At 45.0% G+C, this 576716-nt stretch overlaps 6 protein-coding genes and 3 long non-coding RNA genes across 24 annotated transcripts; 6 read left to right on the forward strand and 3 right to left on the reverse strand.

Moving 5' to 3' along the window:
• Positions 1–48275: 48275 nt before the first annotated feature.
• Positions 48276–145494, reverse strand: RALGPS2 (Ral GEF with PH domain and SH3 binding motif 2). Of its 2 annotated transcripts, XM_081194420.1 has the most exons (20): positions 145332–145494; positions 123796–123927; positions 123302–123409; positions 119924–119974; positions 115107–115190; positions 106914–107003; positions 106219–106311; positions 103494–103620; positions 79988–80125; positions 78924–79014; positions 78294–78361; positions 76011–76146; positions 74562–74713; positions 69450–69504; positions 63585–63662; positions 62119–62224; positions 60412–60504; positions 59045–59150; positions 57411–57502; positions 48276–54557 (listed from the first exon to the last, which is right to left on the reverse strand). In XM_081194420.1, exons 2-20 carry the CDS (start codon positions 123850–123852, stop codon positions 54528–54530), a joined length of 1755 nt encoding a protein of 584 aa, XP_081050546.1. In that variant the 5' UTR covers positions 123853–123927; positions 145332–145494; the 3' UTR covers positions 48276–54527. The 2 variants fall into 2 exon arrangements, with proteins under 2 accessions (XP_081050546.1, XP_081050547.1); XM_081194421.1 differs by lacking the exon at positions 63585–63662 and having other exon boundaries at positions 145332–145492.
• On the forward strand, positions 83257–100184 carry ANGPTL1 (angiopoietin like 1). The gene is made up of 5 exons (XM_081194461.1): positions 83257–83611; positions 89140–89970; positions 94162–94355; positions 96517–96787; positions 99366–100184. The coding sequence occupies exons 1-5, from the start codon at positions 83581–83583 to the stop codon at positions 99551–99553; spliced, it is 1515 nt and encodes a 504-aa protein (XP_081050587.1). The 5' UTR covers positions 83257–83580; the 3' UTR covers positions 99554–100184.
• Positions 145495–145672: 178 nt separating the features above from the next.
• LOC308587117 (uncharacterized protein) lies at positions 145673–177735 on the forward strand. 2 transcript variants are annotated; one of them, XM_081194550.1, is made up of 6 exons: positions 145673–145939; positions 153894–154090; positions 168551–168679; positions 173182–173367; positions 174812–174897; positions 177458–177735. In XM_081194550.1, the coding sequence occupies exons 3-6, from the start codon at positions 168601–168603 to the stop codon at positions 177527–177529; spliced, it is 423 nt and encodes a 140-aa protein (XP_081050676.1). In that variant the 5' UTR covers positions 145673–145939; positions 153894–154090; positions 168551–168600; the 3' UTR covers positions 177530–177735. The 2 variants fall into 2 exon arrangements, with proteins under 2 accessions (XP_081050676.1, XP_081050677.1); XM_081194551.1 differs by lacking the exon at positions 153894–154090.
• Positions 177736–180349: 2614 nt separating this feature from the next.
• Positions 180350–437152, reverse strand: RASAL2 (RAS protein activator like 2). Of its 14 annotated transcripts, none has more exons than XM_081194283.1 (19): positions 436975–437152; positions 332461–332588; positions 318070–318196; positions 268122–268228; positions 255301–255410; positions 222705–222858; positions 216151–216249; positions 214616–215167; positions 212012–212156; positions 206711–206855; positions 204126–204362; positions 198356–198557; positions 195275–195468; positions 192707–193544; positions 188692–188826; positions 187306–187508; positions 186656–186743; positions 184274–184304; positions 180350–181843 (listed from the first exon to the last, which is right to left on the reverse strand). In XM_081194283.1, the coding sequence occupies exons 1-19, from the start codon at positions 437132–437134 to the stop codon at positions 181701–181703; spliced, it is 3798 nt and encodes a 1265-aa protein (XP_081050409.1). In that variant the 5' UTR covers positions 437135–437152; the 3' UTR covers positions 180350–181700. The 14 variants fall into 14 exon arrangements, with proteins under 14 accessions (XP_081050409.1, XP_081050399.1, XP_081050406.1 ...); XM_081194273.1 differs by lacking the exon at positions 436975–437152 and adding an exon at positions 357181–358098; XM_081194280.1 differs by lacking the exon at positions 436975–437152 and adding an exon at positions 357181–358096 and having other exon boundaries at positions 195275–195447.
• LOC308587157 lies at positions 277010–279441 on the forward strand. Its single transcript, XR_014008242.1, has 2 exons — positions 277010–278974; positions 279167–279441. It is a non-coding gene; the product is annotated as an uncharacterized lncRNA (long non-coding RNA).
• LOC308587182 lies at positions 352044–354651 on the reverse strand. Its single transcript, XR_014008273.1, has 2 exons — positions 354608–354651; positions 352044–352796 (listed from the first exon to the last, which is right to left on the reverse strand). It is a non-coding gene; the product is annotated as an uncharacterized lncRNA (long non-coding RNA).
• On the forward strand, positions 357454–367982 carry LOC308587176. Its single transcript, XR_014008264.1, has 2 exons — positions 357454–357562; positions 366272–367982. It is a non-coding gene; the product is annotated as an uncharacterized lncRNA (long non-coding RNA).
• Positions 437153–452331: 15179 nt separating the features above from the next.
• On the forward strand, positions 452332–480475 carry LOC308587770 (quinone oxidoreductase-like protein 2; the record flags this gene model as incomplete). Its single annotated transcript, XM_081195533.1, is given in 12 exon segments — positions 452332–452400; positions 456683–456829; positions 464170–464256; positions 464259–464268; positions 466210–466268; positions 467272–467323; positions 476324–476388; positions 477084–477193; positions 478294–478375; positions 479184–479312; positions 479314–479366; positions 480244–480475. Coding segments are annotated over 12 exon segments (993 nt in total). The 3' UTR covers positions 480374–480475.
• Positions 480476–485978: 5503 nt separating this feature from the next.
• SEC16B (SEC16 homolog B, endoplasmic reticulum export factor) lies at positions 485979–551594 on the forward strand. Its single transcript, XM_081194564.1, has 26 exons — positions 485979–486236; positions 487136–487492; positions 489868–489959; positions 492224–492344; positions 493147–493297; positions 493504–493651; positions 495367–495524; positions 497647–497708; positions 498678–498813; positions 499814–500044; positions 501487–501584; positions 501966–502047; positions 504726–504843; positions 506210–506321; positions 519821–519926; positions 522899–523039; positions 525810–525923; positions 527409–527478; positions 530471–530713; positions 532129–532196; positions 533862–534008; positions 537257–537325; positions 547206–547326; positions 547531–547595; positions 548205–548279; positions 549837–551594. The coding sequence occupies exons 2-26, from the start codon at positions 487197–487199 to the stop codon at positions 549906–549908; spliced, it is 3096 nt and encodes a 1031-aa protein (XP_081050690.1). The 5' UTR covers positions 485979–486236; positions 487136–487196; the 3' UTR covers positions 549909–551594.
• Positions 551595–576716: the final 25122 nt, after the last annotated feature.

Below are 576716 nucleotides of genomic sequence, written 5' to 3' on the forward strand. Positions count from 1 at the left end.
GAGGAAGAATCCCAGGACAGTGAGGAAGAGGATGACAATGACTTGAGATCTTCCATGAGTCTCTCAAGTGAATCGGAGGATTCTCAGGAGGGGGCGCCCCTAGTCAGGACAAGGGGGGTCACAGGGGGGACCTGCCAGGAGCAGGGAAGCAGCAGGGAAACCCCGAGCGGGAGTGGGAGATCGGGGCCGGCTTCCCAGCAGGAACGAAGGGAAGAGAGTGGGGTTCCCAGTGTTACACACGGAGCGGAGCAGGAAAGAGACAGGGGAAGGAGATCTGGGGAGAACGTCCTGCCGGAAGAGGGGGAGAGTAGTACAGGGAGTAGTGTCAGTGTCAAAAGGAAGGTCAGAGGTAGCGAGCGCGCGCCAAGTTCAAATGTGGAGGCGCGCGGAAATGGAGAAAGCCCGGAGGAGGAGCCCAGCCCCAAAGCACGAAGGAGGGGGGAACAGGCATCTCAGGAATCCGCTTCGGGAGAGAGCAGGAGGGAAGGAACCCAGGGGGGCAGAAAGACCCTGCGGAAAAGGAAAGACAGGAAGCGGTGGTCTAGCACAAGCCTCATAAGTTGGTGCAGGGGCGGGACCGAGTCAGAGGGGACTTCAAATGTCTGACGTTAGACACTCGGGGCTGCACGCCTCGGTTGTGGAACCAATAATGAACTGCAATAAACATCCTTGTATATAAGAAGAGCTTGGCGTTGGTCTTTTGTGAGCTGAGACCAGAGGCAGCCCGTGACAGTAAGTCCCCTCCAAAACTACGCAAAATTTATTTTTTTGCAAAGCTCACGAAGTTTGGCAGCCATGAGTATGGACCAGCAGATAGCTGAGCTACGCGACACAGTCTCCCAGCTTACCACTGCGGTAACTGTGGGAAAATGATTGCTTGTACATGAGAGCATGAGCAAAGTTCTTATTGTTGCAGGGTGATTTCATAGCTAGAAGCATCCTTGGAGCATGAACAGCGCGTGAACAGCTCGTGCTGTCCTATATGATTGGCTAACGTAGCATGGCCTGATGCTCGCATAGTCTAGTGCGAATGTCCTTATCTGCTGGCTAGAACAAATTGCTTGGCTTGTATTTTGTATCTTTCGGATTTCACACAATAAAAGCAGCCATATTAGCCCTAGGAGCAGCCATATTTCGGAACCTATCATGGTGTGAGACTGATTTTTCTTTGGATGCCGAGCTGCAACTCGACAGTTGGTGCCGTGTGACTGCTTTCGGATTTCACGTTGTTTTTCATTATTCAGCACTCACCAACACGTCGTTCATCCACGTAGTGGATCCCTGGTGAGTGCTCCCGTGTGATTTCTTTCGGACTTCATGCTATTTTACAACGTTCAGCCTCACCTCGCCCGGCAGGGCTGCAGACGCGTCGTTCATCCACGTAGTGGATCCCTGGTGAGAGCTCCCGTGTGAATGTGATTCTGGACTACGTTACGGACTTATCAGCACTTATCTCCGCCCGGACAGGGCAAAAGGCGCCTCCCTCATCCTCCTAAGGATCCCTCCGGTAAGTGCTCCCTGCTCTTTTTGCAACTCTTGCAATCATGGGAAAGTCTCTCTCTGCACCACAGAAAATTTTTTTTAAAGACCTTAAATTCCTTTTGGCCAGTAACAACCTTGCTGTTCGGAAAGCTGACCTTAAGTCCCTTATAAAAGCCCTGGACACTCACTGTCCCTGGTTCCCCCAGGACGGAAATTGGGGGTTAGACGATTGGAAAAAAATTGGACACTTCTTTCAAAATCATCCACAGATTGATGTCAAAGTTTTGCATGCCTGGTGTAACGTCTACAAAGCTATGTCGTGTTTAACTCCTTCAAACATTCTTCTGGCTGCTGCAACAGCTTCTTCGCCCGCCCTCCCGGTACCTGCTTTGCCTGCCTCAAACCTACCTCCTAAACCGCCGGACATTTTCCCTTCGGCTCCTCCTGTCACTCCCCTGCATTCTTCGCATTCAGCACCCCCCGCTCTTCCACCTCCTCCACCCAAGGCATCTGGCACCGATCCTACCATTCCTCTTCAAAGATCTCTCAGTGCTGCCGCTCCGTTGCTGCCTTTTGACTCTGATACTCCAAATTTCTTTCCTGTGATTGCTCCTGCACCCCCAGCCCCCATCATGCTGACCCAAACCGATGTTCTCGATGGGCTGACGGGAGGAGGCAATTTTCTTACTGCTGCCCAACAGCTAACTCTTGATCCTCAGTATTGGGAGGCCACTACAACTGCTGCCCAAGAGGCTCTGGCCTCTGTCCCTGATGACAGGAATGAGCGCAATGGCCGATGGGGGAGCATCAGACAGTACCCTGCAAAGCCCTATGGACAATTTGTTGATCGCTTGTATAATACCTTCAAGCGGCAAGTTCAGGACCTGGCAGCACAAGACCTGACTGTACGCCAGCTTGCGTTCACTAATGTAAATGAGAACCATAAGCAAGCACTGTGCCCTTTGATGACAACATCAAATATAGCCATTGCTGATATCCTTACAGCCTGCCAGTCAGTGGGCACTGAGATGCACAAAGCTCATCTTTTAGCCACGGCCTGGTCCTCCGCCGTGTCCCAAAATCCTGCAAAGGATAAAACCTGTTGGATTGACAGTGGCTAAGAAAAAAATCCAGCGGACTTTACCCATTACGTACCTGGGACACAAGCTGACAGCATCTGCAGCCATTCCAGTTACGCCTCAACTACAGTTTCCTGGTTATCTTAGATTGGTGGATTTACAACAAATTCTTGGACAGCTGAATTGGATAAAGAGTTATTTGGACCTGCCCACCTCCACTTTGTCTCCACTATTTTCTGCCCTTAAAGGACATAAGGATCCAGCAGACAAGATCACAGTCACCTCTGCAATGGAAGAGGCTCTTCCACAGCTGTTCCAGTGTTTCCTGGCACGCTGAAAGGCCATCTTCATCACTACTGCATTGGCCCCCCTTTTCCCTGGGAAGCCACTTCAACCACCAAACATCATTACAGTTTTGCTGCCTCTTGTTTGGGAAGTGAGCCTGGCTTTGAAGGATGCCCTCGCTGGACTGGCATCGCTTGGGTTTTGCCCCCCAATAGCGACCATCCCATCTGTGTCACCACGTTTCATTGGGCTTGGATTTTTGACTCAGCAGTACAAGGAGCAATACATCAGACTTATTTACAGCAAATGGGCTCCTGTATCTGCAGAAATGGTTGTGTGACTTCTTCTGGATTGTGGTTTTTACATGCCAATAATCGAGCCACGAAATATCACACAGTTTGCTCGGAAGTGGCCATTGGAATAATTTACCATTCTCATCCTTATTGGCATCACTTGGATTTTACCCCCCAGATTTTTTTTTTCCTCCTCCCTCAGGAGTCCTGCCTTATGATGTGTTCCCCTGAGCATGTACAGAGGGCTGTCTTGGAACTATTGTGGACTCTTGGCAAGGGAGGGGTGAGGGAATTTTAGTGTGTTCCAGTTGTTTCATTTTTGTGCTTTGGCATGGTTCCCGGACAGAAAGCAAGTTGCAATATGGTTCTTTAACATGGCCTGCGAATACAATGGGCTCTGTTCTCGACCTTGTTGCAATCTTTTTAGTTACAGCAAGTGGAATATGCTTCGCTAGTGCCTTTTAGCTGCTGAGAAAAATGATTTTAAAAAGCTTCTCAAAGCTTTGAACCTTTCTTTTTTGGTGATGGTATTCTAGCATTCCAGTAAATACTTCATTTAAGATTAGCAATAATATGAAGGACAATCGTATAAGTTTATCACCTGTGTTTTGTTGCTTGCAGAAATAGTGTCTTATTGTTTTCGTTTTAATCATAATAGCAAAAAAATTTTAGGTCATTATCCATATTGTAATTGGACATATGAGTACATTAATGGATCTTCTTGTTTTCTTAATGTTACAACCATGAGTGGTAGGCCAAAGGTCTTAATTAATAATGTCACAACCTACATGACCTATGAACAACAAGCTGCGTGTAGAGACTTTTATGTTTGGTTCGACTGGATGAGAAAGAGCAGCAGAACTACATGTTTGCTTCAATCTGATTTATGGTTATTTTGTGGCACACGTGCCTACAAAGAAATCCCCTCTGCCTTTTCTGGTACCTGCACGTTAGGTATAGTAGTACCCTTGGTGTATAAAATAGATAAGCTCCCAGCGGTCCGTTTGCGTAACAGAAGGGAAGTACAATCACCTATTTCTCAATATACAGGGACAACCATCTCTAGGTCTCTTCTGCCTTCTTTAGGTGCAGCCATGAATTACCGTGATTTGCATAAATTGGCAAACTGGACAGAAAATTTGTTCAATTCCACCATTTTGGCTTTAAAAATGATTAACAAAGAAATGTCAGAAATAAGAAATGTAGTTCTTCAACATCGTTATGCTTTAGATGTGATCCTTGCTTCTAAAGGTGGAATTTGTGCCTTAATTCATTCTCATTGCTGTATGTATATAACCGATCAATCGACCAATATCTCTGCTACTATTGATCATATGGAACAAATGATAGCTCATAATCCTTTGAATCCACCTGAAGGTTTTGATCCATGGGAGTGGTTGTCTTCTTGGTTGCCTAATGGATTATGGTTAAGAAAAATATTATTGATTGTAATTGCATGTATTGTTGGCTTCATTATGGTGTGTTGTTGCATTCAATGCATACCCTCTTTGATTTCCCAATGCACTGCATGGTGGTACCGACCACGGCCCACCACAGGGGTTACAAGAGGAATTTATGTTGCAAAGTGTAGACACTTAGGCAATGAAGTGTATGATTTGGACTAATGGTCCCTCTTTTCCTCTAATAATATAAACAAGAAAAGGGGACATGTGGGAAAATGATTGCTTGTACATGAGAGCATGAGCAAAGTTCTTATTGTTGCAGGGTGATTTCATAGCTAGAAGCATCCTTGGAGCATGAACAGCGCGTGAACAGCTCGTGCTGTCCTATATGATTGGCTAACGTAGCATGGCCTGATGCTCGCATAGTCTAGTGCGAATGTCCTTATCTGCTGGCTAGAACAAATTGCTTGGCTTGTATTTTGTATCTTTCGGATTTCACACAATAAAAGCAGCCATATTAGCCCTAGGAGCAGCCATATTTCGGAACCTATCATGGTGTGAGACTGATTTTTCTTTGGATGCCGAGCTGCAACTCGACAGGTAACGATCTCCCAGAAGAGGGGGGAAGAGGCGGAAAAGCGGTGCCAAGATCTGCAAGCCAGGTGGGATCATGCATGCCAAGTGGGGTTCCCGGGGACCAAAGCTGCTGGAGTAGCACTGGGCAGAAGAGGGGGCAACTTAGTAGCCCACTTCGATGGGAACCTGCAGCAATACCCCAGTTTTAAGGCAGTCGTAGAATATGCGTTGCATTTGCTTCGCGACGACTTTAAAGATGAAGAGGAAAAAGTGGGTTTCATTGTGTCCCACTTGCATGGGGAAGCGAGGGCTTGGCTGCACAATCTGTGGCGCGAGGATTGCCCTGCTCGAAGGGACTCTGATGAATTTATCAAATGCATGGACGCTTGTTTCCAGTCTAGTGTGGATGTGGATGTGGCACGCCAGCAGCTCCATGGTTTAAGGCAAGGCAAGGCTTCCGTGCGTCAGTACCATGCTCGCTTTTTCGCCTTGCTGAATGTGCTGCGATGGGAGAAAGATTCTCTGGCTGTCAGAGACTTATTTTGGGAGGGGCTCTCTGGCCCGGTGAAGGACGAATTGGCTAGGGGGGACAGACCTAAAACCCTGGCAGACGTGGTGCAGCGTGCGCTTGCCATTGGAGTGCGCCAGGAAGAACGCCCTTGGCGCAATGAGGGGGGTAGCCAGCTTCACGCACCGTCTAGAGTGCCTCCTTTGTTTCCCAGAGATCCAGGACGTCCGCGTCTCTCCCCTCAGCTGCAGCCAGGGGAGGAGCCTATGGAACTGGGGAGTGCAAAGGCTCAGTCAGTGGCCGGAGCCCCAGCGTCCGGAACAGTCAAGAAGAAGCCTCCTAGAGGGAACAGGAAGTGTTACGTCTGTGACAGTGCAACGCACATGGCCAAAGAGTGTCCCCAGAGGCTCCGGCAGCACACTGCAGCCTTGGCGACAGTAAATGCAGCAGCACAACATGAAGAGCTGTATCAGGGAAACGACAATGCCTGGCTGGAATCAGCAATGTTGGGGCACAGCCAGGCAAGTCAATAGAGCAGTCCCCAGCGCCTTTGCAGCCTACAGACCCCCTGCCACCCAAACCTGTAGTGCAGCTCACTGCAACCCTCCAGCTACCTAATGGACGCACCCTGGAGGTCCCCATCACAATTGACAGTGGGAGCAACGCAGACTTCGTGGGGGTGCAGTTCGTCAAGCAGCATCGCATAGAGCTCCTACCAGCCACGCTGCCATTGAACGTCGTCACGGTGGATGGCAGGAAGCTGCTGGGGGGGCAAGTGGTACAACAGACGCCGCCCATGGTGATGCAGATTGGCAATCACCGAGAAGTCATCAGTTTCAACGTCACCCGCCTTTCAGACACGCCTATAGTGTTAGGCATGAGTTGGCTGGATAGGCACAGCCCGACCATGGCGTGGTACCAGCGACAGCTCACCTTCGGCTCGTCCTATTGCGCGCAGCATTGCATCCAGACCGGTCAGGAGGAGGAGGGCCAAGAGGAGGGGCAGCAGCTACGTCTCAGCATGGCGCAAGCAGTACCCCTCAAGTACAAGGGGTTTTTGGAGGTTTTCTGCGAGAAGGAGGCTGACCAGTTGCCACCTCACCGGCCCTACGATTGCGCTATTGACCTCTTGCCAGGGACAACGCTGCCGCCTGTGAGGCTGTATTCCATGTCCGAGGAGGAGCTGCAGGAGCTCCGGGAATTCATAGATCACAATCTACAGCGGGGATTCATCCGAGAATCGAAGGCTGTAGGGGGCAGTCCTGTGTTTTTTGTGAAGAAGAAAAACACGCCCCAAAAGAGACTGATCGTAGACTTCAGATTCATAAACTCAAAGACAAAGCCCGCGGCCTTTCCCATGCCCAAGATCGACGACCTGCTCGCGACGGTGCGGAAAGGGAAGATCTTCACCAAGTTGGATCTCCGCGGAGCTTACAATCTCATACGCGTGCGAGAGGGTGATGAGTGGAAGACGGCCATGTTCACGCCGTTGGGCACCTACGGATACAGAGTTATGCCGTTTGGTCTCCAAAATGGCTCCCACTTTTTCCAAGCTTTTATGCATCATGTGCTAGCGGGACTCCTCTACAAGAAGTGCGTATGTTTCCTCGACGACATTCTGATCTTCTCAGAATCGCCGGAGGCTCACGAGAGCGACGTGAAGGAGGTCCTGCAGAGGCTACGGGAGCACAGGCTCTACGCCAAGTTGGAGAAGTGCCAATTCGACGTGACGGAGGTGGATTTTCTGGGCTATAGGCTGTCCGACAGGGGACTAGCCATGGACAGTGCCAAGGTCCGCGCGGTGTTGGACTGGAAGAGCCCGCGAAATCGGAAAGAGGTCCAGAGGTTCGTCGGCTTCGCCAACTTTTACCGCAAGTTCATCAGGGGTTTCGCCAAGGAGACGGCAGCTATCACGGACACTCTCAGCTCCAAGAAGAAGAAGTTCACCTGGACGGACCAAGTGGAGCAGTCCTTCAGGAGACTTAAGAGTCTCTTCGCGTCCGAAGAACAGCTGCTACACGTGAATCCTGGCAGGCCCATGAGGGTGGAGACTGACGCATCTGACAGAGCGGTGGGGGCCGTCCTCTTACAGGAAGACCCGCAGGGAAACTGGAGGCCCTGTGCTTTCTACTCCAGAAAGCTCAGCAAGTCGGAGCAGAACTACACCATTTGGGACAGGGAGTTGCTGGCCATACACGCAGCTTTCAAGGCGTGGAGGCACTTTCTCATCGGAGCCAAGCACACCGTGCAGGTCCGCACGGACCACAAGAACCTAGAGTACTGGCGCACGGCGAAGCTACAGAGCCAGAGGCACATACGCTGGGCGGAGTTCTTTGCGGATTTCGATTTCAGGATAGAGTACATCCCAGGCGACAACAATGTCATAGCAGATGCGCTCTCCAGGAAACCGCAGTATCTCGAGGCAGCGGCACCGGTGGCAGCCAAGCACATTTTTGCACCGCAGGCGTGGGCGTGCGCTTCAGCCGCCGTGGACCTGGAGGCGGTGCGTCACGCGTTGCAGGCGGATCCGTTCGCACAGTCCAAGATGGAAGAGGTGCGGAGGGGCACAGCGAAGGACGACGAGTTCCAGATACGCGACGGCCTGCTGACCCGTAAAGGTGCTCTCTACATTCCGGGAGACGATCTCCGCGCGAAAGTTCTGCAGCAGTTGCACGACGCACCCAGCGCTGGCCACTTCGGCAAGGAAAAGACGACAGAATTAGTGGCCAGAGACTTTTGGTGGCCCCAGATGCGAGGGGAGGTCGCGGAGTACGTCGCCAGGTGTGACACGTGCCAAAGGTCCAAGCCAGTGCACCAGAAGCCAGCGGGACTGCTGGAACCGCTGGAAACGCCACTGCAACCGTGGGAGAGGGTGGCGCTGGACTTTGTCACTGATCTGCCCAGTTCGCGAGGCAAGACGGCGGTGCTTGTGGTTGTAGACCTGTTCACCAAGATGGCGCATTTCATTCCTTGCGCGAAGGTGGCGACAGCGGAGCAGACAGCCAAACTGTTCATCGACCACGTGTTCAAGGTGCATGGGTTGCCACGGTCCATTCTGTCCGACAGGGGGCGCCAGTTTGTGTCCAGTTTCTGGCGGAAGCTCCTAGGGATCCTGCACGTCAAAATCAACCTGTCGTCGGCGAGACATCCGCAGACCAACGGCCAAGCAGAGAGGGTCAACGCGATCATGCAGCAGTACCTGAGATGTTACGCCAATCAGTGACCCGCGGCTTGGGTGGATTACCTGCCGATGGCTGAGTTTGCCTACAACAACACGAAGCACGCGTCTACGGGGGTGACGCCGTTCTTCGCTAACAATGGAAGGCATCCCAGAACCTTCCCGGGGCTCGTAACGACGGGGGAGGGGGAGACACAGGAAGCCGACCATTTCGCAGCAGAATTGCAAGAGGTGCACGACGAGCTACGGAGACATTTAGAGCTAGCTAAACAAGCCTATAAGGTGCAGGCGGACAAACACAGGAGGGAGGGGGAAGACATCCAGGTGGGAGACTGGGTATGGTTAGCGGCCCAAGCGGTGCCGGCCAAGTCGTTAGCTAAAAAGAAGCTAGGACACAGGCAACTAGGGCCGTACCAAGTTGAGGCCAGGATCAATCCCGTAGCGTTTCGATTGGCCCTCCCCGAGGGTTCCAGAATGCACCCGGTCTTTCATAGGTCGATGCTCACCCCCTACAAGGCCCCACACAGATTTCAGGAGTCAGGGACGGCACCAGAACCAAGCAGGGAGTCGCCCAACAGGGGGAGGTCACCTAAGGACAAACCAGTCAACGAGGTCACAGAGATTCTGGACTCAAGATGGGGGGAAGAGGGAGTAGAATATTTTCTCGCCAGGGAGGGCGCCCCGGCCAGCACCAACAGTTGGGTGCCAGACTACGCTTTGGACGAACCCCTCCTCAAGGACGAGTTCCATGCCCTTTTCCCACACAGGCCCATGCCAGCACAGTTTTTCGACGATTGGCTTTTTACGCCCACACTTTCCGCCAGCACCTTCCGAGGGTTCTCCTCCGCAGAGGAGACGACGCCAGAGTCGAGCCCTCCAAGGGGATCGTGTTCGGGGGTGGACACCGACCCTTCTTACTGGTGGGATGACCAACCAGAAGAGGACTGGCGCATGAGGTGGCGGGTGGGTCCTTGGCAAGCAGACCCCACCCAGGCAACAGGGGGAGGGGAGGACGTGAACATGTTGGGAGAGGACAATGGGTTCGAGTACACAAACAATGAACTGGAAGCAGAGGAGATCGACGTCGACGACCTGTGTCCGGCAGCGACCTCCGCAACGACGGAGCCCCCGGAACCTGCGCCCGAGCAGCGGGAGGGGGGAAGGGGGGGCTTCGAGGGGGGGATGGATGTCAGGGGTTCAGAGACAGAGGCACAGGTGAGGGAGGAGACGGAGAGCGACGAGGAAGAATCCCAGGACAGTGAGGAAGAGGATGACAATGACTTGAGATCTTCCATGAGTCTCTCAAGTGAATCGGAGGATTCTCAGGAGGGGGCGCCCCTAGTCAGGACAAGGGGGGTCACAGGGGGGACCTGCCAGGAGCAGGGAAGCAGCAGGGAAACCCCGAGCGGGAGTGGGAGATCGGGGCCGGCTTCCCAGCAGGAACGAAGGGAAGAGAGTGGGGTTCCCAGTGTTACACACGGAGCGGAGCAGGAAAGAGACAGGGGAAGGAGATCTGGGGAGAACGTCCTGCCGGAAGAGGGGGAGAGTAGTACAGGGAGTAGTGTCAGTGTCAAAAGGAAGGTCAGAGGTAGCGAGCGCGCGCCAAGTTCAAATGTGGAGGCGCGCGGAAATGGAGAAAGCCCGGAGGAGGAGCCCAGCCCCAAAGCACGAAGGAGGGGGGAACAGGCATCTCAGGAATCCGCTTCGGGAGAGAGCAGGAGGGAAGGAACCCAGGGGGGCAGAAAGACCCTGCGGAAAAGGAAAGACAGGAAGCGGTGGTCTAGCACAAGCCTCATAAGTTGGTGCAGGGGCGGGACCGAGTCAGAGGGGACTTCAAATGTCTGACGTTAGACACTCGGGGCTGCACGCCTCGGTTGTGGAACCAATAATGAACTGCAATAAACATCCTTGTATATAAGAAGAGCTTGGCGTTGGTCTTTTGTGAGCTGAGACCAGAGGCAGCCCGTGACACTTAGTTTTAGGGTTTTATGTTTCATCAAGTCTGATTGCTCTTTGCTTATAACTTTCCCCCTCATATTTACCTGTAAATGACTGTTGATAGTTGCCTCCTTTTATTTTATCTCCCATTCATTTTCCGTTTCAAATTTGTCTTCACTGATGTCACACCGATCACTTCTTTTGTGCTTTAACTCTGATGTTTTAGTATATATGGGTTGCTTGGGGTGTGCAGTCCATGGAATTTGGGATATTGCTTTTCAGTTGAAAGACTTACCTGTTCGCTTGGTATTATTTCTGTAATTTTTTCTCTCCCTATATCTGCTGTTTTTAAAATTAATAATTAAAAACACAAATAATATATTTAATTTTATTCAATACAGTATAAAATATGTTGACTTCCATTCAATGTACAGCGTCTGTATGGAGTTCTTTGACATTCTCAAAAATACTGCAATTTCATTAACTTCAATCCATTTGTCAGGCTTTAAAAGTAAGAAACGGAACCCTGGGTAAGTGAACCTCCCCTGAAAAAATTCTGCAAGACTTCTCTGCAATGGGCGTTGATGGAAGAAAAGGATAACATATGTAGAAACACTTTCCATGTTTGATTTGCCCTCTGCTTAGCTGGTTGTGCCAGCTTTTCAGCTAAAGCCACTGGCCATATCTGATCCTATCATGCCACCTTTTTATAGAAAAGTATTACCAGGAACTGTGTACAAGCCTGGGCTGTAAAAGTGATACAAAACATAATAAATACTCAAATACCGCAATCAGCAAGGGAGCAACTTATTCTCCCAGTAGCAGCGATTGCAGAAGCTGTGAAAGTTTAATCTTCCTGGAAAACATAATTTGACACATTTAATTATTCAAGCACCTTCTGCTTAGGGATGAGATAATCTGTCAATTCCGGTTTCTCTCATTTCCTCCAACTCCCAGTCTTAATCTTCATGATTTCTCCAACCGTGCACATGCCTGTGTACATGTTGCCTAATAAACACATTTCTGCAATGCAATTCCCCCTACCAGAGGGCATTTTTGTGTGCTATATTCACAAATATACAGTGGTACCTCAGGTTAAGTACTTAATTCGTTCCAGAGGTCCGTTCTTAACCTGAAACTGTTCTTAACCTGAAGCACCACTTTAGCTAATGGGGCCTCCTGCTGCCGCCGCGCCGCCGCTGCAAGATTTCTGTTCTCATCCTGAAGCAAAGTTCTTAACCTGAAGCATTATTTATGGGTTAGCAGAGTGTGTAACCTGAAGCATATGAAAAGCGTATGCATTTCAGTGGGTTGGACTAGATGATCCTTGAGGTCCCTTACAGCTCTACAGTTCTATGATTCTATATCAGTTATCAGATATTCCAGCTGATCATTCAGATGGGGAAACAGCCAAGTGGTCAAAGAATTGGATAGCTCAAACTTTTTTGGAGAGAGAGAGAGAGAGAATGAGTTCTTTTCTCCTTGTTAGAAGGGGTTAAAAAAAATATCCGCAGAAACTCCTTCCAGACCTAACAAGGGGATTCAGTAATTACATGCAGGGAAACTGGTGATGGTTTTCATGAAACCCAGATGTGCGTAAGGTTCAGGTTGATTTCCCATGGATGGAACATCCACCAGTTCTGGAATCTGTCAGTACCTCCAAGTGGAGGCCGGCTAAGTCAGTTTTGAAAAGAAAAAGAAGGGAAGGAAAGAGACCGAGAGACTGAAAGACAGAAAAAGGGAATCATTAAAAATAGCATCATACTCCAAGGCTGAAATCAGGGAGAACGCAACTCCAGCTGGCAAGTTTAGCTGGAACAATAAATAAATAAATTCATGTGAATGTTATAAACGTTTTTAAAATGTGTCCCCCCCCAACTCTCTCAACCTGGCTTTCTCTTCCAACCCTCACCCAACCCGCTATTCAGAGATGGGTTCATACTCCCATCGGTTTTATCCCTTCTCAACAACAACCGGAATAAAAAATCATTGAATTTGGCTAGCCTATACTTTGAAAAAAGATGTGAGGGTAATGGGAACAAGGCCAACATTTTATCCCTCTCCCTCAAAATTAACAGAATACCCAGAATTATCCTGTCCCACCTGGAAGCCCATTTAAAAAGCTGAAGTCTTGCCAATCAGCTGTTCACCGGGGGGGGGGGTGGATTCAGTCTGTCCTACTGTCCCTTCCCTCTCAGGCAGCTGATAGGTGCAATTTTTGTGTTTTTCTTTTTAGATGGACTGGCTGCTGCGCGTGGACACACAAACTGGTTAACCCAAATCTTCCTTTCTTCTGTTTTACACAAAAGCCAGGGTGGCCCATAGATAGCAAGTTTCTCCTCCGAAACTAACAAAAAACTTTAAACTCGCAATGACATTGTGAGGATAAAATCAAAATGCAGAAGCAATAATTTTGAAATGCCACATATGTGGTTATTTGCAATACAGTGGTACCTCAGGTTAAGTACTTAATTCGTTACGGAGGTCCATTCTTAACCTGAAACTGTTCTTAACCTGAAGCACCACTTTAGCCTATGTGGTCTCCTGCTGCTGCCGCGCCGCCGGAGCACAATTTCTGTTCTCATCCTGAAGCAAAGTTCTTAACCTGAAGCACTATTTCTGGGTTAGTGGAGTGTGTAACCTGAAGCGTATGTAACCTGAAACGTGTGTAACCCGAGGTACCACTGTATAAATATTATTTAATTTATCAATTGCTTCCCATAAAACACCCTGAAGCTTTTTGTCAATAGAACATATCCATACACAATTTTTTCATGGGCTAGGATAAATAATCTCCACCTAAAGGGCTTAAAAGTCTTCAGTAAGCACCAGAAAGGCAGGAAATATATTGCCTGCCTCATATATAAGGGAGGGAGTGCCAAAATACACAGTGCTACTACAGTTTTCAAACAAAAACAAACACCCTAATTATTATATCTTACAGATGATGACCTCCGCTTTAGAAGACCTCCTCTGGCAGACCTCACTAATTGATTCATTAATATCCACCTGCACTGTCTGTGTACAGTGGTGCCTCGCAAGACGAAAAAAATCCGTTCCGCGAGTCTCTTTGTCTAGCGGTTTTTGCGTCTTGCGAAGCAACCCTATTTGCAGATTAGCGCTATTAGCGGTTTAGCGGATTAGCGGCTATTAAAGGCTTAGCGGCTTAGCAGCTAAAAAGCTATTGGCGGCTTAGCGGCTTAGAAAAAGGGGGGGAAGCGGAAAAAAATCGGAACACTCGCAAGACATTTTCGTCTTGCAAAGCAAGCCCATAGGGAAAATAGTCTTGCGAAGCAGCTCAAAAACTGAAAACCCTTTCGTCTAGCGGGTTTTCCGTCTTGCGAGGCATTCGTCTTGCGGGGCACCACTGTATTAGTATTTCCAGTAAATAACTTCTAGGAAGTGAGAGAATTAAGATGAACCGGCCCCAGGAAAGAGGCATCCTGATTGCTGAGCAAAAAGGAAGGGCACGCTGACTTCACCCACTGTAAAAACAAACAAACACTGAAACGTTTGACTCATCTCACAGAAATCCCTTAGAAGGGTACCTGCACATTTTGCTTCTTAGCTCGCTTTCAAGGAGAGCTGGAGAATTACTCTGAAAAATAAAAATGAAAGCTCGGTATCTGTGGCCCTGGCTGGTTGAAGGCCCACTGTCTGTCTGTCTGTCTGTCTGTCTGTCTGTCTGTCTGTCTCTTACATATACTGATTACTTGCTGACTTGGGAAGCTTAGGCAAACAGATCAGATATGCATGCCAGTGTGCTTTTGACTGGGGTGAAAATTCAGCCTTTCCGCTTGGAAGTGCTTTGAAAGGGATGCAAAACCTGCCGTGCGCTTCCATTCACGCTTTCTCACCACTAGAGCTAGATTGGGAGGTACATAAATGTGCGAGAGATGCATAAAACGAGGTGTGTGGGGAGGAGAGATGAGGGAAACAGGCCCTGGAAGTTTTACATATAGAAAATAAAAAGTGAATTTTCCTGCATCTGTCTAACACACATCCTAATGAAAAAATGCAGTAGATCGAAAAGCTCTGTTGCTACTCCTTCCACCAGGTGGCGCCATCCTTTAAGGAGGGACGGTGATGTGAAAGGCAAGACAAGTTTGGTTGGATCCCTTAGAATCCACTGTGGGAAAGATACTCATTCAGAGGTCACTTTCCTGTGTCTTTCTGTGCATGCAGTCACTCCAAAAGCATTCAAGTGGACAGAAGGTGTTAAATGAAAACCTGCTGTTCCTTGTTGCTGAAGAAATATTTATGCAAACTTTTTTTTTATCTTTTACATTAAAAAAAAGGTAAAGGACCTCTGACAGTTAAGTCCAGTCGCAGACGACTCTGGGGTTGCGGTGCTCTTCTCACTTTACAGGCCAAGGGAGCCGGTGTTTGTCCGCAGACAGTTTTTCCGGGTCATGTGGCCAGCATGACTAAGCCGCTTCTGGCGAACCAGAGCAGCGCAATGGAAATGCTGTTTACCTTCCTGCCGGAGCGGTACCTATTTATCTACTTGCACTTTGATGTGCTTTTGAACTGCTAGGCTGACAGCAGCAGGGACCGAGCAATGGGAGCTCACCCCGTCATGGGGATTTGAACCGCTGACCTTTTGATCGGCAAGCCCTAGGCTCTGTGGTTTAGACCATAGCACCACCCACACCCCTATTTGCATTAACTTGCTTAAATGGCATGCTTCACCCACCCTGCCAGCTTGCACTGTGGATTTACAACACTCCTTAGACCCAGGGCACCAGACTGGCAAAGGCTGTGTCAGTAAATCAGGAATAATGTGGCAAAAGGAGCACCCGTAACATGAGGGTTAGCAGGAAGGTGTACATACTATACAGAGATCGGTTTGGAGAGCGTAGAGTGATCTCCTTGAAGAATAGACTCCCTCCCTGCTGCAAAACGTTGCCTACAGTTTTCCCAACTGTTAGGAGGGACTCTGCATATGTGCTCTCTCTGCCCCCCACCTCTCAAGCCAAAGTTTTCAGAAGCCCAAATTCCACAGGGTAACAGACCAGCAGGAAAAGGGGGCGAGGAAGGAACAATTTCAAAACATACCAGGGGGGAGATGTTTTCTCCAAGCCCGTCAGTTGCTGAAGCTGACTGACTGATGGAGAGGGTGACAGACAAAAGGTTTCTGTGGGACAAGCTGCTGGGTCTCCCTCCATGCGAGAAAGGTTTCCCCAACCTGTCCCCCCCCCCCAATGTTTTGGACTACAACTCTGGTCGGCCCTGGCCAGCAGCCGTCAGGGATGATGGGAGATGTCACTGGAAAAGGCTCTTTCAAAAGGAGAGCGCAATCTCCAGGCCACCCCTGGCATCTCTACTCCTGCAGGGGCATATTAATAATCTTATTATGTTAAGGAATGTACTGGCTGCACCTTCTCCCCAAGGACATGGTTTTGCACTGTTGCAATTGCTCTGTAAACGATGGCCCACGACATCCGTGATGGACAAGGTCTACGTGGATCCACAGCATTCCTACGGCCCTTGGAAAAGCAGCCACTTGCCAAAATAATTTTTACGAGTGGTTAAGAACAGTATCACCCACAACTACACAGACAGGCACCTTCTGTTACTCCAAACGTGAACACAACTCTATTCAGCAAGTTGCAGCAATATTCTCACTTAGAATCATAGAATTGTAAGGTTGGGAATGCGAGTGTCATCTAATCAACCCTCAGCTATTAATTTGCAGCTGGAAGGTAGTAGGCACACCTTCTAAGGTATCTAGGCTATAATAATCCATATAAAAAAGTGGAGCAACCTTCCATTTTGCCCAGTTAGTGGGATGAACAAGAATAATGGGCAGGTACAGAATGTTTTGGGACGCGGGTGGCGCTGTGGGTTAAACCACAGAGCCTAGGACTTGCTAATCAGAAGGTCAGCGGTTCGAATCCCCATGACGGAGTGAGCTCCCGTTCCTCAGTCCTTGCTCCTGCCAACCTAGCAGTTCGAAAGCACGTCAAAGTGCAAGTAGATAAATAGGTACCGCTCCAGCGGGAACGTAAACAGCGTTTCCATGCGCTGCTCTGGTTCGCCAGAAGCGGCTTAGTCATGCTGGCCACATGACCCGGAAGCTGTACACCTGCTCCCTCGGCCAATAAAGCGAGATGAGCGCCACAACCCCAGAGTTGGTCACGACTGGACCTAATGGTCAGAGGTCCCTTTACCTTTTTACAGAATGTTTTAGAAAAACACGATGAGACTTCTGGACCCCCCCCCCATGTAAACTCCATTGCTCGTCTGGCATCTAAGTTGTGGTTCAAGGTGAAGGCCTTTTTTGCTCCCCCAGGCTTTCCACTCTTAGTTAAAACAACAACTTTTGGTGCTTTTTAGATTTTTCTGCACTGTTCCTCAGATGGCAGTTTTGCTCTGCATCCTGCTGTGGGTTTTATTTTGTTTTATATTCCAAGTATTATGTCCTGCTTTTTTATTTTACGGTTTAAGTTTTACTTAGCTATGCAAAGAACCTCTCTTATTTGGGGGAATGGGTGGTAGGGGGTATATAAATATTGTAAGTTAGGAAATTCTGTGTAAGCCCCATTGAAATGAATGGAGGGTAGTGCTTTTGCACAACTCTCCTCACTTGCAGTGGATTGTTTGCAGCCAAAATGTCCCCAGTCTGGATACAGCAGTCGCGTGTCGAGGTCCCCAGGTCCACGCCAATAACTCACACATCACACAGAAGTTTTTGTTTAAGATTTTTGGCATAATTTTGGCCACAACTTTATTAAAATACAAATTTGTGAGTGGTTACGTAGGCATTGGTTGCGACTATCTGCCCCCACCATGGGGGACAGACTGACATTCCGCACGATGCGAAAGTCAGAATGGGGGAATACACTTGGGGGTTACGCGGAGCAGGGAACCTGCCCTCACCCCAAATGCAACCAGGAGCTCATTGCTATGGCCCGAGCCCCCTTGACAGAGTGGACAAGCAATAGTTAGCTCCCAATTCCTTTAACGGAATCCCTTGCAGCAGCAGCATTAGAGGGCCGGGCACAGCCAATCCATGCCCCTCAACCAACCAAACCATAAACCAATGCCTAACCGCGAACCTTACAAGTTGTGACGATTTGCTACGCAGTAGGCAAAAACCAAATGGCCCCAGCCAATCAGCCAGATGGACAAAATTCCTACCAGGCCCCCGCTCCAAAGCAGACGACCCCATGACAGGCATAGCAAGGTCAAAGCGAACAACCCTATTCTAGGGAGGGAGGGAGGGACGGGCAATCCGATGCACGGGCGAAAAGAGGAAGCCCTAGCCTCGTGCAAGGAGTTTTAGCATTTCTGGCTGTCAATCAATAAATGGCAACATTAACTTCTTCCCAACAACAAGGGAAGCCCCAATCGCATCAGTGGCCAACGATCAATTAGCCCGCCCCCCAACTTTGGAGTGTCCTGGCGGCCCCCACCGCAACACGTGCTCTCCATGAAGGAGAACACGCTATGCCAGAAATATGGTGGAAGTCAACTTTAGAGTGCGACTGATGAGTGCTGCTTTCCTTAACATCCAAAAAAGCAAGAAATGCAATAACTTAAACAAGATAGCCAGTTCAAAGCACTTCACAAATGGTACTGTATCATTAAAACATCTCTATAAGGTGGTTCAATATTACTATCCCTCATAGTCCATCTTCCGAGATGCCTAAGGCCAGATGGTGAGTTAATAACAGAGGTGAGATTTGAATATCCTGCTTTGTTGCTCCCTGTGTGATGCTCTGTGCTACATCTGTATGTCTGGCAACTGGGGACATCCATCACGGAATGATGGTGTTCACAGAATTCATCTGAGATTGTTAATGATACTCGGAGTCCTGTAGTGATTTCATGCTCTTTATTGCAGCTTGTAAAACAGTGATTGAATTGCCCCCCAAACCTCAGTCTTTTATATACATTATTTACACAATGAGTTCCGTCTGATTGGCTGATTCTGCTTCCCTCCTGGAGCCTGATTGGTCTTTTCCTGCAAGCAAGTCAGTTGTTGCATTCTAGGATCCTACTTGCCTATTGTTCTAGGATGCAAGCTTAGTACATAACAGTTGTTGTTGTTTAGCCGTTTAGTCGTGTCCGACTCTTCGTGACCCCATGGACCAGAGCACGCCAGGCACTCCTGTCTTCCACTGCCTCCCCCAGTTTGGTCAAACTCATGCTGGTAGCTTCGAGAACACTGTCCAACCACCTCGTCCTCTGTCGTCCCCTTCTCCTTGTGTCCTCAATCTTTCCCAACATCAGGGTCTTTTCCAGGGAGTCTTCTCTTCTCATGGGGTGGCCAAAGTATTGGAGCCTCAGCTTCACGATCTGTCCTTCCAGTGAGCATTCAGGGCTGATTTCCTTAAGAATGGAGAGGTTTGATCTTCTTGCAGTCCATGGGACTCTCAAGAGTCTCCTCCAGCACCATAATTCAAAAGCATCAATTCTTCGGCGATCAGCCTTCTTTATGGTCCAGCTCTCACTTCCATACATCACTACTGGGAAAACCATAGCTTTAACTATACGGACCTTTGTTGGAAAGGTGATGTCTCTGCTTTTTAGGATGCTGTCTAGGATCCTACTTGCCTATGGTTCTATGATCCAAGTTTAGTACATAACATTTAGTAAATATTAGACACTTGGTGTCAGAAACTCAAGACAACGTACTAAGAGACATCACAGAAGGATGTTCCAGGTGCATTGTTGGGGTGGTCCAAGGTCTTCTGTGCCAGGCCCAGATCTCTAGCCTCCCCCCTTTAAAAAACTTTATTTACAGGGCACCGCCCAATTGGACTCAGCTACCTACCATCTTTGTTTGCCCAGAGGCAGCCTATGCGCTGATGCAAATTTATGTCATCCGCAAGCCTGTGCTCTGGGTCCTTTATGTACCCAACAGCGCCCATGGGGCTTGCCTCCCCAGAGAGGCCTTGCTCTCCCCACCCCCAAGTTAAGAAAGCCTTACATTACAGCAGCTCTGGGGCTTCGTGTTTATATGGCCGGAGGGATGGCTGCACACATTTGAAGCACATGACTTGTCCCAAAGAATCCTGGGAACTTAAAGGTGCTGGGAATTGCCGCTCCAGTTCTGAGGGTTCTTTGGGGGGAGCCATGTGCTTTCAATGTTGGGATTGTGCCCAGCCTCGCAGGCCCTGCAACAGTTATTTGCTTCCCACCTGTACTTCCCCCTCCCTTCCCCCCCCACTCTATTTACTGGGCGGTGGGAGAGCGAGAAGGGTGACTTCATTTTAACCACCACCACCCTTTCCCTAACAAACAGATGTGGCTTTGAGAGAGAATGAATTACAGATGGAAAGTGGTCGTGGTTGGGGGGGGAGGAGGAGTTGGGGGAGAAGGAAAGCAAAAAGAACCGTGCAAACCGCAAAAGTTCTCAGGTTGCTTTTCCTTTTGCAAAGCTGAGGATGGATGGAGCGACCTGGGAATCCTGGCAGATCAAAAACCCGTTACAGATGTGAGGCTGGAAGGAAAAGAGCAGAAGGGATCGTTCAAACGCTGTAAATTTAATGTGTGGTGGTGGGGGGATTGAACGTGCTGCCTAGCAACAAAAATCTAAACAGGAAATAAGCCGCCCCTCAAGGGAGATGCTTCGGAATTGCTAGTCAGGACAGGAGGAGAGCAGTCAGTGGAATGCTGAATCAGGGCCAGTTTGTAGGCTTAGCTCGGTTAAGTGGGAAAGCTTTTCCTGGCCTGCAGCGCATCGGGCTTCACAAAGAGTAGGGCTGGGTGGGTTGCAAGTTTTAAATGCTCTCCTAAGGGAAAAACAAAACCAAAACTCCCTGGGCTTAAAAAAGCAACATGTCCAGGAGGAGTCCCATCTTCATTGTTTACTAGGCCTCTCCAAGAGGTTTGTTTCCCCATATGGGGGAGCATTCAGACACGCCAAATGCCCCAGCCGGAGCTTCCTTTGAAGTTTTATTTGCTTGGAGCAGCTCTGACAGCCAGACACAAGCTGCTGCTGCTCCTTCTCTCCCTCCTTCCCTCCTTCCCTCTCTGCTGCTGCCGCCGTGGAAACTTCAAAGACTCCAGATGTGTCTACAGTTCACCCACACAACTGTCGCATGTGTGCGCACTGAGCTTCTTGGCTTCGTCACGGTCACCATCTCTGCAGTGTTGGTTCTAACATGTCTGCGCTCTAACAGCAGCTGCGAAATCTGCCCAAGAGCTAGACCATCAGGAGATCTCGGTTTGGGGGCCAAACCGAGTTTGGTGTCTGATCAGGTTTTTCTGTCCGTACTGAATTCACGAAGGGTTCTGCCATAAACTGCTGTATGGATGAGCCAGAAAAAGCCGCCAAGCCTCCCCTTGCTTCTGTTCTTAATTAAAGCGATGTTATCACATAGGTTTCTCTCCCAGTTGTGGGAGTTCCAATGTACAGAAAACATTTCCCCTCAGGTTAAAAGGATGGAAACCCATCCATTGCCCAGGAAATGTTTATACTCAGTTCAAGAGCCACAAATGGAATAGGATCAACTTTCCTGCCTGTTGCACAGTGGAATCTGCCTGGGACTTGGAGCCAAATTCTTAGTAATTGACTCAATGACTTCTTAGAGGAAAAAAGCATTTGTGGGAGCCTGAATCAGAGGTTGGAGGCAGTGGCCTTTAACCCTTGACTTCCTGTTGCAGCCCTACGTGGTGCTCCTCTGCAGCCACCATTTGCATGAAAAGAAACAGTTTTACTTTTAAAAGTTATGCACACAGTTGCTAACCGTATGAATGATGTCTTCTTAAGCTTTGCTGTATGTTGTCTTAAGGGCAGGCGGAAGTAGACTACAGCCCATCACTGAGAAGACGGCTGGCTCAGGTTCCGACTGACAGCTTAATCCTTGCTGCAATTCTTCAGAAGATGCTAGGTTGGGTAGTCCATTATATAATCCCAGAAAGACTCTTCCTGAGAACAAGCAGCAATGTACCTTAAGTAGAAATTTAATTTAAAATGCTGCAGTGTCTGCCCTTAAATCTTGCAGGTGCCACATTCATTAATTACCTGTAATGATAAGGTCCCCTGGCCAGAATCCTTCTGACATGATTCTTGTTATGTACAGAAGTTCTCACCCTGGGCCAGCAGGGGGATACTGTAGATAGTTTTCACGCAGGTCTGCATATGCAAATAAGGAATTGAAAGTGACGTTCAGTGATTGGATAGTTACAGAAAGTTGTTACTGTTGCTTTGTAGTTGAGCTCTATATAAGCAGGCTGGCTGAACCCTTCAGTTCAGTTCTGTTCTGGCCTGTGAATAAACAAGAGCTGTCTGAAGAATTGCTGTGTCGTCTGATATGTTCACCCACAACTTAACAATTCTATATTTTCTTGCAGACATTGGTAAGTATGTGACCTGGCGTGTAGCACTTTTTGCAACTGCCGCCAGGAAAATTAGAAAAAATTGTATAGCCGAGATAGCTATCAACTGTAAAGGAGATAAATTTATTTGACCCCATCTACACCAAGCATCTTTCTCACTTAACTTTGTACATAATTGTCTATTGTATTATTTAATATTACTTTTAATATATTAGTGGCCCCGCGGTGATTTTAGCGTATAAATTTTATTGTTTAATGTTTCAATTTGTATATTAAGGAGTTTCTATAGTTTTGTGCAGATTAGGTCATGTTTTGACAATGTAAATGTTTTAAGTTTTTGTATCAAACTAGTATATATTTTATTGAATGGCATTGTATACATTGCAGCAGCCTTTGGCTATAAGCAATAAACTTAACTCACTGACATTCATTAATTACTTTTCTTTCTTTCTTTTTTAAGTCTTGTTGTTTGGCAAAGGCAAAAATGGAGGTCATGTTGTGAGCCGCCCTGAGACCTCCGAGTATAGGGCCATGTATAAGTTGAATTAATAATAATAATAATAATGCTATAAATTTCAGGCAGGTCCAGTGCTCAGTTCCTCCCACTTGAGGGCTGCTAGCCAAATGCACGAAGCAACTTGACTGGAAAAGCGTTGGGCTTTGAGGTGACAGGAGAAGATAAGGAAGTTCTGTCTGGATGACCCTCCACATTGCATGGAGAGGTCATTGCAAGAGGAAGAAGAAGAGGAGTGTGGATTTGATATCCCGCTTTATCACTACCCTAAGGAGTCTCAAAGCAGCTAACAATCTCCTTTCCCTTTGTTCCCCACAACAAACACTCTGTGAGGTGAGTGGGGCTGAGAAACTTCAGAGAAGCGTGACTAGCTCAAGGTCACCCAGCAGCTGCATGTGGAGGAGCGGGGAAGCGAACCCATTTCACCAGATTACGAGTCCACCACTCTTCACCACTACACCACACTGACAGGAGCCAGGAGGAGCTGGCACTTTCTGCTCTTTCTTCAGTTCTCTCCCTGTGGCTTCAGCATTGGCATGGTCTCCAACATTCCTCAGATGAAAATAGGGACGCTAGCCAGCCTGGGCTTTGAATTGCAGCTTCTTCTTCTACTCCAGAAGGCTCTGGAAGGTGCCCAGCCCTGTCGCCAGCACAGCCACTTTCTCCCACAGGGTCACCCCAGCATCCGTAGGTCCCGGGTCTGTGGCCATCCTTCAGTTTCCTCCTCCTCAGAGGCCAGGGCGGGGATGCAGCCGCAGCACCTGACCGACTGAGGAACAGGGAAAAGGTGAAATACTTTATTAGGGGTATTCAAATGACCCAGATCTTGTTTTCATAAAAACAGGAAGTGGCGGCATATTGGGTGGGAGCCGGGAGGCATAGATCTGAGAAACATGTTGGAAGGATGCACGTATCTGAACTTCCAGTAACACGTTGAAGGAACTGTACTGGAGGAAAGGCCCCTTGGGAATTTGGGTCTCTGTGTGACAAAGTGAGAAGCTGTGATGGCTTAAGAGTTTTCGTGAGCATTTCTGGGGCAGTTGGAGACTATGCATTGGCTCCTGTTATGTACTGAGTTGAATAGGATCCAAAAGGCAGCAGTCTGATTGGTCCTAGAACAATAGGATTCAGAATGCAGCAGTCTGATTGGTCCACAGGAGCCACCCAATCCAGCTCCAGGTGGAAGTGAATCCGCAACCTGATTGGCCTACAGGTGAATCCCGGAATTAGCCAATTACATGGGGCCCATTGTGTAAATAATGTATATAAAGCAGACATTCTGTGGGAACTTCCATTCCTCCTCACCACTATGAGATGAATAAAGAGCATGAAATCCACTCTCGACCCCAAGTATATTTCAGCTCCCCAGCATCTTTAATCAGCCCCGCTTCCTGTTTCCCTTTTTCTTGCTCATGATGAGTAGCTGTAACATCTTTGGAAAGCATCCAGGCATCCCAGGGTGACCTCTGCAACAAGGCTGACTCCTGCCATTGCAGCCTCTTTGCAAGCATCTATAGCACACGCAAGCCCTGTTTTCTTTCACCTCCTTTGCATAAGGCGGGATCAGCTTGCCACGCACTTTGCCAGCAAGGAACACAATTGTGTGAATTAGCCCCCGAGAAATGTTCCATGACTGGGGGTGGTGTGTGGGGGGGGGTCTGAATACTGCAACTGAACATGTGCTCAGAAGGAAATTAAGGACAGGCCTTGAGAGAGGTTCTAAACTCTTTTGCAAGCAAATTGTTAAATCTGAAAAACCTAGAAGGGACAACCTCTCCCTGTTACGCTTTCTGTAATTCTTTGGTATAGAAATCCAGAGACTGCCAGGAAAAATGGGCTGTTAAATGCGCATGCACACACACACACACACTTTCTAATGTAAAAAACAAGTATTCCCATTTCCCCTTTCATTGCATAAGCAAAGGAAGGCGGAGAAGACAAAAAATTCAGGTCTTCATTAGAGATCAGAGAGAAACTTAAATCATTTTTTTAAAAAAATGAAACAGAAACAGAAAGCAAGGCATGTTTCTTGTCTCTGCCAGCAGCTTTTAATTACCAAAAAGGCCTGTGAATCTGGTCATTGAAGTAAAGTTCTGAGGGTTTTGTCTTTGATGGGATGGCAAAAAAATCCAGCTCACCAGAAAACAGGAGGAAGACTTTCCTTCTATGAGGTGCGTCCATGTGATAAGGCAGAGAGCTCTGGACAAGCCTACCAACTGCAGAGACTGGGCTTCAGTCCACGATAGTCAGGGCCTTTGCGAAATAGTTTCCATGCACCTTTGCTGCGGCATAGATGAGAGTGAAGCTGGTTCCCAGATGCCTGAAATGGACTTAGATCAATGGCTCCTGGGGATCACTTCTGAGGGATTTCCCCCAGCCCTGCTGACCCATGACCCTTTCAGTGGTAATGGTCAAGCCCATGACCTGGGCCCTTGGGCATGCAAAGCCTTCTAACATTAGCTGTGTGTTATGTACTGAAGTTCTCACCCTGGGCCAGCAGGGGAATACTGTAGATAGTTATGCAAATAAGGGATCGAAAGTGACGTTCAGTGATTGGATAGTTTTAGAAAATTGTTACAGTTACATTGTACTGGAGCTCTATATAAGGAGGCTGACTGAACCCTTCAGTTCAGTTCTGTTCTGGCCTGTGAATAAACAAGAGCTGTTTGAAGAATCGCTGTGTCGTCTGATATGTTCACCCACAACTTAACACTGTGGCTTCTGCTTACTGGCCCTGGCACCCCGAGAAAAGGCGAGGTGCATAGCAGCTACTAGAGCAAGCGCCCAGTGCCCAAACCAAGGGTGTTTAGCCAGGAATTTTGCTAGGGGCAAAGCCTCCAGAGAGCGCCATTGACGCTCCCAGCCTGCCAGCCAATCCACAATGAGCCCGGGCTGCCCAGCCACTCCCATAGGTCCAAAGAGTTTTTGCTTTCGCCTTTGTCACCTGATCCCATCCTGCCTGCTGAGACAGACGCCCCTTCTTTTTCTGCCCCAACACTTCCTCCATGCCTGGGGGGAGGGGCCAAGATAGTTGTCGTCTCACATTGAATATAACTGATCTGTAGAAAGGACTTTTATGATCTGAAAATGGAGACAATGTATGTACCATATTTTTTGCTCTATAAGACTCACTTTCCCCCTCCTTAGAAGTAAGGGGAAATGTGTGTGCGTCTTATGGAGCGAATGCAGGCTGCGCAGCTATCCCAGAAGCCAGAACAGCAAGAGGGATTGCTGCTTTCACTGCGCAGCGATCCCTCTTGCTGTTCTGGCTTCTGAGATTCAGAATTATTTTTTTCTTGTTTTCCTCCTCCAAAAACTAGGTGCGTCTTGTGGTCTGGTGCATCTTATAGAGCGAAAAGTACGGTACTTTTGTAACCCGAGAAAATCTTCAATAGGAACATTTTCTTTTTTTTAAACGGTGAGCCCAGCAATTCCTGTGTCTCAGCAAGAATCAGTGGACCAAGTTCTCCAAACATTATAGCAGTGACTGCGCTGTGGAAACAGACATCTCATTAGATGTTCCATTGGCAAAACAGAAGTAGCGGCAGCTTCTCCAAGACGGAATAAGTATCCACAGGAAATGCGTTGGCTTGTAAAGTCAGCTTGAAAGCCCCCCCTTTTTTTGGCAGTGCTTTGAATGAAATCCCCTGCTGGAAAGGGAAACTGGGTCTCTTCCAGGGTCAAAGATGGACTTGAGCAGAGGCGTAACACCTTGGGGAGAGAGGAAGGACACAGACGCCAGCTTCTTTAAATATCATTGTTGTTCCAGTTTCTAAAGAAAGGGGTGACAAATCACTTCAAAGCAATGCGCAGGGGTGGTTCTATTACGGAATTAATGGAGCTTCAGATTCTGGACCGCTAATGCCAGAGGGACCGCAGAAGTGACCGGTCCATATTGCTTAAATGACTCAAATGGTTAATTTTGTGTGTGTGTATATTTCAGCAATCCCAAAGTTGAAGAGTTAGTAGCACAGATGTTGCAAAAGTGGAGCGTTGTGGTAAATCGGCTGTTCTGTTGAAGAGTGTTTAAAATCTTTATGCATGTTGTCTCTAGAAAAATGGCACATCAAGGAAGCTCTCGTATGATGCAACCGCACATGAATATGCTGCTAGAAAAACCAGAAAACGAGTATTTTGTAAAATGTGCTTCATGCAATATTATATAATCCAATCAAAATTAGAGGTGTGGTAGTTAATTTTTTAAAAGTGATCTGTTGTGGAGCAACCTCATTGTTGTAACCCAGACCTCGTTGCTGGTTGTGAAGGCCCCTCCCCCACAGCAGTTCAAGCTTCAGGGCTTCCAAAATGTAGGTCCACCACTGACAATGAGATATCTTTTCCCCTTTCCCTTCCCCCACCCTTTTCATTTAGTGATTTATTTAAGTGAAAACAACAGGACATTCCTGCAAATGTTAAAGACAACCTTTGAGCACATGAAAACCTCCATCCCTTATTGAGAATGTGAACACAATAAAGGCAGCAATGGTAATGAACACCCATGGATCACTGACACAACCCCCCAGCCCAGCTGCTGCCCTGAACCGTCATAACATGGCTTAGACTTCAGTGATTCTCAAACTTGGGTCTCCAGCTGTTGTTGAACGACAACACCCATCATCCCTGACCGCTGGTCCTCCTAGGAAGTTGGTAACGCAACAACAAAGTTTGAGAAACACTGGCTTAGAGTGACCCATAACTGAATGGCTCCCCAACTAAAGATGGAGAAGGAGAAATCAAACACACTTGCAATTTTAAATGTATTTAATGCAATTTCACTCTCAGACTGTGGTGCTCTTTCTTATGAATGAGAGAGTGAGATTGCGTAGTGGAAAATTATTCTCTCTCCCATATACTGGCGGTCACTCTGTTAAGTTAACTAGCAGTGGCAAGCAAAAGGGAGGAAGTTGCATAATTAACTTATGAAATTTATTACCACCATAGGGCTAGAGCAAACGAATGCAAAATAGTTTGATCAACAACTGCCATCCGTTGGGTGGTATTCAACTCAGTTTTGCTTGGAGCAGATCCACTGAAATGAATGGACCCAACTCAGCCATGCTCATTCATTTCAATGGGTCTACTCTGAGTAAGACGTAGCCGAATACCATCCATTATAACAGAACCTTTGTGTATGGAAACAGTATACCTGTGAACGCGCCAGAAGCAGAGCATGACTTATCACCATTTTCTTTTTCAAACAAAGAATATGCAACCCTGGCTTTAATGCCAGAAAAAGCCACCTCTTCACTCAGTGAAGAATCAGAGCTGAAATTTCAGTCTCAGAAGCGTCTGTAGGAAAAAATGTACAGGGCAGTCAGATTGAGGAGATAGCCTAGTTGCTCTCAAGGGTAGCAGCAGCAGCAGCAGCCGCAGCAGCAGTGGACCACTGGGAGTCCAAGCACGCCGTGGTATAAATTTAAAACAATTAGAAAGAAGAGACACAAGAAGTGTTCACTGCCGGAGACAAGTGACCTAGAATCCACACGAAGCTATACCGCAGCCTTCTGCTATAACTCACAGCAGAACGTGACTAGATTCAAAGGCTGCCTTTTCCTCAACTGAAGCCACTCAATTTTAAGTACAATTCACAATATACTTAGAAATCAGTTATGAAATACCATTTCTCACTTTTGAGCTGGAGTCAAATCGCTTCCAGACAACCGATTTAGTGAGCGTTCACGAGAATGTTTGCACAGACATTGCAGGAGAGTTAGAAGTCATCAACTGTTCACCGAACATTCATTCTGTTCTGTTTGTGGGGAGGTTATACAACGTTGTGTCATGCAATTGTTCTTTCACAATTTCCAGCGCATTTTCCTGCCACCTTCCTTATCACAAAAATTATTAGAAAGAAACCCCCACAAAAGCACTGAAGCCACTTAAATTACACAACCCATGCTTGTCGTATTGTGAGCGAATCCCATCCACAAAATAGTGACATAGTTCTATGTGAGTTGAAAGTGGGTAATAAAACAGGGGTCAGAAAAGTTATTCAGCAGGGGGCCGGTCCACTGTCCCTCAGACCTTGTGGGGGGCTGGACTATAATTTTTTTTTGGGGGGGGAATGAACAATTTTCACCTGCTCGCAAAGAGGCCTGAAGATGCTTCACTTTACCTGTCCCAGTTGTTGTCCCAATAGCTGGGCTTTTCCAGTCAGCCAGGCGCCGTGGAGGGGTAGGAGGCTGTGTCGGCCGGCAAAGACAGAAGCAGCAGCCCCAGCGGAGGAGCCGTGGACGGAGATAGGGGAACTGGGGTGTCGCTGGAGCTTTTACGCACCACCTGCTGCTGCTGCTGCTGCTGCTTCCTGAGAGGCACTGCAGAGAAGAAGACAGAGCTGCCCGCCAACACGCAAGTGGAAGCTTCAGCCACCTCAACAACCTACCTGAACGTCATGGGAGGAATGAAGGAGGCAGGCAGGCAGGCGGTGGCGAAGAAAGCGCATGTGCTGGTCCCGGGAGGGAGTTACCGTGCGGTGTGGTCTGAGTCCGGTCCTAGGTTGAGGCTATGGAGGCTGTCCATCAAGGGCGAAGCGGGGTCCAAGGCAAGGAGCCAGGCGTGGTCAGGAACTCTGGAAGAGCAGGACAGGGTGCTGGCAGGAACAGGTTACCAACGACGTTGCTCCCGCAACCTGGGATTGGGCGGGCTGACCTTTATCTCCTCTGAGGCATAGGGCGGCCCTGGTCCACAGGTGACTCCCCTCTCCTGGCCTGGAGGCGAGCTCTCCTCCTGCGGGAACTTAGTTCCCTCCGCCTCTCTGCCCTGAGCCTCTGCAGCTCCGGAGAGGCTGGAGGGTTACTGGACCCAGAGGCAACCTCACCTTCCCCTGACAGGGCTGGGAGAGGAGCACCTGCAGGCAATGGGTCCTCCATCACCTCCGGAGCCAGAGCGGATCCAGCTGGTGTCTGCTCCTGAGGATCCGGCACAGGTGAGGGCCCTTCAGGTTCAAGCCCCTGTCCCGGCTCAGCCGGCCCTGGAGGCAGGGACTCCTGTGCAGGCTGGGATTGCTCAAGTTCAGCCTCTGAATCAGATTCCCAGGCCATCACAGGTCATGAGGAAGCGGCACGGAAAAGGGGTGCAGAGAAGGAAGGAAGGGCGGAATGAGGAGGAGCAGGAGGGAAACGTCACACGCACCCTTCACAGCACTGCCCTGCTGAGGCGGGCAGGCGGGTGAGCCGATTCCCACTGTCGATGGCCCCTGGCATGGGACAAGATTGCTCTGTCCCTGAGGAGAAAAGCGCTGCCGTGTGAGGGAGAGGGAGGCAGAGGGAAAGAACGCGCAGAGATTCCCGGACTGTCCGTGGGCTGGATGTAGAAGGCAATTGGGCCTGACCTGGCCCACGGACCTTAGTTTGCCGACCCAAGTAACAGAATATAGTCATTCCTGGTTTAGATATTAATTTGCCCCTTGAGATGTATGTACAAGCCTAGAAAAATGAGTCTTGGTGACAAGTCTCAAGAGCCCTTTAATGCTTGTTTTGGAAGATTAAGGTCGGAGTTTGGAGTCACCCATCACGTGGACCAAGATATCACTTAGCTATACACTTAGGGTTACATTCCTGAAAAGACTCTGGGCTTCAGTTACTCAGAAAAATTGGCTGCTAAACAAAGACACGTTCAAGCACTTTTTAGAGATGAACTTTTTCAGTTAAGACCGAGTCGTGCCATAAGAGCAAGTTAATTATGAGATGCACAAATGATTCCAAGTTATATGGCCCTCTTAAGAAGGAAGGGGCTTGTTTGTTTGTTTGTTTGTAAACAACCCACCATTTGAAAATGTTGTGGCAGTGTACAATAAACAAATCAACATGAAATATAAAACACAAAGCTAGAATAGGGAAAAGACATCAAATCTATTCGTAAAACCAACGGGAACAATATCCAACAATGAGACCCTGAAAAGGACTTCATGAATAAGAAAAAGCCCTTAAGAAGGTGCCTAAATGAACCATGCTAACTGGCAACACCCAAATTGCCTAGAGTACAATATGGCTTGCATGCAATACCAGGCCAGAACATGGTTTAGAGAGGAGATGGCCGACACTTTTGTTTCTCTTCTGTTTCCTGCTGCTGCTTGCTAAATCATGGTGTGACTCAAGGACTCATCTGAACCTGGGTTCATGGTTTGTCTCACTCTGGAAATACCACAAGCATAAGCAAGGCCTGTTCTATGGCTTACTTGTGGTTTGTCTGGAGGATGTTCGGATGACATGGAGAGCCAAACCATAGCCTAATTCACAGCAGCAGGATTAGAGAAGAGCAAAGCGGCCACGATCCCGTCTCCAGGAGCCTGCACATTTATGCTAACCCGTAGTTTGGCTTAGTGTTGCATGCAAACCAGGGCATTGAATGAATCATGAGTTATATTTTTTTAAAAAAATAATGGTTTTATATGCTAGCTATATAAAATCTCAGCTAATTTTTCTAAGTGGTCTTAGGCAAGCCATTGCTCAGTCAACCTTAGCCTCTCGCCTCAGCGCCCTTACTGCAATTTGGAGCTGATAATACTGACCTACATTTATTGGGAGAAGTTAGGATTAGTAAGATAATGTTTGGGAAGTGCTCTGAACACACTCAGTCACCAAATAGATGCTAAGAGTTATCAATATTTCTACCTTCATTGATTGTAAAACAGGAGCAAACATTAACCTAGGTTGTGTGGGGAAAGGACAAGGAAATATTACCTGCCAGAGATTTTGAAGGGTTAAGTGCCACTATAGACAAAAGCAAAATATATGAAAGTTCCAGGACAGTATTTGTTTAAACCCACCACCCTCCCTTGGAATCATTTTGGCTAACAATCAATAATTCACGGTATCAAGTCACCCTCTTTTACTCTTAAACAATCTGAAATTGCACAATTAAGAAAAAAACCCTCATCTGCCAACTCTAGTGATCTTGCAGGAGATGGTGAATATGATCTCCCTCTTTGGCAATCACTCGTAGCCAAGTAAGATTGTCTTCCATGAATACGGTCTTAACAGTTAGTCTGTAAGTGACTGTGGAGGCCAATTCTGGATCCACACGTCCTTCCACAGTGGGGACATTGGTTTCCAGGCAGGAGTTGATCACGGTGAGGGTTTGCCAAATGTGCCTTCTTCTTAGCACGTTTCTGCACTCACAGAGCTCAGGTGATGCTAGATTTCAGCATCAATGTCTGCCCTTGTGGAAAGGAGGTAGGAGAAGTGATTGACATTTTCCAGTGTTACACCATTGAGTTGGATTTATGGTGCTTCAGGGGGCTTGTTTTGTGCTTGTTGTTGCAGTACTGAGGCATCAGGCATAAGCCTGCATTTTATTAATGTTTGATCAGGACTTGTATATTAAAGAGGGCTTAGATTTTCAAAAGTAGATTTTCAAATGTTTCATGCCAGGCAAGAAGGCTAGCTGCTTAAGAAAACACTGGTAATGTTTTCCTAGACAAAGGGGCCCCTTTTGATTGATAGCAGAAAGCAATTCTCAAAGTCGTAAAAGCTGAAATTACAGACTGAGTAAGAACACTGACCCTACATGTTATAGAAGATAAAAAAGGCAGAGATAAACATGATTAGGAATGAGTAAATAGTAAAATGATACCATGGGCCTCTCTTAAACCTTGAGCTGTATTTTCTAAGGCCAGAGGCAAATGGGGAGAAGCATCTAGCTGACAGAGAAAGAGAGGATTTTTTGGGAAGTCTTTTTAAAGCTGTATCTTTCTTAAACTGAGAGAGTTTGAGGAAGAGCTAATGGGAAAAGCAGCTGGCTGGAGAAGGGGGGGATGTAAACTGAAGAGGTTTCTTCTGAAACTGTTTTAAACTGAGTTCTTTAAACTGAGTTCTTTTTTTTCTTTCTCTCTCTACTTTAAAAAGGCCTTATTCTTTTAAAAGGTTACCTATGATAATGTATGAAATATATTAGCTTAAATATATTGGCTTAAATGTAATTATGCAAAGGATTTAACAAATGCTAGAAGAGTTGTATTTATCCTGGAATTAAGTCAGCCAGCAGTTTAGCCCCCCTGCCAGACAGGAAGACGCCATCAAATGCTGTCCGGATATATTAGCTGTCAGACATTTGTTTAGAAACCTTCAAATGAAGGATATCTTTCAATGTTGATGTGAAACTCAAGATCCTTGACATATGTTTAAGATAAAAATTTAAGATTAACCATTTGTTTTAGAAGGCAATAGGGCAGGGAGGGCAAGAGGTGAGCTGGTAATTAAGATTCCTTGTTGAGACACATGTAAGATATATTACTACTTATTTGTCATTTATAGATGTAACAATATATAGCTCTTTGTCCTCCATATAAGGACAGGAGGATGTGGGTGTATCTTTTAGGATTGGTTCTAGCAATCAGCCAATAGGAAATCCAACTAGGCTGATTGGACAGAGGCAGCCACAGGAGGAGCAAAGGGGGCTGGATTAAGGGAATATAAGGGCTGGCCATAATGGCAGGAGCCAGGCCAGAGCTTGGTAGCTATATACCACTGTGCCTCTCATTTATTTGTCTGACAAATAAATTATTATTTTAATTTCTCTGTTGCTGCGTTGAATATTTCATTCCAGCTAAGCGTTAACCACAAGCAGGGTGCTACAGTACTTTGGTATTTTGGATGTTGAGTGATAGGCCAAGCTTTTCAAAAGCTTCTGTGAAACTATTTAGGATGGTTTGGAGGTCATCCTGTGAGTGGGCACACACAACATGGTCATCAGTATATTGAAGCTCTGTAACAGAAGTTATGGTAACCTTACTTTTTGCTTTCAGCCTACTCAAGTTAAAGACCTTTCCATCTGTTTGATATATGATTTCTACCCCGGTGGGGAGTTTCCCTTCAACAATGTGTAGGATCATGGCAATGAAAATAATAAATGGGGTTGGGGTGATAACACATCCCTGTTTAACACCTGATCCCACTGTGAATGGTTCACTTTCAGAGCCATTGTTATCTGCAATTGTTGCTGTCATGTTAACATGGAGGAGCCAAAGGATGTTCACAAATTTATCTGGACAGCTGATTTTCGGAGGGACTGCCCACAGAGCATTACGATTTACAATGTTGTAGGCCTTAGTCAGGTCAATAAATGCCATATACAGGGGCTGGGCTTGCTTTCTGCTTTTTTCTTGAAGCTGTCGAGCAGTGAAAGTCATGTCCCCCTAGAAGGTCAAAAACCATTTTGGGATTCAGGAAGGCCTTTAACACACTATAAGGAAAAGGACTGAGCCACAGGTTTCCCCATCCCTGGGCTAAGAAAAGCTACAAATTGGGAATTATCTGAAACAAATAGCTCTTGATCTGTGATATGGGGATGATAATAGTAAAGGCTACCTTTACAGGACTGATGTAAGAATTCCAATAAGATAACGTATTTGAAATATTGAACACTCTACAGCACTCTAATATGCATGCTATTATTTTTCCTTATTTCAGTAACAGACTAGAACTAAAATAGAATGAAAAAACATGCAATATGCCTCTTGTATATCAATCAACTGAATCTTTAGCTGATTCACCGATTACCGTTTGCAGGCCTCATTACACAATGTTGTTTTTCGATTAATATTTTGTGCTGGAGGAATAGGTTTATGACACAGCCCCTGAACTTAGAGCGGTTAAGTGCCAATCTGGAGGGGGAACATCAGCATTTGGTAGTAACAAAAATATTTCAGCTGAGATCACACACTCTCAGTAACAAAACGGAGCCAGCTTTGGCCTGTTCCTAATTTCCTTTTCGGTTACTTACATAAGTCATTGCTGGAATAAAAGGGGAAAGTAGCCCTCAGGGAGCAAAGATGAAAAGTAAGAGAGGAGGCAAAGGGAAGAGCCAGCAAATGGTTTTTGAACATGTGATGTTTGAGCATAATGTGATCTGAGCTACTAAGAATTCTGCCCATGATTTTTGAACATGGTGGTACGTGGCAATGCTTATTTGTAAGACGGCGTTTTCCATTAGTGACAAATGCTGACGCTAACCCTCAAGAATCAATGAAAGCAGTGAACAACCAAATTGCCATTCTGTCTCCAAGCAGTGAGGAAGATACAGAATGGGTCGAGGAAGAATACACGAAAACTCTGCTGGACCTGCCCAAAGGCCCACATCCTGTTCTCACAGTGGCCAAGCTGATACCTGCGAGAAGCCCACAAGCCTCTGCACTCTCCCCGCTTGTGATCCCCAGGAACCAACACCGTTGGCTTTATCCTCCATGAATTTGTCTAACCCTCTTTTGTGGGAGCAAATGCCAGAGTTTATGTAATGTGCAAAGTTCTTCTTTCATGGAATGGCCCTGGATTCTCCTATTATGAGGCAGAAAAACCTCTGCCTACCCACATTTTCTACGGCATGAATCATTTCATCCATCTCTTGTCATGCCATTGCTTACTCATCTTTCCTCCTACGGAGTGGCTCCATCCCCTTGGTCATTTCAATTGCCGTTTTCGGAAACTTCCCCAGCAAAAATATATCCTTTTTGAGGTGTAGCAACTGGAATTGTTCATAGTACTCCAAGCGCAGTTGTGCTATAGAAGGCATTGTGACAGAAGTAGTTTTGTTATCCATCCACAACGCGGAATTAGCAGTTTTCACAACTGCCACATAACTGGGTCAACATTTTCAAGCTGTTCACCGCAACGCCCAAATCACAGTCCTGGTTAGTCACTGCTAAGTCACGTTGAGGCTGTATAAACATTACCATTGACTCCACAAACATTGCTCCAGTGAGCTCCCAATCACACAACGTTAGCCACAAACCATCTGCATGCTGTAGCTTCTTGGGGAAAACAGTCCGGTTGGATGTGGTTTCCCACAAACCAGCTCCAATCCAATTTGAAAATGGAAGCCACATTCACTTTGCTCTTAAGTGGAGGTGTGTACATTTTGGACATCCATTGCACATGCGCAGCTAGTGGCTTCATTTAACAGGAGTTTGGGGGGTTGCAGGCAGAGGGAAACAAACCAGGTAATCAGACAATGGTGTACACAGCAAGTAAAAAATGTGTCTTGCAACGCAGTGTGTGTGTGTGTGTGTGTGTGTGTGTGTGTGTGTGTGTGAATTACCTCCCCGTGTTTTAAGCAGTTAATGTGTACGTAGCCTGTACCGGGAATCTGTGTTCATGCTGCAGTTGGAAATCTGATTCATACAACTTCTTATTTTTTACATTATCCAGTGGGAAGGATACACAATGGTATTACTTTTTATCTGTTTCTTTATACAAGAAGAAAACAGAAAAAAAGAATTAAAAACAAAATCATGTCGCATGAGTCAGAAAAGAAATATTCTAACCCATGAGTAGGCAAACGAAGGCCCGGGGGCCAGATGCAGCCCAATCGCCTTCTCAATCCAGCCCGTGGACTGTCCGGGAATCAGTGTGTTTTTACATGAGTAGAATGTGTCCTTTTATTTAAAATGCATCTCTGGGTTATTTGTGGGGCATAGGAATTCATTCATTTTCTCTCTCCAAAATATAGCCTTAGTTTGCCTACCCATGCTTTAAGCACTGTGATCTGTGTACAAGGACAGATAAAAATACAAGAGCTGCTGTATCTTTCTTTTTTTTTTTTAAATGCATTATATGAAACTGAGAAAATCAGGACATGAAAACATGTCTTTCTGCAGGGGACAGAAGAAGATATACAGTGGTACCTCGGGTTACATACGCGTCAGGTTACAGACTCCTCTAACCCAGAAATAGTGCTTCAGGTTAAGAACTTTGCTTCAGGATGAGAACAGAAATCGCACGGTGGCAGCACAGCGGCAGCAGGAGGTCCCATTAGCTAAAGTGGTGCTTCAGGTTAAGAACAGTTTCAGGTTAAGTACGGATCTCTGGAACGAATTAAGTACTTAACCCGAGGTACCACTATAAAGGCAAAACTTCTAGTCTTCCTTCACACTTACTCCTGCTCAGTTCTGCTTCAAAGTAGGGAGCTTTCTACACCCAAGGCCTGCCCCCCCATCCATTCATCAGAAAAAGAATGATCAAGTTTCACAAAGCATTTTAATCTTACATTTTCTTACTCAGGGCCGGGGTGGGGTGGTTCTCTCTAATACAATGATGAGAAAGCAAAGCGAAGGAAGATGCATCAACAAGCCAGTTTCTACATAAAGACATGGTATGTTTCTCTTCCAAAGGAAGCCAAACCTAAGAAGCAATGCCTTAAAACATCTTACTGCTTGGGGAAGTGAGGAGCCCTGTCAAAAGAAGTAACTTGGTGCCTAGTGCAGAGTCCAACATGCTGAGGACCTCGGGTTTTCTTGTTTTCTGCTCCACAAGCACGAAATCGTGACACATCCATTCTAACCGAGAGCATTCGGCCGAGAGTCCAGCATGGATGCCTGGACTTGGGCAGAACTGGCCACGGCACACCAGCAGACCTGGCTGGCTGCACATCTGCAGGTAAGTTCGTTCACACTCAGCACATGGCTCTGGAATCTTTCCCTCAGCCCTCTCAGTATATAAATCAAGCAGCAGGGAAGTTTGGAAACATGACGAATATTTTGGCTGGAGTGCCTCCTGCTTTAAAGACCCGGAGAAGAAAAAGGAGGGTGGAGGACGGGGGCCCGATACAAAGCTAACCAAGCTCCGAGTGGAAAAGGCGGCTGAAATTTAATGTTCTTGGAAGCTGGCCCTGGGCTGTTCAGACAGGGGAAGGCTAGGGACTCCCCAGTGGGGGCATTGCTCCCTCTCTCTGAAATAGAAAAAGAGAGAAGCTTTGGAATCAGTTGACCGCATTGTCCAACCATTTTGTGGAGGATTCCAAGTAGGAATGAAAGCCACAAAACAAAACAAATCATAGTTGTGTGCTTGGAAAAGAAGGCGACAGAGTGGTGATTTCATGCTGGATTGCAGCCCTGAATGGAATACCATGCTGGGCCAAGCAAGGGGAGCAAGCTGGCTGTAGCTTCTTTGGAGATCTTATTGCCAAAAGCAGCAGAAGCCAGCTTGGTGTCCTATACATGTTGTTGAACTACGGCTTATATAACCTCTCAGCATCTGCTATGCTGGCTGGAGCAAGACACAGTCCAACAGCATCCAGAGGGCAACCTCTACCGCTTGCCTAACACAACCTTCTTTTTGAGAGAGAAAGATAAGAAGAAAGAGCGTGGATGGGGCCGAGAAGAGAGCGAGAGAGACAGAAAACCCATGCTATTGTCGCAGGTACTCCTGTCGTTGAGCAGCAAGAAACTCCAGGGTTCATAGCTTTGGATTTGGCACAGAGACCAAGTCAAGCCCCTGTATCTCTTTCCAGCTTCCAGATCCACACCAGACTAAAAAAAACCCTAGGTCCCTGGTCTATTGTTTCCCCACCCCTTGGAAGATGTGGTGTAGCATCTAGCCAGGCGAGCAGAGAGGAGGCTTATCCCCTCCTGAAAGTGCACCACCTGCCAGCTGTTTCCATAGTGACATGCTGAACCCTTTACAAAAGTAAAAAAAAAGGTACTTGCAGGTCCAGCTAGGGCCATTGACTTAACAAAGAACCTGGTTTGAGAAGTTCAGCAGTTCCTTCTACTGCAGACTACAGTCTTTCAGATCCTAAAGCACAGAGTTTGGTTGAGACCCACATGCACCCCCCCCAAAAGAAAATCCTATAGCACAATAAATTGCACTATACATTCAACCCACCCCCACCCACCCCACAATACAAGTTGGCTTCCAGTTGCAGGTTGGAGTTGACAAATAGAGGGGAGGCTTTCGTTGCAATTTCTCACACTAATGGCCATGAGGTAACACGAATCCCCTTTAGTACTACTATGTTTTGTACTGTGTGGAAATTGCAAGCTGGACAGGCTGCAATGATTTCAGTGCAGCAGTGGTCGGCGCGATGCTATAGAGAGGCATGGAAATGATTTGTCCTTTCTGCTATGCAGTAGCAGCTCACTCTCAGACTGTGCCAACATCATTTTTATTTTAATATTGTGTAATCGTCCTTCTTGCCAGAGAGGTACCTATTTATCTACTTGTACTTTGATGTGCTTTTGAACTGCTAGGTCCCTGCTCCTGCCAATCTAGCAGTTCGAAAGTATGTCAAAGTGCAAGTAGATAAATAGGTATCGCTCCAGCGGGAAGGTAAATGGCGTTTCTATGCGCTGCTCTGGTTCACCAGAAGCAGCTAAGTCATGCTGGCCACATGACCCGGAAGCTGTATGCCAGCTCCCTCGGCCAGTAAAGCGAGATGAGCGCTGCAACCCCAGAGTTGTCCACAACTGGACCTAACGGTCAGGGGTCCCTTTACTATTTACTAATTGTTTGTTTGTGTGTGTGTGTGTGTGTGTGTGTGTGTGTGTGTGTGTGTGTGTGTGTCTTTGGTCAAAAAGCAGTATTAAAAATAAATGTCAACCTAACCATGTTACTAAACTGCCTTTAGAGATGGACGGATTGCTTTGAAAGTGTTTTCACGGGGCTCTCTTGCCATGAAGCCTTCCTAACACCACCTTTTCCCTATTAGGGCTGAGGACTGAGGGATTAAAATTCACAAGCAACACCAGCATTTTATTCAAAACAAAGTTATTTCCATCTAAAAAGGAGCGACAGCTGAAGAGTTGTAGATGTAAAAGAAGAATCAGCTGGCAGTGCTGAATCCCTGCTAAGCCAGAGGAGAATTGGGAGGTGGGTGGTTTGCCCCCACTCCCAAGATATTCATACTTTTTAAAATAGACACACACTAAATTCAAGGCAAGACATTTCAGGATTTGGTTCCAGACGCCATGTGCGTGCAGTTAATTGAAACCAGTAGGGTCCAGAACTGAAATGACTAAGGCTGGAGACAGTCTATAATAGATTTGGTTGATGTTGGTATTGCAGAGCCATTGTTACCTGTGATAGAGGCACACATTTCTTTTGTCCTGCAATAATCCCCTGGTCAAAAGGCAAAAAAGGGAACCACTAGCAGCAGGCTTGCACACCTTGTGGTGACTCAGGAAGGTCCTCTCAGGACTCTCATATGTCTACGGCCTTCGTGGTTTTCCTGCCACTCTTCATCTCCTTTTGAACTAAAGCATGTTATGAACCCTGGAGACATCAACAAGATGACTTGAGAGCCAGTGTGGTGTAGTGGTTAAGAGCGGTGGACTCGTAATCTGGTGAACCACGTTCGCTTCCCTGCTCCTCCACCTTCAGCTGCTGGGTGACCTTGGGCCAGTCACACTTCTCTGAAGTCTCTCAGCCCCACTCACCTCACAGAGTGTTTGTTGTGGGGAAGGGAAAGGAGAATGTTAGCCGCTTTGAGACTCCTTAAAGGGAGTGAAAGGCGGGATATCAAATCCAAACTCTTCTTCTTCACTATGATATCAAAAAATTAGATGTGGGTGCCTTAGGATGATTGAGAGAAGAGGAAAACTGTGTTTTATGATATCTCAACTTCAACTGCAAAGGCGCATTTTGTAGTTTGTTTTTGAAAGCTGGTGAATACGAATAGGGGGCATTTTCTAAACTATTTGAGATGAAACATGGATTTGGTTCCGAATGCACACTTTGCAGGGAGCTGCAGCCAATCTCCACTCTCTGATGGGTGTATTTGTACAGTAAGCACATTCCCAAACAGATGCTCAACTTTACGTTTTCCAGTTGTACACTGTAAAAAAAGTCATGTATGAACAGTGGCGTAGCATGGGTTGTCAGCACCCGGGGCAAGGCAAGTAATTTGTGCCCCCTAACCCGTGGATTTTAGTAGGGGCAGAGAGCAGCGAGTGCGAGCACCCCCCCCAGATGTTGCGCCCGGTGCGGCCGGCCCCCCCTGCACCCCCCACGCTACGCCACAGTGTATGAAAAAGCTTATCTCACACAATTAAGCCTGCTTACAGATCGTTCAGGGTCTTGCATTGCTTCAAAAACCTGGTTGGCGGAAGGGGACAAAGAAATGTGCATATACATGAAGGGAAGCTAAGCCTCTCTCAAACCATCTACTCTCTTCAAAACTATTGTCTGTTTCCACTCCAGCAAGCTGACGGGAATCTACTGGCATGCAGGGATGTAAGGAGTGGCTTCTCCAGGTTCTGAATTAGTAGCCAGCAAACTATTTTATTGTGACTGTTCTTGTACACTTCAGGGTAGATGGACAAAGAACAGCACAAGAACTTGATTTAAGTACGGCATTGTTTAGGAAATGTTTACTGGATACCATAGTCGCAAGCTTGTTTTGTTCCCATGTAATGGGTACCAGACATCCATAACTAACCCAGTAATGACTATATTTATTCACAAATAGTGTTGTTGATCCCCCAACCCGAGGCGTAAAGCTTCAGCTATAAACATTAATCTCTCCTATTGTGCAGAGAGCTTTGAGCTGGCATCAAAAAAGGTACATCAACATGACTTAATTCATCAATTGGCCAACAGCTTAGCGTTCATTTAGGGCTCAACTGCTATGTTATTGCATTATTAGCCTGTGGTGTACAGAATGCCTGCTTCAAACATTTGCTATTCATTAATCTAACCAGGCACCCCCTTCTGGTGTTATGCAATGGGTGAAGAAACAGCACCCACCCAGCTCTTTTCCTACCCAAGAGCTGAAATATCTGGTTATGTTATGTAACCGTCTACATTATTTCCTCCTGTGCTCCAACATGCAAGATTTTCCTCTTATTCATTTGACAGACCTCATGGTTCCTTCCCCTCAAAGCTGACTGACTTTGTATGAATTCTTCCAAACAGCAAGGAGTGGGTAGGAAAACAAAACAAAACAAAAATATTTAACAGCGATAGGGAAAAAAGCATTAAAACTCCAGATGTTTTCCGTAGGAATCAGTGTAGTAATGAAACTGGAAGCTATTTGACTTATGGAGGACTATTGAAGAATTCACAAATGTATGCTCTCCTTCCTCAGCACCTACATCCAAGCTTTGTTTTGCTGGGGCCCACAGCAGAGAAACCTCTTTGAGCTTTCCCATGTGCCCCTTCTTCCAATGCCTATTGTTGCATAGTACAGAGAGAAAAAAGAATTTAAAAGGACACGTTTCTGCAAAGAACTGCAGTATTGACACAGCGTGAGGGGGGGGGATGAGTAAGTGGCAAAGGGAGATTAGAATGTGCATATATAATTATATTCCTGAAGTTCAGAGTGGATTCTTACATAACCAAAAATGGCACCAACAGCATCCTAAAAAGCAGACATCACCTTGCCAACAAAGGTCCATATAGTTAAAGCTATGGTTTTCCCAGTGGTGATGTATGGAAGTGAGAGCTGGACCATAAAGAAGGCTGATCGCCGAAGAACTGATGCTTTTGAATTATGGTGCTGGAGGAGACTCTTGAGAGTCCCATGGACTGCAAGAAGATCAAACCTCTCCATTCTTACGGAAATCAGCCCTGAGTGCTCACTGGAAGGACAGATCCTGAAGCTGAGACTCCAATAATTTGGCCACCTCATGAGAAGAGAAGACTCCCTGGAAAAGATCCTGATGTTGGGAAAGATGGAGGGCACAAGGAGAAGGGGACGACAGAGGATGAGATGGTTGGACAGTGTTCTCAAAGCTACAAACATGAGTCTGACCAAACTGCGGGAGAAAGTAGAAGACAGGAGTGCCTGGCGTTGCTCTGGTCCAGGGGGTCACGAAGAGTCGGACACGACTAAACGACTAAACAACAAAAGCACACAAGGTATCAGTAGGAGTGGCGGTGGCACTGGGGAAATACAAAAATATTTAGGGAAAACCTTGAAAGGGAGAAGGAACCTGCCAAAGCAGCTCTTTGAGGACTGATAATGTTCCATGGCAATGTGATGCAGGCTGGCTGTTGGCGGGAGACGGGATTGAAAACCAGGTGAGAGGTGGTGGGATGGAGCGGCATATCAAAAGAAGGCTGACTGTAACACCAAACAGGAGTATTCCATACCACAACATTTTGCTGCAGGTTCCAGGCAGGCAACTCACCCTGCAGTCCATAGGCCAACCACACACCAATTTTCTATGTTCCTAATGATTGAATCAGCCACCACCAGGATCCCTCTTCCTTCCAGCCTTCCAGAGAAGCACCATTGGCATGAAGATCATTAAGCAAACAGTCTGTGAGCACCTAGAAAGGAATGCTGTGATCACCAATAGTCAGCATGGATTTCTGAAAAATAAGTCATGTCAGACTAACCTGATCTCGTTTTTTGACAGAATTACAAGCCTGGTAGATGAAGGGAACGCAGTGGATGTAGCCTACCTTGATTTCAGCAAGGCATTTGACAAGGTGCCCCATGATATTCTTGTAAAGAAGCTGGTAAAATGCGGTCTTGACTATGCTACCACTCAGTGGATTTGTAACTGGCTGACTGACCGAACCCAAAGGGTGCTCATCAATGGTTCCTCTTCATCCTGGAGAAGAGTGACTAGTGGGGTGCCACAGGGTTCTGTCTTGGGCCCGGTCTTATTCAACATCTTTATCAACGACTTGGATGATGGACTCAAGGGCATCCTGATCAAATTTGCAGATGACACCAAACTGGGAGGGGTGGCTAACACCCCAGAGGACAGGATCACACTTCAAAACGACCTTGACAGATTAGAGAACTGGGCAAAAACAAACAAGATGAATTTTAACAGGGAGAAATGTAAAGTATTGCACTTGGGCAAAAAAAATGAGAGGCACAAATACAAGATGGGGGACACCTGGCTTGAGAGCAGTACATGTGAAAAGGATCTAGGAGTCTTGGTTGACCACAAACTTGACATGAGCCAACAGTGTGACGCGGCAGCTAAAAAAGCCAATGCAATTCTGGGCTGCATCAATAGGAGTATAGCATCTAGATCAAGGGACGTAATAGTGCCACTGTATTCTGCTCTGGTCAGACCTCACCTGGAGTACTGTGTCCAGTTCTGGGCACCACAATTCAAGAAGGACACTGACAAACTGGAACGTGTCCAGAGGAGGGCAACCAAAATGGTCAAAGGTCTGGAAACGATGCCTTATGAGGAACGGCTAAGGGAGCTGGGCATGTTTAGCCTGGAGAAGAGGAGGTTAAGGGGTGATATGATAGCCATGTTCAACTATATAAAAGGATGTCACATAGAGGAGGGAGAAAGGTTGTTTTCTGCTGCTCCAGAGAAGCGGACACGGAGCAATGGATCCAAACTACAAGAAAGAAGATTCCACCTAAACATTAGGAAGAACTTCCTGACAGTAAGAGCTGTTTGACAGTGGAATTTGCTGCCAAGGAGTGTGGTGGAGTCTCCTACTTTGGAGGTCTTTAAGCAGAGGCTTGACAACCATATGTCAGGAGTGCTCTGATGGTGTTTCCTGCTTGGCAGGGGGTTGGACTCGATGGCCCTTGTGGTCTCTTCCAACTCTATGATTCTAGGATTCTATGAAAGGACAGCTGCCCATGCTCCAAGAAGGGGTCCCTTCTAAGGGATTGTTTCTCTCTTCCTCAGAGTGAAACCTTCCTTCCTTGAGATCCTTTCTAGGCCAGCCATTGTGGCCTCAAGGGAACAAACTTGTTTCCAGAGAGCAAGGAGTTCGGCGCACCGAGGGCACCCTCACAGCTTTTGTCCAACAGGCAGGCCGTTGTTCATATGGCAGACAGTGCAAAACACTGGGGAAACCATATACGCCTTGTTGGCTTTCCAAGTGCATAAGTTATTAGAAGCTGAGGTTTTATTTAGATCAAGGAGAGGAGGGGCAGAGTAGCGCGCCCTGGCCTCACCCTGCTGTCAAATTCACTCCACGGTTTAACTCGCCTTGATGGTTTGTCGGCTGGGGTTCACTTCAGTTCGTGGACTCCCATCGCTCTGCTATTCTAAATTTATTATGCCTGGCTAGTTCCCCCTGGCTACTATTGCAGTCAACGAAGTCAGTGTAGTATAGTACAATAATGGTTGGACTTGGGTGTGGGAAACCTGGGCTCAAATCTCCACATCATAGAATGGTTTTGACAAAGTCATTTTAACTAAACATGAAATGTCCTCACAAGATTATTAGGAGAATAATCACCTACCTTCAAATACAGTGCCCTGAGCTCCTTTAGCAGAAGGCTGGGATAACCAAGCGATAAATCTATCTATTGCACAAAGGAGAACAGCATGCCAAATTTAAATAACCAAGGCTGTTATGTGCAGAGAAGTTAAGACAGGTGAAAAAGACCTCCCCTGAGATTCTCGAAAAACACACGTTTCAGGAAAGAGTTACAGTCTCCCATGGCAACACCATCTGAACTGCGGTGACCCAGGTGTGCCCCAGACACTGTCTGCAAGCACAGAAGCCGAGTATATGCTTTGGAAGCAGGTCTTGTCAGAAAACCCGACAACCAACTTCTGCTGCAGTGAACTGAACTGAATGGTTTTATGAGGGAAAGAAATCCCTGGAAAAAATGGACAGAACCCCCCAGACAAATTAATTCCACATTACTGTTTAGCAGTATTAAATACTTTACAGGATTGTAAAAAGTTCCATAATTTGGAAATAATGAAAACTCTGCTCTGTCTCATTGAAAGAACACCCAAAACTCAAGAAAAACCAACAGTGAGTCTAGAGGTATATGGTACTATCAGGGAAATAAGGTAGAAAGGAGGTTTAGACCCACCGCGCCAGACGTTAATGCACCTAATTTCTTAACAAGAGCTAAATGAATGTACGTACTCTAAAATGGTGTAATGCAGAGAAACAGCACAGAAGGATTGACATGGAGTATCATGTGACTCCATGTTCTCAAGAATATGTTCATCTTACCTTAAATGCTGCTTCTCCTTGAATAAATAGCAAAATATCATTTTTAAAAAAAGTTTCAACCTTTTTGCCTTCAGTAGGTTCATATGATTGTATATTTATTGGTGAAGATAAACAGTATAAAAATGGTTTGTTTTTCAATAAGAAGGGGCAAAGACTGAGGATGACTTTTTATGTCACATACAGTGGTACCTCGGGTTACATATGCTTCAGGTTACAGACTCTGCTAACCCAGAAATAGTGCTTCAGGTTAAGAACTTTACTTCAGGATGAGAACAGAAATCGTGCTCTAGTGGTGCTTCAGGTTAAGAACAGTTTCAGGTTAAGTACGGACCTCCGGAACGAATTAAGTACTTAACCCGAGGTACCACTGTATATATCTATTTTCAGTTTAATCCTATGTGTGTGTCCATGTATTCAAATAAATAAATCCCATACCACGTATGGGAATGGAAACCCCAATCACATCTGGCAGACGTGAACTAGATTAATAGCACAATATATTAGTTATTTAGCTACATTCTCATCAGCTGCCGAGTGGAGGGTTCAGTCCTGCTGGGGAAGCAGACCAGCCAGGAGGACTGAACCTTTCATTCAGCAGCTGGTGAGAGGAAGGTTTAATACTGCTGGTGCTACTTTTGCCAGCACATCCCTATGGGAAACATGCTGCCAAAGCAAACCTAAACCTGTGGATCAGCTTTGACAGGTGGATGAGATCACAAACCTATCAATAACTGGACATGATGTCAGGGACTGACTGGATAAGGAAGAGTGGCAAGCGCTGTCTACCCTACAGCCCCCCAGGAATGACACCGAAGACGACTTAGAAGAAGGAGTTTGGATTTGATGTCCCGCTTTATCACTGAGTCTCAAAGCGGCTAACAATCTCCTTTCCCTTCCTCCCCCACAAGAAACACACTGTGAGGTGAGTGGGGCTGAGAGACTTCAGAGAAGTGTGACTAGCCCAAGGTCACCCAGCAGCTGCAGGTGGAGGGGCAGGGAATCGAACCCGGTTCACCAGATTACAAGTCCACCGCTCTTAACCACTACACCACACTGGCTCTCAGATCATGGTGACCTCAGATCATGGTGGTGGGAGCAGTCTGGGAGATGGAATAAGCTGGGAGGTGCTGGAATCAGGGTTTGAGTGATCAAGTGGGGGTCAGAAGGAGGCCTTTCCAGGACAGGGCTAGAGGCTGAGAGTTGCAGTGTGAGCACAGACTCAGAGAGGAGCCAGAGATTGCCATTGCTACCCAGCAACACGACAGTCTCAGACCTGCTGACTCTCCTCCCTCTCTGACACCCCCCACTCTAGGAGAGTCCTGCAAATTGCTGAGCAACAGGCCAGACAAGCCCAGAGGAGGAGCCCTCCTGATTGACACAGCCTTTGTCTGATTGGGAGAGATCCAGAGTGAGAGGCTAGAGGCGAAGGGCAGGGCCAGTGGTCAGTTTCAGCACCATCTCGAGCTGAACAAGCTAATTGCATTTTGTGCCCCACATTGTTCCTGCTCTGTGGATGACCCACGTGCCTGATGGCTCCTTGACACATGACGTCAGATGACCGACAGGTGAGTGGGCCTGCCCAAGTCTCCAAAGTTTGCCCATGGGTGTGGTGGGGAGATAAAGACCTCACCCACAGGGCCAAAAAGATTATCCACTCCTTTTCTTAGCTAAAATCATCAGCAGGAGTCCTCCAAAGCAGCTTCACTGGCAAATTGCACCCTGTTGCTAATAGTAGAACTTCCTGAAACTTGTTATCATCATTATTGCTGTCATTAAGATAAGTTCTGAGTCAAAATGGTCCGTGTTTTATGCTCATTTTAAAAGGTTCAATTTGTGTGCATGTGTATGATGTATATATAATTTTCTTGCTGTGTTTGTCTTGGTAACACTGCCTGTATTTGATCGTTTATTGTCAGCAGACCAAATAAACTGAACAACATGACCAAGAGGTGTTGATGAGGCAGCTGTGGGATCTCAAAAACATTCCCAGGACTGCTTTGCAGTGATTTTCCTTGTTTTTAACAGGGAAGCCACAAATGTGATCAACGTCTTTATCTTCTGGAAATCATACAATTGATTCCAATGTCCTTAACACGCTTAACTGGCTATGGGTTTTTGTGCCATCAGTAAGATGATGGGCCCAGAGATTTTTCCTTGTCATATATCTCAGGTATATGACTTGAGAGATTAAAATGCCAGTCGCTGCTTATAGTCAATCACAGCAATATCTCCAAGAGCTCATTTCAACAAATTCACATTGTGAAAAAATAAAAAAATTCCTTCCAGTAGCACCTTAAAGACCAACTAAGTTAGTTCTTGGTATGAGCTTTCGTGTGCATGCACACTTCTTCAGATACACAGAAGTGTATCTGAAGAGGCAATCTGAAGAAGTGTGCATGCACATGAAAGCTCATACCAAGAACTAACTTAGTTGGTCTTTAAGGTGCTACTGGAAGGAATTTTTTTATTTTGACTATGGCAGACCAACACGGCTACCTATCTGTAACATTGTGAAAAGTTTGTGACAAGTCTGCTGAATTGTCACTTAGAACCCAGCATTCACATTTTCAGTGATTTGACTCACTGACCATATTACAAGCAGGGTACAATATTCTGGTGCCGTTTGGGAACAATTCAGAGGGTGGACTTTGATGGATGAAAGCCCAGCATTGCTTGGGGAGGAAATACCTTCTCATAGGGAAGAGGATCACCCTGTGGAAAAGTCCTCTTAGCTGCTCCCAACTTTGTTGCCCTGGAAACTCAAAACACTTGGGGTATCTTGCATAAGTGCTCCAAGATAATGCTTTTTAAAGTTTGCTTCAAGATTATGAAGGAAGCTAGAAGAGACTTGAGAGTTTAGTACTTGTAATATTTTAGAAAATTAATTAGATGCTTCATGCTTTTCTGCTATGCTGCTTAACACCCCAACCAATTTGCTCATTTTAGTTATTGGCAATAGTATATTCCCATTTTGCCTCTTCTGAAAGCCAGCTTGTTACTGCCAAATTTCAGTTGATCCAAGGTGTCACTACATTTAGAGAAAGCTGGCTCCACACTCAAGACTTGCTGCAATAGAAATGTGAGTATGTAAAACGACAATGCACGCGGTTGAAATTTTAAGTTATTTATTTCAGTAGGAAAATTCTATTTTTAAGTCCATACTTGTAGCCATGTTGAAATAGCTAATGCAAACACGCAGTTCAAAATGCACGCACACACACACGCACGCACACACACACGTATTAAAAATCGGGAGGAAAAAGGACAAGGAACAGCGAAACTGCACATCACTCATTGAGATCATAGTGCATTCAACCTCAATCAAAATGGTGCTTCAGGTCAACAGGGAAGAACCTTCATTAAAAATGGCTTGTGTTTTGCATAATGTGGACTGTGCATCTCTTTCTTTCTCCCCCTCCCATAAATTAACTTGTAGTAGGTTATGAATAGCATAAGCGATAAATTAATTTGTAATTCAGCATTCCAGGAATAGTAGTAGTTATTGAATTTGGACATTGCTGAACAATCCAGAAGGAAAGCATCTTTCTCCTTATTTCTCCATTGCACAAAAGAAATATTTTTGGCTTCTTGGTTGTTCAACAAGGCCAAGATTCAAGAACTATCCCAATATGGACAGCAGCTTCCTTCATCTATACACAACCTTTCACAATGAGTCTCTTATGATATTGCAATATCCATTTCTAGATGTGAACATTTACTTTTCACAACCTGTAGCTGTCAACCGCTTGAACTATCATATCTGAGGTTTAGACTTAAAAATATATTCGGTTATGATTCACATGGGTGTGGGGCTGTGGGGGGAATATAACAGTTTCCTCAATATCTGAAGAAATAGCAATTGTTTCATGAACATAGCCTTCAGTTTTATTTATTGAGTTAGTTTTACTCAAGTTTAATTTTGTTTCTCAAAATCCCAGTACATCAAAGCTTAAAGACAAATGTGTTACGTTACTTACCAAGTTTTGCATAGGATTTTTTCCCGATGACTTCCATACATTGATAGACTTTTTAAAAAGGGAACATGCTTTCTCTACGAATGAGTTCAAATAACACAATAAACCAAAAAGGGGGGGGGTGTTCCAATTTCTTTATGAGTGCCAATAGGTGACTGAAAAAACCCAATGAAAATATTGAAATGCTTTAGAGATTATTAATATTTAGGTAACGGGAGTTCAGATGTGACCTGGTCTACCTTAAAACCTTAGGTTGCTAGTATGACAGAGACATTTCAAACACACAGCGTCATGGAGTGCTCAGTTTGTAATTAGGTTGAACTAGCTTAAAAGCCCATATTGTGTGATATCCAGAGCTGCTCTTTTAAATGACTCAAGGGCTCACTCACTCCCATGGTGCCGATGAGAGTTGGGCTTGGGTTCCCTGAAGTGCCCAGCTTACCATAGGACCTTACCACCTAGCAAAGGTCTGAATTGTCATCCAAATCAGCTCTATGCTATTGTTCAAAAAACTTGAGAATGGAATGAATCAAAACCACCGGGTCCACTATATTACTAATACTGAACTTCAAAGCAAAAGGAAGGCAAGAACAACTGAGTTATTATACTGACTATTCAAGCTTCAAGGCGGCTTCCATGGGGCTTCTTCAAAAAACAAAACAAAACACAATTTGCATGAATGGGGTAATGCATGGGAATAGTGATGGTTGGCTAGCCCAGTTGGTCTTCAAACAGGTAATTAAGGCACTGGCAAACATCTTATGCAGATATGTTGTGCCCAATGATGGGCAGGGAATGGCATTCTGCTTTGAAGGGACATTTTGTATCTGCTTCTCATTTATTAATTGCAGCTTTTAACCTTAGACACAAGCCATTTTTAATGGAAGGAAGGGAGCAACTTGCAAACAGCAAACTATTAAAAAGGGTATTTTTTTCAGGGAAATGAAAACTGGCTATTTCGTACCAGTTTTAGTGTTTTTCATAGCGGCCAGCATACCAAGTGAGAAAAGTAGATCAGGACTAATAACACTTAGGAATGAAAGAGAAATATGTACAAAACATTGAGGAAAAAAGATGCAACTGGAAAGATCACCTCATGACTGAGCTTCATTTGAAACAGATTTGTGTGTCCCCGGCTAATACACAGGGTTATAGGAATGTGTTTCAAAATTAGCAAGTAAACTATGAGTTTTGCTTCACAATATTCTTTACACCAGTCTTTATAACTGGTGGTGGTGTGTCTCTAATAGCAACATTTGCAAACAGGCATTTACAGTTCAGGTGTAACCCGCAAACTATTTATGCAAGCAATTTCAGGGTCATTTTTCTTACAATCTCCATGTAGGGAAAAAATGTGCGAATCAAGATACAGGTACAGCGCTTGCATCAATTTCCCCTGAATCCACACATTTTCCCATGTACATTGACGTAATTTCCATGAAGGAAAAAGTCACGTGTGAAGTTGTCCTCACCTGTGGTTTCATTACAAAGATATATTTTTTTTCTGAAATATGCCAGGAAAGGAGTCTGATGACATTAAACAACTTACACACCGCTGACCAATTGCAAATGAACAGGAAAAGAACAAAATTATCTGGGATGGTAGAATGAGTGAAAAACTAAGTGAAACACCATGTGGAACAACTGATCCCTAAAGTTTATTGCATGGAAAGTGAAGAAATCTGATATATTTGAACTTAAGCTTGATAAATTTGGTTAAGGAGTGCTATAGAGATTCTCTAATCAAGGTGCTGATAACAGCACTGTGAAAAACAGGCACAGTAGGAGGAAGGTATTCCGTATTTGTTGTATGATTTTCAACCTTAATAAGGATGGGTTTTTTAGATTTTAACAGGAGAATTTTACTCTTTTGAATTAAACATTCCTTGTAGGAAACTTCAAAATATCTTATTAAACATCTTACCAAATTGTAAACTAAATTACTGTAGCACAATCCATTTCCTTTTTACAAAGTGCTCACAGAAATCGGCACATAACTCAGAGAGTGTGAACTATTGTGTGAATCGCTTTGTTAAAATCAAAACATCACTTATTCAGGATACTAAGACTACTTGACTGGTTTTAGGTGGAATAATAAAAACATAGAAAAATATATATATATTTAGCAACCAGTATCTGAGGTCATAGGAAAAACCTGAAGTGTTTTCAATTTATCACTGTCAAATAAATTTGACAAAGAATTCCTGCTACTGTTAAAATTCACACAGATAGATTAACATTTTTAAAAGTTACTTGTGATAACAAGCAATTAAAATGCCTCATTCAGACACAGATTGGTTTAATATTTTTTGGACGGGAGCCTTGTTTTAAAAGCCATTTGTTTCAAAGTAAATAAATTTAATGGAATTCATAGCACTGTGGTGTGAAATTTTACATCACAGGATTTAACACAATGCCTTTTGAATCATACTGTAGTAATTAATTAGTTCTTTCTACTGATAGTATATTTAAAAGACTATTCATTTACAAAAGAAACTATAAAAGAAATATTCTAAATCAAGCCTTTTTTTACCTCAAATTTTTGGTAAACGGGGGGAGGGGTGTAGTAACATGTGGCTATATGTAAAAAGATGTAAAAAGCTTATTTTTGACAATTTGACCACCTCATAAAACTGGAATGGCTCAGTAGTTGTGCGTAATATTAAGACAATCTAAGTTCATGTAATGTATCAATCATGTTAGTTGAAACCTATGAAATTGTCACAACTCTCTCTGCTAATTCTCATAAACCAGAGAAAGCAGTTTCATTTTCAATCAAAGCTTTCTGATAAATATATTATATTTGAAGCTGGATAAAAGCATTGGCAGCTTTGCCAGCTTTTAATACTGTCTTTCCTATCTTTTGAAACTTGCTGTATGGATATAAGAAAAGGCTGTCAACCCGGTTTAGTTTTGAGTCAATCTGTGGGATCATTGTGTGTGCGCTGCAGTCACAAAAACAATAAATATCCATTTAACGTAGATTTTGATGTGATGAACTGGTCTCATGAACACTACAAAAGGTTTTCTAGATTGTAGCTAACCATATCCTTAAAAGACTTCAAAACTTATTCAAAACTAATGTACTGTGCTATAATTTGGACAGAATCTTGAAAAATCTCACAAAGACCCATTTAGTGTGCCACAAACCTAATGAAGTACCACGGGGGGGAAATGTAATGTGAATTGGCCCTCTGTCTTTTGCAAACCTGCTTCATATAAAGGGGTTCCCAGTTGCATCTCTCTACTCATAAAAACATGAAGAACAAATATGGTTAGCCTGCAATGTATCTACACAATTGTTTTCTCTCTTTCTCTTAAAAAAATAAAAATTCCACAGGATTACCTTCCATAATACTAAGTACATACATTTATAGTGTTGTGTTGAAGTTGTTTTTCATTTCTTTTTTTTTATAAAAAAAAGCTTATTCTGAAAAGAAACATGTAGTAATTTTAAAAAGGAAAGTTGTGCAAATTCTGTACAGTAATACTGCTGGCTATGAAGATGTCTCTCTCTCTCTTTTTAACGAAACACCCAACATGGGTTATTGTGGGAGACATGTAAACTAAGTGACACAGAACAAGCAAGTGACATAACACCACTTCAAGGTCAGAACTGAGCATTCATTCCTCATGGGGCAAATATTCAAAACCTGTTAATGTTATTATGGGAAGAAAAAAGGAGCAGATTCAAATGTCAATCACTTAGAAAGATGAACTTATATTTGCAGCTTCAGAGCAACTTTAATGTCGTTATTATTCTTTTCCTTTGAAGACGGCTGCCAGTCTCTGCCCTATTCTAACTAATTAGGAGGAAGCTCTTTGGAAAATTTGGGCTCTGGAAGTATGAGCCAGCAAAATTCTACTCTGAAGCAGATAAAAATAAAAAGATTGTTACTCATCTGTGAATAAACTTAAGCATAGAGCTAACGCATGATAATCTGCAGAATGAATACAATCTTTTCTCTTATTAACTAGACTGCAGTGTTGTGGTATATTCCTACTTGCCCTGTTTTCATTTGATTACCATCATCGGAAGGTTCTGAAGAAGCCTCAAAGCATTTCAGAAAAGAACCACATGCAAAAAAGAAGAGAAAAGAGAGAGACGCATCTTTGAAATGCAATAATTTTCCACAAATGTGGTCAAAAAGTGTAGTTGCACATTTAATTTTCATGTAGGAAATAATCCACTCTTTAAATTTTTATTCTATCAATGCTTTCTCTCATGTCAAGTTCTTACTTGTCTTGGTTATGCTGAGAGTTGCATTTTGTGAGCTTTTGCTACGGAGATCTGATTTCTATATCTGATAGAGAAGAGTTCAGTGTAACTCAGAATTCCAAACTACAAATACAGGCATTGTGCGTCTCAATCTGCAAGAAGAGATGTGAAGTAAGACTGTCACTTGTAAAATGTTATCAATGCAACAAAAGATGGGGCTTTAAACGGTAAACAGGCCTGTTGAAAAGCTTTACAATGCATTGTTGGGGAAATAAAAGAGTGTCACCCCTTTGAAAATACACTGAGGAATAAAGGCTCAGTTCTGACCTGATGATATTTCCCAGAGCTTGCTTTACCAAATCCTGCAGACTATTTCTATCAGGAAATTTACAACCAAGAACTCTGAAAAAGGAGGGTGTGGTGTTTTAATGTTCAGCTGTTGTGCCACTTGTCGGAAAGAAAATCCCCATATACAGTACTAGGTTCCACAAAGACAGTGCTTTGAGAAAAGAGAATAAACTTGCATATATTACATTTATCGCATTCTAAGCATAAACAAATAAAACAGTGATGCCAATTATCTGAGCCTCCAAAGAACTGATATGGAGGGATACAAGTATAGTAACTGCACATTCTTCAAGAACACACAAGCTATGTCCTTGCAAACCTGCCCATTAACACAACCCTTAAGCAGTACGAGGTTTCCTTTTACAAAGAAACAAAGGTGGACTTTTAAATTCAAAGCTAACAAAGTTAACACAAATGCGAATGAGCTACATCTGATTTAACCTAAGCACGGCACCGGCAGAGGTTTCTTTCTTACACACACACACACACACACACACACACACACACACACACACACAGTATTTGGTGTTTCATGTTGGGTTTCCTGTCATTCTTTAAGGCAGTGGTTTCCACAGGTCGATTCAGAAAATATTAAGCAGCAACATGGTCCATGGCAGTTCCTCTCGCACTTCCATCCCCTGAATTCTTAGTATTTTTTTTTGTTCAGTACTTCAGAGATTTGAAACTCTGTTTACCATCTTTGTTCTGGCACAGAAGTATAACTGGGGCATGTTTCCGCCAGAACCTCCATCCTCAAACTAGGAGATAGGCAGACAGCATTCAAAAGTGTCATCTTCGTTCATGTTTTGAAGAAGTTTGTCACTCAAAAGTCATCAAGTTGGCAGGAACCTAAAAACATATGCAATGTTTTTGTAAGGAAAATTAAGATTTCTAGGTTATAGCTCAGCTCTGGTGCAAAAAGCAAACAATGGCTTTCTGTGAGGAACGGTGAAATCTGTCAATCTTGGTTTTGCTCAGTTTCTCATCTTTTAAAATCTTAATTCAGTTTGTCACATTTTCACATCAGTTTGTGGTGTTTAGTTTTAAAAGCTCTCATGAAAATTCACCAGCATTTTTAGTGTGCATTTCTCCTATTTTTTGCTAATATAATTTTGGTAAATTATTTTCACTAATAGATGCCTTTCAATCTATATTTTCCCCAATATATATATTTTAAAACACCTTTCTGTTAGATAACTGCAACACAAAATTCAGAGAAGTACAAATTTCAAATTCCATGTATTGTTTTGGGGAAAGCAAATTAGGTAGGTTTGCATTAAAATGTGAATCAGTCTCGCCTCCATGCCTGCTTCCTGGTGTAAAAAATAAACCTTAAAGTATCTTATATTTTGGGTATCATCTCCAAAGGCCTGTGAGCTGGAGACTGCCCACTACTGTACAAGTTGGCTTGCATGTGAGGAAAGATATAAACAAATGTCTATTTTGTTTTCTTGCTTGCTAGTAGAATTTGTGGCCTGAATTAGGCAGAATATAAGGGGGTAGTCTCTTCCCCTTGCTCAGGCTGGAGTTGGAGTCAATCCATGACTATTCCTGAAGAGCACCTGTGTCTCTTGATAGGATAGCAACAATAAATGTTATTCGACTGGGTGTTGTTGTTTTGCAGTTAAACAGTGATCTTATTCAGAAGCCAATTTATTAGCCTTGCTGAGACTATCACTCAGTCATTCACCGCACCATGAAAAATCAAAGGATGCTCCTCTTCATATTCCGAACTATAATTTACTATGAGAGCATAAATTCAATGATAGACAGTCCTGGACAAAGGAAGGAATAACAGATGTTCTCTGGGCAATCAAAAAGTTATTTTCTTTACCACTGGAGAGCTACACATTTCCATAAGGTCAAAACAGAAGTGACTGTAGGAATCCATTATTAGATTGCTCTTCCTAGTGAGATCCAAAGTTGAGGCACAACCAGTTGCAACCTTCCTAATTTCTTTGAATTCGAATAATTTTTCCCTCTGCAGAGAGTCTCTGAAGGCTGGTCAGAAGTCATAACAAGCCTCTGGCGCACCCAGAGCCAATCAGCTGACTGGTACTGAATGCATGGCTTCAAGGAGATTGCAGTAAATCAGTTGATGGGCAGTTATAGCAACCTCCTTTAAACTTTGACAGATGCCAATCGTTTAGCATCACTATGATAGCAGATGATTCATGTGGGTGGCCCCACCTACCAGTCAAAGCTGGCCTGAGGGGGATGGGGGTTTAGGAATCTGACTGGATCTAGTTCCCCACTCACAATGTAATCTAATGCCTAAAATTTGTGTAGGTCTGTTTATTTTTTGAAAGTCTGTTTCTAAATTCAGCAGAGCCACTTCTTAGGTATTTTATACAGACACTGGGAAAAGATATCTGAAGAAGTGTGTGCATGCACACAAAAGCTCATACCAAGAACTAACTTAGTTGGTCTTTAAGGTGCTACTGGAAGGAATTTTTTTTATTTTGGGAAAAGATATGCATTTAACATGGCATAGTAACTTTCAAATTTCACAAAAGGGGCAGAAGGGTAAAGGTTATCCACTCTGGAAGTCTTGGCCTTGGTTTACATCTCATTCCTTTGAGTGCTGGATATGTATGTAGTAAGGAGTGATGTCTGCTAGCAAAAAATATTGATATTGTGCTCATGGAAAATAACTATACTACTACACTTTTCAGCTGTACTAAGTCTATGTTTGTGTGCAAGTGGAATAGACTTGTGCAAATGCAATGGGACCGCTTCCTCATTTCCTCCTCCCTGCAGCCTCAAAATCTGAAACAAGTGGGTTGGGGGTCCCAGGGTATAGTATGAAAGCACACGAGGCCAGTACCTTGCTGAAACTGAACAGGTCTGGGAATGGTTAGGGCTTGGATGGGGGACTGCCCTGGAGTCAAAAGTTTGCTGCTTTGGTTACATGGTGGCAGAAAAGCACAATATAAATGTAAGAAAACTAAAATTAAATAACCATGTAAGTGGAGCACATTTTGAGGGAATAAAAGCAACATAAACATATATAAAGCAAAGCATGATTTCTAGAATTGTAAGCTACAGAACGGAATCAGGATTCAAAGGCACAATAGTTATACAATGGTGAGCTTTTAAAGATAAATTGTGGAGGGCATTAAGAGTGGGTAGGAAGGGAGAGTTTCACATGGCATAAAATCTGAAAAAAGTTGAATATAGTAATCTGACAATTATGAAAGATATATATTTATATACCTATCCATTCCTATGAATTACTTCTTAATTTTCCTTGGAAAATGGTGATTCATGTAAATCTTTAACTTTGTTTTCATAATCTTGCTCAAGGCCCTCAAAGCAGACTTTATCTTTTATTTTATTTTTAAAAAACCTCTAATGCAATCAATGGGAGCCATTTATTTCTTGGACTGTATGAGGAAATGTGACACATTGCCCTAATGCTGCATTTTTGATTGCTTGTGTATTTAAATGTGTCCCAGGGGAAATAAATGCAGACCAGGAACTCATTTTTACATGCACTTAACATGCACTCATTGTTTTAAGCTGCTAATTAGAGATATATGAAGCTAGCTATCTTCAGTAACGCCAGGAGCTATTAGAAGAGACCTTTATGAGAACTGAACAATGGTTATTCAGAGCAAGACTGAAGACTGACTTTTGTACAGAATTGTTTAATATTTAGCACTCATTGCTAGTTGCCAAAGCAGGCCATAGTTCCCTCACCTGTTGTCTGTTGCTTTGGCAGGCGGCACTCAGATGTTTAAACCACAGCATTGCATTCATTCTGTTACCCGCTTGAAACTTGTATGAGTTCCCTAAATTACAAAAAGAGGGAGAGCTTTCTATCACGAATGACAGACTTCAAGTTAAGCTCTTAAAAATGAATAAAAGAATGCAAGAAATGGGAAATAGAAAAATGCATATTAATGTATAGTCGTAATATGAAAGATACCACATATTTAAACAGAATCCCACCAAACATGGCCCTGAGTGGTGTATGGTACTTGAAAGGCCGGACAGACATTTTTATTTAAATTGATATGAACACAAAAATGAAAATATCTACCTGCCAAGTAAGGGGTGCTGTAATCACATGTCTAATATTTCACTCAATGCAATAGAACCCTTTAAAATGTGAGATCTCTACTCAAAAGAGGAGGGAGAAGCTATCCACTGAGCAGTCAAGACCCTCCTGAGGTTCAAATTCCTGGCATACAAATCAGGAGCTCTTGAGCTGATTAGGTGCCGTATTTTTCGCCCTATAGGACACACTTTTCCCCCTCCAAAAATGAAGGGGAAATGTGTGTGCGTCCTATGGGGTGAATGCAGGCTTTCGCTGAAGCCTGGAGAGCGAGGGGGGTCAGTGCGCACCGACCCCTCTCGCTCTCCAGGCTTCAGGAAGCTCTGCGCAACCCTCAGGAGACCGGCTCTGAGGGTTGCGCAGAGCTGCCTGCAGTCCCCGGCTCAGCGCAGCTCTGCGCGGCCACCGGGAGCCGGGCGCGAAGTCCCGCCCCCCTCCTGATGGCCACACAGAGCTCCCTGCAGTCCCAGGATCAGCGCAGCTCTGCGCGGCCACCGGGAGCGGGGCGCGAAGTCCCGCCCCCCTCCCGATGGCCGCGCAGAGCTCCCTGCAGTCCCGGGATCAGCGCAGCTGATCACAATGCGTAAATCACATTGGTATATAAGGCAAGTTAAAGGTTGCAGGATTCAGCATTGAAACTACTAGTATGGAAGGCTCAAGAACTCTAGCTTTCAGATCACTTGCAGTCAGAATTTCTCCTGCTGCTTCTCAAAAGCAAGGGGAACAGATTTTTTTTTATTAAAAAAAGGTAATTCCTTGAGACATTCCTTGAGATAAAAGGGCCATGAATCGTTTTAGTAATTAGAATTTAAATTCTTTTCAGCTACAATGCTACCCTGAAGAAGTACTTCATATAAAGTTTAACTTTAAAAATAGCAATGCCCTGGAAAGCAGACTGGAAAAGTCACACAAATATTTGGGAACAGTTCTGAGCTAATTTATTTAATGTGGTTGTTTCTGCTTCTATAGTATTTTTCCTGAATGGTTTAACTATCTGCAAGCCACCCTAAAATCCAATCTTGGACTGTAACGCTAGATATTACATTTTAAAATATGAAAAAAATTCCCTCAAAACATTTCAAAGTGTCCAAAAAGACAATAAAATATTTCTATAGTACACATTTTCTTTTGCTGTCCAGTGTTTGTATGCATTTTATTCTCCTGAGGTTCATTTGCTTCCATAATTAGTGGCAAAAAGGCAAATAATCCCATTGTCCCAAGATCACCCAGTGTCCACAATCATATGGGAATCTACCAAGGATATTCAGTCACTGACCTTTCTCAGAATCTGTGAGCAGGAAGAGATCTGGATGTTCTGGGTCATCAGCCATCATGACCATCCATCCTACGACAGATACAGTCTTACTTGGGGTAGATTTGAACTGGAGGAAAGCAGGAAGCAACGAACAAAACCACGTTAATGGAAAGAGGAAAAAACAAACAAACCACAAGATATGCATTAAATGCTGCAACACAGAACAAACAGCACTGGCTTTTTACATCATTAATGCAAAATAGATCTTAAAAGCTGAACAGAGATGTTACATGTTACATTTTAAAAGTCTGCCTCTCCAATCCAAACATAATGTAGAATTCTGATTTTGCATGAGTGAAAAACAGATGACAGAAAGGATGTATACAGCTACTACCAGAACTGGCAATAGGAATTGGCTTTTCAATTTGTCTGAAATCAATTGAAGACTTCTTTCTTACAATGCTCTGCTTCAAATAAAAGTTATTGGCCATTTGAAATCAGAGACGAACAGGACTCAATTTGAGGAAATCAGTTTGTGTACACATTTTGGGATGAGTGTGACTTTAGTACCCATGCTTTAGGGACCTGAAGAATTTAAATACCAAGGAAATGTCCCACTGCAGATTCATCAGACTGGAGATTATCACAATGGCTGCTTTACATTGTTTAGTAGCTACAGTATACATTGTGCATGGTATGCAAGCTTTGTATACTAAGACAGATCCAAATAAAAAAATTCCTTCCTGTAGCACCTTAAAGACCAACTAAGTTAGTTCTTGGTATAAGCTTTCGTGTGCATGCACACTTCTTCAGATACAGAAGAAGTGTGCATGCACACGAAAGCTTATACCAAGAACTAACTTAGTTGGTCTTTAAGGTGCTACAGGAAGGAATTTTTTTATTTTGACTATGGCAGACCAACACGGCTACCCATCTGTAACTAAGACAGATCCAGCTGAACTCAGAAGGCTGCTTCCAGAGCATTTCAAGTAGGAAGATTTACAGAGTTTGGAATTATTTTCCAAGACTGCTGTTCAGCTGAGTTGGCAGCAGAAAATCAAGATGGAGAGGCTAAGAGAGGGAACTAAGGGAGAAAAGTAGGCAGAGCTGCAAGTATCCAGACAGCAGCAATGGTTAACCAGAAAGCAGCAGTGAAAACGTTTGTAGCTGCAGTGTTCCCAATGAAAGGAGAGAAGAAAAAATTTTAATCCTGGAAAAAGCAAGGTAGCTAAACTATCATCTCTAGCGGTGAATAAAGAGCATGAAAAGGTAATTGAGAGAATGCATGTTGCATATTAAAATATCTATAATATCTGTTTGATTCTATCTATCCCTCTGGATGAAGATCATAAATATCACTGGGAGATGTAGTACAATGCATTGCATACATGTTTTCTTTCTGTCGCCTTCAAGGACTTTGCGGCATAGTAGAAAAGCTGAGTTCCAGACAGTGCTGCCCAGTATTTTGTCCAAGATGCTACCTGCAAAAGCAAAGAGTCATCAGATTAATACCTTTAAGAGACTAAGGCAGTTTCATTTTCATTTTATCTCTTCAGATTTTTTCACTCCAGCCCATTTCAAAGGGGTCTTGAGCAGGGCAATACTTTCAAAACAAAGACATTCCAAGAAATAAAACAAAATTCAACAATATCTTATAGATTGAAATGATGTTCTACTTTTCAGCCTAGATCACTAAAGAAATGGGTCCGGCAACTGTTTCAAAAACAAATGCTTCGTATAAATCAATCACTTCCGAACTTTGCTGCAGTGAGCCTCCTCAAAGGCAAATCAGCATAGCAAGACAGACCCCTTGGTAAGTAATCCACATTTTGTGGTAATCCACATTTCTTCTCAGTCTAGGAACGAGAAAACTATGAGAAAATAGGGAGAGCAATGTGATGTGGGGCAAACACACAAAGAAGAGAACTTCCTTTCTAAAAGCTGGGTTTCCACACTAATGCCCGGCAGAAGCACCACGATTTATGGAGGGAAACACAAGCCACCATGCTCTTTTTCAGCAAGTCCCCTCATGCTTCCTTTTTGTCCTTACTGTCTCGTTACAATCCATACAATGTTCTAATCAAGGAAAACTGGCCTGGAGGCAAAATGTACTTATGCATTTCCTAAAAAAAATGTTACTTAATTTGAGAAGCACAGATGCAACCAAATACTGACTGCCCAAATTAAGCAAGCTAGCACCACCATGTTAGTAAAAAAAGGAAGGGGGGGGGAAAGGTAAAGGTATGCAAGAATCATTAAGCAAAAAAGAAACCTATTCATTATCTAAATTTAGAGCAAGTATAAATATAAATGTTTTGGTGATTTCAAAGGTTGTCACAGTAGCCTCCATGGTAACATGTTTGAAATTCTAAGAATTTTGCCTTTGCATCCCTATTTAAAATGACTAAAACAACTATATGTATTATAGCCAGCTTTGGTTTTCAGTAATGAGAGCTGATTCAATAAATGTGGAGATGTTTTTCTCAATAGTAGCGGCTTCTCCTAAGACCTGCAACAACCGGACCTGATGGAATGGGGGGTCCCTAGGATGGTGGTAACTACTACTACAACAGGGGTGGGCATCCCTCAGCCTAATATCAAAAGCTCTCCCCTCTGCAAGTGAACAGCTCAGGAGTCTTGCAGGAGGGATCCTCCCTGTTAAGGCAGGGAGAAAGAGCAAGAGAATAAGAGAGGAAGAAAGAAAGAAGAGATAACATAACCTCACCCAGTTTTGACTTTGGCCATGTCTACATGTGACCCCTGACAGATTACCTCTAAATGAATGCAGCCCAAAGCAAGAAAATGGGATAAAGAAAGAGACCATGTTCTGTGCTCAGTAACTCCTTGCCTAGACAAAGGATGTGTGCAAATGCGTTCATAACTGCTCATTATGGGTTGTCTACCCCTGCGCTACTTCAAGAATGCAGCAGTGGCAAGGGCAAGGCAGCATCTACAGGAGGGCTCCAGGAATCATTTGACTTGTCTGTGAGTTGCGATGCCACAATTTTATTTGATTTATTTCTATCCTGTCTTTCAACCAACTGACTGCTAAAAGGACCTGAGAAACATTTTAAACAATTCATTCAATGTCTTACTGTCGGTTTTTTGCCTTCTTTCAATACAGTCTTCCTTCTGAGAACGCCTTGAATAGTAACAGCTCCTGGATACAAATGAACAGCTAAATCCTCAGACTCTGCAGAACTATAAAGAAGAATGAGTAAAAGACGGGAATACACAAAATATCCCAATAGCAGTTCTCCAAGCATGATTTAACTTGCAATTAACATCTGTGTTAATGTTGCCATGTCATTTATTGGATTTCACTGTGGAAAAAGTCATTGGCTATGACTTTTGGCTGCTTCAATGGATGTTTCTCCCAGAAGCACAAGTAACATGCCCTCCAGTTCAGCAAATTAATCTTAAATAAAAATAACTTACAACATTACGGATAGACATAATACAACTACAATAAATCCTAAACAGCAAAATGTTCAGATTCAATTTCATTTAAAAAAAAACCAAACAGCACTCATCTCAAACGTGTGATTTTTTAATTATTCAGACCTGGTAGAAAGACGATTTGTTAAGATTCCGAGTTGCAGAAACTGAAAAAAGCAAGAGCTAGATACATGCACAATACCACATCAATTTGTTTGAAAACAGTGACAGAAGAAGCATGGGAGCAGAAAGCTTGACCCAGAGCAGTTAATTTAATCTGTTTCTACATGGCTTGTAGTGAACAGCTGACCAGCCTTCAAGAGGACAAATGTGACTGATGCAACTGTGTGTGTCTCAGTGCATGCCAAGCAGCTTATGTGGGCACAGCCTTCAGCTCTCTAGAGACAGTCTGAGAATTTCTGAAGCATCTTGGAAAAATTCTTCCATTCACTCTTCATCTGTTTGTCAAGTGTAAACTTGACAGATCTAACAACCTGAACCTGTCAAGAGTCCACCAGTTTTGGCAAGGCATCCAATGCGTATCTTAACTCCAGACGATGCTCGATTGTTATGGTTGTTTGAGCTAGGTTTCTTGGATGGCCACAGCATTATAGAGAATGAAGTTTAATTAGGAATGTAAAACAGCTGGACGTGTATGGAAGCTTCCAAGCAGTTTTGCATAAAATGCCATTCAGAATGGGTTAAAGCCAATAACTGATGTTCATGCAATTTATTAAAATATATGACCCAGACGGGGGAGGGCACCAATGCAAAAATTTTAAGAAAGTATTTTGAATATTAAGGCACTCAGGTACCAACATCATTCTTGCCACCCCAATTAATTTCAACATAATACTTTAAAAACACATCAAGGCTTTTCCAGGTAATAGTGCAATACTTTAAGAAATGAAATTTGCAGATCAGAACAAGCCAGCCACATTCTATAAAGATATGATTAAGACACAAAAGAGGGAAGACCTATTTTTAAAGGGAAAGTTCATTGACATGATTTGCCCAAGGAAGCCAGAAAGATCAGGAGTGTCAGAATGCACCCACTTCAATATCAACCAAGTCACCAACACCAGAGGAAAAAGTCTGACCCCTGAACACAAGGGGCTGGTACCTGCTGCCCTTCATGTGGCCTCGATAGCCATTTCGTGCCATTCTTGTCACCGGACCAAGAGAATGGTATAATCTGTTCCTGTTGAATTCCATTATAAATTGTATGTATTACACATTTTTAAATTCACAGTCATTATCATTTGTCAGAACACTGCAAACAGGCTTCCTTTCTGCCACATTGCTACTACATCTCACTCTGTGACCAACAGCATACTTCATTGAGAAAAAATAACTTTCTTATTTCGACATGTGTTCTTAATATGAGCACCCACTGTATTTTGGCATTTTTCCTGGCATCCCCATGAACAGTTTGAGAATCAGAAAAGCTGCTTTAAAACTTATCTTTTTAAAAAGGCAGAACAGAACTCTACATTGCTAAACACTTAAAACATATTATGAGAAGCCATTACGACAATTTTGCAGAAAAATAACAGGAGAATAATATCTCAAGTTTTGCCTAGTTCTTGCAAGGAAAGTATGTGCTAACTGAGGGTTTTTGCGGGGAAACCTTGGGGGCAAACACACACACACTCAGACACAGAGCTTTTAAGCATGGACTTGTGCCTGGAAGGAGCAGGCAAAAGGAAAGTGTGGATAAGCCCTCCAGATAAATTAGCGTTATTTTTATGTGTAATTATTAGTTTATTTCCTAAATGTTTATACTTATTTACATAATTGCTTGTATCACAAGATGCAGTATTTTCAATGAATATCAAAGGCAAGGCTGCGCTTACATCGTTTCAAGTAACGAAACAACTTTTACTTTTAAACAACTTCAGAGCTTAAAAGAAAAGCACAATTCCCAAGAGCAATACAGCTGATTAAAATGGTAAAATACAAACAGATCCATAAATTTCATTTGGATACAACTTCAATACTTACTATCTTAAATATTCACTAATTATTTTACAACCTTTGGTTAAGAAACAGTATTTATCAACAACTGAAATTGTTGACCATTTAACACCAGCCAAGAGGGGCAGGTTTAACCACATCCATTTCTGTAATGTATAAATGGCTTAATATCCAAGTTTCCAAGTGGTGTACAATTGGGATACGGCATAAAATCATTTAAAAATCAGAAAAACTCACTTGAAATGCCTGCTTAAATGAATGAATAAAAAGTCTTCACGAAGTGTGAAGAGTTCAATAGGGAGGGGGCCTGAGTAATGTGAGTGGGAGAGAGTTCCACAGAATTGGACCGACAATTCTGAATGCCTGGTTCCTGATTGATATGAGCTATGCATCTATCTCAGCCATTGGGGAACTACTAATAGGGACTCCCCCAAATACTTCAATGTCTGGACAGGTGTATTAACAGTCAAGTGGTCCTTACAAGTATCCTGGACTCAAGTTGCTAAGGGTCTCGTAAATTAATACAAGAGTCTAGAGATGGTAGCATAAAGCAGCATATTTTATTAATAATATGTATATATCACTAGATCATAAAAACATCAAAGCAGTTTGCAATAAAAACTATGTATAATAAAAACACATAAAAATAAAATAAAATAAAATTGGAGACCATCTACTAACAATTATGGAAAGATGTATTCTTAATTGCCTATGTAAGGATGCTAGAATAGAAAGGTTTTCAGCAGTTATTTAAAGGTTGAAACAGAAGGCACCTGCTCAATCTCTACCAGTGGAGTATTCCACAGGACTGGGCCGATGACACTGAAAGCTCTATTTTTGTAAACCGCTTTGAGGTTTGTTTTTTTACAATCAAGTGGTGTATACATTTTATGAAATAAAAAAAAAAATATTCTAAATTACACCAGCAGTTTTTGTAATAGCACTTTGCCAAGAAATATGAGCAGAATTGAATATACAAATTAGGGAGAAATTTTATCTAATAAGAAGAGATGAGAGTATTCTGAGAGAAATTTTGTAACCCACAGAGAGGCTGCAGAGAGGATGCTAAATCCTCAGAAGTTAAAATGAAGTGATTACAGTTGGAAAACTGGTGAGTAAAGTTCCTAACACTGAAACAATTTATTTACTGTTTTGGCTATATATATATATATATATATATATATATATATATATATATATATATATATATATATATACACACTGTTTCACACATTTCAGAAGCCAGAGTGAATTGTTTACCCCCCTGACAAAAATAAATCTACCTTCAATGACTCTTCCAATCTTGGAACACTGAAAATAAATGGGTCTATTCTGAGTAATATTTAATACCTTAGCTAGCACAACTGCAACACCTCTTCATTTAGACATTCCCACAGCAGCATAATATGATCCAAATATGCAGCAAGCATATTCAAAAGGACACGCTTTTAACTCAGAATGATGGTCTGATCTACTTTGCTTATACTGGGATTTTTCTGGAATAGTTTCTTTATCAAAACATCTGGGTTATTTGTCCCAGATGTCCATTGTAGTGGAAAAGGAAGAAACATAAAAATTACTAATTAGCAAAATAAAATTTAGTAAAATTAAATAAAAATGCACATATGCTTTCACAACCACACCATGATATGGCCTGCCTGTTGGTTACTCTCAAAGCATTCAAAAATTTATTTATTTATTTTAATTAAATCTGGGGGGATGGGGATGGGGGGGGGGGACGACGACAATAATAGTTTTGACACAGATACACTGTACTTCCAATGTCCTCCACAAAGCAAAGAACCACACATAGTCTCACTCTTTAAGCAAAGAGCTACTATTGTGTGGTTATTTAGTTCTTGCTAGATCTGTATACCAATACCAATACTCCAAGACTTTGGCCACCTCATGAGAAGAGAAGACTCCCTGGAAAAGACCCTGAGGTTGGGAAAGATGGAGGGCACAAGGAGAAGGGGACGACAGAGGACGAGATGGTGGGACAGTGTTCTTGAAGCTACCAGCATGAGTTTGATCAAATTGCGAGAGGTAGTGGAAGACAGGAGGGCCTGGCGTGCTCTGGTCCATGGGGTCACGAAGAGTCGGACACGACTAAACAACAAAGATCTGTAGTATTTTACAGGCTCTGCCCTTGGGCTTGTGCCTCTGGCAAGGTACCTGATTTATATATACCTGGGTGTGGCGGAGTACAAGGCAAACTTCACACTTTTGCACATTTTAAAATATATGTTGAGTGCAAGGGAATGTCACTAAAATAAAGCAATGTGCCTTAGTCACACTGCAATTTCACAAATAATAACTGTTATGTGCTGTGTTTCAAATATTTTTAATTATTCAATTCTAAATATTTTTTAAATATTTCAAATATTTTGTACTGCTTTTCAACAAAAATTTTTTCCAAGTGTTTCATGTGTTTCACTAGTTTCATGTGCACTTTCCCATGGGTCTCATAGGTCTCATAAAGCAGATGTTATCAATGGCTCCTAGCTCTCAGATGTTGATAACCAATGATATAAGAAGTCCATTCCTCAAACCTCTTTTTCTTTTGCCAGGCTCTTAGTGGCTTCAGGGGAAAAGCCATCCTGGCCTAAGTGTGTTGCACTAAGCATCAATCACAGGTTAGTGTCAAAAAAGAGGAAATGACCTCTTTTCACCTTGGTAAAGGTAAAGGGACCCCTGACCGTTAGGTCCAGTCGCGGACAACTCCGGTGTTGCGGCGCTCATCTCGCTTTACTAGCCGAGGGAACCGGCGTTTGTCCGCAAACAGCTTCCAGGTCATGTGGCCAGCATGACTAAGCCGCTTATGGCAAAACCAGAGCAGCACACAGAAACGCTGTTTACCTTCGCGCCGGAGTGATACCTATTTCTCTACTTGCACTTTGACACGCTTTCGAACTGCTAGGTTGGCAGGAGCTGGGACCAAACAACGGGAGCTCACCCCATCGCAGGGATTCGAACTGCCAACAGCAAGCCCTAGGCTCTGTGGTTTAGACCACAGCGCCACCCGTGACAGGGTGAGCTATCAATTGCTCCTGTCTAAGATGTGTCACTTGGTGGGACTGCAACACCATGATATACTTATAAATACTGTATCATTTTTATAGGCAAGGTAGAATTGTGCAAATAGAACATAACATTTTGGATAAATCACATTGACAAGACTTGCAGATATCTTTGAAGCACTTCCAACTTGGAAACTGCTTTTGATAATAAAGGACTTAATACAGGCCAATTCTTCAGTGCAACTTTCAGAACTGGTCAGAAAGTCCCTTAGCTGCAAGAATGGCCAGGCAACAGATAGATACATAGGGTATTACTTGGGCAAAAATGTTTCTCATGCAATAGGGAGTTTATTCCAATATGAGAAATGTGAAGGGCACAAAGCATCGTGATCTTATAGGATCATAGAACTGGGTCATCTAGTCCAAATCTCAACTAGACCATACATAACAGATGGTCATCCAACCTCTGCTTAAAAACCTCCAAGGAAGGAGACATCACCACCTCTTGTGGGAGTCTGCTCCACTGTCAAATAGCTCTTACTGACAGAATGTTCTTCCTGATATTTAGCTGGGATCTCATAAATCAACTGTTGCCTGTAAGTCACCATGCAGAAATATTAACTATCAAGGTTGGTGGCCTGAATGCAGTCATGTGGTTCAGAGGAGAAAAGCAGTCTATGAACAGCTCAGTCTGCCCCTAAGCAACAAACTGCACAGGCCACAGTTTTTTGGGGCCAGAAGTTATTGACTGGCTCCTTGTGAATAGCACTACCACCTTCCGGACATCCACAATAGCAGTACCGCAGTACCGCTAAGACTAGTAAGAGCAGTTCCCTTAGGAGCTGTCACAGTGGCACATAGAATGAAAGCCTCCAGTTCAACCTTGTTGGACCTTGTATTTTCCAGCTTACTAGCTTCCTGACCATGCTTGCATCACCCTCTCTGAACTCCCAAGTCTGAGCCAAGTTGAAGCTATGCAATAAAATGTGAAGTTATAGAAGGTTCTTGTAGAAGAGGACAATGTACATCCAAGGGGCAGACAACACTCAACATGTGATATTGGGCTTGAAGGCCCATTTGCCATTCCAGGAAGCACTGCAGGGCTGCTAGCGCTCTAGGGGACGACTCTAGGCTTCAGGCTATGAAGGAATTGGGAGCTGTCTCTCCTCAGTTCTGGATGTTGCTTTTGGCATGATTCAGCAATGATCTAGACACAGAAGTGGAGGCTGAGGGCAGCAGATGGGGAGCTGGGTCTGGGTGAGTGTTTAGAGCTGACTGCAGAAGTTAGGAAGAGCACTGCATCTGAGGTATTGGCCAAGAACTCATAGAGGAACCTCTCAGACTACCAGAGCCATTAGGACCGGAGTCAAGATCTCTACTGACACCCTTCCCTGAGCCAGAAGAACCAGATACCTGGCAGCATAAAAAGAAGGCTATGGAACAAAGGAGGAATGCCCACTTTCATGCCAGAGGGCTGGCCTTTTAAGGTTTTCTCAAAGGGGAGGGACCTGGAGGTGGCAGTCTGTAGATAGAGACATAAAAGGTCTTGGATAGGTTGCTCACTTGGAGCTGTCTGTGGTCTAGTAGCCTTCAACTAGCTTGCCTTGCCTCCAGCCTTGCTGTTTTACCCATGGGTTCCATCACTGAACCATAACACAATCGATGTTAACAGTTTTCCAACTGGGAGTGGCAGCTAGTCTGACCAGGCACAGATGTTAGACAGAATTCTCTTGAAGCAAAAGTCCAGTGACACCATACCACTGAAATATATTGTCGTGTGATATAGTTAGGATTGCTTCACATGCTATTCTGTTCTATTTCACGTAGGAAAAGCATGGAACCTCAAAAGAGCTCCCTGACTAAAAAACAACTACATAGGGATGAGCACACATTCCATGCATATTTTGCACATATTCTTCTACATGGAAACGCAGAAGAACTGTGATCTGTGAAGCATTTGAACAAAACAGAGATATAGTGGCTTCTCTTACCTTTCAAATGCTGGCCATGAAGTCTCTTCACTCAGCTCAGAACCATCACTGCTACCTAAAATCAGAATAACAGTTTAAACTAAATAATCCTCTCATTCTATGATTTATTTGCCAATCATAACAGAATCGTCCATAATAAAGTGCTATTAAAAATATTATTATTTGAGCCAATCTGTGTGTTAGAAGATAAAGATAAATAGTATAAAGCAGCTTTTATAAGAGGAAATGGAAGATGCAGGTTCATAACACTTGGGAAAAGAAGTACAGTTGTGTATTCTTGCTGCTGCTCTTCTAATATAGTTCATTTTTACAAAATGCTGTTGTCAATCTTGTTAGAAATTGAAGCACTAAAGGCAAAATAAAGTGAGTGTCCCTTGCTGGATTAATTCTGATTATGCTTTATTAAAATAAAACCTACCCAGTATTTTATTTGAAAATCAGCAATGGGGGTGGGGGGGGCAAACATCACATAGGGCTAAAGCTTCTTGCCCTTTCCCAGGGGAAAAAATTGGATGCTCGGCAGAGCAAATGATATAATGGTTGTTATGTTATTGTATTATACAATTGTTAAAATTTGAAAATCAATAAAATTATATTTGAAAAAAAGAGGGAAAATTTGGATTCTTTTAATTCTTGTACAAAGGGGGGAGGAGATAGTAGTAAAAAGAATTAAATGGCTTACTTTCAGGTACATGCATGTTGAAAATACAAACTTTTGAACCACAAAAGTTCAATTACAGAATTTTAATATGATATTTAAACCAAGCCAAATTTCTATTGCACAGAAAGGAAAACATGTGTGTGTGTTTAATAAATGTGTATCTTGCACTTTCGCCACTCAGAACCCCACTAAGGGCTTTGAAGTCTTTTTGGATCCCAGTGAATTATGGCACATAAACTACTCCAAAAATGTATGCAACAACTCATGTTTGTCCTGCACAGTGGCAAAAAAACCCCAAAAACAGATAGCAAAGCAACATTACTATGTGACCATCAAAGCCATAGAGATATAGGTTCTTCTTTTCAAACAAAAGGCCACAATTCTAAACACACTCACTGAAGAGACAGGTGTCTCTGAATTCAGAGGGAGGTAAATTTTATTCTGAAGCTGTGTATGCCCACCCAAGAAAAAGATATATTTTAAGGGTAGAAAATAAACGTATGAACATGTAACTGAAGACCAAAACAGAAATGCACTCTATTATTAGTGTGCATTGAACTTCATGGAGTAACGAAAGGGTAAGTCCCTATGCTGAGATGTGGCTGACGCATTTGCAATCTTGTCGTTAAATGAACGGGTGAGACAACACAAGAAAACAGTATGAAGTGGCGGCAAGAGTGCTAAAAGCTAAGTTTAATGGGTAGGGTTGAGGGGTTAAGGCTTTCCTAAAAAGATGGTATTGGTAAGCTTGGAGGAATTTGAAGGAAAAGGTGAAGGAAAGATAGATTCAACCAGTGAGTTGAATCTAGCCCTGGAAAGATACACACAGGGCTAGATTCAACTCACTGGTTGCACTAGTGGAAGTCCATGCAAAAGGGCTTCCCTCTCCCCTCCTCCTTCCAAATTGGCTTTGGGGGGGGTTGGGTGGACCCCAAGAACAGTGCACGGAGAAAGGAAAAGGAAGATTGTTCCATTGGGACAAGCAGATAAGCTTGCACTGATGGAATGTTTGCAACCACACAAAGTTGAATTGCTCCCATAAACCCTAGACTTAAAAGCAGGAAGGGAGGAAGTATGGACATTGAAAAGAGCAGGAGGCCCCTGGAGGAGTGAAGCTCATTGGCATATGGGGATACGAAGGCAGAGAAACAAATGGTCACAAAAGGCTTTAAAGATTAAGACAATGGAGCCATGATGAATATGGGAATGGAAATGAAGCCAGTTTAGGAACTGAATATAATTCTGAGCAATGAGAGAGGCAAATCATTATAGCACTACAATTGTGGATTGGTTTCCCCTAAATCTGTCTGAATTCAGCTTGCACTGAAAACAAGTCGTAAGTATCTTCCAGCCCAGACAGAACCTGCATTTTTCATGCAATTTCTAATACATCTCGGGGATTTGTGCATTCCAAAACTATAAATGAAGTCTTTGTTACAAAGGGGTAAAAATGGTGATACATGCAGATTCTTACTCATGACGCTTCTAAAATCTTCAAGTTAGAGAAAACAAAAAAATCAGATTATTTTTCTAAAAACATTGTGACCAGTAGAGTACATATGAGCGCAGATTGTGGTTTGGCCGTCAATTGGTCTGGGCAAGGTTACAACAGAAATAGAAATGCGATGCGATGACAGGCAGGATGTGAACAAAGGGTGAAATGGTTATGATAAATGATAAACCCCCAATTAATTTAAGGCAACATACATATTGTTTATGAATGTTTACAAGTACCACATTTATTTAGTGCCAAACAACGTATGATTTCTGATAATAGAAAAAATGATGAAATAATTATATCCAAAGCAATTAAACATAACATATTTCTGTGATATGTTCATGACGCCAAAATGAGCTACACTGTAGTGGAGCCTGAATTGCAAAGTTAAAATAAAAAGAAGGCCTACTTAGGTTACAACTGTGCTTTCCTCAAAGAGATATTACACAGAGGACTTCTTCTGAAACAGATAAGCAAGGGCTTGCCCACACTACTGTGGTCTTCTGCTTGACCTGCGTTTTCTAGGCACAGTTCCAAGTGGTTTTACCCTTGCCCTGCTCCTTTCTCAGGGAAAACCCAAATTACCATTTGCTCCAATTGAGCGCTAAAGAGCAGCTTTTCCTGGGGGGAAGCAGCAGGATGAGAGGACGTATGAATAAGCCCCCAGTTGTATTTTCCTTTGGAAACATAAAAAATAGTAACTAGCAGAGTGTCATTAGCAACCTGGAGCAGAATTCTGAAACAGCTGCCACATATTCTCTAAAACCAGAAGAGGGAAGGTCCTTGGCAGAATAGCAGTTACTGGCTGGGTAGGGAGGCATTCAGGAGACGAGAAAGTTTTAAGTCTCTTATTCTATACTCTTCTTCAGTTCAGCAAGGAAGGATGAAGGCAACCGTTTAGATCTTATTCTCTTTGCTTGGTGCCTCACGTCCAGGGTCTTTCCTGATACTAATGGAACCCTGAGAACAGCATGGAACACCACAGACACTGCCAAACTTATCAGTACAGAGGCAGCAGTAAAGGTAAAGGGGCAAGGGACCCCTGGACAGTTAAGTCCAGTCAAAAGTGACAATGGGTTCATCTTGCTTTCAGGCCGAGGGAGCCGCCGTTTGTACGGTGTTTTCCGGGTCATGTGGCCAACATGACTAAACCGCTACTGGTGCACGAAGGACCGCGACGAGTGCCAGAGCGCACGGAAACGCTGTTTACCTTCCCACTGCAGCGGTACCTATTTATCTGCTTGCACTGGCATGCTTTCGAATTGCTAGGTTGGCAGGAGCTGGGACAGAGCAATGGGAGCTCACCCCATCACGGGGATTCGAACCGCCAGCCTTCTGATCGGCAAGCCCTTGGCTCTGTGGTTTAGACCACAGCGCCAGCAGCAGTATCAATGCTTGGTACTGGATTTGGCGCTGAGGATAGATCAACTGACACACACAGCAATGTTATGACTATTATAGAGCCAGCTGTTATTAATTACATTGACAGAACTGAAGAGACGCAAATTTGCAAAGCCTGTGACAGCAAGCATGGGGACCTCTGACTCATATGCAAGATCAAGCCCAACAGGGATGTGAATTGGACCCACAATGCAGTTTTTCCCAAACCATGACCATTGGCTCCACAACTGACATCATATGTAACATCACATATGGGACAGGTAACAATTGGCTGCAAAGTAAAATTGGGGGTGCACTCATCAAGGGTCATCAAGCATGCCATCCACCCATAAGAGGGGCAATCCAGAGAAGACCAAGACCAAACAGGATGCATGCATGGCCAGAGCTGCTGCCTTGTGAGCAAAGCAAAATTCAGAAATCTCTCAGAAGCACTTTCACTTGGGTATTTCCATCTTTGGGCAGGAGGGAGTTGGTCACTGGACCAGATACTGGCGAGCCAGTTGATGGGGGTTTGAGGAGAGCCATGAACTCAGGCTCCAAATTATAAAATTTATTAGTAAGAAACACATTATTTCTATGGAGTCGCAGATTACAGCTATAACAAAGGCGGCATTTTTTCATCTCCGCCAAGCTAAGCAGTTGGCCCCTTATCTCTCTCGTCCTGACCTAGCCACGGTGATCCATGCGACGGTCACCTCCAGACTGGATTATTGTAACTCGCTCTACGTGGGGCTGCCCTTGAGACTGACCCAGAAACTCCAGCGGGTGCAGAATGCCGCGGCGAGACTCCTTATGGGGTCTTCGCTGCGAGACCACATTCATCCGGTATTATACCAGCTGCACTGGCTCCCGGTGGAGTACAGGATCAGGTTTAAGGTGCTGGTTTTAACCTTTAAAGCCCTATACGGCCTAGGACCCTCGTACCTACGGGACCGCCTCTCCTGGTATGCCCCACAGAGAAACCTACGGTCTGCAAATAATAACATCCTCAAGGTCCCAGGCCTCAGAGAGGTTAGGCTGGCCTCAACTAGAGCCAGGGCCTTCTCGGCTGCAGCTCCAACCTGGTGGAATGCTCTGTCAAAAGAGACTAGGGCCCTGCGGGACCTGACATCTTTCCGCAGGGCCTGCAAGACAGAGTTGTTCCGCCAGGCCTTTGGTCAGGGCGCAGCCTGACTCCCTCCTCTGGCAACCTGCACATAATTCTGCTTAATTGGTTGCCATCAATTTGATTTAATTAATTTTTATAATGAAATATTTTTAGATTGTGTGATTATTATTTGATTGTTGTTAGCCGCCCTGAGCCCGGCTGTGGCTGGGGAGGGCGGGATATAAATAAAATTTATTATTATTATTATTATTATTATTATTATTATTATTATTATTATTATTATTATTAACATTTTATATTGAAGTTTTTTCAGAGTTTATCCTTTTCTTAGGGTAAAAAAGCCTTATGTGGAACTGTTCCAGTACCATAAAAAATGATCCCTCTAATACTTTTGGATACAAGCCTAGAAATACCTTTCACTGCTCAGAAGGCTTAACATCTTACCTATTGAAATTCCACTAGAAAGAGTGGAGCTCTCTGCCTGTCCCCTGGATGGGGCATGTGGTTCCATGACACTGTCATCTAACAGATGCCTTGGTCCTGCATTGGGGAATGTTGCGCTTTTGAACTCTGCTGTGTTTGTTTTATGAATAAAACTACAAAAAGAACAAAGGAGATAAAAACAAAATGCACAACTACTTTAGAACATAACACATTTTACGTATCAAGGTAATACATTTTCTAGTACAGTGGTGCCCCGCAAGACGAATGCCTCGCAAGACGGAAAACTCGCTAGACGAAGGAGTTTTCCGTTTTGGAGGTGCTTCGCAAAACGAATTTCCTATGGGCTTGCTTCGCAAGACGACAATGTCTTGCGAGTTCCTGCTGGTTTCTTTTCCTTCCGCCCCCCTTTTCTAAGCCGCTAAGCCGCTTATCAGCTGATCCGATCAGCATCCGTCAATGGGCTTGCTTCGCAAGACGAAAAAACCGCTAGACGAAGAGAATCACAGAACGGATTCTTTTCGTCTTGCGAGGCACCACTGTACTCATGTTCTAGTTCTCCACGATAACAATCCAACACAGCATGGCAAGTATATAAACAAAAGAGTACACCAAGTGTGTACGACAGGGATCTATTGCAGAGGGGATTCACGCATTTTGAACATGGGCACAAAAAGTATGAATGTTTAAGTGGCAAAATAACCACAGAGTGATTTACCACACCTTCTTTTTAAAATGACTGCCTTTTCCCTGCAACAACACTAGCAATAAAGGATTGGCTCCCTAGTACATGCACCATTCACAATTCATGGTGCTATGTGTAGATTTTGCCATTCACACTAGAAAATTTGGGAGCAGTTTCAAAAGTAAATGTAAAGCAACCCTCCCTGTGTTTTGAACTTTCTAATGGTGTCTTCTTGAGTTTTTGAGGTGATGAATAAATAAGTGCTAATTTGCGTTAGATCAGCTCAGGAGGCACAAAGGGATATTTCAAATGGCAGCAGGATTCCTACAGAGAAGACTGCACAAACTGTGGTCCAACTAGCCAAGGACAGCCACCAGTTATGTACTGTGGCTGCCAAGAATCGGATAGGACACCAGGCTTCTGCAGGCCCACACGGATTGCAATAGCGGGAGACTTTATAAATCCCTGGTAGCCTTCCATATGTGGCTGGTGGCGAGCTCACTCCACCTTAATGAACCTAAAACAGGCCTGTGAAAAAAATTCAACTGCAAACTGCTCATTCATGGTGTCCTGGCTTATTTTACACCATGGCTTTAATGATACATGCAAAGCAGGCCGCTAGATGCTAAAACAAAACGACAAAAAGGTACCAAGACAAATTATTCTTTAAGTAATAAGATTGGGGATCATGGGATAAAAGGGCTAACATATGGGGATTATGTCCACAACACACAGCATCTAAGCTGAATATCAAATCAAATGCTAACTTGTATCCTAAACTGTGACATTTTCTATGCCCGTGTGGCATCAGATTCTTTGGGGATGGAGGAGTCGGTGGTAGTAGTGCTCCTTCAGCTGTAGTATTTTTTCGAACACTTTGTGGAGAAACTCCCACTTCAGGACCTGGAAAAAAGAGAGAGAGCAAATTTTAGGTGAACACGACAAATACTTATCATACTCATGACTCCCCAATTTCTATGCCCAAAGTAAAGTTGATAATTTAAAAAATACATGAATGGATTCTTATATAACAAGTATTTATTTAAATATATTCAAAAAATGTCCAGTAGCACCTTAGAGACCAACTAAGTTTGTTCTTGGTATAAGCTTTCGTGCGCATGCACACTTCTTCAGATACACTGAAATAGAAGTCACCAGACCCTTATATACAGTGGGAGGGTGGGGTGGGGTTTTTCTCAGGAGGGTAAGAGGAGATGGGTGATTGATTTAATGGGTATAGTAAACCTGTGGGCGACTGTTAACGACTGCAATTAGTCCTACAGGAAACTACAGTCCTACAGATGACCAAAAATAGCTTTAGCATATGAAATGAGACAAGAATCCAATATCTCTATTAAGATCAGGTCTCTCCATGGTTTTCAGTTTAGTGATAAGTTGTAATTGAGCCACTTCTCTTTCAAGTCGGTTTCTGAGATTCTTTTGTAATAAGACAGCTGCTTTGAGATCCTGTACTCAATGTCCTGGGAGACTGAAGTGTTCTCCTACTGGCTCCTACTGGTATTCATTTATTTATTTTAAAAACACAGTAAATCTTGTTGAAATATCAAAACAGACTTTTGGCCCTGGCATGAACATAGTAAGCCTTTGGTAACTAGTATCCTCAAACTGAAGTCAGACAAGGAAATAGGTTTGTGAAAACTAGAGAACTAACGCATGTGAAAATTGGCATGCTTAACACATTCTTTCAGCTGATGCAAGTATGTCATGCTATACTATGGAGATGTAAGAGATATTTCAGTAATTGGCCAATGTTATTTGTCTGTATGGTATGTGGACATCCTTAATAGTAATATTGGGAGATATTCCTGCAATCTGAAGATTCTCCAAATATGAAAAATGTCTCCTGAAATGTACTAAATCCCTTATTCTCCAGACACAGAAAATGCACACACTATTAGGTATGGATATTTTATGTTATTACTGACTCGCTTCTTGAGAAAGAATATTCAGATGGAGGGATTTGTAAAAAGTTGGAAATGAATTCCTAGAAAAATTCTCTCCTAAGCTCTAGACACAGCAGCTCTCTATCCCTAAATCTGTCTCCTGACTACCTCAACTCCATTTTTTAAAAAGAACACAGAAAGAGCTCCTTCGAATGCTCATTGCTTTTTACCAAATAATGGAAGTCCACAAGAACATCCTTCTCAAAATACACACAAATGTAAAGCAGCCACTGATGTCACCTTTAATATAGCAGCGTTCAAGTAATTTGTTGGCATTTGTTAAATGTTGAAAACATGTTTTTAGTGTTTGGTTAGTATGTAGTTTTTAATCACAGTTCATCATATACGCGGGTGGCGCTGTGGTCTAAACCACAGAGCCTTGGGCTTGCTGATCGGAAGGTCGGCGGTTCAAATCCCTGTGACGAGGTGAGCTCGTTGTTGCTCGGTTTCAGCTCCTGCCAACCTAGCAGTTCGAAAGCACGTCAAGTGCAAGTAGATAAATAGGTACCACTCTGGCAGGAAGATAAACAGCATTTCTGTGTGCTGCTCTGGTTCGCCAGAAGCAGCTTAGTCATGCTGGCCACATAACCCGGAAGCTGTACGCCAGCTCTCTTGGCCAGTAAAGCGAGATGAGCGCCGCAACCCCAGAGTCGTCCGCGACTGGACCTAACGGTCAGGGGTCCCTTTTCCTTTTACCATAGTATTATAGAGCTGGAAGGGACCACGATGGTCATCTAGTCCAACTCCCTGCAATGTAGGAATGTTTTACCCAACATGGGGCTCAAACCCACAACCTTGAGATTAAGAGTCTCATGCTCTACCAACTGAGCTATCCCAGGTAAGTTTCAATTTTAAGTTTTATTCTTATTAAGAAACAAGAAGTACCTCCAGTGTTTAAGTTATCACTGAACAGCTGAAACCAGCTACCACTGCATAATAGTTGCAAGACTTAAAAAGCACTGGGCCAGTGTATATTCTTCAGGACACATTTGATACTGACTGTTTTTACACCTTTAACAGACAAGTTTAGAAACAAAGAAATGTTAAAAAATATTTAAACTTTATTGTTGTCCGGTAAACATTTACCTACTAAATCTTCACGAGATGCAGCAGAACGTGGGGTACTTGTTCCGGGTTCTATCTTTAATGAAAGCCTGTATTTAGAAACAACCACAAAAAGGTTTGCTTATAACGCAATATAGGTGGGAACCGCTAGACAATGCTTTTTCATGTATTCATATACTATTCACCACCCTGGGGTGTATTTAGAGGGAAAATGGGTTAGAAATACTTTTATTAAACAAATGAAACATGTAAATTAGTCAGGACTAACAAGTCATTTTCCCATGGATTATTTGAAGACTTTGGTTGCTACCTATGGCTTATCTTTAAATTACAATCAAGGGAGATGCAAGGCAGACTACAATTCAAGGAGCTCCCAAAAATTCCATGAAACTAAGGGATTGCTCTTGCCTTCATTTCTTGTTCTTTATGAAATACCAAAAGCGGCTTGGTCATGCTGGCCACATGACCCAGAAAAACTATCTGTGGACAAACGCCAGCTCCCTTGGCCTGTAAAGCGAGATGAGCGCCGCAACCCCAGAGTCGTCTGCGACTGGACTTAACTGTCAGGGGTCCTTTACGTTTATGAAATATTACTTAGCTTTGAAAGCAAAAACAATTGTTATATTCTAATTTACTCGATTTTATACTTACTTATAATTGTCATCTTCCACAAATTTCTGAAGTTCTTCTATATACTGAACAGAATTCAAGTATTTTTGGACATGAGGCAACACAGGAATATCTAGACAGCAAGCAAACTGTAATCAGCATTTTGGCATCCTTTATCAAGAGCTGACTTTTGCACATGTATTTTTTTAAAATTGCTTATCCAATCCCATAGATTCACTACATTTTATTAATTCCTTAAAATACGCACTTAACACCTCATGCTTCTCACACCCCATTAATTTCTGGGCAACAAAATACGCTATGCCATCCTTCAAAAAGATAAAACAAATGCAACTGTAGATTAACCGCACAAATGTATGGAAGAACACACTATAATGGACAATGGATGTTATTCTGTTGTGGTACTAACTCCTAGAGGGGTAGCTAGATTAGTCTACTGCAGCAAAACAAAGGGTGGAATTCAAACATTCTGTCCCAAAGGTCTGCATAAACAAACAGATTTTCAAACATCACTTAAGTATATAATAATATACTTGATAAACTACTATTACTAAGGAAGCATGCCTAACACCTGATCTGTGCTCTAGGTGTCCTTTCACCTGCCTCTACTTTCCTCCACTACCATGGAAGCCCCTGCTCCACCCACAGAAGGCTCAGGTTATTTTGGAGGTACTGTGCCACCAGCAGTAAACAAGTGCAAGGCTTTGAAATGGGACATTGTGAGGGCGAGGTGGAGCGAGGTCAGTCAAGGATCCATTGGACAGGTGAGGGTCGTGATCTGGGTCCTTCTCTTGCACCACGCTAGAACTGCCACGGGAAAGGGTAAAAAAGACTATTCCTCTCTCTGCTGTAATTAACCAGAGCCAGTAGGGCTTTGGAAGAGGTGTTTGCGCTGCCACTCCACATGTCCCCAGAGTTGGGTAAAACTTGCCTTATGAGTGTTATGCTCCGTTAGGAGGGAACTCTTGCATTTGATGGGTAGCTGACCCCAGAACATAGGTGATTAGAATTAATGGATTTTATATTCAGAGAACCTTATTCAATGATTAATTACAATGCTGCAGTATGAATGCATAGCAACTTACCATATTCACATGACTGCTGTAAGTCTGAAATTATTCTGAGTATGTTATTCATTAAGTTTGATCTCTGCTCATTTTCCAAAATACTCCCTGTCGATGGGTATGCCGAGTCAATGTATGTCAAATCTGAGAGATAAATACCTGGACAACATAAGATCACAAAGAAAAAAAGATTTTTTTGTCTTGGTCAACAAAATACAAAATGTTTAGCATTGTATCCAATGCTGCTGTTTCAGAGGCACAGCCGATTTTCCATTGCACAACGGAACATTCCTCTTCTCCACCGCTTGTGCTGGAGGACCGTCCAGAGCAGATTTTAAGGGTGTGCAAGGAAAAGAGAGGGAAAGTCCATTGTGTAAACACAACTCTGTGTGTCCAGTGTTGGACAGAATCCATAATCAGAACCATATCCTTTCCGTTGTGCTTTTAAGCTGGAGAACAAGTGACAAGGCACTGAAGATATGAGGAAGATGTAGCTTTGCCATATCTGAAAACTGAATGCTGTTACTAGGCTATAAGGTTTCACATATTTAAAAGCATGTTTACAAATCAACAGGTTAAAAATATTTGGTTAATGGGCATTTCTTTTCCCTTCAACCTTATTTTTAAATCAATAGTATTTGCTACATCCAGGTGTTTTTTTTATAACTTTCTAGATAAACCACATTTACATTTTTAGGTCTTGTTATGGTGTAAAAATTAAAGTTGTCATATTTAGAGGAAGCTGAGTTCTTACAAATAATAGCACATGGTCAAGAAGTCACAGAACTGAGTAAAATACTTTATATCAGTCTAAAATAACATGCTGAAATATTTTATAATATTCTGAAATTGCCATAAGCAATTGTACACAGACTTTAAAAATCCTGTTTAAGACGTTTTTGAAGGACAATTTGGCAAAAACATCCCTACTGTAGCACAGAGTTAATTCAATGAATTAGATAATGTTATTAAGTTTGTCTCAGCAAAAAAAGTGATGCCAGAGAGGGAGGAAAGAATGTCACATACTTAACCCCAACCTACAAGGGATGTCAGTAATATTCTGAATTTCAGAGAATGAGCTGATTATCAAGTAGCAAAACTCCTTCCCTGATTATCAAGTAGCAAAACTCCTTCCCTGATTATCAAGTAGCAAAGAATTGGGTTTGATGGTTGATCATGTGGTTTGGTTTGCATTTTAAAGCAAAGCTACCTAATTTGCACTTGAATTTGAATTTTACAATGAAGTTCTCAAACAAACAAAAATGTGATGTGTATATTAAAGGTAAAGGGGACCCCTGACCATTAGGTCCAATTGTGACCGACTCTGGGGTTGCGGCGCTCATCTCGCTTTACAGGCTGAGGGAGCTGGTGTTTGTCTGCAGACAGTTTTTCCGGGTCATGTGGCCAGCATGACTAAGCCGCTTCTGGCAAACCAAAGCAGCGCACGGAAACGCCGTTTACCTTCCCACCGGAGCGGTACCTATTTATCTACTTGCACTTTGACGTGCTTTCGAACTGCTAGGTTGGCAGGAGCAGAGACCGAGCAACAGCAGCTCACCCCGTCACGGGGATTCGAACCTCTGACTTTCTGATCAGCAAATCCTAGGCTCTGTGGTTTAACCCACAGCGCCACCCGCGTCCCTTGATGTGTATATTAGGGGAATGTAAATAAAATGCAAATTTTAGTGAAAATAACAAAAAAATGCATGTTAGAAAAAATGTCTATAAAACTATGTATATTAGGCAAAACTGCAAACAAAAATGTGCATATTAGGATAACTGTGCACTATATGCTTGAGAAGTTTTGTGAATACTTTAAAAAAATCACAAAGTGATGCAGAAATCTAATGAGCTGATTGAAAAAATGAGAAAGGGAAAGAACCAAAACTGACAGATTTGAACGCCACTTGATCTTGCCAGAAGTGATCTTTTTGAATTGACCCTTTGCCCTAAAATATTCTTCCAAGGCTTCAATGTTACAATAAGGTTCTTCCAAAGTGCTAACCTTATATCAAAAGGTCTCCTAGGAAAATTTCGAACTAGATTGGTTGGATAAACAAAGCGTCACCAGTCCTCACTGCCTGACCGACTACAATGCTGCAATTGTATACTGCCAGTCCAACATGAAGTCAGGCTTTAGTTTTACTCTCTGAATTAAAGTAATTATTCTTAGAAATGCATCTATGGTGATTTGGCGAGTTTGCTTACATCTAAGTTAACTTGGGGAACTAAAGGACTTAAAAATAAGGTTTGCTCTGCTCTTCTACATTCTGAGAGTTATTATATGCCATACTGTAAAAATAAATGCTTGCTACAGATAATTAAAAACTGCTCTGATTTGCACTGATTCTAAATAAACATGATCTTCATAAATTGTACTGGCAGAACTTTAAGCTTTTGAAGTATTCAAGTACTGTAGTTAAATAGAAAATGATGCAGAAGGGGGCACCTTTGAGACATGGTGGGGTGCCTTGAAGTTGTTCATTATCTCTGTCTGGTTGTTGAGTTTAAAGATTTGGCAGAATGATGGCAGCCAATGTAGGATAGTTCAATGGTAAAATTAATTTAAATTACATGTAAGTTTTGCAGGTTTCTAGCATGAAGTTCATGCAATTGTTTACCTTGCCTACATAGATATTTAGAATAAAACATTAAGATAATTGCTATTAATCAAAATTAAGTGTTTTATTTTCCTCTCAAAATACTGTAAAACTGTTAACTGGCATGCGACTCTTTCTTATAGTACTAAAGAAAAGTCCAGCTCTCTCCATTCCAACATATTTCTCCATGTATGCAACGTTCACAAAAAGAATTAACATTATCTTCTATTTTATTGATTACCACTGCAATTTAATAAGAACTGTTTCTTATTAAATAAACTTAAAGAATTGAAGGTGACATTCTGGTCTGCATTCTTCGGGACTGTAACTGCTTCATTTTACTGTTAAATTCACTCAGCCTGTTTCTTCCATTTCTGGGAACACAAAAGTGAGTTTACTAGCCTGACAATCTCCAGTCGTAACTAAGCTTACTACTGCAACAACTCGACAGGGATCTTTAGGCTGCACAGCGAAATATTTTGCAATTGCCTAAATTTTTCTTATTGTTTCTCCATCTGCTGCCCTCCCTTAAACCAGCAGACAATCTCTCCTTGTTCATACTGTGTTCTCCCCCTCCCTCTCCCCCTCCTTCCCCCCTGCCAGTTTTCTCCTTTTTCCAAAGGTTGTGGGTAGGAAATCCTTCGGAGTCTTCCCCCGCCTCCTGTTCTCCAGTGACATCATATATGGGCTGATTGCTTAAAGTCTAGGCATGCGTTTGTTTAAGAAACACACCCAAGTGTGCAGTATATGGAAGCAAGGTCTACTGTTGCTGGCTAGGGCATTTCAGCATGCAAAGGCAAGGCAAAGCAGCTTCAAAATATCTCCATCTTTCCTGGAGCAGAAGAAAATGATTTTGATATGTGGTTCTCTTATTAAACCAAATGGGGTGATACGTACTCGGATGTAATATATGGCAAGAGAAAGCAGCCGTTCTCCCTAGAACGTCGCAGATTGCCAGACAATTGTTCTGGCACCAGGAGGAGAATCTACACAAAAAGGGGTCTGTGGATTTTCATGCTACTTCAGAAGAAAAAGCCATTACAAGGTTGGTGTCTATACATTTTCTTTGTTGTCAATTGGCACACAACTTTTCTGTAGTTATTTCAGATTGTAGATTACATTTGGATGAGTCTGCTGCTACATTTTATGTGCCGCCAAAATTCACACATACTAATGCACACAGTTTAGTTTTTTCTTTTATTGAATCCAATAAATTTTGAGAGTGCTCCATTACAAGTATAAGGTTTAATGTTCTTGACTGCATTGTTTCATGTTTATACAAGAGGGAAGGAAATCCCCCACTCACCAACATTCAGAAAAGCTGGCTGATGGTGATCATGAAAAAACCAATTGTACCGCTTGATCTGCACAACAAAAAGGATTTTCTTAGGATTCCTTACTAAAACATTGACAGTCCTACTAAAAGAAAATGAAACTAATCAAGAAGTACCCCTGAAATGGTGTCACAGGCTTCTCCCCAAATATATTACTAGGAGAATCTACAATTAAAGTCTTAACTTGCACTTTTCCTATTGATAAATCACTATTCCTGCTGTACACCCAAATGGACATTTTGATCAGGGGCTCTCATTAAAACTTGGATTTTCCATTGCCATTTAACACTTTCTTATTCATGGAATAGCTTTTACTGTCTAATGACAGTGTTAACCTGAAGGCTTGAAAAACTAAAAAATTGCATGACCAGTCCTGAATGGGAAAAAGGAAACCCAGCGTAAGTTGTTAGTGATCCAGCTACAAGTATTAATTTTGAAAGCGTATAGCTGAAGATTACCCAAAAACTGTAATCTACACTGAACATCACAAAGAGCAACAGCTGACTATGAACCCTGGATTCACAGTAAAAGTGATGTTCCATGTTACAGTGGAGTAGATTAATAACACGATTTGCAGATGAAAGTAACAGCCTGGCTTCAATAACTAGCTCTTAAAATGATTGCATTTTAGAATCTATCATAGTACATAAAACTAATACATGTAGTAGACAGTAGCTCAAATTATTATCAAATGTTTATTCAGACAAAAGCAGCATAGTTCCTAAATTCATTAGGACATCTAGCTGGGGAACAAGGTTGTCTCTGGGTCTAGGGTCACCAATATTCACACAGTCAGCACTGATGGTAATAAATGGACAACAGTTTATTTCCACATTTCGTGTATGAAAAGCAATTTCGGAGCCTTAAGCAACTACTAATGACTCCAAGAATTACTATGAAGTCATTTCAGGAGTTTTTTATTAGCCGTACTTTAAAATGTGGGTTCCTGTGTTATTTAAACTCCATAACATTTAAGTACTTTAATAGTGGTTTTAAAGGTGATTTAAAAGAATATATTCTTTAAAATATGCCGATTAAGTCTGGAATATGCTAATACAAGAGCACACATTTTTGCTGTTAGTAAAAATGAGCTTTCAACATTAGTTTCCTTGAAGCTACTGCTATTTAGTTGCAGTAGATGCTCATTTCAACTGGCTGTGATTCAGGGACTTTCCTCGCTGTAATCTTTGAAAGATAAAGAAATCCAAGTTTCATAGCTGACAATGGGAAACCTATGTTTGTACTTGCGGTAACTCATTTGTTGGATAGCTGCCATCATGTGGAAAGAAGCCCAGTTCATTTCAGCAGAATGTACTTTCGAATAACCAACACAAAACAACAAAACAAATAATCAATGTAGGACATAGACTGGGTCTTCCCAAACATTTCCTCTTGAACATGAAACTGCACCTAGCTATGAACAGCTTTCCTAAACTCCACCTGATAGTGTAGGATTAAGAACAGCAGTTGCTGGAAAAGGAATGCAAGAACAAAATGCATGTGTCCATGGATTGCAGCCTATGAATTTTAGGACCAATTTAGTTCCAGTACTCTGAAAGTGGGATGAACCATTTCTCCCCAAGAAGACTTAAAAATCAACACTCTTAACCAAACTTTGATGTCAACACACATGTGATTAACACAATTTAACATGGCACTACTGAGATTAGGATTCTGTACTTAAATGTCTGCAATTGACAGTTTATTTTGGACTACAATATTCTGGCAAGGATTGGGATGTTCAACATATTCAAAATGTTTGCCAGATTCAGTGGTGCACAAAGATATGAGAAATTGAAATGGTTCTGTGTATAGCAGACTGAATAAGAAACATACATTGCAACTTAGGGTCCACACCTAAGATTTTTGTATGTTAATATGAAAACCACCATTCAAGTAACAAATGACCTTTTTGTACACATGTCAAAATATGCTAAAATAACATTCCCTTGCAACCCATTTATGAAAGGTACAGTTTCAACAATACAGTACTGTGAAAATTAATCAATCTTGAGCAGATGCCTTTGTTCCATTATGTCAATTCAGCTAGGCTGGCTTTGCTTTAAAAACAAAATTTTACTTGTTACTAATTAATGTACAGAAAGTTCAGTGAGAAAAAGCAAGTTTCCTCAATTGCCTTTAAAGAAGTAGTTATGTTGCTTTATATTTAGTTATGTTGTATTTATATTTATTACTTTCTCAATTTTCTAGATGAGTTCAGATGGGTATTGTGAGCAACACTTTACTTAGTGTTGCTCACAATACCCATCTGAACTCATCTAGAAAATTGAGAAAGTAATAAATATAAATACACTGGCTTGCTTTGTTTCCATAATAATACAATGTGTTATTGAACAATTCACATTCGGTAGGTTAACTTCAGGACATAAAGGCTCAGTTGCCTTGGTAGGTGCTGGAGGTTTGTAAGCAGAGGCTGGGTGATGCAGCAGAGGTTTTTTCTATATTGGAGCAGAGAACCTTTGGAGGACACACAATGATAACATACATTATACACTAATAAATTAAGCACACGGTAGAAAACAGGGTTACAGAATGGATTTCCTCACACTGACAAGGCACTTGCGGAAGGAAGCCACACAGCAGCGCTGTGTCCATTATATAAGCACTAAGAGCAATCTTAATTCTTTGAGTGCTAGTTGAACCAAAATGGTGCCAGTCATACATATGGAGGTATGGGGGAACTCCCGAGGTTTATAAAAGAATAAAAATATTGAGGGGGAAATCCCACAGGACTCCCCCCTCCAACCAACTTTCCAATGAGGACTGATCATCTTTTATTGGCCACAAAGTACTGATTGACTGTTGGAAGGGAGACAAAAAAATCTGTCAGGAGGGGAAATGGAACTGAGCATTCTGAACAGGAGCACTTCAACATTTTGCTGCAGGTTCCACTTATCTGAGAACAGAGAAGGGAAATAAGGAAAATTTTCCTTATTTCAGAGATTTTATGTGGGGAAAATGAGGGAGTTCTCTTACGATGGAATGTTTAGGGGTTCATAAGCAATAGCTTCCTTGAAGTCACCAATGCCTAAAGCTATGAAAAACATTAAGCACTGTCCCCATGGGTTCTTATTTGATGCATACATCAAAGTACTTTCATGTCAGAATATTCAATGTATAATGTACACCCATGGGCAAATGGATCTGTCCAATAGCTGCTACTGTAAGTGATAGGTTGTAGTCAAAACTGGTTTTTGCTTGACCCAGACCCTTAAGTCTTCGAAGAGTCTAGAAATTATCTTCCAAGTACCCAGAAGGGAACATCTTAACAAATACCTATGGTAGTAGTATCTCATAAACCCATTAAGTATTGAAGACAGCCTCAGCTGGGAGCAAACTAGATATGCTTGTTGAAACACTCAAAGAACTCTAAGAATGCTTGTAGAAGCTATGCTGGTTCTGCTTTAGCAAGACTTCTTATTCTATTATATGCTTGGTCATTCTATCTTTAACAGTACTTTCCATTTTTCCCAGAATAGATGTTAAGTTAACCAGCCTGTAATTACCAGGAAACTCCATGGATCCCTTTTTAAAAACTGGTGTTACATTGGCCACTTTGCAAACCTCAGCTATGGAGGCTGGTCTGAGGTACTATTTATATATTTTTACTGGAAGACCAGCAATTCTACATTTCAGTTGTTTAAGGACTCTTAGGTGGATGTCATCTGGACCCAGTGAATTTGTCATTTTTAAAAGGTGTAATAAGGCCTAGAACTTTGTCTCTTGTCAGCACTATCTGTCTCAGTTCCTCAGGCTCTCTTCCTGTGATAATTAGTTCCAGCACAGGGATCTGTTGTTAGCAATGTGCTCCTCAAATTCATTTTTTAGCATCCGCCTATATTTATTTGCCTATATAGGTCCGCCTATATTTATTTGCCAAAGTTTGTGTTCATTTTTGTTCTTCTCATTTCGATAAGACTTTCATTTTTAAAGGAAACTGGTCTTTAATAGCTTCTTTTGACTCTGCTTGTTAATCATGCAATCATCCTCTTGGCAAGGTGGTACATTCTTGATCCATGGTATACATTCTTGCTGAGCTACTATTGTGGCTCTAAATAACTCCCAGTTATTCTATATTTTGATCCTCTTGCCTTTGCCTTTCCCCTTTCCCCTTTCCAATCTCACCATTTGGGAGAAGACTGTGAAAATTGAATTTGATAGCATTATAGCTATGGTTCCATGGCCAACTGTTCTTTTACACACACACACACACACACACACACACACACACACTTCTGCCATTACAATAAAAAACCTAATCTAAACAAGAAGTAGTAGAAGAAGAGAAAAAGAGCTATCAGAATACAGAGTCTTCTCTCACAGATATATCCTAACTTTTATCCCATACAGAGAAGGCTGAACCCTCCCATCTCTCACCTGGCAGCATTTGCCTCTTCCTCCAAGCCTCCAATCCTGGGAGATCTCTGCTTCCCCGCTTGGAAGTGGCTAGTCATGCTGGGCTTGCAAACAGGTCCCCCAAAGAGATTACCCCACAAACAATTTATTATACTTTCCTGCCCATCTACACATACCTATGTTAGCCAGAACTACTTCAGTGCATTGACATCACATGCTGCAAATATGAAGCAAAATGGTTGGAGGCAATTGCCTTCGTCTATCCCACAGAAGTGCCTCAAGATCATGCTACTTGCCTGTTTGGCCCTGAAGTACTAGATTATCTGATGCTGAAGCAACTCCAATGCAACACTGCCAAATAGTGATGCAAATGGTCTTAGTGCTTTGAATAATGGGGGAAATCTACAGAACCACCATATAGCAACCATTAGACTGAAGGAGAGGCTGCTGAATCCAGGAAGGAATTATTGCAAGGTTGCCTTTAGATTCACCTTCATAGAATCCTAGAAGCCTATTACTAGTATTATCTCTAAGTAGTTGTCAATCTATTAAAATTCTCCTGCATTTTAAAGCCATCCCAAGTCACGTTTTATAGCATTACTACTGCCCAATAGCTCATATTTTAGTTGACTGATCTATTTGTGGTGCAAATATATAACATGATTTCCTTCCCCCCTTATTTTTTTTTACTGGGAATACAGTATGACTACCGTAAGTTTGGAGGGGATAGCACTCTACAGAAATCTTAGTAAATATCCTACAGAAATCTTAGTTCTCTATCCTTGGTGACCGATGGATTTCATAGTATTTTTAATAAAAGGACCTTAACAATATTTTTTTAATTTTGTTTTTTTCCATTTAGCTTACTTGAAAATGAAGGCATTCTCATGGACTTTGAGTTTGCTGTTACTTCTGTTACTACCAAATGGACACTGCACAAAACAGCTGAAACTCAAAAACACTCTCAGACGAAACCCACGTTCTACAGAAGGAGAGGAAGGGAAAAAGTGTGGCTATACATTTATTGTCCCTGAACAAAAAATAACCGGACCAATTTGTGTCAACACCAAAGGGCCAGGGCCAGAGAACAAAAAAGATGAAATTACTAGAATGGACATTGAGAATCTGAAGGATGTATTATCCAAACAAAAGAGAGAGATTGATCTCTTGCAGTTAGTAGTGGATGTGGATGGGAATATAGTAAATGAAGTAAAACTGTTGAGAAAAGAGAGCCGCAACATGAATTCCAGGGTTACTCAGCTGTACATGCAACTTCTGCACGAGATAATCCGCAAACGGGACAATTCACTTGAGCTTTCCCAGCTGGAAAACAAAATCCTCAATGTCACAACTGAAATGCTGAAAATGACTACAAGGTACAGAGAACTGGAAGTTAAATATGCAACACTAACTGATCTTGTAAATAATCAGTCAGTCGTCATCTCACTGTTGGAAGAGCAATGTCTGCGGATATTCACTCGCCAGGACACACATGGCTCTCCTCCTTTAGTTCAAGTGGTGCCTCACCACATTCCTAACAGTCAACAATACACTCCTGGGCTCCTGGGAAGTAATGAAATTCAAAGAGACACAGGCTACCCTAGAGACAGAGATGTAAGGCCACCCCCCGATCCTGCTACTTCTCCTACAAAAAGCCCTTTCAGGATCCCACCGTTAACTTTAATCAATGAAGGTAAGACATTTACTGCTATTTCTAGAACTATTATCTATGAACCTTTGGGGTGGGGGCTTCTCAGACAATCTGAAGACTTCTGGTTGGTGACTGGGAAGAAAACACAAACCAAAGCCAAAAATCACTGCAGAATGCTCTTACACTCAGATGGCCAGTTTTCACCTGAAAGCCTTTGTCCCACAAACCTGCTTCTTTCAGCTAGGAATGACCAAATGAAACCTTTTCAAAAGGGTGCTGACCAACTTATGGAACTGTATGAAGAGTGTTCTGACCTAAGAGACTGTAGTTTTGTCAAGCTCTTTGTTAAAGAAAGTAGCATGGGCCATTTTCTTGCACCTTTTACCTTCTTCACATCTTCTAGCAGCTTTAAGCAGTTACATTCCAGCAGCACACTGTAGGCAATGTAGGTCTCAGTCCAGTGTCTGAGACCATTTACTCACAGCAAAAGGTTTGTTTGTATAACATGTTTATGTATACAGGCAATGCCTCCAATGGCTGCAAGTTTCTACCCTGGTAAAATCTACAAAATATTGTTGAGGGTGTGCTATGTATTCAAGCTTTCAAGTTATTTTTTTTCTAAAAACAAAAGGCTAAATTTATTTCAATGGTGACAAATTATTCAGACAATTGTAAGCTACAGGACTAAAACGATCATCCATTTGAAGAGGCCTGACATTTCTGCAACTGATATAGATTATATGGACAAGAAAGTTAAGAGAGAATTTGAAACAGAGATCAATATTACTGTCCTCTAAAGGTAACTATCTAGTTGCTATAATGTTTTAAGGGGTAATGGAAGATTATGGTTCAATTTTTTATTTTTTTATTATGACACCTGTTGATACTGATATATATATATATATATATATAAACTATTTATTTCTGGAAAGGGTAGAAGAAGAGAATATTGTAGCTAACAATCTGCTTCATTCAGCACATTCTTGATGATAATTTACTAGCAAACTGTGAAAAATAACCTGGGGATTACAAGAGCTGTAGAAAGTATCCATGAATGATACGATTTATGATACATCTGGAAGAAATTTCACTTCTGCAACAGCCAGGGTTCAAAACTCTACATTTTAAAATCTCCCATTCTTCTATCTGTGAAATCATTCCTTCTTGCATATTATATTCTTCCACAGAGAAATGCCTAGCTTTTTCTTCTGTCACAGCTGGCCATTTTGACCAGCATTCAAAGAAAAACCACATACTGAATGAAATATTGAATGAACAGCTGCTGATACAAAGAGGGATACAGTGCAAATGAAATACTAGATGTAAATAGTACTTAATTATTTGCATAATATGTAACACATTGTGAACAGAGCTAATTATTAATCAAGGTATAAGGCTGCCCAATCATACAGCAACAAACCAACACTTTTGCCATGGTGTTGGAGGCCACTTGCCCTTTCACATTTTAACATAGCAAACATCTTAGAATCTGACTGCTGCGTAAGTGTGAATATATGAAATTGGGTACAAAAAGGCAGATCTCAAAAACGAATCTGTGCACAGTGTCTTGTAAACAAGGCCCACTAAATTCTACATCGCTTACTTGCACCTTGGTGTGGGCAGAACTGTAACCAAAGTAACACAACTACCTATTTCTCTAGCATTGTTGGGAAAGGAAATCTAATAAACAATACCATTTTAGGTCCCCTAAAATGAAAAGAGAGGGTAGAAATGGGACTCAGTGCAGGAATACCAAACATTTACTATATATACTTCAGTTAATAAAAAATATTGTTAGAAAAGTGTGCCAGTGGTGCATGTGTATATCCATTTGCCCATTAGCAAAACTTGTTAGCACTCAGTATTTCCCTCAGAAAGGCAACCTTTGAGGTCTAAGCTGGCAAGAAGAGCCTATTTCAGCTGACATACAGCACTGCTGGTGGGGTTCAGCATTAGGGCTAATTTAGGGTCCAAAACTACGCCTGGAACCTCACCATCCTGAGACAAAATTCCTTAAAAGCTTAAGATAGATATTTACTTCTATCTGGAAACAGAAAAATGGAACGAGACCAGTGTGGCCACCGTAAATGATATATGTCACAATGAATTTTGCAAAGGCATTTATTTAAGGCTAGAAGGATATCTTTACAAGTTATGAATAGCTTTTGCAAAACTATTTATAACTTACTTCTCCATAAATTGATCAATAAAAAAAATCCTTCAACAAGAGATGAATTTCCATACCCTCAGAGTTTTACCCACATGGAAAATTTACAATGAGGTGGAAGACATTTGTGCAGAGCTGTTCACCCCAATGTTTTATGAAGTTCCTCTTCTGAAACACGAAAAACTGGCTACAAAATAATCTGACATGGGCTAATAAGTCCTAAGAATTGAAAAGAAGTTAAGTCTCACTTCCTTGTTTCTTTGTTTTCATTGCTTGAATCTGTTAATATTCTACATAATTGAAATATATATAATTGAAATATAAATGTCTATAATTGAAATAATATATAGAATTATATTCATAAGATCTGGAAACTTCCTTCAAATGAATTGAGAGCTTAACAGGCAGGAGGCAACACGAAAGTATTTTAGACGTTGCTTAGCTTTCCCCCCTCTCATATTTCCCAGTGGAAAGGCATGTGTAGCAGGAGAGGGGAAATTTGAGGCTTGAAACCACTAGTGAAACAATCTTCTTGTGCATTCGTTTGAGACATTCTCTTCCCTGGACTTTGAAAGATGGAAAATGTTCTACCTAAGCTGGGAAACATTGGGGAATGGGGCAGGGAAGCTTGTCTATAGCTCAGTGGCAGGAGCACATACTTTACTTTTCTTTACTAACTCCCAGGGTGGTTTCCAATAAAATTATAAAACTATAATAGAACATATCAAAATACACATAGGATAAAATCCAATGTAAAATTATTACAAATGAAGAGCAGTAAATCTGGTGATTTACTGATTTCATCAGAGTGAAATCAAACAACTCAAATCACTCATAGGCCTAAAAGAAGAGGTATGCGTCCATCAAACATCAGAAGCTCATTAATGTTGTTGCAGCACGATAGAGAAGGTCGTGCCCCATGTCATTGCATAGTGAGCCTTGTTCAACAGTGGGACATTAAATAGACTTTCCTTCTCAACACAGGCCCAGGCCACTCAGTAAAGGGAAAGGAAGAATAGGAGGTACCTTGGTTGTGGGTCATTCCGACTTTACAAATCAAACCATACTTTGGGCCTAGTAATATATAGGTAGCCAATGAAGATCCTTGGATCATCCAGTCCAGTACAACAGCATCTGACATATATAGCATGTAGAGACAGAGATGGGTGTCATTTGTATATTGGTGACACCAAGCCCCACCGCAATGAGCACCTCCAACGGCTTCATAATTATCATAGGGGGCAGAACAATCTTGCGGAATCCCACAGCACAACTGGCAAGGGATTAAGCAGGAGCTTCTCAATATCATTCTCTGCAGCTTGTCCGGCAGGAAGCAGCAGAATCATTGCACCACTGTGCCTCCAACTCCCAACCCACTTCAGCAGTACGCCACGGGCAATGGTATCAAAAGCCACAATGAAATCTAAGAAACTCAATAGGGTTGCACTCCCCCTGTCTCCCTCCAATTAAAGGTCATCAACCAAAGTGATCACCTCTGGGCCTGAAGCCAGACTGAAATAGTTCAAGAATTTGCATGCAGAAATTGAAGGTTCAACACCTGGCAACACAAGCTGAAAAAGGAATCAAGTGCCAGGACTGAGAAAGACCGCTATTCTAGAACATGGAAACAATTACTGGTCAAAGTAGACACCACTGAACTTGATGGACTAATGTGACTTATCTCAGTACAAGTTAGCTTCCATGTGTTTAAACAATGATTTTCCACACCTGCAAGCCACTATGCTACAGCAACTTTTAGTATGCACTTCTCTACCTCTCTACCCTAGGCATGTGAAATAAATGATACCTTCTGATTAGGAAAATCTGTAATGATTTAGAACAGTTTGCAAGTTTGGTCCTGCAACTGTTAGTTTTAGGCAAATGAGCATTAAGAAAAACAAGCCGTAGTTACTGTTGTCAAAGTGAAAGCATAACAATATCTTATGCTGGATCATTTTTATGCATGTCAGCTTAATAGCTTTTTACAAAATATTTTACTATTAATGTAAGTAAGCACCATTACAGAACTCTGACGTATTTTTAAACTCTCAAATTGTTTTCAAAAGGTCCATTCAAAGATTGTCAAGAAGCAAAACAAGCTGGCTACTCCAGCAGCGGTATTTATATGATCAAGCCTGAAAACAGCCATGGACCTGTGCAATTATGGTGTGAGAACAGCCTTGATCCCGGGGGCTGGACGGTTATACAAAAAAGAACAGATGGTTCTGTGAACTTCTTCACAAACTGGGACAATTACAAGGTAATCTTTTTTAAAAAAGACTCAGGCAGCCAACAAGTTATGGTGCACTATAAAACAGAAATTATATGTTCCTTCCTCAGAATTATTTAAAGCATGTGTGCATTGGAGGCATCTCTGTACCTGCTTCAGAATTCTTATGTCAAAGCTGTTCACAATGGCCCCCTCTACGTGCAATGTTAAGCCACACCATGGCTTAGTGCAAATGAACAAGCATTTCGGCTCCCACTTTGCTCTGCCTTGGTAGTTTTGCTGTTGCGCTGAGAAAAGTCTTGGTTTAGCTTAGCATGTCATTGAAACCCAGGGAGCCTTGTGGCTGAGCTCTCTCCAGACAAACTACAAGCTTTAACTAAGCTTTGTCCTATGATTTACAGCCCAGGAGAGCTGAACTACAGGTTTGGACACCAGGCTAAGCCAAACCATGGTGCAATGGTTCCTAAGGGGTTGCTCGTGCGCAAGCAGGCAACCATCTCCCTGGCTGGGTGCAAACACCTGGCTGGGCTGCCAAAGTAAACCTTATCTGTCCGGACCGCCACTCACCCGTGGCTGACTCAGTCGCTGGCAGAATCCGTGAGTGGGCGTTTCTTAAACTTCTTCCAGCAAAGAAGCTCTTTGACGCCTAGTCTCCGCCTACCCTCTCTGCGCGAAAGCCTTCTGCGCAGGGAGGGCGTGGGCAACGGAGGACCCCTACTCTCCCCGCTGGTCCCAGGCAAGGAGTCATGGGACCGCCTCGCCACTTCCCCCACCTGCCCCCCTTCTCCACTGGTGCTACGCTGATTCTCTTCCCCAGAAGATGGGCTGCTTCTCCCAATCCCTGGACGCTCTCTGGAATCCCTATGGCTTTTGCTCTCTCCCTCCGGCACTGATGGCAGTTCCCTGACACATGGCTTAGCACAGTGCAATAGAAAAGTGACCAGGAAGGAGCAAAGAGTCTGCCTTTAGTGCAATCCTCTACATGTGTACTCATAATTAAGCCTCACTGAGTTCAGAGGGACGTACTCTGAGATAACCATGTATAGGTTTGCAGCCATAATCTCACTTTATGTTCATCCCTTTCCTTTCCATTTTGTCCTGTCAATATTTAAGATTATGATATTTTAATTCCTTATTAAGCATTTTAATGTTATACAAATAGGATAGTCATCCAATTAAAAAACTCTTAGTCTGCAATCCTAGACATACTAAGAAGTTCCACTGAACAAACTTATTTCTAAATAAGTATGCATAGAATTGTGCTGTTAGTTAGCTGCTAGTCTTAGTTCATTAAAAAATTAAATCTGTATTAGCAAAAAGCAGAAATACTGAATCAAAACATGTATTTTTAAACGATAAAGGAGGTATTTCACCTCTTAGTCTCTAAAAAAGTAAGAAATGACTCTTCTAAGATGGAATTTGCCATCTGCAGTTTTAAAAAATGCATGGATTCAAATAAATTCTTTAAAAGCTGCTTCCTGATTAAATGGAGTACCATTTAAGTTGATTAATAATAATGTATTAACCAAACTGCAGCCATAAATATTGCAGCCATATGAATAAGTAACCATCTTTACCATCACAAAAAAAAATAACTGAAAGCAGGTAAGCAGTCTGAGAAGGAAGATGCAGTGGGGCAATCCTGTACCCACAGGACACCCTGGCTGGTTCAGAAGGAGTATCTTATATGGGTTCTGTTTTCATCCCTGCATAGAGAAGGAACCATTATGAACTCAGCCTAGAATCATGTGTAGTGTTCAGGAATTGGATGTACAGAATAAGCATAGCCAAAATCTATGGAGGTGGGTAGAATTCTGTGGCAGGTCTGCTCTAGTGGCAGAACAAAGACCACCCTCTTCTGAAAATGGCAGTCCATGTTGAGCCACCTCTCCCCATAGTATTTGGTACAACATAATGTATGTTGTGAGCATCTTACCAGCCAAAGATGCGGGAGGTGGTACAAGGAAACATACAGCAGGACATGAGGTGAATTGTGCTAGATACTACAAAGGAAAAGGGAAGAAGATGAACAATACACATCTTTCTTTGAACTCTCCCATCAATTAGGGTTCAGTATTGATTGGAAATTTATCCCAGTGTTTATTATAGTTATGTGATATATTAACAGTAAATAAATAACTTTCTAATTGAACTACAAGGCAATCTAATCAGAATTGTTTTGTTTTAACAGAAAGGATTTGGAAATGTTGCTGGAGAATACTGGCTGGGACTGGAAAATATTTACTTACTTTCCAATCAGGACAATTACAGACTTCTGATTGAGTTAGAAGACTGGAGTAATAAGAAAGTCTATGCAGAATACAGCAGTTTCCGACTGGAACCAGAAAACGAATTCTATCGATTGCGTCTAGGCACTTATCAAGGGAATGCTGGTGACTCCATGATATGGCACAATGGGAAACAATTTACAACACTGGACCGAGACAGAGATATGTACACAGGTAGGAAATACAACAGTATATAAATCTACTGTTTCTTATTACAAGAAAGAATTGAGGAAATAATTCTGATCAAGTGAAGCAAAATTTAGAAAACAAACAAACCAATCCTCTAATGTTCAAGCTCATACACAAAGCATCTTCATGTACGATGACTCAAACATGCACAACTGGCACGTTACTTTTGGCAATGGTAAAACCACGTTAATTTCACACAGCAAATGTTCAAACACACCTTCATATCCTGAGAACTACTATTTACCATGCCAGAATAAATATGGGGCCAGCAAGCCTTGCTCTGCCATCAGAAATTGCCCATTCACACTATGTAAGGGCACATTCAAATCTAGAAATAGGGGACTTGCCTTTATCCAAATCTAGTGAAAGATTTGGGGCTTAAAGAAGACTGCAAAGTACAGGTTCATAGTAACTTCTGAAGAATATAAGACACAGAATATAAGGAAGGTACTGTATTATACTCAATGTATCCAAAACAAATTACACCAATAAATATGCAATGAAACCAAACAAAACACTGTAAATCAGAAAAAAACAAATCAGACACTGGGTTTCGACAGCTTATTCTTTCTCAGTTCAGTCAATTTTTCAACTGTCCTTGGAAGGAGTGGTAACAGCCAAGCTCCATCCTTTCGTTAGTCACAAAAGCATAAGAAGAACTAAGGTAGCAAAAAACAGAGGATAAAATAAAGATAGGAAGAAGGACTTCCCCAAGACTCAAACTAAAAAAAAAAGAGAAAAAAAGGTAAAGGATCCCTGACAGTTAAGTCCAGTCACAGGCGACTCTGGGGTTGCGGCGCTCATCTCGCTTTACAGGCCGAGGGAGCCGGCGTTTGTCCGCAGACAGTTTTTCCTGGTCATGTGGCCAGTATATGACTAAGCTGCTTCTGGCGCAATGGAACACTGAAACCAGAGCAGTGCATGGAAATGCTGAGCAACGGGAGCTTACCCTGTCGCAGGGATTTGAACTGCCGACCTTCTGATCGGCAAGCCCAAGTGGCTCAGTGGTTTAGACCACATTGCCACCTGCGTCCCTTAAGACTCAAACTAGAGCTAAAATCCAGAGGGACAAAATGGGTGAATGAAACCTAACCATCCCCCCCGTATCTTATCCTTTGAGGAGGAAAGAATGGCAATGGTTAAGGCAGGATTCTATCCTCCTTACTGCTGCCCACCTAGCAGTTTGAAAGCACGTCAAAGTGCAAGTAAATAAATAGGTACCGCTCCGGTGGGAAGTAAATGGCATTTCCGTGTACTGCTCTGGTTCGCCAGAAGCGGCGAAGTCATGCTGGCCACATGACCCGGAAGCTGTCTGGGGACAAACGCTGGCTCCCTCGGCCAGTAAAGCGAGATGAGCACCACAACCCCAGAGTCGTCTGCGACTGGACCTAACAGTCAGGGGTCCCTTTACCTTTACAGGATCAAAGAAACCTGTTGCAAGTAACTTTGTGAAATTTCCACTGAAGCAAAGGGGATAAAGGTAGAAAGGTATTCTCAAGACAAGAGTGGACCCTGTTTCAGAGTGAGATATAATTCCTTCTAGAGTAAGGAGCAATAGGCAAGTACAACACATCCCCATACTCAAGATGCTTTTGGGCAAAAGCACAAATATTGTGACAGGGTTCTCAGTTCTGAAACACTCATAAATAATTGTAAGTAGGAAAAGCTCTATGAACACTAGACATATTAGCAAGTACATACAGATCCTCACTTACTCCCCACAAAGAAGGAGCACACACACATCATGGAGCTCTATTAGGGAAGCTTATACACAGCAGTACTATTCTCTTAGAAACTGAAGTGAGAATACTGAGGTAGGAACACGTCTCCTAGGTCTTGAGAATGACTGCCAGAACAGTCAATTGTCTCTTGAACAAAGACAATGACCTTGTTCTAGAAGATCAACATGCAAAAGGCACAATTTCCTTAACAGAGACCTTTACATTCCTTAGCAAGACCCTTACATTTTATTTGCATGGTGAAGGACTTTTCAAGCAACATAGGCCTGATTTGGGACACCTAGAAGTCTACCACTTCTTCAGAATGCCAAGACCTTAGGAAGGAGCACCACTCAACCACTATGTGGGCACAAAGAACCATTGTAGGTTTGGCTAACACAGGACCCTATATCAGCAAGTCCTGTTCTGCTGTAAGTTGCAAAGTGGGAGCTATGGGCAGTGCCACCAGATCCATAGACTTTGCAGCTAAGGAAACCACACAAAATATCTCCACTTTATCTTATCTTACTTTAGAGACTGAGAGGAGTGGGAGGTAAAGCGCAAAGTTGACCAATGAAGACAGAACCATTTCTTCACCAAAAGACATGGGACCATTTTTAAAATTAGTCCTGATTCTGATTTCCAATGGGAGAAGAAGCTACTTGCTCAGCGATGCGATGCCACACTACTAAATTCGGGTTGAGGTCAGGGGAATGTTGCAAGATCACAGCTAGGAGAGAAATGTGCTTGCAAGCTTAAGCTTCCTATTGGCTCAAAATACAAAGACTATTAAAGTAAGTTATTTCTGCTGTGAAATTTCACTTAACGTTTCATTCTTCATACAGGAAACTGTGCCCATTTTCACAAAGGAGGTTGGTGGTACAATGCCTGTGCTCATTCTAACCTCAATGGAGTTTGGTACAGAGGAGGACATTACAGAAGCAAGCACCAGGATGGGATTTTTTGGGCTGAGTACAGAGGCGGATCATACTCGCTAAAAGCCGTTCAGATGATGATCAGACCCATTGATTGAGATGCTCAAAAACATTTCCAAAATATTCTCTTGAACTTCAAACTGATGTTACATTTTGAGTTGTTTGCAAGCCCTACAAAGTATTATTTTAAACATTTCTTACTGTGATATTGTATATGATAATTATGCAAGTTCTAATTGCTCACAAAGGAAGCAGGATTCTGCACTTAAAATAAATTTATGTTAATACAAGGTGTATGGGATTTAGTGGCAGTAATTAAACCTAACAATTTTGCAGGCTACAAGAAAACATCACAGATGCAGAATAGTTGAACTTTGGAACTGAAGTACAAGATGCTGCTGCTGTGTGAAGCATGCAACTCAATTCATTTTCATAGATTTAAATCTATTTAAGTTTTATTTCAAGGATTACTTCCAGTGGAAATCTAATTTTGAGATGTGGGCACACAAGCCACAAAACAGACAATGAACTAGAGAGCAACTCTGGTTTTGCAGGTGCGTTTTGCATCAATAAAAGTATTCTTATTTTAAAACAGTAATGGTAACTATCATTAAGTATAGCTTTTACAGGACATGTGAACTTTGCTGCCCTTTGGATAGGAGGGCATCATGCCTAAACCTTAATCCTAAATATGAATAAAATAATAATAAAACAAGTATTTATATAGCATTTCCCCTAAGTGTTCAATATCCTTCACGTAGGTTCTGAGTAACCCATTCATGATACTGTGAGGCAGGCTAATATTATTATTAGGCCTGTGTTGCAGATTGGGATTCAGTCCGAAAGATAAGCCATGCAGTGAGTTTAAGGCTAGACTGACTGAGGGACTTTCCAACTATGGGTAATTTGTTCATGTGATTAACTCTATAGAGGGTACCAAACATGTTACTTGGAAATAACATGGTGGTCCACCAGTACTTCTAACTAAGTAATGCATTCAGCACAGAGGTCATCAAACTAAGGCCCGCGGGCCGGATATGGCCCACCAGGCTCGTTAATCTGGCCCGCAACCTTGCAGACCCTTCCGCCCACTCAGTCAGTCCCCACGCTAAACAGGCGCAGTGCAGAGGCCTCGCCGCACGGAGACTGACTTCCATGACATGGCACGGCTTCTGATTGGCTGCAGGAAGCTCCTGCAGCCAATCAGAAGCCACGGACGCTTCTGGGCGCTGCCCCTCCCTTCCCGCTGAGGTGGCAGAACAGGAGGAAGCGGCAGTGGCGCGGAGGCTGCCGACGACGAGGCAGCATCGGTGGCTGCGGTGCCTTTTGGGAGGGGGGTGCTTTCGGGACCCCCTTTTGCTGACCCCTGATTTAGCATCTTGGCATAACCTCTGGAGCTGACTGGGAAGTGTGAGGGAGGAGGGGGAAGGGGAAGCTATTGTGCGTTTCTTGGTGTAACACTGGATTTCACCCAGTGAAATTCATGGAGTAGCAACTGTTTTATTTGTCAGGTTTCTTAAAATTCTGACATTTACCCAATTTAAACATTCTACTCTGTTTAAGCTATAACTGGTAACTGGACAGGCTACAGTGGGGACCTTCCTTCCTATAATCTCTTAATAAATGCTCTGTCTGCCATAAAATAATTAGATAGTACTGGATTTGGTACTTTAGGGTTGCCAAAATGACCGGGAACTGGTTCTTATTCATTTAATTCCTTCGTGTTAGGGAAACACTTGCAACAGCTGCTTTTTCCCTCCACAACAGAGAGTAGACAAGAAGGCGCTGGACTGGAGAGAGGTCTGGAGATCACAGCCTATTAATCTGAATTTTTGAAGCTTGAACAGTTACAGGTTACTGAAAAGGCCAAAATGTATCTGAACTACATTTTTAAAACTTGGGTGTTCTCCCCTCATTAAACCTTACTTCCAGCAATCAGGAGCAGCAGCAAAGTATTTCAAGCAGCCAGATGAATGTGGATTTTGTTTTTGCATTATTTTGACAGTGCCACATACCATTCTGAGTTTTTAGAAGCTAGTTTTAAAAACAGCAGCTGGGTTGTCAAGAGCACAGTGTGAAATACCCTCAGTAATTTCCGCTTCGTTCAACTTGTCTGCTCACCAGAAATAAGAACCCCTGCCCTTCTGATATGACCAGCACAAAAAGTTCAGCACTACAAAGAGAAATATACTTCTCCACGGATAATTTGGGGGGAGGCAAAAAGGGGTGGTTTTTCTGTTTGTGCAAGGACATGAGCAAAAGAAACCCATCCAAGGAAGGGTCAGTGCTTATCAAAGACCTTGACACCCTAACAAGTGAAACCAATATTGGTGGGCCAAGACCCCAGTAGCATCTCAAGTGGCATTCCATAAAGTATAATGGGCTGCCCCCAGAAGGAGAAAGCCAGCATGGAAACATGCACGCTGCATGCACAGAGTAACTGTCCACATGCACATGGTCCCCCTCTTTAGATACTGACCAATGCAAGAAATATGAAAGTTGCCAGATTACTACAAAATTAACATTCAGTGGGCGACTACACAGCAAGAAGATGTAAAAGTATGTAGGACTTTCATAAAAAAATATTACTTGCCCCAGGAAAAAACATGCACATTAAGCACTAAATAAAAATGCAGCATTTTAGAAGTGAAATTATTTTTCTTCATTATAACAGCGTCTTGATTTTCAGCTGTGCTGCCTTATGGTTTATGAGCAAAACAGGATGAGAAAGCAATACATGGAGTGATTTTTGTTGGGTTCTAAATCAATGTTGTATTTTTCTCTGTTCTAAAGGATATGCATATGGAACAAAGCATATGGTGATTAAAAAATGGGTGCAATCCAATAATGACGACCTGTTCATGCATTTGAGTTCTCTTCCCTTTCCTCCCCTGCAGTTACTTAAGCCCCGCCACAATCTGGGGCTTGGGGACCTTCTCTGCGCACAAAGCTGCAGGGAAGGGAAGGAAACAAATCTTGTCCAATTGTGTGACACTGAATCATACGCAGTATCAGTAAGACTGGACAAACTTCCTGTATGCCGGAGCTTTGTAAGAGCATCTCATGCCACACTGAGGTGACTGTCAATGAATTTAAACATTAAAAAACCTCCCCTCCTGCTCTGTTCTATGCTCTTAACAAACAGGAAGCCACAAATGTGGCTGCCAAGGTAAACTGGATGCAATTCCAACAAAATGAGGCACAGCCCCCAATCCAAAGAAATAATTGTATTCTGCATGGTTGTTTTTTTTAAAAAGAAGGAATAGCCAGCATTTCCCCTATTCAGTAACATAGCAATGTGGACAGACAAGCCTCTGCTAGATCAATAATGCTGCCACAACCAGAAATCTTTAAGATGAGAAGAGACTTTAAAATCCCTTGGTCATATTCACATCCCTCTCACATCTGTATATGCCTTCCTTGACAGCTGCATTTAGCCCCTCCACTGTGACCTCAGGAGGGTTCCTCTCTCTTCTCCTGGCTGTGCTCTTTGAAACAGAGTATACTTGAAAAGCCATTAAAAATGCTGCCCCCATCATTTCCCCCCACCCCTTTCCCTATGGTTAGACGAAGGAAGGAAGGAAGGAAGGAAGGAAGGAAGGAAGGAAGGAAGGAGTTGCCCCATTGTAGGGTCCATACAAGCAGGGGTGTATGAAGTGGGAGGCAGAGGGGGCGGGCCACCCCGGGTGCCACTCGGGGGGTGACAAGATGGCCCCTGCTTCCCTCCAGCTGTAGAGCAGCCGAGGGCATGCACACTCCATACGGGATGCCGCACATGCGCACTACATACAGGATGCCGTTCACGCAGCAGGCCGTATGGACACCGTGCAAGTGGCAGCCCAAGCAGCGGCCTGAGCGGCATCCCGTACGGACTGTGCACGCGCGGCAGCCCATACAGATGCAGCGTGTGCGTCACTGGGGGGTTCGCCTCGCCCCTCGGCATCCCACCTCGGGTGCTGGAGAGGGTTCCTCCGCCACTGCATACAGGTACTAATATTTTTATGATATAAGTAAACAAAGTTAAAACGTTCATCTTACCTAAATAAGGAATGCAAGGAGTCATCTTCAAGCTGTTTATATAGTTTCTAAGTCTCTTATAATTTTCTTCTTTACTCATTACATATTCCAGCTTCTCAAAAGTAGTTTTGTCCTTTCGGCTCAGTAGCTTTAAGGAGAGGGGAAGAACCAAAATATAGTTATTAGGAAACCAGTGGCTTCCCCCCCCCCCCCCCGCTTTGAGACTCCTGAAGGGGAGTGAAAGGTGGGATATCAAATCCAAACTCTTCAAACAAGTTAACAATTATTTTGTACTATGCATACGGAAATACTGTACTGAAAAGTTACAACTGTTTTATCATATACAATTTGAAAGCATTTTAATTGTGAAAAGTTCTGAGCCGTGCTATATTGTATATTACTATAGTAGTTTTATGACGCAGGATTAGTACTTTGACAATACAGGGTTTCTTTTAAGTCTAAATAGTAGCCAGAGGTGGGGGAAAGAATGTTTTGTGCATTCAGCTAATTGAATTAATTAAAGGATTAATTATCAAGCCTCAATATGAATTGCTCTAAGCAGCTAACAATAAAGTCAAAGCAGTGTGAGTTATAAAAACAAAAATCATCAGAAAATAGATGCATTGGTAAATTGATATATTGTTGAGCTATCATAGTGGAACTTCACAGATGGCTAGTAAAAGCTAACACCACCAAGTCCAGTCACAATTTGTGGGCCTATGGTACAAAAATAATTTTTGGAACAACTATGCGGTTCAATTTACAGAGTGGTATTAATGTCTGAGATTAGAAGGGAAACTGTCAGCAGGACAAGGAAGAAAAAAGTATTTGACAACCCCCCCCTCCCTCTGACAGCACTCATTCTCCAGAGGCTTGGGGGAACCCACCAGAGCAGATTTAGGAAGACATGGACCATGGGTGGGCAAACTAAGGCCCGGGGGCCGGATCTGGCCCAATCACCTTCTAAATCTGGCCCACAGATGGTCCGGGAATCAGCATGCTTTTACATGAGTAGAATGTGTGCTTTTATTTAAAATGCATCTCTGGGTTATTTTTGGGGCATAGGAATTCATTCATCCCCCCCAAAAAATATAGTCTGGCCCCCCCACAAAGTCTGAGGGACAGTGGACCGGCCCCTTGCTGAAAAAGTTTGCTGACCCTTGACATGGACGATGCTGAAAAGTGGAGATGGAAGATTGTCAGAAATGCTTTCCCTCTCCTGTCAGTAGGCAGTACCACTGGGCGTCACCCAATAATATTACCGTTTCAAACCATCCTGAAAGCACAAACTGCTGTAGCAAGGGGTAGACTCCATGAGAGTGAAAGAGTAACACCCCCCCCCAAAAAAAAGAATTCTTATGTTGTACACACAGCCACTGAGTCAGTTATAGTTCTCACCTGGGATGATAAATGAATGTTTACAGAAGGATGCCAAATTACAGAACGGTTGAATGAATATTAACAGAAGGGGCACTGAATCACTCGCTAGGAGTCTATTTAACAGAGAACCAAAACAGACAAACACGAAGGAAGGGCGTTGATAATATAAGCTTTCTGAGAGAGCAGAACATCTGTGCTTTCAGATCAGACCGTCAGGAATAAGTGAAGATGAACGGTCACTCATAAGGATAGACTTCAAAGGGAACTGAAGGGATTTAGGTAAGTTTATATTATGTGCAACACCAGGGCGCCAACTTGAATAAAATATTGTGGGGGCCCAGGTAAGCCTCACCCCACATAATCAACCATATGATGCCACACACAGCATTTGAATGGGAATGCCCATCAACTTTGTGGAGGCCCAGCCCCCTCAAATATTTTATTGTGGGGGAGGCCGAAGTCTCAACAGCCCCTAGGAGTTGGCTCCTATGGTGCAACAAATACCCTATGTGAAATCAACTACAGGCAGGACCCATTTATGCGGGGGTTACATTCCAAGGCCCCACACACGTGTCTGTATAATTGAAACCCCCTTAAAAAGCCTACAGACACCCTGTTCCGCCCCGCCCCCATCATGCTCTTTTAGTGACATTTCAGTGACGTCTTTATGACATTTCCAGGTCCCTTCCAGATTTGGTATGATGCCCGTATACACAGTTGCACACATACTGGACACCTGTAAACGGGGAGCTGCCTGTAAACCACCTCTCTTGGTATGCCCCATGGAGGACCTTACCGTCTGCAAATAACGATATCCTAAAGATTCCGGGCCCCAGAGAGATCAGACTGGCCTCGACCAGAGCCAGGGCCTTTTTGGCCGTGGCCCCGGCCTGGTAGAATGCTCTCTCACAAGGGACTAGGGCCCTGCAGGATTTGACATCTTTCTGCAGGGCCTGCAAGACGGAGCTGTTCCTCCAGGGCTTTGGTCTGGGTTCAGTCCGACTCATTTTCTCCTTGTATAACAACAAGCACAAAGGAGGTTCCCAGCCCGCTCACAGGTGCTTATACTATCAGTGGAAACAGTTGGTAACTGCCTTCAATTTTAACCTGAAAATTGCCACTTGTCCAGTTTTAATTTTAATTTGTTTGAATTAATTTTGGGATGTATCTTAATTTATTGATCGCTTGTTTTTATGCATTGTCTTACTTGTATGATGTTTGCCGCTCTGAGACCGGCTTTGGTCGAGAAGGGTGGGATATATATAACATTATTATTATTATTATTATTATTATTATTATTATTATTAATCATTCCGCTTCCACTGCACAAATCCCTAACTCAGTGTCAACACCCGAGTTCACTCACCGCCCATGTTTTGGTCAACCTGAAGATGGGGGCACTTTGTAATCCAGACACCACAGCCATAAGAGCATGTAGATTATTCAACTCATAGAGTTTCTGAGAACAGAACAAAACAGAAGTTTAATGTCTAGTACTTTAATGTATTGAGTTTGCCACAACTTAAATTATCAGCCTATTTTACAAAATAGCATCATGAACAAAAAACTGAAAAATGGAGGAAAATTATACCTCTCCAAATAATTATGATAAAGGTGTAATTGAAAAGCATACCTTCATGACTACGACCTAATAGATAAGCTTTGTGTGTGACCCTGGTCTGAAATAGACTAAACACTGGCCAATAAACCATAGTTAAGTCACCAATCCAAACACCCATGGGCAGTGATGTAGCATTCCTGAGTTAGTCATATACTAGCCACTGGATGGAAAATAATTATTTATCTGCATCATGTCCCAGAAAGTATTCATGCCACACCATACCCCAAACAAATGAACTAGCAATATTGCACTTAACACCTTTTGATTGCTCTTCAAAGTATAATCAGGAATCATCATCATTGAATATTGTTTGAATATTCCAGGTTAGAGTTCATATAACTAACAAGGCCACACATTTCCTCTAGTCATATGTTAATAGAGCCAAGCGTACCTAGGTCTCTATCAACCCTGATAAAGGCTCCAGAACAAAAGTTTCTTACCTTAGCTGTTTTAATATAGTGGCTCAGAACTTCAGCTCGTATTTTTAATGTCTGTGCATGAAGAATCTCTCTAACTACCCAAAAACTTACCTAAAAAAAAAGAAAGTGGTAATAATGCATATAAAACAGAAAATAAAAAGTGATATTGTTAGACTGGGGATTTTGGCATTCTCATGTGTTTTCACATTATGAAAATTAATTTTCATTAGCAGCCTAATTAGTTACCAGAAACATGCAAATTCATTCACTACTATGAGCATTTCTAAAGTTTTTCTGTTTAATCTAATTATATTAACAGGCTATATTTAACAAGAATTGCATAGTGAACCTACTAAGAAGATAAAATGTGTAACATGTATACATAGTACCAATACTCAAAAATATTAAATGCTATAACTAATTCAAACTTACTACTACCATACCATGAAATTGATATTATATCAATTTCAACCCCTATACAAATTTCAGTTTCAGTAAATACCTCCCCAAATGCCTGTCATCAACAATGGGAGGAAAGCTGCTCTTTGCATTCTGAAATAGCAGCTGTGTTAGGTGTGACCGATTCTGCTCAGGACTGAGGCAGGAGCAAAGGGCTATCCCCACTCTGCTGTGCTGCCTACAACGAACAGATGGCCTATCCTTATTCACCATACATAACCTAGCTACATATACAGTGGTACCTCGCAAGACGAATGCCTCGCAAGACGAAAAACGCAGAAGACGAAAGAGTTTTCCGTTTTTTGAGTCGTTCCGCAAGACGAATTTCCCTATGGGCTTGCTTCGCAAGATGAAACATCTTGCGAGTTCTTGCGAGTTTGCTTCCTTTTTCTTAAAGCCGCTAAGCCGTTAATAGCCGTTAATAGCCGCTAAGCTGCTAATAGCCGTGCTTCGCAAGACGAAAAAACCGCAAGACGAAGAGACTCGCGGAATGGATTAATTTCGTCTTGCGAGGCACCACTGTAATAGATTAAATAAAGTAGTAAGTATTATTAATCAGTAGGCTATATTATATAAATCAGTAGGCTGACAAGGCTACACTGAATGTACAGGTAATATACCTCTGTAAACTGAAAATGATCCCAAGCTGTGAATACTGATCCATTCCTCCCCCCTTTCCCTTGTTTTGTTTTACTTTGCTTTTTATTGTTAGTTATATAAACACAACACCCCCAATTCAATAAAGCAGTGCTTTTCTGGGGGGCAGGGGTACGCATACCCCTAAACATTTTGTGAATCTGTTTGGTCTCATTGAGGGGCAGTATTTCAATATGAGTACCCCTACACATTTTTTTTTTTTAGAAAAAAGCACTGCAATAAAGTATTGCTATTAATAATAAAAATGGCACAAAGGCAAACTATATGGTGAGCATCACATCTAATTTGGCATTGACTTTTAGCCTTTACTGCAGGCACTGTGATCACTGCACATGGTGACAGCAGTCACAAAATTACAAGATGCCTGCTTCTTGGGAGAAAAGCAATGACAAACCTAGACAGCATCTTAAAAAAGCAGAGACACCACCTTGCCAACAAAGGTCCGTATAGTTAAAGCTATGGTTTTCCCAGTAGTGATGTATGGAAGTGAGAGCTGGACCGTAAAGAAGGCTGATCGCCGAAGAATTGATGCTTTTGAATTATGGTGCTGGAGGAGACTCTTGAGAGTCACACGGCCTGCAAGAAGATCAAACCAACCATGCTGAAGGAAATCAGACCTGAGTGCTCACTGGAAGGACAGATCCTGAAGCTGAGGCTCCAATACTTTGGCCACCTCATGAGAATAGAACACTCCCTGGAAAAGACCCTGATGTTGGGAAAGATGGAGGGCACAAGGAGAAGGGGACGACAGAGGGCGAGATGGTTGGACAGTGTTCCAAACTGCGGAAGGCAGTGGAAGACAGGAGTGCCTGGTATGCTCTGGTCCATGGGGTCACAAAGAGTCGTACACGACTAAACGACAACAACAAAGCAGGCACTGTGAATTTAAGGGAGAAAGGGAAATCAAGAACCTAGGAGGTACTAAAACTTACATGCTGATTTGAGCAACAGGGAATTATTTGAACACATATTTCAGGTACAGTGGACGCTCGGGTTGCAAATGTGATCAATGAGGGATGCACTTTTGCAACCCTTAGCAGTGCATCTGCGTACGCACGGGTTGCGATTTGGCACTTCTGTGCATGCGTGACCACCAAAACCCAGATGTAACCCATTCCGGTACTTCCGGGTTTCGGTGGTCTATAACTCAAAAAAACGCAACCTGAAGCGTCTGTAGCCCGAGGTATGACTGTACACAGCATGTGGTGAGAAACAGTCTCGACATTGAAGTCTGTATCTTTTAGAGAATTGTAAAGTTTAGTTTCCAATAAAAGTAGGAATGTGTTTCTTGAGAAATTTAGCTGGATTTGTCACTCCAATCAAGTGTTTACCTAGTTTATCTCATAATGAAGTTGTAGAGCCTCACATTTGTTTATATATAATACAGCCATGGAATTCACCTCTCTTTAGTTCTGCATTGCTGTTGATGCCACAGAGACTCTGGAATTCCAAACCAAAACCCAAAGTTTACCACTAGAATAATTTAAAGTTGGAAAGCTTTTCCAAAGCGTAAAAATTTATATAAGGGAGGCGTTTGGGCTTTAATGTACTGTTGAAAAGGAAAAAATGACAAGAGAGAAATATGTCTCTTATGGCTTTGGAACAGAGGCTAGACTCGTGACTAATGACATGCACACATGCACAATGGGACTCTGAACTTGCAATCATGCAATAACTGCTGCCTTATTGCACACCTGTCACCTCACGTGATTTGAAGGGCCTTTCTGAATAAATTGGTGATGTGTCATTGTTCTGGGTGGCTGGGAGTCATCCTGGGTGTGCACAGGCTCTTGAGAATGCCTAGAGGAAATCTCAATGTCCAGGCCAATACAGTGGCAGTACTAAGCAGGGCTGATATTTACGCTATATGAAGAAGTCCTTTGGAGCACTGGAATCCCTGAACAAATAAGACACACCTGCTTACACATATTTTCTCAGCAGATATGTTCTATGTATTCTACAATTTTGGTTTTGGATTTAATATAGAGAGTCAAGAATTTCAGAATTCTGCATTAATTCCTGAAAAAAATGAGATTCAGGGTGTTGTGAGAAGTCAGGCAATGGTACTTACATACGGAGCGACCCTGCTCAATTTCTGGCAGCAGAATCATAGGGGGCAACGCAGCCCACCCTAAACAGTCCACACTTATCTAATTAGTAAAAGAATTGCATCTCCCTGCTACTCAAGCAGAAATATGGTCTGCACTTGGGACACTGCCCTGATTAGGTGTTGACCGTCACCTTTCCCCCCTAGGACTGTCCAATCAGTCTGTGACAGGAAACCTGTATTTTTTTTATGTGCAGTGACAACCACACATAAAACTATTATTTTGGAGTACAGTGATACCTCGGGTTAAGAACTTAATTCATTCTGGAGGTCCGTTCTTAACCTGAAACTGTTCTTGACCTGAAGCACCACTTTAGCTAATGGGGCCTCCTGCTGATGCCACGCCACCAGAGCACAATTTCTGTTCTCATCCTGAAGCAAAGTTCTTAACCTGAGGTACTATTTCTGGGTTAGCAGAGTCTGTAACCTGAAGTGTATGTAACCTGAAGCGTATGTAACCCGAGGTACCACTGTACTCCTTCCATCCAGCCTAATCCTCAGTCCAATCACCTTTCATCTCGGGTATCCCCTACCCTGGAAACCAAATATTTAATTATCTTCCACCATCAAACAACACTGTTCTGTCTTCCTCAATCCAGCTGTTCTATGGTTCCGTCTGTTCCACCCAGCCAGCCAATAGTTCAGCCTGCTGCTAGACCTCCATGGGATACTTCAAGACAGGCTGCCCCACCTTTAAATAGCCTGTTTCCATGCTTTCTCCCCATTGTGTAATTATGTCTTTCTTGTGTTTGTTATTTTCCACAGCTGGAATTAGGAATCTTGAGGGAATACGATCCCTTAAGAAAAATTCTCTATTCCAGCAACATATGAGATGAGTTCTATGGAACCCAGGTTACTTGTTTGGGAACCACAAAGCATTGACCTAAATTGTGACAAATGAAGCTTGGTGGACCTTTGGGGCTCCCACTACATTGCTGGGCTATCTATGAATATCCTGGAAAATATTTTGTTATCTAGAACACCAGATCCCCCTGGAACCGCCCCTTAACTCTGCTGATTCCAGATTCCTAATATCACTCCCCTGGAATAGCATCCTCCAGCCCTGTAATGCTCCGACTCATTATGTATAAGCAAACAAGTTAAGTATATGCCATTGGTCCAGGAAACATATGTAGCCTGTACAAATGAGCTAACTCACTGCATTGGGCAATTTTACGCTGCAAAGCCATTTTACTTTCTGACTGCCATTTTGACTTTGTACCTAAATGGACCATTTTTATTGACACCAAAATTGGGATTTGGTAGCTCTTGCTATTCACCTTGTTAGTTAAGTACAGTGCAATATCCTCCATAGCATGCTATCACCCTAGAGCAAAGATTTTTTTAAAAAAAATATCATGCCCCTGTATGTTATATGCATCCTACATTTATTTGAAAACTGTGCAATATGGCATGAAAACTGAGAGGAACCAAATAAATGCTGCTGCCCATAATGCCGAATAGTAGTTATACAACAGAATTCAAATTGTATACAAAAATCAAACGGCACCTAGCACAGCTGCTATAAGCAAGACCTGCTGCCTCCCTCCCTTGGAAACGACTTGCTTGCCCTGTTATATGTTAGTCCCCACTAATATGTATTACTTATTATCATTATCATTTATTAAATTTGTATACCACCCTTCATCCACAGATCTCAATTCGCAACATAAAAATTCAAGATAAAAAACACAAAATACAGAATAATAACAAGAACGAAAGCAAACCAATTACTCCCACCCCCCGTCAAAACTTCCTCTGTGTGCACCTGATTTTCAGAGGTAAGGAATACTCTGCTTCAGTGCCTGTACATCATGAAAACATTCTGTAATAAAAAGTTTAATCTGTTCGTCTCTGAAACTTCCTCATATAGTCACTGCATGCAGCCCCTCAGGAGCCATCCAGGAAGGCAGGAGCCCCCTCTTGAGGGTCCAGGTGGACAGATCTCCAGAACACTAGTCCATCTCTCCAAAGTTTTAAAACGATGTCTATGCGGCCACAGAATCCAACCATAGCTGTTAAGTAAGAAACCTGTTCTTTCTGTAAAAAGGTGTGAATTCCACTTGAATATACAGCAATTGCTAATGCGTACAATCATTTATTTTCTACTTTTTGTTCACTTTTTTCTACTGGAATCACTCTCCTTCAAGACTATTTCTGAATATAAACAGTACAATGAATACCATCTTCCAATTTTCTTCCACTCTTCCGAAAAGTGTAACAGTATTCACATTTGGCAAGGATGGTAGTAGTAAATGGCTTACAGATGGCTTTTAGTAAGAGCATTCTGAATTTTAAAACTAGCAGGGGTATTGTGCAGTAGACTGTAGTATGTCAAGAGGGTTCTAGTATTTCCATGGCTAATTAGTTAACTACTTTCACATCTGTAGAAGCTGTGCTAAAGTGCATGAGTAACCTCTAAACTCAGATTTTGAAGTAGGGGAAGTAGGTGATGCAAATTGCAGTTTCTACATATATTGTACCTTTCACCTCCAGTTTGTGAAGAAAAGCCCCATTGTCTGGAATTAACTATGTTGTGTGAGAACTGCTGCTACACTGGTGTCAATTATTTGTCTGAAAATCTATGTCTCATGGAATGTGCATCTTCCAATACCTGACCTTGACTGTCTTTGCAGTGAGATGTAGCTATGAGAAGCTGTTCATACCATTTTATTTTTAATAGATATTAAAAATAGAATGCATTTAGAATGAAGACACTAATTCATCAGCTCTAATAGACATAAAAAGTCAGACCACTCTTGCAATAGATATGTTAACAATGAGCAACACATAATATGTCTGAATGGCTTTAATTAATGAATACACACACACACACACAGCTTCTGCGGCAGATATTTTTCTAATTTGGTATTGTCTGCTAAAGTCAGCATCTTAATTGTAGTATTTTATTGTAAATCAGTAAAATTAGGAGCACTTCTGGCTCCTAATCCTCTCTCCACCTCTTTCATGTTGCTTCCTCCTGTCACTTCCATCCCAGAACAGTCACTTCTGCCATTGTTCTCAACCCCTGCTTCTGTTCTTAAAAGACAAACCACCTGAAATAAGGTTGCAGGCCACTATTAGGGAACCCTTATTAAGTAGTGGCCCTCTGAGCCCTCCATGCAAAGAGGAGAATGCAGTTCCTTATGGGACTGGCTACAGAGGGATACAGTCCTTGCTTCTCTGGCTATACCTTGTGAAGAGGCCCTGTCCACAAGGCCCCCTTTGATGTATTCGTCATAGTATATGCTGCCAATAGCTCGTTGACTGGGTTTGAAACCACAGCAATTTTAGCAAAGATCCTGGCCCTGCCTCGAGCTGTAGAGGGAAACTTTGTATGAAGTTCCATATATTCTCTGCAAAATGTCTTGTGTTTGTAGTCAACATGGTACATCTTGGTGAGTCCAGCATCACTAGCATGACGTCCATAGCATACACTAGTATGAAGGTGTGGCTGTGTGCAGCACAAACATGTGCCATGCAAACTGTCACTGAAGATGTAGTTAGCACATGGAGCGTTTATATTCTAGATAGTGTTGTGCTGTAATTGGATGCTGAGACTTGCTATATCCCAGAGACTCATGTGCCACCAAAGCATGGCCAGTGAAGCACGGGATAAACGAAACTGTGGATGAGGCCTTTGTTAGTTAATTAAAACATCAGCCTAGAGTAATAAAGGCACCGTGTGCTAGTAGCTAAATCCTGTAATGACTTATAGATCAGGTGCTAAAACCTAGGGGTGGTAAACTTGTAGAACTTTGTTCTCAGCTCTACCTAATAGGGAAAGCTTGAGAGGCCATGGTAAATGAAAAAACTACACTAAACCCCAACTTTGGGAAAGTGTTAAAAAGAAAAGCCCACTCATCTACCCCAGGAAGGTAAACCCCAATTAACTCACCATCCTTTGCCCACTTCCCATTTAATCAACACCCTGGGTGTATAACGGGCATGCAGACCAAATGGTGAATTGCTTGCCTGGTGCAAAGGTTGCAGGTGTCACCTGTCATCTAGATAGCCTAGCAGAAGGGTCAGTGGTCATGATGCACGTTGACATGAATGACATGGGGAAATGTAGGTCTTGGAAAGGAAACTTAGGTTGCTAGGTAGGATGTTGAAAGCAAAGACCTTCAATGCAGCTTTCTCCAAAATGCTACCAATTCCATGCACAAGGTCAGCTTGACAGGCAAAGCTGTGTAGTCTCAATGCATGGATGAGACAGCGGAGCAGGGAGGAGGGGCTTGGCACTGCAGAACATTTTGGAACAACCTGGGCTTATAGAAAAGGGACGGAACCAGACTGTTGGCACTTAAAATTAAAAAAGGTAGCAGAGCAGCTTCTAAACTAATTTTAAGGGTAGGGACACAGGAGCTGAAGAGGGTCTGTTTTGGAACAAACCTACCACTGGAGATGAAGATGAACAATAATAATAATGATAATTTAAATGGGTGGGGGAAAGAACCTCGCAATGGAAGTGCCGGGATATAGGACAGTATTTTGGAGAGCTCAAAACTTAGTAGGTTGAAAAGCTATGGCGCTCCATGAACCATACAGTATGGTGACCTGCATGTACAAGTCCACACCTACACCTTAGACTACTGTTCAGGAATCCTAACAGTCTAGTTTAGAGAAAAGAAGTGAAAAGGCCTTCATGTTTCTGATACTGTCAAACAGTTAGGAGTCAGAAATTCTTGCTGATCTAATATCAGATGCTAGATCCCAGTGCATCTTCTGCCCATTCCTTCAGCACACTCTCCAAACACGGTCAATTCAGGGATGTAAACAACAAGCTAGCTTAGTAAGAATAAAGTTTCAAAACAGTTTTAAAACAGCTAATTATCATACATGCAGCCAGAGAGGAAATCCAAAACACTATGCAGTCAAATACACAGCAACATTTAACAAAAGAAATAAGTTGCGTCTTTTAAAGCTTCATGTAAATGAAATGATTTGATGTACACAGCAAAGGTGCCACATGTAAACTGAAAACTTACATGGTTGAATCTTCTTGTAAAGGCAACTGCATTTGGTGCAGAACTGTATTTTTCTTTTTTATTCCAACCGCAGCTTGACAGTTCCTGGATTAACAGTGAGAAATAGTTTAAGGCTGATGTAACTGTTTACCCACATTTTGAAACAAGGTAGGAATTTCTTATTTTATCATCAGTGCAGTTAACACAGTGCATCAAATAAAACACAAAATAACACTCTTCCTAATGGTTGCCAATAAGACTGCAATTCTGATATATAAATGTGAGTTCTTTCCTTTTAATAAGTTACAACGGCATAAGACCCTTCAAGCTTGCAAGGTAAAATAACATGGAGCAAGATTTGGCTTGACACTTTCTCCTACAATTTTTTAATAGACTATTTAATGGGGAAATGCACCATTAAGTACAGAACTGACCACCTGGGACAGGAATAGCTACTGAGCGGTCACCTGGTCATGAATAATACTTAAATTTGTCCAACTGTGTCCGTCAGCACTGCCCACTGATTTTTCCAGCTGTGAAATGCCAGAATTGATAACTGCATCTATTATGTCCAGTTGATGCAAAACAGGAAAACAGTATTGTCAACAGCCTGATTCATACAAAACGGCGAAGTTTTGTTTGTGCTGAAACCTCAGAATCACACACCCCTCCCTCACTTCCTGATTTGCTCAAACAATACTTTTCAGTTGCATCTAAATTGTGCCAACTATGGTCTTTGCAAGCTGTCTACAGACCATAACTAGAAACCCACTTCAAACAAGTAAATGAAGGAGAGGATCCAAGAATGCAAAAGTGGGAGGGGGAGGTATACAAGCCCAAAGCTTTGGTAGAAGTGGCCAAAGTATGGGGAGCTGTTATATGTGAATTGAGCCACTGAGCTACAACCTATGGACTACCAAAAAATTCTCCTCAGGACACTTGGCATCATCTCATCACAATGGCATCATTTACACTTCCTTGCTATCTATCCCCCCGAAGAGATATGTGCTTCCAAAAAAAGGGGGGATGGAGAAAAATTTTTCTATAATGCAAAGTGTGTCTAAAACACGCTACAAGAAAAGCCAAGAAAACTGATCACAGTATCTCTACATCTCTGCCTTCCAGGCTGTGAAATGATCTAAAGAACACTGTGAAGATGGATCTAGCACACAACAAGACTTAGTAGCCAGTACTGTGAATAATCACGCCCACTCCTACTCTCAACTGCATATTCCATATTTGTTATCCACAGCAGGGTATCAAACCAGTCAAACTGACTGGTCAAATATTGTTAAATAATTAAGCATTTCAATAATTAAAATAGGAAAAAAGGCTAATGCTAATCACCGAAATGTTTATTATGAAACAAGACATTTAAATTACAAATAGGGTTTTTCTTTTAGTTTTTCACAGGGATGGTCAACTTGCTGCATTATTGCCACTGGGAATTGTGGAAGTCCTGGACAGTTGTAGGAGAGCTTGTCGTCCTTGCTTTGGCATTAAATCAAGCCTGTTTTTCTGTTTCCCTCCAGCACCGTAAAGGTAAAGGGACCCCTGACCATTAGGTCCAGTCGTGGCCGACTCTGGGGTTGCGGCGCTCATCTTGCTTTATTGGCCGAGGGAGCCGGCATACAGCTTCCAGGTCATGTGGCCAGCATGACTAAGCTGCTTCTGGCGAACCAGAGCAGTGCACAGAAACACTGTTTACCTTCCCGCCGGGGCAGTACCTATTTATCTACTTGCACTTTGACGTGCTTTCGAACTGCTAGGTTGGCAGGAGCAGGGACCGAGCAATGGGAGCTCACTCCGTTGCGGGGATTCAAACTGCCGACCTTCTGATCGGCAAGTCCTAGGCTCTCCACAGCGCCACCCACATCCCTCCAGCACCATACTCAGTTTTAAAAACCATCAAGAAGTTAATTGCAAATTACTTTAGAACAACACCCAGACATTGCTTTTTCAGCAGTGAACATAAGATAACTGAAGTCCCTTCAGTCAAAAGATCCAATCAATTTAATAAAGGATGCCCCATGAATTTAGGAATGCTTAGAATGGTTGGGAATGAATGCTACATTAACAGAAGCTGAAATATGGCTGCTGATTCTTGGTATTTGTTGGTGCTTGACAATATTTTCTTAACGTGTCAGATTTTCAACAAATGGGCAGCTAACCCAAAACACAAAAAGTGCTTATTCGTATGTGCTTAAAAGAAAATAGTCATATGGGCCATGTTTTCAATCACAATTAAAATAAAACTTGCCTAGACCCACCCAATTCACTGATGTTGTAAACCCAAAGCTACCTATTAGACTGGATATTGGCATGCACCAGACTAATTATTACTGTGAAGCTGATTGAATTATATTCCATCCCAAGATATTAATGGGGACATGAAGTGCTTGCACATTAAGTTAATAATCTCTTTCATATCTTACACTTCTAACATTTATTTTTAAAAATCCTTCTAAGCTTTGAACGTGATTCAAAATCAGCATCAAGTTGATAATTTTCAACATGCTAGCTATAGCAGACTTAAATTGTTTCAACACCTTATGGCTTACAAGTCAAAGATGCAACATGTCCCCACAGAATAGAGGGTGTGGACTTCACCTGTAAAGACATCTCAGAGTATAGGCTTGGTCTGACTCAGGAGCTTCTAAACATCAAAAAAATACTTGCTAGGGAAGCAAAGCACTCTCTTTACCACTGGTCTAGCCCAGGCATAGGCAACCTTTGGCCCTCCAGATGTTTTGGACTACAATTCCCGTCATCCCTGACCACTGGTCCTGTTAGCTAGGGATCATGGGAGTTGTAGGCCAAAACATCTGGAGGGCCAAAGGCTGTCTATGCCTGGTCTAGTCACTGCAAGTTCTGCACCAGGATCTAATTGCTGGCACTACCTGCAAGGAAGCTACCAGCTTGGGGAGTGGAGGCTTCTATGTGGAAGCTCCTTTGGGACAGCAGCCAAGATGTTCAGACAAGATAAAAGCAGTCACTCACACTCTTTTTCTGGTTACTGCAAGTGCATCCTGCTTCCCTCCAGGTCCTACCTGCTGCTCTACCTTTCCTGCTCTATATCCCTACAACTGCTTTTTAACACCTTCCATTCTCTGATCATTTTTTGTGTTTACTAGGATGCCAGACTGAACACAGGATTGCAGCACCTCACAGATTGTTCAGTGCTAACTGTAAGATAACGTTAATGCATATGTATTTCAAGTTTATTTCTCAAAAGCAGATTTTATTAGTAAAAATGCTTTGGATGCCAAATTCTGCTGATTTGATAGGTATGTTCTAAAATTAGGAAGTGATTAAGTATTTAGACAGTGCAACAATAATTCCAAGATAAACAATTTTGCTCAGGACTAATTTTGTTAAAGGAGCAGTGTTCATTAATTTCAATGATAAAACATTAACAATTATTTTAAACCACCTCTATGATGTATTTTATATCTGCCAGGCTGTGACAGTAACACTTCTGTAATCTAGTGTGAAAGCAGTATTTACCAAACTGAGGTACAGTGTTAGTTCCTATAAGAAACTCTTTTTGGAAGATGTTAATTTGATTTGGAGTGTGCTTAAAAAGGTACACAGAATTAAGTATACCACAAATATTGCAAATCCTTAAAGTAGGGCAAGTTAAGGACATATTCAGAGAAAACAAAACAGCCTAGGCTGGATTTGTTATGTTAAGCAACTGCTCATTTCACAGCAGCTTGAAGGCCATCATTAAAGGATGCTTACGAAAGAACTGCATTTTCCCCTTTAAACAGAATAGTTATTCATGCAGGAATAGCTTTATCAAACTGGACACCCCAAAACAAAACACATTTATTTAACCCACTTGTGCATGATTTCATTTGAGAAACAGAGAAGTCATTTTAAAATAAAACATGCATGCTAGTGAATGCAGTTTTTTAAAAAAATTAGTTTATAATTTCAGGAAATGCAACAAAATGGTTTAGAAATTCTTGCAAGAAGACTGTACTTTGCTCTGATCCACAATTATTTCTCATTTAGAAACAACTACCTTCATGTCAGCGCTACTTTGCACAGTCAGGACAGAAAATGTGCCTGTAAAAACAGCCCACAGAAAATGGACTGTTTTGAGTGGAGTTCCACAAAGTGAATATATGCCTTTCTTCTCAATGAAAATGTGTGATTGTGGGTCTGACCATACCTACATTTGTTTGAGCACCACCTGCTAATGGAGTGTGGCCGCTGAGAAGTTTTCCACCAGGATAATGCAGCCATCAGCCCAAAAAATCTCCCCACCCCATCATAATCAAAGGTTCGGCCAAATATCCAACACTTTCCTACCCTGCTCCAAGCTTTCTTGCAAGCAGAGATGACTTGGAGGAGAATAATACTGTAATTAGTGGTCACCAGAAATTATGGCTGGCTAATAACTTCAGTGTCCTTGTATCTGTAATCTTCCACTTTGTTATCATGGAATGTTTGGAACATGAATTAAATATTTTCTCAACATTCAAACTCACTCAGGAAAACTACAAAAACTAAAAAAAATTCTACCTGTCTCCCTAGAGGTTCAAATCCATACGATCTATAAGACGAATAACTGAATAGCAAAAGTATACTTCATTGTACCGTTTTCTTCCTTTGCCTACCAATTTACAGTTCACTCGTCAACCAAATTACTCCAGATGACACCACTAGGTACCATTTAAAAATTATGTAACATGAAACATAAATTATTTGTACATGCATACACACACTGGCACACATATTTAGTTCCAGAATACATGCATGGGTTGACATTATAAGGAAATCTGGCTTGGATTTATTTAAAATCAAAAGGTTGTATAAGAAAAACTTACCTCGGGCTGAATAGCTTTAAATACAGGAATATCCATTAGTGTTATCTGGCCCTTTGAAAAAAAGTGATAAGGAAAGTAAGAGTTGTGTCCTTTTGAAATGAATGTTTCAAGATTGGGCCAGCTTTTTATTATTAAATACCAGAGAAATTGCCATTATAAAATGGTGTGCCCTCCCATTGTTCCTTGACCCTACAAAGAGCCATCTCTGCTTCCTGTAAAAGAGAAAATCTACAGTGGCAGAGGCTTAGATCATGGGTAGGCAAACTAAGGCCCTGGAGCTGGATCAGACCCAATCGCCTTCTAAATCTGGCCCACGGACAGTCCGGGAATCAGTGTGTTTTTACATGAGTAGAATGCATCCTTTTATTTAAAATGCATCTCTGGGTTATTTGTGGGGCATAGGAATTCATTCATTCCCCCCCCAAAAAAAAATATAGTCCAGCCCCCCACAAGGTCTGAGGGATAGTGGACCGGCCCCCTGCTAAAACAGTTTGCTGACTCCTGGCTTAGATGCTAGGAATCCAGAAAAGGAGTGTAAACTGATCTAGCCTTTTCAAAGACAGATCTGGATCATGTAAATGTTGGAAGCAGTGACTAAATACAACTATCCTGTTCAACACATGGTAGAAAACTGGCTAGATAATCACATTTAATTTCAAAACAAATAATACCTAAAATGTTAAGGAATTAGCAAGAGGTCTTAATTACAAATACCAAATTCCATCAGAAAGCTTAGCAATTATGTTAAACTATGATAGGGGCTCTCTCTCTATATATATATATGTTATTGATCAGAAAAAGTCTTAAGTCTAAAAGTTTTCCAGCACTGTTAAAGTATCAAAACAAATCAAATCTCTTTATTGGCATCACAGTATAAAAAATTTCAAGTTTTTAAAGGACAAGGGTGAAGCTGTCGAGGGTCATAAGGTCACACTTGTGATCGTGTGCACTTAGATATTCTGCTTTGTCCTGTCTGTTCGCCGAAAGGATGAATCATTAGGAAACCTTTCAGGTAAGATTGTGGCTAAAAAGGAGGCTACTAAAGCAGTGATATCTTTGTCCCGATCTGCCAGGAGAAACTTCATTTGACTTCTTCTTGTAGTTATAGGCCAGAAGTCCAACACTTTGCTCAGCATCAGTTGGCGAGGTCTGCTGTGTAAACAGCAATCTATCATCATCAACGAGGCTACAGAAGGCATTTATTTCCTTTAAGAAGTGGAAGCCTTGTCCAAAGGAAGAAAACCAGCATAAATTCTGGTAAACCAATACAACAGCAGCTGAAATTAATGATTGCTATTCTAAGATTTCCCCCCATTGAACAATCTCAGCATGTACTGGATCCTTTCCATTAAGAATGCCCATAGCACCTCATAATAAAACTCACAATACAAATAACCAAATCACATTACATGATACACATTACCACCAATAAAACAGATAAGCAGATACAAAGTGAAAAACAATTAATTAAAATACAGATCATTATTTATTTCTATGAGGGGAAGAAAGACCAGCTCACTAATACTTATTTAAATAAAATTATTTTTCCTGCCTACAGGAAAAAGCTCCCTCAATAGGGAGTTCAAAAAAGTCTTTCTTGAATTCCTGCCAGATACACATCAAATGTTTACAAGATCAAAAGAAGGGGCTTCTCAGAGGATTTAAACACTCAGGAAAGCCTTGTACTGAAAAAGGTTGTTATACAGATAGTCTGGTCCCAGGCAGATTATAGTTTTAGAGATAACAACCAGCATTTTCAATACATAAGCCATTTGAATGAAGTGTGCAAATCAGGGTAGAAATATAATGGATATAAAAAATGACACCTGCCTAATCCTGGGATACTTAAGTAAATGTTATTAAAGAGTAAAGATGCCTCAATGACATAAGGAAAATGTATATTTAATATTCAGGTTGCATTATATAAGCAACCCGTTCGACTTCTGAAACATTCGAAAACTAAGGCGCGGCTTCTGATTGGCTGCAGCAGCTTCCTGCACTCAAGCGGGAAGCCGTGTCAGACGTTCAGCTTCCGAAAAACGTTTGAAAATCGGAACACTTACTTCCGGGTTTTCAGCATTTGGGAGCCGATTTGTTCGTCAACTAAGCCGTTCAAGAACCAAGGTTCCACTGTACACAATATTCCCCCCCCCCCAGGATATAGCCATTAAAAACTTTAATATAAACGTTAATTCAACCCAATCAGTGTCTTCTGCAGCATTTCACACACATGCAACTGAAAGTAAGTACACCATGGTAATGGGTACAACACAAGTCAATACAAAACAAACAAACTCAAATGACATTTCACAGTAGAGACCTTTGGGTATCGTTTTCACTTAGATAAGCTCAATAATGTAAATTATATTTTCCCTAGTAGCTTTTAGTTTAAGTTTACTGTAAGTAAAGTATTTTAAACTTACCTTGCAGTCTCTTTTCTGTTTTACTGAAAAAGGGGGAAAGGAAGCTAGCTGCCTTAAGGAGCTAGAACATATTAAAAAGAAGGTTTAAAAACCTATTCCTATGCTTCATTAAATCTGCCTAATAAACTCTGCTACTGGAGTTCTTTATGTGTAAGCCCTGGGTTTTAAAAAATAGGCACAAGCCATTTTTCTTTTGTGTTAACCCCCCCATGCATCTATAGAGAGTCAATTATAATTAATATATCCTTTTACTAATACCCATCCTAAACTAAACTTTAGCACTACTTGCAAACCAGGTCATTATCTGCCCTCCTCACATACTTATAGCAAATAATCCTAACAAACTAGAAAACCTATAGATTAGAAACTTCCTCAGACAAAAAAGACCCAACCATCACAAACCACAGGCACGGTTGGTCTGAAGAGAAGGCTGGTTCCTACCCCTGGAGAGGAAGTAAAAGGCTTCAGAAAGTCCTGTCTGATTCATCTAGGACAGGCATAGGCAAACTCGGCCCTCCAGATGTTTTGGGACTACAACTCCCATCATCCCTAGCTAACAGGACCAGTGGTCAGGGATGGTGGGAATTGTAGTCCCAAAACATCTGGAGGGCTGAGTTTGCCTATGCCTGATCTAGGAGGAAGCATCATCCCTATCAGGAACGTCTTCTAGCAGGATCTTGCAAATAATGTTATCATGCTATTAATCGAGAAAAGAGGTGCCGGAACTGAGTTCAGGTAAGTTCCAGCTTAAAAAAAACAAACCTGAATGTAATAAACATTAGGAGAGGAGATGGTAGGTGTAGACAGGCTGAGAGAAAATTGAATAAGCCTGGACTCTTATACAGTTACCTGGGAGTGACTCCTACTAAGCTTAATGGGGCTTCTGTGGAAACATTTAAAGGATTGGACTGTAAGACTATTAAATTAGCAAAATATTTACTTATTAATTACTTACCGCATATTCCTCAGGTGTAACCTTCAGAACATCAAACACCACTGCATCAAAACTTTTCTTCAGTTCAGCAGAACCTTTGTCACTTAATGACTCCGAGCTGCTACTCTTCTAAGAAAACAAAAATACAAAATTGAAAATGTGAATGTATACCTGCTCAAAAGCCGAAAGAGAGGCCTTGGTAAATAAAAACATCTCAGCCTGGCGACTAAAGACTATCAGTGATGGCGCCAGGCATTTTTTCCTGGGGAGAGCATTCCACAAAGGGGGAGGACCACTAAAACATCCCATTTACCTAGACTGTACCAAATTTCAGAGGCACCCTTCCCAAGTTTTAAAAAAACAGTTTTAAAAGTTTCAAGATCCCTGCTTAAAATACTCCAGCAAAGAACAGGAACTGATTGCGTACCAAAATACATTCTTCTTTCAAGCTGCACTGTTGTATACATGTACTATGCTCCTGCATTTTTTAAAGCTGACTATTGCTGACTCCTTACCTCTGAAGCAGTAGCTGCAATATTAACATTGCTGGGCTGCCCATTCATTAGGTCCATACTGTCCACACCATTGATTTACTGCCCTACATTTGCAGCGATGGCTTTAATGATTCATCTTCAGAGTCATCACTCCTAAAAGAAAATTTAAAAAGCAGCTTATGGTTCCATAAATCAAGAAAGTCAAACAGATCGTCCAAAGTGTAACATGGGACAGGAATGTTTGTCCAACTATGGGATTACAGAAGACTTCAAGTCCAACTATGGGATTACAGAAGACTCCCTTTCCATGGAGGCGCAAGTTACAGCAACAGCCAAGGCGACATTTTTCCACCTTCGCCGCATCAAGCAGTTGGTCCCTTACCTTTCCCGCCCCGACCTGGCCACAGTGATCCATGCGATGGTCATCTCCAGGCTTGACTACTGTAATTCGCTCTACGCGGGGCTGCCCTTGAAGCTGTCCCAGAAACTCCAGCGGGTACAGAATGCTGCAGCGAGGCTCCTCACGGGGTCTCTGCCATGGGAGCATATTCACCCAGTGCTTTTCCAGCTGCACTGGCTCCCGGTGGAGTACAGGGTCAGATTTAAGGTGCTGCTTTTGACCTTTAAAGCCCTTCACGGCCTAGGACCCTCGTACCTACGAGACCGCCTCTCCCGGTATGCCCCACGGAGAGCCTCAAGGTGCATAAATAGCAACACCCTAGTGGTCCCGGGCCCTAAGGAAGTTAGATTGGCTTCAACCAGAGCCAGGGCCTTTTCAACTCTGGCTCCGGCCTGGTGGAACTCTCTGCCTCATGAGACCAGGGCCCTGCAGGATCTGATTTCTTTCCGCAGGGCCCGTAAAACGGAGTTGTTCCGCCTGGCCTTTGGCTTGGAGCCAATTTGATTCCCTCCCTCTCTTTCTTTTTTCCTTTTCTTCTCCTCCTACGATGAGGCTATATTTTAATATTTAAATATTTTAATGTTGTATTTTAATTTTGTTTTTAAGTTGTAATCATTCAACTTGTTTTTATTATTGCTTGTAAGCCGCTCTGAGCCCGGCCTTGGCTGGGGAGGGCGGGGCATAAATAAAAATTATTATTATTATTATTATTATTATTATTATTATTATTATTATTATTATTAAATATACCATATTATGCAACTGATATTGTGATTCCCTTGCAATCCAGTTGACCCTTCAGTAGACTGTGGCAAGATATATACATGATACACAACAGCAAATTAGAACTAATTGGTTATTTCATGAGACAAATTTCACTTTTGAGTGCACTATCAAATAGTGAAGTATTTGTGCCAAAATAGTAGAGGACCTGAATTCCATCTGTATAAATACTACATGTGCTTTTAATTTAAGACAGAAAATCTTAAAAGTCTCTGATGGTTCAGAAGAATTGCTACAGAGAAAGGGATAAGGGGGTGAGATCTTGTTCCGGCTTCTTGGTCTTTCTGCTCCCATTCCTACCTCATCCATGGAAAAGAGAGATTCTCTGCCCTATGATAGCATGTAGCTGCCAGAGGGTTGGCCAAGAGGGAATGCAGCCTTTAGGCGTAAAAAAGGTTCCTCACCCCTGAATTAAACAAAACCTGAAGGTTCAATAACATATATATGCTTATAAAATTGGTTTGATAAAAGTTGTTATTCTTAAATTGCTTTGGGATGTTTTATGGAAAAAGATTCAAAAATAATTATTGCAACTCTATAATCAAAATAAAAAAATTCCTTCCAGTAGCACCTGGAAGTAGGTGCTACTGGAAGGAATTTTTTTATTTTGACTATGGCAGACCAACACGGCTACCTATCTGTAAGTGCAACTCTATAATGTCATTCCAACTGTGAATGAATGGTTAACCCGTGGACTGGTTGGCTTTTGTCTTATTTTTCCAGTTTTATATTAAATGCACATAGTCTCCAGTTTATATTCTGAAAAATAGGGGTTTGTGAACCAGTGGAGATGGCCAATCTTTGGTGGATCACTTTGATAGGTGGACAGAGCCAGCCACCTAACAGTCTTGATACCGGGTGACTGCAATTTCAAAGGAAAAAAATCAGGAGCCAGCTGCACTCCTGATTCTTCCTTTGACATTTTTGTTGCTGCTTGAAACAGTGTATCTTAGGCTGCAATGCTACAATTATGGCATGGCCCTTCCCAAAAAATGGCTGCCAAACTTCTTCTGTTCTCAAATGGGGAAATTAGTAAAATAAATAAACAAATCATATATTCCGACAGAAATTTGGCAGCTGCTGACTCTCATTTTATGTGCACAATTATTCTGTATTTAAGCACATGTATGATATATTATGTTGTAGTCTCATTACAATGCCGGTTGCTGCTTTGAATAGGATTTTCTTTGGCAGGAAAGCAGTTTGTGATGTAAATAAATAGCTTTAAAGAGATCGAAATAAAGGAATACATTAGCTTGATTATCACCAATTGCTTAGCTAATCGGAGACTATTAATGCATTAAGCTGTTTATTTTAAGAATGCTGCTTGTTTTCATCAGTTTACAGAGTGCATATTCATGCTGCTGTTTAGCCAACAACATTTTAAAATGAGAATGTAAACCTTTGAGAACTGTAGATTTACAAAAATATTTGGTCTGCCTTCTACTTGATGCACTGCTGCCACCTTGTGCTGAGAACAAATCCCAACACACTTTTATTGGTCCTATTTCATAGTGATTTCCAGTGTAATTATTTTTAATCAGATATTGGTCACATTCATATTATTAAATTTGATCTTATTAAGCTGAGATTTGTATGCAGCCCTTTGTTTCTTCCTTCATGGAATGAAGCAATCAAAGCAAGTAATCTCTAATTAAACAGCTTCCCATTTCATTCAAACTAGGAAACTATGGCTGCCACATTCAGAACAAGCTAGGATATTTAACTACCTTCAGACTCTATGGTTTAATATACTGACTTGTTCCAAAACCAATAAGTAAAGTTTCCTTGTTTAGAGGAAATTGGGGGGGGGGTGCCTCAATCTAAGCATGTTTAAAGAGATTCACATTAGGGCGAACAAAACAAAACTCACTTCACTTATATTGGTGGGGTCTGAACTGGCAATGGCAGTGACAGACCAAGAAGGACATCCTGTGGACATTGTTCTTCAGATCCTCTGGAGCAGGGTGGAAAGTTACGCTGTGCAAGGGCAAGACTCTTGGGCACACAGAACAGCAGCATTCTGGGCCAGAGGAGCTAGGACAGCAGTTGGCAACCTCAGAAGACACCAAGGTGGCTGTGAAAGGTACAGTGCACAGAATGATTCCTGCCACTCCCCAGAGGAGAAAGAGACAGGAGGAGATGGACTTGGAGGAGTCTTTTCCCATTCTTGACCTCACCCCTTCAGATCCAAGGCTACTGACCCTGGATAAGTATGCTGATAACCCACTTGCTACCTTCCATGGAGATGATATCAGAGAAAGGGAATGCACTCTGGGGAAGACAAGCTGAAAGGAAGGAGTAGGAAGTATTCAAGCCATAAGTTTCCTGCCTTTGTAACCTATCCCAACAATATCCAGATAGGCTCCAATACGCAAGGGGGAGATTCCAAGAGGCTTTGGAAGGAACAGCGGATAGAAAGATTCCTGCCACGTCCCAGAGGAAGAGGCATGTGGTGGTAGTAGGTGACTCTCTGCTGAATGGGACAGAGGCAGTAGTGTGCAGAGGAAACAGAATGTCCCGGGTGCTGTACTGTCTTTTCCTATATTATATTATACTATATTACGCTACACAGAAATGTTTAAATGTTTCTTTGATTGTCCTTGAATCTTCCTACCACACTTGCTATCCTCTCCTGTCACATCAATGTGGTGTGCCATGCCCTTTGAGAACCTCTTATCTAGAGTGGGGTGTCTTACTTTCACAACTTCCTGAAAGTAGGCTATTCAACACACATGAGCCCAGTGGTGATATTCCTTCCTGAATGCCTCATTTGTGATGTGCTTTAATAAAAACAAAAAACAAGATTTCCCTCTTAGGGTGGATCTACGCACAGGAAAACCCCCGCTATAAATAAGTCAGAAATTAAATTGCTGTAACAAAAGAAAGATTGCTTTGCTAGGATAATGACAACTCCTCCTGATTCATCAATGTACCATTTGCTGTATAGTGCTTCCTGTATTGGGGATGTTTAACTACCTTTCATCATCTTCTTTTTTACAACATGCCAACTGCAAAATAATTAAAAAATAGTCTTACTTGATTTAATTCTCTGAAACCCTACACAACTAGACTTCAAAAACCCTCAACATTTGCAAAGATGAGAACTCTGTGACCCTCCAGGTGCTGTTGGATGCCAACTCCTGTGAGCCCTAGCCAGTATGGCCAATAGTGAGGGATAATCTCAATAAACTAGGACTAGTTAATACAATAACTAAAAGGGTTTAAATGAACCAAGGATCATGCAACCATCCAAACTAACTAACTATAATTAAGGACAATACCATATATTACATTTTAGCCCACAATGTTTCCAGCCTAAAAGTTTGCTTTGCACTTTCAATCATAGTACTTCTCAAACTTAAAATTTATAAACACTGTACTCACAAAGCCTTTCAAATTATACATATAGATTCACTTTACCCCATCTCATATTGCTCTTTCAGTCACACTTTAATCTGGGGGAAGGTAGTTGCACAAGTATTTTCCCCAAGGGCTCTCATATCATTTAAACCAGGTACAGGTGGAAGTTTAACCCTTCTGCTCTTAATTACTGGCTCCATCTAAATCTAAATCCTCCTGGTCTACTACCCTTAGTGACACAAGACCCACATAAAAGTGTGTGGTCCAAAATTGTGCACCAAAAATTTCTCTCCTGCGGACCCCACCCACATCAGCTTCTCACGATGGGCTTTATTAAAGCAAAAAGGCTAATTGGACAGCGTCTGAAGGACTTAGAGCAACAGAACAATCTGGCCATTATAAAGAAACTCTGTCCTTGGTATGCCTTTTTTTCCTCCTCTCAAGTTTGATTCCCTGGCACCATATTTGTATAAATTAACTATCCCAAAATACAGATGTGCCTTCACACTGGCCAGATTGGATGTAATGCCCTCTGCCGTACTTGAGGGCAGATACCAAAAGATTCCAGCTGAGAAACGACTCTGTCCCTGTGGAGATGGCAATCTGGAAACAGTGGCTCATGTTCTCCTGTCCTGTCCCCTTAATAAAGACCTGAGGAATGAGATCATCACCCCACTCCTGCTCACCATCCCAGGCCGCCCATCTGCGGCCACATTCTTCTTTCTGTTAACAGATCAAAATGATCAGACAACAGCAAAGGTTGCTAGGCTTATCGAGGGTGCAATGAGATTAAGGGCCACTATCTGAATGATAAACTTGATCATTTGTTTGTCCTTTTTACCCACTGTTGTCTTTTTAATTGTATATATTGCTTCTTTTATGTTGCTATGGCCATTGGCTAATGCAAATAAAGTTTATCTACCTATCTTCTGCTCTGAGCTCAATAAAAAAAAAAGCTGTCAGCACCTTCTCTCAAATGCATTTTTGTTTACCTAAAATTCAGTATTTTGTCACTTAACTCCCTTTCCTTCCACTTTGATGACCACAGGTCAATGATCAGCAAGACATGACATCAGTCACTGCAAGATCTTAAAATGGAGGGGAACCACAAATCTCCCTTCAGAACAAAAGAAGCAATAGGACAGCTCATGTTGTTGTTAGCAGCTAAGCTTAAATACCTGCACCAGAAACCAGATTTTCACATCAGCCTCCAAACATGTTTAAACAGCACCAAACCTAAGTTAGTATTTTCAAAAACATTCTGCAGGGTCAGTCATTCTTCAGAGATTACATGATTCAGAAACTCCGTAGCAGGGCAGTTTACAATAAGTAACTCAAAACCTCAGGTGGGCATTTTTCAACACCAATGATAACTCTGGAACCCTTCACAATACTAATCACCATTTGCTTACTCTATAAATACATGCACCAGACTTGCACAGTTTGAATTGTTCAACATGACTGTTTTTGTGTTCAGCAGCCAAAAGTTCTCTAACATTTAAATAATGCAAGCACAGTATCAACTGGCCAGTGATGCTCAGCACTACGTACACAAATGTGGCTATATACTGGACAATGAACAATCTACACATCCAAAATTTATGCCTAAATAAACTGTGGCACTTCAAGTACAAACACTTGCACCATCCCTTAATGTGTAGGTGGGTTTTGTCTACAAGTCTCTTGGATTTGATCATCAAAAATGTGAGGCTTTTTCACAAAACGACACACCTGATATTTTTCAAGTACAGCTGGCAGTGAAAAAGTCTGTCATCTAACACAGGAACAAAAAAACCCTATGATAATTCATATAGAATGCCAATGGTTGCCAACTAAATCATGAACATGTCTCGCAGAAAGAGGGGTCAGAGTGGTGAACTCATAAGTTCATCGGCACTCTCTATAGAAAAACGTCTGGTTTCTTACTCCCAGATCCTATATTCCCATCATCAAATTGTACAACATAAATAAAGTAAGCAAATTTACACCATGGGTAAAAAGTTAAACAGCATGCCTAGAAAATATCTGAAATTTTTAAATGCCCAAGCACATGTTAAGTTGGTGACTTTACAGGGCTTGACGGTAATATTCTGCAGGTGAAGAAATGTACATTTCATTAGCTGCGGGTCCCACTGAGTCACCTCAAATTCATCTATCGAGTAGCGGCCCCAAAAGAGTCTTTCTTCCAGAGCCACAGCAGATGCCTCATCCCTACACTACCAGCAGGATTTGAGGGTATGACTTACCTTCCTACCTACATTATAGTACCATTATCAGCCTGCATCCATCACACATCCTCATTGTCTGCAGGGACCCCCAGGACAGCCCAAACAAAGGTGGCCAGGCTGCATAGTGGGCACCCAGAACACAGGCTGACCAAAATCTGTAGGCTCCCCTATGCCATGCCAAACCTTGGGATAGCTGCATCCAATAAAGTTAGCACCATTTCCAAGACAGACCTGGACTGTTTCATTTCAAGGGGGGCTCCTGAAGAGCATGCCAGGAGGCAAGTGGGCAACATACCCATTCTCTTCAGTCCTTTGAGACTGGGAGAGAACATAAGAGAATGTTAACTGGGCTGTCACACCCTTAATATGACCAGCTTCTCCATTATTTCTAGAAGGAAAAGTAATTAAATATCTCATTTCACACAGAAACTCATGCTTCCAAAATAGCCAAATTAAGCTGTGCTGTAACTTATTTCCAAGACAAACTGAACACTTTGTTTCAGAGGTGCATGTATTTCTAGATTTCTCCTACGTTAGAAAAAAAGTTGTTATAAATTACACTTTCAAAAATAGCAAAGAACCTGTGATTAAGCTATTTTGAGTGGGGGCGGCTCCAATGGGTGTCAAGAATCAGAAATGGAGTAATACCGCTAAGAAAGCATAAAGCAGTTTACGGCGTGAGAAATGAGACTGACTTAATCCTGGATGTAAAATAGCCAGTACTTTATGTTTATATACTGTATAAACATAAAATTATGTTAGTGTTTCAAAAGAAAAGTCACATTATGCTTGAGTAACAAAACACCTAGTAAAATAAATAAAACCACAAAGGGAGAGAAATTTATGTGTATGTACTTTACATTTAATCCCTTCATAATTGGAAACATGGAAACACAAGCTGTTCTGTGCCACAAAGTGATGGTCTAGCAGAGAAGCTTTCACAGTTCTGAAATAGAGACAGCAATCCATCAAGGAAGCATAAGTAGTGCAAAAGCCAATAGGGTGGATCCAATCTATTTCCTAATGTGAGTGGTTCAATTTAATATCCACATCCCAGTTTGGCAGAGAAACCTCAGTTCTGGAAGATAAAAACCACATACAATTGTTATCTTTAGCAAAGATAACAAATACCAACTCATAAATAACAAATCCAAAACAGAAATGTGAAATCAAAATGCATGTTTGCACAATGTTGCACAAAAACGTTTTACATTTAAAAACACAATACAAAGAGATTTCTCAAGTTCAATGAATATATTTTCTGGTTAAAATCCAGAAAAGCCGATGAGTGTACACACTGAGGTGTATTCATAAAATGCTGTTCCAGAAGACATTTGTGGGGCAGTAGCCAGAAGAGGAAACCGTGAAGTGTCCCAATACGCATGCAGAACATCATGCATAGCACCGTTGAGACTTTCCTCAGACCACATCCTTCATCAGCCTTACATCACATTTTTCTTTGGGGGGGGGTGAAGGGAATTCTGATAAGGACTCTAGTTGGCGTCGATGGGGGTGAAAGAGGAGTGCAATTGGGGGTAGAAGTCAAGCCTGCTATACAAAAGTAAAATTTGCATTGACTACGCCTACCGCTTTGACTCTGGCCCTGCCCACCACTGGCGTGCGGCCCCTGGAAGGTTGCCCATGTGACCATGAGGCTGGAAAAGGTTCTTGACCTTTTTACAACCAAAGCCTGAACCAGACACAACAAAATTTAACATAGTCTCAACCCTGCACAGCAGAAGCTGAACAAACTGAAAATCTGGTATACTGTATATTTAAATGCAAGAGGAAGGCTATGAAAATATTTTATGCCAAGGCCATGTTAAATAATTTGTTTGCTAACAGCAGCCTAAAATCAGCCAAAATTCATTACAATTGGTGAATTTAATGCTTCTTGCAAGAGACTTTAGGTGTATTTCTTTGATAAGGCAGAGAACAGGCAGGAACTGTTCCAGCTTAGAGAATAAAAGATGAATTTTACAGTCAAGAGTGTTTAAAAACAAAAGGAAATAACACTACCTCAACATACAATTTTATACTCATTTTTTTCTTTTTAGCAGTTGATTGAGCCCCAACGGTATTGAGATTTCATAATTTCATGCACAGTACTTAAAACTTTTATTTGAGTAATACCACATATGATTGAGCATCCTTTATAAAATGACTTGTTGATTTTTACTACTGTCACTTTCTTTCATCTGGATAGTGGAAATGCTAGGATAGCGAAGAAGCAAACTTTGTCAAAGATATAGGGTTGAATCCAAGTAAGTCAATGCACGAATGGAATGTGCTCCTCGTTCCTGAGTTTCCCGTTCCTGCCCCTGCAATTTGTTCGGGGCAGGTGTTTTTTTTTGGGGGGGGGAGTAGTACAGAGGGGGGTGGAATTTCTGTTGCACAAGTGGAGCTTGTTTTGCCTGTGTAATGTCTTCATTGAATACAACCCACCGAATTATATTTTATATTATCTTGATCAAATTAATACGGCTACTCATATATTGTAGGCTAAGAGATATGCCACTGGGACTTTATTACTAAACACATGCATCTGGGAGTAGGCATGTCTAGTACTACTACACTGTTAGGCAGCAATCCAATACTTAATTATCTGGGAGCAAGTCCCACTCAATGAGACATATAAAGTAGACATGCAAAGGACTGCAGTGAATTACCGTATTTTTTGCACCATAACACTCACTTTTTTCCTCCTGAAAAGTAAGGGGAAATGTCTGTGCGTGTTATGGAGGGAATGCCTACGGGTGGCATGCCTACGGATTTTCCTCCTATAAAAACTATGTGCGTGTTATGGTCGGGTGCGTGTTATAGAGCGAAAAATACGGTATGTATTTTCTTAACTCATTCTACCTTACCAGACAGACGTACAAGGATATCACTTCCTGATAATTGACAATCTACCTCAAGTATGAAACTTTTGTTGTTGTTCAGAAATGTAGCCAGATGTTTTGATTGGGCTTTTAAGTTCTTATATAAAAAGCAGGACGGTAAGGTCATTGAGGCTGCAATTCCAACACTACTTACTTGCGAGTAAGCCCCACTGAATTCAATAGGACTTACTTCTGGTTCTGCTGTATGATGCCTGACAGTAGATTTTCCTGCATTAACAGTTTTTAGGCAAACCATGGTTTGCATTTGTTCTCCCAACCAAAATTGAAAACCCTAGTTTGAACAGGGTTTAAATTGAGCCAGAAAAACACTACCATAAACAAATGCTGTCAGCTCTTTTTCTTACTGATGTCTTTTTATCTGTATGTTTGAGAAGTTGAATAGTTCGTAAATATGCCTAAAGAAACAGGCCTACCGTCTCCAAATAAAGCATAGGTCCAACATAATAAAAATGTAAAGACAAGGGAAAGCTGGCAGTAAAAACATTTTAAACCTACCCTTCATCAACGAAAAATCCCAGGTTGGGGTACAGTAAAACCCATAAAAACACATCATAGTTTCATCAAGACCAAATTCACAGGGCAAGCACAGACAAACCACCCTGAACAGTTAAAACAGTAATTAAAACAGAATCAAACAATAGCAACCTAATTGACAAATGCCTGAGCAAACAAATATATTTTGAGCTGGCAATGAAAACTCAGAGGGAAGGGAATTCTACAACCAGGGCACCAACCGAGAGAAAACCCTTTCCCTAGAGGCTATGTAGCAGATCTCATTCAACTGCAGTTGGCTCAACAGGTCTTCCCTCTAAGTTCTTAACTCAAGGGCAGGATGATAGTTTTAAAGTAACTGATATTCAACAGAGAGGTTCAGTCATCTATGTTTATCCATCTCCTATAGTGCACACTAGTTGCACTAGCAACTGCAAAAAAGATTGTTCCTCCTTCTGATCAACTTAAGGTTTTATAGTAAATTTCTGCTTTTTAATTAGCACAGCTCCCAGTGTTGATGAAACTCCTTCTCATACGTACATGACACAAAACATGGATGTGTATACACGCAGGTCCTGCTTACAATTGTCAGGTGAGTGCTTGCATAACGAGTCCACAATTTCCACTGTTTCCTATGGAAATATTTCTCTCGATGTTTTCTTCCTGAAATTGTTGCAGCCAATCAGCAAAACAGAGGCAAAGGGCGGTGGGGGATGAAAAGCTAAAGTTTCTGTCTGCAAGACTGGGGCCTCTAAATGCTTGTTCTGACATTACATTTAAGGAGGGAAAGAAGTGAAAGGAATTTGCAACTCCTTTTTCCATCTCAGAGGTCACCATAAGAAAAACCCAAGAGGCCCCTTTTCACAAGGATTCTCATACTTTTGCTTTCCCCAGTTCTGTGTAAGTATCAGTTGGCCCTTTGAACTTAATAACTTGAATACCAAAGAAATACGACTTCCTAATGCCAGCATCTGATGTTGTTGAAAGAGATCTTTTCACTGAACTTTTAAAGCATATGAATTGCTACTGGGGAAGTTAGAGAATTTGATTCACTGGAGTTTTTATCCTGCGCTATGCTGTTATGTTATTGCTTTATTATACGATTTTTTATTTTTTTCTCTTTCATAAACAATTCTCGGAATGCCGAAGACAAATATGAACTACCCCATCCCCAAAGGTTACTGTTATTAAATGAACCCAGAAACATTTTACCTGAAACTTTATAGTAATACAAATTCAGAAATACTTCAGGATACAAGGTAAACCTTTAAAAATCGCAATGAGAGGGGGGGGGGGTTACCTACAAAAAGCTAAGATATGATTTCACACAATATCTAATTCTCCAAAGATCTGTCATATTTAGGAATTAGGATATATTATAATGTAAACTATATGGTCAAAATTAACCACAACAGTTTATATGAAAAGACAAAGAGATTGATGGATGACTACCAGTTTTACAGCTGAATGTTCTTCCAAAAGTTTTGTTTGTACTCATTCCACTGCTGATATCTTTCCAAATTTGTAACAACTGGCAAAACTTACTTAATTTCTTTTGGTCTGGGAAAAGACCAAGGATTGCACCAAAAACACTTTACAAACCAAAAAGAGCAGAAGGCTTAGGATTTCAAAACCATAAATGCAATTATCTAGCTGCAAAGCTAAATCATATGACAACCTGGTTTATGCATAATGAAGCTTCAAGTAATGAAACAAGGAATAATCAGCACATTTAAAATGCTGTGTGATTCTGTACAAAAAGAGACAGTGACATTTAAAAAAAACAACAATGCAACAGAAAATCAATCTAAAACAAGTATAGGGTTGAGAAACCTCAGCAAAACTATCCTAGAGTGTTTTTGCCTTGCTGGAATGTGTCCTTGAACTTTGATAATGCATTTTGCTTGCCTGGATGGAGGACAGATAGTGAGTGTGTGAGTCTGTGCAGAAACTAGCTTACTGTGCAAAGAAAAATGTACATTCATAATAACAATAATATTTTATTATTTATACCACGCCCATCTGTCTGGTTTCCCCCAGCCACTCTGGGCAGCTTACAAGATATCTAAAAACATAATAAAAACATCAAGCCTTAGAAACCTCCTGATACTCTGTCCTCTTTTGTCTCCAACCCCTTCCACCACTGACATGCGGCCCTCAAAGGCTGAAAAGGGTTCTCCATCCCTGGCCTAGTATAAAGAAAACCTAGCTCTGGACTATTTCCTAACTCAGAGTCGTAACTAAATATGGAGTAGTACAGTGGACGCTCGGGTTGCAAACGTGATCTGCGCGGGAGGCACGTTCGCAACCCGCAGTGCCGTGTCTGCGCGGGTCGCAATTCAGCACTTCTGCACATGCGCGAGCACCAAAACCCGGAAGTAACCCGTTCCGGTACTTCCGGGTTCGGCGCAGTGCACAACCCGAAAACAAGCAGCCTGAAGCATCTGTAACCTGAGGTATGTCTGTATTAATATGAAGCAGAGAAGCAAAATGCCTCCCAAAGAAAATGTTCAAAATAATAATAAAATTAAAGTAACTAGATAGTTGGTAAAGTTCTTACCAAGGCGAATGAAAATAGAATTTTGCAACATCAGGCTAAAGCAATCACTCCGCTGGGCGAGCTGAAATGCTTGTGGATGCCTGTGTCTTCCCCACTCATGCTACTCTTGAGTTCTCCACCCCAAGCCAATTTAATGGGGTGTTGTGGCTGTGGGGAGGAAAAAGCCCTGTTGCGTAAGCAGAAGTCCTTCTGCACAGCAGATGGGTCGCTTTAGGCCAGAGGTGTCCAAACTTTTTTCAAAGGGGGCCAGATTCGATGAAGTGAAGGGCCAAATTACCCTGGGAAATAAACTGCCACAGGGGCCAGATTCAACAGACCAGCAGGCCGGATTAGGCCCCCAAAACGGACTTTGGACATGGCTGCTTTAGGTGAATTCTGCTCTGGTTGAACTTAGACCAATCATCTTTTAGCCTAACCTACTTCACAAAGTTGTTTATGAGGATAAAATGGGTAGGGACCATCTTCAGCTTCTTGGAGGAAATGCTGGATATAAATGTAATAATAAAGATGGAAATAGACGTGGGCTATAGCTCCAATGGGACGCAGGTGGCACTGTGGTCTAAACCAGAGCCTTGGGCTTGCCGATCGGAAGGTCGGTGCTTCGAATCCCAGTGACGGGGTGAGCTCCCGTTGCTCAGTCCCTGCTCCTGCCAATCTAGCAGTTTGAAAGCATGTCAAGTGCAAGTAGATAAATAGGTACCGCTCCAGCAGGAAGGTAAACGGCATTTTCGTGCGCTGCTCTGGTTTTGCCAGAAGCAGCTTAGTCATGCTGGCCACATGACCCGGAAAAACTGTCTGCAGAAAAACGGCTCCCTCGGCCTGTAAAGCGAGATGAGCGCCGCAACCCCAGTCGTTCGCGACTGGACTTAACTGTCAGGGATCCTTTACCTTTACCTTTTATAGCTCCAAAAGAAACCATGGGCAATAACCAATATCATGTGAATGGACCTCTACTCTCAAGATGAGACTTCCCCTTCCTGTTCTCTTTCTCCTTGCTGTACCCACTCCCAATCTGATCCAGAGAGTCCCCGGACCTAAGGTGTTATTTAACACCCAGATAAATCCAAATATACCCAGGTGATGGTGTAGGAGGGGCATAAACACAAGAGGAGATATTGCACATATTCTGGGGGCTGTGTGAAAAATCAAAGAGGTACTGGGAAGTAATTTTAGAGTATTAGAGAAATGACAGGATACAGTGGCATCTGGAACAATAGTTGTGTGATTTGGCAATATATGAGATGCTGAAGGATGATTATCTATCTATAAGCAACAGCTAAAATGCCAATTAGCTACTAAACAGAGACGAAACTCTGTCTCTGTTTAGGGTGTGGGACTAGTACTGTACCTGGGAGACCAGAGTTTGAATCCACACACAGCAAGGAAGCTCACTGGGTCACTTGATCCAGTCACTGCCTCACAGCCTAACCTTGTGGCGATTAAATGAAGAGGGAGATAACTGTATGACACCATGAGTTCCTTGGAGAAAAGTTAGGATATAAATGCAATAAATAAATAATCTGCAATGAGATGCATATACTTAAGCTTATTATTAAGAAAAGAGAGAGCAGATGGAGTAATAAAAGCTTTATTGCATAATAGTATATGTTCATTATATACTGGAATGATAAAGAACAGAATCATGCTCAGTCCTACAGTTTATTAGTTTTGTAAAATTAAGAACATTGCCTATATTCTTATTTTTCTCAAGCAATGTACTATATCAGATGATATTTATTGTTTTATTTGCTTAATGGATTATTTGTGGATCATTTTTCTGTGGATCAATTCATCCTTTTCCATAACAATAAAAAAATTCTGAGAAATGAACTAATCCACAACATCTTTGGAGATCCACCTCACTTTTGTTTTTCTGTCTAGAACTGTCACTGCACCCTGGTGAGTCAAAGAAAAAGACATGTTGACAGATCAGGTGGAGCAAAATACTTCTTACAGAGCCAATAATCCATTCCAACTTGAATCAAGATGTATATACAAAGCAAACACTAACTCCCACCTGGATACAAGCTAATGGTGAATTTGCACATGCACTTGGACTGCCTCAACTGCGTTTGTTCTCTACTCTGAAGAGAAGTGCATAAACACACACATCAACATACATTGCTCGATAAAAATAGCAAGACACCAGAACACAGGGTGATTTCTGATGCCATGTTGTCACGCAACAATATGCAGTTATGTTGGGACAGCATTCTTGGACTCCATCTCCATTTTCTCTTTAAACATTTCCCATTTAGACCAGTAATTTACTTCTCAATTAGAAGTAAATTACTGGTCTAAATCTTTGCTTTAGGGGTATACCAGGGTATTGGGACAGCTTCAGATCCAAGCTGCTTCCAAGTTATCCCCAGGATGCTCTTTTCGGCTCGTGCTGTCAGAGCTCAGGTGTCAGGTCAGGTCTTCAGGTGTTTCTGTGACAATGGAGGGCAGGGGAGAGTGCAATGTCAGAGAAGTATATCTAATCTATTTTATGCTCCTAGGATCCCTTAGGCATTCCATATATATATATATCCTTTTTTTTGTTTTTTTGTTTTTGTTTGTTTGAAGAGCTGGTTCAGGATATTTAAAGCTAGACCTAGATACTGGCTACTTGATTCAGGGCAAAAATAGGACAGTTCCCCCTTTAGGTCAGCAAGGCTAGAATCTTAGATCTAATGAGTACTTCTATAATCTCTCGATTCTTATGAGGCACTGGCAAATTCTAATTAATTTCCTGCACAATCATGATATAGAAGTCCTTACTTTCATAAAGTCTGTGGAAAAACAATGCTTGCCAATGAGGTGAAGAACTAAGAAAACAAATACTCCAAAAGAATAAAGATTATAGAAACCACACTGGACAAGACAGAAGAGGAAAAGATGTGGCCGTTCAAACACATATTGCCTTTTCTATGTCAGGAAATGCATTGTGGTAGCAAAGACTAGGTTGCAAAGGGGACCTACTACATTCGTCTTACAACCAGCAAGAAATTAAAAGGTTAATGAGGAAGAAAAAAATCTTCCCTCTGCCTCTGAAAACTATAGAGGCAGTTGAAATCTTATAGTCTACACTGGTATCCATGAAAACAAAGATTAGCTTATGGACTATCTCCATCTTTCATAATTATACCTTTGGCATCACAGAAATGTCTCCTTCCAAAAAGTACACATACACAAATACTCATCTCCTCAGATTCTCTCCAATTTTTTTCTGGATTTGTTGTTTTGGAAGTGAAACAATAAAAAGCAGTCAATGACATTATAGGAAGTTATTAATTTCAATTACTGTATCATAGCTCAGTGAGCACTCGAGGCTTGACATACTTTCCCTTAGAAAATCAACTTACTCTCTCAGACCAATAAGAAGTGTTTAGAAAGTGAAAGTACACGTTACAAAAGGCTCCTCCATGGAAACATTGCCCTACAGCAACTTATCAGCTATTAAATTAACACAACATTTATTTCTTATGGTCTGGATATTTGTTAACCCTGACTTTGTACTTTCACTTTAAGTGGAAATTAAATCCCCTGATACTCAGATTAGGATGGGCTAAATCAAGGACATTGTCTGTTCAAATGTACCTCCTATCTCCCAAAAGCAAACCTTATTTACATGTAGAATGGCAATTTTAAACATTAAAGAGCAAAGGTTGTATCCAAGTGTCAATCACCACTTTGTCCTAGAAAAGCAGTGCCCCCCAGAGGTAAATGTTTATCATCATTTAGCCCTATTAGGTTTCTACAGATTGTAAACCTCTTAGCTTCCTGTCCAATTCAATGTGGTGTGTGCTGGCTGGAGCTTATGGAAGTTCTAGTCCAAAACATCTGAGTGGCACCAAGTTGACTTATGCCATAAAACATTGTTTAAATTGGGGGGTATAAATAACATTTTTCCCAACAATGCTAACACCTTAAATTGTCAGGCTAGCTTACACTGACAATTTATATTTGATGGAGTAACCATACAAACCAATTACCGTATTTTTTGCTCTATAAGACTCACTTTTTCCCTCCTAAAAAGTAAGGGGAAATGTGTGTGCGTCTTATGGAGCGAATGCAGGCTGCGCAGCTATCCCAGAAGCCAGAACAGCAAGAGGGATCGCTGCTTTCACTGCGTAGCGATCCCTCTTGCTGTTCTGGCTTCTGAGATTCAGAATATTTTTTTTCTTGTTTTCCTCCCCAAAAAACTAGGCGCATCTTGTGGTCTGGTGTGTCTTATAGAGCGAAAAATACGGTATATATTTTGAACCATAATCTTACTTTAGGGCAGGAGTGGGAAACCTGTGGCTCTCAAGATGTTGCGGGTCTCCCAACTCCCATCATCCCTGACCACTGGTTTGGGATGATGGGAGTCCGGTGCCTTAGGAGGCCAGGCCTCTTGATAACCCATTCTTGTGTTGACACAACTTTATACAATCACATACACACATACTCACAGAGCTCATCCCTTCCGTACAAACTTTTCAGAGCTACGTTAAGAACAATGTAAATCCTATAGATCCCTTTCCAACGGTGGTTGGTTATTGCAACCAAACTAGAATACTCTACTATTATGGTGTAGCATCAATCAGTTGCATACTGTACAGTCCTCTTTCAACACCATATTCTCCAAATAGTCACATCTTATTTATACCTCCTAATTTGAACCATGAAACCCCCTTCAGAATCAAGGGTGAAGTTCTGTGAACTGGTTTTTTTAAAGCTGCTAACATGAGAATGGGGAGAAACTCATTTCTGTATTTATTATATTAGAACTGGAACTGCAAATTTAGTACCAAATTGTTAAGAATTCGAATACCCCAGTTCAGCTCAATATTTACACACACTCCACCACCCTGCTAGTTCTTAAAATGCACCATTCTCAGCCCCCTGTGATCTGTGGGGTTTGCAAGACTGGCTGGTTGTGCTGGTGTAGACAGACTAAGAGTTAGGAGACAACAGGAGGACTGAACCAAAACAAGAGGCCATGGAAGACAGCATGGGAGGAGAGTTTTGAAGCAGTAGTGATCATGGGAAGCACTGGTTCAATGATGCTATTACGCAGCATTGTCAGTGAAGACAAGCCAACATGAGCAGCAGCACTCCTGCCATGGTGGTCACTTTCTGTGGAAACTGATGCCCTTTGCAGAAGAATGCCTTTCCTGAGGCAGCAGCAATGAATGGCAGATTTGGGGGTCACGCCCAAAGGCACTACTCCAATGAATGTTTCTTTGCCCACTATGCAAGCTGCTTGCTGCTTCTAGTGGAAACACAGGGATCCAAATTCCCCAGTAGTAGCCTTCAAAGTAGCCTTTCTGCCTTTTGATGATGCACAGGCATTTGCACAACTTCAATTCTCTCCAACCTGGCTGACCTCTGCTTTTCAAAAGCACTAGGTAACAGCTCCTCGGCATCTTTTCCTAGTCCCAGCATGGGAAGGGGTGGATGATGACACTGAAACTGGTGCCGAGCTCCAGTTTCCATTCTCATTCATGCTTTTATCTTTGCTGTCAGAACTGTAACCCCAGTGCACCTGCTTCATGACCCAGAAAGTTGTCTGCGGACAAATGCCGGCTCCCTTGGTCTGAAAGCGAGATGAGCACCGCAACCCCACAGCCACCTTTGACAGGACTTAACAGTCCAGGGGTCCTTTACCTTACTAGTCTGAACAGAAAGAGAAGGTTCTGTTGTCTACCTGTGCCAGTATGCAGGTGGTTGGCAATTCCTGGTGCCTTTCCCACAGAGGGAGCTGCACCAGGTTCTCAAATAAGGATACTTTAATCCAAACCCGGATATATTTTGCATGTACCTCATGATCCCAGTCACAAAAGCACAAGCCCCAATAATCCCACACAAAGATGCACGTTCCACTGATGCAAGTTTCAATTGATGCAGTTTTCCCTACAGTGATATGTTCAAACCTGTTCATTCACCTCAGGCATCCAATACATACATATAAACATCATTGAAAGCACACATCACCAGTTCTCATCCATGCTGAATTTTGCTTTCTATCCTGTAAGTACAGTAATGTATTTCTCACTCTATACTGGGAGAAGGAGTTCTGTTAAAAACACTTCCACTGCTGTGGGTAGAATTTTTACACCCTTACCGCTATTCACACACAATAACACAATCACCAAGTGAGAAAAAAGAAATTATAAACGGCACCTACACAGAACCACATTCCATTATTCTGTATTATTTAATATGGAATAACTATTATTTTACGGTTCTGTATTCAATCACTAAAAGTAATGTCACTCTGGGAATATTTTACTGAAAGGAGTACAGCATATATATTTTTAAAACAACACTCTGTCATGACACATGCACTGAAATTCAGGAAATTCAAGCTTATCACTCTGGTGCATTAAAGAGCACATGCTTGAGGAGAAGCCACTGCCCTCCCATACTTCACACATCCTGCTTATTGTGTGAAAGATAGAGGTCTAGTGGGCTAATCTTCAGCCTCCAGAACAACTACTGCTAATGTCTCAAGAGCCTCCATTATCTCCATTGCTCTCTGTAGCTGCTCAGCTCCACTACATTTCATTTATTAGACTTATTAGTTGCTTGTCACCCGGAGGTCTCCAAGCATCTGACAGAAAAAGAATATATATATATACAATACCAGTGGAGGGGGGGATCATATAATACATTAATGTTTCATATAAATTCCATTAAAAGTACCAAAATAATAAAGCAATACTCATGGGAACTGGGTGTGCAAAAACCCACTAATAGTTAGTTGCCCTGTATTTTGAGAGTGCTCATTTTCATGCTGTGCTGCCTGTATAACCAACCAGACAACCCACACATCAAAAGCGCAGAACCAAACATGGCTTCTGTTCCAACAGGCCCTTTTGCTCTTCTGCTGTGCAGTTATGCAGAGAAAAAACAAAATGGTGATAATTTTGTTGGCGAAGCAAGGTGTTCTATGAGGTATTTTGGGATCTCTCCAGTACCAGTTAAGGACAACTGACCTAAAAAGCTGTTTGGTAGCCAGAGTGAAAAAGGCTCCACCTGGTAATCTACTTGGCAAAACGAGGTGAATCAAAATTAAGTGGAGGCAATTTCTTCAGGATAGGTATGTGCCAAATCAAGTGCAGCATATTGTTTTCACCTGGTGCTTTGTGTCCTACACTTCAAAAGCAAGGTGTCAAGGCACCAAATCAAGGTCATAGGAAGCTCCTGTGGGAAATTCGTTTAGAATTCCCTATTGCAAAACATAACTCCAAAACTTATTAAACAATCAGAAGCTAGTTCAGAATATATATAATTGTTCTCTCTTTTCTATTTACCTGAGACTACAGCTACAGCTGTCTCTTATGTATTAGCAACTTGTGGTCCCTTCAACAAATCCAACCCTCAGTAATACAACGAAGACCCCACAGTTGCCAAAATAGAAGCAGAAGGAACGCTTGAAGGGAAGTGCACCGAATGTACTACAAGTGCACTTTGACAAGACAGCAACTGAGCAGGGATTGACCATTCGCCACTTCTTATTCAAAATTATCCTCTAGTAAAAATAGCTACCGCACAGCAAATAGCTTAGATAAATTGGAATGGCTTCTAAATCCCACTAGTTACTCTGCCTTTGAAAGGCATGGCAATACTCTCTTGGTCAATTTTTCCATGGAGGGTTGGATGGAGGCTGCACTCCTATCATGACATATCCAAACCCCTCACCTCCTACATAGTTAACACGGACGATAGAGCTGTGACTCACCTCAAGCTCAGGAATAGGAATGACAATGTCTCATGGTAAGGAGAGGGGAGAACTAGCAAGCCTGCTAGTCCATGCAGAATAGAGAAAGCTCCAGGCATGCACATGTATGCTTTAATTAAACACAAATTAAGGGGAGGCAAGTTCTAACCCTGCTCCAAAGCAGAGCAGAGCAACAGAATACGGGTAAGAGATTCCTCTGGCATCCTGAAGGCGAATCAATTCATTCTGGCCTAAGATTTCATAGGCCAGAGTCCAGTTTAACAGATGCATGACAAGGCACCTAAGCGAGTGGGTGAGTGAGTAGGTAGAATGCACAAGTGTGTTTATTTTATACATGCATCCTCAGTACATAGAAGAGAAGACTGTTGGTTGCATTAGATTTTTGGCCAAACTCAGCAAGGCCAATGTGACGGTACATAGAGTAGAAAAGCACACAGAACTGAACCAAGAATTTGTCAGTATAACCCTAAATTGGAGTTTAGCGAGTCCCAAGTCCTAGGCTTTGCTGTGACCATTTTAGCTTGATCAGGCTTCACTTGATAGGCGTGCAAGGTAAGCGACTCAACACTCGCTCTGGACTTGTATCTGTGCAGCTGATGGGAGAGAGAGCTCGAATAAACTTGGCAATGTGGTCAAGTCAGATACGAAAGACAAGATGCCAAGCAAGGCGTGGAAAGTTCCTCAAAGACCCCAACCACCCTCCTCTTCTTCGCCGCCCCCCGCCCCCCGAGGCGTTGCAAGAAGAGCATGCGCTCGCTGGGCAAATAATGGGTGGGTGGGTGACAGAGAGGCGTTCAATGGAGCCGGAGGGGGGGGGCGCGACACAGGAAAGGGAGTTGAATGGAGCCCAATGGAGGAGTTCAATGGAGGCGCGGCGAGGAAGGAAGACTTCCCGGGCTCGGCGGGAAGGAGACCCCCGCCCGGCGCGGAGGCGAAGGGGGACGGAGAGGAGGAGGAGGGCGGGCGCCGCCGGAGCCGTGGGCGTCGGCGGCAGCCGCCCGGCCATCCCTGCGGGCCTCGGCGAGGCGCCCCCGGGGCCGGCTGAGGGAAGGCGCTGCTCGCCCACACGCCGCCGGTGCCCCAGCAGCCGCCGCCTCCGCCGCCGCCCTCGACTCACCTGCTGACGAGACGCGAGAGGAGCGGGCAGAGCGAACGCGGGACGCGGCGAGGAAGCCGAGCTGCCCGGCCCGAGCTTAGCCGCCGCCGCCGCCTCCCTCCCTTCCTCGCCCGCCTCAGCCCGCTCGCTTCAGCCGCTCTCATTCAGCACCGGCGGCCGCTTATCCTCTGAGGGGAGGGAGGGAGGGGGAGGAGGAGGAGGCGTCTCCCGGCGCACGCACGCACGCACGCGCACGCTCCCCCGCGCAAGGTAGGGAGGGAAAGAGAGGGACGCATGCGCGCGCGCGCGCGCCCGTCTTTCCCTCCTGGAATTCCGCTGGATGGGAAAGCGGGAGAAGAGAAGGAAGCGGCGCAGGCGCGATCTGTCCGGCCCGTTTTTGTTCGGCCCCTTTAAGAGGCCGTGAGCGCGAGCGGCCCGGCGGCGTTGGGGAAAAGCGGGCTCCGATTGGTCGCTGCCGCGAGAGAGCTCCCTCCCACCGCAGAGGAGTTAACTGTCACAATGGCGGCGGCCAACGGCCTCGGAGAGAGAGAGAGAGAGAGAGAGAGAGAGAAGCAGCGGAGGCCGGGCGCCGCTTATCCCGGAGGAGGAGGAGGACTGGAGAAAGGAAGGTGAGATGGGGGCGGAGATGGGGGGGCGGTGGGGGTGCCCTCAATGTGTCCGGGTTAATAAACTCCCTTTGTATAAAAGACAAGTACAGTGGTACCTCAGGTTAAGTACTTAATTCGTTCCCGAGGTCCGTTCTTAACCTGAAACTGTTCTTAACCTGAAGCCCCACTTTAGCTAATGGGGCCTCCCGCTGCCGCCACGCCGCCAGAGCACGATTTCTGTTCTCATCCTGAAGCAAAGTTCTTAACCCGAGGTAATATTTCTGGGTTAGCGGAGTCTGTAACCTGAAGCGCCTGTAACCTGAAGCGTCTGTAACCCGAGGTACCACTGTACTTCTGACAAGAAACCTGAAGCGTCTGTAACCCGAGGTACCACTGTACTTCTGACAAGACAGAAGTACTGTTTTTGGGGGACAGGAGGCGGGCAGGTGTGGAGGATTCCCTGGTCCTGAATGGGGTAACTGTGCCCCTGAAGGACCAGGTGCGCAGCCTGGGAGTCATTTTGGACTCACAGCTGTCCATGGAGGCACAGGTCAAATCTGTGTCCAGGGCAGCTGTTTACCAGCTCCATCTGGTACGTAGGCTGAGACCCTATCTGCCTGCGGACTGCCTCGCCAGAGTGGTGCATGCTCTGGTTATCTCCCGCTTGGACTACTGTAATGCGCTCTACATGGGGCTACCTTTGAAGGTGACCCGGAAACTACAACAAATCCAGAATGCGGCAGCTAGACTGGTGACTGGGAGCGGCCGCCGAGACCATATAACACCGGTCCTGAAAGACCTACATTGGCTCCCAGTATGTTTCCGAGCACAATTCAAAGTGTTGGGGCTGACCTTTAAAGCCCTAAACGGCCTCAGTCCTGTATATCTGAAGGAGCGTCTCCACCTCCATCGTTCTACCCGGACACTGAGGTCCAGCTCCAAGGGCCTTCTGGTGGTTCCCTCCCTGCGAAAAGCCAAGTTACAAGGAACCTAGCAGAGGGCCTTCTCGGTGGTGGTGCCCGCCCTGTGGAACGCACTCCCAGCAGATGTCAAAGAGAACAACAACTACCAGACTTTTAGAAGACATCTGAAGGCAGCCCTGTTTAGGGAAACTTTTAATGTTTAATAGGTTATTGTATTTTACTGTTTTGTAAGAAGCCACCCAGAGCGGCTGGGGAAACCCAGCCAGATGGGCAGGGTATAAATAAATTATTATTATTATTATTATTATTGTTGTTGTTGTTGTTGTATAAAAACCGTTTATTTTAATTTTTGTGTGTGTTCCAGACCTTGTCAAGGTCTTTCTTAACTAAGCTGCGAGTTCGCCCTTCGCCTTGTTTCTTACATCTTTCTTTGAAACTGAGCTTCCCTTTTCTCCCTGCAGATGTTGGGCTCACATTTAAGGAGAGAAACGAGGAGGAGGAGGAGGAGGCCGAGTTCCGTCTTGTGGGAAGGCTGCTAAGCGAGCCTTGATCCGGATGGATGGACCTGTCTTCCCTTTACTGGGCGTGGGTGGGGTGCTGATGGGGTACCTTGGCTCTGCCAGTGCTCTGAAGAATGTGCACTAAAGCACAGGCCATCTCCTCTTTGTTCCGGACACTGATGACTGGCTCCAGAACAGAGCATAACATTGTGTAGTTGTTGGTCACAAATTCAGCAAATTCTTTGTACTGCTCCATGGGGAGGATGGTAATTGTCTGATAACAGCATTTTATCCGTATGGATGGACCTGTCTTCCCTTTACTGGGTGTGGGTGGGGTGCTGATGGGATACCACTTCTCCACGAATTGCCGACCGGTCACGGCAGCTATGGGGATGTTGACCAGACCCACATAGTTGTTCTTGTCCTTTTTCTTCTTCTTTTTGACATCTTTATAGATGTGGATGGTGATGCTATGGGCAGGTGGAAGGCCAGAGAACTCAAAGTGCTCTCCCCAGAAGATATTATCGTTTTTCATTTTGCTGATTGTGTGGGCAAATGAGGTGTCGTCCACACACAACAGCCCCAGGTGTCATCGCTGAGAGGGGTGACATTCGGCCGGGCCAGCCTTCCAAAGAATGTCACCCCTGGGTGCGACACCTGCCCGCGACTCCCAAGCCTCCCCCAAGCTGTCAAAACAAAGGGGGGAGGCTGCCAGCACAGAGGCGCCGGAGTGTGGCGCAGCTTTGCCAGCAGCCTTCCTCTTTCATTTCAACAGCTCGGGGGAGGCTTGGGAGTCGCGGGCAGGTGGCGCACCCAGGGGTGACATTCTTTGGAAGGCTGGCAAGGCCTTCCAGAAGGCAGCACCTGGCTTGCAGCACCCAGAGTGCAGCTCCACTTCTCCCAATGTTCCCGGAGGGCTATGGAGGAGGATGACTGGAGAATGGTAGGTTAGATGGGAATGGGGTGAGCGAGGAAGTATTGGTGGCAGGGAGGGGGCAGGAGGCGGAGATGTGGGATGGTGGGTAGGGGTGCCCCGAATGTGTCTGGGTTTTTGTAACCCTAAACTGCATTTACTTCGCATTACCCTCAAGATAACAAGTTGTTTTAAATTGTGCCTCATGATTCACTGCTCCCCTTGTGAAGTGCTAATAAAATTAGCAGGCTCCGCTTACATCGTATTTTGTGTGTGTGTGTGTGTACAGTCCATAAATAGTGTTTTCCTAGAACCTTTAATAAAGTTTAAAAATAATGAGGCTGAAATACAGAACTATATACTTTTCTTGTTTTTAAGATTTAGAAATCAGAATAGTGTGTGATGAGACTGAAACACTTTCCTTGTTTTAATCAAATGTCTTAGTAGATTCTACTTATTTAAAAATGACAGGCATTTTTGACAGACTTGTTAGCAGTAATTATATCCATGGCATGCTATTAGGAAAATATACTGCCCCACCAGTGTTTTGGCTTTTAAAAAAATACAGGATATTGCCATAATCAGTTTTTTTAAAAATATATTGAGGTGAGGGATAATTGTAACAATTCAAAACAGGTTTATTTAGAAGTGGTCTATGTTTACTTTCATTTGGATTTAGTCTGCCTTTTAGCCCAAGAAGGCTGAGTACCCTACACAGATTAGAATGCTAAAATTTTATCTCATGTTGCCCCTCTTTAATTTTAAAATACCTAAGGGTATTTAAAATACCCCTTTTTGAGTCTCTCCTTGTATTACCATATGTTTTGTATGTCTTGTGACATTTTAAACACTTAATAAAAGCAATGCAGGGATGCGGGTGGCGCTGTGGGTTAAACCACAGAGCCTGGGACTTGCCGATCAGAAGGTCGGCAGTTTGAATCCCCGCGACGGGGTGAGCTCCCGTTGCTCGGTCCCTGCTCCTGCCCACCTAGCAGTTCAAAAGCACGTCAAAGTGCAAGTAGAAAAATAGGTACTGCTCTGGTGGGAAGGTAAACGGCGTATCTGTGCGCTGCTCTGGTTCGCCAGAAGCAGCTTAGTCGTGGTGGCCACATGACCCGGAAGCTGTACGCCAGCTCCCTCGGCCAATAAAGCGAGATGAGCGCTGCAACCCCAGAGTCGGTCATGACTGGACCTAATGGTCAGGAGTCCCTTTACCTTTACTAAAAGCAATGCAATATTATATATAACTGGATGGAAATTTTCTCAACGCTTGTTAAAAATGACTTTGGAAACTACAAAGATTGGCCAAATAAAAATTGGCACATTCTGTATCAAAAATATGTACATAGCCATCTCAAATGTAGATGTATTTTCACTGGGGTGGGGAAATTGTAGTTAAGCATCTCACTTTGGGCACATTTTAGCCAAATTTCAGCCTGGCCTGTTTCCTGCTGAAATCAGAGTTTCATTTTGCTTGGAAGTAAATCCTGCTGATTCTACTCCCAACATATGGACACAATGTTTCCCCAGATTAGCATCTCAGCTCTGAGCTCTTTCAATTGCTCATCCAATAGTTGCCAGATTATACCAACAATCAGTGAGGCGTTCATCAGTGTCTTTTAAATATTGGGTTCTTTTTGTCTCCCTCTTAACACTGCCTTGAAAACTTGTGTCTGTCTCTTTAAGTAAACAGTGCATTCTGTTCCCACACCAATGGATTCAGTTTCACTTTTCTAACTAGCACCACACAGATAGAAAGTTAAAAGTAATATAAGATGAAGGTATTTGACAAACCAGAGCATCCTTATCCATTTGTAAACTTTCTTAATCACCAGTAATTAAGCTAAGCTTTTTGCTTTGTTTTTCAGCCTGTTAATTAATGCCTCTTATTATGCCAGCAGCCAAATTGCCTTCTGGGTAATAATTAATTGGCAGATGGATCACTCAAGTTGTAATTGCTTCCAGTCTCAAAAACAGTTAAAATAAGGAAGGTTTTTGCTGATCTGATGCCCTGAAGGGCATCTGAGAACTATTGTGTTGTGTCTGGGTACAATGGGGGTTCCTCTCTCTAAGACCCTCCTCCACATCTGAAAACTTATTGTCTCAGGTGAATGGCTTCCATCAGGTCATGTAAGGTTATCCCTTATCTCCCTATCTTCAAAGGGAATGGGACCAAAGAGGGAATGGGACACCAAGATCTTCATCTTGGCTATCATAACGTTTTCTGCTGACAGAAAAAAAAAGCGCTGACAGCCGAAAACTAGTCAGCCATCTCTGCTCCCCAAAAGTCAACTCCATACTCCTAATATATGTGTAATATTTGCACACTTTTTGTTTGAGAACTGCACTGCAAAATTTGGAGAATACAAATTTCGGAGAAAAGTTGTGTTTAGTTTCCCATATGGCTTGGGGGAATGCAAATTAGGCTTGAATTAAAAGGTGGACTGAGTCAGATTTCTCCCCCATCCTTATGAATACACATGCATGAATCAGCTATCAGCTCAGTAATGAGTTCACTGCCATCAAGTGTATGTGTAACCAACATATTTTCACATGACACCCATGAGAGCTGTTTGTGCCCAGAATATGTAACATACTGGCCTTGTGTTACTTTTGTGAATAATGCCCCACAGAAAAATAGTTGTCAAACAAACTTGCATGTTGAAAACTACCATTATCATGTTGATCCTTTAATGAAACTTGCAGAGAGAGGCATCTCTGAAGACATATGCTGTATACATAATGGACTAACAGAATTATGTATAATAGGATTTATGAACTATCTGTAAAGGCAAGATTCCAAAGACAACCGCTCTTGCCAGTTGCACATAGCAATGGATCGCCATTTTAAGTAAACAAAGTAAAGATTGTGTCTGCCACAAGAATTCTAGAGATTTATCCTCCAAGCTCTTCAATATAAATGCATCTGTCCTTTTGCTTAAATCCTTCCCATCTGTTCTCATATACGGTTCCAGTCTCAAGCAGTGATTAACCAGCTACTGTGGAAAAACACCTGTTCCTTTAATTCATGGTCATGGTTAGTTATTTAAAGTAAGCTATGACTTGCTTAGAATTTTGAAAATCAGTATGAAAACCCAATTAATATAATACATCAGACAACAGAACTGCAGGTTATACAGGTTGCAGAACTGCGGTTGAGTGGTATAATTAATTAGAGACAGACAGTCTCTGGCAAGAACTTTCACCCTTAGCTCTTCAATGTGTGTGGCATAGTATTATCATTTGGGTCCATTGGTCCATGATATCAACTCCATGCCACTTTTTCAGAGCTCTTCCTTTCCACTCTCCCACTGTCTTTTTGCTTACTTTTCTCCCTCCCTTCCTGAAATCATTCAGTTGATTCAGCTGCAATGAAACCAAGTGCTTGTAACCTGATTTGGATTTGGGACATAGCATTTTAATTGTCGCAGCTGTCTCCTACAATCAATTGTATGGACTCCAAATAGGAAAAAAAATAGCTATTATAAGAATCCAGTTCACTTAGCTTCCATTCCCTAAAGTTAGACAACGTACTTCACACACAAGCTGATGAAAGATTGTGATCTAATGCTCTGATCAGAGGTGCCAACTTGAATAAAATATGGGGGGGCAGGCAGTGTGCTTTTTTCAGGGATATGCATTACTGGCACCTCTTTCTTGTCAAAAGTGTGGCACTTAACTGTAACAACTTCATGAAGAGGATGGGCAACTATTTTTCTATTTAAATACTGGAGGCAAGTAAGCCCCGCCCTTCATAATCAATCACAAGATGTGGCACATGCACACCGTTTGAATGGCAATGTCCATCAGCTTTGTGGAGGGGCAGCCCCCTCAAATATTTCATTTGGGCGGGGCAAAGGGACCTGATAATAGTAATAATAATAATTTATTATTTCTACTCCGGCCATCTGGCTGGGTTTCCCCAGCCACTCTGGGCGGCTTTCAACAGAACATTAAAAATACATTAAAACATCAGACATTAAAAACTTTCCTAAACAGGGCTGCCTTCAGATGTCTTCTAAAAGTCAGATAGTTGTTTATTTCCTTGATATTTGATGGGAGAGCGTTCCACAGGGCAGGTGCCACTACCAAGAAGGCCCTCTGCCTGATTCCCTGTAACCTTACTTCTCGCAGTGAGGGAACTGCCAGAAGGCCCTCAGAGCTGGACCTCAGTGTCCAGGCTGAACAATGGGGGTGGAGGTAGGGAACCGTGTTGGTCTGCCATATTTGAAGAAGCGTGCATGCACACGAAAACTCATACCAATAACAAACTTAGTTGGTCTCTAAGGTGCTACTGGAAGGAGTTTTTTTATTTTGTTTCGGTGGGGGTGGAGACGCTCCTTCAGGTATACTGGGCCGAGGCTGTTTGGGACCTTGGCCTCTAGGAATGGCTCCTATGGCTCTGGTAGTCTCCCATCTCCTCGTCACCGTCACTCGGGTTTCTTCCTCCTCTAGTCCCGCAAAAGTGTTATGCCCACTTTCTGGGCTATGTGCAACCCTTGTGTTTGGCTGCTCAGAGTGACCTGTCAATCAGTGCCCACCCAGGTCAAGAGCCCTTAAAAACAGAATGTTGCCAACAACCCTTTATCTTCAATCCCTTGTCGTGCAACCAATGCCAGGGACTACAGGGTCAGAAGTGACCTTAAGAGGAGGTTTTGCTGTTATATTTTCTAGCATAGGGTTACACTGGCTAATATTCCGGGTCAGTTGTTTACTACTCATTAATACCACTCCACTTAAATAAACTGCTTAATTAGGCTTCTCCGGCTGGACTGATTTCTGAATGTGCTTAAGGGCTGTTCGTCCTCTCCTGTTGGTTGAACTGCACTGGTTTAAAGTGCCCTGGAGGTCAAAAAGGGGTGGTGGGTGGAAGCTGCCAGGCAGGAGACATGGAGTTTGGCTGGCTGTCCCCCTACTCCCAAGTAGAACACCCTAAAGCAGTGGGAATCCTGCACACCTTGCCCTAGGTGACAGAGGGGCAGATAGCAAGAAGAGAGAGTAGGACGCGTCATCCGCTGCTAGTGAGCTACTCTGCTGGGTTGGCATTGGAGTGGAGGGACACCATCCATAACAGCATTCAAATCAAAGACTGCCCAAAGACTTCAGTCGTTCAGCTGTGATGTTATACTAGCTCTTGTGAACCAAAGGCTGGAATCCAGTGAGTGTGTGCACACCAACTGGAGAGCGATAGCAAGGTGAACATTATAAGAGCTTTTAAAAGTAGCAAATGTGATATATTCAAGGGCATGAGCATGGTTGCACAAGGAAAGAAAAAATCCACAGGGGGGAAAACATTTTGCTGCATTATAGAGAAAAACTTTTCTTACTTTCTGCATCCATTCCCCTATTTGGAACGCCAGAATCCAAAACAGTTATAAACTGCATTTAAGGCTTAATCATGAGCATAACTGGAGCTATTGTTGTTATGCCGGCTTTTTTAAAATTCCATTCTATGATTCTTCATTTACTGCCCCAGTTTTGCTCTGTAGCATCAAAGATTTAAGAGCTTTGAGGAAAGGCAGAATCTGCAATAAAAACACTTTTAAAGTGTACCATTAGCATTCATGCAGTCATGCTTCCACAGAGTCTTCTTAAATGGCTTAGATGCAAACAAAAGGCTTCTCTGTTTTCTTTTATAGCCCCAGCATCTTCTGGTCCATTCATTTTTAGCGCAATTGGATTCCAGCAGACATTATCCTTCAAGACGTCTTCATTCTGAATGAAGCTTGCTCTTCCAGCAACTCCCCTCCCCACCCAGCCCTATGAGGCAACTGGCCACTCATGATTTAAAGCAACGCTGCCCAAAGAGGCGGAGAGGCCTATGACAAGGAAGCAGGTTAGACAGATGCTCCAGAGACCAGAGCCTGTGATGAGCTGGCATCCAGTAAATGATTCAGTGTGGCGAAGCGACGCAGTTGTTATCTGTCAACAGCAGCAGACTGCAACCTGAACCCAGGGAAACATGTGCTCAAATGCGCCACTGACCCACAACAATGCAGATACAAATGCCAACATAGAATACATTGGTACCTCGGGTTAAGTGCTTAATTCATTCTGGAGGTCTGTACTTAACCTGAAACTGTTCTTAACCTGAACCACCACTTTAGCTAATGGGGCCTCCTGCTGCCACCGTGACGCCGGAGCACGATTTCTGTTCTCCTCCTGAAGCAAAGTTCTTAAGCCGAGGTACTATTTCTGGGTTAGTGGAGTCTGTAACCTGAAGCGTATGTAACCTGAAGTGTATGTAACCCGAGGTACCGCTGTACGGTGAAACAGTCCCAGCAGGGATATTAGGAAAACTTCCGTCTCTTCCCTTTATCTTCTTCTTGGTAGAGGGGGAAAAATGAAAATCTCATCAACCAAAGAGGCAGGGGCAAGAAATTGTCGGATCATGGGCCTGCCAACTCTTTCAGCGCTGATGAGGCAAGGTGAGGTGGCTGCCTCAGGCATGTGATGGGGGGGCATTAAGGACAGCAGATTGAAGGCAGCCTGATATGGCCCTTACTCAGTTCTGCCTAAGTCTCATGGAAATGAACAGGCATTGCACAAGGTTTCCTATCCACTATGCAGTTCCGTTCCAGGAGTAAAAGGAGATTTGTTCAGGCTGTCACATACAGCTGCTGTTGATGAGCTGCATATGAAGCAATAGTGCTTGCTGCCTTTTAAAGAGCAGAGACCCATCTGAGCCCTGTGAGACTGCCGCGCTGAGATTGGAGCTCAATCTGTGCCTGTTCCTGCAGGAAGAGCGTCAAATCATCTGCCGTCATATGATGCCACGTGATGGACCCTGCACATCTGTCAACAAAGGCCCTTCCACCAGGTCCACTTCCTCACCCTAGACCTAGGCAGCGTGAACCATCCTGGGATATAGTTTAATGAATGGTGGTATAGAAATGCGTTAAAATAAATGCATTCCTGTGGGGCCCTATTGGCCTTCACCACGGAGAACTGGGCTTCAGGAGAGAAGATCGGCAATGGTGGGGAATCTGTTTGGCATTAATGGCCTTATCATTTAATAACTCCTGTAAGCTTTAAAAGAATCTAGGACTTTCTGACCAGAAAGCAGTGTAAAAACCAATAGTGTAACACATAGAGGTATTGCCCTAATATGGATTTTGGAATTTTTTCTTATGGGCCAACAAAACTGCCTTTAATATTTGGTCAATATATAAAACAACATTTTAAAAAATCTAACAGCATCTGATATACAGTATGCAGTGGGAAAGTCGCCCAAAATTTTGAATATTTATGGATATTTTGTTTGTCTCTAATAAAATATATACTTCTTGGGGGTTTTTCTCAGTAAGCTCTAAGGTAAGTTGAAAAACATTCACAGTGAAATTCACATTTAATTAATTTATTGCAGTGTTCAAGTCTAAATTACATTGATAAGAGGGAGTTGCAAGATGTCTCATCTAGATTCTTACCCTTCAAAAGTAGCAGTAATGGAAATTGGTTCTTACTGACAAAACAATTACCGTATTTTTCGCCCCATAGGATGCACCGCCCCATAGGACGCACCTAATTTTTTTTTGGGGGGGGATAAAGAATTTTCCCCCTCCCCAGGCATGGGGCAGGCGCGGGGGAAACCCGAGCATCCCCCGACCCCAGCCCCCAGAACAGCCTGCTATCTGTAAGCCTAGGGAGCCGCGCCGGTCTCCCCAGGCTTGCGGAGAGGTGCACAAAGCCCGGGGGCGCTCTTCAGTGCGCACCAGGCTTCGGGATGCAGGCAGCTCTGCGCTACCCTCCGGAGCCCCGCGTGGCTTCGCGCCAGGATCCAGAGGGTGGCGCAGAGCTGCAGGAAGCCCTGGAGCGCAGGCAGCTCCGCGCCACCCTCCGGAGCCCCGCGTGGCTTCGCGCCGGGATCCGGGGGGTGGGGGTGGCACAGAGCTGCAGGAAGCCCTGGAGCGCAGGCAGCTCTGTGCCACCCTCCGGAGCCCCACGCGGCTTCGCGCCGGGATCCGGAGGGTGGCGCGGAGCTGCAAGAAGCCCTGGAGCGCAGGCAGCTCCGCGCCACCCTCCAGAGCCCGCGCGGCTTCGCGTCAGGATCCGGGGGGGTGGCGCGGAGCTGCAAGAAGCCCTGGAGCGCAGGCAGCTCCGCGCCACCCTCCGGAGCCCTGCGCGGCTTCGCGCCGGGATCGGGAAGGTGCTGCAGAGCTGCAGGAAGCCCAGGAAAGCCTGCATTCGCCCCATAGGACGCACACACATTTCCCCTTCATTTTTGGAGGGGAAAAAGTGCGTCCTATAGGGCAAAAAATACGGTAGCTTGGAACACGATGAAGTTAAAATTCCACTAGTTAATTTATTGTGGTTTCAAGAACAAGCACAAACAAAGTGTTCTTTGGGGATAAAAATCAGTAGAACACTTGATGTTTGGCACAGACTAAAAACCAGATTATCCCAGGTGTGGTGCAGTTCCTTTTGGCAATAATTCATTTCCCTAACCTGATCTTTCAGGTTTCCTTATGGCAGGTGTGCGAGAGGAAGTCCCATTACATGTGCACACATAAGTCCTACTTACTGCTACGTGTACACAGAAGTTAAGAGCCTTAATAAGGTGCAATCCCTTAGCAAAAGTTGGCCCAATACACTATTAAATGATCTCATTAAAACAAAAAACTACTGCAATATGTTCAAATCTACAAGTTCACATACATTTCCTCCCTTTTCTGTTGTGACTGCTTTGTTCCCATTCCATCCACATATAACCTGCAAATACGGTAATCCTCTGTTCTGCACTTTACGGAACCAGTAGTTATTTCATATAGCACCTCTCAACAAAGAATAAAGGAATGAGGATGCAGGATTTTCAAGTTCTTAAAGAACTGCCTCATTGATCGAATGAAAATCCCACCGGTACAGCATTCTGTTTGCAACACCAGCCAGAGAGATGCCTTTAGGAAGCTCATAAAAAGGCAAGAATGTCTCTTGCCTATTGTCTCTCTCCAGCATCTGGTTATAGAGATACAGTATACTGCCTCTGTGTAAAGAGGTTCCATTTCGCTGTTATGGCTAATAATAATTGATAAGCATGATTATCAGTTCATGAATAGTTTTACTCCATTAATTTATCCAATATTTTAAAACAGCCATCTGAGCCAAGAACTGGAGGGCTGAATCTTTCAGTGACAAATTAGATTTGGCCCCAAAAGTATCACTGTGGAAGTGTGACCGCTTCAGTGACAAAGTGCTGTTGCAGCCACAGAGGGCAAATCTAATTTAAATTTGTTGTTTAAAAGGAAAACAACTTGATTTGCAAGTTCACAGGTTTGCAAGTTCTGCCCATTCTTGAATATAGATTCCTACATCAACCAGAGAATTTGGGCAGCTGGACTTGAGGCTTAAAGACTGGCAAGCCACTTGCTAAAAGTAATACTAGAAACTAAGAGTTACATGCTGACAGAGGCCTGAAGGGCCGTATTCAATGTCGACATCTGTTTTCCCTCCCCTGCCACAAGGGAGAACAATAATAATCTCACTTAAGGACTAAGTAGAAAGCTAAGACCATGCGGCAGCTTCTTGGTCTGATGGTCTGAAGTCAACAACAGAAGCCCTGTCCACCTTTGCGTCTGGTCCTTTGACCTCTCACAGAAGCTAGACTTCTGTCTCAACACACCTGGGAGATTAATAAACTGAAGAGTAGGCATGCAGGAGAAATCCATTCAGCTGGCATTTGAAGCCTTATCTATCAAATCTGCACTTCCCCAAACAATACACCGACTGGCCAGCTAAAGCAGGTGAGGGTAGCCTATGGGTCTCAAACCCTCGGAATTCCCCTGCGTGTAAAGACAGGCTCCGGCAAACTGAATTCACACTAAACTCCTGATGAATTTTCACTGCAGAAATGCAGAGAACTGAAATACAGTAGTACCTCGGGTTACATACGCGTCAGGTTACATATGCTTCAGGTTACAGATTCTGCTAACCCAGAAATAGTGCTTCAGGTTAACTTTGCTTCAGGATGAGAACAGAAATCGTACTCCAGCGGCGCAGCAGCAGCAGGAGGCCCCACTAGCTAGAGTGGTGCTTCAGGTTAAGAATAGTTTCAGGTTAAGTACGGACCTCTGGAATGAATTAAGTACTTAACCTGAGGTACCACTGTAGTAGTAGTAGTAATAATAATAATAATAATAATAATAATAATAATAATAATAATATTTTTTTATTTATACCCAGCCCTTCCCAGTTCAAAAACCGGGCTCAGGGTGGCTAACAACAAATTTAAAACACTTAATTGTAAAAGCAGCATAAAATACAGTATAAAAACATGAATAACAATAAAATTCAAAGTTCAGAAAACAATTTAGGGGAAATCCATCTAATAAGCATTAGATAATCCCCAGGGCTAGCTGGCTGAATTGGTCCTACTTGGCCAGCAAGGAGGCCAGGGGAGAATTAGCTGTGGGGTCTCAGAGCGGGTAATCTTCATAAAAGGGGAGAGGGAGGGAAGAGAAGGGAAACAAAAGATCAGGCTGAATTCAAATTAAAGGCCAGGTGGAATAGCTCTCTCTTACAGGCCCGATGGAAGGAGGTTAAATCCTGAAGGGCCCTAGTCTCATGGGACAGAGCATTCCACCAGGTCGGAGCCCTGGCCCTGGTGGAGGATAGTCTGACTTCCTCAGGGCCCGGGACCTCTAAACTGTGGTTATTCATGGACCTTAAGGTCCTCTGCGGGGCATACCAGGAGAGGCAGTCCCATAAATGAGGATTGGAAAATGACAAGAGGATTGAACCACGAGGGACAGGTCCTTCCATCCTTACTGAAGAGAAATATATAGCTGAACTCCTCTTTGGTTAGCACCTTTTGGCAAGGTAATGCAGGAATTATCCACCTATTCCTAGTTGTGTCTTGTGCAAAAGTGCGAGTAATATGTCTGCTAAAGACATGTGAAATTAATAGAGCTGTGTGTGTCCCAAGAGGCAGTGTGTAAATCCTGATGTTAATTACTTGTCCCAGACTAGCTGGGGCCACAAATGCACCAAACTAAGGTCTGAATGTGTTTGCCAAATAATAAACTTAATCTTCTAGCGGTTCCTGTGGATACAGACAATCCATCAACACTGCAGCATCTTATAAACACAAGAAAGCTCTTATTACATGCTATCATGTTGCTGCTTGTCTGATGCTCACTGCCATGGAAGGCTCAGAGGACACATCAGAGCTGTCATTGTCTCTCAAACAAAACAGAAGAGTTACAGGAAATTCTTGATTCCACCCATGCACACCTAAGTCTAGTGCCATCTAGGAACTTTGTCTCTGTCATGACACAAGCCACACACTTTCTGCCTGGAGAGCTCTTGCTCACTTTCTAAATGACATTTTGGTTGGTCTTTATAAAGATTTTGCCTGGCTATGGTATGGATGGTACATTTTTTTTCTTATGGCCCAACACAATGTTTGTGAGTCTTAGAGAATACTGTATGTTAACTTCTTCAAACATGAAAATCAGGGCTATCTTCCTTCCCAGTCTGATGACAGCAGTCCTTTCAGTTTCCTGGTAGAAGTCCAACCGCTGCAACATGCAGTTGCACTCACTTTCCTCACTTTGCCCAGGCTACACTTTTCAGAGAATTTGCTCTACTGTATTGTGGCCCCATGCCATATGTAGGCGTAATATATTTTGTAGTTGCTCAGAGACATCTAACATCTTTGCATCCCCCCAACATGACATGCTTCTCAGAAATGATAATGAAGTAGTTGTTCACATATGGCGTAAATTGAATGCTCTTGTGAAAAACAGCTCAATTGTCATGAAGGGTTTTTGCATGCAAGAAAAATATTGTATCAAACATCTGTGCACGGGCATCTTTTTGTGTCCAACATTTCTTAAAATTACAGTTGTATGATGGCTCAACCTCCTGGCAAATAGAAGGGGGAGAAATGGAGGCGGTGAGAGATTTTACTTTCTTGGGTTCCGTGATCACTGCAGATGGTGACAGCAGTCATGAAATTAAAAGACGCCTGCTTCTTGGGAGAAAAGCAATGACAAACCTAGACAGCATCTTAAAAAGCAGAGACATCACCTTGCCGACAAAGGTCCGTATAGTTAAAGCTATGGTTTCCCCAGTAGTGATGTATGGAAGTGAGAGCTGGACCATAAAGAAGGCTGATCGCCAAAGAATTGATGCTTTTGAATTCTGGTGCTGGAGGAGACTCTTGAGAGTCCCGTGGACTGCAAGAAGATCAAACCGATCCATTCTGAAGGAAATCAGCCCTGAGTGTTCAATGGAAGGACAGATCCAGAAGCTGAGGCTCCAATACTTTGGCCACCTCACGAGAAGAGAAGACTCCCTGGAAAAGACCCTGATGTTGGGAAGAGGAAAAGGGGACGACAGAGGCATAGCTGTCAACTTTTCCCTTTTCTTGCGAGGAATCCTATTTGGAATAAGGGAATTTCCCTTTATAAAGGGAAACGTTGACAGCTATGGACAGAGGATGAGATGGCTGGACAGTGTTCTCGAAGCTACTAACATGAGTTGAACTGCAAGAGGCAGTGCCTGGTGTGTTCTGGTCCAAGAGAGTCGGACACGACTAAACAACAACAACTTTATGAACCACATTCATTTCATTTTGAGCCATATATGAGCCCTGCCATGCTGTTAAAAACACTGCAATGTCATGCCACAATATATTTAAATGTATTGATCCACATATAGTAAATTTAGTGCTTTCATTTATGACAAAGTACCTAATTGTGAGGAATTCTATACCAATGCACTAAAACCAGACAGTGACAAAACTGACATAGGAGTTCCTTCATCAGAGCAACAAAACCCAGCCCAATGAACCCTGCAGCATAGGTACTTAATTTTGCCGTGGCCCAGGTCTTCCTGGAGGCCAATTCTCAGGCTCTTAAGCATTTTGCTTTCATCCCAGCCACATGAAGGTCAGCAGGGCTCCTGCTCAAGCTCTTTTTTGCTGTTTTGCATATCCAAAGGCAGAACCCCAGGACTCATAGCTAATCTGCAAAGTGCAAGGGTCTGTTAGCAGGCTGAGAGAGCTGCTAAATGAAACATTGCACCTAAAAGTTGGTTAACAACTGTTTGGATAAAGTCAAGCACTTAGTGCATCACTGCAGTTTGCTGCACTGTCAAACAACAGTTTTTGGCTCGCATTTAGAACTGTGAACTCCAAGCAGCAGGCCGGGGCTATTTTTAGCAGAGCACTTAGTTTAATGAAGTTGAACTTGCCTCAAGAGGTTTCCATGAAAAGTCAAAATGCTTTCAGAAGTCTGGAATCCGGAGCTTTTGATTCCGTGTGTTTGCTCAGAGCAAACTTTGTTTCCCTTCACTCTGCAGTTTCATAAAGCTTTGACAATATTCAAAATCACCTGCCTAGACCACAATTAGACCTATGTCAAATTATATTTTTAAAGTAGGTTCCTGTTTAATAATGGTCCGGGCAGCTGATCTACCGTACTTGTAATATGTATATGCTCATTATCTTTCCTTATGGAACATGGAACATGTATATTGTATGGGAAGGTCAGGAGGAAAATAGTGGGGTAGAGGAAAGGGTTAAGAACTGGTAGCCACTGGTAGCTACTGGTAGCCTTCTGACCCCTGCCTTTGCCATCCAAGTTGGAAATGGGAATTGCAATCAAACAGCCCACAAATTACAGAACACATATGCGAACACAGAGGTGACCTGTGGCTTTATGATGGTTTCTGAGGAGAAGCCTTGGCAAAATAACCAAATCTATGGTTTGCTTCCATCCGATCTGCCACTATAAGCTGCAGTGTGACGGTAGCTTTTGGGGATGCCATGTGAAAAAGTGCAAATTCAGGGATATCCATTTTAATTCTAATGGACCCAAATTTTACGTGGACCCTGAAGAAATGCAAAGAACCTCTCTTCCCCACTCCGTTTTCTTCCTTTCTGCTGGTGTGTGTGTGTGGAGAGAGAAACAGCCGGAGCCTATGGCGTCCGCACGGCCGTCCAGATTCCAAAAAGGTGAGCAAGGCCTTGAGAACAATCACCTGCCACCCAGCCACAGCTTTCAGCATTCAGAAACCAAGGCAGGAATAGCGTTCAGGTGGGCTGCAAGTTCACTGGATGGAAAACAAGTTTTTCCTATGAAGAAATTGCTGGGGAAATTAATATTCCAGCAAAAGCACTCACATCAGGAAGGAAATGGATTTGTACAACAAATGAGTAACAACTGACTGGGCAACAACAGCAGCAAAAAAATCAATATGTTTGAAATAAATACATCTGAAATCAATGCACCATCTCAAAAATCACCTTGCCTGTTCCTACACTGCCTAGGTCACATCTGATTTTCCTGGCGCTCAGACCTGCTTTTTGCCAAAGTGGCTTCTGCTGGGCTTCCCCACCTTCAGACCCCCCCCAACTTGGGTGGGGCCACAGCCCCGTCCCAGAAGGCGCCCCCTCCCCTGTGCACTGAGGAGGCGGCGGAGGCAAGTGAGCCGGCACAGGCAGGCAGCCACACAAGTGAGCCAGCACAGGCAGGCAGCCACACAAGCAAGTGAGCCAGCACAGGCAGGCAGCCACAGAAGCAAGTGAGCCGGCACAGGCAGGCAGCAGCACAGGCAAGTGAGCCAGCGCAGGCAGGCAGCAACACAGGCAAGTGAGCCGGCACAGGCAGGCAGCCACACAAGCAAGTGAGCCAGCACAGGCAGGCAGCCACAGAAGCAAGTGAGCCAGCACAGGCAGGCAGCCACACAGGCAAGTGAGCTGGCACAGGCAGGCAGCCACACAAGCAAGTGAGCCGGCACAGGCAGGCAGCCACACAGGCAAGTGAGCCGACACAGGCAAGTGAGCCAGCACAGGCAGGCAGCCACACAAGCAAGTGAGCCGGCACAGGCAGGCAGCCACACAGGCAAGTGAGCCGACACAGGCAAGTGAGCCAGCACAGGCAGGCAGCCACACAAGCAAGTGAGCCGGCACAGGCAGGCAGCCACACAGGCAAGTGAGCCGACACAGGCAAGTGAGCCAGCACAGGCAGGCAGCCACACAGGCAAGTGAGCCGACACAGGCAAGTGAGCCAGCACAGGCAAGCAGCCACACAGGCAAGTGAGCCGGCACAGGCAGGCAGCCACACAGGCAAGTGAGCTGGCACAGGCAGGCAGCCACACAGGCAAGTGAGCCGACACAGGCAGACAGCTACACAGGCAAGTGAGCTGGCACAGGCAGGCAGCCACACAGGCAAGTGAGCCGGCACAGGCAGGCAGCCACACAGGCAAGTGAGCTGGCACAGGCAGGCAGCCACACAGGCAAGTGAGCTGGCACAGGCAGGCAGCTACACAGGCAAGTGAGCCGGCACAGGCAGGCAGCAACACAGGCAAGTGAGCCAGCACAGGCAGGCAGCCACACAAGCAAGTGAGCCGGCACAGGCAGGCAGCCACACAGGCAAGTGAGCCGACACAGGCAAGTGAGCTAGCACAGGCAGGCAGCCACACAAGCAAGTGAGCCGGCACAGGCAGGCAGCCACACAGGCAAGTGAGCCGACACAGGCAAGTGAGCCAGCACAGGCAGGCAGCCACACAGGCAAGTGAGCCGACACAGGCAAGTGAGCCAGCACAGGCAAGCAGCCACACAGGCAAGTGAGCCGGCACAGGCAGGCAGCCACACAGGCAAGTGAGCTGGCACAGGCAGGCAGCCACACAGGCAAGTGAGCCGACACAGGCAGACAGCTACACAGGCAAGTGAGCTGGCACAGGCAGGCAGCCACACAGGCAAGTGAGCCGGCACAGGCAGGCAGCCACACAGGCAAGTGAGCCGGCACAGGCAGGCAGCCACACAGGCAAGTGAGCCGACACAGGCAAGTGAGCCAGCACAGGCAGGCAGCCACACAAGCAAGTGAGCCGGCACAGGCAGGCAGCCACACAGGCAAGTGAGCCGACACAGGCAAGTGAGCCAGCACAGGCAGGCAGCCACACAGGCAAGTGAGCCGACACAGGCAAGTGAGCCGGCACAGGCAGGCAGCCACACAGGCAAGTGAGCTGGCACAGGCAGGCAGCCACACAGGCAAGTGAGCCGACACAGGCAGGCAGCTACACAGGCAAGTGAGCTGGCACAGGCAGGCAGCCACACAGGCAAGTGAGCCGGCACAGGCAGGCAGCCACACAGGCAAGTGAGCTGGCACAGGCAGGCAGCCACACAGGCAAGTGAGCTGGCACAGGCAGGCAGCTACACAGGCAAGTGAGCCGGCACAGGCAGGCAGCAACACAGGCAAGTGAGCCAGCACAGGCAGGCAGCCACACAAGCAAGTGAGCCGGCACAGGCAAGCAGCCACACAGGCAAGTGACCCGGCACAGGCAAGCAGCCACACAGGCAAGTGAGCCGGCACAGGCAAGCAGCCACACAGGCAAGTGAGCCGGCACAGGCAAGCAGCCACACAGGCAAGTGAGCCGGCACAGGCAAGCAGCCACACAGGCAAGTGAGCCGGCACAGGCAAGCAGCCACACAGGCAAGTGAGCCGGCACAGGCAAGCAACCACACAGGCAAGTGAGCTGGCACAGGCAGGAAGCAACACCCTCACGCGTGAGGAAGTCTCTTGGCACTTACTCAGGCTTACTTCTGAGTAGGAGGCCGAGTTCTTGGCTGTGTCTCGTCGCTTCTCCCTTTACTCACCTCAGAGGGGCTGTTGTGACACCCATCGACCCACCCGCAATGTGCTATTCCCCCTGCCCTGGAAATGTACTCAGAGCAAATATAGCACTGATAGCAAGGCGATGCAGACGCCTGGAACACATTCTTGTTTGGTAGTCACTAAAATGAAGTTTAGTCTGCAGCAGCAAGCGAACAAGACCCCTAAGGGAAGCAGCAGAGCACATGCATTTCCCTGGCTTCTGCCGAAAAGAGGGATGGGGCGTGTCGGAGGCTCCCTTCATAAGTTGCTTTATTATTATTATTATTATTATTATTATTATTATTATTATTATTATTATTATTATTATTTTACACGAACTTGATCTGAAATACAAATGTGTGGTCCTGGTTCAACGGAATGTGAGAAGAGTGAACAAGCAGCATTGGTAGGGAACCACGAAGGGTCGCAACTAATGAGCAAAACAGATTGGGGAAAAGCGTGGTGGGAAAGAGCTGTAACAAGAAGTAGAAGTGTTGAACAGAGCAGTAAGAAGTGCTCTGGCTCCATCTGGTGGGAAGAGCGAGGAAATGTCCTGCTACCATCTGCATCCCACCCCATTTTCTTTTGAGAAGTTTCAGATCATGTAGTGGAACATCTCTCAACTCTAGTAAGCCCAAGGAACTCGAAGAAGCTCAAAGCTACAAATGTTTAAAAGCTACCAAGGCACAGCCTGTGAAATCAAAACTGCCGTGATCCAAAGGGTGTTGTTTGTTCCTCTGCTGTGTCAACCAGTGTGGTGTAGTGGTTAAGAGCGGTAGTCACGTAATCTGGGTAACCGGGTTCGCGTCTCCGCTCCTCCACATGCAGCTGCTGGGTGACCTTGGGCCAGTCACACTTCTTTGAAGTCTCTCAGCCCCACTCGCCTCACAGAGTGTTTGTTGTGGGGGAGGAAGGGAAAGGAGATTGTTAGCCGCTTTGAGACTCCTGAAGGGGAGTGAAAGGCGGGATATCAAATCCAAACTCCTCCTCCTCCTCCTCTAGTTTTGAGCATCTTATGAATCATAGAATCATAGAATCATAGAGTTGGAAGAGACCACAAGGGCCATCGAGTCCAACCCCCTGCCAAGCAGGAAACACCATCAGAGCACTCCTGACATATGGTTGTCAAGCCTCTGCTTAAAGACCTCCAAAGTAGGAGACTCCACCACACTCCTTGGCAGCAAATTCCACTGTCAAACAGCTCTTACTGTCAGGAAGTTCTTCCTAATGTTTAGGTGGAATCTTCTTTCTTGTAGTTTGGATCCATTGCTCCGTGTCCGCTTCTCTGGAGCAGCAGAAAACAACCTTTCTCCCTCCTCTATGTGACATCCTTTTATATATTTGAACATGGCTATCATATCACCCCTTAACCTCCTCTTCTCCAGGCTAAACATGCCCAGCTCCCTTAGCCGTTCCTCATAAGGCATAGTTTCCAGGCCTTTGACTATTTTGGTTGCCCTCCTCTGGACACGTTCCAGTTTGTCAGTGTCCTTCTTGAATTGTGGTGCCCAGAACTGGACACAGTACTCCAGGTGAGGTCTGACCAGAGCAGAATACAGTGGCACTATTACTTCCCTTGATCTAGATGCTATACTCCTATTGATGCAGCCCAGAATTGCATTGGCTTTTTTAGCTGCCGCGTCACACTGTTGGCTCATGTCAAGTTTGTGGTCAACCAAGACTCCTAGATCCTTTTCACATGTACTGCTCTCAAGCCAGGTGCCACCCATCTTGTATTTGTGCCTCTCAATTTTTTTTGCCCAAGTGCAATACTTTACATTTCTCCCTGTTAATGTTCATCTTGTTTGTTTTGGCCCAGTTCTCTAATCTGTCAAGGTTGTTTTGAAGTGTGATCCTGTCCTCTGGGGTGTTAGCCACCCCTCCCAGTTTGGTGTCATCTGCAAATTTGATCAGGATGCCCTTGAGTCCATCATCCAAAGCTTCTGAAGTAGGCTTTGGTTGTGCCAACTTGGGTGAAATGGTTTGCCTGTGCTTAGCTGTAAATAGCCAAACAAGCGCAGGCTTACAAAAGGGAACTCAAAATCCCAGTGTGCTGTTTCCAGTCCCTTTCCACTTCATATAAAGAGAACAGTAACAGTTGATAGAGCTAAGTACTTCAAAAGCATAAGACGCTACTTCCAGGTCTTTCAGCCTGGCAGAAACAACCTGCTGCTCTCTGGCTTTTGGGCTCCACTGCCTTATCTGCATCAAAATTAATTTCATATTTCACACTAGAGCAAGATCGGAGCAATATTGACCCCAATCAGTTTTCTAGCAAATCAACAATGTTTGCCACTAAGAGTAAGCCTCCAGACTGGCCCATTTATCTAATTTGTTTTTAAACAGAGCAGATGGAGTTTCTTTGCTTAGTGTTACCTCTGCTGCCTTGGAGCTGTGTACCCAGGTCTGGCTCTGGGGCCATGCCAACGGAAGCAAACAACTTGCTTTGAATACCTTTCTTGTTCAAAGCTGCAGATGTTCTCCCTTGGGCCAATGGGCCGCACAAGCCATGGGCATTCTAGAGGTGTTCCCTTTCTGCTGTCTGCAGAGCTATGTTTGCAGATGCAAACTGGAGCTGAAGAGGCAGTGTTTGGCTTTCGCTTGGCTCATGGCATCCTCTGGTTATTTTCCCTATTTGAAAAAACAACAACATGTTCCACAAACATTTCCACCCACGAGAGAGCAAGGGTTTAGAACAGGAGTCAGTTTTCCATAACAAATGCAGGAAGTCTTTTTCATCCGCAGGTGAGGATGGGTGGACATCCTCTATCTGGTTTCTTTTAAAAAAAAGTAGAGAAAAAAGCAACACTGTGGTATGTTTTAGCTTCCACTAGTGTAAAAGATAAAGGGACCCCTGACCATTAGGTCCAGTCACGGACATCTCTGGGGTTGCAATGCTCATGTGGCTCTATAGGCTGAGGGAGCCGATGTTTGTCCGCAGACAGCTTCCGGGTCATGTGGCCAGCATGACTAAGCCGCTTCTGGCGAACCAGAGCAGCACATGGAAACACTGTTTACCTTGCTGCAGGAGCGGTACCTATTTATCTACTTGCACTGGTGTGCTTTCGAGCTGCTAGGTTGGCAGGAGCAGGGACCGAACAACAGGAGCTCACCCCTTCGGTGGGATTCGAACCACCAACCTTCCGATCGGCAAGCCACCACAGCAGCACCCACATTTACTAGTGTAGAAAATTGCTTAAAAGATGGGGTTTCCAGGACAAACTTATAATACTGGCTGGATATACCAGAAGACACGGCAAAAAAGTAGCATCTGGTAAGGGCATGTGCTTGCTTTCAATACTTCTTCGTAACTAAGCCCATGGTAGGCTGGTTGGTCAGGAAAACAGCCAATTTAAACAATTAAAACAAGTCTCCTATTTTGAAATTAACATTTTTAAAAGCAACCCTAACCAGCTATGACCTCTCAGAAGCTTTTGATACATTAAGCCATGGTATCCTAATGGAGTGGCTGTCCGCGATGTAGGTGGACCCAGTCCTACTTGGAGGGTCGCTCCCAGAGGGTGATGCTTGGAGAGTGCTCTTCAGCCCTATGGGGCATTCAGTGTCGCAGGGTTTGATTTTAGCCTCCATGCAGATGAACACCTACATGAAACAGCTAAATGGGGTCATCCAGAGGTTTGGAGTACGCTGTCAGCAATATGCTGATGATGCTCAGCTCTAATTCTCCTTCACATCTGCAGGGGAGGCAGTGGAAGTGCTGGACCAGTGTCTTGCCTCGGTAAAGGACTGGATGAGAGTCAATAAACTGAAACTAAGTGCAGAACAGACTACTAGACCAGATGGATGGGAAATTGCCTCTGAAGGAGCAGGTACGTAGCTTTGGGTTACTTCTGGATCCTTTGCTGTCACTTGAGGTTCAGGTGGCTTCAGTGGTGCAGAAGGAAATAGATAAAATATAGCCGACACAAGATATTGGTTTGCAACTAAACTGAAGGCTAAGAATACACCCAGGAACCTCACCAAAATGCTGGAGAGGGTGCACCTCCACAGGCACATACCTCCACATGTGGTGGGAGTGTCCCAAAACCCAACTATTCTGGACAACAGCCGTACAAGAAATATGTAAAATAACTAAGCAAGTAATAGACATCACCCCAGAATTTGCCCTACTAAACATCTTCCAAGACAACAATGCCCATTTACACCACAAAGAACTCATAACCCACCTACTTTCAGCAGCCAGAAACACCATAACCAGACACTGGAGAGACCTGTCAGGAGTAAGCATGGACCAATGGTGCCAAATAGTATGGGAAACAGACCTACTAGAAAAATTAACTAATAAACTGAAACTGACACGGGGACAAACAGAAGAAGACGCCTTTATCACATACACAGCCCAAGAGGACAATGACAATAATCCACCAACAGCATACAAATCAATATGGCTAACCTGATCCAAAACACCCACCCACCTCACTCACACACGAAAACAAAGATCACCACAGCCAATCACAAACAAACAATCACACCCTAGGCCAACCCCAACCTCTCTCACCACCAAAGGAACACAAGTGAACAACACAAGCATGCTGACACCAAACTCTACATACATTAAGCATAATAGAAACACCGCCACCCGACCCCACCCATTCCATCTTCCCTCTCTCCACCCCCCCTTTATTTTTTATTTTTTTTCTTCTCCCCCTAATGCCTCAACAAATGAAACGGATTTGTAAAAATGTTACATGAAAAAAAAATACGAGGCACTACACTTACTTCTGTAAAACAAGAAAATCCTTAATAAAATATTTTTTAAAAACCTGAAGGCTAAGATAATGCAAAATAAACATGCAATGCATTTGTATCCTACAAATAAGTGTCCAGAACTTCCCATTAACAAGGGCTGACAATTTCTCAATAAGAGGAAAAGTAAATAAGAAGGCTGTGTTAGATTAGCAGAGTTATAAATATTCAGGACTGAAGAGTATAGACTGTGGGAGAGAATAAATAGGAGCCAAATACCAGCCATATAGGAGCCTAGGGAACTGCCTTGTATTGAGTCAAACAAGCAGTCCATTTACCTCAGTACTGTTTGCACTGACTGGCAGTGGCTGTCCAGGGGTTCAGGCAGGGGGCCTTCCAAGCTGCACCCTGAGACCCAGGGGATTCAACTAGAGACCTCCTGCAAGCAAAGCAGATGCTAATACAATCTTGTAGTGAGTTAAAAGGATGGTTTCTAGTGACTGTGATTACTTGCTAGATGCTGGCTCCAAGTGGTAGCCCTAAATAATACATATCAGAGTTCATACCGCACCTAAAATTTGCTAGGCACTATACGGAGAATTAGTGATGTACAGAAGAGAGAGAGCTGGACCATAAAGAAGGCTGATCGCCGAAGAATTGATGCTTTTGAATTATGGTGCTGGAGGAGACTCTTGAGAGTCCCATGGACTGCAAGAAGACCAAACCTATCCATTCTTAAGGAAATCAGCCCTGAGTGCTCACTGGAAGGGCAGATCCTGAAGCTGAGGCTCCAATACTTTGGCCACCTCATGAGAAGAGAAGACTCCCTGGAAAAGACCCTGATGTTGGGAAAGATGGAGGGCACAAGGAGAAGGGGACGACAGAGGACGAGATGGTTGGATAGTGGTCTCGAAGCTACCAACATGAGTTTGACCAAACTGCAGGAGGCAGTGGAAGACAGGAGTGCCTGGTGTGTTCTGGTCCATGGGGTCATGAAGAGTCGGACACGACTGAACGACTAAACAACAACAGCAATACGGAGAATTAAAAACAAGACAGTCCCTGCCCTCACAGTCTAGCGAACAAAAGCAAAAAGATGGGAAGGGATGTTGTGCAGTTGTCATTGCTTTCCTCTTTTCGATGCTGCTCACAGAGAGACGGAACCGAGTGCCCAGAAGGGAACTAACTGCCCGTATACATTTCTGAGTGGGGAGAAGGGAACAAGTTATCAGACTCCAAACCTGTGAGTCAGACTTTGGGAGAGTTGTCTTGGAACAGCCCACCCACTACCCAAAGCAGTTCGCCATCCTTCCAGGAAGCAGCAATCACCATTTAAAGCATTCAGCGATGCCCCACTGCATGGCTCCTTCAAGCCACAATGCCCCTCCTTGAAATGCTTGTTTAAAGCATTGCCCACCACCAGCCTTGCTTGAGGAACAGGACAGCTCAGGTGAGTTGTGGAGGAGATGCAAGGAATGGGTGGTGGTGGCACTTGCCAGAGAGAGCCCCGTGCAGTTGTCTGTTGGCATGGCTCCAGTAGTCAAATCACACACGTTATATTTAACGCATCTGCCCAGCCTTCCTGTCTCCTGTCTTTCCCTCTGACTGAACTGGGAGATGGACATGACGAGGTTTTGGGAGCTGCTGGCCATCTTGCTGTTTCTGGCAGGTACAATTGTTTTGTGGGAACAAGTTCTGGGACTGGAATGGGACAGAGTCTGAAGCTGCCTCTTAAGTGGGATACATGATTGATTAGGCTTAGTAGTAGACATCCCTGCCCCCCTTTTAAATGTCCATACTTTGGCCAATAGATTTAGATGTTTGCTTAGAAAAGTCCAGGCTCAAGGTTTTGCAGCTTCTCTCATTACTCCTTCGGTATTCTAAAAGGGGCTGAAAATGCATTCGTTACATTTCTCCGATACCTGAAGTTTGCACAGGTAATACAAAAGAGAGGTCTACCTGCAAGATCAGAATATTATCAGCACCAAGCACTAATATTTTCCCCAGAAATTGAATTTGTGGGGGTGGGATGTTTGAATTTTCAGGGGGCCACAGGCTCAGACCCTTTGTCTTTGGCAAATTTGGTCTCAGAGTGGATAGCATCACAGTAGAAGAATTTAAACTGTTTCAGAATCATGACCACTTCATTAGATTTAACCTAAATTCTAACTAAAACTAGCTACAATTCCTTGTTTTCTGTTGTAATTTTGCACAACTCTTAAGTGATTGAATGCAATGTGTTCATTTGCAGCCACCTCATTCATTCAGTAGTTTCAGTCCTTCAGTTGATGCTTTATATAATCACAAAGAACACAACTTTTTTCAAAGTTAAAAGTTATGGTAGTAGATAGGTAGCCGTGTTGGTCTGCCATAGTCAAAATAAAAAAATTCCTTCCAGTAGCACCTTAAAGACCAACTAAGTTAGTTCTTGGTATGAGCTTTCGTGTGCATGCACACTTCTTCAGATACTAGTTCTTGGTATGAGCTTTCGTGTGCATGCACACTTCTTCAGATATCTGAAGAAGTGTGCATGCACACGAAAGCTCATACCAAGAACTAACTTAGTTGGTCTTTAAGGTGCTACTGGAAGGAATTTTTTTATTTTAAAAGTTATGTTCAGGGATAAGAGAACACACTGCACAGTGCTCAAGCTGTTGTGCTTGAAAGTAGATAGCAATTTCTACTTCATTAATTCCAGGAAAACAAGAGTGGGTGGAAATAATATCCTTCCCCCCCCCCAGTTAGAAAACAGCAGCGTCTGACAAGTGGATCCCTGGTGGTGTGTGTTCAGAGACCTCAAGAATATGCATCCATAGAGATTTCCCTGTCTCACTCTTCACTTTATAAAATTCCCCATAAGCATTTCAGAGGGTGGCAGCAGTTAATGTCCTGACATCCATCTCTTTTTGGTGACAAATAAACCCTTCCTCTTCTCCCAGATGCTGGATGGAATATGATGATCCAGTTGCTGTCTTTAGTTGACTCACACGCTGGCGACACTTTTGAGTTCCCTTTTGAGAATGGTGCTGTTTTTTATACTGTTATGTTCAATTATTGATGGTTGATATGTTTTACATTTTGTGTATGTTTTTAACTGTTGTGCTGTGAAAGGCAATTAAGAAGCTGAACAAATCACTGTCCTTGGCACCATCCAAAGTAGCAAGGATGACAAGAGTTTCCCAGGATACTGTAACTGGCTTAGAAGATGAGCTCCGAGGGTCTCATCCTGTGCTTGTCCTGGGCCTAGAACACATGCGTCAAAGCTCTCTAGGCATGAGTTTGGGCGCTTATTTGTTCGACCCTCCTATTTCCCTAGGAAAACCCACTCTATAGAACTGAATCGGAGCAAATGTTAATCTCCAGAAAACCCAACAGACATTTCCTCCAGTTCAGTGGTCAAGATTGGGTTTCCCCATGGAAAGCGGCAGGACTTTCAGAAGTCTGGATGAGCCCTAACAATGGGCAGCCAAATACTTTTGGGAAGCTTCCAAAAACACTCTGATAGTACCTTGTGTGTGTGTGTGTGGGTGTGCATGCATGCACAAAGTATGTTTCTTTTTGTCAACACATAAAACCATGCGACAAGTAACCTTGGTTCCATTTGCTCAATGTCTTTCTGGGCTAGATGCTGGAAGAGGAATGAGAAGCATCCCTGGCAGTGAGGCGGGATCCAAAAGCAGAGCCAGCTTTGCCGATAGCATTGGAGGCGCAGCGAGTGGGATGAGCTCTGTCATTGGTGGCTTTTTTGGAGGCAGTTCTGGGAATTCTGCACAGCCTGAGGGGGATTCTGGGACCACCAACTCCCAGCCAGGTACCATATTTTTCCATGTATAAGATGACCCCTATTTTCTTTTAACCCCAAAGTAAGAAATTAAGTTGTTTAGCTTTTTTTGGGTGGGGGGAGGTCACTTCTGCCAATTTCTCACCTGCCTGCCCGCCACTGCCGATCGCTTGCCACGCCACTGCCGATCGCGCACCTCGCCGCAGTTGCCAATTAGCGTATTTTCTCCTCCATAAGATGCACCTAGTTTTTAGAGGGGGAATGCAAGAAAAATAAGTCTTTAAAGGGAGCGCTGAGCAGAGGCTGTCTGCATCCCAGGCTCTGCTCAGCGCTCCCTTTCACGAGCCGTGAGGAGCATGTGTGCGGCGCTTGCAGGCTTTTCCCTGTCACTGACAGGCTGCCCTTCTCCCTCCTCCCTCCACACACACTCCGCGCAGCCATTTAAAGGGAGCGCGGCTCTTGGGGGCTTTTCCGGGAGGTGGGGGAAGGGACAGAGCGCATGGCTCTGTCCCTTCCCCCACCTCCCGCAAAAGCCAGGGACAGCCCTGCGAAGCCTTTGCAGGGCACAGGGATGAAGGCTCCCCGTGCCCTGTGGAGGCTTCCCGTGGCCAAGCCAGAAGCTAGACCATTAGGAAGAACTTCCTGACAGTAAGAGCTGTTTGACAGTGGAATTTGCTGCCAAGGTGTGTGGTGGCGTCTCCTTCTTTGGAGGTCTTTAAGCAGAGGCTTGACAACCATATGTCAGGAGTGCTCTGATGGTGTTTCCTGCTTGGCAGGGGGTTGGACTCAATGGCCGTTGTGGTCTCTTCCAACTCTATGATTCTATGATTCTAGAACAGCAAGAAGGAGTGCTGAGCAGCGCTCCCTCTAGCTGTTCTGGCTTCTGGGATAGCCGCGCAGCCTGCATTTGCTCCATAAGATGCACACGCATTTCCCCTTACTTTCTAGGAGGGAAAAAGTGTGTCTTATACAGCGAAAAATACGGCATCTGCCCACTCGCCGCCACCAACAGCCCTCCCACCCACTTGCCGGTGCCGCCAATCGCCTGCCCAATTGCCACAGCCAATCGCTAGCAGGCCTTGCTGCAGCCAGCAATCACCCTCCCAATCGCCACTGCCAACCTCCAGTTTGCTGCTGCCATTAATCGCATGTGTGTCCCCCCCCCACATTCACTATCCGTGTATAAGACTACGCCCAATTTTTGCCTCACTTTTTAAAAGCAAAAAGCATTGTCTTATACACAGAAAAATACGGTATTTGGGACAGCATTCTTTATTCAAATAACCCCATATTAAAGAATCTCAGGGGTGTATGAACAACATACACCTAGCTTTATACAAATACACTATTGCACGCAGGAGTGGGAAATTACGTCTGGGCGGGGGAAGAAACTACCTTGTGTGGCATCTCTAATTCAAGGCATCCCACTTGGCAACTAATCTTCTTGTTTTTCTTGCTGCTGCTCTCCATACAGATGCCATGTATCTTATTGTGAAAGTGGACTTGGTTTCATCTGGCCCAGTAACCATTTCTGCTCTGAATCAGCCACTTCTGAAGGAGGTGAGGAGCGAGAGAAACCGCTGGAAGTACAGTGGTGCCTCCCAAGACGAAATTAATTCGTTCCGCAAGTTTTTTCTTCTTGCGAGTTTTTCGTCTTGCGAAGCACGGTTTCCCATAGGAATGCATTGAAAATCAATCAATGCGTTCCTATGGAAACCGCCTTCAGACCAGGTCCGGGGACAGTCTGTCCCCCGACCTCTTCTGAAGGCTGGGGGGGGGGGGAACAAGGGCTTTTCTTCCCACCCCCAGCATTTTAAAAAACCCTGGGACAGCGGAGGACTTCTCCGCTGTCCGGGGCGATCTTAAAATGCTGGTGGGCGGCATTTTAAAATCGCCCCGGGATAGCAGATGACTTCTCCACTGTCCAGGGCGATTTAAAAGCCCCTGGGAAGGCAGGCAGGGGGGACAAAGACTTTCGCCCCCCGCCAGCCTTCAGAAGAGGTCCAGGACCTCTTCTGAAGGCTGGCGGGGGGCGAAAGTCTTTGCTTCCCCCCGCCTGCCTTCAAAAGCCGTCCGGGATAGCGGGAAGCGCTTCCCTGCTATCCCGGACTGCTTTTAAAATGCTGGTGGTGGGGAGCAAAGCCTTTCGGCCCCCGCCGGCCTTCCTGGACCTCTTCTGAAGGCCGGAGGGGGGGGGAGGCTTTGCTCCCCACCGCCAGCATTTAAAAGAGGTCCCCGGAGATTTCCCTATGGGCTTTCTTCTTGCGAAGCAAGCCCATAGGGAAATTCGTCTTGCGAAGCAACTCGCAAACGGAAAACCCTTTCGTCTTGCGGGTGTTCCATCTTGCGAGGCATTCGTCTTGCGGGGCACCACTGTAATTGATCACAAATTTTGGTTTATGAAAGCATCCTTCTCCCATGCCAATAATCGGCCAGGTATGTAATAATGAAGAACTGGGTGCTATATAGCCCATAAGGAGGTTTCTGCCACCCCAATTTATATTCTGAAAAAACCCAAGAATGTCTATGCCCCCTGGGATGGCATTAAGACCCATTAAATATGGCGTCTCCATGCCAGTGCAGTAAGATGGCTCATCTATTTAATATACATATAAGTGAGTAAAGTAAAAACTAAGTTTTGGATCACCTCAAAGGAAAGCCCCCCACTCCCTGAGCAGTGTCCTCTTTAAAATGCTCAAACATCATATCCAGTCCAGTTTTAGGGTAGACAACCTAGACCCTTATTCATTTCTATAAAAGCTGGTCTGAGCCCAGCCCAGGAAAATACACAAAACACTCTATTGTGCCAAAATGAAGTTTGGGGCTGTTGCGGAAGTTTGCTTTTGCTGGGCAGGTTGGGTCAACAAGTGTTATATTTTTCTTTTTCCCTGCCGCAAATGGTTAACGAACGGCAGCCTCTGATTGGCCGGGGTTCCAGGAGAGGGGTTTGAAAAGGAGAGGATTTGGAGAGACAGTTCTTTAGGTTGGGAGTCGGGATGGGAGAGGAGAGACAATTGGTTCTGGGTAGAAACATCCTGAATATATCACAAGCTAGAGAAAGGAGTCTCTGAGCTTAGTGTGAAGGACAATGTGTGGTGTCCTGTAAGAGTAATAGGCCAGGAATTAACTGGGAGGCTGAGCCAGGAGGAGAAGCTGTGAGGATACAGGCTACTTAGGTCTCATTCCAGTCAGGAGGGGAGAGATTCTGCTACAAAAAGATAATAATAATAATAATAATAATAATAATAATAATAATAATAATAATAATAATAATAATTTATTTATACCCCGCCCATCTGGCTGGGTTTCCCCAGCCACTCTGGGCGGCTTCCAACAAAACACTAAAATACAATAAGAAGACTCCCAAACCACTTAAGAGGGGTGTGGAGACCCCTGGGGTCTGTTACTTGGAGGACCTCAGGAGTAGGGTTGTCCAAGGGGTGGGTAACTGACAGAAAATACCACCTTGTTTAAGAACCAAAGTATTAAGCGGCAAGCAACAACTGAGACAGAACTGAAGAGAAATAGCATTATAATCCGAAGTATCCTATGCTTTACCCACTTGGTGTCATAAAACTTCCTTTATTTTATAAAATCATTCTTATTTATTTGATCAAATCCTGCCTGAGACTCCAAATTATTAAGTTTTTCCTCACACAAGATAATCTGGGGTAGTTTGTTGGAATTCGTGGAATTGGTGTTCTGTGAGGGGGGTGCACTATATTTAAGCGAGGGCAGGCCCAATGGCGCCAGGGGGAAAAGTCCTGTTGCACCGTTGCAGGGGCCAAACAGGATGCTGGGATGGCTGACAGAGGACACTCTGATGGAGAGGTGGACTATAAATTGTGGTGGCCCAAATCTCCATTTCCTTATGAATTTCTGCACAGACTGGCAATTGTTGGCATACCTTGCCTCTCAAAACTATGTTTACTGGAATTTGAGGCAGTGGGGGGGATCTTCTACTACACATAAAAGGATGGACTAATTAGCGAGGATATTTCCTCTGTGATAGCTTTGTATAGGGAAAAGCATAAACAACTATGTGAAGCTCTCACAGAAAAGTTCACTTTAGGTTAAACTCCATTCTTGGAATACTTCACCTTCTTTTTTAATGTGCCAGGTGCAGCAGATGTTGGCAGGTTTTCTCAAAGGCACCTTCCACTTGACATGGGTCACCTATAAAGAGAAGTAGACCTAGGAAAGGGCTTTGCTCAGATGCCACCTGGACCCAGAGGAGAGAAACTGCACTGCCATTTTGAACCATGGACTGATGCACTTCCAGATCACTGGGACAGAGATCAAGAGGGTGCTAGCAATCAGAATTACTTACCTGCTTTAACCTGACTATCCTACTTTCTTGTACTGGTGAAACGTGTTATTATTACCATATTCTCTCGAGATCTTTAACTTTTATATTCTGTTTTATTTCCCTTATACGCAACAAAATGATTTTGTAAGCGACTTTGTATATTTTGGATTAATAGAAAGCCATTGCAAATTTAATACAAAATAGGGGGAGGGAAAGAAATGAGCAACAAGCACATGCCATTCCAAATAATTAACCCGCAAGAAAGGTTGCAAAGCCATACTCTAACCCAACCTCACTTATGTCCAAGAAGTTCCAAACATGGGCTTGTCATCATCAAAACTGTATTTCAGAAAGTATACCAACAGTTCTCTATTGTTAAATCTGTAAAATAACTTAAAATGTGATAAAATGGTAAGACAAATAAAATGCTAAGACTTTTAAGACAAATCAGTTTTTATTAGAAGTGGGATCCATGGACCAATTCATATCACAATTTGAGCATGTTCATCTTATATGTTGTGGCCAAGTCAAACTTTTCAATATCCCTTCTTGGAAAGAAAGCACTTACAAGTGTAGAAATTGCGGTGGAACACACAACACAAAGCAGATTGCGTGAATGTTGCTGTATGGGCAGAAGGTATAGAATGGATGGCAAATCTGTGGCTCTCCAGGTCTTGTCAGGCTACAACTCCCACCATCCCTGGCCACGGGCTTGCTAGTCAGGGCTTGTAAAGCTCTACACAATATACCCCTGAAACATCATTTTTTTAATGAAAAAAGGTGAGGAAATCAAAGTGCATTTCACCTAGATTGCCACAAGGTGTCACCACATCTTTTTAGATCCTTAGCTGCGCAATTTCAGGCAACCTCAAAGCCAGGGGTCAGCAACCTTTTTCAGCCGTGGGCCAGTCCACTGTCCCTCAGTCCATGTGGTTGGCTGGACAATATCTTTTTTTTTGGGGGGGGGAACGAACCAATCCCTATGCCCCACAAATAACCCAGAGATGCATTTTAAATAAAAGGACACATTCTACTCAAGTAAAAACATGCCGATTCCCAGACAAGTCCATGGGCCGGATTGAGAAGGCGATTGGGCCACATCCGGCCCCCAGGCCTTAGCTTGCCTACCCTGCTCAAAGCAGACCAAAAACTAGGATGAAAAATAAAGGACAAAACTAGGCATGGTATAGCTGCATAGTGTCCGTTCTCCATCTCTTTCCTTTCTTTTCCCAAATAGGCATGGGTGGGCCCAATCGCAATCGGGATCGTGAAGGGAAAGAAGGGGGGAGGTCCTACTCTGAGTAAAGCTCCTGATAAAATTCCTCCTCCACCGGTTGCTTAAAGGGAGAGTGTGCAACCCTGTTCAAAACAGACTGCATACCTACTCCTGGACCAGCTGACCCCCCCCTCCCCAGACCAACACTATGACCTTTTAGCATGCCCAGGCCTTTTAATGCTGCATTTTTGAGACATTCTCAGGGTTGTGGGTTTGAGCCCCACATTGGGCAAAAGATTCCTGCACTGCAGGGGGTTGGACTAGATGGCCCTCAGGGGTCCCTTCCAACTCTGTAATTCTGATTTTATGTTTTGTCTTGTGCTGGATGTTGTGAACATGCCCAAGTCATTCAGATCAGTCTCAGGCCCTGCTCAGTGTCCCCTGTTTACTGAAGGAAGGCAGATGGAGACTGGAAAGAGGGCTCTCTCTATAGTAGCTCCTGTTCATTGAATACCTTTCCTGATCTTCTTTCTTGCCCAGGGCTTCCCCTGCTTCCCGTTGTATGCTTTTCCTATGCTGAGTTTTAACAACTCCTTAGATGTTGAGGTCTTGTACTCTGCTTTTACTGGCAACTATTGATTATATTGGTTTTATGCAAACCACTCTTGCAGCCATAACAAAATATTAAATATGGTCACCCACATTCTTTCCACTACCGACCTCACACATGGGTTCGTATCATCCATAGGCTCCCTGGGGCCTAATGAAAAGGGAGACAGCATACATGTAATGTGACTAAGCCCACATTTCCAAGTAACCACACCCAGTGTGGTTTAATGTACATATTAAAACAGTATGGGAGACAAAGTGGATCATTTTGGCACCTCATAAGCTGCTAGCTGCAGGACAAAACAGCAGTCTCTTGGCAAGCAATGCCTTCTGAGTGCTGGCCCCCAAGAAAGATGAGAATCACCTAAATAAATCCAGCCCCATTCCAGCAATGCATTGCAGGACACCATGAATAGCTGAAGGATGCTGAGAGCGTCCAGGACCCGTCCATCTTTCAAGGTGACTTGAGACTGAAACCACGTGGGAAGCTGAACTGAACTTCCTCCAGGAAAACATGGAACTGCTTTGCCATAAACTACCGTGAATCTATCTTGAGCAGGGCTGAGCCAAGATATTTTGGTACCCAAGGCAAACCCCCTCATGGCAGGGTCTAACAGAATTTGAGCTGTGCACCAACTCCATTGAAAACTCAGATCTGCTTCGAATGATGCGCAAAACCTGCCACTTTCTCTCATGGGCCCTGTAATCCCGAGGTCATAAAAGTGCAAAGCTTCATCAGTGGTTTGTTCGACAACTCAACATTTCAATTTCTAGACTGGATGAGCAGCTAAAGTTTCCTTCTGAGATTTCTTAGGACATTTCCATTCACCCCAACTCACATGGCTCCATCTTTCATCAGTGCAGACACAGGCTGAGTCCAAAGTGTTTAAAGTTAAAGTTTATTTTGTAATTCTTTGTAGGAATATCAATAAAAGACCTCAAATGTATCTATATCTGTACATATACAAGAAACTGTTCAAAAATATTCACAGAACAAAAATAAATCTTCTTTAGAACAAACCCAGACAATGAAATGCAGAAGTGGTCCAGCATTACTGGCATAAAAATACAGGCTTAGAGAGGGGAACGGGGAAACAAGGTATTGTGTGTTAAGGGGGAAACCATATCAAAATAAATTATTCAAAGCTAACATTGCAAACGAAACAAAACGAAACAAAGGAAAGGGGAGGTACAGTCCTGTAAGATGACCTTCTTGTTAAGGCCCAGGAGGCAGCAGAAAGATTGTGAAAGGACTTGTGGAAGAAGGTCACACCACAACATGTTGTCTCCTCTCTTTCCTCCCAGCTCTTTGGGGATCTTAGTTATTGGAAGGATAGAGATTTCTCTGTACCAAGATCAGAATGGTTTGGGGAAGGGGCTTGACCAAGATTAGCACAAAGCTGCCTCAGTGGTCCCCAAGCCTGCCTGCCTGCCCCTGGCGGACGAAGGTGGGGGCAGGGGGAGGGCGGCCTGCCCTGGGTGCCGCCCCGGGGTGTGTGACATCACGGCTGCCCCTGCCCTGCCTGTTCATCGCTTGCTGCACACCCCCGAGATGTTTGGCGCTCATTGGCCACACCCTATAATGTGCGCCGCTTGCTGTGCACCCCCCCCCCGACGTGGGCAGCGCGCCACGCCCCCGGGACGCGCACCAGCCATGCCCCCGGATGTATGCCGCTCCCCAAGCAGGTAGCTCCACCACTGCTGCCTGCCTCAGAGAAGAGGTGGGATCGGCTGCACAGCTTCCTTTGATGGGGGGGGGGGGAGGCGGGATGGCAATCCCCCCTCCCCCGTCAATGGGAACTGTGCAGCCAATCAGATCCCGCCTTCCCCCTCCATCCCCCCCCCATCAAAGGGAGCCACAGGCAACGCAGTTGGTGATGGCTGCCCTTAGGAGCTCCGTGCTGCTGTGGCTCCCGCCATCTCGCCTCGCCAAAGGCCCCTTCCCAAAGACATTCTGACCTTGGTACAGAGAAATCTCTCTTCTTCATCCCCAAAGAGAAGGCAGAAGAGAAGAGCAGGGGGGAAAGAGAGGAGAGAGCCTATTTTGGTGTGAGCTTCTTCCACAAGCTCTAGTTGTGCAGTATTTCTGCTGCCTCCTGGGCAGGCAGGCAGGCAGTCTTGGGGAACGTTGAGGCTGTTGTGTGGACAGGCGTGGAGTGGGTGGGAGAAATGAGGAGCTGGCAACTGGCAGGTGGGAGAAGTTGCAGTTAGCAGCTGCTGTTTTTAAATTCACCGTTCTCCGTGATGGAAAGCCTGGTGGGGTTGGTGGGGGAGATGCCGTTCCGAGCCTGCATGCTGTAGTGTTCCTTCACTTGCGTTAGGGCACTCATGAGCCGCGTGTTGGCTGAGTCCAGAGACAGGATTCTTTTTTCCTGCAACAAAACACACTGATTCAGATCAGAACTGCCTGGCTTCACTGCAGCAAGGCCTTAATGACTTCACAACCTGCAACATCTGGGTCTCAAGGTGAGCAGCAGTTCTCTAAGGGAGGGCTGTTGCTTTTTCGCCATAGGCTGATCCAGCCTGGCCCTGCAGCAGAACAGAACGAGCCTGCCTCTTTCTGCTGCCCAGCATCTGTCCTGTGGAAGCTGCCAATTAGCCACGTTTAAAAGCTGATTGAGTGGTGGATCATGTAAGATCACAGAGGCAGAAGTCAGCAGGGAGATTCCTGGAGATTTAATGGGTTAGTTTTTGAACAGAGGGAAACAGAAAAAGGCAGCAGGAGGATATGAGAAAGAGGATTCTAGAGTGGAGGTGGCGTATGGATTGGGACCCTCCAGAGACACCCTCCCACTGAGAGAGGGCTTGCAATACACCCCAGGGACACTGGAAATTATAAATGCAGATAGATGCCAGCCGTGTGAGGGTGCAGCAGCAACACAGGGGCAGCGGGGAGGGGGGCAGAAAGCAGCCCGAAGCTGGGGGGAAGGAAGTATGCATGACAGGAAGGGGCAAGGGGGAAGAGGGGGAAGGGGGGAAGTTTGTGCGAAGGGTGGCAGTGATGGAAGGGTGATGGGGAAGATGGCACTGATAAGACACAAAAACCAAACAGGGCGACTGGCTTCTTAGACCCATTCCAGCTCAGTTACTCCAGGACTCTGCAGAATCAAAAAGCCCTTTTTGGTTTTGATTCAGAAACTAGGGGCTTTTGCGTTAAAGAGACAAGAGAAGGCCGGGGACATGATTGGCGGACATGTAAATCTCTGGTACTACGTGGCAGGGGAGAACCAAATCAAAGAGGCACAGGGACTTGCTTTGGTTTAACCTTAACTTCCAACAAAAACTGGCAGTCATGTCAGGCTGGCCGGCCTTCGAGTGGGAAAACCACGAGATGTGCTTGGGCATTCCTGTTTCAACAGGTACTGATGCAACATGCAAGGGCTCTGTAGGGCTCCACACAAATGAGGGAAGGCAGAACAATGTACAGAGGGCACAAACATGAAGGAATGAACACGTCACTTCCCTCTGGAGACAAAAGGCAGGAGACACACTGAGTGCTGCAGTTGCTGCACAAACTCTGCTGGTGGGGTGGGGCACAAGCCCTATGGCAATGGAGAGAGGGGGCACAGCAGGAGTGGCAAGGTCACTTCCAAAAGCACTACCTTAGCCAAAGGGGTGGGTTTTCCAGCACTTCCTGCCAGATGCGGCTGCTCTGTGTAATCTGAGGCCTGAAATTCTGAGAAAAGTAGCCTGCGCTGGAGGACAAAGGGTTCGATATGCAAGTCTGCTGCTGATGTATGCATCTGGGCTTCAGGAGAAGCAACTCACAGTTACCAACATTCATGCGAGAGCTTCCACATTTCTTGCTAAATTCAGAACCCTTCGTGGGCTGGGCAGTTTGGGCTGCTGGGAGCCTTTCACTCATTTACTTCCCCATCATGTCCAAAACAGCTCTCGGTCATGGGAAAGCACTGCGATCCATAAGGAGTATGTGCAGCACACATAAGAGATGCATTTGTGAAGACACTACCCCACTTTTTAAGGCTTACAGAGGTAAAACTTTTAGAGGGAGCAATCTGTCTATACACAGAGGAAGCCTGCCTAAGATCAGCTCCCTTCCTGACTGGTGTCCTTCTCCCTGCCAAAATCTATCAGTTCATTCTCCATAAAAGGAATAATTCCAAAATATCTATCACAAAACAGTACTTTGAAAGGTGCCAAGCCAAAGTCTCGGACACCAAATGAGAATGCCTAGCACTAGAGATGCTAGAATTTCAGAATCCGGGTTCCACCAACTGGATTCGGGGAGGGGGGGGTCTGATTATGTTAAGCCACATTTTGGTGTCCGGCTCAAAAAGCCCTAAACATGTGTGCAAAGGGCCTACGGGAATCAATCTTGGGGAAACAACTTCCAGTTGCCTCATGACCATCCTTATAATTAATCTAGTTCATTTTTCTGAATCAGTTTTAAATTATATTAAGAGGAGCTCCCGACATACTTGACTCAGAACGAATGACTGCAAAGTTGCAGATGAAAAGCTCTCACTGCTGCTGAAATAATCCAGCAAGATCTCTTATTGAAGGGTGACGCTGCTTCCGCTGGCATATGAACATGGGTGAATTTGTCCCTTCTGTGGCGATTCAAATTCAAAAGCAAAGGCGTGAGCTTGGGAGTTCAAGGGGAGGGGGCGCTGACGACACCCCCTCCATCAAAAAGCAAGCAAGGGGCAATCCAAGCTTATTCCAAACTGTCTCTGGATGAGGCGCAGGGAGTGGCAGGAGCTGGAATGTGTAGGGGGAGGTGAGTGCGCCAGGCCAGGGCAGGGGGGTGCTCAGCTAGAGAACTGATTGGGAGTACTTGCCTGCTTGAATTATCTCATCCCCATTTAAGACCTGTAATTTAACACAGCAGTGATGTCACTTGCAATCACAAATGGAAGCTCAGTGCACAGTGAAGCTCTGCGAGTTCATGGAGGTGCGCGGGGGGGGGGGGTAGAAGTGACATCCAGGGTCCCCCTTCCCCATCCAGCTAAAAGAGATTGACTAAAGAAACAAGAAGTGCCAGGGGGGGGGGTGAAATTTGGGGCAAATCATCCTAAAAGCTGATGCTACGAGGGTGAGGGCTGCTTGCTTCAGAGCACATGGGAGGCAGGGTAAACCAATGGCCACATGCACTTCAGCAAACCAGCAGCGACCTAGTTCAGGGCTTTTGCTTCCTACCACTCTTGCAATGGCCTCTCATACAGTCATGGTGGCTCCAGCCAGGTTCTTGGTTGCTGTGGGAAACTGAGGCAGCTCTGAGGCATTCCTATACCCCTCAGCCATCTTCTGGAGAATAACCCATGAAATGATCAAGTACTGGGGAGTTGTGTCCAGAGCTTTAACCAATAGCATGTTTCTGTCACAAATCATTTGGGAGTGGGGCCATAGAAACAGACCTCACTCAGCCCAAAACACTCTGTTTGATTCCTCAAGTTAGACAAGTGGCTCTGATCGAGATGCCGGGTAATTAACTCAGTCTTGCAAACAAGTACTTAGAAACTACTAGCCCTTCTGCCTGTACAGATTGTGGCCAAAGAGCAAAAACAAACAAACAAACAAACAAAAAAAACAAATCCTTGTTTCTGGAAAAGTTCCCTGGAGAAGATTTACACTCATGACAGGAGATCAGGCAATAACTTGTTCAAAAGCATAAGTTATAGCAAGGCATTTCTGCTTAGATTTGAACTGAGAAATCATCATGGAACAGCTGGGAAAAGTAGCCAATAGGCAAGCTGCATGTTCGAGGGCAGGTGTAAAGGGGGTTGGCTAGCCCTTCGCAATAAATCCCTCGGCCTGACCGGAGTTGTATTCACAGTCTTTTATTTGTAAACTACCGTATTTTTTGCTCTATAAGACTCACTTTTTTCCTCCTAAAAAAGTAAGATGAAATGTGTGTGCATCTTATGGAGCGAATGCAGGCTGCGCAGCTATCCCAGAAGCCAGAACAGCAAGAGGGATTGCTGCTTTCACTGTGCAGTGATCCCTCTTGCTGTTCTGGCTTCTGAGATTCAGAATATTTTTTTTCTTGTTTTCCTCCTCCAAAAACTAGCTGTGTCTTGTGGTCTGGTGCGTCTTATAGAGCGAAAAATACGGTATTTACAAAGTACAGAGCATCTCTTCAAGCATCCGAATCATCTGTAACAGATCCCAGGCAATCCCAGACGTCGGCGTTGTTTTCTACGCTTTAACCCTCCCCTGTCCTGGGTGGATAGAACTGGTGCCCTCTCTCCCTCTGTGTCAGAGCTGGTGGAGTGGTCCTGGTGCTCTCTAACCTCAGGAAGCCGTGCCTCTGTCTCCCCTTGCTCTCCACCTCCTTCCAAGGCTGCCTCTTCTACCGGCCCCTCTCTCTCTCTCTCTCTCTCTCTCCTCCTCCTCCAACTCCAGAGCTGTCCCAGCTGGCTCCGTGACAGAAGGGGAGGGGAACCTTAGGCCTGGGGGGCCAAATGTGGCCTTTGGACTCTCTCTAAACCACGCCCTTCTCCAGGCCACACATGCCACCAACATCTACCTTGAATGCTTCTGCGCACTACGGTCTTTTCATGCTGGGTAAAGCAGAGGTGTATGGCTGATGATGAAAGACACAAAGACAAAGATTATCCAGCAATGATAAATTCTATATGGGGAAATAACTTTGTGCTCCGAGGGCAAGGGGGAGTCCACACAAGCACAGCACACAAGAAGAGATCAAAGTGACTTCTCTTCCTGTGTGGCTTAATCCTCTTTTCTCTTTGCTGAGCAGAGAGCCAACAGAAGCCCAGGAAAAACTCCCAAACTCACTCCAGAAAAAGCAAGACAGGCGAAAATTCATGCGCCCACATGCAGCTCCATTTCTCCCAATGCCAACCAAGGCAGGTGCCAAAGGAGGACGTTTCACAATAGGTACCATTCCAAGCTGCAGTCACCCAAGGTCACAAGCCAAAGCTTTGTCTGTGTCTCCAAGAGCACTCAAGAGCAGTCGCTCGGCCCTTGGCTGTGACCTAATGATGCTTTGAGTGTCAGGAGGGTACATGCTTTGACCCTACATAATCCAGGGAGCCTAAAGCAACAGCAAGCCTGTTCTGTACAAGGGAATAGTTCTTGCCTGCCCCACTGAGATGCTGCCATGGGCATTTTCCAGAAGTTGCTTCAGTGCATCAGTCACTGGTCACAGGAAGTGGAATAGTGGGAGCAACGCCTATAAGCAAGGATACTTCGAGTCTTACCTGTGCGTCAATTATTTTCTGCTTAGTGTCAATAACTGCCTGCATCTCGGCATGGTCCTTCTTCAATTCTTCCTCAACAGCCATCAACCTACGGTAGAGGCAAATGATATAAGAAAGGGATCTGTCTGTGCTTTTGGGGCATCCCAGAAAAACAACTCTCAACCCAGCAACTGACTTAAAAGACAAAAAACCCAACACATTGTGTTCCTCAGCCAACAAGCTTCAAGTCTTTTGAGGAGCTATTTGAAGGAAAGAGGAAGGTCTGAACTCAAAGGCAACACCCTCACACACAGACATGTGAGAAGATGAGCTGGCATTTGAACTCAGGTCCCCCTGTCTGCTTTATGCAGTGGGCTCTATCTAAAGAACAGGGTAGATGATGGAGAATTGACTTCCTGGCTCACCCCCCCCCCAATCTGCTGCAGGTTCTTTGCACGATCCTTAGCTGAGTGATTCATCTCCCTTATGTCTCTGGTTCCTATGTGCTAAATAAAGGTAATTTCCTCTTCTGCAAGCTACTGTTACATTTCACAAGGGAGCTGCCCACATGTGAAGATGGAAAGCTCAGATTGCAATTCATAGAAGTCTTTTTGCTCCTTCCTTCAAACTTTCCAGCCTCTCCCACTCATGACAAGACCCTTTCACCCTACCTGCTAATGATGCTCTTCATCTGGCTATCCTTCTCCTCCTGCTGCCTTCGCAACCTCTCCTCACTGTCTTCCAACCTGGCCTTATATTCCATCAGCAACTTTTGCATTTGCTGCTCCTGCACCAGGAGCCGCTGCTCATACTCCTCCAACCGCTGGCTCGACACCTTCAGGCGATCTTTGAGTTTGGTTATCTCCTGTTCATACTGCAGGTTGGAGGCAAAGATGGACATTGTTTAGTTAAAGCATTTATTAGCTCCCTTTCCAGTATTCAAGGGGGTGTTCAATTAAAGTAAAGTAAAAACAGCAAGAAATCTGCAAAAAAGACCAAAAACAAAACCCACAGCAACCCTCAAATAAACACCAGAAGAGACCAGCTATAGAGCTGAGTCAAAGACCAAACGGAAGAGATGTATTTTGCAGGGCTGACAGAGGGCAAATGGTGGACACCAGGGGGAATTTCTTTCCAGAGCTCCTGTGACATTTCTCACTCTGCATGGGTGTTGGTACTTGAAGCAGGGCCTGAGAAGATGATGCGGGAGATGACATAGGGAGATGCTCTTTGAGATAAAATAGGACCCAGGCTGTTTGCTTACAGGCAAACCACAGTGCCTTGAACTGGACTGCACTGGAAACATCTTGACAGCCAGTGCAGGTGCAACAAAACCAGCTGGGTGCATTTGCAATGCCTTATATCATAAGGAGATGTATAGCAATATACTAGCTGAAACTACCAAGTTGACTTCAAGGGCAGCCCTATGCAGAGCATGATATAGTAGTCAAGCCCGGAGGTTCCAAAAGCATGGATTTGCATTGCAAGGCTCTGTGCCCAAGAAGCGATGAGCCTGAAAACCATGTGAAACCAATAACTTGTTAGCAAAAAAGCAGGGCTGGATCAAAAACAACTGCCAGAGTCTGAAGCTGTCCAGCTGAGGGAAATTATCGTTCTGTAAATGACAGAAAAACCTACTCTGTGCTAGTGGCATTGGTAGGTATTTGAAGGTCTGAGAGAACATGTTCATGTCCAATTTGCGTATGTATAGATGGGAAATTAAGGCGATGGTTTCAGTGCACACTGTAAAAAAAACCCCACCAGTAACTGAAAAACAGAGGAAGGAGCTCTTAAGCCCCCTGGGCAATTCTCCATTAATGCCCTTGCTCTGCCCAAGACTTGAAGAGATCTGTTCACCTGTCTGGATTCAGCCTCTATTGGCTACCCCACATCTGCCTGACTTCAGCTTCCAGACAATGATATTATACAACAACAACAGCATCCAGTTGTTTAATAACTGAAATACAGAGCTGGGTGTTGTCAGCACTTGGAAATTTCAGGTGTTTCCCTCTTCTTGCAGACCCGTTTGGGATCCAGAGCTGGCATGCAGTCACTACCTTTTCTGCGTGCTTTGCTTCATCTTGGTTTTGATCAGCATCTTCCTCCTCTTCTTCATACTGCCCATTGTTGAGGACCCAAGCAGCTGTCCTTTCCACAGGCGACATTGTGGCAGAGTCTACAGGTGAATGAATCTGCAAGCAGAACATGGGAGTGTGAGAGGCTCCCTATCTCACTGTTTGCCAGAAGGAGAGCTATCCTAGCCACAGGTTACACTCAACAACACCTGGAGCCAAGACACTTTTGCACCCACACTTTGGCAGCGGCACGAGACAGCCTGTTCTCCAGAGTGTGCTTGTGCCCCACTCCACTAATGTGCATGAAGGAATCACATTAACAGAGCCCATTCTGTTTCTCCTCCCATGTGAAGGGAGTAAAGGAAAGTATTTTTATTAATTCCATCGACAGATGCATGCAACATTATCAGTTAATAATGTTTTTGCTATAATCTGAAATGCAACACTGTGGGGTGGGTTTTGTAGTGCTGCTTCCATTTTAATATATCACAATGTGGAGTTCAACCCTACGTTTCAACATCTGTTCAGGCTTGGGGCATCTTGCTCAAGGTCTCTAGTTTTCATTGGACTTTACTTCACTTAAACCTGGTTTGCAGCGACAGTCTCCCGGCCTCTCCTTCAATCCAGGCAAATCACAATTTATAGCAATTCTAGCTTACTAGAAGAGAAGAGTTTTGGACTGCCTGATTGCCGGAAGACAGACTGTGGTATAAATAGGATCCACATATTCAATCACAGTGAAGCACTCTGCTCAGAGGATGCTTTGGGGTCTGTCAGCTGCTGACAAGACATATCACACTCTGCTTCAGGAAAGTATGGAACAGGAGCACAATACAAAGCAATCAAGAAAGCAATCTGTGTATCTGAAGAAGTGTGCATGCACACGAAAGCTCATACCAAGAACTAACTTAGTTGGTCTTTAAGGTGCTACTGGAAGGAATTTTTTTATTTCAATCAAGAAAAGATGGTCATTTTTCTGTGAAAGGCAAGATGCAGATGGCAAAAAGCTCTTTCTTAAAGCCACAGCTGACTGCTTTAACTGCAACCCTATACACCAAGCAGGCGCTACCGTTTGAGACTGTGCTCCTCTGTCCTGCAGGGAGCATTGTACAAGGAAGAGAGACTGTGCAACATGAGCCCCCTTGCTGTCCAGGAAAAAGAATGACTGCTGCAGTTAATATGCCTTGCTTAGAAATGCCGCCAGGAATTTTTTTATCATGGAAGATCGTTGGCCATTCTTCCAAGGAAGATGAGAGTGCAGAAGGGAACAGATTAGACTGCATTAGTTAGGCTTATGCAACCGCAGCCATCCCATTTATGATTAAGACAACAGCTGTGACGTTTTTAGAATAGCTGGCACTCTTCCCACCTTTGGTTTGACTCTACTTTCCCCCTTTCTTAGGATGAGCCCTGGAAAACCAGTTCAGAATTTCCCCCCAATGTGGCTGTTTGCAGAAAGGAAAAGCTGGTGGTAGAGGATGTCAGTTGGCTAGCGTGTGACACCAACCTCCCTCCATGCATTCTGCAATCTCTGCAGCAGTTTTGCATGGTTTTGAAAATTGTTCACACCTTTCAAAAAATAATCTGAAACCTGAACATTTAAAATAAATGTACATGTGCTGATTTAACATGGCCAGGTAATCTACTTTAAGACTAAAAATCCCATTTCTCACATAAAATTAATCGCTTTCTTTGCTACTATAAGGGTTATAATGCTTCTCTCTACTTCTGCTCTCTGCCTTTCAAGGGATCTATGAGTTCCAATTAGTGCAAGAGGTAGATTTGAATAATTGCTGGCTTTTGTATTTTAAAAGAAACAGCAGCCATTGCGTCTTTGTTCCAGCATGCTTTCATGATTCAGTGCTGACCTGTGATCTGCTTGCATTGGTTTACATCAAAACAATTAAGTTAATCTGCAAAGACCTTCCTGAACCTCATCTCCAGGTTTTCGCATAGTGCAGACAGGGCTTCCACCTTTGCCAGCAACGTTATTTCCTCCCTGCCCCCCTTTTTTTGCTTAATGTCCAGCCCGAAAGCGTTTTGTGAAACTCAAAGGCTCACTACTCTGCTTGGACTCTTGCTTGGTTCTAATGAAGGCATTTTGCTGCTGCTGCTTGTTTGCATTTGTTCCCCACCTACTCACTCAAGAGGAACACAGAACACACAGGGGACTCTTCAAGTCCAACAAAGGGCTCCCCTCTCTCGCTGGGAACAAACAACCATAAATAAGAAAAGGGGAATCGGACAATCAAACTTGCCCACAAAGAGACTGGCCACATTTGGGGGGAGAATTCCATGGCATAAACTACCAATATCTGCTGGCATTAAACAATCTCCCCTTCCGCCTAGAGATACTCATTACTTCTGCAGGCACTGAACAAACTACAAATGGATTAAAATCTACAAGACTTGAAGCAGAAAAAGGAGGAACAAGAAGTGGAAATCTGAGCAGGCATTTGCAAGGTCAGGCTAATGCTACTGGCTGTAGTGAAAGTGATGTCACGAAAGGGAAAGGGGTCTCAGGATACCTCTCAACACCATTTTCTAAGCAAGCATCACTCACTTAGACTGTGTACACACCATACATTTAAAACACATGTCTCTCCCCCCAAGAATCCTGGAACTGTAGTTTACCCCTCAGCGCTACAATTCCCAGCACCCTTCACAAACTACAGTTTTCAGGATTTCTTTTGCTGGGGGTGGGGGTCATGTACTCAAAACACATGGTGTCTACAGAGCCCAGGAAGTCAAAAGCAAATCCTGAAACATACATGCGCCTGGGGAGCAGTAGAAGGAGTAAGACTAGGAAAAGTTTGTTTTAAATGCTCTGGGCTTGTGTGCTTTCCATATGTAAGCCATCCTATGACAGCATGACATCATATGCATGATAGAAGCATCACTGACAGTAAGACATTGCTCCTGAAAAACCCAGCAACAAGCATATTTTCCTCCTCCCTCTTCTGCCTTCAAGTAAGTGCTTGTTTATTTTCCAGCTATTTCCAGTAACTTACCCCCAAGGAGACAAACGCACCTCTGGAGGGTGTTATGGCAAGGCAGGGCTTTTCCCAGCAAGAACTGCATTGGTGTGTGAACAAAAACACACATTCACGACGATCCCTTTAAGATCCATGAATTGGGCAAGCGATTGCTGGATTTTCAAATGGGAAATTCTTATTTTGTAGCTCTACACACCACTCACCTGCACTTTCTTGGCCAAAGTCAACCAACTGTATCCTAATGACTAACTAAGAGTCAGACGTAAGTCAAAACGCAATGCTTGGATTTTTTTAATTGAATAAACAAGAATGCCTAGAAAATCTGACCTTGACAAAAGATATCAGTCAGTACTTTACATTTATATATTGCACTGGAACATTCAAAATATATTTTCATCAGTAATCCTTACAACAACCTTGTATCAGAGCAATTATCACGCCCCGCAAATCCAATTTCTGAGGGGTTTGTTTGTTTAGGAAAAGATTTTCTCTCAGTGGCTTGCATTTCCTTCTCTTTATAGATATTTCACATATGCACTTTAAATAACTGTGTGCCTATTTTTATTTAAAGTGTTAGTAGTGTTTTAAGTTGTTTACTTCTATGAACTGCAAATCGCATTCCCCTGCTCTCTATCACTGGGAGTCGACCTTTTCGTTAATCATCCCACAAGCCAGGACCAAAAATGAGGCAGTGCCCATCTTATGAGGACCACGGCACAGAGGCGTCCCCACCCACATACCTTGGAGTCACTTTCTTGCAGTCTAGCAGCTTGGCACTGAAGAAGCAGGCCAGCCTATGTCCTCCCTAGGACTGCAGGCCAGCCTGTTCCTGTCCAGGTGTGCCACAAACTACTGCTCCTGAGCCTTTCATGGTCCCCGACTTGTAGGCTGGCCACTTATGCAAACTGATCCCTGTTCCTTCTATCATGCACAACACACACACACACACACACACGAACTAGCCTCAAATTCAGAGGTACCAGCGCAGATTATGGTCCTACCTGCTGCGTTTGCTGCCTCTGGATGGCACGCACTTTGGGAACTGGGCTCTCCCGGGAGGACGAGGATTGTTGCCGGGACCGGTTGCCGTTCTGAAGAGGCTCCGCTGCCATTGTGGCAGATGCTACAGACACGCTCCCTGTGCTTCGCAGAGAAGCGCTGTGCGGAAGGGACTGGGGCGCCTTGGCTCTGGCCCCCAGTCCCGCTTGGTCCACTTTGCGGATCTGGGCCTGCCCAGTGCTGTTCTGGCGAGGTAACACCATGGGCCCGTGCTTGTCCAGTGCTGTGCCCCGCCGGGGAAAGTCCTCGCTCTGTGTGCTGCGTTTGGTGAAGTCCTCCATGCTGCTGTTGCTCGGCCCGCTGAGTTTAAGGTCTTCGCTATTCTGGCTCCGGGAACTGGTGACACTCAGATTCTCCAAGCTGGAGTCCATGGACACCTTTGGCATGGCCTGGGCGGGGTTGTTCATATGGTAAACAGGGTTCTGGAAGGAAAGGGCCTGCAGAGGGCCTGGCTGGCTGAGTGGGGTGTGCAGAGGCCTCCTGACCTGAGGGGTGCTCTGCGGTGTGCTGTGGAGCTGCTTGATGTTGGCCACCTGGATGACAGAAAGCTGGCTGCCGGATAAACGTACAGGAGCATCGTGCATCACGGACCCGGAATCACACTGCACAACATTGGGATCTTGGAGATCCATCAGCGATATGCTTCGGACATTGGGCATGTTCGTCTCGTCACTCTTGTCGGAGTAAGTCACACTTCGTGATGATGACTGTTGAATCAGCAACAACTTGCTTTTGAAGTACCCTTCATTTTCCTGGGGTGGCGACTTCAATTTCACCTCACTGTGAAGTTGAACAGAAACAGTACCAATGTCTAATAGGTGAGAACAGAAGCTGTGCCCCACAAAAATGCAGCTCTTTTCTTAAAAACAACAACAAACGAAACGAAACCCACGCATTCACTGGAACAGTATCGCCTAGGCCAGGCTCAGAAAACCACCTAAGCCATTGTTTAGGTTATCATAAATGAGTTGCTGCAAGCCTCTGGGCTCATCTGCTCCCCACTCTCCTGCTCCTTTGTACATGGGAAGAGAACACGGAAAGCCCTCGATTTCAGTTTTGAATAAAAAACCGTTTTGCATTACTTGTGGCTTGTTCTAACGAAAGTTAGCTTATACAAATCAGGCTCAAACTGTGGAACTGGAAGCCCCCACTGCCCTCCCTTCCTGTATAGTAGGCAGGGAGGGAAAGGGAATTCACAAGCCTGAGACTTGTTTTGATCCCCTAAACCTAAAGACCTGAGCTCCCGTTTGCTAGCTAACAGCTTAAGTTTTAAGTGAAACTGATAGAACGTTTACATGAGGTTTCACTTTCCCAAATACCCTCTCCTTTCAGCTACAAAGAGATTGTTTTGACTGTATTTATCTCATAACTTGATAATGAATCCAATTTCGGATTCCAGAGCTAAAGCTCTACCCTCATACTGCGAGCTAAGCCCAGGAAATATCCTTGACATTCCTAGGGTGACTTGCCACCAGAATGGAAACCTTGGGCACCCACATTGCTAGACTCCACTCTTTTTGCCTTCATTCCTGCCTACTCAGAATACCATCGCCCACAATCATGTATTCAACAGTGATGGTGGGAGAAAAGCTTTCTAACCTTCCTGGTGACATAGAGAAAAGGGTAAAGTTTTATTAAGGAATAATAAACAAACCCTTGCAAATAAATCATGCCTATCCGTACATATCTGACTCATTTGAGGCCTAAAAAGCGTGATAAACAGAGCTCTCTGGCACAACTTGCCTGCTTGGTTGCTGGAAGACAGTTCTTATCTGCCACAGGCAATTGGCTATTTACAACTATGCATTAAAACGAGTTTGAGAAAATGTGGAAACGCACCGTTTACTCATTGCTATGGCAAAGGAACTATTACAGAATGAGAGCTAGTGTAGTACGGTGACTTTCACATCTGGGTGGGGATGATCAGACGCTTACCTTACAGGGCTGTAGTCAGCACTGCTGAGATAAATAATGGTGAGCACTGTTCAGCAGTATATGCCTGCTAAGTGTTAATATAATATGGGAAACCCAGTCCTTGAGATACCAGCTTGACCAAGGTCTACTCTGGGTCAAACACTTTGGTCACAAGCTGCAGCTCAGTGGTAGAGTGCATCCTTCCAGCATCCATTGCTGCCGCCTTCACTTAGAAAGGATATCAGATAGCAGGGCTGGGAATGTTTGACTTGGAGATGTGCCGCTGGTCACAGTAGACCACAACAGGCTACATGGACCAGGGGTTTAGCATAAGGCTTCTCAGTCTATAAAATGATCACTTTAAGCCAGGGATGGGAAAACCTACAGCTTTCCAGATGTTGCTGCGTTATGGCTTCCATCATCCCTACCTGTGAGCCATGCTGGCTAGGGAAAATGGGAACTGGAGTTCAACAACTGGAGGTCTACAGGCTCCCACATCCCAGGTATAAGCACAGCCAAGACCTCCCCCCTATTTCCCTGGGCAATGCGTCTTCCTGACAGCCATATAACCCCAGGGATAGCTTGGTGCTGCGTACCTGTCAACTGGGTCCTCAAAGATTTTTTGCAGCCCCGAGGAGAGGCTGACGTTGGGGCTTGAGTTGTGATCTGCCAGGCGTCTCAATTGTTGCTGGATCGGCGTGGGGTTTGTTGTGGCCTTCGCAATATCTGCGAGGATGCGTGGCAAAGGTCCCAATTTTTCTACCGTTGCCTGTAGGAAGGAATTTTCACCCTGATTCGACAATAAGCACCGTGGCACCCGCCATTTGAGTAATTGTTTTGTTTTGAATGTGGTGGTTTTTTTTAATAATAAAAAAATAAAACAATGATGAACATGGGTGGAAGAGTGGAAGTTGGAAGGAAAGAAGGTGGCGTTTGTGTGTGGGTGTGAGCAGGACCACAATGCATTGTTATGGAGCAGCAGAACCACGGCGACCAGACGGATGGAGGAGACGAAACAGGGTGCGGCAGACATTGAGGAAAGAAAAGGAAATAGAAATTAAAAACTGACCCCCCAAAATAAAAAGGTCATGCTCAACAGAACAAAACTAATTGCCATTCCAACACAAAACTGTCATGCAAAGCAAACTGCATTCAAGGGAAGGGTAGTAGAAACGGGACTGGGGGGACGGACAACTGCAATTGCTACCAACTGAAATGGGATTTAGAAAACTAGAGAATAATTCAACTGCAAAGAAGTTTCCAGCCCCCCCCCCCCATCCCAAAAAGTGTCCTGTGGTCAGGGAAATGCATGCTGACATACAGGGAGATTTGCATTCAGGAGGTTTGCAAGAGCACTAAAAGAATATGTGCAGAAGTGCAGTGTTTGTGTTTAAAGATATCCATTTAATTAGTCTTTGCTTTAACCTCTTTATGAATTTGCCGTTTGTAATCATTAATAGGTAGAATTCACCTGTTCTGATGTTTAGTTTAACTGGAATAGACCAGGTTAATTTTATGCACGCTCCCTGAGCTCTATATCATTTATTGTTAAAAAAAATGGGATGTTGTGTACAGGCGTGAGAGTGAGGACTCCAAGTGGGTTCTGTTCTGTCTATAACAGTTGGGCATTTTTGCTACCTGGCTATCATGGTGGAAGGTGTGGATGGCCTGATCCTGGGCAAAGTAAAACCTGCTTGGAAGCTGCTGTGTTGTGCGATGGATTCAGAACCTCTCTGCACACGGGAACTATACTTCCAATGATGACAAATAACTCATCAGTGTGCAATAATATCTATAGCCTAAAAGCAAGCTGCATATTTGTGCCAGAGCTTAGAGGCCTCTGAGCGGACTCTGGTTTGGATATAAATTCATTTCTGTCCACAGCAGAGTCCAGGAAGTCCCATCTGAAATCCATATAGAACTGTAATTCCCAAACTGCAATCTAGGGCACACCACTGTGCCAGGAGACAACTGCCAGTGTGTCATGAGAAGCCAGTTAAGGTTCTGATGAATCTCAAGTGCCAACTCACAGAGGAGGTTGCTGCTGTGTCTCTGTGTGAGTTCCTGCTCTGAGCATGCTTCTTTCCAATTAGCTGGCCCTGGGAGCATGCAAGTCTACTGTGGTTACCTCTTCTACTACAGCAGTTAATTAACATAAGATAATTGCATTATTGCAAATGGCAGCTGTTGTGAACGGCCAATGTGCTTATCTTTAAATTTAAAAACCAACAACTAGACTGACAGAAATATAATTAAACACTTCCTTTATTGAATCCCAAGTAGTCCCCAACTTTATGGCCTTATCCTCTTGCCTGATCATCACTACTTATTGTGAAGAAATAAAGCAAAAAGCCATTTAAGCTGGACTACCATCCCATTAGTCCATAGTATCACTGTACTGGAAAGGAAGAGCACACCTGTCTCTAATGTTAGGTTTTGGCTAATTTGTATTTGCCTACTTTTTCATTAACAACTGAGACAAATGCTTTGCTTTTAAGGGGTCTCATGCACACGGGAAATAATATTATGTTAAGACATGAAGTCATTCCAGTGGCCTGGGAGGAATAACCTACCTAAGGAAAATTTGTCCAGAAATATGTGGGTTTCATGAATGCAAAATATGGATGTGTGGAGGAATGGAGAAAGGAAAAGAGGCAGGGAACTCCACATTTTGACAAAAACACAAGATGCAAACGTAATGTTCCTGTACAAAATACTTGTGTGCAGTGCCAACAGCAAACTCAATTAACAGTAATTTTTCAGTTCTTCAAAGAGTAATAACCCACCATCACCACCGAAACAATTCCCCGACAATCTGTTCCTTCAGAGGAAAAGTCTAGCTGGAGTAGTTTAATTATATAGAATTATGGACAGCAAAAACTTGCAAGAGTGATGGGCAGTAACTACTGAACACAGCTAAACTATGTACCAATGTGAACAGCATCTCTTTGCTGTGTTTTTGGTCTAGGGCAATCATGACTGGTGCACCCCCTTCCCCGCCTGCCATCCTCTTTATGTTCTCCCCACCCCACCCTGGCTTCCCCTTTTCAACATTATGCATGGCGCGTTGCATCATCTAAGGTGAAACCCCATGATTATGTTTGTGAGAGCCCAAATTTGTTTTAAAATTAAGCTGTTCAATCGGAATTAGTGGAGGATGTAAAAAAATGTAAACAGCTTAATAAAACTACACTTGAGGCTCTACAAAATTCATGCAGTTGACTCAAGCTCCTTATTGACTGTTCTCACCATCTCAAACCTTTGGTCATGTGTGGAATAAAGCCTGGTCAATTACTTTTCTTTATTTTAAAGTTAACTTCTCATGAAGTACAGTGGTGCCTCGCAAGACGAAATTAATCCGTTCCGCGAGTCTCTTCGTCTTGCGGTTTTTTCGTCTTGCGAAGCACGGCTATTAGCGGCTTAGCGGCTTTAAGAAAAAGGAAACAAACTCGCAAGAACTCGCAAGACGTTTCGTCTTGCGAAGCAAGCCCATAGGGAAATTCGTCTTGCGGAACGACTCAAAAAACGGAAAACTCTTTCGTCTTGCGCGTTTTTCGTCTTGCGCGGCATTCGTCTTGCGAGGTACCACTGTATTAGCTCCTATAGAGTAAGAATTATTGTAACCAGGAGACTATCACGGATCCGGCCAGCCCTCCCCAACCTCCAGCCTAGATTACCTTGTCCAGCTGACATACAACTTCCCACAGCAAGGAATGCAAGACAGCAATCTCCCGTCCCAAATCTATGAAGCCTTCAAATCCTGGAGTGCCGGAGATGGTGTCCGCATTAGAAATTTCTATCAGGAAGCGTTTCATGCCGCCCCACTCGTGCTCGAGAAAGTCATTCATAAATGTAATATATTCTTCTTTGTTCCCAAATCTCGATTTTCATAAGGAGGAAAGAGAGAAAGAGATAGAGAATTACCGTATTTTTCGGACTATTGGACGCACCGGTCCATAGGACGCACCTAGATTGGGGGGGGGGAAATAAAGGCAAAAAAAATTTATCCCCCCCCCCAGGCGCGGGGCTGGGGCGGGGAAGCCCGAGCTTCCCCCTCCCCCAGAACGGGACCCAGAGCCATGCTTTGGCATCGCTCTGGGAACTTGCGGGGCTGGGGGAGGAGGAAGCCTTCCGCCAACCTCCAAACCATGTCGGGAGACAGCGGGATGGCGCGCTGCGCCTCTCCCGCTGTCCCCCGAGCTTGTGGGGCTGGCGGTGGGGCTCTCCTGAAGCCGGGAGGTTGTGGGGATGGTGGGGGGGGAGAAGCAGGCTTGCTTCTCCCTCCCCCAGCCTCCCGATCAGGTCGGGGAAAAGCGGGATAGCGGAGCGCCGCCATCCCGCTTTCCCCCGACCTGATCTGGAGGTTGTGGGGATGTGGGGGGGGGAGAAGCAGGCTTGCTTCTCCCTCCCCCAGCCTCCCGATCAGGTCGGGGAAAAGCGGGATAGCGGAGCGCCGCCATCCCGCTTTTCCACGACCTGATCTGGAGGTTGTGGGGCTGGTGGGGGGGAGAAGCAGGCTTGCTTCTCCCTCCCCCAGCCTCCCGATCAGGTCGGGGAAAAGCGGGATAGCGGAGCGCCGCCATCCCGCTTTCCCCCGACCTGATCTGGAGGTTGTGGGGATGGTGGGGGGGGAGAAGCAGGCTTGCTTCTCCCTCCCCCAGCCTCCCGATCAGGTCGGGGAAAAGCGGGATAGCGGAGCGCCGCCATCCCGCTTTCCCCCGACCTGATCTGGAGGTTGTGGGGATGTGGGGGGGGAGAAGCAGGCTTGCTTCTCCCTCCCCCAGCCTCCCGATCAGGTCGGGGAAAAGCGGGATAGCGGAGCGCCGCCATCCCGCTTTTCCACGACCTGATCTGGAGGTTGTGGGGCTGGTGGGGGGGAGAAGCAGGCTTGCTTCTCCCTCCCCCAGCCTCCCGATCAGGTCGGGGAAAAGCGGGATAGCGGAGCGCCGCCATCCCGCTTTCCCCCGACCTGATCTGGAGGTTGTGGGGCTGGTGGGGGGGAGAAGCAGGCTTGCTTCTCCCTCCCCCAGCCTCCCGATCAGGTCGGGGAAAAGCGGGATAGCGGAGCGCCGCCATCCCGCTTTCCCCCGACCTGATCTGGAGGTTGTGGGGCTGGTGGGGGGGAGAAGCAGGCTTGCTTCTCCCTCCCCCAGCCTCCCGATCAGGTCGGGGAAAAGCGGGATAGCGGAGCGCCGCCATCCCGCTTTTCCCCGACCTGATCTGGAGGTTGTGGGGCTGGTGGGGGGGAGAAGCAGGCTTGCTTCTCCCTCCCCCAGCCTCCCGATCAGGTCGGGGAAAAGCGGGATAGCGGAGCGCCGCCATCCCGCTTTCCCCCGACCTGATCTGGAGGTTGTGGGGCTGGTGGGGGGGAGAAGCAGGCTTGCTTCTCCCTCCCCCAGCCTCCCGATCAGGTCGGGGAAAAGCGGGATAGCGGAGCGCCGCCATCCCGCTTTCCCCCGACCTGATCTGGAGGTTGTGGGGCTGGTGGGGGGGAGAAGCAGGCTTGCTTCTCCCTCCCCCAGCCTCCCGATCAGGTCGGGGAAAAGCGGGATAGCGGAGCGCCGCCATCCCGCTTTCCCCCGACCTGATCTGGAGGTTGTGGGGCTGGTGGGGGGGAGAAGCAGGCTTGCTTCTCCCTCCCCCAGCCTCCCGATCAGGTCGGGGAAAAGCGGGATAGCGGAGCGCCGCCATCCCGCTTTTCCACGACCTGATCTGGAGGTTGTGGGGATGGTGGGGGGGAGAAGCAGGCTTGCTTCTCCCCCCGCCAGCCTCCAGATCAGGTCGGGGAATAGCGGGGTGGCGGCTCTGCGCCTCCCCGCTGTCCCCAGCTTTTGGGTGCAGGCTGCTGCCCGCAAGCCTTGCGAGCCCGCGGGACATCCCGCCGGGCTTGCAAGACTTGGGATAGCTTCCTGAAGCCTGGAGAGCGAGAGGGGTCGGTGCGCACGGACCCCTCTCGCTCTCCAGGCTTCAGCAAAAGCCTGCATTCGCACCATAGGACGCACACACATTTCCCCTTCATTTTTGGAGGGGAAAAAGTGCGTCCTATAGTGCGAAAAATACGGTAACTTCTTTTTCTGGGGATGGATGGGAACAGTTTCAAGGGAATCTGTGATTTCCTTAACTTATTAAAGGACTGTAATTACTACTTTTTTCTCTGACTAAACCACAGGTTCCATATCAATACAGTGGTGCCTCGCAAGACGAAAAGAATCCGTTCCGTGAGTCTCTTCGTCTTGCGGTTTTTTCGTCTTGCGAAGCAAGCCCATTAGCGGTTTAGCAGATTAGCGCTATTAGCGGTTTAGCGGATCAGCTGATAAGCGGTTTAGCGGATCAGCTGTTAAGCGGCTTAGCGGATCAGCTGATAAGCGGCTTAGTGGATCAGCTGTTAAGCGGCTTAGCGGCTTAGGATCAGCTGATAAGCGGCTTAGCGGCTTGGGAAAAGGGGGGGGAGGGAAAAAACCCCGCAGGAACTCGCAAGACATTTTCGTCTTGCGAAGCAAGCCCATAGGAAATTCGTTTTGCGAAGCACCTCCAAAACGGAAAACCCTTTCGTCTAGCGGGTTTTCCGTCTTGCGAGGCATTCGTCTTGCGGGGCACCACTGTACTCCTTTTAGTTATGGCTGCTGACAATAATTCATTTTAGAAAAAGTTGGAAGATAGCACGAGAAAGTCAGTGTAACCTGTGGGTAACTCTGGTTTCTTTTCAGATCGTCCCTGTGGTATGTATGCTTCTTTATTTGTGTTCTGCTATTATCTCTGGCCAAGCAGGCTTTATAGGCTTCAAAAAATGATCAGAGATTATATTTGGAGAAACTACATAATGAACAGGCAAGCAACCTTCAGCCATCCAGAGTGGCTGGGGAAACCCAGCCAGATGGGCAGGGTATGTATGTATGTATGTATAAATCATCACCATCATCATACTCTCTACGAGTTACTGCATCTGAGTACTTTTGTTCCATTTCAATCTGTATGCGTGGAAATTCAGAGCCAAAGCTTTGACATTAACTTGAAGAGTTGTTTGTTTGTTTGTTTGTTTAACGCAGAGAGCATCAGCTGAAGGGAGGCTGAAAATTAATGGGATCAAAGAAAGCAAGGAAAGTCCTCTTTGGAGTTAATGGGAGATTCCCCCACAATGCAAATACTTTTATTTATTTATTTAATAAAATTTATATACTGCTTGAGTGTGAAAAAACCCTCAAAGAGGTTTGCAAAATATCATCTTGCTGCCAAGGAGTGTGGTGGAGTCTCCTTCTTTGGAGGTCTTTAAGCAGAGGCTTGACAACCATATGTCAGGAGTGCTCTGATGGTGTTTCCTGCTTGGCAGGGGGTTGGACTCGATGGCCCTTGTGGTCTCTCCCAACTCTAGGATTCTATGATCTTCAGAAGTGGCCCTTTCCACTTGGCCTAGGGGGCGAGGCCCACACTCACCAGCCCCACTGAAGAGGCTCCTTATGAGGCCGGAGGAACATCGCCCGGCTATTGTTTTATTGATTTAATATGCTGTAAACCGCTTTGAGATTTTTTATTAAAAATATAAAGTGGTATAGAATTATTATTATTTTCTTAAAATGTGGGATAGTCCTTAGGACCATAGCAAGGAAAGGCAAGGTTAGATCTCCATTGCTGCTCTGAACGTATTAATAACCAGACAGCCCCAGGGAATGCAATTTGCATTTAAAACAAAAACAAAAGGGGAAAAAACACCTGAGATGCAGAGACGCATTTAACATCAGATGTAGCTGTGGGCCTTCAGAAAGAAGGATCTGCATGTTCAAAATCCACCTCAGAACTCAATGAAGCTGAAATAGGCAGATTTTAATTATATTCTCATTGATGTCAGAGAAACCAAAGTAGTATCTTGTTTATCTGTTAATTGATACAAAATGTAGTAGAATCATAGAATCATAGAGTTGGAGTTTGATACTCCTGAAAAACTTCATAGAAGCGGGTTAAGGTGTATATTCTCACGTCCATTTTTGCTACATAAGGAAGTTGCTTCCTAGAAAACTACTACCCTGTGTGGGACTCTTGACTCTTCCTCGCCCAGCCCCACAGGGCTACTAGCATCAGTGCGTGGGACCATCAAACCATAATAATAATAATAATAATAATAATAATAATAATATATTATTTATACCCCGCCCATCTGGCTGGGTTTCCCCGGCCACTCTGGGCGGCTTCCAAAAGAATATTAAAATACTGTGATACATCAAACATTTAAAGCTTCCCTAAACAGGGCTGCCTTCAGATGTCTTCTAAAAGTCTGGTAGTTGTTGTTCTCTTTGACATTTGGTGGGAGGGCGTTCCACAGGGAGGGCGCCACTACCGAGAAGGCCCTCTGCCTGGTTCCCTGTAACTTGGCTTCTCACAGTGAGGGAACCGCCAGAAGGCCCTTGGAGCTGGACCTCAGCGTCCGGGTAGAACGATGGGGGTGGAGACGCTCCTTCAGATATACAGGACCGAGGCCGTTTAGGGCTTTAAAGGTCAGCACCAACACTTTGAATTGTGCTCGGAAACATACTGGGAGCCAATGTAGGTCTTTCAAGACCGGTGTTATATGGTCTCGGCGGCCGCTCCCAGTCACCAGTCTAGCTGCCGCATTCTGGATTAGCTGTAGTTTCCGGGTCACCTTCAAAGGTAGCCCCACGTAGAGCGCATTGCAGTAGTCCAAGCGGGAGATAACCAGAGCATGCACCACTCGGGTGAGGCAGTCCGTGGGCAGATAGGGTCTCAGCCATACTGGAAAACAGGAAACTCCAATGCCATTTGAGGCAGTTCAGTATGTTTTCCCCTTTGCAAAATTTATGTCTGCCGAGTTGTGTTAAGATTGACCTTTTAAAACAAGCTAAATATCAGTTATAACAATGTGTGGGGTGCATGCAGCAGGGGGGGGGGCATTGAAGTTAGCCCTACGGTGATGTTTTGTGTACTACAATGGGACGCACTGCACATCTCTGCAGGGACCTGTCAGTGGTGCCAGACTAATCAATGTGCGAGTTGCCCTTAGGGGAGCACCATCTCCAATTACAGGGGGGGGGGAGTAAAGCAGTCAAGGGCACATTGGGGTAGGAGATGAATTAGTTTTGTAACACCAACATCTAGGGCAAGACTGGGGATGAGTCATCTGTAAACCGTAACCCAGAATGCAACCAAGCTATTTTGCCATCGCAAAAGTAACAGGGCTAGTGACATCCTTCTATCTGTAGAGCCAAATCCTAGGTCCCAATGGCCACTTTTTTGTAGCACAGTGAGCTGAAATTGGGAAGTGTGTCCTTCAAGCTGGTACAATTTCAAGCATGTTATTTCAATATGAAAACGGATTCCCATATACTTTGATAGAGCCAAGGCAAGTCAGCAGCTGTCGCCATCGGAGCATTCATAAGTAATGACACAACCCACAATGATGTGCCCTAGTTGCTCTTTTTTTGCTCTAACATCACTTACCTTGTGAAATTTGCCAGATTTTGGATAACCTTTGCAATTAGCGTGAGCGTCCGAGAGGTGCGGTCATCAGGGTACTCTTGCATGAGGTTGAAGAGACTTGGAGACATGATGGCTGGGCAGAGGAAACGGAGGAAAAGCGAGGCACTGATCAAGCGTTCACTGATATCTTGTTTCCCCCTGTTGAGGCACTGCTGCTTCCATGATGCAAACACCTCCTTCAGCTCCCGGGGAAAGACACTGGAAATGAATGAAACCGCACAAGGACATTAAGTATGCAAGCTGAACCAGCAAAGCCCTGGGTGCCACTGGGCTTGGTACAGGGTCATTCAGTGAGAGGAAGGAGAGGGGCGCTGGCAGAAATGCAGGGTCAGATGAAGACATTTGCCTATCTAATGTCATCATTCAGTGCTCTCCCCTCATTTAGTGAGGAGGGTGACGCAAACCAGCCAACCCCCACCTTGTGTGTATAACATGCTAATTTGTATGATCTACAAACATACTTACGGTATGACATACCTATTGGGAGAGATCCTGTCCTAGAGTGTACAATTCTGACAAATTAAGCACCTGTCCTTCTGATTGCACCACCAGCCCTTGCGACATTATGGGCTGGTATTCCACATGCAGGAAATGCCGCTAATTTTTTAAGCTATAGCTTTCACATTGTTATGCCGTTCATTGTAATTAAAGCACAAATTTAGGCTGGATCTCTCCTTAGGAGGTTCTTCCCAGCTCACAGCCCATTTCTGAGCATCATTTGATTCCAAAAATAGGAAGCTGCCTTATATCTGTGCATGGCACAGACAGGCAAGTTATGGAGCATGTGGGCTCCCAGAGGTGGACATGTAGCCACTTTGCTCTTCCCTGTACTTGTCCATTACTTTCAATGGGTCTACTCTAACTAGTGCTGGCTATGTCCCCAAATCTCAGATCAACAAAGCTTCTTCCCTTCCACAACATTTCTAGGAGATTCAGAATTTCATTCAATATTAGCTTGAATGTCTGGGAGTAAAGTGAGTCTCTTCTACCTCCACTTATCCTTGGTTCCAGCAGGGAACAGTGTTTAGAAGAATCGTGTGGATAATTCCCTTGCTGAATTCAGCAAGGCTATCTGTTTCTGACTTGTCCAGTGATGAAACCAGGACATTTAAAATTTTAAAACTTATTAAACATTTTTTTTTGTAATACCTTTAAGTAGCACCTATAAATATATAAAGACAATGAAGAAAAAACAAAACAAAATAACAGAAAACAGATGCCTTATGTTCTAAATAGAGGAACAAAGAGAAACTAAAGATACAGTTTATCTATCAAGAAGAAATATTTCCCCTTCTAACTTGCATAATTGCAGAACACTGATTTTCTGTTATCCAGAGCAAAACAACAACAACAACAACAACAACAACAACAACAACAACAACAAAGATTGTTTTTCTGGTTATGAATGGTTCGGTTTTGTATTTGGGGAGATTCAGATACCATTTTCCTTGTATTAGGGAGGCTTAAAAGATATTTGACTGAAGCTGACCTCAACTATGTCCCCCGCAGTGCTTTATTTTATCTTTTAGAAACTGCCATTCACTCTGAGAGAAGGTAAAGATGTGTCCTCAGGGAAACTGTTGGGGTGGGTGGTAAATGCACCCCATGACCTTAGGCCTGCTTCTTGCAGTGGGGAGGCTCCCACCCAAGACAGTATTCTTGCCAGTTCAAGTCTATTTAGCCTCTGATTAAGTCCTGTGAAACAAATACTGCCTAGAACTATGGGCAGTGCTGGGGGGGGGCGGGGGGGGGGAGAAACACAACCCCCCTCCCAATAGGGAGCTCACTCCTCACTTGCCCCCTCACATTGCTGGACTCCTGTCCTTAACATATACTGCTATTTTTCTTTCAGATATCTTAACATGTGGGGCACAGGTTGCTCACCCAGAAATATACTTTGCCCCTTTTGTGCCCCCCACAGATTTTTTTTTGTCTGGTGTTGTCTGGCTAAAACCATATTTTGATCTGCATAGTTCTATCTTTGTTTTTGCTTGTTTGGTTTTGGTTTTTGTTGTTACGCCAGAGTGTGACAAAGACAGATATGGCCTCTGTATGTATTTGATTGGCTAGCCTTGTTAGAACCTTAGTGGAACAGTAGCTGTGGAGTTATCCTTTTTGGTGTATTAGTGGGGGAAACGATTTGTATTCTTCCTTTGAACTGCCAAAGACCCCTAGCAGTCAGCTCAGCTTTAAGGAAGCTCACTTTACCCATCACAAACCTACCAAAAATCCAGTTGCATAGTCACAGTTCCACTTGACCTCTAAAGCTAATTCATCTCAATTAAGCTGCCTTGTGCTGATAAATGGGACCAGGAAGAACCCATTGAAGCCCACTCCTGGTAAGCTCAATTCGCTTCAATGGGACATGCAGTTCCTGGTTGACCGTGTCTGCGGACTCCTTTTCGCTTACTCTGCTCACAGCATGCAATCCCTGGTGAAATCATTCCTGCTGATCTTTAAAGGAAGAGGCAGGCTGTGTTTACTTTCCTTACGGTGAACCACCCCAATAAGCAAATCATCATCGGAGAAGCGTTCCCTGAACTCACCAGTAGGAGTTGATGATCTTGCAGAAGGCTAGCTCGCAACACATTTTAAGATTGGCCTGGTGATCGGCTAGCTCGCTCGGAGAACTTTTGCTGGGATCCACTTCACAGTTCTCGTCCGACTCATACAATGCCTTGATAAATTCACCTAGTAGTCGGGTGGCAATACACAGCAAATCAGGACACCGTCTTATTGAAATGTTACCTACAAAATTTCTGCTGATAGATGATGACACCACACACTCCCCCACCCTGACTTGAAGCGTAAGCTTGACCAAAGTGTGTCAAATCACTGATGTTTGGCCAAATTCTACAAAGGATGCAGAAACTTCATTCCTCTTCCCTGATTCATAATGAAGCCAACATTCTCCCTGAAGGTGGGGTACAGAAACCTCTTTGTCCCCTCCAGCAATCAGCTTATCTTCTAAAGAATGATATTAAACTAACCTTATGTCATATGACCTAGACACAGATTAGTAGTGATCGGAAGATTATTTATCCCCTTTGGAATTAAAACCATGCCACTTATGTCTGTCAACTGCTTTGGCTTATGGGTTTTGCCAAAAAACCTAAACATTCCTTTGCTGCCCTTTAATTTCAGTGGCACATAGTTTGATTCTCTCATTACAGAAAAGGATAAACAATGATTACAGTAAGTCAGCGTTCACCTTGCCCTTCATGTATAATAACTTCACTTATTTAAACTAGGTCAAACAGCTTAAGGCACTCTGCCCTCACTATCTCTGTGTCTGTGATTTTTGCAACTAGCCCATTAATTTTAAGGATGAATAGTGAATATGGACATTGACTTTCAGGAATGAAGTTAGCAGAAGCAACAGGGCAAGGCCAGTAGCTTCTTGTTATGACTCAGTGACAACCGTAATGTTGTAGGATTTGTTAGTGCGCAAGGATAGCTCCTGGGCACAGATTATCCTACCAAAATTGAGAATCACTCTCTTTATCGCATTCTGTTCTCTGCTGCTCATTGGAGAATGGCAGTAACTGTGGAGATCCAATGGGACTTGTGGCAGCACAGTCTCTCTGCTCTGTCAGTAAGTGGTAGTACAAAAATCTGGAAGTCCCAAAAACTTAAGCAAGTTTCTGGACCTCACTGCTGCACAGAAAAATAGGAGTAAGTCTTGCAGTTCCTACTGAACAGAAGGGCATACATGGAGATTTTGGCAACAAGAAAATGGCTTCTTCTCTCCTTACAGGTTATCTCAACTGCCTTTAAGCATGTGCTGATTCTCTATTTTATTTAAGATCCAAGGCTACTGCTACACAGCTTCACAAAATACGAACTGAAAATTGCATATTCTGCAGAACACATTTGAGCGAAATAACCATTTGAACATTTAATCTGAAGGATACGTATTTCAGATTTTTAATGAATTCTAAATCCTTTGCTTTGAGAGTTCAAAAGAAAAGAGAGGCTACTGCTACATCAGATGCATCTGAGCCCCAGATAGTAATCCCTAATTCCTTAAAGGTAAAGGTAAAGGTGACCCCTGACCGTTAAGTCCAGTCGCGAACGACTCTGGGGTTGCGGCACTCATCTCACTTTACTGGCCGAGGGAGCCGACGTTTGTCCACAGACAGTTTTTTCCGGGTCATGTGGCCAGCATGACTAAGCCACTTCTGGCGAACCAGAGCAGCGCACAGAAATGCCGTTTACCTTCCCGCTGGAGCGGTACCTATTTATCTACTTGCACTTTGATGTGCTTTTGAACTGCTAGGTGGGCAGGAGCAGGGACCAAGCAATGGGAGCTCACCCCGTCACGGGGATTCGAACTGCCGACCTTCTGATCGGCAAGCCCTAGGTTTTGTGATTTAGACCATAGTTCCACCTGCATCCCTAATTCCTTACTGGACCCCTTTTATTTTGACCTTTCCCAGCATTCTATCTGGATCCAGTCCCATCTCTGTAAACTGAACCCACCCATTACGTTATTTTAGAGAGGCTAATACTTCTTCAAGGTGGTTTTTCTGAGAGTTGAAAGCAGCATTGAAAACCAGACACATTGCAGCAGCTACTGAAAAACACCCCCCATGGGCCCAATGTTGTTTTCATCTGCAATTCTCTACACAGGTATCTTTGAACTGGGTAAAAACAACAACCCTGAACTATTTTTTGAAACGCAAGCAAGCACATTTTGAGCAGCCAAGAGAAATGAACGTTTACGTGCTCAACAGAGCACATTGCCACCAGCAGCTGAAATTGGGTAACTAAAGAAACAGGGGGACATTCTGAGAGCATGAAATAGAGCAATTGGGAGCATTGCTGGAATAACTACTAACAGAAAGATCCAGTTAACGTTCAAAAGAAGCATTCAAGGAAAACACAGGTGATTCAACACAGCAGATAATGAACTATGGTATAGGAGAAATGGAAAAAAGACACATGGCACAATAGGTCCCCCCCCTCCCCAAGCCTTAATATGCGACAGTACTTATTCAATTTGTTAACAGGCTGACGTACCCCGTATGTGAGGTCTCTGCTTGGAAGTGCCATTTGGAAAGCTTCATGGTAATGGGTATATTTGCATACCATAGCATCTATGGAGTGCGCATTTTGGGATTAAATAGAGAATGTTATAGTCAGGTGTTTTGTGAGGGTACTGGGATATTTTGTCAGGTGTTTTGTGAGAGAAGTTGGAGACCAGACAAGGAAACAGGCCTGTTTGCAGAGGAAGAGGAAAATGGGGAACGTGGCCTGGGAAGCACCTGACAGTGGCATGATTTACCACCAGTCAATTCTCTGAAGGGTGCCAACTTTAATAAAATATGGGGGGGGCAGGTAGGCCCCACCCCACATAATTGATCACAAGATGTGGCACACAAACACCATTTGAATGGCAATGTCTATCAACTTTGTTGGACCTGGCCCTCTCAAATATTTTATTGGGGGGCAAAGGGACTATGGCCCCTAAGAGTTGACTCCTAAGCTCTGAAGATTCAGCTCTACACCAGCCTGTGTTCTGTGTGTTTGGCCAATCTTGCCAATACATTTCTCTGAGACAATGAGGGATGTAAACTGTGTATGTGTGTGTTTATGGAGGAAACAAAATATTCTCAGGACTTGAGAGTCCGCATTAGATAAGCCTATCTTCCATAGAACGATTACTGTCAATCTGTTTCCAAGAGCTCCTTTCAGACTGGACTAACCTCAAGGAACCTGTCAGCCCGACTCAGGATATCATTGATACTATTATGCCACCAGGAATGTGACTTTAATACTCTGACTTTAATACCTCACTTTCTTTAATGGCCTTATAATAGGCTTGGTAAAAAAGGCCATGAATGCAAACATGGTTTCCCCCCTGTGAAAATATAGTGAACCACATAACAGTTTATAGTGTAAAAACGCCTAAAACTAACATAGTGCTATCCTATATATGTTTATTCAAAAATAACTCCAATCACATGTCAGTGGAAACAGGATGGCAGCCTTAAAGATTTATTTTCAATAGTCAAGATAAATTAGGTGCTCTTAAAACACACACTAATCAAACTGTTATTATACTGTGAGATCTAAGTGAAAAGGACTCTAAAAAGAATTACAATGGAAGCAGTCTTGGCTTTTGGAAAAGAAAAGCTGCAGAATCCTAATTAGCATTTTTGATCATGTCTATGATTTAAAATCTTATCTCTCCCAGTGGTATCTTGAATCGCATATTAAAAACTGCTAATTTAAAATAACTTCATATAATTACTAGACATTAAAGACTTAGAGCCAAAGGATGCAATCCAGCAGGAATCTATTTTACGCAATCTCCATTTGAATGAATGGGAGCTGGATGAGAGCACTATTTGCTCTTCCACAGTCGCCAATCCCGCACTACCAAGCTGTTGTGCAAATCCCATTCATTTCAATGGGTTTGGTGCAAGAGAGATTCCCATCAGATTGTGCCTCTAAAACCTGGATTGAAACGAATTACAGATTTTTAATTTGCTTGGGAATTCATTATTACCACAATGAGAAACATACACAGTAAGTACAGTTGGTAACTGGAAAATGAGGAAAAGACTTAAAAATGTGTACATAGGAGAAAACAGGGATGCACTTACTTGAAATTTTGTTTAATGAATAGTTTTCTGTGCAGTTTCATACTGGGGAACTTTACATACGTAGTTGCCCAGTGAATTCCACAGGGGCAATGAAGTATAATTGTCTGCCTAATTTCAGCAAATGTCCCATATGTCTGGATCCTAAAAAGTTTGATCTGGACCCAAGAGTTGTAATTCCCTCCTACCCCAAATTCACTCTGAAGAGTACAAAATATTCCCCAGGTCAGGCCTTCTGGATTGCTTCTAAGGTGTGGTTTTAACAACTTGGGAGTTATTTCATTGCGTGTCTTCCCACGCTGTTTTGGTAGTATCAGCTACCTCATGCCACATGGGTGGAGCTGTTGTCCTGGTTTTGCAAGAAGGCAAGTGTGGGAAGGGAACCACACTGTGGGTGGGCTCCATTCACTAGAGGAGTCTGATGTTACTGAAGCAGTACTGTGAGAACATTGGCACCCCCATGCCACCTAATATAGGTACACCAAAGGAGATGATAACCAGATGAATGTATGCGCGTGCACACACACACACACACACACACACACAGTCAACACCGACAACCAAATTTGAATCAAATACAGTGGTACCTCTGGTTACGAACTTAATTTGTTCCGGAGGTCCGTTCTTAACCTGAAACCGTTCTTAACCTGAGGTAAAGGGACCCCTGACCATTAGGTCCAGTCATGGCCTACTCTGGGGTTGCGGTGCTCATCTCGCTTTATTGGCCGAGGGAGCCGGCATACAGCTTCCGGGTCATGTGGCCAGGATGGCCAAGCCGCTTCTGGCAAAACCAGAGCAGCACACGGAAGCGATGTTTACCTTCCCGCCGGAGCGGTACCTATTTATCTACTTGCACTTTGACGTGCTTTCGAACTGCTAGGTTGGCAGGAGCTGGGACCGAGCAATGGGAGCTCACCCCGTCATTGCGGGGATTTGAACCGATGACCTTCTGATCGGCAAGTCCTAGGCTCTGTGGTTTAACCCACAGCGCCACCCGCATCCCTGAGGTACCACTTTCGCTAATGGTGCATCCCACAGCTGCCCCATGCGATTTCTGTTCTCATCCTGGGGCAAAGTTCTTAACCCGAGGGACTACTTCCAGGTTAGTGGAGTCTGTAACCCGAAGTGTTTGTAACCCGAGGCACCACTGTAGAAACATTTTAACCCACAGAATGAAGAAAGACCCTATTTCTGCGAAAGCATGTCAGAACAAGAATGAAGAAGCTGTTTTTCCTTTACCGAGAGCATCTTGCAGATACTTCTGTCCCACTAGCTTGAGGTATTCTTCAATGGCTTTAGTGGCAAGTGTATTCTCCCTGAAGATCAACACATCATGCTCCCCACAACGATCGACCTCGGACATCACCAAGTCAGTCAAGAAGTCCTGAAGGAGAAGCGGTTGGACAACAGAAAGGTGTTTTAACCCAAGGTAAAATGTGCAGCAGGGGTGGGTAGGATGGACTAGATAAGAAGGATAAGAGAATTGCTACATTCAATGGGGAAAGAAAGAAAAGTGGGGCCTGATTAAGCCAATAGGTTGGAGGTTCCCCACCACAGGTTCATAAAATGCCAGTGTGTTGAGCCTGCAGGCTTGTCAGAAAGGTAAGCACCACTGAGGAATACGGAGGAGGAGCAATTCCTCCCATCCCGTGCCTTCTGTAAACGGTTACCCAGGGCCACACTGGAAAATGGTTGCCAGGTTCAGATCTCAGAGAAAGGGCTGCAGCCGGGTGAAAAGCCAAGGCAATGGGTGAGAGAGTATTCCAAGGTTTCTAAAGACTGAGTGACAAGGCCAGAGCACAACCCTGACATGTCACTCGCTGCTCCCCAAAGGCCAAAGGAATACTCAGATATTGTTTTATCAAGCTCTCTTCTCTCTCTCTCTACTTATTTAAATGCATATCCTGCCTTTAATTCATCTTGGAATACAAGGCTTTGCATATGGAATACTCAGGCAGTCTCCAATCCAGGCCCTGGCCCGGTTTAAACGTCACAATAAACCAGAGTTAAATACCAATTAGGAGACTGTGAGCGTGCAGTGTACAAAACTACTTTAAGGCTCCCAGATGTTCCTTTCATTCCTCTCCTCCTCATGCCATGCCAGTCTGGCATGCTGTGATATGTGAACCAAAGCACATGGTTTGCTGCTTCTATGCAAACAAACCACAAGCAGTATTATTTTCATTAAAATAACTTCTCTACTGCCTTTCATTTCAAGAGGAAATGGTCAGTTTCTAGACAAACCACAAGTCTGGGTTCAGACATCACAACAAGCGATACTCTGGCTTGTATCCTGGTAGTACAGTAGGAGGAGGATTAGGGGAGGAACAGTGCAAGAACTGTTCAGCAGTGTGCACCAGCAACTGCTCATTCACATTAAACTACAGGTTTTAGTTTAAACCATAAAAAATATGGTTTAACGTGACATGCAAACCAGGCCATTAACTGGTCTCAGACCTGCTTAGCTTCAGCAAGGTTGGAACATCATGCATCTTCAAGACCATGTCCTGGGGAATGGGAATCATCATTGATTATGTTGTAAAAGTCTTGACTTTTCTGGGAGCTTAACATGCCAGTTATCTCAAAGAAAGCATTGATTAGCCTTCAGGATTAGATCTATACATCTCCCTGGGTCTGGGGAGACATATTTGCTTATAACATCTTGTCAGAGCCCAACAATAATGCAATGGAGGCCTCTTAAACATGCAGTAAAAACGAGTCACCTCTGACTTTGAGGGAATGCTGCATTTTGGCCTAAGATTTAATGAAAAGCATATTTTCAATTGCTAAATATATTTAAGGATGTCACTTTATACTAGGGAGCTTAATATAATTTTTGGTAACTTTAGTAATATGAACAAAAATTTACTTTGCTTTATCCATGTTATTAACAATTATTGGTGCTCAGTGGAATGCAAAGAGAGGAAGAGCACAGTTAACAATTAAATCATAAAATCCTCATATGTTCTTTCTCTTCTTAAAACTTGAGTCTTTAAAATTTTGAATTCTAATGATTCTGCAGTGTAACAATGTTAAGAAGGCAGAGCAACAGTATGCTGATAGACCCAGTGTACAGTTTGTACCAAAGAAATCTGAGGTCACTTTTCTTCATCACTTCGGGGGAATATTATGGAAGCAATGATAGCTATGAATCATGGTGGTTCAGCAAATAGTTCCTGTAACTCTCACACTAATTGGTCAGACGGAAGAAAAATGAGTTTGATTGATAGAATGCTCAAATAGTAAAGACTGGGTGTACAGGAGGAATTCAATGCTTCACTATGTTGAATGTTCAGGCGTCCTTGCACAGAGCTTTTATTGACAGGACGCATTAGGTGACTCCTGCGCTATGTTTCTGGTGCCTGGTATGAAAAAGCGTGCAATACAGCAACTTCACTGTAGTGCCTGAATGGGGCAGACCCACATGTTTCACCTTAAGTCCCATGCAGGAAGGAGGGATATAAAGTGCAAAGCACACATTTTTTAATGTCAGTGTGTTTATTTTTAAAGCAGTGGATGTCTTTGTATATAGACCCTCTCTTCTTAAAATAATACTTTTGCCGCACAATCCAATATGTGTCTAGAAGTCAGACTTCTTGAGTTCAATAGGCTTTATTCCCAGGAAAGTATGTATAGGACCACAGCCTTAATTATTCTTTAAAACACTGACCACTGTCTTTGCGTTATGCTCCGTTTCAAGACATCTATAGGTAGAGACAAATTTTGCTTTCAGGATCATAACAAGAAAGAATCAGATTAATTACTTGGCAGAACCCAATCTGCCACCATCTTTCAATAGCACTAAAAATGACACAGGGGGGCAGGAGCTCTGCATGTTCTTACCTTGGCTCTGCCAGTGCTCTGAAGAATGTGCACTAAAGCACAGGCCATCTCCTCTTTGTTCCGGACACTGATGACTGGCTCCAGAACAGAGCATAACATTGTGTAGTTGTTGGTCACAAATTCTGCAAACTCTTTGTACTGCTCCATGGGGAGGATGGTAATTGTCTGATAACGGCATTTTATCCGTATGGATGGACCTGTCTTCCCTTTATTGGGCGTGGGAGTGCTGATGGGGTACCACTTCTCCACAAATTGCCGACCAGTCACAGCAGCTATCGGGATGTTGACCAGACCCACATAGTTGTTCTTGTCCTTCTTCTTTTTCTTTTCGACATCTTTATAGATGTGGATGGTGATGCTATGGGCAGGTGGAAGGCCAGAGAACTCAAAGTGCTCTCCCCAGAAGATATTATCGTTTTTCATTTTGCTGGTTGTGCGGGCAAATAAGGTATCGTCCACGCACAACTCACAAAAGTACCTCTTCTTGGGGGCCAGGTCTTTTGCCTCGATGATCCAAAGGCGGAGCACGTTTTCGGCTCGCCGGCAGTTGTCCTGGAGAGAAAAAGGCTTATTTAGTTTACCCGAGGCAAACCTCATTGCAAGGGGCAAATACCTAACGTGTGGATGACTTCTTGTTCTACGCTGCTCTTAACTTTGATTATCACTGGTTTTATATTTAAATGCTGTGAAGGAGAGAAACTGTCCTCAAGTTTGCATAAAACACATATAAGATAAAACAATTAATCAACCATGCTCTGGGCTACAATGGCAATCAGCCAGCTGGCATGGCGAATGGTCAGGGTGTTTGTAGCCTTTATCACTCTAGGAAGGGTACAGTACTAAAAACACCTGCAAAAAAATAGCCCTCCAGAAGAACCCGCTATGAATAATTTTATGGGAGAGGATGTTCTTTTTCTACATTGTTCTGGACTGTTTGGGACTTAATAAAGCATAATTGGGAGCTTGAACTTATATCCAAGAGAAACTGGGAGCACTGCAGCTCAAGAAGAAATTTGACAGAAACAAATAAGGCCGTTTATCTCACAAGCCCTAGCTGGAAGCCAGATTTAAATGGATCTCTATAGTGGATAGTACCATTATTCATGTTGTAAAAGAGGGATTGGAAAGAAGGACCAGCAATCTAGCAGCTGATGACAGATTCTGTCAGTGGATACATTCTATTTTTAATGCAAACACCAAAATTCAAAATTCTTAGCCTCTGCCTGTTGGCCACTTTGCTAAAGAAAGAGCTCACAGGCACTTTTCCAATAAGACAAACCATGACAAGTCTCCTGGAAAACAGAAGCATTAATGAGGGTGACAGAAGACCATGTGTATCTATTAGACCTTTGTGCAAAGTGGAATCAAGTATTATTTTGTGTTATTGAAGAGTTTTCCTCTGGAGCATTGATGGCATTGCTGCCATCAACTTAATTAAATGGGTGTGCTTGTTTGGGGAAGAATGGGAGAGATCTATCACTTGGCCCAGAATGAAATTACCCCGGATGCATTAAACCACTGGATTTCCCTTATACCTTGTTTGGTTGAATTGCCCTCCGCAGGTTTTCCATCCACTTGTCTCTTTCTCCTGCTGAGGAGCAGCTGAAACATTTACTGCCACAGGAATAAGTTACCTAAAACAATTTAAAAAATAAATAAATTAAAACCAGCTAAACTCATAATTGCAACTTATGTAAAATAAGGAAGGGCATGAAAATCTTGAATATCCTACAACAAACAATTCTAGAATACTTGCCAATACTAAATTAAGAAAGCAGAGGAAGCGTGCACATGTATAAACACGCATGTATGCACATACAGAAATGTACTCATTATTTAATTCGCCTTCACATATTAAGCTTTCAGAAAAAATGGATTTGAAATGTAGGGGGATCAAAGGAGTGCATGGAGATCAGGAGGGAGCAGGGTTCACGCCTGAAATATGGTAAACTGGGTGCAGTTTCCCGCCCTCTCCCCATCCAATTCACAAGAAAAGGTCCCTCTAAACTTCTCTCCAAAAGAGAAACAACTAGAAACACGCTTTCAAAAAGCAAACAAACACAGAATGCTGATATTCCCAGGTTGCCAAGTTTTGCACTGGACATCTGATTGGATTATTAAATGACAAGGAAGCAACTAAATGACAGAAATTAAAGTTAAAATAGGGTTAAAACAACACAAGGAAAACAACAGAAAAGAAAACAAACAAGTTGGAAAGGGAAACAGAAAAGCTCAAGGTTCGATTACCTGTTCTGCTCAAATATATTACACAAAACTGCAAGTTTGTTACTTGAGTACTGTTCCCTCCATGATGTAGGGTGGTTTTTTTTGTTATTTCAAGAATTTGTTTTTATGCATTGGATGCTATTTTACTACATCAGCTGACAACATCACTTTGTGTAAAAAGCTGCTAAATAAAATAAATAAAATAGAAAGTAAAAATGGCCAAATAATTATTTTGGACCATGACAGTTTCCTTATCGTGTAATAGGGGAGCAACATTTATGATCCTAGTTGCTCTGAAATTAGTTTGAAGTACTGTACCATACTAAAGGAGCAAAGCAAAGTGCCCATGCTAACCGAACTGCTATACAAGTAGAGACGTCTGCAGGACTGCTTGCTCTTTCTGCAAGAATTATTTCACTCAGCAGACAAACCCAGGTTTCTCATAGGTATTTACATTAAATCAAAGCCTGAAGCAAACTAAAACATGTTCCCCTCTAATGAGATACCAATGCAAAGTATGTTGTAATAATTCTTGAGAGTTTCCGCCAGCAAAACAAAGTTGCCAGGACAACCAGAGAGAGAAGCAAGAACAGACCAACGTTTGTGCACAAGTTTTTACATTACATTATCTTAATTTAGGTCTATGGGACTGCACATGCACACACTTGCACACAGAAGGCTAACGCTATGCCAGTATATAATGTATTGAATCATTTTGCCTGACAAAAGATTATGATTATGTTCCAACGTTTGCACAGATTGTTAGCAGATGACGTTATGCCAGGTTAATACAGCACTTCTAAATCCATTCATTGCAACTCAGAGAAACATAACACTATGGACTTCTCAATAGCTTATGGGTGCTTGAAATAATGTTGTCTCTTTAAGGGTAACATACATTATGCGCTGGAATAGTAACAGACAGTAATTTACAGAATTACTGAATCACAAAAGGATCAAGCAGGAACGGGGGGGGGGGGGAGCCTAATTCCCTAGCTTTGCTATGCTAGAGAGGCCCGCCTACCAGATTTTTCATAGTCCTCCCTCCAGTGTTATCAATTTTTACCTTTACTGCCTTTTAAGATTATTATTCTAAGGCAGTCATGCTGCAGGAACTTTCTCCCTAAGTAGCTAGACTGGTGACTGGGAGTGGCTGCCGAGACCATATAACACCGGTCCTGAAAGACCTACATTGGCTCCCAGTACGTTTCCGAGCACGATTCAAAGTGTTGGTGCTGACCTTTAAAGCCCTAAACAGCCTCGGCCCAGTATACCTGAAGGAGCGTCTCCATCTCCATCATTCTGCCCGGACACCTTCCAGAGGTTCCCTCGCCAGGAGAAGCCAAGTTATAGGGAACCAAGCAGAGGGCCTTCTCGGTAGTGGCACCCTCCCTGTGGAACACCCTCCCACCAGATGTCAAAGAGAAAAACAACTACCAGACTTTTAGAAGACATCTGAAGGCAGTCCTGTTTAGGGAAGCTTTGAATGTTTAATAGGTTATTGTATTTTAGTGTTTTGTTGGAAGCCGCCCTGAGTGGCTGGGGAAACCCAGCCAGATGGGTGGGGCATAAATAATAAATTATTATTATTATTATTATTCCTATGTGAGACATGGACTTTTTGTGGGAGTTGCACAATGGTGGAATGGACTATGGAGACTGGCCGGCTACTGCTTTAGAAACACTTTGGAAGCTAAATACGTTCCTCCAAGTTGTCCCCCGCCCCAATCAAGTCAATTTGTATTAGTTCAGACTGCTGCTGTTTTAGTTATATATTCTGATTAACTGGTTTTTACAAATTTCCACCAAATCTTTGCTTTATGTGATTTGTAAGTACAGTGGTGCCTCGCAAGACGAAATTAATTCGTTCCGCAATTCTCTTCGTCTTGCGGTTTTTTCGTCTTGCGATGCACGGTTTCCCATAGGAATGCATTGAAAATCAATTAATGCGTTCCTAGGGAAACCGACTTCAGACCAGGTCCGGGGACAGTCTGTCCCCGGACCTATTCTGAAGGCTGGGGGGGGGACAAGGGCTTTTCTTCCCACCCCCAGCATTTTAAAAAACCCTGGGACAGCGGAGGACTTCTCCGCTGTGCGGGGCTATCTTAAAATGCTGGCGGGCGGCATTTTAAAATCGCTCCGGACAGCGGAGGACTTCTCCGCTGTCCGGGGCGATTTAAAAGCCCCTGGGAAGGCAGGCAGGGGGGACAAAGACTTTCGCCCCCTGCCCGCCTTCAGAAGGTGTTCCCGCCCCCCGCCCCACTTCGGAACAGCTTTCCAAAGTGGGGCGGATGGGGCAGGTGTCCCCGCCCCCCCGCCCCACTTCGGAACAGCTTTCCGAAGTGGGGCAGCGGGGCCAGGTGTTCCCGCCCCCCCTCCCCACTTCGGAAGAGCTTTCCGAAGTGGGGCGGCGGGGCCAGGTGTCCCCGCCCCCCCTCCCCACTTCGGAAGAGCTTTCCGAAGTGGGGCGGCGGGGCCAGGTGTCCCCGCCCCCCCTCCCCACTTCGGAAGAGCTTTCCGAAGTGGGGCGGCGGGGCCAGGTGTCCCCGCCCCCCCGCCCCACTTCGGAACAGCTTTCCGAAGTGGGGCGGCGGGGCCAGGTGTCCCCGCCCCCCCTCCCCACTTCGGAAGAGCTTTCCGAAGTGGGGCGGCGGGGCCAGGTGTCCCCGCCCCCCCGCCCCACTTCGGAACAGCTTTCCGAAGTGGGGCGGCGGGGGCAGGTGTCCCCGCCCCCACTCCCCACTTCGGAACAGCATTTTAAAATGCTGGGGGTCGGGAGCGAAGCGCTGCCGACCCCCAGCATTTTAAAATCTCCCCGTGTCCCGGGGAGGTTTTAAAATGCTGGGGGTCGGCAGCGCTTCGCTCCCGACCCCCAGCATTTTAAAATCTTCCCAGGACACGGGGAGATTTTAAAATGCTGGGGGTCTGCAGCGCTTCGCTCCCGACCCCCAGCATTTTAAAATCTTCCCAGGACACGGGGAGATTTTAAAATGCTGGGGGTCTGCAGCGCTTCGCTCCCGACCCCCAGCATTTTAAAATCTTCCCAGGACACGGGGAGATTTTAAAATGCTGGGGGTCGGCAGCGAACGCTTCGCTCCCGCCCGCCAGCATTTTAAGATCGCCCGGGGCAGGCGGGGGGGAAGGCAGGCGGGGGGGGGGAGCAAAGACTTTTGCCCCCCGCCGGCCTTCAGAAGAGGTCCTCTTCTGAAGGCCGGCTGTGGGCGAAAGTCTTTGCTCCTGACCGCCAGCATTTCCCTATGGGCTTTCGTCTTGCGAAGCAAGCCCATAGGGAAATTCGTCTTGCGAAGCGCCTCCAAAACAGAAAACCCTTTCGTCTTGCGGGTTTTCCGTCTTGCGAGGCATTCGTCTTGCGGGGTACCACTGTACGCAGGTCCTGTTTAGATCTGAAAGGTATGGCATAGGTATGGCATCTCTCTCAGTCTAACCTACCTCAAGGGCTTGTTGTGAGGCTATAATGGGAAGCAGGGAACAACCTTGTAACATTCCCCTGATCTCCTTGGAGGGCAGGTGGGATAGAAATGTGATCAATGTAATATTATAAACAAGTATTATCAAATAGATGAAATGTGTCTGCAGAAGACACCCGGGCATTTACCAAAATATTCAGATTTGAGTAGGCAAATTGTAACGAGGGATGGAGTATAAATTGGGCGGAAATTGGAATATACCGTATTTTTCGCTCTATAAGACGCACCAGACCACAAGACGCACCGAGTTTTTGGAGGAGGAAAACAAGAAAAAATAATAATCTGAATCTCAGAAGCCAGAACAGCAAGAGGGATCGCTGCTCAGTGAGGGCAGCGATCCCTCTTGCTGTTCTGGCTTCTGGGATAGCTGCGCAGCCTGCATTCACTCCATAAGACGCACACACACTTCCCCTTACTTTTTAGGAGGGAAAAAGTGAGTCTTATAGAGCAAAACATACAGTAAATAGGGTTGCCATCTTTTGAAAATGGCCTTCCCGGACAGACCTACCCTTGAGGTGGAAGCCAAATGGAAGTTTTTTCTCCCGTTGTTGCCCCACTCCTTTCCAGTGCCCGCTCTGGCCACGCAGTTTGCTGCGACTCTCTTTTTGTGAAAGGCTCCTGCTTGGTGGTGTTGGGGGGGGGGGATGTGTGACTCCAGGCAATGAGCCGCTTTTCCCTCTCAGGCCCTCAGCTTCCAAGTGGCTACCGGCAAGGTTGTGCCTGGGATCAGGCCCAGACAGGGAGGCTCGTTGATCTGCGCCTTTCCAGTCCTGCCTGGGCCTTCCCATCCGTCGCGGCTTGAGCAGCTGTTGGAGGCCGCTGCTGCTGCTGGGGAAGGCCCAGGCAGGACCAAAGAGGTCATGGAGCCGCCGGGGCAGCTGCCGCCGCCGCCCGCATCCCCTCCAACCCGGCTTGAGCAGCCATATGGCGGGATTTTCCCAGACATTCCACTGATTTCCACCCGAACACTGGTTCTGACAGCCGGATCCCAGCAACGTCTGGGAAATTCTGGTCATATGGCAGGCATAGGCAAACCCGGCCCTCCCAGATGTTTTGGGACTCCAACTCCCATCATCCCTAGTTAACAGGACCAGTGGTCAGGGATGATGGGAGTTGTAGTCCCAAAACATATGGAGGGCCGAGTTTGCCTATGCCTGACGTATGGCAACCCTAAATATAAAACTACGCCAGTTCAAAATATCTCACTACAGGACAAAGGCCGAATCACTGCAAATTTGGTCCCGGGCTTCTGTGCTGCCTGTCAGCAGCTGTCTCTTCACCCTCCTTCCCTTCTTCCAAACTAACTGCTGGTGGAAAAGGTGGAGTTGTGGCAGGGGCTGCATCTCTCCTCCCTTCTTTTTAGTTTCTAGAGTGTATCTGGGATGTTGCTGTTGCAACCTTCTGGGTGCCGGAAAGAGACGGGGAGAAAGTGACACTCAGGAGGGGGTGGGGAAGGAAGGAAGGAAGGAAGGAAGGAAGGAAGGAAGGAAGGAAGGAAGGAAATGGCATTGCCAGAATTGCCCTATCTCTAAGTAAGCTTGAGTCAAGAAAAGGGGGACAGTGACTAGCCAAGGCTGCCTGTTATCAGCTGCTCTGATCTACTGTGCCACACATACTGTACATGCCTCCCATTTCTCAGGACACTCACCAAGAAATATTGCAAAAAGCAAGTGGAAAGCAGGACTACCCCAAGCACAATTTGCCCCTTACTAATCATGGGACACGGGTGGCGCTGTGGGTTAAACCACAGAGCCTAGGACTTGCTGATCAGAAGGTCGGCGGTTCGAATCCCTGCGACAGGGTGAGCTCCCGTTGCTCGGTCATGCTGGCCACATGACCCGGAAGCTGTACGTCGGCTCCCTCGGCCAATAAAGCGAGACGAGTGCCACAATCCCAGAGTCGTCTGTAACTGGAATTAGCTGTCAGGGGTCCTTTACCTTTAATCATGACCCATACAGTCAAAACATGTAAAATAGTTCCTGATCTGGAACTATAATACTAATTCAGTCCTCGCAGGTGAAAAGACTGCTCAACTGTGGGGCAATGCTCAAAATGGCCCAGGAAGTGGTAACGCCTTTCTAAGTTCCCACTCTTACACAGCCCCGCAACTGAAAATATTTCTTTCTGTTGAAGGATTGAAGGCAGTAGCTCCAAGAACGTGAGAGTCATCTGATTATCAGATAGTCCACACCCTTCTCATGGTAAATCCCAAGCAGGCACCAATTTCCTCATCCAATTATGAAATTACAAGGAGTGAGATAAGCAACCAAACCAAGTCGGTTAAGCAATCAATTGTTCCTCCCCCCTTTCTTACTCTTATATTTCTCCCCCCCCCCGAAACAAAGGAATACATATGCTTTTTTTTTTTTTTTTACCTCAAAGCAGAAGTCGTGTCCCAGTATACTGCTATGAAGTGGCTTGACGAAGACTCTCTCTTCTGCCCCAAGATCTAATGTCTCCACAGCACTGCCTGGACTCAGCAAAGATTCATGAGAACGAGACTCTTTCAGCTTTGGTAAACCACGAGACCTGTGCAAAGACCAAGAGGGGGTGGAAATAAGACACCACACAAAAAAAGAAGGCGGTTCATAAAACAAAGTTTTCTTAAAAGCAGATTTTAAGGTGCCTCACTCCAATTGTTGGTTTTAGAAATAAGATACCCCTGACAAATGCCAGACAAGATTTGGCAGATCCAGAAACTCAGAAATATTTGACCTGTTGGCAAAATAAAACTAGACAACTAAACGCAACCATAACATGTACACACCCCACTTTCTCCAGCTACCGGCTAAGAACTCGGGATCTACAAAAAAATAAATAATATATACTAACATCTCAAACAAACATTGCTTATTTTTACAGGACCCGGGGAATTCTGCTAGTAACAATGCTGTTGATATGATTCAGCATATCTCCCTGGGAACTGCATATATTTCAGCTATAATGTGAAAATGATACATCTTAAACTGCCCCCAATTCATTTATACATCCTATAAAGCAGGGGTGGCCAACTCCGAAGAGATCTACTCACAGAGTTAAAAACTAGCAGTGATCTACCCCCTTTTGGGGAGTTCAGGTCAAAGTTGTTGAGCTTATTTTAGGAAGGAGGAAATTTTTGGGTGACTTTTTTTAGGGGAGCCAGTGATCTACCAGTGATCTACCACAGACATCCAGTGATCTACCGGTAGATCACGATCTACCTGTTGGACGTGCCTGCTATAAAGAAATGAAAAAAGCTGCTCTGGACCCCCCCCCCCGCTAAGAGTACAGGGCAGTAACGTTTGGGGTTGCACACCAGCCTGGAAGAAAGGAGCGAATGTTCATGACTAGCTCAACATGACTTAGCAAAATGGCAGACATTTGAACCTAGAGCTCTCTGGCCCAAGTCCAGCCCTATTGCCTTAACTACACCATCATTCTGGCTCTTCCCTTTCCAAGGGCAAATTTAACACATTTTGTTTCCATCTTGGCTGTGAGTCCTGCAAGACCTGCTCCCTGGCTGAAGGCCTTTTCCACCTAGGCTGGGGGGGGGGGTGTGACTGACTCCAGCTACAAAAACTAAGGCTGTTGGGGATGGGGTGTTGTTTTGGTTTTTTCCGGGGGTGGGTGTGGGTTGTTGCTGTTATTTTTTTGTATCTTTAGTTTAGATTTTATTGTGTTTTATGTGGAAACTGTTCAGTTAATTTGTGGGTTATTTAATGTCTTATTTATTGTTTATAACTACTTTTGTTATAGTGTTATTATGCATTTTTTTCATGTTGTAAGCAGCCTTGAGCATGGCTTGAACCGTGGAAAGGCAGCATAGAAATAAAATTACGCACATATGTTTTCCTTAACTACAAAATTGTTAAACTATTGAAATATATAACCAAAGTCAAATCTAAAACCTTTTCATGACAAGAGAAAACAGGGCCTCAACCTATTGGGTTATGTCTCTTTCAGTTAAAAAGCAATAGCAAGTTCATTTGGACTGAGAGCAGAAGCCAGCCTTAAGAGGTTTTCTGCAATTGCTTCTGATGGGCTGGCAGCTTTGTAGTTTGTGACGGGCTCCTGGATCTCGTGTCTCTTTTAGACTAACTTCCTTCATCCAGGTAAGCAATCCAGATTTTCACTACCACCCACTCTTGTCTGTTCCTTGGTTATGATCACCATAGTTGACATATATGTATACCAGCAGGGAGTGCCGGGCACTGCCCAGTAATTTTTAGAAACAAAAAAAAAATGTGATTTTTAAATGGATAGTGTAATTTGTGATTTTGGAACTGTCACACCAAAAATCGGATGAAGGCAAGCCAAAGGAACGCTTTGGTCCACCAACTCGATTCAAAATGGTGCACAGCATCCAAATGGTGATGAAGTCTACACCCTCCACAAACACACCTTGGGAATCCTCGTGCCAAGTTTGGCAATGATATCTCAAGAGGCAGACAAACCTATGCAAAACAACAACAATAACACAGGCGATTCAGTTCACCATATTGAATTAAAATGGTGCCCGGCATCCAAAACGTTGGAGATTGCTGCCCTCGTCTCAGAAACCTTCATTCCTAGTTTGGTGACGGTATCTCAAGAGGGGTCTGAATGCACAGAGAACCAACCAACAAACCATTTTCCAAAATATGTAGGGTATGTGTATGTATACAGTGGTACCTTGGGTTACATACGCTTCAGGTTACAGACTCTGCTAACCCAGAAATAGTACCTTGGGTTAAGAACTTTGCTTCAGGATGAGAACAGAAATTGTGCAGTGGTAGTGCGGCGGAAGCGGGAAATGCCATTAGCTAAAGTGGTATTTCAGGTTAAGAACTATTTCAGGTTAAGAACAGACCTCTGGAATGAATTAAGTTCTTAACCCGAGGTGCCACTGTACAACAGAAGATAAGCAATAAAACCAGTGCACAATAAAATGCATGACAATCAGAACAGGAATCACTCTAAAACAAACTAAAAACAAGATGCAGCCAGCAACCTTTACTCACCTACCCATGAGTCCCATTTCCAAACCCATGTGTTCACAAATGACAGAAAGAACATATATGTAACAGCTGGGTTGGTCTCCACCCAAGCAGTGTCCTGCAGGACTCTTTCCTAATCCCTAGTACATCTGATGTAAGATGCAGTCTCACTGAGCAGCGAATGCCTTAATTATATAAAAGCTTACTATTTCTCATTGTTAACTTCTCTCACTGGCCAATACTTTGCTTGGCTTCCCCCCGCCCCCTGAATTTGGTATTAGTCATGGTTGAGTGTTAAAGAAGCATTGACATTAATTATGGTTCATGCTGAGGGTTTCCTCCTAACCAGGGTTAACTCACTGTCGTGGAGTGGTACAAATGACTCAGTCAGCCATGAAGCAAACTAGGTGATCTTGGGGCAACTCTCTCTCACTCAGCCTCAGGGATGTCTTTACCATTGGGCATAGTGGTGCAGCGAGCCAGTGCGCCAAGCAGCGGAGGGCACAGGCGGAGAGTCCGGGGAGGGGAGAGCGGGGAGGTAAGTGAGGTGGAGCTGGGACTTGTTGCCTGTGCTCCTCCAGTGCCCGTTGGATGCAGGAAGGCTCCAGATGCTTTCCCACAGTCCGGAGCTCTCTCCACTGGCTCTGCGACACACCACCTCCTCAGCTGCGTGGTGTGTGCTTGCATCCCAAGCTCTGCGCATAATAAACGTGACTCTACCACCACTTCCCCTGTCCACTCTACCTCAAAAGATACCTGCACTCGAGGCTACACGCTGCAACTGCTGCCCCCAGCGCCCCTCCCTCCTTCCCCTGCTTCTCCACTGCCTTGCACGGATCCTGCCTCCTCCCGCTGTCCCACCACCCCTGCACTCCTTCACACGAACCGCGTTTCCTTCCCCTGCCCAATCCCCTCCCAGTCACGCTCTCTCCTTCCTCCCCAAGCAAGGACGGTGGGACTGCGCTGAGTGAGCGCGCTTCTCTGCTGCGGCAACGCGGACAGCCCAGCTCGCTTTGCCTGTCCCTGCCTGGACGAGACCCCTGCCTGCCTCCCATGCCGCCCCCATTGCGCCCAACTGCCCAGCCCCACACCATGATCCCGCTGTTGGAGCCCCCCCCTTAAAAAACGTCGACTACTCTGGGAAATGGGGGGGGACGGGACTTTGCACCACAGCACCAGATATGCTTAAGACGGCCCTGATCAGCCTAAAGGGATGATGCAAGGTTTAGCATTTGGGCAGAGGGAAAGAGGTAATGTACATGACCCTGAACTCCTTGGGGAAACGGTGGGGTACAAATGTAGTAAATAAAGAGAAATAGTGCTAGCAGTGGGAATCTGCCATCCAGGAAAGGGGAAGGGCAGCCAAGGAGGAATCCTGCAGCTCGCTCTTCATTGCTAAGCCAAAGTTGACATGTTCACAGGCCCTGTGTAAAACATTTCACACACACACACACACACACACACACACACACACAAAACACACCCCTGCATAAAATGAAAAGCATGAAAATCTTCATTAGGAATTGATGAGTATCATAAACATTAACTATTAGAAAATAACATAAATTTGGTGCATGTGAAAAAATGTATTTAATCTAATAACAGTTAAAAACAGATAATATGCACCTACTTATTTCAGAAGCAAAACTAGGAACTTTACTATGTACATAAAACTTTTAGCGGTTTACATTTATCTAGCCTTTGAGTGTCATACATGAATGTAAGAAGGCATTGTTCATACTATGTACATAAAACTTTTCAGCATCAAAGCAATTTTTATATATACAAATCAAAAAGCAACACCATCGACTGGGGTTTACATTTATCTAGCCTTTGAGTGTCATACATGAATGTAAGAAGGCATTGTTCAGCTAAAGTGGCCTCTCAAAGCCCTTTCAAATGGAGCAAGTATTGCCAATTAGTTCAGCTAATGTGCCATCAAACATTATGGTACATCCTTGGTCTCTTCTGTCTGGCTTGATAAGTATTATTACTAATCCTAATTGGTGGTATTATTTTGGATTTGTATACTGTATAGCAAATTTGTTTTATTGTTTCTAAAGTCACATTTGCTTTGATGCCAAACAGGTTTTATTATAGGGACGTTGTGGATATTTTGTCAGTACAAACTCTTTCTATTCCAGTTCTTTTGTAGGTCTGTTTTCAATTGTCATTAGATTTTATATAAAATTGGTTTGTAGACCAAATTTATTCATAGTAGCTTGTAATAGCTAAATTTTTGGGGGGATCCCAATCAACTTTCAATACATCTTTTAGTTTGTTGGGATGCAGTTTCTTCTTTGTACAACCTTTATTAGCACAACAGGCCTCATCTTATGCAAAGACTATTCCACATCCCAGCTCTGTGCATTAACCCCAACTCCATCAATTTCCTTCCCATCCCATGTAAAAAGAAGCAAGCCAAGATACAAAAAGCTTTGCTCAAACCAGTGGATTCCATTATGAATGAGGAATCCTAGCTGGCTGGCTTGGCAGAGCACACAATCTGCATGCAGAAGGACTCAGGGGTCAACCGCAGGCACCTTCTTTTCAAAAGGATTAGGTGAAGGGGAAGACCCCGAGACCCTGGGGAGCTGCTGTCTGTCAGGGTAAGACAAAGAGTTGTGCAAATAGGGCTAGATGGCCATAAAGTCCCATTTGATAGAAGACCGCTTCCTAGAAAGAAAGAAATCTTATCAGAGATGGCACTTTGTAAATATTCAGAAGCCTATGCAAATGTCCTAGGAGCACAACTGGTTCTGTTGCTTTATCCTCTGTATGCGCTTGGAAAACAGAAGTAAAGGCAGCCTGCCCTGCGGTGACTTGACAAGGAGGCTGAAGAGCGTCCCCAGTGAAGCTGAGATGTGCCTAATTTGGGAGGGGAGGGCATGCACAGAAAATAAAATGCACGCTATTCTGGTTTCATTTAAGGGAAGGATTTTGACATTTCCCCGCAGAATTTCAATGCTTTCCTTCTCTATAATAAAAATAAGAATATCCTTTGGAGGATTTGTAGTACTGCATCCCAATCCTGGATTTGCATTAGGCCAAGGTGTGTGTGTGTGGGGGGGGGAGCTAAAGAGGAGGCAGGTTGCACAGCAGCCGTGGCCGTGGCATGGGAGCGAGAGGACAGGGACACGGAGAGGCAGAAAGCGGTGGTTTAAAACATCGGCAGATGCAGAGGGGCACACAAAAGGAGGGGAAGGAGGTATAGGCATGGGGTGAAGATGGAAACGTGGGGATGCAGAATAGAAAAAAGAAGTGGCTTCAGAAAGGGGAGTTTAGTACAGTGGTACCTCGGGTTACAGACGCTTCAGGTTACAGACTCCGCTAGCCCAGAAATAGTACCTCGGGTTAAGAACTTTGCTTTCAGGATGAGAACAGAAATCGTGCAGTGGCGGCACAGCGGCAGCAGGAGGCCCCATTAGCTAAAAGTGGTGCTTCAGGTTAAGAGCAGTTTCAGGTTAAGAACAGACCTCCGGAATGAATTAAGTACTTAACCCGAGGTACTACTGTAGTTCTTTGTTGGGGAGGGGAAGGTCTAGGTGGTTAATTTGGGGAAATGGCAAGAGGGTTGGTGTGCAGAGAGAGAGCTAGGGCAGAGCCCCCATTGAAAAAATATTTTTCATTTCTGGTAAACTGCCCATAGCAAGAGAAGGGCGTGGTATTAGTTATCTTTAAGACAACAACAAATAGAATGGAGAGTGCCATTTCACACCTTGGGTAGTATACTCTGTTTCTGACTGCTCCCTTACATAAAAATTCCAAAGTTTTTAGGGTGCCACAAGCCTCCTTGTTCCGGATAGTTATCACTCCAGCAAACCTAAAGCCCCCACTTACAAATAAATCACATTTCAACTGTCCTCATGCTCTCATCTGACATTTAAACAGAAGCAGAATAGTTTCTTGATGATTTCCCCTTTACTCTGAGATTAAAAATTATTCTCTGGGATTAATTCTCTGCATTTGAGATTTGTTACGTAACAGCTGTAGTTTTTAACTTCCATTGTCTCTTACTTAAACAACGTCCTTTTGTTGGGATCCTATAAATTATATCAGTCAATTTTAAATTCTTAAACACATATTTAGTTTTTATTGGAGGAAAAATACAGATAAAGAAATCGTTTGAAACCCACCGTTCCTACCTTGAAGGTTTGGCAATTCTTACTGGCACTGTTCCTATGCCTTTGAACAGCAATTCCTATTATTATTATTATTATTCTTCCTTCCAGGTAAAATTACTTGCTTAATTTCCAAGTGTCAAGCACTCAGAAGGCGCAGGAGCAAGAGCAGTGAAAAAAAATCGGGGGGGGGGGGAGATGAGAGCAGCATTTCTCTCCCCCCCCCCCCCGCTTGAATGTTACACGGTTGCTGCCCAAGTCGTGTTTAAGAAAAAGCCCACAAGCATCTGGGAGAATTTGCTTCGCTTCATTCCTGCCTGGGATAGAGAACTCGGATTTAGAAATCCTTAAGAAGGAAAAATGCTGACATTTCAAGTTACACAAAATATAGTAGCAATAAATGCTGGGGTGCAGGGCAATGGGGGAGGGGTTCAGCCTGAGGGGTCTTTGCAAGGAAACAACAAAAGGTTTTTAGATGCAAGATGACAACCTTGCACAGGTACCAATGAAACCTAAAACATCAACCATGTAGATTTCATCACCAGCTGCGAACAGGCAAAGTGCATCAAAAATATTGAATTTAAAAATGAAATCTAACCAAATCCTCTCATTTGACTATCTCCAGCCTGCCAAGGCAGCCCTTTTCTGCCCAATCGCCAGATTCCCTGCCCTGCCCCCGCAAAGGATAGCAAATAGTTGAGACTGAAGGCCAAGGATCACATCTATTCCAAACTCAGGTTTACACCAGAGGGATATACTGGGGAATAGCCAAAGCAATAAGCTATAGAGTACATATTTCTATAACCGTTAGCTGTATTGCTAAATTCCCACATACAAATACCTCACTAATTCTGACAAATCCAGCACACCTACATGAAGCAATTGTATAGCCATCTGACGGTGCAGCCCCAAATCATAGCGGTGCCATGTGCCTTGGTACCCCCACACCTCCTCCTCCTCCTCCTCTTTGACTACACCGCAGAAGAGGAATTCCTCCTTGCAAAGGCAGCAATGGCTCAATCCAGAAGCCGGCAAGCTGCCGATGGCTCTGTTCTAAAGTTTCACAGGTGCGCCTCAGAGAAGAGCCAGGAGGAAAACCAGTCTGCCCACACAGGCTAAGGCATCCCTCTTCTTCTCTTCATCTTTCGCACTCCGCATCCTGTCCCTCAGGTGACACAAACAAGGTTCCTGGTATGTGCCCAGCTCACTCAGCCCTGGGCCTGTTGCCATGGTGCTGCATCTATAAGGAGATTAGAGGTGGAAGACAGCAGGGAGAAACAGCAGTCAGCAGAGCTCAGGGAGCAATCTCTGCAAACACAGCAAAGGTGACCTTTCAGGGGGGAGGAGGAGTCCCTGCCCTCCCTTTCAGCAAGTTAACCAGACACCTACATCCAGGGAGGAATCATCACATCAGCATTTGAGTGGCAGAAGAACGGCACATCAGAAAAGCCCTATTCATCTTGCCTCACATATAATTCCTTCTCCTATTGGGGGGGGGGCGGCTGATATTTATCATATCCCCCCATGCAGGCCGAATCCTCCACTAAAATCTGCTCAGCTTCCTAGGCAAACACCACTATTGCTGAATACTGTTTTCTAAGGTTTCAGACCCACTACAATGTGAACAGGTTCATCTGGTCAAGACGGAAGCGGAGTCTTGCATGACATATGCTTTAAATCTAAACCACGGATATTTAAATGGATGCTTTCTCCACCCATAAGCTACACACTCATATGACAATGGACACTAAGAGCTGTCTCACAATTAATGGCTTCCTTTACAAATCAGCCACCACTGCAAAGGATTGTCTCCACATCTTCACAAACACATTCCAATGACAGTTTGACACGGAGCAGAGAATGCCGCAAGGCAGTGGCCAGCCAATTTGTTTCAGTTCACCACGTGAACCAGCAGCTCCCATGTGATGAATCTTGTGGGTGAAATGGACCCAAGTTAACATAAAATAAAAATTTGTATCAAACGTTTTCCCATATGACTAATTTTAAGTAAGACCACATAAAGGCTAAGCGTAGCCTAGTTCTCCCTATTCACTGATTGTAGGTGGGTCTTACAGGACTGAATACTTCGCTATACATAAACATTTCCTGCATAGTAAAGAAGCTAGGTGTTATGCTAAGTTTCCAGTCTATGCTTTCTGCCTGGCATGCTAGTTTTCTTATTGCAGGAAATGTGTGTACATGGAGAAGGATTCAGTTCAACCTCAACCTGCAGTCTTAAGTGGGAAAAGCCTAACTGAAGCTTATGTTTGCTATAATAAATATTTTAAATTACTTTAGATTTACAGCTGTCTATCAGATGCTTGAGGAAAGCCCTTACAATACAGTGGAGGGAGGGAAGTTGAGGCATCTGGGTTAAGATGGCAAGATGAGAGCTGCAGGCAAAAGACAGAATCCAATGAATGCAGATCAAATGGGTGGGAAGGAAAACAGGATGGATGAGATCAGAGATGATGATGAGAAGCTTATAGGGCCCAGATGATGGGAGACAGTAAAGAGGGAGAATGAGAAGGCACATCCATTAAATGGCTTGTTGCACAGGCATGGAAGCCACAGCAGGGGTGGAGGAAAGGGTGTGTGGTCCACCCACGGGTGTCACCACTGAGGGGGGGTGACAAAATGCCAGGCGGTACTCACCGTGGGGCATGGGAGAGACACGGTGGCTTGGGCATGCGCAGGCTTCGTGCTGCTCAAACGGTCTGCCCACTGCCTCCCCCTCAGCTGTAGGGCGGCTGAGTAGGAGGAGGCAGGCGGACTCCAGAGGCCCTGCAGTGTGCCCTGCCCCTATAGGCGGCTCACCCCACCCCTGGGCACACCGCCCCAGGTGCCCAAGGAATTTCCTCCACTACTGAGCCACAGGAAGGGGAAGCTGAAATGGGTGCTATGACCATCGTAAAAATGTGAAGAGCTACTTGAGTCAAGGAGGCTGGATGAGCCCAACATAGCAGCAGTGGCTCCTCCACACAAGGTCAGCAACAGAATCCATATTCTGTCTGCTTCCTACTATTATCCCCATCTTGTAGGTTCAACAGTGTCATTTTTGCCTTATTGTACTAAAAACCCATCACATTGCCCATTTTACTGCATCTTCCAATTCTAGCACAACTTGGTGGTGGATGTAAGCTCCTGCTGGAAATAGCAGGGATTGATGGAGTAGCCTAGCCACCACCACTTCCACAACTCTGCTACCCAGGCTAGCTGGGGTGGAGAAGAAAAGGTGTTTGCTGTGCCAGTTCCCAGGTGGGTTCAGTGAAGAGGCCCAGATCTGGCTCGATGGGACTGCATAAGGCAGGAAAACTCCTGACAAGTTCTGGGTTTTGGGTGAAAAAATGGCATTGGGGGGAATTTTGCTGAATTGGCAAAAATGCCAGGGAAAACCCGGATGTATGGCAAGGCGGTGGAAAAAGTAGCGGAAACAGCTCAAAAAGTTCAAAATCACTATTTTTGGGGGTTAAAAGGTAAAGGACCCCTGACTGTTAGGTCCAGTCGTAACCGACTCTGGGGTTGCGGCGCTCATCTCGCTTTACTGGCTGAGGGAGCCAGCGTACAGCTTCCAGGTCATGTGGCCAGCATGGCTAAGCCGCTTCTGGCGAACCAGAGCAGCGCACGGAAACGCCGTTTACCTTCCCGCTGGAGCGGTACCTATTTGTCTACTTGCACTTGGATGTGCTTTCGAACTGCTAGGTTGGCAGGAGCAGGGACCGAGCAACGGGAGCTCACCCCGTCGCAGGGTTTCGAACCGCCGACCTTCTGATCAGCAAGTCCTAGGCTCTGTGGTTTCACCCACAGCGCCACCCGCGTTTGGGGTTAGGTTTCCCCAAAAAGGCTCAAGAAGCTCAACAAAAAGCTCCACTCTTTGGGGGCTTTCCTGCTGACCGCTGCCCCAGTGGTAGTTTCCACCTGCTTGGATGGATGCATTTTGCTGGTAGAGCTCCCCCAACAGTGGGGGCTGGCATAGCAACACTCCCATCCCATCCAAACCCCTTCCAGCACAGCAGATCATGGTTGGATTGCTCTATCCAATACAGTGGTGCCTCGCAAGACGAAATTAATTCGTTCCGCAAGTCTCTTCGTCTTGCGAGTTTTTCGTCTTGCGATGCACGGTTTCCCATAGGAATGCATTGAAAATCAATTAATGCGTTCCTAGGGAAACCGCCTTCAGACCAGGTCCGGGGACAGTCTGTCCCCGGACCTCTTCTGAAGGCTGGGGGGGGGATAAGGGCTTTTCTTCCCACCCCCAGCATTTTAAAAAACCCCGGGACAGCGGAGGACTTCTCCGCTGTCCGGGCAATCTTAAAATGCTGGCGGGCGGCATTTTAAAATCGCCCCGGGACAGTGGGGGAAGGTGTTCCCACCCCCCCGCCCCGCTTCGGAGCACCGTTCCGAAGCGGGGCGGCGGGGGAAGGTGTTCCCACCCCCCCGCCCCGCTTCGGAGCACCGGGAGAAGCGATCTCCCCGCAGCCCCTTGCTTCAAAAGAGGTCCGGGGGCAGCGGGAAGCGCTTCCCGCTGTCCCCGGACCTGGGGCTGCAGGGAGAAGATCGCTTCTCCCCGCCGCCCCTTGCTTCAAAAGAGAAGACCCGCTGTCCCCGGGGCAAGCTTCGTTTTGCGAAGCAAGCCCATAGGGAAATTCGTCTTGCGAGGCAACTCGAAAACGAAAAAACCTTTCGTTTTGCGAGTTTTTCGTCTCGCGAGGCGTTCGTCTTGCGGGGTACCACTGTATTAATAGACCACAGAGATGGAAAAGCAGCAGCTGCTTTCATATTTGTTTAGTCTACAAATAGTTCTAGTTCACAATGCAATGGACTATATGCAAAGAGCTATCTTTCTAGAAAATAACAATAATTTGATCCTACCACAAAACAGAAATCTCTTCTGGCATCCCAGTGCTGCAATTAACAAGAGGCAATTTGCCCAGCCCTCTTGCTTTGGAGCACAGAGATAATAACTCAAAGCCACTCCACTTGTTTTCTAATGACCAGTGATGATGGTAGATTAAAAGAGCCTTTCCCGTATTAGGGCGGGGAGGTATTGGAAAAATGAGTGGCGCTTAGTCTCTCTGCAAAGATGGCAGTTAATCACGGGCAAGCAGGATTACTGTAAACAGGAAGATCATGCAGGCATATAGGGTGGCAAGGAGGCTGGGGGGGGGGGATGTTTGCACAAATCTGTTTCTTCTCAACAGCTCCATTAACCATCCAAATCCCTATTTCAATTACACTTAGCTAGGATAATTAACCTTTTATAAGCTATCCAAGTGCAGCATAAACCTGACAGAAGGGGATATCTGATTATCGAAACCTACCAACACAGGATAGTAAGTAGTGTGAAGTTGGTCCCATACAGTGAGGCCAGGAACAGGTAAATAGGTTCTTTTTCACTGTGCCAACACTTTAATTGTTCTATAGGCAGTGGCGGAAGAAGAGGAGGGAGGGGGAAGCTCACCGCCCCTGGCAGCGTGATCCTGGTGGGGCGCCATCACTGCTGCCCCCCGCCCTGGGCACCACGCCCCCACAGGTGGTGCGCCACACCCCCAGGACACCTGCCACGCCCCTGTAGGTGGCACGCCACGCCCCCAGGATGCGTGCCAGCCCCGCCCCGTCTGCTCTCTGCCCCCCCGGTGCCAGAGCATGTCCTCTTTTCCAGTTTTTTTATACAATTGTTTATAAAGTTGACAAATCCTCTTCTGATTTCTTTCAGGTTTTCTACTTTTCCATCCAATATTATTTTATTTATTGTACTTTGGGCTTTTCTTTTTTTGATTTGCCATGCCAACCATTTACCTGATTTGTTAGCATGTTCAAAATTCATCTGTCTCATTCTCTTTATGTTCCATTCCACTTCTTGGTTAACTATCATTGCAAATTGGCTTTGTAACATCTTTATATTTTGGTTAATTTTTTGAGTCTTTCAGATTTCCCCCCCCCTTCCGTTTTCCATTATCTGATTTAAAATCTCTTTTTCCCCTTTCTCTCTAATTTTTTTCTTGATACTAATTTGTTGTATAAAGAAGCCTCTCATAACCTCTCCGGAGGATTTCTAATTCTGGCCAGTCCCAGCCAAACAGGGCCAATAGTCAGAGTTGCAGTCCAAACTGGAGGGCCACAGTTTTCCCATCCCTGCTTTCAAGCATTCCTTTCAATCTAGTAAAGGAAAATACTTTAACATCCCTTTGCTGCTCCACAGCTGCACTCACGAAAAAGGTTGCAAAACCACAACTCCCCAAGCAGCTGGCTCAGGAGAAGGAGCCCACTGCCAGCCAGTAGCAGTTGGGGGGAAAGACTGCCAGCCATAGCATAGATGGTAAGGAAACACCCCTGTGCATTAGGGAACCAAGGTGGAGGGTGCTGTAGCCAAGTTGCTGAATGGATGCTTGTGGTTCGAGGACCCGAACCCCGCGCAGTGGAATGAAACCCAAGGACACGTGATATAAGGTTAATGGGCAAGAAAAGGCCACAACTTTATTGATTACAGCAAGTGCAAAGGTATTGGCTTAGGCATTGGATTACGTCAGCTGACTCCACCCACTCGGAGAGGGGTGAGTCTAAAAAACAAAGGGGGTTTATTCACCAGTAGGTGGAGCCTGTTGATGCTCATCCAACTATAAGCTCTCTCCTGATGTCACCGAGGGTCGTGCCATGGCCTCCCGCCAAGCAGGCATCGGACAGAATACACGACCGCCGGATTCCTTTAACGGAATACCCAAAAATTGAAGGTGCAGGCGATGGCCACACCTAGCCCTTCGACACCACAACACATTATTCCAATGCCTAACCTACCCACCAATACCACGAAAGTTGTGACGACTGCTACGAGGTAGGCGAAAAAACCAAAAGGCCTAATGCCAAATGGAAAAATTCCTACCAGGCCCCCCGGACAACCAGGGCGACCAACCTAAGGTCCATAACAAGGCCAAAAGAAAACTGGAAACCCTGCTCTAAGGGAGTGGAGGGTGGGTGACTCGCGACGGGACGACAAAAAGTGAGGGCTGGAGGCTGGCGCCGCAGCAATTTAGGCTGCAGTACATGCCCCCTTGAAGGCACCTGGTTGGGTGCCTGGCCGAGGGCGTGGGCGCCAGCCAGGTGGGTGGGAGGCAGGGGGCAAATGCCCCCTGCTTGAGGCGGAGTCCGGCTCCCGGCCACAACCACTCCCCTCTCTTGCAGGGAGGAGAGTCTTTGCCCCACTGTAGAGCTCTCTCACTCCATACTGGATGATTTCAGCCACGCACGCAATCAAACATCACTTCTCTGTTCCATTCAGTCTCCATTCGGAGTGGAGAACCGAGGCCAGAGGAAGCCCCTCAGGCAATCCAATACTCGCCTGACCAGCCTGGTCTATCATTCAAGCACAGGGGGGAAAGAAGGGTTAAAAATCAAATTGTCCTCTGCTTATGAAGTCCTCCTGCTGCTTTTGACCTATTTAAAAGCCAGACTCCAAAGTACATGTTTCAATTACTGTGATTACTATGGGATGTGGGGGTTTGCTCTGAAAAATAATTAATAAGGATTGGAAATCTCTCAGAAGCAAATATGACATAGGTGCTAGCACTTAAACAACAAAATGCACAATTTAATTCATCCACCATCTTATTATAGGGAAGAATCAAAGGACGTTAATGATAGGGTGCATTAGTTCACACAGTTAGGTTCCTCTCAGACTTCATATATCTGATTAAAAATGCCACATACTGTTTTCTCAGCTGCCCTTTTATTAGAGAAATGCTTACACTCCCATGCCCTAATGCAGCTTGATTTGTCTCAGGTCAGACCAAAGGCAGGCCATATTCCAATCTCAGTTCAGTTTATGGACTCACTGCTTAGCCCTAAGCAACTTCCTTCCTCAGCCTCAGCTTACTCATCTGCAAAATGGGAATTATAAAGCATGGTGAGAATAAGACTGGGAATGCAGGTTGCACTATTGATTTTTGGTGGGGTTCAATCTTCAGTTAAAAAGCTGGCAATCCCTGGTGGGGAATGTTCATGGGAAAAACCCTGCTTTCTGCTCTATTGTGCATTGTTGTGCCTGTTTGTAACCCTTTGCTAGGTGATGACATCACTAATGGCAAACGAAAGCTTTGCATTTCCCTGGCTCACTCAGGTGCTCCGGCTGACACTCCTTGCTTTAACTGGGCTTTGCTGGCAGCTTCATTGTGCTCTCAGAGCGACCAAACAAGACTTTCAACCATGACCAGCCCCAGTTGTGCGTAGTTACTAGTTGGAACAGAATGCAGATGCACATTCCTAGGTGAATCAGTCATAACCTTTCAAAAGAAGGTGCAAAAAGCTGCTGGAACAAGATGGCACATCTTTGGGAGAGAAAACATACCTTTGTTTTCATACAAAGTTGATGGGGATATACTGGATATTTCTGTTCTGAAGTGCCATAAATTTGGGGGCTGCTGACTGAACCCTCAAAGGCCTCGTTTTTTAAACCAAAGGCACAAACTATGTTTTCAGCACTAGCCTCAATTTTACAGACATTATAACCTGCTTGATTGTCTAAATATCAAATGGTCAAACACCCCCCTCTGCCTAGCAAATATTCCTCGACCCACTGCAATTAATGAACCAAGTCTTGACTAAGTTAATGTGCCTAAGTCAAGCAGCTGAATACCACCCTAGAGATTTAACTACTTATGTGCACAAAAATTGACGTGAGAGATCCGTCTGGATTAAATTATTTAATAACCTCTGGGTTTGCATGAAAGGCACAGTTCTCATTTAAAAACCAATATATAGCCAAAGATCCTAAACTCAGTTTGGTATGTTTGGTTCCATACGCCTTCCTGAAACATTCTCAATATATATTGCAGCTCATTTAAACTGATATATTGCGTGGGACTGCTCAGGATTACAGGCTTAGCTTCTCTCTACTAACAATTCCATTTTACCGAACAGATATATTGCACCTATCAGGTTGCACCAACAGCTATTTATGGAAGGGTACTCCATAGGGTGGAATCCCCATTCTGCCTGCCTGGAAACAATGTGCTACATGTTATTGAGAAGCATTTTGTTACACTGCTGCCGGATCCAACTAAGCTGAAAACAAGGACACAGCAGTTCCTAACAGAAAAAACCCCTCTGTGGAAGGAGGGACATGACTTCCTTCCTCACCCTTCAGAAGAAAACAGTTACTGAAACCTTCATGCAGAACTACTCGTCTTCCTTTTCAAAGACAAAACAAAAGGAAGAACTGCAATATTTGCATCTACCTTGAAGCACCCACAAACTCCAGAGTGGAGTCTTACAATTTAGACATTCTCTCAGAAACATATGCACATACTACAATTGTCTCTTATATCAAAGATGTAGAAAAATGTAGCGTCAGAACTATGTAAACCCAGCAAGACTTTGTTTCAAAGACTGACAGAGTCCTATAACACTGTACCACAAACCCTCTTTATGCAATTGCATGCACATATTAATACACCGCATGTGGAGAACTACGGCAACCTTCCCTGTGCGCATGTGCAGGCACACACACAAACACAATGTGCTCAGAAATAGCATCTGCTGAATGTGAGGCAAGTCATCAGCACATTCCTCTCCTTTCAGCTCAAACAGGATCAAATCGACCCGCATCAATATTGTCATTTTCTGTAAACTAGGATTAGAATCCCGACAAACAACAGAGGGAGAACAGCCTGCAATATTTGTTTCTTAGGTTGACTAGCCATTATTCTCTGTATTACAAACATGACATTCTAAATGAAGGAACCCACCCATAGTAGAAAGCAGCGGTGTGGGCACAGTGGTAACGCTTCACGACAAATCCCAAAGCCATGTCTACTTGGTGTGCTGGAGTCCAGGAAAGGCCATTCTCAGAAACCAGGGAGAGAATTCTCTGACGAGCTACAGCTGTCTGATAATGCCATAAAATGACTTTTACTAAATCAGGAGGATTCCCACGTGGCAGTAAATCCCAGGACGGCAAAACCCTCCCAGCTGTCCACAGAGCTTTAAGTATATCCACTGACAGCATATGCAACCTGTCTCAACCATCATTCTCTCCCCGTTCATCCCCCCCCCCCCATGATAAACAAAACTAAGGTCAAGGATTAGGGGGCCAGTTAGAAAAGCCTGCAGTCCCTGATCCCAAACTGGCAATATCCGCTGACTCCCTCCCTACATACTAAATATGTTTTTACAGAATCGTCCCCTGGTCGTTTGTCGATTAGTCTTCACTTTTAAAACTCAAGAGATAGTTTTATTATTTTGGCACTCTTAACAGCGTGCATAAGATGCATATAGGAGCCCTGGAGGGCTAACAATAATGCAATGGACAACAAGCAGCAAAGGGCAAATATTGTGACTGATTCAGTAAAACGATTATATGCATCTCAAAAGAATCCTTCACTGAGTAGAAGACCGTTCAAAATATGCCCAAGGCACAAGCTGGAGCACGTCAGCCAGCATCAGACTTCACGGCGTATTATTGGGAAGATAATTTGCTGAGAGGGACTTGGAATAGCAGGGGGATTTCTAAGACACTAAAAACTGCATACGAAAGTGTTTGTGATACACAAATAGCTGGGAACAGCTGTTCAGTGAAAGTCAAAAACAAAAACAAAGCTTGCAAAAAGGACTCTTCTCCTCCTGCAAGCTTATTTCAGACCTGAACCGTACGCATTTGGGCACCTGCTCCGTCTTGATGACTGCAGCCCGAGGTCTGCAGCATAGATGACCAGCGTGCAGCCAAGGGCACCACAAACTGCAGCATCTGGGGGCTGCGACGCTCTCTGAGAAAAGGCAAAGTCCACATAACTGCCTCTGTGGCACAGACAGACACCCTTACCTGCTGCTTGCGTCGCTCTCTGGCCCTGAACTCAGAGGATCAGAGGCAGTCATATGCAGGGATCACAAAGCAAGAATATTTGTACAGACTATCTTAACCAGGGGTCAGCAAACGTTTTTCAGCAGGGGGCCGGTCCACTGTCCCTCAAACCTTGTGGGGGGGGGCAAATCCCTATGCCCCACAAATAACCCAGAGATGCATTTTAAATAAAAACACACATTCTACTCATGTAAAAACACGCTGATTCCTGGACCATCCGTAGGCCAGATTTAGAAGGCGATTAGGCTGGATCTGGCCCCCGGGCCTTAGTTTGCCTACCCATGATCTTAACAGTTAAGGCACAACTAATCTGGTTCTGAGTGAACCTTAGTATGTGCCCCTGCCAGGACTGCCAACTTGCCCTACGACCATGGGTGCCCAGGGCTGTGGGTGCCATGCACCGTGCATGGCCCTGGCACCTAGCCCCTTCATGGGGAATTTTGTGGGTGCTCGGGCACCCAGGGCCCCTGGGAGTTGGCACCTATGCTCCCTGCTTAAGAACAGAACCAAGATCCACCTAGGCTATCAGTCTTCATAAGAATCGCAGCTGCAGGACTTGACCTAGTCATCCTGGCTACCCCTCAATGTAGTAGATGCCAGCAGTGGCACCATCTAATTACGTGGGACACTTGTTGAAAAGGTTGAAGACTATTACTGCAATGGCAGCCTTTTCGTTTCCAGATTCAATTTATTTTTTTATTTTTTTAAAATATTTATTGAATTTTCACAAATTATAAGATCAAACACAATACAAACAAACACACACAAAAACAAACAAGTATAATTTCAAAACCTTATTCTCTTAAAACTTACTTCACCGACCTCCTCATACCTCCCCTTTCTGCATTCCAATTTCAAATATTTCGTTCAGCAAATCCTCACCCTTAATTTAATCTAATTGTAATCCTTTCTTTTCCTTTAACCTAATCTTTACAGCTGTAGTACGCTTGCTTCTATAGCCGCAACATTTTAACACTCATTAATTTTACAATGTCTCTTAAGATAAATCTTAAATTTCTTCCAATCTTCTTCCGCCGTCTCTTTTCCCTGGTCTCGGATTCTGCCAGTCATTTCTGCCAATCCCAATATAGTCTATCACCTTCATCTGCCATTCTTCCAGGGTGGGTAGATCTTGTGTCTTCCAATACTTTGCGATGAGTATTCTTGCTGCTGTTGTAGCATACATAAAGAATGTTCTGTCTTTCTTTGGCACCAATTGGCCGACAATGCCCAGGAGAAAGGCCTCTGGTTTCTTAAGGAAGGTATATTTAAATACCCTTTTTCCAGATTCAATTTAAAGTGCTGGTTTTAGCCATTACAGTCTGGGGACAGTTTGGGGATTGCCTTAGTAACTCTGCATGTGCCTGCCAGCCAGTTAAGATTGATCTCAGAGGTTTATGGTTCTGGGTCTCACGCTTGCATTAGATCAGATGGCCAGGTGTGTACCAAGACACTGGAACATTCTTCCTGGGGAAGAAGACCCACCAGGCCTCTTTCCTCTTAGTTTTCAAATATTCATTAAGATTGTTATTTCATAGGACTTTTAATATATTATTTTAGTCTATTAGCAGCCTGCCTTTAAATTCTGCTGCCATTTAAAAGATCTGCTTTTACTGTTACTTTTGTTATCATGTTAGTATTGCTTAGCTTACTAATTTTAATGCGGGTTTTAACTTCTGTAAGCTGCTTTGCATAGCATGTGAGATTCTTTCTTTTTTTTTACAACGGTAGAGTAAAACTACAAGAACAACTAACCCTAACGTCTCAACAAATGAAACTGATCTGTAGAAAATGTAACTTGAAAAAAGGGACGTTGCACATACTTTTGTAAACCAATATATCTTTAATTAAAAATACGTTAAAAAAAGAAAAACAAACAACTATTCATGCCTACAGGATTCTTCTTGAACCTGGAACACAATATGTGACAGCAACTTCACTCACTCTAAAATAGGTCCAGGTTTAGTACAGCTTCTTTCTATTTTGTGATATGGTTACATATCTGACTTTCCTCCATTTATAGCCTGCTAAAATACTTTAAAAATAACTTTGCCCCCAGCTCTCCGACTTGCTTGCACAGTATAAATCTGGGGGTGGGGTGTGTGCGTGTAGATGCTTCACATTTTACAAGTTTATCATAAACTTGTACCCACTGTAATACATGTGGGCTGAGACTTTGAAGGAATGGAAGACCCAATTCCCTTTTGCACCACAGGCAAGAAGCCAGGGTTTGCACTTTGGTCTTCTGATGAATTAAAGTCAAAAAGGTTTGTATTAAGCAAGTCTAGTTTCTCCAGGCAGGAAACCCAAATCCTATGGGTTGTAGTCAACTAAGTCCTACTAAGAGGGGACCTATTGAATTAAGGAACCTAAGTTAGTCATGTTTATTAACTAGCACAGAATCCCACCTTATGGATACATGTGAGTAATTTGTAGAATATGGATTTTTGCTTGATTGACTGGAAGTGGTCCTTTAAAACAAACACATGCAATGCCAGTGAAAATGGTCTCTAAGTAGAAGAGCCAGTGGCTACAAACTGGTCATTAACTAATATAGACAGAAATTTGAAAGAACATTTTTCAACTATTAGAGGTGTAGATTTATGCAACGGCCTTCCTGAAACAGCTGTGGAATCAAAGGCCTTCAGTGGGTTCAGGAAAATGTTTAAGAAGAATATTGGAATTTCCAGTTGTGGCTTGTAGGATGGAAGAGTTCCTTCCATGGGGGGGGGGATTGGTAGGTGTCTTGTGCATAAGCATATGTGGTTCTTGGCAATAAGATCGTTTATTTTTGGGGAGCCTAAATTTGGCAACGGATGGTGGAACATTTGAAGAGGTAATATAACATGTAGGGACTGGGTGGGAAGGGAATTCTGTTCAGTTTGAATTTTCACATGAACCTACCTAATTCGCACTTTCCGAAACAATATGCAGTCTGAAACAAACTTTCCTTTAAAAGTCATACCTCTGAATCTTTTGATGCAGCTCACCACCATCAACAAAATGTACAAAAAGCATGTATTAGGGGAAAGCGTGCATAAACACGAATATATTTGTGATAACACGCAAAAATGCATTATATTAAGGAAAACTGCTTGCAAAAGTGTGTTTATTAGGCAAAACTGCATCCAAAAATGTGCATATTGCAAGAAACACACGCTAAAATGCTGACAATTTTTTTGTAAGGACTTAAAAGAAACTTTACAAACTGACGTGGACATGTGGCAAACTGATCTTAAGATTGGGTAAACGAGAGAAACTTCTATTTTCTGGGGACGTCACAGCAACAGGCTGCTGAATACAGTACAAAGGATGAGTGAGTTCTGTTTTGCTGCCAGACACTGAGAAACAAAGGGAAAGTTGCATTTCAACAGCTATATACAGTGGTGCCCCGCAAGACGAATGCCTCGCAAGACGGAAAACTCGCTAGACGAAAGAGTTTTCCATTTTGGAGGTGCTTCGCAAAACGAATTTGCTATGGGCTTGCTTTGCAAGACGACAATGTCTTGCGAGTTCCTGCTGGGTTTTTTTCCTCCCCCCCTTTTCTAAGCCGCTAAGCCGCTTATCAGCTGATCCGATCAGCAGATAAGCCGCTAAAAGCCGCTAATAGCGCTAATCCGTCAATGGGCTTGCGTCGCAAGACAAAAAAACCGCTAGACGAAGAGAATCACAGAACAGATTCTTTTCGTCTTGCGAGGCACCACTGTACAAAGCTGGGGTAGCCAAGGAGTTGGCCTGATACGCAGGTGCATTAAAGGGAGGCAGGAAAAACATCCAGCCTCTTCAGCCAGAGGTACTTCCTGGGCTGGGCGTCATTTCCACATATGCCCATCAATTTCTTCCCAAAGAGGAGCCATTTGTGCAGGCAACTAGCACAGTACTTTGGGAATGGATTGACAGGCTGCATGCTGTCAAGAGAAACTGCTGCAGACCTCAGATGGGTGGTAACGCAGGCATAGTGTTAAGAATGCTACTTTATTGGTACCAGTACAGAAGCTGAAGTAATTTTTCCCATTGTCAGATGAGAGTTTTGCGTCCCCACACAAATCCCCGCCAACTATCCAAACAGGATTCTTCTGATGCCAATAATCAATCTTATCGGTCTTCTTCACTGTTCAGTTTCTACAGAAGCCCGAGGTGGTTCTGTAGCTTAATGCTACAGTTTATAAATGGCTATCTTTGTCTGGACATTTACAAATGCATTTCAGATTCTATAGACTGGAGGGAGTAGATTTGAGCCCCAGACTCCACTATGGAGTCAAAGGACTCTGCTTATAGGCAAAGCCCTGTTTAGCTGTCGCTTCTGTGCACAGCTCGCCTACCACAGACTGTGTAAAACTCACAGCATGCCCTTTTAAAACACAGGCGAAACAGGGAAATCACTATTTAAAAAATAAGCTGTTTTTTATTTGGATCAAGAGGCTGACTGGCTTTCCACCAGACCACCCCCTTATAAACAATGCACTATGTCCTACTGTATTATTTCCCATATATGTTGGCTGGAGAGGTGAAAGCAGCAACCTATTATTTTCGCAGGGGCCGGGGCTTCCCTGACACCCCCTCCAAGGATAGGATTCGCAGCTCTGCTCCTCCCTTGATCTATTTTGTGCTTTGCTTTCTATTCCCCAACTCCTGTTCAGAATAAGAGAAAATGCTGAGGCAATTTTGCTTTGTTATAAAATGACATTTGTGGAGCCTCAGACAATGATAGTCTTGAGCTAGGGATGCCCACTGGTGACAGCATTTGGAAAAAGATTAACCATACCAAACCCCAGCAAAGCTTGTGGGGAAATAATTATAGAAAAATGTCTTTCATCCTTTAACAACAGTGCAAACTGATCAGATTTTTTTAAAAAACTATAAAAGTTACAAAAATACTGAAAGGAAAGAAACTATTTTCAGCATTTAAAATGGAGATTTACAAGGAATCACAGATGCACATTTTAATATTAAACAAGATAAAGGCATTAAGCTTAAACAAGATGTTCCAGGAAGGAACGTGAGCTCCCTACGCTACTCAAAACTCCAACCCTAATGACTTTCACAAATGATGCCATCTATCAGGTTACTCATAACTACAAGCTAAAGCCCTCATGCTAGAAGCTAGGAGAAAAGCTCCGCATGCTCAGCTGCCAGCTGTTATCTGACAATAAACGAAATTAAATAGCCAGATTGTCTCCTATTTGTAGTAATACCCTCCCCACTATACCCTTGCAGCCTTCATGGATTTGTATTTTTTCAAAAACAGCCACTTTTATGAAGTTCCAGCAACAGTGAAAACTGAACACGGCATAAAAGGTTGTTCAACTTCTTAAATCCCAGCTGTGAGCACTTCTTTCTGGATTGTGTCTAAAGTGGTCACTTTTCTGATTTTTAAAATTGGAATACTAAATTCCAACACTAACAGTGCCTTGGTCTTATCTGGATTGAGTTTCAGTTCGTTGGTTCTCATCCAGTCCATTACTGAGGCAAGGTCACAGTCCAGCACTTTTGCCGCCTCACCTGCAGATGTAAAGGAGGAGTGGAGCTGAGTGTCATCAGCATCTTGCTGACAACGGACTCCAAACCTCCAGAAAACTCCACTCAGTGGTTTCATGTACATGTTGAACAGCAGAGGGGATAGGATCAAACCCTGCACAAACCCACAGTGAAGGCTCCACGGAGCTGAAAAACACTCCTCAAGCAAAACCCTCTAGGAATGACAATTCAAGTAGGACTGGAACCACTGCCAAGCAAGACCATCCAGCCCTAACTGGGACAGCTGCTGCAAAAGGATACCATGGTTGATGGTACTGAAAGCCGCTGAGAGGTTGAGGTCATCATACTGGGCCACCAAAGCAGTTTCTGTGCCAAAACCAGGTCCAAACCCCAATTGAAATGGATCTAGAAAACCAGAGTCCTCTGACAGCAGCTGGATCTGGTCTGTGACCATTCGTTCCAGAACCTTGCTCAGTACGGCCGATCTGTCCTGTAACTAAAGCTACCTATCTTTCCCTCCTACATTCCAGTTTGGTTTTCCGCAATACAACTATTTCTGCGTCTTCTCTTTCCTACAGCCTCCCCCCCCCCCGCCGTAAAATCCTCAATATTGTGAAAATTCATTATCACGGTTATAATAATTCAGGAAAACTAAGATGCTTAATGCAAATCAACCCTGCATATTGATTTACATAGTGTTAGGCACAGAAATATATGACCTGCTCAAATAGGACTTCTCTGTTGAGATTCTGTGTGAAGAGAGCTCAAGAGCAGGCCGTGGACTTGCATGTTCCCTCCCCTGCTTCCCTCATTGCGGGTAATAAATACAGTAATAAACCATTTAAAAGAATTGCCAGGGCCCTTTGTTGTATTAAGAGATGGAATGAGGGGAGCAGTAGGGAGGGGGAGGGAGAATCAGGATTTGAGACCCAGTCCTGACCTTAACTCAGTAGGCTAAGCAAGTTCTGAAACAGGCGAAGAGTATCTTCTGAAACACAATTATTTATTTGGACCAAAGCAAGTGCTATGTACTGCTAACGGGCTGTAGCAATGAGCTGTGTCAGTAGTTGGAGTCTAGGAACCTGAAAGATGTAGGAATGTGCCAGCAGGGAGGGTAAAGGCACTTGCCATTTCTCATATTACGTCCTCTCTGGGATTTAGGCAACTCAATTCTTCGAACAAGCTCAGACTGCAATATGGACAAAAGTGTCTGCTCAAGATTTCCTCTTTTCTATTGTCCTAAAGGGCTTTTGAGCCAAGCAGGTTATCAGCTTTTAAATGCAATGGCTTTTAAAAACAAAACAAAACACTGACCTGAAGGTCTAAGTCTGAAAAAAATGTAGAGTGTTCTCCTTGTCACTCTGAAAGGGGAGAAAGCTCACAGGCATTAGTCTTTTTTTTGGTTGAGAGTACACTGTAGACTTAAGATGCCGTATATCCGCTGTATTTTTTGGCACATGTGGCCAAATTTGAAGGGAGCAACCAAGGAGAGGGTCTCAACTGACTGGGGAGACCACTAACCCTTGCAGAAAAACAGCAGGGGATTTAAGTCTTCAAACTATCCTCCAAGCTCCATAAAATAGTTATTTGGTCTACACCAGGCTTCCTCAACCTCAACCCTCCAGATGCTTTTGGCCTGCAACTCCCATGATCCCTAGCTAGCAGGACCAGTGGTCAGGGATGATGGGAATTGTAGTCTCAAATCATCTGGAGGGCCGAGGTTGAGGAAGCCTGGTCTACACAGTCTTCCTTCCCACTTCTGGTCATTGAGCCTCTGAAGCAAAAAAGCTAAAGGTAAAGGGACCCCTGACAATTAAGTCCAGTCACAAACGACTCTGGGGTTGCGGTGCTTATCTCGCTTTAAAGGCCAAGGGAGCAGGCGTTTGTCCACTTCCGCAGACAGTTTTCCCGGGTCATGTGGCCAGCATGACTAAGCCGCTTCTGGCGAAACCAGAGCAGCTCACAGAAATGCCATTTACCTTCCCGCCAGAGCGGTACCTATTTATCTACTTGCACTGCGTTGGACTGTTAGGTTGGCAGGAGTTGGTACCGAACAATGGGAGCTCACCCCGTCGCGGGGATTCAAACTGCTGACCTTTTGATCAGCAAGCCCAAGCGGCACAGTGGTTTAACCCACACCTCTGAAGTAATGAGAGGGAAAGAAAGAACTGGGATTTTCAGAGGCAATCTTCTGTTTGTTTCCAAGCCAACTGTTACGGGGAGAGGGTGAGTTTAGAGAAGCCTCTGTGTTTGCCCAACCCAGCTGGGGAAACAAATCATTTAAAACTTTTGTCTTCCCTCTGCCCAGCTCTGCCATCAATCGTTACAGGTTCCCTCTTGTATGTGTTTATTGTTGCATATGGACATTAAGCCTGTGGGGACAGACAAGCAACCATGCAGACAGTGCTAATCTATAAACTGGCATCAGTTCCTAAAACACACATTCTTTTTCTTGAGCTCCTCCCAAATCACAGCTTTCTTTCAAGCTACCTACAAAATCTGAACTCTCTCTCCCCCTGAGCTGGTTGTCTCCCACAAAGCGATTGAGTCTCTCACTATCTAGGACCTAACACAGCAGAGCCCACATAATAGATCATGTGCAATCCATCTTTATAGTCCAGTAATAAGATACACCAAAACAAGGGGGTCAGGAGAAACTATAGTTGCTATGATTATTACAGTCATTAAAGAATAAATGTTATCCACTGAAAGTCATATCCGGAAGAAAGGCTTTCCACAAATCATAGAATTAACAAGGCAGTTAGATGTCTGTAAAGCTTTTCTGTCACCATGATTTTATTTTGCTGCTCTCTAAGCAAAGAAGATAATGATATCGATTGAGGCAGCACACTATGACCACTGCAAATAGCAACACTGGCCCCGATGAGAAAATGAAAATAAGTGTCAGGGAACTGCCATCAGAGCATCAGGTGGTGGAGGGACTCAGGCAGGATGAAAGAGACTCAACTGCTGAAGCAGGGACCAGCAGGGGGAGGAGTGGGTCTCTGAGGGAATGCGAGCAGGAGGGAGGGCTCAGGGAGGCTTCCAGCGAGAACAGTGGGGAGGTATCGGAGTCTCCCATAGGGAGACCCATACCTCGCAGGAAACTGTCACGCCGTGAGTCCAGGAGACGCGTTTCCGTTAAGGAACTTCTTTGCTGGAAACGCTTCCGCAGGCAGCCACTGTCGGACTCTACTAGTGACTAGAGCAGACATGTCTGAGGAGCTCCGTCACACACGGAGGTTTGTGGGGGCGCACAAACTCTGAGGGAGCACGTTTTCACGCACAAGCAGCTAATCAAACCCTCACAGCAGTCCGACAGTCTTTGTACGCTGCCTGTGCAAGAGAAGGCATCATGAGCGAACCAACCGGAACCGGAGGAGCAGGGGCTGGAGCTGGTCCAAGCTTGGAAGATAGATACCGAGCGTTGGAGGTTCAACTGGCCCTGCAGACGGCGAGGCTGGAGGAGAGAAGGGCTCAGGATGCAGACAAAAAGGGGAGAGCCACTCAATTCCCCAGAAAGGTACCAGGATTGGTGCAGAAATTTGGGGGGGACCCCAAGGACTACCATGCTTTTAGGACAGAGATGCAATATGCCCTTAATGTGCAGTTCGATGAGTTCCCTGATGAGGAATCGCGAGTTGCTTTTGTAATTGGGCATCTTGAGAAAGGGGCTAGAGACTGGGTTCGACCCCTAATGGCAACGCACAATGACATACTAAAGGACACAATGAAGTTCTTTCGTGCAATGGATATCATGTTTTCCAGCGATATTGAGGAAGGGGTGGTGCGCAGACAGCTAATGGCTTGTAAGCAGGGGAGTCGATCTGTCCGTGAATATTGGACTGAGTTTACCATGCTGATTCACAGACTGAGTTGGGATTTATCGGCGGCACCCGTTCAAATGCTATTTGAAGAAGGTCTTTCTTCGGGGGTGAAAGACGAGCTGGCACGGAGCCCCAGGGCGGAGTCTATGGATCAGCTGACCAAATCTGCGCTGACCATAGGAGCGCGGCAGGAGGCAAGAGCCTTGGAGAGGCGGGAAGGGAGAGGGGAACGTTGGAAGGAGTTCCGCATTCCAGACATTCCTGAGCCAGCTTTCCCGCCGGCAGAGCCGATGGAAATCGGAACAGCGCGCGCGCGCGCATTTTCAAAAACCAGCGAGGGAGCTAAGAAGGAGGGAAAGGGCCCCCGGAAATGCTATCTCTGCCAACAGCCAGGCCACTTTGCCAGAGTCTGCCCCCAGAGGAAGGAATGGCAAGGGATGGTGGGAGCTGTTGAGGGGGGAGAAGAAGGGGGAGCGGAGCAGGTAAAAGCCAACGCCTGGTTGCCACAATTGGGGCACTGCAGCCAGGCCAAAGAGCAGTGAAAGTGCCCGTGCCAGAAGCTCCTCGACCTGCTCTAGTGATTGAAGTGTCGCTAGAGCTGCAGAATGGGCACCCCCTAAAAATAAAGGCGCTATTGGACTCAGGCAGCTCCTGCAATTTTATGAGCAAGGAGTTTGCTGCTGAACACCAGATACAGACCATCCCTTTAAGCAACCCCCTGCAGGTGACCACGATTGATGGCAGGGAGTTGTTGGGAGGAGGAGTCCGCTTGCAGACTGTCCCAATGATAATGAGGGTGGCAAGGCACACAGAACTGATAGCGTTTAATGTGGCCACCCTGGGAGGCGCTCCCATTATTTTGGGAATGAGCTGGCTAGCTCTACATGATCCGCTGGTTGGCTGGCATCAAAGAGTGGTGTCCTTTGGTTCAGCACATTGCCTAGAACACTGCAAAGGGGAGAAGGGTTCAGTAGGGGCCCAAGCCACCCTAGCAGGGACTGAAGTAATGGGGAAGGTGAAGGTACCACCACAGTATGCAGATCTCAGCGACGTGTTCAGCGAGAAGGAAGCTGACCAACTACCACCTCATAGACCCTTTGATTGTCAGATCAATTTACTCCCTGGAGCACAGCTTCCCGTGGGCAAGTTGTATGCCATGTCAGACAGGGAAATGCAGGAGTTGCGAGGGTTCATTGACAAGAACCTGAAGAGAGGCTTCATCAGAGAGTCCAAAGCAGCAGGGGGGAGCCCAGTGTTCTTTGTGGACAAAAAAAATGCGGACAAGCCGAGACTTGTATGTGATTTTAGGCGGCTGAATGCAGTGACTGAACCGGTGGCGTTCCCTATGCCCAGAATTGATGATATTTTGACCATGGTGAGGAAGGGAAAGATTTTCACAAAGCTGGATCTAAGGGGGGCGTACAACCTGATACGCATAAGGAAAGGGGATGAATGGAAAACCACCATGTTTACCCCTTTGGGGGCGTTTGAATACCTCGTTATGCCATTTGGATTACAAGCAGGCTCCGCGTGTTTTCAATCTTTTATGAACCACGTGCTGGGCCCTTTGCTCTACAAGAATTGCGTTGCCTTTCTAGATGATGTGTTGGTGTATTCTGAGAATGAGGAGCAACATGTGAGAGACGTCAGAGAAGTGTTGAGCAGACTGCAAGCCAACAGGCTGTGGGTCAAACTGGAGAAGTGTCGGTTCCATACCAAGGAGGTGGAATTCCTGGGGTACCGCCTGTCAGACAAGGGATTGGCCATGGATCCCGGCAAGGTACAGGCAGTGCTGGAATGGAAAACACCCAAAACCAAGAAGGATGTGCAGAGGTTCCTAGGGTTTGGAAACTTTTATCGTAAGTTCATCCGCAACTTCGCCCATCTGACGGCGCCCATCACTGACTGTCTCAGCAGTAAGAAGAAGTTTGTATGGACGGCGGAGGCGGAGCGAGCGTTTGAGGAACTGAAAAGGGCCTTCGCCTCTGAAGAACAACTTCTGCATGTGGATTTACGAAAGAAGCTAAGGGTTGAAACAGACGCATCTGACAGAGCCATAGGGGCGGTGCTTCTTCTGCAGCCGGGGAAGGAGGAGTCGGAGTGGCGTCCGTGTGCCTTCTTCTCGCGGAAGCTGAACAAATCCGAGAGGAACTACACGGTGTACGACCGAGAACTGCTTGCTATTCATGAGGCGTTCCGGAGATGGAGGCATCTGCTAGTTGGTGCACAACATAAAGTGCAAGTGTGCACGGACCATAAAAATCTAGAGTACTGGAGAACGGCGCGAGTGCTCAACCAAAGGCAGTTGAGATGGGCCCAAGAGTTCTCCAAATTTAACTTTGAGATTTGTTATGTGCCAGGCCCAGAGAATGTTAGGGCGGACGCTCTCTCACGCAAGCCTGAATATTTGGAGGGGGAGGGAGCACCCGAAGAAACCCATATCATTCCAGAGGACCGCTGGGTGTGTGGGGCGACTTTGGTGGGGCAAAGGGAATTGGTAGAGGGTACGGTGCAGGATGCATACGCCCAGGGGAAACTCAGGGATCTCAGAGGGGAGGAAGACAAACCCGGTGGTTTTGAGGAGAGAAATGGGGCATTGTATTATAAGGGAGCGTTATATATACCTGAAGGGGAATTGAGGGAGAAAGTACTCAAGCAGCTGCACGATAGCCCCACAGCAGGGCACTTTGGGCAACACAAAACCATGTGGCTGGTTACCAGGGAATTTTGGTGGCCCAAGGTCAGGGAAGATGTGCGGGAGTATGTGAGAGGGTGTGAACAATGCCAAAGAGCCAAGGGGGAGAGGCAGGCGCCGGCTGGTTTATTAGAACCACTGCCCACACCTGAGAGACCGTGGGAAGCAGTGGCAATAGATTTCATGACTGATCTGCCAAGGTCTAGAGGGAAAACAGCCATCATGGTTGTAGTAGACCTGTTAACTAAAATGGCCCACTTCATAGCCTGCTCACATGCGGTTACAGCAGAAGAAACCGCCAAATTGTTTGTAGAGAATGTGTTTAGGTTGCATGGCGCCCCCTTGAGGGTGGTTTCAGACCGAGGGAAACAATTTACTTCCAGGTTCTGGAGGAAGCTCATGAGCTTACTGCATGTAGAGGTTAATTTCTCGACGGCCCGTCATCCTGAAACCAACGGGCAGGCGGAAAGAGCAAATGGGGTTCTCCAACAATATTTGAGGTGTTATGTTAATGACAGAGAGAATGATTGGGTGGAGAAGCTGGCGTTGGCAGAATTTGCCTACAACAATGCAGAGAACGTGTCCACGGGGATGAGCCCCTTTTTGGCTAATCACGGGTGCCATCCCAGAGCCTTCCCAGGGGGGGAGGGGGAGAACTGGAGCGTTCCAGCTGCAGAACAGTTCGTGGAAGAAATGGAAGCGATCCATCGCCAGCTCCAACTCAACTTAAACAGGGCTAAGGAGGAATATAAGAGGCAAGCAGACAAAAACAGAAGGGAAGGTGAAAGCATCAGGGTGGGGGACCAGGTGTGGCTGTCAACCCAAGGGTTGCCATTCAAAGGAGGTTGTAAGAAATTAAGACCCAAAAGGCTGGGTCCGTTTGAAGTCATACAGCAGGTCAATCCAGTGGCTTTCAGGCTCCGGTTACCGAACCACATGAAGCTGCACCCAGTTATTCACAGGTCGTTGCTGTCACCGTATAGAGGAGACAGTGAGGGGAGGGTCACTAGGGGACCAGCAATGGAGGAGAAGGAACACAGCTACCATGTAGCGGAGATCCTCGATTCCAGGTGGAAGGGAGATCAAGTAGAGTATTTGGTAATGTGGGAAGGGGAACCGGAGTCGGAAAACACCTGGGTTAGGGCAGAGGATGTCAATGACGAGGTTTTAATAGAGACTTTTCATCAGAGGTTCCCACGTAAACCTCAGCCTGTAGCGAGGTTCCGAAGGGAATACTTTGCCACCACCGACGAGGAAGAGGAGTTGGAGGGGTTCCCAGATTCTGAAGAGGAGGAGGATTCAGCTGGCCAGGACGACGATCGATGGAGAGAATTGTTCGAGACGTCAGAAGATGAGGAAGATTCGTTTCGGGGTTTTAGCCCTTCACCTCCCAGGGGGGAGGAATTGGGAGGGGGTGAGGGGGGCCCTGGAGGGGAAGTGGATGTCAGGGAACTGCCATCAGAGCATCAGGTGGTGGAGGGACTCAGGCAGGATGAAAGAGACTCAACTGCTGAAGCAGGGACCAGCAGGGGGAGGAGTGGGTCTCTGAGGGAATGCGAGCAGGAGGGAGGGCTCAGGGAGGCTTCCAGCGAGAACAGTGGGGAGGTATCGGAGTCTCCCATAGGGAGACCCATACCTCGCAGGAAACTGTCACGCCGTGAGTCCAGGAGACGCGTTTCCGTTAAGGAACTTCTTTGCTGGAAACGCTTCCGCAGGCAGCCACTGTCGGACTCTACTAGTGACTAGAGCAGACATGTCTGAGGAGCTCCGTCACACACGGAGGTTTGTGGGGGCGCACAAACTCTGAGGGAGCACGTTTTCACGCACAAGCAGCTAATCAAACCCTCACAATAAGCATGCCACAATAATGTTACTTGTGTGACGATATTTTCAGCCCAAATGGTCTTGGGAAGTGAGGAGAACAAACCCATAGGATTGAAAGTCCTTTACCATTCTCTTCTCGCCATGGGAAGAGGCGAGGTGGAAGATACCGCAGTTATCTGAACAAGGGATCTTCCCAGTTCTTAGAAGATTAAACCCTCTTTAAAGAAGGTTTAAATACCCAGGATTCAAATAACTACGGGATCTATCACTTCATCATTCGATAATCCATGATCCACTGGTTTCCTCAAGTGAAAGTGAAATAAACAAGTTAGCAATGCCATTTGGACCACTGCTATAGGTGTGAATGGGAGGAAATGTAGCCAGACTCAGCCCAGTCTCCTCAGAGAAGGAGGTCACTCTGAAAACATTCCAAGTAATATTGCAGTAGTTGAAAGGAAACGAATGGAAACATGGAGCCACACCCATTGAGCATGTGTACCAGAGTCAGGCTTCCTGCCAAAGCTCTGTTCAGCTCTGGGATGTTATAAATCATGGGTAGGCAAACGAAGGCCTGGGGGCCGGATCCTGCCCAATCGTCTTCTAAATCCAGCCCGCGGTCAGTCCGGGAATCAGCATGTTTTTACATGAGTAGAAAGTGTGCTTTTATTTAAAATGCATCTCTGGGTTATTTGTGGGGCATAGGAATCCGTTCATTTTAATGGTTTTTTTTCAAAATATAGTTCGGCCCCCCACAAGGTCTGAGGGCCAGTGGACCAGCCTCCTGCTAAAAAGATTTGCTGATCCCTGTTATAAATAAGCTTTGCACAGGCACAGAAACCAGATGCAGAGAGACTACAAGTTTTTAACACTCGATTGGGAGCTGCCCAGAGTGGCTGGGGAAACTCAGCCAGATGGGCGGGGTATAAATAATAAATTATTATTATTATTATTATTATTATTATTATTATTATTACTACTACTACTACTACTACTACTACTACTACAAAGAAGAACACTGATTTTTAAATGGGGCTGTAAGCAGTGTAAGTGCGTTGTGAATTGCAACCTATGCCAAATATTTTGAAAACAACAAGATAAGTAACCTTTGTTTTAAGTGTGACTTCCTGGTTTCATACACAATATGAGCATATCCACAGATTAATGCAACTTGCCAAATGTCTGGAAGGGAAGAGGAGCGACCCTCCATGACGGTTCTTACCTGTCCTCAGTGGGTCGAAGGGATGGAAGACGGAAGCTGGTATTCCTATCCAATTTTGACTGGCTCTTCGTTCTTTTGATTGACCCTTTAAGCCGTTTACTGAAGAAGCCCTGAAAGAAAAAGGCACAGAAGTGAATCAATTCAAATTATGATTTCTTTGTAAAGGAAACCTGTTGTTGAGTCATGATCAACTTGGTAATCATGAAAGGATTTATTTGTCAGAAAATATTCCACTATCAAGGCCACAGGGAGGTTCCTCAACTCACAGTCTAAATTCATCCCAACATAACTAAGACAAATGGCAATCAGACAGACAGGCCTCGCCTTGTGCTCCAGGCACAAATTCAGACAGTCCAATGGAAAAGGTGGAGAGTACACTGTGCTTTAAAGTCACTAAGGAGGAACCCCAGGGAAACAAGCGCTTCCTGTCAACAACAAGGCCACAGCAAACACCTAAAATAATTGATGCGGTAATGCGTGCTTTTTAATTAAACGCGAGTAAACTATAAATGTATGCAGAAACACTCAGGGTGGCATAAACTCCAAGTGATGCTAACTGGAAGACTGATGGAGCAGGAAGCAAGTCTGCGATCCTGCCCCAATTTATTGATTATATTTAAATTAATGTATGTCTCATCAAACCTCAGCACAGATACCTTTTTGAAATATTGAACTAAACGTAAGAGCACTTGCAATTTAACATGTTATTGTAAACTATCAGAAGGCCATATTTAATATTTCCATTTTTGCTACCTACCATAGTCACACACCTGAACAAAACAGTTTCACACAAGAAAGCTTTCACATGAATAAATAAATTATTATTATTATTATTAAGCATGTGCTTACTCTCCTGATTTCAGTAAAAAAAACTCGTGCATCAGACAAGAAGATGTTACAAACCGGGTTTTTTGTCTTGTGAACCGCCCTGAAAACTTAGGATGAAGGGTGGTATCATCATAGAAAAGGGAAAGCTGCTTTGATCTTTTGCTTTGTTTTTACCATCAAGCAATATATAAATTTTATGAGAGAAATAAAAATCTTGCCATCAGTGTTTACATGTACACCTTGTACTTGGTTGGAAAAACAATAAGCTTCATAGTCTCAGTAATGATATCTGAATGAAATTGTCTTTACTTTTTATGTAGAAAGATTAGTATAGCAAGGAGGATTTGACTAATTTAATTATTTGTTGCTTATTTGCAGGGCTTCTGTTTACAGATTGCGAGCTTCAACACTACTAAAAGCTAATTCCACTAGATGCCTACTTGCTATCAAGTGAAGAAAACAGAAACCTTACTTTCAAATCATGATAAATTAAAACTTTAAAGTTTTCAATGGATGCCCCAGATAGTTCTGTTTGCTTTAAGCATTTTAAATTATTTTGCTTTAATTAATATAGTTTCAAAAGCATGTTGTTACTGTAACGCATTCTGAGGAAGCTTTACGTAGGAAAATGGGGCAAAACAATGAAGAAATGAGTAATAAAAAATTCAGCTCATTTGAGAACAGAGAGCTGTTGATCTCTTGTCAAAAATGCTGGTGGAAAGAACAATAATGCTGAAGTAGGGTTTCCTAAAAATGAAATGGCAGCTTTGTTAAGAGCAGTGTTTATGCAGCTGTGCATAGCATCAAAAATCAACCCAGTTCACTGGACATTTTAGTGCAGACTTTGAAAAGTGCCATTAAAAAACAGATAATCAATAAATGCTTTAGGCTCTCTCTTGAGCCCAGTGTTGCAAGCAGACTAGAATAACAAAGGCATTTATACAAGGGAAGGTCAAGGTACACATGAGGCTGTATGAACAAGGTGACAGCAAGGAATATTATTTTTCTTATGATTATTTGATGATGCTAGGCTTAGTTTTAATATTGCACTTTAGAGCAGCCTTCACTAACTTGGTTCTCCCCAGACGTTCAACTCCCATCAAGCCTCAGTCATTCTGGGCAAAGGTCAGGGATAGGAGCTGTAATACAAAACACCTGGAAGGCACCAGCTTGGCAAAGGCTGCTTTGGGGTGTTCAAAATGTCTCCCACATATTACTTTGTAAGCCTTGTAAGAACTTTAAGCCAGGTCAGCATTATTCCACATGACAGTAGGGTAGGGTCTGAGGCCAAGAAAGAGGGGCTTTCCTAAAACTACCCGGCAGATCTATAGGAGAAGCAAGATCCCAACCTCAATTTTAGCCACTATACTAATTTTGATTCAAATGCATAAGCTTTAGATAACCTTGAACATGCCTAATCAAGATACTTGAAGCACGGAAATGGAAAACTGACTTTCTCTTGTGGTATGACTCTGTAAATTTGCTCTTCAGCAATAAATTAAAAAAAAAAGCCTTCCACAGCAACAAAACGTGCCAGCAGGTGCACTAAAAATTAACTAAGGCTGCAATAATTGTGTGTATGCTTACCTGGGACCAATTTCTATGGGTAATGTAATGTGTATGGGTTGCTCGTGCGTAAGTTGCCACCTCTCCAGGCTTTGTTGCCTTGCTAAACTTTTCAGTCTGGGCAGCCCTTCACTTCATGGCTGCCTCAGTCGCTAGCAGAATCCGTCAGTGGGCGTTTCTTAAATCTTTTCCAACATAAAAGTTGTTTGACACCCAGTCTCCTCCTACTCTCTCTGCGCGGAAGTCTTCTGCGCAGGGTGGGCGTGGGTAGCGGAGGACCCGTGCTCTCCCCGCTGGTGTCTGGTGAAGAGTCCTGGAGCCCTCTCGCCGATTCCCCCATCAGCCCCTCTATATCCCTGTGTTGCGCTGATTTGCTTCCCCATCTGCGGAGCTGCCTCTCTCCCTGCTGGGCCCTTCTCCAGCATCATTTGAGAGCCTTCCCTCCGCCTCTAGCTCCGATGTCAGTTCCCTGACAGGTAAGATTTACCGTATTTTTTGCTCTATAAGACTCACTTTTTCCCTCCTAAAAAGTAAGGGGAAATGTGTGTGCGTCTTATGGAGCGAATGCAGGCTGCGCAGCTATTCCAGAACTCAGAACAGCAAGAGGGGTTGCTGCTTTTGCTGCGCAGCGATCCCTCTTGTTGTTCTGGCTTCTGAGATTCAGAATATTTTTTTTTTCTTGTTTTCCTCCTCCAAAAACTAGGTGAGTCTTATGGTCTGGTGCGTCTTATAGAGCAAAAAATACGGTACCTAAGTACGATTGAACTCAACAAAGCTTACTTCCTGGTGGAAATGCATTGGATTGAACTGCAATCGGCTTGCAAGCTGTCTATGGTGAGGGGCATCCCAAATCCAGATGAAACAGGTCCTATACACCAGCAAGAACTCTCTCTAAAACTCCCATGAGATGGGCTATGTCTCCACAAAGCTGGTGCTCATTAAATCCCTGGGCTGGTGACGGCAGTAACATTATTCCCCCCCCCCCCATTTTTAAAAAACTATATATTTCTATCCTGCCTCATTAAATATAATTTTTATGTGTCTTCTTCAAACTGTAAGACACCAGTAAACCAAATAATAAACCAAGAAACAATGACAATAAAAATAGCAGGATGCCAGAATAACCAAAGCCACTACAACGTAGAAAATTATTTGGTCTCAGAGCGTGCATGCTGGAGGAGAATTCTTTTTTCAGAAGATGCCACTGAGAGGTGAACGCTATAGAATAGGGCAGGGGGGAGAGAGTAACTACTTTGCAAGGAAATGAACCCGTGGACCCAGAAATAAGAAGTTACAGAGATATGCCCTGCTTTAATAGAGGTAAAGGCGAAGGACCCCCTGGATGGTTCAGTCCAGTCAAAGGCAACTATGGGGTTGCGGCGCTCATCTCGTTTCAGGCCGAGGGAGCCGGCATTTGTCCGCAGACAGCTTTCCGGGTCACGTGGCCAGCAAAACTAAACTGCTTCTGGTGCAATGGGACACTGTGATGGAAACCAGAGTGCATGGAAATGTCATTTACCTTCCTGCCGCAGCGGTACCTATTTATCTACTTGCACTGGTGTGCTTTCGAACTGCTAGGTTGGCAGGAGCTAGGACAGAGCAACTTTGAACTGCCGACCTTCTGATCAGCAAGCCCAAGAGCCTCAGTGGTTTAAACCACAGCGCCACCCGCTCCCACTTTAATAGAAGGACAAATTGCAAGGTAAATAAATCCACTCAGTGGCAACTTTCTTGGGTTCTACAAAACTAAAGGGGGAAAACAGGAGGCATCTAGCAAAACTAGCTGATCAGGCAAATTGAAGCAGATGAAACTCACCAGGTACACCTGTATGGTAGCATATTTAGATAAAAGGAGAAGAATTATGGACATATACTGATATGCAACAACTTAACTCGAAGTTTATAAAAAGGTAACTAGAAAGCGGTTACGAGAAAGCAGTGTAAGCATCTTTTTGGAACATGCCTTTGCACAGAGGCAAAGAAGAAAGGGAGGCTGTACAAATTTCAGAAGGGCAGGATAGAAACAGCAAAGAAAAACACTACAATTATATTTCATTCTATCTTTCATTTTTATCTAATAGAAAAGGGAGGGGGGGTGTATCTGTGTACAAAGGAAGAGTAAAACAAATTAAAATGCAGCTTAGGAAGAGAAGTAACAGCTGAGCCCCACTTCACCCTGTTTCATAATACATAAGCCAAAGGAAAACATGATGTTACTATTCTCCTACAGCGCAGCAGGGTCACTGCATAACAAGAATAGAATTTTCATTGTCGTGTAGCACATAATCATCCTGTAAAATGCAGGTAAGGTATCTGAGACACAAATGATTCATCATAAAAAAGATTACACGTTATTAAATTGGAATAATAATTTCAGTAGCTTTAACAAGGTTTAAAAATACGTAAGCATATGTTTATTGTGAGGAAGGATCAGGTCAGAATGCAAAATTGTTTGCATCTAGGTAAATTTTAAGCAGATATTATTGGGCCCAGAATACTAACAGCTTAACCCCAGCTATAGTTGCACTACCAGGTAAGTGCTTAAGACGCAGCGCCAAAAAAAGTTCATGGCTTCCATTAATTTCCTCCAAAGTCTGTTCCCTGATATTAAATATGTGGGAACTAGTTACTGTGAATTTAGTGTGCCGTAGGGTATTCTGCACATGCTTAGAGGCATTCTGGCAACCTATCGAGGAGTCTGGAAAATACTTGCTAAGATGCAAATGGAAGATTGGCTCTCTGGCACTGAAAACGGGTTCTGGGGTGAAAACGTGTTTCAGTTACAAAACCTATTTTTGGTTACACACTATACTGGGGTTGCCAACCTTTCTGGACACATGGGCCCATTCACAAACCAGGGAAACTGCCATAATAATAATAATAATAGTAATTTATATTTATACCCTGCCCTCCCCAGCCAAGGCTGGGTTTAGGGCGGCTAACAAGCAATAATAAAAACAAGATGAATGATTACAACTTAAAAACAAAATTAAAATAAATTAGAATATTGAAACATTAAAATATTAAAATGTAGCCTCATCGCAGGAAGGGAAGGAAAAGAAAAAAGAAAGAGAGGGAGGGAGGGAATCAAATTGGCTCCAAGCCAAAGGCCAGGCGGAACAACTCTGTCTGCAGAAAGAAATCAGATCCTGCAGGGCCATGGTCTCATGAGGCAGAGAGTTCCACCAGGCCGGAGCCAGAGCTGAAAAGGCCCTGGCTCTGGTTGAAGCTAAGCTAACTTCCTTAGGGCCCGGGACCACTAGGGTGTTGCTATTTATGGACCTTGAGGCTCTCCGTGGGGCATACCGGGAGAGGCGGTCTCGTAGGTACGAGGGTCCTAGGCCGTGAAGGGCTTTAAAGGTCAAAAGCAGCACCTTAAATCTGACCCTGTACTCCACCGGGAGCCAGTGCAGCTTGAAAAGCACTGGGTGAATATGCTCCCATGGCAGAGACCCCGTGAGGAGCCTGGCTGCAGCATTCTGCACCCACTGGAGTTTCTGGGACAGCTTCAAGGGCAGCCCCGCGTAGAGCGAATTACAGTAGTCAAGCCTGGAGGTGACTGTCGCATGGATCACTGTGGCCAAGTCGGGGCGGGAAAGGTAAGGGACCAACTGTACTGCCATAGGCACTACACACTCACACTACAACCAGCCACACACCGCAACCTATTCTGTTGGCTACAATAAAAAAAAAACTTATTTCAAGCCTAATTTCAGGGGGGAGATGTGACCCCCATGGATACCAAGGACGGCCTCTGTGGGGCCATGCAAACCCACAGGTGTCGCGCTGGTGACTCCTGCATTATGGATATCATTGCAGAAAGAGGTTTAAGAGACAGGCAAAATGTGTCAGCTTAACACTGCATTCCTGTATGACTTTTACGCCTCAAGGTATTTCAAAAATGCAAAGTGATGTTAAGCTCCTGCTGGTATGGCTATTCAATAACTTTATTTTAAAAACTGCAATTGCCTCACCAGGCAATCAGAGAAGTGATCGCTGGTTCTCTTCATAACTTGACACCCCAAAGACTTAGTATAAACTGCAGACTTTAGTGGTAAAACATTTAAAGGACGTTAACAAAAACCATTAGCTCTGTTCTCAAAAGCAGCGGAGACTTTTAAGAATCTGAAGGGTTGCAACAAATATGATTTATTAAAGGAAGTCAGCTACCCCCCCCCCCGGGGGGGGTTATTTTACACAGGTAGGAAAGGTTTTACAGCAAAGGAAATTATGAAAAAATGCACAGAAGAGAGAAAAAAGAATGTTGGGTTCCATGAGCAAGGCAGCATAGACATACAATTATCAGCATCATTCCAACATGCAAAATTAAGGTGCTCATGCACCGATTGCTCATACATTGAAAGGTATGTCACAAAGAAGGTGGAAAGTTTTTGCTGATCTATGAGACAATAACAAGATTTCATGTTCAGCAGCACAGAACTTCAAGGTCACTTAGCTGGAGTAAATACATGGAAGGGCTTCACAAATAATTCAAAAGCTAGAAAGTTTCATTTGAGAAGGTTGCTTTTTGCTTTGTAAAACTAAGCCTTGCCATGAATCTGAAAAGCATGAAATCAAAGCAAGAGGAAGATGCTAAGCTGAAACAAATGAGTAGCTCTGGCCTAACAAAAGAAAATTGATGCTTCATGTCAGGAAATATTTCCCAATGTTATGGTCCATTAGATTGTGGCAGTTCCGATCAAAAGAAACAGAGAAAACTGCTTACTATCTGAATATTTTGTGGTGAATTTACAGTAGAGAACAAAATTGTAGGAAGAAGAAAGTAAATAACATGTCTTCGGTTCTTCTGACTTCTTGCGTACATGGCAGCGCAGCATATCTGAAGACATACTGCAAAATACAAACTGACTGACAGAGGTTTTTATTCAGATGCTACTCATGATGGCACAAGACCAAAAGGTGGGGAGTGCTCAAAGTTCACAACCAACCACCAGTGGAATTTCTTTGCCCAGCCTTTGTCAATCTGGCGGCAGATGGGAGACAGAATTTGGCAAAGCCAGCAGGAAACTACTAGCATCCTTTTCTATCAACATCCAGCACATCTTTGGAAATTGTTCAATTCTGTGCCATTTTGTTTCCTGTGGGAAGGAGTTCCATAGCTCAGCTTCCTTTGTGCTATTTGCTTTGGGGGGTGTCTTAACAGCATCATTCATGTAGAATTTGCTGGTCTAAAAGATCCAAGTAGAAAATGATTTTCATTTCACACTTTCCCCTTTCCAATCCCGCATGCCTCTTAAAGTATCTTGATCCATCTCCTGTTGTTTCTTATCCTATTCTTTCAAACTTAACTCTACACACACCCCGCGCGCCCCCTCAACACCCTGTCAGTTTTTCATGCTATTTCCTTGGCTTTTCTATATTCACTTCGTTCCCCTTAAACAGCTTTTCTCACTTACCCCTTTCCTTTCTATTTCCAGTGCATCATTATCATATTTTTGAAATACAGTGGTACCTCAGTTTAAGAACAGCCCTGTTTACAAACTATTCAGTAAATGAACTTTGCAAAACCGGAAGCAGTGTTCCGGATAGCGAACTTTACCTCGATCTACAAACGGAAGCCAAAAGGTGGAACGGCACCGGTGGCGGGAGGCCTCATTAGGGAAAGTGGGCCTCAGTTTAAGAATGGCTTTGGTTTAGGAACGGACTTCTGGAACGGATTAAGTTCCTAAACCAAGGTACCACTGTATCAGCCTTTAATCTCTTTTAAAAATATCCTTCAACACCTCTTCTGGCCCTTTTCCTTGGGAGGGGGGGGGTTGTTTGCAGCATTCCTGGACTTTTCTGTCTCCTGGCATCAAGGAGATGCTGGTGTTGGCATCAGTGCAACCCAAAGGTTATGGCATGGCTAGGGGGGCACCACTGGCAAGTCATGAGGCAATGGGCAGGCTCTGGCACTGAGGTTCTTAAAAAATAATTAGACAACCTCCTGGAGCAGAAAGCTATCCCTGGCTACTAGCCATGAGAGCTAGGCTCTGCCTCCCTCCATGGTCAGAGGAAGGATGCTTCTGAATGAGAGTTGCTAGAAACACAGGAGGGGAGAGTGCTGTTCTGCTCAGGTGGGCATGTGGCTGGTCACAGTGAGAGCAGGATGCTGATTAGATGGGCCACTGGCATGACCCAGCAGGCTCTTATACTCTTATGAGGTCAGGATCTGACTCTTGAGTCATCCCTTGTAAGCATAAACTGCCAAGTATACAGTGGTGCCTCGCAAGACGAAATTAATTCGTTCCGCGAGTTTTTTCGTCTAGCAAATTTTTCGTCTTGCGAAGCACGGTGTCGGAAAAGTTTTGGAAAAGCTTCAAAAATCACCAAAAACCTCAAAAAAGGCTACCACACCGCGTTCTATGAGTTGCTCCTCAAAGTCAAGTCGCAACTGTATTAACAGTGTTAAGAAAAAGGAAAGAAACTTGCAAAAAACGCAAGACGTTTCCGTCTTGCGAAGCAAGCCCATAGGGAAATTCGTCTTGCGAAGCAGCTCAAAAACCGCAAAACCCTTTCGTCTAGCGAGTTTTTCGTCTTGCGAGGCATTCGTCTTGTGGGGCACCACTGTAAGCTGGTCAGTGGATATTCATCATGCAGTAAGTTGGTAAAAAATAGTAACCTCAAATATTTAAATGGAAGGGCAAAGTTGAATTTTAACCGTCAGCCTCTAAATATGGGCAGTTCCAAACACTCAACAGCCAGAGAGCTCTTTGAAGAGTTCCTTCCAAAAAGAACAAGGAAAGAAACATTTCACTTGCAGTACATTATGTAACTGTAAATCAAAATTCCAAGCGCTGGACAAAGGCCTATTAACAGTCGTACAGTTGAGTCGCCTTCTCTGTATGGATGCCACTGTTTGGCTCCTACACAGACAACTGCGGAAAATGTACTGGATGTGAATGTTCTATTCAGAAGTGAATTTTTAAAATAGCCTGGTTGCATTTTTAAAAGACACACACACAGGCGCACCCTGAACGCAACATATCTCTAACGCCTTTATTTTCAAACCGCCAATCTGTTTCTGAGCATTATGTCATGCTTGACCCAGGAAGTGGGGGCACGAAGAGGTTGAAGTTCAGCTTGTTACATTTTTATCCCATCCCACCCAGGGGCAAATTTCTGCAGGTTAATTTCATTTTATCCTCACAACAGCTCTCTAAAAAAACTTTGGCAGGGACACAGAGAACTCACCAAAGACTCCTCTATAAACCTCAGACCTGAGCTACAATGTGAGCCCAGATCTTGCTAGCTCACAAGCCAAACCAAGCCCATTACACATCTCTGCCTGGAAAATCCAGTGTTCACCACATTTTGAAATGAGAGAATGTAAACGAATCTGAAAGTCTGAATACGCTTTGCATGCAAGTGCTCCTCCTCCTTGAGGATAACTTTACTATAACAGGGCTCTACTCCATGGAGCCAATAGTTTAAAAGTTGAGCCAATCCTATACCAAATACTTGAGTAAAGAGTTAAAAATCATTTGCCTGTCGCCGTGTCTCTGTTGCCTAGAATGCAAACTTGACAAAATATAAAACCCAACTGCAACAACAACTGAAACACCTATGAAAGCTTCTTATTTATTTATTTTTTGCAGTCTTCTTCTGCTATAAGTCCTATAAGACTGGCACTGGACTTCCTTGCAATGTGGATGTCAGAAATCCTTTTCTTTTTTACATCAAAGCTCTTCAAACCATAGGAAAATATGTTTTCCTTTTGGCACAAACTGAATTTGTAGAGTGGCATGGTAGTTGTGGGTGACCCTGCTTGACAAACAGAAATGTTACCATAGAACACACAAGAGCACATGCCTGTCTTTCATACAATGCTTAATTTTACAGATAATCATTGGAATAGCAGCAAGCAAACCATCCCATCAAACCAGAAGGGCCAAGTTGTTGCAGGCAACTTCTGTGAATGGAAATCAAGTCATTTGGCCCCCAAGTGTCAAACATTGTTTGTACAGTGGTGCCTCGCAAGACGAAAAGAATCCGTTCTGTGATTCTCTTCGTCTAGCGGTTTTTTTGTCTTGCGAAGCAAGCCCATTGATGGATTAGCGGATTAGCGCTATTAGCGGCTTTTAGCAGCTTATCGGATCAGCTGATAAGCAGCTTAGCGGCTTAGAAAAAGGGGGGAAGGGGAAAAAACCCGTAGGAACTCGCAAGACATTTTCGTCTTGTGAAGCAAGCCCATAGGAGATTCGTTTTGCGAAGCACCTCCAAAACGGAAAACTCTTTCGTCTAGCGAGTTTTCCGTCTTGCGAGGCATTCGTCTTGCGGGGCACCACTGTATTTGATAATAAACATTTGGAAATACATGCTAAAACAAATTTCCCTGGCTGAAGAGATTAGGAAATGCAGCTGATTCCATGCCTCAATAAATTATTGTTGTGTTAACTATACAATATTGATCCCAGAATATACAAATGATTATGGCAGGGTTGCTCAAAGGTTAAATAGGAAGAAGAGTAGGACCCATTACTGCAGTGTGAACTCTCTCTCTCTCTTCACTCTGACAATGCATATAACATGGATCACCTAAATGCTGACATAGCAGTGTTTAATCTGTTTGGGATAGATCTGTCATTCATTTAATACTTTTTAAAAAAGGAAAAGGGAAATGCTCAAACATACAGTTTATGCCAGGTTTGGAATGATTATATAACTAAAGCTCATTAAACGCTGGTCCACTTCAATGAAAGCAAAACTCAAAATAGTCTCTTCCTAAAAACAATCCATGATGGCTTTGTATAATAGTTTAAAAGTGCCTAATGTTAAGAACATAAATAGAACTGAAACCATTGTCAGCTGAAAATGTCTATTCTTAATAATTGGAATGGAGATAGGAGGGAGAGGAAAAAGAGGCTGAGAAAGTAAGACAGGCTGGGGGATTAAGTGAACAAAAGGACCCTTCGCCTATTTCTTGCAGACCAGTAAGTGGATCATAAAACTACTGCCCAGAATATTGTGGCTGACTACATTTTTCTTTTTTTAAAGGTATACTTTTTAAAAAGCATGTCAGCTTTAAGTTGATTTGTGCAGTAACCGAGTCGCCTTTTCTAGTAGTAGTAATCATCATCATCATCATCATCATCATTAAAAGCTACATAAATATTATAGCAGTTGTGCTACAATTTTGATTCATCATTTGTTAACAAATTATGGGAAGAAATTCCCGGCTTTTGGGATTAATTGTTACAAAACCCAAGTAATTTATAACCAAACATTAGGGCTCATTGTGCAAACTGAAGGCCAATAGGCAAGCCTGAAATGATAAGTTCCTCTGCCTTTGAAATCCACATTGCTTTTTTGTGCACTTTGAATAGATTTCCACCCTTATTGCTGTTGTGAAAGTAAGGCCCTTTTGCCCAGTTGGGCAAATGAAGGGTCTCATTCCTCATTGACTCTGAGTTTTCACACAGATACTAGCCATGAGATGCACCCAAAATGCAAATATATTTTGCAATTGAAGGGTTACATTTTGCAAACCTGATTTTTAAAGTTTATAGCATCTACGAGAGTGGCCAGCACAAATCAGGATATCCTCATTTATTGATTTGATTTGATTTGATTTGCGTACTACTCATCCAACCAACCGCTTCAGGCAGTTTACACAGAATAAAATACAAAATACAATTCATAATAAAACCACTAAAGCCAAAATAAAATAAATCACATCAGAAACTCCAGCTAAAAGCAGTGTAACACACAGCAGCTAAAACAAATAAAATAATTAAAACCAGCATAAAACTCAGTAAGGGGGGAGGGAATAGGAGCAAAAATCTGAAGAACCCAATGGATTGTAATGGAAAGGCCCGAGGGAACAGATGGGTTGTTGCATCTAAAATACCATAGTGCAGGTACCAGGCAACCCTGTCTGAGAAGAGCATTCCATAAGCAGAAAGCAACCCCCCAAAATGTCCTCTCCATAGATGTCCCCCACATCACTTCATTAGGTGGGGTGACCTGGAGAAGACCCTCTGATGAAGTATGGAAAGGTGTGTATGGGTCTCATGACTGTCCTTTCCGCATCACCTTATGGTGAAAAACAGACATCTTCCTAAAGTGTGTAACCTGGGCCAACTACACGTTTTTTATTTGGAAAAGAGCTTCACCATCTACTATACAGTCAACACAGTGGTATCAGAAGTATTTCAGTATAACAGAGATCCATCCACATGAAGCCTTATCATATAGTTTAAGACATTTATGACTTTGGGTCAAGGATTAAAAAAAAGGCAGGGATAAGTTTTGGGTCTATCAGGAGATAAATATTAATCAGACAACTTGTGACAATACGTCTGCCTTTTGGCTGCCTACTGAATTCTTAACCCCAAATTGATAAGGAATGCTGTTTGTTCATAGGCCATTTTAGTCACCCTGACCTTCAGCTGGGACCCCTCCCATTCCAAGGAAAGGATACTTACCGGCACTTTAAATGGAGATGTATTTGATGGGTCCATGGGGTTGGTTTTGTCTGATGTGCTTGTCCCTGAGATACTCCGTCTGCGAGGAGACCTCTCTGCTGGGACCTCTGGAGGGGGGAAGGGGAAAAGGTGAGAAAAACGAAAGACCATTTCCCGCAGGCAGACACATTTCTCACTATTTACAGGTTATGGAAACTTTACTCTCCTTTGCAAAGCGAACATCGCAAGCAATTCAAGACTCTGCTCTGTTCAGTACTTACTTGGCAAAGTTACAGCACACATATTATCTGCAACTGAAAAGTACTCAGGCATGAAGGGAGTTAATTCTGCCAAGCACAATAAGGAGATGCTCCTGATATAAACTGCACTGAACATAATTTGTTAAAGGTTGAGGTTCGATATCATAGGGATGGTCATAATTCATAGTTCAGACAGTAACAGCCCTAACCTATGCACGTTTACCCATAAGTAAGTCTTGAGTTAAATAGTACTTCCTCTAAAGTATGCATGAACAAGACTGTAACCGAAGGCCACCAAAAGATTCACACACTTGATGGTGCATAATATGAAAACCGCTGCAGATAAGAAAAAAATAGGTCACTTTCTCCTTGTTCTGACAGCATGACCTAAGCTATGACTTTGTGATCACAACATCTGCCAAAACAAAGACAACAGGATCAATATGTACATTTTTTCACAGAGAAAACTATAGAGAAGATACCTTTATCACAACTGCTGCCCATTTCCAGTTCACAAACCTAAGCTTAAAGGAATGCACCTTAACTGACAGACACTCAGCACAGAATAGAGAAAACCACATCCTAAGAAAAAGTCCATTGTTATCTTCGGGATTGAAAAGGAAGGGAGTAAACTATGACGCCGACGGCTGGCATTTTTTATTCCCGCTCTTCTCCTTTCGGGAGACAGATGCAGCTTAAAGTTCCATTTCTGGCCTCCTAGCCCTTGGGATCCGTGCTACTTCCACTTAAGAGAAAGCCGGTTTTTCCCCACTCTCCCCCCTCCCCTCGCTACAGCTTGCAGAGAGCAAGGAGGAAATGCACGAGAAGACTGCAGCTATTCAATCAATCGGTCTGAATGCACATCCTCCTCATCAGTTACTTTCAAGCTATTAACAGACACTCAGCAGCCAGCTCTCCTCAGTTTCAGAATATTTCCCTATCCATCCTGATCCCCGGAGTCAAAGGAGAGGCGCAACCAGCCGAGTTCCAGAAAAGGAGGTTTTCTTCACCGAAAAATAACCGCGACAAGATTCCCACCAACAAATCCTTCTGTGATGCTTTTGCATAACAGAGTCTGATTTTACCAGTTCTACGGCACGTTGCATCCATGAAGACTTAAAGGGGGGGAAATCTGACATGATGAGAGATGGCATTAGAAAACTGGATCCTGACAAACTGTGAAGAGCTTCACACCAGAGGATACGTCTCTTCTTGTTTAAATGTGAATTACAATGTTAACTCTGTATCCAGAAACTTGCAAAAAAATGGGTAAAAGGCAGCATTTGGGAGATATTCCAAAGTCAACCACGCCATAGGTTTAAAACTGAAGAGGTAGATTTCTCCATGCAGGATGGAAATTGTAGTCTGCAACAGAGATCCTTCACTTGTAACTCTCCTTCAGCATAAACTGGTGATAAAAACAGGGCAGTATCTCTCTCCACAACTCACGGACTGCCTGCTCCTTCTTTCAGGATTACTATGTTTTTAAGTCTCTCAAAATCCTTTGCAGAGATTGCTGGTTTTATTCCAAAATGATGTCTTATTTTCCGCAAAAGGTAAAAAAAGAAGCCAATATCTTTGCAGGCAGTACGCTGGATAAGATCACAAATGGCATTTGTTCTTTAGAAAAACAAATAGAAAAAAGACAAAAAAAATAAAGAAAGCATATTTGGAAAAGAAGGAACTAAAAGATGTGCTTTTACTCCAGTTCCGGCACAGTCAAGCATTGCAGTGAGGCTTGGCTAGTCCTGCTATATGCTCACTCAGGAAAATTGCTCCTCCTTATCAAAGCATCTGTAGTAATTTAACACAGTCTGTTGGATTTTGCAGAGTCATACATGAAGAAGCATAAGTCTGGATCCGCCTGTCAAAAACAGACTGCTGTATTTTTTTTGGGGGGGGGGGAGGAGGTCTTGTTTTAAAGGAGGGAAGAGGAAAATCCACACTTGTCCACGCAACTTCCACCTACCAGAAATAAGTGACCTAGAGATCAGCCAGTTTGCAAGCTTCTGATTTCAGAAAGGCCAGAAACTTTATTAAAGAGAGTAAGAAGATAAATCCAGATAGAGATGAGATAAACTTCAACTTTGCAATTGATGGACCAGGCATAGCAAAATAAGAAGGCTGCTGCTAGCCATCACAGCTACTTCTAACTGCGCATCAACTTGCTGAAAATACTGCAGCTGCTGTTTCTGTGCCCTTAAAATGGCTTTTCTGCTGAGTTGGCTGGAAAATCTATACTACTGCCACCAGGCCAAAATTAGATTGTTGCCCTCCTCTCCCAATGCATGTAACATAGTGCTTCTGCACTATTTTCACCTGCTGCAAAAATCAATGCACCTCTTCATCTTAAAATATTAAATTACCACAATTCACTGCATGACTCATTCACTACGGCACAGATCATACTGTTTCTGAGAATCAACAGGAGCCTAAAACCTTTAGTCCATTCTCTCTATACAGCTGAAATGTGAATGGGATCCTTCTTCACCAGTACACAAAGATGTGTGTGCAAATGCATGCACACAAACACACACTCATATTGTGGAAATCTATTACGTGGCAAATATTAGTATTTGCAAATGTTTTGATTAGCTGTTAAATAACATTTGTAGATTGAAACAAGGTCAAGTAATTATTCATGAAATGGCAAAGGCCTTCGGAGACAAATTACAGAGCAGCCCTTTCTTTTTAGCATATATATTAGGGCAAAAAACCCACAGAATTTATACAGAACTTCTTGAGTATTCATGGCCCTTCATATGTCTTCTCAGAAATTATTACAATATCCCTGCAAGGTAGGTCAGTTTTACTATCCCCATGTTGCAGATGGGGATGAAGTAAAGGCTCAGAGCTTGTCTAAAAGTACCTGGGGAGTTCATGGCTGAGATAAGACTTGCACCAGTGGCACACTCATTCAATAATTCTTCAAGAACAAGCCAGGAGGAAAGAGGCTTCCTTCAAATCAAAGCGTTACAACCTTACAGTTAATGAGTTTCCGGAAAGGCAGTGATAAAACATGAAAATCACATTTAGCCGTTAGAGTATAGCCCTTAGAGCATAAAGTGATACACTACAAGTCTTCATCAATCAAACATCCAGCTAACAGGCCTGTGGATTTCCTGTAAGCTGGTGGTCTGGTTTAGGAACCTTTAGTCCTTTTGCTTGACTTTAATGGCATCGCAGGACAGAGCTGCCCTGACAGCGTAACTACCTTGCCCTGATATAACACCCACCCACACCCATTATTCTGGCCCATTCTTTGGTTTCCAACCTTGATTCAGGAGCTCCCTTATCAGCTAAAATGCTAAATCACAATTAAAGGAGACAGAAGGTATTAGATAGAGGGAGAGAGCACACAATCATTTTTGTACACTCCCAAATATAGTTACTTTTGGGGCAGTTTTACATCTGTACTGGACATAATACAGGGAAAGGGGCTTTCACTTTCCAGAGTCATTTTGAATCATAGAATTGTAGAGTTGGAATTGTAGAGTTGTAGATGATCCCGGAAGTCCTGCAATTCAGGAATATGCAGCTGTCCCATATGGGGATCAAACCTGCAACCTTGATGTTATCAGCACCACACTCTAACCAACTGACATGCTTTCTTTTACTTGGGAATACAGGCTGGTAGGAGGAAGATGAAAGGTCCCAGGTAGGTATGAGAAACCTGTGGCCCTTCAGTTGTGGCTTGACCACAGCTCCATCATCCCTGACCATTGGCCATGGTGGCCACGGCTAATGGGAGTCGGAGTCCAACAACGTCTGGAGGGCCAAATGTTCTCTATCCCTGGTCTAAGGCCTACAGAGAGGAGGTCGGGAAATACCAAACAGTGTTCAAAGGATCGCCACAGCAGGAGGAAGAAATGGGTTGAGAAATCTGATATAGGAGCAGCTGAAGTAAAACATGAGGCGGGTGAACAGGAACTGCCCTGTTGTAATCCAGTCCAAAACCAAGGATCTTCATAGCTTTAGACTAGAGGAAGCGACCTAGAGACACCAGCCGTGGATGGCTTGTTGGTATGGTGTTGGAATGGGCAAATGCCTTTGTCAGGGCCCTGCAAACTGGAGGAGCAAGCAGGATGGCTCAGAAGTTCTAACATTTGGCACAGAGGCAAGCGAGAAGGAACCTTTCAATCTTCCCTTGAGTATACAAATACCTAAGGCTGGATCTGGACACATCAAAAAAGCGTTTGGCTTGAAGGGCCAAACCCACTCAAGTCAGGTCAGCCTAATCTAATTTTAGGACCGCTGAAGAGGATTTTAAAAATGTGGAAACATCCACGTATGCTATCATGAGCTCCTTGGAAAAAACACTGGATAGGATCAACAAGTAAAAAATGACTAAAAGGTTAACTTCTATAGAAATACGACATGAAGACAACTGCCAAATACAATTTTTCAAGAGACCAAAATTTTGGAAGTTCAACCAACAATTATGGCATATCAAACTTGCTGACCTAGAGAAATGTATCATTTAAGTACCCATCATGTTTGTGCTTCAAACCAATACCATGCAATTGTAATATGGCCTAGAACTGGGTAAATAATTGGGGATGCTGAGACTTCTGCATGGCCCATGGGTATTTGCTCCTGTTAATCTCTTTTAAACAAATTTCAACATTTTGGTAAAAAAACATGAGAAAGATAGCAAACTACCCGAGAGTTCAGGATTTAGCATATAAACGAAACAATCCCAGCATTTATTGTATTGTCACAGCTCTTAATTTTTATAGGGTGATGGGACTGCTCCTGGTAACACACTCTGGAACCATATGGATATACTCCATATGACTTTATAGGTGCATTTAACATGAACAAGGGGTATGTATTTCTGCAAGCAAGCAATATGGGTGACAACCCCACCGTCATTGCAAGCAACACTATGAACAACTTCTATTAAACACTGTCACACGCATAATTTGCAAGGTTTCTTGAAAGTTCAACTCAAAACTGTAATAAAACTCAAAAGCCATGTTCTACATACACCAAGGAGCCAAAATGTAAAATAACAAAAGGAAGTTTTGATGGCTTTGGGTTAGACAAAGGAATAGAGAATAGGCTCTCCCATAGCTTATTAGTCATTACAGTTCAATGGAAGGTAGCTGCCAGCATCCCTCTGCATCCTGAGGAGGAAAATAGCAGGAAAAGGCCATCCCTATGTCCTCCTGGTGAGGACCCAGAAACATCTGGCTGGACATTGTGAGAAAGAGCTACATAGTTGGACAACACTTCCTAAGTTCTACAGCACAAAATGTAAAGTGAACAACTTTCTGCTTTATATTAACTTCTCGCTAACTAGCTTAAACAGTTTTTTATGTTGCTTCAATGCTTAGTGAAGGGCAGGAAACAAACAAGCAAAACTTCAAAGGTCACAAACCATTTTATCTGCTACTTTACTGATTTATTTTGCATCTGAGTTGAATTTCAGAATGAAGTCATACTGGAGAAGTAGAATGGTTGGCATTCTAATGGGATCTCCAGGGTTTTCACGATATACTATAGAAACCATCCAATGTACATGGTGCTTTGCAAAGAAAAGTTTAGAGAGAAACCTGTGATAGGTACCTTCTGCGATACATTGCTAAAAATAGTTCCTCTTAGGTTAGTGAGTTCTAGTTAGTCATATTCCAGTAGGCCAAGTGATCTATAAACTTGCAGACTAAACAGAACAATCAAATATTTTTAGAAAGTGTATTTGTATAAGCAATTACTGTGATACACACAAATTACTCCAGCTTTTATCTGTTTAACAGAGATCTTTTAACTTGCGGCAAACTTTAGAACTCACGCCTCATCACAGAGTGCAACTAAATGCATTCCTCTGACAATTCCAGGATGAAAAATGAAACCCATCTAAGAAGTCTATGTCAATTAAATGTTTGAAGAAAGTAGTATTCCAAGCCTACCGTACCAAGAAATGACAGGAGGCTTCGCTCATCTTCTGTGCTGCTATCCAGCCACTCGGCCGCATCTCCAGGAGAAAGGAAACTCATTCTCCAGCCAGAAAACTTCTCCATACAGAAGACAATGGCCAAGCGAATCAAGGGAGGGAGGGTGGGAAAATGCAGATGATCCTGGGAGTCCAGTACTTAAGTTATTGACTGGACTGAACAAAATGGAAAAAAGGATGATGGGCTTGGCCCTGCTGCCAACTCCCTAGCTGACAGACCTTTCTGATGAAGGAGACATGAGGAGGAGCAGGAAAGAAAACTGGGTGCCAGTTTCTCTCCTCAAGCAGGAAGAACAAAAACAATGTGATGGGGAAGTGGCCTACAGCCTGAGATGAGAAAATAGCATTTGAGAAGATAAAGGGGGAAAACAAAAGGAAAGATCAACAAGCCAGCCAGCATAATAAAGTCTAATATATGACTGTCTTCCTTTGAGGTAAGGGTGAGTAAGATAAAAAAAATCAGTATCTTTGTTTTTCCAAAAAAAGCTTAAAGATCATTAAAAACCCTGTTAACAACCAGAGAGAGCGGCCTCCCCACCAGTCCCCTTTCCTGCCCCAGCTATTATTACAATAGCATCCAAGCCTCTCTTGCAACGCATTTGCTCATGCAATGGCAGGTTGATCAATCTGTGAATAGGAAGAGTCCCTCCCCTCCTCCCTCACCCCCCCTCCACCCCTCCCTCCCGCATGGCGGCTGCATTGATCAACAATAATGGAATCTGTTTCCAACTGCCAACAGCAGCATTAAGGATATTAGAACAGCTCCTCTTCATCAGAATGAGAAGCAGCCAACGCGAGCCCAGCTCAACTTCGCCCTCCTCGGTTAATGTGGCTCCCCCCCACCCTTTCGGGAGAACAAAGAAGAGGGGTCAGGAGAAAGGAGTCCTGTTAGGAGAAATCAAAAGAGCCATAGCTACGGAAAGAGAGTCCGTTTAATTGACAAAAGAAGAGAGCATCACAAGTCTGCCCTATCTAGGGAGCGTGTGCTGCTCCTGCAGCTGTGCAACGGGTGCTTGCTAGGTCCCCTTGCAACACGGAATCGGGGGGAGGGGGGGATTGAGAAGATATTTTTTATCTGACCTAAAGGGTCACTTCACAGGTTCCACAAATGCAAGCAAGGACGAGCCCTGACAAATGAGGGGCCTCACAAATCAAAAACGCCTTTGTCCTCCGGGACCAGGCTGACGCTCCGAGAAAAAAACTGCTTTCTTTAAAGGAGCAGGATCCCCTTTTACTCCTTTTGAAGCAAACCAACATCAAATGCAAAATAAACCTATTTTGCTAAATGATACGCCCAATTACAGCAGCCCAATTACAGATTGCTTCTCGTCCTTATTTTGCTGCCAAACGTTTAGTGGCAAGGAATTAAGAAAACAACAAGCGAGGAATGGCGAAGCAAAGAAATTACATCCAAGCTAGCCGAACTCCAGTGGTGGTGGCATCCAGCAGATAACATGCAAAGTTCACGGTTAATGAGGGGACGAGAGAAAGCACAGTGTTGAATTAAGAGGAAATGCCAATGCAGAACTGAAGCTCAGATAGTGTCCCTCTTCTGACAGTGGATGATATTATTATTATTTCTTGACTATATACCACCCTATACCCACAGGTATATAAGTAATCAGTAATATTTTCCTATTATAAGTTCCCCAAGAACCCAGAACAGGGCTATCCTAATATACTTCTCCCTCTGCAGCAGAGACAGGCTTTCTTCAAACTTGTCTCAGTTTCAGTCAGGAAGCAATTTTAAAAACTTGGTTTAATTGGACAATATGGTAACTTAAAAACTCCAAGGATCAAGTTAAAAAGCTAATGGGCCAGCAGAGGCACCAAGTTGGGGGGGCAGGCTTGTGTTGCACGTGCATGACATCACACACATGACACAACTTCCCCCCCCAACCAGGCCAGGCTGACTTGACCCACCATCCCTCACCCACCCACCCACCCCTTGCTGCCTTGTTGTGTTGTTTAGTCGTTTAGTCGTGTCCGACTCTTCGTGACCCCCTGGACCAGAGCACGCCAGGCACTCCTGTCTTCCACTGCCTCCCACAGTTTGGTCAAACTCATGTTTGTAGCTTCGAGAACACTGTCCCACCATCTCGTTCTCTGTGGTCCCCTTCTCCTTGTGCCCTCCATCTTTCCCAACATCAGGGTCCTTTCCAGGGAATCTTCTCTTCTCATGAGGTGGCCAAAGTATTGGAGCCTCAGCTTCAGGATCTGTCCTTCCAGTGAGAACTCAGGGCTGATTTCCTTAAGAATGGATAGGTTTGTTCTTCTTGCAGTCCATGGACCTCTCAAGAGTCTCCTCCAGCACCATAATTCAAAAGCATCAATTCTTCAGTGATCAGCCTTCTTTATGGTCCAGCTTTCACTTCCATACATCACTACTGGGAAAACCATAGCTTTTACTATACGGACCCTGCTGCCTTACCTTGGGTAAATGGACATGGCTGGATAGAGGTCCTCTGGAACTGAGGGGAGTTGCAGGGCAGGTTCTGAGTGTTCGTACCAGACCAGAACAATATAGAGACCTCTTATTTGCCTGCCAGCCACAGTAGTCAATTCTTTCTCTGCCCAAGGAGGGCTACTTGCCAGTTCATATATAGTTCTAAGTATCTCAATAGACTAGATCCCAACTGAGTGTTGGGAGAAACAGATGCAATGCAGGAGCAAAGGCACCTGTTGGGTCCTTAACAGAACCAGAGAATAGGCCCATAGGGCAAATTAGCACATACAAATCACAATTTCCATATATGCAACTTTCAGAAAGTTAAAAACAAACTTCAGCTCTTGCTGCCAGGGCTTCCGAAATCAAACATTTCTGTCTCTATCCCCAAACCATTCAAAGATAGCCTCAAAGTAGAATCTTATTGCCCAATCTCACTGATAAATCAAGACCACAAGATATTCACATCAATCTTGGCTAACTGCTTAAAAAAAACTAATCCTACACAAACTAATACTCCAGATCAGGCTGGCTTTGCCTGTGGTTGCAACATAACAGACCCCATTAGGAAACTACTGAATCTGATAATCATAGCAAAATAGCCAAAAAACCACTGATGATCATGTCCATAAGATATCCTTAAAGCCTTCAATTGCTTAGAATGGAAATTCCTACTATCAGTATTACCCAGCATAACCTTTGGTCCCAACTTCCTACAAACCCTAAACAAATCTAATGCTAAGCCTCAACTAAATGCAAAATTAACAATATGGACACCAACGCTATAGCAATCCAAAGAGGCACAAACAGAGAAGCCTGCTGCCTCCCTTCCTATTCATCATGGCCCTAGGACCTCTAGCAATCCAACTCCGGGCAGCCCCTAATATCAAGGGAGTGGAAATAAAAGGTAAAACATATAAACTAGGGCTCTTTGCAGGCCTAATGGTCACGACACCATACCCTATTAATACAGCAATCACCTAGCCAAAGAACTCAACACTTTTGTAGTGGTGTCAGGCCAACAAGTGAAGTTTGCTAAATCTGAGGCAATGTGTTTCAACACTCCCTCATATCCTAAAATAAAGATAAAACTCTGTTGTACCAAATTCAGATATCTAGGGGTTCAAATATCCAGAAACCTCAACAAATTATACCTCCATAATTAAAAATCCCCGTGGCGACAAATTAACAAAGACCTGAGGTGATGGAACAATACTAACTTCACTCTCTCAGATAAAATAGCCACGATCAAAATGATCACCCTTCCAAAATTAACCTACCCATTCTCAACCCTTCCATTCCACCATCTACCAAACCATCTCAGTATGTGGCCGAACAAATTACAACCACTCATTTTATCGTACAAAACTTAAAGAACAGGTCTCAACTACTTGTTCTTTTCGACCTCAGACTGAGGATGGGTAATTCACAATATAGAATACTACTACCTTGGCAACCAAACACGCATCATAACAGACATTCTAGGAGACAGTTGGATCAGTTGGAGTTAGATACAATTGAAAACACCCCTGCTGCATAACCCTTCCTCCAAAAGAAGCTGGAAAAACCTCCCCACAACACTAAATAGCTTCACACTATCCATTTTTAAGGCATGGAAAGAAAAAGTAGGCATATTGTCCCCAACCCCACTAATCTCCTTGGTTTATCACCCATTATTCCATCACATCACGCAACACAAAGGCTAAATCACCTAGCAGACATTTACAAGAATAATAAACTCTTATTGATACAGGACAAACTAGGGGATACCCAAATACCCTGCTGATCAGCTGGTCCATAGCAAGGAGAGGAGGATAAGCTTGGAAACTGGTGCAGAAATGTCTCTAGAAAACTCCTTTTTAAATGAACTCATGTTTTTTTGAACAGCAGTATACAAATATTTTTAATAAACAAATACATATAGGGGCAGCCATTTCCCCCATACAGTTTCTTGTGAGTGAAGGTAAATCACATGCCAAGGTCCTGTGCCATTTCCTGCTATGAATGTTTCATCTTCAGATCACATGACAGTAATGAGCAGCTGAGCTGCCAAAACGTGTTAATGAAAACTTTGATAGGCCTGTCTTCTGCGTAGAGTCAGTGTCTGTCATTAACCTGCCCTTAAGAGGAACAGCCCAGGCCAGGGTGGTCCAACCAAGTGTGTTAATACTACTTGCCAGTTTGCCTGCAGGAAGGAAGGTTTTATATCTAGGTAAGAAGGTATGGATCTTTTTGTAAATGCAATAAGAATGGATTCTCTCCTCAATTCCCTGGTAGATGATGCGCCATGAAATGACCAATATTCATAAGAAGGTTGGGCCAGTAATTATTTTGTGGGCTACTAACTTTGGAAGACTGTCTTATGCAGACATAAATGAATTGTGCTTGATCTGTGCCCATTCAGGAAGAAGGAAGGAGGAGAAAGAAACAGCTTAACGAACTACCACCCTCCCAGGAGCCTCTGGTTTTCCCTTCCTCGCAACTGCAACCATAAGAACTTCGCCCTGAGAGGAGGGAAGAATTAGTAGACACACTTTCTTCAAGACAAAGTGGTGTTTGCTTTCTGTTTATTTTGTATTTGATTCTAATTGTTTTAACAATTTAACAAACACTGTTTTCTGAGGTTCGCCTTAAAACTGGTATACACCACTTTAAATAAATAAATATATCTTTTCTCCCTGTTATGTGTATTATTGGAAGAAGCTTGACAAACCAGGCTTTAATTTACAGGATCTTACCCTTCTAACACTGTGCTGGATACATAGGAATTAATAATTTTCCAACTTTCAATTCTTCAAATTGCTGCTCTGTTTTCACTCTTGCGAAATGTTAGATGTATATATGAACTTGATTTATTTATTTTTTTGGAAAATGTACAGCAGTAAATTTATATTAGAAAAACAAAATATATTTCTCTCACCTTAAAACTTGTGAGAAGAAACATTATTTATGACTTAGAAAAAGAATTGCCTTTTCGAAGTCATAAAGGGTTGTGAAAGCAAACTAGCCAAAGCAGCTTTATGTCTCTTTGAAAGGAGGCACTTAATAGTTCACGGAATCATGTAAATAATTTGAAAAGGGAAAGTAAATTTACAATTTCTCCTTTACTCGCCCAATTATGGTGTTTCCTTGCTAATTCTGAAGCTTTCAGATAAAGAAAAACCAAATGATAACCAACTTTCCCAGAATAATCTAGGCTAAATATTTGAAACAAATATGGACATCTTATTCCAAAATATGAATGCACAACTTATTACATTTATGGGTCTGCTTTTATCTCCTCAATTGTCAAATGTGTCACCTCATAAAATTACAGTACAGCAACAACCTATGAAGCTAAAGAGCTTTGGCTACCCTATAGTCGCATTCCTGATAAGCAAAGCTTCACAGAAGTTTGGGTCTGAGTGTTTTAGAAAGTATTCTAGCAAAATTATCATTCATAATGTATGCAAACACTGGAGCCCTAAGAGGCATGGAAAGAGACGCTACGTGTGCACAAAAACCAGGAGTCCTGATACTAAAATCAAAGGGCATTAGCATTCGAAGCATTAAAGACCCACAAGATGCAGAGACATGCCTTTGATTGACCAGCCTTGCTGTAGTCAATGACTTCTTTCACAGCAATATGCATAATCAATATAGGAACACCACTGGAAGTCATTCTTATTATAATTCCTGAAGCTAATTGAGTGTTGGAGGAAAGTGGCGTGTTTAGTGCACTGGGGCTCCTTTCTCCCACCATCCAGTAACAAGATGGACAGTTAGAACTAAAATGTCTCATGATGTCTTCTTACATGTAGACTATCCTGCAGGAGGTCTAGAACAGGGGCTGGCAACCACAGGTATGAAATTTACAGCATGTAATGCCCTAAGAGAGAATATTATGAAAATGATATACAGGTGGTACATGACCCCAGTCAAGCTTGCAAAAATCTATCATTTGCCCGATAATAAATGTTGGAAATGTAAAGAAATTGAAGGTACATTCTTTCACCTTTGGTGGACGTGCCCAAGGATTAAGGCGTTCTGGGAGATGATCTATAATGAAATGAAAAAGGTATTTAAATATACCTTCTTGAAGAAACCAGAGGCCTTTCTCCTGGGCATAGGCGGCCAATTGGTGCCAAAGAAGGATAGAACTTTCTTTATGTATGCAACCACAGCAGCAAGACTACTCATCGCGAAGTATTGGAAGACACAGGAGCTACCCACACTGGAAGAATGGCAGATGAAAGTGATGGACTATATGGAATTGGCAGAAATGACTGGCAGAATCCGCGACCAGGGAGAAGAGTCGGTGGAGGAAGACTGGGAAAAAATTAAGGACTATTTCCAGAAGTACTGTAAAACTAAGGAAGTTAAATTGACGTCTGATGGAAAATAAGTGGTATTGGTAAAAAGATTTTTAAGAAAATGTAGATAGGGATTGATAATTGGAAAACTGATATTTATAACAGGTTAACATCTTGAGTGAGGATAAATGCCAGAGGGTAAGGATTTGCTGAATTTAATATCTGAAATGGAATACAAAATGAGAGGTGTGAGGAGGTCAAGAAACTAGTGAAGGAAGTACAAGATTTGAAATTACTAATCTATTTCCTGTTTTGCTTTTTGGGTGTTTTTTTGTCCTTTTTTCTTTTTTGTATTTTTATGTGTTTTATTTTTTGTATTTTTATATTTTTGTAGTTTTTTCTTTATGTTTAAATGTTGGAATTTTTTATTATCTGTGAAACCTTAATAAATATTATTATAAAAAAAATAGAACAGGGGCTGGCAAGGTTTACCTCGCCTGGGACGGTTCACTCCAGGAGAGATCCCTCCGTGGGCCGGATCGCCTGCGCACCCGTGATTTCAGGCGTCTGCATCTCTGCAGGTGCGATTTCCGGCGTCTGCAGAAGCGAGTCCCCATGCTGGTTTAGCGTAGCACGTGGGGACTCCCCGATCGGGCGGCTCGGTTCGGTTCGGGGGCGGCTCGTTGGCCGGTTAAACGACCCCCGTGGGCTGCTTGTGGCCCATAGGCCTTAGGTTGCCGACCCCTGGTCTATAAGGAAATCTGCATTACATCAGCCACTCTGCCAAATATGGAACATGAAGCATGTACACTAAGATGTGGAACTCCTTTGGGAATCTGAGCTGGGGGCAGACCCTGAAAGAAAGAGTTGGCAAGTTTCTAGCCCTCGTGGAAATTAAGAAGCGCTTTATAATGCCCCTGAAATAGTATTGTCTACCTGTAACAGACAGAATAGCTTAAGACCCATTCCATGTTCTTCAGGGCCCCACTGCTGTTGTATTATGCTGCCTTGAGTGACATTCACTTTCTCGTAATCTGAAAGTCATATTATTACCTATCAGCTCCTCAATGAAGAATTCGTCTGTGTAAAATATATTGAGGAGCTGATGGGTAATAATAGGACCTGAAGTTGGTTAACATGCCCATAACAAGTCAAACTAGCTTGCTTGCTCTGCATAAGCCAGGCCGATTTCTCAAAGTTGAGGGTGGAATATGTTATGTCAGTCATCAGTCCTGCTCCACCCCTCTTGTCCTTGCCTGATCCTTTCAGATACTAAGGAAATCAGAGGATTGCTGGAATCAGCTGAGTGCGAAGCTCCTCCTCTGCTCTGCTGCAATTGGTCCAGCTGCAGAGATTGGTAAGGCACAGCCTGCATCATTAATTCCCTAAAGCAGAGCAGCTCCCTGAAAAAGAAAATTAAGAGCAAATGCTGTGTCTGTCTTAACGCCATCAATCGTAATGTCTTCACTAGCCATGAGGCAGCATCACAGTACAGGGACTAAGAGAGAATTCACTTTTTGCAATGGTCGCTGGTAACAGTACTACCAAATTAAACCACTTCCATATCATAATCAACAAAATGCTGGTGAGAGTTTGCAGTTTCCACAGTTATGCTCCAGTGTGTACTCCTTCCTGAGTCAGGTGCATGAGGACAGTGCATTAGGCGAAAATACTCAAGGCAGTGTGTGTGTGTGTGTGTGTGTGTGTGTGTGTGTAAATAACTTGAAAGACAGGAAACAATTATTTCAAATTCCAACACAGTCTCACTGTGTTAAGAGGTGTGGATAATTCTCTTTTGTGTGGCTCTGTTTGTTTTAATTCTTTAATATGTCCGTCAATGGGGAATTTTTTCAATGGTTTTTGATGGGTGAATGGCTCCATGGGCTCACTATATATCCTTAGGCAAGACGTCTTCCCTCAATTTCCCTTTTCCCATGTGGAAACAATATAGTGACTGATGTGACTGATGACACATGGTGTGTTAAGGGAACACATAATAATGAATGGAGAGAACAACCTTTTACTCAGGGGAATAACATCTGATTTGCAAGAAGGTCCTAAGGTCTCTCGGAAGGGCTGGAAAAGAACACCTTCTGAATCCTGAAGAGCTGCTGTCAGTCAGCACCAACGATACCAAGCCAGATGGGCTGACTGTCAGATTCGGTTCCTGTTGCATGAGCAACTTCAGAGTGCTAACTGGCTGACAAGCACAGCACACAGGCGCATTAATCAGGGAGCCAGGATTGGCAAAACCTCCAGGTTTGCCTCAAGTTTAGCATATGAAATTTGGGCTTTACAAGCCACTGGGGCCAGTTATGCATTCTGATAAAGTCAGTCAAATTAGGTACGCTTCCTCAAAGACTCCTCTCGGAAAAGGACTGTCAAGGGGAGCATTTGTACTGATGAGCTTATTTGCATTTACTGACTTAGAAGCATTCTTACAAGTAATGATTGTGGGTCGAGTTGAGTGGGGCAGCTGGTCTGGAGAACCTTCAGCTATTGAGGGGCAGCAGAAGTACTGACCAAGAAAAGGCAAAGTGGGGGAACCACACAGCCTCTTCATGCAAAGGTCATTTTAATTGTTTGGAAACTCACCACTGAAACTCACCATTGCTTTTGAGAATTTTTAAGGGCCACTTCATTAACTTTATGTTACCTGCCCAAGTTAGATCCACTTCTTTTTGAACAAGTGCCCACATAACAAAAATGACTACCAAGCAGCCTGTTGAGCAAGAAGCAAGTTCAGGAGAAGGCAGGAAAGAAAAGGAGTGGCCTTATGTCGTAACATGGCTAATGTAGGGCCAGCATTGTTAAAATAATCTCCACCCATACGCTGTTCAAAACAACAGAGGTTGCCATTCTGTCCCCTGGAGAGGGAGCTTTTAAAGGTGGGACTGGAATTGTATGTCCCAAAGTAGACAGTACTGGCCAAGAAGCCACATGACTAAGTTGAAAAAGTCTAACAAGAGGAATATGCTATCAGCCAAGGTAGGAAAAAAGCCACCCCACACATTTCAATGCACATTATATGCAAATGAGACCTGCAACATAATGTTGCAGTGCTGACTTTCTGTTCAGTATTCTAGCCAGCAATGCATTCTTTCAGGATGAAGCATTCTGTCTCCTCCCTGGTTTTCCATTCCCTTCCTTCACTCAAGTCTTGAAACAGATATTTAGTGTTCTGTGGCTACTGAGTATGCTCAGTCCTTGGGGGCAGGAGGGCTAACCCTAATTTTCTTTTTTGGTACTTCAATAAATCTTGGGGTTCCCCTGAGCCTGCCGATACCTCTCTGTTGTTTATCAATAGCACCATTTTGACTGCATAGCCATCATAAATCTGGACCTGAGTTCAATATATTAGAGGTGTTTTAAGGAAGAATGCAGAATTTAAGATGACACGTTGAAATTGCCAATATGCAAACTTTACACATAAGGTGACCAGAAGCAAAGGGGATGGAGCCTCAGTGTGCAGAAAAGGGAATTTCATCTGCTGCTGAAAATATACGCAACTACAACTGTGCTGTTCTCTTCCGTATTCTATATACATGCACAACGTGTTACAAGGTTTGGTTACTGTCATTCTTAGCTCTACCTATTGCTGCTTTCAATCAGGATGGAGAACCAGCGGCTCACATTCCTAATGAGGCCCACTGAGCTGTTTCAGTCGAGCCAGGCACACCAGCCCTCTATGCCACCAGGTGTGGGGGAGGTAAAAGCGGGGCTTGAAGGCACTTCCCAAGCACCAATTAGCCAAATGTCAGCCCTTGGACAGCGTAGTGCAGAGTTTGTGAGTGTGGGTGTGTGGATAAGGATCTGGTTTCTCCTAAAATTCAGAGCCATAGATATGCAATCAATAGCATACAGAATGAATAGTTGAGAAAGTGAAAGTTCTCACAACGGCTACCTGCTTCTTTTTTATCATTCTCCCTGAAGTTAGGTTTGTGCCTTGTTTATTTTACAAATTTGTATAGGGATTGTATCTTATTTCTCCTCTTGCTCTTATAATTAACCTGAGAGGCAAACTAAATAATCCAACATTAAAAAGCCAAAATAAATCACATGGCATTGATGTTGTATAGTGGCTAATCTATCACCTGCAACATCATCGGTTCAAAACTCACCTCACACACTAACCAACTGAACAGTCTTAGGAAAGCAACAACTACTAACCTATGGCATGGAGCTACTGAACGGATTATTGAGATAAAAGCCTCAGGCGCAAGGGGTCAGGGGCAGATGTGGGCAGGATTCCTGCGTTGCTGGGGGTTGGACTAGATAACTCCTCATGCCCCTTCCAACCCTACAATTCTGTGAAATATATTAAACCTCACTGCAACTATATCTAAGAACATGTAACTGAAATAATAACATACTATTGCCCTGTTCAACCCTAACTCTCTTGTGTTTATTTCTAGATCTTAAGACACCATGGCTAAAGTCCTGTCCTATCATTCTATACCCAGCTGTGACGTTTGCTGCAGACCACACGGGATTCTGTGCTCCAGTAAGGTTCTTCCAAGGAAGAGGACAGATACATTGCACTGCCCCTTCCCAGTCAGTAGCACTGATGGGGTGCTGTACCCACCTAGCATCATGGCTTACTGCGCTGGGTGCATTTTCCAGATGCCCCTCCTTGTTCTCCTCATAGAAAGCCACTGACCATAGTCCTTCTCGCTCCACATGAGAAGCGAACTCTGCCTTAGCTGCTCCTCTCCTGCAGCAATCAGGTTTTTCCCAAACACAGGGAGGCTCACCGCACTGGAGAACTCCTGGCCTATGGCATAGAGGCAAGTGATGGTGTCTGCCCTCTTTTCCAACTTGCCAGCAACAACTTTGCAGCCAGAAAGGCTATTAAAGGAAAATGAAGGGCTTACGTTTGAAGGCGTCAACTGTTGCCTCCGTGACCACATTCAGCCATGCTGACATGTAGCATGTGTCTTTTGCTTCTGCTTTTAATAGCTACACAGGAGGGACTTGCTTGGCAGGCCATAATTCTGCCAGAAGGATGGGAGAGATATTTTTAGATTCCTGTGTTTTGGCCATGCTTGCTTTAGCTTTTGTGAGCAGCCTTGAGTCATGGTTCTTGGAGAAAGGGGGGGGGCATAAATAAATACAACAACAACAACAACAACAACAACAACAACAACAACAACAACAACAACAACGTGTCTTCCAATCAGTTACTGGGCTAAGTTCAATTAGTTGGTCCTGATACGCAAAGCCCTATACAGCTCGGGACCAGGATAGCCAAAAGATTGTCTCACTCCATCTATAGCCAACTGACCACTGTGCTATGTAGGAGAGGACCTCCTGCAGACAAGCAACCTCATCAGGAGGTCCACTGCATATGATCTTGCTACAGGGCCTTTGTGTGGTGGCAACTACCCTTTGGAACTCCCTCCTGTTAATTACAGGCACCACACTTTTCCAAATGAGCATTTTAAGTGGAGGTTTTAGAAGGGGAAGAAACGGAGGCAGTGAGAGATTTTACTTTCTTGGGCTCCATGATCACTGCAGATGGTGACAGCAGTCACGAAATTAAAAGACGCCTGCTTCTTGGGAGAAAAGCAATGACAAACCTAGACAGCATCTCAAAAAGCAGAGACATCACCTTGCTGACAAAGGTCCATATAGTAAAAGCCATGGTTTTCCCAGTAGTGATGTATGGAAGTGAGAGCTGGACCATAAAGAAGACTGATCGCCGAAGAATTGATGCTGGAGGAGACTCTGCAGAGTCCCACAGACTGCAAGAAGATCAAACCTATCCATTCTGAAGGAAATCAGCCCTGAGTACTTACTGGAAGGACAGATTGTGAAGCTGAGGCTCCAATACTTTGGCCACCTCATGAGAAGAGGAGACTCCCTGGAAAAGACCCTGATGTTGGGAAAGATGGAGGGCATAAGGAGAAGGGGACGACAGAGGACGAGATTGTTGGACAGTGTTCTCGAAGCTACAAACATGAGTAGCGGGAGGCAGTGGAAGACAGGAGTGCCTGGCGTGCTCTGGTCCAGGGGGTCACGAAGAGTCGGACACGACTAAAAGACTAAACAACAACAGCAACAACAACTGTAATTGGATCTAACATTGTTTTCACATACATTTTTATTGTCAAATCACTTTGAGATGTTTTGTAGGAAGTGACTCATACGTGAAATTAAATGAATGCATATTTTTATTGTTGTTGTTCATATAGTATGCTCCATGATGCTTTAAAAACAAAAGTCAGGTATGTCCCTGCCCTGTAATCTAAAATGGGAGTGGGGAGGACTGAATTTCTTCAGGGATATCTTGGGGCCGTATATTGGCAGTGGTTAGGGATGGAGCCAAAAGCGGGTGGGTGGGGTCACACTTTCTTCTCTCGTCTGCCCCATTGACACCCATATGAAATTAGACCAAAGATCACATGCTGTCCTATGGCCACAGGCTATTCACCTGTGATTTAAAATTTGCTGAGAGAGAGGGTAATGGGGGTTGGGGAGGAAGATAGGAATGAGGATAAGGAAGGGAAGGGAAGAATGTGTGTTCAGTTGCGTGTGCTAGGGCTTCATTTCAGTAGGGGATGAGGACTAGGGAGATTACATTGGAAATATATGTTTTAGGGAGTAATCTGATGGACAGAAAAAAAGCATCAGCATCTGGGTGTTTGGGGAGGCAATTCTAAGCAAAGAGGGCATTTGGAGAGAAAGGGCAGAGAAGGAAATCTGATGGCTGAGTGACAGAGCCAGGGAGCAAAGGTCACCACCAGGCATGTACTGGAAAACTAGAGCCGAAAGATAAGTGGTGATTTTTGATACAGGGATGACCTTGTGTCAGGTGACCATCTCCCCCTTAACATTCCTTGCTCTCCAACTATTAGGAAGATAGCAAGCTCTACATTTATTTTTCACCCATAAAAATATATGAGCTTGATTCAGAAAATAGCAGCAATTTCAACACATAGCATGGGCAGCCATTTTGCCATTACCTTCAGAAACACCTTGATTAACTCTACAAATCTAGCATAAGTTGAATTAACTTTCTAGCACAAAATGCACAGAAAAATAAATTCTGATCTATCCGACAGGGACCAACCAGGTTGTATTTTAGAAGATCACAGTGCTTAACAGGAGACTTCATAACATGAACACAAACTATGAACAACTTGTTAAGTTTCCGGAACAGCTTTTATTTTTCCACTTTCACAGAAAAGCAGGAAGCTTTGCCTGGTACAATTTGACACTGATTACATGTTAATCATGCCAGCCGCGGGCTGCATATTTTAAACACAACTGCAAGTATTTCATATGTAAAAATAGTGATTTTTTTTTTTTACCCTTATATACCAGCCTCCATGAAGCTTTAAGCGAATAACTATTTTAAAAGGCCTGGAATAAGTAAACACACTATTTAATTACAGCAACTTCTTTCTGGAAACTCTCATGTGTTGTTAATGACGTATTGAAAAGAGAATAAAAGTTGTTTTCATACTGAACCAGCACTGTACCTTTCGTAGCTCGCTCATTCAACTTCCATATTTAGCAAATGTATAACATAAGCCACAATCCTATAAACACCTAAATGTAAGTCCCACTGAACTCCTGCTGATCTATTTGTGTGCAGATATGCATAGGATTGTGCTGCTGTTGCTACTTGTAAAACCAAGAGTAGGCTTTGGAAAGCGATATCAAAACACTTTCAGATTTCAAAAGGGAGCAGAAAAGGAGCAATGACTCTTCTCTTTTAACCTTTCACTTAGGATATGCAAGTCACTGATAAAAGGGTTAGGGTTTGATACAACGCAGATGGTATAGGAAAGCACCTATTTTTATGAAAGAAAAATGCAACATTCCCCGCCCCTCCAAAGGCTTTCTGGTATGCCCCTAAAGTTTTTGCTGATGGGAACCTTACCTGAAACCTGCATGCTGTGACCTTGCCGGTGCCTCAGTCATGGTCCTGCCGGCATGCCAGCCCCCGTCTAACAGCACCGCTTTCGGCAGCCACACTCCTTGTCTGTCCTCTGCCTTGGACAGTGTGGAATGAAGAAAAGCCAGGACGAAAACTGAGGCCAAGCTTCTCTATCCAGTTCCCTGGCTCCGGGCAGTCGAACAATAGCTACCCTTTCTCTTGCGCTCGTTCTCTCCCACGGCAGAGGAGAGTGCCGGAATCCCGTGTGTCTGTGTGTGTGAACCAAGGCAAACTAACAGGGACGGCCTTTTCATTTTCCTCTCCCCAAAGGGGTGTGCGCATGTGAGTAAGAGAAGGCGGCGTCCGGCAGCCAAAACATGAGCTAATGAAAGAGCAGCTCCCTTGAAACTGCCGCTCAACTACGGAGAAACTGCAGTCCGTGTAACACGATGCCATCTAATCCAATCTGAACGGAGTGGATACCAAAATGAGGAGCGCCAGACTTCTGGCAGGAAGGCAAACTCAATGACAAAAAGTTTTACGTGACACTGAGGCAAGTGGAGAACTATTCCCATCCGGCACTTTCCCCGCAACTCAGGGAAGCAAAGAACTCAAGTGAAGTGAAAGCACCCACTCTGCTTCTTGTCAGGTGTTGAACGGGAGCTTTTAAAAAGCAAGGGGAAGAAGTCAAGGAACAGGAGGGTGTTCTACTATCTTGCTGCTGCACATATGGGACAAAAACATCCTTTTTTTTTAATATGCTGAGAGAAGGGGGGTGGGGAATAAGGGCCTCTACACTCCAGTCTGTTGCTGCTAATGCACTACATTAAAGACATGACAATAGCATTGCAGAGAACAAAACATCAAGTCTGAACCATTTAAAACAACCCCACAACAATTCCCACCTGCCTATCCAGAGTTGCAGAGAGATACTGCGTAGAGGAAAGATCCCTTTGCCTGGCGCTGTAATTTAATCATGGGCTGAAGACAAGCTGAGCACACGCTTCCCACTGTCCTACTGGCAGCTCCTCCTGCACGTCTTCAAAACTAGGATATTCCTATTTTCTTCCTTCCTATTCAGCGGATACACGATCTCTCCTTCCTTGTGGTGCATGTCTCCACCCCACAGCGCAATGTAGATTTGTGATAAGCCTCTGTTCTTTTCCTACTTATGCAACAGCCCTTGTGCCCTCAGACTTCCCCCCCCCTCCCCTCTGCCAGAAGTCGGAACGGCAGCTTTGACGAGCCCACCCTCTGCTACTGCTCACAAGGAAAATCCCAGGGGAAAAGCCTCTGGACAAGTCTTGCAGAATGCATGCTGCTATGAAGCTAACCAAGCAGACATTTATAAGCTGGAAGTTACCTCCACCCCCTTCTCAAACGCTCATCAACACAAAACCAACCTGAAGCTTAATTATGGGCTCAGAGTGATTTCTGAATTCTAAAACCATCATTAGGGCAGCAGAAGCAGAAGTACATCTGCAGAGGCTGCTATACTGTGGAGATGGGACTGAATTTATACAACAGAGTATTGATGGGTGAATTCCTGTCACCTCAATTTGGAATTGGGTTCAGTTAATACAAACTGGTTTTTTTATTGTTTGTTTGTTGTGAATTTCCCTCCAAGCTCTTCAAATTTCAGAAACTCCAGTATGGTTCTGATGTCATCAGTGGGAGCATAATGAAACATAAATCAGGGGCGAAACTTGGCTTTTTTCCACGCAGGTCAAAGACCCAGTTTGGCACACCCCCCCCAAGCATTTGCATACACGCAGAAGCACAGGAATACACAGGGTTTGAGTGGCTCATTCTATTTGAAGGAGGAATCAGTGCAACTCAATTGTACATATTCATCTTTTTAATATTCATTTTGGCCCTTGACTATGCAGTAAAATGTTTGTTGTTAGCATACTCTTCAACCAACAGAAGTAGGTCCAATGGAAAGTAACATTTTCTTCACCTTGTGCTTCCCGTTCTGGGACCAAGTAATGAGACTTGATGGTTCTTTCTCTTTCCTTTCATCACTTCCACAATGTGGCATTGAATATATCAACTATTCTCTGAGCATCTCAGAAAACTTATAGTTCTGTTGCGAATGGCACATTTCCACAGAAAGAATGTCCGTTTACAAGATCTCTCTCGACACATTCGGCAGTAATTCCTATTTACGCTAAAGCATTAAATCTAACATTGTACAACTGAGAAATATTCTGCTTTTATGATGGAATACAAAATGGGATCCACATCCCATGCTTTCATTACTAAGGCTTTCCCAAAATGATGTTGCTGCCCACAATTAGGAATGAGTTAAACTCCAGCTTCATTTGTGTTTTCAGTGTTAATGGAACATATTTCTAGTAATCTGAGAGGCTCTAAACTTGTTTAACCTGCAAAGAACAGAAAGATTCCTGAAATACCACAGGAGCTTCCCAAAGTGATCCACCTCGGGGAAATGGCTTTCCACAAACCTAGTGATGACAGAAAACTGGGGTGGGTGAGAGACAAAAGCTTCACAGCTTCATTCCAGATATTGCAAAGCAAACAAGCTGATTTGGACAGGTTGGAAAAAATGTAGACTGCTGGTGAAATATTCAGTTCCCCCTGAAAACAAAAAACAAAACGCTGTTCTAAATAGTTAAATATAAAAGCTCCCTTGCAAACATATCATCTTTAATTTAAATAAAAATCTGTCACAGCAGCAACTGTGCAAAGCACCAAAGAGACTGTTATTTACAGATGATTTCAGAAAGAGCAAAGGAGGAATAATGTAGAGACAGGAGACATGTGACTAGTTTCTAGGTTCAGAAAGGGCAGCGACCTGCTTCCCAAGAACCCACCGTAGCTGAGACTAGAACTGATGGCAGTGTCACCAAGATGTACTGCGCCTGGAAAGGAAACTCACCAAAGACACCAGTGACAGCATCTGCAGCCAAAGAATTGGCTGGTTGGCTCAGATCAATACAGTGGTGCCCCGCAAGACGAACGCCTCGGAAGACGAAAAACTCGCTAGACGAAGGAGTTTTTCGTTTTCTTAGCCGCTTCGCAAGATGCATTTCCCTATGGGCTTGCTTCGCAAAACGAAGCTTGCCCCGCAAGCTCCGGGGATAGCGGGGAAGCGCAGCGCGTCTTCCCCGCTGTCCCCGGACCTCTTTTGAAGCAAGGGGCGGCAGGGAGAAGATCGCTTCTCCCCGTTGCCAGCCCCGCTCTCTCCCCGGACCCCTTTTGAACCAAGGGGCGGCAACGGGGAGAAGCGATTCTCCCCGCTGCCCCTTCCCTTGCTTTAAAACAGGTCCGGGGACAGAGGGGAAGGCGCGCGGCGCTTCCCCTCTGTCCCCGGACGGTCTCCATAGGAACGCATTGATTGATTTTCAATGCATTCCTATGCGAAACCGTGCTTCGCAAGACGAAAAACTTGCAAGAAGAAAAAACTTGCGGAACAAATTAATTTCGTCTTGCGAGGCACCACTGTAAATGAAACTCAGCCCAAACTGCCATCTACTGCTATATGAACCTCATTCTCCCTTGGAATTGTGAGGCTGAAATACCTTAGTGAAAGCAGAAGCCACAGTGTGCAGAATCCACACCTTGGCTTCCTCCCTTTCCTGACAATAGTGCACAACCCCTCTAGTCTCCGGCTCTTGTGAACTGTTTGGGGCTGCTCTCCTTTCTCCTCCTTTCTTCAGATTAATTTCTCCACCCAACGCCCTCAATGCGCTTTCTCAAGATCCTGCTTTTCAGACCACTGGCTATTTTGTCCCACTTTGCTATCCTGCAGCCAAACCACACCTCAAAACATTCTGCTCACTTTCTGTTATTCAGCATCTCCTGAACATGAATGCTCAGCCTTACGTTTCTTCAGAGCATCATTTATGACTAACCTTTGCTGCAGTTCCCTTTCTCCGTTCCCTCAAGCCTTGCTCTCCAACAGGTCTTTTCCCTGGGTTCCTCTTTATTAGCTCATTACACCCTTCTTTTGGCTTCCATTCCTCTGGACCAGGGGTGGGCAACCTAAGGCCCAGGGGTCAGATGCGGCCCAATTGCCTTTTCAATCCGGCCTGCGAACAGTCCGGGAATCAGCGTGTTTTTACATGAGTAGAACGTGTCCTTTTATTTAAAACACATTTCTGGGTTATTTGTGGGGCATAGAAATTCGTTCACCCCCCCCCCCCGAAATATAGTCCAGCCCACAAGGTCTGAGGGACAGTGGACCAGCCCACGGCTGAAAAAGGTTGCTGACCCCTGCTCTAGACTCTTGGCTGCACCGGGAAGGACCTCTTCCCAGTCCTTGGCTGCACCCAATGTGATGTTTTGATCGCAGCCAAAAATTCCCTTCCTCTAGAGAGTTGGGAGTGCACATTATGCTGCTCCCTAAAACTACAGAATATTCTGAGCTACCACATATTAGCTCAAGCAATCACAGCCAGAGGCTTCGCTGCTGCAAGCTCCGCTTAATTGGGCATTTCCCATAATTCCTAAATATTCCAACTGATCATATGGGGCATATATTAATAATTCCTCCAAGGCACTCCAGAGAACGTTTTATCCTTACACACACACACACACACAGCGGTTAGGTAGATTAGAATGGGATAGACTGACCTGCCTAAAGTAACCCAGTGACCCTTGTGGCCAATATCATGGGCATCATATGTAATTGTCTCTTAGGAGGAAGAGAATGTTCGACCTCAATTCACACAATTTCCAAGTCATGCTAGGAAGGCAAAACTTGGCACCATTAAGGTGTGCTGAGTGAACTTGACAGATTGACTGGGCCTTGGTTCCCACATCACTCCAGGCGCTGCTATCTGTCACCAAGCCTAATTGGCTGTGCCTGGCATTTAAACAGCATTCCAACAGCTAATGGCCAGCTACAAATGCCAGTAATTGCTCCTGCTATCTCAGGGATGGAGATCATCAAACCTGGTGTGTTCATGTTACATATTCCAGAGAAGAGGCTGTCACTCATGTTGGAGCATATCAAAGGCTCCAGCACTGCTGCTCAAAAATATCAGCCCTTCTAAATGCATAGAAACTTAGAAAACTGTCTTACACCAAGTCAGACTGTTGGCCCATCTGGTTCAGGACCATTAACCCTAATTGGCACCAGCTCTCTTGGGTTTCGGGACGCGGGTGGCGCTGTGGGTTAAACCACAGAGCCTAGGACTTGCCGATCAGAAGGTCGGCAGTTCGAATCCCCATGACGGGGTGAGCTCCCGTTGCTTGGTCCCTGCCCCTGCCAACCTAGCAGTTCAAAAGCACGTCAAGTGCAAGCAGATAAATAGGTACCACTCCGGCAGGAAGGTAAACGGCGTTTCCATGCGCTGCTCTGGTTCACCAGAAGAGGCTTTGTCATGCTGGCCACATGACCGGCTCCCTCGGCCAACAAAGCGAGATGAGCGCCGCAACCCCAGAGTCGGTCACGACTGGACCTAATGGTCAGGGGTCCCTTTACCTTTACCTTTACTCTTGGGTTTCAGGAAAAAGTCTTTCCCAGCCTTAACTGGAGATACTGGCGATCAAACCTGGGACCTTTGCATGCAAAGCATGCACACTACCACTTGAGCTACAGCTTTCCCCCATGTCTTTATACCTTGATATTTTACAGAAAACATTTATTCAACGTGTGCAGAGGAGGACAACTAAGATGATCAAGGGTCTACAAGCCAAGCCATATGGGCAGCTGTTGAACGAGCTGGGTGTGTTTAACCCAGTGATGGCCAAACTTGGCCCTCCAGCTGTTTTGGGACTACAGTTCCCATCATCCCTGACCACTGGTCCTGTTACCTAGGGATGATGGGAGTTGTAGTCCCAAAACAGCTGGAGGGCCAAGTTTGGCCATCACTGGCTTAGCCTAAAAAAGAGGAGACTGGGAGCAGATATGATAGTCATCTTCAAATATCTCTGTCACATGGAAGATGGAACAAGCTTGTTTTCTCCTGCTCTGAATGGCTTCAAGGTGATTCTGACTAAACTTCAGGAAGAACCTTTGACAGTGAAATGGTCTCCCTCGGGAGGTTGTGGACTCTCCTTCCTTGGAGGTTTTTAAGCAGAAGTTGGATGGCCATCTGTCATAGATGCTTTAGTTGAGATTCCTGCATCACAGGGGGTTGGAATAGATGACCCCCATGATCCCTTCCATTTCTATGATTCAAAGATTCCTCTTTGAAAAAGAACTCATCCTGACCCAAATAACATAATTGGAATTCTGCTTCTCAAAATCTGTATTCTCTTTTTCAGGACTGGTTCTGGTTTGATGGGGCCCTGGGCAAAGTGCCCTCTGGTGGGCACCCTCCTTTGTTGGTGGGTCCTCTTAGGCAATGGAACAGGCAGCAACAGCGCCACCATTTTTATATGTCCACCATTTTTATTTTCCCAGAATGCTCCACAGTGGCACCATTCTGGGGGCATTTTAGACCCAGATGGTACTTGTAATGCCAGACTTGGGTGGGTGGATTAAAAAGAGCCCGTGTACTGGCAGCTGCCCAAGGACACCTGCCCTGCTCCCCCCCCCCTCTAACGCAGTGGTGGATTCTTCCGATAACATATTTCAGGCTATAATTGGGAAAGCAGCAAACCAAATTATGTTCCAAGTGCTAAGACTTTTCGAAGCACTTGCAATGTGTGGGCAAATGCAATGTCATGAAAGCATTTTGGCTTACTCTGAGCTTCTTGGCCTGCTGTGCCAATTAGAAGACCACTGGGATAAATGTATGTGAAGTAATCTGAATATTCAGGAAGTGCACTATAAAAATCCTCAGTGTTATTAGGAGCAACACAGAGATCCTCTGAAGGAGTTTATGGTTATGATTTATTGACCTCATCACAAGATCTCCAGATATTTACTTCCGTGTAAGCTCTGGACAGTTATCCTTCAGCCAGCATTTCTGTGGAGAGGATGCAACATTTCCCCTGCAAGTGCAGGGCTTTGTCACTCAAAAAACCCCCAGCATCACCTGCTGACATCAGCAGTTGGAGAAGTGTGGAATATTATTACCATAATTGCATCCTGTCATTTCTCCAAAGAGCTCAGTTATGCTACTGTGGCCCCATAACAACCCTATGAAGGAAGTTACAACTGCTGAAGAGAACAACTATCCCATTCAGGCACAGAAGTACTTATGCAGCTCAAAATGGTGGTAGGCTCCCTTTGCTCACGGTTGGGGTTTTTTTTAAGGTCTTTGTGCTCTCTCTCATTCAAGTTCACTTCTCCCCTGTTTTGTTTTTAATCCAATTCATAAAGCTTTTGACAAGATTTGCAGCTGCTGGCACTGCAGCTTCCCAGACTAGAATAAAATGTGCATTTTAAAACATTTTATGAAATGTCCATCTATCCCAATCTCTTTGCAGCATCCGTGATATAGCTATAAAAGGTGAGCCTTAAGGACATAATCAAAGGTTATATATTACATTGGTTTGATGAAAGGAACCTATTTGCAGTTTTCTCTGCATATCCTACAGGCAGGGAAAGGTATAAACTTCCTTTGCTCTCTCTTGCTTGAAATACAGGGTACTTTGAAATGTGCCTTATTAAAAGTATGGTGGGCTACAGTGCATACCATGGTTCAAGAGTGCGAGATGGCTTTCCCAAGGCCTTGATCTGAGATTCACAGCTTTTTGTTAAGGTATCCCCAATGTGTAGAATGAAAAGAACCATAATTCCCATTTCCAATACATCCTGACCCCCAAGCCAACCTTGAAAGTAAGTCTGCAGAAGTTTTGAGACCATGAAATATTTTACTAGCCACTTGATTGCCAGTCATGGCTGGTGATGTGGCATGCTGAGAGTTATGGGGCAGGAGGAAGATGCCACTGCTGGGGTGGACGGGACAAGGGGGACACAATCCTCTTAGTTGATGGCACAGGAGGCAAAGGGATGCTGCCGCCTGGTTAAGAGCACCTTGAGCCTTCTGCAAACAAGGGGATTCTTCTCCCAACAGCTACCAGCAGCACTAGCACCAGTTTCCCTCCACGTGACGGCACTGGGACCTTCTACCCCAGTCCTGGAGGCAATTTTTGCTCAGCACAGCCAACCAAGCAAGAGCCCGTTTCCAATTGCATCCTAAGGTGTACCAAACAACACCTCTATCAACAATATAACTATTTCACACACCCCAACAGCATTTGACTCAATTTTTGGCTCAATTTAACTTTAAACATAAATTATTATCTTCATTTTGAAGCCCCTTCCCAGGTTAATTACTATACCAATACTTTATTTTGTTTTATTGGTACCATAAGAGGAAAATTTATTATTATTACTCATCTAAGCACAACCACAATGGCTGATTAGATATTTAGCAACGCCATGTTGAATGTTATCTGCTAACTCTGTTCTGTCCTGTTTCCCCTTTGTTTTTCTTTAAACCAATTCATGAACCAAGAACTCAAACATTTATGTTTCTTTTCAGGAATTGATGTCCCAAGTGAGCTGCTGATATAATCTATAGCAATCCATATTCTTGTACACATTCCAAATATAAAAAGAGTAATTGTCAAGGTAAAGGTATTTTAAAAAATAAAACTATCCTCTAATCATGGTGGAACAAGTTTCCAGCTCATGTTTAAGCTGTTTCATAATTAAGGACATGCTTGAGCTTTTATGTTTCCAAAGCATGTTAACCAAATCCTTAGGGATGCAGCAGGATCTCAAAATCCAATAAAAACCACCTTGCTTCAGTAACTTTTTAAAACGTCTAATGCTTAGAGGCGCTACAAAGATTAATTAGTGTGTGTCAGGATATCACTCAAGCCGCTGAGTAGGATTACCAAATATATGAACATACGAAACTGCTTTCCGCTGAGTGAACACCATGGGTCTAACTCTAACTAGCAGGGTTTTACATGCTCTCAGGTAGAGGCCTTTCTCAGCACTGCTACCTGAAACCTATTTAACTGGGAATGCTAATGAATGATCCTGGTACCTTCTGAATATGTGCCCTACCACTGAACTATGACCCACTCCATAAATAAAGACGGTTTAAGGCTGCAACTCCACTCACAATTGACCGTGAATGAATCTAACCGATGTCTGTAGGACTTAAAGGTAAAAGGTAAAGGGACCCCTGACCATTAGGTCCAGTCGTGACCGACTCTGGGGTTGCGGTGCTCATCTTGCTTTACTGGCCAAGGGAGCCGGCGTACAGCTGGTCATGTGGCCAGCATGACTAAGCCACTTCTGGCGAACCAGAGCAGTGCACGGAAACGCCGTTTACCTTCCCGCCAGAATTTATCTACTTGCACTTTGGTATTTATCTACTTGCACTTTGACATGCTTTCGAACTGCTAGGTTGGCAGGAGCAGGGACAGAGCAACGGGAGCTCACCCCATCGCGGGGATTCAAACCATCGACCTTCTGACCTTATCTACTTGCACTTTGACATGCTTTCGAACTGCTAGGTTGGCAGGAGCAGGGACAGAGCAACGGGAGCTCACCCCATCGCGGGGATTCAAACCACCGACCTTCTGATAAGCAAGTCCTAGACTCAGTGGTTTAACCCACAGCACCACCCGCATCCCCTGTAGGACTTACATCTGAGTAAAACTATGAAACCTATGCTGATGCTATGCTGAGTCAATTCATTATCACTGGGCAACAAAGGGTCTTCCACAAAAATCAAGCACATTCAATGATGCAGCCTTCCAATTGGTTGAGTTCAGGACAGATCACTGGAAGTCTGCAGACCACAATAGGGTCACAGTTTGGTTTTGCAACCCCTAATCAGCTAAAGGTGATCTTTACTTGCCACTGCACAGTGGCAATTTACAAGCCTGTTACATGGGTTTGTTTCCTAATATGAAGATAGCTAACATGTTCTGCCTTGCCTTCTCCAACTAAGGACTCAAATTGTTTGTCAAACTGTTTGTTTTAATTTTAGGCCGATTTAATCAACCTTATTTAAACCAGTGGCAGTTTAAACCACCTGAAAGTTCATAGGCAGTCAGATCCACCAGGTGGATCCATTCCCCTGCCTCGTCCACACTTTGCTAACATCCATCAATCAAAGGACTGTTTTGATTAGTCCCATTTGCCATTGGATCTTTTGGCTAAATCAATTAGATTTAATAAATGTGCATATTGCCAGGGCTGGGAAATGGATTCCTGTTTGAGGCACTGAAATATCAAGTAACTTACAGGTAAAGGTACTACTCATTGTTATAAGGTCATCTTTAATATTTTCTTATTCATTTCATACTACATACAATTGCCAAAAGACTCTTTAAAATAGAAGTGCACGATTGACTCTTGACCCATCAATTAAAATTTGCCCCTGATGTAATCAACTAGAACATCAGTTGATCAACCAATCAATTAAAATATTTAACCTTAGTTAAACTCAATTTAGTTAAACAGCGCACTTGGCTAATATGAAGATTTAAGAAGGAAATCTGAAAAACAAGGTCATCTGCATGAGACAGGATCTATTTTAGCAACAAGTATCTATTAAAATAAATCAGATGTAGGGCACTGCCTACTTTCATCAGCAAGGCATCAACTTGTTCTATCCCCGAATCTATGGGTAGGGAAATTAGGAGGGGTCGCTCTCTGGAAATGGGGTGTTAATCCTTTTGTCTTGCATTTACTTATGAGAAAAGGAACAAGCCACATGTTCAAATGACAAAAACTTAAAAACCTTTCTAAAGAGATTTATTTCGTGTGGGATGGCAAATGCTTTTCTAAGAATAAAAATGCAGGGATTATGGACCCAGTGTACTGAGAGTTAAGATTATGTGTCCATACTCCAGTTAATCCTTGCTCTACAGGGATTTACGTTTTAAACAGATAAATTTGTTCTAGGGCCAAACTTGGCATTAGGTGCACAGGACCTGGAGCAGTGATTCTTAATTTCAACTGCACAGATTTTAAAGGAAGAAAGTTATCCATCTCTATGTAATATAATATGGGGGTGGCAAGGACCTCAGAGGTTACACACACCGTTACAGATGCAAATCGGGGAACTGCTTGGAATACCCTGATTCCCATATGAAGCACCCCTGCTCAATTCCTCCTCACACTATTACTCAATGCTGTAATCTCTACTATACCTGTTGCATTTTGCAAGAGCCTCCCCTTCACTGATTTAAAAGTCAATGAAGTTTTGTTCTTTTGTTTAAAGATAAATGAAAAACTGTAACTGTTCTACAATACAGTATCATCAGTTTAATAAATAACAGTATATAAAACACCATACATATGACAGGTCAGACCTACTGCTGGCGTCCGGAAACAAGACCATTTACCTAGATGTTAAATTATAGTTTTAGAATTTCAGTATCTCATTTCAGATATTTGTGACTCAAGGCAAATTCACACAATACATTTAAAGCACATTCAACACACATTTAAAGCATGTGATTTTTCCCAAAGAATGCTGGGAATTGTAGTTTGTTTAAAGAGCTAGGAATTGTAGCTCTTTTAGGGAAAAGCAATAGTTCCCAGGATTCTTTCAAGGAAGACATGTGCTTTAAATGTATGATGCGTTCCATAGGCCACAACATTCTCAGCTTATGGCATAGATCTAAACCGAATACTTGAAAATTATCAATCACTCTCCCCCAGTAACTCTGAGAATTACAGTTTTTGGATAAAGTAGGGGTTCTCAGGATCATCCCTCAAGAGTTAACAAAAGCTAGAAGTTTTGTCTCTCCATGCTAACAAGAAATCAGAAAGGTAACATAGAAAAAACTAACTTGAATCGTCTGACTTATCAGGCACCTTAACCTACAGCTCCTACCTACCTTCCAAATAGACCCCCAATGTGAAAGATTGAGATAATTTGATAACTCCATCTGTTTCATTGGAACTGCTTCAAAAGTTTTCCCTTCTCCCATCCAAAATAGATGTATTCTGCTGACTTAACCCAACTGGTGCATTGCAGATTCTTTGAATAACTGAGGTTCACAGCTGATATCTCATCAGATAAAAAGGGCTCAATTCTGCTCAAGGAGAAGTCTGAGCCCTCCAACAGTCAATCATTTTAAGACTTAACTGCACTACACAACTAAAGAGGTTATTATCCTAGTGCACCAACACATAAAATCTATTATTCATCCATAGCATTAATAAGCAGTAAGTATTTATTATTAATCTCTCCTGGAATGAATAAGTAGAATAACTGAGTTTCAACTGTTCCAGCTGCACAGCACCTTGAACTTCAGAAATACTGGCGACTAATCTATTATTAGGCATCTTTTAGGTTACTGTTCTCTCGTCTAGTTTTTACCTGGAGATGCATGAACTGTTGGCTTCATTGGTGCAATCATCTCTCCAGCCAGGAGAGCTCAGCAGCAGCTTGCAGAAAGTGATTTTGGGCATACATTCCAAGACATAGGCACCGGAGTACTACTTAATCAGTCATTTTTTGTTGCTGTCTCTTCTTCCAAGAACTGAAAAGATTCTCGCCCTTAGCAGCCAGGCAGAATTTCTATATAGCTGACTGGTCACCTGACAGCAAAGCAAAGCAGTATGGATCTAGCAGCTCAGCAAGACAATGACTCAGTTTTATCCTCTCTCCCTTGGACAGCAAAATTCACAGAAATTGGATTTACATTCAGTGTGCAAAGACAGAAAGCAGCAGCTAAGATTTTTTATTTTTTTTTTAATAATAATTTTTATTGCTTTTTTTCCAAGGCCAGAATACATCGTCAGTAACACAACAAAAGCGGTTTTACAAAGAAAAGAAGAAATTATAAAAGAAAATTCATTTTTCAAATCAATTTTCATGATCAACCAGACTTCCCCACGTCCTCCATCCCCTGCTTTCTTTACAATAAAAATAAACAGCAAATTAATACCTTATTTCATATGTTTTTGTGTTTTCATTTAGTTATATAGTCTGCAATTTATGCTTTTATAAATCATAACTTAGTTTCCATCATTTACCAATCTCAGTACTGAAGCATGTTTTTCCCAAAAGCTTAGCAAATTCTCAACATTCATATAACTTGTAGTATTTTTGTAAATAGTCCTTAAATTTTTTCCAGTCCTCTTCCACTACTTCTTCTCCCAGGTCTCGGATTCTGCTTGTCATTTCAGCTAATTCCATATAGTCCATCAGCTGCGAATGCCATTCTTCCAGCGTGGGTAGCTCCTGTGCCTTCCAATATTTGGCTATAAGAATTCTTGCTGCTGTGGTTGCATATAAAAAGAAAGTTCTATCTTTCTTTGACACTCTCTGGCCCACAATGCCCAGGAGGAAGGCCTCTGGTTTCTTATGAAAGGTATACTTAAACACCTTTTTCAACTCATTATAAATCATTTCCCAAAAAGCCTTCACCCTCGGGCATGTCCACCAGAGATGAAAAAATGTCCCTTCAGCCTCCTTACATTTCCAACATTTATTATCAGACAAATGATATATCTTTGCAAGTTTGACTGGGGTCATGTACCACCTGTATACCATTTTCATAATGTTTTCTTTTAAGGCACTACATGCCGTGAATTTCATACCGGTGGTCCACAACCTTTCCCAGTCTTCAGACATAATGTTGTACCCAATGTCTTGTGCCCATTTTATCATAGCTGATTTAACTGTCTCATTTTGAGTGTTCCATTTAAGCAGCAAGTTATACATTCTTGAAAGCACTTTCGTCTTAGGTTCAAGTAGTTCTGTCTCTAATTTTGATTTTTCCACCTGGAAACCAATTTTTTTATCTTTTTTAAAGATCTCTAAGATTTGGGCATAATGAAACCAATCTCGCACCTTTCCTTTCAATTTTTCAAAACTCTGCAACCTCCAGGTATCACCATCTCTTTCTATTATCTCACAGTATTTTACCCAGCCACTCTCCATATTCCGTAGTTTTATGGCCTTAGCCTCCATTGGTGATAACCACCTCGGAGTCTTACTTTCAAGTAAGTCCTTATATTTAGTCCAGACAATGAATAGAGCTTTCCTGACAATATGGTTTTTAAACAGTTTATGAAGCTTTACCTTGTCGTACCACAAATATGCATGCCACCCAAAAGCATTACTATGCCCTTCCAGATCTAGGACATCAGTGTTTTCCAACAAAAACCAGTCCTTCATCCAGCAGAAGGATGCAGCTTCATAATACAATCTTAAGTCCGGCAGGGCAAACCCCCCTCTTTCCTTTGCATCTGTTAATATCTTAAATTTTATTCGGGGCTTTTTGCCCTGCCAGACAAACTTCGAAATATCCCTCTGCCACTTTCCAAAACATTCCACTCTGTCCACGATCTGGAGGGTTTGAAACAAAAACAACATTCTTGGCAATACATTCATCTTAACTGCTGCAATTCTTCCCGACAAGGAAAGTTTCAATCTTGACCAAGTTTCTAAGTCCTTTTTGATTTCCGACCAGCATTTTTCATAATTATCCTTAAATAAATTCAAATTTCTCCCAGTCAAGTTAACCCCCAGGTATTTCACTTTTGTAACCACATTTAATTCTGTTTCCTTCTGGAACCCGTCTATTTCTGAAGGTGTCAAGTTTTTTGCCAAAACCTTGGTTTTTTGTTTGTTCAACTTGAATCCCGCCACCCGACCAAACTCAGAAATTAGTTCTAAAGCTCTTTTTGTGCTGGCTTCTGGCTCCTGTAATGTCAAAACCAAATCATCTGCAAAGGCCTTCAATTTATATTGTTTTTCTCCGACCTGTATTCCTTCCACCAGCTGATCCCTCCTAATCAAATTCAGCAACACCTCCAGGACAGAAATAAATAACAAGGGTGATAGGGGGCACCCCTGTCGTGTCCCTTTTTCAATTTTAAACTCCTCTGTCACCACACTGTTTACTATCAATTTAACCTTTTGTTCTGAATAGATTGCTTCGATACCATTTTGAAACGCCCTTCCCACTCCCATCCCTTCCAAATTTTTCTTCATAAATTTCCAAGATATATTGTCAAAGGCCTTCTCCGCGTCTATAAAAATCAAAGCTGCTTTCGTATTCATATTTGTCTGTAGTAACTCTAAAACATCAATAATATTCCTAGTGTTATCAGACAAATGTCTACCAGGGAGAAAGCCTGCTTGGTCCTTATGAATTACTTCATTCAAAACTTTTTTCAGTCTGTTTGCTAAAATATCAGCAAAAATTTTGTAATCCACATTTAGGAGTGAGATGGGACGATAATTCTTAAGTTGAGTCTTTTCAGATTCCAATTTTGGTATCAGGGTGATGAATGCCTCTTTCCACGATTCTGGTGCCCCCTTCCCTTCCAAAATCTGATTACATACCTCCATTAGTGGCTGTATCAAATATTCCTTCAGTGTCTTATAGTATTTGGAGGTAAGTCCGTCTGGGCCTGGGGATTTGCCTGTTTGCATGTTCTGAATGGCACTTTCAATTTCCTGTTGTGTTATTTTATAGTTCAGGGCTGTTTGTTTGTCTTGTGTTAGCTTTTGAAGGCCATGACTTTTTAAGAAATTATTTATTTCAATCTCTGCTTGGGGTCCTTGGGTATAGAGTTTTTTAAAATATCTCTGGAAACACTTTCTAATCTCTTCTGGTTTCTGAATACATTCACCTTCGACCTCCAGATTGGTAACAAAGTTCAATTTTTGTCTCTTTTTCAGCTGCCATGCCAGCAGCTTCCCACATTTGTTTGCCGATTCAAATGATCTTTGTTTCATCTGTTTAATTTTCCATTCAATTTCTTGGTTTATCAATTTCGTATATTGTGTTTGGTAGAATTTTACTTCTCTTAAAACTTCTTTTGATTTTGGATTTAGTCTCAGCTTTTTCTCTCCATCTCTTATTTTGTCCAAAATCTTGTCCTTTTTACCATTCCAGAGTTTTTTCTTAATGGTGTTCTGTTGTATCAGGAACCCTCTCATAACAGCTTTACTCGCGTCCCAGATTATTTTCTTTTCCACCGAGGTATTCAAATTTATTTCAAAATAGTCTTTCAACGTTTTTTGGGCCTTCTTCACGATCTCCTGATCTCTAAACAAGTGGTCATTCATTCTCCATCTGAAGGATCCAGCTGGTGTGAGTCTCAAGTCCATTTTCAAAGCGTTATGGTCGGAGCAAGTTTTGGGGCAGATCTCTATTTTTCTTGTCTTAGGTGCTAGTCCTCTAGATATCCAGATTTGGTCGATTCTTGTCCAAGATAGGTGGGCCTCAGAAAAGAATGTTCCCTCCTTACCTAGAGGGTTCTTTGTCCTCCAGATGTCAATCAAGTCCATATTGTCTGTCAGTTCAAAAAAAGTCTTTGGAAAGCAGCAGCTAAGATTTTTTAGGTTGTAAGGAAAATGATCCATTAAACATCCTGAAAACAGAATGTGCCTTAATGTATAGGTTTAAAATACTACAATGTCATATCATGCCTCCCCCTTTTTAAATATGAGAGATCATGCCCATGTTCACGGATCATGTCTAGTTGTGTCCTCAAAGCGGTACAGCAACTCCTGAAGTTGGGATCTTTGTGACACATGTTTCTTTAAGCCCTTGTGCAAACTCATTTGATATTGACAAGCTGGAACATGTGCAGAGGAGGGCAACCAAGAAGATCAAGGTTCTGGAAACCAAGCTTTATGAGGAGCGGTTGAGGGAGTTGGATATGTTTAGCCTGGTAAAGAGGAGACTGAGAAGAGATATGATAGCCACCTTCAAATATCTAAAGGGCTATCACATGGGTAGGACCCAAACCAATGGCTTCAAATTACAAGAAATGAGACTCCAACTAACCAGGAAGACCTTTCTGACAGTAAGAGCCGTTCAGCAGTGGCACAGACTCAAACAAGAGGTGATGGACTCTCCTTCCTTGGATGTTTTAAGCAGAGGTTGGATAGCTGTCTGTCATGGATGATCTAGCTGAGATTCCTGCATTACAATTCCATGATTCTTCAACTGCAGTCTTAATTGCCTTGGTTTTTAATAAAATTGAATATGGATTTAATTGAGATTGCTAATAATTAATCATCAACACAACACTTGGTCTTATCAGTATTGGCCCTAGAAGCAGTTTCAAAAGCTGAAAACGGGCCTCTGTTGTTGAGAATGTCCACTGCCATCATGACACCCCCAGACAAACATATGCCTGCAGAAGCCTTCCCTAGAAACCACGGGGTCCCTTATCTCTACTGAATTTAAACTAGAATTCAGCATTTTTTTCTACAACCTGTGTTTTATACTGCATTCATCTAGGGAAACTTCAATACCAAGCACTATTCATAGGACGCTTTGCCACTTCCTCTCCTTCTGCAAATTTTTTTTAAAAATGTGCACAACAGCTAGTACCTCTATTCCAACAAGAAAGGTCTAGTATTGAGATGACCTTGACAGGAAGAGACACATTAAGTCCTAATATCTCATCTCCCACCCACCAAGCTTCCAGTTTACTACCAAGTACTAGCTTCATAACTTGTTTGCAATTCATTAGGATGAAATCACTTTAAGTCCAGGCAAGATAGACCATTGGGGGGAGAAGTGGCAAGCCCAGTGTCTCCCCCTCAGTACTCACTGCAGAATCCACCTCCTGAGGAAGCTCAGGAAGATACATGACTTATGCCAGCAGATCTGTACATTAAGAACATCCAGCTAAGTCCCAAACTTCAATCATACTCACATCAACATGAGGGACAACTGCTCCCTTATTCCAAGGGCATCCTTCTATAAAAAGGAAGTGACTTTTCAATTCTATGCTTGTGGGATGAGGGAGAAATGGCTTGTTCAATCAGCTTCCATGATTACATTCTCAAATTTTAGGGGTTCTCTTACAGTCAGGGCCAAAACAGGACATTTTGCCACTTGAGGCAAGACAGACCAGTCACTATTCACCTCTCTGCACACCAGCTCCTGCTTGTGAAGGCATTTCACTCTGAAGAAGAAAGGTCTCTTCCTCAGAGTGAAGACTTGAGAGTGCCTAGGAACTGCCACCTTTGCAGTGACAAACATTGGTCAGTTTTGCTATAATAAACTATGGAGCCATCAACAATGCAGGGAAGGATCCTTCGCTCTTGCTATGGCAGACAGATGGCGGCAACACTTCTAGAAGCCTAGTAACCTGTTGCTGCCTGGCGAGTAGCAGTGGAAGAGGCAGAAGGCAGCCCATCAGCTAGGTAGCCAGCTGGTCAAACAGAAGCAGGCTGGTCCTCAGGCAGAAGGAAATGGCAGGAAGGTAAAAGGAATGTGATCCACCACTGCTTTCCATCCATCGGCTAGGCAAGGCGTTACCTTTGTCTAATGGGTGCAGTGGCGTAGCGTGGGGGGTGCAGGGGGGGCCGGCCGCACCGGGCGCAACATCTGGGGGTTAGGGTTAGGGGGCACAAATCCACGGGTTAGGGGGCGCAAATGCACGGGTTAGGGGGCGCAAATTACTTGCCTTGCCCCGGGTGCTGACAACCCACGCTATGCCACTGAATGGGTGGGCCCATTCTGTTCATAGTCAGGTGAGGAATCTTCGTGACTGCCTCTAGGGTCCTTAAAGGTAAAGATAAAGGTAAAGGGACCCCTGACCAATAGGTAAGTCGCAGATGACTCTGGGGTTGCGGCGCTCATCTCGCTTTATTGGCCGAGGGAGTTGGCGTATAGCTTCCGAGTCATGTGGCCAGCATGACTAAGCCGCTTCTGGCAAACCAGAGCAGTGCATGGAAATGCCATTTACCTTCTTGCCGGAGCGGTACCTAGTTATCTAATTGCACTTTGACGTGCTTTTGAACTGCTAGGTTGGCAGGAGCAGGGACTGAGCAATGGGAGCTCACCCCGTTGCGGGGATTCGAACCGCCGACCTTCTGATCGGCAAGTTCTAGGTCCTTAGGTAAGCGCAAATCAACAAGAAATCACATGCACATAATCACTCCTGATACCTTAACTGGAGCAACTGAGAAACGGGAGGGAAGGAAGCAGAGTGTGAATACTTTGTTTCTCCGAATGAAATCCCCCTCTGTCTCTGTTAGATGTTAAGGGCTCTTGAACAGCCAACTTATAACAGAGATGTGGATGCAAGGGCAAAACAATACAATGGTATCTTGGTTCTCAAACTTAATCCGTTCCAGAAGTCTGTTCCAAAACCAAAGCGTTCCAAAACCAAGGCGCATAGAAAGTAATGCAAAACGGATCAATCCGTTCCAGACATTTAAAAACAACCCCTAAAACAGCAATTTAACATGAATTATACTATCTAACAAGACCATTGATCCATAAAATGAAAGCAATAATTGATGTACAGCAATATAAAATAAATAAAACAGTATTGTAGATGATAAAAATAAAAGTAATTTTTTCTTCTTCCCTGCACTGATGATAGTCATTGTTTGGATCGGGGGCTTTTATCCATTTCCACAGTCAATCAATCAATCAATCAATCAATCAGTAGCTGAACTGGGATCCACACAGTCACAAAAACAAATTACTGTATTTTTCGCCCTATAGGATGCACCGGCCCATAGGACGCATCTAGATTGGGGGGGGGGGAGAGAATAAAGGGGAAAAATTATTCCCCCCCCCGGCAGCTTCGGCATCGCTCTGGGACCCGTTCTGGGGGCTGGGGTCGGGGGAGCTTCCCCCAACCCCAGCCCCCAGAACAGGCTGCCGCCCGCAAGGCTTGCGGACATCTGCCCGAAGCACGGGGCGCGCTCCTCAGCGCGCCCTGTACTTTGGGCTGCAGGCTGCTGCCCACAAGCCTTGGGAGCCCAGCGGGCACTCCTGCCGGGCTCCCAAGGCTTGCGGATAGCTTCCTGAAGCCTGGAGAGCAAGAGGGGTCGGTGCGCACCGACGCCTCTCGCTCTCCAGGCTTCAGCGAAATGCTGCATTCGCCCCATAGGATGAACACACATTTCCCCTTCATTTTTGGTGGGGGAAAAGTGCGTCCTATAGGGCGAAAAATGCGGTAACTGAAAAAGTCTCAAAACAAAAAATGCAAAATAACAAAAACAAAAGCACCAATTATAAGCTCCAAATATCAGTTCAGAACACTGCAATCGGAAATGGAAGGCTTGAATTACAATGGGGGGACGCAAATTAGCAGCGCAACAGGAAACACGGAAATGAAAGGCTTGAATTACAATGGGGGGACGCAAAATAGCAGCGCAACAGGAAACAAGGGGATGCAAAACAGAGCATATTCGGCTTCTGAAAAAAAGTTCGAAGACCGGAACACCTACTTCTGGTTTTGCAGCGTTCAGGTTCCAAGTTGTTTGTGAACTAAGCTGTTCAAAAACCAAGGTACCACTGTACTTTATCGGGCAAAAGAAGCTATTCAACCTTATGGCAGGGCAGCAGACAACAAGGCATCGCTGAAGACATAAAGATATGTTAAAATAGGACTCTTCTTCACAATGATGCTTCCCCTCTTGGTCTGGGAGCCAATTTCATTTAGAGCCAGACAGAAATTCTTCAACAAGTCACAAGTAAATATTTTACAATCAGAAGGGGTGGCCCAAGACTTAGGCAGCCAAATAGCATTATCAATCTACTAGAAATACCTCCTGTGTAAGCCTAATCGAAATAAACGAGAGCCTTTCAACTGTATGACTGGATACAACCATGGATATTCGATTCATTAGCTAAACTCCCATCATCCATAGCTAACAGGACCAGTGGTCAGGGATAGTGGGAATTGTAGTCCCAAAACAGCTGGAGGGCAAAATTTGGCCATGCCTAAGCTAAAGAGTTACTTTGGGGGGGGGGGGAATCACCATTTTGGATTAAGAACAGCAGAGTTGAGATCTGTAAACCTAAATACAGTGGTGCCCCGCAAGACGAAATTAATTCGTTCCGCAAGTTTTGTCATCTAGCGAATTTTTCGTCTTGCGAATCACGAAATCCCATAGGAATGCATTGGAAATCAATTAATGCGTTCCTATGGTCAAAAAAAGTCCAAACAAAGCCAAATTTGGTACAACAACAGTTTATTAACTGCTCTTTAAAGTCACACATACTGTAAAGAGCAGTTCAAAAATTGAAGGGAAAATAAATTAACTTTATAAACAAAGCATGTCTTTGTTTTTAGACAAAGGAAACAAAGCCGCGATACGTTTTCGTCTTGCGAAGCAAGCCCATAGGGAAATTTCGTCTTGCGAGGCAAATCGAAAACGGAAAAACCTTTCGTCTAGCGAGTTTTTTGTCTTGCGAGGCATTCGTCTTGCGAGGTACCACTGTAATAAAAATCATTCGTTATCAATAAGAAACAAGTAAAAAACCATCTCTAACCAAAGAAAAGATCTCTATATGGAGTGTGAGAATCTAGTATTCATTCATTTTGAAGGATATTCAGCCGTGGTGTCAGTTGGGTTAACAAATCTTAAGGCACTTAGAAGATTCCCACTGCCTCTTCTCGCTCCCCTTGCCTTTTGCTAGAGCTGATAGTCCCTAATGAACAAACACTAAAATCTGGCATATGCAAAGATGCAGAAAAAGTAAACTTCTCAACAGGTCATGGTCATTAATTTCTCTTCCCAAGGACTCATTTCAGGCCTGACTTTCCCTCATTTGCAACAATTACAGCTTTCCAAAACACAAGGGACTCCCCCAAACCATGTTTTGCCTTCTTTCCAATTAGAGAAAGAAGCAACAGCAGGCTTTGTTGTTACTAATTACAGCTTCAACACGGCGCAGTATTTCTTTCCTGGTAACCAAAACCATTATTAGGGAGATATTTCCCCTAAGCTGCACTTTCGATTGATTCTGGGGGATAACTACACCACCCAGAAACCCTATAGATTTTCAAAAACATAATACTCAGAATATGAAGGCCTTGTAAATCTACATGCAGCCGCTGGGAGAGATCATCAGGGGGTTTGGGCTGGGTGTTCATCAGTATGCGGATGATACCCAGCTCTACCTCTCTTTCAAATCAGAACCAGTGAAGGCAGTGAAGGTCCTGGGTGAGTGTCTGGAGGAAGTTGGAGGTTGGATGGCGGCTAACAGATTGAGATTGAATCCTGACAAGACAGATGTACTGTTTTGGGGGGACAGGAGGCAAGCAGGTGTGGAGGATTCCCTGGTCCTGAATGGGGTAAATGTGCCCCTGAAGGACCAGGTGCGCAGCCTGGGAGTCATTTTGGACTCACAGTTGTCCATGGAGGCACAGGTCAATTCCGTGTCTAGGGCAGCTATTTATCAGCTCCATCTGGTACGCAGGCTGAGACCCTATCTGCCTGCGGACTGTCTTGCCAGATTGGTGCATGCTCTGGTTATCTCCCGCTTGGACTACTGCAGTGCGCTCTATGTGGGGCTACCTTTGAAGGTGACCCGGAAACTACAACTAATCCAGAACGCGGCAGCCAGACTGGTGACTGGGAGCGGCTGCCGAGACCATATAACACTGGTCTTGAAAGACCTACATTGGCTCCCAGTACGTTTCCGAGCACAATTCAAAGTGTTGGTGCTGACCTTTAAAGCCCTAAACGGCCTCGGTCCAGTATACCTGAAGGAGCTTCTCCACCCCCATCGTTCTGAGGTCTAATGCCGAGGGCCTTTTGGCGGTTCCTCATTGCGAGAAGCCAAGTTACAGGGAACCAGGCAGAGGGCCTTCTCAGTAGTGGCACCTGCCCTGTGGAACGCCCTCCCACCAGATGTCAAAGAGAACAACAACTACCAGACTTTTAGAAGACATCTGAAGGCAGCCCTGTTTAGGGAAGCTTTTAATGTTTGATGTATCACAGTATTTTAATATTTTTTTGGAAGCTGCCCAGAGTGGCTGGGGAAGCCCAGCCAGATGGGCGGGGTATAAATAAATAAATTATTATTATTATTATTATTATTATTATTATTATTATTATTATTATTGATGCACTAAAAAGACTAGTTCAAAAAAGCTATTAATTTACTATGGAAATCAGTGGATTAGGAAGTATCCTTTTTTTAAAACAAAAAGTTATGTCCCCCACTTTTTTTCTCAAGACACACACACAAGGAGCCCCCAGTGGCACAATGGGTTGGGGTGCCTGGCTGTTAAAACCAGAAAGTTTGTGGTTTAATCCCACCCGAGGACGGCTGTGAGGAGGATTCCTGTACTGAAGTGGGGTTGGACTAGATGACCCTTGGGTCCCTTTCTACAATTCGATGATTCTAAGGTGGTTTGCAACAAATACTGAACAAGTTCCTCATAATGTACAACAGGATTAAAAACCAAAACCTTTCCACGCGGAGAACAAGTTCAAAAAGTGTAACAAGATCCCCCCCCCCCGAGGACCAGAGAACTATATTGATTACCAGAATATCAGAATGTCCCAGATCCTTGTCCCTTGAAGTTAGAAATGTAATTAAAATAATGAGGGACAGCTGCAAGGGTGGTGAACACAGAGGCCCCAGTTGTTAACTATGATGTGCAATAATTACCTACAAATGAAGCAAACGCAAACTGTTTGCAATTTGGTAATTTTCCTGATTATGGTCATGGATTAAATATAGGGGTCTGAGTGTGCATTTGTTGCATAGATTTATATATTGTGATCAGTTATTGAGATGGATCAACGGAAAGCATATTCTTTTATTAGTTTCATATTTATGTCTGATCTCTAATTCAGGCCATGGAAAGGGTTCTAGCTTAGCCTTTCTGCTTCCTTTTCTTTCTAGGTTCAGAGACATTTTGTTCATTCTGGCAGAGCATTCTAACATGCAACCCTGAAGTGTTACCGTCTCAAAAAGGCTTTTATAAACTGCCACGCTCACGTCTAAACAGGGGTTTTGAATCCAGGACTCCAAATGAAACAGCTGGGCCATTGAACTACATGGGATAATGTATATAATAAATCTAGCTCAAGATCCCCAAGCAGCAAGTTCAACCGCCACCCTTCAAAAAATGTAGTAAGACAATTATATAGATTGTATGTGCACACATACGGAGGTGGTGCTGGAAATTCTGCATTACAGTCTCTATCCTAGCAATCTGGTCTATCCTCTTGTGCTTTCAGCATTTGGTGTCCATTCCAAAGCTATTTTGGGTGCAGCTGTTGCTGTTAGCGCATGCTGCTGGCTGCCATCTGTTTCTCCTTTTCGCTTCAGTCACGTCCAGCTCCAACGCTCTCCTTCCCCGGGATCAGCTCTCATTGTCATCTTTAAGGGGGGCACTTAAGTATTCAGCTCACTGCGAAGCATGCCCTTCAAACAAGGAGATTCTCCCAAGTAAGCAATCCTAAACTAACTAAACTATCGGAAAAACAGTGAGCATAATTCAAAGCTACCGTATTTTTCGCTCTATAACACGCACCAGACCATAACACGCATGTAGTTTTTAGAGGAGGAAAACAAGAAAAAAAATATTCTAAACGAAATAGTGGATATATGATTTTTGTGGTTCATGCTGTGGCCACAGACATGTGATCTGACAGTTAGTTTGGAGTAGCCCAATGCAAAAATCCTGAGGATCCATGTGGATCCATGCTTTGTAACCACGGAGGAGGGAAGGAAGGGGAACCATGGATCCTCTGCTCACGACTGCAGCAGATCCCCCTGCCATCCGCAGGCATTCGCTCCATAACACGCACAGACATTTCCCCTCACTTTCTAGGAGGAAAAATGTGAGTGTTATGGTGCAAAAAATACGGTATATATTTCGGCCATCGTTCACAATCTTTTATTTTCCAGAGATGTGTTCTGTTCTTTCCATTCTTGCACTGTCGCAGTGCTGCCTACAAAACCTAGTCCCTTTAAAATATCTGATATACATTGGTACCTCGGTTTAAGAACAGTCCTGCTTACGAACTATCCGGTTTACGAACTCTGCAAAACCCAAAGTAGTGTCCCGGTTTGTGAACTTTACCTTGGTCTAAGAATGGAATCCGAATGGTGGAAGGGCACCGGCGACGGAAGGCCTCATTAGGGAAAGTGCACCTCGGTTTAAGAACGGATTCGGTTTAAGAACGGACTTCAGGAATGGATTAAGTTCGTAAACCGAGGTACCACTGTATTAGTTGCCCTGCAGACACTTCAGGTTACAGACGCTTCAGGTTACAGACTCCGCTAACCCAGAAATAGTACCTCAGGTTAAGAACTTTACCTCAGGATGAGAACAGAAATCATGTGGTGGCGGCACAGCAAGCCCCATTAGCTAAAGTGGTACCTCAGGTTAAGAACAGTTTCAGGTTAAGAACGGACCTCCAGAACGAATTAAGTTCTTAACCCGAGGTACCACCGTATAGTCCTGGATTTCCAATGCAGTGCGCACAAATGCCAGGGCATCTGCTAAAGGGCTGCCCTGGTGCTCATTAGGCTATTTCTCCCCTCTGCACCAAATCAGCAAACAACAACAACAACAAAACCACCCACCCCTTTAAAATGGCCCCCCAGCGCAGTTCCTCCAGTCACTTGTAGGTCCTTGCTAGAGCCTCTGTTGCACATGTCTGCTTCCATCTGATTAGATGGCAGCAGGCTTTTGGATTGGTTGGGAAAAAAGGAAGAAAGATGGGTGGTGGTTAAGCTGTGTTAGTATAGGAAGTGCAGCAGAGTGGGAGGAAGGGGGTTGAAAAGAGAACTCATGGAAGGGGAGGCCGGAAAGGTAGAAGAAGCCAGAACTATGGGAGGAGGGCAGAAAATAGGGCTAGTGTTGGGCTAAAAGGAAAGCACAGAAGGGGGAATAGGAAAGGGAGAAGCCAGAGCCAGAGCAGAACTGGGTGCCTTTCATTTTCTTGGGCAATATTTGCACTCTTTGAAATGGAATTACCGTTTGCGGTAGAAAAATATGGGATTTTAAAAGAGTGTTTTGCGCTCAGTTCCCCACACCCACCTTATACTCAAGTTTTTGAGCAAGTTACTTGTTCTTTTTCATTGAGCCATGATCCCACGGTGGCCATTTTGTGGTGGTGTCCACAATAGGTGACCCCCCCTCAAAATTTCTAAGAAAGTTGGTGAGCCCCAATATACTCCATACAAAATATGCTGCAGAAAATATGGACTATCCCGTCATGCCAGTGGGCTTTCCCTCACTTTGGTTGCACACGTTAACAAAATGGGCAAGGAGGTTAAAGTTCTTAGGACGGCATTCATTCAGCCTTTAGGCAGGTTACATTGCCCTTGGAATCCATGGGCTACAGAAATATAAATGTCTCCTGGTATGCTTTGGGTAGGGATGCAGGTGGCGCTGTGGGTTAAACCACAGAGCCTAGGACTTGCCAATCAGAAGGTCGGCAGTTCGAATCCCTGCAACAGGGTGAGCTCCCATTCCTTGGTCCCTGCTCCTGCCAACCTAGCAGTTCAAAAGTACGTCAAAGTGCAAGTAGATAAATAGGTACCGCTCCGGCAGGAAGGTAAACGGCGTTTCCATGCGCTGCTCTGGTTTGCCAGAGGCGGTTTAGTCCTGCTGGCCACATGACCCGGAAGCTGTACGCTGGCTCCCTTGGCCACTAAAGCGAGATGAGCGCCACAACCCCAGAGTCGTCCGCGACTGGACCTAATGGTCAGGGGTCCCTTTACCTTTACCTTTTTATGCTTTGGGTACAATTCACTGAGAACAATGGCTGCCCACCCTCCATTTCAATCAACTAATTTGTGAGGTAGAAGAGGTAGAATCAAATGCCCTTGAATCCTAATTTCATTTGTCAGTTTAGCAATGTGTCTCGCTTGTTAATTGTTGGACCTCTTGTCATTTCCCATCTCCTTTAAAAGCCAAGACAGCATTTCTTTCTCCTAACAATACCTACTTACGTCTCTGCAAATGCTCCGAGATCAGCACCTTGTTGAGAAACACAAGGCAGGTGCTTCAGAAATAGTGTCATTATGACTGTAGCTGCAAAATGCTAATCACTAAGCCACAAGTACAGTTTGTTAGCCACATAATTTGCTGATTAAAGATGGAAGAGCAAAACTGACAAACAACCTCTGATGCTTTCTTCCCGTCAACAGGAAGTCACTAATATCTATGCTGCTGCCAAAAGATCAGAGTGTCCTTTAAATATATATATTTGAGCTCTTTTCAAGTGAGTCACTCAGTGATGTCATTTCAGCAAAGTACTCTCAGAAAGAGCAACAAAGAGTCCTCGTGTGAGAAGCCAGAGGCAGACCATACAGGTATGGCATATATACACCTGTCTCTAACAGGTGAGAGGCCTCCCTTAGGTGACCAGCCTCCAAGGGCCAAACAAGACACACGATGCCTTTGTCCCTGCCCTGTTGACACAGCCAGTGGTGGCACCTGATATTTAAACTCAAAAAGTGTGCCCTCCTCTGCCATTATATTCGGGTACTACTCATGCCAGCCCAGCTTATATCTTGCTTTGGACAAGTGTATCACCGCGGAGAAAAGTACACAAAGCAATAGAGGGTGGCAAGGTAAGGCACAGGAGGGGGCAGATTAGGTTTGTTGCTTTATTTATTTAACAACTGACTACCTTGTCTTTGGTGTGTCTGTGGTTAAACCACAGAGCCTAGGACTTGCCAATCAGAAGGTCGGAGGTTCGAATCCCCGAGACGGGGTGAGCTCCCGTTGCTCGGTCCCTGCTCCTGCCAACCTAGCAGTTCGAAAGCACGTCAAAGTGTAAGTAGATAAATAGGTACCGCTCTGGCGGGAAGGTAAACGGCGTTTCCGTGCGCTGCTCTGGTTCACCAGAAGCGGCTTAGTCATGCTGGCCACATGACCTGGAAGCTGTACGCCGGCTCCCTCGGCCAATAAAGCAAGGTGAGCGTCGCATCCCCAGAGTTGGCCACGACTGGACCTAATGGTCATGGGTCCCTTTACCTTTACCTTGTCTTTCAGGGCATGCTTCTGGGATAGATCTCCCCTCACCCAGGCACAAAACGTGCTGCTAAAAAACAGAGGTCTGCTCACTCTGTACATAAATGGGACAAACATGGGAACAAACAAATGCAACTGCCGTCCCCCACCACTGTGTTCCATTTGGCCCTTGTCTGTGGGCAATGAATGAACACAGGCATGAAAATGAACAAGTCAGCCATGACCCCTTCCATCATGTCAAGTTTGGCTCACCAATGATAAAACAGGGTTTATCATATTTACAGGACTGCCTCTGCTGGTATGCCCCGCAGAGGACCTTAAGGTCCATTAATAATCATAGTTTAGAGGTCCCGGGACCTAAGGAAGTCAGATTATCCTTCACCAGGGCCAGGGCCTTCTCAGTGATGGCTCCGATCTGGTGGCATTCTCTGTCCCATGAGACCAGAGCCCTGCAGGTTTTAACTTCCTTCCGCAGGGCCTGTAAGACAGAGCTATTCCGCCCGTCTTTCAATTTGAACTTAGCCTGATCTTTTATTCCCCTCCCTTCCCTCCCCCTCCCTTTTTTTATGAAGATTACCCGCTCTGGGATCCCACAGCTAATTCTCCCTGGTCTCCTTGCTGGCTCAAATAGGACTAATTTAGCCAGCTAGCCCTGGTGATCATCTAATGTTTATTGGATGGATTTCCCCCCTAAATTGACTTTTGAATTCTGAATTTATTATTCACGTTTTATACTGTATTTTATGCTGTTTTTTGTTGCATCAATTAAGTGTTTTAAATTTGTTGTTAGCCGCCCTGAGCCTGGTATTCTGAACCGGGAAGGGCAGGGTATAAATAAAAATTTATTGTTGTTTATTATTATTATATATGGTGCTTGAAGCCAGAGCTCTGGTACTTAAGACACCAACTCCCAAGCCAAAGACAGAGAGAATGAGACTCTTGCGACAAGCCTTGGGGACTTCTGGCTACACCAAACTCTTGCTTCTTAGCTCTCCCCATTCCCTTCAGCGCTTCTCAGCCCCCCCTCCCCCGCAGTATGATTTTTCATAAACTGGTTTCCAATAGACTCTTATTAAAACTTTTTATGTTAAACTGAGTGGGGGTGCTATGACAAAACAGTGGAAATCTCAGAACAAAGCACAGGTTTCGGTTTATTACTTGCAAGCGCCAAGGGCTGAAATAAAAATGAAAACAAAACTAGGCAGCACACACAAGTAGTTGGAGTCACTTTAAACTGCCCATGGAAGATACCGTGCTATTGGGATGAACAGTTTTAAATTCCAGGATTCTTCAGCGGCTTCAGGAGCAAACGGTTGTGTCGGCGCTGGATAACGTAAGAGAAACTTCGTGGATTCAGATAAATATGAACACTTTGGAATTATTGAGCTGCCCAACATTAACCGACAGTGTCATTGCTATGTGGTCTTCACTGGAACACTCCTCCAGTGCTGTCTGTTCAAACAGGAAGATGATAGTACTCTGCAATGGAATGCAGTTTCTCATGGAAATTTAGCTTCGAAAGCTACATTGCTTGTTCTACTCGTATAGCTTACCAAGCTTAGTAGCTCCCTCTGGTGGATAGTCAGGAAATTGACCCTCCGAAGGAACACTCACGGTGCGCCGCAGGCAACGCCCTTTGGAAGGCTCTGATGCCTGATCCTGCCCTCCTTCCACAGCCATCTGCACACGAAAAAGACACAGGCAGGTTATAAATTTCTTTTTTTCAACATAAATTGCTGGAAGCAATCAAGAACTTTTCCTGCCCAGAATTAATGCCTAAATTCCATAGCACTGGTTGGCAAAACTGAGCGCTATTTAGATGATATCTGGACACATCTGCAATCTAGTTTTTTATTTGAAACCATGCATGGCAAAAGGAAGCAAGCATCACAATTCCACAGACAATGCAGTTTAAAGGTCCAAAGAAATCCTGTATTTCTCTGTTGCAGCAAAAACAAAAAGGGAATTGGGGCAGCATAGAGACTAATACATTTTATCACAGCACAAACATTTGTGGAGCAAAGTTCACTTTGTCAGATGTGCAATGCATCAAGTTATCGTTTCCAACTGTGTCTCGAAAAACTCTCCCAACTTTCTCCAATGCCCCCACGGTTCCATGCACTCCCGCTACGAAACTGAATATATTAGAAAATGAAATAGGCAGGTGTAAGCCACTCTGAGCGTAAAAGCATCCCAGTGCCAGGGATGAAATCTGGGACCTTGTCTCTCTGACCAAGGGATGGTCTCTTTTGTGACAGTTATAAATTGCCCCAAGTGTACTTTCGGCTAACAAAGAGCTAGAGTGAAAGCAGAGAAAGACACTGCAACAGGCATATCGTAATTTTGGGTGGGTGGGAAATCATAGAATCATAGAGTTGGAAGAGACCACAAGGGCCATCGAGTCCAACCCCCTGCCAAGCAGGAAATGGGGACAGATGCTCAGCTAGGGGCACACCACCACCACCAATATGTTGACATATATGGATTTAGTATGTTACATGTTCTCTCACATTAGTTGCAGTTTTCCAGACTGAAATTCACACTTTCAGCTCCGCTTTCTGCCCAGCTCCCATGATTGTTCTCCAGTTCCTTAGTCATGGAGTCCTACATGCATATTTATGTGTCTACGGACTCAGTTTGGGGCGGGGGGGGGTTTAAAAAAATATGTCCACTCTTCCTCCTTTAGGCATTGGAACAAATCATGTACGAAATGCACTAAGAAAGATTTGGACAGCAAATTTCATCGGGCCAAGTATTTGTAAAACCAAGATCTGCAAGGTCATAAACCAGGAGTGGCACGCCTAAATTATGCAGTATCGCTGCTTGCCCCTCTTCTTTCTCATCAATCCTCTATTGTCAGCACAAGCATGCCTTGCTCTTAAGTTTCTGTTTTCAAGAAGGGAGACTTCACCCTCCAAGAAGCTCCAAGCCAGCTGATGGAGCAGTTCTGGTTGCCCAGCGCACAAATTCTACTTGGCCCTGTCAATTATTCATCCCCTGCACTTGCGAGTTTTTGCTGATATTTCCTTTCCAGCTGAACACTCTCATGACCGTATCTGCAATTACCTTTTAAGATATGGCTGGAACTCAGCATACTATCTCTCTATCCAGGCACATCTAGATATATATATAAAGTTTCTCATATTCGTGTATGTTCTCAATATTTTTGAAAGTTACTGGCTAGATTCCTTTTTCATTTGTAAAGTTTCTTTTTAAGCATTACATGGACGAGGCATCCACCTCTTTATGCCCGGTGTGGGAAACCTTTCTCAGCCCAAAAGAAGCTTCAAGGTGGGTGGAGCCTGAGCCAAACATGGGTGTCATAGCTGTCAACTTACAGATTTGAAAATAAGGGACCAGCAGCCTTGAAAATAAGGGATCAGCAGCCAAAATAAGGGATTTTGCGAGCACAGGTATGCTCAACTTCTGAGCCCCTCCAAGCCAAAGGCAGAAAGCCCAGCCAGCAGCCAAACGAAGCCTCAAGCGGTGGTTCCCACAGCGCAGCAACCCAGCAAAGGGGATGCAGCAAGGGAAACCACTGTCACCTCCCTGCTGGGAAGCGCTGAGCAAAGGCGAGTCCCCAGGCAATGCGGCCGATTTCATCGGCACAAGGCATGCAAGCTCCACCCCCCAGTCGTTCTTAGACTCCTTATTGGGTGAGCAACGCAGCCAAGCAACACAGTTGGAGCCTCCCTCCTCCCTGGCCGGCAGGGAGGGAGGGAGAGGAGCTGCTTCCTTTGAAACCCGGGAAATTTAAGGGACATCATCAATAAGGGACAGCAGCGGCACACAGCGCTAGGATAAGGGACTTTCCCACCAAATAAGGGACGGTTGACAGCTATCATGGGCGTGGCCAGAGGAAAAGTAGGTGGAGCAAAGGATGCAAAACCCTTGCCTTTCCACAGGAGACCACGTTCCAGCAGACAAAAAAGGTCCACACCCACAAACACCCACCTACCCCTGACATTATCACACTCCTTAAGGACATAGCCAAGCCAGGCAAAAGCACTCAAGGAGGGTATGGAGCAGGGCTGGTGGAAGTTGGGGCTTGGCCAGAGCCTGCTTTACGCTCCCTCCGGAAAATTTAATGCAGAAGTCCATTGTCCTCTTACATATCTGAATAGTAACTGGATGTCCAGTGAACCCCGTATGGCTTATAGCTTACCAATAACCCCCTCTTACCTATTCCTCTCTAGTGACCTAAGTTTTTAACTGCCAACCATCTCGAAGCTGATGAAAGAAGAGTGGTCCGAGTCTTTTTGTAACATGCTGATGGGAGACAAAGAGGGATAACTTGGCTGGAAAGGGGAATAACTTGGCCATAGAACAGCCACACGTGTTTTGAGAAGAGAACTGGCCTTTCTGCTATTCTGATCTACAGGTAAGTTTGCTTTGGCTATATGTGCCAGAAGTACCGTATTTTTTGCTCTATAAGACACACCAGACCACAAGACGCACCTAGTTTTTGGAGGAGGAAAACAAGAAAAAAAATATTCTGAATCTCAGAAGCCAGAACAGCAAGAAGGATCGCTGCGCAGTGAAAGCAGCAATCCCTCTTGCTGTTCTGGCTTCTGGAATAGCTGCGCAGCCTGCATTCACTCCATAAGACGCACACACATTTCCCCTTACATTTTAGAAGGGAAAAGTGAGTCTTATAGAGCAAAAAATATGGTAATTCCCCAAGTGAGAAATCCTCGGCAAATGGTTTGGATAAAGCATAGAATTGTAGAGTTAAAAGGGACCCTGAGGATCATCTGGTCTCATCCCCTGAAATGCATGAATGTGCAGTTGTCCCATAGGGGATTAAACCTGGAACCTTGACATTATCAGCACCATATATCAACTCCTTTTCAGGATTCCCTGGTTCGTAAGTGGTATGCTCTTTCTAGGTGGCCGAAATAGTCAGATCTTACCTTTAGAACTACACTTAGTGCTAGTTTTATTGCCGGTATGATATAATGTGCTAGAGTGCAGGGATGAGATATGGCAGATGGGAGATTCAAGATCCTGCTCTGGAGCTTCAGGGCAAGTTAGTCTCCAAGCCAATCCTATCTCATAGTGACATTAGTTTAATTCCTGCTCTGAGCTTCTTGTAGAAAGGGCAGAATGCCGACATAACAGACAGACTGATCTATTTTTTTAAATTGATTTTTATTGAAATTTTCAAATATACATTTCCATCACTGAATATCCAATCATTGTAATTGTACATTCATCAACTTCCCCCCTTCCCCTTCCGTGGTTCTTTGAATTTCCCCATAATTTCTGCATATTCTAACCAAAAAATCCATTTAATTTAGTCCCCCCGTTATATCTCTTTATTATATGTTATACAGTGGTACCTCAGGTTATGTTACCTTCGGGTAACGGAATTTCGGATGGCGAACGCGGCAAACCTGCAGGTGTATACTTCCGGCTTTTGCCGCGCATGCGTGCGCTGAAGTGCTTTGTGTGTGTGCAGTAGTGCTCTAACGCGCCGTGCGCGTGCGCAGAAGTGGCGCCTCTGGATATGGAATTTTCGGGGTAAGTACGGACCCCCGGGATGAATTAAGTTCATATCCAGAAGGTCCACTCTATTGCTGAATTTACCTTAATCCTGCTAGTGTTTTCACTTGCTTACAATTATTTTCCAAATATTCCACACAAAAAATCCACTCCTCTTTATATATTTGATCTTCTTGCTCTCTTATTCTGTTAGTTAGGCCTGCAGATTCTATCATTTGAAGCTGCCATTCTTCCTTCTTAGGAAGCTCTCTCACCTTCCACTTTTGGGCTAACAAAATCTGAGCTGCTGTAGTTGTGTACATAAATAAAAAACAAACAGACTGATCTAGTGCCAAGCAGAAAATTGAAGAGGAACATACAGGCCCCAGTTTCTAAATATGGTAAGTTAAAGAACATAATTAGTAATTTTTTCTTAAAGGATTCCAAATGGGAGGGATGTAAAGGGGGGGGGGGAGAACAACTTGTAATAACAGTGATGTAATGGACACTATCCAATAGGTTCCAGTCACACCCATTACTCAATGCAAGTACCATATTTACTTGCTGTATAGCAGGCATGTCCAACAGGTTGATCGCGATCTACTGGGTCGATCCTGGGACGCCCTGCTACTCAACCCCACAAAAAAAAAAAGCTGAACAACTTTGGCTCCCGAAAAAAAGCTCTGGTCAATCCTCCAATGACAATGGGTAGATCACTGTCATTATTTTTACACTGTGAGTAGATCGCAGTCTCTTGGGAGCTGGACATGCCTGCTGTACAGCAACAACTAGCTATGAGCAGGGTGTTGGTAGAAAGAGCATTTTCATAACAATAAGTCATTGTTGTCTGAGTGCTGGGATAATGCAAGGCCCTGTCAACAGAAGGGCCACCTTGCAAAAAGAGGCATTCAGATCTCATGCAAGTATTGAGTAACATCTGCACAAAAATAAAAGCCTGTTGTCAGGGAAGGCCCATAAACCTCAGTTCTTATCAGGAGAATTTATCATACGCTAGCAAAGTCTTCAGCTGATTCTAGCACTTCCAACAAAAAGACTGATTCACATCCTTCTGGCACAGCAGCTGAAACACAACACCCAGTTATATCACTCAAGTTTTAAAGAAACTTCCCAATAATTGTTTTGAATGTAATTATATTCACAATTCTGCCCACTAAAAAATGCACTTTCCCCCTCTCCCGCTTGTAGGAAGGATGAGCATCTCTGTGGTTAAGCAACTTTCTCAGATTATTTTTTGGTATACAGATCACAAGACATCACACTGAACATAATCATATCTCATCTCTACTATGTTATGAGAGAAGATGATTTTGTTGTATTTACTGCATGTTTAAAATGTGATGTGAGAAATCACCGTGAACAACCATAAACTGTGTGGGTGGGTTCAAAATGTGCATGCTTATGCCAACCCATCACATTTACTTATGCCTGAAAGGTAGACCGAAAAATACTCAGTAGGGGCAAATCAGTGCCTTAACATTTATATGCTACTTCTGAATACTCAAAGTGGTTTACACATTTATCACAGAGCGAGTGGGTCTGAGGGAGAGTTAGCTTGTCTAAGGCAGCCCAGGGAGTCCACAGCTCTTGAGCTTACACCAGGCTTCCTCATCCTTGGCCCTCCAGATGTTTTTGGCCTACAACTCCCGTGATCCCTAGCTAGCAGGGCCAGTGGTCAGGGATGATGGGAATTGTAGTCCAAAACATCTGGAGGGCCGAGGTTGAGGAAGCCTGGCTTAGACTCAGCCATCTGAAGGAGCGTCTCCACCCCCATCGTTCTACCTGGACACTGAGGTCCAGCACCGAGGGCCTTCTGGCGGTTCCCTCACTGCGAGAAGCCAAGTTACAGGAAACCAGGCAGAGGGCCTTCTCTGTGGAACGCCCTCCCACCAGATGTCAAAGAGAACAACAACTACCAGGCTTTTAGAAGACATCTGAAGGCAGCCCTGTTTCGGGAAGCTTTTAATGTTTGATGTATTATAGTATTTTAATATTCTTTTGGAAGCCGCCCAGAGTGGCTGGGGAAGCCCAGCCAGATGGGCGGGGTATAAATTTTTTATTATTATTATTATTATTATTATTATTATTATTATTATTATTATTATTATTATTATTATTATTATTATTATTATATTGTGCTACGCGAGTCCTGTGGTTATCTTCCAGCATGAGACTGTGTAATTAAAAATTATGAGTCTCTCAACTCACCTGCAGTCCTGTACGGTAATTACTTTACTAGTAATTGCTAGATTGACCAGCTGACCTAAAAATCCAGATTAAGTTTGGGAGGCGGGGGTGTGTGTGTGTGTGTGTGCTTGCATTTTTAGGTGAATTGCCAAGAAAGCAAGGGCAACACAGGATTTTCTTCAGTTGAATACTTTAGGTCAGGGGTGGGGAACCTTTCTGACTCCATGGGCCAGATCCTTATCTGGATGCACCACATTTTACATGTGTGTGGTCTTGCTTGGGAACTGTAGCACAAGGTGGTTGTGGAAGAGCCGAGCATATGGCTAGCAAGGCGCTTATTTCCCCTCTCCCCTGGGTGTGTGTTAAAAACAGGCTTATTCTTGGGGCTGAGGGTGCATGTTCCCGGCTGAGTTCAACCTTCACTCTTCAGCTGTCAAAAAGGAGTTAAATCCTGCTGCACTGGCAACGAACGCCTGTTCCCAGCAGGGGGCAGGCATGCACAACCGAAGTAAGTGCACCCTTTCCTCACAAGTATCAGATGGGGAGAAGAGCAGCCTCTGCTTTCAATTGCCTAGACAACATCTGGGGGCTGCTTCCTTTGGTGGTGTGTGGCTATTCTCAGTAGGAAACAGGTGTGCACAGACAAACTGAGCAGCATTTAACTCCAATCCATCAACTGTCAAGCTGGGAACAGGTACCTGTTGTCGGTAAAGCAAAGGGACATCAGTTGATTGACAGGTAACATGGCTTGGGAGATACGGCCTCCTGGGGCAACTGAGCCCCTGGCTGGTCAAGACTGGCTGCAGGCTAGACGTTTCCTAGCATTGCTGCAAGTCAAGGGTGGAAAACCTTTGGCTTTCCAGATGTTGCTGAACAACTCCTCCCATCAGCCCCAGCTGCCCCAGCCAATGGCCAAGGATGATGGGAAATGTAGTTCAGCAACTTCTGGAAAGCCAAGAAACATCTGGAAAGCCAAGAAGATCTGGAAAGCCAAGAAGATCTGGAAAGCCAAGAAGATCTGGAAAGCCAAGAAGATCAAACCTCTCCATTCTGAAGGAAATCAGCCCTGAGTGCTCACTGGAAGGACAGATTGTGAAGCTGAGGCTCCAATACTTTGGCCACCTCATGAGAAGAGAAGACTCCCTGGAAAAGACCCTGATGCTGGGAAAGATGGAGGGCGCAAGGAGAAGGGGACGACAGAGGACAAGATGGTGGGACAGTGTTCTCGAAGCTACCAGCATGAGTTTGACCAAACTGCGGGAGGCAGCGGAAGACAGAAGTGCCTGGCGTGCTCTGGTCCAGGGGGTCACGAAGAGTCAGACACGACTAAACGACAACATGTGGATGGGCAATGGTTTCTCATCCCTCCATAAAAGCTAGGTCACGGTTTGACTGAGTGTGTCATCTGTATCTGGGCTTGTGACACTTCACAAGCAAGGTTTGCCCTATGGTTTACAAGCGAGGTTTGCCCTGTGGTTTACAGTTTGTGGTTTGTCTGGAGAGAGCTAAATCAGGAGCCTGAGTTCAGACGACACACTAAGGCAAACTATGGCCTAGCTCAGCTCAACAGAGAAACAACTGGAGATGGAACTAACTGGCCACAATCTCCTCTCTGGAAGTCCACACTTTTGCTTGTTTGCACTAAGTTGTGGTTGGTTTAACATTACATGCAAAGTGGGATTTTGTTGTTTTTTGCTGCAATGGATGGAGAAGGCCAATGCTCCTCTGAAAGAATGTAACACCCAGAAATCATGATGATGTTAAAATGCTACAAGCACTTGCTTAGATGTAGGTTGTTTAGCACCTATGAATAATGCACCCAGTGAATCCCTGCGGATCAATTCGCCATAATACTGTCTTCTCCCTCTCCTTCCTGCACATACAATAGATTTATAATTTAGAGTAACAGCATTTGCAACCGCTCTGAGCAATCTGTGTCAGTAACACCTCATCACAACTGTAGAATTAGCAAACAGCTGTCACAAAGTATATAGTTAACCTCTACAGATGACCCCAAAGAGGACTACAAACAGATCTGGAAGCACTGCTCCATCTAACAACATGCGAAAACATTCAGCCATCAAGCTCAGCTTCTTTTCATCTGCTGAAATACACTGGAGCCATTCAACTCGCCTTTATTCATAAATATTGATAGATGTGAAAAAATCCATTTTGATACTGCTGCACAGATTTTTCAAACACCCGTAAATGCAAGGAAACAGCAACGTGCACAGGACAATCACTGGACATTAGAGGTGATGTGAATGGAGGACGTTTTACACAGCTATAAAAACATGCACATCGCCTGTAGCTTTGAGCGCAAAAGAGGAGGAACAGAATTCTGGTGAAACGAAAGAATGGATTCAAATAAAAGTTTCTCCGTATTTAACTGCTTCGTACTACAATAGGAATCATCATCTCTGCCTGCTCCCATCCATCTCAACTCCGTCTCTGAAAGGCTCGTGCTTCATAATATCAACATGGTTTTGGGGTGATTTCCAACTTACGCTGCTTGGTCATTTGATTTATATCCCACTCTTCTTTCCCCCAAAGGAGCCCAAGGAGATGCTACTGGCCGCAACCACCTGTACCCCAGGGAACCCACTTTGCTCAACTTAGCCCCGCCTGATGGACAACTTAATTCCAAGGGCTGGTTGCCAGGATCCTGTCACCTGTTGGGATGCAGACATCCAGTGAACCCCAACAGCAAGGAAAATTTATTGCTGGACAAAACTAAAAACTGGAAGCAGGTGTTTCAAATAGATTTGATAAAATGTACTGTTTTCATTCAATGTCGCATCTCCTTGAATTGCTTAGACATTAAAGGACATACACCTTCCATGTTTTAATACAATACTGTGATCCTCCCCCCCTGTATTTGGAACCAGGGTGGAATCTACACGCATATAAAAAATGTTCTGAACATGTTTTTTTTTAAGCGTTTTTAAAAAATGCATTGCATTTTCCATAAGGCTCACCATCACCATCTAGAGTCACATTATATATTGCACTTTAAACACACTTAAAATGTTTTATTTGCAGCTGTATAATTGAGTCCCAGGTCAAGCAGGTCATAGTGCTTTTTAAAAAAAAAAAAGGAAACCAGACATGACATAAACCTATTCCTTCTGAAGGAAGTTAAAAATGTTTTTCAAGTTGAATATTTTCTCTGATTTACTTAAGGTAACAACTCTTGTGGTCATTTTTTCTTGGGGTATTTTAAGTGAAAATGTAATGATATTCTTTTTGAAAAGCAGCCATGCCCCTGTAAATGAGAGTCATAAAGAAACCTCCACGATCTCTTTCTTTCTTTCTTCCTTTTTCTTTTTTCTGGATTTTGCCAGACTTTCTGTTCTTACTTTGCATCTGTGTCAATGACAATATGATGTAACTCAAAATAGGAAAGTTTTAAAGCCTCTTGCAAATTTTGCCTCGACAATAAATAGATTCTTATTTTGCTGTTTAAACTTCTGACTTTAAAAAAAGAGATTCCTTTGTGATAGCTGATCAACTGACAAACCAGTTCTGAAGGCTAGAGTTCCCAGACAACATGGACAGCCATTCAAATATTTCCCATATAATTATACATGATCCTCTAGTTTAAAACTTGGGGCCTTTTAAGTACGACAAACAACTTAGCTAAGCCACAGCTGAGAATTTCAAAATTATTTTTTGAAGAACATTGCAGTTTCTTGATAAGAATATTCTGTAAAATCAGATAATTTCCTCTAAAAGGGGTTTGTACATGATTACCCATCTACCCCTGCATACTGAAAAGTCCAGGGAGACACTGGAAACATTTTAGGTACCAACAATTCATGAATGACAGTAGTGAAGTCCAACAGATGTCCACTGTTATGCCAAATGCAGCCGAGAACATGACCCAAAATTAGATGAGGAATTTGGCACCTCCGACATTTCTATGGCAACAACACCTAAAGAATTCTATGTTGCTGACAATCTGGAGATATCCAGCACCAACTCTACATCTGGACCTTTGCCTAATGTTCCAAAAACTTATCAGAATGATCAGCCTTCTCTACTGTACTCCTGGCGAGACAGGATGGACAGATCTTCCGAATTCAAATCTGGCTCTTTGTTGGCCAGTGATCCACATTTTATAACACATACCTCATTAATACTTCCACAGCCACAGATAGAACCAACAATCCTCCAATTAACCCAGGAGGGAGAGGGGGATTGACAGTTAATGAAACACCATGGGACTGTCCCCCCCGCTTGGGGTGCGGTTGGTTGGGTTTTATCTTCTAGGGATACTTACCCTATCAGACCTCCACCTCTTTCCCATACCATTTTGACCCAGGAGTCCTGGCCCAAGGATGACTTGTTATTGAGGGGATGTTACCCATCTATTGGGGAGGCTAGTATGGGATCTGGGATTTCCACAATTGAAGGGCTAGGGAGGAATGGCGGTGGGGCTAGATATCTCTATCGGCGAAGGTTTTCGAGATGCAGTGATCCTCGAACCCCTTCCAATCTACGCCCCATCCCAAGGGATGAGGGTAGGGAGAGCAAGGATTACACACCTCCATCATTGGTGCTGTGCAATGCCAGGTCCATAGGCAACAAAACTGCCACCATGCGTGACTTTTTTGTCTCACAGGGGATTGACCTGGCTTGCGTGACGGAGACCTGGGTACGGGAAGGCGAAGTAGTCTCCCTACATGAGATAACACCCCCAGGTTTCTCTGTCCTCCATCAATCGCGGACTGTGGGTCGGGGGGGAGGAGTAGCGTTGTTATTCCGGGAGGATTGCTCTTTCAGAGCTCTGCCATCACCGGCGATCTCCGGCATTGAATGTGTTGGTCACGTGTGGGGCACCAAGGAGAGCTTGGCTGTCTGGCTGGTGTACCGACCACCCAGCACATCTGCAGCCACCCTGTCTGATCTGCTGGAGGCGGTGGCGGGATGGGCCTTGGAGTTCCCAAACCTACTGGTTTTGGAAGACTTCAACGTCCATGCCGATGCTGCTCCCTCCTCACAGGCTCTGGACCTAGTGACTTCCATGGCAACACTAGGGCTCTCCCAGTTTGTTTTGGGCCCCACTCATCAAGCAGGCCACACGCTGGATCTGATCTTTGGGTCTGGCATAGATGTGATCATGCTCCCCGCTGTGAAAGTGCCATGGTCTGATCACTACGCTTTAAAAGCCAAGATTGACTTCCCGCTCCTCCCCGGCTCGGGTGGCGAACCTATTTGGGCTCGTCCGCGAAAACTGATGGATCCTGATAGATTCCGACAAGCCTTGCGGAACCCTGCTCCTCCTGGCGACTCATTAGATGACCTTGTTGAGGACTGGAATAACCGGCTCTTGGCAGCCATTGATGAGATCGCGCCTAAGCGCCCTCTGCGACCCCGTCGAAACCGGGCCCCTTGGTTTACTGAGGAGCTCCGGAAAATGAAGCGGGATCTCAGACGGCTAGAGCGAGTATGGCGACGGACTCGTGACGGAGCCTCAAGAACATCTTATAGGACGCTTATGAAAGCCTATGAGATGGCTATGAAAGCTGCTAAGAAATCTTACTTTGCAGCTTCCATTGCATCCGCTAGCTCTTGCCTGGCACAACTTTTTAGAATAATTAGGTCAATAACGTCCTTAGGAGGACAACCAAATTTAAGCACAAATTCGACCCACAGCTGTGAGGCATTCGCGAGCTTTTTTGCGGAGAAAGTCCTGTTGCTCCGCCGTGACCTCCCTGCCAATTTAGATACAGTGACTGAACTGGAGGCCCCTCGACTGACTTCAGGTCCAGTGTTGGACCATTTCGATCGGATACTCCCTACTGATGTGGATAGATTCCTCCAAGTTGGTAGGCCCACCACCTGCCTCCTTGATCCGTGCCCGTCTTGGCTGATTAGGGAGTGTCCAGATGTTGCGCGGACCCCCCTGGTTGAAATTATCAATTTGTCCCTTGACACGGGGACATTCCCAGGGGAACTGAAGGAAGCAGTGGTGCGTCCACTCTTAAAGAAAACTTCATTAGATCCCTTAGACCTATCCAATTACCGCCCAGTTTCAAATCTTCCATACCTGGGTAAGGTAATTGAGAGAGCGGTTGCTGAACAGCTTGGTAGGTTTCTGGAGGAAACATCGGCATTAGATCCATTTCAGTCCGGTTTCCGTCCTGGTTTTGGGACGGAGACGGCTCTGGTTGCCCTAACAGATGATATCCGTAGACAACTGGATCGAGGCGGGTCAGGACTGCTGATCCTTTTAGATTTGTCAGCAGCCTTTGACATGGTCGATCATGATCTTCTGGACCATCGCCTTGCAGACGTGGGGATACAGGGTATAGCCCGTAACTGGTTGTGCTCTTTTATCTCTGGTCGGGGACAGAGGGTGGCACTAGGGAGGGAAATGTCGTCACGCCACTCCTTGGTGTGTGGAGTGCCGCAGGGCGCAATTCTCTCCCCAATGCTTTTTAACATCTTTATGCGCCCCCTTGCCCAGATTATCCGGAGCTTTGGGCTGGGCTGTCATCAATATGCTGATGACACTCAGCTCTATCTGCTGATGGATGGCCACACCAACTCGGCCCCTTACACACTGACCAGATGCTTGGAAGCTGTGGCTGGATGGTTTCGTGGGAGCCGATTGAAACTAAATCCTTCGAAGACAGAGGTCCTATGGCTAGGTCGGGATAGCATGGGGATGAGGGACCAACTCCCTTCTCTTGCGGGGGCCCAATTAGTGCCATTGCCTTCCGTTAAGAGTTTGGGTGTAATCCTTGACGCCTCCCTTTCCATGGAGGCACAAGTCACAGCAACAGCCAAGGCGACATTTTTCCACCTTCGCCGCATCAAGCAGTTGGTCCCTTACCTTTCCCGCCCCAACCTGGCCACAGTGATCCATGCGACAGTCATCTCCAGGCTTGACTACTGTAATTTGCTCTACGCGGGGCTGCCCTTGAAGCTGTCCCAGAAACTCCAGCGGGTAGAGAATGCTGCAGCGAGGCTCCTCACGGGGTCTCTGCCATGGGAGCATATTCATCCAGTGCTTTTCAAGCTGCACTGGCTCCCGGTGGAGTACAGGGTCAGATTTAAGGTGCTGCTTTTGACCTTTAAAGCCCTTCACGGCCTAGGACCCTCGTACCTACGGGACCGCCTCGCCTGGTATGCCCCACGGAGAGCCTCAAGGTCCATAAATAACAACACCCTAGTGGTCCCAGGCCCTAAGGCAGTTAGATTGGCTTCAACCAGAGCCAGGGCCTTTTCAGCACTGGCCCCAACTTGGTGGAACGCTCTGTCTCATGAGACCAGGGCCCCGCAGGATCTGATTTCTTTCCGCAGGGCCTGTAAGACAGAGTTGTTCCGCCTGGCCTTTGGATTGGAGCCAATTTGATTCCCTCCGCCCCCTTTTTCTTTTTTCTTTTCCTTCTCCTGCAATGAGGCTTCATTTTAATATTTTAATGTTCCATTATTTTAATGTTGTATTTTATTTTTGTTTTTCAGTTGTAATCACTCATCTTGTTTTTATTATTGCTTGTAAGCCGCTCTGAGCCCGGCCTTGGCTGGGGAGGGCGGGGTATAAATAAATTATTAATTATTATTATTATTATTATTATTATTATTATTATTATTATTATTATCTTCTGAACACTCAGAATTCTTAAAGCAAACGAAGATGGAAAAGTGCTTAATTAGACTAGAACACAATACAGGATCAAATGCAGATGGTTCTGTTTAGCGGTCTCTGAGCCCGCTAAAAAAACCCATCTTTTTACTTCTTGAACTGCAATGTTTAGCCCTTACATTTGAGATTTTCTATGAATCAGGGAAACAAGGAGAGTGTGATGTTACGGGGAACTGCAGGTGCAGCCATCCAAACCATTATGCTAAATACAGACACCGCGGAGAGGCAGAAACCATACGGACACTTTTCTCCTTCTGCCCAGTCCAAATATCCTTGCACAGCAGTACTGCTTACACAAGGATTCTGTATCCTTGTGTAGCCTGCTGAGAGAGTGATACTGTTGGTGATCAAGGAACTCTACTCAGGAGGTAAGTTTAGAAAGCGCCAGAGTTCAAAAAGTTTGAGCAATCCTGCATGAAGTTATAGGAAAAAGGGAAAGTTTCAAAAGCTATTTACAAAGCCTCCTGAAGGCTGATTATTTCCATTCATGAGAATAAAAGATTTTTCCACTACACATGCAAGACAAATAGAAGCTATTCAAGTGCCATTGTGGTCCAAAATTGCTAAGACAAAGGGAGTTCTTGCATAGTTTTTCTCTCACCTCCTTCTCTTTGTTCAGCAGCACAAGTTGGCTGTCCGTCAGAATGGAATACTTGGTCTCCCATATTATAGTTTCCGAATCAGGGGACTGGCCACAAGACAGCCTGTGGGTTGGTGGTCCTTTCACGTCTGTGGGGGGAAAAGGAGCAATATTAAAACATTTTAATCATTTTGCTGTTTGTGGTAGAAATGACTCAGCTGAGTCTTATGTTAAAAGAGTTTAGTTATCAGATTAACAGCAATCTTATGCATGTTTAATCACAAATACATTCCACTAAGTCCAACGGAGTTTAGGATTGCACCCCACATCCCCAAAAAATGATGCTATGGAGCTCCGTGAGGGAGCCTTCCCAGACCCGCTGAAAGAGGCGGTTATTAAACCGCTTCTTAAAAAACCATCTTTAGATGCGGCCACGATGGCCAACTATCGCCCAGTCTCAAATCTTCCATTCCTGGGCAAGGTGATTGAGCGAGCGGTTGCCGAACAACTCCAGGCACGCCTGGAAGAAGCGGACCATTTGGATCCCTTCCAGTCGGGATTCAGGCCTCATCATGGGACTGAAACTGCCTTGGTCGCACTGGTTGATGATCTCCGGCGGGCTAGGGACAAAGGTGAGAGCTGTTTCCTAGTTCTGCTGGATCTCTCAGCGGCGTTCGATACCATCGACCATAGCATCCTTCTGGACCGTCTTGAGGGGCTGGGAGCTGGGGGCACTGTCATACAGTGGTTCCGCTCCTTCCTCCTGGGCCGTGTTCAGAAAGTGGTGGTGGGGGATGAGTGTTCAGACCCCTGGGCTCTCACTTGTGGGGTGCCTCAGGGTTCTGTCCTCTCCCCCATGCTTTTTAACATCTACATGCGGCCGCTGGGAGAGATCATCAGGAGGTTTGGGCTGGGTGTTCATCAGTATGCGGATGATACCCAGCTCTACCTCTCTTTTAAATCAGAACCAGTGAAGGCGGTGAAGGTCCTGTGTGAGTGTCTGGAGGCGGTTGGAGGATGGATGGCGGCTAACAGATTGAGGTTGAATCCTGACAAGACAGAAGTACTGTTTTTGGGGGACAGGAGGCGGGCAGGTGTGGAGGATTCCCTGGTCCTGAATGGGGTAACTGTGCCCCTGAAGGACCAGGTGCGCAGCCTGGGAGTCATTTTGGACTCACAGCTGTCCATGGAGGCGCAGGTCAAATCTGTGTCCAGGGCAGCTGTTTACCAGCTCCATCTGGTACGTAGGCTGAGACCCTATCTGCCTGCGGACTGTCTCGCCAGAGTGGTGCATGCTCTGGTTATCTCCCGCTTGGACTACTGCAATGCACTCTACGTGGGGCTACCTTTGAAGGTGACTCGGAAACTACAACTAATCCAGAATGCGGCAGCTAGACTGGTGACTGGGAGCGGCCGCCGAGACCATATAACACCGGTCTTGAAAGACCTGCATTGGCTCCCAGTACGTTTCCGAGCACAATTCAAAGTGTTGGTGCTGACCTTTAAAGCCCTAAACGGCCTCGGTCCAGTATACCTGAAGGAGCGTCTCCACCCCCATCATTCTGCCCGGACGCTGAGGTCCAGCGCCGAGGGCCTTCTGGCGGTTCCCTCATTGCGAGAAGCAAAGCTACAGGGAACCAGGCAGAGGGCCTTCTCGGTAGTGGCGCCCGCCCTGTGGAACGCCCTTCCAGCAGATGTCAAAGTGATAAACAACTATCTGACATTCAGGAGACATCTTAAGGCAGCCCTGTTCAGGGAAGTTTTTAACGTGTGATATTTTATTGTATTTTTGGTTTTTATGGAAGCCGCCCAGAGTGGCTGGGGAGGCCCAGCCAGATGGGCGGGGTATAAATAATAAATTATTATTATTATTATTATTTCACTGCCGCATTAAAAAAAACACAAAGTTACCAGTTTGAAAACTATTCCCAATGGACAGAATGCTAAACCATTCAGTTCCGCTTCCACAGAATCCCAAACTTCTTGTTTTGTATGAATCAGAGATCTGTCCAGCTCTGTGGCAAGATTTTGGGCAGGTTCAGGCTGAATGCAAACAGACAGCAAAGCTTCAACAGACAAATAAACAGAGAATGAGCCCTGTAATAGCAGCAGCTGCATCCCAACTGCTAGCCCTGCCTGCAGTGGAAAATGCCTTTTCAGTTAAATGGACCCAGCCCAATGCAATAGTCTTGTATTTCAAGGGGCAGCGTTGGTGTGTGGGTGTGGTAGTACTCTGGGTTAGAGGATGATAATGCAACATCCTTGGGCCGCAGGGAGACTTTCAGAGTCACTTCTGGGGTTCCTCCTTCATGTCACCCCCCCCCCCCGGCAGAAGGAATCTGACTCCAGGGTCAAGACATATCATGACTTTATCACAAACTCTGGTGAGTTGAACAAGTATTATTATTATTTTTTACCCATGGTGTGAAGTTTGCTTGTTTTGAATCTAACCAGGATGTGCATACAAACCAGAGATTGTGGTTTATCACAACAGCAAACCAAGGTTCTGTGAAACACAGGAGAACTGCTCCTCCTGGCTACACACGAGGACAGAGGAAGCAGGGTAGGCAAGCATTACGTTTCTCACTGGTTGATTCCAATTACAGTGGTACCTCTGGTTACAAACTGAATCCATTCCAGAGGTTTGTTCGTAAGTGGAAACCGTTCTTATCCTGAGGCACGCTTTCGCTAATGGCATCTCCCGCTGCGGGTGTGCCTTTGGCGCGTGATTTCCGCTCACATCCTGGGGCAAAGTTTGCAACCAGGAGCAGCTACTTCTGGGTTAGCAGAGCTCGTAACCCGAAGCGTGCCTAACCAGAGGTACCACTGTAGTGCACATAGTACTAAACCACCCATCAGCTTACTGAGAAGCTAGAAACCATAGCAATGGCAATACAGTATCCACAGCACTATCTAAACAAGCTGCATTCAAGAACAAAAAACAAAAATAATCCCAAAAAGCCTTCTGACAACTTATCAGCAGGTATTAAGCCTTTATAGCAGCTAATTCAACAGAGCAGGGTCAGGATGAGTACATACCTGTATACCTCCAGGAGCATCTCCACCCCCACCTCCCTCATGAGAAGAGAAGACTCCATGGAAAAGACCCTGACGTTGGGAAAGATGGAGGGCACAAGGAGAAGGGGACGGCAGAGGACGAGATGGTTGGACAGTGTTCTCGAAGCTACCAGCATGAGTCTGACCAAACTGCGGGAGGCAGTGGAAGACAGGAGTGCCTGGCGTGCTCTGGTCCATGGGGTCACGAAGAGGCGGACACGACTAAACAACTCAACAACAACCTCCAGGAGCATCTCCACCCCCACCCCCCGTCGAGCCCAAACACTGAGGTCCAGCTCTGAGGGCCTTCTGGTGGTTCCCTCACTGCAAGAAGTGAGGTTACAGGGAAGCAGGCAGAGGGCCTTTCGGTGGTCGCACCCACCCTGTGAAATGCCCTTCCCAGCCCGTGTCAAACAGATAAACAGCTTTGTGATTTTTAAAAGACATCTGAAGGCAGCCCTGTTTATGGAAGTTTTTAGTGCTTGGTGTTGTATTGTGTTTTTACTATTTTTTGTTGGGAGCCACCCAGAGTGGCTGGGGCAACCCAGTCAGATAGGAATAATAATAATGACGATAATTAATTTCCCCATAAACAGGAAACAGCTGCTCTTTTCTTAGTTGGAAATATAAAGGTGTGTGGTGGCCATGTGGCTAAGCTTTCACCTACTTCTGTACACAAGTTACAATCTTGCTATGGGATCTCTATAACATCAGCCAATAATCACTGAAGGCACTGACTCTGTTGAGATGTAATGAGGAACCACATTATCTCCCCTACAAAAATAAGCCAAAGCAAGCTTCAGATTTGCATGCTTCTCCTCACTCTTGTTCCTTTTTCTGTGAAGGCACTTAAACTCCTTCCCACTGCAATGCTTTTATTTTAAAACCACAGTTCTCACTGATGTCTGAACTCAGGAAACAGTGGTTTGCTTATGGTCTGAGAACAAGCCATGATCTAAAAAAAGGAGAAGGGAGAATATGAGCTCAAAGGCCCACCACAGCTTGTTCCAGCCATCGTCTGCAATCACAAAATGGGGGTTATAAAACCTAAAAAGAAAAAAAAAGGTAGGCTATTGAGACTGAAGGAACTATAAGACAGACACGGTGGTTGGCTGCCACTGAAAAACGAAACAGAAAAAAATGAATGTATCTTAGTTTTCAAAGCATATTCCGAAAAGTCAGAGCTATGATTCGTTTCTACAGAAGAGTTTTGCAAAAAGCAGCAGTGTGACATTTAAGCAAACCTTCACCACTAGGTGGTGGTGAATCCACACCCACAGCAACTCCGGTTTCTAGGAAGTACGTACAGGAAAAATACAGAAATAAACATTACCGGGTGACCCTGAAAACAATGTTAAGTAATTCAAAAGCATTGAGAGCCACGCTCCTCTTATTTTGGGCCTTCTACTTCCTGCTATATTGCCAGCTGGTAGTGTTTAAACCCCGTCCCACTGCAATGCCTTTGTTTCCCAGCGCTTTAAGTCCCTGCACAAGCCTTCAAAGTTCTGGTCTTTACTTCTAAAATTGACTTACCTATCCCGTTACTCTTAATTGCACAACTTACTTTCATCCCCCCCGCTGCCCCTTTCTGAGCCTTTATCCCATATCTCTGTTTCCTAAAAAAAAACACCAAACCCTTTTAAAACATGGCCTTCCCTGACCCACTGCAGACTCAATGCTCGTTCCTCCACTGGCATGACACCAGCAGTGTTGGCACCACCAGTGCTTTCAGGACTAGGTTCCTCCAATGGGATAAACTGCAGATTATGGAGCATGATGAAGGGCAGGGCTAAGAGTCCTATATAAATGAACCCAGCAGCTAGGCAGGAGGAAAGAGAAAGAAGACGAGCTCCAGGGAAGGAGAACTGACAGGACCCAAGAAGTATGAAGTGGGTATGGAGGAAGATTGCATTAGTGTATGAGGCCAGCATGCAAGTCCTGAGTGGGCCAACCCTACTTTTGCAGAGGAAATAATTGGTACTAGCTCCCTTCACTTTAATGGGAGGAAGCTGGGAGCTTAACCCCTTAGCTCCCAACAGTCTGATTGGATGAGGCAGGAGTGCTGATCTCAGAACCCCATTTGAGACAGATGGTCACCCCCGTAATATACAGGAAGTGCCCCTAATTTCAGTGCAGAACCTGAGGTCAGACAAGTGGGGCAGGGGACAGGGGTGTCTCATCAAAGCTCCAAGGGAAGACAAGGCAGGCTCAGTATGCCTGTTCCAGAGAATCCCTTTGTCAGGAGTACATGGAGGAGCCCGGGCCTCTGACCGGTAAGGCGCCGCAGGACTGGGGCTTTCCTAAGAGGCAAGGCACAGCTGCACAGGTGAGGCTGATTGGTAACTCATAGCACCTGGTGGCAAGAGCCGGAAAGGGATATAAGCCAAGCATTTCCCTTTGGCTCTTTGCCACAGCAACACACTTCCTGTCTTGACTCCTTGCTTGCTGATCCTCGGACCCTTGGCTTCTTGACTCCCGGCTCCCAGACCCTTGGCTTCCTGATTCCCATTCCTGCTCCCACCCCGCCATCTTGCCCCCGGTCCCAATGTTCTCAGCCGGGTCTTTGGCTACCCGTAAACCAGACCGTGACACCCTTCTTACTTTATGGGATACCTTCAGCCTACCCACCTGGACCCAGTGCCCATCTCCCCTGTCTTCAACGTAAGCCTCAGACATCAAGTTCCTGAGTAAGAACCACTGGAGCAGACCAAGAAAATCAAGAGAAGCAAATTAGAAACCTTAAAGGAAGAACTGAGCTGGCGCCGATTCCAAAGCCATGGAAGGTATAGCTTCCTACTCTCCTGAAGTACTGACTCACTAGCTGCTGTATGTGAAGCAACATATGGTAAATCATTGCCAATCCATTTATTACAGAATATCTGGTGCTGTTATTTGATCAAGGGCCTTAAAAAGGGGTAGTGCATGGGACCTCTGGACCAAGACAGGTTTGTGGTGTCCCTCCCCTGGACCACTCCACACACACCCTTCCCTTTTCCTTGCTAGCTGCCTTCGACATCTCTGATAGTCTTGAGTCTCTAAAGCAGACTGGAGAGTAATCCTATACATTGCTGGCACCACCCTGGGCACCTACGGAATTGTCCACTGCACTGCTAGTCATTTAGAAGGCCTAGAGAAATGCTGTTACCATCACTATGCCAACTCATTTTTTATTCCTGGGGATTATTTGTGCCCTATTCCAGAAATTGGTTTGATTGGATTTGGGTGTGTGCTTGGCTTATGGAAGTTTGGCCTCTCAAGACTGTCCCAACTGCTGTACCTGCCATTTTCTGCTTCCTTTCTTTTCTGCTTATATTATTCTCCCAAAGTGACTTTTAAAAATGACAGAAGGGTTCCAAACAGACTTACTTACAAATACAGTGGTGCCCCGCAAGACGAATGCCTCGCAAGACGGAAAACTCGCTAGACGAAAGAGTTTTCCGTTTTGGAGGTGCTTCACAAAACGAATTTCCTATGGGCTTGCTTCGCAAGACGACAATGTCTTGCGAGTTCCTGCTGGTTTTTTTTTCCTCCCCCCCCCTTCTTCTAAGCCGCTAAGCCGCTTATCAGCTGATCCGATCAGCAGATAAGCTGCTAAAAGCCGCTAATAGCGCTAACCCGCTAATCCGTCAATGGGCTTGCTTCGCAAGACGAAAAAACCGCTAGACGAAGAGAATCACAGAACGGATTCTTTTCGTCTTGCGAGGCACCACTGTATGTTAGCTTTCCCCTGAATCCTTCAACCATGCTCTTAGCAAGAGGTTATATGAATTGCTTTTTGAAGTAGTAAATGGAGATGGGTGAATAAGCTTGCATGGACCCTTTTCATGAGAACAAAGGCTGTTCCCAAAGCTCTGTGGAATTGTGGATATTTCTTTCTGCAATAGTTCTATTTACACACCAGCACCACTGCACTGTGGTTCCCATTGTCATGTCTAGTGGGCTCATAGGCATCAGAGGAGAGAATGGTTTGTTCTCGTTTGAGGTTTCTCATCTTATTGGCATGGTTCAGTGTGAACTTGTCTCAACTCCACCAAAGGTTCATTTTAAAATAGGTTTTTCTTAGAATTTGTATGTTTTTTGAAACAAAAGCAGTCTGCCTTAACTTTCTTCTAAAAATCTATTAATGAATGAGATGAATGGACAAGGTGCTATTCCCAATGCATTTTAAAAAGCGACCATCAACCCCAAAGTTGTAATTTTCAAAAGCTTATGGAAAAAGAAAAGGTCACAGAAATGGCATATGCGGCATCTGAATTTTAAACAATTTGTATAACTACCTAACAAGTGAGTTATGAGCACTAAACTTTTCTATCAGAGTATGAGAAGACACTAAAAAGGGTTGAGATACTTAGTTTTAGAGCACCAGAAAAAGTAAGTGTAACTGGGAAACCTGCACATTACTGCTGTTTATTTTTTAAAGAAACTTAACGTTCCCAATAAGTTCAGTATTAGATGCCACAAGTAAATGCCAGTGAAAATTCCGAACAGGTTAAAATGTGTTTATTGCCTTACTTTATCTTAATCACACCTTGTAAAGCCTTCCTTCTCTGGGGAAATAGACTGAACAGTGACAACTTGAGTTGATTTATCAAATAAAACATCCACCTTATTTAAATGCACACATTGGACCAATTTTACACGATGCAGTGAGAAAGATAGACAGAGAATACCTAAAAACATGATACATTAAATTCTGGTATAGTGCTAGAAGCATCTAATAGATAAGTTCATTTATGGATCAATTTGAAAGAATATTTGCAATACAGCGGTACTTCGGGTTACAGACGCTTCAGGTTACAGACTCTGCTAAGCCACAAATAGTACCTCGGGTTAACTTTGCTGCAGGATGAGAACAGAAATCATGCTCTGGTGGCGCAGCGGCCCCATTAACTAAAGTGGTGCTTCAGGTTAAGAACAGTTTCAGGTTAAGAACGGACCTCCAGAACGAATTAAGTTCTTAACCCGAGGTACCACTGTACTGTACAAGTGAAATATCTTTGATAATCAACTTTCTCAAAATCTGAAAAAATATAGAGAATTAGTGCATCCAATTAAATCTCCAATTGATGCAGTGATTTGTACTTTGTATTTTAATCCCAACAGTAATTGAAATTTTTTGAGTTGTGGAGAGAACATAATTTATGTGCATGTAAAGATCTACTACGTCAAACTCAAACCAGGACATAAGATGTAAAATGAATAATCAGTTGCTGCCATGATTCTTGTTTCTATAAATTCAATTTATTTATTTTTTTAGAAAAACACTAAACAAGAAATCTAAACACATTTGAGGAAGCCGGAGTTTTGATAAGGTACATTCAGATTCTAGAGTTCTTCTAAGATCAATATACATTTTCATTGTGAAGTGGAACATTAAGAACTACATAAATTAGCTGAGGGCAAGATCTTGGAAGACAAATTAAATTTTCTATCTGGAATGACAAAGGGAGATGCAGTAATAGTTTTTCACTATAGTAATTTGAGAGAATTGCTTTATGTTACTGGCTAGCTAATAAAGGAAATCAAAAATGACAAGAGATAATGGGGTACATACAATCCTCTCTGCTGGAAGCACCAGAGAGAATGGAATCTTTTTCATTAATATAGTGTTACCTTGCCATCTAATAACCCCGAAGTTATCTTCTACATGATTATGATAGTAAAAATAACATACACAAAATATTGAAGGGATTGTTGTTGTTTAGTCGTTTAGTCATGTCCGACTCTTTGTGACCCCATGGACCAGAGCACGCCAGGCACTCCTGTCTTCCACTGCCTCCCGCAGTTTGGTCAGACTCATGTTTGTAGCTTCGAGAACACTGCCCAACCATCTCGTCCTCTGTCGTCCCCTTCTCCTTGTGCCCTCCATCTTTCCCAACATCAGGGTCTTTTCCAGGGAGTCTTCTCTTCTCATGAGGTGGCCAAAGTATTGGAGCCTCAGCTTCACGATCTGTCCTTCCAGTGAGCACTCAGGGCTGATTTCCTTAAGAATGGATAGGTTTGATCTTCTTGCAGTCCATGGGCCTCTCAAGAGTCTCCTCCAGCACCATAATTCAAAAGCATCAATTCTTCGGCGATCAGCCTTCTTTATGGTCCAGCTCTCTACAACTAAGTCTACAACTAAGTCTACAACTCTCTACAACTAAGTCTACAACTCTCTACAACTAAGTCTACAACTCTGGAGGGATTAGTGACTGGCAACCAAGTGAGGATGCATTTGAACCAAGAGCCACCTTTCGAAGTCCAACTGTTCACTTGTTCTGACTCAATATACAGTGGTACCTCAGTTTACGAACTTAATCCGTTCCGGAAGTCCGTTCTTAGACCGAAACCATTCTTAAACTGAGGCGCGCTTTCCCTAATGAGGCCTCCCGCCGCCAGTGCCTCTCCACCGTTCAGCTTCCGTTCTTAGACCAAGGTAAAGTTCGTAAACCGGGACACTACTTCTGGTTTTGTGGAGCTTGTAAACCAAATAGTTTGTAAACAGGGCTGTTCTTAAACCGAGGTACCACTGTACCATCAAGTCAAAACTGTCAGGCTATGTTACGGTGAAAGGAAGTAAAAACAAGGACATAACAACTTTACTCAGAAATAGATTTCATTTTTAAGTACAGTCATACCTCAGGATAAATACGCTTCAGGATAAGTATTTTCGGGTTGCGCTCTGCGGCGCCCTGAAAGTAACAGAGTGCATTACTTCTGGGTTTCGCCGCATGCGCAGACGGTCAAAGTGACGTCACACGCATGCGCAGAAGCGGCAAAACGCGACCCGCGCACATGCATCTTATGTTCTGTTCAGGATGCGAACGGGGCTCTGGAACGGATCCCGTTCACATCCCGAGATACCACTGTACTGACAAAATAAGCCACATAATTCTACAACAAATACAACCTGCGGATATGATCCACAAAAGGAACAGGTTCCATTCAAAGGAGAACCAGCCTAAAATAAAAAATATGGCAGAACAGCTTTTAAACTGATCCCTGGAAAAACCCCAACAGGGGCTGGGATGAAGGTGAAAATGGACCAAATGAAGACAGGGGGGAAACCAGACAACGGAAGTCAAGAGGGACTTGACAGCCATTCATGGAAGTCAAAGAAACATACATGCCAATGACACCTAGGGAGAGAATGGTCACAGGTGCCATTTCTAGAAGCCTCTGGAGCAAAATGGGCAAGGTGGAGTGCTTGGTTTTAAAAGCAAAAAAGTAGCAGATATTGCAGGCATACCTGGAACTTGGTAGAATGTCAAACAGCCAGCAGCAAACAGTCATCTCTGGATACAAACCATGGATGACAATTTCCAGCCCCCAAAGTAATTTTGCACTGTGTTGCCAGTCCTTCCCCACCCCCACCAAAATGCTAAGTGTGATCTTGAGATGGAAACTGAAGGGGAAGCATCAAAAGGAGCAAATGTTGTAGAAATGGGTGACTTCAATTACCATCACATAGATCTGGGTAGATATCTGCACCACTATCAGCTAAGAGGTGAACTTTCCAGATAGTCTAAATCAGGCATAGGCAAACTCGGCCCTCCAGATGTCTTGGGACTACAACTCCCATCATCCCTAGCTAACAGGACCAGTGGTCAGGGATGGTGGGAGTTGTAGTCCCAAAACATCTGGAGGGCCGAGTTTGCCTATGCCTGGTCTCAATGACTACACCCTAGAATAACTGGTCCATGTTGTATTTGAAGGTGGCACAAAAAAGCTGAAGGTAAAAAGAGGACTTCTTACCACTTTAGAAATGGTCAGAACGAAATGTTCAGCATCCCTGCCTAGAAACTCATCTGCCTGGCATAAATGCCAAAATGTTTTCCCCCCACATCTGTGACCTGCCCACTGGACCGCATACTGGGGGCGAGAGGGTTCACTCAGCCTGAGTTCCAGTACAAATTCATTGTGCTATTTTTAATAACATTGATCAAGAGGTTACCAAAAAGCACGCAAAGCTAAACTACCTTCATTCTGCTTCCTGAACAAGGCTGCTACAGGATGTGAACAAAGAGAAAAATGAAAAATGAAAAAGTAATTAGCTTCACCTCATCTTCTTCAACCATCTGCAAGCCAGCTGAGAGGCAGTTGCTTAGCTGCTCTGCTTTATAAAATATGTTTTAAATTGGCACTCCAGTTTTTTTTAATAAAAAAAAATACAAGTGTTTGGGACAGGATCCCCTTTATGCCCCAAAACTATAGAAGAAATTATTTGGCAAACTACTTAGCTTAGGGATGTGTCAAAGAGGCAGAAGCCAAGGGAAGATGAGGGCCTTAGGAATTAAAAAGAAGCGAAGGGAAGAAGATAAGTGATGTGACGGAGAAATTAGTGAACTGACCGTATATTTTGGCTGCTACCAAGAGTAGTCTACATTTGTGAGCCCATGTGGAGACACAAATTATCTCCTTCAAATAATATGCAATTACCCAAACTTTTCAGAATGCTTCTTCCTAGAACACTTAGTGGACACCTCCCACTTAGGCCAATTCATCATTTCTGAGAGAGGGAATTATGTCACCAAGTAGTGCGCTGATTCCCTGAAATTTATGAATTGGCCTTGAGAAACTGCTTCCATGCAATGTCACCCCCATTTTGGTTTGTTACAGGACATGGTAACTGACTGCAACCTTGCCTACTCAAGCCGATTTCTCAAGAACACATAATGACTTAAAGGGACAAAAAGTCACAACAGGGAGGTTAATCCAGCTCAAAAATGGCCACATAAATTGGCCCTTACTTAGCCATTATTCAGCACAGGCTGCAAAGATTTTGCTCTTCTCTCATCTGTTAAATGGCCTCGTCTGTCAACTTGTGAAATGCCAGGGATTCTCAAAGCAAGGATGAGTATTAAACTCACGAAAGGCTTAAAAGATTATCTGGCCCAGTTACCCAGAAGCCAAGCTCAAAGGAGCTCATTGAGAATCACTTCTGGTTGGGGTGAGTCAAGGAAAGCAGCTTTCATCTAGGGCTTAAAGCACAGGTGTAATATGCCTCCTTTGGGGGAAAGGTTAGAATTGCTGTTTTCTCTGCTCACTCTTCCTTTTTAATTGTACAGTCTCTCTCCTTACCTCTGTCAATATCCCTTGTCCAGCCACCCAGTCTTATTGCATTAGTGTTGTTTTGTACATTAGAATTCACTTCCCTACTGTTATTACACTGGATCATACTTGTTAATTGTATTGTATCATATAATTGTTTTAATAGTATATTATCTTGTGAATAGCCCCGAGATCTTCTGATGAGGCATCTTTTATGCAATCAAGTTGTATTTAAAACAACACAACCTATACATGAATTGTCAAGGACGGTTTGACATTTTGTTCTCCTGCCTCTAATGAAAAAAAAATAGCCTCCCCCCTCCATTATCAATACAGTGGTACCTTGGTTCTCAAACACCTTGGTTCTCAAATGCCAAAAACCCGGAAGTAAGTGCTCCGGATTTTGAATGTTTTTCGGAAGCCGAACATCCGATGCCACTGTCAGCAATTGTTTCCAGGGCACCTGCATCAATCAGAAGCTGTGCCTTGGTTTTCAAACATTTTGGAAGTCAAACGGACTTCCAGAACAGATTAAGCTTGGCGCTTTTGTTTTTGCTATTTATTTTGCGTTGGTTTTTTTGAAGCTTTTTTTGGTTCTTTTGTTTTTGTGACTGTGTGGAACCCAGTTCAGCTACCGATTGATTGATTGATTGATTGATTGATTGTGTGACTGCGGAAATGGATAAAAGCTCCCCCCCACCCAAACAATGACTATCATCAGTGCAGGGAAGAAAAATTAACTTTAATTTTTATCATCTACAATACTGTCTTATTTATTTTATAGTACAGTATATTGATTATTGCTTTCATTTTATGGATCAATTGTCTCATTAAGATAGTAAAATTCATGTTAAATTGCTGTTTTAGGGGTTGTTTTTAAAAGTCTGGAACGGGTTAAGCTGTTTTGCATTACCTTCTATGGGAAAGTGCACCTTGGTTTTGGATCACTTTGGTTTTGGAACAGACTTCCGGAACGGAGTAAGTTTGAGAACCGAGGTACCACTGTATATAAACACAGACATTTCAGAGGCACCTCTTGAATTTTGTTTCCACAGCAACCATAATAATAATGTAAATATGCATCTCATAATGCAATAAGATTTATATGATATTTACTGATGCAGGCACAAAAAATCTTTAGTCTGTCTTCAAAAGCCATTTTAGTTAGTGCAAGTGAATTCAGAACTTTTCATATTTGCTATGACTCTTGTCTTCTTAACTGGGATCACTGAAGAAGTTTCTGAAAACTCCGTTCATTGAACTGCAATAAAACATCTGCTCTTCTGGTGATTAATTTATGGGCAATGTTTCATAATACACAGTTTTCTCTAGTAATCCACCAAGTAATAAGAGAAACTGAAGGGGACAAGGCTGTACAAACAGAAAGCTACAAAGAAAATTCCACAGTGAAGTGGAATTATCAAAGTTAGAATAAGGAGAGATATATTCTTAGGAGAAATAAGGGAACAGGAGCTTCATTGCCCCTTCATGATTCAGCTCTCTGGCCTTGCCTCCTTCCAACTGAACTCTGAGGAATCTGCTCTGGTCAGACCTCACCTGGAGTACTGTGTCCAGTTCTGGGCACCACAGTTCAAGAAGGACACTGACAAACTGGAACGTGTCCAGAGGAGGGCAACCAAAACGGTCAAAGGCCTGGAATCGATGCCTTATGAGGAACGGCTAAGGGAGCTGGGCATGTTTAGCCTGGAGAAGAGGAGGTTAAGGGGTGATATGATAGCCATGTTCAAATATATAAAAGGATGTCACATAGAGGAGGGAGAAAGGTTGTTTTCTGCTGCTCCAGAGAAGCGGACACGGAGCAATAGATCCAAACTACAAGAAAGAAGATTCCACCTAAACATTAGGAAGAACTTCCTGACAGTAAGAGCTGTTCGACAGTGGAATTTGTTGCCAAGGAGTGTGGTGGAGTCTCCTACTTTGGAGGTCTTTAAGCAGAGGCTTGACAACCATATGTTAGGAGTGCTCTGATGGTGTTTCCTGCTTGGCAGGGGGTTGGACTCGATGGCCCTTGTGGTCTCTTCCAACTCTATGATTCTATGATCCTTTTTGTATTAAGTATGATGGAGATACAGCTGAATGATCTACCTTCAGAGGTGGCCTGGTGTGTCTTAACTCCTTCTAATCACGGTGCAACCAACTATTTGTAACTCCTGTAGAAACATAGGGAGCATACACTTCTGAGGGATGGGTGTTCAAGCACTTACTCTCAAAGCAAGCCTTTCTGGATGGAAGAGTGATGCATGTCTTTTTACTTTAATTCAGAAAATAAAAGTGTCTCACTGTTCTAGGGGTTAGGAAAAGGGCATTTTCCTCTGAAACTAGCACTCATGGGACTTCTGCAAGGATGACTTCAGTGCACCGGTTCCATTTGTCACTTCTAAGACAATTCACACACTTCAAAACTGATATATACCCAGAAGCATTGTAAATTACTTTCACCTGCAGGGGTGTGTATGTACTCGCTTTCTGTATCTGAGAAGGCAAGGGGGTCACTCTAAGCACCTTTTAGCAATGGGCTTCTGTAGCCACATGTAATCTACTCCTCCCAAACTTTCCGCCCTTCAAAGTACAAGAGGTTATTCCTAACTGCTAAATGCCACGAGGTTGAAAGAAGAATGAAACACCTCCTTAGATTGCACAGTTATAATCACAGAACTAAAATTTAAAAGGCAGCAGGGGTGAGACAATTCAACTCATGTTTTAATGGCATGGACATTGTTCCTTAAATTTATAAGGCAGAACCTAGTTCTCCTGCAGGTTACAGGCAGGGCCAGGGAGCCAGAAACTTTCCCACAGAGGCGGACCATATCTGTGAACCTTACAAACTAAGACAGGAAAAGCTGTGTGCAGAGTTGTGGTTTTTTGACTTGTCTTCAGACAACCTACAGCCAGACAAATTTACTTACTTTTACAAAGATATACGTAAGATACAAAGATATACCCCACTATTTCCGTCCCAAAAGGTGATGCTTGAAGCAGCTTGCAAAATATAAAGAGGCATAAAACAATAACATTCTATGATTCAAACACAATTCCTTAAAAAAATTTTTTTTAAGGAGAATCAAAATATATACACAAACAGAAAATAAACTTATAGACATACGTTTTTCGATCATGTGCTTTTACATTCATATTTAATTGCAAAAAGGAAAAACAGTAGCTACTTCTTTAAATGTGCATGCTGAGGAGGTGCCATTTCCAGACTAAATGCAGAATCAAAGAGCAAGAGGAAAAACTAACTGTACAATAAATTAAATAAGGCAACCTCACAATCCAAAGTTTGCTTAAACTACCAGGGAGAGGGCCTCTTCAGTAGTAGAATCCTGGTTATGGGATAGTCTTTGTGGTCTTTTTGGTACTAGACCTCTCTGTTCATGCCAGTCTTTTAAATCTTAAGCAAACTGGTCCTCTGGGTTTAAACCTTTTTAATGTGGGAAATGTGAAATGTTTTGCTTTTATGTAGTCTCCTCTCACTTTTTTAAAGAATGGATTTATGTTTTACTTTGTCTTTCAGTTGCTTTTATTCATTGTAAGCCGCCCCCCAAAAGTTATCTTACAGGGACAGCATGCGAATGTAACTGAATGAATGAATGAGTATTCATTTGCCAGTGGGCACAAATAGAGAGGAAGATAATACAAGAACCTACCCGGGAGAAACCCTGTCACATGTTGCAACAAACTGCACTTCAGAAAGCAATGGTACATGCAAGAGAGGCACAAAAGCTGACATGATATGATGGAGAGATTAAGCACAGGATGAGACCATCCTTCAAGTAACTTGGTCCCAAGCTATTTAGGACTTGAAAGGTAATCACCAAAACTTCCATTTTTTTTGCCAGGCTTCCCTGGTCAGGAAGAACATGGACAAAATTCAGTTTCCTTATCAATTCTTTGTTGCTGTATCAAAATGCTTCTCCCATTTGATGACAAACTTCAACACAAGGGAGATGACAAGGAGAGTGAGTGAGTGAGTGAGTGAGTGAGTTGAGTCTGCAAAGCGTCAATACAAGGAAACTTCAACTGAATGTACAGCCAGAGTAGCCTCAACATGAAGTAATCACGCATGAAACTATGAAGAACAGCAGATCTAAGAGGGGCAGCTTTCATCTCTCAGTTGACTATCACTTGTTGTTTGGCATTAAATCCCCAAAAATGTCTAAGCCAATACCTACAAACATCTGGTCCAAAATACAGTCAAGTATGCATTGATTTTAAACCTAAATAGACTTTATTGTCTTGTAGATATTTATGTACAGCTTTTCCGGCAGACCTCATAAAGCAGTTTACATTGAAATTCTAATATAATTAAAGCCATACAATAAACCAGCCATGACAAACTGCAAGGGGGGTGGCAGAACTTTTGAAAAACTAGAGCTCTCCTCAGGGTCCTCAGAGACCAGCGGTGGCAGTTGGAGAAGGGAGAGGGCACCTTAGTCAGAAGTCTGGAGCTAGATGGTCACATCTCTGTCTTCTCTCTTTTTCCTCCCCCGCTTAAGAACACAAATGTAGATCTTCACAAAGTCATAAAACCAGCCCAACTTTGAAATACCGCAGCATTCAAAAGCTTTTCTGGTATAGATAGAATGCAATCTACTCCCCCTCACCAGAGGGGAAAAAAGAATCACAAATATAATTCCAGCAAAGGGATAACAAGTGTGGGTGGATTTTTTGACATTTCTCAATATACCTCTGATTATTTTTAGTATCCGTAATTGCTAGTTATTTCACTGCTGTTCTTTTCAGTAAAAGCATTAAGTGTGTTAATACTAGCTGCCCACCCCTGCACACCCTGCCAGGTAATCACTGAGTGCTAAAATGGAACTGGGCAAGTAGTTGGAGTTCCTCAGAGCAAAACATCCTAAACCACCCAGAGCCTAGAAGAGCTTAATTGAAAAGTAATTTCAAAAAGTGTTCCATCCTTCATAATTCTCAACATAGTGCCTAGGCAACCACACTTCTCTTCTAAGCTATAGTAAAGTGTTAAAATTAGTTTTAATTTCATTTGTAATGGATTTCCATATGTAAATGCAAGTAAGTAAATCCATGATCAACAAACTAGATCCCAGTATGCTTGAGTGCAGGAATACACTGGTCAGCAAATGTGTTTAGCTGAGCAGGAGAGATAGCCAGCCCAATTTCTAAGCATAATATACCGTAAATTTCGCTCCATAACACGCAGATTTTTCCTCCTAGAAAGTAAGGGGAAATGTCTGTGCGTGTTATGGAGCGAATGCCTGCAGATGGCGGGGGAATCTGCTGCAGTTGTGAGCAGTCCGTGGCTCGCTTTGAAACAGCAAAGCGGGTGTAAGCGGCTCCTGTCAGCTAGCGGAGCCGGGAAGGAGGGAGAGAAGCAGAGCGGGAGTTGGCTGCTTTAAAACAACCCCGTGCTCTCTGTCCCTGCCTGCAGTTTTTTGCTGTCCGATTTTGGATTAGGCACTGTAGGGGCTGTGTGTGTGTGTGTGTGTGTGTATGTGCGTGTGCTTGAGCTATCGTTCTCCTCCTCCTGCTTCCCCTTCACTCTCCCTGCGCCCCTCCGACGTTAGAATCCACACTCTGTGTGTCTGTGTGTGCGTCAGGGCTGCTTCTCCTCTTGCTTCCCCTTCACTCTCCCTCCGACGTTAGAATCCACACTCTGTGTGTCTGTGTGTGCGTGAGGGCTGCTTCTCCTCTTGCTTCCCCTTCACTCTCCCTCCGACGTTAGAATCCACACTCTGTGTGTCTGTGTGTGCGTCAGGGCTGCTTCTCCTCTTGCTTCCCCTTCACTCTCCCCCCCGACGTTAGAATCCACACTCTGTGTGTCTGTGTGTGCGTGAGGGCTGCTTCTCCTCTTGCTTCCCCTTCACTCTCCCTCCGACGTTAGAATCCACACTCTGTGTGTCTGTGTGTGCGTCAGGGCTGCTTCTCCTCTTGCTTCCCCTTCACTCTCCCTCCGACGTTAGAATCCACACTCTGTGTGTCTGTGTGTGCGTGAGGGCTGCTTCTCCTCTTGCTTCCCCTTCACTCTCCCTCCGACGTTAGAATCCACACTCTGTGTGTCTGTATGTGCGTGAGGGCTGCTTCTCCTCTTGCTTCCCCTTCACTCTCCCTCCGACGTTAGAATCCACACTCTGTGTGTCTGTGTGTGCGTGAGGGCTCCTTCTCCTCTTGCTTCCCATTCACTCCCCCAGCGCCCCTGTGACTTTAGAATTGACACTCTGTGTGTCTGTGTGTGTGTGAGGGATCGTTCTCCTTCTCTTGCTTCCCATTCACTCCCCCAGCGCCCCTGCCACTTCCAGCGCCCTGCAACTTTAGGGCCAGTTCTCTCTCTCTCTCTCTCTCTCTCTCTCTCTCTCTCTCTCTCTCTGTGTGTGTGTGTGTGTGTGTGTGTGTTGACCTCACTGTGCTTGTTGGGGGAGAGTGTTGGTCACACTTTTTCTTGATTTGTCTCAGAGTGGTTACTATCGTGGTTTCCTTGCTGGGGAGGAGGGAGAGATGTAGAGCCTGCTTGTTCTAAAGGAGCAAAGCCGGAGAGGAGCCTCTCCTGCATTATTAGCAGCACCCTTCTCCACACCCCCCACGTGTGCTCCTTGTCCCTTGAGTGCTTTTCCTTCCCTCCCCACTTAAAACGTGGTTACAAAGCACGGATCCACATGGATCCTCAGGATTTTTGCACTGGGTCACCCCAAATTCACCATCAGATCACATAGCATGTCCATGGCTACAGCCTGCACAAAAAACACACACGCACCCACTGTTTCATGGGGCCGCAATGGGGCAAAAACGTGGTTACAAAGCATGGACCCACATGGATCCTCAGGATTTTTGCATTGGGCTACCCCAAACTCACCGTCAGATCACATGTCTGTGGCCACAGCATGAACCACAAAAATCATACATCCACTGTTTTGTTTAGAATATTTTTTTCTTGTTTTCCTCCTCTAAAAACTACGTGCGTGTTATGGTCAGGTGCGTGTTATAGAGCGAAAAATACGGTAATTAGACATAGAGTTCTCTCTCTCTCTCTCTCTCTATCATCTCCTTACCTGTCCGATCTACTATGGGTACCTCTACTTTAGCTCTGACCTGGCCATCTCCAATTGGGTTCAGGTATGCCTATACAAAATCTAATGGCTCTGGATAGGTATACATGTTTTCACTGATAGCGCAAAACAAGATAGAGAGCCTATTCAATTAGATTCAAATAAGCACCATAGTATGAATCTGCATCATTGTGCATGTATAATCCTGTTTCCCAAAGAAAGGGTCTTCTTTGCTGAATCAGGCAATCTGTGTTCATATTCACAACTATTTTATGGAGAGCTCAGTCAGAGCTGTTGTAATTTATCCAAGACCAAGCAAGGAGTCCGTGGTAGAAATGGCAACACTTCTAAATGTCCATCCACCAGACTGCAACTGTTCATCCACTAGACAGCATAATTTCTCTCTTGACATTTGAGTTCACGGTGGTCAGTTCTATGGTTCATCCCAAGGGTTAAGAGGAAACTGAAACTTCCTTAATAAAGCCATTTTAGTTAAAAAGAAAGCTTTGAATATACATGGAAGGTCTTGGTTCTTATGATTACAGTATTCTAGTAAGGGTTGCAAAAGGGTTTCTCTGAGCAGAGAAAAGGGTTCCAGTTACAACCAGATAAAGTAACTGCAATTTACACAGCAGCATTTTACAACTTTCTGAGTTACAGAACAAAATATTGAGTGTGGAGTACAAACAAAGCAGCTTAAAAGCATCAAAACTACATGGTAAAATTTGTATTATAGCCTCTTTTGACTACGAACATACAAAAATCTAAAATAACGCAAGTGTACAATGATGTCACAAAGTGAGTCTGAAGATTCCCAACTGAAATATACACAGGTGGTGACAAGCTGAGAGTACAGTTGCCAGATTGCCTTAAAAATAGTATGTTGGCTTTATAGAAATCTGTAAATAGAACTCCAGGAAAGCAAGACTGCCTGCCACAGCAACCCTCTGTCCAGCTAAGGTCAAGCGAGACAGCATACACTGATTAAATGGCCTAGCTGACTTTGAATGATTTTAAAGTGTTCATAATTTTGTTTTTGCTTTGTCCTGAGGAAGCAGCAGGAGGAAAACATTCTCCAGGAAATGCCATCATCACATTACTGATAGAGAAATTGCCTTGTTGTAGCCAAGAGGAATCGGTATATGATATAACCTCATTTGTTTCCAGTTTCCCATGATCCTGGCAGGATTAAAATATTAAATCTGTTGAAAGAGTTGAAAACATTACCTGGAATTTAAAAGAGAATGAAATAACTTTTTTTAAAAAGTAGCATGCATTTTGGAACTTTTTCTGGTTTCAATGGCATTCTTAAAAAAAAACCAAAATAGAGATCAGAGTGGAAAGTTCCAATGAGGCAGACGGAGGAACAGACCCCAAGCTGTCCCTGCTTGTCTCGTTCCTCATCCTGTTTCTATTGAGGCGACCACTACAGCTTCTTATAGGGGCTTGTGGTTTCAGAATGTGTTTACTAAAACAAGCTCTTTCAAAAGTACTTCAAAATGTTCTCTCCCTTTATGAACCGAGGATCAGTTAGTTCCGGAGTTGCCTTACAGCTTTACACGTTCTGTCACCATTTCTGTCTAGATCTTGTTGAGGAGGCAATCTGATACCTGTATCTGGGCTGTATCACTTCGGACTGCAGGTAGGACTAACATAATGGAACAGTCCTACAGGATGTGGGAAGCAACTTTCCAGGAATGTCACTCATTTCTATAGGGTCTCCATGAGAATGCAGCCCCTTTGAAGTACATCCCCTCTGTAGCCAGTGCAAACAAAACAGGAAATCTTCCATTAATTACAGTTTCCTGATTCATCCAAAACAGGAAACTATGGCTACCGGCTCCAGAACCAGCCAGGATATTAACCCATGGTTTCATATAATTGCCACTGGCGTGCTAGCTGTCTGGCCTTAGTTGCCTGGTGCACCAAAGTTCAGAATAGGCTCCACGAAGCCACAGATGACACTCAGGGGCAATGATGTCCAGAGCTGTTCACACAGCATGGCAATGGCTTCTTCAAAGTCACCTACTGAAAACTCCTCCAGGGCATTCAGAATTCACTGGATTCCATTAGTCTCTGGGGGCACATCATCTTAATCTGTCCACTACCCCTGCAGAAGAGGATCGGAGCTGTAAGTCAAAATTTCACAAGGAAGTGATTTGACCATGACAAGAGGGTGACATAGCTGTCAAGTGTCCCTTATTTGAAGGGACAGTCCCTTATTCCAGCGCCATGTCCCACTGTTGTCCCTTATTGATGGTTGTCCCTTAAATGTCCCTTAAATTTCAAAGGAAGCAGCTCCTCTCCCTCCCTGCCTGCTGGCCAGAGAGGAGGGAGGCTCCAACTGTGTTGCTTGGCTGTGTTGCTCACCCAATAAGAAGTCTAAGAACGACTGGGGGTGGAGCTTGCATGCCTTGTGTGTGGCTAGTTAATGCAAGCTGAGGGGGTTTTTGAATGCTGGATGCCATTTTGTTGCACGTGCTGCTGCAAACTTTACAGTTCAAAGCCAGGCCGGGGAGCCATCTTAAGTTGAGGCTGCATAGGCCTTGTGGTGCGTGTGATTCAGATTCTATTCAGTTGAACCTCTGGTTACAAAGTTGGTTGGACAGTGTTCTCGAAGCTACCAGCATGAGTTTGACCAGACTGCGGGAGGTCAGGAAGACTGGAGTGCCTGGAACAGGTGAGGCTGCAGGTCCCTTATTTTCAAGGCTGCTGGTCCCTTATTTTCAAATCTGTAAGTTGACAGCTATGGAGGGTGACACCCACCCGCTGATCTCCAGGCCACCTCTTCCTCCAATAGTTACAGGGGGTTGAACGAGATGATCTTTGGGGTCCCTTCCGACTCTACAATTCTGTGATTCTAACAGATTGGTTAACAAAATAGAATCATAGAATGGCAGAGGTGGAAGGGACCCCAAGGGTCATCTAGTCCAACCCCTGCAATGCAGGGATCTTTTGTCCAGCATGGGGCTTGAACACATGACCCCTGAAATGAAGAGTCTCATGCTCTACCAACCAAGCTATAATATAAAATGTACCTGTGTAAATGAACCTGCTTGCTGAATGCTACCCCATTTCTTTTAAAGCTTTTAGATTAGATAGGACCTTCACAAAGCAATGATGGGATAGAACTATTATATATATATCTAAACATGTGATGATATGTTTTTGCCTGACAGCAAATGGCACTGTACACATATATTTATCTCCTATCATACAGGTATGTTTGATTTCTACTGTGCCCTTCAACAGGTTCCCGGGACAGATTACAAAAAAGTTTAAACAAATTACAACAAAACCAAAATCAGTATATGATACCTTGGCAATCCATCATACTCCTTTTGCCAGCATTCTCCCCTCCCCCATGGTTTTGCTAGTAAATCTTGCTTGTTTTATTCTAAAAGTGTTAATTAAAAAAACCAAACCCTTCTGCACTCAGAATTCAGAAAATTATTCTGCAAGTCCTAGCAATATTTATAATTATAATAATAATAATTTATTATTTCTACCCCGCCCATCTGGCTGGGTTTCCCCAGCCACTCTGGGCGGCTTCCAACAAAAGATTAAAAATACATTAAAACATCAGTCATGAAAAACTTCCCTAAACAGGGCTGCCTCCAGATGTCTTCTAAATGTCATATAGTTGTTTATTTCTTTGACATCTGATGGGAGGGCGTTATAATATTTTGCAGAGAACAAACAGCCAAAAAGAATCACTTTCAAGTGCAGCTTAAGTGTCTAGTTTTGATGGTTACTGTTTTATTTCTAGTAATTGTAGGGTTACCCAATACAAGAGCACACTAGACTGTGATTAAGAGGTTTTAAATGTCCATGTCAGCATAGCTGCTCATAATAATCAGAGGACTTTTGATTGCAGAGGACCAGTCCAGCAATGGACTCAATGGTTTCCAGATGTTTCCAACAATTTAATGAGATAATCAAAAGTATTCAGGGATTTTTAAATGGAAGACCTTACAGCCATTTTTCACAGTTGAATCAGTAACAGTTCAAATTAGATTGATTCTCTTTTTAAGGAACCTTTTTAAAATTACCAGTGGAGAAGATTTATCTGAAATCCAGAGTTGGGGATTAGAATGTTTGCTGACCGCAATCCCAACTGGCCAAACCTTTACAACTTTCCTCTGCTTGGCATCTTAGCATGCATCAGTTTAGCTGACTGATTACAAAGCCATAAATCTCACATGATGAACTGGTTCAGTTTCAGCGCCTAGTGTGCAATTTAAAGACAGCATTATTTCCCTCTGTGCCTTTGGCTTCCCAGTAGCAAGCTTTAAATGTCATCGTGTCATTACAAATGCCAGGCATCTGCTCTCCTTTAGCACACTGTGCTCTAATACTCTTGTGCAGATAGCTATCACACTCAGCTATGATTCCTGTTTTGTTTTTTTTTAACAGTCTGAGACAAGCATACACATCGACTCCAAACAACACCATGTCGTTCTATAAAAACAACATTAAGTGAGATATGTGGAAAGAATAGTAATTGAAAATATTGTGAAAAATTAAAAATCCCACCACTTTAAGCGGTGCTATAAGCTGCTGCACCCACTAGCTCCTTATTTTGTTGTGTATCACCTAGTTGGCTATTGTGCTTTACAAACTGAGAGCAGCGAGTTTACTGGGCCATGGACCTAACCCAGGCAAGGGCTACTGGTTGTTCCTGATGGCACAAGTCCTCAATGAAAACAGGGAGAAATGCGTAATAATTGTTTCTTTGCAGTTTGAATGAGACGGCTTTCTTCTCAACTGAACATTTTAAGCTGAAATGTATATTGCCTCTTTTGCAGCCTAAGTTGCTACAGGATAGCAGAAAGCTCAACAAAATATTTAACTGTACATATATATGGCTCTCCCTAAGATGGGCCTATAGTTTTGCTGAATCATAGCAGAAACCGTTCCATCAGTGTTGCCCCCATAGCGGCAGTATCAAAATGTGACAGAAAACACTAAAACGGTTGAAGAACTCCTGACAAGCATTTGCACCAATCACCTTTGCTGTAACAGCTTAACACCCAGGTAAAAATCCCTCGATCTAAACAACCATGTTTATGCTGATTAATAACAAACTGGGATATTTACAAACTCACCTTCTTACTACACAACTAGACGGTATGACTCCATTAAATTGTATTACTTTGTGTATTCAGTATATACTGTACATGCAGCACTTGGTTTGGGTGGGGGTGGGGTTCCAGGTTATTGTGTGTGATGGCAGAGTACGGATAAGCACGGTAACATCCCCACCCCCTTTTCCTGCCACTTCTGGGTTTGTGGCAATGCACAGTCGTGCATGCATTGAATCTGTGCAAAAGGGTTCTTGCCTGTGCTACACAAACAGGTCAACACTAAACAGCTACTGATAAGCTAATACATTGGAGAGGAAAGGCTAGCTGCCCCCCCCCATCAGAGAACACAAATCAGCTTCTTCATACTATTTATTTTTACAAAATGACCAACGGAAATGCAGAAAAACCTTGGCTATTTCGGGGGGGGGGAGACAGGGACAGGACACTGCACACTAACACAGTCCCTATGAAACAAGTAATTCACTCACCCTTACAGAACATTAGGGAAAGTAGAAAAATAATACCTTCAGTCAAATCCATCTGACTACTCTCCACTCCCTCATTTGTCACGGCAGCATTCTGTTCCCCCTTCCGATTCAGCACCTTAGAAAAGCTGCTGGAGATTGTAGAAAAGAAGCCACGGACAAAATAATTGTCCTGCTCCCCAGACTCTGGTTGCAGAAGTGGCTTTGTGTTCCTCTCTTTCCAGTGCGGGGCAGGTTCAGATAAAGATCTGCAGAAAGGAACCCGAAATGGCCTTGTTGCTGGCATGGCAGCCTTCTCTTCTGGGTCTTCTTGGTGACTGTCAGCGACTAACGTGGACACTGTCAAAGGCTCTTGGGCAGTCCTTGCTGCATCTGGCCTCTTGGCCACTTTCCACGGAAGTCTGGGATGAGTCTGCCATTGGTAAGTTCCAAGCAGCTTCCCTAAATCCGAATCTGCTTCTTCCAAAGTCCTCTTGCTTTTCACTTGATAGCACCAATGGTAGTCCTTCAAACTAGCTCTTACTTTTGTACAATCACCATCCTGCACCGACACAGATCTCTGAAAAAGTGCAGGGGGACCAGAGCGCTTTTTAAACACATTCATTTTCCACCTTTCACGTTCAGCTACCTCACCTTATACTTACTTCGGTGCACATGCTCCTACTTGTTAAGATTGCCATCCAAGCAACTTCCTTCCAGAGGTGGCAAACATTCTTCTTGAACAGGTACCATCCAGACTCAATTCTGCATCATCTTACATCAACTCTGTGTTTATAGTGAAGCACAGTTGGCACCCAGATACGGATCCTTCTCTCTTGTGATTAAGAGACAGCTTGTGGTGCTAATTTTCAGTTCCTGGGTTTCAGATCTCAGCTGCAGACTTTCAGGAAGTGACAAAAAGAAGAAAAAAACAGAAGAAAAAATCCCACCAATTAAGTGCCGGGCAAATTGTACTTCTGCCTCTCATGTTGTAACCATGAATTAAAAATAGACCGTGAAAGTACCTTTAGTTTCCACATAAGATCAAGTAGAACTAAACTGACACCCACAAGAGTCTTGATTATAAAAATAGGATGCATCAAGATGAGGGCTTCAAAGCAACAGGGACTGGGTATAGTTCAGCCCTTGAACAATTTGATCTATAGTTGTTGTTACCATCCCTATCTTCAGATCCAGAATAGTACTCAGAAGTAATGCCAAATCCATGAGGACTCAATGCAGCAATTCTTCCAGTGATGCATATGAATTGAATGAAGGAAAGGAAAGGAAGAGCAGCTGAAACGAAGAACCCTGCAAATACACTAAAGGAAAATATGCACAAAGGAGGAGTTAAGCGAGGGGAGGTAGGTGGTGTTTAGTCAATCACTGACCAAAGTAAAGAAGCAGACCGCTCTTGAGGCCAGATCTTGTGGCAAACGAAACATGGGAATGTGCATATTTTTAAAGTAAGCAGGGTTTTTGTTTTCATAAATCTAATTGGAGTCAGTAGACTGGAAAGTAATACCCCTATCTAGTTAAGTAAAAGAAAAACGGCCACCTCAACAAGTTAAGGAACAGCTTACCATATTAAATTTGCTAAGAAAACATATCTGCTAATAGGCACAAGCCAAGTTTCAGACCAGATTGAAACAATGTGCTCACAAACCCCAGAAAATATGGGGTTTCAAATGGAAAGGCTGACAGGCCCTTGGCAAACCTTGCAGAATAATAATAAAAAAAGAGTTTGGTTATTTGAAAGAATGATGCAGTTTGGCAGACTAATAAAAACAGACCAATCCATCACAGATTCTTAAGCTATCGCTTTTTTATCAGTTGCATAGTGATGCTGTTGAAGCCTCCAAGATACTCTCTTCAAGCAAGGCCACACGTTATATTTGGTTTCCCACTCCCACCAGAAAATGGGCACAGAAAACAGCCTTGCTGGAAGAAATATCTGAGATCCCACTGAACGTGGGGCCTTCTGCTTGCAGAACGCTGAGAGGGCAGACTAGGCAGTGCCATAGCCTACTCTGAAAAAGAACAGGATAAATCAGCATTGCCAATGATATCGTAACAATCCTTACTAGTTCATTTGTGTGTGCGAGTGCACATTACAGTGATACCTCGGGTTACATACGCTTCAGGTTACAGACGCTTCAAGTTACAGACTCCCCTAACCCAGAAATAGTACCTCGGGTTAAGAACTTTGCTTCAGGATGAGAACAGAAATCGTGCAGCGGCGGCACAATGGCAGCAGGAGGCCCCATTAGCTAAAGTGGTGCTTCAGGTTAAGAACGGACCTCCAGAACAAATTAAGTACTTAACCCGAGGTACCACTGTATTGAATTTTGTATCCTAAAAGGGGGGTCACTTGGTTCTTCCCACTAGCAATCAACTCAGGGCTATTTACAGGATAGCGAGAAATGTCACAGTCCTACTAGTACTAACTCAGATCCTCAAGGTGTCCCTCTTTTCCAGAGAGTCACAGATTTACAGAAGCTGTCCGCTTTTCCTTAGGACATCACCATTTTCACTGGAGGAATGTCGGAGGGCATGGAGTTACGCGACAGGGGCAGCCTTGTATAGGGAAGTTTTCAAATGTTTAATAAAGATTAAAGATTCTTTTCTAGTTTTTAAGAAAATATTTTTATTTGTTGGTTCTATTGGTTCTATGTTAAAGGAAAAGGAAAAGTTAGCACAAAAGTCAATTCAATTCATCAGAGTCAGTGAGAAAAAGAAAATCAAAAACGGAAGAGAAATAAAACTGGCATATTGCTGCTGGGAAATTTTTCTTCCAAGTATCCTAATAGTGATTCACTGTTGTCTCATCCATATTCGCTGCGGTTTAGTCTGGATTACTCAGCATCACACAATGATGCATGAAAATTGGTCCATATGACTTTGTTAAGCAAGCCTGGCGGCAAAGCCTTAGACAAGATTACATTTGCATTAATATTAATAGGTTTTCTTTTAAAAGCTACCTTATTAAATCAATCACTTAATTGATACAAGCTTATATCGAAATAAATTATGTATTCCCATGTGTGCTCTGGTGTAACTGCTTTTAGAAGCAAGAATCTGTTGCCTTTCACAATCTTTCCAGGCCAACTAAATTTAATCTCTGAGTGGATGTAGACAGGCAACTGCTGCCACTACCATTGTACACTAAGAAATCGTCAAAATAGTTTGTTTAATAGATTGTTCTGGACAAAACAGCTTCACTTGCGGAGGCAGCCACAACCCAAATGAGGGGGGGTTAATCTGAGAGTGGCTGCAAGACACCCCCAGAGGAGTTTTAAGACTGACAACAGTCTAGGTCACCTGGTACTATGACTACTCTTGACTTGATATTCAGGAACCTTCAAACATAACCAAGGGGGTGGGCTGTCTGAGCATCTATGGCAGGACTGGAATATTCAATATAACCATCTCATTGTGCACCCTCGACAAACATATTATATGAATTGTTCACTCGATTACATAACTTAGCCAAGCAATATTAGTTTAAAGTTAATCAATAGGCTCTCTCTAATCTATCACAATGAATCACCATCCCTCAGAGAAACCATAATTTAGGAGAAAATGATGAGCTCCTATCAAGTGCTCAGTAACCACTATCAGCTATAAAACTGAGCCTGGCAACTGGTACTTTCTAAGTGAAGCGGTCAGGAAGAATGGTCACCATATTTCTAGTCAAAACATTCATTAACCAAGGCATAATTAATATACCAGCTACCATCTCAGAAAGCTTAGCGATTCTCAAACTTCTTTCTCTAGGCCACATTTTAAGAATTAAAATTTGCTTGCTTGCACCATACCAAATTTTCTATTGATAAGGAATGCACTGGAAAACAAAAGGAAAGAACTCCTAGCAGTGCTTGATTTTGAAAAGATATCTATCCATATTCTGCAAATAATTTAAAAAGAGGGATTTCAATACTATACTGCACTGAAATATTTAAATGTGTCATGGATTGCCTTTGATTCCTAACACATTTGCCATTCTCTCCTGCCACGCACCCTTTGAGAACCACTGGCTTTGCCAGTTCTCCCTCCTCAGTCAGCAGTCCCAATTGAACCCACACAGGGGAATTCAGGGAGAGAAGCAAGGAGTTACCAGATTGCCAATGGGAAGAAAGTATTTCCTTCTTTGCTCCGTTGCTACTTTCACCACATCTGGAAAACTCGTTTCAACTGCCAACAGGACATTCTAGAAATCTCTACAATTGGGATTAGTGGTTCTGGCCTCTCAACCAGTGCAAGCCAGTTCTCTGGCCATAGACAAGAAGAAGGGAAATACCAATTCTCATATTTCAGATCCTCTTAGGATGTACCCAATATAGCCTGTATTGTAACCTGCATTATAGCCTGTACAGTGGTGCCTCGCAAGACGAAAAGAATCCGTTCTGTGATTCTCTTCGTCTAGCGGTTTTTTCGTCTTGCGAAGCAAGCCCATTGATGGATTAGCGGATTAGCGCTATTAGCGGCTTTTAGCGGCTTATCGGATCAGCTGATAAGCGGCTTAGCGGCTTAGAAAAAGGGGGGAGGGGAAAAACCTGCAGGAACTCGCAAGACATTTTCGTCTTGCGAGGCAAGCCCATAGGAGATTCGTTTTGCGAAGCACCTCCATAACGGAAAACTCTTTTGTCTAGCGAGTTTTCCGTCTTGCGAGGCATTCGTCTTGCGGGGCACCACTGTATATAGCCACCTCCCTGCCTTCGAAGATCTTGCTTGTGTCCTACTGAAATCCCTATAGCTGTGTGATCCAACATATGTAGATGGAGACTTAGAAGACACAAGATGGAATGATGAGGCTTAGGAGGCAATCAACTGTCTTGTGCCTGGTTTCAGAACTTGACAAAAAAACTTGGCAACAATCCAGGAACTACAAAATGCAAGCAATTTTGTGGCATGCAGGAAACTCGTTTGATGAGACCCATTTCATGCTGTCACTGTTTTCTAAAATAAAAATCAGCTGTAGGAGTAAGTAAAAAGGAAATATTTTTTCAACTCTCTTCATTTAACTGAAATTGAAGATACATCAACGAAAGCCTGGGATAGTTGGGGGACAATTGTTTACCGTATCCTATACTTTTTTCATCAATGTACTGTATGTTTTCTCTGGAAGCTTTCTCGAACCTGGTGCTGACCATAATTCATTATTGACTTGTTGTGACACAGAAAAGGGCTTTTACATTTTGGGCACTAGTGTTTCGGAATGCCCTCCCAGCTAAATTACAAGAGGTCTCATCAATATTGGTACGCAACTAGTTCCTGAAGTCACCGCTGTTTAGCAAGCATTCCCTTGATCCTGAACTTCTGATTTTATTGTTTTTAGCTGTATTTTAACTACATTTAGTTGTCATGCTTTTTGACTGGCTTCCTTTATTATGAATTTTAATTAAGGATGTTTTAATGCTCTGATGGAATTGTTATTGTACGTTATTTTAATGATGTATGGATTTTATAACTGATTTATTATATCATTTATATTTCCTAATTGACTATATATTGCTTAGAAGCCATGTTGGCATATAAGCAGTGTATAAAGTAATAAAAAATAAGGGGCTAGATTCAACCAAGTAACTGTGCTAGTGGGAGACAGCACAATGAAGCTTTCCTCCCCCAGCGGCCCTTCCCCACAATTGAAGCTTGGCTTAGGTGTTGTTCTTTTCATCCAATGCTCCCAAATAACTGAGTTGTGTAAGGCCAAATGACACACTTATCTAGATCAGCATGACTCTGACATCTTAAAACCAGCTTCATTTAACATCCAGTATCTGCTGCTGGTTGTATGATTCCAGGCATAGGCAAACTCGGCCCTCCAGATGTTTTGGGACTACAACTCCCATCATCCCTAGCTAACAGGACCAGTGGTCAGGTTTCTCCTTCCTCATCTCCTAATCCAGCCTTCCTCAACCTGCTTCCCAACAGATATTTTGGATTATAACTCTATAGCAGGAGTAGCACCAGGTATGAGGAGGCTGTCCTAATCTGATTTGAAGTTACTTGCACACACAATTTATCTAGTCTTACCCCTGCCACACAGAAAATCCCACATATATTTGTGTTTCATTCAGTCAAAAGACTCATTTACAAATTGTGCATATTGTTTACAAACTCCAGGTGTCCCTGGAGCCAGAATGATCAGGGATCATGCAAGCTGTAGTCCAACAACATCTAGAGAGTTTCATGTTGGCTACCCATGTACTAGCAGTTCTCTTGCATTTGGGAAATGGTTAAAAAGTTAGACTTTAAACTCTGGATCATAGATTTTAGCTGAAGGAGTGCTATTTTTAATGTAAATAAGTTTATAGGGAATTTTTAATTTCATCTACAGGGTCCGCACCTTGGTGCTGATGTAGTATACGTTGCTGTTATTAATTCTGCTGTCTGGTCTTTGGACAAAATAAAGATAGATTGAGATCTTATTGACTTCAGTAATCCCCACCCCACCCCCGCCTATGCTTGCATAGGATTTGGCTTTTGTTGCTTTCACCTACTGAGAATAGAACAGAATAGAACAGTAAGGAAGGACTTTGGCTTACTTTAACAGTGGCTGGGTTTCATACTACAGTACTTTCAGTTTATAGCCCCAACATGGCTTAGAAGTGTTTCAAAACAGGTAGCCAAAGTATTTATCATCACGGATGGAATCCGTCTCTGGTATCTTCAGTTCTCAAGGGAGTCTGCTGTCTGATGCATGGCTCATTGTTGATGTTTCTATCCAAGCATTTTATAATAATGGAAAGAAATACTTACTGCCAGTTTCCAGCAAAGAGAATGAAGTCATTATTTTTGTATGAGAACAGGGTCAATATAGATCCATGTCTTTGCTAACTCAGAGGAACTCTAAGTGGAACCGGAGGCAAGCAAGCAAGCAAGATTTGGTATTCACTGGAACAACCTGGAACCATGAATCCAGTCCTGACTGAAGCTTCCGGCAAGTCAAGATAAATCCCTTCTTTCTGTACAAGCTTTTGGTGACGATACTAAAAGGTGGTGCTGAGATTAGGGCGGCCAAACGATAGAGACACATATCTGCTGTCACATGGAGATGACTAATGCCAGCAGAGGAGCTGAGTGGAAATAATTAAGAGAGGTGGAAGCAAAGGTCACTTTTTCAGTTTCAATGTGTCCAGGGTTGGAAAAAGCCAAAAAGCCACAACCGTTTTGCCTTTTGATTAAATAATAACTTTCTCTATGGTTCTGAAGAAGAGTCCATAGTCCATGGCTCATGTTTACTAGCTGGCACAGAAGCACTTTCAAGATGGCGGTCTCTTGAGTCCCCCATTCCATTCCAGTTAAGCATTCACCAAGGCAATTAAACCATTTGCACGTTCATCTGCAACACACCTGCCTAAGCTGATTGCAGTGATGTTGCTAAAATTGTGCAGTGCCCAGATCTAAGATTCCTAAAGGCTGTCATAGGTTAATGGAAAATTATTAGAGTCCAGTCCCTAAAGCACACCATTAGTAACTCATAACCCGAGGAAAGCCAAGAGATGATCCCTTAAATGGTCTGAGGCTTCTTCTTGTAGTCTTGTAGCTTCTTCTCCCTCACTGCAGAAAGCAAAGTTACAGGGAATCAGGCAGAGGGCCTTCTCGGTAGTGGCACCCGCCCTGTGGAATGCCCTCCCTTCAGATGTCAAAGAGATAAAGAATTACACAACTTTTAGAAGACATCTGAAGACAGTCCTGTATCAGAAGGATTTTAACGCTTGATGTTTTTATTATGTTTTTAGATATGCTGTAAACCGCCCAGAGTGATTGGGGAAACCAAGTCAAATGGGTGCGGTATAAATAATACCATTATTTTTATTGCTATTATTGTTATTAGAAAAAATCAGACCTGATAAGCTACATAAGAACAAATAAGGTCAAGTGGAGTGTTGCCTTTTAAAACATTTATTTTGCTAGTATTATCATTAAAAGGTCTTTTGAGTGAGAACTGACCAGATTTAGGAGCTGGAATGTAAGGCAAAAGAGTCTCGGATGAGTGTTGTACAAAGAACAAAGTATCCAAGAGTGATTCTGACATTTATCTCTTGGAAACCACATTCACAGACTGGATCAATTTGTAAGCAGTCACAGATGCAACTCAACATTTCTGCACAAATCAGGAAGCTAAGCTGATTTTCAGGAAGACAAACACAGAGAACAGTTAAGTATTTTAATGAGACAGATGGGAGGATAAGCCTAGTTCAGTCTTCAATCATGATTTTTATTATTTTGTTCTCTGATCTCTCATAATCATAGATTCTCTGTCTTTCACTTTGACTTCCGTTAAATATGGCGATTATATGAACAATATAATGGTTAGGTGAAATAGGGAAGGATACTGGATGTTCATTTCCAAGACTCGGTTTTTTAGCCTTTTGATGCAAAAGTTTTTATTACCTTTCTTATTACACTTCAAAATTAAGGCAATGTTATGCACTAAGACGACTGAAGTGGAAGGGACGCTTTCACATTTCCGGTTACAGCATCAAAAAGCACACATAGCTCTACCTAATAGTTTTTCAGAGGTTACTCCAGAAGAAAGCAAATGTTTTTGTTTACTGAGAGCAAGGGCAATGATGATCCAAGAGCTTTGTCCTCACTCTTAATTTACTGCCTCTCACTGCCATCATCACTAGCCAAATCTGCCTGCTATGTAGAACTGCAGAATCTTCATGGTCCATGCATGGCTCACCAAATGGCTGACATGGGGGGGATGGCACCAACAGTACTGAAGCAACAGCATTTAGGAGAAATAGCAGCAGTAAACAGAAACTAAAAAGAGTTGCAAGTCACATAAGTCACATGCTTTTTTTCTGAAAGCATGCACTGATCATTCACCTTATTTTCAGAAAAGGAACACTACTGGAAAACCTAAAGGGGCTATAAAGCAAGGACTTTTAAGAGATCTTCTAGGTGAATAGGAGAGGGTTGACTTATCTATAAAACTTATAAACCATTTTTATACACTACGCTCTGGTCTCAAAAGCTTGGGGCAGAAATTACTAACCTGCGGGGCACTGACTGATGAGGGATGGGGAGCTACATTGAACCATTAAACCCTTAAGAGAAACTTTCTGTGTGCAATTAAATGAAAACTAATCAAAAAGCAGATTTTATTCTTTAAACATCTACCCTGCTTTCCCCTTAGCTGGATTCAGTCTAGAAGTTAAACAATGTAGAAGACAAGATGCATCCCAGTGGTAGCCTATGCAAACTATCATCCATGGAGCAGAGTAGATATCTTCCAGAAGTATTTTCTCAGACCTACCCTCAAGCTGCACACTGTATCCCTGCCCTACACCAGCAAAGCAGTTCTGAAAGGGCACCATGGCTCATTACAGCTGGTAGCACTGAGAGCTCTATGACAAAACAAAAGGGTCAAACTCCTCATCTTTCTCCTGGCACAGATCATCACTATAGCATCTAAGGAAGTTTCAATCCCAAAATCAAGTTGCAAGCCATAATGAAATGAATCAACATCTGCCACACTCAAGAACCTTGTTTAAAAAATCAAAAATTAGCAAAGTTGTTTAATTTAACCCTTCAGCAAGGCATTAATTACCACAACTGCCTTAGAGGTGAGCCCCTCTTCCCCAGCTGCCCTAAAAATAGCAGGGAAGGGCAAGTGTGGAGCGCAAGTGTGCCAGTCTCACCTCTCCAAAAATCCTGTACACAGTCTCAGGCTGTGCAAATTGAACGCTATCCAGAGAAACCTGATAAGGGAGAGGCAGAAAAACAGTCAGCGCTGGTCCTGTGCAAAAGGAATCCAAATAGAAATTGCTAAGTTTTATCACATTTGCTATCCAAGAAAGTATGGAAAACGAAGAAATGAAATTAGTGTGAGTTCAACTGTTCCCACTGCATTTATTTATTTGGCCCATTTTTCTGTTAGGATTAACTTTCATTATAACCAGGGCTTTTTTTCTGTTGGTACACATCGGTACCAACGGCTTCGGCCCAGTATACCTGAAGGAGCACCTCCACACACCTTGTTCAGGACACCAAGGTCCAGCTCCGAGGGCCTTCTGGCAGTTCCCTCACTGCGAGAAATGAGGTTACAGGGAACCAGGCAGAGGGCTTTCTTGGTGGTGGCGCCCGCCCTGTGGAACGCCCTTCCCTCAGATGTCAACGAAATAAACAACTACCTGACTTTTAGAAGACATCTGAAGGCAGCCCTGTTTAGGGAAGTTTTTAATCTTTGAAGTTTTAATGTATTTTTAATTTTTTGTTGGAAGCAGCCCAGAGTGGCGGGGTATAAATAATAAATTATTATTATTATTATTATTATTATTATTATTATTATTATTATTATTATTATTATTACTACTACTACTACTACTACTTCCACGGCATACTGCCACCATCTTGCTACCGCCTCTTGCTTCCACTCGCTCGCTCCCCCTCCTCACCTCCTAGAGGTGGCTTGGATGCAACCCTTACGATCGTCAAAGCGCCTTCTGGGGATAGCAAGAGTCGTGCCAAAGCACCTCTGCTCTGGCATGACTTTTATGATTGTCAGGCACCTTCCTGGAAGGAGCTTTGGCAATCGTAAGGGTTGCACCAAAGCACCTCCAGGAGGCTGTGCCTTCCACAGGAAGCAGCAGCGATGGAGGAGGAGGAAGAGGCAAAGGTGGGGGGGGGGAGTGAGTGGCGGGGGTGTTGGTTGGTGTGTGGTGCATACCGGCATCTATTTTTCCTCAAAAAACCCCACCACTGATTGTAACAACAGAGCAACTAATAATTAACATATGCAGAGAGCATACAATAAAAACTGGAATAAATGTATATGTAAATTAAATAGCTGTTCTGAGGAATCTTTCACCAAAATAAAGTGGTTTAAGCACTCTTTAAAAACAAAAGCCGCCTCTGCCTTCTTTTTCTTTGCAGTTATTATTAAAACTTCCATTTCTCCAGCACTTCTAAATTCTGCTCACTTTGAACAAGCTAACTGGGGCCAATTAATGGCTGTGTCAGGTTGTTTTCCCCTCACATGGATGTTGGAAAGACATGTACCCTATCATCTGGGAAGGTAGTGAATACACCCATTTTGCCACATGCAGGATACACATTGAATGAATGAATTTTATTATTTCGGTCACAGACCAGTTCAAGCCCACATACAATATCAAGGAAGTCATAAAACACGATAGGGATACATTTGAATTTGCAATTAGGTAGAACAGGGACAATGCAGATATAGCAACAGTTAAAAATATATATAAATTAAAACTTAGTCACATTGAAAATCTAAGACAACGGTGACTTTCCATGACATCTTGACCTATTCTGAAACAGAATATCTGCTAGAATTGGACACCTTGAACGGTCAAAAGAGGATTAAGGTCAAACGACCAGTAAAGCAAAGAACAGCTATTTTTAAATAATTGATGTAACCTGTAATAAATAAATAATATTAGCACAAAGCAATATATCTGATACTTATGATAGCTACAACAGCAAATTAGTTAATAATGTCACTTAAAAAAAAAAGTTAAATGAATTTGTGTAACATAACAAGGTTGGATCAGTGACATGCTACATCAGGCATCCCCAAACTCAGCCCTCCAAATGTTTTGGGACTACAACTCCCATCATCCCTAGCTAACAGGTCATGGATGATGGGAATTGTAGTCCCAAAACATCTGGAGGGCTGAGTTTGGGGATGCCTGTGCTACATTCACAGTGGCATTTGTGGCTTCACTGTGAATCTAACAATATTTGATTGGTCAACTGGCTGTCACAACAGTCCGAAATGATGTTTATTTCCCACCTCGCCACCCCTACCAGTAGCATCCAGGTAAGAGAAATGTCATACGTGAAGCACGCCTTAGTGTTAAGGATAAGGGTTTAGTCTTGCTCAAATAAAAATTAAAAACAGACCGCTTCTCATCCGAGCTCCTTTCTTCATTTCATACAGTCGTGACAAGCCACATCCTCCACATAGAGCCTATCAAACGTAAGAGGCCTGCCAATGCAAGCAGACTCCATATCAAACATATGCTATGAAAGAGAAGCACAGCAGGCCAGCAGGACATTGTACAGCTGACTTCAAACACACCCTAGACGGCATGTAGGAAGGGGAAGGCCAAACTTCCTGTCCATAAGCAACATCTGCACAATAATCTCTGTCTATATATAGAAAGTGAGGAAGCTATAACACTGTCTCCAAATGATATGTCGCTGCCATGTACACTCAGATCTTTCCCCTCTTGAATCCAATAAAATTGCCATGCCCCAAATATATGGTTGATAGCCAAAGGCCCTACTGAAATAAATTGTGTCATGTGTTCAAAAGCGTTTAACCCACAAAATTAAGTGGCATGCCGTGGCCAACATGATGTCAAAATTCAAGAAGTACAGTTAATACTGGTCTATAATTCAGCTTATTACAACTTAAAATGGAAACTTTTCAGTCATCTGAATAATTGTTCAGTTTCTATTAATTGGTTCTCGTGGGAAACTTGCAGATTCTAGCTTCTCCAATTAACTCAAGCTGGAGTCAATTTACTCTTGGCAGAAAGCCCAGGTCTGCTTGACCTAGAAACTACTCACTCTGATTGGTTAACGAGCAGCACTCAACTCTGTTATCTAGGGATTGCTAGCACAGTTTGATGTGAGGTGTGTTAGGAGTTAGAAGTGCTGTGTATGGTTATGAGAGAGAGAGAGAAAGAAAGAGAGGGTTTATTTTGCTTTTATTTGTATGCAGAAACTCTGCTGGTTTTATTTTTCCTTTTAATAAATCCTGTAAATAGTTCTTCTGAGTCTAGCTGACTAGTCATTACTGCCGCAACTAGCTTCCTCGCTGTGCAGGAAAACTCTGCTACGTTTGGGCTAAAGCCAGTAGGGCTATGCCTGACACTTCAAAGTTCCATGAGGTTATGGGCATTGTGCTGCCAGCCTGAGTTGCGGTGGTGTCAGCATCAACGGCGTTGGTTCCAGTAGTTCCAGAAGTTGTTGTTCCTGGCTGGTTCCTGACCGTGGTGAGCTGGTGACGCAGCGGACACAAGGACAACAGCTGCAGCGTGTGAGTGCTGGGTGCTGTGGTTCCTGTTCTCTCTCTCGGTGGTCGTGAGTAGCTGGTTCCGGGTTCCAGGGACATCGCTCTCAAGATGGCCTCACAACCAGGTCAGATGGCTTTTGAGCGTCTGAATGACTCCAATTACTTGCTGTGGTCGGAACGCATGCAGGCAGTGCTGCAGAGGGATCGTCTCTGGCAAGTGGTGAGTAAGTTTCCTGCAAAGCCTGATGATGAAGACCTCGATAAAGACCAAAGAGCAAGGGCCACAATTGTCTTGGGGCTGGAAGATTCCCAGTTGCCGTATGTGAGGGGAATCAAGACAGCTAGAGGTGTGTGGCAAGCACTTAAAGAACTCCATGTGCGTGAGACAGCGGTTTCCAAGCTGTTCATTCGCAAGGCATTGTACAAGGCAATGTTACAGCCTGGGGTTACAATGCAAGAACACCTACACAGTTTACAGTTAAAGTTTGTTGCACTACAGGAAAGAGACTGTGCGTTAGACCAGCAGGAGAAGGTGACTATCATTTTGAGTTCTCTCCCGGAAAGCTGGGATAATTTAGTTTTGTCTCTAGAAGGCATACAGGAGCGTGATTTATCAGTCAGTTACGTTACTGGGCGTTTGATTGAAGAATGGCAGAAGAAGCAAGAAAGGTCGTTGGCTGCAGAAGCTTCTACAGGTGGACGGTTTGGAAGGAGTTCTCATGCCGTGCCAGAGGTGAAGCAAAAGCAGCGTACCGGTGAGGAGTCAGCGTTTGCTGTTAGGCGTTGTTTCCGATGTGGGTCTTCAGCGCATCTAAAACGACAATGTCCGGAGTTGGTCAAGTCTCAGTTGCCGGTGCAGGAGCAGAGACGAGATCAGCAGCAGCAGCGTAAAATGAAATTCTTCAAACGAAAACAGTCGGCTCAGCTGGTGACCGGCGAGGTCAAGAGTGCTGATGAGAAACAAACGGTCTGGGTGGTCGATTCGGGAGCGTCTCGCCACATCGTGAATTCAGATGAATTGTTTGTTTCCAAGAACTCAGCACAGCGCAGCCAGGTGGCTCTAGCAGACGGAAGTACTTCTGAAGTGATTTCGGGGGGTGCAGTTTATGTTCCTTGTCTTCGTGAATGCCTGCAAAATGTACTTTGTGTGCCGTCATTAAGGAGCAATCTGATGTCTGTAGATTGTTTGCTGAAAGCTGGGTTTAAAGTGTATTTTGAAGGAGACAGTTGCATTATTAAGAAGGCTGGTGAGATTTTAGGCACTGCTAAGTCAGAGGGAGGCTTGTTTTGGCTTAAAGCAGGATCTCAAGTTGCAGCAGTAGTCAGTAAATCTCAGCCTGCAGTGAGTAACAAAGCTATACATGACAGCTGTGTGCACTTATTGCATAGGAAAATGGGGCATGCTTGCTGGAAAAGTGTACTAAAAATGTCCGAATTGGCTGATGGGGGTAATTTAAAGAGTTGTAACAAGTACCTTGATTGTAATGTGTGTAAAAAGGTTAAAACCCACAGAGTCTCTTACCCCAGAAGTGACAGAGTCAGTGAGTCACCGCTACAGCTGGTTCACATGGACGTAATTGGTCCATTTGCTGTAAGCAGGGGTGGATCGCGTTTTTCACTAACAATTGTGGATGACGCCACACGTTATTCTTGGGTTTTTCCCATGAAAAATAAGGGTGACGTGTTCACTAAGTTTAAAGGCTGGGTGGCATCTGTGGAAAGATTTCTGTCTGTTAAACTCAAAAGGATTCAGACGGACAGAGGCGGCGAGTTTATGTCAAATGCCTTTAGAGATTGGTTACAAAAGCGTGGCATTGGGCATAGAAAAACGAACGTTTTTTCCCCAGAGGAGAATGGCGTTGCAGAGCGAAAAAACAGATCTTTACAAGATATGATGTTTGCCATGCTTGATGATGCTGATTTACCCATGTCTTATTGGGGGGAGAGCATGCTCACCGCGTGTTATCTCCAAAATAGGCTCTTTCATCAAACAATAGGTACAACCCCGTACTTTAAATTGTTTCAGAAAAAACCCAAAATTGACCATTTGCATGTGTTTGGATCAAAAGCCTGGGTATTAATTCCGAAACAAATGAGGAAAAAGGGAGATCCTAAGACCAAACAGTTAGTGTTTGTGGGTTACCAGGAGCTGGGAAAAGGTTTCCGCTTTGCTGAAGGGACGAATGGCATTGTGATCTCCAGGAATGCCAGTTTTTGTGAACATAGTGGCTGGGAGAGACTACATGCCAATACTGAGGTTTGGTTTGAACCTTCCCAGGAGCTTCATGACTCTGAAGGTAGACACAGAGAGTCAGAGTCTGAGGGGGAGGAAAGTTCAGATAAGAGCTCTCAAGAAAGTGGAAGACCAGTTGCTAAGCAACAAAAGAGAGATCGTAGTTCTGAGGAGGAAAGTGGGTCAGAAGAAAAATTTTCTCCCAGAAGATCTAAAAGACAAAACAAAGGAGTGCCTCCGGTGCGTTTTTCCCCAGATACTGCAAATGTGTTTAGTGTAAGTGCAGAACCCAAGAGTTTTCAGGAGGTGTTAAAGTTACCAAAAGAGGAGGCAGAGCGCTGGAAACAGGCAATGGAGGAAGAGATGTCCTCTCTGAATGAGCACAAGGTTTTTACACCAGTAGCAGCGCCTGAGGGGGCAAAGATTGTAGGCTGCAGGTGGGTGTACAAACTTAAACCTCTGGTGACAGGAGAGTACAAATACAAAGCTCGTTTAGTGGCTCAAGGATATTCTCAGAGGCCTGGAAAAGATTATGACGAGATTTTTTCCCCTACTGCTAAGGGGGACAGTGTAAGGCTGATTCTAACGCTTGGAGCAAAGAGAAAACTCCTGTTGAACCATTTTGATATTCAGACTGCATATTTACATGCACCAATATCAGAAGACCTGTATCTAGCCGAACCGCCTGGTTATGAGACAGGTTCCAATAGAGTGTTGAAATTAAACAAAGCTCTATACGGTCTCAAACAGGCTGCAAGATCTTGGAACAAATGTTTCCATGAGGCCTTAGTGTCATTTGGTTTCAAGCAGAGTACAGCTGACAATTGTGTTTATGTACGTGGTACAGGCAGTGATCAAGAGTTTTGTCTGATTTATGTAGATGATGTATTGTATGCCTGTAAAACAGATAAACAAACTAAAAGGTTTGCCAAGCAATTGTCCAGTAAGTTCAAAGTGAAGGACTTAGGCCCGGTTAGGACATATCTAGGGTTGGAAGTGTGCTGGGCCCAAGATGGCAGCTGCCTAATTAGTCAGCAGAACAAAGTTAAACAACTACTGACTACATACAGGATGCAGGATTGCAAAGGGGCAGCGGTGCCTATGGATCCAGGTTTCATAAAAACACTTCACACAGATGAGAGTCCTGAATTTGAACATCCTGATGTATATCACTCTGTAATTGGAAGTTTATTGTATATAGCACAGTGGTCCAGACCTGATATTAGCTACGCAGTAGGCATATTAAGTAGATTGGTCTCAAAACCCACACTAAATGCCTGGAAAGGGGTAAAACAAGTTCTGAGGTATCTCAAGCAGACAATTGGCTATATGTTACAATTAAATTCTTCAGAGGATGAAATGTTGAGTTGCTACTGTGATAGTGACTGGGGAAATTTGCCAGATAGAAAATCTGTCACAGGACTAGTCATAATGGTCGGTGGAGCTTTAATCAGCTGGCGGTCACGCAAGCAAGACGTTGTAAGTGTGTCATCAACGGAATCAGAGTACGCCGCATTGAGTGAATTGTGCAACGAGGTGATTTATTTCAAGCATTTGTTAGCAGATTTAAATGTAAATTGTGGAGAACCAGTACAAGTTTACATTGATAATCAAGCTTGTATAACATTAAGTAAAACAGAGGGTTTCAAATCGCGTTCCAAACATATCTCTGTAAAATACCAAAATGTACGTTGCTGTGTACAAGACAATGTAATCACCTGTACTTATGTGTCAAGTGAAGAAAATGTAGCAGATGTGTTAACTAAACCATTGGCAAAGATAAAGAACAAGCGAATGTGCAAGGGTTTAGGTTTGCTGGAAAAATAATCTCCTACATAGGTGTATTTGGTGTTAATTGTTCAGCAGAATCTGTGAGGGGGTGTTCAGTTTCTATTAATTGGTTCTCGTGGGAAACTTGCAGATTCTAGCTTCTCCAATTAACTCAAGCTGGAGTCAATTTACTCTTGGCAGAAAGCCCAGGTCTGCTTGACCTAGAAACTACTCACTCTGATTGGTTAACGAGCAGCACTCAACTCTGTTATCTAGGGATTGCTAGCACAGTTTGATGTGAGGTGTGTTAGGAGTTAGAAGTGCTGTGTATGGTTATGAGAGAGAGAGAGAAAGAAAGAGAGGGTTTATTTTGCTTTTATTTGTATGCAGAAACTCTGCTGGTTTTATTTTTCCTTTTAATAAATCCTGTAAATAGTTCTTCTGAGTCTAGCTGACTAGTCATTACTGCCACAACTAGCTTCCTCGCTGTGCAGGAAAACTCTGCTACGTTTGGGCTAAAGCCAGTAGGGCTATGCCTGACACTTCAAAGTTCCATGAATAATTACGGTGTGCATAAATAGCAAAAGTCTTCCTTGAAGAATCCTCTTTCTGACCTCATGTTCAGCTTCTGTTTCTGCACTATTGCGCAGGTGACGTCCTGGACGCCATTATTATATCCATGCATTCAACTACCACACATTAATATAGACAAGATATCTAAAAACTGCAGCCCTGGCATTATAGAAAACAGAGAATGCAGCGCTCAGTTTTGAATATCTTTGAGTATCTGCCTCAAAGAACCCTGAGCAAGATGGATGTCTGGGAAGAAGTATGAGTGGGGAAAGGATTAACCCCCACCCCCACCCCCAAAAAAACCAGCAATCATAATATTTGTGAAAGATACTGAGTTTTGTAACCCTCCATCTTAATCATGTGACAAAGAACCACAATTTCCTCCCAAAAGTATTTCTAAATATTTCCAAGGTGTTATCATTACTGTATTTTACTGTATTTTAATATTTTGTTGGAAGCCACCCAGAGTGGCTGGGGAAACCAGAGTGGCGGGGTATAAATAATAATAATAATCATCATCATCATCATCATCATAGCAAATTGGAACAACTGGTAATTTACAACCATTTCCATAATTTATTGTAACCGCAGAATTGAACATAAAGTTTCACTTCTGACATGTTCCAATTTCAGATGCCATCCCATTAATCTGTGGCATTGCCCCTGGAATTTTCGCTCCACTTTCTATCTCTTGAGTATCGCATATAGAGTTCAAAACAAGTCAGTTTTACTCTCCCCTTCCTCAGTTGCTTATGGGCGCCTACTCCTCCTTCCACACCATGTGTATTTTGTATTCTGCTCAATACTACGAGGTCCCCAAACTCAAATCTGATGGTAGTTGTGACCTTATTAACAGCATAAAACAGACGCCTCGAGGCAAGAGGTTAGCTGTGGCAGTTAAATCTGCTCATTAAAAATTGTGGAGGACCTTTACAGTATTCTGCATTCTCGGGAGGCCGCTGCCTGAGCAACCTTTTAAGATGGCTGGCATTTTTTTTCTTTCCAAAGGTAAACAAGGAGACACTCCAGTTAATAGATGAAAGACAGTGTTCAGATACATAGCGACAGAAGAAAGAGGGCAATTGATGATGTTGAGTGGGATGGGGCAGCACATACACACCGAGGTGGGGTGCATTACCCACAGGGTACTGTTGCGTGCTTCAGTATCTCTTGTCCAGGAAGAAGCATGCTAGGAAACATCACAAGCAAGATTTCTATGGCAGATTCCAGCCACATACATGAAATGATCACATGTTCTTCTAAGCCAGGCATAGGCAAACTCGGCCCTCCAGATGTTTTGGGACTACAACTCCCATCATCCCTAGCTAACAGGAGCAGTAGTCAGGGGTGATGGGAGTTGTAGTTCCAAAACATCTGGAGGGCCGAGTTTGCCTATGCCTGTTCTAAGTCTTCATGTTCCTCTCCTTCCAGCACTGTATGTGCTCATGGTAATAATCTACAGAAGTGGCAAGTAGTCATAGAATACTGGAGAATGGCTGGAGAGGACACTGAAAAAGATGATGGGTTTAGTGGGGAGGACACAAGATTAGTCAAGGTAGGTTAATGGCTTTTTGCATCATTTTGTTGTTTAGTCGTTTAGTCGTGTCCGACTCTTCGTGACCCCATGGACCAGAGCACGCCAGGCACTCCTGTCTTCCACTGCTTCCCGCAGTTTGGTCAAACTCATGTTTGTAGCTTCGAAAACACTGTCCAACCATCTCGTCCTCTGTCGTCCCCTTCTCCTTGTGCCCTCCATCTTTCCCAACATCAGGGTCTTTTTCAGGGAGTCTTCCCTTCTCATGAGGTGGCCAAAGTATTGGAGCCTCAGCTTCACGATCTGTCCTTCCAGTGAGCACTCAGGGCTGATTTCCTTAAGAATGGATGTGTTTGATCTTCTTGCAGTCCATGGGACTCTCAAGAGTCTCCTCCAGCACCATAATTCAAAAGCATCAATTCTTCGGCGATCAGCCTTCTTTATGGTCCAGCTCTCACTTCCATACATTACTACTGGGAAAACCATGGCTTTAACTATACAGACCTTTTGTATCATAGTGAGGGAATTTGAAGAGTGTAAAGATGCATTGGAAAAGTGGGGTAAAATTTATTATTATTTTTAAATTTATCTAGCACCTTTTATCCAAAGATCCCAGGGTGGGATACAACATTAAAAGCATAATTTACACAACATAATAATAATAAAACAACCGCATGAAAAATTATAACAGTCTTCCCACATTTAATATAAACTTTCACTATCTCTACTAATTATTCTGAGAACAGCAGCAGGGAACAGTAGTTAACATTTGGAAAAATGTGTTGTTTACAAGCACATCAACGTATTAGAGAAATAATTAGGATGATGCTAGACATTAGTGTGGAGAAGGTGGGAAGATATAAAACAACATCCATTGTCACTTTTAACACCTATTAGTTGGCACATGACAAGAAGTGAAGGTAAATTTAAAATGGGAAAATGAGATCAAGCATGCACCTTCGCTGTACTCTTTTGGGGGCCTGCTAAAAACATTCTTGTTTAGACAAGCCTACCCAGATGCTTAGAAAGCCGAGGTAATTTTAATCTGTTTTGGTATTTAACTTGTGTAAGTTTTAAAGTATAGTTGCGAGTTTTTCTCCATTTTACTGTTTGGTCTTCTGTAATCCACATTGTGGTTTGTTTGCTTGTTTTTACAAAATGAGGCGTATAAATTTTATGAAGCAAAATAAATAAATAGGCAAATAAATAGATAAATAAAACTTGCAAAATTTATAGATTCAAGACATGGATTACTCTTTCTGCATTGGGTTGGCAAACATTTTTGGGCTTGAGGGCCCTCACTGATGGTCAGCCACATATCTGATGGGCACATGTAAGCAGGGTCCTATTTATTATTAAGGGTACATGCAGGTGAACCCCTCATTCTGTGCCCGCTGTTTGGAGAAAGATTAAGAGCAGACACAGGGATTAAAAACAAACAAACCAGTATCTCCAAGCCTTAATGGGACGCGGGTGGCGCTGTGGGTAAAACCTCAGTGCCTAGGACTTGCCGATCGTATGGTCGGCGGTTCAAATCCCCGCGGCGGGGTGAGCTCCCGTCTTTCGGTCCGAGCTCCTGCCCACCTAGCAGTTTGAAAGCACCCCTAAGTGCAAGTAGATAAATAGGTACCGCTTTATAGCGGGAAGGTAAACGGCGTTTCCGTGTGCTGCACTGGTGCCGGCTCGCCAGAGCAGCTTCGTCACGCTGGCCACGTGGCTCCGGACAGCGCTGGCCCCGGCCTCTTAAGTGAGATGAGCGCACAACCCTAGAGTCGGACACGACTGGCCCGTACGGGCAGGGGTACCTTTACCTTTATCTCCAAGCCTTAATGCTGAGTCTGACAGTGTTGAGCTCAAGCAACGCTGCCTGTACTTCACAGAGCCATCCCTAGAGCAGGCAGAGCTCTTTCTCTCCTAACTCAGTGTTGAGATCAGGAGACAAAGCAACAGAGGCCAGGCCATATCCTGTGGCTTGCGAGGCACACCCTGCCGATGGTCTGCCCACCCAACCGGGCCCTGCATGGGATTTTTTAAAGGCTGCTGTTTCCATGTGTTTTAAAGAAACAAGGAAGACATGGGTGAGGAGGCAGTGACAACTATGCCACACTTCTGTGCGTACCTGCCAAAGACCCCACTGACAGTGAACAAGGTCAGGCTGGAGATCACTTGTCTCCCTTTGACACGGAGGGATAGGACAGAAATGCCCCCAAAGAAGAGTGGCAGGTGAAGATGATGGACTTTGCGGAATTGGCGAAGCTGACCGGAAAAATCCAAAACCAGAGTGATCAAGCTTTCCAAAAAGACTGGAGCAAATTTATACAATATCTGAGGAACCATTGTAAACAACTAACAACACTAGCAGGGTTGTAAGAAGACTTATACAGTGGTACCTCTGGTTGCGAATGGGATCCGTTCCGGAGGCCTGTTCGCAACATGAAAGTCTGCAACCTGAAGTGCCGTATCTGCGCAGGTGCGTGGTGCGATTTGGTGCTTGTGTGCATGTGCAAAGCACGATTTAGCGCTTCTGCGCATGCACAAGCGGCGAAACCCGGAACTACCCCTTTCCAGTACAGTCATACCTAGGGATAAATACGCTTCAGGATAAGTATTTCCCAGTTGCGCTCTGCTGCAACCCGGAAGTAACGGAGCGTGTTACTTCCGGATTTCGCCGTTCATGCATGCACAGACGGTCAAAATGACGTCACGCGCATGCGCGGAAGCGACGAAACGCGACCCACACACACGCAGACGCACAGTCGCATCTTACATTCTGTTCAGGATGCGAATGGGGCTCCGGAACGGATCCCGTTCGCATCCCGAGGTACCACTGTACTTTCGGGTCGCCGTGGGACACAAACTGAAAAAGCGTAACATGAAGCAAACGTAACATGAGGTATGACTGGAATGATAATTGTTCTTACCTTTTCATATTTATTTTAAAATTGTGATATTTTAAATGAGTGAAACCTAAATTGGAGAATGTATAAATGCTATGCCATAAAGATGAACTTTGAAAACCAAGAGGTGGGGGCGGGGGGGGGGGAGTTGTTAAGCTCTTAAGAGCAAAAGAAGTAAAGTGGATAATTAATTTTATAAAATGAAAATTTAATTAAAATTATTTTTAAAAAAGACAGGATTGCCCCAAGGATGGTGTGCGTTTGATTGGGAATAAAAAAAAGAGGAAATTAAGAGAGTGGGAAGAGGGGGGTGCATTCCACTCTGCTTACAGAGCTGGGAAGTTAGGGGAAGAGAACGAAGAGGACGGTGTCTACTAAAGCAGCGTTCAAAGAAAGGAAACCGGGGGGAAATGGATTCAAAGGCCTGTATGTGGGGTGATTTGTAAAGCTGGGGGCGGAATTACAGACTTGGGAGTCATTCTGGGACAAAGAGTCCAAGTGGCAAGCCTATAAATGATGTTGTGGAAGCTCATAAAGAAAATAGCGGAAGGAAGCAGCATCAAGGACAAGGCCAGAGTAGGAAGCCAGTGTTGAGAAAGATGCTGGAAGAAGAAGAGTTTGGATTTGATATCCCGCTTTATCACTACCCTAACATTCTCCTTTCCCTTCCTCCCCCACAACAAACACTCTGTGAGGTGAGTGGGGCTGAGAGACTTCAAAGAAGCGTGACTAGCCCAGGGTCACCCAGCAGCTGCATGTGGAGGAGCGGAGACGCGAAGCCGGTTCCCCAGATTACGAGTCCACCGCTCTTAACCACTACACCACACTGGATCTCCACACTGGCGACTGAAGCAACAGCCCCATCCAATATATGGCAGTATGAGGATTCTCAAAGGGGAGCCACATGGTATGACTTTAACAACTAGATTTGCACACAAGTGCAGCCTTTGCAATTGAAGCTCTTTGTTTTGTATCAGACAGAGAGACAGAGGGACAGAGAGAGAGCAATGCAAAAATATAGCACAAAACCCTGGTCTCACTATAAAATTGATTTTCCTTCTACAGAGGGGCTACTTCTGACAACGTAAAAAAATTGCATAGGAAGAACACTCTAATCACCAGAAAGAGCAGCAAAATAGAATTTTGTCAGAAGTGGTATTTAAGTTAGGCTTTAAATACACATCATAGAACAACACTTGAAAATGCACATCAATAGTCAGAAGGAATTGAAGCATTTTGGTGCTGGTAGCAGAGACAAGGCAGAAAAGAACACTGTGGACCTGACATGGCAACTCAGTGGGAAGGGGACACAGCATTTTTTGGGGTAGCCCTGGCAAGTTTATTCGTCATTCCGAATGAATGTGCTGCCGAGTTCAAAACCGTAATGTTGAAAGAACCATGTGGAACAATAGCCTCTGGCCTTGCCTGTGACATCATGCGTCATTGCCATCCCAGACATTTTATTGCTAGATGTTCCACGTTGTTGTGTTAATGGAAAATGAAGTCATAACGGAAAATTATGTTATGGAGGACAAATCCACTGGGAGCACCAGTGAGACTTAAAAGCAGGAAAGGTTCCAGATGCTGTTACAACAAAAGCCCAACTTTGATCGGGGACCAAACTGGGGAAGTTAGTCATCCCCAAAAGTCTGCTTCTGACTTAAAACTGCACAAATTTGCACCACAGACTCCCTAGACTCAACAGGCAACCACACCATTCTCGTTGTCTTCTACCAGGCATAGTATAATAAGCATTGCAAAGAACTGAACTTGGCAGTTCTGTGTCTTGCCTTAATCACAGTAGACCAATGCTCAGTCAGATCAACAAATATTCTGACCTGCTATGTCAGCTTCCTGTGTGTTACCAAAAAGAGACCAATAAACAACATGGCTTCAGTGTCTGCAAAGTAGGATCTACTTGCTTCAAAACACAGAAATATAAGAAAGAACAAGGCAATGCAGGGCATACATGATTTTTAATGTACTGATTTGTTGTATAGACTGTAGTTGTCTTAGTGCCTGTGTCAACTGGAGCACTTTTTGGATGTACGGCAGTTCTCGTTCCCACTTCCTGCTTGTGGCACATCTGAGTGTGGATTGTTTTGGCTTCTCCACTGTCTGCTATGTCAGGCTACTGAGCTAAAAGACTCCCATCCCTTGTCCAACTCAGTCTGGTACAGAGCGTCCCTATTTTCCATTTGTGAAATGTTAACAGAATATACAAAACTGACTGGTAGATTTTAAGATAGATTGAGGGGGAAATCATAATTTTTTTTCTTTTACATGAATATATTCATTAGATATTAGGTTATATTGTTCAGTTTCTTTTCTATATTATTGACCTATTTTCTGTTAAAATCTAAATACTATTGTAAATATATATAACAAAAAGTTGACATTACAGTACTGAATTATACTCTTGGTTGCAGATACAGTTACAGATGTAGTCCAGATCAATATTATGGATTGATATAGTTACAGATATACTTCCGATATAAAACAGGCTCAGATTTAACAACAGATGAAAACTGGGGTCTTCATTAACATTTTCCATTTTGGCAATAAGAAATGCGGTTGAAACAGAAATGAACACATTGCAGTGGCTGCGGCCCCATCTAAATTATGCACAAAACCTTGCTACCAAGTCTAAAAAGAAAACTTCAGAAAAGATTACAGAGGTTTCTTTTTCAGCAAGCTCCAGGGTTCTTGTACGGATTGTTAACTCTAGTTAGTGTGCAGCAGTTTCCAGCCTCTCCTTTCGTGGCAGCTTTCACACTCCTGCCAGAGTGACGCAGGCCACAGGAATCCTAGCTAACCTGAAAATGCAGTGCAATGCCTTGGACCTAGAGGCTGCCAATGTGCTTGGAAGCGTTTCAAACTATGCATCAGTCCTTGGGTATGTATGCACTGGTAATTCCCACAGAGAGGCTGAAGAACTGACCAAAGGCAGAAATGAACCACCAAAAAACCTGACTCAACTTCTGAAAACAAGAATACAGTGGTGCCTCGCAAGACGAAATTAATTCGTTCCGCAAGTCTCTTCGTCTTGCGAGTTTTTCGTCTTGCGATGCACGGTTTCCCATAGGAATGCATTGAAAATCAATTAATGCATTCCTAGGGAAACCGCCTTCAGACCAGGTCCGGGGACAGTCTGTCCCCGGACCTCTTCTGAAGGCTGGGGGGGGGGACAAGGGCTTTTCTTCCCACCCCCAGCATTTTAAAAAACCCCGGGACAGCGGAGGACTTCTCCGCTGTCCAGGCGATCTTAAAATGCTGGCGGGCGGCATTTTAAAATCGCCCCGGACAGCGGAGGACTTCTCCGCTGTCCGGGGCGATTTAAAAGCCCCTGGGAAGGCAGGCAGGGGGGAGAAAGACTTTCGCCCCCTGCCCGCCTTCAGAAGGTGTTCCCGCCCCCAGCCCCGCTTCGGAACAGTGTTCCGAAGTGGGGCGGCTGGGGCAGCTGTTCCCGCCCCCCCTCCCCGCTTCGGAACAGCGTTCCGAAGTGGGGCGGCTGGGGCAGCTGTTCCCGCCTCCCCTCCGCGCTTCGGAACAGCGTTCCGAAGCGGGGCGGCTGGGGCAGATGTTCCCGCCCCCCCTCCCCGCTTCGGAACAGCGTTCCGAAGCGGGGCGGCTGGGGCAGATGTTCCCGCCCCCCTCCCCGCTTCGGAACAGCGTTCCGAAGCGGGGCGGCTGGGGCAGCTGTTCCCGCCCCCCCTCCCCGCTTCGGAACAGCGTTCCGAAGCGGGGCGGCTGGGGCAGATGTTCCCGCCCCCCCTCCCCGCTTCGGAACAGCGTTCCGAAGAGGGGCGGCTGGGGCAGATGTTCCCGCCCCCCGCTTCGGAACAGCGTTTTAAAATGCTGGGGGTCGGGAGCGAAGCGTTCGCTGCCGACCCCCAGCATTTTGAAATCTCCCCGGGACACGGGGAGATTTTAAAATGCTCCCGACTTCTCTGCTGTCCCGGGGAAATTTTAAAATGCTGGGGGTCGGCAGCCCCCCAGCATTTTGAAATCTCCCCGGGACACGGGGAGATTTTAAAATGCTCCCGACTTCTCTGCTGTCCCGGGGAGATTTTAAAATGCTGGGGGTCGGCAGCGAACGCTTCGCTCCCGCCCGCCAGCATTTTAAGATCGCCCGGGGCAGGCGGGGGGGGGAGGCAGGCGGGGGGGAGCAAAGACTTTTGCCCCCCGCCGGCCTTCAGAAGAGGTCCTCTTCTGAAGGCCGGCTGTGGGCGAAAGTCTTTGCTCCCGACCGCCAGCATTTCCCTATGGGCTTTCGTCTTGCGATGCAAGCCCATAGGGAAATTCGTCTTGCGAAGTGCCTCCAAAACAGAAAACCCTTTCGTCTTGCGGGTTTTCCGTCTTGCGAGGCATTCGTCTTGCGGGGTACCACTGTATCACCGAGGCCACAGTAGAACTGCCAGTAGCATGAGATTTCTTGCGGCAAAACAGGAAGCTGGACAGAGAAGGGAGAATAGCACACTAGCTTTAATCAGGATTCTGCAGGAAGGAATCTCAGCAAAATAATGATACCATTCCGTTAAAAGTGTACAAGAGTGCAATAATTATTATAGCTCTTAACCTTACCAATATATTATCAAAAGCCTATGCTAGAACATTTTCTACAAGTTTAATTTGAAATGGCTTCCCAATTAGCCAAAATATAAAACAGGCCCAGAATTGCCAAAAGGATTTTCTGTGCCTAGAACACTGTATGTGGATTGGGTTTTCAGATGTTAAAAGCCATCACAGGAAAAGATGCATCCTGGTTGCTATGAAATAAGGAAGGACAAACTACAGAGATTTCAGGAACTAGAAAATGAGACAGAAGCAGGGAAGAAAAGGAAGCTAAAGGGGTTGGGAAAACAGCAGCTCTTTTGGACCCCCGGAATTTCTATACTGTGTCCCAACACCTCTCATCGCTGTTCTGATTCACCCGTTGGCTGAAAACACTCAAAGGCGGGAGCAGCCTATCTGGCTCATCGGACAGAAATCACTTGGGGAACCTGCACATTTTGCATCAAAATCAGAGCCATCTTTCCCATAGGGCTTAGTGGGGTGTTGCACCAGGGCACCGGCTCTCAGGGGCGCCCCAGCAAGCGGGAGAGCTGCGCAGCTTTGCTGGCAGCCTCCCCTTTTCCTGCATGCCCGCCATGCACCCCGTCAACCATAAGGCTGGCAGGCGTACAGCTTCCTTCCCAAGCCTCTGCGGGGATCGCTATCATGCTGAGGAGGCTTGGGAGAAGCGCAACTTCACTCCCAAGCCTCTGCGGGGATTGATCTCCTGCAGCAGCATGGGGGAGAGTTGTGCCCCCCCCAATGGCTGGCAGTGTGCAGCTACGGCCACCCCTACACTATCTGTGGTAATTTGGGGGCGCTGGGCGGATATTGCACCCCGGCGCCACATCTGCTAAAGACAGCCCTGATCAAAATAACTAACTAAATCCTATATAAATTATTTCCCCCTTGCTTTCCCAATCCCCCTCCGTTTAATGCAAACATTTATACTATCAATACAGTAGCAGTATCCACAATGCCCTCTCTGCAGTTTAAAATCTACATTCAAGGTGTTCTCTCTACTATTTGTCAGAGACAAGGGCCTATGAGCATTGGAAAATTCTTCGTTTGTGGTACAGCTTTCCAAGCAGCCCTTTTCAAAATGCTTATTTTATTATTATTATTTTTTTAGCTTTAGACCTAAATGCTTTTTTGAAATCTAAGAGTGCAAATGCTGGCTCAAAGGTTTTGCCAGCACATGCAGAAAGTGCATTATTTAATGCACTTTAAAAACTAGACAGCATTGAATTCTGGCTATGCTGCAAAACAACCCTCTACAAATTAAAGGAAAGTAGACAGGTTGCTTCCCAAATAATAATAATAATAACAATAACAACAACAACAACAACAACAACAACTATTATTATTATTATTATTATTATTATTATTATTATTATTACCCTGCCCATCTGGTAGGGTTGCCCAAGCCACTCTGAATGGCTTCCAACACATACAGAAACAGAATAAAACATCAAACATTAAAAACAGGGCTGCTTTCAGATGTCATCAAAAAGTTGTATAGTTATTTATCTTCTTGACATCTGATGGAAGGGTGTTCCACAGGGTGGGTGCCACTGCCAAGAAGGCCCTCTACCTGGTTCCCTGTAACTTCACTTCTCACAGTTAGAAGATTGCCAGAAGATCCTCGGAGCTGGACCTCAGTGTCTGGGCTGAATGATGGGGATCGTAAAATCACAGAATCATAGAATTGTAGAGTTGGAAGGGACCCCGAGGGTCATGGAGGGCTGAAGCCGTTTAGGGCTTTAAAGGTCAGCACCAACACTTTGAATGGTTCCTGGAGCCAATGCAGATCCTGGTCTGAGCGGCTGCTTGCAGTCAACAGCACATGGTCCTTCAGGGGCACAGGTACCCCATTCAGGACCAGAGAGTCCCCCCACACCCACTCACACCCTTTCCCCCAGAAACAGTACTTCTGTCTTGTCAGGATTCAACCATTACCTGCCATCCATCCTCCAACTACCACTCACAGGACACTCACTGCTTTCACTCGTTCTGATGTAAAGGAGAGGTAGAGCTGGGTATCACCTGTATATTAGTGAAAACCCAGCATAACCTCCCTACCCCCTCTAATTATCTCTCCCAGTGGCTTCACACAGATGTTAAAAAACATGGGGGAGAGGACAGAGCCCTGAGGCATCCCATAAGTAAGCATCCCCCAACACCACTTTCTGGACATGGCCCAGGAATAAGGAGCGGAACCACGGCAAAACAGTGCCACCAGATTCCCAACTCCTCTAGATGGTCCAGAAGGACACCATGGTCAATGGTATCAAAAGCTGCTGAGAGAACCAACAGATCATTACACTTTCCGATGGGAAGAAGAACAGAAGCAAACAAAGGTTTGCCTTCCCTACTGCCTAAAGAAATAGGCCCTTCTCACACCATAAATATGTTAGTTATGCCTTTTTTATCCATACAGGTAAACCAAGTGGATGTCAGGATTTTCTTCAATATTTAATATATGTATTAAATGTGGGATGCGGGTGGCGCTGTGGGCTTGCCAATCAGAAGGTCGGCGGTTCAAATCCCAGTGAAAGGGTGAGCTCCCGTTGTTCGGTCCCTGCTCCTGCCAACCTAGCAGTTCGAAAGCACGTCAAAGTGCAAGTAGATAAATAGGTACCGCTCCAGCGGGAGGGCAAACGGCATTTCCGTGCGCTGCTTTGGTTCCCCAGAAGTGGCTTAGTCATGCTGGCCACATGAACCGGAAGCTGTACACCGCCTCCCTCGGCCAGTAAAGCAAGATGAGCACCGCAACCCCAGAGTCGTTCGAGACTGGACCTAATGGTCAGGGGTCCATTTATTAAATGTACTTCTTGTGAACAGTGTAGCATTGCCCACCCAATCCAATGCAACAACAGGCAACTTTTCCCGAGTGCTCACCATTGCAGAAGATTGATGGTAGCCAGTCATCTGGCTATTGTCTCTGATTTGGGCCCCAGCCCAAATCCAGTCCACTATTGTCTCAGAAGCAAAGGGGCTAGGTGTTAATTAATCTCCTCAGGACACAATCCCAAAGGAAAGATGGGTGCAGAATTATGCTACATGCGGGACAGCTGTGAACAGATCCATACGTTTTGCATGCTACCCTAAGATCTTTGGAGAAAGAGTCGAATATTTCAGGAAATCAACCTCCATATGAGTGGGCTCTAAGCCACACAACTGGTAGGTCCTACATTTTGGGAGCGTTACTGATAGAAAATTTATCTTTTTCGCCTGTGGGTGGCAAAACACAGAGCAACTATAAGTCAGAAATCCTCCAATCAGAGGTCTAAGGATTGACTCAGTACCTTATACAGTGGTACCTCGGGTTAAGTACTTAATTCGTTCCGGAGGTCCGTTCTTAACCTGAAACTATTCTTAACCTGAAGCACCACTTTAGCTAATGGGGCCTCCTGCTGCTGCCGCGCCGCTGGAGCCCGATTTCTGTTCTTATCCTGAAGCAAAGTTCTTAACCCTGAATGGGGTAACTGTGCCCCTGAAGGACCAGGTGCGCAGCCTGGGAGTCATTTTGGACTCACAGCTGTCCATGGAGGCACAGGTCAAATCTGTGTCCAGGGCAGCTGTTTACCAGCTCCATCTGGTACGCAGGCTGAGACCCTATCTGCCTGCGGACTGTCTCGCCAGAGTGGTGCATGCTCTGGTTATCTCCCGCTTGGACTACTGCAATGCGCTCTACGTGGGGCTACCTTTGAAGGTGACTCGGAAACTACAACTAATCCAGAATGCGGCAGCTAGACTGGTGACTGGGGGCGGCCGCCGGGACCGTATAACACCGGTCCTGAAAGACCTACACTGGCTCCCAGTACGTTTCCGAGCAAAATTCAAAGTGTTGGTGCTGACCTTTAAAGCCCTAAACGGCCTCGGTCCAGTATACCTGAAGGAGCGTCTCCACCCCCATCATTCTGCCCGGACGCTGAGGTCCAGCGCCGAGGGCCTTCTGGCGGTTCCCTCATTGCGAGAAGCAAAGCTACAGGGAACCAGGCAGAGGGCCTTCTCGGTAGTGGCGCCCGCCCTGTGGAACGCCCTTCCAGCAGATGTCAAAGCGATAAACAACTACCTGACATTCAGAAGACATCTTAAGGCAGCCCTGTTCAGGGAAGTTTTTAACATGTGATATTTTACTGTATTTTTGGTTTTTATGGAAGCCGCCCAGAGTGGCTGGGGAGGCCCAGCCAGATGGGCGGGGTATAAATAATAAATTATTATTATTATTATTATTATTATTATTATTATTATTATTATTATTATTATTATTATTATTATTATTACCTGAAGCACTATTTCTGGGTGTAACCTGAAGCGTATGTAACCCGAGGTACCACTGTACTTGTCAAATGCATTTTCCACCATTGAACTATGCTCTATCAGTTTTCCATTTCCTGAAGTAATCTGTGTTATTTTGTATCAGGCACATTCTTAAAACGAAAGAGTTCTCAAAACACCGATAATGTGACTGTCTAGAGCACAAAAGTAATGAATCAAGCTTTGTGTCTTATATTCTTTCAGTAACGTGTTACAGTCGTACATCATTCTGAAATTAATTGCAAAGTGGCTGGGGAAGAAAAGCTGCAACTTGAAAGCTTCCAACTGGTATACATGCCAGCTGCAGAATATCCTTCAATTAAAAATAAATAAATCCCCCTAATGTAATCCTTAACCAATAATCTTAAGAGTTTAACAAGATTTCTCCCTAGAGTATTAATGTTTTAAAGCTGATTTCAGAACCCTAATCTTAGTTTCTTTCTATACAAATCTGTATATTCCTACATTTGACTGCCAAATACTGTAACATTAACAGTGTTTTAACACACTGGATTGCTAACCTCCAATTAAGCCCCCCAAAGTGAGAATTTTAAGCTTTCTTACCTCATAGAAAGCTTAAGGAACAGCTTCCTTCTGGCAATAAAACAGCAAGACCACAGGTCCACAAATGCTAGGTTTAGGTTAGATTTTTTCCCCCAATGTATACATTGCTTACCACTTAAAAAGTCCCAAAGCAATTTATGGCCAAAGTAAAAAATACAATAATAAAATTGCAAACATATGAAAAACAGATTTAACAGTGCAATGAAATATAATTGGTGCTGCCCAAATATGTTCACTATCATTGCTATCCCCACCCCAACATAGCCCTTCCCTCACCTGAGATGTTACACTGTGCTTCACAAAGACACTTTTAACCTCCAAAGCACAATAGAAATCAGGGGTTGAATGGAACTCTGGAAAGAGATGGAGGTAAACTTAACTGACTTATTCTTATTCTTAAGACAAACCAAAATTTCAAGATTGTTATACCAACAGAGTGTTTGAAAACTCTTGTCATAAGTATTGTCAGCTGCTCTTTAGTCTTTTATAGATCACCAACTGTTGCCTACAGAGATGGAAATACAGACCTGACTACCCCATTGGCCATGTGGCTTTATGCCTTTTAAAGCCTGGGGAAATCTATTATAATCTGATATTATGACACCAGAGAAGGTAAGCCAATGATGATTGGAGGCCATGATACCTTAGACTATGACAACAGTGTGACATTAGAGGGACTGAAGTAACTGATCATATGGCTTTTGAAGCTGGGCATGGATAAGTAGAAAGGTGGGGAAAAATGGGAGCTTAGAGGAGGGAATGTGAGCTCTCTTTGCCAGAGAACTAGGTGCACGCCGACTGCACACATTTGAGGATATCCATGTCTAAATTTTAACCCAACTCCATAATTTCAATTTATTAGCTTTTTGTTCTGACACCCGGGAATATGAGCAATTCTGTCCTCCTTCAGACATGCCACTGAAGCTGGGTAAATATATCTAGCTCTGCAAACCTTCTCTAATGGAACCTGCCTGTCAAACTCTTTTTCATCCTGCTGTGGCTCTTCTGAGTCATAGCCAGTATCTTCCTTGAATGGTGATGGCCACTGCGCTGACCTGCTGCACAGACGGAGAAAATCATTACAAAGAGTCAACCCTGCCAATGTCAAAATTTCCCAAATGATTCTCCAATAAGGAGAGCTTTTAAGGTGATGATTTGTGAGAGACAGCAGTTTTATGAACCTGTTCTACCAAAATATATTTCCTGGAACTGTCAACGCTTATCTAGTCTAGCACTTACAAATGAGTCAGGAGAAGAAATCTACCCCAGGGAAACAAACTTCACTTCCTTTATACCATTGCCTACTGTTCTGTCACTACTTTGACATGTTTTTCCAGATGTATTTGACACACAAAATTTAACCAGCTGCATACAAGGTACTTTTTTTTTTCAAGAATGCTACAGCAAACATGGAGCCAGGTGCAATGTTGGAAACTCAGGTAGACAAGCTAGGCAGCACATGGCCCCTGAAAACTACCGTATTTTTCGCTCTATAACACGCACCCGACCATAACACACACGTAGTTTTTAGAGGAGGAAAGTCCGTAGGCATGCCACCCGTAGGCATACCCTCCATAACACGCACAGACATTTCCCCATTCTTTTTAGGAGGAAAAAAGTGAGTGTTATGGTGCAAAAAATACGGTAAGTCACAGTTGCAATAACAAAAGCACCCAGTCACAATCCACCCTGCCCCCAATTCAGACACACCTCCTATTAATTTTTTTCAAAACGCTTGAACTAATATGCAAATCCCATCAGCGACGCACTGTGAACATCACATTTTTAATAGTGATTGTTAGTAGGACACCACAAACATAAATGGGTCTCGGCCCCTGCAGTAGTCGCCAAAACCATAAGTCATTTGAGTAATTAATATTTACAAATACCAGTACAGTGGTGCCCCGCAAGACGAATGCCTCGCAAGACGGAAAACCCGCTAGACGAAAGGGTTTTCCATTTTTGAGCTGCTTCGCAAGACGAATTTCCCTATGGGCTTGCTTCGCAAGACGAAAACGTCTTGCGAGTGTTCCGATTTTTTTTCGCTCCCCCCCCTTTTCTAAGCTGCTAAGCTGCTGATAGCCTTTTAGCCGCTAAGCCGCTAAGCCTTTAATAGCCGCTAATCCGCTAAACCGCTAATAGCGCTAATCCGCTAATAGGATTGCTTCGCAAGACGAAAAAATCGCTAGACGAAGAGACTCGCGGAACGGATTATTTTCGTCTTGCGAGGCACCACTGTATACATATACAGTGTATACTCTTATTAATGTTGAGTTAATAATAACTTTAAAATTGCTACTGGCACAGAACCCAAAGTTGGTATGTCACAGCTTCAGCAAGTACTGCAGTCACAGTTAAGCATGTCTATTATATCAAAATTCTTGGAAGAATAGACCTAAATGGCTGTAGTATATGCAGCATTAGAGTCAGCAGATGGGGGGGTGGACTAACAGAGGGGGGCCACCACAGGCGGGAAAGCCAATAATTACTTAGTCCTGTTCAGATGTTACTTTCTCAACCAGTGATATGGGGTGTCCAGAAAAAAGAAACTGGAGTAATTTTCATGGGGTAGTTTTCACCGGGGGGGGGGGGATCCAATTGCATTAAAAATGTTCTGATGCCCTAACTTAAAAGTTTATTTTAAAAAGGTAAAGGTAAAGGACCTCTGACAGTTAAGTCCAGTTGTGGCACTCATCTCGCTTTACAGGCCGAGGGAGCCGACATTTGTCCACAGACAGTTTTTCCGGGTCATGTGGCCAGCATGACTAAGCCGCTTCTGGCGAACCAGAGCAGTGCACGGAAACGCTGTTTACCTTCCCGCTGGAGCAGTACCTATTTATCTACTTGCACTTTGACGTGCTTCCGAACTGCTAGGTTGGCTGGAGCTGGAACCCAACAACAGGAGCTCACCTCATTGAGGGGATTCTAACCGCCGACCTTCTGATCGGCAAGCCCTAGGCTCAGTGGTTTACACCACAGCGCCACCCACCGAGTTTATTTTACTTGTATTTAATAAACTGCTAGGCTTACCTATTAATTTATTTGCAATTGACTTCCATTCAGTGTTACTAACGAACTTATGAAATGGAAAAAAAATTCTGTGGAAACATAAAGCACTGAAAAACCTACTGTCCCACATCATTGATCTCAACCTGGCAAACATCTGCCATGCATATTCACCTCTAGCTGCAGGAAGAAGTAAATACTGGGTTCAGGATGTGCCCCGACAATTTGAACATCTCCCTGATGCAGTGATGACTGAAACCTAGTTAAACACAGATGTGGTTGGTGTGTGTGTGTGTGTGTGTGTGAGAGAGAGAGAGAGAGAGAGAGAGAGAGACTGCATTCAAATGGAGATAACCACAGTAATGGAGGATAAACAACGGAAGGTTAACTCTGTCCTCAAATTTATTCGTCTTAGGAATGTATATCATCCCTTCAAGAAAATTTCCATGGCAGCATAAACACAGCATAAAATAAATGTAAAACACAGAAATTAAAAACACATTAAAATAAACTAAAAGCAATAGTATATGCTAAGAACTGGAAAGAAAGAGGAATCCCTACAAAAGAACAACGGCTGCATAAACTGACAGCATTTGCAGAACTAGCAAACATGGCAGCCAAAATAAGGAACCACAAGGGTTGAGTGGGAATGCTCTGAGGAGTATTGAAAAAGATATGATATCAAAAGCAACTTTCAAGTCGGGGTAACCTTATGGTAGAAAGGACAGCAGCTGACTACAACGAAGGAATGAAAGAGGAAAAATTGGGTGGATAAAGTATCTGATATGCAGCAAAAACAAGGTATATCTAGTATGCCTCTGAGTGTTGAGTTGGGAAGTATAGAAGTATAGAAACAATGTACAATAGGAAATCATGATGTGTAATCAGAAAACTGGAAAAACGTTAAAAAATAACATTAAAAAAATAATAATAGTAAAATCACTAGGGGCAGCAAAAAAACAACTCCAGAGCGTCAGTCCAGTCCCCCACAAAATTGTTCCCGGTTGCAAAAACACGCTCAATTAAACACAGCCAACATCTTCAAAACTAAGAAACAGGCAAAGGCTCTTTGACTTCTCCTGCAGTTTCAACAGCAAGAAATCTTTTGGCAGAGCTGCTTCACCACCTTGGCAAGGTAATGTTTCAGATTACTCTCAGAAAGATTTAAAGAACCATTGGATGAGAATTAGGTAAAAAAATGACACAACGTATAAAAGTTACTTGCTGGCCAGTGTTGTAAAAAATCAGGGTGCACTCATACAATTGACACACAAGCAGAACCTTCCCTGAGGAACACTCTCTCATCAGATGTCCAGGAAATAAAGAACTACATAACTTTTAGAAGACATCTGAAGGCAGGCCTGTATTGGAAAGTTTTTAATGTTTGACGTTTTACTATATTTTAATGTGTACAGTACTGTAAGCCGCCCAGAGTGGCTAGGTAAACCCAGTCAGATGGGAGGAGTATAAATAATAATAATAATAATAAATGGCAATAGGATTTGCTGCGTTTCTAAGAGCAAAGTCAGAGAAAAAAGGAAAACAGTTGTATGTCATTACATGAAATCGAATTCCTCGCAACCCATGAGAAAGGTAAGGTGGAAAAATAAAGAATGAGGTAAGCAGCAAGAATGATGACTACCAATGAGATAAGATGAACAACATTAGGTCATTGGGAAAAGAGGAGACATAACATAAGCAGCTTTAAAGCCAATAATTACGAAGATATTTACAACTCCTGGTGAGGGAATGAGCAATGAAAGGGAGGGCTGGCCCCCTTAGAAAGATAATGCTAAAACGGGTGGTACTGAAAAGCTTGTAATGTGTCTAGATTGAGTGAAGTTTTTGACTATACCACACTGCCAGTGTGATGGAGTTTGGTTTCTAAGAATCTGTATTCCCCACCCCACCCCAAAAAAGCCTGGTTCAAGAATGCTAAACATGCCATTACTATATTGTTAAGAATTGTGTATATTAGCGTTGCCATATTCCCGAAAGTGAAAATCCAGACAGAGTTGTTGAGGTTTCCACCCCCCCCCCCGCCAAAGTTGTTGAAAACATCTCCCTCAAAAACATTTGTTTGGGGGCTATTCTTAGATATATATATTTTTTTGAATTCTTAAAAATAAAAACACCGGATTCAGCAAAAATCTGCCCAGACATCATTTTTCTGGACGTAAGGCAGTCCTAGTTTGTATATATCTGTATTAGTGAGAGAACAAAGTGTTGCTATGGTCAATGTGTGGTTGAGCACTGAGTGTTTTGTGCTCAATCCAGACATGTAAAATTAACTTTGCATCAGATAAATAACATTAGTCCTAAAGCAATTTAAAATAACTGCGAATAACTCACACTGATGAGACCAATCAATCCTTTGGGGGGGGGACACATCTGATCCTCTGTAAGCTTGGTTGTATCCAACAGCCTGCCAAATGTTCAGGAGGGTTCCCTTTGTTACAGATGTATTAGAAAAGAAGGATGTAGAATGGGCCCAGACCAGGGGTCAGCAAACTTTTTCAGCCGTGGGCCAGTCCACTGTCCCTCAGACCATGTGGTTGGCTGGACAATATTTTTATTTTATTTTATTTGCGGGGGACGAACCAATTCCTATGCCCCACAAATAACCCAGAGATGCATTTTAAATAAAAGGACACATTCTACTCATGTAAAACCACACTGATTCCAGGACCATCCACGGGCTGGATTTAGAAGGCGATTGGGCTGGATCTGGCCCCCGGGCCTTAGTTTGCCTACCCATGTCCTAAGCCAGGGGTCAGCAAACTTTTCCAGCAGGGGGCCGGTCCACTGTCCCTCAGATCTTGTGGGATTGGGCCGGATCCGGTCCCCGGGCCTCAGTTTGCCTACCCACTACCCATGGCCCAGGCACATACTTTCCGGCATAAGAACCATGCATCAAAGTTTAAAGCCCAAAATGCAAGGAGAGTCTAATGGACATAATGCAAAGACACTGTGTGGGAATACAGTGGTGCCCCGCAAGATGAACGCCTCGCGAGACGAAAAACTCGCAAAACGAAAGGTTTTTTCTTTTTTGAGTTGCTTCACAAGACGAATTTCCCTATGGGCTTGCTTCGCAAAACGAAGCTTGCCCCACAAGCTCTGGGGACAGCGGGAAGCACAGCGCGTCTTCCCCGCTGTCCCCGGACCTCTTTTGAAGCAAGGGGCGGCGCGGAGAAGCGCTGCGCTTCCCGCTGTCCCCGGACCTCTTTTGAAGCAAGGGGCGGCGCGGAGAAGCGCTGCGCTTCCCGCTGTCCCCGGACCCCTTTTGAACCAAGGGGGAGAAGCGATCTTCTCCTCTCCGCCCCTTGCTTCAAAAGAGGGGACAGAGTGGCGCTTCCCCTCTGTCCCCAGACGGTCTCCATAGGAACGCATTGATTGATTTTCAATGCATTCCTATGGGAAACCGTGCTTCGCAAGACGAAAAACTCGCAAGAAGAAAAAACTCGCGGAACAAATTAATTTCGTCTTGTGAGGCACCACTGTACAAGTTTTCATATTGCATGTGGGGGGGGGGAGCGCTCTGGGGAAAGTTAAAGAACAACAACAAATTTTAAGGGGTGTGTGTGCGCATACAATAACAGCAATGAACCAGCACCTCCATGTGGGCGATGAATAATCAACTTCTGTTATTTCTACAGGAGCAGCAACAAGGGAAAATTTCAGCAGCAGCACAAAAGTAAGAACATCTGCATCTAACTAGTTTCACGTCGGAAAAACAAGTGGCACTTCTCTATGAACATGCTCCGGCTGTGAGCCAAGCAGTGCCTTGTGCTCCCCAGCTGACAGCACAAAAGCCACAATTGTGATGATGCCTAATTATTTCAGATGCTCAGCAGAAATCAAGTTCGAAAACTACACATCAATTGTTCTTGTCTAAACCCATGCTTTCTTAATAACTCTCAGTACATGATTACTGCTATAAATTAATATTAATTCATAATTTTTAATAGCATGTAGGGAGCATTCAAAACATTACTGTATTTTTCAGTGTATAAGACGACCCCTATTTTTTTGAAGCCAGAATTAAGAAATCAATATTTTGTACAAGATATTTTTAAAAATTAGATAGTTAAAAAAAAATACATAATAGAGCTATAAATGATTCTTAGTCTATCTTTAACAAAGCCTTAAACTATATGTTTTTAAAAGTATTATGGGATAGTCATCATCTTAATGCCCTGGCTGCTGGCCTGGTGTTTGGTCTCAACGAGCAAAACAATGTTTTTAAGCTTCTGTGGGAAAAGTGAGATCAGCAGATTTTCATAAACTGGTTCCTGCAAGTCTGTATTTCTGTCAAGTTGGGATCCATTTTTCTTTTAAAAAAAAAACTGTAGTCAGTAATGCTTAAAGTTTGCCATGATGCATACCGTAATACAGAATACACTGGTATTATACAGACCATATTAGCTTGCCACTGATAAGGTAGATTGATAAATAGATGCATATGGGATTATTTTAAAAAACAAAACTGATCTGCCTGACTGTATTTGATCAGAACTGCTCATTTGTAGAGGGTGATGCTTGCTGCTGTGTGTCCCCCCCCCCTGCATGATGTAAGATTTTTTTTAAATCAGAAGACATCATTTTAAGACACCACTTAATTGCATTCTTGAAGGAATGCACGACACAATTAAAGCAGCAGTAATGAAATGCACACTGCAAAACTCAGGGAAGCGCTTGCCAACTTGGATCGTTCCAAGTGTTTGCATCATAAATATATAATGTGGGGCTGCAGCTGCTTTGCATGTTTCACTTACATATAATTAACAATATGTGCATTGTGGTCATTGAGACACTTGGCAGATATATCCACATACTGCACAAAGTTCCTATTGTGAAGTTATTTTCCAGTAGAAAAAAAAACCTTGAGTCAATCTAGGAAAATCTTTAAGAACAGATACCATACTAGTTGAAATTTGTAAGAAATTTGCTTTGATTTGCTTCCCTGGGGATTTCCCCCCCCCAACCCATTCCTACAGCAGCATCTACAGTAAAAACTCATTTCTTTAAATGGAAGCCTAAATTCTCAGCATTCTGGAAAGACATTGTGGGTTAAAAGTGTATCAGAGATTGCACACTGCCTAACCTTGCAAGTTGAGTGTTAAAACAAATGGCATATGGCAGGAAACATCAGCAGGACAGAAGCATTCTCCTTCTGCCTTCTGATCAAGGTAGTCCAATATTGGGAGTCTCCTGAGAAACATCCCAATTATTGCCCTTCAAAAGCAGACATTATCATTCAACATAGCCATATTTAAATGGTCAGTGCAACTTCGGGCAAAACACAACCATATTTTTTACTAACACTTAAAAGTGGAGAAAACACGGTGTTGTTAAACTAAAATCTGTGTCTTGTCTTCAGAATTAAAACATTTTAACTGCAAGATAGGTTTCCCCCATAAGCATGCAAAAGAAGAAACAGTATTCTGAGGACAGTATTCTTCAAACCTCAGCCACAGCAGACTAAACTTAGAAATGGGGAAACAGCCTTAGAAAGAGCTCAGGGGGGAGAAAAGAAAGGAGAACACTACACAAATTAACCTTTTTACCGAGATGCTGAAAAGAATCTGCAGCTGGCACAGGGCATTGTGTGCCAACTGCACATTCTCCAACCTCAGGCTGCAAGGACTCTGCTAATTACCTCTGTTAAATGTTAGGAGAGCAAATCAAAGACAAGGCAAACAGGAAACCTATTGGAGGCCAACCAAAAGCTACAAGCTTGCCTTTTTCCATTAAAATGGACAATGAGAAGGCCTTTTAAAATGATACAATTTGTTCCATAAGAGCACACAAAGAAGCAAGAGAGCGGGTGAACAGGTCTTACATCTGAAAGGGAAGCAAACAAAACTGTTCTCAGATGGAACAGAGCCTGAAGAGTTACTATCAAGCCTTTGGACTCCTCACCTGAAGTTCTCCCCTCCCAAGATGTCTGTATCTTTACAAGTTCTGAAAATATTAGGTAGTAACAAGATTTCATTGCTCAACCAGTAAGAGGGTGCCTTCATGCAACAGGGAACTTTCCCACTAGTCATATAAGGCAGTGTTTTTCAACCACTGTTCCGCGGCACACTAGTGTGCCGCGAGATGTTGCCTGGTGTGCCGCGGGAAAAATTAAAAAATTCGAAAGATTTTTTTTTTTAAAGTCAAATTTTTGATTGGGGCGCCGTCCCCGGAGGGAGGCGGGCGAGTCGGGCGGCGAGAGGCGGGGCAGCGGCGGCAAGGAGAGGCCACCCAGCGCGGGGCTCTCGCCGTCTGCCTGCCTGGCTGCCTGCGAGCTCGGCGGGCAGCGCCTCCGTCCGCAGCGCCCGCCTCACGGCTCTCATTCCCTGCCCCTGCCAAAGCTCACCCAGCCAAGCCGCGCTCTCCTTCCTGCCTCGCTTTGCTGCCTCCTCCCCCCCCCCACCCCCAAAGCTTGGAGGTTCCCCGGCGCCGACACGCAGGTTTGACCCCCTTCTCACACCTGTTCGCGCTCCTTGCACTGAATGGGGCGGATGGGGAGGAACGGGGCTCGCCGCTGCCTCCGCTCGCCCTCCCCCCCTCCGCCGGCGGTCCCGCGATTCTTGGCTTTTTGGCGGTTGGCACAGAAGGAAGGCAAGGGGGAGGGAAAAAAATTGAAACTTACACTTTCGTGCGTCCCTCCTGGCGTGACGCTGCGCGCTGACGTCACGGGGCTGTAATGGTGGTGTGCCTCGAGATTTTTTTCATGAAACAAGTGTGCCTTTGCCCAAAAAAGGTTGGGAAACACTGATATAAGGTACCGTATTTTTCGCTCTATAACACGCACCAGACCATAACACGCACGTAGTTTTTAGAGGAGGAAAACAAGAAAAAAAATATTCTAAATGAAACAGTGGATGTATGATTTTTGTGGTTCATGCTGTGGCCACAGACATGTGATCTGACAGTGAGTTTGGAGTAGCCCAATGCAAAAATCCTGAGGATCCATGTGGATCCATGCTTTGTAACCAAGTTTTTGCACCACTGCGACCCCAGGCAACAGTGGGTGCGTGATTTTTTTGGTGCAAGATGTAGCCATGGACATGCTATGTGATCTGATGGTGAATTTGGGGTGACCCAGTGCAAAAATCCTGAGGATCCATGTGGATCCGTGCTTTGTAACCATGTTTTAAGTGGGAAGGGAAGGAAAAGCACTCAAGGGACAAGGAGCACGCATGGGGTGTGTGGAGAAGGATGCTGCTAATAATGCTATTTAGGGGGCTGAGTAGGGAGGAGAGAGGGACAGAGAGCCTGCTTGCTTTAAAGGAGCCAACCGGACAGGAGCCGCTTACAGTCATGTAAGCGGCTCCCCTCCCTCCCGCTTTGCTCCTTTAAAGCAAGCAGGCTCCCTCTCTCCCCACTCAGCAGCTCTTCTCCCGCTTTACTGTTTCAAAGCGAGCCATGGAGGAGGGAAGGAAGGGGAACCATAGATCCTCTGCTCACGACTGAAGCAGATCCCCCCGTCATCCGTAGGCATTCGCTCCATAACACGCACAGACATTTCCCCTTACTTTCTAGGAGGAGAAAAGTGAGTGTTATGGTGCAAAAAATACGGTAATTCTGTAAGACTGACTCTAATAGTTCAAGTTCAATTTAGAATAGACGCACTGCATTTCCTATTACAGTGGTACCTCGGGTTAAGTACTTAATTCATTCCGGAGGTCCGTACTTAACCTGAAACTGTTCTTAACCTGAAGCACCACTTTAGCTAATGGGGCCTCCTGCTGCTGCCGCGCCACCGGAGCACAATTTCTGTTCTCATCCTGAAGCAAAGTTCTTAACCTGAAGCACTATTTCTGTTTTTTTTTAAAAAATAGTATTTATTAAGGTTTTAAGTTTACAAAAAGGCAAAAGAAAAAACACCAAATTAAAACAACACATCACAATAAAAAACAGAAAAATAGAAACAATTAGAAACAAAAGAAAAAAGACAAAAGGAAAAAAACAAATCGAGCCTTCCCATAACTTATCTTTCATTTGCTTGTTTCCCTGACCTCCTCACACCTCCCTTTTTTGTATTCTAAGTCCATTTCAGCAAATCCTTTCCCTCTCTTCAAAATTTTTATCCTGAAAATTTATCTTGATCTTAATATAAGTTTACTTTCCCTCTTTTCACCAATTAACAGTCTGCTTTTCTTAAATCTTTGATACATTTTTGCTAAAATCACATAGATTCATTCCAACATCATTCTAACATTCATTAATTTTACAATGTTTCTGTAAATAGTCTTTAAATTTCTTCCAATCTTCCTCCACCGACTCTTCTCCCTGGTCTCGGATTCTGCCAGTCATTTCCGCCAGTTCCATATAGTCTATCACCTTCATCTGCCATTCTTCCAGGGTGGGTAGATCTTGAGTCTTCCAATACTTTGCAATAAGTATTCTTGCTGCTGCTGTGGCATACATAAATAAAGTTCTGTCCTTCTTTGGCACCAATTGGCCGACCATGCCCAGGAGAAAGGCCTCTGGTTTCTTCAGAAAGGTATATTTAAATACCTTTTTCATTTCGTTATAGATCATCTCCCAGAAAGCCTTAATCCTTGGGCATGTCCACCAAAGGTGAAAGAATGTACCTTCCGTCTCTTTACATTTCCAGCATTTATTATCGGGCAAGTGATAAATTTTCGCAAGCTTGACTGGTGTCATGTACCACCTGTATATCATTTTCATTATATTCTCTCTTAAGGCATTACATACCGTGAACTTCATACCTGTGGTCCATAACTGTTCCCAGTCAGCCGTCATAATGTTATGTCCAACATCTTGTGCCCATTTAATCATAACAGATTTTACCGTTTCATCCTGAGTATTCCATTTCAACAGCAAATTATACATTCTTGACAAATTCTTAGTTTTGGAGTCTAACAGTTCTGTTTCCAATTTTGATTTTTCCACTTGGAAGCCAATTTTTTTATCCAAATTATATGCCTCCATTATCTGATAATAATGAAGCCAATCTCGCACTCTATTTTTTAATTTTTCAAAACTCTGCAGTTTTAATCTGTCTCCCCTGAAGCACTATTTCTGGGTTAGCAGAGTCTGTAACCTGAAGCGTATGTAACCTGAAGCATATGTAACCCGAGGTGCCACTGTATATTCAATAAGTAATCAAGAGTCAGGGCCAAGAAGAGATGGCCAAGAAGAAGAAAAAACTGGGGGAAAGGAGGGGGACTAATTTTTTGATTTTTTTTTTAATGGAAGGATTATTGTGGGGGGAGATTAGAATGCTGACCAAAATGTTGAAGAGAAGGTATTCCTATACACAGTCCCCCAAAATTATTTCTAAAACCGTGTAACAGGAAGTCTTTTATGTAAGACTGTGTACAGTACAGTATCAGATCATTACAAGACCTGCACATCAAGGACAGGCAAGATGCCTTTCTAACTCTAAGGCGCACTGCCATTGTCACACAAAAAAGGAAGAAGGAAGCCGCCTTTGCTTCCTCTCGTTGGCACAGTTGGTGGATCTGATTCTGTCGCCTTGACTAGGCCTCAAAGGACTTTGAGATGAGAGAGGGAGAAAGCACAGAAGAACGTAACTTTATTGCCATCCGATTCATGCTGCTGCAAATCTGTTGGATCCAAAATTCAAAGGCAGAAATGTAAGTGATGACGGCACAGCTTTCGCATTTGACTGGATTGCGAAGGGAAAAAACAGCATGCTTCAGGTTGATGCTGGAAAATGCTGCAGAGTGCAGAACATTTTCAGATATCTGGCCAAGGAGTGCAGTCTGGGACTCTTGTCAAACACATCCCTCCTGCAATATGGCGGCAAGGCCTTTGCACAAGACAGCCCCACACAACTCCTGCTGCAGATTCCTCCATCTTCTATAGCATGTGGAAGAAACTGGTTTATGTTTCAAAATACACCAAATCAAGAAATAAGCTCATACGTGAAAGGGTACAAGCTTGTTTCAATCTGGGCAAACCTTCAGATTCTAGATCTCCATGATGAATATGATGACAGATACATAGAAACAGAAAATGACAGTGCTAACTTAGAAAAAAAAGAGACAGATTAAATTTCATGTGGTGTTCACTGAATTTTGTTTCCCCTCAACTCTTTTTATGTTATAAATTAGTGCTTTATGACCGCCTGACACTGTGTAGGTCTAGAAAATACATAATTATTATTTACTCTGAAAAGCATTGTATTGCTATAATATTGATGGTTTCTGGGGGTATTTTGGGGGCTTCATAAACCCACAAAACCAGAGATGCTATATTCCTTACAGTTCAGCAGCTTGTAACTCCATTTGTAACAAGAAACATTAAAGAATTGATTCAATTTCTAATTTTCTGAATAAACTCTATTTTAATATATTATTTTAATATATTAGACATGATAATTGTATGGTAAACAAAGTTATATATGATGCATTTTCTTTTTCCAAAGTAACGCAATGACTTTTGATATTTATAATGAATGGGGGTAAAGTACTGTGTGTTTTGGGGGTTGTTGTTTTTTTTTAAAAAAATCCTTAGTCTCTCTTCCCACAACAAACACGGCTTAAAAATTGCCATAAATTTTACATCTCTAGAGCCAAGCTCAAATACTTGTTTTGGCCATGTGGTTCATTGAGCTACCTGGACTGATCACCATCTCTCAGCCTAACCAATCTTCCAGAGCTATTGAGAGGGTGAAATGAGGGGCCATATGAGGGACACCCCATGTTCCTTGGTGGAAGCGGAGGATAAAAAAGAAGCACAGATTATTTGAACACAGAAATCAACCTAGATCAATATGTGTTTAGCCCCATAACTGAAAGTAAGTATAGAAAACAATAACTGCAACAATATACTTATAAAACTACTCAGTGTAATTGCCATCCTGGGCTCCTTTGGGAGGAAATGCATTTAATTAATAAATAAATACAATGAAAACATTCTTTAAAGTATTTATAAGCCACCTTTCACTCAAGGTTCCCAAGGCAGAAATATGTGAACCTCAAAATCACACTAACAACCAAACTAAAAACAGCATTTAAAAAATCAAATGGAAAAAGGCGAAAGATTTATACGATCTGAAGAGAAACCAATCTTTTATCTTCTATCTTTCTATATAACTTTGGTATTTTGATTTAACATGTTTTGGGGGGGGGAAGGGGGAATTCGTGGAAGGAAACGGGGTAGATCTTGGGGGAATTTTTTTTTTCTTTTTTTTATTTTGTTAAGGATATTGTAATTTAAATTGGCTAATAGGTACAACATATTAGGTTTGAATTGGGAATGAGAGCTTGTGGAACTAACTTAGGGAAAGGGGAATACAGTCGGGAGGGGGAGGAGGGAGTCCCAGAAAGAAGGTTATGAAAATAAGGGTTTAAAGTGGGTCTTTTTATTTCTTTCTTTTCTTTATCTCTTTTATCCTTTCTATTCTGTTATTATTGGAAATTTTAATAAATATGATTAAAAAATCAAATGGAAAATCTAAAATGGAAAAAAAAAACTTTAAAGGACAGCAGCAACCAAAACACAAATTCCCCAAACGCTTCATCATTCCCCAAAGGCTTGAGCAAAGAGGTACACTTTCACCTGCTGCCAAAAGGAAAATATTAAGAGGGGTGAAATCCACCTTACCAAGAGATCATTCCATAGGCAGGGGAAACCTGCCCCCCCACCTGCAAAAGAGAAAACCAAACCAGAGGCCCCCAAACTTCAGAAGGTGCAGGAACCACTTGCATGAATTGCCCTGCAGGCCTGAACACTAAGGCAGGTCAGAATGGGAAGGAGGTATTCTCACAGATATTTGAGACACAAGTAGGTTAGGGCCGTCTTAAATGTCATCATAAGCACCTTAAATCAGGAGTGGGTGAGTAAACCAGTAAACCAGGACAATAGTTTCAGAGTTGCTGTTTTAGACGAACACCCAAGGGTACCCAATAGCAACTTGGCTACTGCATTTTACTCCAGCTGCAACTACTACTGAATTCACAATGGCAATGAAAGTCTATTTTAGCGGACCTTTAAGTCTCCGCACACAGGGTCTGTGAAGATGTAATGCCTAATCATGTTTTGTTTTTCTTTACCAGAGTTGAGCGGTACTTAATCACACTCAGGTGTGAAATCACGGTTTGAAAAAGTTTTGCAAAATATAGTCTGCTCTCATCACGGTTCAGCACTGCGCTTGCACCGAGCAAGCCATGGTTAGGAGATTTTCTTGCCTTACCTCTTTCAAGTTGACTCTCCTCAGGCACTATGAAAACACATGAGAAGAGGCAGAAGGGACGAGCACAGTAGCTTTGCCCCCCCCCTTTAATTTTCATTGTCTTCTGTGAGTTGGGGAGCCTCTCATATCTGTGGAGGCTCCCTATATATTTTGGAACAGCTACAGTTTGCAGAATGGTTTAACCATTGCTCCTCCTTTCCAGGGAACTTTGGGAATGGTAGCTCTGTGAGGGAAACAGGGGTCTCCTTACTGAACCAATGTCTTGTTTTGGTAATGGTCTGGATGACAGCCAACAAACTGAAGCTCAATCTAGATAAGAATGAGGCACAGTTAGTGGGCAGTTCCTCAGACCAGATGGCTGGGAGGCTGCCTGCTCTTGATGGGGTTACACTTCCTCTGAAGGAGCTTGGGGGAACTCCTGGATCTTCTGTTGTTGCTTGAGGCTCAGGTGGCCTCAGAAGCTCAGAGTATCTTCCATCAGCTTCAGCTGGTGGCCCAGCTACACCCCTATCTGGACAGGGATAGTCTAACTTCTATTGTCTATGCTCTGGTAACGTCTGGGTTAGATTACTCCAGCACGTTGTATGCGGGGCTGCCTCTGAAGACTGTTCAGGAGCTTCAGCTGGTGCAGAATTTGGTGGCCAGGTTGGTCACTGCCTCTGGGTCCAATTCAAAGTGTTGGTTTTGATCTATAGAGCCTGAAATGGCTCAGGACAATATGTGAAGGACCTCCTCTCCTCATATAAACCGTCCCAGACTCTACGTTCATCATCTGAGACCTTTCTTCGTGTGCCTCCTACACATGAGATCTGGAGGGTGGCAACATGAGAAAGGGCCTTCTCTGTAGTGGCTCCCTCTTTGCAGAATGCACTCCCCAGGGAGGTTCGCTTGGCACCTTCATTATATATTTTTAGGCACCAGGCGAAAACATTCCTCTTCAACCAGGCCTTTGGCTGATTAATATCCTACAGCCTTGTAAATGTGTCTGTGGGAAGGCCGGGGGGGGGGAATTGTTTTGCTGTTTTGTTTTACTTCTTGACTTGTTTTTATCCTGGATTTTATTCTGTGAACCGCCTCGAAATCTTACGATGAAGGGCAGTATATAAATCTAATAGATAAAATAAATAAATAATAGTGAACTCATGGCAGAGTTGAGATTCAAACCTAGAAGCTGTGGAATCATTGTTCTGTCTTGTGTGTGAAATGTATCAATCATGGTTCACCTAAAATAAGTTAGGTGTACGCTTAAAAACCAACCATGCAAAAAGGCCAACACAGCGGACTGCCACAAGTGACAAAAAACAGCAAAAGCAAATGTTCAGGGCTCAGTTGGCTGCATAATGCAGTTTCCTAATTGCATGGATTAACTACTCCATTAACACAGCAGCTACGCAAAGCTTTAGGGCTACTATTGAATCGGTGGTATTTAATGTTGATACTGCTAGGGCAGGGCAGAGGCCCACCATATGGCAAGGACTAATGAGAAGCTATCTGTTTTTGGCAGGAATCATCTCAAATGGGAGATGCTTCCATACAGCGTAACATGTATGATTTTGAATCAATGTATTTACAGAATTCAGTAATTAAAAAAGAAAAATTCAGTTATCTCTGGTTTAAAAGTTCCCACTTTCTTTTGTCCCACCCCCACATCATAAAAAGCCCATTAAAAATCATTATGTTTTATGTTTATGATAAAATTTTATTCTCTTGTTAATTGTGCTGTTTTAAATGTGCACTTTATATTTGACTTCCTTTAGCAATGTTTTCTTTTTGAACGTTTAAGGGTTTTTTGTTAACTTTGCTGCGTTAAATGTGCATTCTGCTATTGATTTCCTTTGTAACGTTTTATTTTGAAATCTTTAATATTTAGTTTCCTGTTAGCTACATTGCTTTGAATGTATACTTTATATTTAACTTGTGGAGCAAGTAGTGCTTTACTCTGTGTTGTTTTATTTGCTGTAAACCGCTTTAAGTTTTTCTCTTAAAAACATAGAAGCAGCATAGAAAGGAAATGAATAATAATAATATTTCACTATTTTATTTAAAAGGGACGTGGGTGGCGCTGTGGGTAAAACCACAGTGCCTAGGACTTGCTGATCGCATGGTCGGCGGTTCGAATCCCCGCGGCGGGGTGAGCTTCCGTCTTTCGGTCCCAGCTCCTGCCCACCTAGCAGTTCGAAAGCACCCTTAAGTGCAAGAAGAAGAAGAGTTTGGATTTGATAGCCCGCCTTTCACTCCCTTTAAGGAGTCTCAAAGCGGCTAACATTCTCCTTTCCCTTCCTCCCCCACAACAAACACTCTGTGAGGTGAGTGGGGCTGAGAGACTTCAGAGAAGTGTGACTGGCCCAAGGTCACCCAGCAGCTGCATGTGGAGGAGCGGAGACACGAACCCGGTTCCCCAGATTAGGAGGCTACCGCTCTTAACCACTACACCACACTGGCTCTCTAGTAGATAAAAAGGTACCGCTTTATAGCGGGAAGGTAAACGCAGTGGCGTAGCGTGGGGGGTGCAGGGGGGGCGGCCGCACCGGGTGCAACATCTGGGGGTTAGGGTTAGGGGGCGCAAATCCATGGGTTAGGGGGCGCAAATTACTTGCCTTGCCCCGGGTGCTGACAACCCACGCTACGCCACTGGGTAAACGGCATTCCGTGTGCTGCGCTGGTGCAGGCTTGCCAGAGCAGCGATGTCACACTGGCCACGTGACCCGGAAGTGTCTGCGGACGGCGCCGGCTCCCGGCCTCTAGAGTGAGATGAGCGCACAACCCTAGAGTCTGACAAGACTGGCCCGTACGGGCAGGGGTACCTTTACCTTTACTATTTTATTTAAAAGCTGTTTTACTTTGACCTTTAGCCAAAAAGGCTTCCAGAGTGGCATACAAGGATCAGTAGTAGGGCCGTCTCTGCCTTCAGGCTTATGATCTAAAAGGAATTACACACAAGGGAAAAAGCAAGCTTAGGAATGAGTTCTTTAAGTTATACGTTGGGTAGCCTGATGAAAAGGCTGACCCTAGATGACAGCTGAGGGAAGGCCAGAGGCTGGTCTCTCGCTCAGCAGAGGCAATGGAATAACGCAGTTTCCCTTCTCTCCTCCGCAGAGGCTGATCAGGTCTCAACGGTTATGGTCTAAAATGTGAATGTGGCTTACTGCCAAAAATCTGTGGCAAATGCAAGATGCACTGAACCCACACAGCACCCATCTCCTTAAAAGTATCTCCATCTGACCTCAGCAACTTCTCCATTCTGTCTCCTGGCACATACCAAGTATTACACCTTTAAACTGATTCAAATGCCTTCCCCACTTCCTGCACAGAGCCAGAAACTAAGAAGAAAACTCTCAGATTAATACTTACCAGCTCAGATAATGGCCAACATTCCGCGGTATACCTGACAAACTTCATGTGTCTTATAGTACTGTTGTTGGCATTCATCTGTCTCGAGAAATGATGGAAGAGTGCTCCTTAGGAGTAAAGTCAAACTACTGGAGAGTTACAGTCCTGCTGCGGCTGTAGAGAGACATGTTTTATTGCAGGTGGGCCGGATGAAGGAATCTGTTTTTGCTGTTTTGGGTGCACCATACTGTATTTTAATATTTTGCTGGAAGCTGCCCAGAGTGTCTCGGGAAACCCAGCCAGATGGCTGGGGTATAAATAAATAAATAAAATTTTTTATTATTATTATTATTATTATTATTATTATTATTACTACCATGGTGCTTCTTCTTTCTATGCTCCTCCCAGTGGTCATTCCTCCTCTAGTTACTTCAGCGTTTAAGAAAATCCGATCAAGGAGAGCTTGTCCCACCTGGTTGAAGACATCTTCTTCAATCAATGCCCCACATCTCAGGGTTAAAATGAAATTTTGTTCCCTACAATTTTGTAGGAAACATGTTTGAACATGTGCTTGCCATTGCAGCATTCATGGGTGATCCATGGGCCTTTTATATATATAAGTCTGGAACTTCACTTTGGGACTGTGTTATATGTAGGATATTTAGCGAGTTTTGTTCTGATCTCACACTTCCCTGATGCTAAACCTTAATTTTAAAAAGCTATTTAAATTAGAATCTTGAGCTCGTGTGCTTTGACAACTCAAGGTTTATCCCTTATATTCCAGATATAAGGATATAACTCATTTTTCTACGCTACATGTTTTAATTTAAAGCAAGGGTGGATAACCTCATAGCCGGGTGTGTCTCTTCCAGTTCCCAAAGCATTTTTGTACCCCGCCCCCAACCCCAAGACACTACTGATTTTGGCAATGGCAGTAAAAGAGGGGGGGGGGATTAAAAAAGAGACAGTACTGGGGTAGGTGGAAAAGTTTAAAACTTTCTGCCAATGTCCTGATGGGCAGGAAAAATACACACACATACTTGATGATCATATTTTTCATTTGATGAGCAGAGAGAGCTGTGTGGTATGCTTCAAGCAAAAGGGCTTATGGACTCTACCCACAATGTTCTGATGAAAAAGTTCTGAGTGACAGTGAAATTCATCCCTCCCTGCAAGTTAGATCAGTGTGTTCTTCTACACATTTGCAGCTTGGAGGAAGCATGGGCCTGGCATGGTGAATTAAAGGCTTTGTTGCTTCTAGGCTACAAAACCGCACATGGTCATTAGAGCAGATCTCTTCTCTTGGAAATATTCCCAGAGTAGTTGCTGTTGAAATAGCCACATTAAGCTTTCAATATGAATTTCCCTGTTCGGGTACGGATTATGCATCCACTAACCCAATGTTAATTCCACTCTTATTTTGATGTGAAGCTATCACGAGAGAGATGTGAAATACAGGGACATAAGTGTTGTGTACAGATGCTAGTCCTGCCAAGCACTGGTACTTCTGGAGGTAAAAAGGACTGTCTGGCTATCTCTCTGGCCCCACAATTTAGTTTTCAATCATCCCTAAACTGTGTTTCCCACTCCAAACTTGGAATCTAAATTATTTGTTATTATGCTATCTAAAGGATATTTACCTTATACTGTTTTCCTTCCTGTCCACAGTCCACTCATAATTTTTATCATTCAAAGGGGTTTCTAATAAGGGTGGAATCCACAGGGAACTTCTGCACAAGGCAAAGAATAATGAATGATTTTGTACTGAACCTCTTTCATTTATAAGGAGAGAAAATCCCCCACTGACTGTGCCCAAGCATTTGTATTTGTTTGTTTACAAACGGAATATACTGATTTTTCTTAAAATCATGCCCATTGGTTTGCAATACTAATGCATAGGAGGTACCTGTCTCCAAAACAGATTTCTAGCTTCCCCTACTTTTAGAACATCTCTGCCTGCTGCAGTTAAAACCTAGCAGATGTATCAGTGATTGAAATGACGTACAGCTGGCTTAAATTATGCCAAGCTGCGTTTTCTAACTTAGAGGACGAGAAGGGTGCTAAAAATGATATTTCTAACGACCCTTCCAATAATTCTTCTCAGCCCCTTTATCAACTGGAATAAAGCAAAAGAAACCAGCAACCAAAAGCTTATAAAGATGTGATCTTAATAATAAGAACAATAACAACAATAACAAATTATTTATTGTACCTTGCCAATCTGAGTGAGTTGCCCCAGCCACTCTGGGCAACTTCCAACATAATAGGAATATAATGAGCAAGGACTGAAAAGGGAACATGGCTTTTTTTTTTTAAGACATCCACACTGTCTTTCTTATCTGCTGTGGTTCTCCAAGTGGCTTATACAGCGGTACCTCGGGTTACATATGCTTCAGGTTACATTCGCTTCAGGTTACAGACTCTGCTAACCCAGAAATAGTGCTTCAGGTTAAGAACTTTCCTTCAGGATGAGAAAAGAAATTGTGGGGCGGCGGCAGGAGGCCCTATTAGCTAAAGTGGTGCTTCGGGTTAAGAACAGTTTCAGGTTAAGAACGGACCTCCGCAAAGAATTAAGTACTTTTAAAGTGATCTTTGAAAGACAGATGGGCAGACTGTTATTGCACATTGAGCTAAATCGATGCTGCACGAGGGGTGGGGGAGAAAAGAGACCAGCACTTTATTTACAAAGGGAGTGCGCGTATTGCAAAGGTACCACTGTACTGTTATCACAAAACAACTCCACTCTGTAGAAATGAAACAGTAACAATAGCTGAAATAAAATTTAAAAAGAAACAAGAAGTGAGAATCAAGAAGTGAAAATAATAGGAGCAACAAGATAAACCCGCTAAGATATATTTTTAGCTTATTCTAAGAAAAATAGCTTTGGTGGGAATAAACAACTGCTGTAGGCAAGAATATGCTTGACAGCATTATGTGGAAGTTTTTTTTAAAAATGTCCTAAGGGCAATTTAAAAAATAGTAACCAAATAACAACCCTGCCTTCAAGCAGATTTCTAACTTGAAACAAAAGCGAACTCAGTTCCTTTTTGTGCAATAATGAACTGTGTTGTCATAGGTAAACTGCATCTTGTTTATTTGCTGGACTTTGTGTGACTGTATGTGGTTTGAAAATTATGCTGCAGAATATTAGGCAACATTAAAAGGGATGCAAATTTCAGTTTATGCAATGCATCTAGGCTGCAAAATATACTGGGCCAGGTCTTATGCGCCTCTGCCCCAAAATGAGCCTGTGTAACTTAGCATGCATGTGTAGAATCAAACATACATGGATAAGCCTCTCTCATAATTAATGAGGGGAAATTAATTATCCAAGATCTGTGTGCTGCATTTTAAGGCTGTAATTACATACACACTTATCTGAGAGTATCCCGCTGAATTCAGTGAAGTCTACTTCTGAGTAGATGTGTACAGGGTTGCACTGTTAACTTTTAATGACAGGTTCTGTATCTTGTCAAAGACTAAATTTCATCTACAAAACCATTCAGTTACTAAGTGAGAGAGGAAGCAGATTCATTTAAGAGAAATTCCGTTAGCAGATCAGGAAGAACTGTATTCCCAGTTGGCTATTTAAGGAGTATCCATTGTTTAGGGACAAAGTTCACTGACGGGCGTGGGGACAGAACATTTGACATGGAACAATATGCTTTGGCTGTAGATCGTGGTATGGAAAACTATTGGATATATTGGAATGCTTCTGAGAGATTACTGTAAGAGAAATCAAACTAGCGATGTTGTCGGAATTTGGCATGGATGAAGAGTCAGAAGTGAGTCCCCTTAGTTTGAAACACAAAGCTTATTTAAAAGCAGAGCCAAAATTCCTATTGATCACTTTAACTGTGCTGTTCTACACCTTCCTGTTGATATAGACAATACAGGCTTCAGTACTGCGCTCTAGATTTTCTCCTCCCAGAAGTAAAATCTTGGACATCACAACAAGATGAGAAGAGGTTTTGTTTGTTTGTTTGTTTGGGTTTTTCCCCCTTAAGCTATCCTTTCCAAATATCACGACACATAGATACGATCGGCTTGCTAACAGCTCCCAGCCTTCCCCCCTTTTTTCTTTTAAAGTGATCTTTGAAAGACAGATGGGCAGACTGTTATTGCACATTGAGCTAAATTTATGCTGGGGGAGAAAAGAGACAGCACTTTATTTACAAAGGGAGTGCACGTATTGCAAAGGAGCTTCTTATTGTTACAGCGAACAACTTAACAAGGCTTGCCAGTGCTTAGAAAGTGTGCTTTTTTAAAAAAAAGGCTATCAAGCGCACAGCTAGCAGAGCAACTGGTGAGTTACCACCACAGCACAGGCTAGAAGCTCAACAGATTAGCAGACTGCCCACAAATGCTTTCCTACAAGCACTGGGAATGTAAATTAACAATTTGAATCAAAAGCATGAAGTATGGTAAAAATTAGGCCACTAACTAAAATTATAATAATCTAAATTAGTTCATAATCATTCAAACATACTTAAATTGCATTTTTAGACCAACCGTTCTCCAAGGAGCTCTGAGTGGGGTGTGCAAACTGCGCTCCACATTTTACTCTCACAACAACCTAATGGAGGAACTGAGAGAGTGCAACTAGCCTAAGGTTCGTTCTCTCTCTATCTCTCTCTCTATCTCTCTCTCACACATACGTGCTTTGATGCCATCACAATAGCTCCGTGTAATGAGACATCAATACACCTGTGTTGTTCTGCTGAGTGAGTCTCCACACTTTCCCAACTCTCTTCAACAATCCCATTCCAAATTCTAGTTACTGTTAATTATTTTCTCCCTACTCCCTATTCATCAGCGGTGCCATCTAGGTAAAAAGGTAAAGGTAAAGGTACCCCTGCCCGTACGGGCCAGTCTTGACAGACTCTAGGGTTGTGCGCTCATCTCACTCTAGAGGCCAGGAGCCAGCGCTGTCCGCAGACACTTCCGGGTTACGTGGCCAGCGTGACAAAGCTGCTCTGGCAAGCCAGCGCAGCGCACACGGAAACGCCGTTTACCTTCCTGCTAGTAAGCAGTCCCTATTTATCTACTTGCACCCGGGGGTGCTTTCGAACTGCTAGGTTGGCAGGCGCTGGGACCGAGCAGCGGGAGCGCACCCCGCCGCGGGGATTCAAACCGCCGACCATGCGATCGACAAGTCCTAGGCGTTGAGGTTTTACCCACAGCGCCACCCGCGTCCCTTATGCCATCTAGGTGGGGCTCCCTTATGTTCAAAGTGGTGGCCAGGCCCTCTCAATACAGTGGCAACCCGCGTCTGTGTGGGTCGCGATTCGCCGCTTCTGTGCATGCATTTGATGTCATTTGAGCATCTGCACGAGCGGCAGAGCGCAACCCGAAGCTACTTCAACCCAAGGTATGACTGTATTCCATGTGTGCACACTGAGCACACATGCCATGTGACATGCTCACATCACTTGCGCTTGCCATGAACATACTGCGCAGCACTGGCCCCCTCAGTCGCAGGGGCAAGCTGGCACACCTGCCATTCATTAACTTCAAACCCTTTTGTTTAAATATTTAGTGGTACAAAGTTGCAAGCGCACTCACTAGATGAGGATGCTGCAGGTCCTGAAGAACTAAAGGCTATTCCTAGCAACTGCATTTGCAGCGTTCTTGGAAACTAGAGACTGATTGTTGTTTACTGACAAAGTAAAAGCAGAGTCAAATGAAAGCAATAGGTTATGGAGGGTGCTAAATAGGATGGACAACAGAGAACATGTTGGCACAAGAATTTTCACTTGCACAATGTTATGCGTACAATTATGTTTGGGCTTTATTCAAGAAAGTCAACACTGATGTTGATGAAAGAGCAAACTTACTGTGTGTCCACGGACAAGTCATAGGTGCCAAATTGAAGGAAATATTTGCAGGGCCTAGACAAGGTTGGTGATATGGGATGGAGGGTGTGGGGCGAGGAGGAAGAAGGGACAACAGAAAAGAAACTTGAAAGTAAATGGTGGAGCTCTGGACAATGTCCCCCCCCCCCCAGTTCTTACAGGGTGTCTTATGTGGTTGAAACTGCGAGTCTGGGATGGATTTAACTGAGAGGAGCCAGCAGCTGGGACTGTCAATGGGGGCTTCTCTTGCTGCTGAAAGTACGTGTGGCAGACAAGCAAACACACACACACACACACACACACACACACACACTTTACAGAAGTAGCCAGAGAATGCAAATCTCAGTTTCCTCTTCTTGTTTGGAAGTTCAGGTGCAAGGATTTCCTCGGCTCCCCCCAGCCCCCCAGCACATATCCCTTCTGGCTTCAATCACAAGGGCCGCAAGAAACGATGTCGGAGGTTTTTGCCCAATCGCAGTTCCCTTGCCATCCAGAAACCATTTTACAAGTTCCTTTACACAGCTTGTTGGGAAATGAAGTCCAAGTGTGGAAAAGAAAGAAAGGCAGCAATGCCAATTAACTGCGGGGGGGGGGGGGAGTTCAAATATTTTATGGGGAGGTAAAGGGACCTGGGCCGCTAGGAAGTGCTGCCTATGGCACAAGTTATGGTCCGTTGCTTCTCGAGTTCTTAAAAAGAGTTTTAGATATTTTATTATGTCTTTGTATATGCTGGAAGCTGCCCAGAGTGGCTGGGCAACCCAGTCAGATGGGAATGGTATTATTATTATTATTATTCATAACTTTCATTCTAAGGCTAGAAGAAAATGGATTGCCCTCAACCTTTAAAATCTGAAGTGCTTCTTGGAAGTAACAAAAGAAATTTAGGCAGCATCCTAGCTGTGCATTACTATACATTTCTACTCATAGGTTCTACAGAACGCAGTAGGATTTGCTCCCAGATAAGAGTGCAACCTCTCCAAAGCAGCCATTCACTCTCTTGCAGGCCTTGGCTCCCCCCGTACTTTCAATGTACACTCCTGAAACCTTTTCTAGGCAGCCAAACCTGCCACCAGTTTCTTACGTATAGGCTGCACAGAGTATTATCGAAGCAAATGGTAAAGTATAGGCTTGGCCTGATTAATCCTCCAGCTGTTGGCATGACTAAGAAAGGCAAATGCCACTGGCTGAATAAAAGAGAGGAGCTGCAGAGGGACTCACTAGCAAATAGCATATGCCACTTTCAAACTGCGGATGAGGATAAATTTTAAAACATTGCTTTATAAAAGGCTTAAACAATAATTTTAGACTCCAAGGCATCAGCACCACATTTTTAGGAGTGCAGACAACCAGGCACCTTGGGGTTTACTAGCACTAGATACACATTTGATTTTAAAAGTAGTAGCTTCTACTGTTAAAAGTGCAAGAACCAATTACTTCTGTTAGTTATGGTATACAAGCTCAGTTTAGACTAATACTTTGATTTACAGACCCAAAGTTTTGTGAAAGGCTACAAAAGTTATAAAAGCAAACTGTCAAAGTGTCCCTGTTTTCCAGGGACAGTCCCAGATTTACAGAAGCCATCCCATTTTTTAATTTGATCCAGGAATGTCCCACCTTTCTTTAGGACGTCCCTATTTTCATCGGAGAGATGTTGGAGTGTATGGCTCCAATCCCTGAGCCATCTGATTGCAGCTCTGTTTAGGGAAGTTTTTTAATGTTTAATTATGTTCTTATATATGTTGGAAGCCACCCAAAGTGGCTGGGGCAACCCAGTCAGATGGGCGGGGTATAAATAGTAAAATTATTATTATGGAATAGGACGCTCCTATTTTCATTGGAGAAATGTTGGCGGGTATGTAAAAGCAATTAACAGATAGGAATCTTGAGAATTAGAATTTTTGTTTTCTGCTTTGTATTTCAATATGCCAAATTGTGAAGCACATTTAACATCCATCTATTCATTGACAATATCAGGAGGGGGACAATCTTCAGTCAAATCAGGTGTGAGAAAGAATTCCTCAAACCACCAGGGCAATAGACTGACTAAACTCCAAACTTTCACGGCAACTACAATTAGACTTTTCCTCCATGTGTTGGTTGTACTCTAACTTTACTCATCTTAACAAACTGGAAAAGCCACTTTATAGCTAATAATGTGAATAATATGCTTATTTTGGAGGCCGCAACTCCACAAAAAAGTAGCCTTTCAGCTAACGAAATTCCCGCAGTGTCTAGACTGTCTCCAGACCTCCAAGACAGCATTTAGATTACAAGCACATTCTAGCCAATTGTTGTATATAAAGACTTCTTGCACTTGTTCCCAAATCACTTGCAAGGGCATCCCTTCTGCTTGCCACTATTCTCTTCTGATAAAGACACTGAAAAGCACAAGGACTTTTGGTCTCAGACAAAAGAGCTTAACAGCCTGAAAGCCCCCATACAGACGTGCACACAATTCACATTATGCTTTGACATCCACAGACCAAAGCTGCTTTCCTAAAAACTCTAAATAAGGAGGGTGGGAACAGTAACACTTGACGAAAGGCCACAGAGCAGACGTAGACTGGCCAGGCTCTATTAGCACAGATGCAGGCAAAAAGCTATTGAAGTCATTTACTGGAACTACTATGTGCAGCTGTTCTCTCCTCAGCCTTATCATTCCAAGTTTAACTTCAGGCTTTTAACCACAAATTTACAGCAAATTTTCAAATCTCTTCGAAGGCAGCTAGCTAGGTAGTTCTAATTCTGACATTTAGCAAGCACACACTGATATCTGGAAAAAGGTAAAAAACAACAAGTCGTTAATTTGGGGGTTTGAGAACTTTCTCTTGTATATCTAGTTTTTGAATCTAACGCATTTGGTGATTGGCCCAACACTGGAAGTCATCTTTTGTAAATATGCATTTATCTATCTGAAAAAACACTTTTCTATCTTGCAAGCAGCTTTAATATTTTGGATTTAAAGCTTTTTAAAAAGGTGCCAGCAACCAGCAACAATAACAATCTGGATTTTTTGATATTTTGATAGACTAGATATTGTATGAAGAGATAGTTGGTGATTACAACATGGGCCAGTATATTGCTTTATGCATGTTTGGCGTGTTGAAGACTATGCAGTTATGTTCCCACTTGAGAGGACTAAAAATAGGTCCAAGATCAAGAAGTGTCACATTTCCTTATACTCCAGTTAAAAGAATAAGTAGCTTACACCATGAAATGTAAATGTGAAGTTTAGACACCTTATTACCCATATTATCTATCTTTTAATCAGAAGAGCGTTGCCTCTGGAATGGGCCACAGGTTCCCACATCTGGTTCAGATAATTAAACTTACGAAATCAAGGCACCCCAGGAAACTCAGTTATATTAACAGTATACAAATGAAATAAATAATATTTCAAAGATAAAAGCAATGATGAGGAGAAAAATTAAATACATATTTTTAAAGGTGGCATCTAATGAGAGCTAGGAATTTAAGTCTGCATTCTTCAGTCAAGGACATCCTGTTCACACTGAGTGGCTTACCCCAAGCAACGGATCTGCCACTTGGACTCAAGAGTGAACATATCCACTCAGAGGCACCTGACAACTCATTTTGAGAGCAGCAGAGAAGTGTTCTTCAGACTGCTCCACAGCAACAGTGAACATTAGCTTCCCTCCGTACCCTTGGCAACAAACCTTAAGCAAGTGTTTTCCACTGCTATTATAAGACGTGGTTCAGTCTTCCTTTGGGGGGGCAGGGATCAGCGGACTTCTAAAGGCCACTTACCATACCAGGTTAACGTGTGATCACTTGCACAAAGCAGCCTCGCACCAGAAAACAAATGTCTACATCACTAGCATACCCAAGAAATCATGAAATCAAAATAAATGGGTGAAAGCATGCAGTTCTTATGTATCATGGGAATTGGGGTTGCTTGTGTGTAAACCTCCAGCCGTTCCCAACTGCTTGGGGTGGTTGCGTCTTTCCCCAGCTGAGCAGCCCTTCTGCGCTGCTGCTCAGTCGCTGGCAGAATCCGTCAGTGGGTGTCTCCTAAATTTCCTCCAGCATAAGAATTCCTTAACGGACAACCTTCGCCTCGCCTCTCTGCGCGGAAGCCTTCTGCGCAGAGTGGGCGTGCCAAGCGGTGGTCCTCCACTCTCCTCACTGACTTCACTGGAAGAGTCTCGGAGCCTCCCCTCCGAAGTGCTCTCTGCCTCTCCCTTCTTCCTGGTGTCACCGGGACTTCTTTCCCCAGAGGACATTCTCTCTCTTCCCTTACTCGTTCCCTCTCCTGCAGAATCTGGGAGCCTAGCCTCTCCACTCTGCCCCGATGTCAGTTCCCTGACATTATGCATTCAGAACAAATGCTTTATGCTCACACCCAGGACAGAGGGGACTCTCCACAAACTCACAAGATTATGACTCAGTTTTCAGCAGAGTCACTACAGAAAACTTAGTGGGAGAATAAAGGAAGGGCCTTTTAATGACCTTCCTTCCAGTCAGGCTATTGGCAGCAGCAAAAGCCATGACAGATCAAAGAGATCAGCAAACTTTCACAGTTCATGACAACGAAACTACATATAAAGCCCCTCATTTCCCAATCTCCTTCAGATCAATGTCAGTTATTCTGAATAAACATTACCCACATCCTAAAATTTCGATAACCCTAAAATCTGGTGGGTTTTTTTAAGAAAAAAAAATCACAACATCAACAAAAGGGAGTAGGGGTAATGAGATGCAACACAGGACAGGGTTTCTCTGCCTTTTAGAGTTGTACAGAAGATTTCAGCAGGTTCTAGATTGTTTTCCACACCATATATAATGTAAATCTTAACAAAGGGGGAATGTGATTAGTTTCTTGGGCTCATCAAAGAAAAGTTCCCAATACTTTGCTCGTAGATAAGAATGACAGTGACCCTGGGGAAATGGTTATGGGCACCAGTTTAGGGGACAGGCTCTTGGGCTAGAATAACCTTTGGCCTGATCAAGCAGGGTTTGGTATTTGTGCATGTGTGTTTAAAGGAGGCTCTGTGTATGTACCTTACATTTAAAGCACATTTCCCCCCTTCCTCAAAGAATCCTGAGAACTGTACCTTTTCCCTCACAGATCTATAGTTCCTAGCACTCATAACAAACAACAATTCCCAGGATTCTTTAAATATTTGGTGTGCATCACTGTTGTATCTCAAGCTGAGGATGTCCTGGGCAGAGTAGAGAACCTAGTGTTCTTGGAAAGTTGTGTTGTGCAAATCAGTTAGTGTCTGGCAGTCTGATATTTCAACTAACTGACACAAATTTAATAAACATGGTTGATTTATAGATCCACATTTGCTTTCTTTCAGGAGACCCTTTAGGGACACTTAGAAATGAATTCTATGATTCTATAAATGAGAGAGTAATGGGAGGATGTCTTTACATTCTGCTTGCATTAACTTTCCAGAAGTATCTGGCTTACTACTACTGGAAACAGGATGCCAGACTAGATAAACCCTTGCCTCTGCTACTATGTTCTTCCGTAGAAGATTCCAAAGTTGTTCGTATAAAGAAAGTAAACCTGAATGAAGTCTGAGCAACAGTACAACTGTTGTACTTAACCAGCCTTCCAGAGCACTGTGAGAACACTTAATTTCTACAGGTAGGTTCCATCACCACTACCCTCCTCCTTACAAACTACAAAGGAGAGAATAATCTATATGGAGAACAAATACTTTATTGTATCACATTGGCATTTACAGTGTGATTCTGTATAGCACTCCTCAGGAGTCCAACTGAACTGAATATGGCTTAATCCCAGGTAATAATGTACAGGAGTGCAGCCTCAGTCTTTTTTCCTGATTTGTTCTAGATTTTCCAACACCTAGGAGCCATTGAAGATTTCAATTATATTAAGTTCTATTTTCCTACATTTCCTGAGACTCTTTCTGAAAGAGGACCTACAATGGCATACAAAAGTTACATTTTAAAAACAATAAAAAGCAGCAATAAAAAAACTTAAAAAGCAAACACAAAAACAGAGCCACCATACACGATAGACAAATATTAAAGAAAAAGCCCATTTGAACACGATGGCCCTCAGCAACATGCAAAAAAGTGGCCTATATAGGAACTCCTAAAACTGTTTTAAGCCTGGGTGCAGCAACCAAGTCAGCCTCAAACTTTTGAGTCGTCTTGTTAACATTTGCAGGCTGAACAAACAGGAACATACCCACAGATCCAAAACAAACTATGACTTTGAAACACTTACAGACTCCACTATCAACCTGAACACTGAATCAGAACAGATGTGAGCAATTTCATCTGCCCAGTGTTTTGCAAACTGGTGACAGCATGCATACAAAGGGCACCTCCTCACCTCCATAAGAGTCAAGACACCACAAGCCCCTCGCCATCTGGAATAACTAAAGGGTGATGATACACCCTGCAAATGCAATGGTAGCAGCCGAGTAAGATATTTTCCCCACCATTACTACCACAGAGCAGGCCCCCAATTGTCAGTGTTCCATCAGACTTGCAATGAAGCTTTCTATCTGCCATGGGCTCCATGATCACTGCACATGGTGACAGCAGTCACGAAATTAAAAGACGCCTGCTTCTTGGGAGAAAAGTGATGATAAACCTAGACAGCATCTCAAAAAGCAGAGACACTGCCTTGCCGACAAAGGTCCGTATAGTTAAAGCTATGGTTTTCCCAGTAGTGATGTATGGAGGTGAGAGCCAAAGAAGTGATGCTTTTGAATTATGGTGCTGGAGGACTCTCTTGAGACTGCACGAAGATCAAACCTATCCATTCTTAAGGAAATCAGCCCTGAGTGCTCACTAGAAGAACAAATCCTGAAGCTGAAGCTCCAATACTTTGGCCACCTCATGAGAAGAGAAGACTCCCTGGAAAAGACCCTGATGCTGGGAAAGATTGAGGGCACAAGGAGAAGGGGACTACAGTGGTACCCCGCAAGACGAATGCCTCGCAAGACGGAAAACCCGCAAGACGAAAGGGTTTTCTGTTTTGGAGGCGCTTCGCAAGACGAATTTCCCTATGGACTTGCATCGCAAGACGAAAGCCCATAGGGAAATGCTGGCGGTCGGGAGCAAAGACTTTCGCCCACAGCCGGCCTTCAGAAGAGGACCTCTTCTGAAGGCCGGCGGGGGGCAAAAGTCTTTGCTTCCCCCCGCCTGCCTTCCCCCCCCCCGCCTGCCCCGGGCGATCTTAAAATGCTGGCGGGCGGGAGCGAAGCGTTCGCTGCCGACCCCCAGCATTTTAAAATCTCCCCATGTCCCGGGGAGATCTTAAAATGCTGGGGGTCGGGAGCGAAGCGCTGCCGACCCCCAGCATTTTAAAATCTCCCCGTGTCCCGGGGAGATCTTAAAATGCTGGGGGTCGGGAGCGAAGCGCTGCCGACCCCCAGCATTTTAAAATCTCCCCCTGTCCCGGGGAGATTTTAAAATGCTGGGGGTCGGGAGCGTTCGCTGCCGACCCCCAGCATTTTAAAACGCTGTTCCGAAGCGGGGGGCGGGAACATCTGCCCCAGCCGCCCCACTTCGGAACGCTGTTCCGAAGTGGGGAGGTGGGGCGGGAACATCTGCCCCAGCCGCCCCACTTCGGAACGCTGTTCCGAAGTGGGGAGGGGGGGCGGGAACAGCTGCCCCATCCGCCCCACTTCGGAACGCTGTTCCGAAGGGGGGAGGGGGGGCGGGAACAGCTGCCCCAGCCGCCCCACTTCGGAACGCTGTTCCGAAGGGGGGAGGGGGGGCGGGAACAGCTGCCCCAGCCGCCCCACTTCGGAACGCTGTTCCGAAGTGGGGAGGGGGGGCGGGAACAGCTGCCCCATCCGCCCCACTTCGGAACGCTGTTCCGAAGGGGGGAGGGGGGGCGGGAACAGCTGACCCATCCGCCCTTCGGAACGCTGTTCCGAAGTGGGGAGGGGGGGCGGGAACAGCTGCCCCATCCGCCCCACTTCGGAACGCTGTCTGGGGCGATTTTAAAATGCCGCCCGCCAGCATTTTAAGATCGCCCGGACAGCGGAGAAGTCCTCCACTGTCCCGGGGTTTTTTAAAATGCTGGGGGTGGGAAGAAAAGCCCTTGTCCCCCCCCTCAGCCTTCAGAAGAGGTCCGGGGACAGACTGTCCCCGGACCTGGTCTGAAGGCGGTTTCCCTAGGAACGCATTAATTGATTTTCAATGCATTCCTATGGGAAACCGTGCATCGCAAGACGAAAAGCTCGCAAGACGAAGAGACTTGCGGAACGAATTAATTTCGTCTTGCGAGGCACCACTGTACAGAGGACGAGATGGTTGGACAGTGTTCTCGAAGCTACCAACATGAGTTTGACCAAACTGCGGGAGGCAGTAGAAGACAGCAGTGCCTGGCGTGCTCTGGTCCATGGGGTCACGAAGAGTCGGACATGACTAAACGACTAAACAACATCTGTCATTTCTGCTGTATCCAGAGTCAAAGGCTAAAATGCTTCCCCTACAATCCTTCTTTACATTCTTAGCAACCAGCTTCTATGCATCGTTCGCCCCAATTGGGCTGGTATAAAGACTCAACTTACTGAAGCAGGGGGCAGAGGGGGCTTGGTCGCCTTATATTTTATGACAGCTTCCTAAGCTGCTGTGGACAAAGGCTACAGGGCAGAGCCACCTTGATCCCTATAATCCGAACACGGATTGTTATTGTCTCACACATATTCCATCAGCCTCTGGGGGGAAAATGATATCAAGAGTTCACAAACTGTGCTATAAGGAATATACTTAGCTGAACTTCCACCAAGCACAAAGGTAACAAAGCAACAACAGAGCTGTTCTTGCTTCTAATCCAAAGGCAGGCAAATCAAAGGCAAATGTAGGCAGCACATTCCCAGGCAGTGCTTTCTACCTCCAGAGAGAAACATATAAGAGGAGAAAAAATCCTCATAGATTCGTTATTGCAAATCTGTCTCTACCAGTGCTGAAGCCCCGCAAGTACAAAGGCTCTCAAAATGGCAGGTGGGTAGGGAAGAATAATTTCACAGGTCACCAAGGATTTTCCAAAATCAACCTAAGCTCTGTCAGAATACATTAATCCCAGATGGGAGGTATATTGTGTTAAACAAAATCTACAATAGCAGCTACATGGAATTCATTTGAATAATTACAATAAGTCAATATGCCACCCTCCCAGACCTGTAAATATATGTTAGTATATATTTGGGGAAATGCTAACATAGTACAATAACTCTAGTAATGGGGCATTTCATAAATATAAGTGTGTTTAAGCAGTATACTATAATTCAACAAGGGATATATTTATGCATCAAAGGTTACCTCTTCATTAAGATAAATGTGCACATAAGAGACTATGTTTCTATGGAAATGACAGCTGCAGACTTGGACTTAAAGGCTGCATGCATCTGAAGCCCTAAAGCACAGCTTACCACTACGTAAATGAGCCACAATGAGCCTTGAGCTCGCACACGACTCCGGCCTGCATCCTCCCCCTGCACAGCCAGGAGAATGACTTCAGTTGCAGATACTTCCAGTTTCCTTTAAAGCCAGCTTGCCATTTTGCTCAAACTGGGGGTTACTGTTTACACCAACTATGGTTAGTTCAATCAAGCCAGTTTCATAACCCATGGTATGGTTGCATTATGTGAAAAGGACTATAGCTAACAATGAACCACGATGAACCAGGCACAAGGTCAAACTGAGTTTAAACAAGAACACACACACACACACACACACCCCTTAAGTTCCCTTCCTAAGCACACAGGAGGAAATACAAGGGTGCATAAATCCAAAGCTCACTGTAGCTCATTCACATCATGCTAAACCATGGTTTATAGATGCAACCACATTGCGAACAACCCCAAATTTACACACAGATTGTAGTGACTTCAATTACTGCAGTATTTGCAAGATGAATAGACAACAAATCCATAGGTTACCTCTTCTGTTTGTATAGAAAACCATGCAAGCAACTAACTCAGGATGGGGAACTATAGCTCTCCAGATGTTGTTGGGCTCCAGGTTCCTCATCTGTAATCCAGCCATATTCAGAACACAAAAAAGCTTGTAGTATTTGTGAGAAGTAGAATTAAGCTGCCCAGGAAAAAAAGACCACTATGTGTAAAACTTTTTAATCCAATGCCCATTTCTCACCAGCATCCTGTCCTGATTTGGTGGCAAGTTGCTAAACAGCATGAGGACATTGCTAAACATTAGGTAGTTTGCTAAACATTAGGTAGTTTAGTTCTTCCTAATGTTTGGCAAGTTGCTAAACATTAGGAAGAACTTCCTGACAGTAAGAGCTGTTCGACAGTGGAATTTGCTGCCAAGGAGTGTGGTGGAGTCTCCTACTTTGGAGGTCTTTAAGCAGAGGCTTGACAACCATATGTCAGGAGTGCTCTGATGGTGTTTCCTGCTTGGCAGGGGGTTGGACTCGATGGCCCTTGTGGTCTCTTCCAACTCTATGATTCTATGATTCTATGATTCTATGACATTGCCGCCTTCTGTCTAATATTTCACAAAAGAACCCACCAAGTATTTGCTGATTCCCAAGCAAACATGGTGAGAAGGAAACATATTTGCCATTCCCAGTTGCATTTCTTTGAGCAAATCCTTCTACAAGAAACTTAATATTTACTGGTTGTCTAATGTGCATCTACTCTGAAGGGTTTCATCTTCTTCAAATGATGAAAGAAACCCAAGAAACAGGGTAGCTTCACCAGCTTTGCACAGAACCACAGCTGGTCTGAGAAATCTACCACTCACTGAACCTTCAGTTCCCTTTTCACCAGTTTTCATTTTTCTTGCTCTGCCCCAACGCATTAAAGGACATTACACGGAATGCCAACAAATGAGGAAAACTGCTGCTAGTCAACCCTTCCAACAAGCTGAATACAGTCTGAATGTGCTACCCACTGGCAGCAGATCTCAACTGCTGATGAAGAGATGCCAGGGATGTAGGAAGCACCTCTCTCTCAGAATAATCTCTGCCCAAGGCTGCTTCCGTTTCACTCTCTGATGTGCAACAGAGGAAAGTATAATAAATGAAGCTCCAATGCACCAAAGATACAAAAATGCATCCAACTTTAAATATAAGCAGAGTACTAACTCATTATCAGTGTATTATCTGGAGGGGATGAAAGAAAAATGGATTAGCTTCACAGCATGCTCTGTTGGGGGAAAACTTGACTTCAAAAGCCCATCAGAAGAGCCAAACATGGTAAGATATAAAACACAGCACCTCTTTCACTGTTTTCTTCTTTTTAAATATCTGTGCAGGAAGGAAGGCTTCATCTGGTTCTTGAATATGTCAGGTGGAAAGATGATTAACTTCCTTCCCCATTCTGTTTTCCCACCAGAAATCCCACATACAGAAGCTGCTACTTGCCTCCAAAGGGAGCATTGCCATAAAATGGCACTACCAGGGGGGGGGCAGTCATAAGATATTTACTGTTCACTGTTACAAAAATGAAGCTTTGGATATAGGCATAATCAAATATTACAGGATTCCAGCACCTAACTGTGTGATCTTTCTCAGTTGCTAAATTTATTTAAACTCTACTTCCTCAAAAAGGAATAATACTACCTCATTTCACACAGAGGAATGTGCTATTTAAGAAATAACCACATAGTAAAAGAGTTTGATATATATATAGTGCCTTTTATTTCCCCAAAGAAAAAGTCCAGTTACTAATTCTGACCAATGGAATGACTCAGATGGCTTCACAGGGATAGATCCAAATTGCTCAACTCTTGATAAACCATCCAAGTTGTTTCAGCATGCAGTCAATGAAATATTCCTTTCCAAATGTAGGGCGTTCCCTCCCTTTTGGCCAAAGCATGCACAATGGTGGCAGCTTGCTGTGTTGGAACATGCAAGTGCCCTGACCCCATAGAAAAGAGAGAGGTGGAAGTTAAAATTAGCAGCAGAAGGGGTGCATGGTGAGGTCTGCTGAACCCTGAGCGCGCCTGCTATTTCTCTCTCTCCAGCTCTTCTGCAAGTGCTTTTCAACCAGCTGAGCATACTTTTCACTTCAGGACTTTGTTAAGGAGAAGAGAAGCAGGAGGCAGGGGTTCTTCCTCCCACACACCCCATTTGCTGTTAAAATCAGATCCCCATCCCTTCTTTCTACATAACTGGGAAGTTCTGCATTCAAAAGTATAAAACCGCAACCATCCCATCTAATTTGCCCCTTCCGGAGCTGTGGCATCAGCACTCATCACCAAATCTGCTTGATGTACTGAAGAATGAACTAGTCACATATAGCTAAAAGCCAAATAAGGCTTTGAGTGAGTGGTTAGAATTGTACACAGATCGTTTCAATTCTCAAATGTATTACAGCATGGAGGAACAGGAATCAAAGAAACATTCAGCTATCAAGTCAATCCCGTGGCTCCTCTAAAATATCAGTGACAAAAGAAAAATTTACAACTTGAGCATATTTTAAAAAGGAAGTAGATCATGGTCAGATGCTTCACACCACATCATTTGGAAACTTTCTCCAGTGAAAGAAAATCAAAGAAAAGAAATTAAAACCAGGCTTCCAGGATTACTACGCTTTTTATAACTTACAACATGCATAAATTGTGCCATGCACATGTTTATTATCGTCACAAAGGAAAAGCTTCTGTAAGAAAAGTTACAGCAGGGTGCATATGGCTCACATGGCCTCAGAATAAAGAGTCAAGAGCCAGTGGATATTGAATAGGAGGAGTCTTAGTTGGGAAGTTCCCCGTTCAAATCCCACCACAGCCACTCTCTGGTTTTAGGCAAGTCACTATTCTCTCAGCCTTTGCTGCGCACAAATATGTGGGATCATGTAGATAGGCCTGTTGAAGGGATTGCTGATATAATGCATGTGAAATGATCTGAATACTCTAAAAGTACACTATAATGATAATAATAATTTATTATTTATACCCCGCCCATCTGGCTGGGTTTCCCAAGCCACTCTGGGCGGCTTCCAACTGAATATTAAAAACAGTACAGCATCAAACATTAAAAACTTCCCTAAAGAGGGCTGCCTTCAGATGACTTTTAAAAGTAAAATAGTTGTTTATTGCTTTGACATCTGCTGGGAGGGCGTTCTACAGGGCGGGTGCCACTACCGAGAAGGCCCTCTGCCTGGTTCCCTGTAACCTTACTTCTCGCAATGAGGGAACTGCCAGAAGGCCCTCGGCGCTGGATCTCAGTGTCCGGGCTGAACGATGGGGGTGGAGACGCTCCTTCAGATATACTGTAAATCCATAAAGTCGCTTTGGGTCACTTTTGTGAGGAAAGTGACTAACAAATATTAATATATAAATGCAAAACTCACTGTAAGTACTGAATGGTAAGTTATGTATTCTTTCTCCTCTTGCATATATCACAACCCTAATATATCAGGCATAGTGGCAAAAGCAGCACAGGCAAGAAGAAAATCTCCAATTTGTGGGTGGGACCCCTACTAGGACACATGGCGATGGCTGGGGCTTCTTGTCGTCTTCTTTTTAAAGCACAGTTTGGTTGTTCACTGCAAGTAGTGATGGCTCTGCTATCAACAACCAGCCATGTTCACCCCACATGGCACCATTATTATTATTATTATTGCCCCAGTGATGCCTCTCTAGAATGATGCTACAGCATTATGTGGCATTATTCCTAATAAGATATTGCGGTGGAACATAATGATGTGCCAGACCACCGATAAGAGGGCCATCAGCCACCACACCACTTTTAAAAAAGAACGGGGGCAGCCATTGCCACTAATCATAGTAAGCCCATGACTCTGAAAATTGATCCTACCCTTCCACAAATAAATCCCACCCACCCCCATAAAAAAATGGGGCCTATGAAAGCCTGGTAACATATTCAGCTGAGAACTATTCCTTACCAATATGGGTTGGGCTCTTAACCTGAGGTCCCACTTTAGCTAATGGGGCCTCCCGCGGCCGCCGGCGTACGATTTCTGTTCTCATCCTGAGGTAAAGTTCTTAACCTGAGGTACTACTTCCAGGTTAGCGGAGTTTGTAACCCGAAGTGTTTGTAACCCAAGGTACCAATGTATAGTGATAATCTCAACAGCCTTGTGATCAACTAACAATGGTTCACAAAAGACAACAATGAAAGCTGAGTTAATTCAGGCCGAATTTAGAATTATACCATTTGAACGGCCACCATGACATGAAAATCTATGACTAGGCTATGGTCCCATTTCTTTTTTCTTCCAGTGGTTTAAGCACAGCAAATAACATTAAAAAAGAGGTAAAAAGTTTGTTTCACTGAAACTTTAAGAAGGCAATCATACTAAATGCAGACCAACATACTGGTGGCCTTTCAGTATGTTAAGCAGAGAGACAAGGAAAAAATTCTGCTTTAAATATGAACTCTAACACTTGCATGTCTTATATGGATTAAGCTTAAAGTTGCTTGAATGTTCTCTGTGGTTCATCCTCTTAAAGACACAAGACTAATTACTTCTATACTTAGAGGCATAAACGAAGAACAGTAATAAAAGGGAACCAAGCAGATCCAGCCATGAAGCGTAACATATCATGCCAGAGTTTTCAGTACACAAGGAAAATTAGGTAGCAAACCGAATAGTTTTCCTAGATTTCAGAAGGCTGACAAAACCCCCCGGCCAAACCCTACTCTTGAAGCATCATAGCCCAATAAACCAATCTAGCTAGGAGGAATTGTCCAGTAAAGGAGCATGGCTAAAAGAGCATCCCTTAACCACATATTTATATTCTACAGCCCTATTTGTGAGCTTTGATAAACACTACTTCAGCCTAGATATGGACCCATAAACTATATAGTTAACTTTTTTCTAAAACATTTACTTGAAAATTAATCTCCCCTCTTCTGCTTCAAAGGATGTGATTCTGAACATAACTTGTGACACATATAAGCAACTGCTCCTTGCCAGCCATGTATGTTTATTTTGATTTGTGTTAACCCAGTGCTTACTGTCTGGCTACAAGACAGTCAAGATGCATGTGTGAAATATATATAAAACATTATTTTTAGTCTGGTGCTTCAATCATGACTCATTAGGGCATAAAACTGTTAGGATATATTTCACCTTAAAAGGAACAGGCTGTAGTGTGTCACATGCCTGTTTACTTCCAGCTCTCACTGGGAACTTCCGTTTTGTATATAGCTTTTTTGTTGCTGCTGTTTTGCTGGACACGAAGGCAAGCAGACATGTTTTCCTTTGCTCCTGAGCTATGCTGAATAAAATGCTGTACATTTTGCTTGCACATCTCTCTGTCAGCCTCTTCTGCTGTGAGGTGTTTTACACACACTGCTGACAGAGCGTGCACGGGTCTCTAAACGTATCTGAGGCTCGTGTCGCTGGCTGACTGATGCTGTTCCACGGGAGACCGGTGATTGTCCGGAGCCAGCTGGGGGCCTGCCTGATGCCCCCGACTCCCCGGCAGTATCCCAACAACAGGGTTATGGGCCCAGCACACTTCTGCTGTGCCACTCCACTTAATTTTAGAAATCAGAAATTGTCAAAATTGGAAGCAAATTGTATTTGTTTTTAGGTTGCATGGATAGTTTTGAGCTAATGGCCTCACTCAGCCAATCCTTAAACTGGCAAGGGAGGTTCTTTCTCACATATGCCCATTTGAGCCAACTGTACTACTTTACCAAGTTATTGTCTATGACTGAAAAGGCAGTGTTACTTCCAGATCATCTCTTTATAATTACAGTGGTGCCCCGCAAGACGAATGCCTCGCAAGACGGAAAACTCACTAGACGAAAGGGTTTTCCGTTTTTGAGCTGCTTCGCAAGACGAATTTCCCTATGGGCTTGCTTCACAAGACGAAAACGTCTTGCAAGTTTGTTTCCTTTTTCTTAACACCGTTAATACAGTTGCGACTTGACTTCGAGGAGCAACTCATAGAACGCAGTGTACATAGTAGCCTTTTTTGAGGTTTTTAAAGACTTTGGTGATTTTTGAAGCTTTTCCAAAACTTCTTTTGCAGCCATTTGGTAAGTTAAGCTTTTAAAACTTTTGGGGGGGGGTTGGATTTTGGGTTGGGGTGTTTGGAATTCAAGGACTTGGTGTTGGGGAGGGGTTTGCAAGAATCTGGAAGCTTGTTTTTTTTCTGAATTTTTATGATTTTCTGTGACCATTGGGCCACTCTGCTGTTTTTTAAAAAAAATTCTGGATTTGAATTTCTGTGTGCTGGGTGAACAGTTGGGGAGGGGTTTGCAAGAATCTGGAAGCTTGTTTTTTTTCTGCATTTTTATGATTTTCTGTGACCATTGGGCCACTCTGCTGTTTTTTAAAAACATTTCTGGATTTGATGCTCTTTACCGTATGTGTGACTTTAAAGAGCACTTAATAAACTCTTGTTGTACCAAATTTGGCTTTGTTTGGACTTTTTTTGACCATAGGAACGCATTAATTGATTTTCAATGCATTCCTATGGGAAACCGTGCTTCGCAAGACGAAAAATTCGCTAGACGAAAAAATTTGCGGAACGAATTAATTTCGTCTTGCGAGGCACCACTGTATGGGAGTCTAAGAATATTTGTGTTTATGTTCAGCTACTATATCACTGATTTATTGTCTGCTATATAAAACATTCTTTGATAATATAATTGAATTATTTAAAATATTTTTGCATACTCTCCTTCCCTTAAATGCTAATAGAACTCCAAGAAGTTGCATTCTATGTTGGTTTTGTAATACAAACATAAAAACAATACTGAACCAAAAAAATGCAGAGTAAAATTTGCCAGAATATCTCCACAAACTTCACATCAATTGGTGGGAGCATGAATAGTGAACTTTTCAGGTTTGTGTGTGATTCAAACATGTTGGAGAGTAGGGTTCAGGAATTACTTCCCTGTTATGGGTATTCTCCTTGCATTGTTGCAATCTGGATAAGGCTTATATGCATGAATGCTTCTGAAAGAGACTTGGGTTGTGTGGAAAATCCAGGAGCTGCTTCTAACGATCACAAATATAAACTTTTTTGTAAATCCTTTCTGTTCTTAGTTTGTAGATATAGAATTTGTGTGAAAATGTAATTTCTATTAGATAGTGATAGTTATCTGTTTTAGCATTAAGCATCTAGTTGCAGACTAGAAATACATCCATTCAATTGATGTGAAGCTTGTGAAGATATTCTGGCAAATTTTATTCTGTGTTTTTTTCAAACAATTATCCAGAATTTCCTACTTCCTGTGACATCTAAACAGATTTTTCCAAACCCTGGAAAAAAGCAGTAGATTTTTAAGTATTCACAATCATACTCACCAGCCAGTCATTTGTGTATTCAATCACTGGCAGCAATCATGCAAAGTTCAGAAAAAATAAAAGAGATACTGGTGAAATGGGAAAACATGTTTAGTTGATTTAGGGCTCCTACTGAAGAGAGAGCAGGCAAAGTCCTTGGAGTCACATTGAAAGCACATCCCATAGTGAAGCCCTTCCTTTGCACACACACACACACCACGGTCACACGGCCAGCCTATCACCGCAGCTGGCTATTATGATGCATTATTTGCAAATCCGTTTCCCAGTGCTTACAAATACAAGCTGTATAGCCTCTATAACTGGAGGAGTCCCTGAATGAGCTCCCTGGACAGAGGCAAGCTGAAAAGCACACAGTACCTAGCACATATACAAGATTAATCAGCTCTGAGAAGTGGCCAACAACTTCATTTCAAATTAAGTAACTGCTTCTTCTAACCAAGCTATTTTTGAGCAAAGTACCTTTCAGTTGCAACAATTGGAAAATCCACTCACTGTATCTGTAAGGACACACGGGGAAAACTGAACCATGGGTGGCTATTATATTAATAGCTCCCCTGACTGCAATGTTAGAAGAGTGATGCTTAGCATTTCTTACACAAGACAGGCTTCCCCTCCAGAGTCATTCATGGCACAGAGTGGTGTTAGCCATTCCCAATATTTACTGGGAAATACAGATCGCAAATGTCAGACTTTGAGCCCATTTCCCTTTGCTCAGTGGCCATACTTACTCACTAACTACAAAAAGCTCCACAGTTCTATAAATATCTACATACTAAAAACTACATTTAGTTGTACACCAGCATGGAATTGTTTTGATTTGATTACTAATGCACAGAAACATATCCAGGTCACTCTATGCAAGGCAAGAACAGGATTAAAATGATCTGAAAATATATATATACTTCAACCTAATTTAAGTAAAACAAGATACCGTGGAAAGGAAAGGAAGTATATACTTTATTTTCCCCTAAACAACTGAACTTGCCATTTCTGTAGTTCATTTTGATATTAACCAGAAAGAATTACTTGTTGCCTTTGGGTTACAGAATCATTTCTTAGCCCAATCATGCTTGAAAAATCATTGTATTTTTTCATAGTTTTTGAAGTTGAAATGTTTTTGTATCTGTGCAGCTTACATCAGCAACCTTTATCTTTTGGTTAGCTAATTGCAGTCCATCGCTGAACAAAAAACCTATGACTTCATCAACATTTTACATGTAGCTAACTGGAGTATTCATCACTCCCTATGTGGATTCTCAGTGTTGCACCTTAAAACAGACATATTTGTAAATGCCTCCATTTTATTTACTGTATTTATTTACTGTATTTTATTTACTAGCCTAGGCGTGTGTGCACATACAAACTCAACAAACAAACAGATTCTCAATTCTGTTTAAGATACTGTATTAGGAAGCAGGAAGGACTCAGACTTTACAGTAAGCCCCCCCCCCCAAGGCAAAGAAACAACAATTAAAGCTTCCTCAAGAAAAACTAGGACATTGCCTGACAACCCACATTCTTGCTCATAACAAAGGAACATATAGCCAAAGCATAAAGTAAAATAGAGGAAACTGAGCCTATGTAAACCTACAGCATGCTACTAAGGCCCTAGGGAGAGCGAATCCCAGTGATAATTAACAGAAGGAACAGGAAACCCTGTACACTGTACGCTCGGGTTGCGAACGTGATCCATGCGGGATGCACGTTCGCAACCTGCAGCGTCCGCAACGCTCAGCGGTGAGTCTGCGCATGCACAGGTTGCAATTCGGCGCATCTGCACATGCGTAAAGCGCGATTTAGCGCTTCTGCGCATGCACATCCGCCGAAGAAGAAGAAGAGTTTGGATTTGATACCCCGCTTTATCACTACCCGAAGGAGTCTCAAAGCAGCTAACATTCTCCTTTCCCTTCCTACCCCACAACAAACACTCTGTGAGGTGAGTGGGGCTGAGAGACTTCAGAGAAGTGTGACTAGCCCAAGGTCACCCAGCAGCTGCATGTGGAGGAGTGGAGACGTGAACCCAGTTCCCCAGATTACGAGTCTATCGCTCTTAACCACTACACCACACTGGTAACCCGTTCCAGTACTTCCAGGTTTCGGCGGTCCACAACCCGAAAAAATGCAACCTGAAGTGTCTGTAACCCGAAGTATGACTGTATTCTGAGCACTGGTGAGGAGGTATGAGAAGATACATTCTGCGTTCAGACCCACACGGTGATAGAAAAAATAATAAGGAAGAACTTGTGCCCTCTCTGGCAAATATGCAAACCTTAGTGTGAAGGGTTTCACTTGAGAACATTTGTTCTACACAAGAGAAGCTCCAGGCTGTTTCTTCTTATGCTCCCATAGGAACTGCGCTGGACTTTTGGTGTAGGGAGCTCTCTTCAAGTGATACACACATCACTAGAGGAAACACCAAACATAACAATGAACCAGAAACAGAGACAATGAACTTCTGGGCAAGTAAACACCCTGCTGGTGCATGGACCCCTCAGGGCTCATCTCCATATTCTTCTTTCAGAGAAGTAGTCAGTGGCACCAACCAACCTCTTGTAAGACAATGAAGGCAAAGGTAGTAATTGCATGTCTTGAGTAGAAGACAGCTTTTGTCCCATATACTCTGCACTTTTAATAACAGTACCGGGATGTGGGTGGCGCTGTGGTCTAAACCACTGAGTCTACGGCCACTAAATCACTGAGTCTACAGTCAGCGGTTTGAATCCCCACGACAGGGTGAGCTCCCGTTGCTCGGTCCCAGCTCCTGCCAACCTAGCAGTTCGAAAGCACAAAGTGCAAGTAGATAAATAGGTATCGCTTCAGCGGGAAGGTAAATAGCGTTTCTGTGCGCTGCTCTGGTTTTTCCAGAAGTGGCTTAGTCATGCTGGCCACATGATCCAGAAAAAACTGTCTGCGGACAAACGTCGGCTCCCTTGGCCTGTAAAGCGAGATGAGCGCCGCAACCCCAGAGTTGTTCGTGACTGGACTTAACTGTCAGGGGCCCTTTACCTTTACCTTTTTACCTCTACTTTGCTACTAACATGAGTTTGACCAAACTGCGGGAGGCAGTGGAAGACAGGAGTGCCTGGCGTGCTCTGGTCGATGAGATCATGAAGAGTCATGAAGAGTGGGATCATGAAGAGTCGGACATGACTAAACAACATCTCTACTTTTCTCCACGTATGTAAATGGGAGCCATTTTTTTTAAAAAGAGGAAGGTGCTATGATGTCCAACACTGTGAAGCTGAAACCTCAACCCTGACACAAGTAACCTCAACATCAGGTCTTCCCCTAACTTAATGCCAATCACTTACTGCAGCGCCTTAACTTTCCTCTACAGAAGTCAACAATGGCCACTCACTTTTATGTAATAAAGTAAACTTTGTCTGCTATAGTGATGGGCATTTTACAGATTTACTAGGAGGCAGTTTGTCTAGCAGCCTATATCATTCAAGCACACTGTCTAGCAACATTTATCATATTAGCACACAGTCTCTCATAGTAACAGAAGCCAGTCCAATAAAAATTATCAGCTTACCCATTTCATCTTCCTCATTGTCTACTGCCAACTTGGCAACAACTGTCCACACTTAAGTTTAAAATTTGCCTAGAAGCCCAGCAACATTTAAGCGCTCAGCAAAAGATCTTTATTAGCAAACTACTTAATTGACAAGGAAATCAATAGTTCACTGAGAAGCAAAGTACTACCCAGTAAATTAATACTTTAGAACAAAGTATGAAGGTACAGAACAACAACAAAAAACCACCCCAACTCCTGATTGCTGTCTTGTTTTAAGACTGAGTCACAATATATTTCTATAATAGAGCGCACAGTATGGCTAAAAAAAGCTGAGTCTGGGAATAGGCAAGGCGTACTGATACAGATTTATTTTGGGAGGTTACATACCAAGGAGGATTTGAAAAAGAAATAGGAAATAACACTGTGTCTTGTACATCAGCCAGATCACTAAAGAATTTAACATCCTTTTTCCAGGCTCTCATCAACCTTTTCTATAAATAAGGATGCCAGTTGAATGCAAGTCAGTAAGTACAAAACCACAAGATGAACAATGTCAGTATCTTCTAGCAACTCATTAATAGTCATCCAAAATCCAGCTGGAAAGGGAAGAAAATGAGGCTTTACTCACACTGCTTCTCTTCTTGACATCTTGCAAGCACAAAGGACTTAAATACCGATTACAAAATGATAGCATTCCCCATCTAGATCCTGGGGTGCTTTCAACTGAGCATCCTGTACTTGACTTATTCAAAACTAGTACAAAGGGCAGTTTGCTAATAATTATCAGCTTCTTAACATTTTAGAATACATTGAATAATTACAGAGGAGTGTTTCCTGTCATATACAGTGGTGCCTCGCAAGACGAAATTAATTCGTTCCGCAAGTTTTTTCTTCTTGCGAGTTTTTCGTCTTGCAAAGCACGGTTTCCCATAGAAACGCATTGAAAATCAATTAATGTGTTCCTAGGGAAACCGCTTGCCAGGCTGGCGGTGCAGAGAAGGGCTTTTCTCCCCAGCGCAAGCCTTCAGGACAGGTACGGGAACAGAGGGGAAGGCGCGCAGCGCTTTCCCTCTGTTCCCGGGGCTTGCGTGGGAGGAGGGTTTTTCCTCCCCACCGCCAACATTCAGAACAGCATTCTGAATGTTGGCGGTGGGAAGGAAAACCCTCCTCCCACCCCAAGTCTTCAGGAAAGCCATCCGAAGCTGGGCGGCGGGAGGAGGCGTTCCCCGCCCCGCCGCCCGGCATCGGAGCTTCGTTCCGATGCCAGGCGGCGGGAGGAGGCGCCCCCCCCCACCCGGCATCGGAGATTCGTTCCGAAGCCGGGCGGCGGGAGGAGGTCCGAGGACAGTGGGGAAGACGCGCTGCGCTTCCCCGCTGTCCCGGAGATTTCCCTATGGGCTGTCGTCTTGCGAAGCAAGCCCATAGGGAAATTCGTTTTGCGAAGCGCCTCCAAAACCGAAAACCCTTTTGTCTAGTGGGTTTTCCGTCTTGCGAGGCGTTCGTCTTGCGGGGTACCACTGTAATCACAGAATTGTTGAGTTGGAAGGGATCCTGAGAGCCATCTAGTCCAACCCCCTGCAATGCAGAAATGTTTTGCCCAAGGTCTGTCTGCACATGTGTCCAAGGTACAGGCTTGGTTGTTTAAAGCCTATGAATTTAAAAACAAATAAGCCACTATTTAGGCTGCAGTCGTGCAGTATGCACACTTACCCAGAAGTAAACACAACTGAACTTAATGAGCTTATTTCCGAGTAGATATCCAACTTTAAAACTGATATTAGTCATGTGTTCAACCATAAACAATCCAATTGTGGTTGCAATTTCCCCAAGTTCAGAGTGACATGAACATGTGATATTTTTGCTCATTTATCAGTATTTCAACTTGCTGCTGGGTTGGAATAAATACCCAGAGATCAGACAATGGGACTGTATGCAACAGCACATTCTGCAACCTAATCTGTTCTTCTGCAAGCATGATTTCTGAAATTAACGGGTCGGCTCTTTCTAAAAGGGTGGGGAGGAAGCTAGGAAGAAGCAGTGCCAGGAGGTGGGTATCTCTCTCACACACACTCCTAAGAAGTTACTTTGTTTTATTTATCTTTTTATTTCCATAAAGAGCAGCTTCCACTAAGGAATTCTCTTAACCCTTTGGTTGGTGATCAGTCCATGTTCTGAGGCAGTAATGTGCAGCCAAGCCAGTAGCTGCCCAGAGGAAAATTTTCATGGACACAAAGAAATGAGCACATCCGTAATAATCAAAATGCTTATCAAAGACATTATTGGATATTGTCACAAGGAAGGTAGAGAAGCAGGCTTCATACAACAGGGTTAGCAGTGCAGAAGTTCCAAATAAAATTTTGCCATAAGCAACCATGGGAAGAGACTTCATATGAAGGTCAGAAGTATGATACAAGATAAAAGAAGCATCACTATTATTGGCCAGTCAACATTTGTCTTAAGCAGCCTTGGGGCAACCTTGGGGCAGATACAAAAAGGAGCTGTCTGAAAATGGAAAGGAAAGCATCAGAAAGACTGTGCTGGGAAAGAGCTGGGGGACCATGAGTCAAGTGTTTCCAAACCAGTGGGTTGAAACCTGACGGTTAAGTTGCCAATATCAGGATCAGCGTTGCCCTCCATAGCGTTAAGAAAGGTCCAGGAAGAAGACTCACATATGGCCCTAAAGCAAAGGCACATCATCTTAATAAAAGGTTTAAAGGCATCCCACGCTGCTGAAGGTGAACGCACAACAGCTGTTTTGTGCTTATGAGAGGGAGAAAATACGATTGGGGCGGGAGTATCAATGCAAAAAAAAAAAGGTCCAGGGCGTGTGAGGGGTTTGGTTAGCAGCACCCAGGAGTCACACCTTGAAATACACCTGAGATATCAGACGGGGGGGGGGGCAGGTGCGTCTCCAGGTAGATCGGCGCTGGAGTGCCAACTCTTCCATCTTTGAAACGAAGCAGGGGGCGGCGGCTGTATACTTACCCCAATGCGGGGCTATGAATGGGGTGCGAGATGTGGATAGCCGGGGAGGGGGTGTGGTGGAGAGAGAAAATATAGTCTATCCCACCTCCTCCCCGGATCCAGATCCGTGAGTCGGAGGGTGGCAGAGAGGGGGGAGGGGGAGAGGTCGCATCCAGGAGGAGAGCAAGGGGAAAACCCACCTTTTAGGCGGGAGAACCGGGAGGAGGTGATGTTGCTGGAGGAGGTATTTGGGGGGGGGACCGCGTCCAGGGGGAGCCGAAGGGGGCGTGTGAGGGGCTCGGTGGGGCCGGGGCTCCCCACCGCTCCTTACCGTAGACGCGCAGCCAGCCCTGCAGCTGGCACACCGACTCCCTCAGGATCCTCTCCAGCGTGCTGGCCGCCCCGGCCAGGTCGGCGGGCCCCGGCAGGGAATTCCTGAGGCGCTCCAGGCAGCCCTCCGCCGCTTCCGCCGAGGGCGCGCCGGGCTCCATCCTGCCGCCGCCGCCGGCTGCTCCCCTCCGCTCCTCGGTCACTGCACCCCGCCGCCCCGCGCCGGCTCCATCCCGCGCCCGGCGCCGCCGCCTCCCCGCTCCCGCCGCCGCAGCCCGGCTTCTCCCTCAGACCCGGCGGCATCGGCGGGCGGCATTCCCAGGGAGGGAGGCGCGAGCAATGGATCGCCGAGCCAGCCGGCCGGGCTCCCCGCCTGAGGCAACGGCGTGGGCAGGCAGAGGACGGGCGGGGGGGGGGGCTCGGCCAGGCGCACTCAATCGCCCATCGACGCGCACCTACAGGCTCGGACGCGCCCTCCCTCCCTCCCTCCCGCGCGCGCGCCCACCCCCCCAGCCTTCTCTCGATAGAGGCCGCTGATTGGTTGTATGCAAATGAAGGAGGGCGCCCCGAGGGGGTGGATTGGCTGTATGCAAATGAGGGAGGGCGCCTGGGGACTCATAGTTGGTTCGCCGCAGTTGGCGGCGGCGGCGGCTGTTGCTTAGCTGGGATATTTATTTATTTATACGCCGCTTGGTTGTAAGAAAGACGGTTTGCAAAAAGACGAGGCAGTAAAAGCAGAGGAAACTTCACAGCCCACACACACACACACACGTGTTCAAATGCTGCTGCTAAAAGGGATACAAAAATGGGAGACGTGAGGAAGTCAGGAAAATAAGTTAACTAAAGATGAGAAATTAAGAAAGAGGGATTTTTTGTTTTTCTTTTATATGTGCTTTTTCTTTTTCTTTCTTTGTGTTTAATGTCTGTATTTTTGTATTTTGTAATTTTCTATCTTTTTCGTTTTTTGTATCTTTATAAACTTTTCTATTGATAAAACCTAATAAAATATTATTAAAAAAAACACAAATGCTGCTGCGCGAGATTGCAGGGAGATCCAGGCAACACTTCTTTGCGTTTCCTTTCAGAGACGAGGCGCAAAGGAGGCGGGTGTCTTTGTCAAGAAGCAAAGATCACCAGTGTTGAAGCAATAATTATTTAACATCCACTTCGTTGGACTGGTCATGTTGTGCGGGTGCCTAATGATCGTCTCCCAAAGCCACTACAGTGGTACCTCGGGTTACATATGCTTCAAGTTACAAACTCCGCTAACCCAGAAATAGTACTTCGGTTTAAGAACTTTGCTTCAGAATGAGAACAGAAATTGTGCTCCAGCGACGCGGTGGCAGCAGGAGGCCCCATTAGCTAAAGTGGTCCTTCAGGTTAAGAACAGTTTCAGGTTAAGAACGGACCTCCAGAACGAATTAAGTCCTTAACCTGAGGTACCACTGTACTCTACTCCGAACTTAAAAATGGAAAGCGTAATGCTTTCAACAAAAGAGGTTTAAAGACTCTCTCAAGGCAAATCTAAAAAAATGTAGTATAAACACTGACAATTGGGAAACACTTGCCTGCGAGGGCTCCAGTTGGAGAACAGCCTTTACCAAAGGTGTCGTGGACTTTGAAGACACTCAAACTCAGGACGCAAGGGAGAAACGTGCTAAAAGGAAGGCATGCTTGGAAAACCCTCATCGTGATCAACTCCCGCCTGGAAACCTATGTCGCCACTGTGGAAGGATGTGTGGATCCAGAACCGGCCTCCACAGTCCCTTACGGACTCACTGTTAAAACTGTGTTTATGGAAGACAATCTTACTTGGCTACAAGTGATTGCCAAAGAAGAAGAAGAATGTTCTTGATTTGCGCATCTATAAAATCTTAGCCAGCCATGGAGGGGCTCACGGCATCAACACCCCAAAAAAGCTCTTCTTTTTCCCCCAGCTTTTGATTTGGACGGAAATCAAGCATCGTGCTCAAACACTCTCTCTGGCTTGCTGCTTTTCCTCTAGTTCACATCACAGCCCCTCAACTCTGCTTCACCCACTAGCTGTGTCCTTCTAGGATTTCTTAAATTGAGGGAGGGGCACACCCATTTGTCATCTTGCACAGAGCCTCCATTCCTTTGTTCTCTTCATAGCCCAGCACCCAGGGGATCAACGCGGGAAGCGTATATTTTAAGACTTGCTGGGGTCCAGGGGTTAGAGGAGTCTCAACTCCCGCACCCCAAACTCATAGCAAAACCAAAACAGATTATAATTACCTCAGATTTCTGAGCATCTGGATAGGCTTGCCTGTACAAGAACGTTTTTTAGAAGGCACTGAAGGGAGCACAGTGCTTTTCACTACCTGGGTCTTGAAGCAGATTACAATTATTAAAAAGTTTTGATTTAAAACATCAATCTCAAAAATTTAGAACCTCAGAAATTTAAAATTAAATAAATTACACAATACCCTTGAGAGAATTTAAAACGGAGAAACATTAATAAAGCAAAGACCTGAAAAAACATGGTTTTAACTAAGTGCCAAAAACTCAGCAGTCTCTTTCAGTTGATACATGTTCAGGGTTCAGCAAGGACAAAAATGGAATACCTGAGGGGTTTCTTTTATAATTATCTACAGCTCATTTTATTTTTTAGGGTGGATAACAAACTTTTTTATATGTCCTGTACCTATTGTTACTTACAAACCTGTATTTTACTAATCAACCAAAGTGGTCCAGATTGCATTGCCTCAGAAGCAGACACAAAGCTTCAGTTGTGCAATTAATGTCTCTCTTGTGGCAAGTAACAAGGGGCAAGTTATTGACCCTTTGTCGCAGTAGCAACTTGAAATTTGTTTAGCATCAAGCCAAGGGTTATCTAATTAAGGATACACAACTCTTCCTACACTTCATCTTAAGCGTGTTGGAAAAGCTTGTTCTTGCATTTGTGACATTTGGGTTGTTTCTACTGTGGCTTTGGGGATTTCTGGCTTGCTGAAATCAATGCCCTCTTTGACACACAGAGCAACGCCCTTTCTGTTATATCCTTCCCTGCCCTTCCTATAGAGTTTATAACCAGAGATAACTGTGTCCCACTGTTTCTCTTTATTCCATCAAGTTTCCATTATGCTCACTGTATCAATGCCATCATATAAGACCAAGCACTCCAGCTTACCTATCTTGGCTTGGAGTCTTCTACCTTGCTAAAAAGTGGGATTTTGGACTGGGAAATGTTTGCTTATGTGGCAGTCTCAATTAGCTCACTTCATAATTTTGCAGAGTTCCTTTCTGTGATCACGCCCATAGCCCGCCCACCCAGATGGTGGAACCTCAGTGGCTGGACTATGGAATATAGACCCTCCAACATTTCTCAAATGAAAATAGGGACATCCTAAGGAAAAGCGGGACATTCCAGGATCAGTTCCAGGACTGTCCCTGGAAAATAGGGACACTTGGAGGGTCTGTGGTAAGGGGTATTTATTTAATGTGGTTAGTAGTTTTAACCCTTGTCTGATTTCCCCCCTCTGCGATCTATGAAAGCTAAGACTTCAAGCAACATTAGAATATAGTCTTGGTAGTGGCCACCCCAATCTCTGCCTAGCATTGCACAAGATTCCAAGGTTTCTTGGCACTCAACCAGGGAAAACGAGACACAGTGGAGTCTGCAGTGCCTTTGAAATATGATTTATTTACACATATTTACACTTGAAGCTTTCAATGGAGAGAGAGTCACAGCATTCAGGAGGAGCTCGTTTCTTCACAGCAGCCCAGGATTGGATTCTGATAAATCTCTGTGCCTCTTACCCAGCCTGCCTTCAGCCAGCTCACCAAGAAGGTTCTGGCCTTCACAGCAGCTCATGGAGTTTTCCCGCTTCATCCCCCAACTCTAAAGGACACATTTTTCTTGTGTGACATCATGCCCTCCCCACCACTGTCACACTGGTGGGTTAATTACTTGCTTTATGTTTTTGTTTTTAATTCTTAAAAGGACTTCTATGACAGGTGGGGTCCTAGTCTGGAAAATAAGTTTAGCCTGTATTTTTCACTGGCCTGACATCTTCACTTCAGTAATCCTCATATTATCTACATTCCACCATTTATTAATTTCTAACATTCACTAACTCTAGACGTTATGGGTGCCCAGGCACCCTGAATCTATTACCCCAGATCTAGAGCCTGGTATGTGTTTGACTGTCTTGCCTATAGTGGCGCTAGGGGTGGAATAGTATCAGTACCTAAATAGGTTGACATATGCTGAACATCAAATGTTAAATATCATTGGCTGCCAAATGCCCTTCCATTTGTGATCTCACCATACTTAAGGGAGACAGCGCATTTGTGTGTGTTCTACATCTTCCTTGACTCCTTTCATAATGGAAGCAAGGGTCAAGCGGTGCTTTGAACTTTCAACTCAGAATGGAGTCCTGAATGTGCACATATTAATCTCCATTCCAAAACCAACAAGGCAAGTATAACTTTACAATATATTTTGCTTCTCCTACTCCTTTGAAAACAAGTGGGAATTGACCTGGCATTTGAACTTGGAATGTGTCCTGCATTGTGTGTATCAAATTTTACGTTGATATTTTGATCTTTGAAGCACAAGATGGAATACTGAACAGGTGAGCTAAACTCAGCCAGAAAAGTTGACATGGTGTTACAACAACATTATTGCAGCTTTGCAGGCAGATAGGCTGGCACACATAGCTAGAGCTGGAGTGGCTCTCTTCTTGGTCAGCTGCTTCTCTCAGGAGCAGCTGTGTGGAACAGCTTAGAGGTGGCTTCAGGGGGACATCCTGGACTTGCTGCAGGCAATAGTCGAAGGAAGGACATTGCCAATGTTGAGCTGCTCTCAAAAGAGCATGAGCTCAGTTTTGAAAAGCCTCTTATTTCTGCCACTGAGCCCTGGGCCCTTGCCAGGACACCAATTATGTAAGATTAGATTTGAAAACTGCCCTGCCTTGCCAAATCAGCACAGTTGGACATTGTGGAGCTGATAAACCAAATTTGTTTAAAAAACTCTAAATTATGATACGTGTCCGGGAACATCTTTCTCCTTTACATCTGCAGGTGAGGCAGTGGAAGTGCTGGACCAGCGTCTTGCCTCGGTAATGGACTGGATGAGAGCCAACAAACTGAAACATGGTCCACATAAGTCTGAGACACAGTTAGTGGGCAGTTCCACAGACCAGATGGCTGCTCTTGATGGGGCTACATTGCCTCTGAAGGAGCAGGTACATAGCTCGGGGGTACTCCTGGATCCATTGCTGTCACATGAGGCTCAGGTGGCCTCAGTGGCTCGGAGTTCCATCAGCTTCAGCTGGTGGTCCAGCTACACCCCTATCTGGACAGGGATGGCCTAACTACTCTTGTCTATTCTCTGGTAACATCTGCGTTAGATGACCACAACACACTATATACATGGAACAACCTCTTAAGGCATTTCCTCCTTTTTTCAAGGAGTAGGGAATTGCTTTTATCAGCCTCATATTACACAGTAATTTCCTAACACAGCAGTGGGGAAACTGAGGCCCTCCAATTGTTAGACTGCAGCTTTTGTCAGCCATGGCTGCCATGCAATGGTGGAAGATGTCCAGTGGACCTGGCAGGGCTGTCAGTCATGGGGTGCAGCCAGTGAAGTTACAGGGGCATGGGTAAGTCCCCTTTTTCTCTCCCCATCCTCATCACTTGCCAAGATGGCCATTGTTCAAGTACTAAACACCTAACTTACTGTTAGGTAAGGTTTACTTTCCTGCATCCATTGCGTCCTCAATAAATCAGCCAGCAGAGCTCTTCAGGGTGCTTTGTAAGCTGTTGATGCCTATATTGGTGGATATCCGGGACACCTCAAATACCCTCTGTGAGTTGCTTGCTAGGCATTTTGAGGACAATCTCTGTAACGAGCTAGATGTCATGACCAATGCAATCCAAAATGAGGTTTCCAGTGCTCCATCAAGCCCTGTGTTGTGCGATCGGTTTCAGTTTTTGCAGCCTGATGACGCTGGCAGGGTGCTTCTGGGCGTGCATCCAGTGACATGACCTTTGAACCCTCGCAATTCACAGCTAATTAAAGCAAGCAAGGGAGGGTTTTGGAAATATGCTCTCCTAGGGAAAGGACTTGTGTAAGACTAGACATTGCAAGACATGAAATGGCTCTTCAACCAGAAATGCAAGGCAGGGAAAGGAGAGGCTGTCTGTTTCTAGCCCACCATCCACCTTCCCTGGGGGTCGCCTCCCCCCCCCCCCCGCCTCAGTTCCACACTTTGCTTTCTGTACCTGCGGATTTTGTTTGCATTAAGAATAAAGATAAAAGCTACACTGGGGAAGCATGGGAGTGCCACAGAATGATGACTGTATTGTGTGGAGCCCCTGTTAATTATGAATTAATTATAAATTACCAGGCACAGCATTTCACTGCGAAACTAAATACTTCATCTGGAAGTGGCCCCACATAGGGATGTTGTCGTTAACCTGCATTTATTCAAATTGGTGATGTCTTCCAACAAGATAACCATAGCCTTGTTGTTTTGCCTGCTGTCATACCCGCTCTCACTTTGTGGGCTGAAATTGTTGTGTTGGATAATAAAGAGCTATCATGACTTACTGTCCTGTTTTCCACCTCTGTATTTAATAATTGTGGTAATTATTATTTTAGATAACCCATTATTATAGAATGCTTTATGCTGTAGTGACACAGGAATGGCTTGACTACCCATAGTTTGTTGCAACCCATTAGATATATAAAATGCCTCTGGTTTATTTATATTTTGTTGCTGTTGACATTTTTTCCTCCTTTGTTTCTGGGAAGCAGTTGGAACTGGACCCTTCCAGTCAAATCTGGTGCTTTATAACCCAATATAAACCTCAGTGTAAAAGAATACAGTACTAAACTTTACTAGATTAGCATAACCCTAGTGAGTAGTATCTCCGTTTGTTTTAAATTGTTAGGTTGTGTTTTTCTCTCCATATTTTATTTTTGGTTTGAACAAAAAACTTCTTTTGTTGTTGCTTTGAACACCTGTGCTTCATACATCTGTTAATATACAAATTAGTTGATCATATAAGCGTTGTAATTTGCAACTTTTAAAGAACCACATTAAATTTGCACAAAAAATGGTAGGTGCCCAGCCCCTTAATGGGTGCTGGAGCACCCAGGGCCCCAGGGCCTATGCTAACCTCAGACTAAGCCCCCTTGAACTCAGTGTGACTTTCTTCTGAGCAGACATGGTTAGGCTTGTTCTGTTGTGTGCATTAATTTCAGTGAGTCTACTCTGAGTAAAACTTACTTGAATACCAAACCTGCACCTATTAAAGGACTCCATTGTGTGCTCAGTTATATCCCATTAAACATCACCATCTTGAAATTAGTAAGCGTGGTAATTGTTGGCAGATTCAAAAATCAAGTGCTTATTTTGTTCATATGTTCTGGGGAAGAACCAAACTCAGAACTCATCTCACTATGGCTGAAATCCTATACTTAGGTGGGATGCATCTATCTGAACCAACCAGTTGGACCTACTTCTGAGTAAACATTCATGTCTGCTCCCTTAAAACAATGATTCCACATACAGTTTCATTCTGGGCCATAGACTAGACCTGGATTTGGTTCCTCCCATGCCTTCCAAGAATGCTACCAGTCCAGACTGACAAAGGCAGTATTTTCAGAGGAAGATTGTAAAGCATATCATTGTGCTATAAATCAAGCTATGATGCTTATAAATCAAGGTATGGTGCTTTATTTTCATGAAACTGCTCTATATACTGCTGCTAGTGAACAATTGTGACAGTAATATTGTGATTTTGAGAAAGATATCAACAAAGGGAAGTATTTTGAAAGGGCTGACCTTGCGGCTGTGAGGGACACAGTAGCATGTTTCTCTAGCAAAAGGATGGTTTAGAAGTTGGAGAGGCTATGGCTTCATTATTCTGTGCTCAACTGTCCTTCTGCCCTGGAGGTCCACCACACTGTGGAGAAGTTCAGGCAACTCCCATTTATAGCCAAGCAAGCGACATGCCTGAGATTCTTTGAACGTAAGAAGCAAAAACTGCCCTGTTCACATATCCAACATTTTAATCAACCAAATCCACAAGCAGTTATTGCGCTTTAAATGTGGACCGTCCACTGTGAGGACTATGTTGTGTTTCTTCTTATCACTTATAAGTGTTTGACTATAGTGTGGTGCTTTGCAGATTAATATTGGGGTGAGGGGAGTATTTTCTACAATTTCAGTTTCAACAGTTGGATATGTCAGACTTGGTTCATTTCAAGTAGCAAGTAGGAAACTAAGGTGGTTTGGGAAAGGGAAAGGCAGGTTCAAAGTGAAGCAGAAGTAAGAAAAACAGTTATTGTTATTTTTAAAATGCAACAAACAATCATATCCCTGCATGTCTGCTTCCATATGCTTCTGTTTCTTGAACACCAGCCAGCCAGCCAGGCAACATGACAAACCTCTTCTGAATCTGAGGAAACTTCCCAAAGAAGTTTGTGACGTGACACATTCAAGGTCAGAAATCCCACTGGGCAGGCTCAAACCCTTAGGCACATTCAATTTGCTCTTTAGAGCCAGTGTGGTGTAGTGGTTAAGAGCGGTAGACTCGTAATCTGGTGAACCGGGTTCGCGTCTCCGCTCCTCCACCTGCAGCTGCTGGGTGACCTTGGGCTAGTCACACTTCTCTGAAGTCTCTCAGCCCCACTCACCTCACAGAGTGTTTGTTGTGGGGAGGAAGGGAAAGGAGAATGTTAGCCGCTTTGAGACTCCTTCGGGTAGTGATAAAGCGGGATATCAAATCCAAACTCCTCTTCTTCTTCTTTAGAGCCAGGCTGCAAAAACGTGTAAGTCAGTTTTGGTAAGGAACAGTTGGAGGTCTGTTGCTATATATTGTGAAGGTGATATTTGACAAGCATTATGTGTTTAACCCAATTAAAGCAGTTCCTAAGTTTCCTAAGCTGCTTGTCAAATTAGCTTTCCAGCTACTTTCCATCCCATTATCTGCGGCAGAAGTTATTTTTGCAGTGAATGTAGTGTAAAGGAATGGATCTTGCAGGAACTAGGGTCTAGAGCAGGGCTGGCCAATGGGCCTTCCACTTGCTTTAGGACTCTTAACTCCCATCAGCCCCAGCCAATGGGAGCCCCAGGAGTCGGGAAGAGTGGGAGTTGCAGTCCAGCAAAATCCAGGCGGCACCATGTTGGTTACCACTGGTTTAAAGTAATGGATCTTGAAGTCTCTTCCAGGAGATGCCATTTTAAGGAAGTCAGCAGAAATATGAGGGCATTAGGGACTGTACCCTGCTTGCTTCGCTCATCACCGCCACTTACTTCCACCGCCACCAATTCCCCATCACAAACCCCCTCCCTTTACAGCTTTACACTTATTTATTTCATAAAGTTTATGCACTGCTTGGTTGTAAAAAACCCAAAAAACCCTCAAAACTGTTTGCAGAATGATAAAACAATAAAACTGAGGAAAAACTCACAACCATGTTTTAAAACATACAAAGGTTAAATTACTAAAACAGATTAAAATTACCTAAACTTTCTAAGCATCAGGGTAGGCTTGCCTAAACAAGAACATTTTTAGCAGACGTCAGAAAGGGACGCTGCAAGAGCACCAATACAAATGTCACTCATGTAAAAAACCCAAAACAGTAAAATTAAAAATTAAAACCAGTGGATACAGTAATAACTGCTAGTACGCATACTGAAATTTCTGCGTGCCAGGCAAACCTCCCAGGGCACCACGACTGAACTGTCTCTGGCCACCAACTGGCTACATCCCAAAAGCTGGATACTGATTGATGCCTCAGATGGTGAACGTAACACCTGGACAGGTCTAAGTGAAACAGTCAACAGAATGTCAGTGGCCTCTCCCCACCCCGTATGACAGTAATATGCAGAAATATGTATTTTACCACTTTTCATTCTTATGCAACCTGTGTGACCTATGATTAGGATCCCATCAGGATCCCTTTGACTGAAGACTGTAGGCACAAATAGACCTTGAATGCTATTTGATGGTAGTGGCTCACAGCATCCATACCTTTTCGCAGCAGAGCTTATATCTTTACACCTTCAGCCTTTGGGGTTTGCTCTTCAGTGGCTCCTTGCTTGTAAGAGACCCCCAAAGCACAGCAGCTCTCAAATTACCACCATGCTTGTGTTTAAGCAACCGGTCATTAGGCTGCTGTTGTGCTTGCTTACTATTTCAGAAACATCTCAAGAGTGTTCCCTAGAGAAAGATCAGTGACGAGCAGAGCTGTTTCTGGAACCTTTTGACTCATGAGTTTCTTGGGAAGTCAGTCACAGATATTAGTCATTCCATGAGGCATCTGCAGACAAGAGCGTGACTTGAAGACCAGGATACCAAGGTTTGCCATCTCCAAGGGGAGATGAATAGCTTCTTTGATGAGGGATGGAGGCTGATGTGCAGCCCCGCTGGGGGCAGAGAGGGTTAAATATTTAAAAGCCAAGTCACTGCCATCGCTGCTGCTCTGCCCCTTCATCTCTTGCCAGCTGTCTGCAGGATATATTCTCTGACATTCAGTTTCTACCTCTCAAAAGAGGCTGCCGTGTGGCTTTGAAACTCATCGCTGTTTGCTCTTTCCAGCTTCCTCTCCAAATGCTGGGGGGGGGGGGAGGAAGAGGAGCCACATGTGTATTTCTTGACAAAGTGGCCTCTGAAAGTTTATGGCACAATATAGCGGTTAGTTTTCGAGCAGTGCCCACTGGGCTCTGCTGTTTTTACTACAACAGATGAACATGGTTACTCTGATTAAATGTACACGTCAAGCACTTCATGACATCATGTTTCTTCCACTGGCCAAATGATGGTTAGAAGTGACACCCAACATTTTGTCTGTTCTGGGACACAGATCACAGTCTAGCCCAGGCATAGGCAAACTCGGCCCTCCAGATGTTTTGGGACTACAACTCCCATCATCCCTGACCACTGGTCCTGTTAACTACGGGTGATGGGAATTGTAGTCCCAAAACATTCAGAGGGCCGAGTTTGCCTATGCCTGATCTAGAAACACCCCTGAATCCTGGCCTTGCCATAAATGCTTAGTGTACAATTTGGGGGAGGGGAGGGGGCACAAATGAACAATACGTTGTATTTGAAAATAAAGTTGCTACATGAAGAACTGCCATTTATTTTCAGAAAGCTCTCCATACAGACCAAAGTAGGAAGGGCTTATAATAGCACCATAAATTATCTAGCCTTCTTGAGAGGATACAAACCCATTTGAAAATGTACCCCTCAAACTCTTTCATAGCTCTCCCCAGTCAGGTAAGTTGTTTATTTTTTATTAAATTTATATACTGCCCTTCATCCGAGGATCTGAAAAACTGATAGATTCGCATATGAGTCTTGCTTTCAGACATGCATGTTGTTCATCCTGCTGACTTCAAGTACCAGCATTTTCAGGCAATAACAATTTTATTCCACCGCCTCCTTGCAGAGGGGCTGCTTCCATTGGGGAGATTTAATTGACTAGGATTTCTCAACTTCTCTGCCACATGCTTTGCATACAGAGACGGGAGCCCTGCCGCAGTCTCTGCCTCCCCATTTTAAAGGGATGTCAGGTATCAGGGCTGGACGAGATCTCTGCCTTCTAAGATCTTGAAGAGACACTGCCACCCCAGACAAAACCAGCCAAGTAAAATAGCCCAGATCAATGTAATGTGGCTTCATTTATTGTATGGCTTAGTTGTAAATTATCCTGCGATATCAGGTGGCACCATCTGGAAAAAGCCTAATAGAATTATTATTATTATTATTTATTTGTAGACTGCCCTTTATCTGAAAATCACAGGGTAGTTCACAAGATAAGGAACATAAGAAGTTGTCGTCTTATGTAACAAATGTACATGACACACCAACTATTTTTATTCATTTATTCATTCATATACACCTGGCCTTTTTCCTTGACAGGGGCTCAAGGCAGCTCACAGATAAAATAGGAACGGCTAAAAACATGGGGTGGGGAGACAATTAAAAAAGCAATTAAACAGTAATAGAATTAAAGCTATATGTAAATATATAAGATCTATAAAAAAAACCAGATTACAAATTTAAAAATAAAGGGCACAGTCCTATCATTAGAAGCAATCAGTTCCCTAAAGTGAAGAAAATCTTCACCTGCCAGCAGAAAGACAAGGAGGGAGCCAGTCTGGCTTCTCGTGGGAGGGAATTGCAGAGTCTGGGAGCACCCACAGAGAAGGCCCTGTCCCGCATCCTCACCAAACCTTAACTTCCTTTTTTTTATAATCATATTTATTAAAATTTCCAATAATAACAGGATAGAAAAAATAGGAAAGATAAAGAAAAGAAAGAAAAAGAAAGACCAATTTTAAACCCTTATTTTCATAACCTTCTTTCTGGGACTCCCTCCTTCCCCTCCCGACTGTATTCCCCTTTCCCTACATTGGTTCCACAAGTTCTCATTCCCAATTTAAACCTAATATGTTGTACCTATTAGCCAATTTAAATTACAATCTTAACATCACTCCTCATCTTTAACAAAATAGAACAAAGATTTTCCCCCCAAGATCTGCCCCGTTTCCTTCCACGAATTCCCCCTTTTTTTTCCAAAACATGTTAAATCAAAATACCAAAGTTATATAGAAAGATAAAAGATAGAAGATAGAAAAAGATTCCAAAAGTTGGTTACATAGCCTTTGGATTCTAGAATTCCCCCTCCCTTCCCCGGTTTGGATTCCCCATGTCCATCAGTCTGTATGTTGTCGGCCTGGAGGTCTCAAGTCCACAGCCAAATTTTCCTCAATCCATCTTGCCGGTTTTCTTTGAATTTGCTTGTTTTGATAATGTTTAATTTCAAAAATCCAGTCTAATAGAGGCCTTTAATTTCCCTTGGTCATTGTTGCTCCTCCCATTGTTCTTTCCGTGGCATAGTTGGTCCTTTGCTCTTTTGTTTCTTACTTTCTCAGGTTTCTGTCTTGTTCAGCTGCAAAACCATTCTTATTCTGAAATCTAGTATCTCTACAGAGGTTTGTTATTCAGGAACAAAAACTTTCGTCCAGTTCCTACCTTGCTTCAATAGAAAGATTCTATTGTGTTGTCACCTCTGTAGACAAAACAATATTTCAGTTTTGCTACTTTCCCAGGAGCTAAGACCAGTACACATCCCGGAGTAGTTTTCCACATACGCCACTTGTAATGTCCCAAAGCCCCTCTAGGGGGGTTGCAGTAACTTTGTGTCCTCTAATCCAAAAGTCAAGTTGTTGTTTCTTTCCCCCCCCCCGACATTTTGTATCCATATTTATATCCAATTATAACAAAATTAACCAGCAAAATACTTGTAACAAAGTCCTCTTTGTATTCTCAAGATTTGACAGCTACTTTGACAGCTGTCAAACTCTCCATCTCTCTCCGCCAGGTTCTCCGAATCGCCCCGGTTCCCAGGGGGGGGGTTGCCTTTTCCCTCTCACCCTCGACTTTTCTCCTCCAGCACAATTCTTGTAGTATCCCATCGTGGAATTGATATTTTTTGTCAGCAATAAACTTCTGAATTGATCTTGGTTTCTCAGTCCTTGTTTTAGCATGTTTACAATCAGGGAGGGGATTGACTTCCTTTTTAGATCCCCCCCGCTCGTGCCGAATCCGAAAAAAATTCCTTTTTTTCTCCTTTTAAACCCGGTTACCCAATTACTCACGGGTTGTTGTTAAATGTCCGAATTTCCAATGGAAGAAGCCAGCGCTCTCCGACGAATGGCATGCGGCTGCGCTCGGCAGGGGAAGCGATAGACTCACAGTACCACGCCGCTCCCCGGCACCCGATCCGTAGCCTTTAAAAAGGCTCCTTCACGAGTCGGGAGGGCGCTGACGGTACCAGCCGAGTCCCCATGTCCACGGGCTCCGTGCCCGTGGTTTTTGAGGGTCCCCGCGTCGCCGGCGCGGTAGGACCCAGCCCCTGCCGAGCAGACTCCCTCCGGAGCTCGGAGGGAGTCCGCCATTCGGCGATGGCGCCAACCCGGAAGTCCCTCACCAAACCTTAACTTCCTCTGCCGAGTACACAGGCCTAGCAAGTGTGGGTAGGTGACGACCTATTTGGGTTCTTGAATATGCCTCCCTTTGACATTGCAAAGTCCCCACCGGAATCCTCCTGCCAGAGGTGGCCTTGCAATCCTTCTACTAATCTCTCCGGACCACTGCAAAATCTGGGTGACACGGGAGATCCGTGAATAGGATCCCATTTATTTGCATTTTTAAAAGTTAGGGCTAGCGACAGGCCAGATCGAGAGCTTTTGGATGAGAGAGGGGGTGGGGGGACTCAGGAAGATCGGTCCTTGGCACCAGGGCTGGATTTAGGTTTGAGGAGGCCCTAAGCTACAGAAGATAATGGGGCCCTTTATATGCCCAGCTGTCCTTTGTCAACAACAAATTGCCGCTGTTTTTTGTGTTGAATATATGCTATATGGTAATTTATGGACCTAATAGGTATCTAAAGCCATTTGCACATAACAAATAGGAACCTACACAACACAAAACACTGTTGCTCTATGTAGGTTTTATTTTATTTTATATTTTGGAAATGTACATTTTTCCCCTTTAATTTTTTTGGGGGCCCCGAAGAGAATGGGGCCCTAAGCTATAGCTTGTTTGTTTAGTTGTTTAGTCATGTCCAACTCTTTGTGACCCCATGGACCAGAGCATGCCAGGCACTCCTGTCTTCCATTGCCTCCCGCAGTTTGGTCAAACTCATGCTGGTAGCTTCGAGAACACTGTCCAACCATCCCGTCCTCTGTCGTCCCCTTCTCCTTGTGCCCTCCATCTTTCCCAGCATCAGGGTCTTTTCCAGGGAGTCTTCTCTTCTCATGAGGTGGCCAAAGTCTTGGAGCCTCAGCTTCACGATTTGTCCTTCAAGTGAGCACTCAGGGCTGATTTCCTTAAGAATGGAGAGGTTTGATCTTGCAGTCCATGGGAGTCTCAAGAGTCTCCTCCAGCACCACAATTCAAAAGCATCAATTCTTCAGCGATCAGCCTTCTTTATGGTCCAGCTCTCACTTCCATACATCACTACTGGGAAAACCATAGCTTTTACTATATGGACCTTTATTGGCAAGGTGATGTCTCTACTTTCTAAGAAGAGACAAGTATAGCTTGTTTAGTTTATACGTAAATCCGGCACTGCTTGGCACCCGCATTTGCAAGGCTGGGGAGGCGGTGTGGGGGGGGGGAGGGAGAAAGGAGCGCCTCTCTGGCGGCTGCCAGGAGACCTTTCCTGCCCTCCCCGTCGGGGAACGGTAGGCTCCTGGTGCGGAAGGAGAGCAAGGCTCCGTCCGATCCGCTGGATTCAGGAAGAGGAGAAGGAGGAGCGAAGCAGCGCCGGGAATCCGCGCCCAACTTGCTCCGCCGCGCGACGATGGCGAGGGGAAGCGGGTCCCCGGGGCTGCGCCGCTTTGGGGGAGCCGGGCGCGCTCCCGGGCTGCAGGTGCGAGCTCGGGAACCCGCCCGCTGTCGCTTTCCGTGGCCGCTGGATTGCGCAGCTTGCGCGCGGAGTTTGCGCTTTTCTTCCCGGCTGGGACAGGAAGATCCTTGGCGCCCCCGGCATCCAAGCCGGATGGATGCGCCCCCTTCCTTAGCATCAGCCCTGCTCCCCCCGTGAGCGCCCCTCTGAATCCCCTCCAAGCAGCTCAGGGTGGTGTATAGGGCTTTCCTCTCTCCCCCCCCCATTCCAGCCCCACAACAACCCTGTGAGGTAGGTGTGTCTATGGTGACTGGCCCAAGTTCACCCAGGGAGCTTCATGGCTGAGTGGGGATTCGAACCCTGCTCTCCCAGATCCTGGGCCGACATGTCTGACACTCTATTTTACACACACACACAATTTTTATTTATTTTCCATTTTATAATATACAGTGGATGAAATATACTCAGAGTTGCAAAGTGATTTCATGCTCTTTATTCAGCACATAGTGGTGAGGAGGAATGAATGAAAGTCCCCTCAAAGTATCTGCTTTATATACATTATTTACACAATGGGCTGCACATTATTGGTTAATTCTGGAATTCTACTGTAAGCCAATCAGGTTGTGGATTCACTTATATCTGGAGCATGATTGGGTGGTTCCTGCCAACCAATCATACTGCTGCATTGTTCTTGGACCAATCAGACTGCTGCATTCTGAATCCTATTGTTCTAGGACCAATCAGACTGCTGCAATTTGGATCCTATTGTTCTAGGACCAATCAGACTGCTGCAGTTTGGATCCTATTCAACTCAGTACATAACAGTGGAGCTGAGACTCCAATACTTTGGCCACCCCATGAGAAGAGACGACTCCCTGGAAAAGACCCTGATGTTGGGAAAGATGGAGGGCACAAGGAGAAGGGGACGACAGAGGATGAGATGGTTGGATGGTGTTCTTGAAGATACAAACATGAGTTTGACCAAACTGCAGGAGGCAGTGGAAGACAGGAGTGCCTGGCGTGCTCTGGTCCATGGGGTCATGAAGAGTCGGACACGACTAAACGACTAAACAACAACAACAACAACAATATACAGTGGTACCTCGGGTTAAGTACTTAATTCATTCTGGAGGTCTGTTCTTAACCTGAAGCACCACTTTAGCTAATGGGGCCTCCCGCTGCTGCCGCACCGCCGGAGCACAATTTCTGTTCTTATCCTGAAGCAAAGTTCTGAACCTGAGGTACTATCTCTGGGTTAGCGGAGTCTGTAACCTGAAGCATATGTAACCCGAGGTACCACTGTATGTTCACATCATAACACTCCACTTTATATCCCTGGTTCTTTGGAGCCTGTCAACTTCCTTCCCTCCAACTCAAAATTTTAAATAAATATAGAAGGGTAGAAAATTTTTCATTACAAGTCTTCAGACAACGCTGTTAGTGATGTTAATTGCTTACAATAATCTTTCAGATATTGTCTAAATTTACTCCATTCCTTTCGGAATGCTTGATCTTGCTGGTTTTGGATTTTTCCTGTCAGCTTCGCCAGTTCTGCAAAGTCCATCATCTTCACCTGCCACTATTCTTTTGTTGGTACTTCTTCTTGTTTCCATATTTGGGCTAGACATGTCTGACACTCTAAACCATTAGACCGCCCTGGCTCTTCACAAGTAAGTCCCACTAGCGGAAACCCATGCAAGGACGTCCGCTGTGGCCCAACAAGGCTGCTCTCCCACCTGTCCTCATGCTTGGGGGCTTTGTGGTCATCAGGAGGAGGAGTTTGGATTTGATATCCCGCTTTATCACTACCCGAAGGAGTCTCAAAGCGGCTAACAATCTCCTTTCCCTTCCTCCCCACAACAAACACTCTGTGAGGTGAGTGAGGCTGAGAGACTTCAGAGAAGTGTGACTAGCCCAAGGTCACCCAGCAGCTGTAGGGGGAGGAGCAGGGAATCGAACCCGGTTCACCAGATTACGAGTCCACCGCTCTTAACCACTACACCACACTGCCTCTCATCATTATTTGGAGGCTTGCTACTTGCTTCTCTTCCTATTTATTTGGTGCGTGCACGATGCAACGGAAGGGAGTCAGCCCCGCTACAACTAAGGGCCCTCTCATCTCTCTTCAGAATGCAGTCAGGCAGTCAGCCGCTCTAAAAGCACTCAGTAGGCACTTAATTTCAGGGGGTTGGGCTAGATGACCCCTGAGGTCCCTTCCAACTCTACAATTCCCTGATTCTGTAATAGTTGGCAACTTTGTTGTAAAACTCGACCACCTAGTGGAATGGGTTCTCCTAGCCCCAATTATTGTGTGAAGAAAACAATGGCCAAAGAGAATAGAGAAGATGTTAGCGACTGACACTTGTCGAAGCCATACATGCCAGAGGGGGAAGCCGTGTTAGTCTGTTGCACCAGTTTTCCAGGCAATGTATTTGCTGGTGTGTAGAGGACAAGGCTTTGAGCAGCGATATGTATTTCCTGATAGCTGGAAGGAGGGTGTGGAGATCACACAGGGTTCCCGGACGTCTAACGGTCTATTGATCCTTGTGCCACCACTGTGCTCACTTCCCCGCTGCCACCAACCAGTTATTCTCTGGTAAAACACTGAGTCCAGTCAGTTGTTAAAAGTGAACCAAAAAAACCCAACAAGTTTATTTTACAGACATTAACAAGTTTATGGTTTCTCCGATAACATTCCTGTCAGTATCTTAACTTTAGTTTCTTTACCGACCTATACCTTCCTAATACCTTCTGACTGATTATCTCAACTGTTTGACTGACGCCTCTTAACAGATTCTCTCACTTTCTCACACCAGACTAGCCCAACCCACAGACGTATCTTCTCTGTCTCTTCTACCTCCAGACTGACTTCTCAACAACTCTGACGGAACTAAAAAAACCCTCTGTGCTTAAACCTTATACACAGTTAACTCTACCCCCTGGGTTCCCATTGGTTAGACATTTTACAATTAGTTAACTATTTCCCTATGAACCCAGTATGATGTCATACACATATGGGGGCAAACACCACAGAGGCTGAATATTTTCCAAACTAAGAGTAAGACAAGTTATGCAAAGGAAAGATCCACGATAAGATTTTCTCATAGATCAGAGGCCGGTGATTCCATCTAGCTATGCCTAGAGGGGGCACTAATTATTTATTACTACTACTACTACTACTACTACTACTACTACTACTACTGTTACTTTTATTACAATTTATTATCCACCCTTCATACTAAGGTCCCCTAGGTGGGTTACAACAATTAAAACACAAGGTTTGGGTAGTGCCTTAGTAATGTTCTGCTCCCAAATAATAAGGTATCTTTTTGTGATGCAAAACTTTGGAAGTTTTTGAGTTGTTTCTGGAACTTATGATTGAAGCCTGATATAGGCACGTCACTGGACCATGCTACGTGGGACACCCTGCGCTATGCAATCGCTGAGAGTCGTGGTGTAGGGGTTAAAGTGCTGGACTAGGATATGCGATATGCGAGAGCCGGGTTCAAACCCCCGCCTTGACATGGAGCTCACTGGGTGACCTTGGGTTGTGGGGAGAAGGAGAACTGTCTTTGCTGCCCTGAGCTCCTAGGAGGAAGGTGACATATAACATCATCATCAACAACAACATGGACTTTCTTCTGTCCTTGCCTAGCTGTGCAGAAGCTCTCTACCCTTCCCGAGATGAGCTTGAACTGTGCAGTGTCTTCACTGCTATGGGTGTCTTTTAAATCAGGGTTAGAAACTGGTTTGCAAACCCTGGTTCAAGCTAACTCTGGCTAGTACCAATTCATGTGTGACATCGTACCATAGTTAACTCCAACCAGGGAAAGGAACGAAGAGGATTCTGTAGGGATTGTGGAAGGGACTTTCCTTACCACAGTTTAGAGATACAGTGGTACCTCGGATTACATACGCTTCAGGTTACATACGCTTCAGGTTACAGACTCCACTAACCCAGAAATATCACCTCGGGTTAAGAACTTTGCTTCAGGATGAGAACAAAAATTGTGCTCCGGCGGCACGGCAGCAGCAGGAGGCCCCATTAGCTAAAACGGTGCTTCAGGTTAAGAACAGTTTCAGGTTAAGAACGGACCTCCGGAACAAATAAAGTACTTAACCCGAGGTACCACCGTTGCATCTGTGTTAGGTTGTTGACATTTGCCAAACTTGAAATTGGGAATGTTTATGTGCCAACAAACGTTGGATACATTAATAGTGTTTATATTTAAAATTGTGGATGCAGAGTGAGCATGGTGGTGTGTGGGATGACATTGTGACCTTGGTACCCATTCTCATGTTGCAGGAGGAAAGCTTTTGGCCGAGAACGTCTGGATCCCGTCTGAGCAGCCTTGTCCCCCGGCAGCCCCAGAAGACCTACCTAGCAGCGCTTTGCACTGAGCTGAAAAAGGTTGTCAGGGACATCCTGTCTTCTTCACCGCAACCACATGAGGTAAAGGAGCGGCAAGGCTTGAGGCATTTAGAGGATTTTTCTTACAGGTACTTTGGCAGGTTGTTCAGGTGAAGAGATATCAAAGGGTGTTCCAGCTTGTGTAGATTTAGGGTTATTATCTGGAACCACCGCTTATGGGGCAAAGGTGTCCACCCTATTTAAACAGGATATTGATCTCTGTTCAAAGCCATTCTCTGCTTTCTCAGGCAACTCTGCTTCCCACCTACCCCTGCATATAGTCTCTGGTTCTGTTCATTTTCAGCTTTCCTCAAGCCTCTTATCAGATGTCGAAACGAGAAACAGATTTGTTATCCCACCATCACTGACTGCCTTAAGCAAGTTCTCTGGGCGAAAGAAATGTGATAAAGTTGTGTAAGTTTCCCAGCTGGCCTCCCTAGGGGTGGCAATCCTACAATAGATGAGAGTGCGTTTGCGTCATAGGAAGTGCTTTTACAGAAGCCTTGAAAACAGGCCAAAGAATTTGCTAGCCCTCACAAATAGATACTAGCCCACCCACAGCGTGGTGCAGGGATAGCCTGAACAAGGCAGCTGGGTGTGGAAGAGTCTTCTCTTTTTGGGTGTGGAAAGATTTGCTTGCCTAGTTGCTTTGACGTTATTAGTTCTCAGCCCAGGTGGGTAGGCATTTGTTGATTTATTATGTGTAAATAGTAGTGTGAACTGTCTCTTGAAGGTACAAAGAGAAGAACAAAACCCTTTTATTTCAGATGAGTCTCTAATTAAATAAATAACATACCCTGGTCTAATCCCAGAGCCGGAATCCCTGTAGACATTATTGGGTTAGGTGTATTGTGTGCAGGGCTTGCTCTGTAGCGAGATCTGGGGTCCCTGCAGGCGCACAGGTCAGAAGGGGCACAATCAATTGTATACGCCAGGGGTGGGCAGACTTCAGGCTTCTGAGATCCACTTCGTTTGTTTTCTTACTACAACCTTGACATCCACCAAGCTGAGCCTGATGCAAAGGACAAGAAGGTCCTGGAGCCAGTATAATTTACCTCTGAGTACTCTCCTGCCAACCTAGCAGCTCGAAAGCATGTCAAAGTGCAAGTAGATAAATAGGTACCGCCCCGGCGGGAAGGTAAACGGCGTTTCCGTGCGCTGCTCTGGTTCGCCAGAAGCAGCTTAGTCATGCTGGCCACATGACCTGGAAAAACTGTCTGTGGACAAACGTCGGCTCCCTTGCAGTGGCGTAGCGTGGGGGGTGCAGGAGGGGCCGGCCGCACCGGGCGCAACATCTGGGGGTTAGGGTTAGGGGGCGCAAATCCACGGGTTAGGGGGCGCAAATTACTTGCCTTGCCCCGGGTGCTGACAACCCATGCTACGCCACTGCTCACTTGGCCTATAAAGTGAGATGAGCGCGGCAACCCCAGAGTCGTCCGCGACTGGACCTAATGGTCAGGGGTACCTTTACCTAGCTCTGAGTACTAGAACTGACTGAGGCTGATGGTTCTTCCCTATGAAAATCCACTCTGGTACCTCCCCTTCTTCGTTTCAGCAGCATAACTGGGAGGGATATTGTTTTGTTGGTATTGTTAGGTCAGAGTCTGAAATATTTGCTGATTTACTTCAAATCTCCCAGACACTGACCACTGCACCCACACTGACCCCCCCACCAGCCACCACATCCATCTCCCTGACCTTCAGCTACCTTCTGCCCATAATACACTCATTATTTCCACACTTCAATCTTTGCAAAAACATCTTACAAAAGTTCCCCTGTAGCTGGGAAGCATGTGGTGCAAACCTACCAAACTCAGATCGTCACTCTTGACAAGGATAAACCAAAATTGGCTGCCCTGTGAAGCACCACTGAATCCCACAAAATGGAAAAGCATCTTGCTGCTGAAAAGATCAGACAGTGGTTTTTCTTGCAGTTCAAAATAAACAAGTGTGTATGTTGGTTATATGTTCTAAGTTTACCATTCGTTGGGCTTTGTGTGAGCTAAAAATCCAGATTGTTTTACGTGGTTTTAAAAATTGGACTGTAAATTGGGCTCTTGCAGCAGAGAGAGCATTTTCACTGCCAACACACTATGACATTATTCTGCACGGCTTTCTAAAGCATGCATATGCCTGGGTATTCGGGGAAAGTGCTGGACTTTCAGTTGGCAACTCACAGACCTTACAGGTTTGAGGGGTGTGAATTGTGAGGGTCTGATACACGTTTTGATTCCAGTGTAGGCCTGTGGGATAAGGGTCCAGATCTTCTTTCAGGGATCACTGAGTAGAATTATGCAAGTCTCTGTTCATCCCTTTGTAAAATGGAGGAAAAAAACCTTTTGGGTGGAGGCGTTGATGTTTCCCAGTATAGTGTGGGCTTCTAAACCTTGCTAAGATGAATAATGTTTTATAAGTATTGCAGCTGTAGAAATTTTCCTGAGCTGCTGAGTTTCTCCGGCTGAGGCCTGATCCTCATCTAGCCTTGTCAGCATCTGAGCTACTGCAGCAACATCCAGTCCTTCTGCACTGCTGTGGGAAACCCTGGGTGTGCCAGTGAACGGCCCATAAAAGTATTGGCACAGTTTCCTAAGGGTTAGCACTGGTTTGGGGAGATGCTGCAGTGAAGGCCCCTCTTGTGCGGTCCAGGGCTTTTCATATCATGGAAAAGATAGTCGTTGAATAAGAAGAAGAGTTTGGATTTGATATCCCGCCTTTCACTCCCTTTAAGGAGTCTCAAAGCGGCCAACATTCTCCTTTCCCTTCCTCCCCCACAACAAACACTCTGTGAGGTGAGTGAGGCTGAGAGACTTCAGAGAAGTGTGACTGGCCCAAGGTCACCCAGCAGCTGCATGTGGAGGAGCGGGGAAGCGGACCCGGTTCACCAGATTACGAGACTACCGCTCTTAACCACTACACTACGCTGGCTCTCATGGTTTCCTCACTCCTGCAACAACAGGAGTACTTTCACCCTATGGTTGTGAGTTCTCTACCTGTGGAACTCTGATTACAAACTGTCCAAAGGCCTGTCACTCATCCGTAATAGTGCTTTGAACCTTGAACAGCTGAAACAGCACCAGGGTTGTGAGTTAGTGCTGTAATATTAGCACTGTGGAAAGATAACATTTCACTAATGCCTGACTGAAGATCAATATAGCATGGGATGTAAAGGTAAAGGTAAAGGTACCCCTGCCCGTACGGGCCAGTCGTGACCGACTCTGGGGTTGCGCGCCCACCTTGCTTAAGAGGCCGGGGGCCAGCGCTGTCCGAGGACACTTCCGGGTCACGTGGCCAGCGTGACGAAGCTGCTCTGGCGAGCCGGCACCAGCACAGCACACGGAAACGCCGTTTACCTTCCCGCTATAAAGCGGTACCTATTTATCTACTTGCACTTAGGGGTGTTTTCGAACTGCTAGGTGGGCAGGAGCTGGGACCGAAAGACGGGAGCTCACCCCGCCGCGGGGAGTCGAACCGCCGACCATACGATTGGCAAGCCCTAGGCGCTGAGGTTTTACCCACAGCGCCACCTGTGTCCCACATGGACGCATGGGATCCGCATGGGATGAGTGAATATTAAATAGTATGTTTGTGCATGTCTGAGGGACTGGTTGTGCCCTCAAACCAGGGTAAGCTAAACCATGGCAGTGCAAATTCATGAATGTGCTGGTTCCTGAGGAGGAGATTGTAGCTGCATTGCTGCCCCCAACCCCGGCTTTTTTGGTTTGGTCTAGCGTATTATCCAAGCCTGGGATTATAGTTAGGGTTTCTCCTCCATGGCCACAATGCGTAGCCAAGGTTTTCCTTATAGTTACAGGTCTTGGTTAAGGAGTCGTGATGGCAGGCTGTACTCCAGTTCAGCGTGATGTGCAAACCAGGCCAGTGAGGGATCAGATGGAGAAATGAGTAAACAACAACCACAAGCCACTGGATTTTATAATTTATCTTTTTTTTATTTTAAAATATTTTTATTAAATTTCCAGATACAAATTTAGAAACATACGTTGAAGAGAAAAATAGAAGAACAAGAAAGAAAAAGAAATAAGAAGAAACCCACCTTTCATAACATTCTTTATATAACTAACTGGACTTCCTCGCATCTCCCTTACCCTGCATTCTTTATAATAAAGATATCAGCAAATTATTACCTTGTTTCGTATCTTATTTTGTACTTTTCAAATACTATACCTCTAAATTTGAGATACTTTTCATCAGTTACTTATATCTTGAATTAAACATAGTATTACCTTAGATTTTAGCCTTTTCTTTCCTAAAACATAATTTCCTATTACCCAAATCTAATTGCTGGAGCTATAATTTCTGAGTCGTGTAACTTTTTAACATTCATACAACTTGTATTGTTTTTGTAAATAGTCCTTAATTTTTTTCCAGTCCTCTTCCATTGTTTCTTCGCCCAAATCTCGGATTCTGCCAGTCATTTCAGCCAGTTCCATATAGTCCATCAATTGCGTCTGCCCAAGCCACTGGATTTTAAAGCAACATTTTCTACAAGAATTTTAATTCAACGCTTCCCTTTCTCCCAGAAAAACACACACTTTCTAGGTCATTATGTACCTCCAGGGGTAACTGCCAGCGGCTTAGGATAGGGCATGAAATAATGAAGTCAGAAGAAGAAACACAGGAGAGGAGGTTTAGGTTACACACAGAGTATGAGAAACATCCTAATAGCATCCTAAGAGAGTGCACTAGTCAGATAAAATTTTTGGACCAATGCAAGTATGAAGTAGGACTGCCAGCTAACCAGAAACAAACAAAGACTGCCCTTTCTTGTGGCTCCCATAGATTCTTGATTCATAGGAATCATTCGGTGGCACTTTTTGCTTTTTCACAGCATGGAGATGAGTGCTATCTCCTGCTAAACCCGGCTGATTAAGCTGGTATGAGAGCAGAGGAGGGTAATAAATTAATAATAAAAGGTCACTGAGGCTGCAGTCCCATGCACACAAGTAAGCCCTATTGAACTTGAAGTGACTTATTTCTTAGTCAGCATCCAGAGGAAGAACAGACTCCATGACAGTGAGTAGCTGCCTTTGCAACAGTGGTGGCAAAGATCTGTACTTATTTCTTGAACACAAATGTTGTTTGTTTGCACTGGGGATGCAATATGACGTTGCTGTCCCAGTCTTGTGATTGCTGCTCACCCAATTTTAGCGCTTTATTCGCTTACATATTTAGCCAGAATGGAACAATGATAATTTCAAGCAGTACAAGATGCTCCCTATGGGAGCTGTGAAATCTTTTTTTAGGACTTGCAGGAATGTTTGGACAGACCTTAGTCAGCGTTTCTTCAGCTGCAGAAACTCCAGTCCTGAATATGTTATACAGTGGTACTTTGGTTTAACAACAGCTTAGTTTATGAACAACTTGGATTAAGAACGCTGCAAACCCGGAAGTAGGTGTTTTGGTTTGTGAACTTTGCCTTGGAAGCAGAACATGTTTCGCTTCCTGTTTAGTGTGTTCCATTTGTAATTTGAGTCCCCCGCTGCTATGGGAAAGCATGCCTTGGTTTAAGAGTGCTTTGGTTTAAGAATGGACTTCTGAATGGATTAAGTTCGTAAACCAAGGTACCACTGTATTGCTTAAAAGAAGTCAGTGGGATATGAGCCAGTCTTGCAAGTAAGATGACAAAAATTACTAGCCAACAATACTCCTTTTTATGAGACCAACAACTTCTATGAATCATTTGTGGTACATAAGTAACCGAAAAAGATTTAAAGAACCACCTCATTTTTGGGTTAGAAATGTTTGCCGGCCAGGCCTCTTGGCAAAACTGCTCAAAGATCTGCACTGACAGCTGATTTGTTACTGGGTGAAATTAAAGGTTCTAATATGGGCATTATGTATGAAAGGGATGCGGGTGGCGCTGTGGGTTAAACCACAGAGCCTAGGACTTGCCGATCAGAAGGTTGGCGGTTCGAATCCCCGCGACGGGGTGAGCTCCCGTTGCTCGGTCCCTGCTTCTGCCAACCTAGCAGTTTGAAAGCACGTCAAAGTGCAAGTAGATAAATAGGTACCACTCTGGCGGGAAGGTAAACGACACTTCCGTGTGCTGCTCTGGTTCGCCAGAAGCGGCTTGGTCATGCTGGCCACATGACCTGGAAGCTGTACGCCGGCTCCCTCAGCCAATAAAGCGAGATGAGCGCCGCAACCCCAGAGTCGGTCACCACTGAACCTAATGGTCAGTGGTCCCTTTACCTTTAATATGGGTATATAAAGCCCTTAACAGCTTGGGACCAGTTTCATTTAAGGGATTGCCATGCCCCGTACATGTTGATTTGATCGCTCCAATCTGCCTAACTTGCACTTTTAAAAATGCCACGTAATGTCCGTTGCTGAGGAGTTGTACCTGTAAAGTGTCAGCACTTCTGCTGTAAAATTCCCTGCCTATTGACATTGCAGGTGCCCTTGCTATGTTGCTTTTGATGCCTGCTAAAAATGCTATTTTCCTCCAGTCTACCCAGGTTTTAATAATTTTTTTAATGTTACCTTTGTTTGTAATGATTATATTTTTATGTCTATTCCACTGGTTTATGGATTTTAGCTGGTTTTTTTAATTTACAAAGTTATTACTATACTGCTTGCAGAGCTCTGTAATTATTTCCTAAATAAATAAATGATTCTTACTCATCCGTGATCACCGGTGATTGGGAAAGTATACAAGAATATTTTAGGCATCCCAACTAGACTCAGGATTGCAACCAGTGCATCCTCGTTTAATAAAAGAACTTACCCGAACCTTGAGATAATCATCTAAGGCCCTTCTTCATGTGCCTCCTCCACGAGAGGTCCAGAGGGTGGCAACACGAGAACGGGGCCTTTTCTGCGGTGGCTCCTCATTTGTGCTCTCCCCAGGGAAGCTCACCTGGTGTTTTCATTGCACACCTTTATGTCTTTGGCTTATTGACATCCAATGCTCTTTTAAATGTGTTGTGGGGGGGGGAATTATTGGTTTGTTGTTGTTCTTATTTTAATTATATATTTTGGTGTTTTTTTATATTGCATTTTTACGTTGTGAACTGCCCTGAGATGAAGGGCAATATATAAATTTAATGAATAAAAACACAAATAAAACAGGGGGCAGGACCAGTTGCAGGGTTGCTCCCTCCCATCTCTCTGCTTTTTCCATTGCAGTAAATGCCAGCTTCGGTTAGGGGGTTTTTTCTCAAGAAAATGGCAAGGGGGGGAAGGATAATGCCTCTCTCTTCACACTGCGGCCTCAAACCAGATCAGGCCCCCTACAGCTGCTATTTTAAAGTCTGAGAAGGAGCCAGGCACCCCCAAGAGTCAATGGTGTGTTTAACATCAGATCCCATACGGCTTCTGTGTCTAAGGCTGACTTGTATAAAGAGCTGTGATTCTTATTGCAGGTCAGAATTCGTGTCTGTTGCTGTGGAGTGAATTTTGCTGACATACTGGCTTGGCAGGGTCTTTGCCAAGAAAAGCCTTCCCTTCCATATTCACTCCAGGTGAGCAGGTCCTTTTCAGTCCAGCTCACTTTGTTATAGTCCACTTCTCCCCCCCCCCCAACAAACAACACAAGCCTTTCCTTTTATAGGAGGGGTGTTTTATAGGATTAGCAGGAAACCAAGGCTAAACTGAGCAGATTGCAGCCTTCACTCTTCCATTCGAGGCAGAGGCCACACTTAGCCCATGAGGTGGTTTAGGTGTCAGGAACTGGGCAGAGGAGGAATGGTGAAAACTGCCTCCCCCTAGCTTGACCCTTCCAGGGAGGAGGAAGAGGAAGACAGTATAGATTTACCCTAAATGGCCTCTGCCCCTGAAGGAGTGTCTCCACCCCCATCGTTCAGCCTGGACACTCAGGTCCAGCTCCAAGGGCCTTCTGGTGGTTCCCTCACTGAGAGAAGCTAAGTTACAGGGAACCAGGCAGAGGGCCTTCTCGGTGGTGGCACCTGCCCTGTGGAACGCCCTCCCACCAGATGTCAAAGAGAACAACAACTACCAGACTTTAAGAAGACATCTGAAGGCAGCCCTGTTTAGGGAAGCTTTTAATATTTAATGCTGTATTGTTTTTAACATGTGAGTGGGAGCCGCCCAGATTGGCTGGGGAAACTCAGCCAGATGGGCAGGGTATAAATAATAAATTATTATTATTATTATTATTATTATTATTATTATTATTATTATTATTATTATTATTATTATTATTATTATTACCACAGGGGTTTGAGAGGTCGCAGTTCAGAGGCAGGTGAGGGGCAAAGGTAGGAAATCATGGGAGAGACAGAACAACACCCAGCTGACAAGTTGTCATTAGACAGCATCCCAGACTCTCCATCTCCCAGAACCCGGTGAGCCTTAAAAGTAGGAGAGCAAAGAGCTCAAAGACAGAGGGCACGTAGCAGCACCTGTAGGAGAGACGATGAGAATGACAAATGAGGAAATGGGAGAGACGATGGGTGGGGTGGAGATTCACTCGGGACAGTGCCATTATCCAAGAGGCTGGGTGCTATAGCCTCTCTCTGTAAATACTGAATAAAAAGCGGACAGTAAGAAACATTTCCTTGTCTTTATACTTTCCTGGGCAACCAGCTGGGAGCCGCTGACAGCATCCTGACATTAGGTGACAATATGGAGGGAATGAAAATGGAGGGAGAAACCAAATATATGGCCCCTGATCTCTACGGGACACCATTTTTCTTCCAGAGAGGGGCTGCAACAGCTGCATGCCTTGTCTCAGCAACCCTTAGGAAAGCTCTGTAAAGTAATGCACCATTTTCGCCCTCCAAATTGTGGGGAGGGGGCAAGTTGCGGGAGGGGGGAGAGGTGCTGAGATAATAGTGGTTTGCCTGTGGCCATCTTGTGAGGTCAATGGCTCAGGTGAGACTTGAACTGGGGATTTTCTGCCCCTTGCTCTTAGGGCAGAAAAAAACAACTATTATCAGTGAAGGCAAGCCGTGGCTATGTATACATAAGTGGCTTATCACATTTTTACGTTGTTATTCAGCAGAGAGCGGTGGAAGGATGTTTTTACCTTCTGCACATTACTTGACTTGTTTCCTTGTGCTTCAGTCTCCGCCAAGCTCTGCTCTGGGAGGAGTGGGGATGATAATAATAATAATAATTCAACCTTTCCGTCCATTTTTGAAAAACTTTGTTCAACGTTCTCTTTATTGTGCTTGTAGTGACACCTTCTGGTCATCCCTCAGCACTGATTTCTATTAAAGTTGTGTATTTTGTGATATGCCCAAGGACGTACTGTGTGTGCTATAATTTGCAGTACTGGCAGGCAGGAAAATGCAGCCAGGAAAGAAGGATTATTTCACCGTTGTTATTCATTGTTAGCATCTGTATTCTGTATGTTCGGTCCATTGAATGAAGATCACAGTAGGTGCAGAAGCAACAGATAATATATGCAGCCAACACTATTCCTGATGTTCTCTTTTTAGGAATGGAGTTTTCTGGGGATGTGATGGAGACTGGTGAGGCTGTCAACAGCCTAAAGGAGGCGAGAGGAATTCATTGGGGCTGGAGGTGTCAAGAGAATTCTGGCAAAAATGACTAATATTTCCTTATTTGTCCCATGTTTGGAATGGAAATCAATTCACCAGATTGAATCACATTTTTAATCTATTTTCCCCCCAAAGGAAAGTTTATTGAATGCTGTTCTTTAAAATTGTTTTTAGGGAACCGGCTTAACGAGTTTCATTACATTAAGCAATATTAGCCTTATATTAAATCAACAATATTTGTGCAACAGATTCAGTTAGGGCGGACTTCGCTCTGTTGCACTTAAGGAGGCCAGAAGCAGAGACATGGAGTCGTGCAAGGCAAAGGTATCAAATAGTTCAGGGGCCTAGTTGCTGCTCTGGGTGGTGCTGCTTGCACAGATCCTGTTAGCTCCCATATCCCAGTTTGCCATTTGGATTAGAGCCAGGGGGATTGGCAAAATGCTTGCAAAGCCGCTGCTGTCAGGTCAAGAGCGCTGCTTTCAACATGTCTGGATGTTTTACTGTTTTGCGGGGAGAAATGGTAGGGCATCAAATTATCTCGTGTGTTGATAGCTGTAATGGGTTTGAGTTACTCGTGCGTAAACTGTCCCAGTTAGGGAGCTTAATTGCCTGGGTTAAACCGTCCTGACTGCACAGCCCATCTCAGCGTGGCTGCCTCAGTCGCTGTCTGTGGGCGTTTCTTAAACCTTTTCCAGCATAAAAGCTGTTTGACTCCCAGTCGTCTCCGCCTCTCACTGCGCGGGAGTCTTCGGCGCAGGGAGGGCGTGGGTAGTGGAGGACCAGTGCTCTCCTCACTGATGTCCAGGGAAGAATCCCAGAGCTCTCCCTCCGCTTCCCCCATTTGCCCTCCTGGATCCATGGTGTTGCGCCGATTTCCTTCCCCCTCTACCAAGCTGCGTCTCCCCCTGGTGCTGGTACCTTCTCCTGCAGAATCGGGGAGCCTTTCGCTCTAATGTCAGTTCCCTGACAATAGCTTTCCATTGATGGCTTTTGGACTAGGGGGGTCGTGTAATTGGTGTGGCCAATACCAAAGCTCTGGCAGAGGAGTACCGTATTTTCCGCTCTATAGGACGCACCCGACCATAGGACGCACCATGTTTTAGAGGGGGAGCGCAAGAAAAAAAAATTCTCCCCCTCTCTGGTCAGCGCCCCTTCAGCGAAGCGGCAGGAGAAACGGAGCCCCTTCCATAAATATAGATTGGAAATGGCTGTGTATAGGGAATACGTATCTACTTTTAAAATTCTCATTCTTGATCTCATTTCTTCCTTTTCTTTACCTTCTTCTTGTTCTTTTCTTTTATATTTTACCTTTCATTTCTTTTCCTTATTGTGAATATTGTTTTGTAGAGTTGCAAATAATTGTAAATATGAGAAGAGGTAAAATGTTTTCTAATTTTCTATTGGTTACATGTATTTTCCTTTTTTGTGCATTTGTATTTTTTTCTAATTTGTTCTCGATAAAATGAATAATAAATAAATACATAAATAAAGCTCATCACGTGTCCATCTCTTCGCCCCACTTGGGGCAACTTCATGTTTTGTCACATGAAATCAAGGAACATGGAGGCCTGCAGTAACCGGCCCAGCCACTGGAAGTGCCGTGTATGGTAGGAGAGACTCCACAGCTGCTTTGATCCCTCCGTATTGCAAGAGGCTCTCTGGCGTCTCATGCTTGAGGAGGGTTTCCACCACTGCCTGAGCCTCGAGGTAGTTCCGCCAGTTTGTGTTCCACGTGATGGAAAACTTCAACACAGCCTCTGGAAGAAGGGGTTTGGGGAAGACACGTCAGGAAGGAGTGCAAGTTGCAGGCAGCGTGGCCACCTTGAACCAACACACCTCTCTTGCGAAGCGTGGCCAGGTCTGGGCACACATCTGACCTGCGCCTTTCTTCAAGGCAGGGAAGCAGATCCAACACCCCTCCCCACCTAGTAGAAACAATTAATGATGGGAGGGGTGACTGTGTTTATTCCAGACTACATGGCTTGCAGGAATGGGTTTTATAATATTTATAAAAGTACAACAACAATATGCATTATAATCTTTGCTCTAGTATAACAGAGCTGGTGGAGCTAATTTGAGGCTGTGTACACGCCATACATTAAAAGCATTATCGCTTCTCCCCTGTAAGAATCCTGGGAACTGTAGATTGCCCTTCTACCGCATAGCTACGATTTGTAGCACCCTTTAAAAAACGGCAATTCCCAGAATTCTTTGGGAGAAATGTGCTTTTAATGCCTGTTTTTCCTGCAGCAGGCATGCTCAGCTACCCCTCTGGAAGCTCAATCCCACAGAAAGTTGTGACGGCCACCAACTTGGATGGTTTTATGCAGGAGAAGGCTATCAATGGCCATTAGGCACGATGGCTAAGCTCTACCTCCACAGTCAGTGGCAGTAACGTTTGTGAATAGTAGTTGCTGGAAGATGCAGGAAGGGAATACAGAATGCTCTTGTTTCCACAGGCCTTTTGTTGGCCACTGTGAGAACAGGATGCTGGACTAGACAGGCCAATGTGGCCTCATCCAGCAGGCACTTCTTATGTCCTTACGTGGTTCAAGGGTAGAGATTGTGAGAAGGCATCTTCCAAAGCAATCCCACCCCGCAAATAGCTTTGGAGCCTTCTTGCCTCTAGCCTAGCCCTCACCCCTTTTCCTGTTCCCGCTGGAGTCTTCTTTTGCTTGCCACGCCTGCGGGCTCTCTTCCGGCCAACGCTGCCAATGACAGATCTTAAAAACTTGGGGTCAGTGAGATTCGGCAATCGCAGCACCTTGCGCCTGCTGGACCTCCTGAGCGGAGCGGGTTGTGTCTTGCTCCTCGTGAAGTAGGGCGAAATGTGAGGAGTGTTGCAAGCCGGTGCAGAGGCAGAAGGTCTGGCCGAGATGGTAGAGCACGGCTTCTCTGTCAGGGGCTTCTTCCTAACCCAGTGGAACACCAGTATCATACGCCTCTTAGATGGGTTGGACATGCTGAAGAAGGTGCTGGAGGCCCAAAGACCAGGGTGACTTCAAAGCGGAGGACACAGCAGGCAGTTCCCTATCAATGGTGCCAAATCCAAGCAAATGTTAGCTCCAGTCCTGTTAAATCGATCCAGCAATTATGAACGTTAAATAAGGGATTAATTCCTCAGGCAGTATGAAAAGACTTTCTGTGGCTTTTTAATAGATGGGAGTCCCCAACTGCTGCCTCTGTTGACAGCCTGTTGCCCCTTCACTCTGCTTGAATGGGTTATGTCACAATGGTTCCTTCATCAGGTGTTTGTGAGCATGAAAATGCTGTTGGGAGTTTCAGCAATGAAGGCTCAGGCATAACATACTGTTTGAAAGACTGAACATTTCCTCTTTTTTATTGAACAAAATTTATATACCACTTTTATAATTTATATACAAATTATTAGGAGAGTAAGTTAAAAATATACTGTAGCTTATTCACTTAGAGGCTAGTTTACATACTTTATTCCTTCTTATACTTCTATCCCACCTTTCCTCCACAGAGCATACACACTTCAGCCTCCAGCTTCTCCATGTTATCCTGACAGCAATATTGTGAGCTAGGGCCATAGCTCAGTGGTAGAACAACTGCTTAGCATGCAGAAGGCATCAGGTTCAGTCCCCAGCATCTCCTGGTGGGACTGGGAGCGCTCCCTCTGCGCTTCGGAGGCTTCGCGTTGCTATCGCTGAAGCCAAGGAGCCTGCATTCGCTCCATAGGACGTACACACATTTCCCCTTAATTTTTGGAGGGGAAAAAGTGTGTCCTATTGTGCTGGTCCCGGGGGTAAGGTACCGTGAGTGTAGCAGAGTCCACACGAAGCGGGGCGAGGTCCGATGCAGAGAGACGGGCGGGGAACAGGAACGCTGGAACAGAAGGCTGAGCAGGTAGCAGGAACACCGGATGGTCGGGAACAGGAGGCCGAGCAGGGAACAGGAGTACCGGTTAGTCAGGAATAGGAGGCCGAGCATGGATCAGGATCACAGGAAGGTCCGAAGCCAACAACGACGTTGCTCCCGCAACCTGGGGCCGGGATGAGTGGGCTTTTATCCTCTTCTAAGGTCAGGGGCGGTCCCGACCCCCAGGAGCCCCGCCTACTCTGGCCTTAAGGCGAGCACTCCTCCTGGGGGCAACTAGTTCCCTTAGCCTCTCTGCCCTAAGCCTCTGCAGATCAGGAGAGGCCGAAGGGTTACTGGGCCCTGGAGGAGGCTCACCTGTGGCCACTGAGTCATCAGGCCCCTCTGGGGCCAGGAGGACTTCACCTGGGGCCAGCTCCTGCTGCACTGCCACAGGTGCAGGCTCTTCAGCCTCTAGGCCTTGCCCCAGTTCAGCCGGCCCTGGAGGCGGGGACTCCTGTGCAGGCTGGGATTCCTCTGTTTCATCCTCCGAATTGGAATCCCAGGCCATCACACCATCCCCCCTCCCAGCCCCCCCCTCAACCGAGGGTCCGGACCCGGCTTGCCGGGGTACGTCGCATGGAACTCTCGGAGGCAGGCAGGTGCGTGGACGTTGGCCGCTGGTTCCCAGGAACGGTCCTCCGGTCTGTACCCCTTCCAGTCAATGAGATACTGTAGCTTTCCCCTGCGGTATCGGGAGTCCAGGATGCGTTCCACCTCGTACTCAGGCTCTCCCCGAACCAACACTGGCTGCGGTTGGGGACGGTTCGGGTGGAACTCGTCGGGTGGGGCCACAGGACTCAAAAGGGACCTGTGGAAGACCGGGTGAACATTCAGGGTTGCGGGTAACCGGAGACGGAATGCCACAGGAGAGACTTGGTTCACGATAGGGAACGGGCCGGTGAAGCGGGCGTCCAACTTCCGCGAAGGTCGAGAGGGGTGGAGATGGCGAGTGGAGAGCCAAACCAGGTCACCGACGCGAAGTTCCGGCCCCACCTGGCGGTGGCGGTCGGCCTGGGCTTTGTACGCTTCCTTGGCCTGGTGCAGTTGCTCCACCAAAAGCTGTTGCTGGGACTGGAGCTCTTGAAGCCACTCCATCACTGCCGGGACCGCGGATGCCGGCAGCACCTCTGGAAACAGCCGTGGATGATAACCATAGCTGGCCTGGAACGGGGTCTGCTGGGTGGACGCATTCACCGCGTTGTTATAGGCGAACTCCGCCAATGCCAGGTGGTCGACCCAGTCATCCTGCTGGTAGCTGCAGTAACGCCGGAGGTACTGCTCTAGCACCGCGTTCGCCCGTTCCGTCTGGCCATCGGTCTGTGGGTGGTAGGCTGACGAGAGGCAGACCTCTGTCCCGAGGGTCTGGTGTAATGCTCGCCAGAACCGGGATGTGAACTGAACGCCCCGGTCGGACACCACGCGCTCAGGTAGTCCATGCAGGCGGAAGACATGCTGAAGGTACAGCTGCGCAGTTTCCTTGGCTGTGGGTACAGATGGACAGGGAGCGCAGTGTACCATCTTGGTGAAATGGTCGGAGAAAACCAGAAGGCAGGTACAGCCACGAGACGAGGGTAATTCCACTATAAAGTCCAACGAAACCGTGTGCCAAGGGCGCGGTGGAACTGGCAATGGCTGAAGTAGGCCGGGGGGTCGCCCGGTAGGACCCTTGGCGCGACGGCAGACATCACAACCAGCAACGTAGCGAGCCACGTCAGCCTTCAGGCGGGGCCACCAAAACTCCCGACTGACCAAATGGGTGGTCCGATACCGTCCAAAGTGCCCCGCTGCTGGGGCATCATGGGCCATCCGGAGAACCTCCAGCCGTAGTGGCCCTGGCGGGACGTACAGACGACCGTGGTGCAGCAGCAGGCCCTGATGCAGGACCAGCCCCGGATATTGTGGACTGGACCCTTCAGCCAGCTCCCGGAGACGATCCTGGGCCCAAGCGTCGACCCGCTGCTGTTCCCGCACCCGAACCTGCAGTGGCTGCGCCTCCTGGGTGGCCAGGAATGCAGCCGGAGGTAGAATCGTGGTGGGTTCTGCTTGCTGTACCGTGTCTGCGTTGTCTTCAGGTTTCCGGGACAGAGCATCCGCCTTCTGATTCTGAGAGCTAGGGATGTAGCGGATCCGAAACTGGAACCGGGAAAAGAACAACGCCCACCGGATCTGTCTTTGGTTCAGCTTGCGGGTGGTCTGGAGGTACTCCAGGTTCCGGTGGTCGGTTCTCACCTCCACCGGATGTCGTGCCCCCTCAAGATGGTGGCGCCAGACCTCAAAGGCTACCTTGATGGCCAGTAGTTCCCGCTCCCACACAGTATAGTTACGCTCCGCTGGGAGGAGCTGGCGGGAATAGAAGGCGCAGGGTAAAAGTGGCGCTTCCGGTCCGTGCTGCTGAGACAAGACGGCACCGAGAGCCGTACTGGAGGCGTCAGTCTCTACCACAAAGGGTCGAGAAGGATCCGGATGTTGCAAGATTGGCGCTCTCTGGAAACAGGCCTTCAACCCTTGAAACGCCTCCTCCGCCTCCTTGTCCCAGGAAAACGGCGTCTTGGGGCGCAGTAGTCGGGTCAACGGGGTGGTGCGGTGAGCATAGTCCGCAATGAAGGTTCGGTAATAGTTGGCGAACCCCAGGAAACACTGTAGGTCCTTGCGGTTCCGAGGTGCCGCCCATTCTCGAACCGCTGCCACCTTCCCAGGATCCATCTGCACCCCACCTGGTGAGAGTCGGTGACCCAGGAAGTCCACTGACCGCTGATGAAACTCGCACTTGCTGAGCCTTGCATACAGACGATGCTCGCGCAAGCGCTGCAGCACGGTCCGGACATGGCCTTCGTGGCACGCCGGGTCACGGGAGTAAACCAGAATGTCATCCAAGTACACCACCACATACTTGTCTAGCAAGTCCTGGAACACGTGGTTGATGTACCGTTGGAACACAGCAGGCGCGTTGCACAAACCAAAGGGCATAACCAGGTATTCGAACTGTCCGTACCGGGTCCCAAATGCGGTCTTCCACTCATCCCCGGCGCGGATCCGAATCAAATTGTAGGCACCCCGGAGGTCTAGCTTGGTGAACATCTGCGCCCCTTGCACCCGCTCCAGTAACTCCGAAATAAGGGGCAAAGGGTACCGGTCCGGGATGGTGATTTTGTTCAGGGCCCGGTAATCATGGCAAAGGCGGAGCTCCCCACATTTCTTTTTAACAAAGAGCACTGGCGCAGCAGTGGGCGAGGTAGAAGGCCTAATGAACCCACGCTCCAGGTTCTTGCGCAAGAAGTCCTGTAAAGCCTCGCGCTCTGGCTCGGTTAACGAGTATAAGCGACTCACCGGTAGAGGCGCTCCGGGCTGGAGGTCTATGCCACAGTCAAAGGACCGATGCGGCGGCAGCTGGTCTGCCCCCCGTTCCTCAAACACGTCGTGATAGTCCCGGTATTCAGCGGGGAGCGTTGCAGCAACCTCCTCAGTGGGCGCAGCTGCTAGCATCTCAGTCTCAGCCGGAGAACTGGGGTCTGGGAAGTGTACAGTCCGTTTGACCCAGTCAATCCGCACATTGTGAGCCTCCAGCCAGTCCATCCCAAGCACCAGGGGGAACCGGGGCATGGAGGCAATATCCAGAGTTCGCATCTCACGGTGCTGCTGGAGGCACAGGACCAGGGGCTGGGTCTCCTGAGTGACGGCACCCGAACGCAGGGGCCGTCCGTCGATTGCCTCCACCTGCACCGGTTCTGGCTTGTTCCGCAGTGGCACCCGATGCTGGGCAGCAAAAGCAGCGTCCATATAAGAGCGGGTTGCGCCTGAATCCACCAGCGCATGGGTAAGAATCCATGGCCCTCCTGGAGGGTATAGATGTACCGGAACCATAAGGTGTTGTAATTCAATTGGTGCGGCCCCATTCTGTGCTGTTTGGGACCCCCGGTAGCCAGGGCCATCAGCTACTGGGGTTTGGTGGTTTCCCTGCGGCTGGCGTTTCTCAGGACAGGACCTTGCATAGTGTCCGCTTCCGCCACAATAGAGACAAAGATTCCCCTCCCGACGCCGTGACTTCTCTGCGGGGGAGAGGCGTGGCCGCACTGCCCCAAGCTGCATAGGTTCCTCCAATGACTTAGCTGGGCCCGTGGGGCTGCTGGTCGACACTGGGGCCAAGAACTGGAGGTGCCGGCGGTCCCGAGCCTGACGCCGGTCCTCTAGCCGATCGTCAATCTGTAGACTCCATTGGATAAGGGTGTCTAGCGTGGTGGGGCGTTCCATCGTGGCCAGCTGGTCCAGTATCTCATCTGAAAGCCCCTCGAGATACTGGTCCCGGAGAGCCGAGTCGTTCCAGGTCAAGTCCTGTGCCAGCAGCCGGAATTCTGTGGTGTATGCGGCCACCGTGGACTTGCCCTGTCTCAACCGCCGAATCGCCCGGTTGGCTTGACTCCCTTTCTGGGGGTTGCCGAACGCAGCCTCCAAACGATTGCAAAACCCCGTATAGTCTGCCAGCAAGGGGGAGTCTTGCCTGAGTAGCGGCAACGCCCACTTGGCCGCCTGGTCCTTTAACAAACTAATCAAAAAGTGCACCTTGGTGCGGTCGTCAGGAAAGTTCCGGGCTCGTCCCTGAATATATAGCTTGGCCTGGGCCAGGAACATAGGAAAGCTGGCCGGGGCTCCATCAAATTTCTCAGGCAAAGCCACTGGGTACTTGCCAGGAGTCGGGGCGTCGGCCCCAGGAGCCGGTAGGGCTTCTAAGCGTTGCTGAAGTGCCACGACCGCGTCATTGAGCTGCTGCACGGTGTGAGTTAAGGCCTGGTTCTCCTGGGCCAAAGTCACCAGTGCAGCCGCCTGGTCCTCCATGGCCTCTGGCTCCTCCCGAACGCACCCCTACGAAGGGGGAGTGCGGGTGTGGCGGGAGCAAACTGTGCTGGTCCCGGGGGTAAGGTACCGTGAGTGTAGCAGAGTCCACACGAAGCGGGGCGAGGTCCGATGCAGAGAGACGGGCGGGGAACAGGAACGCTGGAACAGAAGGCTGAGCAGGTAGCAGGAACACCGGATGGTCGGGAACAGGAGGCCGAGCAGGGAACAGGAGTACTGGATAGTCAGGAACAGGAAGCCGAGCAGGGAACAGGAGTACCGGTTAGTCAGGAACAGGAGGCCGAGCAAGGATCAGGATCACAGGAAGGTCCGAAGCCAACAACGACGTTGCTCCCGCAACCTGGGGCCGGGATGAGTGGGCTTTTATCCTCTTCTAAGGTCAGGGGTGGTCCCGACCCCCAGGAGCCCCGCCTACTCTGGCCTTAAGGCGAGCACTCCTCCTGGGGGCAACTAGTTCCCTTCGCCTCTCTGCCCTAAGCCTCTGCAGATCAGGAGAGGCCGAAGGGTTACTGGGCCCTGGAGGAGGCTCACCTGTGGCCACTGAGTCATCAGGCCCCTCTGGGGCCAGGAGGACTTCACCTGGGGCCAGCTCCTGCTGCACTGCCACAGGTGCAGGCTCTTCAGCCTCTAGGCCTTGCCCCAGTTCAGCCGGCCCTGGAGGCGGGGACTCCTGTGCAGGCTGGGATTCCTCTGTTTCATCCTCCGAATCGGAATCCCAGGCCATCACACCTATAGAGCGAAAAATACGGTACATTGCAGATCAAAAGGTAATTGAAAACAAGCCCCCAAAGTATCATTCTTTAGGGTTGCAGCGTATAGACGTCTAATCCATCAAAATATTGGCCGAAGCTACCTCACTTCTCCAGATGTGTTAAGAGGGGGTTGCCTGTGCAACTTTGGGTTGGCATTTTTGGGAATTTTCATCATGACATTTTGGACAGCACTGAGCTGTGTTGTATCCCGAATCTAGCAAGTGAGGTTAGTTAATCTTCTGGCCAATCTTCTAATGAAAAAAGTGGCAACATCTTTATGTGTTTGGCCATATCTGTTACCACTTGGGCCCATTTGCTGTGTGTGTTCTTCTCATGCGCATGTATTTGAAGACAGCCAGGACTGCTTCAACTGCAGTGAAATTACCATATTTTTCCATGTATAAGACTAGGTCCCCCCCCCCCTAATAAATTATGTCAAAAATTAGGGGGCATCTTATACACAGATAGTGCTGAGGCCATCTTCTTAAATCCGAGTCCCCCAAAATAGTCTTATACATGGGGGTGTTTTATAGACGGGAAAATTTGGTACTCTGCGACCTCTGCTACAGTGCCTTATGAACAAGGGTGTGGCTGTAACACCCTGGACCTCTTTGTTGCTGAAGACCAGGGTGACGTACTGTAGACAGCAACCTTGGACTTGTGCTTATCTATTTAGAAAGTCCTAACCTTGAGCAAAATAAACGAATGAATGAATTTTATTATTTCAGTCACAGACCAGTTCCAGCCCACATACAATATTAAGGAAGTCATAAAACACGAAAGGGACACATTTGAATTTACAATTAGGTAGAACAGGAACAATACAGATATAGCAACAGTTAAAAAATATATAAACTTAGTCACTAACATATAACCTAAAATTATCATTTAAAACCTTAATCATTATGATAGCACAGCTTGTTTTTTTATGGCAATCGCATAGAATTTGGCTGCCCTTAACGTGATCTCAGGATCCTTGTCCTCTACCAGGGATTTTAGACATTGAAGTTTGGATTCATTTGGAGATTTTTGTATAGCAGGGGTAATAAATACCGAGCGTCTATCCCCGTAGAAACGGCAGCCTAACAAGGCATGAGAGACAGTTTCTACCTCCATCAAGCCGCAGGGGCAGACTCGTTCCGCGTACGGTTTACCCTCAAATCTGCCCTGCAATAAGGCAGATGGCAGCATGTTGAATCTAGCGAGGGTAAATTACCGTCTGAGCAAAATAAACATTCAAAACAAACAAACCAGAGGGGTGGGAAAGGCCTTTGGAAAGAAAGACCTTTTTTTGGAAGTTTGGTATTTTTGTTTGTCTCTTTTGTGGAGCTCCTCTGTTTGATCCCACCTGGAGTGACTTATGAAGATGCTGCTACTCTGCCCATCTCCTATGACACACCCATTCTGGCCCTTGAACGGAGAGCAAAGATGCAGTCAGGGTAAGGGGAGGAGGCACACAGATCAGCGCGATTAAACCTTATTATGACTGGCCAACAAAATTCAGTTTCCTGTTGCAGTTGCTGGCTGCCTTGAGACATTCTTTGGTGTATAGTGAGGGGAATAACCAGATCAGCGCAGCATTTTGAGTAAAGTTCAGGGTTGTTGCTCTATATTTCGGATCTTTTGCCGATATAGCTGTTACAGCAAATGATGTAAATACTGAAGATCAGCGTGAAGAAATGTTTTGTTTTTGTTGGTGGCTATAATATAAAATGGCTGCTTTTCCAGGCAGGGAGTCGGTGCTTTGTTACTATGGGAACAATAAAGTTAGCAAAATGCTGGCTAAATAATAAATCAACCAGGGAGATAGACTGTTGTATAAAAGTGGGGCAGGCAAGCAGGAGAAAGAGGCAGCAAGAAATGAGAAGGAAGAATCCAGTAGCTGTGTCTAAGTTGGAATCTACACACATATAAAAAAAAATGCTGCAAAAATGCTTTTTAAAAAAAACCTTCTGAAAAAATACATTGGATTTTGCAAAGCTCACTGTCACCATCTGGTGTCACATTTTTCTATCGCACTTTACAAAACATTTAAAATGTTTTATTTGCAGCTGTGAATCTGAGTCCTAAGTCAGGCTTTGACTGGTGAAAATTCTTAAGACTCCCCAGAAACAGGCAGAGGGCATGGTTCCTTTCTGCATCTATTGTTTATCTGTTTAGCCTACGTCTCTTCAGCAGCTAGCTGTCCCTATGGAGTGCAGTGGGGAGAGAAAAGGACTAAGATCAGCAGAGATCAAACAGCCAACTGTTGGAGAAAGGCAGCCAGCCGGCACTTTCTCCACCCCTTCCAGCTTCCTCTCCTGCCTCTTGAGAAGCCTTCACAATTCTCAACCATCTCAGAACTTGGTTTACACGTGACTGCTTTTCACTTGATGAGCATAATATATAGCTGGAGGATTCTTTAAGTCAGGCTACGGGGGATACATGCCTGATACACTCTAATTTACTTATCTTTTTATGTCGCTGTGTTTTGGATAAGGAAGGTCTGTGTGGCCTCTCCAGTCTCGTGCTGCCTTGTGGTGGGTTCTGACTGTTACAGGGAGACTGTTTTGGTGACAGCAGCTGCTGGTGCCACTGGACTTGCCACTGTGTATGTTGCAACCAACGTTCTTAAGGCAAAGGTAGGCCCCCGTCCATGTTCATCAGGAGGGGGTGAACTACAGCTGGCCTTTAGACTCAGATGGCATTATGGATGGTTCTACAATCCCCCGGGCTGCAGGGGAAAGGAGGAGTCTCCTCCCCTTTCTTGGATTCATGCAATTATGCCTAGTTTTCTTTTATTTTCCTTCCGAGTGGCTGCTGTTGCGCTCTTTAAACTCTTCTTCTTCTTCTTCTTCTTCTTCTTCTTCCTCTTCTTCTTCTTCTTCTTCTTCTTCTTCGGCGATCACTCAAAGCCGAGTAAGATTGTCTTCCATAAACACGGTTTTAATGAGTCCATAAGTGACTACGGAGGCCAATTCTGGATCCACACGTCCTTCCACAGTGGGGGACATTGGTTTCCAGGTGGGAGATGATCACGGTGAAGGTTTGCCAAGCATGCCTTCCTCTTAGCACGTTTCTCCCTTGCATCCTGAGTTCGAGTGTCTTCAAAGCCCATGACACCTTTGGTAAAGGCTGTTCTCCAATTGGGGCACTTGCAGGCCGGTGTTTCCCAATTGTCAGTGTTTATACTAGATTTTTAAAGATTTGCCTTGAGACAGTCTTTAAACCTCTTTTCTTGACCACCAACGTTATACTTTCCATTTTTAAGTTCGGAATAGAGTAGTTGGAAGACGATTATCAGGCATCCGCACAACATGACCAGTCCAACGAAGTTGATGTTGAAGAATCATTGCTTCAACACTCATTCAAGAGTAATGGCAAAAGGTTTCCCTGCCACAGCAGCTGGAAGGCAATCTTTGTGTGTGTCTGTATCTTCTGTGATTGCAGGTGATAGCAGCAGCAGGTAGTGACAGCCAATGCGATCTGGCTCTCCAGAAAGGGGCTGTCCAAAGTGTGAATTACAGCAGCGCCAGCCTGAGAGAAGAAGTGATGAAGCTGACTGAGAACAATGGGGCCGGATATGGTCATTGACACTGTTGGCGGGGACATCTTCAAGGAGGCATTTCACAGGTGACCTGGGGCCTGCATCTACCTCACACGCCATAGGATGACCTACAAAGGCCCTTTCATCTTGGAGGGTTTACCTGGGTGTGAGCTCTAAACCATCTCCAAAGATCCCCCCCCCCAAATTGGCCAATTATATTTTGGGATACCTGTGTGGAGGGCACCAGGTTGGAGAAGTGCTATTTGAGGGGGTTTGTTTCTGACCTTGTATAATTCTGGCTTCTTCGTGGCCAATATCTGAAGAAGTCCAAGTGCTGTGCCACCTGGTTAGTATGTATTTCATATATTTATTAATTTATATACTGCTCTTAATGATAAAAGATGACATAGCCAAATGCATGACAGGGCAAAATAAAACCACAAAACCACCTTAAACAGACAGAAACAAGGCAATGCCATTTCAGTGACAGATGTCCCAGGAACAATGTGGTAGCCTGTGGCTTCCCTAGCCTGTTTAAATCTGGGTGGCCCTTTAGCATAAAGCCAAAAGGAACTTGTTATGTACTGAAGTTCTCATCCTGGGCCAGCAGGGGGATACTGTAGATAGTTATGCAAATGAAGGATCGAAAGTGACGTTCAGTGATTGGATAGTTTTAGAAAGTTGCTACAGTAACGTTGTACTGGAGCTCTATATAAGCAGGCTGACTGAGCCCTTCAGCTCAGTTCTGTTCTGGCCTCTGAATAAACAAGAGCTGTTTGAAGAATCGCTGTGTCGTCTGATATGTTCACCCACAACTTAACTGAACTGGCAACGATTAAGGATTGTACTTGGCTGCCCTAAAAAGCTGTTTAGCAGCCTCAAAGGGGCCTGATGTTCTAGCGCTTTGAGCGCATGTTTGTAAATGTGACCTGTTGTGCACAATGCTTGAGCGTTGCTGCAGAGATATGTGTACACTGGCATCTTTGCAAAACTTCTCGGGCCTTTGTGTTTGAATTCTTTTCAGGTAAATGAAGCCTTTGCACATGTGACGCAGCGTAAGTCTACAGGAAAGGTGGTCATCCCCGTTAGTTAAGCCTGTCTTTTTTTGGAGGAAACCACTCTTGGCTCCATCCTGCTGAAGAGGAAGGAGACTGCCACCATGAAACTCAAATGATTCACTTAAGCCACTAAGGCAGTTTTGGATTATGGGAGCAGATAGGATAATGTGCAGGCCCACCCGCTGAATGCATGGTACCCATATAGCGTCTACCTGTCAGAACCCAACAGTGTTGTATTTATACACTTGTCTGCTCTTCACCCAGCTTTCTTGCCATCTTCAAAAAAATATTGGAGCAGCAGCAGCAGTGCTGGCATGCGCACAAGCCCCAGACTACACTCCTAGAGTATTCAAGCCTAGAGAACGAGACATTTCTGTCCCTCTAAGTTGCCTGCAAGGGAGACTGCCTGCTTAGGAAGCACTCTGAGTTCTTTGGAGGAAGAACAGTACAGAAGGGAGCAGAGTAGAGCTGTCTCTAGTGGCATGCTCAGCACCTATTTTTGCTGCTGCTAGGCCAGGCATAGGCAAACCCGGCCCTCCCAGATGTTTGGGGACTACAACTCCCATCATCCCTAGCTAACAGGACCAGTGGTCAGGGATGATGGGAGTTGTAGTCCCCAAACATCTGGGAGGGCCGGGTTTGCCTATGCCTGTGCTAGACTAAGAAGAAAAGAGGGGTAGAAGACAAAGGCTCAACCATCTGCCAAAGTGACTTGCCAGCAAAACCCTTTACCTCCGCTGCTGCTGCTGCCGCCTCTGCTGCCCTGTTTTGTATGCATCTCAAGGCTGGCAAATGAGAAGCCAGGTGTACTGCAGGATGGCGAAGGCACCAGGTCTACTGGTGTTGTAAACTTCAGTAATCCTCATTTCCTCCTCCACTCCTGCTCTGCCAAGCTAATTCTCACCTGTGAGTGAGTCGCCTGCTTCAGGAGACAACAGGAGAGTGTGCCTTGGGGGACGGTGGTGTGACGTTAACATATGAGAGTGCTGGAGGTGAAATAGTTAAACAAGTTACCCAATCAGAACCCAGGGGGTGGAGTCAGAGGGACTATTAAATCAGCTCTGGGAGGAGTGAAGGGTGGAGTTTGTTGGGAGTTGGTTGGAGTGGTACAGAGTCTATGGGTAGGTTGAGTTAGTGTAGCGAAATAAGCTGCGTCAGGAACAGTTAGGAGCTAGGAAGACAAGTAAATATCTGAGAGGTGGTTTAGCAAGTGAGAGCAGGTAGCGGAAGTTATAGGTCTGGATAGGCACCACATGATTGTAATGGACCAATACTGTTTTTGAAACCACACGCTTGTTAAACTGCAATAAATAAACAGAAGTTTATGTTCCAATTTAACCCTGACTGGACTCAGTATTGTACCAGCTAGGGCCTGGGTGGTGGCAGCGAGAAATAAAGTGGTGGCACAGGGATCAATAGACGGTGAAATGTCCAGGGACCCTGTGTGATTGCCACAGCGGGAAGTCAAATCATTGGAGTTACAGCACCTGCTGCAACTATGTCAATGGAAGGCAGGTCCCACGGAGTGAGAGCCGAACAAGGCATTGCCCGAAGTTCTTTATTACTGCCTTCCACATGGTTTTGTGGTTTTTAAGCCAGAAGACACATTGGCCAGCTCAAGCATCACCCACTCAAGGCAAGTTCCGGCACCTGTTGTTCTTGAAAAATAGCACTGTGTCCAATTATAAAAACTGTACAATAATAACAACATATAAAACTATTCCACACAAAACAGAATCAGTAGCCTGGTTTCTATATACAATGGTACCTCGGGTTACATACGCTTCAGGTTACATACGCTTCAGGTTACAGACTCCGCTAACCCAGAAATAGTACCTCGGGTTAAGAACTTTGCTTCAGGATAAGAACAGAAATCGCGCGGCGGCAGCGGGAGGCTCCATTAGCTAAAGTGGTGCTTCAGGTTAAGAACAGTTTCAAGTTAAGTACGGACCTCCGGAACAAATTAAGTACTTAACCCGAGGTACCACTGTACACACACAAACACACTCCTCCACCAGAGTTCAGGGAGACAAAGTGAAAACACTCCCAAGGTGGCTGCAAAGCCAAGCCAGGTGGCTGGGAAGGGGCCTTGGCCTGTGGAGAGTCGTGAGAGCCAGATGGAGAGGCTTGGGGGGCCACCTTTGGGTTCCCCACCCCTGCCTTACAGCAATATGACCTAGCATGGGTGCGAATGCAAGTGCTTCAGCGTACACATCACATCAGTCCAGCACATGGCAATCTGGAACCTGTCCCTGGTCATCTGGTCACAAGGATGTTTTCTCTTATGCATGAGCAACATGCCCTGTGAGATTAAGCAAAAACCTGTAGTAACTTTATATCACCTGAAAACGTTTTGCTGGGTTTCCTCCACATCGCCCCCTGCTCTGCCAAGCCCTCCTCTGGTTCCTAAGCCATCTTCAGAAGCTATTCTCAGCCATCCTGAGATCTAGGCATGTGCTTAGTTTGACGATGCCAATTTCTGTATGTTTTTATACGTATGTGTGTTAGATGTGCTGCAATGGTGTTACACAGAGAAAGACCCCCCCCCAAAAAAAAAATTCCATAAGCTACCAAGAATCTAGAGTTTTGGTCTTTAAACAACCACCACCAAGCTGCACATAAACTGCGTGTGGAGTGTTTTATTCTCATTTTAAACCAATCTTAAAATTCAAAGCAATCCAATAAATAATGCATGCTCATGAATTATGGCTATTCCAGTGCCATTGTCTCTTGGCTATACTATATAGCCCAGAGGAACATTTTTAATTACAGAGCCATGGCAGAGTGGATAGGAAATGTTTTGTTTAATGCTCCGTCAATTAACAGAAGTGTGCTTTTCCACTAACGATTCAGATGAAAAGTCGTGCACAGAGCACTCGAACTCGCTGGAGCTCCTCCACTTCGCATGCGGCAGAATGAGGTGGTGGAATATAGGGGTTACAGACCTGACTTTAGGTGGAACGACTGCTCCATCATGTAATAAAACAACTACCTGCAAGTAAAAAGCTAGCTCGTCAGGGGGAAAGGGTCTCTCCAGCCTCCTCCTTGCTATGTTAGTTTTAAATTTGGCTGGGAGTGTTTTCATTCATCACAAAAGTGTCCATTTACCTGCAGGCTGATGCAGCACATTCCTGTCTTCCACATCAGGATTACATGCTTAAAGGGCATGCAGATGTTTCTGCTCTGAGACACTTCCCGCTGCAGCATTTTGTTGCATGGTCCCACATGCTAATGCCTTATGTGTGCAGCCAAAATGGCATTTTCCATGCAGAGGATGCTATCAACAGGCTTGGTGTTGCAGAACTACAAAAACGTTGCAAACGAACAGCCCAAGGAAGACTGATAACACACATTGCGCCTGGAAAGGGAGGTGCGGAGAGGGAGAAGAGAGCGGCTCAAAACCTGCAACGTTTTGTTACAGGTTCCACTTGTTCTCATGTATTTGCACACAAGAGTGCAACATCCATAGCTCCTACAGTTATTGATCTTCGGATCAAAGGCGGCATGCAAATTTAATCAATAACAATAACACGGCAAACAATGCTCCATGGGGATAAAACCTCTCTTTTTTAAAAAAAATGCATCTGGTGCAGTTGTCTCAAGACATAGCTGACATATGTACAGCTGCTTTGATGCTTGGAGCGATTAGGGGCATTAAAACGCTTTGCAGGCGCCCAAGGAATTCATTCCTTTGTCCAGTAGCGAAGTGACCTTCTCTATATGGCGGTGCCTATGCGGCCGCCTATCTTTTCCCTTATTTGTAGTGCGCGTAACTAACGTTCCGGCGGCAAGCAAGGATCCCAGCTGGAAGGTTCCGACTAGCTGACGTGGCGGGGAATGCCTGTGGGCGTGGCTATTCTAATAAGGCAGACAGAAGCACAGCTTGTTGTCATGATGGGATGCAGAGGCATAAGCAAAGACTTTGTTTTAGTGATAGGTGGTGTAAGTAAAACCTTTTTTTAAAAAAAAGCATTAGCAATAAATAAAGGAAGTCATTTCAAAGAATAAGGCAAGCAAGGGAGGGCGGGGGGGGGCGCAATTTCAAAATTTGTAAAAAGCAGAATGCATGAAATGCAACTTGTTAACGTAGTATTTAGGAAACTTGATCACTCTCTGGAGGTGGGCGGGTGGCCTTTGATTCTAATAATCCTCCTTTTGTACGTTAAAGTCACTTGCAGGCTGGTTTGTGTTTTGTTTCAGCTGCATCCCCAGGAATTAACCCTCGCAGGAATTGTGTAAAACTTTGCTCTAAAATGCTTAAATCAAGTTGGCATGTTGACTGGTAGATTTTTAAGCACAGAAACGTCCAGCTGGGGGCAGGGTGTGTGTGTGTGTGTGTGTGTGTGTGTGTGTGTGTAAGCACCAGTTGTTTAAATAATTACATTAGTGAAGATGGGGGGGGGGGGGGCGGCAGGAAGGATGGAAACTTTTTATGTGAACCGCCCTAAGACCTCTGGATATACAGTGGTACCTCGGGTTACATACGCTTCAGGTTATACAGACTCCGCTAACCCAGAAATATTACCTCGGGTTAAGTACTTTGCTTCAGGATGAGAACAGAAATCGTGCTCCGGCAGCACGGCGGCAGCAGGAGGCCCCATTTGCTAAAGTGGTGCTTCAGGTTAAGAACAGTTTCAGGTTAAGAATGGACCTCCAGAACGAATTCAGTACTTAACCTGAGGTACCACTGTAGTGTGGTATATAAATTCAATTAATAATACAAAAAAACAAACAAACTGCAAAATACAATGTGGACTACTGTCGAAAAGATGTCAAGGGATGACACGCCAAGTCTGGTAGGGCTTACTTCCTCTGAATGGGCCAAGCGTGGTTCAGAGTCTTGCAGCATACAATGCTTTTTCACCAGTGTCTGCTGCACATTGCTTTGGAACAGTTTCCTTCTTGGAGCAACTCACTTTTCAGTACCAACAAAGAAGAAGTTGTTTTGGGCCCTTGTGCCTGCAGGAGGATGTTTGAAGATGTGAGGCAAAAGACTGGTGGAAAGAAAGAAAGAAAGAAAGAAAGAAAGAAAGAAAGAAAGAAAGAAAGATAGATGCTGGCTAAAAATTGGAAAATGCAAGAACTACCTACGGTGGAAGAATGGCAGATGAAGATGATGGAGTTTTCGGAGCTAGCTGACCTAACCGGAAGAGTCCGCGACCAGAAGGAGGAGGAGTATCAGGAAGAATGGACAAAATTTAATGATTATTTAGTTAAATATGTTAAGTTAATTGGAAACAGCTTGCAGATACTTGATTGGCTTAGGATTTTATATAAGCTAAGTGATGAATTAATATGTTCAATCTCAAAATGAAAAGATTTAAGGATGTTAATGTCCAAGTTAAATTTATAAGAACTATGATTTGGAAAACCGTTAAAAGGATATGCATTGAAATTCAACCAAGGGGAAGCGAGGAAGTCACTTGGCAATGTTAATAAGTGTAATATTAATAAGGTTATGATTTATGTTTGTTTATTTGTTTATAATTTTGTGAAAACCAATAAATTTTTTTGAAAAAAAGAAAAGAAATGCTGAACATTAATGCCATCCCTATACTGGGTTTTCAAATTCTCCTGCTCCCTGGTGTTTCTACATACGGAAAACTCTTTTGCCTTTTATGCTTGTTTGTTAGGGATCCCCTCTGCCGTTTACAAACAGCCACAGGTATCTTTGTCTCTGAGCAAGCAGGCCATGCGCCCTTTGCCCGGCTTAATCAGTGCTATGGAACTGGCTGGGACTTTGGCACAGGAAGAAGCAGGGAGCGTTGACCCAGCGCCGGCTCAGAGTTAGTGAGCCATCAAGTGATGTGGCAGGCGGACTTTGACAGCTGCCTTTGGGGACGAGAAGGACTGAGGCCGGCATTTAGAGCTGTAGCTGGTGGTCTCACTTTTAAACAGGTGTGGTGTGTCTGTGTGTTTGTGTGTGTAAACAAGCTCACGTGTTGGTGGGAATATTGTTGCTCACCCCAGGATTTATCCTGGAGCACCCCATTGAAGCTTGGTTTGCTCTGCCTAGGGTGTGGGTGTGAAACAAAAGCAAAAACAAATTGAGTCAGTACCATTTGTGCAGGGTCAGATGTTAGGACTTGCCGCAGATGGGTTGACAATGATTAGTAGTGCAAAATATAGAGGGCATGGGTTACTTTAAAAAATGGTCCAGCAGGGGAAGAAATACCTTTTGTTCTTACAGAACATGGCATTTAAGATTTCTTCGCAGGTGTGTTTTGAATACAGGGATGTACTAGTTGAGAGAGCAACTAAGTGTTCAGTTCCGTTCTCACTTCAGGTGTGAATTTATTAGTTGGTCGTATGCCAGCCACAGTTTTATAGGACTGCTGTAAGATGCTGAAATAGTGTATGTGAAGTTTTCTGAGGAATTAAAAAAAGGTGCTTTGTAATTCTTGTTGTTAAATGTTGAGATCAGTCATGTTGAATGCTGTCCATTCAGTGTTCCTAGCTTGTCAGAACTCTGTGCCTAAAATGCCAACCTCTGAACAAACTCAGTGTTCAAAATAAAGCAAAGTAAAATACGTGTTTACACAGACCCATCTTTTGCACCAACTCATGCAATTTTAGTGCATTTATTTAGACACCGGGTATTGAACCTGTGACCTGCCCTGCCACTGAGCTTGTCAATGGGCTTCCTTGCTTTTTACACGGGAGCCCTTTGCAGGCTACTGCCCATGTGCTCTAATGTGTGTCTGCAGAGGACCATGAGGCATGGAAACCTTGGGATATTTTAAAGACGGGCTGTTTTTGTTGCGTCACCTCTCTTAAAATTATGCTTATCTTTGCAGGAAGCCGAAGCAGGTTTGGTAAGGAAATCTGAACGAAAGCAGGCCCTGCAGAGAGTCCAAGATGGACCCTTGGATCCCACCGCAGCAGCCCCAGCCACAAGGGAGACATGTTCCCCACATGGAAGGCTACGAGAGGGGTCCATGGAGGGCGGTTTCCCATGGCATTCCACCGCCTCAATCCAGGCACAGCAGTGAGTGGCTGTACCACCATGAACCCTGGGCTAGGCCTCAGCCTTGGCCAGATGCTCAAGTAGAATACCACCATGCTGCCCATCACCCAAGACTCCAGGACTATAGGAGGCCAAACTCCAGAGCAGAGTATTATGAAACTGGCTATCCCAACCGGTCATATTCAAGGTAAGACCTCTAAAGCCCTAAACGGCCTCGGCCCAGTATACCTGAAGGAGTGTCTCCACCCCCATTGTTCTGCCCGGACACTGAGGTCCAGCTCTGAGGGTCTTCTGGCGGTTCCCTCATTGCGAGAAGCAAAGCTATAGGGAACCAGGCAGAGGGCCTTCTTGGTGGTGGCTCCCGCCCTGTGGAACGCCCTCCCACCAGATGTCAAAGAGAACAACAACTACCTGACTTTTAGAAGATATCTGAAGGCAGCCCTGTTCAGGGAAGTTTTTAATGTGTGATATTTTAATGTATTTTTAATCTTTGTTGGAGGCCGCCCAGAGTGGCTGGGGAAACCTGGCTAGATGGGCGGGATACAAATAATAAATAATAATAATAATAATAATAATAATAATAATAATTATGACTTGAGAAAGACAACACTCAGAAGGATTGGGGGACTTTGCAGAGAGATCAGCAGAGCTTCTTCTTCCATATAGTCTCCTAGCCCTTCTCTGTTTCGTACAGAGGGCCTCAAACATTCATTTATCACTTCAGTTCCAATGTTTGTTTGTTTTTTTATATTAATGCAGCTGTGTGGAACTCCAAATCAGAGCATTTAATCCAAGTAGTTCCAAAGGAGGAAGAGAGGGATAACTATCTCCTCATTTACAGGATCCCTCTAGTAGCTTTCTCTCTCTCTCTGTGTGTGGGAAATCTACTGGATCTGCAGATCTTTTCTGCTGGGGTGAAAGAAGGAGATTGTGTGTGGGATTTTTTAGTTGGAAAATGCCAACTAAAGAATTACGCAGCCCCTTTCCTGCTGCACTACCCTAAACTAATTTGGAGCTCCCTGTGACCTCAGTAAATAATTTTAAAAATCACTGAAAAAACAATGGCCTGATTCAGACATTGGATAACTATAGGCATTTCCAGCATGGATGATGTAGGGGTTCACACTTGGGTCCCATCCAGCATCATTGGGTACACGTTTGGTACGCTTTAGACCTTTGAGTAATTAGCACAAAGGTTGCAGAGCATTTCTTCGCATCTTTTGTTGAATGTGCTTAGTAATCTCCCTGTGACCAGGATCTCTTCTCTTAGGAAGGTTTCCAGTTGCATGTTCAACCAGATGCATCAGATATTCAAGCTAATTTGACAGAGGTCTAAAGAGGAGCCTGTGCGTCTGAGGATGCTGAGGGGTGGGGGTGAGGGGGGCACTGTTCACGTTTAAGACCTCACGTGCTCAGGCCTTATGTTTTCCCGCTGTATGAACAAGCTGTGATGAGTTTTGGCTGTTCTCTCCTCCCCTAATGCATCTGCAGAGAAGTTGGAAGCTTTCACTTCCAGGTTTACACAAACCACAGTTCTCAGCGATGCCCGAATTAGGAAACTGTTGTTTGCTTAGCCAACAACTACCAGACTTTTAGCAGATATCCGCAGGGACCCCTGTTTAGGGAAGCTTTTAATGTTTAACAGACTATTGTATTTTAATATTTTGTTGGAAGCCGCCCAGAGTGGCTGGGGAAACCCAGCCAGATGGGTGGGGTATAAATAAATTATTATTATTATTATTATTATTATTATTATTATTATTATTATTAGCCCTACAGGAGTTGCTGAACTACAGCTCCCATCATCCCTAATCACTGGCCATGCTGGTAGAAGTTGGAGTCCAACAAGATCTAGAGAGCACCATGTTGGCTAACCCTGATTTAAACTATTGTTCCAGAAAACAAACAGGTCCTGAAATCACCGTTTGCTCCCAACTAGTTCTCACTAAACATAGTCTGAAACAAACCACAGTTCCCTTAATTTGGATGCTATGGGGAACCGTGGTTAGTTCAGAACTGAAATTGAAAGCTTGTGAAAGAAGAGGAGTATACAAACATTATGCTTGCTGCAGCTTGTTTACATAGCAGAAACCATGATTTCCTGCTTTTTATCTGATTTGGGCCTATGTTATCTCCTATATCACATGTACTGTTGTGGTCACACTGCTTCTTTATCCTGTAAGTTGCTCCTGCTCTCGTTCCTGATCTCATTTGCCTTGTCTCCTCTCACAATTCACCCTGGTGAATTATAGGCAGGCTAGCTATTCATTGCATCGGTGAAGTAAAGTAAGTAGAACATCAAGGGATTTATTTGTGGTCTGTATTCATATTTTTCAATGATCAAATACAGAGCTGGAAATGGGAGAAAAGGTCATTTCAATTACCAAGTGGTCATTATAGCCCATTTATTACCTTCCATAGCAGTTTTTGGAACTGTTTCTGACAGCATTTCCCTCCTGATTTTTTTATCCTCACAAATAACGAGGAATTTAGACAGTTACCCAAAGCAGCGTCCTCCATCTCCCTTTCTGCTCTCTCTCTCTCCTTTGGGCCACGCTTCAGGCAAGGTTATGAAGACCACCACCGGACCTTTGCGGAAGATTATGCGCATGGCGACTACCAGAGATACCCCCAAACCTGGCAAAGTGAGAGAGGTACTGCATTCTCCACAGAAACAAAACTGGTTTAAAAATACTTGATGGAACTGGGTTGAAGAGGAATTCTGGAATTCATTGTGGTGGTGTGTGCGTCTGTCCATATTCAAAGCCTTCCTTACGCCATGCTTGTTCTCTGCCTCTGTCTCTCCTTCATGTCTCTGTGTTGTAAAAGGCTGCATACACACCACACACTGAAACCACATTGAGTCCCCATTATTTTCCCCAACCCAGAAAATAATTTGTGTGAACTGTGGTTTACCCCTATTAACAAACTACTCTTCCTAGGATTCTTTGGAGGAACTCATGTACTTAAAGACGTGCTTTAAATGTACACAGCCCAACAATTCTCTGTGGTTAGATTTACCATTGTCTCATTTGCTGTGTTCAATGACCCTCCTCATTTGATAAATTCTGGATTTTTTAAAAAAAGAAAAAGAAAAAAAGAAGTCCATCTCAGCAAGAATGTGATTTTTTTGTCTCACAGGCTCAAAATTCTCAGTACTTTTTCAGAACTAGTTCTGAGCCTAAATGTCACCCCATTTACAGGCCCTGGAAGTCCCAGATTTATTTATTTACTAATACATTTATACCTTGAGTTATGCAGGAATTTTAAGAAACCAAAAAATCAGTGCAGTTTTGAAATCGGTGGATAGAATCTAGAAGTTTTGAAAGGTTCAGCCTGTTATCTTGATTTAAAATGATGTCCAACACTATCCAAACATATGCGAATATTCACTCCTTAATCTGAGGAACCACCATGCACAATTTGGATACAATATAGTAAGACAAGGGTTGCCAACTGTTTTGGATTAGTGGGCACATTTCAAATTTTGAGAGAGTGCTGGGGGTGCCAGTCACAAAATGACTGCCATGTAGTGGGCATGGCATAACACAAAATGGCTGCCACCGGGAGCATGGCATGACATAGAGTTAGAGAGACAGCTGCCCCTGGCGGCTTACCATGGGAAATGCTCTGCTGGTCCTGATTATGGAGATCTCTCTCTCAGAAAAAATAAACGTGGTAGCCAACACCACTCTCATTTCACAGAAATTGCTTAGAAGGTACCGGCACATTTTGCCGCATAACTTTCTTTCTAGGAGAGCTAGAGACTGGCCAGATGTAAGTGGAAGGCAGAACCAGAGGCTAAAGTGAGCGGGGCACAAGTGTGAATTTTACCTTTACGCAGTAGGTTAGTTTCCACCCACACCCACCCTTCTCCATTCAGACAGGCAATCGAAAGCAGGATCAGAGTCCAAGGACATATTTTAATCAGGCAAAAAACACTCAAGGCAGGCGTATATAAAGGGTGGTGAGGGGACAGAGGGTATGGCTTAGGTGTGAACTTGGGCCAGATGGAGAGGGGAAGGCCATTTTGCCCCTGCCAGGTTTCAGTCGTACATAAAGGTAAAGGTACCCCTGCCTGTACGGGCCAGTCTTGCCAGACTCTAGGGTTGTGCGCTCATCTCACTCTAGAGGCCGGGAGCCAGCGCTGTCCGCAGACACTTCCGGGTCACGTGGCCAGCGTGACAAGCTGCATCTGGCGAGCCAGCGCAGCACACGGAACGCCGTTTACCTTCCCGCTGGTAAGCGGTCCCTATTTATCTACTTGCACCCAGGGGTGCTTTCGAACTGCTAGGTGGGCAGGAGTTGGGACCGAACGACGGAAGCTCACCCCGCCGCGGGGATTCGAACCGCCGACCATGCGATCGGCAAGTCCTAGGCACTGAGGTTTTACCCACAGCGCCACCTGCGTCCCTTCAGTCGTACATAGACCTTTCTTAATCTAAAGGTAGATTTTGAGTGAGCCTTTGACTGAGCCTAACAAATTATAAATGTTCCTCCAAGCATTTGTGAGTTGATAATCCTGGTGCCTGGGGTGTAACTGACTGTTCTACTGTGGATTCTGGCATTTTTCCATATGGTTTTATTGGAATTGTTTTGTATTATAGTGAACAGACCTTGTATCATTGATGAGGGGCAATATAGAAATTTTAAGAATGAACAAACATTTGTAAGTTCCGGTGTGTAAGTATGTGCACACACGTTGCCTATGTTTGTGCATTCACATGTGTAAAAAACCCTCTGGTGTACATGACTTTTAATGGCCTCCTGTAATCAGATGTACTTTGTTTCTAAGCATAGCTCCTTTGACAACAAAAGGCAATCGTATCTGGTGTCTCCAAGGTAGCTTTATCAGTTTTTAAATGTTGCAGATGCCTGGAGGTAGAGCTGCTCCTTTTTATTTTCTCTGAGTATGTAGATCCAAGACAGAGAGATACCTGGGGCGAAGGTACAAATTACTGGGACCAGAACTATTACAGAGATCAACATCGGGTAGAAAGCAGCGGCTTTGCAGAGCATCACAATGGGACTCCAGTTTGGTAAGGAAATCCCATGAGCTGACCCACCCACCTGGGAAATGACTAAGATCTCCTTAATCCAGTGTCTGTGAAGGACACTTGGTGACTCTCTGCTCTTGCAGTGTGCCTCAGGGAAGCACGTTTCCCCACAGGAGGCTCCTGAGACCTTTGCCAGGTGATTATAGTCCCGGGATGCGCACTCTGCAGGCCAGTGTGGTGTAGTGGTTAAGAGCAGTGGACTCGTAATCTGGTGAACCGGGTTCGATTCCCCGCTCCTCCACATGCAGCTGCTGGGTAACCTTGGGCCAGTCACACTTCTCTGAAGTCTCTCAGCCTCACTCACCTCACAGGGTGTCTGTTGTGGGAGAGGAAGGGAAAGGAGATTGTTAGCTGCTCTGAGACTCCTTAGGGTAGTGATAAAGCGGGATATCAAATCCAAACTCCTCCTCCTCCTCCTCCTCCTCTTCTTCTTCTTCTTCTTCTTCTTCTTCTTCTTCTTCTTCTTCTTCTTCTTCTTCTTCCGTGTAGGTCCTGGAGAACTAGATATGTTGCCCTGTTATTTGCAGCAAATCTGAAATCCAACCACTGCAAACATTTCAATAAAGAAAAGTTAGGGGGTCATCTTTAATAGATCCGTTTTTGTTTTTCACTCAAGTAAGACCCTGGAACCCAAACAGCCTCAAAATATGCACAAATGTGCCCTTAATGCATAACCATGCTCTCCTGTGGGGAGATGCATGAGCTATCTGTGAGAGTGCAGCCAACAGATTTGTAAACAAAATCTCTCTATCTCCCCCCCCTTTTGCTACCCTTCTTCAATAAGGTCTAAGAGGCATGAGTCCTACGAAGACAATTACGTTTCAAAGAAAGATGGCTCCTATGATATAAACTACAGTTATCCTTTGCAACAAGGACAGATTCAGGATGAATTCCAGTGGAAGTTCCAGGACAACACCAGTGTTCCAGCGCATGAGGTGCGAGCTTTGGGGCTTGTCCAGGGTATCCTTTCTTCTTCCCTCATCCCAGCTGGTGCTACTTGGATAGGCCTGAGAGCCTTAGAAAGCAAATGCCAGCTTTAAAGTTCTCTGTAAAGGGTGTTGCAGTTCGTTTTCCCTTTGCTTTCGTCAAGACCATCGTTCCTTCTATTCCGCCTCTTCCCCGCTCCATTTCTCCATTGTAGGTTCCATTGCCTGAGGAACCAAGCATGCTCCAAAAGTATAAGGAATCGGGTCTCAGCTCAAGTAGCTATGAGCTTAGCCAGTACATGTACGATCCCTCCAGCCACTACGAAGCAGCTCCCTCCAAGGACTGGAGCCCCATTCAGGCAGGTAAGGTATTCCAACACCAGGAACATCTGGTGTACAGGTGACCAAGGCATTTGCCAACACCTTGAGGCTAGCATCAGGGCCACCACTGTGCATTCTTTCTTTGCATGGATTTTTCTTCATCCCTCCAATCTGGCCCCCAATATAGGTTTTTAATCTGGTGTTGTTAATTGTGCATGTTCAGCCCTTTTCTTTTCAACATTTGCATTGTAAGACACCTTGTGAGGGCTTGCCCCAAAAGGCAGGGTGGAAATGCCTTAAATAAATAAATGATGCTATTTGTCTAAACATGGGAGTGTTCCCATCACCTAAAAGAGGGGTGAGGTTCGAGTTTTAAAAGCAGAAAGATGGTGCAGAAACAGATTTGGACAGAACCCTCCATTTGCCCATAAATTACTTCCAAGTTTTTTTCTAACTGGTGGCAGAGCTCAGCTGAAGACAAAAACTATGATGGAGAAAAGCTGTGGGAAGGTTTGGCAGGAGTAGTGATCTGTACTTCTCATCCATGTACCCTTTTTGCTTGTGAAATCACATCCTCCTTTGAGACTGAGTCAGTTCTTTGTTTAGACACATTGAACGACAGGCATCCTTCTAGTCTGGGGCTCAGAGTCTGGCAGGAGGCATGTCAAACAAAGGTTTACTTCAGTCACTTACTGGATGGCCCCCATCTTTGTGTGGTGTGGGTCATGGCTGTGCATCTTCCCCCTTCCCTGTGGATCTAAAACAGAGATCCCCAAACTAAGGCCCGTGGGCCAGATAAGGCCCCGAGGGACTCGTTTATCCGGCCTGTGGCAACCCCCGCCGCCCACTGCCACCGCCTGCTCTTACTGGTGCTGCGCAGCTACCCACTTCCGGGTAGGAGGAGCACCGGAAATAGCTTGTGCACATGCACAAGTGTTATTTGTGCATGCTCATGCGTATGCGCAAGCGTTATTTCCAGTGCACATCCAGGTCAAAGGAGGCCCATGCACATGTGCACAAACTATTTCTAGTGCTCCTCTGACCCGAAAGTGTATCGGAAATAGCGTGTGCGCACGCATATGGGCATGCGCTTCCCCGCCCTCCGGCCCACCATGTGATCGGCGCTGGAGACACCGGCCCGAGGCACAGTAAGTTTGCTGACCCATGATCTAAAACAAGGAAGGTATAACCTGTAGCCATCCAGATGTGGTTTAAGCACAACTCACAACATCACTGATCATCGGACACACTGGCTTGGCATGGATGGAAGTTGTAGGAGTCCAACAAGATCTGGAGAGTGCCAGATTCCACAGCCCTGATCTACAGTAATGTGTGATGCAGGGGCCACACTTGCCTGTAAACACAAAAGCTCCCACCTTCCCAATGCAAAGACTGCAGCTGCCCAACATGTGTCTGAACTTGGCCAAACTCTTTTTGTGTTACCCCATCAGCTTAGAATTATAGAATCATAGAATCATAGAGTTGGAAGAGACCACAAGGGCCATCGAGTCCAACCCCCTGCCAAGCTTCCTCTATGTCTTTTCTGCTTTCTATTGTTGAGTTGAGTTGAGTTCTGTTCCCTTCACTGTCACCCCCTATGACAAGGCAGTTATTCTTCCTGCCTGCTTTCAGATTTACAGTTCACTGAGCAGCTTATTTGATGTGCGTTTTAGCTGGCTTGCTTTCTCGTCAGTCTGGGATCAGCCTCTGGCCTAAGCCAATGACAAGTCACTAACGGTCCCGGTCTTGTCATTTAGCAGAAGACCTGCCAGTTCCTCTTCACCCTGTGGCACCTCTGAAGTTTCGAGTCCCCCATGTACCTGTGTGCTTTGGAGCTGGGGGGCAGCTGGTCCGAGGGTGTCCTAATCACCCAGCAGATGGGCAACCTGCTCTTGTCGAAGTGCACAGCCTGGAGGTAAACATTAACTTGCCCCTTGGAAGTGAGATGATTGTTGCTTTGACAGTTCTTTCTCCTGAGTCTTGACTTCACTCTTTCATTCTTGCCTCACCTCTCTCGTCGTTTTATTTTGCTGTCAGTCAGCTATGAGCCTTGTTTTAACAATTCCTTTATCTGTGGATTTGGGAATGTCTTAGAATCATAGAATCATAGAATCATAGAGTTGGAAGAGACCACAAGGGCCATTGAGTCCAACCCCCTGCCAAGCAGGAAACGCCATCAGAGCACTCCTGACATATGGTTGTCAAGCCTCTGCTTAAAGACCTCCAAAGAAGGAGACTCCACCACACTCCTTGGCAGCAAATTCCACTGTCAAACAGCTCTTACAGTCTTCTTTGTGCTGGCACCTCCCAACATCAGCCTGTCCCCTGGTGTTTGCTTAAAGCATCTTCTAGACCAGTGTTTCCCAACCACTGTTCCGCGGCACACTAGTGTGCCGCGAGATGTTGCCTGGTGTGCCGCGAGATGTTGCCTGGAGGGAGGCGGGCGAGTCGGGCGGCGAGAGGCGGGGCGGCGGCGGCGAGGAGAGGCCGCCCAGCGCGGGGCTCTCGCCGTCTGCCTGCCTGGCTGCCTGCGAGCTCGGCGGGCAGCGCCTCCGCCCGCAGCGCCCGCCTCACGGCTCTCATTCCCTGCCCCTGCCAAAGCTCACCCAGCCAAGCCGCGCTCTCCTTCCTGCCTCGCTTTGCTGCCTCCTCCCCCCCCCCAAAGCTTGGAGGTTCCCCGGCAAGGGGGAGGGGAAAAAATTGAAACTTACACTTTCGTGCGTCCCTCCCGGCGTGACGCTGCGCGCTGACGTCACGGGGCTGTAATGGTGGTGTGCCTCAAGATTTTTTTCATCAAACAAGTGTGCCTTTGCCCAAAAAAGGTTGGGAAACACTGTTCTAGACACTCTCTGATTTCCAGCTGTTCGGCAGAAACACCCAACATCCATTTGAAGGTTCATCACAATCAGTAGAAACATTCTTTTTAAAAGGAAGAAAGCAGAGATTCTGCAGGCAGCTGGAAGAATTCATATTGCAGACCCTATTCTGTGATCCCCTTGCCATGGGGATTCCTATGAAATAGCTACTCTAGTTATTAAGGGGTCACAAATATCATTGTTCAAATCTCTCCACCATAAATTTACTAGGTTGCCCCAGATAAGCCATTACCTTTCAGCTTCAGCTGATTTACTGAATAATATTGTTAGGGCTTGTCTACAGAGACATTTTCTATGTGTTTGTAGCTGTTTTTATTTGCATAGCCCACATCCCTCGATGACACCAGTCTCCATGCTTTGCCCCTGTATATGTGGGCTTACCTGAAATGGGGATAAATTGGGGGAAACTGGGCTCCAAACAACTCCCCTCGGGATTGCAGATTATTTGTTTTGGTGTTTTGGGGCAGTTGTCAGTTGTCACTTTCTGGTACTCCTCTTTTCAGACCTACTACTTCTTTCTTTCATTTCTTATAATAATAATAATAATTTATTATTTATACCCCACCCATCTGGCTGGGTTTCCCCAGCCATTCTGGGCGGCTTCCAACAAAGTATTAAAATGCAGGCTGTGCTTGTAACTATTTCCTGTGTGCTTCTGAATGGAAGAATATACCATATTTTTCGCTCTATAACACGCACCCGACCATAACACGCACATAGTTTTTAGAGGAGGAAAATCCGTAGGCATGCCACCCGTAGGCATTCCCTCCATAACACGCACAGACATTTCCCCTTACTTTTTAGGAGGAAAAAAGTGAGTGTTATGGTGCAAAAAATACAGTATATTTTTCCTTTTAATCCCTCAGATTAGCACGAACCCAGAAAACTGCACAAGCCAATGTCACCTTGCGCGCACGCGCGCGCACACACACACACACTTCTGATCCCTCAGATATGCATAAAACCAGAAAGCTGAATTTGCAGTTGCCTGCTTGTGTGCCATAGGAAGAGAGACAAGGGCAGGAAGATGTTCAAAGAGCTTACGCAACCCTAGATGACTAAAACAAGCACAACATAGCACACTTTCTACAACCACTTTAGCTACAGTGAGTGCAGACAATTATCCGAATCCCACTCACTGACTCTGTCCTTGTTTTCCAGGTGATCCTACATGATACAGCTGAGCAGGAAGAATTGAGAGCCTTCCCAGGACCTCTAATCAGGTACATGACCTCTGAAAGAGTACAACTTAAGTTTTCATTCTCCACCGTAGCCCTGAGGCAGCCCTACTCTGAAGCAAGCTGAGACGTCCCAGGCAACAGGCTCTGGATGTTATTGATGGGTAGCAAAATGGGAGTCAGGGGATCTGACTCATGGGGCGCTGTGTACCAGGGTGTTCAGCTGTGCAAGCCCCACTGAAATGAATAGGAGCTGTTCAAGAGCACACAACTCCTCCTTTGCGACTCTTCTTTGTTTTCTTGTGACAGAAAAACTGCCCAGTGAATTGTGTTCTTTGTCAGTCAGAGGAAGGGTGCTGGTTGGATTTTCTGTTTCAGGCACTAGAGTAGCCCGAAGAAAGTGTTTCATTTCTGCCAATTTGGGCTGCAGGAGGCTATTTTAACATGTTGTACAGGTCACAGTGCTCTAATTATATGGGATTAGAATAAAAAGTTGAGGGTGAGGGAAGGTGGAAATAAAAGTTCTCCGCCTCCCCCAAGTAGTTGTCATGGTGAATGCTCTCTTAAACTGTCGTTATTATTTGATTCTCCTCACACCCGCACCTGGGCAAAAGCCAGAGGGTTTGCTTATGCATTCAAATTATTGCATTGATTGCTGAGTTGTCGAGAAGGGTGCTCAGTCACTGTTTTCTGGACGGATTCAGTCATGTAACTACACATTCAGGTTGCACAGTTGCAGTTGATTGGGAGGTCTTGCGCAGTAAGCCAACTTCCTTGCAGAATTGGACTTTTTGCAGTAAGGAAAGTGATGGGGGAAAGGCCTCGGAGAGTTGTGGGATAACACTTGCTTCAACAAGAGCATGTGAGTGCGTTCAGTTTGGAGGGGTCACATCAAAGCCTTTGGAAATGTTATATAGCAGGGATGGGGAATCTTGCCCTCCAAACCTACCCAGTCCTCGAGATCTGGGCCACCTATGGATCTGAAAGTCCTTGCTCCCCTTTCTGCTTTTCCAGGGAGGATCTGCACAAGGTGGACGTGATGACGTTTTGCCAGCGCAGAGCAGCCGTGGCCTGTGACCTGGACTCCAGCCGAAGCAGAGATTCTGCCCTGCTTTGGAAACTCCTCCTCCTCCTTTGCCGGCAGAACGGGGTGTGTATCTCCTACGGGGCGAATCTTTGCAGAGATAAGTTAGAGAGCCTGGCTAGCATACCCCTTTGTGGGGCAAGTTTTCACCGACTTCCTCTGCTTAGACTTCACCTTTATCCCTCCCCAATCACTTTTGAACTGATATCTGATGTCTTCCTTGGTGTTGGAGTCTGTATGTGCAGTGTGGACCCAGACCTCTGGGAAGTGAGTGCAGGTTTCCATTGATTTTGGGAAGATTTCTCAATGTCTGGTGTCCTTACGTTACCCTTATTTCCCCAAAAACCCTAGAAGAAAGGGCATGGTATTTGCTCTTCCTTCTCAAGTGTTCAGCTTTGAGGTCTGGGTATAATACCAGGCAGACCTTTTGGCCTTTTCCGGTAAAACCTGAAATAAATTTGAATCATGTGTAGCATGAACTTGAAACTGTCGTTCCTACGTTTTATATTCAAAATGTCAGAAGTGTTAAAATGTCACCTTTATTTCCATTTTTTAAGGAGAGGGTTTGACATAATTGGCACCATGCAATATGCATGTCTATTTAACAATCTATCCTGCTTTTCAACGGTCAAGACCCATAAAACGTTATGCAAATAAATAAATTAAAGATAAAAAAATTCCTTCCAGTAGCACCTTAAAGACCAACTAAGTTAGTTCTTGGTATGAGCTTTCGTGTGCATGCACACTTCTTCAGATACCTATTTCGTGCATGCACACGAAAGCTCATACCAAGAACTAACTTAGTTGGTCTTTAAGGTGCTACTGGAAGGAATTTTTTTATTTTGACTATGGCAGACCAACACGGCTACCTATCTGTAACTAAATTAAAGATGCAAGCTGTTAAGAAAAGAACGCATAGCAATTTGAGAATTTGTGTAGTGTCAGTACGCAAGTTTCAGGAGTTTGAACTGTTTGTTGTCCAACTAAGTAAATTTGTAAAATTTGCAATGTTTGCAATTACGTCTGAATCCTGTAGCCGCTGTGCTTTCTCCTCGTCCCTTTGCAGTCCATGGTGGGCTCAGATACAGCTGAGCTGCTGATGCAGGACAGCCGGCGCCGGGAAAGGTACAAAAGGCAAGAGCCAGCAGCCAACTTGATCAACCTGACGGATGAGGAGTGGCCAGTGCAAGGCTGTGGGACTCCAGATCTTCTCACGGGGGAGATTGTCCCAAGTGCCGCCACACCAGAGCAAAGAGTGGAGAAGTTCACCAAACTCCTTTTTTACGGCAGGAAAAAAGTAAGCTGAAAGTTTATGTCTTCTGTGGCAAGTTTTGTGGGTTTAATGCACAGAAAGAGGCCATACACATATCCCAGTTGCATCAAATGATTTCTCCTGTGTCAGAGCCATCGCAAATTAATCACTGCAGCACAGAAGCCACTTCTGCTACAGCAACGTTCACACCAGCAAAAATCAGTGCATGCCTGTTACTTTTCAGTGGTGGCCTCCCTTACAGCGTTGCTTGTAAGTATCAGTGAAAAGCAAAGCACTATGTAAAAACTGTTAACTTTGGTTGTGCTTTGGGTACAGAATGCCCCAGGTTCTCTTCTTGGCACCTCGTACAAAGGATTTGAGGTAGCAGAGCTTGGAAAGACCTTTTGCTTGTGACCTCGGCCAGCCACTGTCAGTCAAGGCAGACAATCCAATGGTCTGATGCCCAACGGCATCTTCATAATTTGTTAGTTTTGTAAATAACTCTCTTGTTAAATTTTAAGAAGCACTTAGGTTTTCACATCTGTAAAAGAGCACCTGTTTAAAATTGTGCAATACAGAAATAATAAAGCAAAAAGTTATTAAATACAGGAAAAAAGCAAAGGGCACTGGTGAAAGCACATTATACAGTTCTTATAACGAGAAGATTAAAGCATTGTATGTTGAATAGACATATTGGTGTACATAGGAAATAGAAAGAGAGAGAGGGGAGGGGGCAGGGTTGTCAAATATATTTTATTGAATCATCCATAGTCTTTTGGGTGCTGGATGTGGATTTAAGTTGTGTGAATCATTTTTAACATACATAATAAAATTGTACCACATCACAAATAATTTCTGTTTTGCTTTGCCCTCTTGCCACTCTTAATTGGTGTGTAAGATTTTCCAGTAGGGCTGTCTCCCACACTTTGTTGAAGCATGATAAAAGGTTAGCCCCAACTAAGTCTTTCCAGTGTCTGGTGATAACAGGCCTGGCTGCTTTTAGCAGATGTGACACCAGCTCTCTACAATGAGAAGGTACATCTCCATTTTCAAATAAACTTACAAGTGCCATCTGGAGAGAAAGGGTAAATGTATACCTGTCCCTTGAAAAATTTAAATCCAGAATGGTTGTATTTTGGCACAGGGCCACCACAAATTCATGTGGGTACCTGTTCATTGGCATTCACGTTAGCATCTTGGCAATGTACTGTATGCCAGCTTCATAATTTCATATGAAGGAGTGGACATAGAGCATTCCAGTTTCTTCCCAGTGCTTCTCTTGGACTTTCTGTCCATCATTGATGTCCCTTCCTCAGGTCGACCAATGTCTTCGCTGTGGAACTCAATGGTGGCCTCTGACCACTAAGCCAGCCCTTCTCTGCACAGTCCCTTCTACTGGCTTCTGTTTCTTAGCAATGCTGGAGTGTGGCAGAATACAGGGGAGTGTGATGGAAAATCGAGAGCTGGCTGTTTATTGGTTCTTGCAGGAAGCTCTGGATTGGGCCATGAGGAACCATCTGTGGGGCCACGCTCTCTTTCTATCAAGCAAGATGGACCCGAGGACCTATAGCTGGGTCGTGAGTGGGTATGTAGCACGCACTACCACAAAATCTCTCAGTGCACTTTTCTCAGGATTTCAGCAGGGCCGGCCCTAACATTAGGCAGAATGAGGCAGCCAATGCTGGTGTGTGCAGAAAACTGTTGGGCCACATTGGAAGACAGAGCTTTGTGTGCAATGAGGCCTGCGCTCTGCATCTTGTAAGCTAGCTGTTGTCCTCGGGTGTGGTGGAAAAGCAATGCAAAAGTTCAACTGTCAGTCAACTTCTGTGTGTGCGTGCGCGCATGTGCATGTATGAATGAGGTCACCACCTTGTCTGTCAATTTAGGCAACAGAATGTCTTAGACCAGCCAAGCAATTCATCGCTTGCCAAGTCTATTAAAAATGCCTTCTTCCATCTCGTTGCAGGTTCACTAGCACTCTGGCCTTCAATGACCCCCTACAAACGCTTTTCCAGCTCATGTCTGGAAGGATACCTCAGGCATCCCTGGTACTGATGTCAGCTGCCTTTTCTGCCTAAGTTTCTTGTCTGCATCTAGGATCAGCCATCTGAACCTGTCAGGGCTGGTGGTCCGGGATACACAACCCCAGGGCAGTTTAGACTAAGGAGCCCAAGCCCCAGACAGCAGCTTGATAGGGCCATGTGGAAACCTCTTTGGCCCCTTGTCACCTGATCTTTGCTGAACTGGTAGCTAACCAACTACAGTAGTTGCACTCTAGCAAAGCAGAGAACAGGACAGCAGTTCTGGGTGGCTTCCAAGGTGCTGTGTGTTGCTTGTTCCTGTTTGCTAGGGTCGCTGCTTTGAGACCCCCACCCCGGCACTCTGCAGAGCCCAGTGCCAGCTCTTGGTGAAGACCCACTCCATCCTTGAGGAGGTTTATTGTAGAGAAATTATTGGCCAGTCCCACCCCCACTCTGCTTTGCCCCTCCTGCTGCCTCTCAAAAGCAAAGGCTGCCACCTGAAGGTGCTTTAATTCCATAGTTAGGCGCTGTTATTGTTTCCCGCATGCCGTTCAGTTAAGTGTCCACAAGACTCTGCTGGCACAAAAGGCTGCTCTTACAGTGTATGAACACCAACCTCCCACCATTCACCCTTAGGAAACCTGCATTTTAGCTGTTTGGATAGATGGTATCTAGCTAATTTCCTAGATTCCATTCATTCATCTATCCATCCATCCAAACAAACAGTTAAAATGCAGGTGTCCTAAGGGCGAATGGTGGTGAGTCTGAATGTGATGTTCTGTTATGCTGTGAAGAGAAGAGGAAGGGCATGGAAGAGCTCAACGGGCAAATTTAATTCACCTCATGTGCCAAAACCTGGCATTCATACAAGTGGGATTGTTTGCTTATTGTTTAGTTTGCATCCTGGCCAAAGCTCTTTGAGCATTTAAGAATATCATTTATGCAAAACCAGATGCTGTTCTGTAGATCAGCCAATCAACAGCATCGAGGCGGAGCTACGGCCACCATTTCCCAGCTTCTTCCAGCCCAGGTTAGGAATCAGGTTGGCATTTTCCAGGTGTGGGTCCCTGCAACCAATTCCAGGGACTAGGCACTTGAGCAAGTACAAAGCAACAGGCTCTGCTTTGTTGACCAGGCAAGTGCAGAAGGGCAGGCTTTTCTGCGTGTTAGAAAAATCCTGACTAATGAAGCAGCTTTGTTTTGCCCGCCAGTCCTGCGATCTGATGCCGCACTTGCAGCCCCCTTCTGTGCCTGAGGAGGGGTTCCATGCCCGCATGCGCACAGTCTCATGGCCCAGCCCCAGAAGTTGCCAGTCCAAGCTCCAGCATCCGTGGGAGGGCCCCATGATTGGTGCAGCATTCTGCCTGTAGACACCGCCATCTTTCTTTCCGCTGGAACCAGTGGAAAGGAAAGCACAGCACAGTGTTGGCTGGGCTTTGTTGCCTCTCCCATGACAGGGACAAAAGCCCGGGTGGTTCCACAAAAGTTCCTTTTGGATCCACAAAAGCCCTGGTGGTTGAGATAGGGACAAACCGGGCAGGTAAGCCCAAGAACCTTGTCCTAAGAGCCAGGATGCCCTGTCCCAAGGTGAAACCCTGATCCAACTTTTTGTAGCTGCCGCTTGATTGCTAGGCACAGAGAGCAGCGTAATGTAATGTAATGTAATGTAATGTAATGTAATGTAATGTAATGTAATGTACAGTGGTGCCTCGCAAGACGAAAAGAATCTGTTCTGTGATTCTCTTCGTCTAGCGGTTTTTTCGTCTTGCGAAGCAAGCCCATTGACGGATTAGCGGATTAGCGCTATTAGCGCTATTAGCGGCTTTTAGCGGCTTTTAGCGGCTTATCGGCTTATCGGATCAGCTGATAAGCGGCTTAGCGGCTTAGAAAAAGGGGGGGAAAGGAAAAAACCCGCAGGAACTCGCAAGACATTTTCGTCTTGCGAAGCAAGCCCATAGGAGATTCGTTTTGCGAAGCACCTCCAAAACGGAAAACTCTTTCGTCTAGCGAGTTTTCCGTCTTGCGAGGCATTCGTCTTGCGGGGCACCACTGTAATGTAATGGATGACATTTTGCCACCCCTCCCTGGTTCTCTTGCTTAGGCATAGGTCCATGTGGAATAGGCAGTGGGGGCAAGTGGTTGGGTTTTGTTCTGGCAATGCCTCCTTTTTGCTCCATTTGCTCCTGAGCTGTGGGGTGGCGCTGTCATGCACCGGCTCCACTGCCCGATTTGCCTTGGCTGCAGAGTCTAAGGGGAAGATCCAGCTGTTCTTGACAGCAAGTTTCCTGGCAGCGTTCTGAAGCGTCTGCCCTAGGCAGCTTCTCCCAGCTGTCTCATGGCAGGGCCTGTCCTGCAATGGAAAGTTCCACAGCGGCACCAGATGCTGACGGCGTTGCACAAAGTCCTTCATCTGTTGGATGCTAGCATGGAGGCAGCAGCATTGGTATATATGTTTATAGCTACAATATTCTCCTAAGGACAAAAGCCTTGGATTTCCTCCAGGACTCAAGCATTTCTTTTCTTTTCCATTCTCTGCTGTGAACTTGTGAACTGAAGCGAGGCAAATCTCCTGAAAGGCAATCTCATGTGGAAACATCTCTTCTGTTTCTTAAACGTTGAGCAAAGTTTAATGCATTTTAATGTTTCATGTATTTTGCGTCCTGATTCCTCCCTCCCTTTTCCCTCCCTCCCCTCTTCGAACGCAGTGCTGTGCCGATGAGAAATGGGGCGACTGGAGGCCACATCTGGCTGCTATCCTGTCCAACCGCGTGGGAGAGGCAGATCTGAACTCCAGAGCCATTGTCACCATGGGAGAGACGCTGGGTGAGGAGACCCACCAAGGACCCACAATTCCAGCTCCTGTTCTTAAGCCCCGAGAGCAGCGTGGCTGCTTCCCACACCGCTCCAGCTTCATAGGAACGGAGGAATCGTGAGGAAGGGGTGGGGCCCACTAGGGAAGAACCACAGGGATAGGGCCCAGGTCTAACTTTGGATACTAGCACCGTTCTTCCCATGGGATCCCACCTACCCCATATTCTCCCTCCATTTATAATAATAATACTAATAATTTATTATTTGTACCCCGCCTATCTGGCTGGGCTTCCAACAAAGATTAAAAACACATTAAAATGTCACATATTAAAAACTTCCCTGAACAGGGCTGCCTTCAGATGTCTTCTAAATGTCAGGTAGTTGTTTATCGCTTTGACATCTGACGGGAGGGCGTTCCACAGGGCGGGCGCCACTACCAAGAAGGCCCTTTGCCTGGTTCCCTGTAACCTCACTTCTCTCAGTGAGGGAACCGCCAGAAGGCCCTCGGAGCTGGACCTCAGTGTCTGGGCAGAACTGTGGGGGTGGAGAGGCTCCTTCAGGTATACTGCACCGAGGCCATTTCTCCCTCTATTGTTCATTTATATAAAATCTGGTGATGATGAAAAGCGACAACACTCGCTAGGAGGGTTATACCAGGAGACCCCTGGTCTCTCAGCTCCATTATTGGACTGATTGGAGACACTGACTCAGGACCGCTAAGGTCACCTTGGGCAATATTTAGCCACAGCCACATTGGGTCCTGCTTCCCACTGTGGATTTTGATGCTGACGTTCACTATGGAGTTTGCGAACTGGGTGTTGTGCTTGTGTTTTATCAGTGTTAGAGATGTAAGGGAGGGAAAACCCTTTTCAAAAACAAAACCCCGCATTCCCTGTATTACAGCAGGGGTTGGCTGCAGCACTTACGGTATAATGCATATCGCAATGTCTTCTTAGGGGACACGGGTAGTGCTGTGGGTTAAACCACAGAGGCTAGGACTTGCTGATCAGAAGGTCGGCGGTTTGATTCCCTGCGACAGGTTGAGCTCCCGTTGCTCGGTCCCTGCTCCTGCCAACCTAGCAGTTCGAAAGCACCTCAAAGTGCAAGTAGATAAATAGGTACCACTCTGGCGGGAAGGTAAACAGTGTTTCCGTGTGCTGCTCTGGTTTCGCCAGATGCAGCTTAGTCATGCTGGCCACATGACCCGGAAGCTGTCTGTGGACAAACGCCGGCTCCCTCGGCCAATAAAGCAAGATGAGCGCCACAACCCCACAGTTGTCCGCAACTGAACCTAACGGTCAGGGGTCCCTTTACCTTTACCTTTTAATCTCTTTTTATCCTTCCATGATGCAATATGCTCCTCTTTTTACCTATCCAGCTGGAAAAGGATTAACAGAAGCTGCTCACCTCTGCTACCTAGTGGCAGACGTCCCCTTTGGCCACTACGGAGTCAAAACAGACCGCATGGTGTTGCTGGGCAGTAGCCAGAGGTGAGTGAGAATGGAAAGGTCCAACTTAATTAGCAGCGCTTGGCATTTCTGTAGCTCACTTCAAGCATTCAAAGTGGCACATTAGCTCAGCATTACAATGCTGCTTTGAAGCCAGCCAAGTTTCCTTCTCTGTTGCAGGGGTTCAAAAACGGGAGAGCAGTTGTCTCCTTAAGCCCTTCCAGCGAGGGCATGGCTGTGAGATGAGACTGGCTTAGGGCAAGGGGTGCAGACTGGCGAGGCAGAAGGACTTTGCTTGGCCCGCTCTTGTGCTTTTGCCTTGTGTCCCTTGATGTGCAATGTCATGTTGGGTACTGTATATGGCAAGCTGCTGCTTGAGGAGGCATCATCCGCTATGCTCTTTTGCCAGGCTAACTGATTTTTACTGCATGGTGGCAACTGATATGATAATATAGTGGTACCTCTGGTTGCAAACGGGATCCGTTCCAGAGTCCCGCTCGCAACATGAAAAGCCCGCAACCTGAAGTGCCGTATCTGCGCAGGTTCGTGGTGCGATTTGGCGCTTGTGCGCATGTACGAAGCATGATTTAGCGCTTCTGCGCATGCGCGAGCGGTGAAACCCAGAAGTAATGCTTTCCGGTACTTCCGGGTCGCCGCAGGACGCAACCTGAAAAAAGGTAACGCGAAGCAAACGTAATATGAGGTATGACTGTAGAAGGGATGTAGGAACTGGCTCTAGCAATCCTTTTTTTATAAAAAGAAAAAAGAAAAGAAAAATATTTCTGATAGGGTTGAGCGGAAGGGCTAGGGTTATGCATGTATAATTACAGCACTATGCCTGTGCAAACCTACACCTATTCATTATTTTCCAAGTTCCTGCCCCAAGGCCTAATGTGACATTTCCATCGATAGCCAGATATATGGGCTTGACGCGTATTGTGGAAATACCAGCTGTGGGCATGGAGTGTAATGCCACAACCTGGCCACACGAGGTCACTGTAGCTCTAAACTAATCTTAAGTTACGGGATGAACTAAAGCTCACTTTGCCCGCTGTGCAGTATTTAGGAGTCTTGGACAGGAAACTAGATTTACAGCATTTAGCTTCTTCCGAAGCTGAGAGATGGCACTTCAGTATCCAACCAGCAAATCTTGAGATGCCTGTGGTCTCCTTGCCAGCAACATTCCACAGCCGGACCAAAGTTACTCTTGCTGGAGTCAGAGTAGAACCAAAACGGAATTTTGCAATAGGCTTAAATTCAGTACCACCCCCTCGCCGAATCTGAACTCAACATTTGGCAATTTATGCTTCATTGCTATTGTGTGCCCTGTTTCTGATATTGTGAAACTGGTGTATGCACGATAGGGCTGACGTTATTGCGTGTCACCTGTCAAATCTTGTATTTGTTGAGTGAGACACATAAGTCACAGTCCAGTCCTGGCTTCTGCCACATGCCAGCTGCCACTCTGCGATCCTTTGATTCTCTGTACACGTGCTTCCACGACCAGTGAGACAGACAGAGGTTTGGGTTTTCTGCGTCTTCTAAAGTGCCCCACTGAAGTCAGCTTCTTGTAAGGTGAGACATGCCGGCTGCAAACGATTTAGTCATTCACCTTAAGAGGCTCCGCTAAGGTTAAAAATCCAATTTAAAGAGCGAACAGTTCCACTTATGCTAATGGTGCTCTGGCTAGATAAAAAGGAAAGGATTTTAACGATTCATTTCACCTTTCAACCATTCGCTCCTTATTAGAATTACAGGTCTAAACAAGCCTTGCGTCTTCAAGCAACACATGTAACTGACAACTGTGGTGCTGTTGATTGTAGCTCCTTCGGAATCAGGGCATTTGGTGGGGAGGGACACAACAGTTCTCTAAAAGGAAATCTAATCGGACTTTCTGCCACCTCAAAGCTGAGCCTCAACTTCTGTTGCCAGAGGGGATCCAGCAGCCGCCCATCTGTTGTGGCACTCCCCACGTCCCATGCTGTGCTTTGTACTGGGATTAACTGGTTCAGCTACCTATGGCAACCCTTGGCTTGTAGGTTAGCTGCTTAGCATGGGAAATACATAACTTGGACGGAAAAGTTTCTAGTTGTAGTTTAACTAACTAGTCTGGAGCAGAACAAGGCAGCCGCACTTGCTTGGGGTATAAATAATAAATTATTATTTTTGCATTCTCTCAGAGAGTAGCTCCAAGCTGACCTCTCAGCTCGAGGTCTGAGAGAGAAGTATGAGGAGAGAAATAATCTTGGTGTATATTTCAAACCCACACAAACAAACGTCAGTTAGCGCCACCACATTTGAAGTAGAAATATATATATATAAAATATAAAAATATTGCCCAGTGGCACCTTAGAGACCAACTAAGTTTGTTCTTGGTATGAGCTTTCGTGTGCATGCACACTTCTTCAGATACACTGAAAGTGTGCAAGAAAGAACAAACTTAGTTGGTCTCTAAAGTGTCACTGGACATTTTTTAAATTTTTTTTTTTATATTTCTACTGCGTCAGACCAGAGCCTGGCGTGCTCTGGTCCATGGGGTCACGATGAGTTGGACACGACTAAATGACTAAACAACAACAACTGTGTCAGACCAACATGGCTACCTACCTGAATCTAGAACATTTGAAGTAGAACCACGGAGACTGTTGGACAAATGTCTCATAGTTCTGGGAAAGCTGTAAAAAGTTTGTTGAATATGGCCTCTATGACTGCTGTGCAGTTAATGTGTTCTTAGTTGGAAAGGTTAGGATACAGCTCAGCTTGTATTAAGGCGAGTGAAGTTTGTAGAGAGGGGGGAATGTAGAGAGGGGGACCTCCAGATGTCCTAGACTGCCGTGTTGCGCTTCCTTCTGGTGTTAAACTGATACCACGCAGAGTTGCTGCTCTCCTTTCCTGTTCTTTCTCCTTTCTTATTTGACCCACCACGGGAGAGGAGGCATTTTGTGTGTCTCCGCTGAGATCAGTGAGCCTCTTTCTTGCCTTTCCAACATAGTTAAATAAAACTAGGAGCTCTTTACCATCAAGCACATATTTGCTATGATAAACTTAGCTTTCTTATTTTCCATACTAAAGGCCTCCGTGTAATTGCTTCCAAGGTAAGCGTGTTCCTCCAAGGGATTTCAGTGCAAAGTTCAGACTTTCGCCGACGCATATAAACTCTGAATGCTATCAGTGATGGGGAGCTCAAAGGGAGAAAACAAGGTTCTTTATTATCCCAGCCTTCCCTCTCCCTTGGTCTTCATTTCTTTTTTTCTCCAAGCAAGCTCTATTGTAGCAGAGAAGCCAAGTCTGGCTTGGTTCAGCAGGCACTGAAGGGAGGAAGGAAGGAAGGATGGATTTAACCAGCATGGCATTGGAGATTTTGAATTCTGGTGCTGGAGGAGACTCTTGAGAGTCCCATGGACTGCAAGAAGATCAAACCTCTCCATTCTTAAGGAAATCAGCCCTGAGTGCTCACTGGAAGGACAGATCGTGAAGCTGAGGCTCCAACACTTTGGCCACCTCATGAGAAGAGAAGACTCCCTGGAAAAGACCCTGATGTTGGGAAAGATGGAGGGCACAAGGAGAAGGGGACGACAGAGGATGAGATGGTTGGCTAGTGTTCTCGAAGCTACCAGCATGAGTTTGACCAAACTGCGGGAGGCAGTGGAAGACAGGAGTACCTGGCGTGCTCTGGTCCATGGGGTCACGAAGTGTCGGACACGTCTAAACGACTAAACAACAAGCACGAGAAGGGAAAGCCAATGTTTAATTTATTGAAAGCATTCAGATACTGCCCTAAATTATCTCTGACTCCAGGATGGCTTACACAGTTCAAAATTTGAAAGAATACGCCTCTAGCTGCAACACACCTTCTTTAGCTGAGTGAGGAATAATGAAACAAACCGCAACAGGTTCAGTAACAAAACTGCCAGGACATTTGCAAAGCTAAGCATGCTATGGGTACGGGTTCAAACTGGATGAGGGACTGCATCATGTTGAGATTCTTGCATTGCAGGGGATGGACTAGATAACCCTCGGGATCCCTTCTAATTCTACAGTTCTACGATTCTATGGGGACGCGGGTGGCACTGTGGGTTAAACCACAGAGCCTAGGACTTGCCGATCAGAAGGTCGGCGGTTCGAATCCCCGCGATGGGGTGAGCTCCCGTTGCTCGGTCCCTGCTCCTGCCGACCTAGCATTTCGAAAGCACGTCAAAGTGCAAGTAGATAAATAGGTACTACTCCTGCGGGAAGGTAAATGGCGTTTCCGTGCGCTGCTCTGGTTTGCCAGAAGCGGCTTAGTCTTGCTGGCCACATGACCAGCTGTACACCGGCTCCCTCTGCCAATAAAGCGAGATAAGCGCCGCAACCCCAGAGTCGGCCACAACTAGACCTAATGGTCAGGGGTCCCTTTACCTTTACCTTACGATTCTATGATACCGTGAGGAGTGGAAGACTTCTTTCCAAGCATCTGACTTGAAGCATTAAACCCCCCCCCCCAGCCTGCTTGGTATTTTGCACATCAACAGAAAGAAGCAGCCAGTTTTAGCTGAGTGGTGTGGTGCCTTAAGACATGAAACCTCTTAGCTTAGAATTAGAAAAAGGAAATGCCCGTCTGCTTAGAGAAGGAAGAAAGTGGCACGGACTCTGGTCTCTGCTAACTCTGCATTTACTAGGGCTAGGTGCTTTTAAAAACTGGTTTAATTAATAGATTTGTCAACCAGTGCTTTAGTTGATGGACTGATGATGAGGTTCTCAAATTGTTGTTGTTATAATATTTTATCCCATCTGGCTGGGCCTCGCCAGGCATTCTGGGAGGCTCCCAACAAAATATTAAAAACACGATGTCAGGGGTTCAGGAGCAGAGGCGAGGGCAAGGGAGGAAACAGAGAGCGAGGGGGAGGAGGCCGAAGAAAAGATGAGTGATGACGACGACCCGAGATCTCCGAGTCTTTCCAGTGAATCAAAAGATTCACAGAAAGGAGCGCCAGTGGCCAGAGCAAGGGGGGAGCCTAGGGGGACACCCCAGGAAGAAGGGTCCAGAGGGGGCTCAGAGGGGAGCAGTTGGAAATCAGGACCAGCGTCACCAACAGAGAGCAGGGGAGAAGAAGGGCGCCAGGTATCAAGCGCTGGCAGCTCGCAGCAGAGGGGAGGGCATGAGTCAGGAGTGGCCACACCTCCATCGGGGAGCGAAGAAACGGTCAGGCAGAAAGTGGAAGGTTGGGCGCGCGCGCCAAGTTCAAATGCACAGGAAGGTGGCGCAGTAAGCAGCCCGGAAAGGGAGCCAGGTCCTAAAGCCCGGCGCAAGGAGACAGGAGGGTCCGGGGGGTCAGCGTCAGAAGAATCCCGGAAGGAAGAGACCACGGGGGGCAGAGGGACCCAGAGAAGAACGGTCAGGCGGAAAAGGTGGAGTAAGGCTAGGGTATTAAGCTGGTGTACAGGGGGCGGAGACTCAGACGGAGCTTCGCCGGTCTAACCCATAAGACGTAGAGCTGCACGCGGCAGCTTGAGAATGGAAACTGTAACTCAATAAAGACTTTTATAAAGTGAACGCTGGCTAGCGTGATCCTCTGTGAGCTAGGATCTGGAAGCAGCTCTGACAGTAAGCTCCGTCTCCAGTTGTGGGCATCTGCAGCCTCGCGGAGAGGAGAGAAGGCGGGTGCCTACTAGCGAGCTCACGAACGGCAGACAATATGACGGCCGAACAGCAGATAGCGGATCTCAGAGAAGCAGTGACACGACTGAATGCCGAGATACTTGCATCCAGGAAGAGAGAGGAGGACGCAGCTGCCGCCTACAGAGATCTCCAGGTCAGGTTGGAAATGCTTACGAAGCAAGGGCAACTGACACCCAGACCGGAGGGGATTGGGTTGGGGAGACGAACAGGCGGTCTAGTCTCTCACTTCGATGGGAATTTACAACAGTACCCCAACTTTAGAGCAGATGTAATGTGTGCACTGCAACTGCTGGACAAAGACTTTAGAGATGAGCAAGAGAAGGTGGGATTTATCATGTCCCATTTGCATGGAGATGCTAAAGCATGGCTGCGCAATTTGTGGAGAGATAAGGATCCGGCGCTCCAAAATGCGGATGCCTTTATTAAAGCGATGGATGGGTGCTTTTTATCAAGCATAGACGTGGATCTTGCCCGGAAGGAGGTACATGGACTGAAGCAGGGGAGGGCCAGTGTAAGGCAGTATCATGCCCGCTTTTTTGCATTGGTCAGTGCCCTGGAATGGGACAGAGATTCGGCTCCAGTCAGAGACCTGTTTTGGGAAGGATTGAACAGCGCGGTTAAAGACGAAATTGCAAGGGGGGAGAGACCCCGGAGCACGCAGGAGATCGTTCAGAGGGCGCTGGCGGTGGGGGTGCATCTGGAAGAACGTCCATGGAGCAGGGACGAAGGGCGTGGAGGGCGCGAACCAGCCAGGGGCTACTCCTTCCTTCCCAGAGAAGCAGCGCGTGCGCAATCCACGCCTCCGCCAGGAGGAGGAGCGGAACCTATGGAGGTTGGAGCTGCAAGGGCTCAGTCAGCAACCAGAGCCCTAGCACCGGGAGCAGTGAAAGCGAAGCCTCCTAGAGGGAACAGGAAGTGTTACATCTGTGACAATCCCCAGCATATGGCGAAAGAGTGTCCCCAGAGGCTCCACAAGCACACTGCAGCCTCAGCAATGGTAACTGCAGCAACGCAGCAAGGAGAACCACAGCAGGGAAACGACGGAGTCTGGCTGGAGACAGAGGCACTGGGGCCCAGCCAGACGTGTCAGTGAAGCAGTCCCCAGAGATTTTGCAGCCCACAGACCCCCCCTCCTGCCCAAACCAGTAGTGCGGCTCACCGCATCGCTCCAGCTGCCCAATGGCCTCACCATGGACGTGCCGATCACCATTGACTCAGGAAGCAATGCGGACTTTATAGGGCAAGACTTTGTCGACCGGCACGCTATACAGTTACTGCCTGCCACACTGCCCCTGCAGGTCGTCACGGTGGATGGCAGGGAGCTGCTCGGGGGGCAAGTGGTGAAGCAAACGCCACCAATGGTGATGCGACTTGGGAATCACAAGGAAGTCATCAGCTTCAATGTCACTCAACTATCGGACACGCCTATTGTATTGGGCATGAGTTGGCTGGACAAGCACAGCCCGACGCTGGCGTGGTACCAGAGGCAGCTGACCTTCGGCTCTTCCTATTGTGCTGAACACTGCATCCTGCCCCGGCAGGAAGGAGAGGAAGAGGAGTCACAGCTGCAGCTAGGGACGCTGCAAGCGGTTCCCCACAAGTACGCAGAATTTTTGGAGGTTTTCTGCGAGAAGGAGGCGGACAAGCTACCCCCCCACAGACCGTACGACTGCAAGATTGACCTCCTACCAGGGGCGGCGTTGCCAAAAGGGAAGCTGTATTCCATGTCTGAGGACGAATTACAGGAACTCAAAGAGTTCATACATCACAATTTGGAGCGCGGTTTCATCCGAGAGTCCAAGGCAGTGGGGGGCAGTCCTGTATTCTTTGTCAAGAAGAAAGACACGCCCCAAAAAAGGCTCGTAGTGGACTACCGGACCTTGAACGCGGTGACCGCGCCATCGGACTTCCCCATGCCCAGGATAGACGACCTCCTCGCGACGGTGCGCAAGGGATGCGTCTTCACCAAGTTGGACCTGCGAGGGGCATACAACCTCATTCGCATGCGGGAAGGCGATGAGTGGAAGACAGCCATGTTCACGCCCCTGGGCACCTACGAATGCAGAGTTATGCCTTTTGGATTGCAAAATGGCTCCCACTGTTTTCAAGCTTTCATGCATCACGTGCTGGCGGGGCTTCTCTACAAGAAGTGTGTCTGTTTCCTGGATGACATACTCATCTTTTCTGACTCGCAGCAGGATCACGACAGAGACGTCAAGGAAGTGCTGAGCAGACTGCAGCAGCATAGGCTCTACGCCAAGCTGGAAAAATGTCAGTTCGACGTGTCGGAGGTGGACTTCCTGGGCTACAGGTTGTCCGACAAGGGGCTCGCCATGGACAGCGCCAAGGTTCACGCGGTTTTGGATTGGAAAAGTCCGCGCAACAGGAAGGAGGTCCAGCGGTTTGTCGGCTTTGCGAACTTCTATCGCAAGTTTATCAAGGGGTTTGCGATGCAGACGGCGGCCATCACAGACACGCTCAGCTCCAAGAAGAAGAAGTTCATCTGGACGGAGCAGGCGGAGCAGTCCTTTCAGGCACTCAAGTGTCTCTTCGCGTTGGAAGAGCAGCTACTACACGTCGACCCCAGCAGACCGATGAGGGTGGAGACGGACGCCTCAGACAGAGCCGTGGGAGCGGTGCTGTTGCAGCAAGACCCGCAGGGGGCGTGGAGACCGGGAGCATTCTACTCCAGGAAGCTCACCAAGTCAGAACAGAACTACACCATCTGGGACAGGGAGTTGTTGGCCATTCATGCAGCCTTTAAGGCGTGGAGGCACTTCCTGATCGGAGCCAAGCACACGGTGCAGGTCCGCACGGACCACAAGAACCTGGAGCACTGGCGCACGGCGCGGTTCCTGAACCAGAGGCAGATACGTTGGGCAGAGTTCTTTGCGGACTTCGACTTCCGCATAGAGTATGTCCCGGGGGACACCAACATCATGGCGGACGCCCTCTCCCGTAAACCGCAATACCTCGAGGAGGCGACGCCAGCGGCGGCCATGCACATCTTCGCACCGACAGCGTGGGCGTGCGCTTCCGCGACTGTTGACCTGGAGGCGGTTCGACGTGCGTTGCAGGACGACTCCTTCGCGCGAGCGAAGATGGCAGAGGCACGCAGGGGCACGACGGCGACCGGCGAGTTCCAGGTTCGAGACGGATTACTCCTCCGTAAAGGGGCCATCTACGTGCCGGGGGACGATCTTCGCGCCAAGGTACTGCAGCAGTTGCACGACGCGCCCACCGCTGGGCACTTTGGCACAGAGAAGACGATAGAATTAGTAGCCAGAGACTTCTGGTGGCCCAGAATGAGAGGGGAAGTCGCGGACTACGTGGCGAGGTGCGACACCTGCCAGAGGGCCAAACCAGTACACAGACCGCCGGCGGGACTGCTGGAACCGCTGCAAACCCCGTTCGAACCATGGGAGAGAGTGGCCCTGGACTTTGTCACGGATCTGCCCAGCTCGAGAGGCAAGACGGCAGTGCTAGTGGTGGTGGACTTGTTCTCCAAGATGGCACATTTCATTCCATGTGCAAAGGTGGCCACGGCGGAACAAACCGCCAAACTGTTCATAGATCACGTGTTCAAGGTTCACGGTCTGCCGCGGTCTATACTGTCCGACCGGGGTCGGCAGTTCATCTCAAACTTCTGGCAGAAGCTGATGGGCTTCCTGAACGTCAAGATCAACCTGGCTTCGGCTAGACACCCGCAGACCAACGGACAAGCGGAGCGGGTCAATGCCATCATGCAGCAGTACCTGAGATGTTATGCGAATCAACAGCCCGCGACGTGGGTGGATTACCTGCCTCTCGCCGAGTTCGCCTACAACAACACGAAGCACGTGTCCACGGGGGTGACGCCGTTCTTCGCCAACAACGGAAGGCACCCCAGAACCTTCCCGGGATTGGAAAGAATGGGGGAGGGGGAGCCGCAGACAGCAGACGCGTTCGCGTCGGAGTTGCAGGAGGTCCACGATCAGCTTCGGCGGCACCTGGAGCTGGCCAAGCACGCATACAAGGTACAAGCAGACAAACACAGGAGGGTTGGTGAAGAGATCCATGTGGGAGACTGGGTCTGGTTGGCAGCCCACGCAGTGCCGGCCAGGTCGTTAGCGAAGAAGAAACTAGGGTATAAACAACTGGGACCCTACCAAGTCGAAGAGCAGGTCAACCCGGTAGCCTTCAGGCTGATGCTTCCGGAGGGCTCCAGGATGCATCCGGTGTTCCACAGATCGGTGCTCACTCCCTACAAGACACCTCACAGATTTCAGGAACCAGGAACGGCGCCGAGTCCGCTCCGAGAGGGAACCGAGCAAAGGGGAGTGCCACAGGAGGAGCCCATCAACGAGGTCACAGAGATTTTGGACTCGAGATGGGGAGAAGAGGGAGTAGAATACCTTCTCGCCAGAGAGGGCACCCCGGCCAGTGCCAACAGCTGGGTGCCGGGCTACGCTTTGGAGGAACCTCTGCTCAAAGACGAGTTTCATGCCCTCTTCCCACACAGGCCCATGCCAGCAGACTTTTTCGACGATTGGCTTTTCACACCGACGCTTTCAGCCAGCACGTTCCAGGGGTTCGACTCGGACGAGGAACCGACAATGGACACATGTTCCCCGGAGGGGTCACCCTCGGGATCTGCCTCAGAACCCTCGTATTGGTGGGACGATAGACCAGAGGAACAGTGGCGCAGGAAGTGGCTGGAGGTTCCAGGTCGAGCGACGGACCCGGGAACGACTGAGGCGGAGACGGACGTGGACATGTACGGGGAGGATTTTGGGTTCGAGCACGGAGGCACAGAGATGGAAGTGGAGGTGACCGTTGTCGACGAGCGCAGGGAGGAAGAACCGGAAGTCTTCAGTTGGAGGCCCGCCACGGGAAGCGAACTGTATCCGGCATTCGTCCCCATGACACTGCAGCACCCAGCTCCCGCACCGGAAGGAGGGGAGGGGGGAAGGGGGGGCTTCGAGGGGGGGATGGATGTCAGGGGTTCAGGAGCAGAGGCGAGGGCAAGGGAGGAAACAGAGAGCGAGGGGGAGGAGGCCGAAGAAAAGATGAGTGATGACGACGACCCGAGATCTCCGAGTCTTTCCAGTGAATCAGAAGATTCACAGAAAGGAGCGCCAGTGGCCAGAGCAAGGGGGGAGCCTAGGGGGACACCCCAGGAAGAAGGGTCCAGAGGGGGCTCAGAGGGCAGCAGTTGGAAATCGGGGCCAGCGTCACCAACAGAGCGCAGTGGAGAGGAAGGGCGCCAGGTATCGAGCTCTGGCAGCTCGCAGCAGAGGGGAGGGCATGAGTCAGGAGTGGCCACACCTCCATCAGGGAGCGAAGAAACGGTTAAGCGGAAAGTGGAAGGTTGGGCGCGCGCGCCAAGTTCAAATGCACAGGAAAGTGGCGCAGTAAGCAGCCCGGAAAGGGAGCCAGGTCCTAAAGCCTGACGCAAGGAGACAGATGGGTCCGGGGGGTCAGCGTCAGAAGAGTCCAGGAAGGAAGAGACCACGGGGGGCAGAGGGACCCAGAGAAGAACGGTCAGGCGGAAAAGGTGGAGTAAGGCTAGGGTATTAAGCTGGTGTACAGGGGGCGGAGACTCAGACGGAGCTTTGCCGGTCTAACCCATAAGACGTAGAGCTGCACGCGGCAGCTTGAGAATGGAAACTGTAACTCAATAAAGACTTTTATAAAGTGAACGCTGGCTAGCGTAATCCTCTGTGAGCTAGGATCTGGAAGCAGCTCTGACACACGATAAACCGTCAAACATTAAAAACTTCCCTAAACATGCGTGCCTTCAGATGTTTCCTAAAAGTCAGGTAGTTGTTTATTTCCTTGACATCTGATGGGAGGGCGTTCCACAGGGCGGGGGCCACTACCAAGAAGGCCCTCTGCCTGGAATGTGCTTGTGGACTCTGTTTCATACAACAAATCCTAACACGGATAAAATAAACAAAATAGTAAGCAAGCAAAATTGAAGAGTTAATAATTTAAGAGAGAGTTAAAAAGCCTATGTATATCCAGCAGGTAAGAATGACTGATGTATTTTATAGGCTGTCATTCAAAATATTGCGACTAATACATCTCTGGTTTTCCATCTTCTAGAAGCAAACTGGACAATTCCAATGTAGATAATCTGGGCATTCTTCAAAGCAAGGGGGCAATAATCGTTATACAAGCATCTTTGTAGTAGGGGCAGCATAAAAGGACATGGTCTGTGGTCTATAGGAGAAGCCGTACCTTCTGCTTCGTCTTTTTCTGAACCAGGGAACAGAAAAGTAAACACATTCTCTGAGTTGTGCAGACAAACTCCAATTAGCGAGGGCAAACTGGTGGGACTATAAGCCACAGAAACGTTTGTTTATTTTAAAGGCTTTTTTATATATAAAGCTATTTTGGTTCTTGCGTCTTACTTTAGTAAGGAATGTAATGGAGGGTAGGTGGGAATTAAAAATATTATTTCATTCTAGCAATGGCAACTAGCTTTGGTTTATTAAGTGTAGGTTGTGTGACATTTCCTTTCACTTATCCGAAGGGCTGATCTACTGGCGTTTCTGTAATTTGCAGATTTGTTTAAGCCTAACTGATTAACCAGTTAATGGGTGGGTGAGTAATGAACTGAAATGAATTCAGTGGCTGCTGCCAGCTCCAGGCGTTGGAAGAAAGGCTTGCAGCTTCAACATGCAGTCAGAAATGACTCTTGTTGGATTCAGTGTGTTAGGGATGGGGGCATGTGATGAAAAAGTCCGCTGGACCAGAGGTTGGGTGATGCAGTGCCTGGGCAACCCACCAGAGTGCTCAGCTTTAGCCTCCTCGTGATTGGTTGCAGGTACCGCTAGCCAGAAAGGGACGTGGGTGGGGCTGTGGGTTAAACCACCGAGCCTAGGGCTTGCCGATCAGAAGGTCGGCGGTTCGATTCCCTGCGACAGGGTGAGCTTCCGTTGCTCGGTCCCTGCTCCTGCCATCCTAGCAGTTTGAAGGCACATCAAAGTGCAAGTAGATAAATAGGTATTGCTCTGGTGGGAAGGTAAACGGCGTTTCCGTGCGCTGCTCTGGTCGCCAGAAGCGGCTTAGTCATGCTGGCCACATGATCTGGAAGCTGTACGCCGGCTCCCTTGGCCAGTAAAGTGAGATGAGCGCTGCAACCCCAGAGTCGTCCGCGACTGGACCTAATGGTCAGGGGTCCCTTTACCTTTACCTTACCGATAGCCAGAGTAGGGGGTGAAGTCAGTGTTTTGGGAGGGAGAAAGAAAAGAGAGTTGAGAGTTGGAGCTCTTAGCGTTCAGCTGGAGAGGAGGATAGCTCTTGAGCTGGGTGTGTGAGATCCACTTGGAGGAAAATATCTCTTCCTCTCCTTTGGTGATCACTTGTAGGCAAGTAAGATTGTCTTCCATAAAAATGGGTTTTAACAATGAGTCCATAAGTGACTGTGGAGGCCAGTTCTGGATCCACACGTCCTTCCACTCAGAAATGAGTCCTGTTGGATTCAATGAGTTAGGGATGGGTAGAGAAATCCATTTTGGTTCTCGTTTAAAGACAAAAATCTGCCTAGATTTGCGCTTTTCATAACTGAAACACAGCCATTCTTTGAAATTTGTGGTTTTCCGAATTTTGTAGTGCAGCTCTCCAGCCAAGTAATGTGTACAAAATGTGTATGCTAGGGTAAGAAATGTGTATATTAGTGAAAACAACATACAAAATGGGGGAAATTACTTTGCCAAAATGGGTGCATTAAGAGAAATGCCCATTAAAATACTGGTGAATTTTCACGAGGGCTTTTTTTTAAAACCTCCACCACCACAAAGTGACGTGGAAAAGTGGGGACCGGAATCTAAGAGGCTGCTTTAGAGAATGCTGTTCGCTTTCCATCCCTGACTCTCTGTCCGCTTCTTCCTTTCAGCCAGACCTTTGCCCAGTTTGCCAGGACAGAGGGCATCCACAGGACAGAGATCTTGGAGTACTGCCAGTTATTGAGGACTCCCCAGGCTTTCATTCCCTCTTTCCAGGTAACAGATGCCCTCTGGGTCCAACCAGTCATTTAAGAATATCCGGAGCTCATTGAAGTTTAATGGATCATCTCTAAAAATGCTTTTTAAACAAGAGCTTTTGGGTCTTGAGCCTTGTCAGGGTTAACAAAGTTTCCCCTAGGGGGTGGGCTATAGGGGCCACATGCACCCCATGTTTAAAGCTCCTGGTTCTGTCCCCAGCAACTTCCATTTGGAGGGACCAGGCGGTCTGTTTGGGTGGGTTGCTGCCAATAGGAAGTGTGGGCTAATGATCTAGCCCAGAGCTTTCAAAACTGTGTGCCGCGACACATTAGTGTGTCGGCTGCAGCGTGTAGGTGTGTCGCACAAACGCTCCCCCTGGGGCTGGAAAGGGGTCAGTTTAACCTCTGGTTTGCTAATACAGTGGTACCTCGGGTTAAGAACTTAATTCGTTCTGGAGGTCCATTCTTAACCTGAAACTGTTCTTAACCTGAAGCACCACTTTAGCTAATGTGGCCTCCCGCTGCCGCCACGCGATTTCTGTTCTCATCCTGAAGCAAAGTTCTTAACCTGAGGTACTGTTTCTGGGTTAGCGGAGCCTGTAACCTGAAGCGTCTGTAACCTGAAGCGTCTTTAACCTGAGGTACCACTGTAAAATGGAATTACTGTGTCGCAAAATGATTCATGTCTTAAAAAGTGTGTCGCCAACACGAGAAGTTTGGAAAGCTCTGATCTAACCTGACGTAAGGCCAGTTTAGGATATTGATCTGTACTTGGCCAAAGTTGCACTTTGAGACGTCTCACACCTTTGAGCTTTTCCTGTGCTATCAGTGTGCGATCATTTTTAATGCGGAATGTGAAGCAGGGGAGAGGCGTTTGTTATGTGAATGAGCATCCTGTACAATAGCCATTACAATCTGAATCAAGCAAATCCCACTTAGCAGGTGCTAGGCTCCCTCCTTTCTCCCCACCCCTTATTATCTGGGATAGCTGTTATGGGGTGGGGTCAATGTTAATCCCCATTCCTGCCTCGCATAACTGGCAGGGTTTGGGAGAGTAATGCTGAAGAACAGAGCTAAGTTGCTTTGTAGCAGGGCTGGCCCTGGTATACAACCTGATTCAGCTTGTAGGATGAATGCAATACATCATTACCAGGCCGAAGCCTCATTTGTGGAAGCGCCCTTTAAAAAGCATGATTAAAATAGTAAAATAGTCCTGTCTATCGCAAGGGCAGGAGAAATCAAGCCTCTTTGCCTGGCCTTTGGCAAGATTTTAAAGGACCCAAGGATGCTTGATGCTCAATCACATATAATTTCCCCCTGACATTTTCGGCAGATCAAAAGCCGCTGTGGAAGCTGCAATCTTGAGCAGAGGATGAGTGATTGGGGTCGGGAATGGGGAGAGAGGGGCTGCTTATTCTTCACCTCTGGCCATTTTATCTGCTCCATATCGCACTCACACCCCCGGCAGCCTCCTTCTGTGGTAGCTGAATCAAGCAAACCGAATCCATAAAGTGAATTTGCCTTGGCAAATTTTGCTGAGTTATTAAGAGCTAGTAAATAAGGGTTTATAGACAAAGTCCTTAGACCAGACATCACCCAGGTGAAGCCCCTTCCTCTAGCTTAGTGTGACGTGCAAAACAGGTTTTTAAGAGTGATCTGCCTTTCTATTGTTGCCCAGTCTCCAAGCCCTGCAAGATTCCAGGGGTTCCAGGAGCTTATTCAGGATTCGGCACAGGAGAGACTGTGGTGTCTTTATGATATATGGTTTGTTTACACATATAAGCCACCTGAGCCTCCAGTGAAGGGGCTCACAGCATTGGCATCTCATCGCTGCAGCCTTGGATTCCAACAGAATCCAAGGCATAGCTCTGTCTCCCAGCCTGCAGCCTGCCAGCTTCCAACTTATAGCTCACAGAACTCAACTCTCAACTCTGGCTTTTGGCTTTCTAACTCTCAGTGAGTTGAGGGAGGAAGCCCTAACCATCTGATATCTGGCACAGAACCACGTCCTTTGTTACCTTAATGGCCCATACCTAGAGGGCCATTATTTCACCAGGAAGCTAGACTGGCTATTCCAGGAATTGAATTCATGCCATATCCATGAATTAGAAGTGGGTCCAGGCCTCTGCTCCCCACCCCGAACTCATAACACTATCTTCAGGTTAAGAGATAAGAGTTTTTTTGTTCCACAGCTGTCTCCTAGCCAGTACGCTACAGCTAACAACTGTAAACACTTTAAAAGAACTTAACAACATGTAAGCCGGCCAATAGCGCAGAATTGGAAGATATCAAAAATCCCAACTATAAACGAGTGGCAATCCAAACTATTTGGTTATTTAGAATTGGCAAAAATGACACAGAAAATAAGAAATCATAAAGACATAAAGTTTAACAAAGAATGGAATAAATTTATGACATACATGGAAACAGAGGTAAAAAATCTAAAAATTACAGTAGGTATGACGTAACACTTGTGATGTAAAGAGTTTCTTAAGGAAAAGAAACTGCAGATAAAAAAAATCATATATTCTGAAATCGAGATGAAGGGAAGTCAATTAGTGTTGTGTGTTATTTAGTAAATGTAACCTAATTTGTTGGTATCTTATGTTAGGAGATGTTTTTTCTTTTGTTTTCTTTATTATTTTTTTTTTTTATGTATTTCTTTTTTGTGTGTATGTGTGATGTATGTTCTTTTCGTTTGTTTTAATGTCTGATGTAGCAAAACAAATTAAAATCAATAATAAAAACAACAACAACAACATGTAAGCCGGCCTTCAGGTGCACGAGCTGTTTTGATGAGGTCTGCCCCAAATATCAATCCTGCCACTTTTGCATGACTGCTGCTCTCCTGCAGAAGTGGAAAGAGGGTTATCTAATTACTTTTCATTGACTCAGCTCCCCACAGCAACCTGAACAGAGTGCCCCCCAAATGCATCTCATTCCTCCTCTCCCCCTGCAATCTGTATAAGTCCCCCCCATTGTCTTTTGCAGGTTTACAAGCTGATCTATGCCTCTCGCCTGGTGGACTGCGGCCTCCCTGCCCAGGCCTTGCACTACTGCGAAGCGGCAGCGACTGCGCTTCTTGTTCAGAAGCAGAACACGTCCCCTGTCCTCCTGGAGCAAGTGATCAAGGTGGGCTTTGGGTGATGAGGAAAAGCCATGCACTTCATGTCACAAGAGACTCGCATGGGGAGGCAAACTAAGGCCTGGGGGCCGGATCCGGCCCAATCGCCTTCTCAATCTGGCCCGCAGAGGGTCCAGGAATCAGAAGAATGTGCCCTTTTATTTAAAATGCATCTCTGGGTTATTTGTGGGGAATAGGAATTTATTCATTTCCCCCCCCAAAAATATAGTCCGGCCTCCCACAAGGTCTGAGGGACAGTGGACCGCCCCCCTGCTGAAAAGGTTTGCTGACCCCTGCAAGAGAGCTTGATCCTTATTCCAAACTGGCGATGAACTGGCAAGATGAATGCTCCTATGCGAGAGGGACCAACTCTTTCCACAGCGAGCTAGACATGCCCCGTCCTTCCCAAGCCCAAGTGTCATAGTGTTAGAATTCATTTATTCATGTCTAAATTTACCTCCACAGTGGAGTTTTCTTTTGAAGTGTGACACAGCCTCCACTGGTTTCTGACCATTACCGTTTTTAAGGTATGAATCTGTGTCCAGCTGTTCTCTCACCTTCCCTTTTCTGCTTTATGCCAGCAGTTATTTCAACCCCTAAATTAGTACAGTATTGGTTTTGAATAGAAACCTCCCCTGAATATAGACTGCACCCCTAAAATGAGATCCCTTTGAAATGAAATTTCAATCTCTGGCACCATCCAGTGCTACTTGTCTCACAATAATTAAATCCCTGGACAACTGGAGTGGGTCATCCATTTACAAAAACTACCAAAGTATGTTGAAATTCCACGTGGCTCCCAAGGTCTCGTCTTAAATAACGGTTTCTATTTCTATAGGAGCACAATTGTAGGCCGCACAGGTTTTATGCAAACCAGATTAAAGGGTGGGAGAGCACATCCTATATTGAGACTAATACAGTATATATGTGAATACAGGTGTCTTTTGTTGGAACACACCTGTTTATGTGCCTGATTCCTTTAGCTCTGTTTATTGGGAGGGATCTGATTACAGGTGTGCTATGCTTACAATGAACTTCATGTCCCAAGAGGGACATGAAGGGACGCGGGTGGCACTGTGGGTTAAACCACAGAGCCTAGGACTTGCCAATCAGAAGATTGGCAGTTCGAATCCCCGTGACGGGGTGAGCTCCCGTTTCTCGGTCCCTGCTCCTGCCAACCTAGCAGTTCGAAAGCACGTCAAAGTGCAAGTAGATAAATAGGTACCGCTCCAGCGGGAAGGTAAACGGTGTTTCTGTGCGCTGCTCTGGTTCGCCAGAAGCGTCTTAGTCATGCTGGCCACATGACCCGGAAGCTGTACGCCGGCTCCCTCGGCCAATAAAGCGAGATGAGCGCCGCAACCCCAGAGTCGGCCACGACTGGACCTAATGGTCAGGGGTCCCTTTACCTTTACCTTTATGCTCACAATGGCCAGTTCCTGATAACGACTTGGTTGCCATGTTTTGAACCAGCCCATGTTTCCAAACACTTCCCTAGGGCTGCCCCGCACAGAAAATGCTCCAGCAACCCGACTCAGATGTGACATGAGCCTGCTTTGAGAAGCCAAACCCTTGTATCCCAAGAAGGGGTTTGCTTGGGAGTCAGCCTCATTGTGGACTTGTTCAGCAGCTGATTGAGGAGGAGACCTGAAATTATGTCAGTCGGTGGGCAAACAACCTCTGTTTGCCCTCCATAGTGGACTCAGCTGTATAAATATTCAGAATAAATGGAAGGAAAGACGGCTAAATCAGAAACAGCACAAATTACAAATGCGGCACAGGGCTTAAGTAGCTCAGTTAGTTACAGGCTGAGCTGTTAATTCCTTTCTAATGTTTCATTTAATGATAATCGCATTTGCCTAATCTGTGTTTCGCACATACGTTAACACGAATGGCTGAAAGCCCCGGAATTTGAGAAGGGGCCTCGACATGTTCCAAGAAACACGTTTCTCGCAAGGAGCAAATGACATGAATAACCTGCTAATAATTGCTGAATTTGGAGAGAGTTGTCACAGGTGGGATAAGCGCTGCAATTTAGAGAAGTAATTTAGCAAGCGTAGCTCTTGTGGAGACGAGTATTGGTTCTCCGTGGCTTCTTTTGAGTTTTGTGGGGCAAAATTTGGGACAAAATGTGCCATTTGGGACATTCTGAGATGTTAGGTAGTGGAGTCACCAGGTGGCAGATCCAATTCCCATGTCAGATTTGGGGGGCTGTTGGATGATGTTCTCTGTGGGTCCAGCTTCTTGGCACTGCACAAGCAATGTTGCAGCTGTGACACACACTTTCTCTCTCTGGCCCAGTCCACACAACTGCTGAGATTGGGGCGAGGGGGGGGGGGAGGAGAGGCCAGTGGAGAAAGATGCTGCTGCACTCACATTTTTCTCCACAGCTTGAATGTTTGGAGAGGGCAGGTGAACAGGCAGCGGAGCCTTCTAGAATGCAGTTAAGCACCATGGCAGTGTGTTATAAAAAAGCAATAGGTTAGGCTAAATTAGATGGGCCAATGATTTCACTCACCAGCATCCCATCTTCTGCTCCCAGTAACCACAACTGGCCTTCTAGAATGGCGCTGCGAGGATCAGGATTCCCCCCCTTGGTATTATCAAAAGAAGAGTTTTTGTCTTGAAGGCAGAGCTAACAGTTCTTGCTTGGTCCCCCCCTCCCCCCTTTAAAGAATCCTCTTTTGCCACCTAACTTAAAGAGCCCTCTGCTGACTGGAGCAGTGACTCTGGATCCTCTGAACTAACTGCTCCTCTCCTCGCTTCTTCCCAATCGCACAGCTGGCAGAGCGCCTGAAACTCTCTGACCCCTGCCTGATGGGGAAGCCTGTGCAAGAGGCCATTTGGGAACCGGCTTGGCTTTCAGAGCTCCGAACCAGATGTCGGCAGTGGGAGGTAAGACTTCTTGGGTGGGGTGTCGATGGGCTGATTTGTGATCCAGCTCTTTCTGGCCACTTGGATTAAGCTGAAGAGAAGCAGCTGTTTCCCAACTTGAGGCACATGGATCCCAAAGCCTGCTTTACCACCTGAGGCAGAAAACAGGGACTTCCTGCTTCCTGCTCCACCTCCTGCATGGTTGCCATCTCTGGGAAGTCCAGGGGATGTGTCTCCCTTGCCAGGCGATGGTACTCCTCTGAATACCATTCCCCGTGACGGACGGGCGAGGCCATGCCTCCATTGTCACGCTGACGGCAGAATCTGGCACTCGCCAGTGTCGCCTCTCCTCCGTTGGTTTCCCTCCCTCGGCTTCAGCAACGTGGCTGCTTTCAGAAAACACTTGTTTTGGCTTCGCGTAGCTTTCTTGTGCTTTTATACCACATCGGGTGCCATCCTGATGTCGGAGAGTGTGGCGTATACATTTTGCATTGATGAACAGAAGATTTATCCGCAGAGATCTGTGGAACTGCCGCCTAAAGGGGAGAAGACGGGTGACCTCCTGGATGTGCTACTCGGTTCAGGGGATGTAATTGGGGTTGCTATGTAGAGTTCTGACTATATATATGACATAGAGTTCTATGTAGAGCCAGTGTGGTGTAGTGGTTAAAAGCGGTGGACTCGTAATCTGGTGAACCGGGTTCGCTTCCCCGCTCCTCCACATGCAGCTGCTGGGTGACCTTGGGCTAGTCACACTTCTCTGAAGTGTCTGAGCCTCACTCACCTCACAGAGTGTTTGTTGTGGGGGAGGAAAGGAAAGGAAATTGTTAGCCACTTTGAGACTCCTTAGGGTAGTGATAAAGCAAGATGTCAAATCCAAACTCTTCTACTCCCACCTCCTCCCAATGGTGGGTGATGAAGACTGTTCACGAATAATAATAATAATAATAATAATAATTTATTATTTGTACCCCTCCCATCTGGCTGGGTTTCCACAGCCACTCTGGGCGGCTTCCATAGAAACCAAAAAAACACTAAAATATCATACATTAAAAACTTCCCTGAACAGGGCTGCCTTAAGATGTCTTCTGAATGTCAGGTAGTTGTTTATCGTTTTGACATCTGATGGGAAGGCATTCCACAGGGCGGGCGCCACTACCGAAAAGGCCCTCTGCCTGGTTCCCTGTAGCTTTACTTCTCGCAATGAGGGAACCGCCAGAAGGCCCTCGCCGCTGGACCTCAGCGTCCGGGCTGAACGATGGGGGTGGAGACGCTCCTTCAGGTATACTGGGCCGAGGCCGTTTAGGGCTTTAAAGGTCAACACCAGCACTTTGAATTGTGCTCGGAAACGTACTGAAGAGCCCTGGTGATTTGTCTGTGTCTTCTGTGACTTGTCCCTTGTTGGCACTTCACCCGCCTTCTTGCCTGCTGCCCCAGAGCTGCCCCCACTTGGCTCCAAGCTTTGCCTAACCTGTTTTTCTCCTTCTCCTTCTCATCTCATTTAAGGAGGAAGGAAGTCTTTGCAATGCCAACTGCACCCAGCCGGAATTTCCCAGAACCAGTGGATCAACACCAGGTAAAAGAACGAAAGGATGAACAGTGGCAGGTGTTCACAGAAAGGAGCACACAGCTGCACTGGGGCCAGTTAAATGAATCCCTTTTTACAATTATTCTGGCACATCTGAGACTGTTCCTTTCTGCTATTGGATTGGATTCAAAGACTTCCCTGGAAGTATGACTTGCAGAAGCCTATTGGTATCCTTAATCATCATCATCAAACCTTTTATTGGTATCACATACAAACATCCATAGCAAATCAATACAGAATTCCCACCTTCCCAGTGACACAAAACATTTGTCAAATGGAAGAGGCAAAGCAGTCTAACATTACATCTCTAGGTCTCCAGGGTGATCAGACGTCTGCAATGTGTTTCGATGACAAAAAACCAGATAAAGATATGTAGCCACTAACGTGGTGAGCCCCTGATTATTCCCCAATAATAGAAAATGTATGACCTCTAACTCTGTTTTCCATTTGGGGATGCAGAGTTGATCTAGGAACTGCTGGCGGAGATCAACGTATAGTTTACATTTGAGAACCATACGTGTAAGAGTTTCCACCTGATGGTCTTCACATGGGCAAATTCTTTCTCCTTCCACCATTCCCGAGAACCTTCCCCATTGGAGGTTTGAAGGATTTGAATTAAACCTGGCTAGCGAAAATGCCCTTCTTTCTTGAGGATTAAGCAAAAATTCAAGATAATTGTGGTTAATTTCATGCGCCCAAGAAAGTTGAAAGTTAAGAGGGGAACATGTTTTCTCTGCTGCTGCTGCTAATTCCTGGCGTTCAGTGTCCCACAACCTAGTTTTTATTATAGCCTTTGCAGATGGTGGGGACATCGATCGCAAAAATTCCACCGACAGCCCGTTGCTGTACCTTTATGTTAAACCGTTGTAGCCCTGGGGAAAGAAAGGGATCTAGCAAAAGTTCACTAAGGAGAGGATCTTTATCTGTTGTGAGACAGATGTTTAACCAGCATGTGAGAAATCTCGCCCAGGCTACGGTCTCTACCTTGTGTTGATCTCCCTCTAGACACAAGGCTGCATAGGGTACACAATGTGGGACAGCAAAAATCTTAAAAAGGACTGGAATTCTGTAGAGCAATTGAGCTATAACTTTGGTGTTGAAGACCTTGAGGGCAGAGGGGATATGCAAATAACTCTTGTTATAAAGAAACGCATTATGGCCTGCATAGACATCTTACTGGAATTCACCACCGTTGCACGGAGCCAGGACCATAGGAGCCTATGATGGAATGTGATTCCCAGGTAGATGAATTTGAATACCTGCTGGATGGGTTTTCCACCAAATACCCAGCTATAGCTTTCCCCAAAAACCATTATTTTGCTTTTTATCAAAGTTCACGCACAATTTCATTCTGGACAGATAGTCAATACAGGAATTTAACAAACATTTTATGCCCATTCTTGTCCGTGAAAGCAAAATCATATCATCTGCCTATAGAAGGACGGGAATGCTTGATGGGTTGAGTTTGGGCTGTGGGCATCCACCTGTTTTAGTAGAGAAGCGAGGTCGTTAAGAAAAAGATTAAAAAGAGAGGGAGCGAGTACACAGCCCTGCTTTACTCCTCTGTTTATAATGACAGGATCTGTCATTGCTTTCCCTGGTGTTGTTCTTATGCAATAGGTGTTCTTTGCAGTGGCGTAGCGTGGGTTGTCAGCACCCGGGGCAAGGCAAGTAATTTGCGCCCCCTAACCCATGGATTTGCGCCCCCTAACCCTAACCCCCAGATGTTGCGCCCGGTGCGGCCGCCCCCCCCTGCACCCCCCACGCTACGCCACTGGTTCTTTGTGTAAAGCTTTTTGATCAGGTAATCTAGGTTCAAGGCCCATTGTCTCCATTCTGGACCACAACAGCCCCCTGTTGACAGTGTGGATGCCCTGAAATTTGAACAACAGGTGGACCCTGTTTCTCAGGCAGTAAATGCATCGGAATAGGTTAAAAGGGGCTCAGCTTTGGCTGTTTCTGAGGGTCTCATTCTGTTCTTCCTGTCTCTAGCCTTCATTGGGCAAGGGATCTAAATTCTACAAGCCCTTCAGAAGGCCTGTTTTGCTTCCTGTATGCTTTTGCATAAAGCCCAGGAGAGTTCAGGGGGTCTTATGGGGAGGATTGCAATGTTAGCTGGGTCATCTGTCAAGCTGGGTTTTTCCACCACTGTCCAAATCTAAAGATTCTGAGGAGTTTTAACAGGATCAGCTACTAAAGTTCCCAGATATTCAGTTCCAGCCTCTGAAAGGTTTTGTTGTTGTTTTTTGAATGATGAAAATAAGACTGAAGCATATTTGTGGAATATAGGCTTTCTAACGGGCAACTTTCTAACAGGTAACTAAAAAGGGAGGCGGGTGGCGCTGTGGGTTGTCTACAGAGCCTAGGACTTGCTGATCAGAAGGTCGGCAGTTCGAATCGCCGCGACGGGGTGAGCTCCCGTTCCTCGGTCCCTGCCCCTGCCAACCTAGGAGTTCGAAATCACGACAAAGTGCAAGTAGATAAATAGGTACCGCTCCAGCAGGAAGGTAAACGGCATTTCTGTGCACTGCTCTGGTTCACCAGAAGTGGCTTAGTCATGCTGGCCACTTGACCTGGAAACTGTACACGTCTCCCTCAGCCAGTAAAGTGAGATGAGTGCCGCAACCCCAGAATCGGTCACGACTGAACCTAACAGTCAGGGGTCCCTTTACCTTTAACAGGTAGCTAAATGGATCTTCCATGGTAAGAGGCAGTATACCTTTGAATACCAGATGCTGTGGACAAATAAAAGGAGAAGCCCCTCTCTTTCATGCTTTATTAAGAGACTGGCTTCTGCTGGAAACAGTAAGTGGGAATAATAAGAGGGTTGAATTCAGCCGCTCAGCTGTTCTGATCTAATAGCTATTGGCATTCCTGCTTAAAGTACCTCATTTGTAGCCTTGGAGTTTGAACAGGTGTGCAGGCCATCTATGGAATGGGGGATATACTGATCTAATCCATCAAATCTTACATTATCCAGATTTGGCTGCCCGTTCTGAGTTTGCACAAAGCCAAGGCTGCTTGAAGGACTTGGAGCCTCATCCTTCGACTTACCTGCCACCGGTGGACTCGGCTCAAGACCAGCCAGATGTGGGACAGAGAAGGCATTTCTATCCTGGGCCTCCTGTAGATACAACTGATGCGGCTTTGGAGACTTATCTTCCAGGAAGTGACCACGGTTATGTTTCCCCTCCTGGAGGACATCCAGCTGACCTCCCCTCAGGTTAAGAGACGGTTGAAATGATTTGCGATGGTGTGCATGTACTAGTTCCCTGGTCTCCATCTGGAAACCATATATTGCATTTTAAAAAAAAATTATTGATTTTGGTGGCCTTGGGAGATAAGGCAAGCCATGCCCTTTTCCACTTTCTCCGTCTCCAGTCCTGCTGCATCTGTTCCCCACCTGCTGGGGGGCACAAATATATTTAAGATGATGGAGATGGAGGGTGGGCAAAAGAACCAGAGATAAATCAGGGTTCTGGAATCATAGAATCATAGAGTTGGAAGAGACCACAAGGGCCATCGAGTCCAACCCCCTGCCAAGCAGGAAACACCATCAGAGCACTCCTGACATATGGTTGTCAAGCCTCTGCTTAAAGACCTCCAAAGTAGGAGACTCCACCACACTCCTTGGCAGCAAATTCCACTGTCGAACAGCTCTTACTGTCAGGAAGTTCTTCCTAATATTTAGGTGGAATCTTCTTTCTTGTAGTTTGGATCCATTGCTCCGTGTCCGCTTCTCTGGAGCAGCAGAAAACAACCTTTCTCCCTCCTCTATGTGACATCCTTTTATATATTGGAACATGGCTATCATATCACCCCTTAACCTCCTCTTCTCCAGGCTAAACATGCCCAGCTCCCTTAGCCGTTCCTCATAAGGCATCGTTTCCAGGCCTTTGACCATTTTGGTTGCCCTCCTCTGGACACGTTCCAGTTTGTCAGTGTCCTTCTTGAACTGTGGTGCCCAGAACTGGACACAGTACTCCAGGTGAGGTCTGACCAGAGCAGAATACAGTGGCACTATTACTTCCCTTGATGTAGATGCTATACTCCTATTGATGCAGCCCAGGATTGGAAAATGATTGTCGCTCCTCTTTTGCAGGTGGAGGGACTCCTAAGCTGCCTGACAGTCCATATCAGGCATAGGCAAACTCAGCCCTCCAGATGTTTGGAGACTACAATTCCCATCACCCCTGACCACTGGTCCTGTTAGCTAGGGATCATGGGAGTTGTAGGCCAAAAACATCTGGAGGGCCAAGTTTGCCTGTGCCTGGTCTATATGATGGAGAATGCTTCACCCGTAAAATTTCAACCTCTCAGGCTGGTTTTTTTTAAAGGCATAGGAGCCCTGTCCCAACATAGAACCAGGCACTATTGAAACCAGCAGGACTTGCTTCCCAGCAGACATGCTTAGGATTGGGAGGGGGGCAGGGTAAAAAGCAGGTCCCTTCTTTTGTGGAAAGGCATAAGAGTTTGCTTCCTGATTCTGCCTTTGTTTGTACCTGGCAGTGCTTGTTTCCTGGACACTTTGGCTGCAGAGGCCATTTCCAGGGAACTGCCTCCTAACAGCTCTTGCCATTTTGAACTCTAGATCTTGGCTGGTGGGTACAATAAAACCTGTTCTGGTGTAATCTGCAGGGGGCACCGTGGAATCCTGTGGCCCGTACCACTTCCTGGGTGATCAGGAGAGCATTCCGGAGTATCAGGTGAGAGTTTGGGGGGGGTAGCTGAACTATGGAACTCTCTGCCACAAGATATGGTGCTAAATTGGATGGCTTTAAAGTGGGATTAGGCAAATCCACAGAGGATAAGGCTTACTTACAGTGGCTGTTAGGGGTGGAAAGATCTCTCTGTTTCTCATTTTAATCCAATCTTAAATTTAGTTCCCCACCTTTCTGAAGCAATTGGTGGATTTCCTTTTAACAGATGCTCACGAGCATCCTTCAACATTTTTGTGCAAATTGCTCCTAATAAGCACCACTTCATATGCATTGTTGACCTGTTTTTTAAATGTTACTTTCACTAACATGTTAGGTTTTTATGCACACTTTCACCTAATACAATCACTTTTGTGATCTTTGGATGGCTGGAGAATTGCATCACAAAATCTGGAGGAATTTTGAAAGTATGAATTTCGTTGTGTTTCAATTGTCATATTGTTTTGGAAGGTCCAAATTTGATAAACCTCTGCTTCCAGTGTGAAATGAATTTAATTTCTGCTAGTCATGATGGCTAAAGCCACTGGGAAAGGGCGACTGCCTATATGTCCTGCTTGTGAGCTTCTCAGATGGGGAGATACGCCTTTGGTTTGACCCAGCAGGGCTCATCTTCTTATTTCTGTGTTGTTCTTGTTGACACATGCACCTACCCTTCTCAGCTGATGGGTCACTGCCCTTGCCCTCCTGTGGCGCAGTGGGTCAGTGCGTCTGTCTGCTAACCAGAAGGTTGGTGGTTTGAGCCCACCAGGGACTGCTGTACTGTATTGTACTGTATTGCTTTTAATCTTTTTGTAAACCGCTTTGAGGTTGTTGGTTTTTTAAGTTATTATTAATAATAATAGTAATAGTAATAATAATAGTAATAATAATAAGTAATAATTTTTATTTATACCCCGCCCTCCCCAGCCAAGACCGGGCTCAGGGCGGATAACACCAGATATTAAACAATTGATTAAGATACAACTTAAAAACAAGATTAAAATACAACATTAAAATTCAATAGAAACTCAAATCAAAAACTTTTGGGGGATGAAAACGTCAAATCTTCACCAAGGTCAACTATTCAGACTGGTCCTACGTGGGCCAGAAAAAACCCAGGGAAGTCCCCAAATAGGAGTTCCATCACAGAAGGAGAAAGGAAAAAGGAAAGAGGAAAGAGGGGAAGGGGATCAAGTTGATTCCAAGCCAAAGGCCAGGCAGAACAATCAAGCATCATTTTTTTAAACAAACAAACAAACAAACAAACAAACAAACAAACAAACAAACAAACAAACAAACAAACAGTGAGCCATGTGGTCTAGAAGAATGTTAGGGGAGAACTGTTGCTTTAATGGTTATACGGCATTTAAATTTTTCTTTAAACTATACAGCAATTTCAAAAAGTCAGTGGGTTCAGGAAACTTGGGCTCACGTCCCAACTCTGCCATAGCAGGACTTCCTTTGTGACTTGTCCGAGGCTGCCATGTTTCAGCCTCATTTGGCCCTTTCCGCTCCCACAGGAGTAATACTGATCTGTCTCACAGGACTCGTGTGATGGTGAGTGATGTCAGGAGAGGCCCTTAGGGGATAAGGTTACAATATAAACCGGTAAGATGAAGCCACAAAGTTTTTTCAGTGAAGAGAACCTGCTCCGTGTTTTCTCTTTGGTGCCAGAACACTTTAAATGCCCGGACTCGGACCATTTCTGAGAGTTCCACAATATCCATGGTCGAGGATGTCCCACAATTCCCAGAAGCATCAGGGGAGGAAGCCACATCAGAGAAGCTACCACAGGATGAAACGGAACAAAAAGAAGCAAAGGTGAGGCATCTGACTGAGAAGGGCACCTGCGGTGTCTGAAAAATATGCCCAGACCCACAGGATTTCATTTCTGCTTTGCAGCAGATTAGGAAGGACAGCATCATGTCCTCTTGGATTTAGAGCCACGATCAAGGTCTAATTCACCTTTCAGGTGGCTGGGAGTATTGCAATTAATTCATTCATATAGAACTTCACACAGCGTTTAAGTACAGCCCTGTCCTATACATGTTTCCTCAGAAGTGACTCCTGCTGTGTTTAGCTTACGGCCAGGTAAGTGTGCATAGGGTTTGTAGTCTTAATGTATGGGGTTCTTTGTCCTGAACATACCAGTAGCAGACGGTGGGGTGGGGCGTGGGGCAGAAGCACTTACCTGACCTCCTGGCAGCTGAGTCACTGCCGCTTACTGGAGTGGGAGGGGAGAGATGGTGGGGAGGACAGGGCAGTGTGAATGCGCTGGCAGGAACGCCAGAGTGGCTCAGTAGGGCATTTTCACTGAGCTGATCTCATTCCGCCTGGTTGTGATGGACTCAGGCTCGGACTCGGAACTGGAGGAGTCTCAGTCCACACCGGATCCTCTGCCTCAGGCAGCATCTGAACCGAGTCTGGGGCCTGATTCTGAAGAGCCCCAGTCTGCATGGGTTCCCCTGCAACAAGTGCCAGCTGGGTCGAGTCAGGGGCCTGAGCCTGCCCTGGCTCCAGATGCGGGGATTCCCCCATTGCCTTCAGCTGGGCAATCACAGCTGCTCTGCTACCAGTTGAATTGGGTCAGGAGAGGCTGAGGCGGCCCCTGGGTCTAGTAACCCACCGACATCTCCCGAGCTGCAGAGACTGAGGTCTGAGAGAAGGAGAGACCTGAGTACTCGCAGGAGGAGTGCTCACCTTCGGGCGGGACAGGGAGGTGAGTCACCGGGGGATCAGGACCGGCCGTTACCCCAACAAAGATAAAAGGCTGTCGGACCCCGCCCCAGGTTGCAGGAGCAACATTGCTGCTTGCTGGAACCTGCCTGAGACCCTGTGCCCGACCTAGCCTGGTTTCCTGCCTTGGCCCTGTTGGACTGACTCCTCGCGGAATCCTTAGATTCGGGACCGGACCTGGACCGCGTTGCTCGGGTTAACCCCTGGGCCCAGCACACTGGTAAACAGCAGTGACTCACCAGCTGGGAGGTCAAGGGAGTGCCTCTGCCTCTCAACACTGTCTCCTGCTGCACGATATGGTGATACCTGCTAGCTTAAAGGTAAAGGTACCCCTGTCCGTTAGGTCCAGTCATGGATGACTCTGGGGTTGCACGCTCATCCTGCTCTATAGGCCAAGGGAGCCGGCGTACAGCTTCCGGGTCAAGTGGCCAGCATGACTAAGCTGCTTCTGGCGAACCAGAGCAGCACACAGAAATGCCGTTTACCTTCCCACCAGAGTGGTACCTCTTTATCTACTTGCACTTTGACGTGCTTTCGAACTGCTAGGTTGGCAGGAGCAGGGACCGAGCAATGGGAGCTCACCCCATCACAGGGATTCAAACCGCCGACCTTCTGATCGGCAAGCCCTAGGCTCTGTGGTTTAACTCACAGCGCCACCCATGTCCCTTACCTGCTAGCTTAGATGGTTTTAAAAGAAGAATTTGATTTCAGGACGAGGCAGCAAGATTCTATTAGCCATGGTAGCTAAATGGAATCCCCATGTTGAGAGGCAGCATGAATGGCAGATAGCAGGGCAACAGCTGAAGGCTGCAGAACTTCGTGCCCTGCTTGGAGGCTTCTCGGAGGAAGCACCCAAATGGCATCTGTTGGAAGCTGAGTAGTGGGCAAAATGAACCATGGTCTGATCCAGTAAGGCACTGCTTTTATATTCCTGTGTCACCAACAGGTGCGATTGGGGTTTCCTTCATCTCCTTGATATTCTCTCACAAAGTCTAACGGTATTTTCACAGACTTGTGAAAACCGGAACATAAAATCTAGGGTTAGAACTTCACAATCATTTGTCTTCCACATTCTGTTCTGTATTAGGTGTGTGTGTGTGTGTGAGTGAGAGAGAGAGAGAGAAGGGAGAAGAAGAAGAGTTTGGATTTAATATCCCGCCTTTCACTCCCTTTAAGGAGTCTCAAAGCGACTAACATTCTCCTTTCCCTTCCTCCCCCACAACAAACACTCTGTGAGGTGAGTGGGGCTGAGAGACTTCAGAGAAGTGTGACTGGCCCAAGGTCACCCAGCAGCTGCATGTGGAGGAGCGGAGACGCGAACCCGGTTCACCAGATTACGAGACTACCGCTCTGAACCACTACACCACACTGGCTCACATGCTCTTCTTGGTGTCATATGTGAAACTGAGTTAAGAATCTGGGACATTTCTTGTGTTCAGGCAGAGCAAAACAAGAAATTATTTATTTATTTGTAAAAGTATGTGTGCCTTGCAAAACATCAGGGTTTGCAGTACAAACAAATGACTGTCTACATGGGTTTTTGGTGCCTCTCTGTGTTCCTCTGGTGCTTATTAGCTCTCTTGAAGGAAGAAAAAGCTACCAGCTCTCTCACTCCAGATTTTGGGCAGGGTTCACCTTCCAAACTCTGCCAGCGGAAGTCTTGTACAAGAGCGTCTGCTTGCGCAACAGGGCTCCCCCCCATTTTCCTGCACCCCTTTGAAATTGCCTCTGAAGGGACCTGGAGAACCTGCAGAGCAGAGCTCAGGGAAAGGGGGTGGGTTGTTCTGTCTGGCAAGCTGATATACAGATGCAACATTTGTTAGTATCTCAGCTTACAGTCAGAGGTAACTGGCCTCCCCCAGGCAATTAAGCTGGATACTTGATGACCTCTCCGCTGCGTCTCCCGGCAGGCAAGGTCATAATCCCGGCGATTCTCCTCATCAGTCAGACGTGAAGAACACACCCTCTGCTACTTTGTTTCTCTCCCTCCCTGCATTGTCCCCAGGGAGGGGAAATGAGACAGACAGGAGTCCTATTTACATGTTTTATTCCTGTCATTCAGCAGTACATAGAAATGCGACTGCACCCTTCAGTCTCCATCAGAAGAGTCACAACTCCACCCTGTACTTCCAGCACAGGTCACATGACACTCTGAGCTGACATCCGGTGCTCAGTACAGAGAATAGGCTCCACCTTTTCTCCAGCAGTACAGTAGGAAACAACAACATCCTGTTTTGCATTCCAGCCATCTGGAGCTGGCTTTTGCCTTGGTGCTTTTTCCTGACAACATTTGCAGTAGCACAGTGTTGAACCCACCCTTTCTATTTTTCCAGGCCTCTGGGTCTGGCTGGTTCCGTTGGTTCCGATCGAAACCCTCTCAAGAAGCTGAACCCTCCAAAAAGGTACCATCTGCTGCTGCTCCAGATTCTCAGGTAATGCAGGATCTCTTTAAGAGGAATTTTCTGCTTGCTGCAGAATTCAAAGTGTTGGTGCTGACCTTTAAAGCCCTAAACGGCCTTGGTCCAGTATACCTGAAGGAGCATCTCCACCCCCATTGTTCTGCCCGGACACTGAGGTCCAGCACTGAGGGCCTTCTGGTGGTTCCCTCACTGCGAGAAGTGAGGTTACAGGGAACCAGGCAGAGGGCCTTCTCGGTAGTGGCGCCTTCCCTGTGGAACGCCCTCCCACCAGATGCCAAAGAGAAAAACAACTACCAGACTTTTAGAAGACATCTGAGGGCAGCCCTGTTTAGGGAAGCTTTTAATGTTTAATAGACTATTGTATTTTAATATTCTGTTGGAAGCCGCCCAGAGTGGCTGGGGAAACCCAGCCAGATGGGCGGGGTATAAATAATAAATTATTATTATTATTTTATTAGAAGAACCCCACACCCAAAGTTCCTCAGCATTTCCTAACAACTACCATTGTGGTCTGCACACTGATAAACATCCATGGGGCCTCAGGGTTCTCTGGTGCACAGCCTGAAAATGGCTGCCACAGATCCACGCAAGGAGTGTAGTGTTGATTTATAGCAGAGTCTTGTGCCCAGCGGAAGGATGAGGAGTACGTGCTGCATACTCTATATTGCTTTTATTTACAGTTCAAAGCTGGTATATTACAGAAAAACATCTTGCCTCTGCCGGAGCAGAAAATGCATCCTCTCTCCTCAACAGCTTGGAGAGAATCACACAGTGAAAAACAGGAAACCAGTGTACGTCACATCCAGCCTCCCTTTCCCGTGAGAAACTCCAACAGTACAGACTGTGGAATGTAAACACCTGTCTCGTGACAAGCCCTTTCGCTGCACAGTGAAGGAAAGCAGAAACCAACATCCTCCCCCTTTCTGTGAACATCACTGGGCAGCGTGTTCGTACAATATCAGTACAAACCCAACTTCTGCACATAGGTACAGTGTTGATCCCTTGATATAATCTTGGACAATACATCAGCAGGAATTTCATTACCTGGCATATAGGACACCGTTACGAGTCCTTTCTGAATACATTCCCTAGCATGCTGCAACTTTAATTGCAAGTGCTTCGTGCTTTGCTTACAACCTTCAGACTTCAGCAAAGCTAAACATGCTTTGTTGTCCTGGTAAACCTGGATTGGACATTTGACAGGAATTTTCATATCTTTGCACAATTGTACTAACCATTCACAATCCTTAAGTGAATAAGACAGTGCATTCAGTTCAGCTTCACAAGTACTTAAGCTAACTGTTGTTTGCTTCTTGCATGACCAATCAAACAGACCTTGATTGTACATGTAGCAAACTCCAGACGTACTTTTCCTGTCTGTAGTGTCACTTCCAAAACTTGCATCTGCAAATATTTGACAAATACACATGGATCAGCTTTCCCTTGCTGAAAACCTAGAGAAAACAATACTTCAGTGAGTTTTGTGTGCCAACACCGCGCACTTTGTTTGAGACCATAAAGGGATTTCTTCAGAGCACAAACGAATCCCTGTTTTACCTGTACGCCATCAGGTGGAAGCATATAAAGTGATTCATCCAGAGATCCGTACAGAAAAGCTGTATTAATATCATGGTGACTAATGTGTAGATTCTCCTCTGCAGCTAGCTTGAGCATAAGCCTAATGCTCTCATATCTCACTGTGGGTGAGTAGGTCTCGTGATAGTCTTCACCTGGTACCTGTGCAAAACCTCTGGCTACCAATCTGGCTTTGTGTCTGACTATCTTGCCATTTTGATCTGTCTTCGCTTTGAAGACCCATTTGCTTCCAAGCAGTTTCATTCCTGGAACTACTGGAACTAGTTCCCATGTTTTGTTCCTTTCTAAGGAATCAAGCTCAGCCTTCATGGCATTTAACCATGGTTCAGCTTCCTTTGAATCCAAATCCTGGATTTCTTGGAAACTTGAAGGTTCAAATACCTTCTTGGAGCTTTTAACAGCTGTTACTGCTATCGTAGCAAACTCATCAGCAAATCTCTTTGGAGGTTTGCCTTTTGTGGCTCTTTGTGACCTACGAATTAGCCTTAAGTCTTCAACACTCTCCTCTTCCTTCTTAGGAGAAAAGCGACCTATTGTGAACAATGGTTCCTCCAATTCTTGATCAGAGCTTTCAGAGGGTCGCATAGAGGCTTTCGCACTCTTGAAATCCTCTGAATCACCCGACTCAGTTTCAGATTCAGACTCAGAACCTTCATCAGTGGGTGTGGGTTGTTGTGGTTGCTTTTGACTATCCTCAGTCTCATCACTGTCATCAGGATAACATTGGAAAATTCCCACATTCTCCCCCCACTTTGCATTGTACTCAACACTTCTCGTGAGCTTAATTGTCTTAGAGTCAGTCATCATTATTCTGTAAGACCCTTTCTGATAACCTAGAAAGATACCATGCAATCCACGCTTGTCTAACTTGGAGTTTTGTGGTGAGCGAACCCACATGTCCGAACCAAAAATTTTCATGTGTTTGATGTATGGCTTCTTGCCAAACATCTTCTCATAGGGGGTACAACCAATCGCTGAAGATAACCTGTGATTGTAACTGTAAACAAAACACGAGAGAGATTCGGCCCAATAACTCTCTGGAAGATTAGCATCATGCAGCAAGGTTTTTAACCCTTGAAGCAATGTCTGATTTGCCCGTTCCGCAAGTCCATTCTGCCATGGCGAGCGAGGACTAGACAAATCGTGTTGAATTCCTTTCTCAGTCAGAAAAGCTTCAAACTGCTGAGAAGTGAATTCTCCCCCGCGATCACTGAAAAGAGTCTTTATCTTCTTACCATGCACATTTTCCAACCAAGCACAGAATTCCTTGAACCTTGGAAAAGCCTCTGATTTCTGCTTGAGATTGTACACAAAAATATATCTAGAAAATGCATCAATGAGAACCATGAAGTACCTATTTCCACCCAAAGAGGGCGCTAGTGGTCCAACCAAATCAGCATGAACAACCTGGTATGGTTCTGTAGCTTGCCTACTAGACACCTTACCTTTCGCAGCCATTTTCACCTTGTTTGCTGCGCATGCTTTGCACTTCATGTGGTACCTGCAGGGTTTAATAGTCATACCTTCAACTAAGGCAGGCATTTTCGATACTGCCTCAAAATGCAAATGACCAAATTTTCTATGAAAATCATGAATACATTCTGCATGCAAACTTTTGTTAGAACCTGCAATGCAACAAGTGTCATCCTTTTCAACATCATCATAATACAAAACAAACAAACGATCAACATATTCAGCATGCAATACATAATCATTTTTCTTTGTGATGATGCACTTCTTGTTCTTGAAGGACACGTCAATGTTCCGCTCAATCAGCTGTCCAACGCTGAGCAGATTATGTTTGGCGTCTGGCACGTAAAGCACATTCTGTATCGATAAGTCCAAACTGTGAAGAACAACAGTTCCGTAGCCTTTACTGGGAATAGTGTGGTCATCCGCCTGGTGAATCGCACCTTCCTGCGGCGTAAAAGACACAAACAGTCTCTTATCGTTGCACATGTGGTGGGTTGCCGCTGAATCAACAACGAAGAAAGATCTAGACGTCTTCTGAACCTCTGCAACCTTTGGAGTGAAGCGTGAAACCATAGCCTTGTGCTGCGTTGTCCTAGACACCGGACCTTTGCCTTTGCCTCGGCCTTTTCCACGCGATGAGCATCCGCTGCGCTGCTCTGTCTTGGCCCTGGGATATCTGCATTCCCTCTTCATATGGCCTAGACGTCCACACGAGTAGCATTTCACTGCCTTCAAAGCTTTGGCGCCATCTGGTGGTTCCACTGCACTAAGGGACGACGTCTGTGAAGACTCCCCCTTGCCCATGCAGCTAGCACCCCGGCGATCCGCTTCATTTAAAATCACGGCAGTTACATAGTCCACTGTCAGCTGAGCGGTTGGCTGCACAGCAATCTGGGTTGCAACAGACTCCCAACCTGAACCCAAAGATTGTAGTGTCATGAAAGAATACACAGCCTCTGGAAAGTTGAGTCCTCTCTGTTGCAGCTCATGTCTCAGATTTTGCATCTCCATCAGATGTAAACGCACATCTCCACCTTCAGCAAGAGCCATATTATGCAGCTTGTTAAAGTAAAACATGGTAGATCCAGCTTCTGTCCTTAAGTGAGCCTCTCTCAAAGCGTCCCAAATTTCTCTGGCTGAGGTCTTATCACGCAATAGACAGAGCTCTTCTGGGGATACTATCAATGTAAGCGTTCCCCTAGCTTTTGAATCTTTAGCTTCCCATGCATCTGTAACTGGAACTGGGGGGGGGGGGGTTTCTGTAATCACCTCAAACAAACCCTCTTTCCGCAGAATTGCCTCTGCATACAGAACCCAGTCGGCATAATTTTTCTTGTTGAGCTTAGGAATCCCACAAGCATCCTGAAGGGCCATCATGACTCTGGCATTAGCCTTCAGCGTCATATATGCTGCTTTAAATCTTGCTGCGTCACTGCTGCAGCTGCTTTATTCCAAAAGCGCTTTTAAAAGTTACTTTCGATTTCCCCAGCATAGTAACTTGAGCCTGGGGTCTTTTGCCTATTCCCGGCAAAACGGCTTTAAAAGTTCAAAGTCCAGCCATAAAGCAATTAACTAGAAGCTGGCAGGCTGCCCGGAGCAGTAGCACATACCTCATCAATCACTTTTACGCGCAGAGCAGATTCCGTTCCGATCTGTCCCTCTGCATTCCGATCCGTTGCTGGCACTCCGATTCGACTTCTGGAGCCCATAACCAAGTGTTGATTTATAGCAGAGTCTTGTGCCCAGCGGAAGGATGAGGAGTACGTGCTGCATACTCTATATTGCTTTTATTTACAGTTCAAAGCTGGTATATTACAGAAAAACATCTTGCCTCTGCCGGAGCAGAAAATGCATCCACTCTCCTCAACAGCTTGGAGAGAATCACACAGTGAAAAACAGGAAACCAGTGTACGTCACATCCAGCCTCCCTTTCCCGTGAGAAACTCCAACAGTACAGACTGTGGAATGTAAACACCTGTCTCGTGACAAGCCCTTTCGCTGCACAGTGAAGGAAAGCAGAAACCAACATGTACCGTATTTTTCGCACGATTGGACGCACCGGACCATAGGACGCGCCTAGTTTTTTTGGGGGGAAATAAAGGAAAAAATTTTTCCCTTTATTTCCCCCCCAAAAGCAGGTCAGGGAAACCGAACCAGGTCGAGGAACAGCGGGATAGTGGCGCTGCGCCTCCCTGCTGTCCCCCGAGCTTGTGGGGCTGGCTGATGTCTGCCTAGCGCGCGGGGCGCTCTGCTTCAGGGCGCCCTACCCGCCGGGCGGCAGGCTGCTATCCGCAGCTTGGGGAGCCTTGTGGGGAACTGCTGCAGGGCTCCCCACGCTGCGGATGTATGCCTGGCGCGAGGGGCGCTCTGCTTCAGGGTGCCCCACCCGCCGGGCGGCAGGCTGCTATCCGCAGCGTGGGGAAGCTTGCGGGGAGCTCCTGCAAGGGTCCCCATGCTGCGGATGTGTTCCCAAAGCGCCGGGAGCTCTGCTTTCAGGGCGCCCGACGCTCCGGGAAGCAGGCTGCTATCCGCAGCCTAGACACGGCTAGCGGAGCGCTAATCCCGAAGCTTGGGGCGTGCGGAGCTCAGCGTGCCCCAAGCTTCTGGGCGCCGGCAAGGTCTCCGCTAGCCCTGGGAGAGCCCCGCGACATCGCGGGGCTCTCCCAGGGCTAGCGGAGACCTTGCCAGCACCCAGAAGCTTGGGGCGCGCTCAGCTCCGCACGCCCCAAACTTCGGGATTAGCGCAGTGGTCCGCTAGCCCTGGGAGAGCCGCGCGACGTCGCGGGGCTCTCCCAGGGCTAGCGGAGACCTTGCCAGCACCCAGAAGCTTGGGGCGCGCTCAGCTCCGCACGCCCCAAACTTCGGGATTAGCGCAGTGGTCCGCTAGCCCTGGGAGAGCCGCGCGACGTCGCGGGGCTCTCCCAGGGCTAGCGGAGACCTTGCCGGCACCCAGAAGCTTGGGGCGTGCTGAGCTCCGCACGCCCCAAGCTTCGGGATTAGCGCAGTGGTCCGCTAGCCCTGGGAGAGCCGCGCGACGTCGCGGGGCTCTCCCAGGGCTAGCGGAGACCTTGCCGGCACCCAGAAGCTTGGGGCGTGCTGAGCTCCGCACGCCCCAAGCTTCGGGATTAGCGCAGTGGTCCGCTAGCCCTGGGAGAGCCGCGCGACATCGCGGGGCTCTCCCAGGGCTAGCGGAGACCTTGCCGGCACCCAGAAGCTTGGGGCGCGCTCAGCTCCGCACGCCCCAAACTTCGGGATTAGCGCAGTGGTCCGCTAGCCCTGGGAGAGCCGTGCGACGTCGCGGGGCTCTCCCAGGGCTAGCGGAGACCTTGCCGGCACCCAGAAGCTTGGGGCGTGCTGAGCTCCGCACGCCCCAAGCTTCGGGATTAGCGCAGTGGTCCGCTAGCCCTGGGAGAGCCGCGCGACGTCGCGGGGCTCTCCCAGGGCTAGCGGAGACCTTGCCGGCACCCAGAAGCTTGGGGCGCGCTCAGCTCCGCACGCCCCAAACTTCGGGATTAGCGGAGTGGTCCGCTAGCCCTGGGAGAGCCGTGCGACGTCGCGGGGCTCTCCCAGGGCTAGCGGAGACCTTGCCGGCACCCAGAAGCTTGGGGCGTGCTGAGCTCCGCACGCCCCAAGCTTCGGGATTAGCGCAGTGGTCCGCTAGCCCTGGGAGAGCCGCGCGACGTCGCGGGGCTCTCCCAGGGCTAGCGGAGACCTTGCCGGCACCCAGAAGCTTGGGGCGCGCTCAGCTCCGCACGCCCCAAACTTCGGGATTAGCGCAGTGGTCCGCTAGCCCTGGGAGAGCCGTGCGACGTCGCGGGGCTCTCCCAGGGCTAGCGGAGACCTTGCCGGCACCCAGAAGCTTGGGGCGTGCTGAGCTCCGCACGCCCCAAGCTTCGGGATTAATGCAGCGCTCCGCTAGCGGTGGGAGAGCTGGGTCTCCCTCTGCTAGCAGATAGCTTCCTGAAGCCTGGAGAGCGAGAGGAGTCGGTGCGCACCGACCCCTCTCACTCTCCAGGCTTCAGCGAAAGCCTGCATTCGCTCCATAGGACGCACACACATTTTCCCTTGCTTTTTAGGAGGGAAAAAGTGCGTCCTATGGTGCGAAAAATACGGTAGTTCATAAACGCCTGTTGTGTGTTGGTGTCATGAGACATTGGTGGGCTTAAAATTGTAGTATCAGAAATGAAGTGGAAAGGAAAGAAGGGTGGAGGAAGAAATTTTGCGTAGGTTTTTTCTGTTCGATAATTCACATCGCATTTAGAATTCTTTGGCAAGGACTGAAATAATAATAATAATAATAATAATAATAATAATAATAATAATAATAATAATAATAATAATAATAATAATTACTATTCTGCCCATCTGGCTGGGTTTCCTCAGCCACTCTGGGCGGCTTCCAACAAAGACCAAAAATACACTAAAATACCACACATTAAAAACTTCCCAGAAGATGTCTTCTGAATGTCAGGTAGTTGTTTTTCTCTTTGACATCTGATGGGAAGGCGTTCCACAGGGCGGGCGCCACTACTGAGAAGGCCCTCTGCCTGGTTCCCTGTAGCTTTGCTTCTCGCAATGAGGGAACTGCCAGAAGGCCCTGGCCGCTGGACCTCAGTGTCCGGGTAGAACGATGGAGGTGGAGACGCTCCTTCAGGTATACTGGACCAAGGCCGTTTAGGGCTTTAAAGGTCAGCACCAACACTTTGAATTGTGCTTGGAAACGTACAGACAACAACAGACCTGGGCTTTAAAACTAACAAAATGAATTTCATTAGAGACAAATGTAAGGTTTTGCACTTAGGAAGGAAGAACCAGCTGCACAAATATAAGATGGGGGACACCTGGCTTACTAGCAGTACATGTGGAAAAGATCTTGGGGTCTTGGTGGACCACAAGCTTAACACGAGTCAACAGTGTGATGCAGCAGCAAAAAAAGCTAATGCTATTCTAGGCTGCCTCAACAGAAGTATAGTGAAGTAATAGTACTACTCTATTCTGCCTTGGTCAGACCACAACTGGAATAATGTATCCAGTTCTGAGCACCACAATTTAAGAAGGATGTTGACAAGCTGGAACGTGGGCAGAGGAGGGCATCCAAGATGATCAGGGGTCTGGAAACCAAACCTTATGAGGAACGATGGAAGGAGCTGGATATGTTTAGCCTGGAAAAGAGGAGACTGAGAGAAGATATGACAGCCATCTTCAAATATCTCAAGGGCTGTCACACGGAGGATGGAGCAGGCTTGTTTTCTCCTGCTCTGGAGGGCAGGACTCGAACAAATGGCTTCAAGTTGCAAGAAAGGAAATTCCGGCTAAAGATCAGGAAGAACTTTCTGACAGCAAGAGCTGTCTGCCCGTGGAATGGGCTCCTTTGGGAGCTCCTTTGGGCTCTCCTTCCTTTGAGGTTTTTAAGCAGAGGCTGGATGGTCATCTGTCATGGATGCTTTAGCTGAGATTCCTGCATGGCAGGGGGTTGGAATAGATGACCCTCGGGGTCCCTCCCAACTCTACAATTCTATGATTCTATGACAGAGAATAAAGGAGGAGGAAGGGGCACAGGTCAGGAATGCCAAAGGAGGAGCGAACAGGAGCGATGGAAAAGGATTGGGGAATTGTCCAAGTTACTGAATTTCATCTGCTGGAACTCTGACTTCTGAGTTTTATTAGTCCAGGGTTTCCCAAACTGTGGATTTGTGGTTGTAGACGGGAAATGGCGCGTCCATATGTTAAATATTCACATTGATTTCCAACTGTACTTTTTTTTATTGCTGCTTGTATTTCCTCCGTTGTGGGATTTGAATTCTGTGGGATTCAAATTGTAGTAGAGCAAAATACAATATATGAAATAAAAGAGGCAATAAAGAGGCAATTAAAAATCATATAGCATTATCACAGCGCATTACAATTGCTACAGCAATCCTTTACTGGCCTGCCAATAACTTCAGTGACATCCAAGAGTTCGGGGGGGGGGGGGAACCACTTTATAGGACCTTGCTTCATATTTCCAGGGTTGTCTGAAAGATGCCTCCTCAAATCCTGTATTCTGTTCCCAATTCCCTGTGTCATTATGGTGAGCCTGCAGCCATGTGGCTTGTCATAGATTTTCGCGATGGTGGTCAAAAAATAATGACCCGCTCCCCTAATAGCAAGCTCAGTTGGCGAGGGCCAACAGGGTTGCAGGCAAATGAAGAAACCAGAGGCAGGTATCAGCATGTACTACAAGGTTTGTGAAAGTACAAATCAAAACAAAACAAATTAGGGAAACCACACTCCCCCAAGTCAAGTGCAGGATCTAGTACTGAGTGATCATTTTAAAAAATACATTAAAAAAGAAGTGGTGGGGGAATCTGTTGGGATCCTAACAAAGGTAAAGGTAAAGGGACCCCTGACCATTAGGTCCAGTTGTGACCGACTCTGGGGTTGCGGTGCTCATCTCGCTTTACTGGCCGAGGAAGACGGTGTACAGCTTCCGGGTCATGTGGCCAGCATGACTAAGCCGCTTCTGGCGAACCAGAGCAGCGCATGGAAACGCTCTTTACCTTCCCGCTGGAGTGGTACCTATTTATCTGCTTGTACTTTGATGTGCTTTCGAACTGCAAGGTTGGCAGGAGCAGGGACCGAGAAACGGGAACTCACCCCGTCGCAGGGATTCGAACTGCCGACCTTCTGATCGGCAAGCCCTAGGCTCTGTGGTTTAGCCCCCAGTGCCACCTGTGTCCCTCCTAACAAAGGTAGACTGAGGGTAAATTCTACCTGGCTCCATCACTGATATATTATTTCCGTTCTGCAGCAGCAGGTGACTTCACAACCATCCCTTCCTCCTGTGGAGGAGACAAGGCCTGCGTTAGTTCCTCCTCCAGCTGTTCCTCACCTGCCGCCCACAGATGGCAACCCTCTCCCAAAAAGCTCTCTTCGTAAGTATCTTCCTGTGTGCGTCGCGGAATGTGTTCCTGACAGGTGGTAATAAAGGCTGTTTGTGTACGAACCTTGCTGTGGCCCATAGGACCCCGCAAATAACTCTGGAGGGATCCCCCAGTCTTTTGTAGAAGCTTTTGTGGGGAGTGGTAAGGCCCCCTTGTACAAACTGAAATAATCTCATTGCACTTTTTTCGTCACAGGGGCCAAAACTCCACTGGGCCATAGCAGCAGGGAAGGCTCCATGTTTCCAGATGCCGGAGGCCAGGTGAGAGAAATGTGGGGGCGGGAATAACATGTTCCTTGTGAGGAGAGGCCTCAACTTTGGAAAACTGCTCCTCTGAATCCCTGTTGACAGAAGTGCAAATCCAGCTGCCTTGAGAGCATTTCTCCCAATATAGTAAAGGTAAAGGGACCGCTGACCATTAAGTTCAGTTGCAGACGACTCTGGGGTTGCGGTGCTCATTTCACTTTATTGGCCGAGGGAGCCGGCAGACAGCTTCTGGGTCATGTGGCCAGCATGACTAAGCCGCTTCTGGCAAACCAGAGCAGCACACGGAAACACCATTTACCTTCCCGCTGGAGCGGTACCTATTTATCTACTTGCACTGGTGTGCTTTTGAACTGCTAGGTTGGCAGGAGCTGGGACAGAGCAACAGGAGCTCACCCTGTCGCGGGGATTCGAACCGCCGACCTTCTGATCGGCAAATCCTAGACTCTGTGGTTTAATCCACAGCACCACCCACTTATCTCCCAATATAATGTCCTGCATTTCTGGTGGTTCTGCTGCCCCCTTCCTCCTCTGCCCCCCCCCCCGCAACAGATCCTGGCATCTTTACTGGGTTTCACGCCTTGGCTCTTCTGCTTCATGTTTCAGGCTACTTTCTCCATCCCTGATCATGTGCCTCCACCCCCAAGAGGAGGGGCAGTTCCACTTTACCGTCCTGCTCAGGTATGGTTTCTGCGCATGTGCATTCCCGCAATGTTGTATACAAATAAACTCTAGTAATGATGGTAACAACCGCAGCAGCAATGTAAGAATTGTTTTCTTGGGTGAGGCCAGGCATCCCTCCTTGTTCAGCCTTCTTCAAAGGGTAGACCATGGGTAGGCAAACTAAAGCCCGGGGGCCAGATCTGGCCCAATCGCCTTCTAAATCCGGCCCGTGGACGGTGCAGGAATCAGCATGTTTATATGATTAGAATGTTTCCTTTTATTTAAAATGCATCTCTGGGTTATTTGTGGGGCCTGCCTGGTGTTTTTAAACAAGTAGAATGTTTCCTTTTATTTAAAATGCATCTCTGGGGCCTGCCTGGTGTTTTTACATGAGTAGAATGTGCCCTTTTATTTAGAACGCATCTCTGGGTTATTTGTGGGGCATAGGAATTCATTCATTTTTATGTTTTTTTTCAAAATATAGCCTGGCCCCCCACAAAGTCTGAGGGACAGTGGACCGGCCCCCTGCTGAAAAAGTTTGCTGACCCCTGTTTGGGCTATCGAGTTCCTTGAGAGCCTGACTCATAGGAGTGATAAGGCATTCAGTCCTACAACAACTGAAGTAGCCAAGTTGGGGAAGCGTGTTCCAGTCCAGCTCTCTTGTTCAAGCGGCAGCCTGTTGTTAGGGCATGGGGCGGGGGTCGCCTTTCCCTGCTCTTTCTCCCTGGAGCTATACTGCTTATGCACGTGTAGATTACACTTGGATAAGAACCATGATACCTCTCCATTGTAGGGTGTGTTTTTTTGGTTTTTTGGCTGGTTTCATGGACAGTTACCATTTGGCCAAGGTCCTTTGTCAAAGCTCATGAAGCACGTCTGATGCAGGTGCTGGTTTGAGTGTAGAGCTGTGCTCAAGGCTGGCCGTGCCATCGTGTAGAGGGAGAGCTCAGACTATTTGAGAGGGTGCGTGTCTAAAATTCTGTTAAGCATCTCAAAATCCATGACTATAAAATGCATGTTTTAAAAGTAGCTGTTTTACTACAAAGGAATTTCAGAAATAGACTGGAAAGAGAAGCTGCTGAATTGCAACTCATTACCAAACTTAAAACCATGGAGAGACCTGGTCTGAACAGAGACATTGGATTCTTATCTCATTATACATGACTAAGCCATTTCTCACCTTCACACCCCTTGCCTTTTCCTGTAAGACCTATTACAGTCGTTAAGAGTCGTCAACAGGCTCATCTCAGCTATCTGCCAATCTCCCATTCCCACCACCCTTCTGAGTAATACCCCTCCCCACCTTCTCTCTATATAGAAGGATCTGGCAACTTCTGTTTCAGTGTATCTGAAGAAGTGTGCATGCACACGAAAGCTCATACCAAGAACTAACTTAGTTGGTCTTTAAGGTGCTACTGGAAGGAATTTTTTTATTTTATAAAATGCATGAAAATGGAGGTTTTGTATCCAAATGGGTTGCATGTGCAAATGTTTATTTAACTTCCGTTTGCTTCTGGGTTGCATTATTTTTGAAGGGTTTGCGTTAAGTTGAATTTCTAATTCTTTCTTCAACAGGTTACCACGGCAGCAGCCTCAGGCAGCGGCCCAAGGATTTTTCAGCGACGCTACCCGCCTCATCCACAATAATACATATGTGTGTGTGTGTATGTATTAACTACGGAGATGTTTCTGCCCTCTGGCAGATCAGAAACCATCCGCGTGCCTGAAGAAAACCAGTCCGATCTGAGTTAGGCAGCTGGCTGCCCATTCCTTCCCCTCATCCTCTGGTATTGCAGCTCTGTAGCCAAAGAGTATAAGCAAAAGTTTGAGGGGGTGAAGGTATACCTCCCCCCCCCTTTTCGTTTGTTTAAAGTGTTGTTAAGCAGGTGCTATTCAGGTACAACTCTTTTCATGTGCAACAAGAACAAAATGAAAGGTATCTCAAGTCAGCCCTGGGGAGGCCAGAAGTTAATCAAAAGGGAAATAAAGGAAGACCCCCACTTCCTTTTATAGAATGGGACTTTCTCCCACTGAAGTGGGGTAAGGATTGCAGCCCTATTTTTCAAGGAGATGAGAAGCTCTGGGAAAATAAGGCTCTCTTCATGGCCAGTAGACACAGCTGGTCATGATCCAGTCATAAGGAAGAATAACTGAGACTCCTTTTGGGGAATGGGGAACCTCTGCTCCTTTAGGATGGCTGCTGCCATACTTTCAGACCCACTTGACGTCTATTTAGTGTGAATAAATCTTACAAGGCATGCAGCTGACCTCTGTGGATATTTACTTAGAAGTAAGTCCGATGAAGCTTGCTCCCATGAAAGTGTGTAGGCTGCAATCCTACATACACTTATTCGCGACAAAAGCCATTGAACAGAATAGGACCTACTTCTAAGTAAATATGCCTAGGGTCAGACTTTGGGGTTGCAATCCTATCATCCTTTGCTTGGGTGCAAACCACTTAATTTTGAGCAAATGTGCCTAGGATTGGACGTACTGCAGGAGGCTGAACCCCTGAAACAGCTTAATCATTTGGGAATAAGTCAATTTATGTGTGAATTGAGAGTACATGGACTCGTGTAAAACGATCAGGCTGCAAAAACTACATTTGGTTGGATGTTATTCCCACTGCCCAGTGAATGACTGTGATCCTAATCTAACATGACTAAAAAACAGAATAATAGTAACAAGCCCGTCAACTGGGTGGAGGTGAAGATGAGATGGTGTCTCCTGAGTTGAGTCTCCTTTCTGCCTGGCTGAAGTGCTGCTGTCTGAGGACTTGCCGGTCTGTGAGAACTGCTATGAACATGCACGTGGAGAGGACTTTGTATTGTGGTGGCCTCATCTTTCTCAGCACTTCTCCAAAACCTCAGTCACTGAGATGGCTAGCCAACCTAGCATGCCTGAGGAAGGAAGACCTACGTGGACCAACTCAGCAGTAAGTAGACAACAACGTTGCTTGGAGTGGTTTCAGAAAACCTCAGAAGAGCCCTGCTGGATCCAACCAAAGGCTCATCTACTGCAGCATTCTTTTTTTGCAGCTGCCAACCACGTGCCGACGGAAAGCCTGGAAGCAGGGGGCAAGCGCAACAGGAATCTTGCAGGGAAAAGTAGGGAAATTTGCACCGTTCGTAGAGTTATTTGTAGGTTCCCAATTGCCCATGTGACATATCTCTTTGTCATGTCTGGACTTTAGGGGGTATATTAGACTACTGGGTTGCCCTTTAACCCTGTGTTATCACCCTTCTTTGTTTTTTTCCAATACAAAACAGTTGATGCTGCAAGTTATTGTCCCTTTCCCCCCACATTTAAATAAAAACAGTTTCGAAATTGAAATCCAGGCTTTTGTGTGTGTGTTGGTGTGTGTGTGCAGTGAACACTAGTAGACCCCCAGGACCCCAACCTTACCTTCTGCCAGTGAAGAGGTGAGAGGGTTACATAAGAAAAGTAGCCCTCCCCTACAACTGATGGGTCTCAGATGGCACACATTAGGCCATCCTTCCTATTGTTACACTTAATTTGTGGAGTAAATAAAGACCCCAATAGTTTGGTGTGCAGCTACTCCTTGAGAGTTAATAACAATAATTAATAATAATAATAATAATAATGTCAGAGCTGCTTCAAGATCCTAGCTCACAGAGGATCACGCTAGCCAGCGGTCATTAAGTAAAAGTCTTTATTGAATTACAGTTTCCATTCTCACGCTGCTGTCTGCAACTCTACGTCTACTAGCTAGATCGGCGAGGCTCCGTCTGAGTCTCCGCCCCGTGCGCACCAACTTAATATCCTAGCCTTGCTCCACCTTTTCCTCCTGACTGTCCTCTTCTGGGTCCCTCTACCCCCCGGGGCTTCTTCCTTCCGGGATTCTTCTGACGCTGACCCAGACCCTTCTGCCTCCTTGCGCCGGGCTTTAGGACCCGGTTCCCTTTCGGGGCTGCTCACTGCGCCGCCTTCCTCTGCATTTGAACTTGGCGCGCGCGCCCAACCTTCCACTTTCCTCTTAACCGTTTTTTCGCTCCCCGATGGAGGTGTGGCCACTCCTGACTCCTGCCCTCCCTCCTGTGGTGAGCTGCCAGCGCTTCCCTCCTGGCTCCTTTCCTCTTCCCTGCTTCCTGGCGGTGACGCTGGTCCCGATTTCCAGCTGCTCCCCCCTGAGTCTCCTCTGGCTCTATCTTCCTGGGGTGCCTCCCTAGACTCCCCCCTTGCCCTGGCCACTGGTGCTCCTTTCTGTGAATCCTCTGATTCACTGGAAAGACTGGGAGATCTCGGGTCGTCGTCATCACTCATCCTTTCCTCTGTCTCCTCCCCTTCGCTCTCTGTTTCCTCCCTTGCCCGTGCCTCTGCACCTAAACCCCTGACATCCATCCCCCCCTCGAAGCCCCCCAGTCCCCCCTCCCCTCCTTCCGGTGCTGGAGCTGGGGGCTGCTGTTGCAAAGGGACGAACGTCGGATATCGGTCGCTTCCCGTGGCAGGCCTCCAGCGGAACTCTTCCAGGTCTTCCTCTCTGCTCTCGTTGACGACAGTCACCTCCTCTTCCATCTCTGTGCCGCCGTGCTCGAAACCAGGGTCGTCCCCGAAAATGTCCATGTCCGTCTCTCCCGCACTTCCTCCAGGCGGCGTTGCTCGGCCGGAACAGTCCAGCCACTTCCTGCGGAACTGCTCCTCCGGCCTATCGTCCCACCAATACGAGGGTTCTGAGACAGATCCCGAGGGTGACCCCTCCGGGGAACGGACGTCTCGTGTTGGTTCCTCGTCCGAGTCGAACCCCCTGAACGTGCTGTCCGAAAGCGTGGGCGTGAAAAGCCAGTCGTCGAAAAAGTCTGCTGGCATAGGTCTATGTGGGAAGAGGGCATGAAACTCGTCTTTGAGCAGAGGTTCGTCTAAAGCGTAGCCTGGCACCCAGCTGTTCGCACTGGCCGGGGTGCCCTCCCTGGCGAGAAAGTATTCTACTCCCTCTTCCCCCCATCTGGAGTCCAAAATCTCCGTGACTTCGTTGATGCGCTCCTCCTGTGCCACTCCCGCGTGCCCCGTTCCTTCTCTGAGCGGACTCGGCGCCGTTCCGGGTTCCTGGAACCTGTGCGGTGCCTTGTAGGGAGTGAGCACTGATCTGTGGAACACCGGATGCATTCTGGAACCCTCCGGAAGCGCCAGCCTGAAAGCCACCGGGTTGACCTGCTCTTCGACTTGGTAGGGCCCCAGTTGTTTATGCCCTAGTTTCTTCTTGGCCAACGACCTGGCCGGCACTGCGTGGGCTGCTAACCAGACCCAGTCTCCCACGTGGAGCTCTTCGCCAACCCTTCTGTGTTTGTCCGCTTGTACCTTGTATGCGTGTTTAGCCAGCTCCAGGTGGCGCCGCAGCTGATCGTGGACTTCCTGCAGCTCCGACGCGAACGCATCTGCTGACTGCGGCTCCCCTTCTCCCCTGCATTCCAGTCCCGGAAAGGTTCTAGGGTGCCGCCCGTTGTTGGCGAAGAACGGCGTGACGCCCGTGGATACGTGCTTCGTGTTGTTGTAGGCAAACTCTGCAAGCGGCAGGTAATCCACCCACGTCGCAGGCTGTTGGTTTGCATAACATCTCAGGTACTGCTGCATGATGGCATTGGCTCGCTCCGCTTGCCCGTTGGTCTGCGGGTGTCTCGCCGACGCCAGATTGATCTTGACGTTTAGGAAGCCCATCAGTTTCTGCCAGAAGTTCGAGATGAACTGCCGCCCGCGGTCGGACAGAATAGACCGTGGCAGACCGTGAACCTTGAACACGTGGTCTATGAACAGTTTGGCGGTTTGCTCCGCCGTGGCCACCTTAGCACACGGAATGAAATGCGCCATCTTGGAGAACAGGTCCACCACCACCAACACTGCCGTCTTGCCCCTTGAGCTGGGCAGATCCGTGACAAAGTCCAGAGCCACCCTTTCCCAAGGTTCGACCGGAGTTTGCAGCGGCTCCAACAGTCCAGCCGGCGGTTTGTGCACCGGCTTTGCCCTCTGGCAGGTGTCACACCTCGCTACGTAGTCTGCGACCTCCCCTCTCATTCCAGGCCACCAGAAATCCCTGGCTACTAATTCCACCGTCTTCTCCTTGCCAAAGTGCCCGGCCGTGGGTGCGTCGTGCAGCTGCTGTAGCACCTTGGCTCGAAGTTCGTCACCCGGCACGTAGATGGCCCCTTTACGGATGAGCAAGCCATCTCGTAGCTGGAAACCGTCGGCCGCTGCCTTGCCCCCTCGCACCTCTGCCATCTTCGTTTGTGCGAAGGAGTCCCCCTGCAACGCTCGCCGCACCGCCTCTAGGTCCACGGTTGCCGCGGCGCACGCCCACACTGTCGGTGCAAAGATGTGCATGGCGGCCGCTGGTGTTGCGTCCTCCAGATACTGTGGCTTGCGGGAGAGAGCGTCTGCCATGATGTTGGTGTCCCCCGGGACATACTCTATTCGGAAGTCGAAGTCCGCAAAGAACTCAGCCCAACGTATCTGCCTCTGGTTCAGGAACTGTGCCGTGCGCCAGTGTTCCAGATTCTTGTGGTCCGTGCAAACCTGCACCGTGTGCTTGGCGCCGATCAGAAAGTGCCTCCACGCCTTGAACGCTGCATGAATGGCCAGCAACTCCCTGTCCCATATGGTGTAGTTCTGCTCGGACTTGCTGAGCTTCCTGGAGTAAAACGCTCCCGGCCGCCACACGCCCTGCGGGTCCTTCTGCAGCAGGACCGCCCCCACTGCTCTGTCCGAAGCGTCTGTCTCCACCCTCATCGGCATGCTGGGGTTGACATGAAGCAGCTGCTCTTCCGACGCGAAGAGACGCTTGAGGGCCTGAAAGGACTGCTCCGCCTGCTCTGTCCAGATGAACTTCTTCTTCTTGGAGCTAAGGGTGTCAGTGATGGCCGCCGTCTGCATCGCGAAGCCCTTGATAAACTTGCGATAGAAGTTCGCAAAGCCGACAAACCGTTGGACCTCCTTCCGGTTGCGTGGGCTCTTCCAATCCAACACCGCTCGAACCTTGGCGCTGTCCATGGCGAGCCCCTTGGCAGACAGCTTGTAGCCCAGAAAATCCACCTCCGGCACGTCAAATTGGCACTTCTCCAGCTTGGCGTAGAGCCTGTGTTGCTTTAGCCTGCCCAGCACTTCCTTGACGTGCTTGTCATGTTCTTGCTGCGACTCCGAAAAGATCAGGATGTCATCCAAGAAACAGACGCACGTCTTGTAGAGAAGTCCCGCCAACACGTGATGCATAAATGCTTGAAAAACGTGAGCGCCATTTTGCAGTCCAAAAGGCATAACTCTGTATTCGTAGGTACCCAGTGGCGTGAACATGGCTGTCTTCCACTCATCACCTTCCCGCATGCGAATGAGGTTGTACGCCCCCCGCAGGTCCAACTTGGTGAACACCTTTCCCTTCCGTACCTTCGCCAGGAGGTCGTCGATGCGGGGCATGGGGAAGTCCGACGGCTTGGTCACACTGTTCAAAATCCTGTAATCCACTACGAGTCTTTTTTGGGGCGTGTCTCGCTTCTTAACAAAGAATACAGGACTGCCCCCCACTGCCTTAGACTCCCGGATGAAACCGCGCTCCAAATTATGATCGATGAAGTCTTTGAGTTCCTGCAGTTCGTCCTCAGACATGGAATACAGCTTCCCTTTAGGCAGCGCCGCCCCCGGCAGCAGGTCAATTTTGCAGTCATATGGTCTGTGAGGGGGTAGCCTGTCCGCCTCCTTCTCGCAGAAAACTTCCAGAAATTCTGCGTACTTGTGGGGAATCGCTTGCAGCGTGCCTAGCAGCAGCTGTGACTCCTCTTCCTCTCCTTCCTGCCTGGGTACGATGCAGTGTTCAGCACAAAAGGAAGAGCCGAAGACCAGCTGCCTCTGGAACCAAGCCATCGTTGGGCTGTGCTTGTCCAGCCAACTCATACCCAATACAATAGGCGTGTCAGACAGTTGAGTGACGTTGAAGCTGATGACTTCCCTGTGATTCCCAAGTCGCATCACCATTGGTGGCGTCTGCTTCACCACTTGCCCCCCTAGCAGCTCCCTGCCATCCACCGTGACAACCTGCAGGGGCAGTGTGGCCGGCAGCAACTGCACAGCGTGCCTGTCGACAAATTCCTGCCCTATAAAGTCCGCGTTGCTGCCGGAGTCGATGGTGATTGGCACGTCCATGGTGATTCCATTGGGCAGCTGGAGAGATGCTGTGAGCCTCACTACTGGTTTGGGCGGGAGGGGGTTCACTGGCTGTAAAATTTCTGGGGACTGCGTCACTAACACGTCTGGCTGGGCCCCAGTGCCTCTTCCTCCAGCCAGACATCGTCGTTTCCCTGCTGTGGTCCTCCCTGCTGCGTTGCTGCAGTCACCATTGCTGAGGCTGCAGTAAGCTTGTGGGGCCTCTGGGGACACTCTTTCGCCATATGCCCTGGCTGCTCACAGACGTAACACTTCCTGGTCCCTCTAGGAGGCTTCGCCTTCACTGCTGCCGGTGCTAGGGCTCTGGTTGCTGACTGAGCCCTTGCACCTCCAACCTCCATAGGTTCGGCTCCTCCTCCTGGCGGAGGCGTGGATTGCGCTCGCGCTGCTTCTCTGGGAAAGAAGGAGGGGCCCCCGGCTGGTTCGCGCCCTCCACGTCCTTCGTCCTTGCTCCACGGACGTCCTTCCAGCCTCACCCCCACTGCCAGTGCCCTCTGAACGACCTCCTGGGTGGTTCGGGGTCTCTCCCCCCTCGCTATCTCATCTTTAATCGAGTTGTGCAGTCCCTCCCAAAAGAGGTCTCTTACAGGAGCCGAATCTCTGTCCCATTCCAGGGCGCTGACCAAGGCGAAAAAGCGTGCATGATACTGTCTGACGCTGTCCCTCCCTTGTCTCAGCCCATGCACCTCCTTCCGTGCAAGATCAATGTCAATACTTGATAAGAAACACCCATCCATCGCTTTAATAAAGGCATCCGCATTCTGGAGCGCCGGATCGTTATCTCTCCATAAATTGCGCAACCATGCTTTCGCCTCCCCATGCAGATGGGACATGATGAACCCCACTCTCTCCTGTTCATCTCTAAAATCTTTATGCAACAGTTGCAGTGCGCACAGTACGTCGGCTCTAAAGTTGGGATACTGTTGCAGGTTCCCATCGAAGTGAGAGAGCAGCCCGCCTGTCCGTCTCGCCAACCCAATTCCCTCCTGCCGGGGTGGTTGCTTTGCCAGTACGTCTAACCTGACCTGGAGATCCCTGCAGGCGGCAGCTGCCTCGTCCTCTCTCTTCCTGGATGCGAGAACCTCGGCGTTCAGTTGTGCCACTGCTTTTCTGAGGTCCTCTATCTGCTGCTCAGCCGTCATGTCTCCTGCCGTTCGTGAGCTCGCTAGTGGGCGCCTGTTTCTCTCCTCTCCTCGAGGCTGCAGATGCCCACAATGTAGAGACGGAGCCTACTGTCAGAGCTGCTTCAAGATCCTAGCTCACAGAGGATCACGCTAGCCAGCGGTCATTAAGTAAAAGTCTTTATTGAATTACAGTTTCCATTCTCACGCTGCTGTCTGCAACTCTACGTCTACTAGCTAGATCGGCGAGGCTCCGTCTGAGTCTCCGCCCCGTGCGCACCAACTTAATATCCTAGCCTTGCTCCACCTTTTCCTCCTGACTGTCCTCTTCTGGGTCCCTCTACCCCCCGGGGCTTCTTCCTTCCGGGATTCTTCTGACGCTGACCCAGACCCTTCTGCCTCCTTGCGCCGGGCTTTAGGACCCGGTTCCCTTTCGGGGCTGCTCACTGCGCCGCCTTCCTCTGCATTTGAACTTGGCGCGCGCGCCCAACCTTCCACTTTCCTCTTAACCGTTTTTTCGCTCCCCGATGGAGGTGTGGCCACTCCTGACTCCTGCCCTCCCTCCTGTGGTGAGCTGCCAGCGCTTCCCTCCTGGCTCCTTTCCTCTTCCCTGCTTCCTGGCGGTGACGCTGGTCCCGATTTCCAGCTGCTCCCCCCTGAGTCTCCTCTGGCTCTATCTTCCTGGGGTGCCTCCCTAGACTCCCCCCTTGCCCTGGCCACTGGTGCTCCTTTCTGTGAATCCTCTGATTCACTGGAAAGACTGGGAGATCTCGGGTCGTCGTCATCACTCATCCTTTCCTCTGTCTCCTCCCCTTCGCTCTCTGTTTCCTCCCTTGCCCGTGCCTCTGCACCTAAACCCCTGACAAATAATAATAATAATAATAATAATAATATTGTTTATACCCTGCCCATCTGGATGGGTTTCCCCAGCCACCCTGGGCGGCTTCCAGCAAGATATAAAAAATAATAAAATGTTGGACATTAAAAACTTCCCTAAGCCTTCAGATGTTTTCTCAAAGTTGTGTAATTCTTGGGCTTTATTTCAGACATGAGAAGACTTGGATTTTTCTGGCTACTGTTGTTTACAAACATGAGTACAGTGGTACCTCGGGTTATATATGCTTCAGGTTACAGACTCCGCTAACCCAGAAATAGTACCTCAGGTTAAGAACTTTGCTTCAGGGTGAGAACAGAAATTGCGCAGCAGCGGCGCAGTCCTATTAGCTAAAGTGGTGCTTCAGGTTAAGAACAGTTTCAGGTTAAGAACAGACCTCCGGAATGAATTAAGTACTTAACCCGAGGTACCACTGTAATCATAAATTTGTTGAGGGTGAGCTTCCTACGCCAGGCATGGCACCTCCAGGGACTGTTCATCTGCTGCAACTAGCTATGCATGGCAAGGGGAAATTTTCATTCGGCAGTTTTCTGGCCAAGAGCAGAAACCTTGCCTATTTGGGTGAGACCAAGGCATATCTACATCCTGAGATGTAGCCAGCCAGGTACCCCTGTAAGCTCACAAGCAAGGCATGGAACAGAAGGCTTTCCCTTATTCCTTTGTTTGCTCCTATTGTTTTGTGAGCAATTTATATGGAAATGGCATACAACATAGAAACCGGCCAAATTACAAACAGATAGACCCAGGGTTGTTGTTTTTTTGTGTGCCAAGTAACTTTTATAGTTATTTGTTATTTGGGTGGGTGGACTAAAAGAGATTAGCATCTTTTTAGTTTGGTGGGCATTTTTAAAATGAATCCATCAATACACTGTAGAGGTATCCCTAGAAAACTAACCTGCAGAATTTTGGGATAGTTGCAGGAATTATGGGGTTAGGATAAATTGGGGAGTGGGGGGACAGCTTCTGGGCTGTGTTCTGCTCAGCTGGCAAAAGATGACAAATGAAGGGGAAAGCTGGTTTGGCAGGAGTGGAAGAGTGGAAAAAAGCCCAAAAAATGGCGAGGAGGGGGAGGAGACACAGTTAGTACTTTGTTTTACTATTTGGCTATTTTAAAAGTTTACTCGCTCATTGATCCTCAGTTGTGTTGTTGGCCCTAATTGTTTTTTGTTTATTGGCTTTGGTGGTGCTGAAAAGCCTCACACGCCAGCAATAATTGCTCAAAGGGTTTGTGAAGCTTTCCTTCTTAACTTTTCCTTTAGAGAAAAATAATTCACTTTGGCTGTAGCTGCATGAATTAATGCTGTACTAGAAGAAGCAAACAGAATGATTATTGCAAAAGGCATAAGAAAACGAGAAACGAAAACAAGTCATTTATTTAAAGAAAGCAGTTCTATGGCAAAAGTACCGTATTTTTCCGTGTATAAGACTAGGTTTCTTTACCAAAAAAGTTAGTTTAAAATTGGGGCTTGTCTTATATATGGGTAGTGCTGAGGGGTGTTTTCTTAATTTGGAGTCCCCAAAAATAGGTGGTGTCTTATACACGGAAAAATACAGTACATACGATACATTCACATTTTTCAAAGAACCAACTTTGCGTTAACAAAAAATCTAGTTCTTATAAAGATGTTCTTATAAAGATTGCTCAGTTTAAGTAAGAAACATTAAAACATTAAACATTAAAACATATTTTCAGTGAAATTCACATTTCAAAAAATAATACAAAGTAACTGTCCTTAGAATTTCCAGCTTCTTTTCAATGGGAAAAAGTCTGCATTTTTTTCTTATTCTGTATGAGAAATAAATGGAAAACATGAGATGCATGATGAACTGAGGACAAGAGTTAAGAAGACTAAATAAAACCTGTGTAATTTACGATGACCTTGGTTTTCTTTACGAAGCTGCTTTAGTACCATTAAGCACCACTATCCCCCTAATCATGTCGTGCAGTTTGAGAGCTGTGTAGGTAGGAGACACGGTTAGAAAAATAGCAATGCATGGCAATGCTTGCCGTCATCACCTCAATAAAACAGAGTTCAAGGGACAGTACATTTCATCAGGCACGACAGCAGAACAAGTTGTGCAATTACAATGGCCTGGTTCAAAGAGTTGCAAGTTTGGCTTGTTAACTTTTCACTGCTGCTGAAATCTGTACCACTAAATATTGCCAATACCACCAGGAAGTGCAATGCCAATACCACCAGGAAGCGTGTTATCATCTACCCACCTTTTCCAATAAGCAGAACTGGGCTAGAACCTCATCGAGTCATGTATGACCCATGAATTTGGTTCATCTGGCTGCATCAGAAACTGGAACAGAGCTGACGACCCAGAATGGCTAATTTGCTTCTATGAATGTTGCGTGGCATACTTCATGAACGCCATCCAGTTGTGCGCGACTGGCACATTTGGGTTTTTGGATAGCTTGATCATTGTGTTCCGGGGCTGTTTTTCTGGAAGACTCTTTGTGGCTCAGAATGGATATCGGAACGTGGATTCTGTGGATGCTTTGATGCTTATTGCAGCAGTGTCATCCAGTCATGCGTGTCTTGTGCACTTGGTTTGGTTGGGTCAGAAGCTGCCGTTCCATTCTGTTCTGCATGTGAAGCTGTTAATAAAAGTATAATATTGAAATGAGTTGCATTTTATCACATTGTCCTAAAGTTTTTCTAATACTTTCGCTGTTCTTGGCATAGTTTGTATCATGAAATGGCCATTCTTAACAGAAACTCTTCAGACACAATGGATAAATATTATCTTCTTTTCTATTGGAATGGAATATGTGACAGGGCCTAGGAGTCATTTATACAATATTACTGCGTTTTTAATGGGGATGCAACTGTTTGTGTAAAGTGAAGACATGATCATTTCTCCGGGTTTTGGAGAGCTTGATTGCTGGCCACCTCCTAGCTCCTGAGATTTGCTGGTCAAACCAATCAGTCAGGGTTGGAGAATAAAACCAGTGGAGTATGTGATTGGTTTAGGCAGAAGAAGGGGAACGGGTCTTTGAGGTTTTTTAAGTAGCTGGCAAAAATAAACTTGGAGAACATAAAACAACATTGTCAATGCTTCCCTTACTGAGTACTCTGAGAACCCTCCATCCTCCCCTGCCATATTTTGCTTTCAGATATTATTATTTAGTGCATTTATATCCTGTCTTTCTCCCAAATTGGGATTTCCCCACCACATCTCTGGCTGGATCCTTAGCTGTTTCCCCAGGACAGTGATAACAGTCAATAGATCCATTGAAGCTATTGAGACTTGTAGATTTGGGAAGTTAATTACGGGGAAGACACAAACTTCTGCATCGTGGAGGTATTCCTTTTTAACTAATTATCTGCTGAAGGGAAAGTGGCTTTCAACACAGCTTGAAATTAACACCCATATTTATATGAAAAAGGATCAGGGTTGTGAATTGGGTTATGACACTAGCAGACATTGTTTTCCCTAGTCTAACCACTGAAACTTTGTTCCTGCAAGTTTTCTGAATTGGGAATGCCAAAAACTTCCCAACAACCACATTGGCTACAGCCATGGTACATTAAAAAGCAATAAAAATAATTGCCCACGTTCTGCCCCATTTCCAGGAGGGCTGGGCTACCTAGTGTTCCTAATCATTCATCATGTTCTTCAAGGGCCCCTAATTGGAATAAATTGAAAGATATGAATACATTTACTGAAAATAGATGTAAAAATTCCACCCCCATAGGATCTCCCGCCTTCTCTCCATGGAGGAGGTGCAACTCGGCTTGTTTATCAATATGCATTATTGAAATAGTATGGGGCAATCTATCTTGGATGTCATGAACCCCCAAGGGAGCGGAACACTTATTATGAGCTTTCCTCTGACTGTCTTGGCAATATGAAATTTGTGAAACTTCTACCTTTGTATACACGTTTTTTTGAGAATACCGAAGAAGCTGTGGTGTGAGAAACTGGCTTTGGACGGCCTCCAGAAACCAGATGATCACCTGTGCTGGGAAGTCCCCATAGAGGTGGGGGAGGGCCAAGGCAGGAAGAGCAGTTGGAGGAATGCCCTGTCCTGGATCAAAGTGCCTTGCAGCCAAACCGTGATACTGCCGGGGTCTTAATGGCCTGGAGCAAAAGCCCTTCTCCAGTGCTTCTGTCAGATGCACACTTCATCCACGGTGTTTCCTGTTAAAGATCTGAAGTTGCAGCTAAGAAAAATCCCTGGCATCAAACCCTCAGCTGTCTCACTTTAGGCTGCAGGTAAGGACTTGTATCAAAGGCTTGCTCCTCTTTAAAAAGAGAGAAACCACAATCTCACAACAGAAACCTAGATGTCAGAGATAATATTTTAGCCATTTCCCCTGACATAATAGCAGATGAGTGTGTGTAAAGAAGTATGTGGTTGTTCCCTCTCTCTCTCTCTCTCTCTCTCTCTCTCTCTCTCTCTCTCTCTCTCTCTCTCCTACCTGAGAACCCTTTTCTAATCTCCATTGGTACACTCCAGACATAGATATATTGCCTCCATAAGAACTAGGCTTCCAGTGTCCCAGGGAGCTGCGTTTAAAACTTACAGTTAATTAGGAACCCTGCTAAACAAGCAAGGTGGCTGGCCGGACGTTCTTAACATCCCTTAATCTATGTTGATAGTAGGAGGTCCTGGGGGGAGAAGCCTTTCACCTGGTAGCTGAGCAGCCCTTGAATCCGGTGGATAAAAATTATGGATCACCAGGGCCTTCGCTGATGTAAGTAAGTACTCCATTGCATTATTGATGTGGTACAAATTGAAACTCCACAGCTTGCAGAAATGCAACACAATGGGCATTTTGCAGCTGGAGGGGGTAGGGGAAAATGGAATTTATTAGAGTGGGTCCTCTGTTCCACTAAATAAGGGGAGGGGAACAAGTCTTCTTTTTTTAATCTTAGACTAGGAGCTATGTCCCTTTGTGCTTTGCTCTTGCCAACCTACCCCTGCACATGAATTCTGTTAAGTTGTGGGTGAACATATCAGACGACACAGCGATTCTTCAAACAGCTCTTGTTTATTCACAGGCCAGAACAGAACTGAACTGAAGGGTTCAGCCAGTCTGCTTATATAGAGCTCCACTAGAATGCAACAGTAACCATTTTCTGTAACTATCCAATCACTGAACATCACTTTCAATCCCTTATTTGCATATGTGGACCTGAGTGAAAACTATCTACAGTATCCCCCTGCAGGCCCAGGGTGAGAACTTCAGTACATAACAAATTCACTGCAGCTTCCTCTTCCCACCCCATTAAACTACTATGCTCCCTATTCACCTTCCGCCAAATTATGAAACGGACAACCCTCCTATTTTACAGTCCTGTTCATATCCCCACTTTCGTGTTTATCTCCTATCCCCATGCCCCTGCTCCCTCCCTTTTAAATGGCTGTTTTAACCAAGAACAGAAGTTTGAATAAAGGAGGGATGTGGAGAAGAAGGGTGGTTTTAAGCAGTGGCAGGGATTTGAACCAGTGTGGCATGGTGGTTAGAGTGCAGGACTATGACCTGGGAGACCAGGGTGCGAATCCCCACTCAACCATGAAGCTCCCCGGGTGACCTTGGGCCAGTCACCATCTGACCCAGGGGTCAGCAAACTTTTTCAGCCGGGGGCCGCCCTCAGACCTTGTGGGGGGCCGAACTATATTTTGGGGGGGAAAAATGGGGAAGAATGGCAGTTGAAGTTGATGGACTATATGGAAATGGCGGAAATGACTGGCAGAATCCGAGACCAGGGAGAAGAATCGGTGGAAGAAGACTGGAAAAAGTTTAAAGATTATTTACAGAAATACTGTAAAATTAATGAATGTTAGAAAAATGTTGGAATGAAGTTATGTGGCTTTAGTAGAAATGTTATAAGGAATTAAGTATAAATAGATTAATAGAGTATTAAAGGGAAAATAAGGTTAGAATGTGTTAAGATAATTATAGGATAGAAAACAGAGGAAGATGGAAAGGAATTGCTGAAACAATTAACAGAAGTGGAATACAAAAAGGGAGGTGTGAGGAGGTCATGGAAACAAGTGAACGAAAGATAAGATAATGAAATGGTTTGATGTGTGTAATAGGTATGAGTTACTCGTGTGTAAACTGGTGCCTTTCTCGGTTAATTTGCCTTGTTAAACCTTTCTGACTGCACAGCCCCTTCTCATCGTGGCTGCCTCAGTCACTGGCAGAATCCGTCAGTGGGCGTTTCTTGAACCTCTTCCAACATAAAAGTTGTTTGACACCCAGTCTCCTCCTCCTCTCACTGCGCGGGAGTCTTCTGCGCAGGGAAGGTGTGGGTAGCGGAGGACCTGGGCTCTCCTCACTGATGTCCAGTGAAGAGTCCTGGAGCCCTCTCTCCACTTCCCCCGTCTGCCCCCCTTTATCCCTGGTGTTGCGCTGATTGGCTTCCCCCTCTACTGAGCTGTTTCTCCCCCTGCTGCTGGGTCCTTCGCCAGCATCATCTGGGAGCCTCCCCTTCGCCTCTCGCTCCGATGTCAGTTCCCTGACAATGTGTTTTAAATGGGTTTTGTTTTTGTTTTATTAGTTTTATGTGTTAGTCTTTCTAGGCCTTGTGTCTCTGCAAGCCACATTTCTCACTGGTGCTGCTATGTGCCTTCCTTGAGTGCTTTTGCCTGGCTAGACTGGGTCCTTCGAGCATTATTGAAACCACTTGTTTGTCTTGATGGAGAGAAGAAGAAGAAGAGTTTGGATTTGATATCCCACTTTATCACTACCCTAAGGAGTCTCAAAGCGGCTAACATTCTCCTTCCCCTTCCTCCCCCACAACGAACACTTTGTGAGGTGAGTGGGGCTGAGAGACTTCAGAGAACGACTGGGGGGGTGGAGCTTGCGCTGATCAAATCGGCCGCGTTGCCTGGGGACTCGCCTTTGCTCAGCGCTTCCCAGCGGAGAGGTGACAGTGGTTTTCCTTGCTGCATCCCCTTTGCCATGTTGCTGTGCTGTGGGAACCACCGCTTGAGGCTTCGTTTGGCTGCTGGCTGGGCTTTCTGCCTTTGGCTCGGAGGGGCTCAGTAGTTGCTTGGAAAATCCCTTATTTTGGCTGCTGATCCCTTATTTTCAAATCTGTAAGTTGACAGCTATGGCGAGAAGTGTGTGTAGAAATCTCCGACTTGCATGTGGCTGGAATGTGGCCTACTGTTTAGAGGTAAAAGTCACACCTGCTACCGTACCCACTTTTGCCTCTGACCATGTGCACCACTTGCATGCGGTCCCAGAGGAAGTGCAGCCCTCAGGCTAGAAAATAGGGTTCCTGGCGCAGCCCATTCAAAGGGATGCGCTGCCCATAACCCTTTGCAAAGAGCTAGGCGGGGGCAAATATTTCGGGGGGGGGGAGAAGAAGGAGGGAGTCTGGAGGAAGGTGGTGGAGATGGCAAGGGCAAGAGAGTGACAGTTCGGCAAAAGAGGCTGAAGGCATAAAACGGGATATGTCCATTACCTATTCATTATTTACTATGTTCTTCAAACAACTACCTCCTCAGAGCATAATGGGGCAGCTGAAGCTGAGAGAGAAAAAGACCGTAGGGCTCCTGGAAAGCGTTACCCTTGCAAAAGGATCGATAGAGACTTGAAACTGTGAGCAGAAGAAAGCCTCGCAGTAATAGCCCTTTCAAGGACCATTCAGACGAAACCCTGGCTATCTCTTCGTCCAACAGAAGGTGTCTCTCTTTGCTTTAGAAGACAGCTCAGCTGCCCATTGGGAAATGTGGATAGGCCTAAGTGTTTGCAAAACAAAAACCAGAAGGTGATGCGACTTTGGCTCCTGGGGGCATACAGCGTACACCTCCCCAAAATGAAGAGCATAGAACAGGGGTCAGCAACCTTTTCCAGTTGTGGGCTGGTCCACTGTCCCTCAGACCTTGTTGGGGGCTGGACTATATCTTGAAGAAAAAAAATGAACAAATTAACCCAGAGATGCATTTTAAATAAAAGGACACATTCTGCTCATGTAAAGACACACTGATTCCTGGACTGTCCGTGGGCCAGATTTAGAAGGCGAATGGGCTGCATCTGGCCCCCGGGTCTCAGGTTGCCTACTCCTGGCATAGAACATTATTTAGACATCCTTCCCACCAAGAGGAAGGCTCAAATGTTTGCTGCTGGACTGTCTCACCGTCGGACAGAGAGCTGATGATCAGATGCCTCCCATCTAAACTGGAAAGTTACCACAGTGGTTTTGCGTGTGCATTTTCCTGGGATCCAAAGTCTCATGAGGACCAGTGTGAAGGTAATGCTTGTTGCGCAAAAATGTTTATTGTGTGGGGCTCCATGTGATGGGCATCAAATTTGACCAAGATCACTAAAGTGTCCATGTATACAGCATCGACACACTAGCATGGTGTGCTCCCAAGTCTAGGATTCCAGGCATAGATTCTGGAATCGGATTCAAATGTTACGTTGGCCATATGCCGCCCTGCAGACATGTTCTGTGGTCAATATTAGGAAAGGTAGGGAAGCACACCATAAAAAGCTGTGCGGTCTGAAATACCAGTCATCCCTGAAGCATACCCTTGTCTTTCAGACCACACTTTCCCCACCTGCTCTTGGGATTTCCTGTATCACTGGCTAGTTCCATGAGTCACTATTGGTACACACCAATCTTCCCCAACCTGGTGCCTTCCAATTTTTATTTTTATTTTATTTCAAAACCAAATAAATTACAAACATCAAATTCAAAATCTACCGTATATTCATTTTCTAACATAAGCCTATTACATAGATGTCAGGGGTTCAGGAGCAGAAACGCAGAGAAGGGAGGAGACAGAGAGCGAGGGGGAGGAATACGAAGGAAAGATGAGTGGGGATGACGAACCGAGATCGCCGAGCTTATCCAGTGAGTCAGAAGATTCCCAGAAGGGAGCGCCAGCGGTCAGAGCAAGGGGGGAAAACAGGGGGACACCCCAGGAAGAAGGGTCCAGAGAGGGATCAGAGAGCAGCAGTTGGAGATCGGGACCCACGTACCCAGCCGGGATCAGAGGGGAGGAAGGGGACCAGATATCGGGTTCCGGAGGCTTTCAGAAAGAGGGAGAGCATGAGTCAGGAGTAGCCACGCCCACCTCGGGGAGCGACGAAACGATCAAGAGGAAGGTGGAGAGTTGGGCGCGCGCGCCAAGTTCAAATGTAGCGGAAGCTGGCGCAGTAAGCAGCCCAGAGAGTGAGCCAGGTCCCAAAGCCCGCCGCAGGGAGGCGGAAGGGTCAGGGGGGTCCGCGTCAGAAGAGAGTAGGAAAGAAGAGACCCCGGGGGGCAGAAGGACCCAGAGACGGAAGGAAAGGCGCAGGAGGTGGAGCAAGGCTAGGATATTAAGCTGGTGTGCTAGAGGCGGAGACTCAGACGGGTCTTCGCCGGTCTGACCTAGAAGAAGTAGGGCTGCACATTGCAGTTTGGAAATGCAACCTGTAATCCAATAAAGACTCTTTTAACTTGAACGCTGGCTAGCGTGGTCCTATGTGAGCTGGGACTGAGTGGCAGCCCTGACAGTAAGACCCGTCTCCTTAAAGCTTCGGACACCTGATACCTCGCAGCGGAGGCAGAAGCAGCGAGAGGAGGAAATTGGTGTTTGGGAGCAAGCTCACAACGGTTGGCAGAGATGACGGAAGCAGAGAAAATTTCAGCGCTGCAACAGGCAGTGACCCAATTGAACGCGGAGGTACAGGCATCCAAGAAAAGGGAGGAGGATGCAGCAGCCGCCTACAGAGATCTCCACGCCAGGTTTGAAGCCTTGGTTAAGCAGGGGCAGCCAGGACCCAGACCGGAGGGGGTTGGGTTGGCACGGAGAGCAGGAGGGCTTGTGGCTCACTTCGATGGGAATTTACAACAGTACCCCAATTTTCGAGCAGACGTAATGTGCGCACTGCAACTGCTGGCGAAAGACTTTAGAGATGAGGAAGAGAAAGTGGGGTTTATACTATCCCATTTGCATGGGGATGCGAAAGCGTGGCTACGCAATTTGTGGAGGGATAAAGATCCGGCGCTTCAGAATGCTGATGCCTTTATCAAAGCGATGGATGCGTGCTTTTTATCTACCATTGACGTGGATCTTGCCCGACGGGAGATTCATGGACTGAAACAAGGGAGGGCGAGCGTACGCCAGTATCACGCCCGCTTTTTTGCGCTGGTCAGTGCCTTAGAATGGGACCGGGATTCGCCCCCAGTCAGAGACCTCTTCTGGGAAGGTTTGAGCAGTGCTGTTAAAGACGAAATTGCGAGGGGGGAGAGGCCCCGGAGCACGCAGGAAGTGGTCCAAAGGGCGCTGACTGTGGGGGTGAGGCTGGAAGAACGTCCATGGTGCAGAGACGAAGGACGTGGAGGGCGCGAAGCAGCGAGAAGTTTCTCTTTCGTTCCCAGGGAAGCTGTGCGTGCGCAATCCACACCTCCGCCAGCAGGGGGAGTGGAACCTATGGAGGTGGGAGGCGCCAGGGCTCAGTCAGCTACCAGAGCCCCTGCACCGGCGGCAGTCAAGACTAAACCTCCTAGAGGGACCAGGAAGTGTTATATATGCGACAGCTCTCAACACTTGGCGAAGGAGTGTCCCCAGCGGAGCTCCAAGCACACTGCAGCCTCCGCAACGGTGAAAGCGGCCACGCAACACAGCGAACAACAGCAGGGAAACGACGATGTCTGGCTGGAGACAGAGGCACTGGGGCCCAGCCAGACGCATCACTGAAGCAGTCCCCAGCGATCTTGCAACCCACAGACCCCCTCCCACCCAAACCAGTAGTGCAACTCACAGCATCTCTCCAGCTGCCCGATGGCGTCACTATCGAAGTGCCGCTTTCTGTGGATTCTGGAAGCAACGCAGACTTTATAGCACAGGATTTTGTGGAGCAGCACGCTATACAGCTATTACCGGCCACTCTGCCCCTGCAAGTCGTCACAGTGGATGGTAGAGAGTTGCTGGGGGGGCAGGTGGTGAAGCAAACGCCGCCAATGGTGATGCGCCTTGGCAACCACAGGGAAGTCATCAGTTTTAACGTCACCCGCCTGTCGGACACACCCATTGTGTTGGGCATGAGTTGGCTGGACAGGCACAGTCCGACACTGGCTTGGTACCAGCGACAGCTGATCTTCGGCTCCTCTTACTGCGCAGAACACTGCATCCTGCCCGAACAGGAGGGAAAGGAGGAGGAATCACAATTGCAGTTGGGAACGTTGCAAGCAGTCCCCCACAAATACGCAGACTTTCTGGAGGTCTTCTGCGAGAAGGAGGCAGACAAGTTACCACCGCACAGGCAATATGACTGCAAGATTGACCTCCTACCAGGGGCGACGTTACCGAAGGGGAGGCTGTATTCCATGTCGGAGGATGAACTACAGGAACTCAAGCAGTTCATAGATCACAATTTGGAGCGCGGTTTCATCCGGGAGTCCAGGGCAGTAGGGGGCAGTCCTGTTTTCTTTGTGAAGAAGAAGGACACGCCCCAAAAAAGGCTGGTGGTGGATTTTCGCCTCTTGAACAAGATGACCAAGCCCTCTGATTTCCCCATGCCCAGGATTGACGACCTACTGGCGACGGTGCGCAAGGGACGCGTGTTTACCAAGTTGGACCTGCGAGGGGCGTACAATCTCATCCGCATGAGGGAGGGCGATGAGTGGAAGACAGCCATGTTCACGCCTCTGGGAACCTACGAGTACAGAGTGATGCCGTTTGGATTGCAAAACGGTGCTCACTGTTTTCAAGCTTTCATGCATCATGTGTTGGCGGGACTCCTCTACAAGAAGTGCGTCTGCTTTCTGGATGACATCCTGATATTCTCCGAGACGCAGCAAGCGCATGACCAGGATGTTCGGGCGGTGCTGGAGAGGTTGCGGCAGCATAGACTGTACGCCAAACTGGAGAAGTGCCAGTTCGACACGACGGAGGTGGATTTCTTGGGTTACAAGTTGTCGGACAAGGGGCTAGCCATGGACAGCGCCAAGGTTCGAGCGGTGTTGGATTGGAAGAGCCCGCGCAACCGGAAGGAGGTCCAGCGGTTTGTCGGCTTCGCCAACTTCTATCGCAAGTTTATCAAAGGGTTCGCGATGCAGACGGCAGCTATTACGGACACGCTAAGCTCCAAGAAGAAGAAATTCATCTGGACGGAGCAGGCGGAGCAGTCCTTTCAGGCACTCAAGCGTCTCTTCGCGTCGGAAGAGCAACTGCTGCATATCGACCCCAGCAGACCGATGCGGGTAGAGACGGACGCGTCCGATAGAGCAGTGGGAGCTGTCCTGCTGCAGAGGGACCCACAGGGGGTCTGGAGGCCGGGAGCGTTCTACTCCAGAAAGCTCACCAAGTCGGAGCAGAACTACACCATCTGGGACAGGGAGTTGCTTGCCATTCATGCAGCATTCAAAGCATGGAGACACTTCCTGATCGGCGCCAAGCACACGGTGCAGGTCTGCACGGACCACAAGAATCTGGAGCACTGGCGCACGGCGAAGTTCCTGAACCAGAGGCAGATACGTTGGGCGGAGTTCTTTGCTGACTTCGATTTCCGAATAGAGTACGTCCCGGGCGACACCAACATCATGGCGGATGCACTGTCCCGAAAACCGCAATACCTCGAAGAGGCGACGCCAGCGGCGGCCATGCACATCTTTGCGCCAGCTGCGTGGGCGTGCGCTTCAGCCACAGTAGACCTGGATGCGGTGCGGCAGGCGTTGCAGGACGACTCATTCGCGCAGGCGAAGATGGCCGAGGTGCACAAGGGCACAGCGAAGAGCGACGAGTTCCAGATACGGGACGGCTTGCTCTTACGTAAAGGGGCCATCTACGGGCCGGGAGATGAACTTCGCGCCAAGGTACTGCAGCAGTTGCACGACGCACCCACGGCAGGGCACTTTGGCACGGAAAAAACGGTGGAATTAGTCGCAAGGGACTTTTGGTGGCCCAGACTGAGAGGGGAAGTCGCGGACTACGTCGCGAGGTGCGACACCTGCCAGAGGGCCAAACCGGTGCACAAACAACCGGCGGGACTGCTGGAACCGCTGCAAACGCCGTTTGAACCGTGGGAGAGGGTGGCCCTGGACTTTGTCACGGATCTCCCCAGCTCGAGAGGCAAGACAGCTGTACTAGTGGTGGTGGACTTGTTCACCAAGATGGCACACTTCATACCGTGTGCGAAGGTGGCCACGGCAGAACAAACAGCCAAACTGTTCATAGATCACGTGTTCAAAGTGCACGGGCTGCCGCGGTCTATACTGTCCGACCGCGGTCGCCAGTTCATCTCGAATTTCTGGCAGAAGCTGATGGGTTTCCTGAACGTCAAGATCAACCTGACATCAGCGAGACACCCGCAGACCAACGGGCAAGCGGAGAGGGTCAATGCCATCATGCAGCAGTACCTGAGATGCTATGCCAATCAACAGCCTGCGACGTGGGTGGATTACCTGCCGCTCGCCGAGTTCGCCTACAACAACACGAAGCACGTGTCCACAGGGGTGACGCCGTTCTTCGCCAACAATGGGAGGAATCCCAGAACCTTCCCGGGACTGGACAGAGTGGGGGAAGGGGAACCGCAGACGGCGGACGCTTTCGCGTCTGAGTTGCAGGAGGTCCACGATCAACTCCGACGGCAGCTGGAGCTAGCGAAGCACGCTTACAAGGTGCAAGCGGACAAGCACAGGCGGGTTGGCGAAGAGATCCGAGTGGGAGACTGGGTCTGGTTGGCAGCCCACGCAGTGCCGACCAGATCGTTAGCCAAAAAGAAGTTGGGGCACAAGCAACTCGGTCCCTACCAAGTCGAAGCGCAGATCAACCCAGTAGCTTTCAGGCTGGTGCTACCGGAGGGTTCCAGGATGCATCCGGTGTTCCACAGGTCGGTGCTCACTCCCTACAGGACACCTCACAGGTTCCAGGAACCAGGAACAGCACCGAGTCCGTCTCAGGAGCGGACGGAGGCGGGGAGATTGCCACAGCAGGACCCCATCAACGAAGTCACGGAGATTTTGGACTCCAGATGGGGGGAAGACGGAGTGGAATACCTCCTAGCCAGAGAGGGCACCCGGGCTAGTGCTAATAGCTGGGTGCCAGACTACGCTTTGGAGGAACCCCTGCTCAAGGACGAGTTTCATGCCCTTTTCCCACACAGACCCATGCCAGCAGGCTTCTTCGACGACTGGCTGTTCACACCCACACTTTCCTCCAGCACGTTCCATGGCTTCGACTCGGACGGGGAGCCCGCACAGCGCACACGTTCCCCAGAGGGGTCGCCGGAGGGTTCGGCGTCCGACACCTCGTATTGGTGGGACGATCGGCCAGAGGAGCAGTGGCGCCGGAGGTGGCTGGAGATGCCAGGGCAAGCGACCGACGCAGAGACTGACATGGACGTGTGCGGGGAGGATCTCGGTTTCGAGCACGGCGGCACTGAAATGGAGGCGGAGCAGCTCAACGTTGACGAACGCGAGGAGGAAGACTCGGAGATCTTCAGTTGGCGGCCAGCGATGAGGAGCGAACTGTATCCGGCATTCACTCCTGTGATGATGGAGCACCCAGCAACCACCCTTGAAAGTGGGGAGGGGGGAAGGGGGGGCTTCGAGGGGGGGATGGATGTCAGGGGTTCAGGAGCAGAAACGCAGAGAAGGGAGGAGACAGAGAGCGAGGGGGAGGAATACGAAGGAAAGATGAGTGGGGATGACGAACCGAGATCGCCGAGCTTATCCAGTGAGTCAGAAGATTCCCAGAAGGGAGCGCCAGCGGTCAGAGCAAGGGGGGGAAACAGGGGGACACCCCAGGAAGAAGGGTCCAGAGAGGGATCAGAGAGCAGCAGTTGGAGATCGGGACCCACGTACCCAGCCGGGAGCAGAGGGGAGGAAGGGGACCAGATATCGGGTTCCGGAGGCTTTCAGAAAGAGGGAGAGCATGAGTCAGGAGTAGCCACGCCCACCTCGGGGAGCGACGAAACGATCAAGAGGAAGGTGGAGAGTTGGGCGCGCGCGCCAAGTTCAAATGTAGCGGAAGCTGGCGCAGTAAGCAGCCCAGAGAGTGAGCCAGGTCCCAAAGCCCGCCGCAGGGAGGCGGAAGGGTCAGGGGGGTCCGCGTCAGAAGAGAGTAGGAAAGAAGAGACCCCGGGGGGCAGAAGGACCCAGAGACGGAAGGAAAGGCGCAGGAGGTGGAGCAAGGCTAGGATATTAAGCTGGTGTGCTAGAGGCGGAGACTCAGACGGGTCTTCGCCGGTCTGACCTAGAAGAAGTAGGGCTGCACATTGCAGTTTGGAAATGCAACCTGTAATCCAATAAAGACTCTTTTAACTTGAACGCTGGCTAGCGTGGTCCTATGTGAGCTGGGACTGAGTGGCAGCCCTGACAATAGATTACCTAAATTAAAATATATCTAATTGCTCTAGGCTTCCCTTTGCTATATGTAAATGCAACACAATTAACAAATTATATTATAAATGATATTATAGGTTCCCATATACCCCCCACTCCCCTTCACCCATGTGTGATCTCAATATTTTACTTCTTCCATCTTGTTGTGTTGTTATAATTTAATAATTATTCAATCGATTCTGTTATTATTTTCTTGCTTACCCCTGCACATTTTACACATTCTCTATTAATATTTCAATTTCGGAACCATATTTTTTCATGTATTCCTTCACTCCATACCACTCTCTAATTACCTGGTGCCCTCCAGTTAGCAGGCTCGGGTTCATGGGAGTTGTGCTTTCGCACAGTTGTATCCTTTCCTCCTTGCCCCCCATAACATGCCCCCCCGTGCATTCAACGAGATCATTTGTCTGTAACAGCTGATCAATCTCTCTCCTGCACACTTCCATATCTTACCTGCTGCAATTTGCTGTTGACTTTTAGTAGGATCTTCTTAATCTAATAGGCTATACAATTCTCCTTAAGAGATCATCACTGACAGTTATGATAAGCAAAGGCAGCCTCCCCAAAAACCAAATTGTTGTATCAAGTCAGTGCTCTTTGCAAGAGCTTGTGTGCAAATTTAAAATGAGCAAGACAGAAGACCGATATTCAAATCCCTAATCGGCCATGACGATCACTAGCTCTCATCCTATCTTCCTTCCTCACAGGGTTATTCTGATGATAAAATGGGGAGGAAACATGCATGACACCTTGAACTCTGGGTGCAAGTTGAGATACAAATGTGATAGTTAGAAGAAATCTTGTCTCCACAAGCTTGAGTGAGGACAATAACAACACAAATCACAGCTTCGATGCCTGCTCATTATAGACCAGGTAACATCGACACTGTGGCATTGAAAGAACTCTGATTCCACCTTAACAATCCTGGCTTTTACCTAATAATCCTGGGAACTGTAGTTCAAGGTGCTGAGAGTTTTTAGGAGACCCCTCAGGGAGCTGTGGCTCTCAGCATCCTCAAGAGACTACAGTTCCCAGAATTGGAAACCATGACTGTTAACATGGCATAGGAATGCGTTAATGTATGGATTGGATGTGACCTCAGTTCACTTTTGCAGTGTTGCTATGGTAACATCTCCCAACATCATTATTTGGGGGAGAGGGAAGAATAAAGGTGGGGGTGAGCCACGCGAAAACCAGCTTGATAATGCAAGATATTCCTGAGTGGGTAGAAGTGTTGCGTGTGTCTGCAGCTCATTGTCTTCAAGGAAACTTGGGTAGTTTCTTTCTATACTTTTGGTGAACTTTGGTGTGTGGTGAATTTAGAAATCAAATGTAATGGTTAGTCCATCCTTCATTCTAATACTGTCAGATTTGTCACCTGAAATCTTAAAATGTGGATTATTAAAGGTCACTTCTACACTGTATCAGTAAAAACTAATAATTGCCCCAATCTAATAATTGCACAAAATGTTTCCCTCTTAAATCGATTTCCCCAGAAACTGATATTGTATACACATGAATTTTTTTTATATAAAAAAAGAATGAGTACTGAGAAAGAAAAGACTTGCTAGTATTTAGTATGGGATTAACTGCAAGTATGGATCTTTCTGGGACACGGGTGGCGCTGTGGGTTAAAGCACAGAGCCTAGGACTTGCCGATCAGAAGGTCGGCGGTTTGAATCCCCGCGATGGGGTGAGCTCCCGTTGCTCGGTCCCTGCTTCTGCCAACCTAGCAGTTCGAAAGCACATCAAAGTGCAACTAGATAAATAGGTACCGCTCCGGCGGGAAGGTAAATGGCATTTCCGTGTGCTGCTCTGGTTCACCAGAAGTGGCTCTGTCATGCTGGCCACATGACCCGGAAGCTGTACGCCGGCTCCCTCGGCCAGTAAAGCGAGATGAGCGCTGCAACCCCAGAGTCGGCCACGACTGGACCTAATGGTCAGGGGTCCCTTTACCTTATGGATCTTTCTAATTTCTTGTGGTGTGATCCAACGGACATAGACTCAGGGAGGACTCATTGACATGGACTTAAATTCTCCCACCTTCGCTCTGCCCCACTGTGTACTGGCATTTTGGTTTGACCCTACTGAAATCTCTTGCCCTGACTCACTGAAACTTGCCATTGTCAAGTGTCAGGGAATTCTCATCTATCCACTTAATATTATTGCCTTGGGCTTGGTATGAGGCATTTTGTTCAATAAAGCAGATACTTTGATTTGTTTTCTGTGTAGCTCCAAAATGCAGGGAAATTACAGCCGTGCCCTCAACAGATGCATTATTTAGGCAATGACATACACACCAGCCTATTACTGCATGTGTGGATCACACAGATCTGATTTCTCTCTATGCACTTTTGTGCAAATTTGTCCACACGACTGATTTAAATGGAAGTGTTTCCCTTCCACATAATGAGCAGGACTTGCACTGTGTGGTGTAATTGCATTCAATTACTACTTCCCTACCCTCTCTGAATTCTGGAAACCTGAGGTCCATTGTGGGCATACACAAAGGTGTGTTCATGGCAAACTTGTTTTTATTTTTATTTTTGAGATATATGTTTTCCAGTATACCACACTTGCACAAAACAGTGGGTTAAAAAACTGAAACATGTGCCCCCCCGCAGCCCCCCAAGATCTACCCTACTAATGGAAGTCGGGGTGCAGTGATAGATGGCACCCAGATCCGCACCACAAATTTAAAGCACATGCAATGCACATTTGAAAGCACATGACTTCCCTGGAAGAATCCCGGGAACTGTAGTTTGTTAAGGGTGCTGGAAATTGTAGCTTGGTGAGAGGGGAAACTATAGCCCTGGCATGTTGCTTTAAATTTTGGGTGGCAGGAACTTTGTTCAGAGCTTTCCTTGCATAGCTGTTTGTTAGAAATGCTGTCTGGCTCATCGGACTTGCTACTGGGCATTGAGAGGCTCTGTAAAACCGGAGATTGGAAGGTTTTAATCTCCAGCG

Source organism: Podarcis bocagei (assembly GCF_964188305.1).
Source record: "Podarcis bocagei genome assembly, chromosome: 5".
Lineage (NCBI taxonomy): Eukaryota > Metazoa > Chordata > Lepidosauria > Squamata > Lacertidae > Podarcis > Podarcis bocagei.

Bases quoted from the DNA above. Each gene is read 5' to 3' on its own strand.
- ANGPTL1 (XM_081194461.1), top strand. From the start codon at position 83,581: ATGCTACTTCAGAAGAAAAAGCCATTACAAG. The intron at 94,356-96,516 runs GTAATCTTTTTT...TTGTTTTAACAG, and splicing joins CAAACTGGGACAATTACAAG to AAAGGATTTGGAAATGTTGC. The intron at 96,788-99,365 runs GTAGGAAATACA...TTCTTCATACAG, and splicing joins AGACAGAGATATGTACACAG to GAAACTGTGCCCATTTTCAC.
- RALGPS2 (XM_081194420.1), bottom strand. From the start codon at position 123,852: ATGGACCTAATGAATGGGCAGCCCAGCAATGTTAATATTGCAGCTACT. The intron at 62,225-63,584 runs GTACCAGCCCCT...TCTTCTTTATAG, and splicing joins GGCCACATGAAGGGCAGCAG to TTCTGCAGAGTCTGAGGATT. The intron at 59,151-60,411 runs GTATGCAATGCA...GCTTTCCTCCAG, and splicing joins AGGCGACAGAAAGAAAACAT to TTCAAATCTACCCCAAGTAA.
- LOC308587117 (XM_081194550.1), top strand. From the start codon at position 168,601: ATGAGAGTCAATAAACTGAAACTAAGTGCAGAACAGACTACTAGACCA. The intron at 168,680-173,181 runs GTACGTAGCTTT...TTTCTGGGCTAG, and splicing joins AATTGCCTCTGAAGGAGCAG to ATGCTGGAAGAGGAATGAGA. The intron at 173,368-174,811 runs GTACCATATTTT...CTCTCCATACAG, and splicing joins GACCACCAACTCCCAGCCAG to ATGCCATGTATCTTATTGTG.
- RASAL2 (XM_081194273.1), bottom strand. From the start codon at position 357,745: ATGAATGTGTTTAAAAAGCGCTCTGGTCCCCCTGCACTTTTTCAGAGA. The intron at 193,545-195,274 runs GTACGCAGCACC...TCAACTTCACAG, and splicing joins TTTGAGGACCCAGTTGACAG to TGAGGTGAAATTGAAGTCGC. The intron at 187,509-188,691 runs GTAGTGACTGCA...TCCAACCTGCAG, and splicing joins AAGCAAAGCACGCAGAAAAG to TATGAACAGGAGATAACCAA.
- SEC16B (XM_081194564.1), top strand. From the start codon at position 487,197: ATGGACCCTTGGATCCCACCGCAGCAGCCCCAGCCACAAGGGAGACAT. The intron at 532,197-533,861 runs GTGAGAGTTTGG...CTTTGGTGCCAG, and splicing joins AGAGCATTCCGGAGTATCAG to AACACTTTAAATGCCCGGAC. The intron at 547,327-547,530 runs GTAAGTATCTTC...TTTTCGTCACAG, and splicing joins TCTCCCAAAAAGCTCTCTTC to GGGCCAAAACTCCACTGGGC.